The 576,716-nt window shown below is 43.9% G+C and overlaps 6 protein-coding genes and 1 long non-coding RNA gene across 49 annotated transcripts; 4 read left to right on the top strand and 3 right to left on the bottom strand.

Annotated features, from left to right (window-relative positions):
• Positions 1–91,609: 91,609 nt before the first annotated feature.
• Positions 91,610–101,214, top strand: TBX1 (T-box transcription factor 1). 4 transcript variants are annotated; one of them, XM_087754567.1, is made up of 9 exons: positions 91,750–91,817; positions 92,922–93,091; positions 93,140–93,327; positions 96,503–96,604; positions 97,842–98,013; positions 98,207–98,362; positions 99,672–99,739; positions 99,957–100,057; positions 100,793–101,214. In XM_087754567.1, exons 1-9 carry the CDS (start codon positions 91,784–91,786, stop codon positions 101,212–101,214), a joined length of 1,413 nt encoding a protein of 470 aa, XP_087610693.1. In that variant the 5' UTR covers positions 91,750–91,783. The 4 variants fall into 4 exon arrangements, with proteins under 4 accessions (XP_087610694.1, XP_087610693.1, XP_087610691.1 ...); XM_087754568.1 differs by having other exon boundaries at positions 91,610–91,817; positions 92,871–93,327; XM_087754565.1 differs by having other exon boundaries at positions 92,922–93,327.
• Positions 101,215–113,290: 12,076 nt separating this feature from the next.
• GNB1L (G protein subunit beta 1 like) lies at positions 113,291–156,407 on the bottom strand. Of its 16 annotated transcripts, none has more exons than XM_087754386.1 (12): positions 156,018–156,387; positions 148,292–148,408; positions 148,065–148,190; positions 144,760–144,895; positions 143,695–143,774; positions 142,219–142,490; positions 130,822–130,948; positions 130,462–130,587; positions 128,306–128,699; positions 124,471–124,569; positions 120,366–120,581; positions 113,292–115,460 (listed from the first exon to the last, which is right to left on the bottom strand). In XM_087754386.1, exons 5-12 carry the CDS (start codon positions 143,712–143,714, stop codon positions 115,194–115,196), a joined length of 1,521 nt encoding a protein of 506 aa, XP_087610512.1. In that variant the 5' UTR covers positions 143,715–143,774; positions 144,760–144,895; positions 148,065–148,190; positions 148,292–148,408; positions 156,018–156,387; the 3' UTR covers positions 113,292–115,193. The 16 variants fall into 16 exon arrangements, with proteins under 16 accessions (XP_087610519.1, XP_087610512.1, XP_087610514.1 ...); XM_087754388.1 differs by having other exon boundaries at positions 148,292–148,396; XM_087754387.1 differs by lacking the exon at positions 156,018–156,387 and adding an exon at positions 153,354–155,981.
• A 21,543-nt stretch (positions 156,408–177,950) lies between these two features.
• Positions 177,951–214,701, bottom strand: TXNRD2 (thioredoxin reductase 2). Of its 3 annotated transcripts, none has more exons than XM_087754812.1 (17): positions 214,278–214,701; positions 213,039–213,104; positions 212,286–212,342; positions 211,516–211,660; positions 211,131–211,205; positions 210,200–210,278; positions 209,079–209,141; positions 208,480–208,550; positions 203,749–203,768; positions 203,278–203,369; positions 200,542–200,716; positions 192,700–192,836; positions 187,291–187,386; positions 186,970–187,062; positions 185,567–185,638; positions 183,416–183,513; positions 177,951–181,134 (listed from the first exon to the last, which is right to left on the bottom strand). In XM_087754812.1, exons 4-17 carry the CDS (start codon positions 211,599–211,601, stop codon positions 181,005–181,007), a joined length of 1,287 nt encoding a protein of 428 aa, XP_087610938.1. In that variant the 5' UTR covers positions 211,602–211,660; positions 212,286–212,342; positions 213,039–213,104; positions 214,278–214,701; the 3' UTR covers positions 177,951–181,004. The 3 variants fall into 3 exon arrangements, with proteins under 3 accessions (XP_087610938.1, XP_087610937.1, XP_087610940.1); XM_087754811.1 differs by having other exon boundaries at positions 214,262–214,433; XM_087754814.1 differs by lacking the exon at positions 214,278–214,701 and adding an exon at positions 213,371–213,503.
• COMT (catechol-O-methyltransferase) lies at positions 213,483–240,319 on the top strand. Of its 7 annotated transcripts, XM_087754818.1 has the most exons (6): positions 220,575–220,746; positions 222,041–222,125; positions 232,508–232,790; positions 234,596–234,789; positions 236,778–236,909; positions 239,023–240,319. In XM_087754818.1, the coding sequence occupies exons 3-6, from the start codon at positions 232,508–232,510 to the stop codon at positions 239,200–239,202; spliced, it is 789 nt and encodes a 262-aa protein (XP_087610944.1). In that variant the 5' UTR covers positions 220,575–220,746; positions 222,041–222,125; the 3' UTR covers positions 239,203–240,319. The 7 variants fall into 7 exon arrangements, with proteins under 7 accessions (XP_087610946.1, XP_087610945.1, XP_087610942.1 ...); XM_087754820.1 differs by lacking the exons at positions 220,575–220,746; positions 222,041–222,125 and adding an exon at positions 213,483–213,612; XM_087754819.1 differs by lacking the exons at positions 220,575–220,746; positions 222,041–222,125 and adding an exon at positions 213,621–214,098.
• A 3,235-nt stretch (positions 240,320–243,554) lies between these two features.
• ARVCF (ARVCF delta catenin family member) lies at positions 243,555–531,476 on the bottom strand. 13 transcript variants are annotated; one of them, XM_087754800.1, is made up of 23 exons: positions 531,014–531,476; positions 530,591–530,649; positions 510,350–510,418; positions 427,022–427,087; positions 418,173–418,274; positions 413,431–413,675; positions 342,298–342,456; positions 332,501–333,108; positions 323,239–323,738; positions 314,340–314,523; positions 300,097–300,214; positions 298,637–298,808; positions 296,382–296,399; positions 291,908–291,979; positions 263,777–263,904; positions 262,670–262,820; positions 261,125–261,317; positions 259,830–259,941; positions 259,142–259,232; positions 257,899–257,952; positions 252,464–252,555; positions 250,276–250,389; positions 243,555–248,863 (listed from the first exon to the last, which is right to left on the bottom strand). In XM_087754800.1, exons 6-22 carry the CDS (start codon positions 413,644–413,646, stop codon positions 250,288–250,290), a joined length of 2,970 nt encoding a protein of 989 aa, XP_087610926.1. In that variant the 5' UTR covers positions 413,647–413,675; positions 418,173–418,274; positions 427,022–427,087; positions 510,350–510,418; positions 530,591–530,649; positions 531,014–531,476; the 3' UTR covers positions 243,555–248,863; positions 250,276–250,287. The 13 variants fall into 13 exon arrangements, with proteins under 13 accessions (XP_087610926.1, XP_087610928.1, XP_087610923.1 ...); XM_087754802.1 differs by having other exon boundaries at positions 530,591–530,645; XM_087754797.1 differs by lacking the exon at positions 510,350–510,418.
• Positions 431,370–439,125, top strand: LOC148056094 (uncharacterized). The gene is made up of 4 exons (XR_015704129.1): positions 431,370–431,438; positions 432,488–432,530; positions 435,357–435,548; positions 437,942–439,125. It is a non-coding gene; the product is annotated as an uncharacterized LOC148056094 (long non-coding RNA).
• A 222-nt stretch (positions 531,477–531,698) lies between the features above and the next one.
• Positions 531,699–576,455, top strand: TANGO2 (transport and golgi organization 2 homolog). 5 transcript variants are annotated; one of them, XM_087754680.1, is made up of 10 exons: positions 531,699–531,886; positions 534,311–534,448; positions 544,198–544,319; positions 550,426–550,514; positions 552,449–552,568; positions 553,612–553,726; positions 563,456–563,526; positions 565,729–565,882; positions 568,481–568,585; positions 569,749–576,455. In XM_087754680.1, the coding sequence occupies exons 3-10, from the start codon at positions 544,264–544,266 to the stop codon at positions 569,867–569,869; spliced, it is 831 nt and encodes a 276-aa protein (XP_087610806.1). In that variant the 5' UTR covers positions 531,699–531,886; positions 534,311–534,448; positions 544,198–544,263; the 3' UTR covers positions 569,870–576,455. The 5 variants fall into 5 exon arrangements, with proteins under 5 accessions (XP_087610806.1, XP_087610808.1, XP_087610809.1 ...); XM_087754682.1 differs by having other exon boundaries at positions 534,311–534,498; XM_087754681.1 differs by lacking the exons at positions 531,699–531,886; positions 534,311–534,448 and adding an exon at positions 534,975–535,036.
• Positions 576,456–576,716: the final 261 nt, after the last annotated feature.

Genomic DNA, 576,716 nt, shown 5'->3' with positions numbered 1-576,716 from the left:
ATGGATAGAAAGTCCAGTGCTAACGTTACCCCTTTGCTCCCTTCCTCCCAAACATCGCGTCATTAAAAATCTAGCAGACACTAAAACCTGCCGGCCATCACAGAGCTGAGTAGCACATCACCTTCTTCAGCTCCTTCTCTTGTAGGGATTCACCCTGCTAGGTGATTAGCCATCCTCCATGGATGCTTTCAGAGGGCTTGGTTTTCTCCACAGTACTTCTCTTCAATAGACACTGAGCATAAATAAGATCTTAGGGTCTGCCAGAGGGACCAAACTGTGATAGCTGCAGACCAGACGAGTAGGAGAGCATACTGCAGGGATACCTGAAGTGGTTAGATGTATACCAGCTTGCATTTGGATGCGATAAATCTCAGGGTCTGCTAGCTTGCATGCAGTGCTTAGCTCACCCAAACAGCGTATCCTGGCTTTGGAGGTGCTGGTCTGTGCTGAACCTGAACTTACAGCCTGTGTCTCTGTGGTCTCCAGCGTCTGTACCACGCTCCATTTCACAGGGCAAACATGCCAGAGGATCCCAGCCACAGCTTAGATGCATGCTGTTTCTCTCTGCAGATCTCCAGTGCCTTGAATTATCTTTTGTTAACCGTATTGCTACACATCAATTACTTTGGGTTGTGCGGGGAGTGAGGTTCATCCTCATGCAGTGCCTGCAGTATCTGCTCACGCCATGGTGCATCTGGCTGGGCTTGCACCCTTTTCATATTACCTCAGCTTGTAAGCAGGATTTTGTTGGACACTAGCATCGCTAATGTATTGACACATCATCTGACGTATTAACATAAAAGCATTGCCATCTTTCCTACTTAATTCTGACAGTAAGAGTTCATTAAAAAATTATTATTTCAATGCCCCTTTCCAGGGGATTTACTTAGCAAGTAAAAGTGTTTCTTTCTTTTTTTTTTTATTAACACAGCAGAAGGTGCAGTTAAGTTCCAGAAATGCTGCAATCCAGCAAAAGTGTAGGATCATGGTATTTTTTCCCATGGGGGAATGTATTTTCAAACTAATTTTAAAAAATCTTCTGAACTGGGCTGATAAGTAAAAGTATTAATTGCTCTCTAATGAGCCTAATTGCTGTTGTAAGAGCACACCGAGGCCCAACTCCTGTTGCCTGCCTATGAGCTGATAGGTGCTGATGCAAAGGCTGGATGGTTGTCTGAGCGCCTGTGAGGCGTTAGGAAAAGTCCCATACACATTTATTTTGGTGGGGTTTCACGCATTAATTCCCTCTGCTCTTGGGCTTTTTGGAGGATTTGGCTCTGTTCGAGCTCCGAGGCTGCTAGGGAAAGAAAGGTGTGGTTACACGTGGCTGGAGAACACCTCTGTGCCTGGCACTGTTCCTGTGGGGGTGGAGGCTCCCCGTGCTCAGTGGTCCCGGGGGAAAATGTCCCTGAGCCCGATGCGGATTTGCTGTGCCAGCACTGCTCAGCGGAGGGTCGTATACCTGCTGGGTGAGATCAGGTGTCTGGGAGGCTGATGCCTCCACCCAGCCATACTGTGAATTTGGGCAAGTTCCTTGTGCCTCAGTTTGCCCATCTACAAAGTATGTGTGTATGTGTCAATGCCTTTGAGAGTCTAAGAAGAAAAATCACTTTGTAAGTACTTATTCTTTATTAAATGTAAGTCAGTAGGTAGCACAGGGACTGTGGAAGATTTATGTAGCCATAGGAAAAAACAAGGCATCTTGTTTCCAGGACAGAAACATACCATTTCCAATACTAAGAGAAAATTTTAACCCTCTCTGTAAATAGCATAAAGAAGTCTCTTATAGATAAGGTGAGCTTCAGTTTCAGAGTTTGAGATTACCGGTGTATCAATATCTTTAGGAAAATCTGGCTCTCGCTCTTGTGTAGACTTGATAATTACGAAAAGTAAGAGGAAAATATGAGAAACATAAATGTGGTCCTGTGGCTGGTGATAATTATTATTTTGTTTTGATTTATCGTTCACAGGAATTTTTTTATGAGAGCCTCACAGGCATAATTCTTTCTCGTGCATAGTTTATTTTTTGCCAAAACGACAAGAGGACAGGATATTTAGCAGAATATGTCTTATGGGTGGGTGGAGAACAGAGAGGATTTGGACTTGGGCCAAACATGGGGAAGGCGAAAGAATGAAAAGAACCCAGCTTATTGCAATATTGTATTGCTCTTTATCTTGGAAAGGGGTGTTTGCCTGAAGTGGCACTCCCAAGTCATCATGGGGTTTTATTACAGCTATCGGTCCGTACTCCAGCTCAGCCGCAGCACCAGAGGGCTCTTCGGCCATTTGCATAATTGCAAAACCCCCAGTGATCAAAATGTATGCAGCAGGCCAAAAAATCAAGTTTAAAAATATAATCTTCTTTTTGGCATCTGAGCCTTTAGGATGCGTTTGGTTTGCACCGTTAGGTGTTTCCCAGTAACCACAAAGAGCAGCAAGGTGCTCTGCTGTTCAGGGTCTTCGGTCCGGCAGCTGTGCCTTGGGCTGGGAACGAGCAAAGATTGTGATACTGCAAAAGAAGTCACAGGGGTTGTTACCCAGCAGCTGGCATGACAGAAAGTTGCCAGATGTTGTAAAAAAAGCATGGAAGTGACTATGGAGATTTTCAAAGGGGCCCTGCTTGGTGCCAAGTGTTTTGGAAGGGCTGTTTCTTACTTTGAGTATTAAAATAGACATTTTAAATTTTGGGAGTGCTTTTGAAAATATTCCACTTGCCCTTTAGCAGAGTGCAGTGCCAGCTGTCAAGAGCAGGAGCTCATGAATAAGTTGTCCCAATGCCAGGTGAAGACTCAGCTTTCCAACCACAGCACGGTGGCTACAACTTCTCACCTTGAAAAGGTTTTAGTCCTGTGTATGAGGTGCATAGGCAGTTATGGGATTTGCGTATGTGAGAGAATTGTGAAGCCTGCCCTTACTTGCAAAATGAGAAGAAAAAACACATGTTCAGCTCACCTGCGCCCTGATACCACAGTGACCTCAAATCCCTGGAAAATGAACATGTTCATTAGAACTACTGATCCATCCCTTCTCCTGAAGTGAAATCAATTTGTGAGTGGGTTTAGGGAAAAATCGAGTAAACTAGAACAAAATAAGGAAACTGAGTGTTTTTATTCCATTTCTGGTTATGTTATTATCCTTATAGTTTTAGTATTAAGAACTTTTGCACTTGATTTCTATATGTAGTCCTGAAAATGAAGCTGGAAGAGAGCAAAGAAAGCATAGCTCATGTTTTGTGAAGTTTTATCAGCCATTGCCATAGTAAGCTCCTGTCATCGGTATGCCCGCAAATCCTTCCCAGGGTTTCCATCTCAAAGCCTGAAGCAGCTGCATTTAGGGAGGCTGCAAGACGTGTTTCCCTCCCAGGGAGTCAACAGGAGCTTCACGGGGAGCGTGCAATGCCCAGAAATGTTAGAGGTGCCATCAGCTTGCTGCCAGGAGCAGGCGTGCTGAACACATCACCTCTGCAGGCAAATGCCGCCTCCAGGCACCTCCCGTTGTGTTTTTAGCTTCAGGAGGGATTTTCACTCTGACTGACAGCTAAGGGCCACAGCCTCGGAGGTGCTGAGCACCTCAGCGCCCAGTGCCTCAACGAGACATGAAGAAGGTGTCCAGCACCCTCCAGGCTGAGCCCTGGGGCCAGGTTTTCAGAGGTTTGCAATGCTGAGCACCTGGGGGTACTGCACATTTACGAGAATGTGGCTGTTCAAGGGTTATTAATAAAATACTCTGCAGGAAATGAATTACATTTCGAGGCTGTTAGTAGCTTCTGTAGAATTTCCTCTATTGCTCCCGTTGGAGACCAAGGCCAGAGTCTTCAGAGCTCTTGTATACCTGACCCCAAAGTGAGTTTTTGCCTTCACAAGAACAGTTTTGGAGTGGGAACTGTGTTCTGGGATGGCCTTAGGGTTCCCCTCGGGCTCTGAAAAGGGATCAGCATGGAACAGTAAGGAGGGGATTCTGGCACTGTGTCACACTGCTGGGACTGATGCTAGGACCTGCTGGTTGGCCCATATTTGGGGTTAGCTCCACACTTTAAAAAACGGAGGAGGAGGGAAGGGCAGGGTACAAGGGATATTACAAAAATTTTTCCAAGCTGAACAGTGTGAAATATTTAAACAGCTCAGTCCATCTGGTTTACCAAAATGAAGTCTGAGAGGTGACTTGGTTACAGTAGATGAGCACCTTTTCAGACGGAAAACACCAGGTACTAAAGGCTGTTTAATCTAGAGTGGAAAGGCAGAACAAGAATTAACGGCTGAAAGCTGAAGCCAAATAAATACAAAGTTAGGCACTTTTTTTTTCTTTTCACCAATGAGAATAATTAATCATCAGAACAAGGCTATGTGTACATTTTTCTGTTTCTTACTTCTTCAAATCAAGAGGAGGTGCCTTTGTGGAAGACAAGCAGTGAGTGGCCAAACACACGGTATTGGACACTGTGCAGAAATACCTAGGTGAAATGCTGGGGTAGAGAAGGGTAGATGGGAGCCTCTGATTCTCTCAACCGATTCTCTCTGCCTCTATAAAATTGCCATCTTCTGAAACAACTCGGTGCTCCACAGCTGTATTTCAAAAACAGTGTGTGGATTTAAAGTGGAAAGAAATGCTGCTCAGCACCACGTGAGAGCTAGAGCACTGGAATGAAAGCGGGCACGGCTCTGCCTCGCAGAGATGGGAAGGCACATGCACAGCTGTACAGCCTCAGACATTCCTGGTGATTCTGCAGAGGTCAGTCCTTCACTCAAAAATGTGTTTCTGATTACATTCTGCCCCCTCGCAGATAACAATGCAGTCAGTGACAAATCTAGGGGAAGAGAGGCTTTTGGAGCAGCTACCATGCATTTGCCTTCCACTGGGCTGACACAGCTCATCTGGTTTAACTTCTGCATGGCAGCCAGGCACCGATCGAGCCTGTCGCAGCTTTCCTTGGAGAATGCAGTTTTCCTCAAAAACAGTATGGCTGCTGCGCCGGTGAGAGGATCCACTCTTCTCTCGGTAATACAACAATTACTTATAATGACTGATGTCTAGGTCAGACAGATAGCTGAACTTCTTTGCAAATAAGCAATGCTTTTCCTCTGCAGCCAAATCACGTACTGTACTGAGTTGTACAAAATGAAATGGCTTTATCTTGGAGATCTCCATCTGATATTTTATAAAGCACGCCTGGGCCCTCTTAAATGGGGCAGAAAAGCTTGGCAAAGACACTTACGAAATGCAGCTGGGCGCAGTAAGTCTTTTACCCTCTTCTCTGGGAGAAAACCTCTGTCCTGGACAGCTGTGGATGGAGGAATGGATGATCCAGCAATTAAGACCCTGGTTGAGGAACTGCATGACCTGGATTCAATAGGTCAGATCTTCTGTCTGGCCCTGGGCCGGCTGCTGTGATTTGTTATGCCCCTGTTTTCCTGTTGAAAAATGGGGGTGGCAGGATTAATTTGTCTGGCAGAGGTACAGGAGGATAGGTGATCCGGGGTGCTGGGTTATAAAATAGAAAAACTGAGGAATTCTCAGAAAAGCAAAGCTGCAGCCTCTGCTCCAGAGGGCTTCTGAGAGTCCAAAATCCAGCTGACACAGGGAAGCAGCCCCATGACAAGGGAGGCTGCAAGGTCCTGGGCAGGGATCTCTGCAGAGCCCTGCCAGTGAGCACGCGTGCTCCTTGCCAGCGCGCGTGGGTGACGATACCAAGCCGGCAGGTGGGCACGGCAAAGATGCCAGGTTTGTACCTTAGCCGCTGGCCTCACAGAGTCGGTAGGTCTAGGACAGGCACAGTGCCCTAGGGTTTCTCCACGGCTTGTGGCTGCAGGACAATCTGGCAAGCGGACTGGCTGCCAAGATCCAGAACCGCACTCCCTTCCGGCCTGTTTCAAAATGTTTTGGTTTTGCACTCAGTCCAAAACGTAATATCCAAATCCTCCACGGAGGAGCATTAGCATTCCCGCGCTGCTCTTCTAGATCCTGATCAGCTCTCAGATATATCATTTCCACTTTATAGCACTCATTCTCTTTCATTTTTTCATTCACGACCAATTTTATCTGGAGTTTAGCCTCAGAAAGTTGCCAGTTTTGTTCTAATTACAGGTGACTGAGCCAAAACCTCAGATATTATGTGTGAGCGGGTGGGAAAGTCAGCAGGGAGAGCAGCACGCAGGCTTCCTGGCCTCAGCATCTCACCCAGGGCAGGCACGGGGCTGGGGTCTCACCCTTGCTCCCCACTGCCCTGAACACGATGCTGCAGAGCCAAGCTCCCTGCTTGGTTTCGGGCCACAGTATGATCACCATATTTTAGTGCCTGTAGCTTGCACCCCAGGAAGAAAGTTATTTGAAAGTAAGCCCTTAGATATCCCAATACCAGGTGCAGAGAGAAGTTAAAGGCAGGGAGGTACAGAAGAGGCTGCTGAGGAAGAGAGACAGAGGGTCTATTACAGAACAAGTGAACTGGGAACTGTAGGCCACATGGGATCAGGTCAGACAAGCTTTCCATATCGATCAGCCTGAATTCCCTGTGGGAATTCTCTCTGTCCGTTCCCAGCTGTCTCATTTCCTGGTGGATTTTAGTTGGAGTATTTTAATCTTTTTTTTATCTGCTGTACTTCTCTGCTTGAAGATCCTTCCCCGCCTTTGGTCAGGGATGCTGACAAAGCTCTCTGAGCCATCAGTGCCTCAGTCTTTTCCCTGCAAGATGACAAAAGGTGGTTGAAAGCACCAGGGTGGCTGACGCTGTTTTATTTTCAGCCTTCATCAGGGAAAAAAAAGAGCATGGAGAAGTGCATGGAGCCTGTCTGTGGTGGTGACTAATGACTATTAGACCCTTATTGCTGTCAGGTGAACTAGTAGCCGAGCCTCAGACATGTGGTCATTGTCAAGAGGAATTTTTGACTCCCCTCTTAGGAGCACCTCCTCCTCCCCTCCCCAGCCATTAATTACTTCCACCATCCTTCCAAACTGCCAAGGAGTGAGGAGCAGCAGAGCTGGAGATGAAAGGAAGCAGCGGCTGCCCCGGTTTCCAGGTCTTTCAAATAACCAGTCTGTAATAACTTCCACAGCTGAGGGAAATGGGCGAGCTGTGGGAGGAAGGTCAGCGCTGAGGGGAGGAAGGCTCTCGTGTAGCAATGATGTAGTGGCTCCTAATGGAAGAAACCTGTGGAATTAATCAAGCTCTGTGCCTCATTTGTTAATGACAGCACGCCTGAAACGTGCACCAGCCTCTCTTGTTGGTGGGTAGCTGGGACCCTGGAAGCCTGGCTGGGCTGTCAGCATGGGGACCAGGGTCTCGGTGCGGTGGACAAGCCCAGTGGCAGCGGATGCTGAGAGTGACAGGGCGCTGGGAATGGGACGTGGCTGTCCGTGTGCCTCGTCTCTCCAAGCCGGCTGTGAGGGAGCTCAGAGCAAGGCTGGTGCTGACCTCCCATGCTTGGCTTCCAGGCTGTCATGCGTGAAGTCGGTCACGCTCAGTTTCCCCCAGATTAGCGCAGGGTATTGAGATGACATTGTTCTGGCTTGCTCGCTGCGGAAAGCAGCAGCTCTGTGGAACCAGTTAAGGCGGTTTGGGCCCAGCTTCCATCTCCTCGCCCCCCACACACTCCAGAGTTTGGCCTTGATTTCATGGGCCAGAGATGAGCAAGAATCAAAGTGGAATAATTACTGCTAGTGCACGGGGCAAATCCCCAGCCCCTTACCCCAGGCTGCTTTACGGGCTGAGCATGCAGCCTCAGCAAGCGAGGTGTGCTAGCAGAGTGGTTCCCCTCGCATCCTGGCGAGGGGTGCTGGCGGGCAGAACCCACCACAGCTTCTTGATTTCTGGGAGAAATTGCTAACATGGTTTTGGGAAGCATTTGATGTTTGCACCCCCCAAACACTGTCTCTACTTTGGACATGGGTATGCACATCCTGGGGGTAGCAAAGTCAGCCAGGGCTCCTGAAGGTTCCTGGGCGTTGGTGTCCCTGTAGCAAACCAGCACAGGGGATGTGTCCGGGCTACCTGCGCCCTCGCGCCCCGCCTCACTGCTCCCAGCTGCGCTCTCACATCTGGCAGTGAATAACTGCCGAAGGCGCTGCTGAGGTTGCTGGGGGACTGCTCTGCTCCTGACGAAGGCGGGTGGAGGAGCAGAGACCAGCCTGAGCATCCTGACCTGCCGGTCCTGCCGCATGGTGCTGCGCTCTGTGCTCCGTGGACAGAGATGAAGCTTTGGCCCTCCGTGTGCCTGATGTAGTTAACATATTAGGCCTATGCGACTCCATAGAGAATTGCAGATATGAATGGATAGCAAGTAATGAGTCTTCTCAGATATTATAGTCTTCCTATGTATATAAAAAATAACGTACAGTCTCGTTATAGGAAACATATGTGTCCTTTCTCCATAGGCTGGGCAGATTTCTGTTTGAAGAAATGACAGTCTGACCAAAATGCCAAGCCGCATATAGTATCACGTTACACCCAGGAGAGGGGCTGCGTTTTCTGAACCTAAGGCTCTCTTTAAGCTCCAGTCCCCTTCAAAGGAGTGCAGCTGCACACTGCCTGGTGGGGAAGGGTCTTCAAAATATCTGTGAGGTCACTGTCTGATCTTGGATTAGTCATTTACTGCCCCATCCATACCTCAACTTCTCCACTGGTAAAATTGCAATAATACCTATTGACCTTTCAGAAGATTTTCAAGGTCGATTGCAGAAAATACTACAGGGCAAAACCACAATGTAAGGAAATGTAAAAAGATAGATTTTCTTGTCAATAGTCCTGATTCCTTTTTGAGTAACGACATTAACTGATGCAGTGGATTACGAGCTTAGAAAAGTCAAATGATTAGGAATTATTCTTCTGAAAGACTGGCGCATGTGGGGACTCTTTCAGAACCTGTAGTCAGAAGCGCCTTAAAGCTCACTTATTTGTGGCACAAACATCGCGATGTAATGCTAGCACACTTGAAAAGCTGAAAGTGAGATTCAGTGGCTTGGGTTCATATTTCCCAGCCACGAGAAATACCAAGAGGTAGACAAACATCCCGTCTGAGGAAGATGGGAGGTGCTGAGCTCTGAGCCCCATGAAAACTTGGCCTTTAAAAGCCAGCCAAATGCCTTGCAGCATTCCTGTCGCTGCAATAACGCTGGGCAGGGCTGGTGGGTCCTCTGGGAGCTGTGGGCCACGTGCCAGTGACGGGGCATCTTCAGTCACACACCGCCCCGAAACGGCAGCTCGCGGGCTCAGAGCCTGGGCGTTTGCAGGTGCACCAGGACAGCTCCAGACTCATCCCTGGGCTGATGCCGCAGCATGAGTTGGACAGCCCAGAAATAGGGCTTCATCAACTCAGAAAAACTTCTTTGGAAAGAGTCGAAGGTACCACGTACCTTTTAATGCAATGATCTCAAGCTGTGCTTATGCTTGAGGCAGGTAGCATGGAAATGCGAACAACCGCAGATTCCCCCTTGTGTGCAGCGCGCTCTGACTGACGAACCTGACACCCCGGGATTCTTTCATAATTGGCTGGTGTGCGTATGTGCGCCTCAGAGTGAGCCCTCGTGCTTTTTTTCTTTTTCAGCCCAGTGATAAATTAAAGTCTTTAGTCCCATTAAGGTATTAAATTTTAGCTAAGTCCTTAATTAAGCCCTCCTTGCTTTAATTAAGGCATTAAGATTTAATTAAAAGTTAACACATTGGCAAAATCTCCTTTCTCTTCTGCTTTAACTCCACTGGAGTGGGTTGTGGCCCCAGATGTCAGCTGACGCTATAAAATCAGGAGAACCTTTCTGAATGTTTTCGCCCCGTGTGCATGAGTAGGCTGAAGTGCACGCCAGCACTTGTCAGCAGAGCCCTGCAACCGACCGGTGCATCCAGCGTAGCTGCATCCAGCATAGCTTTTCACAGCGCATCGGGGCGGCTGCGGTGCACTCAGCCTCTCCTCCCAGCTCCTTTCCCCTGGTCTGCGAGGCAGAGCCCATTCGAGCCCCCACTCTGGGTAGCGTTCCCCAAGACACTGCAGGGAAAATCTCCAGGTGCAGCTTTGCCCGCAGCTCGTCCAGGGCAGGTATTAAGTGCACATTCACATTGCTGCGTCTTGTCTTTAGGTGCAAATTCTGGTCCCTAGACTGGCCAGGCAGGTAAGTTTCCAAGAAAAAGGCTTTCAAACCAAAAACCTTGTCCCCTTCAAAACCAGATTGTTGCTATTTACCTGGGTACATCCAAGATCTCGGCTTTGCTTCAAGCCCCAGAATTACTGAGCACAATTCTTTATTTAAATGGTATATTGTAAACCAGGCTTTTGGCTCTGACAAAGACCTAGATTTGGAGCAGGGAAGGATCATCTTTGAGCTGGCCCTGGGTGGCTCTGTGCAGTTCCCACAGAGGTGTGTGAGGGGGAATCAAACTTGGAGGAAAATCCCACCCTCAGTGTAAAATTAAAATAAAAGCAGCAGAATTTTTAGCAGCAAAAAAACTAATTCTGGAAAGTGGCAAGAAAGTGTGAGAATCTGCCTTATAATGAATCCATTACCTGAAAACTACAGCGAGTTACAAGAGCTGAGGATATCAGCCAGGACATGGTTGGCTCAGTTCCAGGCTGGTCCAGCAAGAAGCCCAGTGGGAAAATACGCTGGATTATTTATCTGAGCAAGCACACTCCACGTGCTCTCCTGGACTTGCTGGTGCCTTGCTGAAATCCAGCATGGGTTTCTTGACACATCAGTGCACGCTGCCTTGGTTGTTTCAAAGGGACGTGAAGCACCTGGGCATGGAAGGCAAAAGCACCGTACTCCATCTTAGTCTTTTAGTCATGTTTCACTTAAATCTTCTATCAAAATCTGCATACTCTGACTTGTCAAAACCAGCTCATCCCAGCTGTCATTGCAAAAGCCCCTTTCCTTGAAGCAGAATAGAATTGGCAAGGAGAAAACTGCGTTTTTAATAGATTGCATTTCTCCAGCACTTCTCTTCCAGGGACCTCAAAGGCCTCTGCAATGCTAATGACATCCTTGCAGGTCATATATTACTACCTTGTTTTCAAGTCGAGGAAACCAAAGCGCCTGAGTAGAGCAAGCTCCCAACAGCTCCTCAGCATCAGAGGTCTCGGCTCCCAGCATCTTGTTTTCACGGCGACCCTGGCTGCTCCGCTTCAGAGGTGTATGTACAGCCAGCATCAGCAGCAAGCACGCTCCCTACCCCGTCACACAGTGGGTGTTCACCTCGCCTCGTTTGGGAAAGAAACTGCTTGTCCCGGGAGGTTCTGGCCAGATGCGTACTGACAAAGCACAAACCTGCATGGCCTCTTCTCCACAGGAGAACTCCTCAGCTCTGGTGCAGTATCCTGCATCATCCCTTTTCTCAAGCATTAAAAGGAGAACAACTTCTACACCCTTTCTGCATAGAACAGAAGGCTGTCCCAGGGTCATCTGTGTTTTGGGCTTCTACAGCAATGACAGCTTCTTGAATACCGACTCCACAGCATCTGCTTTGGCCAGCAGATTTGTGCATCTTCCTGCCCTTGGCCTTCTGCCTGGCTTGCTGTGCTGCCGCTGGGCTCTGGGTGCTCCTGCAGGCGACGCACCCACTCGCTTACCCACTGCATTGCGCAGATTAACAGCTTTGGCCTTTCGCACTTTAAGATGCTGGGTCCAGCTCTGCTGGCATTTGTGCTTGGACAGGGGCTCTTGGGGCCAGTGGGGCTGGACAGAGAGAGGGAATCTGGCACACTGTGTAGTTACAGCTGCCAAGTTCTTCCTCAGCAGAGATATTGTGAAAATTGTAATGCTTTTTATATTATCTTCCTATATAATTGCTTTAAAATTCTGACAGAAGTAATTAAAGGCTGTGTTTGAACCAGTACAAGATGGCAAGGGACCTGAAACCAGATCTGCAACGGAGATTTTTCAGTCAAAATGGGAAAAAAAACCTTTATTGGCAGCAGCTCTGCAAAAACAACCCTGCTGGCCTCCCAGCACTCAGAAGGATGGAGGCCAAGGTCAGCTCGTGTGTCCCGGACAGCGTGCTGCCAGCCGGGCTGTGCGTGCCCACAGCGAAGCCCTGGACACGGAGGGAAACAAGGGGGCTGTCTCTGGCTCCTAAAGAGAGTGGTGGCTAGAGCCACAACAGGAGGGAATTTCACAGGTCTCAGCCCTCTGGGGAGAGGAGGGGAGCTGCAGGAGGGAGAAGGCTGGCAGCACGATCCCGGGCAGTCGGGGAGAGCCAGGCAGTCCGTGTTGTAGCCTCCACGCTGGTTCCCGCTGTGAGGTCTCCAGAGGGCTGGAGGAGATGATGAGATGCGAAGTGCTGCTGTTCTGGACTGTGCATATATGCACCAAGGTAAAAGGCAACGCAGCACACAGGGTGGTGAATTCAGCCCAGGTATGTCTTGGCAACTGTTCCTGGAGAAATGCTTATGTTCAGACACCCTCACCTGAGCCTGATGTACAAAAGTGCTTAGAAACAGTGACATCCTTGTACAGCAGCAGAGCTCACGCGTGCGAGGCTGCCTTGTACTTCACTGGCTTTCTCAGGGCTGATAACTGCTGGGAATCTGCTCTCTGCCATAAACCTGGGAGCACCTCTCAGGAGTCCGTTGAGTTCAGTGTGTCACTTCTGCAAGGCTCTTCCCTGTATTTTGCCATGCCTCAGGCAGAGTTTACCCCAAGGCTCCTAGCCACCCTCCAGCAGTGTCCCAGCTCGGAGCAAGCGACTGCACACTCTGCAAGCACCTGCTTGTCATCCAGAGGCGTCTGGGCACTCACAACAACCGAGAAGAAAGGCGCACTTCTCTGCTCTCACTTTGCACGGGATACGTGTGATGACAGAAGTGGGAAACTTGCCAGGGTATGAAAACATCTCATCCTTAAGGAAATAAGTCCCTGCGGGGAGCCATTCCTGAGGAGTGGGCAAGACAGCTTGGGAAGTGAGTCCAGGAATGCGGGACGCCTGCTTGCCAAGGAAGTGCCGCGTCTGCCGGCTCAAAAGGGAGGAATTACTGGAATGTTTGGGGGATCCAAGCTATGTCATTGTGAGATAGGAACTGACGGGATTAGGAATAAACCTTTAATGGAGAAAGGTTACAAACTACCCCACCACCCCCACCCCATTTGGTGATCATGGGAACTTGGCAGGCTCTGGAGGAGAAGAGCCAAGATTTACAAGTGATCTGGGGCAGTTCAGTAAGTCGGGCACTCCGCAGCAATGCTGTTTTAAAGGCCTGAGTTGTGTGATGGCACTCAGGAAATCACACGTTTTTATAGCATCTCTGAGCCCCTCTGCCCTGGCTCGCTGGCGCGGCTCTCCCAGCTGGAGGGGCTGTCGTGCCTAGGCTGAGGTGCTGCATGATGGACAGCACGGAGGCGAAACAGCCTTTTTCTGGTGGTTTAGCTACATTTAATCTAAGTCTTTTGCCAGTATGCCTATGTGACCTGAATTTTTTTTCACATCCAAAACCAGTTCCTTGGTGCTAGTGCGATGTCCCAGGGTAGGCAAAGTCTGGGTCACCACATCACAGCAGCTTTTGGGAAACATTTCCAGCTCCATAGCCAAAAAAAGGACCACAGCATCTGTGTTAACATCCCCGCTGCCTGACACTGTTTCAGCACTGGCTGTTCAGCAGTTCCTGGCCTTGAGACAATGCTGGTGCCAAAGGATTCAGAAAAGGATCCGAGATATGTGTGACTCCCCCAAATGCCCAGAACCCTAGTATTAACTTAAAAAAAAAAAAAAGTTTTAAAGCCCTCCTGCTCCAGATCATACATGCAGCTTTCAGGGAACAGGGAAAGAGACTTGTGTGCATTTCTTCATTCTGGTTATCCAGAACTTCAAACCCTGTAAGGTGTACTGTAGCTGGACACTGGACAGAGTGACCTGAGACCCACTCAGCTTTGCAGCCTTGTCCTAACAGCCCCTAAGGCCACCAGGAAGATATTATGCAAAAGCACATTTGCAGCATCATGCCACTTCTGGGAAGATCCGACTCCTAGAGATTCCCCTGAGCTCTGTAAGTGTCTTTGGCTGTCTGGGAGAGGCACAGACACAGCTTTGCTGCTGGGGGCACAGGACTGTGCTCTCATGGAGCAGTTGTGTAGCAAGACTGGTATTTTGCTTTGAAAGTACACCTTGAAGCTTGGTTTGAAGAGTGTGAAACGGAAGGAGAAGGATTACCAGGATGAGAGGGAGGAGCTTTTCAGTTAGTAGGAGTGGGAGCTGGCTGGGTCAGAGTTGCATGTCGGTTCTGAGACAGAAGCAGAGAGCAGGTCCCACCTAGTCACTAGATAGGAGTGCGTTTAGCAAAGGTGGTTTTGCGCCGTTTTTCCTGTAGAATTAGGTGGGTTTTCCAGGAGGTTGAGCTCTGATTTCCCACCAGAGTGAGATCTGTTTCAGGCAATACTCTTGAGCGTATCTCAAGAGAGAGCCTGGGCAGCATGATGGTGGGGGTGCCTAAGGAAGAGGCTCTGTTGCTTGTATTAGGGGTTTGAGGATACCTTCATAAATGGTAGCTCTGCTGCAGAACAGTGGGGGTTTCCTTTGTTATGAATTAATATGTCTGTCCTGGCTTCTCCCACCCAGACACCTTGAATGCAGTCATTGACTCACAGAAAAAATTCCAAAGGTCTATGGGGATTAGCATGATGCTAACAACCTAAAACCAATATTGAGGCGAAGGGTTGGTTTCAAAGAACCAAAAACCCAAATGTTTTGGAATGTTTAATATATGACCAAATACTAGGACAGCTGGATGGCTGGATTTGGGGTTCAGTTCCTAGACCCTGTTTTTCATGGAATTGTGGTGTCTGCCTAATGGGCAACCTGTTGCACAGGTGGAATTTGAGACAGAAGGCTTCATAAAACTTTGGATTACAGGGCACCAGATGTTAGGCAACAACAGATACCAGCTTATAACACACTTGCATGTCCATAGAAATTCCTGCTTTTTGGCTTTTGAACTTATTTGTACTCGGTTCAAAGACCGCCTATAGAAATTGAGAGGGACAGTACCCTGGGAGAGAGAGGTTCAGAAGGATGGGCTCTGGGAACGGAGAAGAGAGACAGAGACTCTCTTCTCCCCTGAGAGCTACGAGCAGGACAGAGTCTGGGAGACATTTGGAGAGCGAGGAGGCAGTCGTGTTCCTGGAGTGCAGGATGATGCTGGGTAGAGGCAAAGGGAAAGGTGGGCATGGAAGAGTTGGAGGGGAAAATGGATTGGTTTCAGTGAGCTGTGAGTGCCAGGCTGCAAATATCTATGGGGGAAAACAATCATAGGAAATTAACTTTCAATTGCCAGGTTTATACTGTAAATTCTTTGCTACAAGGTCTGTAATTGCCTCAGTTTCCATAATGCACCTAACTTCTCCACTACTTGACATCATCCTACAGCACTTTACCAAGGAGACAGCAAAATTCCCAGACCTAGCATACGCAGAAAAATAAAGTGACTCATTTATGTTTCATCAGTGATTCTCCGGCAGGTGATGTGGGATGTGAATTCAGATTTACAAATATAGAAATTTTATTAAATATATTAATTCTGTGTACTAGCATAATTCTACACAGTGATTCTATGCATTAAAGACTATAGAGATATATCCAAAATTATTTATTTTCTGGAGGTTTTCAAAGAAGCCTGTCTAACAAAACTAAAGTCTAGGCAGAAGGATGTGACCTCTACTTAGGAAAGGTTCACCCAAAGACTAAAATTCTTCAAGTCATGGCCGTCTTGAAGCTTGTAGGGAAGGGATAAGAGAATGGAGTTTGAAAGAAAAAAAAGCCCCTGTTTGTTAGTTTTATTAGGAAGGCATTTTAATGATAATTTTCCCCTCTGTTCTTTCAGAGGGTGATAAGAATCTCTTTTCTTCTTGTTTCTTGGAGGGCACTGGAAGGCATCATGGGTCAGCTAGACTGCCCTTTATCCTCTCCCATCCATCACGGTTCTGGCTGGTGATGGGTTCAAGGTGTTGCAGGTTTGAGATCCTAAGCAGTTCCTAATGCTTCCTCCACACTCTGAAGCCTGCCTTGTTTTTTCAGTAATCCAACCTTTCCCCTTCACCCACGAGAGAGTTTAAAGCATCTGCTACCACAGCTTTCTGAAGAGAACGGGGAAACTGATGAAGAGTTTTCGTTGTGCTTTGATTTCCAGGGGAAAATTTCATCCTAGTAATAGTGGCACACTGATACATTTTTCTTAAAGGGTAAAAAGGAAGCATGAAAAATCCCAAGAAAATAACATAGCTGGCTTCGGTGCTATTATACTGTTACAAAGGACAAATAGGGCACAGTCATAAACGTGCCCAAAGATTTTATTTTTCAGGGTCACAGATGAGGCATGGAAGCTAAATTCTACCTTGTGCAGCCCAGCAACTTTAATGACTTCTGAATTGTCATGCCTTGATATAAACCAGGACTGCCTACATATTTAGCTCAAGGTGTTTAGCTCAGTCCAAAGGGACTGAGAAGCAACTGCGAATGACATCGTCGGCATGTTAGCACCGAGGTTGTGAAGCAACCCACAAGGCTTCCAAATGCTACGTCAAGAGGATTTTTTACTTCCCGACCACGCATTGCTGTAACAGCACGCGCAGCCTGATGTAGTAATAGTACAAGGTGAGGGAGAGCTACCACAGGGGCACCTGGGAACGTCAGGGAGAGAATATCTTCCCTAATTTGTTCAACGTTCAACATCACACCCTTGCCATTATTTAACTTTACCTGATCTTTAGTGGGATAATTGCTGTTTAACATCTGTATTATACATCCTTCCTGAGAATGGTGTTGACAGTGCAGCCTCTGACACAGCCTGAATGGTAAATATGCTGTGGGGTGCCCTGCCCAAGATAGAAATCTCTGATCTTTCCTCCAGCCAGACTTGCCTGTTGCCTGTTTCTGACTGAGGTGTAACTTCTGAGTGAGCTGTGAAACTATGGGGTGGCTGCCGTGAATGTGAACAGACAGAAAGGTGTAGATGTTAAGCAGGGAGAGCTTGCCAAACAGATCCTTATGCCACTGCCTTGAACTTGACCACAGTGAGATTATAAACCTAAATGCCCCAGACTGCAGGGTAATTCTTTTGGGACCAACCATGCTACGTCTGGATCAACCTGGTCCCAGGTCTCAGTGTTTTTTTGTGAAAGTATGGTTGAAGATTTTGGATGCAAACCATCGTAGGTACAATGATGTCAAAACTCCTCCCTGTTCCTTGAAACAATCCCTAGACACCAGGCTGCTGGCGGCCGGATCCGGCATGGTCTGCGCCATGTGCTTGGAGAGGCTCCATAAATCATGCTCGCACCTTTGGAGCGCTCCTCCTGGTCTCAGGCTGCAAAGGGAGCTTTCTGCAGGATCCCTTTGTACAGAGTGCGCAAACAATGACATTTTTGTCTTGGTTTTCATTTCATATTATTGCACCAGTTGTCCTGGATAAGATCATAAACTTGTCCTCACTGGTAATGTGCTTTCACAATGTCTGGAGGAGGCGGGAGGAGTTTAAAATTAATGCACCTCCTATCATGAAATTATTCATGGCTCAACACTTGTAATTACCAGGGCCAGTTTTAGGAAGCCCATAGTTATGAGGAATTTGATATTTTAAGACTTAAAACAAATGTTTTACAAGCTTTATCCTTTGCCCACTGCAGAATACATTATGGTCTGGTAAAATTGCAGTGTACGTGTACCATCCCCGGCCGTTCCCATCAGCTGATCACACCTGTCAGTCATTCATCACTGAGCATCGCCCGCTAGATAATAAAATTCAGCTGGGGGGGGCAGCCCAGCCATTGTGCTAATTCCCCACCAGAGCAGCGGCTCCTGCAGGCCCAAGGCACCCTGTGCAAAGTTCAAAGCTTTTGGAAAAAGTAATCAGATCAGACCAATTAGGGCCTGTCTGCCTACACTGACAACTGTGTCAGGAGACCCGTTCACCCCATTCCCTCCCGGGCATGCCCTGACCACATTGCTGCCCTGGCTTCAGGCTCCTCTCGCCATCCCAGGCTTGTTCTGACATAACTCTGTTGCAATTCCTCCTCATTCCCATTAATGCAGGAGCAGAATTTGGCCCCCGGTGCCATTTTATAGCAAAGAAGGGACTGGCTGTAGGCTGAATGGGGAACAGGGCTTAATTCAATATTTAATCCATGTTCTTAAACCGTGTATCGTATTACCACCTTTATTTCCCTTTGTTACTCCATGATTTGTTATGTGTGCTGGGGGACTCCCACAGAACTCCTAAGTGCTTCTACAGCTGAGTCAAAGCGATTCTGCTTTCACTGGAGACTGAAATACCACGGACCCGCAGGGTTTGTGTGGGTGCATTTTCACACCAAGACTTGCAGCTTCTTTGCCCCATAGAGCAGGCAGCTGGCCTGGTCCGTGCCCCAGTACCCATTACTGCTGGATTCTTCGTCCACCAAGTAGTGCTGCTCCTCCTCCCTCTCCCACCATTTAGTTCAGTGAAAAGGGATTTGGGGTTCAGTTGGTATTAAGAAATTGTGGTATTGCCTCACTATCAGGTAAATAAATACTTTGGCCCTTATTTAACAGCTAAAGGACATGCATTTCACTTCAGATGTCCCCTTCTTATGCTTTCAAACCAGGAAATGTCTGAATGTCTCAGACCCATCTGTAAATGTTGGTAAGTCAATTTTGATCTATGTGTTCCAGGTTACCTGGACTTTTGGTAGTGCCTGAAAAAAGCCCCCAAACTGCTTGGTGTGTCGGAGTTCATTTGCTTCATGGTTGTGATGTGGGCTGTGAAAGGGAAACAAGTCAGAGCTACTGTTCCTACTTGTGAGTCTTGGGGTCTTTGAGGGGATCCAGCAAGTTAGAATAGAGGATTCCTCAGACTGCAATTTTATCACCAAAAAGAAAATCTGGTTGTATTTTGTATTTTCCACTTATACGTACAACGTAAGTTGTTACTGAATGACAAATAGGGCAGTTGATAGTTAGTGATTGCTACAGTGTCCAAGAGGTCCTCCACCTTCAGTAAGGCCTTTGACACTGTCTCCCACAGCATTCTCCTGGAGAAGCTGGCTGATCACGGCTTGGATAAGTGCACTCTGCCCTGGGTTAAAAACTGGCTGGACGGTCGAGCCCAGAGAGTGGTGGTTAACAGAGACAAATCTGGTTGGCGGCTGGTCACGAGTGGTGTTCCCCAGGGCTCAGTGTTGGGGCTGGTCCTGTTCAACATCTTCACTGATGATCTGGATGAGGGGATTGAGAGTAAGTTTGCAGATGACACCAAGTTGGGTGGAAGTGTCGATCTGCTGGAGGGTAGGAAGGCCCTACAGAGGGACCTGGACAGGCTGGATCGTTGGGCCAGGGCCAACTGTGTGAGATTCAACAAGGCTGAGTGCCGGGTCCTGCACTTGGGGCACAACAACCCCATGCAATGCTACAGGCTGGGGGAGGAGTGGCTGGAGAGCTGCCTGGCGGAAAAGGACCTGGGGGTGTTGGTTGACAGCCGCCTGAACATGAGCCAGCAGTGTGCTCAGGTGGCCAAGAGGGCCAATGGCATCCTGGCTTGTATCAGAAATAGTGTGGCCAGCAGGACCAGGGAGGTGATGGTGCCCCTGTACTCGGCATTGGTGAGGCTGCACCTCGAGTCCTGTGTTCAGTGTTGGGCCCCTCACTACAAGAAGGACATCGAGGTGCTGGAGCGTGGCCAGAGAAGGGCAACGAAGTTGGTGAAGGGTCTAGAGAACAAGTCTTAGGAGGAGCGGCTGAGGGAGCTGGGGGTGCTCAGCCTGGAGAAGAGGAGGCTGAGGGGAGCCCTCATCGCTCTCTGCAACGGCCTGAAAGGAGGTTGTAGCGAGGTGGGGGTCGGTCTCTTCTCCCCAGTAACAAGCGATAGGACAAGAGAAAACGGCCTCAAGCTGCGCCAGGGGAGGTTTAGGTTGGATATTAGGAAAAAATTCTTCACCAAAAGGGCTGTCAGGCCCTGGCCCAGGCTGCCCAGGGCAGTGGTTGAGTCCCCGTCCCTGGAGGTGTTTAAAAGCTGGGTGGATGTGGTGCTTGAGGACATGGTTTAGTGGTGGGCTTGGCAGTGCTGGGTTAACGGTTGGACTCGATGATCTTAAGGGTCTTTTCCAACCTAAACAATTCTGTGATTCTATGAAAACATTCTGTGACATCTTCCTCTCATCTGGTTGTAACCATCCATAATATACCCTATTTATACGTATAAAATGCATGGTTTTAAGCATTTATACTCTCTTTAGAAGTCATTTATAAATGGGACCTTCTTATGAAAGACAGCCAAAATAATCCAGTATTACAGCATCAAAAACCAAGCCAGTATTTATGGAGAAACCACATCCACTGACAAAGTCAAGCCTTTGAGGGCTGCATGGTTTTTCTGGAATGAAGAAGGAAGCAGGCTGGATTGCAGAGCGCAGTGCTCGGGCACTGCCAGCCTTTGCAACAGAATAGCCCAGCTCTGCTCCTGGGGAAGGCCTGTCCCTTTCTTGATTTATAAATGAAAAACTCAGTTGATCCAGAAAAAATATCTTGCTCTGCATTTTTCAGTTACTGCTTGGTTTGCCACAAGCATAGGACTCACACATGCTATATGGTGTATCTGGATATCACAGAAAAAAATCATTAAAGCATATACTGATGAAAATTCAGGAAAATACAACAGTGTACCAAGCTGTTCGTTCCCTAACAAGCACAATAATGCAGCCTCTTGCCAGGCTCTAAGTCCAGAGACCAGTCTGCCAGAGCAGCATACACAAGGCATTATACACCACAGAAGGGAAGGAATTAAAAATGATTTAAGACAACATGTCCTACTCAGGCTGAGGTACTCTGAGGGCAGCCAAACAGCATCACTCAGAGATTTATGTATTCTAGGAAGGACAACTCCTGGAAACAGTGCCTGTGAGAACCACACGGGCAGACAAACACAGACCCATCCAGACATTTTGAATTAATGCCGTGGCCAAGTGTTTGGATTTTAAAATGCCTGTCCCAGTTTCAGGCTACCAGATGCCAACTCCCATCTTTCCAGGAGCAGGACCTGACCCTTCATAGGAGGACCTGTCAAGATCTCAGCTTTAATCATCCCAAATGGCCAAAAGAAAAATCAATCTATCATACTGAGAAAAAACTTTTGAGATCACCCCTCAAGGAGGATTGCAAGTAATCCCTGTGCAAAGGTCCTGTAAAGTGATCTCTTTCAAAATCATATGTATGAAATTAGTTATAATCTGCATGGTAACGACCCAAATTTTCAGCTTGACGTGCATGGCACGATAAGGAGAATACAGATGGTTCTAAAGGGGGGGGGTCTACATACCGTTTAATTTGGCCATATTGAGATCTTTGCTGCATCTCAAAGGCCGTCCCATGAAAACGTGCACAATAAATCGAGGGTGACTGTGTTTTTCTGGTAGAGCCTGACCCTATGCCCTTTGGAACTAGTGACTAATCTCTCACTAATTTTAGTGGTACAGGATCAGCACTTCATAATTTAGGGCCTCGTTTTTGTTTGCATGAAGGTGCTTTTGCGTTCTCAGAGTCATGAACCCTAATGTCAAAAAAAAAAAAAAAAGAGCCTACAGTAGGGACTGTTCAAGGAGCTTGCCTTTGCAAGCAGGTCACCAGAGAGCTCTTTGATGCTTGGTGATTCTTTTAATTTTATGCAATTTAATAAAAACAAACTTTTCATTACCATTCAGAGTACTGCAGAGGGACAAAGTGCAGTGTGGTGGGGGGTCTGGCTTCAACAGGGTACCCTGCATGGAGGAATCATATTCCAGTGCCACAGGCAGCCAGCAGCACAGCTTTGAGCTGGGACTGGGGATAACCACAGAAGCAAACATGAGGGCATTCAAGAACAGGGATACTGATGAGAAAGAAGGAATTTGGGGGACCGTTCCACATGTACAAGGCATGAGGATCTCTGGACACAGAGGAAATCGTAGTCAGGCTGCCTAGAGGCTGGGTTTGCACCGTGCTGGACTCCAGGCCCTGTTCTCTACCGGCTCATGTCTCACGGCACACAGCAATGACGAGGAAGGGAGAGCTCTGCCTAACCCTGTACCTGCAGAGCAGGAGCACACCCTCCCCGCCTGGGGGAATCATCTGGTGGAAACCCACAGAAGCTAAATCATGAAGTTGCTCTTTCCTAAGGACACAAAAGGACTACAGGATCAATGTTAAATAAATGCTTATCAGATAAAGAATGGAGTTTTGGATGAAGTGCAAATTGTCCCATTTGCTGCTGTCACTGTCAAAAACCTATCCCCTAGACCAGCATCTCTGTTGAAAGAGAGACAACAGAAGGCAAAGGACTGTAAAAAAAGTGCAATCAAAACAACCTGAAACTGGGATGCAGTGGATCTAAAAGGGAGAAAAACAGAGCAGCCAAAGTGGGGACTTCAGAGGGAAAATCTACTTGCTGAAAGAGGAAAAAAGACAACCTGTTAAGAAAAGGGCAAGTGAAAAGAACCTGTCCAGGAAAAATAAAATGCTATCAATTCTGTATATAATATTATCAGAATATTATAGTAACAGTGAGGGAGCCTTCATAAAAGAGCTGATAAGATAAGTGGTCTATCTCCTCCACTATCTGACTGGAGCACCAGTGTTATGTTTTTGCTAATAAACTTATCTCTTGTGGTCTAACGTCTCTGATAACAGGCAAAGCAAATGCCGTGTTTTCTCCTGTTATGTTTGCAGTAGGCAAGCAGCTTGCTAAGCTTGTTCCCTGTTCTTCCACAGACCTCAAAAGTGGGCATCTCCCCAAGAGGACTGGGGAGAGGCGGGCAGCCAGCTGAGGATGGTTAGGTCACGTGAGTCTTGGGGTCAGGTCTTGGGGCACCCGAGGGCCTGTCCCCGGTTCTGTCCCAGACCTGCTGGGTGACTTCGGCCAAGTCTGGCCATCTCCTTGCACCTGTATTTCCCTTTAGTCCATAGCAGAGACAGTTTCTGCAGTACCTGACAGAGCAGGACTGGGGTCTTGCAAACAACACATCACAGGAACACTTGGATATCAGAGATCTTGTCCCATCAGCTTGAGGGCCATGGGATAGTCAGGCAAGATTACTGCAGTCCTGTCTACCATGACCTGTTCAGCAACTGGAAAGAGAACCCAGGAGTCCTGCTCCCGAGTTCCTCACTCTTACAACACTGGAAATATTTTGCGTACAACCCCGTTAATTAAAACTTTGCTAGTAGACACTTGAAGTAATGAAAACCAATACACACCTGCCAGGTCTGAAGACATTTTCTTCAGAGAAACTATTAGATCAACATGCACTAAAACCTGGCCTGTAAATGTTTTGGCCCCAGGGCTTTTCTCATAGTACATTAAAAAAATGTCAACCCAAGTTAATCCTCCTTCTAACAGTTGGTAGATATGGTTTATCTGATCGAAATGACAGGACAAAGGGATTTTACTGGCTTTATTTTCATTATCATTAAAGTAAATGTTTTAGCATCTCTGAAAAAAAAAGTTATTGGAAAGTTATCTTGTGCTGTGGAATAGAAATTGTCCCATGCAAATCTTGATTCAATATTATTATACACTACTGTAAATAGCATGGTGTTGATTCAGAGAGATCGGGGGAAGGTATATTTCAGTTAGTCTGTTCATTTGTTTCCAGTTCCTGCTGGGAGAGTTGAATTCCAGCTGCTGGCTCTGCTGGTTGCGCTCCCCTGTCCCTAAGCCTGCAGGCTCTAAGGTCCAGCAGCACTGCTAAGGACATTCCATGTTCCATGGCTGGTTTCTCCTGCCCCATGGTTTGTACTCCCACCTCCTCCCGAGGAAGATACAGATAACAAGACAGCGAAACTCATCTACCTTATTTGTAGTGGACTGATCATTGAGTTGATCTTAAGCATAAACGTCAATAGGTATATTTAGCAGGAAGGAAAATACTGCAGGTAGATGAAGGAAACCACTCAAACCAACCTGTTCTCAAGAGCTCTATTAGGTAAGGAAAGTCTGGCACAGCACTGACCTTGCTAAATAGTTAACCCTCCACACTTTGCCCTCATTAGGATAAAAGTATGTTACTAGTGAATGAGAGGCAAAATTCCATTCATTCCCAAAATGGGAAGACAAGGCAAGGGGCAGCTCTCTCAGGAGGAGCCTGTTCAAACTAGCCTTGTATTTCATTCCACCTTGAGGTAGTTGCCCACTGCCTGTCTTTGCTAGGATGTCACTGCTGGCACAGCTACACCCAGGGATTAAGATGTTAATCCTCTCTTCCCATTAGCCCTGGCCAGTGTTGAACATACCTTCCAAGACCTGACACATGGCTGTGTGATACATCCCAGGGCAAGAGCCTAGCTTGCTTTCCTAGTGAACACAGCACAGCTAGGTAAAACATGAAAAATGTTTGCATAAATCTCTGCAAAGCACAGGCACGGAGGGGAGAAATGGCCCCAGACCCCCTTTTCATAGCACTGCTTCTTGGCCCCATAAAAAGGGATCATTAACTAAAATCCCTTGGCCTCCCAGGCTTATCTTTCTCTATAGGGCTGTATTTAGGAATAGAAATGGGATCTGGCAATTTTTAAAGATTCAGATTCCTTAATCATTCATGGTGGGAGAATGTCACTGAATGGGGATCCACACATAAGCCCCCAAGATGGGAAAATACAGGGAGCTTTTGGTTGCTAAGGAATAAATGAGGTTAAACAGTGCACATATCCTTTCCTCATGCAGTGCCTGCCTGGTGGGAATGAGAAGCCCTGAGTTTGGTATGCACTGGTTTGGTGTCCCTAGCAACATCTGGATGGCAAGACAGGCCTGTGACTTTGAATAGTGTTCTGCACATTTCTTGATGCAAAGCCCCGTTTCCTCCCATCCTCTCATTCCTCTCCCTGTGAAAATACCTCTCCCCATGACATGATGGGGGAATCCACCTTCCAGTGGGTTAAGAGATTTATTTCACAGCAGCTGTGACAGGGGTGTAGGTAGAACGTACACGTGCCATTACGGGGCAACAGAGCCCAAAGAGCAGCTGCTCTGTACACGCCTGCCACGGGGACATGAGGGAGGGCAGTGATTTATCTGCCATCATCAGTGGAAAAAAACATGTACCAACCAGGCGCAGTCTGCCTCTCTTATTGTCCAGCTCTTCTGTGAAGCTGTTCCCTTCTCCCAGTCTCCCCCTTGCTTTTAGCCCGTTGCAGTTGGGTTGCGCAGGATGCGAAGCCTCCGTCAGGTCTCCATGACAAAGGCCAAGATGTTTAAATGCACTAGAGGTATTCGGATCCCCTGCTGTGGAAGACAGCTTCCTTCCCATGCAGATCTGGATACAAACACATGCAGTGCTATAGCAGGAACTTGGCCCGTTTCGAACCCAAATATGCAGATCAGATTTCTGCTTAGAAATACTTAGATGCAGAGGAGCAAGCCAAAAATGGTGGTGTGGAAACAGGAGAAGCAATACTACAACACAGCCATCCTTGGGGCCTTCTTTTCAGTTTTCTCTAGTAGGTTTGCCTTTCTTGTTGTTCTCTGTGTAATCTACAGCTGTCTGAGTCTAATGAGCTACATGAGGGTATGAGCCTCGGTTGGGTGCCCGTTGGCTTAGCAGCTACAGCTGCGCACGGGGGAGCAGCGACGCATCCTGGGATGGCTGGGCTGCGTACGAAGGGTGGCACCAGCTGCAGCTCGCTAACTGTGGGAAAGATGCGTGGGGAGGGTGAGGCTGCACGTGCTCGTGGCAGCGCGGGGGGGACTCGGAGGACTAGCAGCTATGTAGCGTTAGTCTTCTCGAGAGCCTTCCTGTCCCCCTATGCACAGTTAAATGAGGTTTAGGCTTTCTTTGATATAGCATTAGTTGGTATCAAGCTGTTGAGTGAATTTTAGCTGTTTGCCAGGCTGAGGAAGAGGCCGGGCAAAGTGAATGTGGAATCCAAATGCAGGGTGAAGTGAAAGGCAGTTTCTGGGAAATGGCTTGAGGCTATGGCAAATACTCATCCAAACTTTCACAAATTGGGATTTATGCTCCGACAGGGAAATGTGTTTTGCAGCATTGCATACACCTCTCTGAATACAGAATATCCTGTACACAGACTGATGATAAAGAAGTAGCTTTAGTCAGCACAACCTAGTACGCACAGGGGGCTTACACAGTAGAAGGAGTCAGGTGGGAAAATGGAAAGTAAGTTTTATTATAGATCAAATGAAATGAGCTAGAACTAAGCTTTCCAGGGAGAGAAGGATCTGATCTCCTCTCTTATGAGGCATGGGTGCATCCAAGAACAAGATGAAAAAACAGATTGGCATGTGCTTGTAGATGGATAGCAACATCAGACGTAAAATACATCAGCAATGCTCAAAACATACAAAACACAAAAAATCAAATAGCAATAGTCTTTTAGTGATTATAGAAGGGCTACATCAGGAACCCTGTCATTTAAAATGCAACAAAAAGTAATTAGAGGGGGGCAAAAAGGCTCATTAAAAAACTGATTCTGTTTCCACATGCTTTAAAGGTCTGTTCTTATTTGCAAAACTGAAATAATAGTATTTTCAAATGTTGATGAGAATGGGATTTATATTAAGAGCAAAGGGATTTTTCCATGTGCCAACCATTACAGGATCTTGAAAATAACCAGAACTGAAGAGATCCTAATATTCCAGATAAGTTTTCATATCAATGATCACTTTGCCTTAGTGAGGCCACATTTATAAGAACACGTAGGATTATCTTGTAACCTAAGAATATAGTCTATGTGGAAAGTTACGGTTGGAGGTTTTTATTCCCACCTCCCCCCTGCTGCAGTTCAGCTGACAAACACTCGGGCAGCTAATAGAGGAGAACAGTGCTGGCTGTTCACAGCGTGTTCAAGAATATGAATTGCAACAAAGGACAAAAGGCTGGATGTTGAAGTATTTATTTTAGTGACTTTAAGGCTTTAGACATTATATATAAGCATTGGTGCACATGTAATGGTGCATATGGATGAGGTTCTACATCCTCTGATAAAGTTTTCTCCCCAGTTATGATTTTCAGCCTGGGGTCTTCCCCAGGACGCAGGAAAGGTAGCTAGGAAGATCCGATGACAAGCTGACTGGCTTCAGCTCACTGTGCTATCAGGCGTACAGTCCCACAGAGAGAGCTCGGGGGGCTGCCAAGCAAAAATGGATGAAAAGCACTGGGTGGGATTGATAGGTATGAACGCGCTGCATCAGCTGCATCATCAAAACTTGGCCCTCTTGGGGTAGTGTGTGTTCGGCAGCATCAGTAAGCGCAATGCAAGAATAGATATAGGGAAACAAATTCTCCACCGTGCACTCCAGTGGGAGGCAGAGTTAGACTAGGTTTGAGCAGATGGGTGAAGCTGGTGTTTCACCAGGGAGGAAGGAACCATGGCAAATGACCCAAATGGCAGTGCTAGTTTAAGGTTAGAATAAGCAGGTGGATGTCTATCCTAAGAAAAATTATAAGGAGCACAAAAGTCAGCTAATCGTCACAAAAATCTTTACTATTTAACTGTAACTCAGTTTAAAATTAGCTACCTGCCAAATGAGACCTAGAGATTCCTCAATATGCTTAGTAAAGAGAAGTTAAGATGGAAGAGTGGCAGAAAATCTCCCCATCTGTCCTTGAAAACAGGCTAAAGCCAATTCAGAAGTCCGCCCAGAGACGGGTCTTCCACAAGCACCTATACCTGAGCTCCAGAGAGGCTGGCGCCGGAGTTATTTCATGGGAAGTGTTTTGGATGCTGAGTCAGCACTGCCACTTCTGGCAGCCCTAAGTTTTCTGTGGATGGTTCCTGTGGGCTGAACAGGACTTGTTTATCTGCTAGAGCTCAGCCTAGCATGGCAGGCTTGCAGGCAACATGAAAAATAAACAGGGGATTCTAGCAGCATTATGTCACTCAGGCCAGCCCAAACGCTGTAGAGTCGCTGCCAAGTTAGGTCACTTAAGCAAATACTTTGAATGGGTTTAAGAGACAGCTAGACATTTTTATGAGGAGAAAGAAGATTTGCAGATGCAAAGACAAAGCAAGGAGGTGCGTTTGAGATAAACTTAAAGGGCCAGGCTCATTGGGCCAAGTGGCCATTTCCTGCCTTGCAATTCTTTGCTTCCTCACATCTATTTACAGACGAGAGCGTGCTGTGGTCCAGTGCATAGCCAGTGCTCCGAGATACGCCTCTTGCAGAGCACAGAGGGATCGTTACCAAGAAAAACACTTTTCATGGAGGAGATGGCTGAAAATGGTCAGTAGGACAGTCGAGATTCAGTCAAGGTTGGTCCTCAAATTAGATTTTACTATCTCATGAGTCATTTAAAAATCCCTCACTTTCTGCGCTAGAGCAAATATGGACAAGATTGCGGGTAGGAACAAGTCACCAAAGTAGCGAGCCCCTGGAGGAATCGTTCCTCCTAGCTGCCTGGGGCTGTGTAGCTCCATCAGGGGCACCGCAGGGTATCTGGTAATGGTATTTTCTTTACTTTATGACGTATTCTTAACTTTATGAAATGGGTAATCAACCATCACGTGCAGAAGCTTCCAAAGACCTTCTCTATGAAATCTGGTAGAAAACTAAGTCACAGCAGGAAGGAAGTGACATTCTTGCTATGTACATTTGATGAAAGGAAGGAAGTTACTTGCAGAACTCAATTTCTTGGGACAGATTCTGGATCTCCACTGCGTCTAGCCTTGCTCATCTCACTAGAATTCTGAAATATAAGATTGTCAGGCCTCTGAGACCTGCCTCCTTCTCATTCCTCTTCACTTTCTGGGTCATCTCAGAAGCACCTACTGGCCTGAGGCAATGAACTCTCACAAATCAAACCTTTTTCGTAAGATTCACAACCCACTTTCTAGACAAATATGGTTCTCCTTCAAACCTAATTTCTTAAACACACCTTTTCCCAGCCATAATAATAATCAGAGCAGTTTGCATCAAGGAAATTCAACTCACTTACAACATCAGTTGAGCCTTACGCCCCCCTGCCAGGACTGCTCACGTAATTACATCAGTGTCATTTTTAAAGCTGGCAGTGGAAAGAAGGCATACCGTAGGGATGTCTCAATTTGTTTTTCATTGCTGCTGTGCTTTAGATCTGGCAGAGCCATCCAAGCCCAACCCACAGTGAAGCCTCCCAGGCCTTCAGCTTCTTCCTCTTTTTTTCTTGTTCCTGGCCAACAGGTCTTCCACAGAGAAAACTGAGGAGAAAGAAATGATGCAGTATGATGCCACAGAAAATAAGGGATACACTCATTTTTTATTTCTGTCCCATGTTCATATCATTGTCTACTGACTTTATAACATCTGTCTCCATGGCTTTGGAACAAGGAGCTATGACCTTGTATTTTGATAGAGAGCCATCTGCACATTGATGACACTCTTAAATAATAATTTTCTTTCAGTAATGCCAGAGCTTTTCCTCTTTGCTTGAGCTACAGAGACATAACAATATCAGTCATGTTGCTAACACTCTCCCTTGGCAAGGACACATCCAATAGCTTCTGCAGGAACAACCATGACAGACCAGGTTTTTGTGTCAGCCGTCCTGCTGGCCCAAACCAAAGGAGAAGGAACCAAATCTGCCTTCAAGTTTGGGGAAAAAAAAAAGTTTACTTCCCATCTTCTTCCAACTCTTATTCACTGCGGTAGGACTTGAAGCAGAAGTCTCAAGAGGTTCTTTCATGGTCCCTCTGTCCTTAACAGAGGAGCAGCATGAAAATACTGGAGACTCCTGGCAGAATCTGTTTCCAAAGGGATTTCTGGCCCAGCCTTGCAGGCATAGGCAGCTCAGGTTTTCAGAGTTTTATGTCTCCCATTCTCCACGTCTCTTGTGGATCGTCCCATCAGTAGTTTGCTGTGTGGGAAAAATTCAAAGCCATTTTCCCCGGTGAGCTGACCCAGCTAGGTGGTCGGTCTGTACTAACACTGTTACAGGTTCTGTTGTCCATTTTCAAGAAAAATTGTTTCTTTTGCTCTTTGAAAAGAAGAAAAAATTGTCTCATGTCAGAGTGGAGGTCACATCTTGGAACAGTTCCAACAGAAAAGGACACACGTACACACACAGGCAAAGGACTCAGATGAAAACAATTCATCGTACAGCTTCCATGAACTTTCTAACTTTAAGCTCCTTTATCTTCTGAGCATGTGTCTCCAAGGTAACCACTTAACTACCATAGGTTTTCCAACACGCTACGTTTCACATAATCTCTTTTTCCAAAGTTTGAGTTTAGATCCTTGCCTAAATACATCAGAACTATTTAAAGAAAAGAAAGTAAAGAAAAAGAAAATAACTGTGCTATACTTCTAGCAAACAAGCAGTACTGTCTTACATGACAGTGCTGAGATATGCTAAAATTCTCTAACTGTAATCACTTGGATAGAAGTAAGTTATTATTGATACAGAGCAAAAAGCTGGAAATAATTGAAATAAATGCTAAACTTATCTGACCCATCCACTTTCTCTGTGTCTCCTGGGCCTTCAAACTGGGTTAGAAGTCCCAGGAGGACTGTAGATTTCTGTTACCCCTCACTTCTGAACGAACTACAAATACCTCAAGATGAAGTGTGTCGCTCTGTTAATTTTTGTTCATGTTCTGTTGAAAAACAGAAATGTGCTTAGAAATAAAAAAAGGGAAGGAGAGAGCTGCCTGGCCTTTTCTGGGTTAACAGCAGAGTTTAGTTCATGTTGATCGGAGCTCAGAGCATGGGTGGGTTTGACTGCAATCATTAATATGTTAGAAACTTTTACAGAACTAATATTGCAGAAGTTAGAAAGTCTGGCACCCCTGCTGCCCTTTTCTGTTGTCAGCTATCAGGTTTATTACCCTTATCTCAACCCAGAGCTGATCTTTATCCCCTCTTCCTAATTGAGACTGTAGATAAAGCATCATATATTTACTCTTGTGCTCAGTCCGTTCCTTTAAGGCAAAGGTTCAGAGGTCTGGTAGCTTAAAGAGGGAGTTCAGTGCTGAAGGGTGCTCGGGAGATCTATGTGCTTCCTCGGCTGATGAAGGCCATGACAGCGTATTCAGTCCTCTGTTGAGAACTATAGAGGAAGTAGAGTCCTCTAGGATGCAAGTTTTTTGTGCTGCTTCTGTTCTGTTGTCCAGCTTTGTACCAGTCTGCGAGATGAACCTAATGCACCTTGCATTCTGCGGCACCGCGCCTTGCAACAGAAAATCCCGGGATACCTGACCTTAGATTTTGAGAGTGGCATGTTAATTATCCCAAATCTACAAAGACAAGCTCAGTTCTGAAATGCAGTTCGCTTTGTAAGGGATGTTCACTCCTTTCCAAGTTACCGTTCCACAGGTTCATTCCATTAGGGATAAAATATGAAAAAAAAAAAAAGCGGTGAGAAATTTTCAAACAGTTCAAAAATTGTGATCTAGTTCCATAACAACAACAAAAAAACCCACTAGCAAATTATTCTATGAGTAGCAGAACTAAGGAACCAGACTTGCTTCAGATTTATGAGTTTGTCCTCTAACTCTCGCGCAAATACACCGTAATAACTGCAGCTCTCCCCGTGTCCTCCACGAGCCTCGATGGGGCAGCAGCAGCGGGTGCTGCGGTCAGCCTGGGGGGCTGTGCACCGGGCTGCCAGGCGCTGTACGACAGCCGAGCACCGCCCGCCTTTCCGTCGTGGGGCAGTGATTGAGTCTCTTACCCCAAATCCCTGCTTTCACAGAAGTCATGGAAGCTCTGTTATCTTTGCATTGTTCACCATGTTTTTAGAATTTTGCATCTGATGAACCAGAAAATAAAATCATGGTCTAATGCTAGCTAGTGATCATTTGAATCAAACGTTCAAAGTCACACTGTAATGAATATTCTCCATTAGAGAAGCTGCGTTTAAGAAAACCCTAATGTGGAATCAGTATATAAGGAAAGCAGCTAGGGAAGTGGCTGTGTGTTAGGCCAAACCGATTGTCGAGACACAGGCGCCGAGTCTCCCTTGCATGCTGAGTAGCATCTCTCACTGCTACAGGAGTGAAGCGCAGGCGTTTGTCTGTAAGGTAGGAAGGATTTTGTATGTTATTGCCATTAAACTAGGATTGTATCGTACAGCTGGGCTGTGACTGCAGTCATCTTTCTCTTCTTCATAAAGAGAAAAAAAGGCACTTAAAACAAGGCAAAAGCTTCATCTAGGCACAGTGGATATAAACTTTATGTACTGTAACTAGTTATTTAACCTCTGCAACTTTATCTATCTGGAGACCAGTTCACATAGTATCCATGAAATAAAGGCCTCAGGCGAATGGTTTGTTGAGTGTCTGTGCAGACTCTCGGATGTACACAACACATCGTGAGACACACAAAGGCATAGAAAGCAGAAATGGATTCGCAAAGAAAGGGACAGATCTGCCAAGCCCCCGTCCTGGGATGACAGAACCTCTTGTAAGCATAATTTTCTTTTGTAAGAATAGAGGCCCTTTTTATTGCACTTACCCACAAATGTTCCATAATGACCAAGTCCAGAGGAGTGTGGAGGTCAAGGCAGACATTTGAATTTTCATCGTTTTTCATTATCGCGTGTACTTGGGCTTTTCCAACCATCACAAATCCTCCTTTGTAGATCTGATGAAGGCGGGGCACCCATTAGCTGAAATCCAAAGAGGATTTTTGACCACAGAGACTGGGTTTTGTTCCTTGCAGAAGAAAAGCGATGGCTGATTATCTGCATCTCTTGTTCACATTTCAGTAATGTGAACAACTGAAACAAAATCCCCTCTTTCACCTGATTTTGCAAGCCACTGTGTGCTGGCGGTGGTGGTTTCACAGGGCAACAACCCCCAGGGACAGAGGAAGTTAGTGGTATTATTGGGAAAGATGTCAAAAGGGGAATCTACTGCAAACTGGGGTCAGATTTGGTGGTGGTGCACAACCGCTACTGCTGCCAAGGTGGGTGCAGAGGCACCCTTACAGAAAGGGGCTGCAGTGACAGAGCCCTTTGCTGCCATTTGAAGCCATGCAGTCTCCACAGTTGCTCGTGCCTGTAAAGGAGGAGCTGTGGCCAGATGTATCTGGGGGAGTCACATCCCTCAGTGGTCACTGTTGTCTGTGCTCTCAAGGAGACTGTTTGGGGCTCAGCCTTTGGGGTTTTATCTTAGAGCCAAGAGCAGAGCTGCTGGCCTGGCCAGCCTGGCTGCCCGCCAGGTTGCAGAAGGGCATTTGCTTGGAGATGTCTCTTCATCTCTGCCAGACTGCGCTGCGGGGGACACTGCAGTGGGTGGCAGGTGACACGCCAACCGGCTGGCGGGATTTTTGGCACATGCTGGCAGCGTGCTCATCTCTGCTCTTTGCTTTCATTCAGACTGATTTTTGCTACGTGTGGGGCAGGTGTTTTTGTGATCTGAAAAGATCTGTATTCAACCCAGGTTTGTCCTACAGACACTGAGTTAGCTGGAATGTGGGAGGCAGATTCCTTCCAGTTCCCAGCAAGCCTCTCTCAGGGAATAATATTTAACGGGCTGCCATTACTGGTGGCCACTTCCCCAGTCAGTGACTGGGAGCCACCAGCAGCAGCTTTCGCAGCAGTGGGAACATCAGCGCTGTGTGCAGAGAAGCACGGCAGAAACCCCAGCCAGCTGAGCCTGATGAGCATTTAAACCAGATCCCTTTACAAATGGGAAGAAGTCATAAAATCTGCTGTGAAACCTTAGTTCTAGCTTCAGCAGTTAGTGACTTCAATGGCAAAAGTGCCCCGTCTTCATTATAGAAGCCCTTTACTCCATTGTCTAATTGCCCGGGGACTGGGAGCAGATTGATCCCACAGTAGCACTTCAACTAGTAGCAGAGCCATAAAAAAGGGGGAAGGAATAAGAAAAAAATCGCATGTGCTAAACAGCAGCCATTCTGCTTCTGGCTTTCAGCACAGGCAGGTGCTTATGGGGTTTTCAAATCCCCTTTATGGGAGCACTGCAGTAATGCTTCTCTTGGGATGTGCAGAGCCCTCAGCCAAAGGAGGACCTGCCTCTACCTGTAGAGAGGAAAATAATTCCTACTCCTCAGTGACAAGCCAAAATTCTTCACAAGTATGTGCTAGGAATTAAAGGCCCAGCCCTATTAAGAGCAATAAATTTGTACCAGGGATGTTCTTGGCCCAATAGCAAGAGTAAATTGACACTTTCTGGCGCTGCAGCCTCCTGCCAAAGGGTGGGAAGAAGTAACCCAGGTAATAGTGATGTGATCTCAAAGGGTTTTTTTCTGCAGCCTGGCTTCTGGAATGAAAGCCAAATTCTAGCCTTGCGTAAGTCTCTCCAAAGTTTCTTGGAGCTAAAATACCGTGTTTCATTTATTACAAGCTGATCAGAAGTGTTTCTTGATCCAACGTCAACACCCTCAGAAAGGAAAAGACAGAAGGAGGGAGCAAAGAGCTGGAAGGGAGACAGGGCGGCCACAGACAGGCGTGCACGCAGCACACAGCACTCGGCGTAGGCCGCGGTGGGGATGGCATGGAGCAGCCGGGCAGAAAGAGCCCTTCCGTCACCTACTGGGGGCTGATCCCATCTGAAACTATAAAGACAGAGTGTCAAGCTCACAGGCTGGGGGACAGGTCCAATCCATTTGATGTATTTACACAACATTAAGATCTCCCGAGTGGCAGCTGGGAGATATGCCCTGGCCATAGCTGCTTGGAAAAATAGAGAGGCACCTACTAGTAGTGTGGGACTCGCTGCACCTTCCTCATCTCCTCGTGTGAGGAGAGATGTCTCCATAGTGCTGCACGTGCCTCATATTAATCGCCTGGTGTTTTGAGAAGGAGCTGTTCAAATATTTTGCTGGGAGCAGTTTTGCGGGTGTGAAAACACGTAGCTTGAGGAAGGTGGCAGGGCGCTGAAGGCTGAGTGATGGACCAACCTGCTGACAAGGGACTGGAGGAGGACTGACAGGTCCCGCAGCCTGCACAGGGCTGGCAGGCAGCACAGGGGAGCGAGCATCAGCATCCTCCTTTTGAGCAGGGTTAGGGAAGGGGCGCTCCTCCAGCCTGTGCCTGCTCCAGATGAGCAGTATTTAGGCTTCTTTTTCTAGAGGGTTGAAGACTCCTGGAGCCCCAGCAGCTGAAGAGCAGAGCCTGGTTCTGCCCTGAGAGCTTTGCAGCTCCAGGGTACTGCAAAGGGCCCTGCCTTTGGCTCTGCAAAGGAGAAGGCTGGAAGGGATGGAGAGAAGCTTTGAGTCTGGGGCAGCTCTCTCTGCCCCAGGTTGTGTCCCCCAGGAGGACACGCAGGGGACTTGGAGCCAGGTGCTAGGTGCACCCAAGGAGGAGGCAGGCTCTCAGCCTGCTGAGCAGTGCGGCTGGGTGTGCTCCCTCCTCGGGGGGCTCACCCAAAGGCAAGGGAGGGGCTCCCGTTGTGGGAAACAAGCTGCTGCTGCCCCTCAGACTCAGTGTCAGCCAGAGCTGGGAGCCATAAGTGATGCCTGCCTGGTGACCCCAAATCCTGCCATTGAGGCTGGTGTTTCTAGCACCTCCCTTGAGGGTGCCACGGAGTTGGTGGCTTTGTTCTCACTCCCTTTTTTCTGTCTGGGGCCAAGTGTAGTGTCAACTTCTCCCAGCCATCCTCAGTGGGTCCCTTTGCTCAGAGCTGAGAGCACTATGAACCTTTTCCATACACAGAAAATCATGTCATGGCTCATGAAAAAAAAAAATTTTAATGAGATAAAAGTGCTCTGTGAAAATCCCATGGACAGGAGCCAGCAGTTCCTGAGGGACAGAGATGCCTCTTCTACTTCTCTGCCTACCCATGTGCTTCCTTTTAAAATTATTTATAAAGAAGTTCCTGAATTCACGGAATCACTTTTCGTGTGTAGCACGTAACATTACAGATAGTTACCAAGACCCTAATAGGATCAATCTCCTGTGCAGGTGGAGATGGAAGGCAAGGTTTTCAAAGGGAGATGTTTATGTAGGCTTGAGCAGTTCAGACCTCATGTACAGAGCTGGGACAAACACAGCATGGGGAATTCAGTGCTCTGGGCAAAGGAGGATGGTTAAAGCACAGCAGCCTTGCTGTGCTCGAGCAGGGACTGCTCTGTGCCTGTAAGCGGTGCCGTGTGTCTTGCGATGACATTGCCTGACCGAAATCCATCAGATTTGTGACCCATATTTAGTTTTTCCCCACTCCCAGTGACACGGGCACTGCTGCACAGATTTCAGAGTGGTGTAAATGAGAAAAGTCCCCTGCCCAGCTTTCATATACCTCTGTGTCATCTTCATGCTGAATTGAGGTCAGTGGCTTTCCTTTTGCCTTGGGAGAAGGAGAGCAGGCTCTTTAGGATCTGGCTAGTAGCCTGCTGCACACTGGAGTCTGTGAAACAAGTCAGTTTGATAGCCAAGGGGTCTGGCTCTTCACCTATGGATCTCAGAGCAAACCTACCTGGGAAACACGGTGATATTCCAAGTTACAGGGCTGATTCCCTCAGTCTCCCCACACCTTGACCCACGTCCCTTTGTGTAGAAGGCAAAGCAGCAGGATCAGTTACACCCTGGGATAAGTCAGTCAGGAAACAGCTGCTGCAAGGGTATCTCGCTGGGCTTTGGCATTCAGTGGGTGTGCGAAGCGCTCCCATGCCCGCGGAGATGCCGTGTACTGCAGGAAGAGCACTAAACACGGGTATATAAAGTGTGGCATCACCCCTCAGTCCTCCACCTCCACCTGCAGCCATCTCTGTGCCCTCCCAGGGCTCCGCAGAATCCCGGCTGGGGTCAGTTACACACTGCATATCTGCCACATGCCAAATCACAGTGCTTTGCCACTTACACCTGTTTTCTGACCAACATGCGCCCAACGTGTAACCCATACTGGGGTTTACGTCACTTCTGAATTTTCTCTATGGTGTCAAATGTATTCAATTTATCATCTACTGTCTGTGGAGCAGACAGGAGTGAGGGGGGAATCCACAACTCACTTCCCAGTGGCAGAAGAGTCTCCGTCACAGGAGCAGGGGGAATGAAAAGCATTCCTGACCCTGCCGTAGTGCTCTGCAGAGCCTCGCAGGTGCAGAAGCTGTCACTGTTCCCCGGAGATCAGCACCATCCATCTCCCTCTGAAGGCTGCGCGGGGCGCTGGAGGGACTCCCAGCTCTGGTGTGCCGTGTGTAAATTTGCACTCCTCTTCCAGGGTGGACAGGACACATCTTGTGCTCCTGGCTCCACAAGAGGAACCTACATGACCAAGAGATCATGTCTTACGCTGTGGGCTGAGACCAGGCTTCCCTGGGAGGCTCTCGTTGTTAAAATGGCTGCTTTCCTTGGCCACAAATAACTTGATGCATGGGAGAGAGGGAGGGAGGTGGCGTGACCGTATCCAACAGCCTCCATTCTGCTGTGCTGATTGGGACCTTAATCTTCACTGCTTTGTGTGACTTCCTTCTCCTTTCTTGTTTGCTTCTCTGGTGTGACTTTACCTTCTGTCTGAGAAAATATCACAGAGAAATCTCTTGTAAACAGCGGCACATAACATTTTTATAAGCTGAGTTCAAGATGTATGCTTAGTTATTTGCTTTGGAGTCCATAGACAAACTAGACAAGCTAGACAAATGGTGTATTACCCCAGCCTTTGCCCCTGGAGGGAGCCACGCTCTGTACAGCCCGGCCCAGGGTGTCCAGGCTCAGCACTGGTGTTACGTTGGCCCAGACCCTTCAGCGTTCCCGTAAGGGCAGTGCGGAGGAAATCACCCTGAGCTCTCCCGGCTTTGCTCCTAAAGCCACACAGCTCTGGGTCTGTGTGCAGGCAGACCCTCCTGTCTGCCTTCTCTCCCTGCTGCCGTTTTTCCACCCAGACAGATTCTTCAGTCTGGTTGCAGACCCCTTGTGTGGCTGAGTCTCTGATGCCACGTAGCACTACGCGGGCATCTTGTTACTTGGTTGGGGTAGGAGGGTAATTTATCAAGTAGGAAATACGCTTGGCAACCTGGACTCCTAGTTCCTTTCCCTGGCCAGCCAACAGGTGACAAGTTACTGCTGTTACAATGCTTCCCTCTTGGAAGTACTGTGGGGCTGTAATGAAAAATTATGCATGTTAGATGTGGCTGCTCGAAGCGTACTCGGAGCTCAGATAATGTTGCCCAGCCAAGCATCAGCCTTGCGGCTCCTCTGGGAACACATTTGCAAGAGGGGCTGTTTCTACCAGCCGTAGCTTTTCAGGACACTGCTCCTGGCTTCCCTGTGTCTCATTCTTCCTGTCTCTGCTCCGTTGTGGGATTTAATGGTCAAATAATATTTAAGAGGCTTCAAAACCAGATACTTTCATAGTGTGAATAATGATGGAGGGGCTAGTGAGGAGCAGTGAGTAACACGCTGAACGAGGACTGCTGAAGCAACAAGCTGCTGTGTGACCTTGAATATCTTTCCCCTGCGCTCTGCCCTGCCTGCCTCCCTTACTCTTCATCCATCTTCCCTGTTTAGGGGTGAACCAGTTCCTATTAGGAGGCTGTATAATCCTAGTGTAGTCACATACAGACTTTCAGTGGGGCCTCAAAGTGTTACCAAAGTAATGAATTTTTCAGTGTTATTGATGCTATTTATTAGGCTTGTATGTAAACCGTCCACAGCAGCACTGGTTGTTTCTATAGTGCATATAGGACAAATAAACACCGCTTGCTCCGCTGCGGGTCCTGCCAGCCCAGCCCCTAGAGCGCCTTCAAAGACCAACTACCTGGAGGAGAAACCATTCCTTTGTCACCAATGTCATAACTCAGCACAGTTGATTTATGGCTTCCTGCGTCCCTCTCTCCAGGTCCGCAGTTATCGTAGGCTGGTTGTAGTGTGCACTCTCCGGCAGGGTGACTTAAACCAGGACCAGTTCCTGTCGTCTGCGTCAAAAGGAACGAGATCAGGTTTTATTAGAAACAGCATGTGGACAGTCTGAGCAAAACCAGCATTATGAGCATGGCTCTGCCACGGCCGGCAGGGAGGACAAGGCATGCAGCGATGCCTGGCACGCTCCCACAGGCTGGCAGGACCCAGCTTCAGAGCCCGGCCAGTGCAGGGCACAGGCTGGGATTACATGATGCTCAGCATCGCCAGTGGAGAGGGAGAGACAACCAAACACAGAATGGAACAAACATTTTACCTTCATGTTCCGTTAGTGGAAAATAGACTTTTTTCCCTCTACCTGGAAATCCCCAGAGGCATCATCTTTTTTTTTTTTTAACCATCAAAACCTCCCTTGAAAAGTATCTGCCCCTCTCCCATCACTAAAAAAGAATTATTTTTTTTTAAATCAAAGAAAGATTTTAAAGAAAACAGAAAAGTATTTTTTCTTGGGCAGCAAATCAATTTCCTAACAACTTCTAAACCAGATACTTTATAAAGCCACATTTTTCCTTGCAGTACAGAATACATAATATTGTGGTGCAGCAGCACCAGTGTCTTTTTGTGTGTGGGTGACATTCAGTGCAAATGCAAGCAGAAAGCTCATCTCCGGCAGAAGAGCTGACAGCTTCCTGATATGTATTGATCTCACTCTCACTAGGTTTTGTCTTTATATTTCTTTTCTCGGAGCAGACAAGTTTTCCTGATTGGGTGTGGAATGTGTATTTATTGGTCCCACTGCCCTAGGGACTTTCATTTTGGCAAGGAAAGCAAAGAAGACGCCAGCAGACAAGAGAGGGTCTAGAAATGCTCCTGGTAGGTTTGAAGGGATGAGCAGCATAGTTAGCAAAGTTAAATGGTTTTATATGACACGGTTGTCTGCGATTGCAGAGGACTAGACTCAACATGCAGACGATCTTTCCAGGCCTGGTTGCCAACTTGGGCACGTCATTCGGATTCGGCTGTAAATGCAGCCTGGAGAGCCCCTCTCCACGCTGGTGTCTGCCACCAACCTGCTTGGGCAAGTCACTTCCCTGCTCAGAGGTGCTCGAAGAGGAAGTTACATTGGCTTCAGTTGAACTTTCTTTTTATAAACTAGTGTGTTGCTGTGTTGACAGCTCTGTTTCAGCATATTTCAGTGTGACCTGGCTCCCAGGGACATCAACACAAGGGGCTGAGAGCCACTCTGCCCTCAAGTGTAAGGTGGTACCTTAGGTTAAAGTGGTGATGGTGGAGACAAACTCTTCAAAGCCAAATCTTCCCCACCTAGATGCCATCCGCTGAGCTGAGCTGTTGTGTATGGGGCAACTCCCAGTGCAGCTTTGCCAGGCTTAGGCTTTCTCTAAACAGCTATTTTTAGGGTTGATACTATAAATCGCAGTCTCTCCCTTTTGCTGCTGCTTCTTATCTCCTTAAATCACACATAGTAGCAGCTGCTTGGCTCTACCTCTGACTTCTCCCTCCAAAGGGAAGGGAAACTATTTTGAAATGTAATCCTTTTCCTCTTTTTTTGTCTGGGAAAGACCTGACCTGCAAAACGTGGGCCACTGAGTAACAGCACCTTTCTGGTACCTCAGAACTGCAGCCCTGCCGTGGGGTCGGGGGGACGACGGTGAGTTGTGCCACTCTGCGTAGGGCCCTGCGGAGTGCAGTCGAGGCAGCGCTTGCCCGGGCGCTCAGCCGTGTGGGCTGCCTGCCCTGCACAGCCCCGAGCGTGCGGTGCCAGGAGCAAGGGCAGGAGGCAGCTATTCACCAGCTCTTCATATTTGCTGAATGCAAGCAGGGTCCTTCGCTGGGACGTGCTGTCCCGACACCTGGCAGGCTAACTAGCTGGCTGCACCACAAGCGTGCATGGAGAATGCTCACTACGCTGTCCAGCCTTGATTTCCTCACCTCCACCCCGGTCCCTCCCAGAGGCCCAGGGGCAGCGCAGGCTCTCAGCACAAGAGCTCTCAGGCCCAGCTGGGAAGGTCTGGTTTTGGTTGTCGAGGTTTGGAGGCGTTCTGGGGTTTTGGAGGATTCACAACATACGTCGGAGCTTGGCCTGCTGCGTCAAACCCACTGCGTCACTCCGGATGTCGAGGCGGGTGCTCAGGTGTTGGGCCACCGTGGCCTGTTCCTTTTGGTGTCAAATTATTTATGATTCATGTGTTGCCATGACATCATTTCCCATTAAAAACCTGGGCTAGTGACCCAGCTCGTCTTTTGCCAGAGCACCTGGCAAAACGCCCAGCCACCTGTCTCCCTTTCACCAGTGACCTGGGTGCTGACAGTGCAACTTGCCACTCAGGGACTAGTGGCTTGCGAGGGTGGCTCACGTGGCTTACAGTGCCTGGCAGGCTGGGAGAAGAGGCTGCGGCTGGGTGGCTCTCACAACACACTTGGGAAGGGTTTGTGCGCCACGTGAACGCGTGCGCAGGGTTGGCGTACGGACTCGCCAGGGTACAGCGGTGGGTGGGAGTATGGGTGCATTTTTGCAGCTCCCTCTGCTACTGTTTGTTCAGCTAACACAGTTGCTTTCATTCAAGAGCTAAATCACAAGGGGATAATTTGCAAATATCAACTGCATGTTAAATACTAATTTGTATGTACATGTTTGGGTTGCTTTCCAAAGTCCATTTATCATCTCAGTCCCCCTGCATCTGTTGCTACGAGGCTTTCTGCCAACTCAGCAGAATGGGAACTCCAGCTAACCCTGCTCGCACTTGTCTTGCTCCCAGCACCTCCGGATGAGAACTGAACATGGCTGGATCTGCCATGTGATGAGCCCTACCAGCACTCGAGCATGTTAGGGTTTCCATACAACAGAAAATGCTAAACATGAAGAACAAGCTTGCTGGAGTCTGTACCCATCTCCTGTTGTCACTGTTCTAAACTTGGCAAAACAGCCCAGAAAGTTTAGCTGGTAGAAACCATCAGTTTCTCAGGACCCCTAAACTTGGTACAAATTCTGGATGTACGGAGAAGGCTGATGCGAGACCCTCAGCCTGTGCCAGTGCGTCAGCTTGTGGATTTGCAGTTCTGCTTCTTTCCACTGGAGCTCCCACCAAAAAGCACGACTCCATGTCTTGCGCAGCACAAGCCCAGAGCCAGCCACTTGACCGGAGAGCTTAGGTGCTAAGTTATATCTGGACCAATATCTAATCTGGGCAGGTCTAAAACTAACCGTGAGAAACAACAGCCCAGCTATAAAACAGATGGAGGCTAATTTACTACTATTTCCTACAAACCATTTAGGATCAAACCAAAACAGTCCCTGCTGCCTGTGGGCGTGCAGGTGGTAAAATCGCCGGCACCACCAGTTGCACAAAGCAGATCGATACAGCTGAGCCCAGAGCCCGTTTTCTGGGGAGACTGGCATTGTATGTGAGCTGGAATTTCCTGTAAACCAAGTGCCCCTGCAATAGAAAGAAATGTCCAGGAAACAGCTGCGCACATGCAAAGCACTTTTACTACTTGCCTGATGTTTTCCTCAGCATCAGGTTTTCATAAATTTTTTTTAAATGCTTAAATCCTGTGCAAACAACCTTTTTCTCACCAGCTTCCTGTATGACAGTAGCCAAGAGAAACAGCTTCGTCTGGGGTGATCCATTTAAGCCACACACCATATTGTCTGGGAATATGGGGACCAGGGATTATTCAGTGGAGGCTGAAAAATGTTAATATTTTATCAGCCACAGAGTAAACAGATAAAGCGGAAACCACTTTATATTTTTCTGAAATGTTAATAATGGGCTGATAATCTCCAAAGCCTACATACTTCCTGTGATTCAAAAGGGACTGCGTGTACTCAACATTCACAGCGCGGACCTGGCACAAGTTACACACCCTCTCCAAGAAAGGATGTCGTTGGTCTGGATGGGAACATGGCACAGAAACCAAAAAGCTGCTTGCTACAGTTTCGTAATGGAAGTTGGAGAGCCACAGGGAAGAGCAGACAAGGCGCCTGGATACCTGCCTGGAGCCTGACCCACACGTCTCCTTAGACCTGGGACCCAGCAGCACTAGTTTGAATCCTAGAAAGACCTGTAAGTGGCTTGGCACCTGTGTAAAGATTATCTTTAATTACCTTTAATTGTTGAACTGCGGAAGGACTTGAAGATTTGGGTCAATACTGAGTTATTAGAATGAGATTCACAATGAGGCCCGTGTAAAGGACATCCCACCACACATCTGCTGCAGGACAGGTTTGTGTCTTCGTCCTTGGCGCGAGGCCACTCCAGGACCTTGCGTCAAAGGCCCCATGCGCTGCTGGGCTGGAGCCAACAGGCCAGCTTTGATGATGGCTGGGGTTTGCAGCCCCCACTTAGCCCAAACAGGGAGGCTAGTCCCTGCCCACGTGAGAAGGCAGAAAATGCACAAATACCATGATACGAGTCTGGGGAGCACTTGCATGGGGAGGACAAAACTGCAGGTCACCTTTGCCTTGTGCTTAATGACGCTTGGTCTCCGGTTCCAACATTCTAGCTCCTGAGAGGTCAAATTAGCCTTTTCCCAAACATCAGTGGTTATATCTCAGTGTAGCTTTTAGATACATCTCCTAAAGAGGCTTAGGTTGGTGCTTATATGCTACAGGCTCATCTGAAAGCAGAAATGTGAGATGTGACTCTCCATACCAAGAATTATTTCCATTTTAGATTATATCAAGTCTCTGCAAACTTATTCAGCTCTTATATTCAGAGTGACTGTATTGAAATCAAAATCAAATTCGTGTATTTGGTTTAGATATATCATTTCTCTGGCTTTGTATCTGGGAACCCTGATGCTTTTCTGGCAGAAGTTGAAAGTTTCTGCCATTTACAGACCTGTGCAAAACTGACAGGTATAAAATTCCTTTCTTGTGCCAACTTAATGCCATTTTTCTTTTGCAATCAAGGATCTAAACACACACGCACACACATATTTTCTATAACTATTGCCAAAGCCTGGAGGGGTGTTGCAGTCTCCCCTTTCTCCAGGGTTTCACTGAGGCTCGGCATTTTTTGACAAAGGGTAATGTCATACTGGAAGACTAGAGCCTGAGCAGAACAAACCCTGCAGCCCTAACTGGCAGCACAAGCTGACCTTTCTTTCGGGTTAGACTTTTCCTCAGGTCTCTGCACGCACACCCCTATATCTTTATTCAGGATGTACCCATTGCCAAGTGCAACAGATAATAACTACTCTTCACTGTATTGATGGCTCTTCCTCCAAATCACAGCTAGATATCCTCTTCCACTTTCGACAACAGAAACAAAGGAGTCTTCCCCTGATTTGTTGGTATATATGAAGCAAATAATATTCCCTGGAGATCACAATCAGCACATTTTCTTTTTTTTTCCAAATTGCATATAACTCAAATATAGAACTAATGGAGTTTTCCCATGTTCTTTCTTGTAATTAAAATTCAGTATTTTCCAGATGTCATTTAGGTTTTATTATGCAGCAGGTACATATTATCAGCAGTAATTTAAATGAAGTTTAAAAAATGCTGGGCAATTTTTTCTATTACTCACTGAAACTTCATTTGTAACCAGTGTTTCGTAGGTCTTATCAGCAAAAGTCTTTTGAGTATTATCTTTTTGTTGTCGCTGCTTTTTCAATGCGAGTTGCCTATGAACAGGAAGGTCAGGAGCCCCAGAGCTCCATTGCCTCTTTGCTGCTGATGGATGGAGAGATCCCTCAGGCACCACGCAGAGTTACACAGCTTTGATCGGAAACACCCTCAGGAGACGCACAGCCCACAAGCATCCCGTGCGTTGAAGCAGGGCAGGGCAGACACGTAAGCTGATGTTAGTGGTCACAGCTTCTCTGTATTGGCCTCCAGCATCTAATCTAGGAAGCCTTAGCATTACAGCAGTTCGCCCCTGCAGATATCACACACACACCCCCCCCCCCGAAAGCAGAGGAGCTGTGGAGAGGAGCTGTATCTGTGAGTGAGAGGTGCTATATTCTTCCACGTCCAACCCAGTGAGCTTCAGATTCCCGCATGTGTCTCTGGTCCTCGCTGCCCACCCTCGGTTCCGAGCCAGCCTGCCCTAGGCCCTAGCGTCAGGAAGGGAACTCCTCCGAGAGCAGGTCAGGCTACCCCGTAAGCCCTGGAGAGGAGCGGAGGTGCTTGAAAACACAATGGCTCTGTTGCAGCATTGGCCCCAGGCAGCTCTTCCAGGGAGCTGTGCACGCACCGAGGGTGCCTGGTGCGATTCCCAGACGTTCTGGCTCCCGCTGTTGCCCACTATTTCAAGTAAACAGTTCGGTACCACTTCCCTTTTCAATTCCTGTTTCCCTTTGCAGGCACATGGGCAAAACAAACTCACATTCCTAAGCCAAATGGGCAAACACAGCCAAATTGGTTGTGCCTTAAAATACTGTTTTCTATCCTTTTCCTCTTTTTTTTTTTTCCTTTCCGTTTGCATGTGTGTTGCTGTTTCCACAGCAATGACTAAATATTGACATGCAACATTCACCAAACAAGGAAAAGGCGCACATGAATAAATACAAACTGAACAGAGGGCTTCCCAGGGGCCGGGCTCGGTGGTCTGCTCCAAACCAAATGGTAGCAAGAAAGCGCCTACCACCCGCCACCCCTGCTTGGGGCAGTGGGACCGCCCAGGCTGTCAATCCACAGCATTCAAATCTGGCTGCTGGCAGCACTATATGTGCTATTAACACTGTGAATTTGATGCTGGGGATGCTACTGGGATAAACTGATCATCAGGGGAAAGCCTCTCCCCCTTTATCCCTAAGAATCCATGTGAATAGTGTTGAATTTACAGTATTTGCAACAGTCTCCATCCATCCACTTGCCTGCATTCCCCAGCAGGTGTTTTCATTGAGTTGCTTTTTAGAAATGTAAAGCTCAGCCGAGATGCAACATCTGTTTTTCCGCAAGATCTTGATTTTTGCACAGTTCTACAGCTGGACTGGAGGCTGAGGGGGTTAAATGACTTGCTCAGGTTCAAGATATTGGGCAGGGGCTTAGGTGGGATTAGAGCCCAGGATGCTCACAGCTTAGTCCTCGCCTTCTCTAACCACTTCTCAGCCCCATGGCCTCTTTGGGTGCACAGAGAAATTGTTCATGACATCAGGGTGTGTAATTCTGTAGCTGCACGCACCAGCAAATGATTTGCCTAGAAAGAAATGTAATCAATCTCCAGTTAAAATTCAGCTTCATGTTACCCTTGGCATAGGATTCGTTAGAGTTTAGGATCACTGTGATGAGAACAGCTCAGAGAGCAGGAGATCCATTTCACGAAAGATGTCAGGTTTTAAAATTTGGTTTCACTCCAAGCAAAAATGAACACAGAAAATGTTGCAGCTTTCCTCAAAATCTGTTCTCAGCTTCTCCTCAATTAACTACATAGATTACGTTCCATAAGCCTTTTATTATCTGGCCTAGTTTCCAAACCTTGTCTCACTTAGATATACGTTTTTGAGTGCATCACAGTTTTTTCCACATCTTTTTAGGTCCAAGAGCAGAACAGAATATTCTTGCAGTGGTCTCACTAATTCCTCAGGCAAAGATAATATCATTTTCATCTCCCCCTGATAGTCTCTTCTTTTTGAGTTCAAGTGCTCTCAGCCATAGTTTTGCACTGATGTTTTTGTGCTCCCCAGGTCCCTTCTGATGTTTTTAGGGCTTCACACCTTAGAAATGGGACCTCCAGTTTTCACACTGGCTGGTTTTTTCATTTGGTCAAATTCAAGTGCATATTGATCAAACGAGCCAGAGCTCCACAGCCATCTGTGGAGCTGCTCTTCATCCTTGTTACCAACTACCACCTTCACTTGTTGAGCCAGTTCTAGGTGTTATCTCTACTTAAATTTGCATTTGGTTCAATATCCTTAAGAAAGAACCTGGCTAGTATTTGGTCAAGAGCAGTGCCTGCTAGGACGCCACCAGAAACAACCCTATTTCATTGCGGTTCCTCATTTACACCTCTTTTGCATTCTATCAGTTCCCTAATTGTAATCAACTTAAGAAATGCTAGACTGCTTTGTAGAGTGCTTACTATTTTTATAAGTAAGACAAACCTTATGCTTTACAGGAAACTCTCTGTATTATATCAACACAAGCATTTTTATTAACGAAGCTTGTAATTCCATCAAAAAACAATATAATGTTAGTTTGGCAAAACTTATTTTCCACAAGACTATGCTGACTGGCATGAAATAGGCTACCTTTAAATTCTTCAGTCCTTGTATCCAATATCAGTCTTTCCACAACTAAACCCAGAATCAATACCAGATTAACTGACTTAATACCACCTGGGGTTTCCCATCTACCCCTGTTCAAATGTTGGCACAATTTGCAGTTCTTTCCAGTCTCGTGGAATTTCCCTCATGTTCCAAAATTTCCTTAAAGCCAGCAGTAGCAGGTCATACAGCTCCCACTTCTGCTGATCTTAAAGCACTTGACTGCTTCCTGTCGAAAGGTCTCCCCGGTTTCTGATGGACCAGAGAGGACGTCATTAGCACTGAAAGACAGAAATAGGCCGCTTGTCTTTCTTTTCAAATTCAGAACAGAAATAGGTATTTATGAGTGCTTCCTGACTGAGGGACTGCTCATACTTGACGATAATGGGGTTCATTACTTCTGGATATGTTTCTTAGTTTTCCATTGCTATTCTTTGAAAGGCAGCTTTTAGTTTCCCTCTCACCCAGGGTAAGAGTGGTTATGTTAATAACCCCCGTTAACTGCACTCTTAAGCACCGTTGAACTGGAGGGGCTTAGTTTCCATTGCAGTTTGTCCTTGAATGGCTTTGATTAAGCATATGTTTAAGTACTTAATTAAGATCTGAATGATCACTTAATTCCAAAGTGGGACACCAGCAAGTGTTGAACTCTCATGCAGAAGCAGTTGGTCCTTTCTGCAGAACTCAATATCCACTGTCTGTGCACAGCGTGACGTTGTATTATCTGATCTCCAAGGGCTTCGGGGGAGCCAGGACTCCATGCTTGAATTGTCTTTGTTGAAATAGATCTTACTTTATATAGGAAACGCTTACTTTATATATGCCACTTGGAACTCTTCATTTCAGGTACAGATGCTTCTGAGTAAACATTTTATCTCACTGCCAGATCTGTGGGTTTAGACAAGTATGGATGGCTGTAAGTAGGATCTGGCTGACTCACAGAAACATTTATTTTCATACGGTAACCAACATGGAAGCCCAGCATTCAAAACTGGGTTGTGTTGAGTGCAGAGAGTAGTTTTTGGTAACAGGAAGTTTTAGGTTTGCCAAGCCAAGGAAGCTATCTCAAGCTTATCTCATCTGTCTGATCATATTTTTCACTGAAATAGGCATGGTTCTCCTTTGTCAGCTCGTGCCATGGCATAGACATCCACAGAGACTCTGAGCGATGCTCATCGAAGTGAATGGAGAGAGTCATGGCTCAACGCGGCTTTGCGTTTGTGTTGAACCCTGCTATAGGTGGTGCCTGTTGAAAACTTACCCAGGCTTTGCAGAAGTGTAAGCCCTTTTCTTAATCTGTTCCTAAGCAGAACCTTCGCCTCTCACTGATGTTACCCAGACAAATCTCTGACTATGGGTTATTTGCAAATGAGAGCGTGTGATTTGCCGCCTTAGGCCCACATAGGTGTTTTGCTCTGCTTGGCCAGTGGCATTGTTTCAAAGGAGAGGATATCCAGAATTGTTTGCTAATAAAAGTCATCGATAATCACATGTGTAAAGTTCATGAATTTCCTGACACTTGCCAGTGTTTTCACGTTAAGCCAGGGGCTGTCCAAATTCTTGTAAGTAATAAATCATATGCCTCACCCTCCACACAACAGCAGAGCTGAGTTTATTGAATAAAATATTCACACGGTGCCTATTCATCTCCTTGTGGTTAGGACCCATTCAGGTGAGCACAGGCACCCAGTTAGTAGCTGGCGTGCTGCTTGCTGGCTCAGGTGAAGGCAGACTGGGGTTCCCACTTACCATACCCTCTGATGCCCAAGTGGCAGTGGTTTCCTTGACGCCTTTGACAGTGGGTTATGCACAGGCCAGAAAGAAGCCAACAACCAACCTAGAGCTGTTTTCTGTACCTGCCAGAGGTGAATTTAGGCCATTCCTCTGCCTGCAAAGATGCTATCTCAGGCTGTAAGTCCTCTAGTCCTTTGTGCGACGCTGTATTCAAACAAAGCAAACTGCCTGCTGCATCCCGCAAAGCAGACTGTCACAATAAAGATTTAACAAGAATATTAATGTCATTGGCTAGAAAGAAAGATGCTGTCTAAATGATTATTCTCCGTGAGTATTTTAACAGAAGTTTTAGTTCAGCGTGAAGAGCAGCTTTGCCTCCTTTTATAAGAATTGGCAGGAAGAGGTAATATTTTAGCTGACGCGTAATCTATCTTGACTCTATTGCTTTTTTATTGTTTGTCAGAAAGGCCCTGGGGGTAAACATTATTTCTTTGTCTGTTTGGGCCCTGGCTTTGTGCCAAGGACACATTTCTCACACCAAGCATGTTTCTGCATACCGGCTGGGGATAGACTGGGTGAGGACAAATTACCAGCTCTGCACATAGGCCTCTCAGGTGCCATTTACGCATCTGTGGAGAGGTCATGGGAGTCAGGGAGTGTGAGAGGGAACAGGCTGCGGGGAGCTTCCCAAGCTCCCCTGGAAGTTGTCAGCTGGCAATTTCAGTACAGCATCTCACACCTTGCTCCCAACACTTGTGGCTGCAGAGCTGCAAACCACTCAGCCAGCACCTAGGGAGGGCAGCGAGCTGGACAGATACTCTTGCTGTGCGTATAGATGAGCCCAGGCAATGACTTAGCAATGATTTGCTGATTCAGGTGAAACAAATTCTCTCACTTGATCTCCTGCAGCATTCAATAAAGAAAGAGCTGACTTACGTTCTCAGCAAAGCTCTTGAGCTTTACAGTTTGGAGAGCTCATTTCCCTAGGTGCCAGCTCTGGAGTCAGTTTTCCTGGGACGCTAAACACACAGCAATTGCCTAGCACATTTGTTATCATCCACACCTAATAAAAGCTTATGATTTTATGCCCTCCTCTGTCCCACCATCTCTCTATCACCTCCTCTGTGAGTTGTTGAGATGTTAAGTCTGTGCTTTTCTGGCCTCTTCAGTCCTTGGGGCTTGTATGGGCAGTCCTCTCTCTTAAACTGAATGCAAACATCCCCAAGGCAGGAGGTTTCCCGTTCAGGAGATTACCATAGTGCTACTGCTGAAATCCAGCCCAGTTCTCATCTTTCGCAGCTCCTGCCACTGAGGGTGAAGACTGGCCTGATTTGACCAATGTAAATACTTCTCCTCTATGTGGCAAAACCAGTTGTTCTCACTCTTGCCTCTTGACTTCAAGATGGTTTCTAGACCAGGTTTGATTAATACCTATTGCCAAAACCAGATTAGTTCCTGATGCGATCCACTGGACTCACTGGTATTAAAGCTCTTATGCTTGGTCTTGCATCTGCTGTGCACGGCACAGTATTGTGCAGATGCAGGCAGAAATCCCAGAGAACAAGTTCCCAAGATGTCAACTGCCCAATCTTCTCTGTAGACACTGGATCTCTCTACAGCAGAAGACCTAGAGCAGAGGTCTGATCTTACTGAAATGTGGGATATTAAGTGTTGATTGCTGTAGCCCTGGACTGTGCTTTTCAAGAGAACTGAGCATAAAGGAAGCAATGAACAGCTGGGGGTTGTCAGTGAAATCCTGGGCTTTCGGCAGGGTCAAGGTTTTTCAACCAGATCGGAGGGCCCAGGTATCCGCAGCCTGTCTAGGTTTCTTCACCAAGCAGTGAGAGCCTTTTTGTTCAATGAGCTCAACAGAATTTGAAGCAGAGCCAGCCAAGCTATGTGAAAACCTGGCTAACAACACACTCTTGAAAAGGAAAGGAAAAGGAAAAAGAGGATTAAGAAGGAGAAAGAAGGAGAAGGAAAGGAAAGGAACACAGGAGAATTCCAGGTGCTGAGGTGCTCACCCCGCAGGGAGCTGTCAGGGTCTGAACCACCTGTCTCCATGGGATTTTTCTTAACGGTTTTGTCTCCCATCACCTAGAGCACAGCAGCTCAGCCAGCTGCCCCCTCCCTCTCTGCTGCTTTAGAAAGGCTTTCTCTCTTGTCTAGCACCTTTCCGTCTTTCCTCGCACCAAAAGGACTGGAGTGTATCCAACTTTCCAATTTCACTCTAAGTTTGTCTAGGCTGACGATATGGAGAGATCCTAGAACGCTCCTTCTGCTCAGTAAAGGGATCCAACAGCCCCAGCGGAGTCCTGCTGGGTGGGTAGGCAAGAGAAGGACGCTCTCTACCCCCGCTGACCTTCCTCTGAGATGAGCAAGATCTGTGTGTTCAAACAGCTGAAAGAATATTCCCTAAGAAAACCAGAGGAGGAAAGAGCCCATCTGTCTGTGTAGGATTGGTATTTCTTCACCAAACAAACCCATTTCACAACTGGCTGCTGACTGTGGATTGCTAGAAGCACTGGACACCTAGCCTGGGATACTCTGCCAGCAGCTACTATGAAACTTGTTGGTCCTAAGGGTGGGATAGTGTTAGTCGGCTTGCTTGGGTGTAGAATTAAATCACTTTTTCATATCAAATATCTTCTCAAATCCCACTACTTAACATTGCTGAGGGGCAAAGTGTAGAAGAGAACACCAAGCTCCTTTGGAAATGACCCAATCTTTTTTTCAGCGTAAGAGTTGATGGCTCCTGTGGGTGGCATATACACTAAACCTTCTCTCCAGACATGAGGACAGAAGGCTCTGGAATACATAAAACATCATCACCTGAAAACCCTACATAAACTCACAAGAGTCTTAGTCAAATAAGACATTTCCAGCATCCTTCTGAGTATTTATTTAGTACCAAGAAGTGTTAGGGGATAAAAAAATTCTTCAGTTATGATGAAGCTCACACCCCAGCCATGAATATTCTTCATGATTTCTATTCACTCAGATTTTTTTCAAAGTCATTTAGGGAAGTTCCTCTCTTTACAATAGAGACGGCAACAGGCATTTTATTAGAATAAAGTTGAAGAAACAGGCATGTCTACAGTGCAGAACGTAAACAGTCATCCTTCAGACCTGGGTTCAGTTCCTGGCTGTGCCACAGGCCTCCTGGGTGAGTCACAAACTAACCTTGCCCTCTCCTTGTGTCTGCATGTGGTGGCTATTGAGTCCAGCAGGTCACTGAGGAAGGGCGCTTACATAGCCAGCATACATGTAATATCTGCTTAGATCCATCTATGATCTGGTTAGAGGTCTCTATCTCATGGGCACCCTGTGCTTTACTACACCTTGTAGTCCCACTTTACAAGCTAGCAGTGCTCTGTCGAACAAGAGATGATGCATTCCTCATTGAAAGCAGGCAGCGATGAGAGTTAGCAGGAAATGGGCCTTTAGTTCAGGGGGTTTCCTTACATTTCTTTTACTACATCCATTAAGCTTGCTTCCCCCACATCTGGCATGTTGGCGCCTTCTCATCCTTAAATCAGCTATAATAGAAAGAATGGAAAAGGAATTGAAATTACAAAGGAGAATATGCTCAGAGCTCCTCCTTTTGTAGGGGTAAAAGCAAAGAGAGTGAAGCAGGAACAGACTTTAATATATTTGCTCTTTCAGGGATGGGTGCAAGTACTGGGCTGTTGTTTTTGTTGAAAGCTCTGGGGGCAAAGGGGTTTTTGTCAATGTTTTACAAGTCTCTGGATGACGGTTTGAAACTGCAGCAAGAAATGTGATTCCTGGCTTAGCAGACAGGTTCTGCAAGTCAACCTTTCTGTTTATTTTAATATTTCAGGGATCCTTCAGTGTGTGTCACATGGACAAAAAGAAAGGGGGAAACTCCTCCTCCTGCATGAACACGGCCACAGAATTGTCTTAAAGGTGCCGAGTTCCTGCAAGCCGCATGCCAACACATGCTGTCCACTCCCCAGTCAGACCATGTCAGCAGGGAATTCCTGCTGGGCCAGCTCAGATCCATGTATACACCTGGCTGTGGACTTGTACTAACACCATGAGTATGCTCAAGGTAAATAGTAAACTGAAACTAAAGGACATCCAGCTGATGCATTCTAATTATCTTTCAAGAGAAGTGAGAGAAACCCCTTCTCCAAGACATTTAAAACTCTGCCAGTGCCAGTTGCACATAGGACTGTAAGGAAGGGTTCTGTACTGGGGGGCCTGGGGGGATATGCAGGGAGTCTTCTCTGTCTCTAATGTCGATGATCCCCTGAATGAACCACATAAAGACTCCAGAGCCAACTGTAAGAATGCAAAAATGTATAACTTCTAGCTCTAAGCACTAGAAACATTCTGTTTCTAATGGCTATAACTTGCAATTGCTGTGAGGACCACAGAGGGTTTGCTCCGGTGACTGAGGCTGCAGCACAGAAGAGTGTGTTATCCTAGGGACGTGGTACATACCTGTGGTCAGCCCGTCTTTGCAGTTAACGTTCTCACACGCATGTTTTCTAGAGATGCTCATGAAGGCTGTGATCAGACGGCTGCTACATGGTGGGTCGCATAAACTAAATTAGCTAAGCTTTTGCTGTCCAGAGCCTTGAACTGTTTTAACAACTGGGAAGGCTTTTGCTAGGCATTCCACCATTTTGGTTGTGATTTCTCCATATTTATGGTTAAGTGATTAAATGAATTGACTGATGAGCTGCTTCTGAAATTCCTCTGACTTGAAAATGGCTTTCAGAAGTACAAATGACAACGGGGCAGTCAGCTGTTGATCCTGTATTGCTGTCAGAAGTGGGAGAGTATATTTTCTGAGGAACTAGTTGATTTTTGTAAAGAAAGTTTTCCCTAGCTCTAAACTAAAGTGGCTTCTTGGGTTTATGCAGTTTTCTGCAGAGCTCCACGTCTCTTTTGCATCCCTTCTTTCCTTCCACGTCATGATAATCCAGTACACTTCATGCTTCATCACTGAATTTTGAGCATATTCCTGCCAAAGTGGAGCTGTCTGCTGGGATAGGCTATGGACTCTTTTCAAACAAAAGGAAAGGATGTGATGGCAGCCCATGTGCTCTCCTGATGCCACCTGAAATATAGGAAAGCAAGGATAGGAAAGTCATGCATCATTCTCAGAGAAGGAGGGCAAAAATGAGGCAAAGACCTCTTAGACAGGAAAGATGAGCCAGTGAAATTATAATCTAGATTCCTTCTCCTTGGCCAGTACATTTGCCAGCTCTGACCATCTCATTGCATCCCTGTGGAGGAGGTTTTACTTTTGGGCTCTGAGCAATGGAAGGTGCTACGGTGACTCTAAAGGGAAGGAAGGTAGATCTGAGTCAAAGGAAGCACACGCATTGTCCCTGTCCCCCAGCCAAACCCATTCCTCTGTGGCAGTGAGTGATTGAACGGCACTATGATAAGGACAAAGGGGAGTCGCGATGTTTTGAATAGCAAGCGGAAATGCCTTTAGCCTTGATTAATCTGATTGAGTTCCCAGTTTTGAAGGGAACTGGAGGGCAGACCTGGGAATTTTAGTCAAACGAGGGAAAAAGGAATCCTTGTTCCCACCAGGTAATTAATTTAATTTTACAGGAATGTTGATACTTTGCACCTATAAGTGCTCCTTCATAGCCCGTAAAAACTTCCCCGGTGCACAGATGGTTTGCTCTTAGAAAAACAAGTGAAAACGTGGTCCATTTGGTTAAAATAAGCCTCCCTACTGAGAGGAATTATAGGACAATAGAGTAGAAATCTTTTAAACACATCATCCATAACCACTGAAAAGCAAGAAGCTAACCGAGCCCTTTGTCCAGTAGTCTCTTTTTCAGTGTGTGTCCCACTTTCAGGTATGAGCATCCTTCCTAGAGGGAGCCTATGCCTTCACTGGGCTTCCAGGTTTGGGGACAGTTTTGACATGAAGTCATTAGACATATCAGTGTTTCTCGTCTGGGCTTCGCAGGGAATTGAGGTGGACTGGCACAATACTGCACAGGTGGGATTCAGCCCTAGGATTTGAACGTAGACAGGTGGGTCCTGGGTTCCCTGCAACTGAGGAGTGTGCAGCTCATCTCAAGCCTGGTGCAAACAGTGAAGGACTGTTCTTTGCTGACTGTGCCTCCTGGCTGATTTATGGAAGGACAAAGAGAAGTTAACAGAAACTACTGCTGCAGGCTCCGCTCCATAGGTAAAATGGTACAGTGGCAGCCAGGAAGATCGCTGCATGCCCAGACCGTTAAGAACACGACGGACACAAATGAAGTCCTGAGAGAGGCTTGAGGTGTTTTCTAGCTTAAACCACAGTCTTGCTCAGTCATAAATGGACTGAAAACTTGCAAAAAGTCCCAGTAGATACAGCACTTTGTGAAAATGAAAATATGAGCCTCCCACATGGGAGGGATGTATTTGGGATGTGGCCAGGGTGCTCAGAGCACTGGTGTGTGAGCCAGACGGAGATAGCCCTGATAGAACAAAACCTGTCAGATCCCAGAAAACAGCTGGGTGGAAAAAGGACAAATGAGATGATCCTCTCTCACACCAACTTGGCAACAATTCAGGTTCCCCAGCATGATCCCAACCCAAGCACCCGCCAGAGCAGGGTTGGGCGCAAGCCTCCAGCAATAGCCAGGCTGCAGCATCCCCTCTCCTCTACGCGTGAAAACAAGCCTGATCAGCAACCCATGCTCACGGGGTCTCTGGCTCTGGAAATTTAAAGGTCTTTTCAAGGTAAGGAGCAAATCTTCAAATAGTCAATGATGTCACCTCAGGACGTGGACACTCAGCCAACAAAAACTCAGGCAGCTGCAGATGGGTCACAAATCAGGGAATGTTTGTATGAGAAAAATAGGGTCCGGGCTGGAAACAAGAGGGTGTTTTAAGCACTGGAGAAAATGCCAAGTAACTATTCAAATGGCTCTTCAGACCTTTCTACCTGCAGTAAGGAGCACCCACTCCCACTCCTCTTTTCTGTACCAGAAAAATATCCAGCAGCGCCAAGGCAGTAGCTAGGAAATCGCAAGAATAATTCCCAAACCAATGGGAGTTACCAAGGGGCCTACGTGAGACCTTTTAAGGATGTGAGAGGTTAGTTATTTCCATTGGCAAAAGGAAGGAGGATATGATAAGAAGAAATCTTTTTCCATTGTGGCAATTAGATCACGGAAATAATTCCGGAAAGATCCACCGAGACCAGAGTGCCATAGGATAATAAATGGTCATTTTATACCAAGAACATGAACATTTTCATGTAGGAGAAGGATAGTTACATTTATTGAGTTAGGGCAGAGCTAAGTAGACAGGATAGATGGATGGATGCTAGAAACACTTATGCCTCAAAGCATAAAAGTTAACTGCTAATTGCCAGTGTTAGGAAAAACGTCTTCCATCCTATACGAACTATTCAGTTCTTTATTTTTTAATCCCAGAAAAGGATTCTTGCTTCTCCCTTGATGTACAGGTCCTAGTCTGCAGCAGAAATAAAACACTCGATTAGACAAGAAATGGTCCAATTCATACTGTCTAAATAAGTGCTGACTTGGTTGAAATATCCAGGGTTTGGAGTTTTTTTTCTTGCTAATGCTTTGGGCATTAGTAACCTACATGTAAATTATTTCTGTGTTTGCAAGCTTTCAGTTAAAAGGGAAAAGCAGAGGAAAATCCAAATGTACCAAGGAGTCTAGAGCTTAAGACCATATTCTCTTCCCTCAAAGCTATATATCCCTTCTCTCACTTTGCTTGTCTAAGCAAGTGCAATCAGAAGACAAATGCAAAACAAAATGAGGGAATAACAGAAAAATCATGGCGAAAAACTCCAGTGGCCTCATTGTCTTGCTCTTTTGAGGAGTTTATCTGCAGCTGTTTTGGGAACATCAGGGCAATGGGGGCAAGCCAGAAAACTGCGTTCATCTGGAACAAGGGAGGAGAAAGATCTGACGGCTCCCCAAAACAGGGGCAGGTTATTCTGGTGTTGCCCATCTCTCTCACACTGAGTCCCCACGAGTTCATATGGAAGGTGCTGAGATGCAGCAAATTGTTTGCAGACTTCAAGGAAAAGTTTTGCACGTCGGCTCATGGAAGAGGCTGCCAAGAACAACAGTCTAGCTCTGGGATTTACATACATATCAAACCATTTCTAACACACCCCTGCACAGATTAATAGTCTGTGTATGAGTGAATGGGTGACAGGAGAGCAGGTACCACATCTGATTCTCATGCTGAAGTTCTTCTGATGGCACTATGAAGAATGCGAGGCATTTTGAGCAAAACCTGGATATCCAAATAATATCAAGAGAGCATATTTAAGGTCAGGAGAGAACACGGGCCCAGCTATGATACTAGATCAAGCTCAGGGGCTTGGCAGCCAGCACGGGTTAGATCAGCCCAAAGGTGGCTCCAGCCTGTGTCAGAACCTGAGCAGTCTCTGCATCCTTCAAGGGCCAGGAGTATGCACAAATGATCCGGCCACTTTGTGCTCCAGCTGCCCCGGCTTTGCCGAGCCAGGGGCCCTGAGCTGCAGGGCCGAGACACAGGCTGTCTAGACTGCACGTGCAGGATCACAGGCTCTGATCTGGGAGCTGGATGACAACATTTCATAGAGGCAATACTATATTTTCTCTGGTGCCCGATAGCAACGGCTCCATGTCGGGAGGACCCTTGTGGGGGCAGCTGAATTCCTGCGGGGAAAGCTGCCGAGCCGCTTGAGGGGATTTCCTGCGGCGTGTGGGAGCTCAGCAGGCTGCCCAGAGCCCGGGATCCTGCAACCACAGCCTGTCCGTCAGCACGTTGCCCCATGTGTGATTACAATGGTTTTCACCACCCTCACCCCTCTCCGTCATGTGTTTATAATCACCGCTCTTATTCTAGAGTTACAGAGCAGAAGCATCCTATGCAAATCAGGGATGCTGGCATCAGCTAATGAATTGATTACACCCTTTCCTTCCAAAAAAACCCAAGCCCTTGCAGGGATACTCACCGTGTGCCATAGGAAATGCAAATGCAGTGGAACCCGTGAAGACCCGTAAAGAGCTGAGTCACTATTTTTTTCATAGCACAGCTCTGCCCTAAACAGCTGAGTTTCAGATGCAGGAGCATGCTGGGTTGCAGTGAAATCATTTCAGGAAGTTTTCCTTGGTCTCACAGCTATGTCCCTCAAGTCTCACTCAAGAGACGCAGGCTGGGCTCCTGGATCTGCACATGCTGGGAGCACGCCCACTGTATCGTCTCACTTTGCTTTAGTTTCTCCCATCTATAATCTCTAGTAATAGTAAAAAACCCTTTTCTCAGGGATAGGCAGACCACCTTAAATGCAAATATAGCATCTGAAGCCAGTACAGTCCCAGCGACGCTATTGCATTTCCAATGGAGGAAATTTTTGTTTCTTGAAGTCTTATGAAAGTCAGTACTTAAAAAACACAATAGCAGGACACAATTCCCATCTGCCTCCCCTCTTACTTGTATAGAAGAAGGATAACTAAACATGACACGTGGCCTCTGGGATGGCATCAAGACATATTACCCTTGCCAGCCTCATCACATGTGTCACCACACAGTCCCCAGCTGAGAAGAAGAGGGTGCTGAGCCTCAGCAGTTTCCTGGCTTCCCCTTAGGGCTGGGGTTTGTAAGATTGTCCCCATTAGCAGAACTTGCTACGGTTGTGCATGTTATTTCTATTGAGCATTGCCATCACCCTCTTGTTCCTGCAGCCCTGGGCGAGTGAGCTCATGCCCCAGCTGGCTGTGTGGTGAGGACTGGCTCACCCACACAGGGGCTGGTGAGAGCCAGGAGGAAGGGGACCCCTACAGCAAACAGGGCCTGGCTACCAACAGTGACACGCAAGCCACTTGCTAAAGTGGCACGCAAACACCACCTGGGCACCTGAAGCCTTTCTGTGGCGTCTGCCCCTTGCCATGGACCTCAGACCCATTGCTCTGGGTCCCAGCAGCGATGGGGCCCTGGCCCCACCAGTGCATGTCCCAGCATGGACAGCCACTCAGCAGTGCCCTTCCCTGTACCTTGCTCCTGTCCCACAGCACCTGGACATCTCCACATTCAGGGTGCCTGTCTTACTGCCCAGCCAAACCCCAGTGTGACAGCGTAAGCAAAAGTCACCCCAAGGGTAGCACAAGAGAGTCTGTGGTCCTGCTGCCAATGCCGATAAAGCAAGGTCCTGTACGACATGTTGTCTTGCCACAAAAGGTAGGAGACGCTGCTCAGGACACATTAAACACAGTTGATTTATGTGACCTGGCACTCTGAAAACTAATAAAACCAGTTTATGCTTTCACTTGCATATGATTAATGGCAAAGCTCTCCATCACATATCACAGAGTGTGCCCTAGCTGGGACAAAAATATACAGATTATGGGAGAAATTAGGAATTAGCAAAACAGCTGTTAACTGAACTAGAAATACTCTACCACAGTCCCGTTGTAAATCAGAAAATCGCCCTGTGACAGTTCTCCCTGGCTTTTTATGCATTGGGCTGTTCGGAGCAGGACAAGCAGACAAGAGCAAGAGGGTTCCTCTCTCCTAGGTCTCAGGCTGGCACCTGCTCAGTGCAGGATGCTGGTTGGACCCATGGTATCCATATTGCTGTCCTCAAAGAGCTTGTGGCCACAGCAGGGAAAGACAACAGCACCACGATGGTGAATCTTTCCTGTATTCACTGGGCAGGCTGGTTCTCCCCTGGCTAGCAGTTTGGTGTGTAACTCTCAGAGGACAATTAACTTGCAGTAATATTTAATATATTTCTAAAGATGCAAAGAAAGGGAGCTTCCCCTCTCACGATAGGCAGGATGCAAAGTGCAAAAGTTAAATTAAAAATGTTGCGGTAAAGGTCACTCCAGGCAGATGCAGGTTTCCAAGAGGGAAGGGGTCAGCTGCTAGGAGTCAGTGACCTGGAGTCGCTCTGGATCACAACAGCCAGACTTGTGTGAACTCACGTTCTCACAAAGCTTGTCCCGGCTGACGCACGGTGCCCATCTTGCTGTGGACATTCAACACAGGCAGCTTAATAAAAGCCTGCCTTCCTGCCCCTTTCCAAATAGGTTTATTTCCTGACCCAGGCAACATCACTGGGGCGGCAAGAAAAAACACTGGCAAACAGGCACATCCTTTGCCTGATTCTCAGAGGGCCAGAGGCAGACCTTGCCCAGCAGGATGTGGGGAGCCAGGGCACTGCGAATGGTCACCTGCCGCCAGCAGAAACAAAACAAGAAAGATGCTTCACAATGGTGAAAAATAAAATAGAGAGTAACGAGGGTATTTATGTCATTTCCTGATGGGCCATCATAGAGCATGATAACAGGATGGGGTCCCACTGTCAGTTCCTGGATAGCTCAGGCTATTTCCCATAACCCCAGTGACTAAATAGTGCCGTGAGGGGAGCCTGAAGCTGTGATGCATCCTGCTTCCCCGTGCAGATTTCCCCAGGCACCGCAGCCAACACCTGGTTCATGTAGGAAGTGGGGAACCATCCCAGAGGGGTCGGATGTGCCCTGGGAACCACAAGCCTTTCACTGGCTTTGAAAGACAGTCAAAAGCAAGTAAAAACACCCAGCTTTGGGAGTATTTGCCCTGCAAAGTGGCCTGGAGACCCTGGTTCCCACCCACTGCCCTTGCTAGTCAGGACCTTGGCCAGATGCAGGGAGACAGCACTGGCTCCAGCCACAGCTCCACCAAAGCCCATCTCTCGCCTCCAACAGTGGCCAATGCCTGGGGAAGAGCAGGGCAAGCTTGCACCAGAAGCACCCCTATTGCTCAGCAATCTGTGGCTCAGATCACTCTAAATTCACGACCCAGAGGTTATCTTTGTGCAAACTGCAGGTTTTCCACTTGAATTATCTGAAGGGCTGCTTAGACTTTTGGGGATTGCTGTGCCCTGGGTAAGGCTTGCAGAAGGGAGCCTCGCTTGCTGATCATGGGCAAAGGCAAAGTTTTTTTGTCTGTGGACAACGAAGATGGCCACAGAGAAAGCTGGTCCTTCACATCCACGTCATTTTAGCAGTAAATGACAAGATTGTGGCCGCAGTCCTGGCCAGAGATGGTCCAAGCAGCATCTTTCAGGCAACAGACAAGGCTTCAAATACCTGCCTGTGTCCAGCAGAGAATTTACAAGCTCTTCTTTTCCAGTCCTATTACCCTACTGTTTTTTTCCAGTAGTTTGACAGCAGGAAATTGCAGCTCCGTTCTCTTCAGCCACACTCAGCTGTGTCACAGCAACAGCAGCCCTGGGCAGGGCAAGAACGCGTGGAGCAGTTCTGCACTGGGGCCAGCTGCCTGTGGCAGAGTCCTTGCTCTTGCAGCAGGGTTGCTTGATGGATCATCTGGAAAGACAAACCCCCTTAAAGCTTTCTAAGGATTCAGATAAACCTCTTATGGCCCATCGGGTCATCTCCACTTGACATGTTCCTCTGGATGATGTGTTTAAGTCATCGTTTTCTATCCCCACTTCCCAATTCTGTGACTTGCTGCTGGTGCACCATCCATGCTTAGACAAACCTGCCTATTTGCTGCACGGAGACCCCACAGTTTCATTTCCCAAGCACCCATGACGAACCCTTCCCCTGCTCCTGGAGAGCTGTAGCCTGCTTAGAGAGCTGTTGCTAAAGTTGTCCTGGGAGCTGGTCACTGCCCAAGACATGCTTCTTGCCAGTTCCTAGCAGAGTTATTAAAAAAAAGCTAATTTCAGGTGAAGGTAGCAGACATTGACAGCATTTTTGCAGGAGCTTTATGGTGTCCAAAATTGGAACTTCCTTTTGTTAAGACATGTCAACCAAGGTTTTAAAAGGTCTGAAGTTATAATCTGGTACTTTAATCATATGATAATGCTTTTCTTCAGTTTTGACATGGATGTTATTTTGTGGTATTAACTGAAGGGGAATTAGGTGCTATTTCAGTCACACAAAAATGGTCTGCTTCAGAAATTAGTACGTATTCCTTTTGCTCCCAAATCACATAGTTCAATATACTCGTAAAAATTCACAACCAGCTGTACAGCCTCTTACCGGTAACAGAAGCCCTTTACTAGCAACTTCGACATTTTAATAGCTGCAGAGATACTAGTAAAAAAGTTAAAAGTTGGATTTTGTTATTCTCTTAAACGCTGTTCTCCTGAGGGGCAAGTACTAGAGGACTGATGAGGTGGTACTAGTTATGCCATTAATACTATTCAGCACTGTAAGATTGATCTCTTTATGAATTAACCCTTACGTCTGTATGGCCCAAGGAGTTGCTGACTGCAGACCAAACCTCCCCACTCGTGGAGGGGTGACAGAAAGGGCCCTGGGCCGGGCTGCGCTGGAGATCCCATCACTTCGGCCTCCCCTCTGCTCTGAGGCCACTTCTTTCCACGCCTACTCAAAGCAGAGCCCCTTGGTGCAGACAGGCAGGTCCTGCCAGCAGCCCAGAGCCGCGCCGTTGGAGCCTCGTCCTGGAAGGGCAGCAACCACAACATGATCATCCCTGATGGCAATGATGTCCCTTGCTGGTGATGATGAAGAGAGAGGAGATGAGTCCTTCCTTCCTACCTTGTCCCCTTCTTTTGCCTCTACAGACAAAAACAGCTGGACCAAAGCAGCCTGGTTCTTGGTCAAAAATAGCAAAGAAATTTGAAAACTGTTTTTATGAAGAGAAGAGAAAAGACTAAAAGACAGTTTATTTCTCCCTCAAACTATAGCCAGACTGTCGGATTTAGATTTTTTTTTTCTGTGCCATACACTGCAGACCAACTACTGTGCAGAGAAGATGCTCCATTAGCCTGACCCCCACCAGCAGCCCTGAGCTTGGCTCCATTGGCGGCTCTGGCCCTGCAAAAGGATTTCCATCCCTTTGAGAGACAGACATTTTTTGCCTCGTATATGATGTAAAATCAGTTTCATAATACAAGCAAAATCTATCATAATCTCTTCATGCTCGGTGCTTATTTCAGAGCCAGCTGCAGCTGTCACAGCCTAATACTCTCTGCTTAGGGTCCGTGTGTGCACAGCTGGCTCCGGCCGAGCACCTGCCCTCGGCCCTCAGAAGCGAGCCGGGATCGCCCAGTTGGGTCTGGGCTCTGGTACTTGACTGCTGGTTTTATTTTGAAACCCCCCATTAAAAACGTGCCGCGGGGAGGGTGCCCTGTTCAGAGACAGCCTGGTTGGATTATTTGGGCTTAGGGAGCAAAGTGTCAGGTTTGTGTTTAATGAATATCTCCATCAATCATCCCGGCTGCCCGTGAAATAATTACCTTGCAGAGGCCACAGTGGCAGGTAAAGCACTTGGCTCAGGACACAGAGCTGGCTTTATTAGAAGCCCCGCTGTAATACTCGCCGTTATTATCATTCGCCTTCAATTACGTTCATGGTTGGTGCTTTGCAATAGATGGCTATTTGTTCCTTCTCGGGGGCTGCTTCAGCAGGCATCTTTCATTCCTCTGGTGTTGCAGGCCAGGGGTGCTCACCCCAACCTTTGAGGCATATGAACAAAACTTGCCAGAGGTGGAAGTTGTCTCCCCGGATGCCGCCGTATTTGGTGAAGCGCAAACCAAAGGCACCTCATTCGGGTCCTTCCAGTGTCTCAGTTGTGCTGAGTTGGAGCCTTTCGTGCTCACGTACCCACGTGAGGATATAACTAGCTCTGAGAGACTCTCAAGAGCTGCAAGGGAGACAAGGTAGGCTAATTTTGTAAAGCTAATGGTTAAACAAAACCGAACTCATTCCCTGTGTAAGCTCCAGTGTCTGCAGTCATCTCAGCAATTAATTTGGCCCCTTTCACCTCTGCCCTTGCTGGCCTTATCCCTAAGCATCAGTAGGATGAAATGCCCAAGCTATGGGCTTTAAAGGACTTTATAAGTTCAGTTTACAAGCTCCATAAAATTATGAATTCTCCCTCCCCACTGCAGAAGTACCTTGTAAAACATGTCCTGTATTGTTTCAGTCTGGTGAGTCAGGCAGCAAAAGCAAGGCAGCATCTGAGTGGCAGCAAGCAGGGGAGGGAGCGCATCTGGTACCGAGCGGAGTCTCTGGCCAGGAGAGGAGAAAGCAGGAGGTGGACATGGTTGGCAGCAAGTAAAAATAATTCTCCGCCTCTGCCTCGTGCTACGGGAAAGCCCAAGGGCTAGTTCCATCTTCTGTTTCTCCTCTCTTATTGAGCAATTATTTGCAACATACATTTTGGTCAGTTTGCTTCAGGGTGTGACATCCATAAGCATCTCGGCGCATGCTTACATCCTAACCTAGCCTCAGCATCCAGGGCTGGGGCCATGTGGCTCGATCCTTAGCTAAGCACCTGGCACTCTGGAGAAAACTGCAGTGACCCTCCATGGCAAACACCTGGCACTACGCTGGCACCAGGGCAGCAATCCCCATCTCGGATAGTTCCTGCTGCTGATTGTATGCCAGAGGTCTGCAGAGGTCATGTACTTCAGCTTTCTGGGTTTCAGTTTGGGCTGCCTTGAATAGCATCAGAAAACGAGCAGCAGCCCCAGCAGATGCATGCAAAACACTTTCACATCTTACACACGTCTGCACCCAGAATTATTTGGTGTCAGGCTGTGCACAATGAGTCATAACTCACCTTTTCACTGGAGCTGGAAAAAGTACTCTGGACTTGTTGCCAGTGTCAGCACCATTGCTGATATTTTTAACACCAAGGGAAAGCGTTAGTTGAAGAAGAAAGCAAATGAGGTCCTCCCAACATGAGCTGAAAGACTGCCAGCAAAGGATGGAAAGAAAAATTCTAGGTTCTGCTGATGGCCTGTGCCAATCCATCATGTCCAGAAAAACACTCGAGGACCTGTCGGGATGGCTGGGCTGTGCCAGCACACAGTGCCGGTCAGCCGGGGCTGGCAGGGAGGAGCGCAGAGGCGTTGAGCCACCTGCGACAGGGCAGCCGAGGCATCTCCAGGGGGAAAGGCCCGAGGGAGCAAACTGCCCCTGGAAAAAGCTGCGGTTCAATTTACTCAAGTGCACTCTGGGCGATGTACAAATGGGAGCGTGTCACTGGACACAGTTTTAAAGATGTCTCTTAAAATACACTTGTGCCCAGAAATGATGACAGGTAACACAATCTCAAGGGCACCCTGAGAAGAAAAAGAGATAGAAAAAGCTTTGCCAACGCAGATGGCCTGCAGAAGCCCCCCAGCCCTGTTGCGCCCAGTGCTGTAGCCCCTGCAGCTCCTCCCGAGGGTGGCAAGCTCTGGCTGTCCTAGATTTGAGGTTTCATGTCAGGGCCACACAGTCTCGCAGAGCCCCCTTGTTGTACTAACTCAGGTGTCTCCAGGGATCACCACTGCAACAGCTTCACGCAACGGGACTGAGCTCTCACAGGGGCGAGACCATTTCAGGCTGTATAGGAAAGGAAAAACCTTTCTAAAATCCAGAAATCCTTTATGCAGTAATGACAAGATTTTATCCTCCCCCCACTATGGTGCAGGATGTTTATGGGCATTTTTTTGCAAGTTGTCTCCTTTCAATTCAAAACTCAGCTGGCTCTGAGCAGGGACTCGTGGTGGAAAGGAGGACAGGGAGGGATCCAGGGTCTGTATCTTGTTTTCAAGGCTGGATACTGCGAGGGGCTCAGGAGCATGGGAAGAGGGGTCAGGGCTTGGGTTCAAGCCCAGCTTTATGCCCCCCCGCAGCCATCCAAGCCTTTCGCAGAGGGACACCAGGTTTTCTGAAGTGCCCGTCACTCTCGGCCTCCTCAGCACTTACCCGCCCTGCAGCTTCTTGGCTCCAAAGCGCTCCTATCAGCCTCTGCCTCCGTCCTTCCCCAGAGAACCTCCTTCTGCTGGCCTCTACCTGGCCACGGGCTCCCAGATGGGTTTCAGCCTGAGCAGAGGCAGCGGGTGCCTCCAGCAGGCAGGGACCTTGCAGGGCTGCGTCCCACAGTCCCGCACCAGCCTGGCTGTGTGTCCGCAGGCAGAGCCAGGCATGGGCGGCTGCCTGGTGGCTACTGGCCTTTTCGGCTGACTTCTTCAATCTGCGATGGCAGTGCCAATGTAGCTGCAACATTTTTTAGATGTTCAAAAGGACAAAGTTGATATATGATTCCCCTGCTCACCCCTCTGCTACTTTGGATGCAAACTGTTTACAAACAGCTGTTGTAACATCCCTGAGATCCAAAGGAAAATACTCTGCTAGAGAGAAAAAGATCTTAGCATGGACTATGTCCAGGAATTTCACGAACAGAGCCAGGAGCCTGTTCAGATGTTTCCCTTCCGGGCTCTGGGTTAACAGGGTCTGTGGAGATGAGAGGGTTTATCATTCGTAACAGCTGTGACTGGAGCAGGGCTGCGATACGGCCTGGCGTGGAGGACAGCCTTGAGGGGGGTGGCCGTCAGGGAGGGCAGCCATCGGAGGTCCAGCCCAGCTGCGGGGACTCCCATGGCAGCAGCAGCAACCACCGCTGTCCAGGTGATTGCTCCTTGGCCAAGACCCCGCGGTCCGCACTGGCACCTCTGCTCCCGCCATCGAACCCTGGGGCAGAGGCCAGCATGGCCCACGGTCCCCAGGGTGCCACCAGGAGTTCTGTGACCAGCTCTGCTGGCAGCGAAATCTGGGTGGCCATGCTGTGCTGCACCGAGATGCGGCCCCTTGGCCATCAGCCGTGCTGCGCAGCCATTGACTGTGCCTGTGCCAGCCCTTTCAAGGGGGAAAGGGTGCTGCCCCTGTGCTCCCAACACCGAGAGCCCTGGGGGAGGGAAAAGACCGGTTTTCTCTCCCTGTAGAGGACAGAGCAGTGCAAAGAGAATGTAATCTGCAGCCGTCAGCACTACCTCTGCCCAGCTGAGCCCTCGCTGCCTCCACTGCCAGGGCTGGAGGGGCCATGCACCGGTCCTGCTCATGGCTGGTGGCTGGGGTGCTGGGTCCCAGCCCGCTGCCGCCCTCCTCCCAGCATGCGGCACACTTGCTTCTCAGGCTGCCACACTATAAGGGCGTCATTCCTGCTGTATTTAAAAAGAAACCTCTTGCTTTCTCGTCCCTGTATTCTATGAATCTCCCCTCTCCTTGCCCCACTTCCCATCAGCAGGATCGGCACAAGGAGCTGCTTTCTCACCCTGGAGAAAACCGTTGCTCAGCCACACAACAGCGGGAAAAAATAGCTTGTGAAAAAGAGGGAATGAGATCCCTCAAGCTAAAGTTAAATTTTCTTTAAGAGTCCCACTTTCTGGAAGCAGTTTCCTGCTTTTCTAATTGGCGTTTCTGGAGGGAGAGAAAGAGGTCCCTGTTCCAGGGGTATTAAGCCCTTTAAAGATGCTTTAACTAACAAAGCAAAGATTAGAGAACACAGATCAGATGGTTTTCCTATCAAAGCCTTTTCTTTTCTTTCTTTACTTTTTTTTTCCCCGCTGTGGATGTTTTGAGTCTCCTCTGGGCCGGGCTTCATTAAGGCTGTTAACTTCGTAGCGCTGATGTCTCTTTGCCCAGCTCACAGTTTGGGTGGCCTGAACTAAAATCTCCCAGAGGGCTCATTACAGGTGGTAGGCAGACAGGGCTGGAGCCTGGGCCACACCACATATCCCTGAGAGAAATGTGTTTCCCTGACCAAAAAAGCACAATATTATATTCTTAAAACATTCCAGCCCCGTCTGGGTGTTCTCTGCATGCATTCCTGTACGTGGGATTATTATTGTAGAGAATTTATAAAGTCATTCATTTCTCTGGAAGTGTATGACATGGGTTTTGGTTGAATGGGCCCAGTGCAAACTTAGAGCCATGTGGTGCTATAAAAACACAACAGTAAATAAATCAGCAGGGAGAATTTACACTTCAGCCTTCTGATTGTTTTTACATTCGGAGGCTCAGACTCAGAGCCAGAGTGTAAAATAAATACCTGTAGCACCGAAAGTGCAGTGTCACACTCTCGCCTGCTAGCAATCAAACCGGCAAAGCCAAGATACGTGCAAAGCAAGGGTGTTTACAGCGAGCTTGCGGTGACTTTTTTTTTCTTTGGCTGCTTCCTATTTTTCTTGGTGATACTTCAGATCTTTATTATGGTATTGTTGGTCCTAGTGCTCCTGTGAGCGAAGGTTGTGTCAGGCCTTCAAGGGTTTGAGTGCTTGATTTTTTTTTCCCGTGGGTTATTTTTATCACAGCTCTTTAGAGAAAAAAAAGAAATCACTCCAGGCTGAAACTTGCCAGCTCCTGGGTGTTACCAGCAGGAAATCATGCTTTTCATCTGTGAAAAACAGGAATGAAAGGAGCCGGGAGATGGACATCCGGGCCCTGCGCTTTCATGGTCCTGCCATCGCGCAGGGAGCTCAGGGCGGGAGAGCCGCGTCCCAGGAAGGAGCCGTGCGGGCCGAGGTCCCTCGCAAACCCGCCTTCGGTAAGAGCCGAATGGGGATCTCCTCAGCACGCTGACAAGGTGACCCTGCAATTTAGCACTCCCCAATCGGAGGAACTTCTGCTGTGCTCGTCCCTGCATAACGTGAGAATGTCACTCAGCTGCAATTTCACCCGTGAAGAGGCAAAGGGTGAAATCATCTTTGATGACATCAAATTGTTTTCGGAAAACCAAAGCTATTCTGAGATGGGTGGAACTTTCCTATACTGAAGTAAACCTTCTCCAGGCACAAAAATGGATCACAAATCCTGCGAGGCAGTAAAACAACCCCTGGATTAACCTTCTCCCTGGGAGCCCCCCTGCATACCCCAGGTTGCTCCGGTTGAGTTCTCCTCTGCTGACCATTGCACAAAAACAGATTTTTGCTTTACTGCCAAAAAAGCACTAGGGTTATTTACCACCTCAGAGCTGGGGCCATTGCCAGTTCCGATGGACCATTTCTCATTAGCAATTAGCATCTATCTCGCCACCGACGTCTCCTCCAGGACCGATCTGTAAGAACGCCTGATTTTACCTGTCAGGCTGAAATCACCTCTTCCCACGCAGAGCAGATGCGGGGGACGTGTGCCAGCGTTGAGGTGACTCCGGGTGACCTGTGGCAGCGCAGTGCTTTTGTAACCCGCCGGCTGCCTCTGTCCCATAGCAAGGGACGCTGGGCAGCCCACCTCGGGTACGGTAGCAGTGGCTCTGCTGAGCTTTCTTGCTTTAAGAGCCTGCTGTGCTTTTTGCACGCTTGACAAAATAATGCTGCTGGTGAAGGTACCTGAGAGCATAAGAGAATGTGGAATTTGGCTCAGTTAAAGGAACATATTACTGACATTTGCATTTTCCATATTTTCTCAGTAAAATGAATCTCTGGTCTAATAAAAGGATGAGAATTAAGATAGTGTGGCTCCATGCCTTTGGTAAAAAGAGATTGTTACACACACGCATCCCTCGACTCCCCAGCGCGTGCAAGGCTGAATGGGCCACCTCTGCAGGCAGGTTAAGACCTTGACAACTCTATTTTGGTGGCTGAGACCAGATTTAAGCCTGCAATTCAAATGCACACGCAAAAACATGAACCCAAACTGTGTGTGCAAGAGAGCTTGTCCCCACCGTCATGCAGATCTTGTGGCTTTTAGTCCCTCTGAAGGTATAGAAACTCTGAAAACTGGAAGCACATCAATCTCTATGAATGCATTATACAAGCCAGATTCCTGTTGTCTTTAATAACAGATTATTTTTGTTAGCCAGGCAGTAGAGTTATCGGATATAAAAATGGAAGTATTTTCCTCTGGTGGGTCCCAGAACGCTGCCCTCCAGGAACAGCTCCCCCCTCCTCCAAGCCCCATCCCCAAGATCGTCCTCCGCTGTGCATACACTTTTCATGGGTGAGGAAGATTTTGTTGAGTTTTTGGGTAATGGATCCTCTATGCTCACTTGCTCTCTGTTTGGATTGTGAAGGAGCCTTTCTAGCAAAGCAGTATTCAGTGGTGGTCTCCAGGAAAAGGCATTTCTTCCATTAAAAACAATAAAAGGCCCAATGTTTTACAGACAGATGTCCATCAACAGCTGGCGCTGGAGTGGGAAGAGAACACCGGATCTTCTCCATCGTCACAGTGCTGAGCCTCTGCGTAGCCACTTGTTTATTTAACAAGCTACATTATTAAACTGGACCTTGGGTTGTGAGTGGAAGCTCAACCCCCTGAAAAGCCACACAGACACTTTGATCGTTTATAAAGACCTACTTGAGAGACCGTGCACTTCACCAGGGCTGCAGGGAAGGAAAAGGGCAAGGTCTGTATTTCACCAGCTTTCACTAAGTTGGGCCATTGACTCAGCTTGTCGTTGACTCAGATGTCTTTGGACTTGGTCTCATTTGCAAACTTAGCCATATCAAAATCCTGTAGTTGGGGCAGCGTGCTGTGAGGAGCATGGGCACCCAGATGGGCAGAGGCCTCCGTCCCTGTCCCAAACCAAGCACGCCACTGCAGGCAGTGCTCCGGGCAGCAATGGCCCCTTACCCGGCCTCGCAAATCCCACTTGCACTTGGCTTTGAGCCCTTCTCCATCCCATCACTCCATCCCCAGACGGACACTGGTTCAAACTATACCAATGCCCAGAAAGGCTCTTGGTGGTCCCAGAACGCGGGTGAGCCCTCGGCAGCAGTCTCCTGCTTCAGTTCTCTCCGTGCAGCAGCTGCCCCCTGACTTTGTCACAGCAGCTGTGTCCCAGGACACGGCAACACTTCCAGCTAGGGAGGGAACATTTTATCCAGCTGAGACTGGCTGGCAGTTTAAATGGGGAAACGTAATTACCCGCACTTAAATTTGGCCTTGAGATGGCATCTGATGTCTCTGCAGTGAGCACCCGTCATGCTCCGTGTCAGCCCTCCCTCACCGGGACACCGCGCCTGCCCGTTGGAGGCAGCGCAAGCACTTGGGAGGAAGAGTCCCGTGTCCAAAGATGCCCTGATAATTTAAGGCAGAAGAAGTTAAACTAAGACTTTCAGAAATACACTGAAAATCTGTCATTGCCCCAGGTGGAACCTATTCACCCATCATCTGCAGGGAGGGACTTGTGGGGCAAGCACCATGGGGGCTGCGGTGGGACCTGTCCTGGGGTGGTACCAGCCCCTGCAAAACCACCACGAGGCCCCTCAGTTTGGGCCCCAAATTACTCCCACAAAGTCTTGTTCTCTTCAGTCACAGCCACCATCACTTTTGCTTGGGCATTTGTCCTCTGGATCTCCCTTGATTAAAAAGGTCTCTAGGTAAAGCTGGGATCAGCTGAGCAGCTCTTCGCCGTGCCTTCCCTGCCAGACCCTTGCTTGCAGGCGCACAGTGCACTGCTCCGGGGGCAAGGCAGGGTCTGCTCCCCAAAACTACCAAGCTTTTCCTACTGGATATGGCAGTAAAAGCAGGGCCCTTCCCTGATGCTCTCTACATGCTGGAGGTCAAGTTTGTCAGGATCAGCCCCCCCACAGACACTGTGAATACCTGCCGGATGCCTGCCGAATTTGCGAAGCCAAAAACCCGCTCTGGGCCCAGCCGGCCTCTCTCACCAGGGCAGGCTGTTCCCCCAGGAATTTGACACTTTGACTTGATAGCATCAGTTTGGCCACCTGCTAAAGCCCCACTCACTCCACAAACTGGGCAAGGCAGGCTGATACCCAGGCTGCCCTGGGGACCCGGAGGCGCTTTGTGGCGACCACGTGCCTTGGACAAAAGATTTTGCAAGGAGGCAGATTTTCAGCAAAGGATCCCAAAGCTGACTCAGTTGCCAGGCCAAGGGGAGGTTTGTACTAGCTTTTGGGTACAGAAGAGCTGTCCTGCGCCAAGATCTCCCTCTGCGCATAAGGAGAGCGAGCGCTGCGCTAAAAGCTGAGCATGTTTTCCTGCCTCCACTCGCCTTTAGCGCTGCTTGCCTTTTCTGGCACAGCGCAGCGCCTCGCCGGACCGGACAAAACTCTTGCAGGTTTGTCAGAGCATGAAATAAGGTGGAAATCACTGAAACCTGGCATTGAAATGGAAGTACTCTCAGCACAGCAACACCAAGAAAAGCACAGTGTCTGCGGCTTGTTTTGCAGCGGCTACATACTTTGGTTGTTTCAAAGAGATTTTACGTTTAATTTTTTTTCTACTTAGCCAATTTATTCTTTGTCCGTGTTTTCAAGAAGTCTAAAATCACTACAGCACAACCCAGCCACCGGGCTGAAAAAGTGATATTCCCAAAGCTGTTATGTAGTCCTAGGTATTTTGGACTCTACTCCTGACACAAGTAACAAAAACAAACACTTGGAACAGATACATAATTTTAACTAGAAGCCAATCTAAGTTTTAGGATCATAAACAGCATAATCGTTATTTATGCCTGACTAACTTGTGTTTCAGCGAAATCTAAAAGTTTCTGTTGTGTGTTCAGTAAGGTTGTCATTTCAGGTTGGCCTCAATATGCTTCTGCTAAAGAAAGCAAACAGAAAATAAGAAATTCAGTCTCTGATAGTGCACCGAGGCAGAATAATTCAGCATTGGATACAAAGGTTGTGCTTACTCGCTCTGAGCCTGAAGTTAATCCTATTCCGTATATCGGCTGCTGTGCTGGAAAGGTTGCACTGGACAATTCACTTCATTGGATTAACTTCGTGCGTGAAGAGCCACCAGCAAGCCCCATTCTTGGGAATTTCCATTATTCAGCACTAGACCTGTGGTGCACTTTCTTACGCTCCCATATTTCTCTTTCTGTAGTTTTATTCTTGATGAACAACCCTCAGATATATTTTGTCTGTTGAGCAGCAGGCACTCGGCGCTGTTTCATCCCCCATAGGTTCCTTCTGCCGGCAGCAGGGACTTGGAGAGCTGCTCAGAAGCGATGGGACTGTTAACAAGATGTGCTGCAGCAGCGAGCAGGACAGCCTCGTGGGGAAAGGAGCTTCCCAGTAGCAAAAGGCTGAGAATAGACATGGGATCTGGCACCGTCAACACACAAGTTACCTCCCATCAGCTGAGCTGCCGGAGCTGCCTTTCACACTTCTACCTGCACCTGGACGTAATGCACTTCAGCTGGACGCTGAAGAAGTGCACGCTTCTTGGCTGGTGTTTCCAGAACTGACGTAACACCATAAATCCCACCGCGAGTCAGTGAGACTCAGGATGGTATTTTCAAGAGAGTGCAAGCATTTTGGCAGCCTACATCACATCTGCAGAAGTGTATAAGGGTTCCTATTTAATGCAGATAGTGCCTAGCAAAACTAATAAACTAGTCAAGAGGTCAGGACCAGTATTGCTCTGATTTATTCATCTTTACTGGTCTTTGTTCTCTCCATCACTGACCAGTACCTGGATACCTTCAGATGGCAAACCTGTGGGTACGCAGCAAACATGCACTTAAGTACTTTCTCACTTTTGAAAATGGGGCTCCACCTCCTAAATCACCACGGTCCTGTTGGAAGCAACCCACCACGTATAACAAGCAGGGCCCCTGCGTCTGCGTGGAAATCAGTGCAGCCTCACCGACTCTTGACAGCTTCAGCAACCTCCATCAGCTGTCCCACATCGTAAGCAATTTTTCTGCTGTACAGCATTTAATGTCACAGCCAGACACGTGGTTCTATGTGAGTTTATCACTGCATGCTCCCTACATGCTGTTTTCTCTCCTGTTTCAAGAGACCTTGCTGTACCTCTAAGAAACTCCACCTCAGAGAGCCCCGCGGTGTCCGTCCCTGCCGTGAGGTGGGTTTGCGGCTTTCCCCGGAGGCTGAGCTGTTAATGGGGAAATCACTTGGGCTCGGCCTCCCGGCAGACTCGCGTTTCCATCAGCAGACACAGGCTGCTGCTGCGGACTCCCCGAAGCTTCAGGCAGATTTTCCGTGCGCTGCTCAGCTCTCACATAGCAGAGTGATGCCACACAGGGGTGCTAAAACTTCTTCTATAAAACATCTTCTTGCAAACCCCATTGTTCGGCTATGGGAACCTGTCCCTCTGTCTGGAGGGCAGATCCAGCAAAGCCACTCCGGGGAGACTGCCCCTGACCACCCAGGGGCTTGCCTTAGCCCCTGCTCTGCAAAATGATCCGATACCTCTTAGACCACAAAAGTAGAAATAAGATGATTAGTGGGGAGGAGCGGGTAGAAGCGGGCTTAAAAGGGATGAAAGGGAATTTTCTGTTTATAGAGAGATATGATTTTTTTTTTTTAAGAAATGCACACTGTCTCCGACTTGCTTTTCTCATGAAGCCACAGTTACCTGATGGGTTAGACATCTCTTTGGATAAAAGAAAACTTAAGTCAGTCAAACAGCTTGCTGAATAAATGCAGGTCTTCTGTAGTTATTTCAGAGGACAAACTCAAGCCAGGCAGAGGATTTTCCTATCTTAGAGCATTAATAATCCAACAGCAAGTGCTGTCTGGTTGTGAATAAGCCAGTGTACAATATTGCATATACAATATGTAGAATTAATTTCACTATAATATGGCTCAGGGATATTTTACCTGGATCCCTTACTGTGTAGGGCTGTATACTTAATTATCTTAAAGGGTGAATTAATCTCCTCATGGCTGTCACCAGCTTGAGGACCGTGTCACCCACCGTGTTGCTCCTGCTTGCTGCCAGGGAAGGACCAATGTGTTTTCCCAGCAGCAGGGAGCAACACCACGGCCACCCCAGCCCCAGCATCCCAGCCTCCAGCCTTGCTGGGAGACAGGCTGGCCCTGGAGGCCACTCGGCAGCTGACCACTGCCCGAGCAGTAACGCAAGCCCTGGCGGTGGCTACAATCATAGACAAATAGTAATAAATAAGCAGCAAAGCACTGTGACTTGACAAGCCTTGGGCATCCCCAGGGATTTGTAATGGGATCTGGAGGTTTTCACCTCCTGGTCTCTGGTTCACATTTCAAATCCAGCCCCGCTCCGAAGTGACCAAAGGTCATTGCCAGGCTCAGTCGCCCGTGTGAAGACATAAATGGCCTCATTTCTCTAATTCCTCAAGTGAGGCTGGGGGGAGGACTGGATTTGTTTGTGTTTTATGATCCTGGTGGAACAGCCTGACATCAAGGCTATCTGTGCGCCTCTCCGTCCAGTCCCCATCCTGGCTGTGTCTGGTGCCCAGACACCTACCTGGCAGCTCCCGGGCACTGCGCCTGGCCCCAGCCCCCAACGCACGGAGGGGCTGGCTTTCCTCTAACTGAATCCTGCGCCTCATTTTACTTTTTTCATCTATAAAGCTAAGCAAGAGTGTGCATTTTTGGTGTGTCTTCTGTACAGGGCCTGGGAGATTTGCAGAGCTTGCTGCAAGTGTGAAACTCCGCTATTTAATTGCAGATACTCAGCCTGTCCCCAGAGCTTGGTCCTGGTCCCTGTAGCCCAGATGTCATGGGAGGGCAGCAAATGGGACCTTCTAGCAAAACTCTGCATAAAAGGTGATGGCACTGGTGCAGCCTCCCTCCCAGCTGCACCCAGGCTCCGTGAGCAGTCCTGGGGAGCCTGGGCTTGGTCAAGCTGCCACGGACCATGCCGGCTTTGATTTCTCTAGTGGCACCTCTCTTTTCCCCAAGCACCAGGCTGCAGCTGGGACCAGGGGAAGAGCATTTATGACCCCCGCTCTTCCCCTGTTTCGCTCTGCTGGCAGGGAGGTGGCCAGGACTGGGGTGTCCCTGCCTCTGCACCCTTGCAGGACCACAGTGCTGGTGCTCACGGCTTGCACCGGACCTTTGCAGTGGCCCCTCCAGCCCGCGCATTTCTCATAGCATTCAATGGGGGATAGGGTTCATTTTCCCTTTGTGGTGATCACCAGAGTGGCTCGGGGCTGACAGGCAGACTTGCATAGGTTTGCAGATTGCTCTGGATTCCCAGGCACGGAGGTGTTTTATAAATATCCCCTATTATTACGGTGCTCTATTAATAACTGCCTTGGGGAACAACAGGAGCACGCAACAGCTTTGGTCATCCGATGCCAACCAGCCAAGCCTCCGCGGGGCCATGGGATGTTCCCAGAAAAGCATCTATTTGGGGAAGCACAGCATTTACACACAAGCCCAGGGGATGCACGAGGCCCTGGAGGAGGCCAGGCCGTGGTGCCTGCTCCTGGTGACGCGCTGCCTGGAGCATGGATGCTCCTCACCATGCTGGGCCCTGCCTGCACCCAACATGGGGATGTAGCGGGGCCTGGCCTGTCCACAGACGTCCCCTCGTCCCACTGCAAGAGATGCATCAGGGCTGTGACCCCGGGAATCACGTCCTGCCTTTCCTCTTCCCCTGGCTGTGCCAGACAGGCAGAGCAGGGCAGGCAGGGAAGGAATGTGGCTTGTGGTAAAATCGGTTCTGCCCAGACACTCTTGTGGTTGCAGCTCTTGCAAAATTTGATGAATCTGGGGACATGTCCTGCACATTGTCACAGCCACGATGTCTGCATTGACATGAGTGGTTCAGGATGAGGCAGCTTTTGGGCAGCCTTGATGCTCAATCAAAAGGCATTTTGGGGGTGAGACGGGAAGTTAAAGAGGCTGATGGAGTGACCTAGCGTGTGTCCTTCTGCAAGACACTGCTTCCCTCTCAGGCCAGAGACGGGGAGCTCATTGGGGACCCCCTGCCAGCCCTTGCTGCTGCATGTGCCCCCAGCGTGCCCAGGCAGGGTGAGACATCCCTCCTTGTCGTGCTGGAGATGTGGCAGCAGGGCTCAGCAAAGGAAGAGGAGGGAAATGAAAGGAGGGAGCTCAGCCCTTGTTTCCCCATGAGGGGCACGAGGGAGCCCCGCTCCTGCTGGGTGTCATGGTCCCTGCTTGGGACCCCGCCAGGTTCACCAGGGAAAATGGTACCGCGTTTTTTTCACATTATTCCTGATGGCTGGGCACTTCCTGAGCCTTTCCAGCGTCCTGGGGAAGGGGAGCAAGAGGAAAACGGAACCTTGTTTTATTTTCCTTCCTTTCGCAATTTCTCTGCGATCACAAACAGCCATATTGCGGCTAATTTTCCTGCCTCCATTCACACGGGCATTTTGCAAGGGCACAGGAATTCCTCTATGAGGGACGTGGGCTCTTCTGATGCCCCGCGGCTGGCACCATGCCTCCCTGAGCTCCCCAAGCCGCCGACTTATCAGCTTCCTGCACTCAGGAGCTTGGGGTGCAGCGTCGGACCCCGCATCCCGCCCGCTGCCCTGGCCTGGGGTGGCAGAGGCAGGGAGCGGAAGCAGAGGCAAGCACAGGGCACGCGGCCCCGGGACCTTTACAGGGGCAGAGGTGGGAATGCAGAGAGGCAGCGGAGAGGCTGCACCGCAGGGCTGTGACTCGCCAGCCCCAGAGCACCAGGAAGGGCTGCCATCCCTGCGGGGTCGGGGAACGGGACAGTGCTGAGAACTAACATAACTCACCAGACACCACTTGCAGCTGCTGTGACTGCAGAGCTACTGATCTCACAGACTCTGCACTGATTTACCCGGCTAAGGAGAGAGGTCTAAAAATGTGAAAGGAAATAAAAGTTGCAGAGTTTTGTGCTCTCTATTCATGGCCAGGTCACTCAGCAACCGTATAAAGAAGTTGCAGAGCTCAGCAGGTACCCAAGGGTACTTTCTGTGTGATATGAAGATGGAAAATCTTTCAGTTCATCAATTCTGGAAAAACAGAGGTTTTGCCTAACCTGACTGTTTCCAGGGCCCCAACAGGAGTGCAGCCCTACCCTCGGTGCAGGCAGGATGCAGCGGATGCTCTTGCGCACGGGAGAGTGTGTGTGGCCACGCTGGTTCCCTCTCGCCATGTTGCTTTTTGCCAGCAAGGGAAAGCCAGTGACCCCTAGGGTGTTTCAGCAGGGTCTGGGCTGGGAACAGGCCTTCTTCTTGCCCCAAGCGTGATCAGAGCCCTGAGCCAAGCAAGGGGACCCGGCTCCGAGCATCCACCACCCTCTAATTCCTCCCCGGTTCAGCTTTCACTTGCTTTCCCTTAGTAAGGACATTCTTTTTCTCTTTACCAACTGCAAAGCTGGAGAAAACTAATGCCAGTATTAAGAAAAATACTTTTCAAATTATCCTTTAGTTCCAACAGCTTAATGTCCTTACATATGCTTAGTGTGGAGTTTCAGCCTCATCTGTCTGCAGCGGGACAGCCCGCCCCACTTGGGAGCAGCAGGACCCCTTTCATGTGGATGTGCCGGTCCCCCGGCCAGCTGCAGGGAGAAGCGGCCACGTGGAGCATCGGGCCCTCCCGGGAGGAGACTCCGGAGAAGGGCTGAGCACGAATAGCTGGTTAGGTTTCTAAGGTTGTACCCACCCATGCTGGAAAAGATGCAATGGGTGGAGCGGTCCCTCTTTCGCCATGGGTGTGCTGAGGGTTTCTGCAGCCCCTGTGCTCTCATGTTGGCTCTGAGAGCAGGACCTGGTGCCCATGACTTCAGCATGGGCATGGCCATGCTTCATGCTCTGTGTGCGTACAGCACCGAGCACAGGAAAGGACTAACCCATGGCACGAGCCTGGGGATTTCACGTTTGCCTGGCTGGAGGCTCTGCCATCGTCCCCTCAGGGTGGGAATGTGAGTTACGTGCCAGACGAGCCCGTGGAGAGCAGAGCAGTCAAGGCAATGACATCCAGTGGGTCTGTGTGGGCACAGACGGTCCTTTCGGAGAGTAACAGGACAGGCAGGAGCAAGGCTGCGAGGTGGTCTGCTGCCGAGCCCTTCCCACCTCCCTGCACCACTGGAGCCCAGATGAGAGCAGCCGTAGGCCAGTGGGGATGGCTGGCAGCTTGTCAGGTGCTTTTCCAGTTGCACTGGTGAGAGCCTGCACCCTCAAACCCACACCACCCCGCCTGTGCAGCTCCTCTGCATCACATGGCCGTCCTGCCTGCCTCACCCGGGGTTTTCTGGGTGAGGGAATGCATCACCCCAAAGCGGGGCTGCCCTCCACCTCCTCTCCGCTCCCCCTCCTGCCCGCTTCTGCTCCACAAATAAACAGGGAGGTGCTGACAGCTGACAGCTTTGGCCAGAAAACTTTTGACAGAAAATTGAAGCCCCTGCTGCAAGGAGGGCGAGCTGGGGGGGCTGCGTGCGTGCAGGGCAACCAGGAGCGCGGCTGGGCTGAGGAGGCTGCATTTCTAAAGCAAATTCAAATACCAGCCTGATGCTCACCTGAGCAGGGAGAGCTGTGAAAGCCCAGCCCAGCATCTAATTTCCTTTTCTCTCCTTTTTTTTTTCCCTGAAGTAACTCATACGTAACATCTGGCATTCATCTTTTCTTTCCTTCAGATGCATGGCAGAAACCCTGGTGTGAGTCATGTCCATTTAAATATGGAAGCACATCATAAAACCTAATGGAGAGTCCAAGAGGTGAGCTTTTATGTGGTTAAAACTCAGAGAGAGGTCAAGATTGTTTGGTTTAAACATGGGGGGTCATTCTGCGCATGAAGGTGGTCCTCTAAACCTTTAGAAAGGCTTGTTTGCTCAGCGCGGGAGCTCAGCTCAGCGCCCCGCGGTTTTACTGTCTGGCTCCTGGCAGTGCTGTGACTGCTGCAGGGAAGGGCTGCGTCACCGCAGCGCTCCCCGTCACCGGCGAAGGGGAAACACGGGGCGTGGGCCGCATCCCGCAGCCACGGGGAACCCGTGGCCTCGTGGAGGGGTCCCCAGCCGGCAGCAGAAGTTGGAATTGGGGCCGTGCTGACAACGGGGTTTTGGGGTTGTCAGCTCGCTCACGGCAAAAGGCAGCGATGGTCACACTGCCTGTCCCGCAAGACCAGGAGAGCTTTGCATTCGACCGTCGCCTGTAAAACCTGACATGTTTTATGAGACAGGGAAGAGGAGTAGTGTTAACAATTCATTTATCCTTGTTAAACTCCATTTTTGTTTTATTGACTCTGAAATAATTTTTGGTGACCATTTTTACTACTTTATTGGCTAGTTTATTGTGACTAAGTACACGATAAAGCAAACCTTCTGGTTGGGGCTGGCGTAAAGATGGTGTTTGATCTCCAAATTCTTTTGCCTGATGTACATTAGCTTGAGCCAAAACCAGGCATCTGCAGCCCGTCTGGGGCCAGACGGTCCCTGCCTGTCCCTGGGACAGAGTCTTGTCCCAGTGGCTATCCCAGCCATGGGCATGGGTGAGTCCCAGCCTGGGGAAGCAAGGGCAGGATCTGCCCTTCTGCTTCTGGAACAGACCAGCTGAAAGCTTCAGACTCCTCCTTGCTGATTCCCTGGACAAGGATGATTTTTGACTGTCAGCAAACAAGTCAGTTGGGGTTATTAACCCTGGATTATGTCAATGTGGTTGATGGGTGTAGCCAAGATCACGTCCGACTCTCTCTTCAGCGCAGTCTTGGCTGTGGCAGGCACCGGAGTTGATCCATCCCATGTCCTCAGACACCTGCTCTGACCAGAGGCTGCAGATTTAGGATACAGTTAAAATAACAACAGCCAGGGGCAAAGTCCCTGACAACTTAGAGGTATTAAGCACTTAGGGTTTGCTCTGTGGTCCTCCCTCCCTCCAGCCTTGTTTCTATTACCATAACAACATCTCTATTTACTGCTGCTGTCCCTGGTCATCTAACGCTAGCGTGCCGAGTGTCTTGACTAATATAAGCTCCTTCCTCAGCTGTCTTTTGAATTTTCCACGATTTAATCCCCAGTTGTCAAGTTGGCCCTGGATTGGACGATGGTAGCCTGCACAGTCACCTCTGAGAGTGAAGGAGGAGGTGACTGTCCCTGCTTGAGACTCTCCCTCTGCCCCTGGACTCTGCCCCAGTATCGCATGGCCGTAGGGGTCAGTGCAGTCGGGTTTTGGCATGGGACCAGCCTTTGAACAGAATCAAGGAGCAATGGCTGGTCCCCGCGGTGGTGGGGAACCTCCCAGGTGGGCATATCCTGCTCCTGAGCCCAAAGTTTGGGGTCTGATCAGCAGAGACTGGACACCTCCCTTTGCCCCAGGGATCCTGGGGATGCTCTTCACACCCCCTGCTCCCTTCCTGCAAACCCAAGGGACAAACGATACCCTCCTCTCGCCCCAACCTGCTCTCTATCTGCTGCGCTCGTGTTTATCCATCACCCACCAGGCTGCTCTCGAGGAGAGCAAGGCGAAGCTGGGTTTCTGCACGCTGGCTGATCTGTGGTTTCTCCTCTGCTGAAGACATTTAAGTGCCTGGGAGAAGGTGCGATTTCATTTAACGTCGCTCTGTCCTGTCTCTCGCTGCTTCCTGCCAAGAAACTGTCAGTTCCAGCCGAGCTTCCCGTTTGCTTGTTCTTTGCCATACCATGAAGTCTGGGCTCAGTTTGTAGCTCCCATAACTGCAGGAAAACAAATCCATCCTGCCCTTGCAGCCCAGGGCTGTGCCTGAACTTCCCTGGGCCCTGAGTTTGCTCCTCCACTCTTCCTTCTCTGCCAGCCTTGCCCCTGCTTGCTGCCAAAAGGCAGAGAAAATGGGATCTCATGCTAATAAGCAATCCAGGTCGAGGTCTTGTTTGAACACAGTCAAAAATGGCCCCTGTCCAGTCTGACTTGCAGCGTTTTGCCTTGCCAAAGCTGAGAGAAGTGGGGAAGAGACTGTCAAACCGGGCTGCTTTTAGACCCAGACTTGTGCAGAAGGGAGACAGGCAGCAGGACGCTGACACCGAACCCCCGTTGCTCTAGCTCCTCAGCAGGGCACGGGGACGGGATTTATCTTGTTCCCTCAGCCCCCTTCCCCTGTCACTGTCTCCCCTGCTCTTTTTTCATTTTCAGGTACAACGTCTGCTAGTCCTTCCAAGGGGTTTCCATGCAGGTCTGGCAGAGACGCTGCCATATGTTTTTCATTTTGATAACTCCCCTATGGTGTCTGTTATCACCCAAGTCTCTATTAAGATTTATTCCTGTTATTGTAGCAGTCGTTTTCCCCAGTACATGTGCATTGTATTTGGAGAGAGTCATAACCACTCTCCACATCCAACAGATGCTGTAGTCAGAGCGACTCCTGCTTCCATTTACCAGACCTTTCTACTAATATGGGATTTCACCAATAACCACAAGTGCTGTTCGCTCCCCAAGATTTCCGCACTGTCATTTCTTGACTGTGTTAGTGGCAAAACACCGATCAGAACTCCAGTCCCTCACAAAGCGAAGGTTTTGCTTGGCTTTGCTTTTCAGCTGCTTTCCCATTCAAAGCAGTGAGACTCCTGCTCCCGATGGCTGGAGGGCTGAGCAAGGACGTGCAGACCCGGGGTGGGCAATGGCCGCTGTGAGAGGGGTAAAAGGCTGGTTCCCCTCACTTGGAGGATTTGATGAGGATGGGTTGGGGAAGGGGGTGTGATTTAAGAAGAGGCCAAGGTGCCGTGCATGGGGCTGGTTGCAGCCAGGAGGGGTCTGGCCTCGCTGGCATCGGTTTGGTGGTGCCCCACCACAGCTCTGCCTCTTGGCAGGCAGGTAGGAAAGAGGTGTCCCCCCTCCCCGGGGGCTGGCAGCGACCCTGGCCCCACGGCTGCTTCGCTCTGCGCCCTGTCACAGGCAGCAGCACAACTTGGGCTCCCTAAGCGAGGCAGCCTGCCCGCAGCATCCACAGACCCTTCCAATTTACCCCTCTTTCATCCTGTAGCAGTTTGGTCAGCTCGTACGGAAGAAAGGAGCTCCAAATGCTTTCCGGGCCTAATAATATCCATCAAAGCATTTCCAGGGCTGAGGCAAGGATATACACTGCGGCACGCAGAGCAGGAAATGGGCTCGGGTTTTCCAAAGCTGCCTCTTCCAGCCAGAGCAAACCACAAGATCACGGGAGGACAAGAGCACTGCGCTCGTGGATTTGTTTGCCCCAGAAGGAATTGATTTGATGAGAAAGGAAATTGGCTTTCTTTAATCTGTCCTTGTGCGAATTCCGCAGAGGAAGGCGTGAGCATCGGCAGTTCCCGAAACTGAACCGCTCCTCAGTGCCAGTCGGTTCGTGCTATTTGTGGGGATGGCGGTGTTTCGCAGGCCATGGCCCATGGGAAGCGCCCGTGGACCGCAGTGAGCCGCGCGTGGCGGAGGCGGGGAGCCCTTGCCTCCAGGGCCAGTGGCAGCCAGGGCCCCCACAGAGCCAGTGCCCAGCACAGCTCGGGCCCCGGGTGCGTTGTGGGTCCCCTGACACATGTGCCTTCCTCAGGCGACGGAGGTCCCGCTACCGGCTTCACCAGGGCCAGGTTTTCTCCAGCAAAAACCATGAGGAAGGAAACAGCTGTGCTGCTTCTCACCTCTGGGGAGTCTGTGCACCTTCACATCTCTTTTCCAAAGCCTGTCTCTGAGCCCAGTAGGGCAAGAAGGAGGACGTTCCTCATGCAGCAACCATGTGTGTGAGAACAGGTTAGATTTGAACACCCTTTTCCATTAAAAATATTCTTTGAAAGAATGACAAGAAATGTAAAAAAATCCACAGGAACATGGATTCCTGACCAGTTCCAGGCTGGCATTTCAACTAAAAAGGGGGAAATTGAATTAATGAGTAGGAAGAACAAGAGCGAACTAAGATGTCATCAGAGAAGAGCTAGAAACGGTGCAGTGCTATTTTATACAACAAAACCTAAAAATACAATAAATAAATTCTACAAAAACCTAAGCCAAGATTATCCTGGATCCCTTTCAATGCCAAACAGCTTTCCCAAGGTGACTAAACATCATCACTGTTGCCTGCACAGAAGGACATTGAGATGCAATTAGCAAAGGGATTTAAATGTGCCGAGCGACCCTGGGCACCCCGTGTTGAACTTCTTTGAGGCATCACGGAGGCAGGAGTGGGAGCACTGAGCCTTGCTCCACTCTGTTCTGCTTCATTATGCTTAGTTAGTTTAGTAACACACCATTGCCCTTAGCAGGGCTTGCGCAGGGATTACAAAACCTATTGTAAGGGCTTCCCGGCGTTTGGTGAAGTCCCTGCCCCTTCCTTTCTGTGAGGTGCCCGTTAAGGGGTGCCAGGTCTCCGGCCAGGACTCTGCGGGCAGGAGCACACAGGGTGCAGGGCAGGAGCACCTGCGGGCAGGGCTGGCCACCGGGCCAGCTGGGCTCTGTGCCTGGCAGGCTCTGACCGCAGTGGCTGCCTGCTCCAGCAGCCCCAAGCTCCAGCAGAGACAATCTGCTGGTCCCCAGGACGCACAGCAAGGTATCTGCCTGGGTTGATGGGGTGGTGGAAGCAGGAGTCAGAGCAATGGCCTGAAATCCTCTAATTCCTTGTGCCTGGGGAGAGGGATGTGCTGTCAGTAACATGGGTGTGGGTCTGCAGGCAGGCAGAAGGGACCAGCACCCCTGCCTCACCTGCCCCACCACAATGGTCCAAAAAGGGGCGAGGTGTCCCGCAAGGCACAAGGAAATAGCAAATGGAGCTGAGAACAACCCACAGATCACAAAATCCCGAGGCACATCCACAAGTGGGTAAAGTGAGAAGGAGGAGAAGGAGAAGGGAGAAGGAGTGGAGCAGGCTGGCAGAAGCAACACTGCTTTTCTGCAGACAAACGTGGGCTCCAGGTAGGGTCCTGGGCTCATCTTCAGGTCTGGTCTCTGCTCTCAGAGACTGCGCTCTCCCATATGACTTTAACGTGTGTGAGCTGCCCTTGGTGACAGCGCAGAGCCCGCTGCCTCTCGGCTGGACGCGTTCCAGAGGGTACAGCTCCAGCATTGACGCAAGAAGAAAAATCTCCGGGATGGAGTTAGTCAGTTTTTATGCTGGACTGGATTTGAAGAAGCAGCTGACGTCGGCTGAAGCATCCATTCCTTATGGTGCTTGGGTTAAGTTTGCAACGTGTCCAATGAAATACCCGGCAATGCAGGGAGAGGATTTATCCCAGTGGGAGCCCTGTAGATTGTGCAGCCTCCCATTAGCATGCTGAGCCCTGCGGTTTATTGTTGCTGTTAATTTGTTTGTGCTAACATACTGTGTTGTGTTAGTGATTAATATATAACATCATCTGCCACACCAAAACCCCATGAAAACATACGAGCTGCAGAACAAGTGATGTTGATCTGTTCTTTGCTGTGTCAGGGGACAAGGTGGAACAACAAGGAATGTCAGGGGTATTTTACTGGTCTAACAGAAAAGGGAAAAAGTCCTCGCAAGGAAAAAATCTTTACAGAACAGTCTACAGCAACTGCAGGCAGGGAGCTTTGGGGGACACCTCATCTCCTGACAGCGACAGCTCCACAATGCCCCTCCATGCGAGGACCATGCCCGTCTAACTGCAGCCCCGTGCAGGCTGGCACCCTCCGGGGCCCTGCGCAGGAGGGAACCCTCGCAGCCAAGCTGCGGGCCGCAGCAGCTCCGCCAGCAGCTCCTCCCAGCGCCCGTGTGGGTCGGGCCCCAGTGACTGCATCCAAACGAGAACCAGGCTGCCGTTAGCCAAAATAAATGTCTGCAGAGGATGCTGCTGTGGGACGGAGTGAATACAAACCTTCGGTGCAACAACCACAACTGAGTCATGGAGAAATGCCTCCCCTTCCCTCTAGCCACTCGGCTGCAAGTGGATGGCTCGAAAACGACTCTCGCTGCACAGAAAGGATCTAGCAAGAAGCAGCGAGGCGGCTGCTTTCCCTTCAGATGCAGCGCAGCGGCAGTGTCCTCCTGCGCTCTGCGGGGCTCCTCACCGCTCTTCCCCAAACTTGTGCTGTGATAAGGAAGCACGCTTCAACTGAGCCATTTTTGGCACCTCAGTACGGGGGCCGGGGGGGCTTCTTCTTTCCGACTGAAAGCGCCTCGGCCCCTGTGGCTGCAGCCCCGTTGCCCTGCGTGCTCAGGGAGCGCAGGCAGCCAGGAGGGGCTTCCCCCTCCGAGCCGGAGCCGGGGTGCGAGTGAGGAGAGAGCCAGGCCGGAGGGGACGGGCACAAACTCACTCACACATATTAGGCGACAGACGTGTGCGTCAGCCCCAGGCAGCAGAACAGCACCCCCGTACAGAGCTTTTTGTCAGCATTAATGAACATTAATGAGGACAGGAGTGACCGAGAGTGACTGGTTTTAGAGGCAGCTCCTGGTGCACTCAAAACCAGAGAAGCTGGGGTGGGCTCCTAGGGGAGCCCCAGGCGATGGCCCCAACTGCCCGGTCCCCTGGCCCAAGCCGCCCTGGAGCTCCCAAGGGAGCTCTGCGCCCCGGGGCTGGGCAGGGGTCCCAGAAACCTCAGAGCCCCAAACCGTGGGCCACGCAGGGCAGCTGCGCTGCAGGAGAGCACGGATAGCTCACTGGAGAAGAATGAGCGGGTGGGGGGAGAGAAAAAAAGGGAAAAGGAAAAAAGAGGGGGAAAGGGAGAAAGCCTGCCGGCTGTGTGCTGGGGGAGAGTGGCTGACAGTTTTATTTCTGAGAATTTCCCCGTGCGTGATCTCTACATTGGGATCTGCAGGCAAGTGACCCATAAAACCAGCCCGAAATCCCCATGGTAAATAACGTGGAGCCAAGGCTGGCAAGCGGGAGCCGGTGGGGGGTGCGGGGGGTGCGGGAGCCCAGCCCCGCTCCCCTGGGCCCTGCGGAGCCCCCAGACCGCCACGGGCTCCCCGCCGTGCCCGTCTGCGGGGTCGGGCAGCCCGCGGAGCCCTGCAAGCCCCGGCTTTCCCAGGCGCATCACTGCCTGTTCGCAAGAAAACAACTGTTGTTCATGGGGATTGTGCTGGCTATAACAACGATGATTTGTTATTGAACGCTTTCGTCCTCGGGGTGTTTATCTCGTTTATTTTTCTTTCATTTGTTCATTCTTTCTTTCTCTCTCTTGCTGTTTGTCTTCCCCCCTCTCTCTCTTTGTCTTTCTTTCCCTCTGTTTCCCTTTCCTTTCCTTTCCTTTCCTTTCCTTTCCTTTCCTTTCCTTTCCTTTCCTTTCCTTTCCTTTCCTTTCCTTTCCTTTCCTTTCCTTTCCTTTCCTTTCCTTTCCTTTCCTTTCCTTTCCTTTCCTTTCCTTTCCTTTCCTTTCCTTTCCTTTCCTTTCCTTTCCTTTCCTTTCCTTTCCTTTCCTTTCCTTCTTTCTCTTCTCTTCTCTTCTCTTCTCTTCTCTTCTCTTCTCTTCTCTTTTCTCTTCTCTTCTCTTCTCTTCTCTTCTCTTCTCTTCTCTTCTCTTCTCTTCTCTTCTCTTCTCTTCTCTTCTCTTCTCTTCTCTTCTCTTCCTCTTCTCTTTCTCTTTCTCTTTCTCCTCTCCAACTCTCTCCTCTCCTCTCTCGTCTCCCGCTTCCCTCTCCTTTTGCCCCCTCCTTCCCCAGCCCCGAGCACCGAACGCGCCCACCGGCGGAGCACAGCACGGCTGCCGTGCGGAGCCGCGGACCCCGGCGGCGGCGGCCCGGGCAGGAGCCGCTCCCGGCGCGGCCGCAGGTGCCCGGTCCCGGTCCCGGTCCCGGTCCCGGTCCCGGTCCCGGTCCCGGCCGCCGCGGGGGGCCGAGCCGCGCTCCGCGGGGCCGCGCACCTGCCGCGCTGCCTCCGGCCGGGCCGGCGCGGCCAAATCCCCGCTCGGCACCAGCGGCGGGGCCGGGCCGGGGCAGCGCTGCCGCTGCCGCCGCTGGGCCGTGCCGGCGGCCGGAGGGGAGCGGCTCGGCTCGGCTGGGCCGGGCTCGGGGCGGCCGCGGGGGCTCTGGAGGCCGCGCAACGGGGGCGAGCGGGGTCGGGGCGCCCCGGAGGAGCCGGCGCGCTGCAGCGGGGGGTGAGCGGCGAGCGCCGGGGGCCCCGCGCAGGGACGGGACGGCAGCGGGCCGCGGTGCCGGCACCCCCGGCCCGAAGCGCTCCCGCTGCGGGAGAGCGGGTGGGCAAAGCGGCCCGGCAGGACGCCGTGCCGTGCCGTGCCGTGCCGTGCCGCTCCTTCGTCCGTCCTTCCCGGCCTGGCCGTCTTTCCGATGTCTTCTTCGCGCTCTCTTTTTCTTTTTGCTTTCTCTTTCTTTGTCTTTTTTCTTCCTTTCTCTTTCTGTCCTTTTCTTTCTTTTTCTTTCTATTTTTGCTAATCTTTCTTCTCTTTCCCTTCTTTCTTCCTTTCTTTCTTTTTCTGTCTTTCTGTCTGTTTCTTTCTTTTTTTCTTCTTTTCATTCGTCTTTCTTTCTGCCTGTCTTGCCCTACTTTCCGTCTTTCTGTCTGTCTTTCTCGGTGAGACCTGGTTAACGCATTCGATTTTTGGATTCGTTAGATTCGTTAATTTCCGTTCCTATAGTTCAAATGCCCGTTGCAAAATCATACTAATAGTCGCCGTAGTTGGAGTAATAACGAGGACGACTGTAATTATAATAACAGCACTCATCGATAACGGTCCCAAATTAAACGCCAGGAAATCCCCGTTTTTCCCGGGACCCGCGGGAACCGCGGGCTTTTTTCACCTGCCGAGATCTCCCCGTTATCTCCCCCTTACAACGACTCCGCAAACGCCCGCGGCTCCCGTGAGCCGAGCCCCTGCCAAGGACCAGCGCTCGGGCACAGCACCGCTGCCGGCAGCGCGCCCTGCCCGCGCCGCTGCTCGCCCCCGGGGCCGGCGGGACCCAGCCCGGGCCGCCCCGCCGCAGGGCCGCTGCTGCGGGAGGCGTGCGGGGACGACGGCGTGTGCGGGCCCGTGTGCGGGGCGCGGTGCCGCCGCCGCCCCCCGCTCGCTGTTTGCCGCTCGGCGGGGAGCCGGGGCCGCCGTGCCGAGCCCCAGCCCGAGCCGGGCCGTGCGGGGCCGCCCCCAGCTGCCCCGCGGAGTCTGCGCCCCCCCGCAGGCCGGGCTCGCCGGGGGCCCGTCGGGGCGCGGGGGTCGGGGGGCGGGAGGGACGGCGGGGCCGGGCAAGGGCCGGGGGAGCGGGCAGAAAGGAGGGGTCGCGGGAGGGACTGGAGGAGAGATGCGGGCGGAGGGGTGAGTGCGAAGGGCGGGCGGAGGGAAGGCGGCGGGCGGCGGGGCTGTGTCGCAGCCGGGCCCCGGGGCCGCGGGGGGAGCCCGTCGGGGCCGCGGCGCACCTGCGGCACGGCCCGGGCTCGGGGTGCGCGGGGGGACCCGGCCTGGGGGACCCGGGCACCTCCGCAGCGAAAGGGCCGTGGCTCGGCGTGAGCGTGGCCCCGGCGCTGGAGCGGAGCGGGGGTGTCCGCGCCGGGGCGCCTGGCCCGGCCCACGGGAGCGGTACCGGCGGGGAGACCCCTGCGAGGGAGGACGGAGGCAGCAGCCCCGGGTGTCCGCCCCCGCCTCGCCTGGAAGGTCCGGGGGAGTGCGGGGTGCGGGGCCCAAAGCGGGGAGAGGGCGGCAGCGGGCGCCTGCTGCGGGGAGAAGCCTCGCCGGGGCCGCGGCAGGTGGTGGGGCGGCGGGGAGGCGGCGATGCTCGGGCTCCGGGGCTGCCGTCGGGGGGGACGCGGGAGCCGTTGCAGCGCGTTGCTTTCCTCGGTGCCGCCACGGCCGAGCTTCTGCACCGCCGGCGCCCGAGCGTTTCGGGGCGAAGCCGACGCGTGTCCGCGGAGGCGGGGGTCGGTCCTGCCCTTCTTCCCCGTCGACCTCTCGGCGTTTCCGCAGCGCGGAGCCGTTCCCGGCGGAGAGGCGGCGGGGCAACCCCGACCTCCCCTCCCGCCTGCTCGGCGGGGTGTGAGCTGGGGACAGCAGAGGAACCCCCCCGCCCTCTCCCTGGAGCCCTTCCGGCAGCCCGCGGGCCCCATCCGTTGCCCCCCGCCCCGACCCAGGGACGACTGCGGGGCCGGGGGCCGAGCAGCACCGCCGACGGCGGGGTTCGCAACGGCTCGTCGAGGCTGGACCCTCTGTGCGGCGCTCCGGCGGTGCGGAGCGGCCGGGGAAGGGGGCAGGCGCCCGCGGGGCTGGGCGAGACGCCTGGCAAAGGCGGCCTCTGGGGTTAGGCCCTTTCGGCCGTGCAGGGGAGGGGACGACCCCCGTTCGCTGCACAGCGCCCGGGCTGGCTCTGCCGCTTTCCCCCGGCGCGGAGGACCCGGGGCCGGTTTCGCCCTCCCGGCAACGCCCGGCGCCGCTCACGCGTGCGGGACCCTGCGAGGCCGGGCACGGGGAGCGAGAGCGGGGCGCCGGGGGCTCCCCTCCGCGATTTGGGGTTCGGGGCTGCAGCCCCGCGGCCTGACGGGGACCCGCTCCGCTGCCGCCCGGGGACCGGCTGGCAACGATTCCCGGCGGGTCCCGCGTCCCCGGCAGAGCCCGCGCAGCCCCGGCCCCGCCGGGCGGGTGCAGAGGCCGAGGAGCCCGTCCGCGGCCGGGCTGGCCCCGACGGGGCGCGCTTCCAGCCGGGAATTTGCCTAAGGAGCAGGGAAGGAGAAAGGGATAAACCTGGGAAACGGTGCGGGCAAGCCAGGCACGGGCAGCAGCCCCGAGCTCCCCGACGCTGCTGGGGCGCTGGATTCGGGGCTTTTCTTAATTTCCAGGGCGGGGATATTGTCCTTCCTCCCGGGACAGAGGCTGCCCGGAGCCGGGCCCAGCTCGGGGAACGGGCTGGCGCCCGCTCGCATCGGCACTTGAGCAGCTCGCACCCCGGCACCCGGCGGTGTTGCCCCCAGGTGCCCTAACGAAATCCCTTCCCCTTCCCCCCGTACCGCCGCCGGGGCAGCAGCGCGGGGCAGCACCGGCCGCTCTCCGCCGCGGCGCGGCCCGGGGCTCGGGGCAGAAACTGCCCGGGCCGGGAACCGCGCTGCCAGCAGCAGCGAAGAACGAGAACACCCGTCGTGTCACGCTCTGCCCTTATGCCGTTAGCTGCAGCAACATATGCTCAAATATGTAAGAGTAGTCTAGATTTTTCTCTGCAAATATTTTTACCACATCCAAAGATAATATTTCAACAGAAGAATCAAGCCCCGCAGGCTACAGACAGGGCAGCTATATATAACCCGCTTGCTCACTGCGGCTCTCCGCGCACCGCTCGCGTTATGCAACCCCCAGCGCGGCGGTAGCCATCGGCGCGCCCCACGGCTCCGCCCGCCCCGTCGGGGCATTTCCCCGGGACCTCGCTGCGGCCGCCCGCCGGAGGGACCGGCACCGGGACCGGCACCGGGGCTGGCAGCGGGGCCGGGCCGGGCCCGGCGGGGAGGGCGCGCCGCCTCGGCCCGCGCCGATGCGGAGGAAGGGCCCGGGGGACGCCGGTGCCGGAGGGTGAGTAGCGCCCCAGCCCCGCCGGGGCGAGGGGGACCGAGGCGGCGGCCCCCGGCCCAGGCGGGCGCTGCAGGTGCTGCCGAGGGAGCGGGCTCCCAGGCCGGGCCGGGCAGGGGCTCGCTGGCCGCCCCGCCGGTGGCTTTCCGTTTTCCCCGCTTTTTTCGGCGAAGGAAATGCTCGCACGCCGGCGGGTGCTTTGGGGGTTTGGTGGCCGGGGGCTGGGGTTCCCATCCCGCCCCGGCGAGGAGGCCGGCGGTTCCCGCGCCCGCAGCGCACCCCGACGTGCCCGGCCCCCGCCTGCTGCGGCCCCTCGGGCTGCGGGTCCCCGCGGCCGCCGAGCCCCCGCGGCCGGGCCGGGCCAGCCCGCGGCCCCGCGGTGGCTGCGGGCCGGAGGGAGGGAGCAATCCCCCCGCTCGGTGCCGGACATCCGCAGCCTGACGCCGGGCTCGGCTCGGCCGGGCTCGGCTCTTCCCTTCCCTTCCCTTCCCGTCGGCCGGCTCCCGCCGCCGTGATTGACACCGCCGGCCCCTCCGCCCGCCCCGCAGCACATCCCAGCCCTCCTCGCCGGCCGCTCGCCGGGCCCGGGAGGCGGGGAAGGGCCTCCCCGGCCCTTTGACACCGTCTCGGCAGGAGTTTCACTTCGCTTTCGCCGCCGCCGCCGCCGCCGCTGCAGGCAAACACCCCCGGCTTCCATGTGACGCCTCCCAGCCACTGATGGGGAAAGCGCCTATAAGGGAGCCACTTTCCCTACGTGCAGGAGAAAAGGAGGGGACGGGGGGGGCAGAAGCAGGAGGTGGTGGCTGGGGGGGAAGGGAAGGGAGAAAATAAATTAATAAATCGCAGGGAACGAAGTTGGGGGGAGAGAAACTGAGGCCCCGGGGAAGAAATTGGTGGGGTTATTTATTTATTCGCCCTCTCCCCGGCCCCCTCTCGCTGACAGGGCTCGATCCGGCCGTTGCGGTGCTCGGCGCTGGCTGCAAAGGGCCCCGGGGAAGTTTCTTGCTCCCCAACGCCCTTCCCGGGCGGGGGGGGACGGAGGGTTTGGGTTGTTTTCTGTTGGTTTTTTTTTTTTTTTGAAGCTTCCCTCCCCCCCGTCTGGAAGGAGGGGGGTCTCGCTCGCACCTCCCTGGATGGTGCGGTAGAAAGGAGGGGAGTGAGGGGGTGGGAGGGGGGGCTCGTGGTGGGAGGCTGCCGCGGCTGCTGCTCCTGCATTGGTGTCTCCCCTATGGACGAAAACAGCCCTCTGTCTCCCAAGGCAAATGCTTTCAGTATCGCCTCTCTGATTTCAGTCGCCGCCGCCGCCGAGCAAGCAGGGCAGGCAGCGCTGGAGGAGCCCCGCGGCGGCCGCAGCGCGCCCGCCCGCCCCGGCTGCCGCCCGCAGAAGATGCACTTCAGCACCGTCACCAGGGACATGGAAGGTGAGCGCCGCGCTCGGCCCCGCAGCCCGCGGGGACCGGACCCCGGCCGCCGCGGCTCGGGCTCTCCTCAGGCGGCCCGGCCGGCGGCAGGGCCCGGGCAGCGCTCGGAGCGCGGCCTGCCCGCGGGACCGCTCGGAGGGGGCCTTGCGCTGCCCCCCGCGGCCCCGCAGCCCTCCCTCGGGCAACCGGGCGCTGCCCCTGCCCCGCCGGCGGCTTCCGACGGCTGCGCCGCTCGGGCCCGCGTCTCCTCGGAGGAGCCGGAGCATCCCCGGGCGGCGGCGGGCCGGGGCTCGGCCCCCGCCGCCTCGGCAGCCCCTGTCCGGCCTGGGGGCCGCGGCGGAAAGGGGCCGAGAGCCCCCCGGGCGCCGGAGGGGCCGCCCGCAGCCGGGGCGGCCTGTCCCGCTCCGCAGGGCCCGCTCGGGCCGGCGGCCGGGGGCTGCGCGGCCGGGGCCGTCCCGGCGCCCCTCGGCGCGGACCCGGGGCTCTGCTCCGGGCCCCGTCTGTTCCCCCTCTCTCGCCCGGGGATGGAAAGAAGGGGGGATTGCCAAAACAGATCCGTCTTCCCCTGTCAGCCGCGGCCCCAGAGCGAGGGACGTTACCTGCAGCTCCGTAGCTACACGGAAATAAGAACCGGTTTCGTTCTTTGAGTTCCCCCCTCCTCCTCTTTTTTTTTTTTTTTTTTGGGGGGGGTGGGGTGGGAGTTTGCTTTGTCCCAAATCGTGTGCGGCGAGGGAGGCCTTCTGCAGAGATAGCACGGGCTCTGCACCGCCGCGGCTCTTGGCAGATCTGTCGGGTTTGCAGAGGAAAAAAAAAAAAAGAAGGAAAAAAAAGGAAAAAAAATAAAAAAGATCGGAGGCAGGCAGGCAGCGGGAGCAGCGAGCTCCCCGCCTGCCCCGGGGGGAGCGGGGCTGGGGCCAAGCAAAGCGGAAAGGGGGAGGCGCCCCGCTGGGCCGGGCGCGGGGAGGGCGGCGGGCGCCCCGCGGAGCGGCGCGGAGCTGCGGGCAAGCGGGACCGGAGCGGAGCCCTGACCGCCTGTTTTTGGAATGATTTCAGCTATCTCCAGCCCCTGGCTCACCCAGCTGTCCCATTTTTGCGATGTTGCAGCTTTCACGGCCAACAGCCTGAGCAGCCTGAACGCCTCCGGGGGGTACCACCTCTCCCCCTCCCCGGGGGACCCGTACGGACAGCATGAGCCGCCGCACTACGAGCCCTGCACGGCTCAGCAGCACCCGCACCCGCCGCCCCAGCCCCAGCACGGCTACCCCTTCGGCGGGGCGGCGGCCGGGGCCAACCCGCCGCCCCCCGGCCCCGAGCCGCCCGAGGGCGCCGGGGGAGCCGCCGCGGGGCCGGCCACCGTCTCGGGCTGCTCGGCGGGGGCGGCCGCCGCGGCCAAGGCGCCGGTGAAGAAGAACCCGAAGGTGGCCAACGTGAGCGTCCAGCTGGAGATGAAGGCGCTGTGGGACGAGTTCAACCAGCTGGGCACCGAGATGATCGTCACCAAGGCCGGCAGGTCAGTGCGAGCCCCCGAGCGGCCCCAGCTCGCCCGCCGCTCCCCCCGGGCAGCCGGGGCGGGAGGGCCCGGCCGCAGGCGGCCGCCTTCGCGGTGTGGGGGAAAACGGAGGCTGGCCAAGGGCGAGCTGCGGGGCGGCCCGGCCCGGCCCGGCGGTCGCCGTCATTTGATCCTCGGGCTTCTCCCGGGGCGGCATCTGCGAGCCCCCGCGGCCCCGAGGCTGCGGGGGAGAACGCCCGGCTCCCGCGGGCTGGAGGCGGCGGGCAGGGGGCCCGGCCAGGCCCGGCCCGGGGGAGCCGCGCCGGGCGCTCCGCCGCCGCGCTTCGCCCCCGCTGGGAAGGGCGCGGTGCTCCGCCGGGCGCCCTCGGCTTTCGGCTGCCCCGCACGGGGCTCGGAGCCCTGTTGCGGGGGACGCGGTGCTGCCGGGGCGGACGGCGAGGGCACGGGGGGAAGAGCGGGCTGGCAAACCCGCCCGTCCCGTACCTGCAGCGAAACAGATTTTTAGCACGGGCGGATCTTTTCCTTCCGGCGGGGACGCAAGCAGCCCCGAGTTCTGCACCTTGAAACGTCCTCCAGGGCTGCTGCTTTTCCCGACTATCGAGTAACGAGCCCGGCCGAGCCCGGCTCTCCTCGGCCCTGCTCCGGCCGCCGCGGCGCCGTTCCGCCGGCGGCCCGGCTCGGCTCGGCCCCGCGGGCCGGGACCCCGCTCCCGGCCAGGGAACAAAGGAAGCGGCTGATGCGGCCGCGTTAGAAACGAGGAAAACACGTGGGGGGGAAGAGGAGCCCCAATTACGGCGGTTAATGACTGCATTTAATTGCGATCGCCGGGAAGCGCCGTGGCCGCGGCCGCTCGGGCAGAGCTGCGGGGCTTTCCCCGCGCTGGCTCCGGGCGAACGCTGCCTTCGGGGGGGCGAGCGCATCTCTCCGGCTCTGGGCTCTTCCCTTGATTTAAAGCGATCCGGCAGCGGGGGGGAGAAACGAAAAAACAAACAAATTAACAAATCCGGCGGTGCTCGCTCTCCGTGAGCCCCGGGGAGCGCTGCAGCGGCGGCGGCTGGAGCCCCGGGCACTGCCGCAGCCCCCGTCCCCGGGGCCGTGACCGCCGCCGTGCGCTCCCGGTCTCCCTCCAGCGCTTTTGAGGGTCCCGAAGGTGCAAAAAATGAAATATATTTATATATACGCAGTTACTTTTTTTAAAAAATTAGCGATTTACTAAAATAAAAAAATCACCGCGGTCCTCGGTGGAACAGCCGCCGGCGGAGGGGCCGGCGCGGCGCTGCGGGACCCCGGGCGCGATTTCCCGCAGACGGAGCCTGCCCCGGCGCCGGGCTCGGCGCTGCTTTCCTTAGCGGAAAAGGTCGGTCAGGCTCCAGGCGGAGGCTCCCTGCAAACAGGAGCTCTTCGCCCTGGCTTTCCTCGCTCTCCCAGGACAGCGAAGGGATTGCAAATACCCACTCCAAACGGGCTCGGAAATGAACCAACTCGATTTGAATCAGGGGCTGTTCCCCCCTCCTTTTCGTTTGTTTTATGACACCGACAAATCTCCAGACAGGCGGGTAAAAACAGGAGAAAACGGGGTAAAAACCAGCAGGAAAAGGCTCGGGGAAGGCGCTGCGAAGCCTGTTCTCTCCCAGCGCCTCTGGGCTGGCCCTGCTGTTTGTCTAGGTGGGTCTTATCATCTCGAGTTGTTTGTTTTAAAACTAAGTTTTAAAACAAGAAACACCGGAACCGGAGCTAATGGGGGCTTTTACACCTTTAAAAATAATAATGACAGAGGGAGCGATTGGAAACGTCCTCCAGCGTTTGCTAAAGCGTTACAGCGAGGGAGGCGCAGCCGCCCGACCCGGGCCCGGGCTGGAAGGAGCCGGGGGGGCGCAGGCAGCCTTTCCCCGGCGGGGAGCAGCGGCACACAACCAAAAAAGCCCCGGGAAGAGGCGCAGCGGGTCCGGCCGTGCGCCCCGGCAGTGAGCCGGGGGGGGCTCTCCATCTGCGGTTTCGATCGGGTGGATTTTCCAGCGGGTGTTGCGAGTTTGGTTTTTCAACGGCTGCAAACCCCCTTCCCGAAATGCCGCCCGCTGTCGTTCCCTACTCGGGAAGCAAATATCCAACAAAACCGGAGCCGTAACGAGCCCCGGCGCATCTCCGGCGTGTGCCGCCGGGGAGCCGCGGGCCGGGCCCTGTCCCCGGTGTCTGCAGAGGGAGGGGGGGAGGGACGGGGGGGCCGCCCCGGCCCCCTCCCTTAGCCCACCCCCGGTCGCATTCGGCCCGCAGCCCCTCGAAGGAATCGTGCCCTCCCTGAGCGGGGGACCCGCGCCCCCGGCTCAGCCTGGGGTCCCCGGGGTCTGCGCGGAGCAGAGCGGTGGGGGCAGCCCCGGGGCCGACCTGCCCTGCCCGGGAGCCCCGGCTCCTTCCCGCTCTCCTCTCGCCCCGCGAAGGTGCGGGGACCCGGAGCCCGACCGGGCTCTGGCAACGAAGCGGAGCCGGGAGGGGGCTCGCCGGGACATCCCCGTTGCCCTCTAGTCCCTGCCCCGCCGGGGGGTGCGTTCGCCGCCCCGGGCTGCGGGAGGGCTCCCGCCGGCCCCAGGGACCGCGCTGCTGCTGTAGCCGCCGCTGTAAAACGGGCGCAGCTCTCGGGGGCGCGGAAACCGCAGGAGCGGGGACTGGGTCCCCCCGCGTCCCCCGCAGGAGGTTCTGGACGTGCCCCCGGCTCGGGTGTGCGTCCCGGGACGGGGTAATGCCTTGCATCTGCCTCAAATCGGGTCAGCTGGAAGGATGGGGAAACAGCGGGGAGGAAATTCTTTCCACTTGTGTCTCCCCATGGCGAAGGCGGCGGTGCCGCTCGTTCCCCCCGGCGGGGCACTTCGGGTGCCCGGCACAAAGGGTCCCGGAGCCGGCGGGAGAGGCAGGGCCGCCAGCGCTGCCCCGGCTCCTCCGTCGGGACGCTGCCGAGGGCCGGGGGACGCGGCAGCCCCGCTCCCCTTCTCCTCGCGTCCCGGCCGGCGGTTCCTGCGCGGGGACCCGGCATCGCAAGCGGGCGGGCACCGGGGCGGCTGGAGGGGAAGGGCCGGGAGGGCTGCGGGGCTCTCGCACCCGGCCCTGAGCACCCCCGGGCCGGCGCCTCGCGGCTCCCCGCCTCCCCTCCGCTCAGCTCTCCTCTCTCTCCTCTCTGTGCCAGGCGCATGTTCCCCACCTTCCAGGTGAAGATATTCGGGATGGACCCCATGGCCGACTACATGCTCCTGATGGATTTCGTCCCCGTGGACGACAAGCGATACCGGCAAGTAACGCCCTGCCCGCCCCGCGGGGCCGGGGGATGCGCCCCGGGCCGGGACGCGTCGGTGCGGGACGAGGCGGAGCGGCGGGGTGCGGCTGCCCGGGGTCCGCTCCACACCGCTGCGGCGCCCGGGGCCAGCCCGGCGCGGGGCGGCAGGGCAGGAGCCGCCTCCTCCTGCCCAGAACAGCCCTCCCCGTCCCGCTGCTCCCCGTCCCCAGCTGGGCTCCCCCCCGGCAGCCCCCCGCGGCGCTCCGCGGGTGCCGCAGCCTCTTGGCTGGGGCCGGCGGCCCGGCGGTGCCGGCCCGGTGGCCTCCGGGGCTGCGCCGTGCCCGCCGGGGAGCCCGCGGGGTGCTGGGGTGAAGAGAGCGGGCGTTGTGCGCTGGGGAGGCACCGGCCGCCCGAGCCGCGACACCCGGCCCTTGTTCCCAGCGGCAGCGGAGGAAGGCCTGGGAAAGCGGCGAGGCGCAAGGCAGCGATGCGGTCTGGTTCGCCACCCCTTCAATTTAAAGACAGTGAAAGGCGCATTATGTATTTAGCTTCAGATCAGGACGCCGAGCAAGCAGCCGGCATAGGAATTGCAGGGTCCGATATATAAATATTTAGACAGATATCCAAATTCTCAGGGCGTCCTAGAAATGTTTGCTTGTCAAGGGAAGTGGGATATATAACATCCAATTGAGTATATCTTTAAAAAGTAATGTTTCTGCTGGAGTCCAATGGTGTCTAATTCCCCCTGTGCAAACACTGGCTTTTAAAGTAAACACGTGTATAGAAGATTGGTTTCTCTGTTTTAAATGTTACTGTTGAATATGTACTTTGAAAGAATGAAACAAGGCTGCTAAACTCTGGACCTGCTATTAATCTACACATAAATTTCCACTCTTCACTTAAAGCCAGAACATTACTGTACAGAGGGCTCCCTTTCACCCTTTTTTTTAGGAGAAGGGGGAGCCTTTGTGTCTTCTCTCCCAAATCTGCGCAGGTAGCCATAAATGTCCTCCGTCCTGCAGATTTCTCTCCCGCCAGTTCCACCGGCGACCTGATAAAACGTTGTTTTCCCGCCGCAAGGAGCCTGGCCGCGGAGCAGGGCTCCTTCCTCCGCTGCCCTGGGAAGAGGGAGGGACGGGGCGGCCGTGCCCCCCCCCCGGCGGGCCGGGACCCCCCGGGACCCTGCGGGTGCTGCAGGGGCGGGCGGGGGCCGAGGCCCCGGGCTGAGGCTGCCTCCCCTCCCCTCCGGCAGGTACGCCTTCCACAGCTCCTCCTGGCTGGTGGCCGGCAAAGCCGACCCGGCCACCCCCGGCAGGGTGCACTACCACCCCGACTCCCCGGCCAAAGGGGCGCAGTGGATGAAGCAGATCGTCTCCTTCGACAAGCTCAAACTGACCAACAATTTGCTGGATGACAACGGGCATGTAAGTGCTCCCGGGGGAAGGCGTCGAACACGGGGCTGCCGCGGGGGAGCCCCCCGCCCCGGGGTGCCCCTGCCCCGGGCTCCGCGCCCCGTCCTGCCCGCGGCCCGGGGAGCCGGCAGGGCCGGGGCCGCGCTCTCCTCCTCCATGCTCCGCCTGGATCAGTTATTGTCTCCTTGCTCGTTTTATCATTCAGATCATTTTGAACTCCATGCACAGATACCAGCCGCGCTTTCACGTGGTCTACGTGGACCCCCGGAAAGACAGCGAGAAATACGCGGAGGAGAACTTCAAAACCTTCGTCTTCGAGGAGACGCGCTTCACGGCCGTGACCGCCTACCAGAACCACCGGGTGAGGCGGCGGCGGGGCCCGGGGCAGCGGCAGAGGGGGGCCGGGGCCGCCGCGGGGGTACCGGGGTGCGGGCGCGCCCGGCGCTGGCTCAGCCCCGCTCCCGGCTGCGGCGGGGCGGCTGCGGGTGCTCCCGCCTCCCCCTCCCCATCTGCTAAAGCCATTCCGGGGCCGCGCAAGGAACCCGATAGCCGGGGAGCCGCGCCGCTGCCCGCCGAGGAAGCGACGTGAGCCCCGTCCCCTGCTTCCCCCGGCCCGGGGGACCTCACTGCCTGTGTAAACCCGAGACCGGGGCTAGCTGGGAAACTACGGGCTTCCCGCTGCGAAATGTCACTCACGATTTGTTTGGATAAATCTGCGATTTTACTTCTCTGAGCTGGTGGCGGTCTGTTCCTGCCCAGAACGCAATTGCATGTGAAAAACCGAAATACACCAACCCACCCTCCCGAATCTGATGCGGATTTCTGGGCAGCGCGTAATCCAACTGCGTCTCTAAATCGCACCAGCGTCGCGCAGAGCGGGAATCCCGGCCGCGAGTGCGGAGGGGGCTCCGCAGCGCTGCCCCGAGCCGCCGGGCTCGTCCCGGGGCTGTCCCCATCCCGGGGCTGTCCCCCAGCCGGGCTCCGCGCCGGGGCTGTCCCCGTCCCGGGGCTGTCCCCCAGCCGCCCCCGGCCGCGCCAGCCGCCGCGGGGGCTCGGAGCGGGGCAGCCGGGGTCCCCGCCCGGAGCAGGGCTGCGCCTTTAAGGGGCTCCGGAGTCCCTCCCCGGCTGGCATTTGCCTGATGGCTCCGGACAGCTGCTCTGTCTCTCCTGCTTTCTATCAGTTTGACCTCTAAGGCTGGAACTGTCACTGAGGGGCTTAAAGTTTGTTTTTCAACCCATTCCGGAAACTCACAATCACATACTTTATCCGTGGATTTGCTTAAATATAGAAAATGTCCTGCCTTCTCCCCGGTGAATTAAATAAATACATAAGTATGATTTATCCAGTGATTTGTCTTAGCTGCTCCGGTGGTGACCCATATAATGTGGCATTTTCTTACAAGTGCATTTACACAGCCTTTGCAGCCGCGTCGGGCTGCCTCTCCCTTCGCCTTGAACTCGTATTAGGTAGCCTACTAGCCCACATTTTCTAACGGGGGAAAGCACGTTTGTGCTCTGTGGCAGAGTGCGCCTGGCTCCACCGGCCACCCGGGCCCTCTCCGTTGGACCAGGCACCGCGGCTCCCAAAGCCTGCTCGGGGACACGCTCGCTGCCTGACCGGGGAGCCCCGCGTGTGCCGCTTTGAGACATTGCTCCGCTTCTCCTTACAGATCACGCAGCTGAAGATCGCCAGCAACCCTTTCGCCAAGGGATTCAGAGACTGCGACCCTGAGGACTGGTAAGGCTGCGTCTTTACTGACTACGACTGCACCCCACTCTCGCCCCCAGTTTAGCATGCACCTGTCCAGCATGCATTTGCACGAGGCTTGCACGGAGTTCAGGGTACACTGGGTCAGGCCCTCTTTGCCTGCTGCAGCTCACAGCAGCAGTGGTCCAAGCGCTCATTCTGTGGGACCATTGGCCCTGTATCACCTCTCCCCTTCTTCTTCTTCCAGGCCCAGGAATCACAGGCCAGGGGCTCTTCCTCTCATGAGCGCTTTTGCCAGATCCCGGAATCCAGTCTCTTCCCCGGCCCACCAGAACGGGACAGAGAAAGGTGAGAGCCCCCAGAGGCCGGGCCAGCCCGTCACCCTGGCCTGCTGGCCCACACGGCCAGCCTCGGCACACGCATGCTTGGGGCCCGCCTTGCTCGCCATGCCGGCGTGCAGCCGCCTGCAGCGGGCACCGCTCCATTGCTCGTCAGCTTTGCACTACCTCCTAGTTTTTAAACAAAAATAGCCACCTTCATAGCCTAATTAATTTTTCTCAGGTCTAAACCACTCACTGTTGTTGTACTTCAGCAACTTTGCTGCTTTAAAAACACTGCCCTTTCCCTTCAGTGTCCCATTTTTGACTTTTCAGCGGCAAGTGCAGCTTTTCGGGCAGGGCCGCTGGCTCCTGCTGGCACTGCCCTTCAAACGCGTTCCGCGCCGACCCGCTCCCGTTGGGGAGCCGCAGCCGGGTCGAGCAGCCCCTCTGCCCGTTGACTCCCACTACGCAGAGCAAACAACTGCAAAGGCAACCAGGGGCCTTTCTTCCACACACTCCGGGCTTGCAAAATAAAGGGAAGTCTGTATTTGTTTAGCGTTACACAATTGCAGAATCTCAGGCGTGTGGCGGCCTGTCGGCCGGCGCGGCTCCGGCTCCGGCTCCGCCGTCGGAAGGCCCCGGCCGCGCCGCGCACCCGCCCGCGAGCCCCGCGCTTGCCGCCGCGCCGCTTGTGCCGCTGCGCGCCGCTGCCCGGCCGAGGCCGCGGGCCGAGGCCGCGGGCTGACGCTGTGTGCCCCCGCAGATGCCGCCGAGAGCCGCCGGGAGTACGAGCGGGAGGCGGCCGGCGGGACGCCGCTGCACGCCGAGGCCGCGCACCAGCAGCTCATGTCCCGCGTCCTCAGCCCCGCGCTGCCGGGCGCCGGCGGCCCCGGGCTGGTGCCGCTGGGCGGCGGCCGGCCCAGCCCGCCCCACCACGAACTGCGCCTGGAGCCCGCCGCCTCGGAGCCGCTCCACCACCACCCCTACAAGTACCCGCCGGCGGCCGCCGCCTACGACCACTACCTGGGGGCGAAGAGCCGGCCCGCCCCGTACCCGCTGCCCAGCATCCGCGGGCACGGCTACCACCACCACCACCACCACCACCACCACCACGTCAACGCGGCGGCCGCCAACGTGTACTCGCCGGCCGGCGCCCCCGCCACCTACGACTACGGGCCCCGATAACGGCGCCGCCCGCGCCCCGCGCGGCCGCCGACGGCGCGAGAGCCCGGCGGCGGCCGCGCGTGCCGCGACCGTTACCGTCCTGCCCGCCTTCCCGCCCTTCCCTCTCTTCCCGCCTTACGAGCGAGCTGATAGGCCGGCTTGGCCTGATCGACAACCGGAGAGCCCAATCGCAGGAAGCGGCGGCCCGCCGCCCGCTCCTCAGCCGTCGGCGGGCCGCGAGGGCGGGCGGCGGCGGCGAGGGGCCGGGCGCTCCCCGTTGCGGTGTGGCCCGCAGCTGCACTTTGATAAATGAAGCCATATGTCGTTATCTCCCTTCTCCCTGCCCCATCTTGCGGATGCCCCGCGAGCGCGCCGGGCGCTGGGGACCGCCGGGCCGCTGGGAAGCGGTGGGAGGACGGGGCAGCGGCGAGGTGACTCGGCCCCCTCTCACTCGCCCGCCGCGTCTCCTGATGCGAGATTCGGTGTTGCCGCCCGTTCCGGCGGTGCCACGGGTGTTTCCCAGCGCAGCGGAACGCGTAACGTTAGCAGCGAGCCGGGAGGGCCGCGAGCAGCGCCGGACAGCCGCCCCCGGCCGCGGCGGCCCCGGGGACGGGGTCTCGTTCTGCGCATGCCGAGTGGGGCCTCTCTCTCCGCTCTGGCGCGGTGGCTCTCTGAGGAGGCTGCCAGAGGATGCAGAGTTTAGCTTAAGGGAGCGCTTTGAATCTTCACTGTCAGAACCAATTGTCCGCTTCTCCCGCGGTCCTGACCTGCTCGTGAGTTTTGGGGTTCATTGGGGCAACTTAACCACAACGGCGTTTTCTGGAGCTGTTGAGAGGAGCCGGTGCCCAAGAGCGCAGCCATGTACAGCTTCTTGTTTTCACAACGGTGGCTGCTCCGGCGTAAGAACCAGCTGGGGTGGGGGCAATACCCGCAGAGTTTAGGCTGCGCATCCTCAGCAATAGTTTGTAGACTGGCTGCTTCCCAGGCAGCCTCGCAGTGCTGCCTTCCTGCACCCTTCCCGGGCTCTTGGTGCTCCCCGCTGAGAGGTGCCTTGTAGTGGAACTTCAGGGTTTTTTCCCCAGAATGCCTCACCCCTTATATTGGGCTGACCCAAACTGCAGTAGTCCCAAAGCACCTATTCTGCACCTACCTGCTTGCTGCATCTTCCCTCTTAGAGCTGGTAAGTACTTTTTTCTTTTTTTCTTTAATATCTTCCTTCAGTAGTCTTTCCTTGTTGTTGAAAAGATGGGCCTGTTCATCACAGTTTCTCCAGTGATGTGTTTTGAATAGTTGGCTTGCGTTTTTTTGTCAGATGCTCACCGAAGGGCAGTTGCTTTGTGTTCACAGAAGGTATTGAACAGCTCCTCAGCTGCGTTGGTATACAGTATTATGAACACTTTTCTGATTTTTCCACATGACTCTATGAAAAGAAATGTGGTGTTTTTTTTTTTTTTTAAGTAAGTCCTCTATTCATCCATGTTTGTGCATTTTCACTACAGATCTTTTAAAACATAATCCTTCCCTTGTGCAGGTGGCAGTGTTAATAGCAATGTTTATTCCATCTCTGGCAGTGGGCTTTGGGCTTCCAAAACTTTTTGGAAGGGATTAAGAAGGGATGCAGGCTAACATGAATATTTTGTGTAATTTTTTTTTTTCTGTTATAAAAAATATATCTGGATCCGTGAAAAAGACTTGTGCAAGAAATATGTATTTTATTTGACATTTGCAGTGAATTGTGAGATTCTTAGTGTCTGACTAAATCATAATTAACGTTCCCAGAAAGGTTGGTGTAAAATAGCCTTGTGCTTATTATTAGTCAGTGGGAAATGGCTCTTGGATGTGCTCTGTTGCTTTGCCGCTGTTATTTCAGAGTTTTCAGTATGAGTTGTTATCTGTAAACTGATTAGTGCCAAAGCTTTGGTCAAACGTTTAATGAAGTTGTAATATTTATTATTTCTTTCAAAGATTATACAAACACTTTTTTTTTTCCTTGATAGTTGCAGTGTAGGAAAAAAGTGAAGACAACCAAAGAATCATATCTGCAAACAGTGTAGATACATGTAGATATTTGTAGATATATGTAGATAATCTTATTTCATTTAAATTGAAAAGACATTGGACAGTGACATTTATAAATGTTTTTCCTCTTCTTTCTTTCTTTCATTTCTTGTTTGATTACTTGTGTGTATTTGTCAGTTTGTCTGCTCTGATGTCTAAACCTCCCCTACAAAACGAGGTCCCTTAAATAAGGAGGGATGCTAAACTGGCGTTGTTCCGTCTGACCAAATAGCGAATCTCCATAGGCGAGTGCTCCCTCCCTTCTGGCTCCCTGCTTGCTGGAGCTGCCCACAGTTGTAGCGATCTATCAGTCTATCAGTATGCAACAGCTTGCAGGGTCGGGGTCCCAGGTTGAAAGGGATACGGTACCCTTCCCTTCGTATTTGTAAGCACCGGTTCTCTTTGAACATACCTGGAGTGCTGGAGGAAGTGCCGCTGGCTCTCAGCGCAGACTGGCCACGCACCTTCTCAAACGTACTTTACTGCGCAAGAGCTGAGAGGACTGCGTGACCCAAGACACCAGGACTAAACTGTCCTCTTACAGAAAGTGGGCCAAGGTCCTTGCCTTGATTGTAGGAATTTTAATTTATCTCTATTAGAAGAAGAGAAAAATCATAGAACTTCAACCTATGGCTGCGGGCAGTGGGCCCTCAGGATCACCAGTCTGTCCTCTGTGCTAGAAGAACCACTACAGAAGTCTTGTGTCTGAATGGGATGGAGAGACCATGCAGCTGTATCAAGACTATGTTTTTAACTATGAAAATGGTATTTCTAACCTTGCTTTTAGGCCATCAACATGCAAGGTGCTTATATATGTTAGTATTAAGCATGTTAGCAGTCCATTTCATGTCATGTTTTAGTCCTTAAATCAAGCTTCCTCGGGGCTTTGACTAGTGTTTCCTCCTTGTATAGCCACGTCTGTCTCACTGGATGGGAGTGTTCCAGATATGGAAAGCAGTGTTATTTTTCTATCACAACAAAAAATCCACATCAAACAAACAAAAACCCCATAACACTGCCCACTGAGTAGTAGAAGCCTTTTGAAAATCACAGAAAAGCTGTAACGCTTAAATTTCATGTTACCGGGCAGCCAGTTAGTCAAGGTATATCATGTACAGGCCTTGCCTTATCTGTATGTATTGCAGTTTCATTTGAAAAATGACTTTGTATGATTTGATTACATGTATGTTTAAACTTCACGCAGTACATGCTGTCACCAAGGTCCGTGGCACATACTCGGAAAGAAGGCTGCAGCATTTCCAGACAATACTTCCACTTATGGTCGCCTCAAGTCACACATAACGCTGTGTATTTAAAAGCTGCTGGTAAAACAGGCCCAAGCACAGAGGTTACAAGAACCCTTTGTCACTTCCAAAGAGGGCTAGAGAATAAATTAGCCATGTGGCTCCATTTTCCAGAGGTACAGCCTGAATTTACTGATTGCTTCCAAGGTCTGAAAACTGCATCACTTACCTCAGTGGATAAATAAAGGATTAGGCGGCCACAGGTGAAGCAAGGGAGGTCTTTGCTTGATCACCTACCCAAACACTGGGGATAGCTCAGGTTTTCAGGAATTCTTTGTTGTTGTTTTTATTTTTTCCTTGCTAATGGATCTGACTAAATTCGATGTAGGATAGGGGCACGGGGATGAGACTTCTGTGTGCTTGCAGTGTTCGTGCACACCGTTTACACACTTCATGGATGTTCTTTTTAATCTTTCCTCCTGTTCAGGGAGACCCTAGGACTGCTTTGGGTGGAACTGTGAAGGTGGTCCCTGCTAGATGCCTCTTAGCATCAGTCAGTCTCAAGCACACATGCTCACAGCCATTGCCAGGAGAGCAAGTGCTCTGCTTTCCCTCATGCGACAGTCTGCGTAACCGTGGGTTGCAGTGTGGAGAATGACCCGAGGACTGCAGTTAGCATAAAAAGGCATTTTGCAGCCACCAGGCCACTGGGGACAGTGTGGGTCTCCCATGAGCTGGGGGCTTCCTAGTGCATCGCCTCAAGGAGCCATGGCTAGCGGGGCTGCCTGGCTCAGGGCCACCTCAGCTGGTGTGCTGGCCTCCCTGCCAAACAGACCTCATTCTCTCCAGCAAGTGGATTTCAGCTTGAGACGCCTGGATCCCTTGGCCAAGGGGCAGTCGCACCTTGATCTGGTCCGAAAGGAATAAGAAAAGCAGGTTCACTCGTGCTGTGCAACATTCAGCCTACGTAAAGGGATCCCTATAGCTGCTGGAAAGAAGTTAGGCACCCGCAGGTTAGGTCTGGGGGCGGCGGCTGAGCCCCGCTGCCCGGAGGGGCTCCGGGAGAGCTACTGCAGCAGTACTTGCGAAGCAAGTTCTAGCGCCTTCGTCCCAGGAGCTCAAGAAGTTGCTGTGCTCCTGTTGAACGCGGCTGGGGCGGCGTGCGTGTGTGTGCACGTACACGTTATGGGTCCTGCTGCTTCCCCTTCTGTTGTTCGGTTTCCGGACGGGTTGAAAACAAACGCGTTTTTGCTGGCAGAGCGTTGAGGCGGTGGGTGCGATGCTCGGACCCGCGCTTCGTGTTGAACCGCCTGCGTGGCCGGCGCTGCTGGGGCTCCCCGGCGGGGCGGGCGGGCGCACCCGGGCGCGGCCGCTGCAGCGCCCCGGCCGTGCTGCAGAGCAGGCTCCCTCCGGAGGGGAGAGGCGGGCACCGCACGCCCGCCGTCATGCACGCACCGAGAACGGGCCTTGGAGAACTTTGCCAGAGCTCGCAAATATGCGATCTGAGAGAAAAATACAGATTTGTTTTGTAAAGCAGAGATTTGATCGCCGAAGCACGAGGGCATACATAAGGAAGGGCAGTAATCTGTGAGTTAGAATTTGAGGGTAATCAGCCAGCAATAATTCAGCTGTTCTTATAAGCTGGTGTTACGAAGAGGGCAGTCTACTAGTGTAGAGGCTAGTATGTGTGTATGTATGTAACTTTTTTCTGAAGGTGTGCGGTTTTATTCTTCATTTCGTTATCCTAGTTCAATTGATCAGCAAGATAATTAATTTACATGAGCGTTTGGCACAACTAGATGAAAGCGACCGTACCCAAAGATTCTATTACTGGCCGTTATCATGTGCACAGTGTGTGCTTATAAAATGTGCTCTCTATTAAAGCGAGACACCCATTGTCTGTGGGAATCTAGTTAGTGTATCAGAGGTTTGCTAATCTCCAAGAACAGTATTTCATACTTTTTTTTTTTCTGCCCAGTATGTTGTACACACGATCAGTGCAAAAAGCAAGAGCTGGTTTTGAAGATATACATTAATTTTGAAAAATATGGACATGTCCCATATACACTATATATGTACATGTACAAGTCTGCTTTTCAAAGGTCCTCCTCCCTTCAGGAAATCTATGTAAAGTACTGTATGTGTTGCATATGCCAGAAAAATGCACTCATTCCCCCCCATTAATAGAAATGACCTATTATAAATTTACCAAAGATACCATAGTTTTATAAATTGACCACATATGTCTGTGTAATATATTTATTATATCACATTTCATAGCATTTCTGTTTTATGAAATTCAGCCTTGAATATGTCACATATGTTTTGCATATATGTGCAATAGTCGGCCAAGTATATCTGAGTAAAGTATGATAGATGTGCTCTTTCCATATGGGAAATTAAATGTTTTTCCAGATTTTTAAAAAAAGTTTATGAAGAGCAGCCTATACAAAATAATTACAATAAATCACTCACTTCTATTTAGGTTAAAATTATAAATTTGAACTAGTAACAAAGTGATTAAGAACAAAAGCCAGAAAAGTCACATTTAGGACCTAATTCTATAAGGAGATGGAGCAGCATAAAGGGAAAGAGAACACAGGGATTTTCAAGGCTAGCTGCTACACGGTGTAAAATCATGCAAACTTGTATAGCAACTTCCATCTCATGCTCCCAGCGTGATTCTGCAGCTGGTAACGGATAGCCTCTCATCGCCTCCGTGAGAGGACGAACATTTCCTACAGCGTGCCTCGTTGAGAAAGCAAGTGCCCTTTGACGTCTGGTCTAGCCTGAGTTCTAGTTACAGAACTTTGTAGTTCCTGTATGAACAGCTCTTCGTGGTCATTGGTAGCTGGAGAAGGAAGGGGTATGTTTGCCTGCAACCAAATGCGCTCTCACTGAAGCTGGCTCTGGTAACCAGCCCGCCGACTGGTTCCGAGGGCAGGGCAGGACACGTGCTGCTGTTGCTGTGTTCTGTACCTGCCTGTCACAGGGGCAATTGCACAAGCGCCCCGGTACCCAGCCTGAAGTCCTTGGGCTGTATCTGTGAATTGCCAAAGGAAACTAAAACCAGAATAAACAACATGTAAAACTTATTGAAGCACCTTCCTGCGAGGCGTTTGCACTGTTAGCCTTTCAGTGGTCTTAGCTTGGCCGATGGACAAGGGCTCTGCGTTTGTGTTTGCTTTTTCGCTCTGCTTGCGTAGTGCTCCCATTGTCCCTCATTCCGGGGGGCAGGCGGTGCTCCTTCTCCCTCGGTGCTCCTTCTCCCTCGGTGCTCCTTCTCCCTCAGTGCTGCAGCCTGCCTGCTTCAGCTGCCTTTCGGCCCGGGTGTGAGCTCCAACAGCAGCAGTCAGCGCTAGCACCGAGAGTGGCGGGGTTGCAGGTAAAGCTGTCCTGTTCCGATCATCTTAAAAGGGCAGAGGAGGGCTGGTGAGAGGGGAGTGCAGCGGCGCTCCTCCCAGGCTGATTTTTTTTTGAGCACTGCTTTACACATTTCTTTTATTTCAGCAAACACGAAGTGAGTCTTTCATTCTATTCCCTTTCCTGCTTGTTGTCAACTACTTCAAACCAGATGAGCTCAAGAGATAAAACTATAAAGACCCAATGTCTCTATTTAGCATGATGCCAAGTGTGCATGCCATCAAAATATCTGAGTCAAAAAAAAATCTGAAAAGACAGTACTTACCATAAGTATTACGTTAAAAGCAGCCTAGATGCTTTTCTGTGAACACAGACAATGTGTCCATGAATCATTGAGATTTTTTATCAGCAGTTTTTTTAATTACCATCCAGACAAATGCCATGTCCGCATTCTGTGCCATGTTTAAAGTTATTATGTAGGCCCAATGCACCAACCTTCCTCCTACCTATGTCAGAACGTGTTTATAGCAAGCAGTGCCATGGGTGCCTGAAAAATGTACTTTTGCATGCATGAGATGCCAGAGCAGAATAATGGCTCAGCATTTTAACATCCTCCCTAGATTCCCTGATCTGGTCATAATCAGGATCAATCAACCCTGCAGCTGGTAGGAGAGAGAGTTCATTGCTGTTCAGAAAGTGCCACAGAATTTCTATAGTTTTTTACTGCCCTAGTTTACATATACTGTGAATAAAAACTAGGAGGAAACGGCATCCAGCTGTAATCTCAATCTAATGTAACAGCTTTTTTTTTTTTTTTAAATTAGAACTTCAAATTGTAATGGACAGTTGTCAGAATGAATATTTTTTTCACTGCTGTGTCACTCTCCTGTGAGGAGATAGTCAGTACTGCTCTGGGATGGTTTTTCTGCAGTGCATGTGGCTGCTTCAAGACCTCAGTCCCTCCCACTGCTATGTCCAGTGGTACTGTAACAGCTGGCGCTATAACTGTTCATAGTAGAGAAATAAATATGTGCTTCCCTGGGTGAGCACAGGCTTATTTAGAGGTGTAGGCTGTGGTTTACAGGATTTCCTAGTGTTCCGACACCTTTAAAAAAGCATGGTGGGGAGGTAAAAGCAAATACTTCGGAAAGTGAAATGACCTGGTGTACAAGTTTAGAAAGACAGGCCTATTGCCGTATGCTCGCTCTAGGCCCGTCCTGAGCGACGTACCTCCCTGCCATCCTTGTCCTTTTCCCATAAGGAATCTGGCACCTCGCTGGAGGTGGTTTGCTTCAAGGCTCTTTGTGCTTTCCAGAATCTTTATATGACCTGACTTAGAGCAGCAAGTTGCTTCTTCCTTTTGATTTGCCCCCCTCACCCCCCTTTCCCCTCCTCTTATGATACTGCACTGCAAATCAAATTCCTCTGAGATAAGTCAGAATAAAGCAGTGCTCAGTAATGCTGCTGGCACATACAGATATATTTCATGCCATTAATCAGATGAGCAAAACATTCACAACTGAGAGATTATGTTGCTATGGTCCCAACTATGTGGTTTAATAATACATTATAGTGTCAAAGTTTTTGTGATGGATTGTATTGAAGGGGAATAAACCAGTAATAGTTAAAATTTACCTCCTTAGACATGAGCATTAAATGTGTTTGGGGGCGTGTATCACTACTAAATGTATTCGGGGGAGCGTCACTACTCTGGAACAAAATTCTTAATAGGCTAAGCTGATGATAGCTTTAAAAGTGCATAGGGGAGCAGGTGGCTCAAGCCACGCAGACCTGTCATTTCGTGGTGTTTGCTGAGGGGTGGTGGTAAATAAAACCATACACAAGGAAGGCTGCGTGACTAACCAGCCCAAACTCTGGCTGCTGGTCTTGTCTTGACCAAAAGGGATGAGAGCATGTGGTAAGGTTAGGGGACAAAGAATATGGTATCCAGAATATGGCTACTTGCTCCACGCTTACTTTGATGTTGTTGGCAAGTTTCACGACTGGTATGCTTCAATTTAAGTCTATTTTAAAAGTTACATTTCTATCATCTGCTGTATCTGATAGTACAGACAGGAGGGTTTTTTGGTTTTTTTGGCGTTTAATTTCATACTGTTAGATCTTTAAATGAATTGCCAAAAAACATGGTATGATCTTAATTCTGGATAGTTTTCTTCACATTATAAAAGAAACCTCCAGCATGCCGCAGAAGAGTAGGGCATGGATTAAACACAGCCAGGTTTACTTGGAAAAATTACTCTAGTAAGGGGACCCAGGCTGGAATTTCAGAATAGTACAAACAACAAAACCCATGCCTTCTTCCTTAGTCATTGCCATCACTTTCTTGGTAGCACATTGGTCATGCTTCCTTTGTCTCTCAGCATTGCTGTAACGTTGTGTAGTATTAATCCAGGCAGTCATGTGCCGTGTTTTATGTAATGATCCATACTTTCACACCACAGACACGCAGCCAGAAAAGGCAACACATTGATTTAGCACTCGGTAATCCTTGTTTAATCCCCAGTCCTTTGGTTTACATCACTAACATGGCTCCTGCAGTAGTCACTGTTCTATCTTTGTTCTTGGCAGACTGAATTAAAGGAAAGATTTATTAATTTGTAAGTTGGCTTTGTAGATGCATCTTAAATGTACTAAAAACCGAAGCAGTCCAGAAGCCACTATTGACTTAACTATAAAATTCTGCTCTTTAAAACTCAAACCTTTGCAACAATCCAAGTCAAGCTGCAGAGAGTAATTTATTGGCTTACTAATGCAATTGCATTGTATAGGGCTAAATTTAACAACTGTCTCATTGCAGGCCCTCGGCCTACATCCTTTTTCACTCATTACTACAAATACAATTAATCTCCTCTTTCCTTGCTCATCTACACCTAGGACTGCAGTGCTTTATGGCTCATGTACTGATAAGAGAAAGGGGTTGGAACTAATGGATTCATTTGCAAAAAATGTTAGAGGGTCAGAGATCACGATTCATTCCAGCGGTGATAAATATTCCATGTAATTGCTGCACAAATGCTAGTGTTTGGGATTGATTTCTATTAGTTTATGAATGCTGGTTGCTTTCTTCCCTCTCACAGTGCCAAAGACGGTAATTCTTGGGAGGAAGCCTTTTGTAATAATTTAGCTGTCATCACCTTCACTCCTGAATCCTTTAGGCCAGGTACAGGCTAGCCCTGTTCCTTTCTGGCAGGTGAGCTTCCAGAGCTAGCTCCAGCAGCTTAAGGTGGCTCTTCACCCACAACCTTCCTGCTAGCAAGTCAGCTGAAACCTCGAGTGATGACCGTGCTCACATTACAATTGTAAAGAGCTTTAGTTTTTCTTTTGGGAAAAAGAATTGTTAATTTCCTAGATGCAATCAGACAACTGTATTTTACTGTCTATAGCAATATAGACTGTCCTTCCTGCTGGAAATCATTGTACTCCGGGAAAGTCCCGGTCAGTTCCTTAAGCAAATAAACTTTTAGAAGATTGTAATTCACTTTCTAACTATGGCATTTAGGCTCAACTCTAAATCAAACTAATGTAGTCTGGTTGCTCATTTCAAGGAAACTATGACGTGAAAAAAAAATTAAAATTTCCTTTACTGAGTGTTTAAATAAAATCAGTAGTGATGCAAAGTGTTAACAAATTAATGTTGTAATGTGCAAAAGTATCACATGGATAGTGCTTTGGTAATGGGAAGTAAGTATAGGATGGGTCTGTTCTTGCAAGCAGATTTGCAACATGTGTCCATCCTCTTGAAGCTGATGAAACTCTTCACCTCTGTGTCTGTCTGCTCGTAAGATTACAGATGCAGTTCATGCCCTCATTTTCAATTTGTGCTTGCATGACTGAGTTTATTTTTAAATCTACCTAGTCAGACAAACATAAATATTTAACCCCCAGCAAAGGGTGGCGAGTTAGCTGTGAAGGCACACAGTAATCTTCAGAGTATCTTCCAAAAGACCTATTAGTAAATCTAAACATCCCTTGTGAGTCTCCATAATGACTTTAGACACCAATGCTGACAGTAAATGGTGTTTTTCAGAGAAAAGAATATACTGAAATGTTCCTAACTTTCAGGCTGTGATCCAATAGCATTCTTATTAAGACATGGGGTATTAATCCATTCTTCTTAGGGGGCTGCCACTGTGCCAATATCATAGTATTTGCATCAGAAGTTTTTTCCTGCAGTGGATGTAAGATGCACGGGCCTTCGTTAAAGATGCATTTTGCATACTGCTTTGGGACCTGAGGTCTAGAGCACAGGAGGGAAATGCCATGTGTGGGTGGCTGTGCGCCAGCCCATCACCATCCGTGCCAGGAGCAGAAGCCAGGCCGTGTCAATGCCTTGGAGCCTCACAGTGGCCCTGGAGGATTAGGTGCTCATAGCTGGCATTCAGAACAAGGGGTATGCTGAGTGTGGAGCTGCCCTGAAATGCTGGAGAGGTTTGCATCTTAGTCCTTGCTCCAGTCTTGAAACTGGCTTCTCACCACTTGCAATATTCTCTGGTGGCACAGCTGCCTTTTCCTGGCAAAAGGATGGGAGGAGAGCACGATCACTTCTTCTCTACCACGACCAGGCTTGGCCCTTCTCATTTCCTACAGTAACCAGTCACCCAAGATGGGCCAGCCCCGGACTGCCTTTCCTTTTCTGCTGGATTTCAGGGACTATGTGTCTTGTGGGTTGGTTTTGGTTTTGGTGTTTTTGGGTTTTTTTTGAGTGATAAGCTGTGGAAACTTAAATTTTGCTCAGAAGCTAAGTTTTTTAGATAGTCTAAAAGTGTGTTGGCTTCCAGCACTGAGCAGTCCCATGCCTGTTGTACCAGGAGTCCCAAGAAGGCATTCCTGGGCTTGATCCATGCAAAATGATGGTAGCAGTTGTGCCTGTAACCCTGTACCAACAAAGGGGTTGGGGGGATTAATGTGCTCATTTTTGACACAGGACACCTAGATCCATGCTTGAGGAGGCGCAGAGCTGGTTTTTCACCTTCCCGGACAGTGCCCCACCACCAGCTTGACAGTGCTTTTTTACGGCATGGGCCTTCATCACCTCTCACTTCAAGGCTGTTGAGTAAAAAGGTGCAATGATTACACAGGTTAAAGCACAGGGCACGCCACTCTCCTGAGCAGATGGAGACTTATTTGATTTAATATTAAACTTATTTATTTATAATCTAAGTGGAGAGGAGACTAAAACCCAAGCGTGTATCATCCACTGGGTTATGTCCTTTTAAAAATTAAGTGATTGTGAAATTGTTCTTGTACAGCAGAGTTTCACTAAGTTCTGTTTGCAGAGCACCACTCAGTGGAAGACACCAATCTCAGGGCTGCCTGACAGGCGCCTCGTGTGGTGCACCACGAGACAGGACAGCCAAAAGGAAACCTCTTTGCAAGCTCCCTATGACGGGTCCCTGGACCACACACGACAATGTTTTCCGTATTTATTTATTTGTTTGCTTATCTCTGTTGATTCTGACATACTTTAAGAAAGGGGAAAAAAGAGAAAAAGAACAGGTTTCTTCCAGCAGCAGGTCTGTGGCGAAAGAGCCTGTCTCATTCCATAGGGCTGCTGGCTGGAGCCTCTTGTGCGGCGCAGGTAGCGGCTCCTCTGCGTGGGAGGTGGACGATGGGTGGAAATGGAGCACTCGCCATCTACACAGCTCTGGTTGATGTAATGGACACCAGCACCTCCCCTTGACTCAGGATCACTCAAAATTCGGTTTTAACTTTCAACTGCAATGTGATCCTCCATGCAGCTACCGAATAGTAAAGAAATAATCAAAGAAACGCATTATTTAAAGTGTCACCACACTCCAAAATGTGTAAGGCCAAGTTTTATTTAGAAGAGCCTGGCAACAGTATCCTGTTTCTGTGTTTTAATGGAAAGAACGTCGGGCTTGGTGCTTAAGGCTGTTAGTCCAACAGTATTCTCTGCCTGTAAACCACAGCTGGATAGCAGACCCAGACCTTAATTTGCTTGTGTGTTTTCCCTGAAATAATTTCTAAAGTCTTTTGATGTTGCTGTTCACTACAATTCTGGTGACTTTTTCTTTGATGTGCAGCTCTGTACAGAGGCAGAAACAAATATTTCCAGTAAAGTATCAACAGTGCGCAGCCTGGACACAAAACACTTTTGTTTCTAAAGTTTGTAAAGCGGAGTTCTATTTTTTTCAGGCCACCTCCTTTTTAACAAACTGACCCTTTCCAGTTGCTTCAGTGGGACAGCTGTAACTGCAACTTGGTGACTGAATACGACAGTAAGATAGCTGTAACTGCAACTTGGTGACTGAATACGACAGTAAGATGTCTATGAACAGACTGTTGTATGTCTAATATGCTTTAAAAGAATGCAAATGCTGCTTCATGATTCAAACAAAACAACCTTCATGAATGAATTTCAGCTTCCATGACCGTAGAGATGACAAGTTAATGGAGCCATTTGCACTGTGTGGATAAGGATTTATCCATGCGATTCCCCTAAATGTGAATGGGAGTTGTGTAGCTGAATCCCAGGCTTGCCATGCTGAAACTTACCCCTAACTCTCCAAGGAGCAGGGCGCTAATTGGATTGCCGAGTTTAAATCCTTCAGCTAGTCAGTCTATAGAAAGGATTTAGCACTGGCTCTGTAAAAGGCTTTACATAGCTTTGCAGTGCAGTGCAGGGAAGATTTTTTCCCTTTCTTTCTTGTGATTAATTGTGAGGCTTGAGGTGACAGGAGACATAATGAAATTCATAAATGCCAAAGGCCGTCCCTAGTCACATTCCTGGCTGTTGGTTTAAGTTAGTAACTGACAGAAGTGTGAACAAATCAAGGTTGTTCTGCTAGCCTTTCAGTTACGGGGAAGAAAAAGTAACTGACAATGAGAAACCACTGGAGGTGGTTTAATGGGTATAAATTTTCAAGAAAGAGTGATATTTTACACTGATTCAGATTCTTGGATACATGAATGACTTACAAACAGACGCATTCTGCCCCCACTGCAGTCTGAGGGATTCCAGTCCTTTTTCACAGAAGAAGATATTGGCGCAAGTTATTTAAGCAACCTGCCAAAGAAAAGTTGTTGCAAAACCTGTAGCAGAACTCAAAGTGACTTGTTCTGTGCCTTCGTTCGTGACTGGCCTTGCTTTGCTTGTTATGAATTTTAAAAATTCACTTCCCTCTCTGGAGAACAAAACTTGCAGCTTGAACAAGCAGCATAAAAAATTAACCTAGGACTCTCGCTTCAGCCTGGAAATACATTCTGCTACTTCCCCACATCCAGGTTTGAATTACAGTGTAAAGAATTGCTTCACCAATCCTGTTCTCCTAGTCCACGACAGCACAGAACATGTCACGTCTGAGTATATATTGACCAGATACTGATGCGGTGATCTTTTGAGCCAGCTGCCAGCAGTCTCCCACTGGGGTTTTTGTGATCTGAGAAGCACACACAATGGATAGTTGCTGTGTGGTAGTCCAGCACTGCTAAGGGCTTCAGTTTTTTCCAGCCAAAGATCCTGATGCGATGATCCCACCCTGCTGTTGCTAAAATCTTCTTGTCTGGACGGATGGTGATATCAGATATGCCGGCGTTGACAAGTTTGTGTGTTTTGTAAACCTGTGTGAGAAAGTTATAGATAAGCTCTAATTGTTTAAAACAAACAGAAGGAAAAGGAACCTTTAGGAATTTTAGAACGTATTGTGCCCACCCATATGCACTGGTGTCACACAGGTAGCACGGAGCTTTTCACCACGTGGTGGATGGTGCCTTAGTGCGAACAGTTGCAGACAGAGACGGAAAAGACCTTAACTTGAGCACATCTATCTCCAGCACCATTCTCTAAAAGCATCCCGTATATGTTTTTAGTTTCTATTGCATTTAAAGCTATTTATATTCTGTCACAAGTGAAGCTCTGAGTCAAGGTTTTGAGAACCAGACTACACAGCCTTGCTCTTTTCTTCCCGCTATTCTTGCATGAGCCGCAGTGTTCAGACCTATGGCCATGTATTTTCCCTGCTTCTGCAATATTCCCATGCTGAGATTCTGAGCTGATGTTTAAACTACCTGCTACTTATTTCTACTACTGTGGCCCCTCACAAAAAACCCCAATAAGCTGTGGTAGCATTTACCACAGGCTTGAGAAAGGAATGCTTCCAGGAATTAGGTTACAGTATCAGGAAATCTGTATTTCTAGTACTCCTTCCCAAGAGACTTTTATTTACACCAAATTCCAAGAAGGGGATTATGAACAAGTTATTGATTTCAATCTTGGAAGCTTTTTGTTACTGTTTGGAGACTACTGGGGCACAAGTTTCTGCGGGGCACAATTAAACTGGAAGGCATTCGGCTTCCTTCAGGAGGCACTGGGGCTGCGCAGGACTTAGCCCTTGGAAGGAAAATTTTTCACTTCACTGACATGAGCTTCCCCCGAAGCACAGAGAAAAGCTCACTATAATACACTTTTGCCATTCTCACCTCAGGTAATGTGTATTAGTCAGCAGGCTACCTCTGAAACGCAGTATATGCACCAGAGTGTGCGTGCGCGTGCACGCGCGCGTGCATGTATGTTGAAATAGCCTAGCTTTTGTCACAAGGTGGGAAACACCTTTTGAGTGTATCCTGACCTTGAAGTGCTGTTATTTAAAAGCACAACTGGAAGTAACACGTTAATGCCACCATCTACTTAAGACAGAATGTGTAACTGTCTTGTACCAAAGCTTAACATAATTCAGTGCATGTTTTAATACGCTGCGTGTTGTTTGCTGTTTTTCCGAGGCGGGAAGGGATTGAAAAGCATATTACATCTGAGTAGCTTTCCTCCTTGAAGGACATTCCTTGATGCATAGTTCGTGCAGGATTATAAAGAATATATTAATTGAAGACAATTTTTAACTATAATACTGGATGTAGAAAACTAAAACTCCAGAAATGCTGGTCAAAGCTGATTTCAGATGCAGTTGAAATCTTGGAATCTTACAGGCACAAAGCTATAAGCAATTATTTTTCAACTATATAACAACTGCCCAGCTACTTAAACAGCAAGAGATGTGCAACTCAATGATAAAAAAGGCTAAATGAAACTTGATGCGCTTCTTGCATGCTCCGTACGTTCCTCTCTTAAACAGAACCTGACGAATGTGTCTACAACCAATTCAGGACAGAGGACAGCAAGTTTTGCTCAAGCCTGATGAAGAGTCGGAGGCTGTACAGGCCTTTTTGCTCCTGTAAAACCTGTGCTTTTTGCTAGTACGTATGTTCTTCCAGACTCCCCAGATATGCTAATGTAGCATGGCTTCAGTGGGATTTTTGTTGGCGTATATGTACTGGCAAGGGAAGGCTTTATTACTTACATCATGCGCCTGGCAAATGTAAGATGGGCCTTATTCTGTAACTGAGATTATTAGTTAATGGCTATAACCAATCCCGGGCGTGGTGCTTCCCATCATTACTGTCAATTATGTGGGCTAGATCCATACAGCAAAATCAGGATGACTGGGAGAAATTGCATGTCATCAGCAAGCTACAACTTGAAAAGGAAGCCTATAATGGTGATGCCTTTTGGCTATGGAACATGAGGGAACAGTGGGCATTTGTGCATGATCTGCAAATACAAGAGGTGAGAGAGAAAAACAAAGTAGAACAACTTGCTCAAGGTATATGCAGCCAGGTGAAATCCTAGTGTCAGGATTTGTGCCATCCAGTCACTTACGGGCAGCTACTGTAGTCAAATGCATACCAACATCATTTCCTAACCAGAAAACCAGCTTGTCATTAAGAAAACAAAGAGGTAAAAACAGGTGAGCTGCTTTCAGCCAGTCATGACCAAGGATACTTGCATCTACTAGCAGATGCATTAAGAAATTTTGACATGCTGAGGCCAACAGATATCCACCTCTCCTTCCCTCCTTAACACAGGCTATCTATGATTTTTCTTTCTGTTTTTTTTTTTTTTTTTTAAATCTCCCTCTCCTACACCCAAATCATGTCTTTAAGCCCTATGCTTCTTAGAAAAATAGCCAAGATAGTGGCAGCCTCAGCTTCAGCATTTGAGGGAAAAGCCTCAGCAACCCAACCAACAAAACTTGTGCGCTTACTTACATTACAGCTTATAGAATTCTTTTTCTTGTCATATATAAAGGAGCCTCTGTGATTATCAGATTTCTTAGTTCTGCTTTGTTTATTCACCTGCAGAAGCTGTTTACCTCCTACATTCTACCACAAACATCATCACATAATTACACTATCTCATCCAAATCAGAAGGCTCATAACCAATCCAATCATTTACTGACAGTGATGATTTCAGCAACTTTCTTGTAGAAGACAATACACCAAACTTTCCCCATAGCAATAAACTATGAAGTTACCTTCATCATCTATTCATTGACACACTGGAACATTGCCACTTAAAACAGAGCTGAAGTACCATCATTGTGTCATTATTTCTCCAACGGCAGATAGCTATGCACCGCGTTTACTTATTAAAACCTTTTAGAATAAAAATAATGTGCCACTGAGTGGCTTTCCAACGTCTACCATTACCTCAGGTACCTGGAATGTCAGGGAAAAAAAAATCCCCATCTGGTTTATATTATTAATGCAATAGTGGAAAAAAACTTAATCTATGTCCTTGACAATCTCTAGCGCTCATATGAAAGATGCATTTTATTAGGGCATTCACACTATGCATGAAGCACAGAAACATACAGTTTATAATGCTTGGCATTTCGATTTCTTCTGAGAAAAGCTACTATCTCTCAGTGTGATGTGCTGAAGATGTAACTAATCCTACATCTCCTGGGAATGCGAATACCCTGTGGGATATTAACAATACCTGGAATATTTCAGGTGAACAACTGTTTATTTTTCCCATGAGTCATACCTGTACCCCTGCATTACGGTTAACTCATAACTGAAATGTGCTGTGGCGAACAGTATTTTCTTTGAATTTAGGAAAAAGCTATGCTAAAAATAATACGAAGGAATAGCTTCCTCTCCAACACCAGAGTATTTGAAGGTTTAAGAAGCCTGTCATGATGTCAGATTTCTGACACCTTGGCCTTAGAAAACTAGTCTCAATACCAAGTTTCTTACTGGGACCTTCATTCTGCTTCGCCGAGCTAAGGACACCAGGTGCAGATGTGTGCCAATAGTGATAGAAGGGCCGGGGCAGGGGGAGGGCAAACGTGACAAAAAAACCCAAGCCGTGACAATTGTATATCAGACTTGTTAAAACTCTTCTTTATCACATTGGCTTTGCTACTTATTCAGAGTCTAGAGTGCCTCTTTTACTTCATGTTGTATTGCTTATTAAAGTTGAGACGTTCTCCTCAGTGAGCGCTGTGTCCTCCAAACTCCATCTCCGTTGGATGCATTTACAGTGCATGCACTGGGGTCTTAGTGCCCTGCCACTCCATACATGCTAGTTCTGTGGCGATGCCTAACAGATTATATACTTCACAGCGTCCCCCAGATGACGAGCCACCGTTGGATGTCCAAGCACTTGCTTTTCTTCCTGTAGCACCATTCAGAAAACAGCGTTAACTTGCCGCACTGCCTAAAAAAATCTCCACAGAAGCTACAAGCTGGAAGAGTGGTTATTGTTATTCCATGAATTGGTGTATCCAGCAGCTCTCTTCTCAAGGATGATATAGGGCACAGAGGGGCTGGTTCAGGTCCTCTTCATTGTGTGTTCAGGGGCCAACTGCCGCTTTAGAAAAGGTTAAAGCACTCAGCAGTGGAGAGGCTATGCAGGGGCCATTTTAATTTTCATGAGCTTTTATTTATGCACTTCATTTCCACACCTAGTTAAAACCTACTTAACCCCCTGGCACTGTTGGAACACTTGCTAAAGTTGTCTAGATTAAGCAATATTTATTGCCATTCACTAGCATAGCCTGAACTGGTGATTATGAGACCTCCTTCTAAACCAGCCGTTCCAGGTATGCGTAGCTCAGACACAAACTGATACATCCAATTAACTTACTTATTTTCCCTGTCTCCGGCTAAAGGTGCCAAAGGAAGCTGGCTGCCTAAACCTTGTGTCCTCTTGGTGCTAGCTGGGCTACTCCTACTCTTTGTTTGCAAAGTATTTCATGGGGTATTTCTGTCTTTCCCACAGAGGAAGGAAAGCTCTATCCATTCAAGCAGAACCTTTGGAAAAGCAATCCTTTGTTTCTCATTTTTATAACTCATTTATAATGTTTAGGACATTCCGAGAGCTGGATACTACTAACGTGATAAATGAAGATACAGAGGCAATGGCTTGAGTAATGCTAGGCTTGTGTGCCTGTTGCAACTTTCGTAAAACCAGAAACATGTGAGAGACGTTTTTGTTCTTCTTTTTTTAAATCCTCACCATCTTTTTGCTAAGTCTAGTCACATAGCACAGACATTCTAACCAGTCTGTGATTAATTAGCTAGAGATCTGCAACAACTCCTCTTCATGACTAAATATTTTTTTAGTCTATCAAACTGTTAGTGCAAAGTGGGATAAATGACACTAGAGGGCCAGTGATCCTGACCTGGAGGTTCTGTTGCTCATTGAGGCTCCAGATGCTAAGCACCTTTTCAGATGAGCCCGAGATCCCCTTGGCCTTCTCCGAGTCAAAGTCAAGGCTCATCACTGGCTCCTGGTGGCAAACAAGTTGGCTCAACGCTTTTCCCATTGACAAATTCCAAAGGATGACCGATCCATCTTCATAGCCAGCCAGAAGCAAAGGTTGTGAACCACAGTTGAGCTGATCAAGGGAAAAGTAAAATTGTTTGAGAAGTAAATAGTCTGTTAGGAAAATTATCATCCCCAGGTAGGTTTCAGTCCAAGCACCAGGAAAATAAATGAAAATGCCGACTGGCACAGAGGTGAAAAGTTTAGAAGTCTGAATGTCAAATCTTGATAGCCCATCCACTTACAAAAAACGTGACTAGGTAACTGCTGACACGCACTTATGGTTTTTACATCTACATAATAAAAGTCTATGTTTTATATATATAATAGATATCTAACATACACATATATATACATGCACATATAGAAATTTTCTCTCTGAAAATCCAAACTGTTGCCTTCTACAACACCTGAAAAAAGGCTGCCTGAAGTTTTCAGAAGTTTTACTTCCTGGCCTGAACTTTGCTCGTGCTGCTTAAAAAAAATTACTTAGAGCAGCTGAGTTACTATCAAGCTATACAAACCCCTATGGACACTGAAAGAAGTGCCATGCTTAAAGATTCCAGTTTCACGTTGCCAAGTGTAGGGTTACACGTAGGGATCGGTTACCCAAGTGCACCGCAGTGCTTAAAGGTAAACACTGAACCTCTCCTCAGGAATCTCTGGGCGCGTCACCAAGGGGTTAACGGGTGCCCGAGTCCCACTGTAACCAATTGAAAGCTATTTTGATTAATGATGTCACAGGCCAAAGGGCATGGCACCCTGGGCAGACACCTAATTTATTTAAGCCTCTGAAATAACTCAAAGAAGGGAACATTACTGGATTACATGTCACACTTAAGGAAAATATTCATCATTGCTCCAGCCAAAAGACTAATGACCCCGTGAGCAGTAACTGGTTATATGAGTGAAGATGCGAATCCCTAATGAAAAGCAACTAAAAAACAGGCATCTGTTAATGCCAGCTATTTCTTTAACAGGAGAAGAAACACCAAAATAGACATTGGGAGTAGGACCACCTCATGCAGGGACATCTTACCCTAAGAAATGTATCCAACAGCTTATTCAGCTCTTTCCGAACACCGTCTGATCCTACAGGATTCATTTGCTTGGTTTTCAGTTCAAAATAAAGGTGAAGGACATTTATAAAGAATTAATTTTTACTGGTACCACATTGTTGAATGAGGTTCTTCAAACTTGCTGGCTGTCAATGTCATGATACAAACCTGCAGTGGCCAAAGGCTCACTGCTGCTATTAATGGTCCAGACTATTCTCCCACTGGCTATTATTTGTTCTAGGGGGAGTTAAACTAACAAGAGATGGGTGGGCTAGGTAATAAGACTGCCGAGTAAAAGCCTCATGTTCTTTCTCAGATTTATTCAGCCTAAAAAAGTGTTTAAATGAGGAATGGATCTCGCTGAGCGGGGAAGAAAATTGCCCCTTAAAAGAAGGGAACCAAGGGGAAAGCCCCTACATCATCTTTCTGAACAGGTCTGCCTACAGCTGGGATCCTGCAGGAGCCTCATTCCTTGCTTTAAGATCCCTTTTCTTTTGAAAAGGTAGGGAGCGTGCTCTGGCTAGAAAGGCCCACGAAGGTGGTGTCTCATAATGCCCAGAACTGTGCACGATTTTTCTGTCAAAAGGTGATCTGCTGTCAACTCAACAGGAATAATTGCTATAGTTTATATAAAGTAATAACTCTGCATTTCCAGTTTCTACATGTATTATTTCTGTTGAATTATTTTGTTTGCACCATTACGCAACATGATGCCTTCCCCAAGGAGTGCAAAAAATTTAAGGGAAGACTATCCTTACGCCTGCAAATCCTACCCCACCCAATTAGTAATAGCAGGAAGGTGTGAAGCTGAAGGGACAAGGTATTTAAGAATACGAACCTTCACAAGGAAAAAAACCCATTGAATGAACTAATACATTTAAGGACAGACCTAGTAAAATGAGGGGCGGGGGAAAAGGTTTCAAACCAACGAAATAAAGCGTTGCCAACTTTTTAACAGCTTAGGAGAAGCCAGTGAGGCTTAATCTACGAGCCTAACCTAAGCCTCAATTTCCTTCTGCTCTATAGTAAGGTTTCTAATTCATGCTGCTGCTGGTACGGTGCATTGTTTCCCTGATACGTGGATCTTTTTTTATTGGCATGCAAAAACCTATGACGATACATGGCTGCAGCCCCCAAACGCGTGTTGAACAACCCGGAGCGTACTTCCTTCAGACCATTATGTGGCTCTCTCCATGTCAGCTTCTGTTTCAACTTGTTAATTTACTGTGCCATAAGCATATTTGATGTTTCAAATAGTCTCTTAGGCAACATGTTGCCCATAAGGGATGGGTTGGGGAGTGCTCATCTCCTGGGTATGTCTATATTGCCCAACGCAGTAATGTACAAAGAAATCCCGGACGGCCTCTATTCAGGAAGGGGTGCAGCTGGGTTAGCTCGTGTTCTTCTGCTTTTATGGTTACAGGGTTACTCAGCGAGCTACTTCCAGCGAAACCACAAACCAGAACGCAGAGCATCACTTCGGTACACCACATGTAATTATTTGCCCTTAAGAGTATCCTCCTCCCCCATGCTTTTACACCGAGTTGCACACATTTGTAAAAGAGCAGCTACAGCTGTGAGGCTGTAAGGGATTATCTCTCCTTGCCTGTTGCAGTCTAGGAAGTTGTGGTGACTTCCCAAAGCCTGAATTTGCATGGAATAATTTACCTCTCCCAGTTCCCAGTCCTCTGCTTTATCCCCACTGGCAACAAAATTAAAAACTACATAAAATTAAGACTCTGCACCTGCTCCGCTTCCTAGAGGAATAGCAATATTAATGCATGTAGAAAATATGGCGAGACAGAGGACTTTTTATACAGGCAACAACATTTTCAACACTGAACATTTCCTCAGTTATCTTCAGCTTATTAAAATATGTCCAGGAGACAGAAAGCCCCATTCATTTCATTGAGTACTGAACACTGATTGCATTTTTAGGAGAAACTTTCTGTTTAATAAAAGCCTAATCAGTCGACTTAATTTTCCTTCTAATTTTTTTTTCTAGTTTTTAATTACACCATGGGACTTGACCTGTGGCGTCTCCTACTTTTGTCTGAAGTCAGCAGCTGAATCCCTCTAGACTTCAGTCCGTTCAGGACCTTGAGTGAAGACACTAAGGCCTCAAACTCACAGCTGATTGATAATTTTTTCAACGTAAACCAATACAGATGTTCAGATGAACCTGCAGGAATAACATACTTGAAATCAGCTCGGCTGGTAGTGCAGACCTACAACCGTATGGAGTCGGGGGTTAAACTGGGAATCAGCTTTGCCACCCATTCTTTGGAGATTTAGAGCCAATCACCTGAACTCCTTCCTCCCTCTACTGCCACCTTTTTGTATTACTTGTCTTTCACTGGTGGCACCCCATAAACATTATTTGCTGAATACTCTGCAAATGTGGGTTTTTTTCATTAACTGCTTTTATTTACGTTTTTGTCCAAAGTCAATACAACCATAAATATTTTGTTCCTTTTGTATGTCTGGAACAGAAATGTTCACAGAGTGCTTCCTCGTCCTGAGGGCATTGAAGTGAACGTAACCTGCCATTAAAATAACTGTTTTTAAGTAACCGAATCATTTCTCATCATTCTTAATGCAGCGAGAAGCCATATCAAACAACTGGCTTTGGTAAGTCACTCATTTTCCTCTTGATTGATGCAAAAACTGTATCTATCCTAAGGACACAAAGCTTTTCCTGAGCATTTGCAAATCTTCCATTAAAGCTTGGAAAGCTCTGAAAGTTACATTAGGGATGTTCACAAATCTTTCCCCCCTTTAATAGTATAATTACTTGATTGGTTTGATAATAAATCAAAATCCAAGTGAAGAAAGATTCATGTGCTTCATATAAAATGAATCACAGGGAAAACATTTCACAATTAGCAGGCGCTCTTGCCTTACCTGCCATAACTTCAGACACATGGGCATGCCCAGCTTGGCACCCACCTCTGGCTTCAAGGTACAGACTGACGTCTTGGATGGCAGCTCCAAAACCTGAACCTGACATCAGGAAAACAAGAGTATTTGGTCAGGCTCCAGGTCAAAATTCTGCTCTTAAAAACACAAGTCTTTCAAGGTGATTAAGGCTAGTATAAGCCCTTCCAGTAAAAACTGTCGGGAGGAAACTGAGGAATGCATCTTAAGTTGGAGCTGGAGGGGAATCCACAGCTATCTAAATAAACGCATTGTTTTAGGAGAGACCAGACAAAACTGCTAGAATGAACACATCATCTTCTTCCGCTCTTCTATTTAATCTGTATTATAGTCGTCTTTCCATACAGTAGATCATACTGTGCATACACTAGGTAATATTGCAGACTGCTTAATCTGAAAACACTTCCCTGCTTCCTCTCCCTTTCCCCTTTTTCCATCTCTGTTGCTAATTTTTTTGCTATATTCACTTGTGGACACCTGCATTGTCTCCTCTGTTCTGTCACGGTAACACAGAGCTTGCGTGGAAATACTTGCAATATATATTTTTTATTTACTGGCTGACTGCACTAACAAAATGTAAAACCAGAATTATCTGCTAATGCAGGCTGGAGCAGTGATGGCACGCAGATATTTTTAACACAATATTGTCTGACCCTGTTCAAAGCAGGGTGCCTCTGTCTACATAGCAGCTTCCTCTGTTGCTTGCACTGATGGTAATGAATTATGGATCTGATTACTACTATTATTTTTTTTTTTTTAGCGTGGGGCAAGTCTTTCCCCTGCCAAGGAAGTAGCTCATTTCCACCTCAGGATGATGGCAGGCAAGATCAGGGCAGCCCGCCTTTGCAATTCGGCCCTGGAAGGTTCTGAGTCTCTTGACTGACGCAGAAGTGCCTCGTTCTGGGCTGATTCTCAAGCCTGGAACTATAGAGAAACAGAAGTTCGTAGGCATCAAAAACTTGCTGCCAGGAACATCGCTGTTTCTCAAATGCGTACTTAATCACTAAGGTGATCTTTTATTTTAATTAAATAAACAATGGTCTGCGTTATCTTGTAAAATTAAAGGACTTCAAACATTTGATAAATCCAGCATCAGCAGCCATTCTAGGCCATTTCAGAATGTGCAAAAGCCCAGCAGGGCTGTTGGACAGCCCCAGTCATGCGAATTTCCTTAAGCATCTGAGATGAGGTATTACACAAATATGGCTCCTCGGGGAGCCATCGATCAAGGCCACGGCAGCTGCGATGGCTTTCCAATCCCATACCTTTAGTTCAAAGCTTGCCAGAACATCTTCCTATTTCTAGAGGTTGTCAGCTAGCCTGCCAAAAGCCAGCTGCGCTCTCGGACGGCGAGTCGACAACGTACTAAACACAATATACAGAACACTTTCTGAAGCCACTTAGCAAGGGAGCAGGAAACTGTTCTCCAGATTGGAGGAATGGAGACGACAGCAAAGAGCCATCCAATCTGTAGACCAAACCTATGAACAGACCAAAGTTTGATCATCTGGGAATTCTGGTTCTTCGGAGCTACACTCTTAACAAAAGCTGCTTTTCTCTTGGCAGCTTCCTTGCTATCAGCATAATGACCGAGTTAGCTATTGCAGGAAATGGGCTATAAACATGAAGATGACCTGTTCTCATCTTGCGTCTCTCATCACTGGTTCTCCACAGGGCATCGCCTCCTAGGCCAGACTGAAACCACAACTTTGACATAATAAGGAAGGATAAGTGTGCTGTGATAGAGGCACTTCTGCAGGTTAAAAACAAAACACAACAAAAACCAAACCTTCTTTGCTTTACCTTGATCAAAAATAGACGAACTGGTGGTACAAGGGCTACAGTTGGGCTTGCGAAGGACAAAGAAAAACACAAAGATGAGAAAAGCTTTCTGCAGAAGGCAGGCAGGCATGAGCTGCCTCTGCTAGACTGACAGTTCCAGAGACTGTCTGCATTAGAGGCAACCGAGCCTTAGAAATAAATACTATTTCATATATTTTGACAACTGTAACCTAAAACTTGAAGTTCTGTGTTTATATTGGTTTTGCTTAATAGGAGAAAGATTTGCCTTTGCCTGAGGTTAATAGTGTTCCTGGGTGGCTAAAACTGGCCACAAGGAAACACACCCTTTTTCTTTTTCACATTAATAAAGCTTTTAACATGTTTCTGGCAAATTGGCAAGAAAAATGCATGTAACTCATAATTGGTGATTTAAATGCAATCATGAACAAATAAATGCCTGTTCAGATCTCATTATTTATGGACTGAACCTGCTTTAAGACAAAATTACTCTTTTTTTGGGCACCAGCCAAGCATAAACACTTATTAAGTCTTAATTTTAATCATAAGCTGCAAATGTACTGTGTCTCACACAGTGCTGCCTATTTGGAAGCACTATATATTATGGGAGCTTACGTGAATGTATTGAAACCTGACACAGTTCTAATGTAAAGGTTCATACACAGAGTGGAACTCTCTTACCTCAGGAGACAGCAAATCATTATCAGTTTGCCGGGCCCAGGCAAACAAATGAACACAAACCAGAGATGAGTTGTAAGAGGCACTGGGGTAAGCGTCCATCTCTTTGGATCAGATGGTTATTTAATTCTTCATTACCAGAATGCGTGCGCACTCTTTGCCTGACACAAGAACTCTGCTCGGGCTGACACAAGAACGCATTTGTCAGTTTTGCTTAACTTAAATATTATTGAGCACTGCTGTAAAATGGAGAGAGTTCTTTCCTTGGTCAGAACCACCGGTGGGGCTTAGAGCGGGTGTATTTACTGCTACAGTGGTTGTGTCTACAGGCTAACTCAGTTCTGTAAAAGGCTGAGCATTCTGGTTGTGAGCCAACAAAGTACTTAAATGTGTGCTTAGCTTCTGAATAATAAAAAGTTTGCATTTTCTTGCAATACAGGCACCATTCCCACTTATTACTTTGTATATAAAATATCCAACTCTCCGTTTCAAGATACGCATCCTATGGTCCAGAAAAGCATGTGACCTTTTATGCTCATGAACAATTTGCAATTAGCTACAATATTTCTTTTCATATGTATGCCACTTTTTTCATACTGTTGGTATTTTGATGTCAAGTGTTTGAACTAATGTATTTTTGTGTGATGTCCTCAAATAGTCCTTCAAAGAAAAGAAAAGTACGATTTCTAAGAGCAGAAGTGGAAATTGCCACCGCAGCTGTCAGTCAGTGATTGCTGTGACAATGGGTATTAGATGTGGCCTTATCCAGTAGGAACTGAAAGGGAGCCTGCAATTATCTCGCACCGAGCAAACCTCTGGCCGCTAATAGTAATTCAACTATTTCCAGCCAAAGTACCAGTTAAAGAATTAGCCCGGGGTGAAAGACCACGTATCGCATTACAAATCACCTGCGCCTCCCCTTCTCTCACCAAAGACGGCTTCCAGCTTCAGAGGGAAGAGGAGTACCTCCATCTGATGACAGACTTTCTGACCATTAGCTCCCCAGAAGGACTCTTGTTCCCCTTTAACAGTATTCAGCAGCACCAGAGGAGTTTTCAAAACTCCTGCACATGAAAGACCAGCAGCAGCTGCAAATACTTAAACGTCGGACAAATCTTGGGGTGGTATCCTTGTTATTGGAGCGTGAGTTATATAATTCCGTCATCTTTCTGGCAGGTAAAATTCGCGATTAGAACCCCCAAAGGTTCCTTGTGCTGCCCTCTCCTGAGCAGAGACTGAGAGCAATGATGTTTCCCCTTCCGAACTATCTCGTTCCAAAACCAAAAGCCATCTCCCAAGCACCAGAAAAAGAGAGACTTCCTACCTCCTCCAGGGCTTTGGCTGCCGTGGCCATCAGCCAGCGTCCCTCTGCCACCTTTAACAGAGAGCATCTGCAGAATCCCACGTTCTCCGTGAAGACAGAATCCGTCACTGAAGTCCGTCCCTCTGCTAAATCCCACAAGCAGATCCTCTGGTCACGGCCCTGACTGTGACAGTGAAACAAGTTACCCGTGAGCAGCAGGGCTGCGGAAGCCTGGCTTCCTGCAGGTTGGCATCTCAGAGTTGGGTCTTTATCATGCAGTGAAGGAACGAGCTTTGTATAGCTTCTGGGGGGGGATTCACGGGGTCTTCCATGAAGTGTCCGGGAACTCAGCATCACCGAGACCACCACCCTTCTGCTGACTGCAGAACTGGCCAGGAGGTTCAGAAGGGGGGACCTGAGAGCCGGTCAGACACACCGCAGTCAGAGCTAGCCATGTTTCCTTGCAAGGGGAGACTTTTATGCTATTTATGCGTGCCTATATATTTATGAAGTCTCACGAGTATTTGAACATTTTAATAATGAAAATACTGGCATTTTACCATTCTTTACATCTAATTTAAAAGGAAACAAAAGTATGCAGAGGGTAACGCATTTAATACTCTTTTGCCGGAGCAATGAAATAGAAATGTCAGGCGTGTTGACAGCTGAAAGACAACAAAGACCATATCGAAGATAAATAAAAAGCTACAGTTATTCAGTGGTCAACTTCCCACAGCCACAGGGAGGGCGCAGAAGACTCTTACAACTGTGTACGTGTGGAGACCCAACAGGAGAGGAACCGGCAGTGCAGGGAGTAGCAGGAATTAAACAATGAAACGCTGTGGTTAAAGCATCCAAAACCAGAGCACCAGCGGCTGCACCGCCGATGTACCAGCGCAGCTCGTGCAGACTCCTCCGCACACCTCTCCGTCCCACAGAAAAGTCTGTGTGTGGGTCCCAGACAGTAAGACCAAGGCGGCCAGACAACGGGCACAGCATCGATTGCTACACATTTACGTGATCCCACTGGCTCTGGAACAACGTACCGCTGTGGAGAAGCTTCCAATACACAACCTGCAGTAGCACAGGATATGTGTCCTCGTGTTATCGCCTGGGACAAGCACTCGTCATTATTTTAATTAGCATCGCCTGATGGAAGCATGAAACCAAAACAGAGGTAGATGCAAATCTACAGACTGTTGGGACTTCTTCAACATCGCTACAGAAACTCCCATCTGCTCTTCAGCTGAGTGACAAACTGTCAAAACGTTGATGGCACTGGGCATACAAACAATGTGGTACTGCAAGGAGTTGTCGTGAGTTAGCTTTAGAACAGAGAAACAAAAAAATACAGGAAACTGCTGTCCTAAAATTGCACTGCTATGTGAACTGTTACAAATATACAGCAAAAACAGACGTACGGAAAAACTCTATAATTATACAAACAATGCTCATTCAACATGATTTTTATGGGGGAGAGTGTTGATAATTGTACTTAAGCAGATAACAAATATAAATGCTAATGAGTTCCACCGTATATTATAAGAGATGTCTTCTCTAGATAAACATGTCAGAACACCTCCTCGTCATACAGACACTTTGGCATTTACCTTAGATCACCTGTCTAATCCAAAGTACACAAATCTTCCCAACCTTCCCTCGCTGAACGAGAACAGACGATATTTTGCAACAAAGCAAAGGCATGCAACTCGGCATTCTTGCTCATTTTCAGTCTTCCAGTCTCCCTCTCTGATTCTTCTCTTCCGTCCTTACCTTTTCTCCCTCTCCCCTCTATTTATAAACTCTTTATATCAATTTTGATCTTCCCTGAGAACCAGTTGCGAAGCATTTGTCAACTGCAAATCCAAGTGTATTTCCTTTACGCAAAGACCTCACCTGATCTCAATACAGCAATAAAGACACTATGGACCCCAAGTTGTTGTGATGTTGTCACATATATATCATAAAGAAATTAATCGCATCATTTTTTTCAGCTTTTTCTTATACAGTTTTTCTGTATTTTTGTACTTCTGTTCATTTCCATATGTGTTGGAGAGACTTTCAGTGACTCCAGAAATAAGAGATTCCTTTGGTTTTTTTTTTTGTTTTTTTTCTTCTTCAATCCTGTACCTCACAGAAACAAGAAAAATTTCACTGGTTTTTGCCTGCTTGCTAACCTGAGGAGCCTGTTTTTACCGCCCATTGTCTCCACGCGGTAGACAGATTTTCTTCCGTGGCCGTCCAGTGCTGTGTCCGCTCTGTGTGTTTCCAGGTTCCAGACATGGATAAACCCGTTCTCAGACCTGGCAGCAAGAACAGATGCTGTTAGGGTGACCACTGCATACAGTCTGAGAGGACCGTCTGATACTTCTTTTTTTCAGAACTGAAGCTGTAGGTACAAAGATAACACACCCAGCATTCACCAATTGTGCATCTTGTTGTTTTCTCCAGATACTATTTATCTAAATAATACGCTTTGTTTTAAAAGGCAATGTCCGTGTGATGCTCAGCTCAGCCAGAAATCCTGGTTTACTCACCCAGAGAAGAGAACGGGGACATCAGGTTCTTGGCCGCCACAGGAAAAATGCAGAGTGTGGACTGCGGCACTGGTGCCTCTGAGAACAAACTGCGGATCCGGAGGTGGCAGAGCCATCGAGCGGGGAGCTGGGGGGTGAGAAGACGACACAGGTACTGTCGAGGGTAAGCAGCCTAAAGTGAACTGACAACTGTACCTATATTCTGATCAGGACATTTGCTTCTCCCAGTCACTTTCCTCCTTGAATTATCTTTACTGGATGTTATTTCTGTTGCCATGCAGGTCAGTGTAAAGCATTTCCTCTTAACAGCCACTGATGAAGCAGCTGTCAAATCTGCTTTTTGCTGCCTTCCTTTTTAAGCCAGGTAAGCGCCGAGCTGGCCGTGTGTACGCACCTCTCGCGCACCTGTAAATACAAGATTGTTCAGCTGTTCTCCCTGCTGCAAAGAGGAAGAGCTACAAAATGCGAGAAACTGGATACCCATCATTTCAGTGGGCAAGCAATTTATCATTCCACTTAGCCCCTTGGCAAGTCTTTCCCCCTCCTCCCCATAAAAACACTATTTCTGTGCATTCCACTCACAACCATTTACAGAAAAGCATTGCAGTGAATATCAACTGAAAAGAATTTCAGGTGAGACTCGAGTTATGATCATTTTTACACAAGAATCCCATTACTCCCAAGCGTTTGAATTTTTGGTTCCAGGCACGGTTACTTGAAAAAAGAAATGCAGTATAATTTCACGCTAATGTAGTGACTACTGTGTTAAACATTTTATTCCTGGGGGTTCGTATTCCCCAATGGATCAATAAAGAGAGATGGATGCTTTCTGCTTCAAGCGTGGTCCGAGTCAGCAAAGAGCCAGACGGGCGCATGGGGAAGCGCGCGGCCCTGTCTAAATGGGAAAGGAGAAGGACAATTTACTGGGACCTGCCAGGGAGCTGGTGTGCTCTGGCGAGGCGTGCTGCTACTCAGCTGGCACCTGCGCCGAGCCCTGCGTTCACGTTAACACCTTTGCAGGCAGGTGTGCGCAAGCACCAAAGAAGGACGAGGGTGACTTTTCGGTGTCCTGACTTGCTGCAAATGACCCTCCAGACCCGTGCTGGGACGAGGTAACCGGCAGCTTCTTTGACTGTAAGTACAATTTGCAATTCATTGGAAAATGCATTATAACTTGTATTTCTGCTTCTTCCTTTTTGACCTGACCTCCCAGAGAAAAGGACAGCTTTTGCCACTACAGAGGTCACCTCTCATCACTCTTTCCCATTCATGCACATATTAGACGGGATTAAACAACAGGTTTTCTAAATCCAGCGAGGGAAGATCAGCAGGTGTTTTTCTGCCTGCTGATTCACAGCAGAGGAACTGCAGAGAATCGGAACAGAGCAAACAGTTGCATGGTAAATTAAAACAGCTCAACTTTTGTCACCTCACCTCAGTATCGCCTTTTGAATTGTGCTTAATGGATGCACTTGCTATTGCACCTCATTTGCAGGGCTGCCTTGAGTGTTTATAGATCGGTAATCACCGTGGTATCTATAGGGCCTAATTAAACACAGGTATCTTTTAGGACTAGTGATGAAACAGGATTCTTCAGCATAATGTGCAGGTCTCCCTCAATAACACTGTGTAATTAGGTATGAAAATAATGAGCTCAGCGGATAACCTCCGTGTTTTAGCGCCCTGACTCATCTGTTTTATGATGTTGTCTGACGATCTAGACTCATGACAGGCTGGAGCAGATTTTCAGATGATGGCACGACGCACAGGTTTGCCCCCATGGTGAGATCCAGCTCCCACGTGCCCATCTGTAAGATGCTTCACCTGTGTTATAAACCTGTTAGGCTAAGGATTTTGTCACCAAAGGTCACCCTTTGGGACACTACAGCCGTATGCTGCTGCCCTCACACTGACACTGTGGAACCACGTAGATGCACCGGGAGCGAGGCGGCTGGCCAGGGCAGCGGGGTCCCTCTCCACGGTGGAACGGTCCTGGGTTGCTGCACTGAGCAAGGGAAACAGAACTGAGTCAGCCCAGAGGCTATCTGGGATTACAAGGCAGGTTTTTAATAGCAGTTTTCTAATTACTGACACAGAAGTTTTTGCTGACAGACAGCAAGTGTGTGCGTGGCTGTGGGGAGGGTTTCGCCTGGCATGAAGCAGACGCTACTAATGCATGTCTTTACAAGGACAGTATTTCAGAAAAATCCTCAGACTGGCTACAGGAAAAAAAACCAACTGAAAACGTACTTCCAAGCTGTAAGCAAATGAAGGGACTTTTTGCTTCTTGAAGCCTGGTTCTCTGCTTGCTTTTTTGCTAGTCAGATATGTGAATCTGGAAATCGGGCTTACTATGAAACCTATCTCATGTTTTATTGGGCGTATGACTCCTTATTACTTCCTATCATGACTCTGCAGATGAGTGGCAGCGTGACAGTATTAAGCATCTCGTTTTCCTTCCAGCAAGTGCTGAACTATACTATTGCATCTGTGCGGTCTTCTTCATCCAAGAGCTTGGACAAGTCACTTAAGACCAAGATTTAATTAAAAGTTCTTAGGTACCTAAATCAACAGAAAGTCTCATGAGGTTGCAAATAGATGGAAATTTGGTGCACCAGTGCCTTAAAAACTTTGGGAAAGCATTCATCTGTTCCTGTTGACACATAGGCATCCTCAGAGAAGCGACATTTAGCCTGCCTTCCACTCACCGGGTAGCTCAGTGTCCCCACCTAACTTACAGGGATCATGAAGTACCTTGTGCTAGACTAATGATCGCGGTTATGCCATGCTTTGCTAAGCAGACAGCTACAAACACGCTCAATAGGATGACTGTGCGATGGTTAAAGCCCCTGGGTAAATTTTTTGAAAGTGCCTAAGTGATTTGGAAGCCTAAGACTCATTTTCAAATAAATTTTCAATCCTAAATCTCTAAGACTTTTTAAAGTTTCACCCCAGGTGTCTGAAAATGAGTTCTCTAATTAGCACAACATTTATTTTCTTGTTAACTCCATCTAGCCTCAGGGAAACCAATCTGTTCTTGTTAACTGGGGATATCTGCAGCAAATTTAATTAAATGAATTTGCTTAGTATTTAGGCTAGTCTGAGAGCAAAATCTGGCTCAAGGGCTTGAACAAGCAAAGTGCAACCTATGGAAGAAAGTTCATGTAAAAGCATCTCAGGGCTAGACTGTGTTTGTCCCTACAACATCCTCGTGCTATGACTCCTGCCTCCTGCGAAAGGACGTTGAAAGAGATGAATTATTTTGCTTACGGCAGTATTTGTTTGCAAGAGGGCATCACCAGTAAGGGACGCGACACCTCGCCATCGTGCTCTTGTTTTTTAAAGGTGTTCCACTTCTTATTTCCCGCAGCCCTGCCCGTGCTGGTAACAGCCTCCTCCTCCTCCTCCAGGGGCTGAGCCACGCTCCCGTACGGCACAGACAACTAAAGGACGTTTCACAAGGTGCACGGCAAACCCTGGGCTCCTGCACAGCTTGCGTTTGCTGCGCGAGCGAGGAGTGGAAACCCAGCTGTTCAAATTAGCGGTCCAATTAGCAAACGGCTATGCGCACTGCACGTTAGGTACGAAACAGGGGTTTGTCTAAAAAAATGCTTCTACTAAATGCCTGAACAATTGCATTTCCTTCAAAAGTACGGTATTTTAAAGAACAAGTCACTATTAATATCCCTCACAAAACTTCCTTTGTTTAGGTTGCAATTAGAATAATCTTCAAACCATTTGAATTTCTATGCAGTGGTATTCCAGTATCATCATTTCAGCATTTGATATAGAAAAGTTAAGCTTTTATTTAATGAGAGTCATTTAAAATATGTAAATGTCAAAAGGATTACCTTAGAAAAATCTCTCAGAGAATTAAAAACATTAAGAGATTCCCACAGGAAAAATTCCAGCAGAATTCAGCAACTCTCCTTTTCCCACTCCTGTCACTTGTATTTCTATCACACATTGAAGCAAAAACAAATTGCTATTAAAATATCATCCAAACACCCTCCTCCCCCTACAAACTCCACAGTTCGGCTTGGGATACCAATGGCTCAAGCAAAGACAAGAAAAAAATCCTCCTCTTTTTTTCGTTAGGCTTATTTAGAGTAGTAAAAACTCAGTGGTAAAAGAGCTTTTTCAGGTATAGGAGAAATAAATCTCTCTAGGCACGTCTGGCAAGCTGATTTGGGACTGTAACCAGCAGGTGTGCAGACATAATTACTACTGCAAAATATTCAACACATCCAGGTGTGCTCACGAACAGATAGATGAAATCCTGTTATTTTTTGAAAATTCCTGGCCTACCAGGTGCCACCCTCCCAAAGGAAAAATCAGAGCGAAGAATGAGTTGAGAGAGACGTGTTCCTCCCCCTGCCCGCGCTGTTGGGTTTTCCTTCACCCGAAAGCCCACGCTGGCCTGCGCTCCCGCGCCTGCCTGCGCCCACCCACCAGGGCTGCGGCACCGCCGCGCCGCCCGAGGCCCTGCCCGCGGCGTCCGAGCGCGACACTGGCTGTAACTGCAGGGGAGGTGGGGGGAAATAGAAGACGCCCTCAAATTAACAGTGCAACGCAAACAATTTGGTTTATTCCAGGACATTGACAATCCCCAGCGTTAAAATGCAGCAGGCGGCCCTTGCAGCGTGAGCTCTCCAAACGCAATATTCCCATGTTTCCAGCCTGTGACCCGCTGCAGACAACTGGGTTTCACAGCACAAAGCTACGAACTCTGCTCTGCCCAAGGAACGCCCTGGGAAGCGGGCTGCCTGGGCCTCCCGCGCCCCTGCTCACGCAGCCAGCGGGCGCCTTGCTGCGGGCGCATCGGGAGGGTCCCCGCGGCGGGCGGTTCACTGCACTGAGTTACGCCAGAACACCGCGGGACTTGGAAACAGCTTGGACATCCCTGGTTGAGGCAAAACGCTGCCGGTTATATGGCGCTTCTAGGGCGCAGAGAACAAGAGTTCAGGGCTACAAGAACCCATTTAATGAGCAGCGTTTCCAGACATAATTAAAAGAGACGCCGGACAAACCTGCGCAAGTTGAATAGGTAAAGTTCACCTCATCTGACTGCAAAAGTGAATTTCTACAGGTTATTGACTACAAAAGGTCTGAAAGCAGGTATATGGTTTGGTAAACAAACCTTCAGACAAATTCTTAAGCCCAGCTTTTCATTTTGCTTGCACAAATCAAAAAATGACAGAGCGCACTGAAACGGGGAAGTCAGCAATAGGCAGGGATGTTGCGAGACAGTCGTCTGCAGAAACCTCCTTGCACCCGGGGTGAAAAGTAACTGACTGTGCAAAGAAACACCTCTCTCTGGCCTGTAAGGGGCTAAAGCACGCAAAACCCTTCGGGAAGAGTGAAACGGCCACTTGGGTTGAAATCCAAAATTAAAAGCCAGGCAGCCCGCTTTTCACATTCTTACCCCAGTCCCCGAACCACGCGGTATGTCTGCTGCGCGCAGACAGGAAAAGTAAAATCAGGAGAAGCTTGCGCAGAAACTGCCTGCCCAGATGGAGACGCGGGAGTGCTGCACAAAGAGCTGCGACGGCCGGAGCCCCCGAATGTGTGAAATTCACTCCGCAGACAACTCACACCGCAGCTTTCGGCTTAAAGCTCCCTTTGCTATCTTCGGTGCTAAATTAAGATATAAACTGAATTATACTTCTAGGATTTCTTTAAAGCTAATTTAAAGACCAATTTATTTCAGGTGGAAATTAGAAATCAGTAGAAATCTTTAAAACAATAAATTCATTTTGAGCAGAAATTATTATTAGTAGAAATTTCTGATTTAACCAGTAGAATGTACCAATTAATTTTCAGGAGTAAGGATAACCAAATGATTTCCCTTAAATTGGTTACTCTTCATACTCTTCTTTCTTACTTCTTTCTTACTCTTCATACTCTTCTTTCTTACTTCTACCTACCTATGACTACCAAAGTAGAGATTAAGCCCAGTGATGTATATTTGTATTTTGTATGTGACTTCAAAGCCGAAAAAAATTAAAAAAGGAGAAGAAAATCACCAGGGTGGACTGGAAGCACTCATCAGTGTGCCTGTGCTTGCACCGGAAGGCGCAGTAGCTAGATACTGTAGGTGGGCTTCCAGGCAGAATCCTCTTGCTTGCAAAACTCGCTGGTTCGAGCCGCACCAACGTCGAAGAGCACGCAGCGATTTGCGTGCCCTCGCTGTACAATCCTCAGTCACCGACACCAGAAACCTGCTGCCACACAGCCAGCGTCCTTCCTCCCACCCTAAACGCTGTCGGAGCCTTCCTTCTGAACGGGCACCAGCTCGTTTCTAGGCACTAACCGCGACTGCCTGCCTCGTCTTGCGGAGCGCCGAGAACCCCGTTTCCCATCGGCTTTCAGGGCAGTTGGGAGCTCCCCCTCTCCCGGGAGCTCCCCGGAATTACCTCCTCTCCTGACAGTTAGGCAATGAATGATGGAAGTCTCCACATTTTAATTGTAAGAGTCCATGGACAGACAGCAAACCAAACTGCTTACCAGCAGCTGGTGGTACGCCAAGAAACCTTATGGGAGCAGAAAAGCAGCTGACTAACAGCCGTCCCGCAACGCAACGCACTGCTAATGATTTCCACGCAGGTGCTGGCTCCTCGCAGTGTTCGCACCTTTTCTGTCTCTAAGCAGCCCCCAACCGAATGAGGCTAAACCGCAATATATTACATATCTTTTAAGCAATGAAGTTTGCAAGAAAAATGTATATAAATGTCAAGTGTGTAACCTTCCGGAATACTGAAACCCAGGCTTGTGTCTCGAGGTTCACTTTCAACTACTTCCATCTGCAATTTTTAAAAAAGTCACTGTACGATAATTATTTTCTATATGAAAACATAGATTCAGCATGGGAACAAAACTAAGAATGATTGTAATTATTTGAAAGACACTGAGTTAGCATATGGATCTCATTGCCACTTACACATTTTGGTCACTGAGACAAAAAGCTATTAATCAATATGTAAAAGCCATAAATTAACATAAACATTAATCATTCTAATACTCCCACTGTGTCGGACTGATAATTTTTTTTCAGCCTTTCATTCTGACATACTCGCCTTCAGCTATCAGCTGGCTGACCTTTTTTAACACAGTTAAACATTTTGGGCATTGCAAATCTTACTGAAGTAAACATTTTGGAGACAGCCAAATAGCACGGCTATGCTTATGCCAAAAATACGGGGTCTGAAGACAGGAGAGCCCCTGCCTCACAGATCGCTGCACTGGCTGTTCCTGAGGGAGGCTAAAATACAGCATGAAGTACAGCTGAAACAGCTGAAACCGCGGGGTTTCATCAACAGGTCCGTCCTGCAGGGGAGGGAAGAGACGCCCATCCGGTTTACTTTCCGACACCATGAATTGCTTGGTACTGCGCGATGGTGTAACTCCAGCCAGCCTTGTCTGGAGAAATAAAACTGGCATAAAAGCCCATAGCAGTTCAGCTCTGCAAGACGCTCTCTATAAAATTAATAAAACAAATTTAAAAAAGACAACAAATGCCTAATCGCTTTGAAAAATTGAAGAATATGAACACGCACAGTGTAAGTGAAGTATTTCTACAGCTGTCTCTCTATACCAAACCATCAGACCTAAAATGATTTTCAGTTTGTACACTTGATAAATTATTGTAATCTAGCAGAAAAGCGATAAGCCCAGGGCTACCAAAAGATTGCTTTGAGTAGCCTCTAGTTCAGCCGGGCACAGCAGTCTGTCAGCCGCGGGGCTCCGTCTGCCCATCCTCCGGCATCGGGGTGCTGCGCAGCGCAGCGTCAGCCACAGACCGCTGGGTTCCCAGAGCGAGTAACGCCCTCGGACAGCATGGCCCTAACGCAACACCTTCCAGCCGCTGCAGCAGACATTGGCTGCAACAATCTCGGTTAGGAACAAACTATTAAAAAGAAGAATTGACAGGGAAGAAACAGATCGAGTTGTTACAGCAACCGAAGCTATTTGGGCCAGACTTATATGTCTGCAATTAAGGATTCTGTAACTCTGAGCAATTAAAATATCACTGTATTTGAAAACTAATTAATTCTAAACACATATTTTTCCCATGACAAACTTTTATGATTATTTAATTTATTCCATTCTAATTACACTTTAATTAATCTGCTCTTGTATATTATACTGTTTTTCTGGCATTTGACCAATGAAGACAATAAATTGATTGCAGTTCCGTTGCGCAAGGGCAGAAACCGCCATGCCGGTTTCAACACCACGCTTATTTATTTGTCTGTGCTATTACTTTTCTTTTCCTCCCACTGGGCATAGGAACACGAAACACAACAAATCGGATGACACTTCGTCTTCTGTACTTTTTAGTATTAAGGAAATTTATATGTACCACGAAATTACATAATAAAACTATAACCTATAGGAAATTAACTTCTACTTCTGAAATACATCACGCAACGACGTATCGATCGCCGCCGGTGTACAGGACCATCTCCAGAGCTGCTAGAAGCGGAGCTGCTCCCATCGACGCTGAGCTCTGCTCAGCACCTGGCCTTTGTTACATCAACAGTAAGGCAGACAGGGACCAAACGCCGTTTTCCTACGTGCCTTAAAACGACATTCATTTCGGTATCTCAGTACGTTTTACACGTCACTGCTTTTTAATTTTGCATCACGTGACCTTAGAGTCAACTAAACCAAAAGTATATAAATTCTTTCCTTACTCTATAAATATTATATTTGGATTAAACTCCGATAGAAGACATAGGTACAAATACTTTATTACACATGGAATCAGTGGTGTTGGATCGCATTTTGCTTTGGCCACACTTGAAGTGAAAATGACTGTCGTTTACAGTCGGCAGTGCTCACGTTTCTTTGAATATGAGCATCCCTGCAATTCACGTGTGGCGGGAGGAGATCCTGAGCCGCGGCTCTTGGGAAGCCGCAGTGCAGCAATCCGCTTTTCCTGGACTTGGAAAGCCCCGCTCGCTTCCCGCCTGTGTGCTTGCCTCCGCTTAGGAAACCCCCCGTTGTACAGGCCTCGCCCCGAGCCAGAGCCTCGCAGGGGCAGGCAATTCAGTAAAATGCGCCCTGACAGTGCTTTCCAAAATACTTCCTTTGACTTTAGTCATGCAGTTTACATTCCAGAGAATTAAAAAGACAAGTACAAAATACGTTCACAAAATACGTATTCATTAAAAGAGGACAAAAAAGACCTTGCACTTCATTGAACAGGCCAAGTACTTTACCAGCAACATCCGTATCAGAATATTGTACCTGTTTCCTGCCCCCGTGTTTATATTCTCAACGACTGTTTTACAACAGTTAAAAAATATACTTTGAAACTGCAAATAGCAAACGGGTAAATTGACGTAAACATAGAAAGAATATTAAATAACCACAGGCGATTCCTATTTGTGTGCAGCTCGTGTTTGTCTATTAGGATTCCCACCCAATACAGCATCAGTGTTTGGATGAGCCAAGTTATTGGAGAGCAAATTAGTCCAAGAAATCTAATAAGGATCACGATAATTCCAGCGCCAACGGGAATGACATTTACAAGGCAGGTATCACCTGAATATCGGATTTAGAAAAAATGTTTATTTTACCAGTTTTGTCTAAGCTCACGCTTTAGGTCCGCACCCACAACTGTTCTTTCGTGCCAGTTTGATCCCACAAGTCTATACCCGTTTTGCATAAGCACGTAGGATGCATTAGTTACATGTGCCCGTCCCCAAGGCTCTGAGACAAGAGCAATCATATGTTAAACAGTTAAAATGTCAAAATGTGAGAGATATTAATAAAAAGCTGGTCCCGCATTTAACAGCGGTCGAGTACCGATGACGGTTAATTCACAGTTTCTAGTACTGACGGTTTCTGTGCCTGCGATCAGCTAGTTTCCCCACGTTTTGAGGAGCAAGGCTAACTACTATTTAGCAGACGGAGAGAAATAAAACCACAGTTACAGAACAGGGTGCCACAGTTTACACATGGAACTTCAAGCCTCGCTCCTCTCATCCACGAGAAACTACTCCTGACCAGAAACGTAGTGAAAAATGCAAAACTGTTTCACTGCCTTAATTTGAAACTTGGAACAATTCTGCAGTAGCTGAACTTGAACTCCCAGCCTTTGAATGTCTGCGGAACAGCCCCCTGTTGTGCCGCACTTTTATGCTGGCAGGAACTGAAGGGTCAGTCTTTCATCAGATCATCAGATTATGTCATGTTCTGACCAAATTCATTAGGGAAACTTTTACCAACCCTATTATCTCAAACCAGAAAATCTAGATCAAAGTATAACCGATTTTACGGCACAATAAAACTTGTTCTAAATATTTAAACACTAATTAAAAGGCCTCTTCTGTTAAAAGTAAATAAATAATTGAAAGATACCTCTTCTTATAAATGCTATTGAATGCAACCATATTTATCTCATGCCTCTCAGAAAAACAGGACCTATATATGGTGGAGAGTGAGAAGAAACGCACTTAAAAGCAGTCATTTGAGAAGCTGGAGGGTTGCTGGACTTCTACATCATTTGCCTAAAGTAAGTCACACTGAGCGCTCATTCCAGTGACAGAGCATTAACCCCTGAATGTCTTTGCTAACGCCATTCATACTGGACAATCGTATCTACTTACTCCCTGCAGATGTCCTGGACGGACACCACATCCAAAAGAAGAGAAGAAATACTTTTTAAGGAAAGCCTACATCAATGAGTAATTTCTCAGGAAATGCAATTATATTGTAATTTGCTTTCTTCCTAGAATATGCACGATCTTGCCTCCTAACAAGGTAAAGAGCTGTCATTAAGTTTGGCAGATGTATTTTCTGCTTTTTGAGCAGATACGACACCTGCATAAAACAAACACTGAACGTGGGAGTACTAAATAGTTTCTCTTGTCCCCACTTCAGGTGGATAGCAGGGATGGAATAAGAATTCACATTGATATAATTAACAGCAAGGAACTGAGTTTAGACTAATCCCTGAGCAGGAGCAGCAACAGCAAATAATGACAGGACAGTCATCAATATTGATTTCACCTATTTTTCAGTACCACAATCGGATTCTCCATCTGTAACTCAAACTTTAAAAGTATGATAATTTACGGAAAGGAGATTAATTTCGCCATTTTGAGTCAAAGACGTATTTCATAGCTTCATCCCAAATCCTGTATATTGTCAGGATCCCTTTCCCCTTTGAAGACTTAGTGAATGATTGAAGCTTCTACTTTCTGAGAAACAGATAACACAAGACTAGTAATCTGACTCTAAGCCACTGGATAAAGGCAGTTTGTTTCCTCTTAGCCCATCTGTCAACACCTCTTCAGTAATTAGTCCTAATTATTACAAAGGGCTAGCCTCCCATTCGCATTATTAAATCAGAAATAGTATCATAGCCAGGTATCTTTCAACGCCTACCAGACTGGCGACCTTCGATTTCATTGAATCTTCCATCAGTATCTGCCTTTGGAAGAGCCTCGGCAGTAATTTTAGCATCAGCTTCAAAGATGCAGATCCCACGGTGGAATTCCAGGGATGCATTCAGACACACACCCACATCACGTGACAGGAGAGCAAGCAACACAATTGACCTTCGCATTGTTCTCTCAGCTCCCGTGATATAAACCACACATCTCCATTTTGTACAGCAGAACTGCCTTTCGCGGGCTGCTTCGAAGCGCTCCTTTGAACTAAAAGCCGATAGGAAAAATAGTGAAACTGTGCCTATAAAGATGAGGGTCAAATCTTTGTTAAGAAAACAATACATCTGAAACGTTTTGCCAGATCAAGAGAAATTTGCAAGAAGTAAATAGTAACTAAAAATACGCATAAATGTATTTAAGTGTGACCAAGATTTAAAAGGTTTCCTTTGTTTATTTTTGCTCTAGAGCTGAAGTACTTCCCCAGAAAACTGGAAAACACAAAGGACAATGACATCGAAACTCACGGAACCAAAGGGCAATTAGCTGAGGCTTTAGTCGGACGGTTTTAAGCTCTTCATTTATGTTAACATTTATTTAACTGAAACAAGAGGAAAAAAGATGCTCTCAAGAACCAAACACTCCAATTCTTTTGATTAAAAGCCAAACATGTTTCCCAATCACACATCTGAGACCAGTAGTGAGGATTTGTTTACACTGGGTTTCTCATCCACAGCAGAGCACTACCAGTTTCCTCCGACACAACGAACCAGCCTGAGCTGCCCTGGTACGGTCTAGCGCTTGGCTAAGCACCTCTGCTAAAAGCTGGTGCCCAGCGCAGGGGAGCTACGCAAAGATCCGAAAGTCTCCATGTGAACAAAGCCCACGTCCTCGAATTAAAACAGAGAATGTTTTTGTTGATGTGCTTAAAGTTTCAGAAAATAAAGCATACAAAAGAGGGTTGTTGTTTTTTTTTTACCAAAAAACAATTTAAAGAACTTTTCTGTGTCCTGTATTAAAGTGAACCAGCGATTTTTTTTTTTCCCCCTCTTTGCAGGTCTCCTCTAAATGCTACAGAAGTTGACAACAAACAATATCTACATAAATTTTTAAAAGAAGATGCAAATAACAGAAGAGCTAGCTACTATATAAGAAGCAGTAGCCTAAATATTTAGGGTTTGCCTGAGCAATCAGAGTTGGGCCAGCACTGAACAGGGTGCGTGGGAGGATGCCCAGCCTGCAGGGATGTCCCCGCACCTCACTGGTGTCACTAAGGCCCAGTGCCTGGAAGAGGGAGCGGGTCCCCGGTTCTGGGCCCCCGACCCGTGGTTGCAGCCGGCCCAAAGTCCCTCTTCTGTCTCATTCTCTCAACTCGGCCTACTTGGAACTAGCACAAAGACATCTCAGTAGCGCGCAGTACTGGGGCATGAAGAAACTACTCTGGTTCAGCTTCCCACATACTTGCCCTGCATACCTTCCTGCTGGAGGACTCATGGCACCATACAGCTTCACTGCACCTGGATGGCTTTTCACTTCGGAGATAACTAAAACTCACTGCCAAGAAAAATACACACACAAACTTAAGATTCATTTTCCAAGTTGTACATTTTCCAAATAAATGCCATGTTAGTAACACGCACAGTAACGGGCAGGCATTTGACTACCAATGCGTCAGGCTTTAAAATACATTAATATTTCAGGTATCAACGATGCGGTGTTAACACTTGCTACCATTTTTTTCTTGATTATCCTTATGAGAATTCAGTGTACTAACAATAAGAACCTTTCAAAGGAAACCATCCTATGGCTCTAGTACTGCAGAAAAGCCCTGCGGGGTCAGACGAGTGGTCCATCTAGCCTACTATCCCCTCTCCAGCAGTGGCGTGCTGTTTAGAGATGCTATTTAGGGAAAAGACAGAAGCCTGACTGCTTTTGGAGTCCATTCCCCCCCTACTCCTCCAAGCACAACTGCTGTACTAAGGATCTTACAGGGCACGTCATTTCACTGCCCAGTTGTGGTCCTGCTGACTGTGACATTGTCTAATCCCTTTTGAACCTGCTGACACCAGTGCCCTCGCTACCTCCTGTGGCAAAAAACCCCCACTATCTGACGTTTCAGAACATGGAGGAGTATTTTCTTTTATTTGTTTTAAACCTGATCTGCTACTAGCTTCGCTGAGTGCCCTCTAGTTCTTGCATTGCAGGATGTGGAGGACAACAGTTTCTCATTCAGCTTTTTCATCCCTTTCATGATTTTGTAGATCTCAGTAATAAATACCTGTCTTTCTCTAAACCAAAGAGTACCAGCCTGTTCAATCTCTCCTCATATGACAGTTCTGCCGTTTCCCCCAATCATTTCAGTTGCCGTTTTCGGCACCATCTCTAACTCCACTAAATCCGTCTGGAAAAGCGGAGAACTGAACATAGTACGTCAGATATGAGCCCACTGAGGTTTTCCTTAGTAGCAAAATGACATCCTTGCCGAGACAAATCTGCACTGACCTCAAAAGTCACACCTCCCTTTCAAGAGGGGAGTTACCTTCTTTCTGCGACAGATATCATTCCAGCTAATACACCTGGCGAAGGCAGTTATCTTTGCTCTCCATAGTTCAGGATGTCTGCTGCAGGGCAAGCCAGGAGAGGAAAGGCTAAGTGTAAGTGCACTGTCCAAGGATCTACATCCGGAAGAAATAACATAATATTTTAATAGCACTTCCTGAAACACCTAGACTTCCTGGAATTCCTAGTTGAAATCCCAGAGGAACTGGTAATGTTCTCTGTCCATCCGAGCCTAGCAGGCTGCTTCCCTACGCCACTGTGTATCTTTCAGGGAAAAAGTGTAACGCTTGAGAGCTTTGGTCCGTTTTTATAGCACCAAACCCTGTGGCTTCTCTTGCTGACTTGGACCAAAATCCCCCTAATGCCTCATGCCAGCAGCTGTTTCTCTCCATTCCCAGCTACGTGTACTTAAGCGGCATATTTTACAGTAAACCAGATCCTTCCCTATTTTAAGGTTACTTTGTACCACACGGAAATGTTGGAGTAGCAACGGGTTGCCTTTTTCCCTTGATTTTCATTTCGTGTCATTAACCTTCACGGAAGTGGAAGTGTTTGGGTCAAAAAGAGGCAAAAATTATAAAAGCGTATGTGCACAACGCAATCTCAAAAGAAAAAAGAAACCAGACCCCAGCAGAAGGAACAAAAGGAAGCCCATCCTGGTTCCATCTGCATGAGCCACCCAAGCACCGAGGAGACAGCGCTGAGATCTCCCAAGCCTGAGCACGACGTCGCTGCACTGTAACCACAGCTCCGCCTCGGCCTCGCTCCTGCCACCGCATGCCCAAGTCCAGCAGCAAGAATCCACCGGGACACAGGAGCCGCCTCTCCCTGTGGTCACCCAGAAACGCCTCCGTCTCAAAATGGCAACAGGATGGATGGATCCCATAGCCTTTGTCTGGCAGCTTTGCCCAAGTGCAGAGAGGAAGATGAGGCCCCGTGTTCCCAGTGCAGGCCTTGCAGGAGGAAATGAGATCTGGATGTCACGAAACTGCTAGCAAACTAAGTCTGCAAAGCAGAATATTCATTTTTAAATACCACACCACTAGAATGTTTTATATAAACGTACTTCTGCAGTTTCCTCTGTTCCCGCAACGGTCCAAAATACATACATACATCAACAACTACACAACGGTAGCACCGCTAAACTAACACTGACTTTAAAGAGACTACTCACATAGTGAAGATGTTCACCCACATCTGCAACAGCCATGGAACATTAACTGAGCAACTGGCTTTAGCTCTCTCAGACACAAAAGTCTTCATAATGATGTGTTTTGTGTAAAACCAGATTACAGTGTAACCTGCGAGGTCTCTGGTATGTTCCCTTTTCAAGTCTGCAAGTACTAGTTTCAGGGAAGAAGCCTGTGCCAAAGTATATTATACCTACTGCGGCAATAAATTCTTCATGGATGAGGTTTTATACATAAATTACCTTCATTTGCAGTCTCTGACTGCTCTTCTAAATTTTATGGGATAATATGAATTATGAGCACCCATGTATTTCTTGTAGGCATAATGTGAGACAGATTTTTTTCTACTATATGCAAAAGATTATGCAAGTGAGTTGTACTCTACACCTCTCTCCCCCCCCCCCCCGCGTTGAACAAATGCGGTAACGCAGAGCAGTCAATTGCTTATGAGAAGCGTACAGCCTGCTATAAAGGTATGTATGTATGTATGAATTAGGTCTAACTAGGAATAAATATGAATCACATGGTTAAACAAAAGCATTAAAAATATCTGACTTTTTTCTAAACCTTATAAACTTAGATTTCTTAATCTGTTATTTCTTGGTTTAGTTATTGGTACATTTATGGTTTGGCAAAATAACTCCTTTTAAATAAATTGTACATTTAAAATGCACAATTTATATTTAATTGAAGCTACCATTGTAATCTTTACAAAACTTGGCTGGATTTCAGTGGCTGGGCTTTAGGTATTTTGCTGGTTCTGCTGGATTTTTAAAACCCTAGAGATCTGGGAATGGAACGAGTCTGTTCACTGTTATTACTAGTCTCTAGTAAATACTGTTGGTGACCCACTGGAACCTAAATCCTAGCCATTCTTCATGTATCTGTTGAACACTGGGTGCTTTGGACTCAGTTCATACACAACACTCGGCTCAGAAGCAAAGTTCCAGGTTTCCACAGGAGCTCTAATTTCAGGAATCACTAGGAATATGAACTGGCAAACGGTGCCCAGCCCCCCGTTCTGCAAACTGCTCTCCCGCCACTGGCTGAATCAGCCTAGTAGTTTCCAGGGCTCCGCAAGAACAGGCCCAGGATCGGCCATTTTTCGGCAAGGACACACTCTTGCTCCGCTGTAGGAAACAGCGGCAACCCTTTGAAACGCACCTACTCGCAGCCACTGAAACCAAGAGGCGAAACACAGCAGGAATGGTACAGATGGTATGGGAATGCTTGCCCTGCTCCCACGACAGCGGGGGAAGGATCAGGCAGGAAGGCTCGTCAACAAGATCAGACAAAAGAGAAAACACTGAATCATATTAAAGTAATTACCAGAAAATAAGACTTCTGTAAAACATTTGCAATCAGCTAGTTCAGGCCTTCAGGCTCAGTCTTGTATTGGGCTGCATGTAGCGGCACCACCCCAGGAGGCGCTCCAGGAAGGATGGGTGACTCAGAGCCACAGTTCCTCCCTGGCTCCCTTCCTCTCGCATGGGAGCACAAATAATTTCACCCCATCCTGGATGCAGCGTACTTCCACGTTACTCCTAACCAGCCTGAGAGTGCAAGAAGCCACGGCCCTGCTCCCTCTGCTCGCCCTACGTCCATGACAGCGGGGGAAGGACCAGGCAGGAAGACCCATTATCTCTCCACCCCATTGTCTCTCCTCTCCCCTCTCCCCACACCCAGAACTGCTGTCTAGAGCAGCCAGATGGGACACATTTACTTCCCGCTCCTGCCCCGAGATGCTACTGGGACGGGAATAATCTAGCATGGAGATAGTATCAGCACGAAAGAGAAGAGAATCCTAGTTCGGAAGAACATAGTCGTCACTAGATAATGATAACCACATTTAATGGGCACAAGCACGAAGGCACGAATTTCAGAGATTTTCCCCTTATTTAAAAAAATAGGGCGTTATAAAAATGCCCAATTACATCATCAGGCACTACACAATATTTATGGTATAAAATCACTGTAATTAAACGCTAAGTGCTGATTTCAGTTATTTAGCAGTGGAGCAATAAAATAAGCGAGTGCCTTTAAAATGTTATTTTCACAGAGTAATCACAGAATACAAAAGGAGCTAAAAAATTACCTGTCAGGACCTTAGACGTCCCATGGCAAGACGTGAGATTTAAGGTGCAAGGCTTCTCAGGCACAGTGTCGCAATTAAGCTCTGCGTCCCTCAGATCCACTTTTTTGCTGCATGCTTGCAGTGGAGCTACAGTACATGGGAAAAGAGAAGAGTGAATTCCTGCCCTGACTGGGTTAGAGTTACCATGTCACCTTAAAACTAGTCACTTGGGAAAAACAAAGGCTTACACAGAGACTAAAAGTATTAAAGATCTGAAGCAGCGAGGTAGTCCAGTCCGCTGTGGCCATGTCTGCACACGCCTCTCCGCTGAAGAACCAGGGCTGTGTTCATCACTGTTGGAAAACCTTGCAAGATTATATTAAAAAAATAATTTTAATTGGAAAATTAGTTCCAAAACATAACCTCTATTGAGAAATATAATCCAAAACATAGGAAATAAAGGATATTCCCAGCAGATATTCTCAATAAGCTATCTGTCATAGAGGGGAAAAAAGACTGCAATATTAAATATTACTAATTCTATTTGGGGGCTAAATAACAGTCCTGGGCAAATGGCGATACAAACATCCAGCCAGGAGGCGTGAAGCCGTGGTAAACCAGACGCCATACCGTCCGTAAGCAGGATGCAGTGCATGCTGTCCTGAACAGGGGTGCCTCTGGAGCCCACGAAGGGGAAGCGGCCATGCCACCTTCCTTCCTGCTTGGTGGAACCGATGCTGCTTTAAGGAAAGACCCCCAGCACAGCTCCAAATCTGCAAGGCTCAAGTGCTGTCAGTGTGCCAGACTCATCCTACAGGGCAAAATAACGGGTGGATGTGGAGCTCTCAGACTGCCTTCACCTCAGCTGTGACCCTTGCAGAAGCTGGGATGGATGACACTGAAAAATTCTTCACGTTTGGCATTACATTAAGAATGTTTCTGTCAAAAATAGAATGCAGCCCACTTCCATTCAGGTTTCTGACAAGCTTTTGTTTTTCTAGGTAGATTTTCAGCCAAACAAAAAAACTGAGCTGGAAATGTCCAGTTCAAATTCTTTGCTTCCTTACACGCTTCTCCTTTACCAAGAACAAAATACAACTTGTCAAAGAACACACTTCGAAGCAGGAATAATGATCATTCCCAACCCCACAGCTCCATTTTCATTATAAATAAAAGAACCCGAAGGTCTTCCATTAGCTTCGGTGGTTGGGAGGGAGTGGGAAGAACGATGCGTTAAGCTGCAATGGAGGAAGTACATACGCCAACTGGAAAAATGGACTATAAAAAGCTTTTCTTACACAAACACAGAAGGAAGTAACCAACACCCTCAATTGTCGAAGTGAAAGGTGGGGGGCCTAAACTCACAACTAGGAAAAAGAAAAGTAAAAATTAAGAGAGTCCTGAATGTTTCACGTGTTCCCAATTACTCTCAAATTTGAGCACCTTGTTCGATAAAGTCAAACTGTTATTACAGCAGATCTGGCAAATCTCATGCAAAGAGCACAAATGCTGTATAACCACACCAGGCTAGAGAGCCTTCTGCAGTTAAGGCTGTGTGTCACCTGTGTATGCGGCACAGCACTACCGACTCTCCCTCTCCGCAACCTACTGCAGGCTGGGTGGAGAGCCCTCTGCACCTGGGACAAGGGATCCGAGTGCCAAGAAAGGCCATGGTGCTGCGCTGCAGGAAAAGCATGTGCCACCACGGCAAGCCACTTCTGCTCCAAGGGCCTCTACTAACCAGCAGCATCCCCAGCTGCATGCAGGAACGCATCCCCTCCAGTTCACCCAGCTGGCAAGCAGCATGGCATCACCTCTTACGTCAGAGGACAAAAGAATCAAAGGGTCTAACACGGGCACAAGAATTCAAAGTACAGCTTCAGAAGGTCAAACAAACCCATCACAGAAATGAAAATTTATTAGAGCAAAGAGCTAAATACTGGCAGGCAGAGATGCAGATTCTAACAAGGCAGATTGAGGAAAAAGGAGGCAGACAGTGAAGCTGGCTGCACTGATTATCCCTCCTCTGGAGAGTGCGCTACATGGGCCTTTGCGCTGGGCGACACCCCGTCGGAACCAGCCATCACTGCTACAGGCTCATACGCTTCCACGACCCAAGCAACAGTCCCATACACCAAGTATTCTGACCCCTAGCAGACATAAAGTCTCTAAGAGAGATACGACCGAAAGAGTGCTACCATGATGATCTACTGGCGCTTCAGTAGTCTTATATTTTTCCATTAAGGTCATTTTCCTTATCCGTGAAAAGATATTGGCTCATGGCATTTTGCAAGGTCATAACCTTCTGGTTACAGAGCTTGAACTTGTCAACAATTATTTAGTGAGTGCAACGGAGCCAGGTCAGAACATAGATACATAGCACACAGATTCTACTAGTCTTCACAAAATCATTCCTTCCCCTGCCAGTCACTGTACAAAAGGACATAAACCTAACCTCAAATTAGGTAAAGGTTTGGTTTTGTAATGAGCCTGTAGCTTCAAGGTCATTTCACTTGAAAATTTCTTACATGGTTTTGAACATCTACCATTTATAAATGACAACAAATTAAAACCAGAGAAGACTTCACACAATATTCAAATGGAAGCAGATAGAATTCTTCTTCCTCTGCTGCTTACTTAGCGAAGGTGTTAGCATTGCTTTGCCCAGGACAACAAAGACAGCAACACAGCTTAGCACTTTAAACGCCAGGAGAGTCAATACAGAAGAAACCAGTCTGCTTTGTCCCTGGTATTAATGGTCAATGCAAACCAGACCAGGACACTGGGCTCTTGAATATGTTTTCTTTATTCTGCAGAAGGCACAAGAAGTTTTGTGATAGGCCAACCTCCCTCCTGATTTCAAATTGAGAATCCACGGCTTTACAGAGGTCTGCGTAGACACGGCTCTGAGCAACCTCCATCCCAGATGGCTCCTGGTCTCCCACATTTACGTCTCTGCTCGCTTTATCGCTTTGTCTCATTGTTTTAGGTGGGTTTGTGGGGTTTTTTTTCACATTAAGTGTGTGCATGGGACTTCTCCGCAGCTCATCCTGTGTACACTTAAAATCCCTGATATATCTTGTTTGCAGCTCTGCTTCTCCCACCTCCTAACACTAACGAGGACTTTTTTCCCTCAAATAGTCTCACCACTTTCTCGTGGCAAAATTAGCACTGCAGACTGCCAAGTGATTCCTGACAATTTACTTGTATGCATAGAGCACCATGCAATTCTACAATGTGCGTTTAAAAAAAAAAATCCTCAAATGCTTACACAATTCTGCTGTTTCTAGTTCTCACGAAGTTACTTTCTTGATATTCAAACTCAAATCCTGATGATAGAGACTTGCATTTTAAGGAGAGGCAAGCAGAAATTTCTCATCAACTGAACAAGTTGAGCTATGCTTCTGGGTATGTATTACAATATCTTTTTCGCATCACACCTACTCCACTAAATATACAAACCAGCGAGCAAGTGATAGTTTTGTCAGCCACCAGCTAATCAAATGAAAAATTATTAGGCTTAGAAAAATAATAAAAGCAGAAGCCAGCTGTGCATTTGTTGGATGAAAATCCCAGTATCTCCCATGTTAGCTCATGTGCATTTCAATTTCTGGGAAGAAAATAATGGGAGTTTCTCCACCCTTTCTCATGTGAGCCATAAAACAGATTTATTACCTAGGATATATTCTGTGTTTTCTCCTGAGGAAAAAAAGAAAGTGGTGGAACAAGTTCATTTTTTTCCCTTCTACAACTAGGATTTTCTTTATAATAAACACAGAGCTTAATTTTGGTATCATATGGCCCTTCTATTTAATGCTCTGGTCACACTTTTTACCTTTCTAAATCTTGAACTGTAGCATTTTCATTTCAGTGGGGAATCTACAGCTGCTCCAGCTGTCTGAGTGCGAAAGGTCTGTCCTAAGATTCCTATCTGCTATATTTTAAAGCAGAATCCTTCCCTCCCCTAAATCAAAGAAATTTAGCTTCTACTGAAAAATTATGGAATAACGAAAAGAAAAAGCAAAGCATTAGTCTCTGTTTCTTTCTTGTTCTTACGCCCAACAGTCACCCAGCAGCTCTGGGAAACTTAGGCTGCAAACTCAGAGGTTTTGCAGGACAGGGTTGCATCTCATCTGGGAAGGTTTTCCTGTACAAATTACTATTTTTTGACTGTAACAGTCACCTTCTGACCTTTAAAAATAAATTATGATAGAGAAAATTTGCTGACTAAAATATTTTTTCCCTCTAAGACTCCTAATTTGCTTGCAGGACGATGTTACAATTCTAAAGACCCGTGCTGGTAAATCCATTTATAGAAAAGGTGGTTTTCCCTGTAACTTTCACTTTTGAGATGCAGAAGAGCCTGATTCATATTTTAAATGCTTCTGAATCATGACATAGCCTGGATTCTCCAGTTTACTGGTCTGGAAACTTTCACGGCTAATACACGCCTTTTTGAATGACATCCAGCAATACCTCTTTTTTTAAGCAAATCTGTTGACTCTAATATTTGTAGCCTAAACACGCTCTACAATCTACTCTTGATAACTAGCACCTATTGTTTAATGAGTCACTTTTCTCAACACAGCAAACCTGGCATCTCTCAAAGTTCCAGTTCCTTCAGATAATCCTGTGACATATGAGCGTTTACACCAAGTCAAAAATGCCATTGAAACAATCTTTGAAATGACGAGCTATGCCATCAGCTGCATATAATTAAAACGTACCATAGAATTACATTCATTACAGTTGTGAAATTATTTTTATTGCTTATGAACAGCAAAAAAATCCACTTTTTATCATACAACTGTGCCAGCACAGAGCTCAACAGGAAGCTGGTTTGCTTGGGCAAAAATTGTGCAGGTTTTTTTGTAGATTTATTTCTTTCTCATTGCTTTGTGATCACTTTTACTGCTCCACAGAGACCAATAATTTGGAAAAAAACCCAAACCAGTAGCTAAAGTGGCTAATTTGAAACCCTTCATTTGTACTACCACGTATATTCTAGTGCAGTCAAACTGCATTCTTACAAAGAAAGCATAGATCTATCCATACAGATATTTTTGGGATCAAAACACTATTACTGCTACTAAACTTACCTTTTTTCTTTACAAAGACATACACACAAACATGTAATACTGTGCTGAGGTTTCAAGTTTGTACAAAAGTAATGCATCAGCATTACAACTCAGGTGTCCAAAAAAGAAAGTTGAACCTTTTTTTTTACCATTACTAAATTTGTCTTCGCAATCCTAGAAATCTCACTGACATACACCTATAATCCAACATAGCTACAACAAAAGAACTTACTGCAGAAGAGTAGTCATAGTAGCTATTTTCCCCAGTGAAGACAGTGCTTCATAGAATATCGTTTTGCAAAACCAGAATCTTCAGCGTTCAATCTCCCATATAAGCTAATCAGTGACGACTGGTTTACAGTTCTCACTGGTCCAGTGAAACAGTATGTTGTCATGGCTGAGCTTGCAGAGAAATAGTACTCAAATTAAAAATAAAAGGTATGCAAACACAAAACATAGTATAGCCCGATGTAGTACGTGACAGAGAGCCAAAAAAATTGTCTCTTTAGAACATAACAACATATACGGGTCGGTAGTTAAGCGTTTCTTTGCAGAAAGAAACTCACAGTATTCTAAAACGGTCAACAGGGTCAGAAAAGGCGTTAACGTACTTAGTCAACAGAGCTGCTCCCTAGCATGTTATGATTCTAATATTGTAATTAATTCTAAGGCTTCAAAGTAAGTCTTTACACCAATTAACCAAAACCAGACTATTTATCTGATATTAGCAACTGGCGTCTATTCCAGTGCATGCACCAACATAATTTCCATCTGCAGAATCTTTATAACTGATAATGACACATCCGAGCCAGAACAAACAGAGTTAGATTTCCTGATCGCAGGCTATTTTTACAACAAGAAAAAACTAGTTTACCTGTAAATCAATAAAAACGTTAATAGGAATCATTAAAAAACAAGAAGTTACTCCAGTAGTTTCTTTAAAATCTAGTAATTTAGTTAAAAATAAATAAAACGTCCTCTATACGCCACATAAGTACGCCGACAGGACAAATTATTAATGAAACACTCCCCAGTTGCAGAGCCCTCTCTAAAAGCCTCACAGTAATGCTACTAAAATTGGGGGTTGGTGGAAGGAGCTTTGGAAGAACGACAGGTCACAAAGAGACTGTGCTAAAAAGTGTGGAGAAGGGCTTTCAAAACGATTCCCAGAGAAAGAGTAAAAGTTACACACAGCTTTCCATCTCTCGTGTGCTGTATGTTTTCCAGAGCACACACCACGCTTGTTTACCTTGTTCATTTCAAAATGAAGCTACTGAATCCGAACATTAGATTATTTTCTACTGTAAAGCGGCATATAAAGGAGTCGCGTAAGGCACTTTCTTCATTGCAAACAACCAGCACTACTGAGAAGAAAAATATACAGCAAAAGAATCCAAGCGTCAGGTATCAGTACGCAGATGTCGCCCAAACGCTGCGCGGTTCCGTTCGGAAGGCCAGCTAGGTCCGTAAAACGCACCAGGGCCAACAGAGCGCCCAGGCCGCGCACCCCAGCGGGACAGCCGGCGGCCCGGTAACGCTGGGCCCGGCGGCAGAGCCAGGCCGCCAGCAGAGGGAGCAGAGGCAGGCAAACCCGCCACCCGAAAACCGGTCACCGGGGCTGCCCCACCGCCCACGGGGAGCAGCACGCCCAGCTGCTGACCTGCGTGAAGATTCAACGAATCCACCCAGGCAAGATTTCCTCCATTTCCTGACAGTCATCAAAGTAAAAACCTAGGGATTCAAGTCCCCGTGTTGAAATGAGGCTAGTTCTGTAGATTTCCGTAGGCTACGTCTGAATAGAAGTTTGCGTTATGAAATTATGGTGTATTAATTATACAGTCACAGGCTCCCTCTGGATGGAAGGGCCCCCAGGAGGTCTGCGGTCTGATCTCCAGCTGAAAGCAGGGTCAGCTATGAGACCAGACCAGGCTGATCAGAGCTCTGTCCAGTTGATCAATACAATATTATTTTTTCATATTACTATATTATATGTATTATTAACAATACTATGTTTTACTTTTGTAAATGCTTTCAACTGAAGGGCATTAAAGGGCTTACACTACTACTCATCAGCAGGCCTGCCTGGGGCTGCCATGCCAGTCCTGCGGACGGCGGGGAAGGCGCGGAGCAAGCACCGGCCCAGCCCAGGCCGTGCCCGCCATAGCCAGCCCGGCTCCGAAACCGAGGCATCTCCCGGCCGCGCCTTCATCCGCGGCGTGTACGTAAGCTCGTTCACTCTCCCTTACTCTTAGATACCTTAAAAACGCTCATTTCTGTTGGTCCTAAAAGAAAAGCACCGGGATTATTATGGAAGGGTTGTAAAATTCAATACGTTGGAATTGTAAGCTCCATTACAAGCAGGTTTGGGATGTTAACTATTCGATGGGCGTATTCCGCACGCAAAGCACGAGGCATCAGTGCCAGAGCTGCCAGCAGAGCTCGCACAGCGCCTCTCCGGGCAGGCCGCCTCCGGCCCCGATCAGGCCCTGCCGCTCCCGCCGCCTGGAGGCCTCACGCCAGCCACGGGCGCTGCGCCCCGCTCGAGCACCCCACCCGTCCCGTCCCGTCCCGTCCCGCCGGGGCCCCGTCCCCACGCCCGCTCCCTCCTCCGGCCGGGACGGGCCCCGCCGCTGCCGGGGCCGGGGCCGGGGCCGGCTGTGAGAGACGGCGCGAGGCGGCGGGGGATAACGGTCCCCCCGGCGCGCGCCCCACCGCTGCCGTGGCGACGCCCCCGCGCAGGCGCAGGCTCCCCGGGCCGCAGCGGCGGTGACGGGCGCCTCCTCCCCGCTCCGCCGTCGCCTCCCCGGCGGCCCGGCCCGGCCGGGCTTGCCCCGGGGCGGCGGGGATGCAGGGATGCGGGGCGGCGGCGTCCCGTCCCCCCCTCCCCGCCTCTCACCGAGCGCCGCGCCGCCCGCCGGGGGAGGAAGCGCGGCAGCGATGACTCGGCGATCCTCCGCTGTACCTAAGGCTGCCTGCCGGGAGCCAGGCAGGCGCAGAGGAGCGCCGAGCGCCAGCGCGCTGCCCGCGGACCCTTCCTGACGTCACGGGGCAGCGCACGCGCGGCTGGGCCCCCCCGGGCCGGCAGCGGCACAGCGGCACCCCGGCACCCGGCCCCGCTGCGGGCCGCAGGGCGGCGAGCGGCTTGGCGGCCGCCCGCCCGCCGGGAGGACCTTGCCTCCAGCGGGAGGCAGGGCCGGGCCGGCCGCGAAAGGCGCCGCTGCTCTGTGGAGGCAGGCGCGGAGGCCGGGGCGCGCGGAGGGGAGCGCCTGGCCCTGGGGGGGGCTGCTGGGACCGGCCGGGGAGGGCTGGGCTGGGGCGCCGCGCCGGGCTGCCGCTGCCATCGAGCGTGCATCCAGGCGGTCTGCACTTACGCGACCCATGACGTGACCCGTGACGTCACCCACCGTAGCTCTCCGTACGACGTTTGATCAGTGGGGTGTGCGCGGGGCAGCGATGTAGGCTCTCTTCCACTCTGTTTGCACAGCACTCATTTGCCAGAAGCTCTGCCCAGCATGGGGCTATCGTGTTCCTGAATTCATTTGCCTCTTCTGGCCACCGCCGTCAATCTGGCTTTGTTCTGGCATAAACAGACCCAAGTCTTTTGGTGCAACATAGCCACGCTTAGTTTTCCAGGTGCTGTCTTGCAGGAGAGCCGCTTTAGAGAAGAAAGTTGCCTCCTGAAATGGTTCCAAATGGAAGTTAACGGTTAGGTGTCACAATTGGACTGCATCAGGCGACAGTGAAATAACCCAGTATCTATTGCTGCTACTAGAACAAAACCGCTGCCATGTGGGACTGAACGTGCCCTGCCACCGTCCCCGTCCGCCCGCCTCGGGCAGCTGACGGCAAGCTCGGTGCGGGCACGTACACAGCCCTGCAGAAAGGCACAGTCTTCCCCCTGCGTGAAGGTGTCCCCTGCTGCTCTCCAGCTACACCAAGCCTTGCTCGAGGGAAGCAAATAAACCAGCACTTGCTTGTGTCACCCGGCTAGGAGACAAAAGCTTTGTCATTTACGTAGGTTCTCACAAGGCTATACTGCTGTAATTCCAGCCCGAAAGATTGGTGCCTCATAAAGCTAATGCTTTTCAGTTTTCCTGCTATTTTTGCCTATGGAGCCAAAGAGTTTCAAAGCTAAATTATGCCTGGAGTACCACAGTGCTGTTAAATAAGTCCTGTTCTGTTCCACTTCTGTTGATGCAAACAAAGGCACAGAGATCTTCCGTGAGTTTGTGAAGGTCAATCTGGGGCTTGCTTTTCTGCTCAAATTATATCAAACCTCTCATCAGCAGGAACACTGATTCCTAAGTCCTTGCTCTAAAGGGCTCTTAAACGGCATTCAGTGGCTATGAAAACGCAGCACACTGAGGAGGCTATGCCTCTCATTATTAGGAACGTCCTGAACACAGATAAATACCTTCGGTATTGTATAATGCACAAATATAGCCCCATATTTCCCTACATGTTTTGCTGAAATGATTTGAATTAAGAGATTTAGAGCAGCAGATCGTTGCTATAAAATGCTATGCATAATGAAACCACATGTGCCGTATACTTTCAGGTCTTTAATTTGTTCGGAGCTAAATGTTTATTAGAATATTGTACAGTTAATATTCCCTACAGTTGCCTTGAAAATGAAATACCCCTTTCACAACACAAAGATAATGGGTTATATGGCAAGATAAGGCGGTTACCAGAATTCAGGAATGACAGAATCCAATTAATTTAACATGAATTAATGCAAGATCAAATTTATTACAGTTGGATGCAATTTGTAATTGAAAGTTCCATTACAGTGCATGTTTTTACATGTTATCTCCCATCAGTAAGATCTCAAAAGAGCAGATTCTCCATTTTGAATGGCAGCGATGTATTTGTTACATCACCAATAACTCTTTCCTTATGTGTTTGCTGCGAGGAGCTTCAGGGACGAGCAGCCTGGTTGTGCACTAGGGGCTGTGCTCTTGGCTCTTTCTCACAGAGAGCCATGACTGAGGCTTAAACAGAAACCTGGGCTGCATTTGCTTTGGCTGCTTTGCTGGGCTGCCCCTGCCTTGTTACTTGTTCACCCCTTTTCCCATTTTCCCTCTTCTAGGGGCTCAACCCTCTTTTTTTTTTTTTTTTCTTTTGGGGGGTGGGAGGGGTGAAATCAGCCCTCTAGTCAAATAAACCTTTCAACCTTCTATCTTCAAAATAAACACTTTTATTGTGGACAGTCCAAGCTCCTTAGGCAAAGCTTTAGGTCTCAAATCCAAAAGATACACTGTGTCCTTTTAATAATTTCATAGTGGAAACCCTTTATTTGCCCATTCCTTTGGTGTTATGGAGGTTTTCAATGATTCTGGTTTAGGTTTCGGGATTAGGTGAAACCAGAGTGCCTTAAACCTCTTTAGAGGTTTGGGATTAGGTCTGCATCAGGCCTAATATAGCCTTTCTGTGCAAGGCTAAATTAAATGGCAGGAATATTTGTTGTGCAGTGATTCACAGGTGTTTGGCAAAATACCAGAAAACATAAAGGAACCACTGGAAGAATCATGAAGGCAAAGCCATCGAAACATGAGTATTAGCTAAGTACTGCAGTATCACTTGCAACTGTGGGGTCTTTCAGACTGCTTCTAAGTAATTTTAAGCATGGATATCATTTTTATGTGTCTCTTTCACATGAATGTGAGTAAATTGAAGATCTGTCGTGCAAATGGATCATGGATTTTTATTTGAGTATCGCATTCTGGTAATTGCTGCCTGTTTTATAGCAATGTATATTAAAGTTCGTCAAACAGCTGATTTCACTGAAGCTCTATTGTTTTATTGTACACATAAATTCGACTCCTTCTCTGGGGTATGCATTGTCTTGACAGAATATGCTAGGTCACGAGGAGAAAAGCACAACAGATTTATGCCTATTGTTAAAACACCCTGTCTGGCTCAGGAGGCAGAGACATGTGCCTCATTGATGACCATGGACTAATTGGAGGAGGTCAGTTTTGTTGTGTAGGCTGTCTACTGTGAGGCTTTGTCTCCAGGAGGGATATTTTTCCTCCATGTGCTCAGCTCCTTTGTTTGTAATACTGGCAAGGCCTGACTAACTGGCCATACCCCTCAGGTAGTGTCCGAGGTGAGCAGATTTCATCAAGCAGAATGAAGAGCAGCTCAGCACTACAGTCTCAGGCTCTCTGTAAACTGCGGCAGCTGCTCTGGCTGCATTTGTAGGGAAAAGCTGAGCTTCAGATGTCTGGTTCTGTGATGCCTGGCCCTGGTATCAAAAGGAGCCAGATACGTAGTTATGGGGAGGTGATGCACGGAGCCCAGTGAGTTAGTTCCTACGGCTGTCCAAAATCAGTTACTGCCTGATCTGCTACTATCTCCTCACACCAAAGCATTCCCGTCACTGATTATGTACCTGTCAGCCCTCTCCAGAAAAGTGTATTTTGAATGCATTTCTCTCCCCAGACAGACAGATTTCAATTTCCGTTGTAGACTTGCCTGTATTTAGAAAGTCGACTACATCTCAGAGTTACAGGGCTTCTCTGGAGGTTTTTTCCATGCCAACCACCAGTTCTCTCGCAGGCAAGCTTTTTTGCATTCCTATGGCAACTCTTCTGATCAGCAATGCATACAGCCAGATTCTGTCTGCTCAGGTCTGCTTGCAAACACAAAACAGAAATAGTTAAGACAATTTTCAAAATAATATGTCCCTCTAATCAGATGAGCTGTAAATGTAAGAGGGAGGCTAAGTAGAAGGATTTAATCATCTTAGAGTCTGTATAAAACATTATTTATGGCTTAAGAGCTACACAAGGCTTAAGCTTTAAATGTAAGTTCTTTCCCTCTTTAATGGTGCATGTAAGGAAGAACAAGAGAGAAATGTTCCAGTCAAGGACAAAATCATAAAATAATGAGCAGAAGAAGAATGAAATGGAAGTATTAGGGACCAAGGGAGGCTGAGTGGGAGTTTGTCTTCATACATGATTGATCTAAACTTGAAAAGAAAAAAAAAAAAGACTCCTTATCCTTAAATGAGATGGTTATTTGATCATAAATAACAGTCTCATGTCAAATATGCTGCTATGGAGTCTTTTCACTACAAAACCACAACATTCTCAGCCCTAATCTCCTCAGATAAAACAATACGGCTGGTGGCCAGGAATCAGCACTTTGAAACCAACCTTTGAAAACAGCAACACGTTCAGGGTGAAGAGAAATGGAGGAGACAAAGAGCTGCTGTTTATAGAGCTTTGCAAAGCGAGGCCCCACCTCGCTTGCTTGGAAACATGCTGTAACACCCGAGAGTTGTTTTTCTCTCTGGGTGGGAAGCCCTGCTCCACGCAGCTACCTCAAGGGACTGGGGCTATTGATGTATCCCTGTGTTTAGTCCCACACCAGGCCTAGCTGTCACCAAAATCAGGCGCAGCGAAACACCAAAATCCTCCTAGATGCTTGAGCCTTGGATTATTTTAACCTTTCAAAACACAGAATCATAGAATGCTTTGGGATGGAAGGGACCTTTAAAGGTCACCTAGTCCATCCCCCTTGCAATTGGCAGGGACATCTACAACCAGATCAGGTTGCTCAGAGCCCCATCCAGCCTGTCCTTGAATGCTTCCAAGGACGGGGCATCTACCACCTCTCTGGGCCACCTGTTCCAGTGTTTCGCTACCCTCATTGTAAAAAATTTCTTCCTTATATCCCGTCTGACAAAACAACAAAGGGCTCTGACCAGAAATCTGAAGGGTTCTTGCATGTTCAGAGCTCATGGAAGGTGGTGGGTGATCCCAAGCAGAGAGAGGGGGGAAAAGGGGCATGAGAGCGTCAAACAGAGACTTGCTCAGCTCCAGCCTGGGCAGGAAGGGTGCAGTGAGAACGAGCAGCTGGGCTCTCCGTGCCAGAATGAGCACTCCTCCTTTCCCAACCCATTCACAGCCACACAGCCATGTCCCCTCCCTTGCGCTGACCCTAGCACTCATCCGAGGAGCATCGGGACTGATGCAAGGCAGGAGCATGGCGCCAGGAAAGGAGAGGGCCTGGGAGGAAGAGCGATCACACTGGAAGAGACCTGCCCTGAGTGGTGGCACCCAAAGGAGCAGGCCAGCCGGGACACAAAGGTTTCCATCCAGCAAATGACACCTCACCTTAAGCAGGAAGCTCATTTCCCTCCACAGCCAGTGAGGAAAAACAGGCTCTTAACTACATGGGAACATCCCTTCCACCTTTTTTTCTGATTCCACTGTTTCCTAGCGTAACACACTTAAACAACAAGCTTTGAAATCCAGAGATGCCATCCCATGGGAAGTGGAGGAAGACTTTGGTCTCAGCACAGACCGCAGTACTGCTGTGCTCTGACTAGGAAGACCTTGGACTGGTGGTGGGGGACGTCCCGTGGCAGTGAGACCTGGAGCAGGACCCAGTGGGGAAACGCTGTGGCATTTGCATTTCCATGTGGCTTTTAGGGGCATTGTCTGTAACTCAGGGAAATTCCTGGTGATCTTTTTGAGCCCTTTTCAGAAAAAGAAAAATGAACTGGGCATTGTTCTCCTCAAAGGCATCATTTGAAAATGGCCTTTGGACATGGTCTGGAGGCATCAGCTGCACAAACACCCCACCAGTGCTCCCCTTGCAGCAAAGCTCCTGAGGCAGAGCCCAGATGAGAGAGAGATGCTGACAGGATGCCAAATCCAAACCTTCTGGAACTAGGCAGAAAAGAGGACCAAGGGGCAAACCTGTATCCAGGTCCAGCTGCAAAAGCCCATGCTTTTGTTAAGTCTGAACAAAAACCTTTGATCCAAACACCCCCACTTTTTAGGGATTCCAAACTCGAGTGAAAACACAGCGGTTTCACCCTCAGTTGAAACACAGCCTCACACCTTTGATTTCTGAGGACAGATCATTTTTCTTGGGGTGGGGCACGTGGACAGCAACAGATACGTCATGTCTGGTTCAGCCAGACCAACCAAAAGGCTTAAGTGGACACGCACACTACCAGCAGCATGTGATAGGATTTAGTGCAAGGAAATCAAACTCTCTGCCCCACCTCCTGAGCTTATCCTTTAAAGACCAGTCCTGTGCTCACAGCTGGAGTTTATGTGAGTCCTGCCTTATTAATTAAGTGTAGCCAGTGCCTTTTTCCCCTGAATTCCAACAGAAGCCATTAGAAAGCAGATACTTCACACATAACAGCTGGTTCATTTAATGCCCTCCCCATGCTATTTGCTCCCCTCCCCCAGCCAATTCATGTCCCCCTTTTCCATCCTTTCATGTAATGGAGAAGGAGAGTAAAATCAAGGTGGCAAAACCAGGGGCAGCAGATAACCATATTCGTATTAAAAATCATCTAGTTTAACGCTGAAAGTGGAGGAGTGTTGTTGAGAGCATGCTTCTGAGCAGGGAATCGTAACATTCACCTAACAGATGGGAAAAAGAGCCTTGGCTGTCTACTATGTCCTCCTTAAAAGGGGATCTGTATCAAAGTAGCAGCGTATTTTCTTCACCGCAGGCTGTTGATGTCATTAGAGCAAGTCTCGTTTTTATTTAACGCCAGAGTTAAGAGTCACATAAAATTGGCACAGGTGAAGGCACCAGGCCCATTAAGTTGTGCAACGTGACTCTCTGGGAATTTTTTGAATGTTTGTGCACCTCTAATTTATTTGTGCTTGGGCAGGCCAGCCTCAGAGCCTCTCCTCCCTGTTTCCCAGTATGAATACAGCCTCAATCCTGCCATTAGACCTGTAAAAATCCACTCAATCCACTAAATTTCCCTGACTCCCAGGGAAGATCCAGTTACAGGAAGGGCAGTCCTGCCCCTCTCCGAGTTACATGCATCACTGGGAGATGCTACGGACGTAAAATTAAACCCATAGCCCAGAACACCCACTGTAACACTGAAAGTGAAATCTGCCCTTGCCAAACAACGTTAAGTGCATGTTTTGCTCCCAAACAGGTAATCTAGAGGCCAGCTCTTCATTTAAGGCAGGTAGAGCTTTTCAGAGGGAAACCAAGTTAAGAGGAATGGAGATTAATTTGCCTCTGCAAAACGCTTCTGAAGCAGGGAAGTAATTCCAGTGTATTTGAGACAAAGTGGTGCTCAAGAGTCACAATGTTTCATTTCCTAGCGTGGCTGGCATTTTTTTAATGTAGAATTTATAGGTAAAATAGAGATCTGGTCTCACACAGGGCATCTGCTTACGATATCAATAGGAATAATAACAAAAGAGTAGACACCCAAAGTACCCCAGTGCTGTGAGATTTTTCTGCTAGATGATTCCTCACTGATCCTGAAATCAGGCAGCATCATGAGGACATTTTCAGTTATAATATGGGGAAGATTTAGGTCCAGCCATAAACTTCCCATTTCCTTCCTCAAAATGGTAGCAGAGAGGCTGCTATTGCAGCTATCCATCCAGGTGTTTGCCATCTTTATATCAAATTTTCAGGAATCTTACAACACTTACATACTCTACAGCCGCCTGATGAGGCAGCTATCTAATACCTACGTTACAGACAGGGAGAACAAGTTAGGAGGGATTAAATGATCTGCCTAGCTTCCCACAAGACAACACAGGTGTGGCTAGAAATCAAAACTCCCAACTTCCAATCTTTGCTGCATTATACTAATCTGCTTATATACTTTGCTGTAAAGAAAAAAAAAATCATTGTTTCAGTAACGCATTTGTTGGTAACTAGTACGGGTACTCCTAATCAAACAGAAAGATCAGCATATTCTAGAAACTGCTACAGCTGATTAGTCAGCTGAGCCCCCCTTCCCCCCTTTTTTCCCCTGGATTTTTCTAGAAGGAGAAAAATAAAAGGGAAGGGCATCCCTTTATAACTGCAAAGGCTTCGGCTAATTAGAGCAGAAATCGCATTTTATATTTTGGCAGTTAGTAGTAAACACTGTTATTAAAACTATAATAAGATCAGCTAATATTGTATGAAATATTAGTGATGTCTGAGCACAAAGTAGAGCCCCCATCTCTTTAGTTAAAATTACAAAATGATTAACAGCCCAATTAAAAACATTTTTGTTTTTGACATGATAAATTATACTTTATCTACCTATCTGTAGATATAATTGATTATTTTATCCGTTTGCTGTTGGCTGTCATTAAAAAAGACAGATACCATGGCTTTCTGGCCTCTCTCCCGCTGAGAGAAAGAACAAATCCTGCTATTAATGACAGACAGCATCATTATGAAAAAATTCCATTTGCCACTAGGCAACATAGCCGAGTTCCAGTAATTATTGTATTAGTCAAGCCGTTGAGAAGTTCCATAAAATTGAGAGAGTTTTTAAGGAGCATTCAACGCTATTTGGCAACTTTTGTGATGTAACAATTAAAACCATGCTCCAGGCCCCAAAATGTGCAGGAGATTGCCAAAATCAGATAAAACCCTAGAGGGCCCCTGACTCGCAAAGAAAAAAAAAAAAATCAAACTGTTTACTTTTAGGATCAGACATTCATCAACATTTGGCTTTTGTTTCAGCCAGTGTCAGATAATAACAGCACCACGTTTTCAGTCAGCTTCTAACAAAACCCTACACGGTTTGATGGCAGGCCTCTGAGAGAGTGAAAGCTTATGGGAGCTGATGCTACCAACCTTGCTTGGCAGACCAGACACCTGGGAGCACTCAGCAGTACCTTCTGGATGGAATCATGTCTGTTCACCACCACTGAGCATCAGGAAATCACTGGGGAGAAGTGCAAGTTGTTCCTTCCTCTCACGTCTAGGAGCCGCGCCAGGCAACACCTCAAACTGTCAGGGCTCCAGGGGATAAAGCAGAAGTCTCCTGTCCATGTACCCCCATTAACCTGTCAAGGAACCGTTAAAAAAAAAAAAAATTTAAGAAAAATCACACTTTAAAACTGCTAAGGGAGATTGCTACTGAACCAACTTATGACCAAGTTTATCATCTACCTACTTCTCTGCTGAGTGGTGTTAAGGAATAATGATTTACAGTACCAGAAATGAAGGTACAGTATCAAGCTTCTGCAGTGGAAGGTGAAGTTGGTTACAAAATGCAGACCTGGTTTAGCCTAATACAGACTATAGGAACCACTTCAAGAGCACATCTGTTTGTAAAGGGATTGACCCCCTTCCCAGAATAACGTGCCCAAGTCAGGAAGTCTCCACATATCAAAGAACTGTGATGGGAGCTGTAGCTTCCAGGGCAGTCAAAGGGAGCTGGTGGGACGAGGAGCCAGGATACTGCTGTTGTCACTAGGGAACGGCAGTAGGGCAGGGTTTAGCACCAGCATCCTGCCAGTCTCCACCTGGAACATGCCGTACCAAGTAGGGCAGATAAAAAGATACACTGGAGCCTGCCATAATATGGCCTTTCATCACACACAGCTCCCGGATTGGAGATGGCTGCCAACTGCTAGGGCCTGCTGACCTATTTAATAAAAAAACCAAACCCTCAACCCTTAGCAATCATGGCTTCTATCTGATTTAAACGGGAACAGTGGCACAGCACTACAGGCCAAGGGCCAGCCACCTGTGGCGCATGGGCAGCTCTTGAACCATATGTTGCACTGCCAAGGCAAAGGCAGGAGCTCAGACTTGCGAGAGGGAGGGTGTGGGAAAGAAAATCTGCTCCTTTCTCCCAGTTCTGAGACTTATCTTGCTGCTATGCAAGGCAGGCATGCCTGAGTCCCACTAAGCTCAGGAATCAGCAAATGCTGGAAGCTACTGCCACATTTTCCACACATTTAACCTCTAGTTTGGGTCTGGCAATTGCTGGGGTGTGGTGAGATGTGTTGCTACAGAAGTATAAAACCCTCAGTAACTAACTGCTTTTTGGGAAACAGCATTGCCTCCCAGTTTTCTTCAGCAGAGTTAAAGCATATATTGTGGTAGTATTAAATTTTCTCGCATTTGGAGCTGTCATCTAAAGTGAAGCATCCTAGGTCAGCTCAAGAACTTAGGTCAGTATCTATCAGTGTGGAGAATGAATAATTTCAGCTCTTATTCTTGAATTATATGAGTAAATTGTGCCAAATCTTCAACATATTAGACTAGTGCCAGATGAACACTTAGGAAGTTTTTTTTAATATATGTTCTTTATTAGCATTAAAACTTTTATTATTAAAAGAATTATGTTACAACATACATGCACAAGATCCATCTGAACTTAAAAAAATAATCTGAGAAAACTACATTCCTAGTATTTTTTTGTTAGTCCCTTTGGCTTACAGCTCATTTGAGCCATGAGTGAGGAAAATGCAAACCCCAGCACACAGCAAAGGGAACTCAGTGAAGAAAGAGGGAGAGCGGAAGGGATTGACAGTGCGTTGGTTGTGGGTATTGCTGAGAACAAGACGAACTCATTGGAAAAAATGATAACTTTGTAGTGAAATTGTGGGGACTTTGGATCAAGGGCTACAAAGCAGGCTAAACCGCCTGATTCAGCCAACTCCTCTCAGAGCACTCCTCTAGTTCCCCTGTGGACCGCAGGGACAAGCCTGCACAATTCAACCCATTTCCACCCCAGCCTGGCTGTTCAGGCTCTAGTTTGTAGGTGCTTGCATCTCTCCCCAGTTGTGTCAGCTGGCTGGTGTGGCTGTTCAGAAGGATGCCAGATGGCTAGTACTTCAGCCAACCTTATTTCCAGATGACTGATTTTTGTAGCTACCACTTTAATTAAAATAAAAAAATATATGTAAAAGACACAAGTTTATCACCTGCTAGCACATGCCATGGTCGTCTCTCGGTCAATTGGCACGCAGCAGACAGAGCCGCAGACTTCTCTTCCACACCACCAGCATCCAGAGGAAAAAAAGATTAGTCCATCTGCTAAAGCTATCAGGCCCTTTGTGCTTCACTGGATCCATTCCTCTTTATAGGATCCAGTGCCCTCTACTGAGCAGAACCAAAAAAGCACTAATGTGTCCTGGGCCCCGCAAAGTTACTGTTAAGGTACAGCAGTATTAGAGCTGAACAGTTGGAAGTCTACCTTTCCCCTTCGTGCCCACACGTGCACCCATTGCTCCATCTGCCACCAGCGTTTCCAGGTTATTGTAATGCAACACATGGAAAGTATTGAGGAACTTGCAAAGGCTACAGAGCTGTCAGAGGAGTAACATGTCACTTTCTGGAAGGGGAAATCCATGTGGACATATGGTAGTCGTGAAAGGAGCTGGACTAGCAACCTTGGCAGGCTTGAGTCAAACAGAAATGTTGCTGCTTTGCCTTGATCTTTATTTACAATAAACGCCTCGGCTCCAGCTCAGCGTTTTATCTGGGAACAGCCGCCGGTGTTTCTGCGACCATGTTCCGTCTCATTGGTGCACTGACATATTTACACGCGGGCCGGGGCCCGGGCAGCTGTGAATAAGGGGCCATATATCAAGAGAGGAAAAAGGGATGCAAAGATGAATTTTATGAAATATTTTCCATTTTTCTTTGACTTGGTTGTGCATTTTGCTACGGCCCATTGGGCACTCACTCAGCACTTGGACACTTTGCTCCATGCAGTCTAGCCTATATTTCTAATTGTGTCTACATGCCAAGCCTAGCCCAGTACCTGAGGCAGCCCACAGGGAAATGGAGATTCAAAAAAAGAAAAAAGGTGGGTGTGAGGGAAATTTCCTGCCCTTCAATGGCATGTACCACAGGAAAGAGAATGATGTCTTGTAAGTCACCAGTCTTTTCTGATTCCTGCAGGACACAGGCTGTTGCATTTTACATCTGAGTGCCAAAGTGAGAGGAATTATTTCCACTACTTCGTGAGAGAAAACAATCCAGTCCCTTTTGCAATTTAAGGAGGTCATATCATCTTTGATTTCTTCTCTGGGCAATAGAAAGGGTTAATTCCTTACAGTGTTGACTTAATCCTTTCCTTTTTTCCTGTGGCTGACTAATAGGTTAGATGTGTTGACTCTGTTTAAAAAGACAAGCTTTGGACATAATATTAATGATATTGTATGTGCAATAACATTAGAAAACAAACACAGAGGCACCTGGGGAGTCTGAAGGCATCTTCTGGCCTTTCTGGGCTGACAGCTCAGAGTGGCCCTCCAGCATTTCCATGTGGAAAAACACTATCTAGCACGCGAGAGTTTACTTTGAGTGACCCTCTTGCCTTTCAAACAATGAGAAGTCAGGACCATTGTGAAGCTGAAAACTTGTTTCATAAGAACAGGCCATTGCTCAACCAGATGAAGCGGGGAAAAAAATAAAAAAGGAACTCAGAGAAACAATCGGAAAGAAAAACTGGACATTTGAATGGAATAACTGCTGGTGTCTTTCCTCTGGCATTGACATCCTAACAAAGGGTGTGAGAGTTTTTTCCCCTTATGTTTTTGCAAGGCAAAGATGGGAAGAGAGCACTGTTTGTTTATTCATTTGTCTTAGAGCCCCACTAGCACAAAAAAGCCACTGCAAATACTTATCCAAGGTTCAGATTCATCCCACTGGGATGCAAGAACTGCATGCTCCCTTGATAGCCTATGTGAGATCCAAACCAGCATGTGAAAGCACTTATTTCCCTCTATTGTCTATTTAGGAGGTCTAGGGGAGAGAAGCACAATTCCAGTTACGTCACCTTGGTATGGTCTGAAAGCTAGGTAGGCCAAATTGATCGCCTGTAGATACTACCTACCACAGATGTGTACAAGGCCTTGGTACAAGTCTCACTTCAAAGACTCGTCAGGCTTTCTGCAGGTGTCCCATCCTAAGTGTCATAGTACAGGCAAAATAAACTAGATGCCCTGCTGCTGCCGAACCATAGGTTTTTCTGGTACAGCTGTGCTTAAATGGAGCCGAATCAAGGCAAGCTCACCTTGGATAAAAGGCCAGCAGTTCCCAGGAAGAGATCTTCTCCACTGAGTAAAACGTCTGTCAGCACTGTTGAGGAATTTTCTCAGATGGTTCTTTGGAATGCTCTTCTCTGGACGGTTTCATTGTCTGCACGGGAGCAGCTGAAGTTGCACTGGAAGCCTTCGAGCATGTCCAGAGCTCAGCAGGAGACTGGCAGGGGAAAAAAGACAGTCACCACTTTAAGCTAAGATACTGGGACCATTTAGTGCCTCACCCAAGATCACACGGATGGTGCTTACACCAAGAATTAGACCCACCAAGCCATCCAGCACCTCTGGATTGTTCGTTGAGGATTAGGGTGCATTTTTAATATATAAGTGTAGGATTTGGAGCTATGATGGAATGGTAAATTAAATACCGAGCAGTTTGTCACATCTCTGTTCAAAGCAGGCTAACATTTCATGTAAGGAATTACATGCTTCAGACAGTTGCAATCATCTTCTGCACAAATAATTTAAGCTTACTTCGTCTGTCGTATTCTGATTTAAATTTTTATTGGAAATATAAATACCTATGTCGGTCACCAAACCAAATAAAACAAACATATTGAGTAGGGTCTATTATAGACTAATATGGAAACAAATAATCTGCAAGTCTGGTTTTATTTATAAGCTTATTTGAGTTTTTACTCTAGGCTCATATTAATCGGGTTTGTGGTTTCCACATCTGTACTGCTGATGCCCAGTGCAGACAGCATGCCAAGTCGGACCTGGGCATCCTCCAAGCTCTAAATGGAAAACACATGCTTCAACTCTAGCTACCTCAAGACAAGCAGGGCAAGTAACCTACCAAGTAACCACAGCGGGTGCAGCAGGCAGAGAAAGCTCCCCAGAGGTTTGCTGAGGTGCCTGCTTGCAAGCTTCTTGCTTCTGACTTGCTCCAGGGGCAGCCAGGCTGCCGCCTGTATTATATTTGCTCTTTCTGATGATCAAGAGATACCAATTCCCTTTGCAGCCTCCCTTCTCCTCTAGCTGTAGCTAGAAATTCCCAGACTGGACCAGTTAGTTCGCAGTGTCAGCTAGTAATACGTATTCTAGAGGAAGATGGAAGAACTCCTGCAGATGATGGCAATGCAGTATGAATTCTTTCCAGAACCCTTGATTATTTTTAATATTTATAAAAAGCATTCTGAATGTTCACGAGAGCCATAAATATATATAAAAAAATGCCCATGCCCCTTGTCAAGCCAAAATGGATCCAGCTGTTCTGCGGTGCTGGTCTCTGGTTGCGGAGAATCCCTGTATTAATGAAAGATGTATAAAGGGAATCCCAAACTAGAAATATGATCTCTGCTAAAGACTGTTCAAATCAACTATTAGAGAATATTTCAGGGAAGTACATGAATACAAAGCTGATTCTCAATACAGCTGAGATCCAGTCCTGAGAACCCATCTTCATGAGGACATCTGTACTGCTTGCAGACACATTTCAGAGCAAGCTGCTCCCAGACAAACTTTGCTTCATGCTGGCACAGTATCTCCAGAGCTTTGTGCCAGTATAACTGCATCACTTGAAACCCATCGCCTACGGCCCAACAGAACCTCAGCACGGTATAAGTGCCAGACCTGCTTCTTCCTTGAGCACAGGAGGGAGGCCAGTATGCAAGCTATAGCAAAATGACATATATGACAGCAGTGAGAGAAAAGGAAGCAGTATCGCTGGAGTAAACACTAGAAATTTGGCAGAGGCAGTCAAATTTATTCCCTGTGTACCCTCTGATGGTCATTCGGCAGCCTCTGCCACCTGTAGCAATGATCTCTTTCCTGACAATTTTGACAAAAGTGATGCATAGCAGTTCCATCAAGTGTATTTTTTCAAGTTACTATAGTATCGTCTGTGTGTGTTGTCATACAGCAATGCCAGGATTCGTTTTAAGAATTCAGAGCAGGGAAAGGGGGAATACGGGGGGGATAAAAATTACCACCACCTCAGTGCCCCCAGCCATGTCGAAGGGAATCACTCTGTCATCCATCATTCTTCTCCTCAGAGAACTGCTTTGCCCAACACGGCTGCTCCACTGGCTCCCAGGCAGAGGCAATTGTTATGAAACTGAGATGGCAAAAGAGCAGTGTCTGATAACAGAGGGGCAGATCTGTCATCAGCACAGAAGGCAGTCATTCCTTGTGGCAGTGGCTAGAGAAAAGAAGATGCAATTAACAATTAGCTTTGGTAAGAGAAGACAAAACCCTTAAAACACAGTTTCTACTGCAGCAAATCAAGCCACAGACTTAGGAATTAATGGTTCAAAGTCTTGGTTCTTGCCTTTCTAGATACACTATAAGATGAAAGAGAGAGTGAATTTCTCCTGCCACTTCATTCTGGCTAGCTAAGAACTGGGGCTTAGCCATGGAAAAAGGCCAACCTCACAATAGTTACAGGAAATGAGAACAGCTTTGCAGCATTTCCAAGCAAATCCAGCACACCTTCAGCTTTGTATTTTAGGGACAAAATTCAGGCTTCTCACCGCAGAAAATAAAATGGAAGCTTTTCAATGGGTGTTGCACTATCTTCCCTTCCCACCCTCCCCTCGCAGCTCCCCAGTTTCTGAAGTTAGAACCAAATTCACACCAAGCTTTTGGTGTGTCAAACAGGCTTTGCTTTCATAGGTTTGACCCCTGAGTTGCATCTTCCTTCTCCCAAACTTGGTTAATTGTTCTGGAAAAACATGGTCATGCCAGTTACGCTATTTATATACATAAACTGAAGGTTTATCTACATTGCTTTCTTCTAATCAGCTCTCTTAAATACTGCTGTGAGTGCAGCCCTGGCAACAACTGCCCCAAGAAGCTGTGTCCCCAATCTAATTACAGTATCTAACGACACCATCAGTGTTGCCCACTAGACAGGTGCAGTTTAGGCACAGCTTGGTCTGCATCAATGGCCACAGCTGCAGATTCTCCTAGAGCACCTAACTATTACAAGCCCCACGAGCACGCTTCTGGTAGGGCCACATCTAGAGATGTGCAAGGAATATCATCAACTAACATATGCATAAAAGCACTATTTCTGGGGCAAAGTCAGGTATCTTCCTCTCCCTAGGACACCTTGGGCGTGGATTAATTAGGACTCTCAAATGACGTTAAAGAACTACCTCGTTTCATGATTTCACAGTCCACGGGTGCAGGAGACCAAATCCAGCACAGCCTACAGGCCTAGCTCGACATCTTGTACAGCATTGCCAGCCACTCTCTCCTCCCTCCTTCCCGATCACTTTGGTTCTTTGTGCCCTACAATAATTTCCCCTTCTGTTCTCCAGCTTCTTTTTTTCCTTTGTCCATAGCACACTACAAATTATTGGTGGTTGCAATGATTAATTTTGCAACTCACACCTAATTTGACCCTAATAACTTTGGCTGCAAAGTGGGAAAAGGGACAATTCCTTGTTGATCCAGACAACTTATCACCCCACGAACACAATAAAAAGGCAGAGCTGGTTATCAACAGGGAGATGCCCATTAGTATTTTTACAGGCAGAATGTCAGGAGGTCCCTTATCAAGCGGGGAGAGAGCTGGCATGTACTCCAGGCATGCAGGGGGGAGGCAGGCTGCTTTCAGCCTGCAAGGCCACACAATATGGGAAGTGGTCGCTTGAAAGAGGAGTGGGAAGAATGACAGATGGTTTGTGCCTGTGCGTTTTTTGAGAGGACACCAGGTTCCTGCCATGGGAACAGGGTGGACAGTAAAGGCAGCGACTAGACGTGAAGAGTGACAAAGCAAGTCAGCCACGGACGGCCTGTGGGAGGCCAGAGGAAATGCACCATTAGTCAAAGTTGGAGGAAAAATAAAATGCGATGACAACTGGGCCATTCATGTGCTTCCCCTTCAAGGACTGACCAGACCCTTCGCAACTCAAAAGACTCAAGTATCAGCTTCTTTTTCTCTTCGGCCAGGCTAATGTGCACTGGCACAGCCTGAGAAACTCCCTTGTCACTTATATTAATTCTTATCTTGTTGTTCTTGGCTACACTTCACTGAAGTACAGTGAGGGAGAGTGCTTCAATCAATAATGTAGATCCGAGCGAGCACCCCCCTCTGCTGTTCTTAGGCATCAACTCAATAGCTTAAAGCAAACGTTCACCCAACTTGTGAACTTGGGAAATATTAGGACTTCCAGAGCTAGAGCGTAAGACAATGAGGTGGACTCACAAGGATGTTTAAGCCCCACACATGGACAATCTCGTCACTCCAGGGCAGCTTTCTGCACTTTGAGAATTTGCTACTCAATACAAAAAATGCAAGACCTTAGAGCTCTCAGTAAGCACAGTGACAGAGAAGGCGGCCTTGCATTTCACAAGCAGATTTCATCGGATGCTCCGCTTTGCCATAGCTTGTGAATCTGATGCATTTTGTCATTAAGGAAAGGTGATGCCCTTCAGCAGGTCCAACCGTAAACACTCACAAATGGTTGGTCTCTTATTCTTCAATGGGGACTATACCACAGCTAAGGACAGGACTTATTTAGAACTGCCTCCTCTGGAGCTGTGGCATTTCCAGACTTGGAAAGTACAAGGGAATTAAAGGAAGACACAAGGAGAAAATCCTGAAATGCTCTCTTAAGAATACATTGGACTCTCAGTCCATCCAAAGGGAATTCACTTATTAACACTTAAATAGGGCTGAAAGTAACTAAGTAAAATAGAATAAGCATCTCACAAAAAAGCAGAACATGAAAAGTTTGAAAAGCAAAGAAGAATACAATTAAATACCTAATTAAGGACAAGAACCAAAGCCCTGACCTAAAACTTCAAGGTATCCTGGATGTATGTAGAATGAGCAAGACCAGAAATCAATGCAAACAAAGTCTGAAGTGTCAAGAGAATTCTCCTTGTTTTTTCTGTGTTTGAAATGTGTCTAAGAAATAAACTCAATGAGAATTAAAGAGGCAAAAATCAAAAGCGCTCTCGTGATTTAATCAGATCCCAGTCTGGTGTAAATTAAATGAGTCAAAAAAAAACCCAACACCCAAACCTTTGACAATCTGAGAGCCATTTCTTAAGCCTCCAAAGCAGCCTGTATTCTTTAAATTGCTTCCTGTTATATGGTTAATAATCTCTGCTTTCCACATTCCGGGAATCATTCATCCAAGCTAGCCAAACTGAACAGTGCTATCAGAGCACGAACACCCTGCTGCCCAAACTACTGTGCCTAACAACATCTTCCCAATTATTCAGGAGTCTCTTGCCAGCAGAACATTAGTTGACTCCATTTCTCTAAGGAAAATGCCTGGGTTTCCTGATGTTTTCAGCTGTGTTTGTACAACCTGCCTTCGTGTGAAGCTGAAAATTAATGCACTTCCTCTTAATCCTTTGAGAGAGAGACAAAAAGGAAGATTATCAAGATTAAATAAAAATGCCAAAACTCAATCCTTTGTCCCTGTTGAACAAAGGTGTTTAAATAAAGATTGCTGTGCATCACTAGTTGTGTAACAAACTAAGGTGTCACGTACAACAGCTCACCCTCCTGCATAAAGCTAAAAGCTGCTACATAACCCGTTGCTCTGACACAGTGTGAACAGAATATTGGTTGGCTGCATTACAGTTCATTCACACATTTGTAAGAGACAAAAATAAAACAAGCTTTCAATTCTGACTGTTTTCTTAGGAGTACGCAATGGAATAATATATTTGGGCCTTGTCTCACAGGGAGCCTGCAAAGAAGGGAACATATTTATTTATTTTATTGATTTTTGGTTAAAGCCTAAAAGCTGTCTTTTTTTCACTGTTTTTTTTTTCCCTTGGTATTTTATTTTACTAGAGTTACATAATATTCTAATAGACAAAGACTGAACAGGTATCTATAGTCCTTTTGTTTTAGATTTGCTTGAGTTATGTTACCACCGAGCTAATTCTAACTCCTCACACAGCCTTGGGAAAAAGAAGTCTCCTTGTGAAAGATTTAAGAAGAGGGATCTTGCTGTTCGGTTTCCTGCCAAAACAAGGAAGAACAAGTCTGATTCCCATGTTGCTTTAAGGTAAAGGGAAGAAGGACAGAAAAAACCCAACAGTCTTTCTGGTCTTCATATGATCTGAAGGAAAACAGGGGAGGAGGCACAGGAAGGATGAGTATCTTTACAGATCATCTTTCACGGAGCATAAAGGTTTCCTTAAATGATTGTATTAGTATATTGGACATACTGGACATACTCTACCACAAACTGCTGAAACTTTTACCTGGAAAAATCTCCCCCCACCTCCTCCTTGGAGATGCTGGTTCTGACAGGCTGCAACTCCCAATACCTCTACCTAGCTAACAATGCAAAGCACCTTGTTCAAACAAGACTGGTCTCCATTTCACACTACCCCCCAGGGAATATCCACTTTTCTCTTCATACTATATCTTTCTGACTGATGCAATCAGATTCTGGAAACCTGCCTTATTAGTTTATATTCCAGCTTCTTAGGGATGATGTTAATTTTCCATTGTACGACCAGAAGATTTTAGATGTGCTAGATCTTGTCTATGAGAAACAACAAAAAAAAAATGGCACGCACAGTACTTAGATGCAATGCTTAGAAACGGACTTCAGTGAACAGTACTCCTTGCAAAGAAAGGCTAGGGGTTATAGAAAAAGACACTCTCCTATCTCCAACAGCGCTTGAAACGAGGTATTTTACAATTACATGATGAACAGATAAATATGCATTTTCTTACTTATCCACATGAGAGATTCTGCTTAACTTCTGCACCAAGTCCTAATTGTCTAATTGTTTTCTTCCTAGATCAGTGGTTTAGCACTAAGCCTTTATACTGCGATGGGCAAAGAGTTCCTTTATATCCATTAAAGATTAGATTGTTTTCTTTTGTTTCCTGCAGCAAATAGGATTCCATTCACGTCCCAAACAGAATGTCAGTAGTTGGAATGGTGTTTTCTTAAGGTGCACGTAAGATTAAAGAGTGAAATCAGATGCAGTGTTGCCAAAGCCTTTGTAATACGCATGTTTTTCATGGCAAGATGATTGACACGTACTGCAGTAAGGTGCTGAAGGGGATATTTCACCTGGCCCATCAAAACTCCATGTAGAGGATTAGAACTAAGAAGAGCTGACAATATTGACTTTGAGTGCCACAACGGAAACATAATTAGCGCTTTGACATGTAGTGGACAGAAATACTCCATTTTAAAAAAAATCAGTTGGAGTAATTACACCATATCTGTTGCATGCTGCCCTGGAAAAAAAAAGGTCTGCTCTGCTGTTTCCTCTTTTCCCAGTAAAGTTCAAGTTTGGCACTAGAATAAATGCATGCAAACCCAGCCTTTCTGCTGGAAGAACATCAGGAAAACTTTGTGCATAAAACTAAAAAACCTCTCTTAAAAGAGAGCACACAGATCTGAAAGAATGAAAAAGTCAATGAATTTTATACAAGTTTACTTATTGCAAAACAAACTGTCTGCACTATGCTTATTAAAGGCATATTTCATTGCCTAATCATAGATGTCTATTGTACCTTTTATGTTTTGAATCATAATTGCAGTCTGTTCCCCAACTGTAATAATGAAAGACATTTTGGCATATGCTTATATTGATTCCCCTTTAACAAAGCACTTAAGACACATACTTGCATCCCACTGAAATTAATGGCTAACATGAACTTTGAGTACATTGATTTCACCGGGATTTAGACAAATGGCAATTTATACAGGCACAAAACTGGCACTTTGTTGGATAGGCATGAGCCTCTGAAGAGAAGCCTTCAAACTCAAAAGTCCGTACAATGTGCAACTGTTTCAGTTAGAAATACATTGCACTATGGCATCTATGTTTTTATCAGAATAGCTGTGCTAGCAAAAAAACCCAACCGACTAAAAAAACCCCACGTGTATCTGCTGTCCTGAATTATCTTTTCCAGCTCCTAGTCTGGCATAATCTAAACCGTAGAAACATTTTCCAGTAGGTATAACAACATCCAGTGCATGCATAAATGGGAAAAGGCAAAACTTCATTGTACACAATACCTTAGCACTGAGAACAAGCTATCATTAGGTGTAATATAAATAATGCAGTATATTCAGTTCCTAATTTATAAAGATTATTGTCTACGTGCTTGTCTGTTATTCTTGTTTGCTTCAGGATTAAGTGGTATATGAAAATAAGGAGGAAAAAAACCATCAAGAATTATGCTTACCTTATTCCCTTTTTTAGCCACTGTTCCTAGCTACCCTAATTAGTTAGAACCTGCAATGAAAAATTCCAGGAAATTAAAACAGATTAAAAATGCAGAAGTAACAGTGCTTTTAAATACAATAAAGTCGATATTCCTTCTCAGCATCAAATCCAGGGCATATACTGAGGTAATATTAAACTACCTTGTTTCAGAAGCTCAGCATCACCTGACTTCATGGGAACTTCTCATCAAAATAAGTGGATTTAAAGAAATAAAAGAAAATTGAGATAAATTCGAACAATGTAGTCCCTTTCTTTTCTGACAGACAAGTTTCTCACAGTTTTTAAATATATTTTGCTAGTCATTTCCTAATTAATTTTCCAACATTTCTACTTAGCAGTACCCATAACTACTAACTGGCTTTGCTACAATACATTTTCTCCACTACATGTTCTAGTTCAAAACCCAAAGTGAATAGCGAATGTAAAATAGTTTAGGCCTGTATAATACTCTGACTGCACTGTATTTCAAGGGAGTTTCCTCTTGACGAGTCTTCAAGAAGCATGTCAACACACATGGACTGTGAAAATACCTGTTAGACCTCATTAGCTGGAATAAATAGGAGAGTATTTGAAACCATACTTACCAAGTGTAGAAGTTCTCTTAATTTAAATTTAAAATAAGAAGGTCATCCAGCCTGGAATAATCTCCATGGCTATTCAGTTTACACATCAGAGACAGAGAGATATCAACGTTTCCATATTAAAAGGTCTGAGTCTGTCTACTTCATGTCCTTAACATATACCTCAACCAAGAGAAACAGCATTAAGATCAAAAAAGAAATCTTTTGTAAGCAGAAGTCATATGTAGAAAATTAAACAAATACAATCATTTACTAGAAAAAAAAAATTCTTTATTAATTCATTAATTCACAACACAATAAATATTGGGATCATGCACATGAGGGACCCAGCAATGCTCAGACTTGTTTGCACCACGGAGTGGTTTGCCAAACAAGCCCTCATCAGCTGGCATCCTGAGAAGAAGCCTGACTAATTTTATTTTTTTTTTTTTTTTTTTTTTTTTTTACATTTTCACATATAATCAGTAATTTGCAGCGTACATCAGTCATTTCAATTTACATTAGTCAGGCTTTTAAAAACAATTCTTAAGAACCATCCCTGGCAAATCCTTCAGGAAAAAAAAGCACAGTCACAGTAGTTGTCATTATTCTGTCTTGCTGTTGCTTCTGACATTAGGGTTATGTAGGTGTAAATGTACGTTTAGCTTTACTTCGGGGGGGCAACAATATTTTCCACCCAATGAGGAACAGAACTAGGCTGCTGTTCAAGAGACAGGATCAATTTTCATGCAGTCCACTCAGCAATTCTAAAACCAAGAGAGTTCTCTTACTTCTGAGAACGACGACATGCCTTAGTTTCACACCCCATATACACTGAGGACACGTTTCCTTGAGGTCTCTTTACTTGTTGTCCCAAATCATTATTTGGAACTTTATGATGAATGAAATGAACATTGATTTGTCTGTAGGGGCAGACAACTCAGTCTGCTGGATGCACTGGTAGGACAGAGAAGAGAAGCAACTTTCACATGGCTGAACACCCATGTTATCATTCATGGGTACAAAAGGAACTGTAACAGGTTATCACTAGGAAAAAAAAAAATCTTGCATGCATACACATTACGGTTTAGTCAAAGGGGGGATGTTTCTCACAGCAAAATCTCTGTAGACTGAGATGCTCAGTATCTCAATGTTTTGAAATATTAAGTAAAACATTAAAAAAAAAACCCTAATTTACTAGGAATTTTTTTTTTTTTTAAACAGCTGGGAAAATCTAGTAGGGTTTTTGGCTGTATCATACTCATAAGACCTTTATTAAAGGAAACAGGAACTCCTGAATGTGCAGGTATGCACATATTTATATACAGATATAAAGTTTTCATGCTTTCTTCTAAAGGCAGTTGCAACATTCAGGCAGTGTTTGAACTATACTTCCACTCAAAGTATTTCTTTTCAACTACAAGCTTATGGATGACTTCATAGATGAAAAATGGCATCAGCAGATCTGATAGGGAATGCCACTTGCAGTCAAACTGTATCGCTCCTTCCTCTTTTATGGACCAGAAATACAGACCAAAAATCAGGAAACTTTGTAAAAAAAGCATTTAAGATTTCTTTTGTTGTTTTTTAAGTCAGAACAAATCTTTGAAAATGGAATATTCTAGTATCGATGAGAGTGTGATAAATGCTATTACGTCGTATTTTAGAAGGAAGGTCTGATCACTGTTTGGCTAATAGTTTCTCTGACAGGTACAATTCGCATGGTAAAAAGGATTTCACACTTGGAATAAACCAAGCATTTGTCGGTGTTGCATGCTGCAGCAGTGAAATAGCAGTCAAAGAAAAAATAGCAAAGATATACGTGATCATCAGACTATTCTTCCAAACTGTGCAACAAGCAGAAGGACAGCTATGAAAATACCAAATTCCACACACAAAAACATTGCTATAAATTAACTGCAAAAAGGATACATTTTGTTTCACCTCAAGCTGATCTCTTCTTTTCCCACATGCGCTATTCTACTGTAAAGGGTGCAAGAAACTATGTGACTACACATATCAAAATGCTGGCAACTGCAGCTTGACTGAAATGCAGTGCAGTTTGTTTTGTGTATGCCTTTGTCAGGCTACCTATTTAACAGGGCTCTGCAAAAGAAGCGTCACTATCAGATTTCTGTTTCTTTTCTGCCAGAAATTAGCCAGCATCTCCCCCTTCTGGAGAGCAGGAAAATAAGCAGGAATTTGCAACAGATTAATGCTTTCTTACTCGGGTCAATACTCAAAAAAAAAAAGTTTGCAGATAATTATTTTCTATCTTTGTTCTGAGCAGGACCATTTCTTTTCTAGATCACTGTTTAATACAGTTCCCTTCAGTAATATGTTTTATTAAAGCCAGACCTAAATCCATTCAGATGTAGTATTCAGCTCATCAGTAAGAAAGTCTTAAAAACAAACCAACAAAATATATCACCATGTCAGCCAGATATCCACATTCTATAAAACAGAAAATGCTGCATGAGTTGGAGTGTTACTGGTTTTGATTCTACTTGTCAGCGCTGCTTAATATATGGCGTTCAAGCAGTAATTTGTGAGATGTGTCCATTTAATTTGAACTGAACTGAAACAGAAATTTCAAGAGTAGGCAGAGAAGTCACCATAAAATTCAACTCTTTCTTTAGCACCTCTGAGCTCATTCATTCTCAGCCTTCACCGTAACATTATGACCAGGCTGCCGCTGATTAATCCATTGGGATTCATCCAGTAGCAGCACAGCTTCAGTGATAAGTGATTTTCTATTAAATTCCTGTACATATTACATTTTAAAGAAAAAAAAACAAAGATGACTGCTTACCCATTGCTAAACACTCTGGGAACTTGTTTCTACTAGTTAGTAGAGAGTCTCAGCGTTCAAGATTAGGATCAGTAATGAGCTATCCAAGTACTCAGGAGAAAGTATCATCACCAAAGTTCTAAGGGAGGCTCTGTCCGATTCTTAGCATCCGTATGAACATTATGAGACACTTCTGTTGGCAGTCAGTCATGCCAACAGAGAAACTCTAATGACAACTGTTTAATTTGTAGATGGCCTCGGATGTCACTGGCTTTGGTTATAGTTACATCTATAAAACTGTGATTATTCCCTAGCCCCCAGCAAGAGAAGAATTATAGGCATTTTGAAAGAGATATTTGTTACAGCAGGACTGCATTGGTTTTAGAACTGTGATGGTGCGAGGACAATTTCTTTGGCTGGCTGTGAGAAAAAGCTGTCTACAGGGAAAACGAGAAAGATTCCCGGAACTCAAACCATTAAAGCTGTTTCAACTCTAAGTGCCCCTTTTCTTTACAAATGTATTTTGTGCTTTTTTTCCTTCTTTCCAGGGATGGTCTTTAACCTCAGCAGCCTGTGACTGTTGCATCCAAGCCAGAACGCTTTGTAATGTGCAACTTGGTAATTTCTTCAGCACAAGTAGGGTGAATGCCAATTGTCTTCATTAGTTGAGGATACGTAGCACCACATCTACCCAAAATAAAAAAAAAAAAGACCCACAGTCAAACACTATTCACTTGAAGCAACTAGAATGTCCTAAAACATCAAAGTAATTCTGCTCTTGTCCATTTTATTGGGTAAAGGAGTTGCATTCATTCTTTGAACAACGCTGTCTATTATTTCTCAGGCACTTACACAACAACATTTAAACACCCAGCTTCACAACACTGTTAGGTAGGGAAGAATTGTCATAAGAGTTGAGACAGAGAGAATTAAGCAATTTACCCCAAGTCACAACTGAGCCTATGGCAAAAACATATGACAAAACTGCAGCCTTCAGCTTTTCTTGCACATACATGTGTGTGTCACTAACTCTGACTCCAGATGGAAAAACACACACATACACACAGAGGAAGAAAATCTTCATTAGGACTGCTGGCAAGAATCTGCTGAAGGAAGTAATCCAGAATATTCTTCCATGGTCTTAGCAAAAGTCTGGTGCTTACGCTGAAATTATCGATGTTATAAGCAGAAGGAAAAAGTCTCTCATTTGAAAAAACAAAACAAAACAAACAACCACCAAAACACCCTTGAGCTAAAATCCCACTTGCTTAATTCCTTCACTTGTCCAATAACATTCTCGGACTTAATGACTTTCCTTTGACCTGCTACTTCTGGCAGGTCATGCTGTAAGAATAGCTGAAATGGCCCTAAATTTAAGAATTGTTTCAAGCTCTCTATGGAATAATGTTCTCTCCCTCTACAAAATAGAGGAGAGAATGTGGCTCTCTATGGGAAGAGAGCCATAGATGTCTTCTGGTGTCCCCACCTACATCCAATAAAACACCGACAAGCAAAAAAGTCATTGCTGGGCACAGATGTTACTGGAGTGCTAAGTGGGGAGGGAACAGGGAAAATCATCCTTTGCAGAGGCTGAAGTAAGACTTAATATTTGACAAAGGAGAACAGCAGCTCTTACAGTGGGTGTTCCACACTGAAAGCTCTGGATTTGTGAAATACAACAGAAACCAATAGAAGAATCTGACCTGCTGAAAACCTCTTACTGTGGCTAAAGTTTTAATTTCCCTCAGGCAAGGCAGAAAAGCACTCCAGTTTCATGTGCTTCCTTTTCACTGGTTATTTTGGATAAAACTTCAAAACAATGACATCCTAAAAAATGTAGTTCTAGAATCTATACCACTGGCAATTAATGGACTACAAACACATGTTGAAAATGTGTACTGAGGGAACACTGCAATCAGTGATTTCCAAGATATTCCTCACATGATACTTACAGTCCTGCCTTCTTAATCCTTTCTGCTTTTCATTTATGCTAGTCACTCACAACTGTAAGACTAAAACTGCAATAAAATGGTGATGATATTTAGGAAAATGAACTAATACCATGATTGGGGGTGATTTCTTGTGTCCCAGCCTTTCTTCAAAGAGGAGTTAAAAACTATAATTTATTAATGTAAATATATGAATCAACATTTCTGAAGATGTGAATCAGCAGTAAGAAGGGAAATGAAAAAACCAAGAAACAATTGTAGCACACAAGAGGCATAGCAGGAATTCTCCATTTAACCAGAGAGGATCCAGAATCATTCCTTACTCCTTCAAAGGGAGAACTTCTATATTAATATTTGAGCAAAATCTTAAACAAGATCAGATCACAACGGTTCACCTACTTGGGCAAGTTTGTTACTGCAATTATCAGATAGCTCCAGACAAAACTACCTCCCCTCATCCTGTAAGAAAGGGTTTGTTTCTTACCTTATCATATTATGGTTATCTTATACCCCAGAAATATAAAAATTCATGCAAGTCCTTGCTGAGCTTTTGAAGAGCAATGGCTGTGCACGTTTAAAGATGAGATTAGAAAAGGAAATGCTTGGCAAGTGTAAAGAAGGGTTTTTATGAAAAGCACAAATATCCTTTTAAAGAAGTGACTTGCAAAACTATATGGTGATTTCCTATCCTGTGCATAGAATGCCAAAGAAGGTACACTCTGAGAAAACTAACATGAGTAAGTTAATGCACAATTTTATTTTTTGCTTTAGCTATATCGAGCCAACAATATATTTTCCTCAGTTGCTCCTTAACTATATCCAGTATTACAGTAACTAAATCCAGTACATCTTAATGAAGAACTGCAGTATTTTTAGTGAAAATATGTGCAATACTACATAAAAGTAACAAAAAGCACGGATTCTTTATAGCGTTGCCAAAACTAGGCAGCTATCTTTCATAATCTTACAATAACTTAAAAAGCAGGCTTTAGAAGCTAGAGACATTCTTTTGTACTTACTTGATTCCAAGAGCAAATCCTTGAATAACTTCGCCTGCATTTGGTCCAATGAAATGAAGGCCAAGTATTCGTTGCTCTCTCTCTCGTAAGCACACCATCTGAAAACAATACATTACATAGAGATCTTTTCTTAGAACATTTAAAGATAAGGCATGAAGTTGAATTGAATGAAACTGAAGTGCCCCGAGATCCTAGTTCAGCTGTTTATTCCCAGTGTGCCAAGAACTTACGCACTTGCTTAAGTCTTACGGACTTCAATAGGTTTTATGCTTGTCCTTAAGCACTTTCCTGAATCGAAGCTTTATTAGTGCATTTCTTTTAGACTTCAGGGAGCCACTGACAATGATGATTTGTGGTAAACTGAATGAATACTTTGTCCTTTGTATGAAATCCTCAAAATACCTTCTGTAGTCTAGTAATCAGACTGGTGTTATTTTGACACTGAATGGCCACCTTAGCAATTCTCCAAGCCTGTGCAGTTATTCTCAGCAGCTAATCAGCTGTATTTCCAAAGATGACCGCTACCAATTATAGGACATTTTGTGCCTTTGTGATTCAGTCAGTAAACACTTAGAGCAGCATGTTTAGTGAGATACATTTACCACATCAGCCACATAACCTAAAAAGGAGTGAAGCCTTGGAAGCAGGCAAAGATGAAGGTGAGTTCATAAGTATCTGGGAGGGCCTGAGTCACTGCACACTTAACTTTTATTAGAGAACTTAATGAAAACTTTTTAGTTCCTTTAGGGACACCATCCTTATAATTATGAAAAGAAAGTCAGTCTCTCCCTGTGTCCGCCTATCAAGTATTAAATCGACACTAATCTAATAGAATCATAGACTCATTAAGGTTGGAAAAGACCCTTAAGATCATCGAGTCCAACCATTAACCCAGCACTGCCAAGGCCACCACTAAACCATGCCCTCAAGCACCACATCCACCCAGCTTTTAAATCCCTCCAGGGACGGGGACTCAACCCCTGCCCTGGGCAGCCTGGGCCAGGGCCTGACAGCCCTTTCAGTGAAGAAGTTTTTCCTAATATCCAACCTAAACTTCCCCTGGGTTCTGCTATGCAGTAAAGGCTTGGATTCTTTCATTGGGAAGCCCAGGAACAGCAGCAATCCTGATGTGGTCCTGTAAATATTGAGGAGTTTTAAAGAAAAAACCCTCTTCCAATAGAGTTTGAAACTCTCAAGTTTAATGTTTGTTCATGTGTTTTGGGAGTTTAGTAAGGACTATATTCAGTATCATCCAACAACTATTATGCTATTACTACTTCACCCTCAAATATTTACTTTCATTGACAGAATTCAAAGGGAATAGCTAAAAAGAAGTAGCATCCCCTTAGTTGCACTGGGGACAGTTAAGGCAAGCTACTAAGGCACTTACACAAATCAGATGTGCCAAAATATTGTTAGAAAAACTGGTTGCAACTACTGACAATGGATATTCCTTACATCTGATGTGTTACACAACAATAACAACATTATAATTTGTGATGGACCTACAGAAGTTACTACATTTATTCAAAAAAGATTGTTCCCTGATACGAGGAGAAAAGAAAAAAAGAAAACTGTGATACATTCTACCAACACTACACTTCACCTTATCTAAGATTCTCTGCTATGGGCAAGTGCATCAAAAACCTTTTCAACACTGAAGCAACTGGATTGCTCTAGGAAAAGACACATTTCAAGTCCAACACTTTGGTCTAAACCAGGAAGTTTTTGTTTTCACGAGTAAGACTGAACAGTTACTCTGGTTTGTAAGTTTTATGTTTAATTTTTTTTGAAGGTAGCATACTTTCCTCAAGAGATGGCAACTAGTTAAGAACTTTGCTGGGGGAAGCAGAGATTAATCTCTATAGAATTTGGAATATTTCTTAGGACCTTCAGAGCAGTTCAAAGATGGTATCAATCAGCAGAATGCCAGCTCTGAAAAATACTAATATCTGTAAAGCAATTTCAAGATGCAATGGGATATGTAATGAATATTAAGCATTTGAAGTTACACTAGAGAAACAGGCTGTCACCAAGAAAATCTCTCATCCATCTTGAGAGGGTTTTTTTGCCCAACAGTCCTCCTTAAAGCTGGCTGTACCGTATCTCTTGTTTTAAGTTAAAAGTAAGTTAAAAGCTCACAAGACTCACTTTCATATAGCATTGACTTGCATCTCTTTCAGCCACTGTAAACTCTAAAGGTTTATAATACGCATGGTATACCTGGTAGGGAAAACAGTAACATTTTGTGTTAGTGAGTACTATTATGTCAAAAACTGCTATTTAGTATTATAATGACTACTATTACTGCATATTTCTAATGTTGTAGAAAAAAATGATTTATTTATAACCTGTTCATTTAAAAAAAAAAAAAATATGGAAAGCACAGTAAGAGTTTAACATAAACCTTTCTTAGAGAACCATTAGATTAAAAACAAAACTGAAAAAAAAAAATCACAAATAATGTTACTCAAACCAGTGCCCCAAATTAAAAATGTTACTTTTGTTCCTTTAAGCTTCTCCCAAAAGTTTAATACCTTGTTTACTGAGAATAATGAAATCCAAGAAGCTTTCCATATATATAATAATGTATACCGCAAGACAACCCAAACTGTAATTTTTGCATCCGGAATAGTAAATGCTTATTTTTTCATTAATGATTTTGCCTGGGGCTCCAAGCTAAATCCATCAGCTGAACTTGCTCTCCAATACATACACAACGTCAGCATCTTATGACACACACACATCAACTGTCTGCCTTAATCAGATGAGAACAATTGTTTTACAGAAATTTATATGATTCTAGATGGCATCCAGAAGCCCAGATAAGAGTTCTAGGACAGATTTTTGAAGTATAAACTATATTTCAGAATCATAGAAGACAAAACTAATGACTGGACATGAAGTAAGTGGATTTTGTGTTGGATTTTGTGTTTTCATAGCTTACCGAGTCATATGCTGACAGTCTTTTTGATGAGTGAATAAAGGTAACACAACATATCTTTTCAAGGGTGTCTTGTTTGAATTTTGTCTTATTATATAGTGATTGTGAATTTCTTCATCATGAGTACCTTAACCTCATTCCTCATATCAGAGGGTTCGGTGTGCATATATGCCATAACAGATTTCTTCCTCAATATGCCATGCCCAGGCATATTGTATCACGACACTTTAGCCACAAAGACACTTAGCAGCTTGTGCGAATATTTCTGGGGACATCCCAAAAATTTAGACTAAAGAACCTGACTAGCTATTCTGACAATTAAAAGGAACATAACAGTTATTTAATGATGCTGCAGAATATAACCCACTAAAATGGCAGCTAGTTTAAAGCTGTCACATCCTATCAATAATTTTAAGCCCACTAGGTAACAGTTTTCATTGTGACCTGCTGCAATACTTTTAAAGTCCTGAGCTCTTCTGAAGACACCAGCTCCCTAACTGCAAACATAGTATTTTGGGGACCAAAAATTTTGCCTGATACAACAGTAAAGCTTCTGTCTTTTCATAGTGCAACTCTGACAAAAACTACAAAAGTAAAAATGTTTTCATACCTCAATATTATCTGACCCATAACATTGCACAGCCGCTTCTTCTGACAGTCCAACACAACCATATTCCAAGGGAGTGAAAACTGTAGTAGGTACCTGCTTGCAAGGAAACAGAAAGTGTTACTGTTGAATCATATGAAGCAGCTGCATGGCAGGTACAGAGGAGACTTTTGCAGGACTGAGAAGCGTAGCTGTGTCACACACATCTACTTTGGCTACTGTGAAAGCTGGATTCCAGACAAAATGCAATTCCTTTAAAAATTCTTAAGAAAAAAAAAGTGTAAGATTTGGTTTTTATTACTGAAAAAAGAAATAACAACTCACGTTGTCATAGTCCATCAGTTCTGAAGACTGGCCAAAAAGACGCTGAGCCAGCAGTTTTCCTGCAGCTATTGCTGTGGGTGTTAATTCAGGACGCCCCTAAGAAGAGAGCACAAGGCTTTGTTTTAACTCAGAGAGAAGTAGCATCCAAGCATTTCTCCTGGGACAATGGTCAGAGGAAAGCCAAATCTTTGGAATTCCAGCCTAGTAGCCAGGGCTCCAAATAGAGAAGGCAGCAATAATTTATGTCCAAACATGCTTTTAAGTCTCCGAGTTTAATATCTGTCTTAACTGGGGGGGACAAATGCCATGAATGTGTCAAAACCTTATATCTTATCATGTCACCTCTTGAAAAGCAGAAGATATTCACATGCTAACCATTCACTTCCCCCTTTCTTTCCATAGTAAGTCATCAAGAAATTTTTCAGATGGTCTTTTTAAAGCAGGAAAAGCCTAGTAGAAAGCAACAGTGTTTTTATAACAGACATTTTAAAAAAAGTTGTCTGTCACATTTTTACAGAACACGGGCACAAAACTTAGCTACTCGTAGGCACTATTACTGACTTCCTATGTTGGTCCTGGATCAGGGAAGCAGAACATTATTTTGCTAGCACTGCAACCTATAGGTTGAGTTGGTCCTAGTCTCAGGCTCTGGTATTAGAGAGGGACTTGAGAAGGGTTGCTCTTGGCAAACGCTAACTTCCTGCAAGTGAGAAATGGGATGAGAGCGGGATATGACCAGGACATGCTCCAGTTCAAGCCATGAGTCCTGGCTACTTTTTATATCCAAAACAGGACTATGCAGTGTGCCAGAACCCTAATTTTGAGTGCCAGCACAATACCACTGGAGCATCAGAGCTAGTTTTAAGGAAGCTGGAAGTTTTTGCAAATTGAAGTAAGGCATTTTCAAAGGAATTTTTTGAAGCCTGAGGAAGAACAGTCCATGTAAGTTAATAAGATCTAACAAACTTCATAAATCTAGTAAAAAACATTATTTAAGAGTTCATCCAAGACATATATCATCAAGATGCTTGTCTGAGATGCGGAAAGAGGTCACAAATCTAGAAGGAATGATGTGCAGACACAAGAAAGCTGTAACTGAAAAACACCTCTGTGGGACAACACGGACCGCTTCATAAAACATGTGAAGTTTTGATTCATACAGGTCCTACCTAGGTACACCACTTGTCACACTCCTGCAAAGCCCCACTTGGAGGTAGTCACCCAATAAGCCCTCACAATCAATCTTCAGAAGAAAATAAAATAAGGACTCCCCACCACACACATTCAAGTTTTTCAAACTTGTTTTTCATTATCCTGAAGTTTTTTAGCATTTACTGGAATCCATTCCTCTTTCCCAGCTTATCTTTTCTGTATGTTGCTAGATAGATTCTGTACGTGGTATTAGCTATCATTTCCTTGAGTACACATACCATATCAATTATCTGCATATTAATATAAATTTATGCTTTTATCTGTACTAATAACCACTTAAGTTAAAACTTCCATTGCAAAAAACCGATCTGAAACAACATTATGTCTAACCTGATAACAGAAACTACAATTCTAATTGTTAATGAAGACTAACCTATTTTTCCCCACAGCTCATGACAAATCACAAAACTGCAAGTCTATCCCTTTTTTGCCCCCTAAGATCCATCAAGTCATGGTTTTTCAAATCCAGCATTTTGACTTTCAAGTCTGTAAATGTCATTTACCAGATGAAATTTGCCATTTGTTTTTTCTTATACACATGTGCCTGAAACATGGCTGCCAATCATTTCTGTAGCAGGAAATACAGATGTTGTTTTGGCATTCCAGAAATGAATAGAAGATTGGAACGAGAGATAAAATTGTGAAAGCACTGCCATGCATTCCATAAAACCCAACTAATTACTAAAACATCCATGCAGATAAAGCCCAATTTCTCATAAACAATGACTTAAAGACCTTCCTTGGTAAATATTTGAAATGAACATTCACTTTGCAGTCATGTGTAGAACTACTCTGCTGATTATTATGGATACGAATAGTTCATAAGAATCCTCCAATGTATTATGCATTTAAACGAGATGGCTCCTAAGAGAGTTCGAAAAGCTTTGAAGTAATGTGTATTTGTTCTAACACAACTCTTTTTTGGTCTTATTTCTATTCAAAGCAGCATACTGTACATTCCACCTTCTCTACACATCTTTGTTATAACACCCTTTGAAATATGACAGATGCATAGCGGCACGACCATATGATAAACCTCCTTCTGAGAGAACTTCTTTACAGCGTGTGCCACGCTTTTCAACAAGAAAAACTGGAGGAAGAATTTTAACACAGAGAGTTTATATCAGCACTGAAAAAAAAATTCAAACTAAAATTCCAGCTTGATCTTCCTCATCCTGATTACAGAAGATGAAAACACGTAAATGCAATTTCACCTGCCAGTTGAAAATAATATTTTGCCAAAGCTTGAAAAACTTTTTTTGAGGGTAGACAAACTGACTGACCTCTGGAAGGGTTTGTTCCCCTTTTCTCCACATGAACAGCTTGGATAACATTAGGATTCCGTTTGCCATACAAGGGTGCAACAAGACACCCATGCACACATAGTTTCCCATTTCTGCCAGCTGGGTGCGACTCCCAAATGAAAACAGTCATTCTGAGCGTATCAGGAAACTCGCCTTTCCCCTCTCTCACTCCCCTTCCAGCCAGGGCACTGAATTAAAACAAAAAAAGTCGTTCTTGCTATTTGGTAGCAATTTAGCGTCTATTCAGAGTGGCATGGTAAAGGAGGGAGCAGGAGGGCTTGAGAACTGCTTGCAAAGGAATGAGCAATAGCACTTTATGGTAGCAAAGAGGCTCTGACACAGAGAGAGCAGAGCAAAGAGAAATCCTGAGCAGGAACACTGGAGAAAAAAATCTTACTCTTATAAGCAATATTAGGGATCATTGCTGCTCATTCACAGGAAACAAGATTCCCCGTCCTGTGCTCTTTTGGTGGGTCTCACCCAGCAAGTATCACACGCCAATTCTTCCATGTGCATTCTTTGAGATGTGCACCAACACAGAACTTTCTTTCACTGCTGGTTCCCATGCCAATGAAATTTATTATCTAAATTAATTCTGCTTTAGAAAAAAATTAATTTAAGTATTCAAATAAAATAAACTTTATTGCTTAGCAAGTGGAATTACATGGCTCATATTGTACTGGAGTCAGATAAGATAGTGGCAATAATTCCTTCTATCTTTAAACTCTATAAATGCATGAGTACTATACTGTGATTTCTTTAATTCCCTATATTGAGCCCATATGCAAATAAATGCTTAAGAGAATATTTCTACAGAGCACTGATTTAACTCTTCAGTTTTTCTCCAGTTGTACACTGGACACAGTCTAAAACGGTGTTGCTGTTTCCAATACTTACATTTAGAAGTGCCTATTGAACAATTCACGTTCAAAAACCTGCACTAATAAGGACAAAAACAGGAAAAGGAAACCCAAGTTTGAACAACAAAATGAAAATGACCAATAAATGAAGATATGATTTTTTAGATCCAGAGTAGGAAAGAGGAGAGCATCCTGCCTCCAACTTTATATTTCTTACTTAACTAAATCCTCAAAAGGCAGAAGACAAAAAGCACCCAAAAGGAAATGACTTGCCCAGACTAACACTGCAGATTGGCAGCAAAATAAGCAACAGAATCTAAGGCCCTGCCAGCATTGCCTCTAACAACTGCTTCTTGGATGAAATTAAAAAGAAAAGTTTGGAAAGCAGGAGGCCCAACCAAGGCATATATCAGGGACCAGCAGGCGTAGGAGGTCATTGTGAGCAGAAAGAGGACTTCAGGAACTATCCCAGAGCAAGAAGTGACGAGTACGGAGGGAACCTGTATGTGAAGTGAGAAGAAAGGAGCAGAACTGTACATAATCCCAAAGCTCTGAGTGACTGGACAGGACAGAGAAGCTGTGGAGAATAAGGAAAAAAAGGAGAAATAGCTGAGCAGGAAAGAGTTTTAACACAGTTTAAAAGGAAATGGCAAGTCATTCACATGAAGAGGGAGACAGACAGGAAGAAACACATGTCTGCATAGAGGGGAGGAGGTCAGGAATGGCCAGCAGATTTATGAGATCTAAGTGTCTCTGGCAGTTCCAGAGTCCAGTCAGAAATTTGCAGGGCTATTCCCAAGACACTATGCAACCTGCTACATCTCTTCAAAAAAACTCAGAGCACCTGTAGGGTTTCTAAATTTGAGAGACCTTTAGAAGATTTTAAACACGGCAGAATGAGAAATCTTTTAAAGGTCTCTCAAATTATACTATATATGGTGGTTGGATATTACTACAGTGTTTAGATTTACCAGACTTTTAAAACAGATGCCTTCACTATATTGAAACCACTCTTGATAGGAAGGCATGTGCTCAATTCCATTAAGTTCAACAACAGGTGAGAGAATTCGGTATCTTGCAATGCCCAGCCTCTATATTCTACATATTGCCCAAACTTTTTAGGAACAGCAGGCAGCTGATGAAAACATCCTCCTGTAACTGCACAGTTCAGCGTCCAGACAAACATTACTTTTTATGAAGACAACATATTTGAAGATGCTCAATTTACAGTAGATATGCTGAGTTCTTCTGTAAACTGAATATTGAGGGACTGAAAGTATCTGAGTGCACTTTGATCAGGACAAGATATTCTTGTCATGGATAACTGTAGATAATCAATAGCACTAGATTAAGGCCACACAATTCTGGTTTTGCATCTATAATAAGTAAATTATTTTGGCTAATTATAATGTCCCCTCCTTTAAAAAAAACAAACAAAACCCAGCTCATGTTCACTTGGCATAATCATTCACAAATCATGAACAGAAGCCAAATGCATTTAGTATTTGCAGCAATTAGTTTTTCTCATTTGAGAGGAAGATACTTTTGTCAGAAGCATTTTGTGTCAGGGAGCAGAAATGCTATCTTGTGACTAGTCTGAATTAAACCTCAAAATACTAAAAATGGAGTTACAGAACTTGTCACGGTCATTCCCAGTAAGTGCATTCAGTTCCAGAAAGTAAGAACTGCTTTCACTCAGCATTCAAAGGCAGTATGAAGTCATATGTCTGAAGTGATAAAAACATTATTAGAAAGATAATTGAAGTGATAAAGACATTATTATTAGGCTCTGACCAATGATGCATTCCCTGATAAACATCAGTAATAATCTCTAATGCTGAGATACTTCACAATATCCACGTGAAGGAAATTACTGACCCAGGTGGCTGGCATAAACACTACAGCTCTGCAAAATGAAAAAGAGCAAAACACTAAGATATAGGCTAGAGCATGACGACATCTGGGGACTAGTTATTAGTCAGGAACAAAGTTGGCTTCCTGTTATTGTAAAACAGTTTATGTAGACTCAGTACCTCTGTTATGTCTCCAACTGCATAAATGTGAGGAACAGAAGTAGCTTCACTGGCATCCACAATGATCTTTCCAGTTTCAGAATTAGTTTTCACTCCAACTGTCTCCAAATTGAGAGTTTCAGTGTCAGGGGCTCGGCCTTAAGGAAAAAAAAAAAAAGACATTAAAGTAAACACTATCGGGAAAACTTCAGCAGTGTTAATCTAAAAAGCTGGCATCCTTCACTGTAGGTTTCCAAGAACTTTGTGCTATTTGATAGCCCACATAGAAACATCACAAAACTGAAAAAGCTGTAAGGGTGGAAAGTATGGATATGAATTTCTTTGTGAAAGGAGCTCTATCACTATTGCCTTTGCTCAGACTATTCCAGAGAAAGTCATCCTTTAAAAATGTGCAGGACAACATCCACTGCAAAAAGTGCAAAAACCACATGGTTTAACATTTATCACACATTCTAAATTCAGTTTCCTAATGTAGCACGGATACACATATAATAACTAAGCAACTTCTACACTGAAAATTTCCAATAAACATTAACCGAATGGCGCTCAATACTAACAAACAGCCTGTTGTGCACACTTGTGGATAAAAATTATTGATAATGCTGTTCAACATTAAATGTTCCTGAAGTCCTCTTTTCTTGTTATCTTAAAGCTTTTTTAGTTCCCTCAGTTTGGATGAAAGAGTTTACCAACTTTGCTCTCAAGTCCTTAATGCTGAGTTATTTAGCTCAAACTCTGTATTTGAGCTATTTCTGTAGAGTTTAGAAACACTATTTTAATAGATTTAAAAACAAATGAGGCAAATTCTACCAAGCCTAGATTTTATTACAGCTTCCTTTTCCAACGATTTTAAATTATCTCATCTTTAAAAAAATATTTTCCTAGTGTTTTCTGCATACAGTTACCACTTAGACCACCAAAGTCTTGATAACATTACACTGAGCTCTCTATAGAGTATCTAACAAAGCAATTCCTGACCCAGAAATTGGAATCTTAAATCCTATCCAATTTTTCAAATGTATTTGAAGGTTAATAAGCACAGTGAAATTATCAGGTACTCCCAGAATTTGTAGGGAGACACAGGATGACATAGAAAAGATTACCTGAATATATCCAAATGAAGGACATTTTATAACATTGCATCCGTTTTTAGAGGCTATAAAAGAAACTGGATATATCTACATCTACATCTATAGGTCTCCTTTGCGTGAGTCATGATTTTGCATTTGATGTTAATACAGAGCTATAGCAAAGCAGAACAAAAAGGGAAATGTGTTTTCATTATAAAAACAAGCTCTTTGATGTTAACGTAGGAAATTATTAAACAAAAGGAAAGCCTGGCTTGTCAATACAGACCTAATTATATGTAAACATATGATTCACTGCTTTATACATCTGCCATATAGCCAGGCCCCCAAACAATGTCACATCTGAATGCCTCTGTAAAGACTTCTGTGTATTAATTTCATCTGGTGAAACCAACACTTCCTCTGGGAGTACTGACTGAAGCTGTCGGCACTTGGCTATCTGTCTGTCTTCCCTTCTGTTGTCCCCATGGGATGTTGATCTGCTGTTCCTTCTCTGCCCCCTGCTCCCCAGTCCTGATGCTATCAGGCAACAAAAATAATAAACCTCCAGGACCTTATCTTGGCTCGGATGTGAAACAACTTCCTACCGTTGTATTTCTTTGTGTATTGAGAGTAAAGCCTGGATATTCTGCAAATGGACAACTAATGGGGTTTTCTAGTTTCCCCTTTTTCCTGCCAGGCAGAGCCAAGAGAAAGCTTAGCACGCAATGGCAGGCACTGAAAGAGGAAAAAAAGAAAAACTGTCAATAGAGTCATTTAAAGACCTGTGACAACAACAGCTGAGTTTATCAAATCTGCAGGATAACACTTAACCTTTTGATTCCAGTCTATTTTAACATGTGTACAGATTGGTATTAATAGCTAGGAGTTACAAAAAATGTGTTGCTACTCATAATGAAATTTGTCTCTCAACTTTACTGCCTAAATGTTATTTCTGAAGGCAAACTTTAAAAAAAAACGAACTGAAGCTTTATTAGCCTTTAGCCCCATGCTGGCTCACCTCCATAAGCCAGAATTACACTTCGTGATCTTGCTTCACCTCAAATTCAGTAGCTTAGGTTAACGATTATCCAACGTGTCTTGGTAAGTTTTATGTCAAATTCAGGAAATTCTGATATTTCCCAACATTCACTTGTATTATAGAATCAGTTCTCACCACTTCTCAGTAGTATTGGATCAGAAGGACATTTGTTTCATACCCATAACCCCTACGTTTTTTACATTTAAAGCTTCAAGAAAGCATGAGTTTACAGCTTATTTCCAAGGTCCAGAGGGCAATACAAAACTATACCAAATCCTACCAGGCATGCAACACAGTGGTGGCACCCCCCGCTCACCTCCCCCTAAAGCCAGCACATACGGTTTTAGTTTGAAGACATCCACTGCCCTGAAACTGCCACAGAACAAGGAGTGTATGATTGTATGACACAAGACTAGATTTCGCTTTTATTCAAAACAGCAAGATATTATGCCAGACATCTAGAAGAAAGGTGCCAATTCAAATCTGACCTTAAGAAGGTTACCTGTCTCCCACGCTTTTAATACCACATCATAATCTCACCTTTAATAGACTCATACAATAACCACATAGCTGTGAAAACCACACAGATCCCTGCTCTCAGGGCCTGCCCCCATTTGCTCTTAACTTTAAAAGAAAAAAACAGCTTTTTGATCTGTTTTTGTAAAATCTAACAGCACGGCTTCCTAAGGAGGCTGCCAGCCAGCTTAGCTACAGAGTGGCAAGAGACTGGTTAAAGCACCCAGCTCGGACACGTGCTAGGCGTTATATTGTGATGTGGCATTTCTGTCCCATCATCTGCTGAGGGGCTCTGGTAACCACACCTGCACACAGAGTAAGGCGAAGGCAATATCAGGCTGCTGTGACCTCCAGGGGCAGAACCTTCAACAGAGGAGACTGAAGCAGCTAAACTGAGAAGAAACCATAGGCATAGTCAAGTAAATGAGTGACAGCACACTCTTGCATACAGTAAGATTTCCCAGGGTGATAAAGGTGCGGCTGACAGCAGAATTTTATAATGGGTCTTCTGCAGTTTCTTAATCACAGAAGCTGGAATGTCTGTTTGCCCCCCAGCATTTGAAAAATCCAAACTAGAGCCAACCGAGCATTTTATTATCAGGCATGATACTGCAGATGGCCACTGTGAGGATACTGCAGAGTGATAGGATGGTTCTTCAGGCATAAAACTTAAGCCCAATAGTCTTCTGCACTTCTTCCCTATACATTGGCATTTTGACACATCACTTCAAAACTTTACCCAATCCGACCGCAGTTTGACCTTAATAAAATTCTCATTTGTGTTCCCGGTCTTGGCACTCTCTCTCATCTTGTTCTGGGTACCTGACATACCCCCCAAATTAGTTTCAAGACCACTACCTTTTCCTCCTTCAAATCCCCCCTCAAAACCCACAAGGTGTTCACTAAAACATAGCCAGCTGATAATGACTAATGAAGACCAGTTCAGTGTACCCATGTTCAGATGACAAGAAAATATTGACTACAGTAAGATTAACTAAGGTAAAAAAAAAAGTTCAGAACCCTTACCACATTGATAGCAGCATACACCAGTTTTACAAGGATGTTTTTGAACATTTCATTCATTACTGATAAACTTTCAGCATGCCTACCACAGTTTGAAAAAAAAATCTGCCCCTTAGTCGGTGCTAAGGCAGTAACTGGTTCTTTGCCAAGTCAGCTAGGCTGTACTATTCCGTGTAGCATTGACCAGTAATACTCATTACACAGAGGAGTCATCTCAGCAGAGAGCTTGTGGCAGCCATGGTGCAAGCAGTAAACACCTGGCCATCACCATCCCCTGTACATCTGAAGTCACCTGCATCTGCAGACATGTTGCTTTGGTCCTACCCAATAGTTCAAAGGCTAAAAACTGGATGGCAAGATTTTGTTTGCAAAGATGAATCTAAAGCCCATCCCCTTTTCTATAGGGGCTGGCAGAGATATGCTCACAGTAGATCACAGCAATATTTTACCATATGGGACTTTTCAAGGAAAATCTCCAAATAAAATTTCTGTTTTCTTAGTTAGTCCAAACTGATTTGGTTGTAAGACTTGAAGAAAACTACTATTAAAAAGAAGTTACGTACTTAACCCTTTGTTGATATTGAACAGCAAGGATCTCATTTTACTGCACTACAAAATAAATCTGCCAAGCATCCAGTCTGACACAAAGGACAATGTGCTTGATAGCACATGATGTGCAACACCTGATACCTGTTCAGCTTTACAATGAGCTAAAGTTATATTTCCTTTTTATAGCAAAGATTATATTATTTCAAAGACACAGTGGCTTTCCTCTAAGCCTATGAATGCAAAGGAACTTGAGAGTGGTTGCTCCACTGCTCTCATCAGGGAGAAAACTCTTTCTGTAAAGCTGAACTTAAAATCTGCTGCTGGTCCTTGCTCTCTCTGTTAACAATTTCCCAGCACACTACCTCACTTTCTCTGTCAAACTCATTCCAGGATATTTTGTAAACACCTGCTTAGTTTAAGCATGGATTCAGTGTTGCTCCTCTACACAGTAAGACCCCATTAGATATGTAGTAACTCAGTATCTTTTTTAAGGACTTTGTGAATAATCCAGTTCCAGTTACAGCAGTGATCTTTTGCCATCTATTGCAAATTCAAATGGAAATACTACTCACCAATTCCTTTTATGTATAATCTGTGTTGCAGCTGCAGCACTCAATCCACAGGTTTCAGTCCTGCAATAGCTGAACCAAACCCACTCTACAAAGCCTGATCTCCTGCAACATTGCCCTGCAGCTCAGCAGTTGCCTCTGTTTATAAAGGTGTCAACCTCTACCCTTTTCTTTGGATGAAGACCCTGTATTCAATCTGTACATGCACACACTTACCATTGCTTTGTAGCTCAGGTGTATTAGGCACCTAACATATAAATTTTTTTGTGTCCTTAGGGGCAGGGGGAATACTATAGAATATTAAAAGTGTACTGGTTCCATATTGAAAGAAAAAAAAAACAAACCACACACAACCTCAAAAGCTTATCATTTCAGGAGAATTCTCACAAAAGCAGAAGACAGAGTACTACTAAAAGACAGAAGAACATCGCAGGACTAGACAGGTAGAGTCAAATAAAGGCCAAGAAAGAGCTGTTTCACTGATCTGGAATATAACAGCATAGTCACTCAGCAAGGTAGCACAGGCCCATAACAGCTACCTACAAAAGCTGTGGACTGAAACCTTTAAATTACATTAAAAAGTATCAAAACGAGATTTTGTTTTGCCTCAAATATTTTGACTGGTTCAAAAAAGCTGCTAGAAAAGCAGAGAGCATTGTGCCTGCTTTTATTAGCTTATCCATACAAGCAGAAAATTACACATTCCCAAAGATAAACAAAACTCTTCATAGAAACACAATGTAATTTTTTTTTCAAAGGGCTTACATTAAGAGATAATACTCCAGCTTACCAAACTCAAACTATGTCCCACTGTCAGTAAATACTTTTAAGATTATTCATAAAATCCTACCAAAATTCCACGACGTGCTTACAAAAATCAAGGAAATATTTACTATAATTCAGGCTACAATTAGTTAACAGTAGCGGCTGCTTTTTAACTAACTCTACAAGCTGACTTTCTTCAGTCAGTATTGTAACTGGCACATCTGCAGACAGGAAATCCTCAACACTACCAAGTTTCCCAGACTATTATCTGAGACACCTGGTGTGGGTGTGTTGATACAGAGCAAAACAATGAATCATGCCAACTGCACATCAATTAACCAGCTTTAACTATTGATGTGTTTAATCCTTAAGGGTGGACCGCCAACTCGAACACGGAAAAAAGTCAACACAAAAAACCCCAAAGCCTCAAACTGTTCGTTTTGCAGTTTCTAAATATGGATTGTAACTCGAATCTGTGACAAAAATTAGAATACATGTTGTTCCTCTGTATGAAATAGTGAATGGAGTCACATTACAACTGAGCTGCAATGGTGTATCATGCAACCTTATTCCACTGTAATTAACACTAAACCAAGATTTTTTTCATATTATTTCGATTTAATAGCTCTTTTTTCCATCTTTGACAAAAGTAAACAAATTGACATGACATTTCACAGGTGTGACTGTTCCTCAGTGTACTTTTACCAGGAAGCTTGAGAAAAATTAAATACAGCATTTAGAAACCCACTTTTTGGAAACATTTTCATCTCACCTCATGAATATTATTCTGCAGTTTTCAGCATCGTCACACCTCCAGATAGCATGACCCTTTTTTGCTCTTGGCAAGGACTAGTGTCTTTGATTGGTTCTGGTGAGCACAATCCATTATTATAGGCTGTTTCCCCAATTTATAGAAGCCCATTACATTTCTAAGAGAACAGTAATCACAGTAAGCAAAAGAAAATGTTTGTCACAGCACACAACCTGCTCTCTGTTTTGGGTTATTAGGAAGATATAAAGCTGACTTAACCAGGGGAAAGGAACAACAGGACAACAGATTTAATCCACTGGGCAAAATACAAAATGCTGTAAATGATCTGTTCCTGTTTCCTGTAATGGATCTATTCTACGACCACAAGAACTTTATCTGTTATTAACAAATGAAAGAGTAATGCTTCCCCACTACGCTAAAACAGTAGTGTCAGATAAAAAGAATAGCATAAAAATGAAGTAGTAAAAGGAATTGCTAAAGCTGCTAGTAAAACTGATCGTTCCTCTGCATCAAAACAGATTTCTTGGGCAGTAAGTTTAAGCCTATTTACTTTGTTCGCCAGATATCACCTGCTTGCCAAATATCACTACTACCTTTAGCCATCCATTATTTATCTAGCATTCCAGATATTCACAAAACTTTATAAGCACAGAAGACAAGAGGTCTCCTATTCCGGTGGGCATGCAGTCCCTCTGAACCAATATAGCAACTGAGGGCCAACTCATAACAGCAACAAACTAGCAGCCTGGGGAGGCAACGCAGAAAGTATGTTCATTCCTGCGGCCTGGAGCCTTGTACCATACATCATTTAGTGTGTTAATCCTTACAAGAAGTAGCATTTGACTCAAAGAAGGCAAAAAATAGATTTCATTCCCATTTCTTGTGATTATGCTCATAGCCATTTGTCACAAAATTCTTTTAAACTGATTTACTCTGACTTAGGCATCATATCTCAGTTCTGAGGGGTCCGAGATACGTGAAAGTTCCTAAACAGATTTCAAAAAGCTCTAACGTTCCAAGGTTCCCTGCAATGAGCTCGGATTTTTAGGGACAATTACTTCTCTTTCTCTGAATTGGACGATGGCTGCAGTAACAAACTTAAGCAGCGCGGTTTAGAAAAATTCCTAGAAGAAACGGTAGCCTCTTGAACAGGATAAATAGGGACTTGTAGCGAATAACTTCATAAATAAGTCAGGAGTACGGAATTAGAGAATACTACCTGCACCACAGAGGTTGCTGGAATTCATGGTCTCACTCTCTAGTAAATGTGAGGAAGACTACATGGTCTCCCATTTATTGCAAGCCGTGCAAAAGTAGTTACCATGGATTTCTTCCATTCACTGTAACTTTCATGTGTTTTTAGACTGTAAGCGAACAAGTCAGGCATGCAAGAAAAGAATTAAAAACCTATCAAGTTTAGGTCACTAAATATTTAATATTAAAAAAAAAGGACGAGGCTGTTTGGCCTCTTGCAACGTGATGAGAAGACTTCATTTTCAGAATTGCATTGCAAATAAATGTTAAGATAATCAAGTTTACCTACTGCCCACATCACTGTGTCAAAGGAATCCGTTTCTTCTGTGCCCAGGTCAGTATTTTTCCAGGTGACTTGCAATCTGTTGTTCTCCAATTTTTCAACTGTGGTTGGGAAACACCTCTTTAAAAATTTTGTGCCGTAAGATTCCATGTGCTCAGTTACTAAAGATGCCATTTGCTGTTGAGTAGGGGGAAAAAAAAATTGTTTATTCTTAGATATATGACCTTTTTAATGTAAAATGCTCCTTCAGCTGTGTTCATGAAAATCCAGTAAATACACTGTGCATTTCAAACTTTCTTTGTCACTTAGTTACTATGCGTTGTCAACACACGATAATTTATTGAGCCACTATGACCTGCAACTCCATTCCAAGAGGCATCTACCTCTGAACACTCAAATTATTTTCAAAAAAGTAAAATAGTATATGAATAAACAGGTTGCTTTTAAATCATTTGATGCTTATACAAAAATAGCATCTAGAGCATATTCAGTTTAACAGTACCATAATTACCATTTTCTGGCAGCTTGATGAGAATTAAGTACTTTCATAAAGCTAAGGAAGAAAAATATTTCCCTTTGCCGTGACACCTGTCATTTCTCTGCAATGACTATGAATCACTAAGGTTTCCTGGAAAGTTCTACTACAAAAAGGAAATAATGCTTTTGTCCTAAGAGCCTGTTTGAAATAATGCCACACCACAGTCAAGTAGTGAAGCGTCACATTGACAGGTTTATCCAAAGATGTCATTGCTCTTGACTGCAGTAATTCTGGTTGCACTTTGTCAAAGAATACGTTTATTACTTAAAGGATACTATCACAAAACCACTCACACAGAACAACTACATGCAAGCTCTTGGCTTACAAAACTATTTTCAAAATTGATATTACCTAATATGAAGGCAACGGCAAGGTTATATCTCTTCAGAAACACGATAGCTCACTAACCAGTTTCCATCAGACTCAATGTGCCTACAGACTGAACGTAATTATTTTATCTCTATTAATACTTTAACTTTGAAATGTTCATTGTGCTCTTCCCGCCTACAGGGGATCAAGTTCTCAGAGAAAGCCCTACTGTAAGTGCTTTATGAAGTGCCACACACACACTCTTAGCACTATTCCCTGCTTGCTCAGATCTCGTGTTGCTACAGGTGTAGATCTCTGCAATGATGAGTGCAAATCCCAAGACACATTCTTATACCATGTTTTGCAAACTCGGGTACACATACCACTAGTTTTAAGGAAGCCACTTCAAAGCGGGAGTGGCTGGCATGCAACCAGGAGCTGTCACTACTTGCAGTGGTACTTGTCACTGCTGCTTCTAACGGCAATACTCCCTCTTCAAATACTGTGCCGTTACACATGAAAGTAATTTTCCTACACACTGTGTGTGCAAAGAAGTTCCTAAAAACCAGCCCATAGTTCTATCACTCTTTCATCAACTTTGGCCTGTAAATGTTTTGTACTATTGCAATTAAGCATTAAAAAAAATCCTAATTCATGATACCAGGAATAATTAAGTTAATGTGCATTCATTCCCATTCTGAAAACACTATTTTCAAGTGATTAACATGACACAGTCTTCATTCTTAAGGCTGACACTTTCCAAAGTTATCTGCCCGAGAAAAAATCTGGTGGAAACTTCAAAGAAAACGTTCACTGCGCATGTGAGTGAACACCCAGAACCCTCTCACTGTCTTACACTACAGAAATTTTTCCTTCAAAGTACTGTTAGCATCAAATCTTGCAGGGACTGAAGATTCACAGTCACCTTTAACATACTCTCCCTACAGATCTAGAGACCAAAAGGACTATCAGGCCATCAAAGAGATCATCTAACCTGTAGAACAGAGGCTACAAACTCACATCCAAGGAACACCTTTACTGGGTCCAGTAACTTGTCTTTAACCTAAATCTGCTATACTACCTTCTACTGCTTCTTTAAGCAGTTATACTTTTTGCACAAATCCTATATAAAACCTTTTTTTTGTTTGTTTGTTGCTGTCTTTTCTCGTTGTTATTTCTAATTGCTTTTATTCTCTTTATTCAGGAATGGATTTCTGGCCAAAACTATTTTCTGTTTTGTCAGCACAATCGTGACCACTTATACTTTTAAATAAAACTCCTCAAAATCTTTCCCAATTTTGAAACACATTTTTTTTCTCTTTAAATTTCCCTGCCTCAAAGTTTTTGCTTTTAATTTTCTCCAGCTTAGGGTTGATTGATAGTTCCACTGAAATCACCGGGGGTTTTTTACCTAGTTATAACCACCACTGTTTTGAAAATGGTAAGGTCGAGATTTCCAATTCCTATGTCATTACAAACTTTCAGCTTAGTGATTTATTTATATTCATCATAATGAACTCCACATTGAACTACTTCGTGTTAAGTCCAATAATTTATTTTAAAAAGCATTATCTGTAACTCCTAGAAATTCAGGATTATTTTAATGAGATTGTCTAATGTTCTTAGCAGTGGCATAAATCCCTCCCCTGCTTCCCAACCTTTTCAACCTTCTTGTCAATTAAGCAGGAGGAAAAAAAAAGATTTACTTTTCTGAGTACAGTATCAAGAGATACGATAGGAAAACAAAAGCTAATGTTTATTTAGTTTCTCTTCAGAAAGCACATACTAGGAAACGTTTGGAGAAGCCAACGACACTTTTTCTTTAGGACACAAAAATAATCAAATATACTTTTAAATATATTTGATATATAAGGAGATAGCCCGTACTCACCTGATCAAACCCACGAAGTGGGATACTTCTCATCATGACTGTAGTGTCCAACCCAATGCCCGTTAGGAAACCAGCACACTCAAGTGAAACATCTTGTGAAGCATCAGTTAAGGAAATATAAACAATAATTTCATATAAATGCAATATAAAAGGGTAGTATACAAGTGGGCTTTTTACCTAAAGATATCAAGTTCTCCTCACACAGACATCTTCAGCTTGCTTTTATTCCATTGAATAAAACTCCAAAGCCTTAGAATATTTTCCTCGTAGATAACGTTGTTTTTAAGATCCTGAGAATTTATCCTCAGCTGACCTTAATTCCCATGATGCTACTGCATAGAAAACTATTACTATTCTAGTACTAACTCTACTACAGGGCATGGGCAAAGGAATTCTGAAAATTCAGCTTTCATAGGAAAGACAGCTATGCTGCTTACAATCATAAATCATCACAGCTTTTTCAAAGGATACAGCTGGCTCCAACAACCAACCTGTTACATAAAAAGAAAAAAAAAGAATAAAGCAGTGGAACGAGCTTGTGCATATTTCTGCACAACCAAAACATTATTTTCCGAAATATGTATAGTTACAAAATTACAGGTTTGAGGAGTGGATCTGATGTTGCTAGATGGGAAGAAAGAGCGTGGCTTGTCAACTCCAACAAAGACAACACTATAACATGTGGACTTATTTTATTAACAGAATAAAAAAAGAACAGGCTTATAAGACATAAGGAATTGCTTTTATATTGTAAAGAGACATTTAAACACATACTCTGAAAGACAAAGTGAAGAAAGGCATGAAAAACTCAGAGAAACCAGCAAGGTTAAGAGGCATCACAAATATTTCAATTGTGCTCTGTGACATACCTCCGTTGGAAACATCTGGAGCAGACACCAACAGGTTTTTCCCCCAGTGCCTGTTGTACTGATGCCTCATCTGTACAGGGCCTCTCGGCACCGCTGCCTCTGAGACAGCAGGCAACATATAAACGTACAGACATGCAGCAGTCTTGTGGGCACTCAAGTACATCTCAAAATTTCTAGAGGTATCTTAATTACTAAATATATATTTTTTATTATTTTTAAGAAAACTTAACATAATCGGAAGTTAAGCACATTTGAAATTCATCATCTTCCTGTCAAGCAGATTACAATTCCCAATATAAGATTTTATTCATTGCTAAATTTCATTTTGATTTATAACCATCTGCTTTTTCATCAGCTGATTTATCCAAATGCCAAATATTTGCCTTTCCTGTCTTTAAAAGTCTGTATAAGCTGTTATAGAAAATCCGTTTAATAGATTTACCTAGACTAGTATTTACCAAATACATCCATTTTAGATCTGAAATAAAACTCCAGCTCCCATCTCTCCTCATATTTCACACCCTTTCGACCAAGAATAGCACTAAAGTTGTCCATCAACACTTTAAATTTATGAGGTGTATCAGCTCTCCAGCACAGCAGTTTCCATGCCTGTCCCCAGATGCCCTATACGCTGCAGCCATCCTCTCTCTTCTGGCCATCTCCTCCGTTCCCTACGTCTGCTGGGTACACAAAAGGCAGAACGCTCAGCCGCTGTTCTGGAGGTAAAAGCGGGTCCAACCAGCCAGTCGCTGACACTCAGCTGCTGGACAGGCTGCGCTCACGTTCCTTTGCTGCTCACGTGTTATGCAGATTGTTAAAATCACACAGTTTGGAGATGCACCCCACATCGTATTTCCACTTACAACAAAGTCTTCTGTTAAGTTTTTGAATTAGGAAAAAAAAAGCATCACTAGGGATCAAAATTTCTAGTTACTATGAGAACAGTGTAGAATGTTAGGCTCTTTCTGACTATGATTTTCACATATGGGAAGACATGCTTTATAAAGAACTTTCATCCCCATGCTTTATAGAGAACTTTTCATCAAAAAACAAGACAAAACCACAACACTCAGAACCCACCTGAATATTTGGCACATTTTTTCTGTTTATTTTGGGCGTTTTTTAAAGCAGGTCTCTTTCATACTGCCATATTCAAAAGGTAAGAAAGTAACTTTGGATTTTTGTGTACAGAAGAAGTAGTTTGCTAACTGCATTTTGGAAAGCTAGAAATTTTAGAAATTTACTTTAAAAATTCAAAATACAAACTCACATAATCACAGAGTTTAAATAGGTTACTTAAAGTTAGGAGGATAAGCAAGGAAGCATAAGCATTATAAGCATAAGTCACAGAACCTTATCATATTCTTTTATCCATATCCAACCTTGTTTGACTGTTTTGAGGAAGATAAGTTTTAGCAACACAAACGACAATGCCAGCAGAGAGAACAGTTGCATGGAAATAATCCATTACGTAAAGACCTTTTCCCTCAGCAGCTGTGCCTCCATTAATTCAAAAACTCTAAGCAACAAAGCAAAACCATTTTGACAAAACATGCTCCAAAGAGGTAAAAATTCAAAGTAGTCCGATGACAAGAAGGAACATATTTGAAATATCAACCTGTAGCCTACACATCCCCCACTGTTTCATATTCTACATTTTGCCTGATTCCTGGCTGAAGCAGTAGACGCTAGTATGGTGCTTCACAAAATAAACATAAACCCTCCAGTCCATGGAAAAACAGACACAAACTGAAGGCTAACACAAAGTGCTGCATGCATTGCAATCTCTTTATGAGGATTTATCATTCATCAATTCCAACTAGAATTGACAAAGCAATGATCCTCCCTCCGCCCTGTTACCAGGAAAACTACTGGCATACACGCTTACAAAGACAGAAATGTGTTTCACAGAAGGACATCAAGAACCTTAGAAAATGAAAATATTTTATATGTGAACATGTACGGCAACTAAAAACAAATGTTAGAGGCATGATGGAGCTCTGCAGACTGCAAATTTGGCTTCTCTTTTTGGCCCTGCCACGGAGTAAGGCCCTAGGAAAGTTATTCTTGCACCACACTGCAAGAGAGAAACAAGTCCAATGCTCAGAAAGCTCTTCACACAGCGCATCCTGTGCGAACAGAGCAGAGCAAAACAGTAGGTGAAACACTAACTTGTGGCCTATACCTTACCCTAAACCAATCTGCACCATCTCCCAGTTCTAACAAAGATGCTTTTAAACTTCCAAAAAGCGCAGACGTGGGGGCTGCTGCTCGGTGAGCTCCAGGGATTGCAGAGTCAGTACAACACACGTTTTCTCACAAAAGACCCTAGATATCTATCTATCCTATAATAAAAACATACAACTTCTGAAGGTGTACAGAGAACAGGTTGAGGTAAAGAGATTAAAATCTGCTAGTCTGGGGTTTATGTTTGACAAACAATTTAACACAGTGGGAAATAATTTTTTCCAGCATTAGGGCATCTGATTCATCTCTGAATGGATGATCACCCCCTCTTTTAGCGTGTAGCTCCTGGAAAGTGCTGCAAAAAGCCACATGCTGCCCATAAAAAAGTATCTATTGGAGATTCACAGGGAATAGAATGAGAATATCTGTAATTTGGGCATATGTTTGCTCTTCTTTTTCATTAGATGAAAAATAGATGCCAGCTGGCACTCATTCATAGTATCAGCAGCACGTTATTTGCAATTTCTTCTACAAACTAGAGGGTTCCTGGGCATTGTCAGTGCCTAATAAAAAAGTTAAGAAAGCAAAACCTAACCTCCTTCACACCTGCTCAATCTCTCACTCGTTCTGAACATATCTCAAGGCATCTTTTCTAATTCACTCTGCCAAAACCCTTCATCTCAGTAGCGAGAATTTCTTCACAAGGTTTGTATATCTAAGGGACTTTTAAGTTGGTTAACGGTTTGCCTTTTTTTTTTTTTTTTAAATATCAATAACTGCAGGACTGACAGTTCTATAACCCCCAGGCATGTAATTTGTAGCTAAGATATGTACGTTTGGAGAGGGAGAAAAGAAAGAATAAGTACAACACAGCTCAAACTAAAAACAAAAGGTGTTAAACTGAACCTTGGGAATATTTATAATAGAAACAAATCTGACAGAAACAAACCTTTAACAACTCCCTCCTTCATTTGCTAGGACACAGCCTGATAAAGCACAGAAATGCTACTGTAGCCCCTGCAGGCTTATTTTGACTAAATCTCAGGAATGCAACATATAAACACTAGACTCCCACATTACACTGTTACAACTTGCATTAGCAGCAACGGGACAAAACCCACATTTTCACAGAAAAATCTTACAGGGATAAATCTTATGTTTAGTTTTTGGGAGGCGGGTTGGTGGTTTGGTTTTGTTCTTTAAAAAACAACTTCCTCACATAAACCACGCTCTCAAAATTCAAGAGGTGACTGATACACTACAAACAACAGCAGTTTACTTCCCTTTTTAAACTGTACCAAGGAGCCTTGTTGATCTATTTGATGTCTAGTTTAACACAGTACATTTTTTATATTAGAAAGTCACAGCCATGAATGGGAGCTCTGTCTTCTCTTATAGTTTCAAGTCTCTTTTTCTTATATATACTTTGCTTTTTCTAGAATTGCTCAACAGAGAAAACAATAGCATTATCTGACTTTCATGCTAGCAAATGTGCATTTCCTATCACAATTATTCGCATCAGCAAATTGTTCTGTAGTGCAGTGTTGACTCAGAATCTTGCTGTGCTATGTGCTGTAAAACCCAAAAAGACTATGGCATTTTAGGATCTCCACTAAAAACAATTTTGTAGTATTTCAGTTAAACAAGAGCTCCCAAAGCATAAGAAAAGGCAAAAGTAACCCAATTGTCTCATCATATTTTATTTTGTTATCAGAACTGCCACCACTTATAAGAACATAAAATTATGTTGGATTTTCGCTCCTAATTGAAGTGCAATTTCACATACACCCATAGCAAAGAATAGGGACACTACAGCCTTCGTTTAAGTTTATGCTGCCCTCTTGTGACTTCCATGTATAATTGCTACAGCAAACAAGTCACCTTAACCTAAGATGGTAAAAATCTATATTTAATTTGATTTTAGAAAGGAATTTCATAAGATGGGGAGGGGAAAAAAAAAAAATCTATTAGTTACTAATGAAGGTTGGTGGTGTGATGTTGACGCATAACAAAACAAATTCTCAGAAGGAAAACAGAAGGACAGAAAAAATTGGTGTATAAAAGGCAATTTGGAACATTTTTCACCTTGCCATCAAGAAAAAGTACGAATGCCAGCATCTGTTAAAGCCATGGTAAGGTAACTTACGTTTTTCCAGGAGATTCTTTTAACCAGAATAGATCATCACTTGTGATTCCATACTCGAGTGCACCTGCAACCTGTGAACACACAGGTAAGATGATCTTGAATCCACAATGCAAGTCCTGGCAGCAAAGCAAGCTAATAGCAACTTGGGCTGTATTAGCTGAAGTACAGCCAGTAGACCAAGGGGAATATATCTGGGGTTGCCCAGATAGATTATCCAGTCTCTGTCTTTGGAGATTTTCAAAACCTGACTGCAAAAAGCCCTGAGCAACATGATCTGACCTCACAGCTGACTCAATAGCTGACCCCCAACCTCCCTGAGCAGGAGGTTGAACTAGATGACCTCTAGAGATCCCTTCCAACCTGAATTATCCAACAGCTCTAAGCAACACCAACATACTAAATTGATGCAAATTGTTTTCTATGGAAATATTTTTCTGAAAAGCCTGTGCTTTCTATAAAAGAATTTTTCACATGACACAAGTACAGAAATCTCTCATGTGTTACTTTATATTTACATTCTTTATCATCCAAACATTCATTATTATCTGCAACAAAACCAGTAACGCCATTGGAGTCGTCAGATGGCAAGTGTAACTTACATGCGTAGGATATTTTGGTCTTCCTCCAGTAGCAATGACAATATTTTCTGCAGTAACAATAGTCTACAAACAGAAATACAGAATCAAAATCAAGCATTTGAAATCCTTTTACCTGCCTTTAGATTTTATCTATGTACAAATGAGTGATAAATGAGAAAGCTGGCACTACCATATGCTACTTATATGACATAACAATCAGCAATGCATTAAAAAAAGGAGGGAGATAAAATAAACTAATACATGCAGGAGTTTCTCCTACACATTCTCTAACAGCTTTTGTTTTAATATTAAGCTTACAACTGTTCCTATACTGGACAAGGGTCTGATGACTACTTGGAAGCAACAGTTGTGCACAAATGGCAGCTTTTTAAAATCAATTTTTGCTTAGGACAAAACACACAGAGATCACAGCCCGTGGATTCTGTCTTTAAGGCCTGGAGTTAAGCTACCTCAAATGTGGCACGTTTTTAGAAAATGCTAGGCATCTACCCCCAACAACTTCTGCTCTCTCAAGCTGGTATTAATATTATTAATTATATAATATATTAATTATATAATGATCCTCAAAAAGGTGTTAAAAAACACATGTTCAGTCTCCTGTTAAACATGGAGAAACGGCCACCAGTCTGTTACATGACCCAGGTGCTTGAAGCTGTGCATTCAGTGTAATTGCCTCCCACACACAATTTTGTATTAGAAAGCTAAGCACCCTTACAATTCATCTGAAGGAGGAAAACATCTTAGACTGATCTAATGCCCAGAGCAGTAAGGAGATGTTGGTCCTCTCTACATCTCTGTAAGCATCTAGCAAAGCAGTACGACTCTGACCAAAAAAAAAAAAAAAAAGAAACAAACCTTTTGCCTCAGCATTTCCATCTGCAAAGAAAAAAGTAATGACATCTAACTGACAGGTTAGAGGCTAGGGACTCAGCAGGCAACGGTCAAGCTCATAAACATCTTCTCTAGGTGGAAAATGCAAATCTCCCTCATGAAAACAATACTGAATTCCTAAAGCAATTTGCAAAAGTACGATCTAGCTCCCAGTTGACCTGAAAACCAACACATGAAGACCTGAAATGTTTGAAGTGAATGATACTGCAGAAATCAGCACAGCAGCTCACCTCTTTACCTGCTTTTGTTAAACCACGGATTGTATGTGAATCAGAAAAACTCCCTTTCAGGTTGAAGTATTTCACCTTCCTGTTTAGAAGAAAACAGCAACATTAATGCACACTTAATGAAGAATAGGAATGAAATACAATCAGCTACTTTTTCCATATCTGAAGTGCTAAAAAGCATAGCAAACAGGCATAGAGAAGTAAAAGGAAGAAAGCATCTCATTTCATAGGATTGTTTGCAGCTCTGTCACACAATTTAAGTCACTTAATTCTTGTGTCACAGTTAATTCCTCTATACAGCAGAGTACCTAACCTTGTAACATACTTTGGGATCAGGTTATTGAGTTCTTCAAATGATACATTTTCCACCAGCCATAGCATTACTCTCTATAACATTACTAATACAATGCTCATTTGAGCATTGAGTACAAAAGTGACTCAGCCAGAGTCACAAGACTAGTACCTGCTAAATTATCTATTAATATAATTCCTCTATAAAAGGAACTGCATGCTGAAAAACTTGGAACCATTTCTGCACTGAAAGCAAAAAAATCAGCTGCTTTAGTGTAGTGTTATCTATGGGCTTGTATGGCATATAAATTTTGGTGGACAAGCTTGGAATTATCTTGAGAAACCCTGACTACTTCATATTAATGAAAAACCTCTCCAGATTAAAGCGAGCATTCCCTGATCACTACACTGTTAGAAAGTTTTCACGTATGGTCACTTCCAACCGCTATTTCCCAGAGAAGAAAAGGAACGAGGGGGGAAAAAAAACATCACTTACATTGGCAAGGACACTTACAGTCCTGAGCAGAAAGGACTTACAAACTCAAAATACTAGCTCTAATGAGAAACTCCAAAGGCAATTCTACAAGGAGAAGAAGAGCTCCTTGACTGTGGGAAGAAAGATGAACTTCGAAGTTTTATTTACTTGTCTTGTAGTTGCACTCTGTGTCCCCAGTTCAAGGATTTCACATAATTCTGAACAGCTTGTGCCATCACAGACCTATCACAAAACAAGAAACCAAACATGAAGTCGTCACATTACAAATTCAGATTATGCAACTCAAAGATACAAGCAATTGCTAGAAATTAGGAATGTTGTACAGTACTTTTTGTTACAAATTATCAAGTCCAAATCAACATGATATCTGCCCTGATAAACTAATAAATACAGTTTTGTGTTTTAAACAAGCAGCAGTCTAAAAAGCTTCATGCAAAATTCACTTCCCTAACTGTCCCTAAGTAAACACCAACTGGGAAAAGTTGTTATGCATTTGCAGCACATAGGAGTGGATATGGGCAATGATCTTTACCAGGTATGATGAACAGGTTGGGCTATATTCCAGCCATAGTGTTGGGCATCTTTAAGGGCGCTCCCTAAAAGGGCTGCTTGATGCATAAGCTTTTTAGGAATGCAGCCAACATTCACACAAGTTCCACCAAGTCCCCATTTGGTTCCTTGGAGAAAAAAAAAAAAAAAAAAAGAAAGAAAAAAGTAAACATATTGGGTTAGCGTAACTTAATGCAGTTGGGTTACTTAGAGAATTAGGTTGTTCATGCAATTAGTCAAGAAGTTCTGAAACAACGCACAGTTTACTATCTCCTACAGATCACTCTCTAACTCTGCTTATGTTAATTTGTTTTGATAAAAACCATCTCTCTATATTTTTCTTCTAAAATTCAAACCATCCCAAGATGTTTCTCACAGTTCTGAAGATCCAATTACTACACGTTCACATTTGCTTATTTGCCTTTGCAGATCTTATTTCACATATTGTACATGAAGAGCCTCAACATGATGCGATTCATAATTCTTAGAAACTGTAAATGACTTTTTGACAGTGACAATATTCTCACATATTTAAGTAAGTCCAAAGTCTACTACAAACGGTAGCATCAAACACTGCTAACAGCCTTCATGTGCAGGGGAAGCAGGCAGAGCTGGGACATCATTGGAGGGAATGAGCACTAGAGCAAACTCAGCTTAAGGACTTTTCCTACAAGCGAAGCAGGCAGCAATCTGCTCACCTAGGCAACCGTTTTATACACATCTGAATATTATCCTAGTATTGCTCTTCCATACCTTGTGGAGAAGGTTCCACATAATCCAAAACGGCCACTTTCCTTCCAAACTGAGCAGCTTTAAACAAAAAGCAAGACAAGATATTTAGAGGAGGCAGAAATACACAAACTTAAACATTTTTAGTAGCACAGGTACAGAGTAAGAGTACAGGAGATGATGGCCAGTAGTTTATGCTGTCTAACTCCAGATGCCAGACTAGGGACCCAGGCTGCCGAGGTAGTCAGCAGAGTCTCCAGAAGGCACTTAATAACCAGACTGGAGCCTCCAGCTTCCACCGACCCTAAACATGCAATTTGATCCCAAATGAAACGTTTAAGAACCTTGTGGGTTGTTGAGCATGTTACATCGAGTTACAAAGGGGCAAGGTTCTCTACAACAGTTAAACAGTTCTTGGAAATGGTCTGAAGGGACCGTTGTTTTAATATGTAAATAAGAAACAGTATAATTTAAAAAATACAGTATCTAGGGAGGCACTCAGAGCATTTTACAATAACAGTGAAATAAAAGCTTATTAGATTTTCCCATGACAAAAGAAGAAATATTTTTTAAAAGGTTAATGGGAAAGCCAAACAAGATCACTCCACCTGAGGGTGTGAATCAATCTGCACATTAACTGTATGGAGCTGAGTTAATGATTAATGTGCAGGGACTGAGGTATACTGTGTTCCTTGAAAAGCTTTAGCATTATCAGTAACACTTCTCTTAGTGTCCACTTAAGCTAAAACAAAACTTTTGTTATTTATACATACAAACCTTCTTTTGCACAAGCAAGGCCTCCAGACCCTCCACCAATTACCAGAAGATCATATTCGTTCTTTCCTGTGAAGAGGATGTGAAAAAAGAAGGAAAAGAAACAGGCAAAGAAGATGGAAGAGGTATGTAAGAAAGTAAATATCAAAAAGTACACTATTTTTTACAATTGATTATTGCTGATTTGGGTTTTCTTTACTTTACTAGAGCGCTGTGTTTTTTCAGTGTCCCAAAGCATTCTCTGAAAATCATTAAACTATCTAGTCCGGTTTCATGAATGAAATACAAAAAATAAAGCAATCCAGAAGAAGAGAGGAAATAGATTAGTTTTTTACACAATGTCCCAAGAAGCTCTTTCTGCGTGATTAGACAGTTGCAACCGGGATCCAGTGTAGGTCTTGTGTCTCGGCATCACAGCAGCGAGTTCTACACGCAGGTCTTTCAGCGGGGTCACCTCATCGGACTCGCAAAGCTTCAGCTGCGAGGCAGGCCTTGCGGGGGTGCGGGAGGGCAGTCAGAGGGCAGCTGGCCCCTTCAGCCTCCCCGATCAGCGTTTTGAAGCGGCAGAAGCCCACAGGTGAGCAATAACTCGTTTCTCAGCAAGGGCATCAGGGCAAGCCCTGCTGTCGCAGAGCTGCCAGCGGCTCAGGGAGGCCAGCCGACGCCTGCAGCGTCCCCACACCGGCTGGGCCGCCCCAGGGGCCGGGGACTTTCCTCGGGAGTGCAGAGTAGGCAATCCGACGGGAAAGGCTGACAGCCCCGGTCATCAGAGGAAGGCGTTGGCTGCCTCTCGGGCTGCCCGGGTACCTCTCCAGAAAGCCGCCCCGCCGGGGTGCGGGGGGCCGTGCCCACTTCACAGCCACCTGCGGCCCGGGGACGCCCTCAGCGACTCAGGGGCCGAGGGACGGGCTCCGAGAGAGGCAGCGGGGCGGGGTGGCTCCGAAAGCCGTCACGGATGGAGGCAGCCCGCCACCCTCCCCGCCGCGGCCGCTGAGGGAGGAGAGTGGCGCCTCCGGGGGAGGGGGGCGGGCGGCGGGCTCCGGTCCCCACGGCCGTCGCTTAGGTAAGGCGCCCGCGGGCCTCTCCGCGCCGTGCGGGCGGTGGGAAGGGCTCCGGGGACCCTTCCCAGGCGCTCTCGGCGTCGGGAGGGGAGGGCGGCCCGCTTCCCGCGCGGAGAGGCGGAGGCGCGGCTTCTGCCAGGCCCGAGCCCCGCGGGCACCCCGTACCTGAGAGAGCTCGTACCGTACGGCGCAGCCCCGACACTCCCAGGAGACGCTGCCGCCTCCGCCACAGCGCCGCCATGCTGTACGGCAAAGGGCCTCAGCGCCCAGCCAGGACCCCCGCGAGGTGGCCGAGCAGCGCCTGAGCGGAGGGCGGGGACGCCGGCGGGCCCCCCTGCGCGACCGCCGCGCTCGGGCGGCGCCTGCCCTGCGCCCAGAGCCGGGGGGAGGCGGCCGCTCCCCTCCCGGAGAGCGCGGCCCCTGCGCCCGGAGCTCCGGCTTCTGGGGCCGCTGCAAAGCCGCGAGAGCCTTTTAGAAGGCGGGCACAGGCTGTGGCGGTAGAGAAGCGCGTTTGCCTTAAAATCAGGCGCATTGGAAGGGAAAAAACCTTCCACTTTGCTTGACTGGCTTCCCCCCGAGATGCTGCTGCAAGGGTTCAGGGAAGGCGTTTTGGGAAAGAAGAGGAACACAACGACAGCCCGGAACCTTAACCGATGCAAACCCCTGCTTTTCCCCTCTGAAGCCGCACGCCCCTTTGTGACAGACGCGGTGAGAGGCGGGCTGCCACAGCCCCTTCCTCAGCTGCGGCGCGGAGGGAGAGCTGAACGCCTCTGAGAAGGTGGCCTGAGTAAAGCCTCTGCCCTGCGCCAGGCCTCACAGGCAGCGCGTGAAGCTGTTTCGGATCCCTGTGGCTCAGACACGTTGACGGCTGAGGGCAGGCGCGAGGGCCGCGGGCCGGGAGAGGAAGGCTTCCTCGACCAAAATGGCGGGGCCGCGCCGCGGAGGCCGGCGGACGGGGCGAGCGCGAGGAGCTTCAGCACGTGGTTCCGCTGCGGCGTACAGGTGGCTGCACAGGGCGGCCGTCGGGCCGCCTCCGACGCTTCACAGCCTGCGGCAGCGGTTTCTGTGCCTGTGCCCCGTGCCAGGTGTTGATTAAACGAGGGGCGATGCTGCTGGCCTGCTTCGGATGGGAGCTGTGAGAGTTATTAATGCTTGTAATGCGTTCTGGCAGCCTAAGGTAAAAGGCCTCAAAGTAGGCATCGATCAAAACAATACCACAGGGAACAAGGTCTTTCTCATTCCAAGTGCTCGCTAATGGCCTTTACTGAAGCGGAGTAGTGACCCTGCCTGCTGCTGTATGTAGTGAGTCGTATGTGGTTACTACCACCATAGCCAAATCAGAGTTTGGGACAAAGAATCAGCTGCTTTTTCTTGGGGAGAAGGATCTGGCAACAGAAAACAGTTTTAGGCAGTCATGGTTCAACTGTCTGTGGAGCGAGGGCCTGGCTCACACGGGGGCAGCATCCAACCATTTCGTTTCAGAAACCATCAATCATCTGGTCCACAGTTGAGGAGAAATGGATGGAAATTAAAATACTCAAAAGAAAGTTTTGTAGAACTAACATCACTTCCAGTGTAGGTCTGATTAATTCTTTTCACCCCATTAATGTTTGAAAATACATGAAACAGGAATTACTGTCACTTTAGTATATGGATTGATGACTTGTCCAGTGTCACTGCTGTTAAAAAAAAAAAAAAAAAAAAAGGCAAACCCCCTCTCTGTTGCCTCCTGCAGCGCTAATCAATAAATCACTAGAAACACTCTTACCCACTGCAGCAGCAGAAAGAAAGACATGACTGGAACATACTGAGAGGCCTTTGAATTAAAGAGACCTCAAGCATATTCAGATACTAATCTTTTATGCTCTTCAGGTACATGCATGCAAAGTTGTTTCAGCTGTCTATTTTAGCCGCTATTCTGAATTGAATGAGGCAGCGTTGAGCGTATGCTCTTCACATAGCATTTAGTTCAGACGCGTAGGATCAAGGGTAGAATTAAATCTCCCCAAACACAAAACAAGTTTTATGTGAAGAAATGTTCCTGCAGCATTAAGGTATTTTGCTAATAAGGAAAGGCCTTAAATGTAGCAAAGATGTTGATAGAAAACATTACCTTTAAACAGCCCCTACAGTGGCAATTTAGGAAAGAATTGGTGATAAATTTGGAGCAATGCTTCTAAACTCTTATAAGGATGGGATCTTGGCCGAGTGCCCATTGCTACACTACATTGTACACTAGCATTACTGATTGCTTTCATTATTATAGAGCTCAGAGTCGAAATGAACCACAGCCTACGCAGCAGTGGCGAGACTGTAGCTTCTTTTAGGTGTTTGTGTGTTCCTAAACACATCAGCACGCACCCTCTCCTTTCTAGCTTGAAAGTGACTCAGTTGCTTTCACTTGGCATCCTTCTTAAGCCACCTGGGAACCAGAACTACCTGTAGCTGCCGCTGTGCCACCGGCAGGCCCTGTGAAGCTGGGGTGTCGCCAGCCCTCGGGCTGTGTCTCACAGCTAACGATAAAGCACTGTGCAGGTCCACAGGCTAAGGCTTTCCCATCAGAACCGCCGTCTTCAGGAGAAAGTACAAAGTCTGTGTAATGCCACTCTGCTCGTTCTTGCACATTCTCACACGCTTGATCGTTGAGACGGGTGGAGACAGATATCAGCAATGAGGAGTGGGTTTTTCCCATGGTCGCAATATCAATAAGAGGAGTAGCCCCTGATACTTGCCGCAGTCAGCGCTGAGCAGGTGTGTCTGCACTACACTTCAAAAATCTTTCTCAGGGACCAGAGACAGATTCTGGTTATCGGGTGTGGTTTCTAACGTGTCTTTGTCTCATCTCCTACAGCTTTCTACTCTCTTATTTTAATTCTTTTGTGGTTAGCATTAAGCTGATCAGAATAATTGGTGATATCCTTTTTTTTACATACATATATATATATAATATATATCTTAATTTCTTTTAAGAAAGCAAGCATTAAGTCCTTTAGTGGCAAATACATTCTAGTATCAGGAATCATTTACATGAAGCATTGTGTTTCTGCAGTGAAAGCATATTTTTTCAAAATTTGGGATTAAAAAAAACTTCCTAGATAGCTATCAGACATCATATTTCCACAGAATTTTGTCAGTTGTAGCTAGTTATATTTAAAGTCATAAATTAACTTAATAGATTAGATGTGGTTTGGTGTATTTCCAGGGGGAGATGTTTATTCAATGTACTGTAAACAGTGTGGTATTAAAAGGGCATTTCAGAAATGTATATATGCTGTAATAAAGCCATTCAACAAAAATAGGGGTTTTGTGAGGCATGAATTGGTTCTATTAATGGGCAGACTTTCTCCTTTTGAATTTATTGTAAGGACAGCTTGGAATTCTGTACTTTTTTTCCTTCATATGAAATATCTTTTGTTACGTTTATCAATGGCTTACTTAAATTCTTCCTCATGAAGACAACAGGACCAAATACCTCGTCTACCTAACATTTTAGAAGTTTTGACTTTTCAAACACATCTTTTTGTCTTGCCTGTTTTTCTGGCATGGTTTGCTTTACGTCTTGTGTTCCCAGATTAGCAACCTGGCAGGGTGGGGGAAAGAAGATAGGTTTCGGGTAGATACCATCTTTGGAAGTCATCCCGTTGTTTCTTTTTTAGTGGGTGGGGTGGGAAATGGATTATATCAGAGGCTGCATTTTGTGGCATGACCTAATTAATAATTTACAGGAGTGTCAGTGAACTGTACTGGATCACTGGTCGAACTAAGAGATCTCTGCATGAGGTAGGACTTTTGGTTTCTTATCATCTCTCTTGTGATTGATTGTACTCTTTCTTTTTTTCTCCTCGTTGTTCCTCTGCTAGGGTGTAGCATGGTGTCTTTAGCATTAAGGAGGAAGGAGGAGGGAAAGAAAGAGCATGTGGAAGAAAGGCATATCAAATGGTGAATACAAAAGTGGAAATAGCAACATAGTCCCTGGCAATTGAGAGAACCTTATCCCAGAGCCACAAAAAGGACAGAATAAATGGTAGCAGGGGAGGGGTGATTACCAGTCCTTAAACTTTTTTCAAAGCAAGGTAAAACCTTGTCATGATTCAAATTGCTAAATATACGGATAGTATTCTAACGTGGGGGTTATGCTGACAAGTGAGGACCCTTGTTTGAAGACACAGATCCTGGGTAAACAGAAGTATTTTTATCACTTTTATTTGAGGCTTCTTAACTGACGTGTAGCAAGAATTTTCCAGCGCTACTTTTTGTCGGGTATTGCTTTACATTGGCGTGAAGGAATCTGTGGCTGTTTGCTTACAATCCAACTCTGCTGTATTTTTCTGCATTTTCGATATCTGCTTTTAAGAGCTTTGACAAATCAATCTTTAGGAGAGTTAGAAGTCAAACTGATAAAGGAAGAAAATGACTAATTTTGGTTTATGAGATTGAGGTGGTGATCGGATTTCCATGTGAAGTCTACAAAGTTTACAACATTTTGTTAAGATGGGACAAATATATCCCATTAGCTAATAATTTTTTATGTTGGGTCCGTAATCTAAAACAACTACACTGAGAAAGCTGAGAAAAGTACACACATCACAGAATTACTCTAAGTCAGGTCATAATTTAAATGCCATTTAAAAATGTAATTCTAAAAGAAAACCAACCATTCTAATATTTGCTAAGTGCCCGAAAAGGACATCTTGTGACAAATAACACATCCTTCAGCTAACAGTGCTTCCTCTGCTGGAAAACATTTGTGCATAGGTTCATAAACAAACAAAAATGGTTTAACATTTCAGCTTTGTTGCTATTTCTCCCGTTGTTTGCTTTTTTTAATTTCCAGAAATTTGAAAGTAGGACTTGTTCAGAATTTAATCTATGCCATTTTATTCCTTCCTTCCTTAGCACAGAATCTTCTGTTCATAGTTTGTCCTAAACAACTAATTGATTGCAAGCAAGGGAAAAAAACCAGCAGAAATAGATGAAGCTTAAGGTAGGACAGGTTCTTGACCCCATTCAGATACTTCAACATATATTACAAAAAAAGTGAGGGGAGAGAAGACAGAAGTATGGTAGATTTAGCTGAGCTTCAAAGTTTTCATGAGGAGTTATAAAGTCTTTGAAAGGGGAAAGTTTTTTTCAGTCTACATGATAACTTTTTAAGATGCATAGTAAACACAAAATAGCCTAACAGCTTGTATATAATTGTTAAATTTTAGAGTACAACTTTGCTGGCCATCTTTCTTCTCTTTTAGCTGTTTCCTATTTTAGATATCTCCAGGCAGTTTCCTGATTCATACATGAGCTGTGCTTCCTTTCCCAAAATTCCTCTTTTGCATGTTTCTCAGCAAGAGAAACTAATTTGACTGTTGAAAACAGCAAATTCACATAAAAGAAAATCCCTCCTGCTATTCTGAAAATGCAAGCTCAAAAGAATTTTCTTCCACTCAGTGTTTCACATGATCTGTGGGATTTATGGTAATGTGCTAGCTCTCCTGTCTCCCTTTGTTTAGGCTTCTAAAAACCAGTCTTTGGCCAGGATTATGAGAAGAAGGGAATGTCATTTGTTGTTATGCCAGCCATGGATTTACTGGGAAAGCTTTAGCTCTGTGCTCTGCACAGCAAGTGGGGATAGCACTGCCACGTGGCATCACGTGGTCGCGGCTGCATAGCCTCCATTTGAGACTGGGAGCTCCGTACATGAGCAAGTCTACTCAAGTTTGGGCAGACAGATCTGAGCTTAATTCTGCCAACCGTCGGAGCGAGTCAGTCTGAACTAGCCAGTTATTCTGACCTGTCGCCATTCCTGGGATGCTCCCAAGCTAAGACATCTGGGTCTACATCTTCCCGTAGGAGTGCCCCGTGAATGCAGTATCCTGACGTTCTGCAATACCAAATCCGTCTTCTCAGATCTTGTCCCTACATAAAAATTGTATTACACCAATACATCCGTAGGTCTCCGCAGTTCTCTAACCTGGATGTATTAATATCAGGGTGAATTTTTACTATCTAGACAAGGATAAGTTATGTGAATAGTATAAAAATTTATGCACTCTGGAGTTTGTAGCATTGCTCTTATGTTAGTAAAAACTTAGAAAAATATCCATACCCATATAGACCCTGTCTTGGGCAAAAAGGTAAATTTAAGAAAGGTATAAGCCATTGTCTAACAACCTACCAAAGAAACTTCTCTTGGAGAAAAAATTAACCATAATAACGTATTACAAGTTTTCAACTTTCTGTTAACTTGGAAGCAACTTATGGACATTGTGACACAGTTTGGGTGGTTTAACTAACTGAACCTCTGGCTTTATCTAGTTTGCAGCTATTGCCACTCACCATTTTTACTTACGCCATGAAATATCTAGACAACAGAAAGGGTTACTTTGCAGCCATAGCCTTTATCATACAAGCACGCAGTTGTGGGCAGGCAGAAGCAAGTTTGCTCCTCCCATGCTTCTAGCCTGAAGCATATGATTCAGCTCAAAGTTGGAAGCCCTTTAGAAGTGTTGTCATGGGACACTGCTCAGTCTGATAAGTCTAGGCACTAATTTATGCTGCTAAGCAGAAGCTGGGCTGATACCACCCACCAGTTCACGACTAGCTATAGTTAACTGCAAGGACGTCTCCAAAGAATAGCTGTGTGCTTACAGAACCAGGTCAGTACATAGAATAAGTTTGACTGGTTTAAGCTCTTTCCTCCACAGCCCAGCAGTAAAAGAAATTATCATTTAATTTTAACTGCGGGTGATATCAGGGATCGTGCAGACACAACCTGTCAGGGTTTCACAACCAGCTTCTGACCAGTCAGGAAATTACTGCCAGTAAAGCTGGAGTGCAGTGTTTCTTATTTCGTTCTTTGTTCTGCTTGATGTCTGGATTATAAGAATATTTGTGGAGCTAAAGCTCTGTTATACAGGGAAGGGATACTTCAAAGTTACTCTGTATTGACATTGGGCACTGTGCTATCTTGCAGAGTCTTAGTTATGTTTTATTTAGAATTACTAAACCCACTTTGATCTTCATCTACCTCTTTTTCCCACAATTCTTTATTCAATTCATCCACTTAAAATTTTTTATTCTTCTCTTGTCATGCTCTGAGGTAGTCCCTAATTCTTTCAAGGACCTCCCCCCTCATGTGACAAAGCCTGTTTTCAGTTCAGCTCCTGTTTCTGCCACATGCGATACAAACCCTTTCTTTGAATCTTTTTAAAAAAGTTTCTAGGCTGGAACCACTCGCTGACTAGGTCTGAGTTTCGTAGTGAGAACGCAACAGACAACTACTACCACGTTGTGTTTGGGTTTTGGTTTTTCTTATTGTTTTCTTCTACGGTGCAATTGAGTTGCAGCTTGGTTATATCGTTTCCACAGTCAAGCCGAGAACAAGGTTTATTAGAATAAGCCTCTTTTTTATCTCAGAGCTGTTTGTAGCAGAATATTTTTCCAACTAGAAGCTATAGAAATTCAAACGTGCTATTTACAATGTATTGATTGTACCTCCTTCTGTAGTTGCTGTTAAGCAATTTGCTATACGTACCTCTCCTCCCTCCAGCAGCACTCTATATTTAACTCACATGCCTAGGTCTTGTTTCTACGGCTTCTGGACTGGCTGTAGCATGCCACGTCTGAGCTGAAAAAAGAACTAAATCCCTTGGGCCAAATTCATTCCTGGAGTTGCTTGATTGAACACAGTGCATTTACACTGAGCACAGATTTGGCTCATACCTGACTTTGTCAGCATTCGCTGTGCTGTAACTAAGTAACGAGAACACTGTCATTAGGGGACAGATGAATAGCTTTCTCTAAGGTTATTAGAGCACTGAGCACCTTTAAGGAGTGCAGAAATCTGTGAAAGCAGGAGTTGGGGAAAAGGACACCGCTCCTTTTAGAGTCTGTGTAAGAGAACTGATAAGCTATTCCTGTGATGTGATCGAATGTGACTGAATACTGCAGGCTCTTGGACTCTTACGCTGTAAAATCCACATCAGAGCAGCACAGGCAAGGCTCGGAGGGAACAGCTTCTGCTGTACTGAGAAAGGTACATATTTCTGTTTTCTTATTTCTCAGACTTGACGTGATTTGTTATCTTAGGTAATGTCACTATTTTAAACAGTGGTGAATATGAAAGAAGCGGCGTTTTCCACGTTCTGACGGGTGCTCATTGTCAGGAAGTCAGTCCGTGGGCAGCAACAGCTTTCACAGAGACAGAGTAGGACATATTTGTGTGTAATGCGTTTGTACTGTATTGTAAACCTTGACAGCTGAAAGAAGTGAGATAACCCCAGCTAAATTGAAAATGTAATTTATGGCTATAAGTACGCTGGAATTTGGTACTCATTTGTATTCAAGAAAAAGCTGAACACAAGTCAAGCTTCAGTTCAGTCATTTGTCTGAATAGCTGCTTTTATAAATGTGTCGCTGCAGCTGTATTTTATGGGGGTTTTCACTCTCAAGAAGGAGTTCTGCCACAGAAAAATGTCTGGGAAGAACAGACAAAAATCTAGTACTTTTGCTTGCTAGCTCTGTTGCTGCTTATAGAGTATCTTTCTGATGCCCTTTGTGGACATTCTTTACCCTCTGTCCTTTAAAAACAAACTCATATTTACCAATACTGTCAACCACAAGTCCTACCGCTGACCTCCATAAACAAGCTTTACTTTGTCTCTGCACTTAAGCTTACTTTTTTCTGCTTACTCAGCCACGGGCTCCTCTAACAAAGCCCTCAGGTTCAGAATCTCATGCATTTGCACAGCACTGCAATATTTAAATGCAAAAGAAACACTTCGTGATTTACAGCTTTAGTTTGCATCCGTGGAAAAAGAGTTTAACCACATTAACAGGGCAAACAATTTACTTGTCACTCAAGTTTAGCGATAGTGCTTAGCAGCCTGCAGCCAGTATCAGGTTTATCTCTGCCAGTCCCACACTGTTGTCTTTCAGCATTCCTTCAGGATCACTGGAATTAGAACTGACTGGGAATTTTCTGAAAAAACATAATTTTGGCAGCAGTCGTTGAAACCAGATCTTAATGTGTGAGGCCATCCATACCGGTTTTGCTAAAACTCTCTCAGGAGAGATTTTTCAGAAAGCAATTTTTAGCTGAAGTAAGAGACGCTCTGTGCCCACTCCAGCTACTTTTCTGGGGAGGGCATTCACTCAGGATTCAAGACCAAGGTCTCACACCCTGCTCTGTCTCAGTTAGGCTGCAGTGCTTTGGTTACCTGCTGCGCTGTGGTGGATCCCACCTTGCCTAGCCTGTTAGAGCTGTTCATTTCCATAGAAATAAGCCAACGTTTCAGCAGCGATTTCCCTCCTACTCTTTCAGATCCCTCAGTGGGTGTCCTTACTACCAAGTTTCAGTCGTGCACTCCCCCTGCCCTGGCGAGCAGCTTGGGGAGAGCAGAAAGCTGTGCTGGGAGAGAGACAGATTTACACTAGATTAGCTGGTAGCCTTGGAAGCAGGGCAGGAGGACGCAGTGGGGATTTGGGACACTGAGCATTCGGCCCTTGATCTTTGTGGTATAAAGAGAGAATGTGAAATAGGTCTGCCACAGGTGATTATGTTGAGGACAGCTAGCCATTTTGGTCTTTTCCAGCCCTTTCTCCCTACCTCCATTTGGGGCAAAATCATTCAATAGGAGCTTGTTTTACCTCCCCTGGGGAACGTGAAAATTTCAGCTGAGGAAACTTTTTACAGACCAGCTCCTAATATGATGGCAAGGCAGAGCACTTTCTACTTCTAGCAGTCCACTGCCTTCCCAGGTGGGATTTGCACAATTCAGCTGAGCTGTGCCAACCACTGGCCTCAAACACTAATACAAATAGTACAAACACCTCTACAGTTCTGGAGTGGGAATAAGGACTATTCAAAACGAATGCTCCTGAGGAGTACCTGAAAGGATCTTATTCCTGGAAAGCTGTCTTTGCTCAAGGCCTGGTAAAGTGCATTTCTTATCCTTGAAGAATTTCCTCACCCCAAGCTCTGGCTTTAATCATGCAGCGCATTCACTAAGCCAGTCTGGATCAGAACGCTACAGACCCACGGGGACCTGCTGGTTGAATGGAGGCGAGGCCTGTCTGTGTGGCCAGTTTATTCTAAACCCCCTCTTCTTTATGGGGCACATAAGCATTATATAAACCTTTTCCTTTGGGTGATAGCCCTGAATACCACTTAGCCAATGGCTACTGTGAAGGGAGTTTTAAGGGTGTAGCAATTATCCTAATTGAAATCTATCTGGGGAGAATGGATTTAAACACCTGTATGAAGCTTAGTTGACGGGGCTCCCAGTAGGCAATAGGCACTTTTGTCTTCTTTTCCTTTCATTCAGTAAGAAGAAATCTGTATTTGTTTCCTTTCAACCTGAGAAGAGGGGAAAAAGAAAAGACAAAAGGCCTAGGGGGGGAAATAATAATCAGAAATTTGCATTTATAGAAGTCTGAATTTTTGTAGTCATGGTAGTGAAGCTAAACTGCAGTAATCTGGAAAAAATAGGAAGAGGGAAAGATTTCATGCAAGAAATACTTACTGAAAAATTATATAAAGTCTGTTCAGCTTGTTTTCATGATGTCAGTGGAAAATCTGAATGTCAAACTCCCAGACTAAGTTTCCGTTGAAATACAAGCTATTCACATTTGGCAATATGCTGATTATTCTTCACAGTGTTGCACTCATATGAAAATACATAAACAATAACGAAAGAATAGGAGGTAAAAAGAATTTTTTTTTTGACCTTTAAAAGTACTAAAATATGAAGCTGATGAATTGTGTTGCCTACAGCAACAGTATACAAGATGTTTGGCAGAAATTAGGTTAGACTTTCTGACCAAAATACTCTGCCTTTCTTGCTCTGGGAAAAGATCAAGAAAAGCAAAATGCCAGAAAAGAGAGATTGCCTCATTCAAGACAGCGTAGGACAAAGAGCCGGGAACTCCAGTCCCGGTCATGGCACAGCACAGATCTCCTCCGGCCTCGTGCAGAGCAACAGATGGTATTAAAATAATGTGTAGAAATGTGCTGACTCTTGTGCATTGTTTTCGCAGTGCTCCTTAAACAGCTCATGTATCCTTACTAACAAGCAAATCCTCTGCATACTTTACTGCATGAGACACTTAAAGGCATAATTTCAGCAGAAGCTTTTAAAGACTTTGAACTTAAACCTTTTTAACCGATTTCTAAAAATAGGGGGTACACCTGCCTCCTTCACACAGGTACGTGTATGGGAAGGTTTAATCTGTTAATTTGTATGGCCTTTGTAAAAAACCTCTAGAAAATTGCTTGCATGAGAACATTCTTCTCTCTGCAGACTTACCAGCAGCATCTCTGCAGCAAGTTAGGCGCTGTTGTCGCCAGGTACTCTACTGTTGTAGACCATTTCTGTTATCCTCAATACCATCAGACCGATGGAGAGATTCTTTTGTGAAAAAAGGTTGAATGGTATAAATTTACCAAGCTCTCCCCATTCACCAGGTTATGTGAGCTAATAAAGTTTGAATTAGATTCTAAACCCTTTAGCATCAGAATGCTAAAGTACTGTCTGGCTGCTTGGAGACTCGTAATAAACTCTTCAAGAACCAACCAGTACTTGGCAGTTATATTAAATGCATGAAAAAGTATAGCAAGATCGGATGTAACATCATCTTTCCTCAAAGGCCTGATTTGTCAGCAGGCTGAAATCACTTAAGGAAAGTGTTTGAAGCACTGTTTGTCTCCACATTTTCCCTGTTGTTCATAAACTCAAGAATAATAATGTCACATAGGCGTTTGCTGTCTTGGTATCCCAAAATTGATCTCTTTAGCTAATGCAGATAAAATCATTTTGCCTTTCCTCAGGCGTTACCCATCTCTCCATAGCAGGGACTTTTCTGACAAAGATTAATTCAGCTTTACAACACTTCGAAAGTTACAGAAGTAGCAGTAACTTTAACTTGCTCTTGTGGCAACAAAGATGTAGGTAAGACAGCTCATCCAAGATCAGATCAGAAAAATATTGCCAAAATGAGACTCAAACCTAAGTAAGTCCCCCAACTCGGGGTCACAAAGTTTACTCTCATTCCAGTCCTGGAGAATAGCAGTCTAATGTACATGCTGTCTTTGTAGAAGAGATTTCTTGTGATTATGTTTGGGACTTAATTTTCAGTACAAAGTGAAGCAATATCAGTTTATCCAAGCTAAAATTGTAATGAGAGGTTCTGTAATTAGGCTTATAAGGATTCCCCTTTATTAGAAAAATGTTCTTTCCAACAGTTTTCAACCTACCAAGTATTTTAATACCTGTCAGCTCTTATTTTTGCATCTGTAGGAAATGAGGTCTCGTTAGTTACTCATAATGTAATGAACTAAGCTTCAGAACAGTTAAATAATCAAATTTGATACTTTTTAAATCCACTAAGCGTGAAACTCACTAAGGCATACGTCCTTATTAAAGCTCGGAGCATTTAAAGGTGCTTCCTTGCAACATGTTTATTTTTCTTCTCAGTAAATAGCAGGTTTTAGCAGAGGGAGATTGTTTTGGAATCTGAGAGAAAAACAGCAGCAATCAGTAGTTTAGATCAAATCTCCGTACACCTTCCTTTAACAATTTTATGAAAAATTAATATAGGTTTTATGAAACACTGAGAAAAATCTCAATTTGAATTCATCTGGTTGCTGGGAGGTACCTTAAAAGTTGATGCTACCACTTGTTCTAATCCTTATTTTTTCACTTCAGGGAATTCTAAGACCAATTATTTTTTAACAGTACTTGGAAGAATTTACTGGAAGGACTGACAAATAGCATTACTGAAAGATCCTGGTTGTAACCTTTGGTGAAATGGCTGGCGTCACCTGTACGAGAATAAGGAACAGGATGTATTGTTTTGTGCTCCATGACATGGGCATTTTTATGGTTTTAGAAAAACTGGAGATCATGTAATAGTAAGGGGGTAGTGAATCCCCTAACGTAACAACTACTGCTGTAATAATAGATCTCTCAGCCTGAGCCAGTTTCTTGAGGCTTCTTTTATAACCATTGGAATGACTTAGGTATTTTATCCTCAAGGGCAGGTACGTTGGGGCGGCAGACTCCCACAATTTGTGTTTGCTTCTCTCTTTAAAAGTGTCTTTTTAAATCTCTGTAAGCTGAAACAGAGGTACTCCCATTTGAATGCTGATTGTTTGATTATGGTTTGGAGCAGGGGAAAACTGCTGAACTGCATTATAAAGTTATGATTTGGTCTTACGAAACCTGCCAAAATGAGTAAGATTAGATGCATAAGAAAATAACCCAGTTCTTTAGGAAGACTCATCAGTAGTTTGACAGGTTTGGGCATGAAATTTTAATATGTTTTCTTTTAAACTCTGTCTTCTCAAAAACAGATTTAGTGATACGTGTTATTCATTCCTTTCCATAATGTTATCCCTCCAGTTTTCTGTTTATTCCCTTGCTCAATTTTTCATTTTGCCTGCTATTTTCCACTTCAAATTTTAGCTTTCAACGAGAAGGCTCACTTTATCATGGTGTTTCTAATGCACAGAAGAGGTTGCAGTGCTAACCCACGTATTTGGAACCTCAGTACAAGCATTAAATAATAAGAGCAACTGCCTTGTAATAAGTGGTTATGGGAAACTTGACTATGTGCAAGTTCAGTTTTATTGCATATTTAATGAATCTCATGAATCCACATTAAAGCTTAAAATTACAGTTGCATTTTCTAAAGCTGTCATAACATCACTGTCTCTTAGGTAGGGGTAGTTTTAAATTGGTTGAATTACGCCCTTGATTTTCATATCAAATATTTTCCAGCTAAGAATATGAAAGCAATTACCTATTTTAGTACAGATTTTTTTTTCCCTTGGGTGCATGACCATCACCAATGCATCTTGCTCTTGGCAGGCTGCTTTTACAGTCTACTGCTATCCCTAAATTTATTTTCACGTCTAAGAAGACAAATTAAAAGAGAGACAAACTTTGAAAAAGAAACTGTGTTTAAAAAAAAAAAGGAAAAGAAAAGAAACAAGATGTGTCTGGCTTGCTCCTTTTAAAAGTTACCTTCTCTGGGAAGCGTTTTTCAGGATAATTGCCTCCTAAAGGAGCTCTGCTAAGAACAACCCATACTGCCAGTTTATGAAGGTGCTGGGGTGTTATACAGCAATAATAATTAAAGAAACTCCAATAGTTGAAAAACATTCCTTGATACAGCAAAAACAAGTGAACTTGTCTAGGAATGGAAAAAAGCAGCAGGTACTATATAGGTTGTTGCTACCTGTGAGCAACCTGGAAGGATCTGTGGAGGCAGGTGGCTCTGCTGTTAGGTACAGTAGCACTCGTGGGACTCAGACGTGCAAAGATCTAACTGAGGCACTGTAAGGAATGGATCCCTCTGAGCACTTGATCATAGGAATGGCCAAGCTGAATTGCTTCCTTGCTTAAGTTTTAGATCTAAGACCATGCCCAAATCACATGCATTTGAGCTTAAATTTATAGCTTTTTTTGTCTTCTTGACAAACATGTTACACAAAACATGTAAACAAACCAGTGCTAACAGCCACTCACCAGTTTAGATCCAAAGAGACACAAAGGGAAATGCAGGTCAGTATTTTGCCTTCAGAGGGGATTCTTGGGTAAGCTCAAAGGGATAAGATTTCATAGCTGAAGATCCAAAATTTGTTTCCCAGGTGGCCCTGCAGAACTCTCAGTTGCTGCCCTTCCGGACAAGCTTAAGGGCTGTCAGCCTGGTCATGCTTTTGCATCAGGAGTGGCCAGAAGAGAGAGAAGGCTATGGCTAGCTGCATGGTCCAGAAGCATATCCCACTTTACACCGTTTTGCCAAGCTAGCTGCAGCTGGGTATCAGGATGTCACGCTGCGGTACCTGCCGCGGGTGGCAGCAGCCTAAATACAATCTATGCCTTTGAAAAGATAGGGCATGTACACCTCAAACAAGGTGTCTTTCTCTGCACAAAGGGCACTCTTTTAAAACAACAAAATCTTTAAAAGGATACTGCTGTCCAAGTAAGGATGAGGGTGAAGTATTTGTTTGTTCAAGATCAGCTGAAGTTACTAAAAATCAGCAGGTCTAACCTGAGCTGAGTGCTTTGCTCTGCTCTGGCTGAGAGACACACGTTAAGAAATAGCATTTCACAGGCTGCAGGCAATGCAGAAGCTGTCCTTCTTTAACACATGGACTTTTGAGCATGTGACATCTTGTAATTTTGGTGTATAGAACCTCTAGCAGTGTGGGAAAATAAGACGATGGCAATCTGGTTTGCTGACATACCCTTCCATGCCTGGGAAGCGGTGTGAAAATGGAGGGGCAGGATTTTACTGTCAAGCAGGTCCTTTTTGTCATGGTATAAAAAGAAGTCTTCACCGTCTGTTCCCTGTCCAAAAAAGAAGTCTCAGCATTCCTGCAGGACAGGGAGTGGGGCCGAGTTAGCCTACAGATGCTCTCTCCCTGTTTTGAGAAATCTCACCAAATGGTCTCATATCTGTACTAAGCAATAAAGGAGGAAAGCTGTTCCTCAAAAAATACACCACCTAGTTTATCCTACAGCTATCATCCATTCTTACCATCCGACAGATCTTTGAAGGGCAGCCCCAAACACGCTGGCAGAATCTTGCCAGCCTTGCCTGTGGCAAGTTGTACTCAGAGGATGCCAAAGTATCTGTTGTAACCAGAGGATTGTGTCTGGCCATAGTCTGAAATAATTCTGAATGCCAACAGTCTTCAGTTCTAGAGGGACCTGAATACGTTTGGACTGCCACCGAGTGAGTCGCTGGTGTGCAGGACTCACGCGGTTTCCCTTGTCCCGAGGCAGGAAGGTTAGATACCTGCTGGCATCACGAAGTGATTTCTGGGCTCCATCCATTCATTGTGGTTCAGAGTAATTATTTCTCAACTATGTCAGTAATCCAAATCCATCAACAATGACCATACAATCAACTGAGCCACGAAAGCCAAGTGAAGACAAGCCAAGTGAAACTAGAGAGTTATTCTTCTGTTAAGCCAATGATATTTTCATAGCCCAATCCAAGTTCTCAGTGGACAGATAATGTGGAACATCTTCATGTAGGATAACTAGAAAGAGCTGAAGTCCCATCTGGAAGGTGCAGGACAATTAACTGATCGGTAGAACTACTAGTGCATAGAAGGGAAGAAGAAAAACTGACATCCAGGCCTTCAGGATCCCGTTGAGGTAAAGAAGCAGGTTCTTATTAGCTAGGAAACAAAATTCAGAAAGCCCAAGAAGCAAGATTTTTGCGTGCTAATCATGCTGGCAAGCCCTGAGAGAAAATGTATCAGGTCAGACTTTGCAAGGAAAGCATTCAACGTAAGTATTAACATTGGTGACTACTTAAAAGCAAGAGGAACAGACTTTTAACTGCTCCAAACAAATCATACCTGCTATGCAACTGAGAGAAGTGGATGGGTGAACAAACATCGGCTGTACTGTAGGTTGAGCATATCTCCATGGAAACTCTGTCATCTTCTGAACTCAAAATGTGTTCTGCGTGATGATTCAAAGTTTAAAGCCGTGGGATAGATTTTCCCTTGTGCAATGTGTATGTGCCAAGTGCCTCTACAGAATGGAGGTCTGACCACCCGTAAAATTTAGGATTTCCCTGGGACAGTTTTGGGGGGAAACAAACAAAAACGGGAAGCAAGAACAGGTAGGAAGAGATCTGGGGGAATATTTGGCTAATCGTATAGCCCCCTTACCTCTGGTCTTGGGCAACTTAGGCAAAATTTTTGAGGATGTTGTAGCTCCTGCTGGAGCAATGGTTTTGCGCAACTCCAGGTAGGTGGAACATTAATACAAGTGCAAGTGGAAGCTGTTCACCGTTTTTAGCAAGCTGGAAGACAAAGAGACTTAATAGAAAGAATCAGAGACTAGAACGAGTTGAGCGTCACGTTCTTTAAAAATAACAGTTTAAAAACCAGTGCAACTCAAGCCACCTGCTGAGGCTAAGAAATTGGTTCTTAATCCTTTAGACCTGTGTTTGAATGCCTAATGAGACTTAAAGAGCAAATGAACTTGGCATTCATTCATCCCAATACTAACGGGAGCACATTCCAACCTGTGCTCTCCTCCCAGTGTGCAACTGTCAGCCCCTGCTTGTGGGAAGCAGAGGTGGAAAGTGGTGGTGGTATAAGCTGCATCATCAGAAATGAGATGTGGTTTGGATTGTACGAGAGGAGCGTCACCTGCAGAGAATCCTCAGGCAAACCACAACCCTTGGCTTGGCTCCCTCTCAAAGGCTAAATCAATTCCTTACTTGTAAGAACCCTTTCTTTATCAGATCTTTTGTGCTGTGACTCCTGCATGGAAGCAAATGCACCTTCCTGCGTACTGGCTTGTCTGAAATCCATCAGAGTAAATGGCTTTGATGGGATTTATTGCTTGAGCTGTACAGGGTGACATGCATCGCATCTGCTGAGCTTTATGTTCAGATGCCCTAAACTCTCAAACAGAAGCACACGCCACCCGTGCTGCACACACATAGGCACCTGCAGCTATGACACTGAATTTCCTGGGGAGCATAGGCATGGTCCCATCGGATAATTCGAGCTGGCCCATCAGAGAAGTACAAGGTGCCCTTTGGTCACATCTCTTCGATTTCATGAGCCTGATTCAGGGATTCAGTCTTATGTTTTTATAACCGGTGAGAAAACATCCCTGCGTTATAAAAGGAAATGTATCTTTTGTTCTCAAAAGCAGCAGACTGATGGCTCATGTCAAAGGTTTTATAAGCAGGGAAAAGGCTACTATCTTCTGTAAACCATTCCACCTGGGTACCTCTGCTGCAGGCTCTGAAGGGAAGGAGGCAGGTCCGGTCCTACTGAAACATCAAGCTCAGCTTCTCTGCAGAGCATGCAAGAAGGGCAGGCGCTAGCAGAGGTCTGCCTGCAAGGCAGTAACTTAGGACCTGCAGGCTGATTTGAAGCAGAATGTTACCTAACCGTTCCCAGTTTCTGCCGATAATGGGCTCAAAATTCAAGGGTGAGGCGTTCCATATTTTCTTACCAAGGCCAGCTTAGAAGTTTCCCAGTGCTCAAAAATTAGGAGAGAGGGATCACATGCAGGCTCTAATTTAAGACTTTAAATCTTTTGAAAAATGGTTAGAAGAGGTTTGATGCCGAGAGGCTCCTTGTGCAGTGGCATGCTTGGAGCCAGGACCGAGCAGCTGCGTGGGGGAAGGGACCAGAGCATTAAATAAGCTACTTGTTGACTGCCTGTAAAATTGCCTTCTAAAGGGAGTGCCACAGAGCACCATCCATTACCAAGTGACAGACAGTCATTTTCAGCTACTCTGGACAATATCATAATTAAACTCGGTGTGTTCCCGATCAGTATGGTTGGTTGTGGGTTATTCAGCTTAGTATTTACAAAAAGGATAGCTCTGTCCCGTGCCACCTTAACCCTGGGCTGTTTTTCCTTCCAGATGCTGGAGAGCTCTTCAGTCCTTTTGTTCATTGTCTTCGGCCTGCTTGTCATTTTGCTGCTCTTTGTGGTGCTCATCAGGAAAAACGGCACTGCTGCCCTTATCTGGAATGAAATAATCCGGGAGAAAATAACCAATTTCATCATGAATCAGAGCAAAGAACAGAGGATTTTAAATTTCGTGCTGCAGAATGCAGTCCGAGGAGACCCCTGTAGTGTGGTGGACACGATAGATAAGTACTGCTCCCAGAAAGAGTGGGCCATGAATGTGGGCGATGAGAAAGGTAATTGCAGCAGGGATCAGCACTTGAAAGATCCTTTAAGACTAGCATGGTACAGAACATCTTATTGTATTCACATGGTAACTTCTGTCTGCTGCCGCTGCTGCAAAAAAACCCCACAATAGCCTTGTGGTCAGCAGAGTAGTTCTGTAAAGAGTAACGCATGCTTGGGCAGATGTCTTTGAGGAGGGGTATCCAGTGAGTAATCCAGGGAGATCATAGGACCAAATCTGGGTTTGTATGTTGTGGACATTGCAAGTGTGTAAGCAGAGGGTGACAATTTATGGGAAAAATCTGGGGTTGCGTTAAACCTCAGTTCCTCTACAGGGTGGCCTTAAGGCATAATTCATTAATTCATTATGTTAAGTACTCTCAGATCCTTAACTGAAAGATAGTAAATTGGAAAAAAAGTATTTTAAACTATATGAATTTTGTATATGCAAATGTAAGTTACAAGTTACTGTTGAGGGGAGAAATCCTACTCATGTAATACACAAAAGCAGGTATTGGACATTGTTGCTACTTAGCGAGTAAATCATCTTGTTCTTGCCTCCTAAAGGAAAACATGTGGACAAAACATTTTTTTCTTAGCTGCAGGAAATTGTCAATCTTTTCAAAAAACTGTAATGGCAAAATGCTAACATGTTCCCTTATCAATTAGACCCAAAATACCTCTTGCTGGGAAATTGCAGGGGAAATTTGCTTAGTCTGGGATTAATATAGCTAATGAAATACAACTGCAAGCATTGTAATAATAATGCTTCTCTGTCATGGGTACGTTTTGTGAAACTAGCTCCTCTGCATACCAGGCTGCGGTGCTTAGGGAAACAGAACAGTGGGTGCTGGCTGAGTAGGAATTCTTAAAGCTCTAAACTTTGATCATTTGGGATTATATTCTTAAAAATTCCACTCTAGTTTTGCTCTGACAAGATGACCTTTCCTCAGATAAAAGCCAGCAAAGTTAATGCATCTTTAGTTCCTAAGATTTCGAGAGTGACCACATGATCTCAAGATGCAAGCATCATCATCACAGTATTCATAAACAAATGACGCCCAGGAAAATAGCACGTAATAAATGTATATGTACATTTAAAAATTCCATGGCTCAGAGTAAAATCCCTTCAAATACTTTTTCCAATTAGTTATCTAGTTTCTAGCCATACAAGTAAGAGCAGACAGTTTTCTCACAAAAATCCGTTTCTTCAGAAGGACTGACTATAGTACACTGTCACTTCTTTGGGGGAATTTGTTGTTGTTAACAATTGACTAATGTTTTCCATCCCACAAATTCATCTAGCGAATCCAAATATTTTGCAATTTGGTAACTAGACTTGTCTTTTTCCCTTTGAAAACAAGCATTTAGTATGAGAAATTTTGTATCAGACTGCTGCATGTAACATTTGCAACAAATATGAGCGCTCAAAATTCAGGAGTTACGTATTTCACAAATATGGCCAGTTTATGCAATAAGTTCTTGGAAAAAAACGCTGCATTTTTCCGTTGTAACACTATAAATATTTTAGTTAACTCAGGCACTTCCTTACTCAGAAATGTTTATATTGTGAAACTAAGTAAGATTTTTTTAGTTGAAAGTTTGCATTTTGAAACTTAGAATGTCTGTGATCAACTTGATCACAGATAAGCCAATTTGCAAAGGGAACAGTATATAATTTGACATCAACCCTTAATTTTTGAATGTGCTGAGCAACTGAGGACATGGACTTCGTAAGTGTCTTGTCACTCACTTGCTCTTCTGCACGCGAACCAGTTTGATTTTGTCACAAGTTAACTTATTCCATTGTATTCAGGTTTAATTCTCGACAAGACAGTGGAAGAGGTCAATCCATCAGTTGCACTGGAGCTGGGAACATACTGTGGCTACTCGGCAGTTAGGATTGCTCGGCTACTGAAGGCAGGAGCTCATCTTCTCACTGTGGAGTTCAACCCAGAATTTGCTGCTATAGCTAAACAGATGATTGAGTTTGCTGGAGTACAAGATAAGGTAAATACCATTTGTCTCTGGTTCCTATGAGGAAGCAATACACGAGAGCGGGACTTGATCCATACAAACAACAATAATAGGTTTCAATTTGTTTTTCACTTGTCAGGCAAGTATGACACCCTAAGTGGGAACATGCAGAGTTTAACCGTCAGGCTTGATAGCAGGGAGAAGCTACCAGTGTCCATGAAGAGGACCAAGGTCGTCTGCTCTTTTGTGTATACCACGCAAGTGAGCTAAATTTGTTAGCATCAGTCAGGGCTCCAAGTACGATGCAGACCCAGCTGAGAGTCAGGGTAGAGCCTGAAGCTTGTCAAGATGTGTATGTGTGACCAAAACAACCAGGGCTGTTCTCCAAAGTTCTTTGCTATGTGAGTCAGGATGAAGATTTGGAGGGGCAAGACCAGAAACAATCATATACATCTGTATCTCCTTAATATTTTGAAAGCATTTAGACTTCACCTTCCAGTTTGGCCTCTTCACTATTCACTGGTTAGTACAGCAGACAGGCCAGTTGCTGAGAGCTGCTTTCAAAACCCATAGTGACTGTAAGAATAACAGGCCTGGAGGGAGGCTCCAGAGTCAGTTATTTCACTTATTATAGTCACAGGACATCAGCACGCGCAGTCCTTTTAATAAAATTAGTAACCACTACTGCAAAACTGGTTAGATTTACTGCCATTATTGAACCGCAAGACTGCCCCACAGATTCCTCCTCCTGATAATCAGAAGCCTTTCTATGATTTCCATCCAACATTTATTCATAGACATTTTGTATTCTTTTTCTTGCACCCACAGTCCTTATTAATTTATCTAGCCTCATGCCTAGTTACAGGCCCTGACCTCTCACAGCAGTACAGCTGACTTCACTATGTTACCTCCCAAAAGCTAGCCTAGAATATTGGTTTTCTCTATATAAAATAAAAGGTTCAAATCAGTGTCAAGGCTGAGTACAACACAAAACTGAATCATAGTCCAGTTTGCTACAAAAGCTCACAAGAAGCAGCTGCATTATGTGCAATGGACTTCAGATGAGATGTACTTACCCAAATCTAGTTGGTCACAATATATATATACACACACCTAAATTTTGTGCAATCTGAGGCGTCTTGACTCTCATACAGTTGGTTGAGATGCAGGTATTTCCAGTCTATAACCTGTCTCAGCCCAAGCCAGCCAGCTACAGCAGGTCAGGGGATTCATGCCTGAGAAGTGACTCTCTGTTCAACTAGACAACTCACTTCAACGTAGATGATAAAGCTAGAGGAAATAAATCCCACCATGAGATCTTCTAATGTGTTTCTTAACTTCTTGAAGAGAACCTGAAGTACTAGTGACATCTAAAATTGCATTTTCCCCACCTAATTTAATCTCCTGATCAGCTGTGAGTCATAAAGCAGACATTTCCGTGCCACTTTTTTCCTCCACTCACAGTATATGGCGCTTGCTTAACAAATCAATATGCAGCAGCTTCTTTCAGTTTAACAGTAGTTATGCCAATAAACCTGTGAGGAAGATGCAACAGCCTCTGTCCTGCCTCCTCCCCCTACTGGCCATATCAGTTTTATATACTGTAGCCTCCAGCTTTATTCAAAACTAACCTGTTCTCTGTATTTTTTGCTTCCCTTGGACTACAAAATTCAACTGAGAGGTAACTAGAAAAGTAATCAAAAGTACTGTTTTCAACAGGAGATTCCCATGTTTTCAGTAAAGAATCACATTATCCAACAGAAACAACAGGTCACTTTTTCTGCTGTTATTAAAAAAAAAACCCAAAAACCAAAACCACCCAAGTCCATCTTTTGGAACATAACTGAGTTGGTTTGTCAAAAAGAAAAAAGTACACTTGATGTAACTCTGTGAAATAATTCAACTGAGGCAATGTGGAGCTATAAACAGGATCGCTGATGGCTGGCCACAATTTAAAATGCGCTAGAGGCATGTGCTTTTTCTTAATGGTTCACAATTCATCAGATGGGTTTGCATTTCAGGTAAAACTCCTAGAAGGCCCTTCAGAGGAAATTATCCCGCAGCTGAAGAAAAAACATGAAGTGGATACTTTGGATTTTGTCTTCCTGGACCACTGGAAAGACAGATACACACCAGACACCATCCTGCTTCAGGTCAGTTTGCACAATTCCAGTCTTAAAAGTAAAGCAGCAAATGCCTTGATGTCTGCGAGGCCTGTATTCTTTATGAAGGACCTCATCCTCTGTTAAATGAAGAATGGCAGCCAAAATAGCAACCTTACGAGGAAAGAGGATTTGGGGGACAGGGTCCAAAACTTTTGTCAGGGACAACTGCTGATACTGAATAGCTCAGGACTTGGCAGATACTGTTGAACCACTTTGTTTCCTGAACAAACGGGTCTGCAGTAGAAATCCCAGCTGGAGGAGTGCATGGTCACTAACCGGAACACTTGACCCAAAACCATCCTGAACCTGGGAGCAGTTGAGACTTAGGACCTGCATGTTCCAGCTCCACCTGTCTCATTTCCCCAGTACCCATTTTTTTTGCCTGGGTCCGTGGTGCCAGCAGAGCATTTTGATGAAATACTATTTTGGAAGTACAGCTGGGTATCATCTTTCTGGGAGTCTTTACGCCACCTCATTAACTGGCTGCAAAGCCCCTTCAGAGGAGAGTGCGGACTGCCCCATTCAGGCCCCAGCTAGGGAAGTGCTGTTCAACTCTATCGCCAGCCCTGAATGTGGAAAAATTATGCTCATTTCTTCCCAACCCACCTTAACCATTACAAAACAAGGTGGCTGTACCAGCAGTAGGCAATGATAGGTGCAGTAACTACTAAAGGACTTCTGGATAGGAAGGTATTTTCAAGTGTTAAATAACCAAGATTCACAACAGCTGTATCTATCAACACAGCACATACAGACTCTCCTAGCTTCGGAGCTGCAGGCTGATAAAATTTTCTACAACTGCCTAACTATTTGTATGGAAGTGTCATTTTTCAATTATTTTCCTCACAAATAAATCCACTTTTTTTGAGGCTGCCTCTTACATCGAGAGCCTGCCAACTACTTCCTGACCCCTGCTTGTGGACTACAACAGTATTTTCTCATCCAGGCTCCCCTGTTTTTTAATTTCAGCCCTGTCCTCCAGACAGCCGTTTGAAAAGGAAATTTGTTTGGGGTTATGAACAGCCAGTATTGAATTTACGCAGCAGTAGCTGAAGAAAATGTTCCCTCCTTACAGCTATTTTGTACCCCAAGAACGTTTTCTTTTAAACTGGCTATGTAAGGATGACTGAGCTCTTTCCACCGGGAAGAGCTAGTGCATCCTTAGCAGAGCTTAACCTTCACAACACAGCCAAAGCAAAGAGGTAGGTTAGTTCCATCATAGTGGTCAGTCTGATGCAACTGTGACACAAAGTTGCTTCAAAATAACGTAGGAAATTAAGAGGAGACAGATGAAGAAAAGATGCCCACATTTTCTCAGATGTTACAAACCTTCTAACATGCTATTTTGGCATGATTAACTACAGGCTGTTTTAAAACAGCTGGTAAGCTCAGATAAGCAACTTCTACTAGACAAAAATACCAGTAAAAATTAGGTTTGTAGGTTTACTGAGGATAAACATTGCACTTGAAGTGAATATTGTGAGCTGATTATGCCTTGTGGAAATTTGTCAGAGTGATCTTCACTGTGCACAAACCCTGCTTCATGCCCAGCTCCTGAACGAAGTGGCAGAAAGTTGTACAAGATGAAAGGAAAACAAGCACAGAAAATCTCTTTTATGCATTTACTGGTTTTGGAGTTCGACTGAGACTGGCCAAAGCAGATTGGTACACGCCAGTTCTCAGGTGACCTTAAGGGCTACTACAACATTTTAATGTGGTATTAAAAAAGTTTTCAGACATTAGGCATGAGAGCCAAAACAAAACCGTCACACTGATCATAGTTGGAAACAATCTGAGCAACAAACTGCACACCTCCACTGCACTTCATTTGCTATTTCAGAACCTGAATGACCCAACACGTTATCAGCATCTCTAATGCTCTACTGATTGCTTTAACAGAAAAAGTCAGCATGTTAAACATGACCACAAAGGATCAGAGAGTTGCTCAGCTTCTCCCGTGTCTTTTCTTCCCCCTGAACCCATAGTACAATGGGGTTTTGGATGCAGGCACTTGAGTATGACATGGTTAACATGAAAGCACATTACATTCAAGCCAACGTCTGCTTAACAGCCACCATGAAGCAATTTCTCTTCTTTCTAGGAATGCAACTTGCTGAGGAAGGGCTCAGTTCTTCTGGCTGACAATATCATCGTCCCAGGAGCTCCAGAATTCATTAACTATATCCGCAACAACCCCCGTTTCCAATGCACTAACTACCCATCTCATCTGGAATATATGAAAGTGGAGGATGCTATGGAAAAGGCTGTGTTTTTGGGATAGAGAGCCATTAATACTCAGCCTTTGTTTCAAATGATGTAAATGCAACTGCACAGGTTAACTTGTCCATGCTTTACATTTTGGGTTTTTTTGTATTTTGGAGCCTGTAATTAAAGCAAGTGCTAGTGGAGATCATTTTAGACCAGGTGGAAACCAAGACTGCAGGAAGGAGGGTAACTGCTCAAAGGTCTATTCCATTGTTTCACATAATTCAGGAAACCCAAGGCGATGCACATTGCCTTGCCTTGACCAACACATCATCAAACGGCAGCCTTATTTTGAGCTCAAACCTGAACCACCACAGTTTGGGCTTAGGGTGGGGTGGAGAAAGTCGCTGCAACTTCTGAAGACTTGTGTCCCCAAGCTGAACTGGTTATCGTTATCAAGAGTGGAAAAAAGCATGCGCATTGCAAGAAAAGACCATTTCAGGAGCCCCGATTTTGCTCAATTACTAGCATGCCACTTAATGCAGTGGAGGCTCCTATCGTGATATCAGATACATTTTTGCATAGTTACTGCAAAAGTTAATCATCTATGCTAGAGAAAAGGGCATGCACTGAAAGAAGGCCGACCCATGCAGCAATGAGAAAATAAAACAGAATTTTGCAGAAGATAAGCAAAGTTATTAATCTGCCCATGCAGAGGTAGGGAAAACTGAAGTAGTAAACAGATTAAAGTAAACACAGTAACAGATAACAAAACCAGCAGGCTTTTTCCAAAAGAACACCAAAACTACATAATATCAGAGACCTTGAGAAAATGCTGTTTATCCCCTCATATTTACTTATCCCCTCATTATATTGTATATACGTAACGCGTGCTTGTTAGGGGCAGGGCAAGCTGCTTACTCTGAAGTGCTGTGTAACTTTAAGATGCTGTATAAAAATAAAGAGCAGAGAGAATGGACTTGACCAGGTGGGTCCTGCACACCCCGGTTAGCCTCGGTGGTGGTAACCCTGTGTGAACACAGAGGGATGTCACTGAGAAGGTACAAAGCCAAATCTGAAGTCTCTTAACTCACCTGAACAATGCAAAAATCCACTGGCATTTCTTGGCATGTCCTGCGGTGATGATATAATGAGGCAATGGTCGCGTTTATAAATAAAAACCTAAAAACCAATACAGCAGGCATGTGAATTCCTTTGTTTCCCATGAATTCTGCACTGCACTTGAGACGTCCAGCCTTGGAACAGCCACAGAAAGATCCAACAGCTGAAAATCAGAATGAAAATCAGGGATAACCATTCTCATCTTTCCCCTTATGGATTCTTTCAGACCTGGTATCAGCTTCTTCCTTCTATAGCCCACCTTGCTGAAGTGGTATCTACCCTGGCCTGTATGCTACAGAAAATCCACCTCCAGGACACCAGTACCGAGCGTGGCAGAGAACTGCCCCACAGTATAAAAGAAAACTGGAACAGGCTAAGGTGACAGAGTCCGTTTAGAGATGGACCAAGCAAGCCATGGTGACCCAGCCAGCGTGTAAGGTGTGCGTTTCACAGGGAGATGAGAAGGCAACGTTATCCGAGTTTCTTTAACAATTAAACCTGTCACATTGAGACAGACACAAGATTTACTATACTGGATTAGATGATGCGGAAGCAGCCCCCTGTGACTCTGTTGTGCTGCCCCACATAGGAGCAGACCCCAAGTTCTAGTGCTTCTGTCTCCCACTGGGGGTAAGTCAATGATTTCTTCTGCAAGCTTGCTTAGCAGCACGTCCGCTTGGTATTCAGGCTCAACTGAGTCCCTGGGCCAAAGGGTGGTGATTCCAAGCAATCTGTGCAAAGTTTGCAAAAGAAAATAATCTTCAAGCCCGTTTACTGGCATACACAAGGTTCTAGAGCACACTGGAAAATCTGGATACAAACAGTTGACCAGAAATTTTTTCTGTCCACCTAAGTCAGGACTCCAAAGAATCCTCTTTTGTTTCTAGCTTTGAACACCTTCGCACCTAAACAGACACTCCGGCCGCAGCAGGGCACTTAACGCATACCGATAAACCGAAGCCTCGGATACACGCTGAAGGATGCGGAAGAGCGAACAGGTAGACTGTTCGGCACTTTACAAGAGAGGATCAGAAAAATACATTCCTACTGCTAGTTAAAGGCCAAAATTACCGTCTGAGAGACCATCAGGAAAACTGGGGAAGGAGGGAACCTGTAGAGTTAGCATGGGTATTTCAAAAGATGCATTAGTGAATAATGCATGTGTAATAGATGTGCAAACACAACAGCCACCTTTTAGTGTAAAAAGGTATTTTAGTTCATTAGAAAGGATCTCCCACATGGCAAATTGTAAAAATTGTAAAAATAAACACAGTGCATTATCAGATTATTTACAGAATTCCATACACAAGAAAAATTTTTCCACTTGACCACACTTCTGAAATGCGCTTAATTATTGGTGGCAAGGGATGAAAAGGAAAAAGCCTGACTCGGTCTGCATGACTGACAATTAGAAAAAAGGCTTTTGGTCAGCTGAGCAAACACGATCGGGAGTCACTGACACATAAACGTGACATCTCCCAGGGAGAAGAGTTACTTTTCAAAATACAGTCGTGCTTTGAATTCTGGGAGAACCAAAAGGTAGGCAATGGATCTTCTAATTCAAATATATTCTAAAAACCTACCAAGTGTTACTGCAACATCAGCCTGTTGCAATTAGCAGACACGAATTTTGTGCAATTCTTGCACAAAACAGGTGTGGCACTGTGCATCTGGAAGCGCGAGTTTACAGACCGCGAACCGCCGACAGAAAGCTCCCAGCGGAAAGGACTCCCCTAAAACAACCCACAGCGTTCAGCGAATTCTCACAACTCACGTCACAAATGGCTGATCCCCCCAAATACCGGTAACTGGGGTCTCCTCTCCAAATGACAGCTACTCTCCAGGTCGTCTCGGTGATTCAGGCAACACGTGAAAGTGAGGTCTGGTTTCTGCCAGAGCAGCTCTGTTACCTCAAAAGGACATGATGTCTTTCGAAATATTGAACCGGTTCTTTAAATCAGCATACAAGAGAGGAGGAGGATTTAGGAGGAAGTCAAACCCAGCACTAGTGCCTTTCGCTTCCTTATTTAATACCAGATTGAGCATAACAGCACCCATGTAGCAATCCTTACAGCAGAAATTACTCATCAGAGAAAAGGCAGCCATGGCATGTTTGTACAGGAGCCAGTGCTTCCCACTGGCGCGAGCAAGTGAGGAGCGCCCCGCTGATGAATTTTGAGCAATGAGACAAACATCAGATGCAGTGAAGAGGACATGCAGAAACGCCGGCAAGAGCGGCGTGAGAGACACCATGGAGACCCCCACGCTCCCAGCAAGAACAGCATCTGGAGGTGGCTTTACAAAACTCCCGGGGAGGCACTCGGGACACCTGAAGTCAGGAGGGGAGGTGAGCTGAAGATGACCTTCCACGCGCCGTCTGCAAGCACTGGCGAGTCAACGGAACCTTAGCGTGCTGTGAATGGTACAACCGGGCACTAACATATGGCAAACCCTGTCACTGGCAAGCATCCATCAGCCTTTCACTCACAGAAAACCTGACCGCCGCTCTGTCAGACCCGGCAGAACACTCGTGTCAAGATGTACTGGGCTTTGTCGTGCTTCGTGAAGGCACAGCGGTAAGCGCGATGGGGTTAGGTCCATCAGCCTGATCTTACCAACACAGATGAACGCGCCAGGGAGAGGCAGTCCTCAAGAGAATTAAGATCTGTTGGTAACTGCCTGCTACTTGAAATACACAGTTGACTTTTCAGGATCAGGATTTTTCTCCCTCGCACAGCAACAAATGTAAATTATTTGGCACATCCCCAAAATAACATTTTCTCATCTCAACCAAACCTCATATTTTGCTATGATAAAACCTTTCTGTTCTTCTTACACACTTCTATTTACGAGAATACTTGCACACGTTTCAGAAAAGAAATCTTTGTAAAGTTACATGGATTTTATGACTAAATTGGGAAAGGTTAATAACTTCCCAAATGGAAAGGCCATCAGCAGGTTAGGCTTGTGGTCCCCAACGTGCAGGCCTTTGAACAGCAACGCAGATGTCCTTCTCGCAGAAACGCGCTTGTATATTGAAAAGGGAAAACCCCATGGTCCGCAGCCCAGGGCCCTTACAGGACTTTGTGCTACAACTCCAGCGTACGGCAGTGAATCAGCAGCTTTCAGCTCTCCTGGTTTAAAGGACATTCCAGCGGCCCTCAGTACCACCGACCTCCTACTAACACAGGGAGCGCTGACCTGAGCTGGGGCTGAGCAATCCCCTGCCGCAGAAAAGTGCTGTTGCAAAGCCGAAGAATACTTGAGATACCTGACGTAACGAAAAGATAACCAATGGCACGTGTATTCTTTCCAGGCATGGTTTATTGAAAACACACCAAATTGTTATCCTACACACCTGGGTTCTAACAAGCATTCTACTTGTCTGCATTATGGAAAGATCCTATAATAATAATACATTCTGTCACGGTAACATTTGTTCTATGAAAAGCATAATCCACCTTTTTTTTTCCTCTCCATACTTGTAAAATCAAACCATTCTAAGTGTTTCAGTTTATAGTACAGTGTAAATACAATGCAAAATCCCACCAGTCTAACCTACAGAGAGAATGTTGAGCAGTATTACAGAAAACACATTGTTGATTTTTTTTTTTTTATTCTCCTACCATGAAAATTTTAAGGCACATGATAGTTACAAACACATTAGCTACTAATTACCAGTAAGCTTCTTAGTCTAGTTATTTTGTTTTTCTGAACAGTAAGAACCAGATCAGCAGGCCTTGTAGTATCTGCGTTATCTTCCCCCTCACCTTGGACTTCAGAACACCCTACCCTGATGTAAAACTTACGACAGGAAAAAAAAGGTTCATAACACCTTCCCCTTAAACGCACTAGATTAGTTACTGTACCAATAAATCAGAGAATTTCTCTGTCGAAGATAAGGACACACCAGATTTCAGGGGCATGAAAACAAAGAGATTTTGCAAGAACCTATGCCTATATAAACACCTTCAAAAACTGTGAGAGCACGACTCCCCACCCCAGCGGCGCGGAGATGCTGGCTGGGGTTCTTGGCACGCCATGGGCAGCCGGAGGGCGGACGGGGCTCTGACCACTCTCGCGCCCATGTGGCTCCGGGAGCTTTGCTTACTCGGAGGGTTTAAGACGCGCGCCTCTCGGGGGTAGCTGAGCCTACGCGCTCAACTTTAAGGCAAGTAACAGAAGGTAACTCACCGCCTTCAGTCCCATGGAACTGCTCTAGGAGTGGAAACTGCTTTGCCTAGCATAAGCCTCGCGTGCTAGAAAGCGTTGCTGAAACCTGCTCCTCGGAGCTGGCAGGAAGGTAGCGATCTGCTGCAGCCAACAGGTCACCCCTGCCTTCTGGTGTCACTTACAGCAAGTCAGCTCCTGGTCCCCAGGTCAGTCCCTTTTGTCGTGGCTTGGCAACAGAGACAAGGTTCGCTTTCCTGCTACAGCCGCACTCAGCATCGGCGTGTCTGAGCGCACAAGAGCAGAACTAGGACGGGCAGGCGTTTTGCCCAGAAGACACTGAGGACCAGGGCCTACGGCTGCCCAAGCTGTTCTCTGGGGAGCATTTCAAGCTGGCAACACATCTCGAGTTGTCAAGTTACACTTACGGCTAAATTGCTACTTAACTCCAAGACAGAAACAGGACGTCCTAAAGCCTTGCCTTTCCACTCTCCTCCTCGGATTCTGCAGCCAGACCGACCAGCCTGGGAAGCGGTAAGCACAAGTACAATTGCTCACACGCTCAACAACCGATTGACGCTTCTCCAGGGCAGTCCTGACACACCGTTATTTTTTAAACCCTCCACAGCTTAGTAATGATGCCGAGGAGATGTGCAAGCCGCCTCCCTGCGAAGAACGTTCCGCAGTAATTACACGCCATCGCAAGTCTCCCTCTCCCCTAAGTTATCTCAGCCCTCACTGGGCCATCAAGTTTCCTCCTCCTCTTTAGCAGGAGCCTTGCACCACCATCGCTTCCTTCCACAACCATCCCTCCCACTAGAACTTCTGCAGGTAGAAAGCTCTCCTACCCCAGCCCTTTGCAGGCAGATTCCCTCCAGTTTTCACAGTGGAGCCAAAAGGAAAAGAGGAGGTCACGTACCTGAGCCCTAAAAAGCACTGCCTGCCTTTTAGCAGGAGGCTCCAGCCCCTCCTGCAGCTTTAGTCTCACACACTGCCGCCTTCCCTTCTTTACATACAGTCCCTGCTGCCAAAATACAACAATTACGGGCTCACCCACCCACATCCCAGAACAGCTCAAACAGCCAGCCGCGCTTGTGCCGACAAAGGGAGAGGCGAGGGCAGGCGCGGGCACCCATCCCACCAGCGAGCTTGCGGCCGTAGGTGAAAAGGACGTTAAATCACCAGACCTGGTCCAGAGTATCTTGCTTTGGACTTCAGCCGTTGGGCTGATTGCACCAGGCGAGAGTCTCACATGAAGTCACCCCCCAATCCACGTTCCTCCCTCAATATCCAAACAACAGTTTGGTGAGAAGAAAGAAACCACAGTAACGCAAATGGTGGGTTATTGCTACATACTTGGGAATTCGTCCTGATTGTGAGGCGTGGGAAGGGCGGGGGTAAGACGCGCGATTCCCAGGGGAAGTCTTGGCCCATGGACTTGGTATGGGACTTCTTGATATGCCATCCTTTCCTTCTCTGCGGCAATAAACCATGCTGTCGGCTCGCAGCTACGCTGGCTGTCCTGAACGCACACCCCCAGGAACACAGAACAGTTGGCTACCAGGACGCTGGGCAGCCAAAGCCATCCACCTGACAGCGAGGCTTGCTCGCCACGGGATGCAGCGTAAACACGAAAAGGATTTTCGGGGGAAAGTGGGACAGGGTCTGAATTTGCTTCTCAAATGCTCCTCAGTGTTTTTAGCCCACTAACGACGGAGACCAACACATATTCCAGTCCAGACTTTGAGCGTCCCCGTAGTGCCGCACCGAGAGCCATGGGATCTCTGGGACGGGAGGTCACGGTAACTGGCCCCCACTCGCTTCCCTTCCCCCCTCCTGCATTTTCCTCTGTTAACCTCTTGCTGGCTTTGAAATACCTGTACAACAACTAAATCACAAAGTCTTAGCAGAGACTCCTTTCAACAGTCAGGTCTTTATTTTAAGTGAACTTTGCTCAGACTCCTTTGGTAAATATATGGTTTGAAGTAGATCAGGGACAGACTGACAGCACGGCCCTTCTCTTACACTGTTCTAATCAGCTACAAAGCAGGTTCCATTGCTAATTACTGAACGTTTTTAAAAAAATCCTTTCATATACAAAAAGAATACACCAAGTACATAACCAAAAGTGATATAAAACTCTTCTGTGTAGCTTGGTTAAAAGGGTCTCCGCGTATTGGCAGAACGAGTATGAAAAGAGCACCATTGATAGAATATACAGTCAGACTATGTATCTGGTTTCATCGCCACACTTTATGTCTACACATGGACAGACACTGCCCCGACACGAATGCAGATAATCACAGATGTATCTCTTTGCTTCCCTTGATCCGCTGAGCATCTTAGGCCCAAAAGGACTCTCATGCAGGTGAAAAAACCAAATCTTTGCTATCTTAATTTGCTCCAAGCCACTCCACCTTCCCCAGGATCCAGAAGCGACCCCTGCAACGTGCGTGGAAGCCGAGGGTCAAAAAGGGAGGGTGCGAAGGAGCACGCGTATCACCCAAACCACTGACAGCTTCTGGCATCAGTCTTTTTCCCTGAATCAACAAATGCTTCCCTCTCCTGCAAACTACTTTACATGGTTTTGTTAACCTATCTTCTGCACAACAATATATATATATAGATATATAGATTTTTTTATTTATATATATGTATTCATGTCAAATTTTTAATATACTCAAGAAGATACAAAGCTCTTGGTACTTGATTTTTTTTTTTATAAGTTTTTGAATTTTTTTTTACAAAAATTTTAGATGTTTACTATTACAGTAATATTCTGGGGGAGGTGAGGTCGTTGGATATTTCCCCTTTTTAATTACAAAGGAAATGGCAGGCACTGAAAACTGCAAATGATGTTTGCTAGATTCAAACATGTGCTTTCCAGTCACACCGTTTTTAGGAGCTTGTTTAAAACTAAACGTGGCAATCAAAGAACAGTGGCAACCAAATAAAATCAGCAAAAGCCCTCCGATGCTACCAGCGAGACACTTGCTTCCTACTCTCGCCTGCTGCCCTCCCTCGAGCAATGCCTGGAGAAAAGCAGTGGTCCGATGCCGGGTCGCTCCCAGCGTTACCAGCTACCACGTACACGGGGTACGCTCCTCTGAGGCGAAGAGTCCCCATACACAAAGCAGGCCCTGGCATCCGAGAGGAGAACCGCTGCACGCGGGTGATTTTCCCACCAAAGGAAATATGTGATCTCAAAACAAAACCAAAGGAACACGGAAATCGTGATGATGATGATTTAGAAAAGGCCAAACCAGTTCCCTTTCCGGCATTCTTCATCAGGATCTATAGCCCAAAGCAAACATGGGTCCAACAGCGATAAATGTACCATCAAATGTAAGTGACAGACCCATCTAAAATTCATAGCGTGTTCAAAAGAAGACATCCTACGAAAAAGCTCCTGTTTTCTTCCAATGTGTTAACAGCTATGGCAAAAGAAATTGTTAATCATCATCAATGCAACACCGGTACATTTAAAATGTAAAAGCTCCTTAACTGCAATCTTTGAGAACAAGAAAATAAAAAGCCAGCCAACTCCATTTCTCAGCATAGATTTCTGAACCAGGGAGACCGAAACCTTCAGTAAACTGCTTCTCAATACGTGGAAATAAAAACAGAGCCATTACAGAATTCAAAAGGCAGAAGTATTGTACACCAGATTATAATGATAATATAGCACTGTGATATAGCTTACTCTAAAAGCAGATTATACAGCTTGCATCAATTTTGTCATCCACTCTCCAGTTCATTTGACCAGCGTTTAATAGTTTTTGTTCTGCATTTTCTCCTTTCATTGAAATCCAATAAGCCCACTCAACATTCCTGCACTTTCTGTGGAAACAATAAAGAAAACCTAAAGATTTTTCAAAAAGCCTTTAAAAATGTTAGATTCACAGTTCAAAAGAAATCCCCCAAAACAAAAAACCAAAACAATGAGCCCCAAACCAGAAAAGTGCTATTATCTTCATGGCTACACCTACGATATTATTTCAGATATTCTGCAGTTCCTCTTTCACTTGTGAAGCTGTCGTCTTTGCTGCCGCATGACCTTCGCTTCTCACACTTGGCACCGTCCACACCTAAGAGTCACCCAAGAACGCAGCCAGCGAGGTGGAAGCCTGGGTTCTCTTTTCTTGCTTGCTTGCTTGCTTGCTTTCTTCTTGCAGGAGCAGGAGGGAGGGGGAGGTGGTGGCTCTTTCTGGTGGGAATGTGACCGAGTTAAAAAGCAAACTGTCTCGCTGTAAGGCATGGTGCTCTGGGGTGGGCAATGGCAGTCCGTCGTGCTTCCTCCCCACGTCCTCCTAGACTCTGCAGCCTGGTCAGGGATGCAGCGCCCTCCAAACCAGAATGGCAGTGGTGACTGATGAGATCCTCTGTGTCGATTCAATGTTTGTTTCTCCCCCTCAATTAAAAAAAAATGTGGTTGGACTCTAGCCCTGCAAAATAAAGTCAAAACTGATTAATACCACCAAGTAACATGACCTTGGTGATCTCCCCCAGCCAGTGGTGGGATGGTGACTGCAAGTGCCAACCCAACCCCAATATATGTCTTCCTTGAAGGGTACGACTGGGAGAAAACGAGCACAGACTTCATTTTTCAGAGTCTGCAGCCCACCTGTAAGCCTTCACGGCTCAGCAAAGAGCGCAGGAATGCACCGTACAGGCACTACACACATACACTTATCTCGGCCCTTCGGCGAAGCCAACAAGACTGACCACGCCGTGCTGCCAAGCTGCGGGAAGCCAACGGTGCCAGGGTCTGCTCCGTGGCTACAGAAGAGTGCCTGGCAATGTTCAAAGACTGCTCCGGGCAGGGGCTTCCAGCCCCAGAACAAAAACAATCTGTAAACACTCAGCACTTAGACTAGACTCTTAAAAGAAGAAGAAGGGAAAACAAAAAATCACCCCCCCGGAGTTTCCTCTCCCACTAATGCAAGAGATTTCCATGTAGAATTACGGGGGGGGATGATGCTCCCTGTTTTGAAATTTGGGCCTTTAAAGGTTGAGTCCCCGTCCCTGGAGGTATTTAAAAGATGGATAGATGTGGTGCTTAGGGACATGGTTTAGTGGTGGGCTTGGCAGTGCTGGGTTAACGGTTGGACTTGATGATCTTAAGGGTCTTTTCCCACCTAAACGATTCTGTGACTCTGTTGTCCACTCTGAGGCAAAGGCGCCCAGAGCCTTCACCCAGAGCAGTGGCAGGGGTGAGGGAAGGCCAGGGATATTACTGAGGAACCTGGCACGGGGCAAAGGCAGAGAACTAGAAAGCGACAAAAAGGCACCTTTCTTTAGCGACAGGAAAAAAAAAAAGGAATTGAGAAGTCGGAGTTGTGGGTCACGTTTATTGTTTAACCAAAACCATCTCTCCTTGCAAAGTAACTTGTGCACAGACAGCAGGGCTCCTGCAGATGGGCAGGGCTGCGTAACTCACGGGAACCTCGGGGGACATCCATAAATAGTCAAGGATATGCCTTTCCTGAAGTCTCAGGCTAATCCTTATAATGAGCATAGAGGGGGAAAAAAATGGTTGGAAGCAGGAAAACACTATCAAATTCATTCCCGTGGCCTAACAGCAGAAATCATTCACGTTTCAGCTGACAACCAATCATTCACAATATTAATTTTCTGCCTGGTTATTTGACAGGTTATTTTTTAATCAAACAGTGGTGTTTGACTGCATTTCATTAAAGATACACTGAATAATATAAACGCCACTTTTTTTTCAAACGCATTTTCATTTGTCTGAAGGGACCCAGTTAGCAGTTAGCCTTGAGGAGATTCCACAGCGGTACAGATCATGCACAAGACAAGTTAATCACTAGCACCAATTACCATTAAAAGGACCTACCATGCATGCAAATTAGACCCAGGAGTCAACAGGCTGGGGTTTAATGTCACGGGCATCCACCAGATTCACCGAAGCCCTGTTACTCCTGTTTATGTTTTTCCTATTTGTGTCATTCTGCAGCACAGGGTGAGGAGTTAAAGGCAAAACAGAGCGGATTAATCAAACAGAACCACCAAACACGTCAGCTTAAAGGAGCACAAGGGAAAATTAGTGGTAGAGAAAGAAAAAAGATCAGCAAAGGCACAATACTGACAAAAGCATCTGCAACGGCCAAAAGGCTGCGCTTCCCTGCCGTCATTATTCACAGTTCTTGGCCACTCTTGAACCTCAGAGCCACGGCTATCGAACAGCTCACGAGCCCGGAGACCCCACAGATGCATTTCTGTTTCCCCGCACGGGGAGAAGGGTGAGGAGCAGCTCCTCAGCTCTGCCCAGCTGAAGGCACGGCAGCACAGCCCGAGGCAAACACCAGGCTGAATCCGGGGTACCGCTGTCCTTAAAACCACGAGGCAGCACAGACGATGGGAGAGGCATCGTCGAGGTGAAATGTTTTTTCTCTTTCTCATGAAAGCAAAGCAGCTACTCACTGAACTCTGGGTTGTGCTTCACTTCAGACGTACACTGAAGTTTGGGCTGCTTGATGTGACTTTGAGGGTTGTACCAGACCACTATAATGACTTTTGAGTGGCAAAAATAACACGTATTTGTTAATATTCCTGCCTTAGCCTGCTTTCCTTAGGAAGACATTTTCTGTCAAGCTCCTATTGATCAACGTTCTTATGTCGCTTAGCGCATCCATTCCCACTGCATCCTTGCAAAACATATTAGAACTGCCAGGAGGGAACCAGAAGGTTTATTGTGTTGGCACTGGTTCAGGCAGGGCCATCTCTCGCCACACTGGAGCGGGGCGGGGGGCACACTGCATGACTTGAGCAATCAGCTCTATCAGTTCCAAAAACAAACGAAGGAGCACAACCACCTCTACCAACAAGTTCAGCTGGGCAGCCTTCAACAGGGTGCAGCTGCACCCAGAACTGGCAGACTGGAGAGAGTGATCTGTGCTTAAAAAACGTCCGGCTGGATTGAAGCCTTTCTCCAGGGCATACCTTTACGGAAAGGCAGGACACAGCAGGGAAGGCGTGACCAGGCAAGCCTCCGTAGGCAGACTGATGCAGCAGGACATCTTCCTAATTCATGATCTATGGAAATCTTTTTCTCCAAATCACATTTGTATTCCCCTTGTTCAATAATAGTGGGGTTTCCTACCAACTGACTGAAGTTTAATTGTTTCCACTGAGTCACCTGGATTTTCTGATATTATCAGCAACGTGCTGAAGGTTATTAAGGACAGCCTTCTGCAGACTAACAACAGTGTTTCCTACCACTGACGCCTGTTTCACTGAATCCTCCTCTTCCTCCTCGAAATTACTTCCCCGGGGGAAAACACAAGCTTGTTTTGCGGCCAGGGAGAACTGACGGCCACAGCATTAAGTGACTTTTTAAGGTCTGCTGAAAAGGTGTAGCAACACGACAGAAATTATACAGAGCCTGCTAAGCCACATTTGCACACCACTCACAATACAGAGAGCTTTGTGAAGTAAGATTTTTGGCGGTTTTTTCATTATAAAGTTGTTTAAATTTGTTTTTAGAAGGCACACACATAACTCTGCAAGTCTCTCCCTCTCCATCTCCTTGGCCCATGCCCACAGTCCGCCGTCAGGACTGTGAACGAGCGTTGGGGAAACGAATGCTGTTCACCACGCTGCTGTACAGACGCACAAGCTCACGCCTACTTCTCATGCTGAAAGCAATGAAGCAGCGTGACCGTCTGAAGCGACTGTCCTCGGAGCAAAGTCTGAGCACACGTACGCACTTGAGGGCTAGGGAATGCTGCCCGGACGAGGGTGACAGAACAAACACTTTCTGTTTTTACAACATCATCCATTTACAAGAATACAGTGATTGCCTGCATTTGCTCCTGCGCTGGAAAGCAGCATTTTGTTTTTATTTCTAGTTAGCCAAGTGCTAAGTTACGAAATGGTGCCTTTATCTAAAAACAAAACAAAACAAACCACTCCAACCCTTTACAGTCCCCTGGTGAGTAACTACCCTGTATTTCTTGCTGAGGACACCAGGCTTCCTTTCTTTTAAGGCACTATCTAGCATTCAGCAGTAAGAGGACGCTCACTTTTAAAGGTTCTTTCTCCGAAGCATCCCCTGTGTTATCACTGGCCTTGTATTTGCGCTCCTTGTCCCGGTGATCGATGGTGGAGTACCCATCTGAGGAGAAATAACATGACAGTCAGGCATGAAGCACAAATAAGAGCAAACCCAGAGCTGATGCTAGCAGAATTCTTCAGCAAAGAAACAGGAAAATAAACCGTCACAGCCCAAAGATGCTGGCAGCCTGCTTTTCACAGGCGCTCCAGCTCCGAAATTTCATTTTTACCAGCTTAAAACAGAACAGAAAAGCCCTCTCTTTATATCGCTGCCAGATGCCGGCACTCGTCAGCAAGCAGCACTGTTTTCATCCCAGCCTGCTGCAGTTTTTAGTGTGCCCAAGGAAAGCAGCAAGTTGTCATCTCGCGCCCCGTGGCTAATGAACTCCAAATTCAGCCCCAATCTTGTGTCCCTTGCTTCGCAGCCTGGCTAATTGGCTGTGTTCGTTCTCTGAATGCTCTGCAGCACGTTCCCGCTCCTCCTGCGCCTGGCTGCTAGCAGGCCGTGGCCATCATTTGGAAGAGGCCCCTTCGGAGCCCTGAGGAAAAGGGCCCGTCGCGTTGGGAGAAACCTCGGCGCAAAGCCTGCTGTGCCTGGGCTGTCCTTCATCACAAAGCAGCACCCGCTGGTGCTGCTGCTCCCGACAACTAAGAAACAACATGAAAGCGCGATGAACACAAGGAAGAGAAGTGGGAGAGGGTTTTATAGAGAAATGGCTCTAATTATTTCAGAACCTTTGCTTTGAATCATTGTCAGCCAATGCAAATCTTCATTTGTTTTCCTGATGCATCAGATTTCTCTCATTATCAGTGACAAATAGATCCTCTCCTGCTCTGCTTTGACAGCATCGTAATCTGGAGTAAATGACACTCAAATTTATAGCTCCCTGTAGGCTTTTGTTTTCCCCTGCGTAACTGAGGGATCATTAATGTTTTCACGTCCTGGCAAACTGGGTTCTTCGAATACCACAAAAAAGTTTTACATGCACTACCGAAATGCTCCTCTCTGGGTTGATTACTTGCCTGCCAGAGGTCACGAAGCAGAAGTCAGTCCTGTTTCTGGGGGGCTCCCATGGCATAAAGGGGCACTGGTTGCCCACACAACGAAAGCACACACAGCTGGAGCGACTGGGACCAAACGCAGTCGCAAAGCAGGGCCCTAAGTGATGTTTCTGCTGGCCATCGCCAGGTTAAGTTTTAAAAGAGCTGTAGTTTTCCTGTGCATCTTACGAATCAAAGTGCACACAGACCTGCAACAAGCACCCGAAGTGGCACGTATTTATGCCATCGTGGATAGTAGCAGATTATTTAACCACGCTGCCTAAAAATAACTAAAGAATTTTGGTGTTACACGTGTAGTACACAGATCTTAAAGCATGAAAATAATCACTACACAGAGCTTTACTTACAATTATTTGTTGGCAATGAAGATGCCTAACATTCTTGGCTATTCCTTCCAAACAGAAAAGAAAAACCCTAAAGCCTACCAGCTGCACCCAGCATCTGTGGAGGAACGCGTGACCAGTCATTCTCGTTCAAATGACAGGCGTGAATACTGCCAGTAAGTCATATCCTCATCTAAAGATTCATCATTTATTTAGGAGTAAATAGTTCACGTAGGTATGTATTTAAATGATGGAAACATGCCAACTCCCAAAAAAATCAAACTCACAACAACTGAGCAGTAGCTTTTTACAATCTAACATTAATTATACTCACAACGATGTAACGGATCACTTTACATTTTTGTAGTGCCATCATCACAGGTGATCCACAAACATTTTTTAAATGAATTGCCGAGATATAAAGGAAACCTTTAACCTGCCCCCAGAAAGCAACAGCTACTGAATGAAGTATGGCAGCTGTGATACTTCTGACCTTGCTCCCTGGGAAGGACGGACTGTAATCACAAGAAATGAGAAGCACACCACATCTTCAATACTACTAAAAAATTAAAAAACCATGCTTAGCCAGGACAGCAGCAACAGGAAGATTAAGCTTTTGCACAGTGGCAGTAATCTAACAACAAAGAACAGTCAAGAACTTTGTTCTTCATCTCCAAGTTCCAACACGGTTTGCAATTCATGCCGTCAGCCCGCTGCTGCGTGGTCTGCATGCTAACGGTGCCGCACGCAGCAGCACTAATGGATTATGTGCTTCTGAAACCCACACACTGTGCTACGCCTCTGCCAAGATAAGCAGCAGCAGAGATAGGAAGTTCATGATTTGACCTAATAAAATGAGAAATATCTTGAAGGAGGCTGCATCAGAGAAGTAATACCTCAGTGCCCCAAGGAGCACAGCTCTCCAGAGAAATTAGAAAGCATTGCTTCTCCATTTTTCAGATTCATTCTAAAAAGTAATCAGAATGAACTCTGTTTCTGTGGCATAAAGGAGACCTACACAGACCTTACTGCTCCAAGGTATAAGTGCATTATTCTGAGTTAATATGATCCAACCTGTAGACAAAAGTTATACTGGCCAAGAGAGGATGTCCCATTCTTGGCTTGTTTATTCCTCTCTCTCACCTTTCTACTTGTTGTCTTCTCTCTTGCTTCACTGACCACCTCTCGTTCACTCTGCAGCAACATTTTAATGTCGTCACAAATTACAGGACCAAACGTCTGCTGAGTGTCGGTGCATCTGTGCCCTCACACAGCTCTCAACTTAGAAAGATCAAACCTCCAGACCCATCAAAGAGGAGGAGAAAGGAAGGAGAAGGAAGACGGGCACGTAGGAGAGGGGCATCTGAACCACGTGTCTCTGGTCTGAACAATCCTCAGCTCCCAGAAGCTCTTGTCTGACGACTGACTGCAGGTGAACTGAGGCACAGGCACAGTTTTGGAGAACTCGCACATCTGGCATCCAGCCTTGAGATCACAGCTCTGCTGCTTCTGCAGACAGCTCCGGGCCACAGCCACCCTCAGGCAGCACACGACAGTAAGCGTCGATGATCTTCAGATCAGTCGGTGCAGAGCCGCTTGTCTGGAGCTGAAGAAGTCTGACAGACCTGAGCTCTCTCTGCACTGGGCCGTCTAGTGCATCCCACGGTAACTCCTCACACACGTTTTCTTCCATCTCCCAGGACATCCACGCTCTACCCAGGCCCTCCCATTGCTCCAGACAACAGGAATCTGACTGGTCTGGTACTGCCAGCTGATGGGAAATGTATCTTTCTGCCTCCCTAGCCACACTGATAGCGAATTAAATACCTTTATAGAGAAGGACGTCCCCCACAGCATTAGCAAACAAGCTGAGATACCAATAGCAATTTTCTTTTTGCGGTCTTGAAGAAGAGACAACATGGGTGAACAGTAAGGGCCCAGGCACCAAGACAGCTGAGCCCTGATAAGAAGAGGCAATCGATGAGCGGCAGACAGGCGGGGATGTTCTGGAACAAGCAGCCTTGTACGCTGCAGGGGAGCAGGGAAGGGTTGGAACCCCTTCTGGGCTGGAAGGACCTGGCCAAACGGACGGGTCCCTCTAACGTGTGTGGCGTGGAGAGCCACTGAATTCTGCACTGACACGCTCCAACGTGTTTGAGGCGACTGCAGTTCAGTACCAAAGCGGTATACCAGGAAGAAAATTATGCAACCTGGAACCACCTGAATTAAATGAAATGAACAACAAAAAGCTGGAGGCAGATGAGAATTCTCTAAAACACAGTGAACATAAAGCAGAAAGATCTTGGGGCAAGTGGAGTCAGAAAGAGGAAGGCAAGGGAAAAACACACAACTGAAACCAGGGCACAGGACTTTCTGCAACAAAAAGAAATAAAAAGATAAGCTGGGATGCTGAACAACTGTCTCTGGTACTCTGTCACGCATTTGCTTTGCAAACATAAGTGAGGTCAGTCTCTCCTGGAGGCTCAACGTAGACTGGGGTGGAGTATGTGGGGATACAACCAAACTGTGCTTACTGGAGGTGCAAACCCAGAGGGCTGCATGTTGATGTTCTGCTCCTTATATCTGCCAGTTCACTCCAGAAAGGAAGAAGAACACAAACTCCAGAATACAACAGTCCGCAATGAAGTTAAAATCAGAAAATACAGCCTAGAGCAGCTCCTCGTGTAAGTATGCCCGTAAGGCAAAAAACATACGGCATCTGGAAGAGCCTGAAGGAAAGAGATGAAGTACTACGTTGTTATTCCAGTTCCTCGGAATTAAGGATAGTAAACTGGATAAATTAATTTAGTCCCTTCTCAGTTGACCTCTGAAACAGCGCAAAGTTATAGTCATACTGGCGTTAAAAAGCACCGAAGAGCTGGGGTCAGGACAACTTGGCAGATTTCATCTTCTAATAGTGATGAAAAGATTGGAGAACAGAACGGCCCAGAGGACCTGCCTGATGTACATGCGCTGTTAATTTGCATTTCATTTTGTACTCAGAGCTGTACCGGTAACTCCTGAAAGCATACGGCAACAATTAATATCGAGCCTATAAACGACCAGCACTGCCCACAGTGCAGCACCTGCTAGCACACAGCCATCCTGCCAGGCAATCTTCTCCAAAGTTATCTTCTTCCATTGTGAGACCAAATGTTTCAGTGTTCCCTTAGGCAAAATACATATGCACAGTTGATTCGTGACAGGTGGCATCTTATTTTTCTAAGAAGATGAAAGGTAATATATACCTGTTATTTTAACGTCTGAACGTGCTTGGCTTTCAGCTTGGTTCTAACTTGCAATTTTTTTCAGCTACAATCACAAATCACAGTATATCAAACTGTGTGATTTGGAGGCATTAATACAGGTATTTAAATAAAAATAACATCAACTGGAAGAAGTAAAGCAAATTCCCAAGAGACCACACAGCACCTTCATCTACCTCAGTAAAGAAAAAAACCCTCTGTAAGTCTTAAACTCCAGAGCTTATCAATCTCAAAGCACCTCATTGGCAGCAGGTGGCTGCTCTCAGTCTGTAGGAAAAGCCAGGCCTGGCTAGATGCAGGTAAAGGAAAGCTGGAGCCAGGAATATCACACACACTAACTTATTCTTGGTGCTACCTACAGAAAACAAAGGCAGAACAGATTTAGACACAAGCGTTACATTGAAGTCAATTTTGAACTGGTTTTTTCTTTTTTTCCCTTCTGAATCCCCAGACTTCCAGATCTGTAAGAGGGAATGCAGCTGCCTCAGGGGCCTGAGACTAGAGTGAAAGCTAGGTCAGTGTATCTCCATTATACGCTTAAAGTAGTGGCAAAATTGGTGTGCACACTAAGAAAAAACAAAGACAGAAAAAAAAAAAGATGACGACCAATCTTTTGTAAGGTAACGTTCTGTTTTTAAATGTCAGCTTTATCCATCTGAAAGAATATCACCTAGAGAAATAGCTGAACTTTGCTGTGAGTGACAGCGTGCTCTATTGAAGCAGACAGAGGGGTTGATCTATGGCTGAATTTACCTGGGCCAAGTTCATCCATAGGTATCATATCGCGACTCCCAGCCTTCTCGTTATCTATAAACCAGAAACATTGAAACGACTTGAGTTACATTTGCTTTTCTCAACACCTGGTATTTTTAAATTAGTCACAGGACCAGGAGGTCCATAACGTACTGAATGCAGAGACTACTGTAAAAAACAACCAACCATTCAACTGTTACCCATTCAGAAAGAAGTTTGATTTAAGCTCTCCAGAGAGCACATGTAATCCTTGTATTTTCTGCTTTGGGACTGTAATACAGAACTCCCTCTCTCCAAGTGGTAACAGAAAACGCAGTTCTGCTTTGGACCGCCTACCGCTATTAACAGGCTTTTCTCTGGTCTCTCCAGAACAGAAGGAAAATAAGTAAGGGTGCAGCTTCACATGGCACACAAGCCAATCCAGCAGCCTGCTGAGCCAACAGAAAGGTAACCCACAAAGAAAACACGGAGTTTTTGTCAGATCAGCACACTGACCAGTCACCCTCTCTGCAAAATCTGCCAGGTCTGATCGAAGACAGGCAGGGCAGCGTGGGGCTGTCCTTTCTGCAGTGATCTGCAGTTAAACCAGGTAAAGCGCAACACGGCAAACTCTGCCGTAGGAGACTAAAGATTTCCGAAAAGAAATGTTGACATCTGAGCGTTGGAAACCAGGACCAGATTCAGAGACAAAGCAATCATAATGAAATTAAAGCTGGAGCCACACCAGTGTCGGCGTGGCTGCGTCAGGCCTCATGAAAAAGCGCAGACAGGTTTAGCTAGCGTTTGGATAAACCCTCTCCAAAGAAAAAACTGCGCAGCCGAGGAAGAAGCACCGCCAAAACCGGCACGTTTCTTCAGAAAGGAAAAGACTCCAGTACTGCGTAGGGGTAAGGCCAAGCCCACTGCCTGGCTGAAGGGTAGATTTATTAATATATAACATTGTCAAACAAGGCTGTTCTCCTCTTTCAAAGTCCCAACTCATGTCTATCCCCATTTCTCCCAGGAAGATTTAACTGATTATGTTGCATACAAGTTGAGAAAACAACATCAGTAGCGCACATTTCACAAGGGAAGGAATACTATCCATATCCAGCTAACAGGACTGAGCATTTTGGGACTGTGGGGTAAAAATCACCACAGAAATAATATATTTCTACCCCCTCATACCATAACACAGATGTGGCAAATCCAGAAAACAAGCAAGCAAAGCACAACAGACAAAGCGATAAAAAGCAGAACCGACCTTGACTTTTATCAACCAGCGGCAGAGTGCTGTCGTCGTAGGCAGACCTGCCAGCAGTGCCTTTGGAACCCTTTGGAGTCGCAGAAACAGACTACGAGACAAAAATCGCATAAATACAAAATTGCTACTCAGGGCAACCGAGCAAGAAAAATAAACATACCAACAGTATGGAGAGAGACTATGGAATGCTGCTAAGCCCCCCTTCTGTCGATAATACAGCACTGGAGTATTTTTTATGTTCATATAGATTTGTTGGTGGAGTTTTTTTCCTGTTATCTAAATGGCAGCATTGTTGGTCTGTGAAAGGAGCAAAACCTTTCCACGGGGAAAGAGGAGGAGGCTGCGTGCCAGGAAGAGGTGGCTGCCCTCTGCTGCTCGACAGAACGTTTCAAACGAGAGACAACTACGACAAGACACGCTCATTCTTCCTCCAGTAAAGCACGAGCATTTGCCCTATACGAGGTGGCGTACTTCCAAACCCTGAAAAGGTGCATTTCACAGACCACTGAAAAACATACCCAGCAAGCATATGCATGGTGCCGTGACTGAAGAGATTACAATACATCGTTCTATCACCTAGAAGAACAGAACCAAAGCCCACAGTCTATCAGACTGCAATTTCAGACTAAGTTTGGACATCTTCCACTCAGGCACTTCCACAACTAAATCTAACACCCAGCATCTTTACCTGGAAGTGTGATTTGTTCCACCCATCCTTCTGCAGGGCATTTCGTAGTTCTTTATAGCTCCAGATCATCTGAAGAACGTGAGATGCTGCTTTTGTTTCTCTGGGAGACTGGCTGATTTGCGAGATAAAATTAGAGCTTAAGTTTCAAGCAATATTAAGACTAGTCATATGTTGACCTCTTTGCACCAAAACAATATCCAGGAGATAACCTAGTACTCCATACAGCTGTTCTTTGAACCTATAAGCTATAGGATATATGTGAAATCATTCAGTGACTTCTTCATATCTATAGGTATTTGCTGACAAAAAAAAAATCCAAACAAAAGTTGTAAATTGTGCAGATTTCTGGGTTTTCAGGTGTATTGCTGGGCAAGCACTGAAGCCAGGGTGGCCCTTTTGTCTTGTAGCTGTCATTAACAAAAAACAGATGGATTCCATCCTGCCTGGATTTATGTAGGAAAAAACCCAACAAAACAAGTTCTAAGCCACTTTTCAAACCTTCACCCCAACTTACATATATTCCTCACAATTCACTGAAGTTGCTTTATGGTTTAGAATACCTTACCAAGCAATTTGGGTCAGCAAAAAATAAGCCGTTTTTAAACAGAAAATGAAATTTTATCGATTCCTTACTAAGTCAGTACACACGCACCCGCCATAAAATAATACAGGGCTAGATTCTCGGTTGGCTCTCATATTTCCTAACAATGCAACCCAACAAAGTCTTCAGCTACTCTCCCAAAAGCCTGCTGAAAACACACCTGTAATGTCTGACTGGCTGAACTATATGAAACAAACTTTTCTATAAAGCAGTCAGAACGCAGTTTTCAACAGAACTGCGGAGTGAAAATTTGTCACTTCAAATTACCACCACCAGCCCTTCGGCCAGAACGATTACTGCACATCATTAATCATTTTACTTAAAAGAAACAGATTTCATCACTGGCATTCCAGGAATGGAATGCTGCCACAGGAAAAAGGCCTCTCATGCTAAAAATAAAGATCACGGATTCACTGCAAATTATGTCTGCTAAGTGCATACGTGGTGCTAAGATGTATCTGACAAGGAGAGAGCATGTCTTCACATGACTGAAGTTATTACTCGATTAACTTTTTTTTTTTTTTTTAATCAAGTAAGCCTATTAAAGGTGCTGACTGTTTTTACTCCATATATATTAATTGCTCCGAAAGGTTAGGATGCTTGAATACTTTCACAAAGCAAAAGCTGCTGTTCATAGTGACATGTTCATGTTTGCCGTGAGTTCTTATGCATTGTGCTTTCAACGGTCGCTTACCTCGACTTGCTGATAGCGACCAGCTTCTGAATGCCCTGTGTCTGGATCAGAGACCTGGCATTTTCCGAGCTGTCAGTAATGATTTCATGGATGGTATTCAGCACCGCAACCACTGTATCCTCTTCCAGGTTCTTTGCAGATCTCTGCTGCCTGCTAGGCAAATTTCTTACCAGCTCACCCATGGCATAACTACCTAGATAAGGGGAAGAGAAACCATTAGTCAGCCCTAAAAATCACTTCAGCTTCCCATCCTGAATGATAAAACTCAAGGGTGTTTGCCAGGTCAAAAAACTTTATAACGCACATGTTTTGAACCTCAAGACTGTAACCTAACAGTGTACTTATCATTCATTATTTCAAGGTGATTGAGTGTTGATACCCAAGACAAACTCCTTCATCATGAACACTAAAAGGTACTGAGGAAAAAAAAAGCAATCTTTATTGAGAATTCTACAGCCAGCATCTATCATACTTTGCAATGCCTGAGGCAAAAAGCATCCAGTAGCTGCTGCTAATGCCACAATACACGCACATGGCTTACTCAACTTAGCCTTGTAACAGGCCTTCTGGGGCAAGGTGTGCAGCCGTGCATTTATTAACCTTCCCCCAGCAAAGGTACGAGTGTTTCCTCCTGGGTGCAGTTAGCCTTCTCACTGTATAGTACTGGAGGAAAAACAAGGAGTCCAGAGTTTATCGCTCCCAGGTGTCCGTCCGTACCATTTGCCTAGCTACACCTCTGAACTATTAAAAAAGAACCTGATGTATTCGGGCAGAATCCCACCTTGCTGTTTGTTAGTATCAACTTGGATGACGGCCCTAAATGCGTGACCCATATTTCCTGGCCTGACAAGGTTATAGTTTAAACAAATACATCAGTTAAATACAGAGGCATCCAGAGGAAAACTCAACTCACATCTTTCAGATTCCTGCTTATGGGCAGATGAATGCTTATTTACCCCCTTGGATAGGAGCTAGTGAGCACTGCTGAAGAACTAACTTGAAGAAGAGTAAGTTGTCTGGTGTCCAGCTTCTACAAGCAACTGCCACGTGAAAGGAGGAGAAGGGAAGGAGGAAGCGAGAAAAAAGGGACAACTTCAGAGCCTGCTGCACTGCCCCAGGTTAGCTCAGCATGCCGAGGGCAAGACTCGCACTCCAATCTAAACAGCAGGCCTACGGAGCAACGTCTCTGTAACGACCACGTGCGACTCAGGAGCACAAGTGCCGTGTCAGCCAGAGCTAAGGAAGGGACAAGAAACCTCTTAACGCACCCAATCCTCTGCACACCTACACCCACTCCTCTCTCCTGCCAAAATCTACATCTGTTTTTACTCCTGAGTTAGAGATTTCCCTCAAACCACGGCTTGTTTGAATGGGCTGGAAATACTTTCCGAGATGACAGCCCTCCGCTTGGCGGCTACACATTAACCTTAGACAGCGCAGATGGAAACTGCGTACAAAATGAATCCTCAGCACAAGTGACAGAAAATGTGAGGTCTCTCAAGGGTATCCAAGATCCCAGCCTGGTTAGAAAAGTTCAGAAGATACCTATAAGATCTTTATTGCGACGATCCATGGAAAGGTTTCTCAGGGCAATTGAGACAGCCCTCACAACCTTGTCAGAGTCGGACTGGAGCAGCTCCACAAGCACTGGTAAGCCTCTCTCCTTCCGCACTGTTGCACGGATGTACGTGGACCACTGATCAGAACACAGGGGAAAAGAAACAACACAAAGCATTGTGAGTTCATATACCTGCCCCTTCCTTGCCCCTGGCGTTTCTTTCGGTGCTGTAATTCATTTTTTTCCCTGCAAAGGCTGCTTAGGTTGTGTGTGCTGATGCATCTATAACTTAACCCATCATTCAAGTTCATCAGGCACCAAGGAAGAAAGGATGTAGAAGTTCATCCTACAGCTTAGCAAGCTGCTCGGGAAAGAGGACAGAAACAGCAGGAAGGAGCAGCATCCGCCAGCATCTGCTCTGTACACACCTCAGTGTGCAAACACATCCCTCTGGATTAGGAAAAAAGGGGTCATCTGGAAGGAACAGTAAAGCACCCAAAGCATCTGTTATCTTCCCCCACCTCCAATTTCACGCTTTTATTCTGTTTCATGATTGATTTTAAAATAAACTCTACTCAAGACAGCTGTGAAACACCACCCTGCTGATCCTCAGGCTGCTGATCAGTCCCACTTTGCCGTGCGGTTCTAGAAGCGATCAGGCATACCTTTGAGAGAACTGCCTGATTAGCGCTGGGGACGCTTCAGACAGGGTATCAGAGGATGCTTTGGAGTGCAGTTTCCTGAGCAATCTGACAATCCAATGAATTAAGTATTCAGGACACTTCATCATCTAACAACAAGGTTTTCGGAATGGACAAAGCAATGGTTAAGTGGTTTAAGTAGTAAACCCTGCTCACGGTTAAATCGTCATGAGCTCAGTGACATTTCCACTACATAAACACCATTTGTCCAGACGATGCAAAACATTTTAAGTGGGCAGATAAGGTGGAAATTATTTATTTGGAGTTCCCACCTCCTTCCTATTTAAAGGAGATGTAAATGCTCAAAGTAACAGCGCGCTTATAAGGGGACAAAGCTTTGTTCTTTACTGACACAAAGGAAACAGAAGAGACTAAAGAGAAGACTGCACTCACCGTCCAGTTGCCAGCACTGAGATTCTGCAAAGCCCCTGCTGCAGCTTCCAGAGTGTTGAAGTTCTGACTTTCGGTGAGGATGGAGAGGTACAGTCGGACCACATCTGGCTGGTACAGTAATTCAAAGCCTGCAGGTGAGGCAAGAGAACAGAAGCAAGAGAAGGCAATGTATGAATACACACATAACATACCTTTATTTTATCACATAGGAGAACAGCCAGGAGAAAGCACACCACAGAAAGAAGGGCTTCTGCCACGTCCAGGACATTTTACCCACAGTTGTTGAAAATGGCGCACATGGGAACTCGCGCACAGGACATCCACCTGGGCTGAAGGCTCCTTTGTCTTCAGGTTGACAATTCTTTCTGAAATCTGTGCTATGCTATATACTGCCTGGCAGGCTGAGTACACGTGTGTAGTAACAAGGTGACAAGAGACAATCTTTGCCTGCAACAATTCTTACTTTGCACCTCTAGATTGGGTCGCAAATTCACCTTGCACTCCTGTTTTCATTCAAACCTCTCTCAGGACCTTTACAGACACAAACAACGGGGCCAAAGAGAGCAAGCTACACGCTCATATCAGCCAGGCCCTTCTCACACCTCGGTGACAAAAGGAAGATGCAAGATGTCAAAGTGACTAGAATCCCCAGTCGGCAGGGGCAGGGAGGAATGCTGACTCCCGTTCAAATACTAAGTAAAGAAATACACCAGCATCCTACCACACTGGGAGGCTGCGACAGACACACACGCTAACTAAATATCCCCAGAGTCACTGGATCAGCTTTGCAGTTTAAGCACGACAGGAATGAGAACTATTCCTAGTTCTGCCACAGATTTCCTTTTGTGATGCTGAGTAACCGACAGGAGCATCTGTGTCTTGACTTCGTCATCCAAAGGATTAGGATTTATCCATCTACTCATATTAAAAAGGGGATCTTAGGCAAGAACTTCATCATTCCAAGTTGTTGTGTATTTTGAAGCCATTTTTACCTGTCTTTCTTCACTAAGTGTGGCATGACACACTGCATCGACGAGGGAAGAAGTATGCAAGCACCCAGTTAAAGGCCTTGCCAGACAAACACGATCTCAAAGATCACGGTGCTGTTCAGATTACGTGAACAAAAAACTAAATCCCCTAAAGCGTTTTGGTGAGTGCAGGAAGGCACAAGCGACCTATAGTCAACGCAGGCTCATCTGCAGTCACTGTAGCTGGAAGATATTTCTGGATTGGTGGCTTTTGGGGTGTTTGCAATAAATGAAGTTCAGCAGGCATTACCTAGGAAAGGATTTTTGGAAAAACATGACATGAAAGAAAGCATAAAGGTGTGAATGAGCTTGGGCAAAAGAGGAAATTTGAAGCTTGTTTTGAGCAGAAGAATTTTTTTTTATTTGTACACATGAAAAGAATGTTTTTCACATAACAAGACGCTGTCCTAGAAGTGTAGCATAATTCAAAGCAAGTTTTCCACTAGCAAGACAGGAAACCTGCAAACACACATCACTCCCTCTCTTCAGTACTTTCTCTTCAAAATCACCCATCCCTCATATACATATTTTTCAGCACATATCACAGATTATCGTATTTCAGACATCTCAGATCAAACCTAGAAGCAAGAGAACTGCACAATGCTATCCTATCAAGTGGATATCCTATCAATTTTTTTCTTTTTAAAATTCTCTGTTGCTAAAGGCTTTCTGAAATTAAAGCCTTACATTTCAAATCTAACTGTTTCTCCATATTTTTCATACTAGTTATTGCTGCGGGACTATGTGAGTCAAGATCTCAGAACTCAGTACTTTAAACCTTGTATAACACTACCTATATACACAGGCCGTATCAACCCCCTGGATATACAGGGCTTATTTATCCCATCGAAAGCAAGAGAACACGCTTCATCAGCCAAGGGTTTCTTTGCTCCCTACCAAAAACCCGACCTACGCATGAGGACGCACGAGCCGCCACGTGCTGGCTCATGCTTTCCCTGCTCAGCTTCTCGCGTGCATCCCAGCACGTGCGCGCTCTTCTCAAGCGACGGGGTAGTTAACCCGCTCCGTGTCTGCGGCTGGTTTTAATGCCACCGCTTGCTTGCTACATGACACCCTACAGATCTGTGCAAGCCGCAACAGATGGCAATCCCCAAAGGCATCCCGCCAATCCATACCACTTACTCTCCTCTTCTCCAGTGTCCTCTTCGTGCATTGGGATCATTGCCCTCTAAATTGAATGCTGAGAAAAACTGTAGTTACTTAATACATGAAGCACGAACAGTTGTATAGCTTTTCTCCATTCCCCGAATAAGTTTGTGATTATCTGACTCCACTATGACCTTCATATCACCTTTTTCCTCTGCAGCTTCACAAGGTGAATTGGCAATCTAACAACTCCTCAAGAAAAAACACCGCTGCCTGATAAGCGTGCAGTATTCCCTTCCTGAACACTAATACTTAAAAAATCTCTTAGGATAGCTTACTGGAATTTTGACACTGTTATCTTTTAAGGAAGCTTCACTGAAATGTAAATCAGATCGGCAAAAGAGATGAAGGCAGGTTCATTAACAGATAATATTCATTCAGAGCGTTTACCGCTTCTGTGTGAGAGCTCAGACTTGCCTGTGGTCGAACAGGATACAATTGTACTTCTCCGACGGCTTTGTTTTAAAGTGCCTAGCTATAATTTCGGCATACTTGGGAACAGCCCCACACATCCACCCTCTCCCATTACTGCAGTGCAGACTACAGGGTGCCCTTTCTGCCAGTCCGTACGTTCCTTTCTGGCCAGACACTCTTCCTTCTCGCAGCACCTCGCTGCGTACGGGTACCGAGATGCAACAACCCTCTCACCTCCGCTCACCTCCTGCGGACAGAGCCGCGTTCCAGCCACGCACCTCCCACCCGCCTTCTCTCATTGCTTCTCTTCATGCATGAAAGCCTCTCCTTTTTCCTACTTACTCATGTAAGAGCACCTCAAAAATGTCTTCACCTTCTCTCTTCAATAATTCACAGCATTTCCTCTACCAATTACCAGTCCATTTCTGCTTTGGGGCATGACCCCTTAGCCAGTGTGGTGGATGATTCTCACCTCGCTCCGCACACCCCCACTTTCCAACTACATTGATGCCTCTGCCCCATCGGCGTCTGTTTTAAAGGGAGTTAGCAAGCGGCACGCACCATACGTGACACCCCGTCCTCCCTCCTTCTCCCCCCCCAACCGCTGCCTGCTTCCAGCACTGCAGCACTCCTCTGCCAGCCTGGCTGCGCTGGGGAAGGCGGGCAGGAGTTGCTAAAATAAAGTATTACGAATGCCCCGCACGGACGGCTGCTCATTAGCAGAGATGAGAACCTAGCAGCAAGAAAGTTACTGCTGCACCGGAGGGTTTTTCCCTCATCGACAGCAAGCTGACACTTTTCATAAGCGTTATGGTCCCTTAAAAAGAAACAAACAAGTTTTATATTTTCTCCATCTGCCTCCTGTCCTAATGAATCCAGCTCTGCTATTTATAGGATGCAATTTGTCTGAATTATTATGAATTTCCTTCCAGTGTTGTGTGGAGGCCTTGCACATTTTTCCATGAAGCGCTTCAAGCACATTCCTGGGAAGCACAGCTGGTCTCACCTCCATTAAGCACCTGCTTCTCTTCAAAACTGATTTCCTTAATTTCAAGATCATCTTAATTATTTTTTCAGGTAATGCTACTTTTGTGCAATATGCAGCTAATTGCTTATATCCATTTTTTAAATGGAAATGAGAAAAGAGGGTCATTAGTGACAGGTGATACATCAAACGAGAAAAACATCCACTGTTTTTCTTTTTCTTTAAAACGCTGTTTTAATTATAGCCCAGATTCAGCACTGCCCTTAAAAAGATAATTTCTCCCGGAATAAATGAGACTTTTCCATCGGTTACAGATTTGTGCTGAGTTGCAATCTGTACTGTTTCCTCCTGGAAAAGCATGAGGATAAGTCATTTATTGCTTTTTTTCGTTGCAGAAAGCAAAGTCAACAAATTCACTATATTGGCTTTTGCCTTTTAGAGAAACAGAAAATGCCTTGGACGCTGATGTCATTGTGAGCGTCAGACATCTTACAGCATCTAAGCATTCCTCCCGCTAGCGGCACGAACAGGTATGCAAAGGAAGATGATCTACGTTCAGACTCATCTTCACCAAGGTGCTGTAGTCTCATCTTTCTGAAGAAAGGAAGATGAGCTGCTTTGCAGCAGAGTTACTCAAAATTGGCAAACGGATTCGTTCTGTGCGAAGCTCACGCTACCAGGAGGTGCCAAGTGGATTATCCTTTGTTTGCCCACAGAACGGTGACAGCACTGACAGCAATTTCAATCCTGCACGGAAAACACCTGAGGAACTAAGCAGGGGTGATGAGCCACCTCGAGCCGCGCAACCCTCGGTCCCCGTGCCGAGAACGGTGCCGCAGTTCCTGGACTCTCTCCTCCACAAACCTATTCGCTTTCATCTTAGCAATGCTGAGCCTGTGCCTATACTTAGCTACATTCTGGCAATAACAGGATATTGCACCAGGTGCCTCTCTCTGATACGCCAGCTTAATCCCAAATTCAGACAACTCTCTTTGGAGCAAGGTTGCCAAATCTTCACCACCCATCCCATTTAGGATTTATTCTCCCCCTACAGGCATGGGAAATTATACACATGTGGATACTGGTCAGATGAGAGTTCTCCTAACTGCTGCAGCAGAAATGTGCTGCTCCATTTTCTATCCCTGCAAAACCTCTGGGTTGCTGTTTAAAAAGAGAGGCAATTTCATACGAAGGTGGAAGGATGCCGGCAACACTGCAGGAAAATGAAAAACCCCTAGCCCTAGGGAAAAAAAAAGAAAAAGATCTCTAAAATGAACTCTGATAGCTACTCATTCTTGCAGTGTCCATAGGCATGTTTACATTAGTGTTTTGATTCGGACCAGTTTTGAAGCAAATTTCCCACTTACTGCGCTTTGGTTCCCCACACACAAGAAGAGCCAGCATCACCTGGACTCCTTTTGGGATGGAACCGAACCAAGAGGTGCACTCCAGGCCCACACCGAGGGTGTGCTGACCAGGAACGGGAGTTCAAGGGCTGATGTGCCCGTACCAGTCGCTCCACTCCCAAACGCGGCCATCCGCTGGGCCGGCCGATGCCGACAGCAAGACGTGACCGCTACCGGCAGATGGAGCGAGAGGAGCCCCAACTGCAGCTTCCCGCAAGGTCGTATACCAACAGGCTTTGTAGAACAAGCAAGCAGCTCCCTAAGCAACTAGGAAGCTATGAGCCAGAAGAAAGAAAAAAAAAAAAAACCAAGACAAGGAAAAAAAAAAAGTAAAGAATCACGTCAGTAAAAGAAACGAACAATTTGATCCCGCAAGGAAGAAAAGCTCCACAGATCTTGGACTCCTGCCCTCTGCCGACAACAGGCTGGCAACTTCATTACAGCCTGTGCAGTTCATTGTTTGCAAGTCAAACGGTTGTAAACCAGAGTTCAGAATTATTTGCTACAGAAATGTTTTCAGAACATGTAAGCAGCAAATCAGGGCAGCAGCTCAACCCGCCCCGTCAGGAACGCCTCGCCCCGCAGCATGGCTTTATAATAGACTACATGAAAACCCCACTGAAGGCGGGGGGAGGCAGCTGGTTACTTTTATAAAAACAGTAATCAGATCCTTAAAGAAACCGACCCATCAGCTCGATTCCATCTGTATGCTGTGCTTCAGCACCCGGTGCACGAAGCAGCTTGAATGCCAATGTAAACTTGCAAGATTCTTCTAATTGAAAGGCTTAACAGTAGCAAAAACGCAGCCAGCTCCAGCAGAGCCAAATGCTTGCCATAATCGATGGAGAATGCAGCTCGATGCAGATACATGTAGAATACTGAGTGTCACACAACAGAGGCAGAGCAAACTTCTGCAACGAAGGAAGAAATAATAGGTGGAAAGTTCTGAATAGTCCCCATAGCTTTCACTTCAAGGTACAGTACAAGTCAGGACAGGTATTGCGCTTACTGCAGAGATTCAATCAAGAATGCAGCATCCACCACGGAGCAGGAGCTCTGAAGACAGGCAGAACGGCCTTTGAATAGTACTGAAAAGAACCAGAATAATATGGGACACACGAGACTCGAATCAGGCTGGAGGGAATGTTTAAGAGGAGTTTTTCTATTCAGAAAGCGAACGCCGTAGTGTGTGACCTTTCCAACTAACCTACCAAGTCACACACGAGTCCTAAAATTATGTGAACTCTTCCCAGTTTACCCCGTACTCCCACAATGAAAGCACAATGGCACGCTAGTTAGACAGGGAAGCACCCCCCACAGGAGATAACAGGAATGCTACCGGCACCACCAAGCGTGGAGCCATGCAGAAACCAACACAAGGAGCCAGGCTGACGGCGGGGAAGGCAGAAAGGCGGCACGGGGAAACGGGAGGGCAAGGCAGCGCAGGAGGAACAAGGATGCCTGGGAAAGCAAACGGCTTTTGCTATTTCTATTATTCTTTACATTTCCCAAGCTCCACAAGCTGTCAAAGTAACCTCTCTTACAGAGAGTGCTTTGTAAGAGGTTGGTTATATCCCACTTCATATCCAAAGAATATGCAATTCAGCAAAGAGACGGCTCAATTAAACACCACCCATTTTGACCTCGTGCGAGTTCCAGCACTTCTGTTTTCTGTGAGCAGACATTTTAAAGCTAATACAGTTTTCCCTTTCCAAAGGCCCTGCGAGCAGCGTTTCTCCCACCAGCGTCTGACACGCTGCCCAATAACAAAGGCTTTTTTCCAACATACGCAGCTAAGTCTCTTGGCGACTGGAGATGTTCCGTTAACAACCTTCTCCTCTGTTCACTCATCAGCAGCGAAGGCTCTGGAGGACCAGTACTTAATAAGGACCTGAATGTCGCTGCAGATGACTAGAGCGCTGCCCGAGCTACTGGTTCCAAAGGGGGACGTGCCGTCCCCTCGGCCTCTTCCCGCAGGGCAGCGAACGCCCGACAGCGGGGCCGCTGCGGCGCAGGGAGAGCTGCTACAGGCCTGCACCGAGAGGGAGGGGGGCACGCCGGGAACTGCAGCACACGTACGCATTTCTAGGTCACCTTTGGCAGCGTTTTTAGTTTGTTTTTGAGAAACACCATTGTTACAAACAACAATGCTTTGGACCCGAAGTGAACATTAAGCCCTTTGGCTGAATGATTAAAATGGATGGTTCATGTAAATAGCTTCCTTTACCCCAGTCCCAGAAGACTCGCATCTGACCTTGGAGACGAAGTACAGTACGTGGAATGTTAACACTTGCTCTCTCGCCAGTTTCTCTGATCCAAAGTTATTTTTATTTACAGTGGTAACTGAATGCATTTTCTTTTAAAGGGAACAGGATAATCATGTTATTCCAAAAGCAAGTCTGTTTTGAAATGCAATTTGTATCTAAAAATCAAACGTTAAATAACATTCCCTCCCTCTCTCACACACACACCACACACTGGAGTCTCTGCTTTGCGAGCCACATATCAAACACGATCTGTTTGGCAGTACAGGTTCCCCTTCTCCATAACCAGCTTACCACGGTGTCTGCAAGCCCCCAGAACGCACCCCAGGCCCTGCATCACCGCTGCAAAATCTCAAAACGGGACTTGGTTCAAAATCCCGGCTCACATACGCAAGCGAACAGGACGCTAATTCGCACTGCCAGCTCTGCAGGGTCTCACAGCGCGACATCGCCAGCCGTACAAGGGTACCGCGCTCCTGGCAGCTCAGGCACACCTGAGACCCAGCTGGGGGCGAACGCTCTCTTGCCTGGAGAAATTCTGCATCTGGGGCAGCCTTACCCGGCTGTCGTTTACTCTTGTCTCGACCACTACAGGGTTTTAAGACAAAAGACAGATTAGGCTTATCAGGCGGGTGATCTCCCTGACAGCGGATCAATATGCTAGGGGAGCAGCAATGCAAATGCTCCGAGCTGCGGCAAGCTTGCTTGCTGCCTCCAGGGAGGCTTCTTGCTGAAGCTTTCCGGCTGGACACATGCCCCTAACAGCCGGTAGGAAAGGACACTGGCACGGCGCTGATGTGCACGGCACTGGGGACCTCTTAAACAGGCAGCAATTTGGGCAGTGCATACAAGATCAATACCAAGCCTGTCATCGATCATGTTGTGTTTCCCTGGGAGGGAAAACCTGAATTTCCAGATGCTGTCTGCTACATAACAGGAATATTAGAACAACAGTGGACAAGGTCAAATGCCCACGCTTATTCTTTTAGATCTCAGTGCTGCTGCTGCTACGACTGACCACGGCTGCTTCTGACGTGTCTGTCCCTGACTCTTGGAGGGCCCAGAATTACACGACTGCCTTGCTTCTCTTCTCCTCTCTGGAAGGACCCAGATGGTAGGGCTTGGTGATGGCTGACATGCCCCGAGGGGTCTCTCCTTGTGCCTGGCACCAAACAGCTCTATTTTGTCACCCCTCCTTTTCAGCCACAGACAGCAATTGCAAGGACTGCACAATCCACGCTAGAAATAAGAACACTGCCCAGCCCGTCTGGCTGGTCTGGCTCCCTGCATCTGGGCCAGTTACACCAGTAGAAAATGTGGAGGCTCAGGGAGGCGTCAGCTCACTGCCCTCAGAGCTGCGAGCACAGGCCAGGAACAGGCGGGGACGCCACAACAATCCACATCCATGGCACTGCCAAAGATCCTTCCCCATTTGCAACTCTGGAAGGACACAGTAATGAGCGGAGGCTACAGAAAGCCTCATTAGATACAAGCAGGTGTGAAAATGGACCCCTCTCCTTAATGGGGAAAGCTTTTCAGCGGAGGAATCTCCAGGCTGGAACCTGCTCACTCTCTGCCTTGGTAGGGCTCGAATTCACTGCTTTTTGGAGCATATTGCAAGCCTTTTCCATTTAGCTAAGCCTTCCCAAAGGAACAAAAGGAATAGAGAGATGGCTGGCAAAGCTAATGAGGATTGGGAACTTGTGGAAAATTATTACTTTTCACATTATATAAACAAACGTGGTTTTACAACTGTACATTCATGTATACATGCCAGAACCTGTGTGTTTTCAGGGACTTTTCCTTAAACTGAAAAAAACAAAGCCAGGTAAAAGCATTTTCCTGAAAAACCCACATACAGCTCAGGAAAGCACGTTACTGCTTTTCTGATCATAGCTGCCACATGATGCAGCTGAACGGACCTGAAATCTAAGGCAGCCTCTTTTCACTGCTGTTCCTAGTGCAGATGCCTAATTGTCCAGCCCGACCGTCAGAAGCTTCGAGCTGACTGTATGAAATGTGTTTATTAAAGAGAGAGATACTGAGTGATTCCCTGAAGGAAAGCCCATAAAAAAAATCACACCGCAGCTATGCCCAGTAATAAAACACGATGTGCTGCTGTTAGTGTCTTATCAACAAGTCCAAGGGCCTCATAACGCAGAAATGTCTCAGAACGAGAGTCATCACTGAAAATCAACAGCACTGTTAAGGGACTCCTTCCTTCGACTTGTGGCTGCCCAGACCTAACCATTTTCTTTCCTCTGGTCTTTTGTGTGTGTTTAACTAAGGATCATGTGTTCCAAACTGCCCTTTTTTGGCCTCCAGCCCCTGTAAAACTCAGCTTTGCAGTTCCAGATGCCAATCAGCTGCTCTGACTCCAGAAGCTAACGAGCTTTTAGCTTCCTCCCAGCGCAGCAGTAGAAACCTGTCTGCACAGAAAAGGAATCATGCATTAGTCCTTGGCTCCAGATGCCACTTAAGTAAATTTATTTTATTAAAAAGATTCTGACATTATTCAGAACTGTTTAGATGTTGAACAGCTTTATAAACTTACTGTCAGAAAAACCCAGCAAGTAGGAAAGCACAGAAAAGGGGAAAAAAACAACACAGAAGACAGCTACAAGGCAAAATAAAAAGCCTACATGGTAACGCTGACGTAGGTGAAATATCCACACACCCTCAGACATTACGTACTGAGTTATGCAAGAAAGGTGGAAAAAGCACAGAAAACTCTTTCTCACCTCTGCAGACCTCTGAAGCATCTTCTTCCCTGTCTCCAAGAGACTGGATGGACTGCACTGGAGCATGAGGCTGGGCATGGTCCCACCAAGTGCCCTCCCCTGCTGTATGACTTACATGGGACAGAGTGGGCCAGTAAACGAAAGCTCACATGGGGCTGTGGAGTGGGAGAGAGGCCAAAGTGCTACGTAGCGCAAAGCTGTAGGACCAGCATCAGGCGGGAACCGGCCGGCAGACTGGGGGACCCACAGCACCTTGTGGGATCAGCCCCTCTCTGCCTTCACGCACTGGGATGCTGGCACTGAATCTTAACCAGCAAGGCAAACCCAAATCCTCCATCACTCGGGAATTTACAGAAATGGGATTGCTTTGTCAGCTATGGGACTACGGGGGTTTCCGCTGACTGCGCTTCAAAACACCGTCCTGCTGCTGAGGGACGTTGTGCTCTGGTTTGAAAGCCCGCACCCTCCTGACAAGCCTTTGGCTGTCTCGGCGACGGGCGCTGCTTAGAGCTGCGACAGACAGGGATCGACAGACGGCATTTCCACTCGGGCTGGCACCTGTCAGGTTCTCCCCTTCACAGCCTGTCTGAGTTTCATCTTCGGTACCAAGGGAAAAACAACTTCAAGAAAAAACCCAAAATGGTTCAGAGCTCACGCATGCTGAACTGCGCTTGGAAGCCAATTTGAAAGCTTCTTTCTGGGTTACTCATGCTTCAGCGAGTCTACTTATACTTCCACTCCTTACCATGACTCTTGTATAAAGTCTCATAATGGTCATAAGCCATTACACAGGTGTTTGGTTATTCGTATCAATTCAGTTGCTTGTTAGAGGCCCATCTGCTTAAGGCAGTGAAGGGCAGCAGAACTCCACAGCTTGAATTCCTCAAATAAGAAGGAAGAATAAATCTGTCTATTCTCCAGTGGATCTACCCTCACGGAAACATCAAACACTTCAAAACACTTCCCAGTAGGAAGGAAACATTTGGATATAAACAACTAACCTTTTTTGGCAAAAGGTTATCAGTACCCAAGCTGAGAAGAAGCTAGCAGGTCCAGTCTCAGCCTAGAGAAACGAAAGGTCAGCGATTCCTAATCACCAGGACCGGTATCGGAAGCCTGTTCGGTTTGTTACAGACAGAGTCCTGCAGTCTTGCCTTCAGAAGCATTTTACAAGCAAGTGCCATACGGAAAGACTCCCTCACGTTATTAAATAATTTAGTATATGCCAACCCAAACACTTCCTCCAATCCTGTTTGTGTCCTGAAATTGCTAATTAGTTCCTGCTACAGCTTCCAAAGTCAAAAGTGTGTTTCAGTTCCTCTCTCCACTTCATGAAAGTGGCCACGCGCGCCCACAGGCAGCCCAGTGCCTCTAATCCATCTCAATTACAGCCACTGTGCTGCTGTCAGGCAATTCAAGTGTCTCCCAAGCATCCCAGAAAAAGAATTCGATGTTTTCAATGTCAAATAGATGTCAAGGTCAGAGTGGAAGCAGCATGAGCAGAAGGTTTTCTTCAACTTCTCTAACAAAAAATGGACCTTGCAGCCCAGGTTTTCAAGGTACAGTATTTGGGTACTTCATTCTCACAAATTTCAGCATAAGCTAGAACCAGGAACGCCTTCAAGAACAGAGATTTCCCACCCATCCTCAAAGCACTGTGTCCAGGCAGGGGCTACAGGTGGCGAGAGGCAAGAGGAGACCCTGCTCCTCCCTCCCTGGGTTGGGGACGCGCCACACGGAAGGCGCGGAGCGGAGGGGTACCCTCCTCCTTTCTGCCAGCCACTCTCTGCAGCTCTTTAGAAAAACAGGAAAGTCTCCATTAAACGTAAACCCGTCTGCTGCTTGACGCGCTGACTGAATAGCTGATAATCGCAGGCAGAACTGACGCAAAACCAGCTTTGCTCATAAGAATTATACGTTTCCCAGAATCACAGATCTTGCTATAAAACTTAAATTTGGACCAAAACGTGAGATAAGACAACACAATCTGGAGAGAAGGAGCTCTCCGAAGCCTTAGCTGTCCAAGCACAGACACATTTTACAACCACAAATAAATGTATTTGCAAGTTAAAAAAAAAAAAAAAGAAAAGAAAGACAAAAGATGGGGGCCCCAGCTGGTAGCAATGGATGCGATACTTAGTTGAAATGAATAGAGGAAGCAGAGACACATTTTTCAAGGGGCAACAGGAACCTCACGCAGCATCCAACTGCGGCCTGGCCCCATCTTTACCCTCCTACAGGCACGGCCCACATTCACAAACCACCAGAAAGCCACGGGAGAGATTTTACGGCAAAGCCACAGCAGACACTACCCCAAAGCAACTCTGACAGCTTCTCCGAAACCACTTCACCTCCGTTAAAACAGTGAAAAGATCCCTAACCCAACCGCCACTTTGTTTAGGACAGTTTTCAACTTCAATGCAGCCTTCTTATGCTAATATCATGCAATTAAAAATTGAGCTTAAAACTACCCATGTAAAAGATTCTAAGCAGAAGCTGACATTTACTGTGGAGGTTGTTCATGCCTATAGGTAACTCTGAAAAGGTCAGTGTAAGTGTAAATAAGGTGAGATACTTCCTCAAGAGTATTGAAATTTCCGTCATGTTACAACCTCTACCCATTTCTAATCATTCATATACGTAAGGCAGTGTTACGAATGCCCTGCTGGCTTCTCATGGGCCGTCTGAGTCTGTAGCTGGATCCAAAAATAGGCCCCCAGCCTGCAATGAGGGGAGAGGCACCACTTTTTAGTGTTTCAGGGAAGCTGGGATCCAGCCACCCAGAAAACTGCCGATACAGTTTCATTTCCAAGGGTTCAATCTCAGCATTGCTTTCAGCAAGCAGGTACGTAGGACTTGGAAAGGACCTGCTTGTTAGGATTTAACTACTAAGCAAAACCTTGCAGAACTGCCCAAATCTAAGTCACGCATGCCTTTACCATGTCTTAAGTTTTAGACACTAGCACCAACCTGAAGGGAAGTACTCTCCTGGCAGCAGCGCTCGTGTAATTGAATAAATGGGATTAGGTCTCATGCCCCTAACACCCGCACTTTCTCATTCCTTGAGAAATCCCAAACACACTGCAATGCAACTAACACCTCGGTCGTCCTCGACACTCCTCTTACACATCCCCAAGTTGCCTTTTGTGCTCTGCAGTGATCACTAGCACGTTTTATGACTCCGTGCCCAAAGTATCCCCAGAAGGGGAGTGGGAAACCTGCATTTGCAAGGAATGCAGACTTCCCATTTCCTAAGTGTTTGAAGGTCACTGGGGACACCCCAGCTAAGGCAAATCCTCTCTCTAGATCTTATTCTTGTCCCCTCACATTCTGAATGAGTTGTTGGAGATGCTTTTCTTGCTCATCATTTTTAAGCTCTCAGCAGGACAAGATGCAATTATATGCTCAATCATGATTACAGATTTGCTGGTTGTGATTTTAGAGGTCTCAAAACAAAACTCAATAGATTAAATATTCTTCCTGGCTTTGTATGAGAGGGACAAGTAGAACTGACGTTTCCAAACGGAGTGGGCTGGCTACCTGGCTTGTTAGCATGAGCCAGCAAGAAAGGTATTGTTTTAGGAATCGGGAAACCTCATCTCTCTTCCCAGCTCTGCCGCCGAAATGCCATGGAACTGCACACACCTCACTGCGGCAGCCCGGGTCCCCCCCTCCCGCCCCGCTGCTGTCTTGCCTGTCTAGGCTTGGCCTGTTCAAGCAGACTGTCACAGTGCGTCAGGTACGTACACTTTAATGAGGCTTCTGGTAAAAAAGAGTATGAAGTTGCTCTAAATGTCTCCTACAAAAGCAACAATATATTCAGCAAAGTAAGGAGACCGCAAGGCGTGCAAAACATGACCGAACTGGACATGAGGAAGGGTTGCTCTTCACATATCCTCCTTCCAGATAAGCCTGAAAACTATGGTCTGTTCCTGAACAGACAAATAACATTTCATGCTATTACAGGCTTCGAGTTTTCCCTGTGACCAAGATACAGAAAATTCAGGGCTGAAACTAATGGTCTGAGAGGCCAAAATAAAAATGCTTTCCTTTCTACCGCATACCGATCACCATTCACGCTGACCACTGGAAAATGCCTGGGTCAGCAATCAAGCTCCTGGTGGGTTCAGAGCAATGAACAGTTGGATTGACATTGCTTTCTAAACCATGCAGAGGTAAGACATCCCCCCCCCCAGCTGACAAATAAATTTAAGTGTCTGCTTTACAATGTAAAATGCCTGCCTCTCAGTTCAAGGTCATTTTTCTTCAATCCACAGTTAGAGGTATATGGCACATTAAGTCATATCGTTCCCCTGTCATGTTGGAGAAGGGGGGAGCTTTTAAGCCTGTTCAGAGCACTCAGGGTTATAGAAATAAATACGGCTTTATATAGCAGCTTTCACATTCAAGATATCTCCAAGTGGTTTACAAAGTAATGAGTCAGATAATAGGACTGCAGCAGCTGCATAGGTAAACGCACTAGAAATTAATGCTGAGAAAACAGAAGTCTTAATTTTTTGGTTCTCTTTATTTGCCTTTCTGCAAAACACAACTGCAGCTTCAGTCTGACTAATGAGCATCAGTGACTTCTGCAATTTAGAACGCACAGGTTATTTGACGTTCCAGTTTATTTTAATTTTCAGATTAACTCCATGATTAAAGCTCTCCATTAACTCTAATAAATACTGTTCAAGCAAAAGTGGAAAAAATGCTAGACACCTTATTGCACATACCTCCCCTGTCTTGGCTGCGTTGTAAGGAAGGCCGCCTTGCCTGAGCTCCAGTACCTCAACTTGCAATTAGTTCAGAATCACGCAACTACTTCATTTTTATTCCTCTTTCTCTCCCCCATCATTAGCTGTTACAAGCACATCTGATTAATGTAGTGTTGTAAGGACTCCATGGTTTACTGTGCTGACACCAGAGAAAGTACATTTTATACGTAAAAATATATTTGTCTTTTAAAAAAGCCACACCTTGGGGGGCGGGAATCAATCAACCTGAGATCCAACAGTTAACATGCATTTTGCATATATTCTCCTTTCCCAGGTTCCATGGGCAAATGGGCTCTCTCATTCTTCTTCCCATCTGAGTCACCTTAGCTGGCTGTCATGGATTAAGTTGTTTTGGAAAAACCTTGTCCCTAAAAAAAAAAGTGCTTTTTTTTGGCAGACAGACTTTCTTTGGCTGACTTTGTAATCAGCTAACAAGAGTCGCACAGAACAAGGAGGCTGAAAGGGAGTGTGGGAGGTCACTTGGGCCAGCCTCCTGCTCAAACCAGGCTCAATGCTGAATTTAGACCAAGTTATTGCTGGCTTTGTCCAGGCAGGCCTTGAAACCCTTCGACGATAGAGAATCCTCCAAAACCTCTCTGAGGAACCTGTTCCAATGCTTAATTACGAGGCATTAGCCTGCATTTTTGTGGGTAAAAGAGTACCAGACGGGACAGCCAGAGTATCCCAGGCAGACGCTTGAAGGAAGACTGGAGAGACGTCTGCCTAGCGTTGAGTTCTGAAAGCATCTGAGTCACGTCGGCCTCTGAGAAAGCCATCCACATTCCTACTACTCCTAAAGGCGCAGCCTTCGTAACGCTCACCCGGAGCTATAACTACTTCCTTTACTTATGCACACACTATTTCTGGAAATCTGGCAAGGGATTTAAATCAACATTACACCGCTTTATTGCCTCAGCTGTTCTGAAACTTTCTGCTGTTCTCTGAACTTGTCAAGTAGCTTCATCAGCAGAACTTTGCTGCGGTACTTTTGATGGACACTAGAGACAACCAAACCTTTGTGCAACAAGGTTTTTGTAATTGATTTTGACATGAAATTTCATCTCTAAATTCCGACAGAAGCCGAGCTGCCCTTCCTTGCGCTGCACGACAATACCGACTAGGCAGTCAGGACAACTTTCTGATTGGCACCCCTCTTCAACGTATCATCTCATTTTTTATGCTTATGCTAAAAGGAGGGGGAAAGTCTCTGAGCTTTCACTGGTTTTGTTTCTTAACTGAAACTAAGTGGCATGGCAGAAATCTGACATAATGCAGCAGGGATGGATGGACGGACAGACGGATGGAGGGAGAGAGGGAGTTTTTCACTGCAGTGACTACGTCCCAAGACTGAGGCAGTTACAGTTATGTGGGATAAGCACCTCCCCACCAACTCCTGCTTTTATTCCTGGCAGACTTTCTTGGCACATTCTCATTTTAGAAACAGTCCTTGAGCAGCACCTGTATAACGAGTTACACTCTGTAATAACAGGCATTCTGTTTGAGAGTAACAATTAGAATTGCTTGTAGAATAGAAATGCTAAATGAGACATGCAAAAACATACACACAACCAAAGGGCAGGGACGGAGGAGCATTAACCATGCTTAGCGCGGTCAAACAGTACAGGGAAGGCTGTGAAAAGAAAAAAAGATTACAACTGTCACTTTCCAACATGAACTATTTTACCATCAGAAATGGTAGCCAAGTATAAAGGGCATGAAACTCCAGTCAGTGGTTGAAGGGTTAGGATCCTGCATTGCCGGAGAGCACACATTGCTGTAACTGAAGTAAACGGTGTAGCGGGGCTGTAAAACTTGCCAAGGGCTTGAGTTGTGTATTGGTTTCCGTATATACCTACCCAGACAGAGCATCATATATAATACAGTTGAACTTCTCCATAAAAATGCACAGGAGTGTAATATGCATAGCAAGAATACAAACCAATTCATAGTATTACATCTTTTCAAAATACTCTCTGCAACATGAACTCCTCAGTCCATTCACACATATCCCACTGGGGCAAGCCACTACTATCCACCTTTAACAGAAATGATGTTGTTATTGGATTTTTCTATCACTGTGGTGCTAGCAACAGTTGTGATACATACTACTTTTGCAGAATTTTGCTGATCTGACAAACATATCAAGTACAGCCCATCTGCACGGGTTATCACAGCAGCAATGAAACCACCAGTGATCATTCTAGTGAAGGCAGTGCAAGCAGCAGACACTTCAGCAGTTCACTGCAGCCCCGGCATCTGAATGCAATTAACTTGCCTAAGGCCACTCAGCAAGTCAGGAGCAATGCTGGAATGTGAAAATGAGACTTTCTGACTTTTGCTGAAGCTCCAGATCACTCCATCTCCTTAGTAGCTGCTGTAATTACCATGTGCTTGAGTAGAGTTCCTGCTGTTTAGTTTTTCATAGGCTACTTTATTATGCAAGTCTATATAGGCTGTTCTAGTTTAAGATGTTATAACCACATGCATAAGTCTCATTTTCTGTGCATTTATAACTTGGCCACAAATCCACATCAAGCTGGAAAGGGAATTTACCACCTGGGAATCTTGTCTTTTGAAGATACTGCTAGTTATTATAATAGATCTATATTCTTGGGTGTCAGCCTCAGGCAAGAAGGAGCTGGAGGCTGACTATCACAGTTATTTTATAGTCCCATGAGAGCCACAGGTGAAAGGACCTAAAGGTGGAGAGGCAGAATCTTGTCTCAACTGCCAGCCTTTCCCCTCCACGCACTGAGGAAGACGCAAGAGAAGGATAAAGAGGAGGAACAGCTGTGGATGGTCACTCAGTATTTCCAGGCTAACCAAAGTACCTTAGAGGTGAGTCAGATTCTTCTCCTTCAGAAGGAAGAGTTTGAAACAATTCAGAAAGGAAGACAGCTTTCTAACTCATCTTGCGTGTGACCTCTAGCTGTTAAGACAGAGGTAGAAAACAAAAGGAAAAAGAGGAACTCTACGGCAAACAAATCATAGCAGAGCCAAGAAGTTATGGACAAGAAGAACAACCTTATGACTTCAAGATGAGCTTCATATTCTCAACCCTGTATACACAGAGCTGAATGAAACTCTCATGTCACTACAACGGCTCCTCCTGCCTCCCCGGCCCAGCAGTTGTTTTCCACTGCTCCCTCAGCTTGAACTTCAAAGCTACATAATCTAAAACTGAAAAAGACATTCACACTATGAAGTGTCCATACTGGGAGGGAGGAGGCGTTAGACGCATATAACTATCACAGTTGAAGGCTCTTCAGTTCACATTAGTTATATCTCCCCTCCATGTAGCAGAACTCTTCAAGTTCCCAACTCAGATCCTTCCTGACACAAAGGTAAATCTCCCTTAACCGGGCAATTTATAGGACAGCCTAGTCACACAAACATTGTGCTTTCCCGTCCTGCAGCTGCAAGAGCTTTTCTGTTCCACAGATGCCATTTCACCTCTACCAGGAACCCAGCCCGTCTCATCCGTAAGTACAGTTCTTGCCGGGATGTCCCCGCGGACAGAGCAAGGGACCGGAAAGCACGGCTTGGAGCTGCAATGTCGAGGCATTCTCAGAAGCGAGAACGCAGCGGTTTGACAAACATGGTAGCAACTGCCAGAACGTAAAGCCAAAACTATTCTTCACATTCCTGAGCAGACAGATAACACCAGAGCGAGAGCTGGTCCTGTAACGGCCTCAAATTCCTCTCACATGATCTGGTGGAATAACTAAACCCCCACAGCAGAGCTGCGAGTCTCAGCAGCGTTACTGTACAGTCACCGTGCAGGGTTTCATTAGTATTTGTCCCAGAAAAATATTAGTTTCCTCACAGCCTCCAAAGTGAAAATGTTGTCGGATAGAATCGTGTTAACAAGTGAAAAGAATTAGTGGCATAATTCAGATGAGAAAAGGTTGAACTGTGAGTTCTTATTGACATTTGAATATTCCTGAAAAAATAACTACTACGAATACACAATATTAAATGCCTACATGAATGCAAGTGGTCACACCCACCAGTGATGACAGTAAAACTACAGATAAGACAGACATGCACCTTCCACCTCAAGGCAACGCTGATCCTAAGACAACGCATGCATAAATCAGTGGATTTAAAAAAAAAAAAAAGTATCTAGTGGTTGACAAACACTGTCATAACTAGCTAACTACCGAACTACAAACATCACTTAAGTCACCTGTATGTCAAGAGAGGGCTAAAAAGATATAGAAGAAAACCACATTTGGTCTACAAATCATAGAATGGTTTAGGTTGGAAAAGACCCTTAAGATCATTGAGTCCAACCGTTAACCCAGCACTGCCAAGGCCACCACTAAACCATGTCCCTAAGCACCACATCCACCCGGCTTTTAAATCCCTCCAGGGACGGGGACTCAGCCCCTGCCCTGGGCAGCCTGGGCCAGGGCCTGACAGCCCTTTCGGGGAAGAAATTTGTCCTAATATCCAACCTAAACCTCCCCTGGCGCAGCTTGAGGCTGTTCCCTCTCATCCTATCAAATGAATAGTAACATAAAAAACAAGCAGACCATAAGAGAACACTGGACACTCAGTGATGTTCAGTGATATAACTGACCTCCCTCTACAAAGGTTTGCTGACTCCTACACAACAGAGCACTTGTTTTATTAAATCCAGATTCCAGCAATACAATGGAATACAAAAGCATAACCGTGCCCTTTGCACGTCTGCCAAAGTCCTGTTGCAGCAGCACGCACCAAGAGAAAAGCCCAGAAGATTTTGTCCAGTTGCTTCTGTTTAATGCATTGCATGACAAGCTCTCACCATGGGTACCTGTGGGTAAAACTCGCTATCTGGGGAAAATCTGCTGCTTTAACTGCTCAGCTAGTTCAATAACTGTTAAAAACAGGCGGGGATTGTTTTTGGTTTTTTTAGACCTTATGCCACTGAGTTATATAGAAGGGAACAGAGGTGGATCCATGGACAACATCCTTGAAAGGCCAAGCTGTTCAAGGCTTACTGCCTGCACAAAAGCAACAAGGAAGGAACAATCCTTAAGAATTCTGCTAATGATTTATTTTATGCAACATCTGTGCAGCGAGGTGAGCTTATCACAAGACAAGACTGTGAATCACTGTTGTGGTTTAACCCAGCAGGCAGCTGAACACCACACAGCCGTTTGCTCACGTCCCCCCCAGTGGGATGGGGGAAGAGAATAAAATAAAAAAAATAATAAAAAAAAGGTAAAACTCGTGGGTTGAGATAAAGACAGTTTAATAGGGAAAGCAAAAGCTGCATGCACAAGCAAAGCAAACCAAGGAATTCATTCCCTCCTTCCCACCGGCAGGCAGGTGCTCAGCCATCCCCAGGAAAGCGGGGCTCCATCGTGCGTAACGGTGACTGGGGAAGGCAAACGCCATCGCTCCGAACATCACCCCCCCTTCCTCCTTCTTCCCCCAGCTTTAGGTGCTGAGCACGGCGCCATACGGTGTGGGACAGCCCTGGGGGCAGCTGGGGTCAGCTGTCCCAGCCACGTCCCCTCCCTGCTCCTGGTGCCCCCCCGCCTGCTCGCTGCTGGGGTGGGGGGAGAGGCAGAAGAGGCCTTGACTCTGTGTCGGCCCTGCTCAGCAACAGCGAAACCATCCCTGTGTTAGCAATGCTGTTTCCAGCACAAATCCAAACCATAGCCCCACACTAGCTACCATAAAGAAAATTAGCTCTATCCCAGCCAAAGCCAGCACAATCACTAACTGCTAGGACTGCTTTAGCAATGAAGTCCAGCAGCTCTGCCTGGGTATGACACAAATCTACCATAAAGAACGGACTGATCCTGGCAACAGGCAGCAAGAACTGAGAACAGCTAGTGACAGGTTTGAAAGTCAGCTGTCCCTGAGAAGTGAGGTAGACCCTTCTACTCCTTCTTCTCCTGTCCTGCTGGCCTACATAAAACTTTTCAAGCAAGAACTGCAAAACATTTCTAATCATGTACAATCCTACAGCAAGTGTCTTTTTAGGTAGCCTGGAGTATGTACTGGGACTAGGACTGAGACAGAAGTCAAGGAAAAACACCTTCTCATCTCTGCAGATGGGTCACCACCACCCATCACTGCTCACCTCTCCTACAGTTCACAGAGAACTTGCATTGTCCGTAAACTCTGTAAAAAGAGGCCTGCAAAAAGAACAACACTCCCGCTGGAACGATTTTCTGTTTTAAGGTAGCTTTATCAAGTTAATTATTGGTGACAGAACTTTGTACTCCATTTAAAATCCATGCTAACCCATTAAACCCTCTCCGTATCTGACTCCTGCAAGAAATGCACACATCATTAAAACACAGGAGGTGTCACAGCGTGTCAATATAGGCTACAACTCTTAAAGGCTTAGGCCAGTCTACTTGAAATGAAAATAATCATTGTTCTATAATACACTTGGTATTAGTTCGAATTGCTTGAGCTGTCACGTTAAGAACAAGAAGAAGCTATTTCAGACTCATTCTTTTCACTGGAAGAAGATGCGTTCAGGCAGAAACAAGACAAAAGACACAGCAGTACTCCTGGACCTCCAATTCACACTCCAGCGGCATCTCCCCATATGATTTTTCAAACCCTTCAGTTTCAGCCCTAAACTTACAATTTATGTTCTACGTGATCAAATTTAACACCTCCATAAAGATCACAAGTAAAAGTTTCCACCTGTAGAGCAGAGCTCAGCAGGCCGGGAAGCAGCTCACTGCCATGTTTCAACTCAACTTTCAACAAACAAGCGGCACAAGGTAAGAACTGAAGAAGTTTACGACAATAAACGCGGAGTGTTCCAGAACAATTAGCAGTCAGCTATGGAGAGAGCGTGTGTGCAAGAAGGGAAAAATCCATAGGTGCCTGCTCCGAATTCCTCACAGATGCTGGGAAAAAGAACGAGAGTTTACAGGTACCGGGCTGGAGAAAGTTTGGCAAGGGCAGGCTCCACATGGGAATTTCCCTATCCAAGGTAATAAGTTTTCTCTGACTCAAAGCACTGGAAGACAGATGAGAAATCTTTAACCACTTTGTAAATTATGAAAAACACACGGGACCAACATGAACACTCTACTTAGCAAAGCAACAGAAATACGAGATACTTAATAATTCTGAGAGGAATTCTCACCAATGTGCACGAATTACTTAAAAGCTGGTAAAACAAGAACGTGTTACTTGCTCTCAGAGATCTTCCCAGTCCCTCCATCTCCACTAGCAGGCACGGGAGGGGTGTGGATGGTACCATTAATCAATCAGTTCTACTCACTTATTCACAATACGACAATCAAAATTAACGACTGAAGGGAGCTGGAAAGGGCAGGTGAGTGCTTGAGTCAACTTGTAAAGATTTAAAGAAAGCAAATTAAAATGGCAGAAAAACGAGAACAGCAGCTAATCTTAATTACAAACCTAAAGTCAGAGCAAAGCTTCACTGAAGTTTCTCTCTCCCCCCACTACACGTTGCCTTTAGCTGAAGACAAATTGCCCGCATTTTTGTAATCTACTGAGTTAAAGTCATTACCCTGACAGTGCCAGGAAGTCTAATTTCCTGGAGCAGTAACAGAAAGATTTATAAGTGAATTCAAACACTCACCTTCTGGAATAGAAAATCTATCATCAGCATCAGGCTACGCGGAAAGCGACTGAGAATTTCAGATAATGGAGACAGAAGAAATTCACCTGCTGGCAAGTTCACCCCAGATCTCGTTCCCTGCCTACACAGGCTGCTGACCAGGGTAAGTGTGCACACAAAGCTGAGCTTTCACATAAATTCAGCTTTTCTGTGAGGGCCCTGCTGCAATAAAATAGACTTGTTCAACTATAAGCAGCTTTAGCATTAGTTCAGTATTTCTGCTCGACTCCCTCCTAAACTTATGTTCCCATTAAAACAGAAGTAAGCTTAAATAATCAAAATGGGAAAGATAAATTAATAACCACTTCAATAACTGATCTAAAGGAGAGAATGAGGTGGCTCATCCACCAGGCTGAAATGTACCTGCACATGTCTCCTTATGGCTGAAAACTTTCAACTCCCTAATGAGACAAACTGAAACGACAGCTGAACTTCAACACCCAAAGCACCGCAGAGCATCTGCTTTTACGCCACTGTATGTATGTGCGCATAAACAAGAAGCCACGAGATTTGCTTAAACCAAATAGCACAGAGGCCTGGATTTAATTAGGAATAATCTGCTGACTCCATATAAAAGCTGTTTTGTTCTTCTGGACTTTCTCCTCCCATGTCCCAGCACTGATGAACAGAGGCAGACAATCCAACACCTTCACATCAGGAGGATTAAACATTACAACCTTTATAACATCTTCAGGGGGCTGACACGTATCAATGCTAATTCTTTTCAGAAACCCTTATTGCGCAGTCTGCCGTCTGAGACGCTGCTTTCCTCTGCACAGATATGATTAATCCTGATCTTCCCCCAATGCACGAGCCTCCCGTCACTGTTCCTGCTCGGAAACAGGGACTCCGTGAACAAAGCGACGGAGTTGTGCTGCGCTATGTGTCTAATGTGCACACAGGAGAAATCGGCGTGCACGCCGTGGCAGGGCAAGGAGAACACGCTGCAGAGGAGACGGCCAACACCGCTGTTGGTGACCTACTTTATACTGGGGAAGGGATTTCAGCAAAGCTTTCCCCCCCCCCCTCACAGAAGCAGGAATTTTTGAAAGTACTAAATTTAGCAAGGTCCCGAGGACAGCATTCATAATTTCTCATCAGTGCTGTGCCCTTCTCATACGGCTCTATGCAAGCTCTTATCGCTACCCCAAAAATTAATCTTCCCTCTCTCCAACCATCAGGAAAAAATATTCTCCTTTCAACAAAGAGGAAACAAGAAGCTTCTCTTCCACAGTCTCTCCTCATGAAGACAGCAGTACTCTGGACGCTGCCAGAGCATATATATTTATTTTTTAATATCAGATGAGACAGCTTCTGAAAGCACTGCAGTTCTCCCATCTGACATTATCCAGTTTACTACAGATAACAACCCTGAACTGGGAGCTTTCCCCTGCCAGAATGCCTAGCACATAAAATTATTAAAGGCTTAGAAATGGTTTCAGGGCTGCTGAAATGCTGTGCTGCAGCAAAATCTGATTTCCATTAAAAACCTAAGAGCAATCAGAAGAAAAGGAGACTCTAGTTCATAATTTTGAAAAAAAGAATTGCCTTCATTCATTCCTCTCCAGAGCAAACAAATTTCAGGGAAAAAAAAAATGACTAGCGTTTAAACCAGGTAGTAACTCACAAGAGCCTTCGGACCGTTCGGGATACGAACATGCTCCAACGCCGTCCTGAAGAAAGGCTGAGCAGAGCCCTGCCGCCCGCACGGGCGCCAACCCGCCCCCCACTAGAGACTGCGGAGGGTGCCGGCTTTCTGATGCTCGGCTACAGGACCAGCAGAGGTTCCTGCAATTAAAGTCCTTTGGAGACCAAACGAGGTTTCCAGAATGATAGAAAACGGGTCTGAACTAGTTCACTGCTTCTAGTTTGCGGTTTTTCAAGCGATCATAAGCACGGTATCAATTAAGCTCAGTGAGCATACCTGAGAACATTTTATAGGGAAATCATGATTGTACGTTCCTGAAACCGCATCTTTAGATACACCAGATAAGCACCGTGGATGCTGACTAGAAGACTACAGGAAACTTAACGACTGCATCCCCGTATTTGTTAACTACCACAATGTTCGTTTGCTGCACTGCATGAACAAATCTTATTACTGCAGTTTCATGTGCCCACAAAGATGCCAGCTGAAAACTCACTTTAAAATGACTTTAATAATACATGAAAGACATTAATCTCTAATTGTTGATTTTTGAAATAGCACTTCATTGTGTCACTCAAACTGAGTGCTTTTGATCATTAAAACTTGCATGATTTTTCAGTCTTGGTAACGAGGTTCTGCTTCAGCTGAGAGCTGATCTCATCAGAGCCAATTATACTCTATGGCACAGATCTGACCGGAGCTTTTACGGGTTTTAAAACTGCAATTTTATTTGTCTTATCTTACCGAACAATTCAAAGTCCTAGCAATCTTGTTAGAACCTTTAATACCCAGGAACTCTCATGTAAATTAGATGCTTAGCAGGAAGCTACTAGTAAAAAAGTGAACAAAAATGTATCAGTGAGTTTATTTTTTAATCTTAGCATACAAATGAATAGTTTCTCATGCCTTTTTCCATGTTAAAGGGCTTCTTTCAAAATGCTGTGGGATAAATCTCCTGACCTAATCTAGCATGAGATATGTAGTCAGATGTGGTGGGCTGACCTTGGCCGGACGCTAGGTACCCACCGAGCTGCTCTATCGCTCCCCTCCTCAGCAGGAGGGGGGGAATAAGACGGAGGAAAAACTCGTGGGTCAAGATAAAGGCAGTTTAATAAAGCAAAAGCAAAGGCTGTGAGAGGAAGCAAAGGAAAATAAAAGATTTATTCTCTACTTCCCATCAGCAGGAGATGTCCAGCCACTTCCTGGGAAGTAGGGCTTCAGTACACGTAACGGTTGCTCCAGAAGACAAACGTCGTAATAACGAATGCCTGCCTCCTGCTTTCTCTTAGCTTTTATTGCTGAGCAGACCCCATTTGGTAGGGAGTATCCCTTTGGTCAGTTTGGGTCAGCTGTCCTGGCTGTGTCCCCCCTGAGATCTTGCCCACCCCCAGGCTACTGGGCGAGGCAGGGGAACGTTGGAGAGAACCCTGCAGACACCCAGGTCAGGGAAGGAGCAGGGGCAGGGGGTGCTCCAGGTGCCGGGGCAGAGATTCCCCTGCAGCCCATGGGGAAGACCATGGTGAGGCAGGCTGTGCCCTGCAGCCCATGGAGGTCCATGGTGGAGCAGAGATCCACCTGCAGCCCACAGAGGACCCCACGCCGGAGCAGGGCGATGCCTGAAGGAGGCTGTGACCCCGTGGGCAGCCCGCGCTGGAGCAGGATCCTGGCAGGAGCTGTGGCCCCGTGGAGAGGCGCCCAGGCTGGAGCAGGTTTGCTGGCAGGACTGGTGACCCCGTGGGGGACCCACGCTGGTGCAGTCTGCTCCTGAAGGACTGCACCCGTGGAAGGGACCCACACTGGAGCAGTTGTGAAGGACTGCGGCCCGTGGGAAGGACTCACGATGGAGAAGTTTGTGGAGGACTGTCTCCCGTGGCAGGGACCCCACGCTGGAGCAGGGCAGAGTGTGAGGAGCCCTCCCCGAGGAGGAAGGAGCAGCAGAGACAGCGGGTGATGAACTGACCGCAACCCCCATTCCCCGTCCCCTGCACTGCTGGGAGGGACGAGATAGAGAAAATCGGGATTGAAATTGAGCCCGGGAAGAGGGAGGGGTGGGGGGAAGGTGTTTCAAGATTCGGTTTTATTTCTCATTATCCTGCTCTGATTTGATTGGTAATAAATTAAATTAATTTTCCCCAAATCAAGTCTGTTTTGCCTATGACGGTAATTGGTGAGTGATCTCTCCCTGTCCTTATCTCAACCCACGAGCCTTTTGTTATATTTTTGCTCTCCCCGGTCCAGCTGAGGAGGGCAGTGGCAGAGCGGCTTTGGTGGGCACCTGGCATCCAGCCAGGGTCAACCCACCCCATCAGACTAAAATCTGTTCTGCTTAGATTAAATGGGGGGTATCTTGAAATTATCAAAGAAATTATATTGAAATATTAAAGAGTGTGTGATTTCTAGCAACTGTGTTAACGAGCTGTGTAAGCTCAGAGAGACAGATATGTCTCCCATCAGATATGCCACAACACTTCTACCATTAGTGGAGCCACATGGAAGATTTTTATCTTATTTTAAAGAAAGTTATGCAAGATACATATCTTTGCAGAAATCCTTGATTTCCATCTTTTCCCTTTAGTGGCACCTACATTCCAGTCACATTTGGAAAGGAATGAAAGTCCTGAAGCCCTTGCTATTATTATATTTTGCATTCCTTTCTTTTTCTGCATCCTTCAGAAGTCTCCTGGCTCTGCAGTGTAACCAACGCCCAGCCCCGAACCGATGGCATCAAAGTGGAGGTTGGTTAGGAGAGGTTTCCTCCACCTCTCCCAACAGGATGGCACTGCACCTTCTGAGAAGTGCATTAGTATCTTGTGCAATAAGGCACCAAATGAAAATTAGTGTTTAGACATTAGCCTAGAAACTGTACCCATTGTAAAGGCTGTCTGTAAACAGATTCGATCCATCTATATATTAGGATTAGTTTACATATTGTCAGTCAGAGCTTCACTGCCCACAAATTTAAGCGAGAGTGTGGCACTTTACATGTGTAATTACCATACCATTACTGCCTATCAGTACATCTCTAAGGGTGTTAGATACGGCCTCTGCTGCTGCCCTCCGTTTACAGTAAGGAAACTGAAGCACAGATCAGTTGATTCGATCAAGGTCACTAAAGTAACATGATTCAGGTATCTCGGGTCCAAGGATCTCTCCCTTGAGTCACACTGTCTCTTCACACTCTCTGAAATTGTACAAGTGATGCAGGAAGAGCTTAAGATTTTCCTTCTGAAGAATACTCGGGCGCTCTGGGTATTGACAGATCATGGAGGCGAGGGTGCCACGGGAGAGCTTTTCCTGCAAGGCCAGGCTGACAGGGTGGCACCGCAGCAGTTGCCATGGCAACGGCTGAATCTTTGCAATGACATCGCACACGCTTAAAATGAAAACCTGCGCAAGTATCAGAATGGCGCCCGATGCTGTAACAAGTCTGGCGAGATCCCAAACCATCTCCTTATCTCCAACGAAAAAGAGCACCCTGCATGCAGGAAGGGAACGCGGATTGTTTGTGAAAGATTTCACCTCTGCCAGAGCCGAAATACAAAAGTGCAATGCAGAAGAATTTTTCTGTGAACCTCCCGATTTTGGAAAACTACAAGTACGACTCAGTACAGACAGGGAGGAATACTGTATTCAGGAGAGGACTGCCTGCCAGTGAAGACAAAACATTGGAACTCATCCCCTGCCCTCACTCTCCAATTCACTGGAACAATGAAGAAATACAGAGATGCCAGGGAAGGGCAAAGGTTAGTGCCAAGGACACTCACCTAATGCATTTCCTAACTCCTTACGTTCGCGTCTGGTGCAGGCAATTTGCAAGTAGAGTTGTAAAGGAAGAGCGCATGCACTCACCCCTCTATGGAGTTACAATCACCCAACACCAAATCAGATGGGCTTCTACAAGATCCCACCTATTTAGCAGCTTTATATAAAAGCCGGTTATATCCAGTATTGAATACTAGAGAACAACAAGCAATGACACATCTATTATTTCTTTTATTTTTGATGATATGGTCACGTCTCAAGTTCCTTTAAAAGCCTCCAGCTCCCAGGCTACTTGTTATTTCCAAAAGCAAACATATTAGCATTACCTTTCGCTGCTTCAGACCGCTTAGGCAAATCGAGTGTATCAAAATTCCTGTCCAAATCTCCATTCTTCTTTCCTGTTCAAAAAAATAAGACAACAGATGGAAAAGACTGTCAGCATACTGACAGGTAAGCTACTGTCATGTGCATCTACAAGACGAGAGAAGATAGAGACTCAGAATATAAATCACAGACTATTACCCATATTTGTACACATCTGACTTGCAATCCAGCTGCACAGCAACTTAGGGACAAAAATCCATGCTACTTTCAGGTCGATCCACATGTATGCTTAGCACTAGCATTTCAGTGGGTCTTAAGAGCGCTTAAAATCTTGGAAAATTGTGCCCTTTCCCTTCTTGGCAAAGCTACGCCCTGCCCTCAGAAGCCCAGTGTCGACTTGTTATTTTCACAGAGGAATTTTGGTCTGAAGCTCAGCTGCAGCAGAAGCGGAGCAGCAGAGCCACACAGAACAGGCTCGCCTTGCAGCCTCTGTTCTATTGCCACTAGCAGGCAGGGAGGCCTACGTTTAATATATTGTACAGACAGCAGCCAACAACTTAACCTTGAATTGCCCTTCAATCAATAAAGTGCCATTTTGACTATTTATTAGAAACTAAGGGAAACAATTCCATGCTTTTGCTAAGAGACAGTTTCAAACCGTTACATCAGCTTTTATTTACACAAATTTAAGCAATCCTTCACAGAAAGCAGAACAAAACCTGGACTTTAGTTTTAGTTAGGTTGGGAATTCAAGGTTACGTACACAGCTGGGGAGGGAAGGGTTCATTTTCAACCCCTTCTCTCCCCCAAGGGGAGACGCTGCCTGGGGCACGGGTGCTGCGGGACGAGCAGGCCCCTGCCATCAGAGAAGTCATGACAGCAGAGAGAGATTTTGAAGTGCAGGCATCTGCATGGCTTCTGAGGACAGCAGCACACAATTTAGCTTCCCCAAATGATTTTGCGGGGGAAAACCAAGTTATTTAGTCCCTCTCCCTCAAGAGCGGGGGATGCAGGTGCAATGGGATGAATTCAGAGCAACACAGTTTAAGCTGCCAGAGGCGGCTTCTGAGCAGGGCCTCTACCGGGCTGCTAACGGCGGTTTACAGAAAGGGCTGAAAGCTCCACCAGTCAGGATGCTTAAAAGCAAACAGGAAAATGGTCCTTGAGAATGTAACGTGGAGATTAGTCTGACTCTGGACTGGGAATAGGTCACGGAATGGGAAAGGCCAGTCTCTGCCCAGTTATAGCAGGGAGCCGGTGCAGCTTCTGCACAGTGAATTCAATGGGCCACTCTACCTTTCCTCTTGACAAAAGGATAAAGATATGCAGTACTATACAGAGAAGAAATACAGCTTTTAAATACCAAAATGAATATTTAGAAAGAACTTCAAGAGGAAAGAAAAACCCCTCAAGACAGTATTCCATCCCCTCCCTTTCTTTGGAAATATCACACACTTCTGTTTTGAAATGCCAACACAGAATACCAGCCAACTAACTACTGTGCAAAACAAAACATGCATCTAGAAATTCTGTTCATCTGAAGTAACTTGCTTAATTATACAGAGCATGAAAAAGCCCATCCACGCTGCCAAAAGGTCATGCAGCCAGGTACCATGCCACTCCTTGGGGAGGTATCTTTTCTAGCGGGAGGGATGGGAATTAGCTGCATTTTGCAGCCCTCCATCAAGTTTTCGCTCCATGAAAGCGCCAGAAACACGTTGCTTGGGGAACCAAATACCAGAAAGAAAAAATGCTGTGCATCACCAAAGGACATTACATTTCATAATGGCAGCTGAACCCAGTTACTGGCTGCAAACCCTTGCTGACCCTCAGAGCATTGACAGGAAAAAGCAGGGCAGAGGGAGGAAAAACAACACTGGAGGAAGGAAGTCAGTGTTTAGGAAAGATTAGAGGCTTAAGGCAGAGCAATAAATGTGACTCCATCTTATCTACAAGTAGGACAAACTGTTTTTTCACATGACCCCAAATTTCATGTCTCTGGCATCAGCTAGTATAAACCTCAGAACACTTACTCAGGGAGCCAGCCCTTATTCAACACAACTACTCATTTCAGAAGCTCTCGCTATAAATTAAAGGTTGGGGTTGGTACTTAGCCCTGCCAAACTGAGATGGCACTGTAAGAGCTCCCTTCTTTCTAGGGCGCTGTTTAGTAAGCGGTATGTGTTTGTGCACAGCTTCTTAGGGAAGAGACTGTCCAGGAGAGCAGCGTTGGCTGCTACAGCTTTTGAGCTAGCAGTGCAGGAGCAGCTGCCTATTTACCGAACCATCTTTCATTACGACAGCACACTCCGCTGGTGCTCTGTGATCTTCAGTTGCTGTCTCTCCGTTTCTGGGCCAGACTGCAAATACCGGCCGCCTTCTACCAAGCCTTTGCTAGTTTGTCTGTCAGCCCTCTGAGAAACTAACCCACCCCGCAGGTGCACCCACGGCTCTTCGAAGCAGAAGCTGCCAGCTGTTTACGAATGGAAGCAATTCAGAACACAGAGCTCTGACCAAGGGGATTTCAACTCTACAAATTACCTGCTTAATCAAATTGGGCAAGGGCCAGGTTCAGAAATACCTGAAGCACCTACGTTTTTCAGGTCTTTCCTGCAGAGAGAAGGTGACCAAGCTGTAAGAAGACTCCAAAATAAATCCATCTAGAAGGCAAAGGTTTCACTCTGCGGCCCAGCTGGTATTTTTGCCATTTGATTTTCACAGGACCCACAAATATTGGTTTGGGGTTTCTAAAAAGGTGACCAAATTTAGCAAAAGCTCAAGAGCCTACAGATTACAACCCTCTCAGCCACCCCCTGGCCTGACCGACATCACAAGAAATCCAGCTCCGCCGCCAGCCTCTGCGGCTCCGACAGCCCCGCGCTGCCGCTCCAGCCTGTCCGTACGCTGGCGCACGAGGACGCTAACAGGACCGCACCAGCGACGGAAAAGAAGTTTAAGAACCTGCTTTTGTACGTTTCCATTTCTGCCCTTCCCTGCACCTCCCTGCTCTCCACGTTCTCCAGCCCGAGGTATGCCAGAGAAAAGACGATGCTGTTGGATCAGCAGCACAGCTCCAAACTCTGCCAAGAGACAGCTCTGAACACGCCTGCTGACAGGGCTGTTTTATGAGGCCTGGCTGCAGGAACTGGCACAGCGCTCGGGTTTGGGAGAACTGCCTGACCTGAGCCTTGCTTGTGCAAGATGCAACTTACCGTCTCTGAAACAGTGGGATTAAAATTCTTTCCCTCTCCCCCCCCTCTGCTTTTCATTATGTAAGAAACAACCAAAACATGACCCGCGGCATTTTCAATCTGTCAGAAACTCAGTATGGACTTTGAAGTGTGACCCAGCGTTATTAACCACTAATAATGTTGTTGATCCTCCTCAAATGTCATTTTGCTTTATCGGATAATCAAAACAGCTGTTTAGCTAGAGCATTTTTGCTGACGCATTAATTCCCAAACGCTTTCTTTCTGATTAAAAAGAAAAAAAGTTGAAGGGAAAGCGCTTCTTCCTAACCCTCCTCGCCCCCCCCCCCAGTCGCTGCTTGTTTGGTAAGGCAGCCGCTGAGCCGGGCTGCAGCGCAGGGGTGGAAAGCAAGGGCTGAGCTCTGCTTGCCAACGTGCCCATCCTCCCCAGGCCCACCGGCCGTGCTCGGGAAGCGGGGTCTCGCAGAGCACTGCTGAGCACCATTTGTTGGGTGGAGCAATCAGGGTTTGGGTTTTTTTCCCCAACACTTCTCCTTTGGCTCAACCCTCCAGAACCCATTGATCTGAAGCAAGTGTCACAACCTGAAAATGACCCTGCCTTCACCCCCGAATCAGGCTCAGCAACCGGTGGAAGTCTCCAGGGCACTCACAGCCTAACAACTTCCCAGCTGAGAAGCCAGGGAGGCAAACTTTAGCCTCAGCCGTGTGTATTCCAATGGCAATTTTACTTATTGTGCTGGGAAACTAAAGGGCGCATCCCCCGAGGCATTTACTGGGGGTAGCTTCATCTAGCTAGTCTGAGCGCCAGCAATACAGATGCAGCAGTGCAGGCACGCAGGGCCAAGCAGCCAAAATACCAGGGATCCCTGAGAATACACATCCAAGCTGCTGAGCCTTCCCGGCTCCTGCTACCCAGACCAGCGAGCAAAGCTGTACTTTGATACGATGGGGTCGGTGAGGCAACCTGCACGCTTCGGTGTTCCCTCTCTCATGGGGTTACCAGGCCACTTGCAAATCAATTCCCTTACTGCACTGACACCAGGAATGAATAAAACCTTGTCTTTGCTGTTCTTGGTGTGGGAAGACGAAACTGAAAATGCTCACTCAATTAGAGGATTTCCATGCCTACTGAATGAACAGGAGGATGGACGGGGAGAGCAGGGAAGGTGAATGAACAGGACTTTGATCTCAGCCCTAAGCCTTGCATGTAAAAGCTGAACAAAGCATATTATGGCGATGATGAAAAGAAAGTATTGCAAAGACTCACCTTGATTGAACCACTCCTCTAATTACCAGAAAAGCAGCAAAAGAAAAACAAAAATTTACAGGAAGGAAGAAAATACAAAGGAACAGTCACAGAGAAGCAGAATTTCACAGAATAGGTTCAGAACCTGAGTATTACAAGAATACTACAGAACTTCCATCAGTTAAAAAACCAAACCAAACCAAGATATTCCACTTTCTCCCTTTTGTTCCTGCTGGAAAAACAGTCTTTATCTGCATAGCATTTTTTTTCTTCCTCTTTTCATTAAATGAAAAAGTGCTCACAGAATTGAGGGGACAGGAGGGTGAGTAGCCCTTTGCAGAGGTGTTGGAAATGCTATGATCAATGACCATGAAACAAAATAAAATAAACATGGAAACACTGCAAGATTAAGTGAACAAAAGGGGGAAGAGAATTGATCTATTTTTTTGAAGTCCTAGACTGAGAAAATCAAGGCAGATTCAACGAGGTATTCACATAAATTTAACAGTGAGAAAAGGAAGTTTCTCTTTATGATTCTAAAAGCCCATTTATTAATGGATTTTAATTTTTTTTAAACACAACAGTTGCCTGTCCCCCTCTATCCTTCTGATCTACATACTACCAGCTGCGAGCTCAGCATTATTACCGGTTGATTTCCCTCTAGAGAGCAGCACACTTTAAACAGAGCACCGCAAAGGGGGCAAAAAACCCGCTAAAATATACTTTGGAAATGGTCATTTCCTGCGGCACATGCAGAGCCAAACCCGAGCTGTCACCGAGCGCCTGCATTGCTCGCTGAAACATGGGTTCATCCTCAGCGTCAGATGATTTTGAGCCCAATTTGTCCAAAAAGACAGGATCAGATGCTTTGGCTGATCAGCAGGAGCCATCGGGGCGTGCGGACACGAAGGCGCGTCGGGGCCGGCCCCAGAGGGGAGGCAGACGCCTGACAGAGGACAGCCACCCCAGCGCTCTCTGCACCGTCGTCAAGAGGACGCTGACGGTTCTCCATCAGCTCCCCTCCTCCCGCAGCGCACGCTCACAGCTTTCGTGTCCAAAATTGCTCTCACTGACTGTGTTGCTCCCTAGCAGCAGAACAACGGGGACTGCAGGTGGCGGGGAGCAGGCTCGGGTCAGCACAGGTTCGAGGTTTCCAAAGGATATCATGCTGAAGTTTTAGTCATTCGCTGTGAGAACACGCTGGCCAGGCAGGTAAAATTCTTTCTTCAGTTTTTCCCCCCAGTCATTAAAAGATTCCCATCAATTTTTTATTTGTTTTTAAACACTGTTTAAATCTAGTCAATGACAGACTAGTCTGCAAAAGCAAGTTCACACTGTGATGACTTCCCTAACACATATGGAAACACGTAACGTTTCAGTAACACGTACAGGTCAGATCAAAGGAAGAGCAGCACACAGTCCGTCAAGTTCAAACAATTCCATGCAAGGTTTTCAGGACCAAAACCTTCCTTAGACCCGGCTATAAATAGTAAGCCAGGATGTGAGTACACATGAATGAGGAGAATGGAGCCTAGACAGAAAATGGAGTTAATTACCTCTGAATTCAGTCTAGAACAGTCATTTCTCTAAAACAACAAAGTAAACAGATATAATTTGAGTGTCTCTTTCTAAAGGGAAGATGGAAGGGGGGTTACTGAGACTATTAATCCTCTCTTGTAACGAAACTCATTTGCAACACTCATGCCCCAGAGGAGAGAACAGGTCTAAAAGTGACTGACAATTAAAAGCTACAAAATCATGTTTGCAATTTAAATTACTGAAAGAGTGACAGAACTGGGAGGTTGTATGTTTGGGTTGCGAGTGGGAGGGTAGGCTTTTAGTTTGTTTTCAAATGCGAGAGACTGGAGGCACGGAAGGCGTACAGACAGGACTACCATGCATGGGGACGGACGCATGCTTGCCTGGCTTCCAGCGGCCGCGACACATGCTGCGCAGCCAAGCAAGCGGACTGAGCATAGACTGGACAGATGCAAGAACACAGCAACGCAGGGGAGAGGCAGAGCACATCCACCTTCGCCCAACAGCAGAGCGTCATGCACCACTCCTATTTAAAGCCAGAGAAAACTATAGGAATTGTGAACAAAATCCCCAAATATCTAGTAGCAATGCAACAAGGGAGATGAACACATGCCACAACACTACAAACACGTACCTCCACAAAATGCATCGCTCTAAACCCGTGTGATAAATGTGCTTGCAAGAGCAAAATTTACCCCCAAATCCGTTCCCAGTTCTGAGCTCGCTGCAACACATACCTTTCGCTTTTTTCCCACCAAAACAACCAGCATCATCTTTCTTCTTCTTCTGAGAGCCTCCCGTGCTTGTAGTCTGACTGGCATCTAGCTCTTGGTACTTTTCAGCTCCGGGGACCTCTTTGTGGACATGATAGGAAAGGTTCCGCATGATGCACACACAGTTCTCCACAGACTGTTACAGAGAAATTTACGTTACAGTAAGTCTTGCACCCTCTTATATGGAAACCATTGTATTATAGAGTGGAGGGTTTGGGGGAATTTAAAAAAAGCCCACCTGCCCCAGGAAAAGAATGTAGCTTTCGAGGAAGATTTAGTCAAGACCCCTTAAATTAAGGTTCGTTCTTGTTCTAAAACCATTTTTATTCTTCCAAAAGTGAAGCGCTTCATAAATAGTACCCATTAAAAATGAAAACTCTCTAATCAAAAATACCACCTGATCTTACATAAAGAATACAATTCACCAAAAGATCAAACACATGGAGGAAAATGATCATGTAAGGATCTTATTTTAAGATAAGCCTCTCTCTCATTCTTCCAACCTTTACAATTCCCAAGGGGCCCCTTTTATTAAATTTTCTCTGGGTCAAAACCTAGGCCTTGTGAGGATTTCAATGAGACCACACGTTGTCCCGTAGTAATAGCTAATCCATAGCACATCAGGTTCCGACAAGAGCAATGCTCTATAGATTGTAATGGAAACCACCAGGTGGGCACAAAATCCACTTCCAAAATTAGCTGATTAAGTGACAGGGCTTTGTAATTCCCTTGTACAGTCCATCACATTGTGGGACTCAAAAAGAATAAAATAACAATGCTTTACAAGCCTTATTGGTGTTATAAAGCAATAGCGTGCTTTTTCTTTTTTAAACAGGTTAAACTTCTGATATTCCCTATGCATATAAATATGCTTTTAAGCACCACAGGATGAGATGATGATAAAAACAGATTAATCAAAATCTGCCCCTAAAAAAGAGCCACAATGAAAGTGCTGCAGGTCTGAAGACATATCTTAATGTGTAACCACTACAGTCTTTAGAAACGGTGCTGAATAAAGTCTTTAAAATGGGAACTGACTCCTTTGCTGGTGTTGTGCAAACCACAATGCAATGGGACTCAATTCTGATTTGAAGACTGCACTTATAAATGTCAATTAGGTAATGCAGAACAGCAGCAATAATGCCACTGCCATAATGCCAATAATAAAGGACTACTCTCCCCACCTACCACAGCCACCCGCCTTTGCTCACCTCATTAGCCACGCAAGGTAACGGCAGCATCATGCTGATACCCCAGCAGCAGTACCATGGATATCACGACAGAGATGGAAGGAAGATAATTACTATATTTTCTGAGGCAAGCATAATCCCTTTCTGATACTAGCAAACAGAAGTCAGATCCCAGTGCAACTCTTCAGCCTAAATTAATGGAAACATCCATTAGGTTTTAATACTCAAGTTCACCTTATTGTCTGTATCCTTCTTGCCAACTGCAGACCGTAGAGCGTGAAGGAGGGCATCCACCAAGCCATCACACTCCCGTAATCTTCTGCGTGCTTCTGCTCCATCTGAACTCACATTCCTAACAGGAGAGATTTAAAAGAAAGTTTAGCCCTCTAACCTTCACCATGAAGTTGAAGGTGCGTCGATTTATACTACGATTATTAAGAACTCATTACCTTGGATGAACAATTTGGAGGCAAAGTCGTCTGACAAACCTATTAAATCTCAGTAAAATATGGGCAACGCACATCTGCAACTCCCTGAATCTGAACGACAAGGGGAACACAGCCACAGAGCTGCCTACGAACACATTTTTCTGACTTGCTGGCGAGGCCAGTGATAGCCCTTAAACTGGACAGGAGTCCTCAGAGCAAACAATACGCAAACTGGAAGCTCCTGCCACCCAGCTTAAATCCCACGTTTTGACATTTAAAGCCCACCTTTCACACTGTGTACAGCAGATTCAGCACAAAGCCTGGGTCGGTCACATTTAGAAAGTAAAAGACGACAGTCAGTATGGTTACGCGGCTTTAAATTTCTCGAAACACTGCACAAGAGGATGGCACAGGCAGAAGACGTGAGACAGAGCAGTGGAAGGCTACTCGGAGCTGTTGAAGTTGCACATACGAACGACTGCAGAAATTGTTAGAGGGAGCTATGAACTTCGTCTCTCTTGTCCAGTGAGCATCCACACTACATACTGAAGCCCCAGCCTTGCATAAGCATCAACCTGCCATTACCCAGTAAATAAATAAAATTCAAGTCAATTTTCCAAATGCTCCTTTTTTTTTTTTTTTCTTCTCCTTTTTTTAAAATATTTATTTTTCTTTTTTGGGGGTGAGGATGAAGTGACAAAATGATTCTTAGTAGTGCTCGCTGGCAAAACCTATATGGCAAGTTTTCTCAGAGCTGAAATGCACTAACTTCGACACCACCACAGCCAACCTTTCAGCTTTCAGGGCCTCCGAATTCTACAAACCCGTGTAAGGTTAGCTCTGAAAAGCCCAGGACACAATGATTACCTTCTGCTATCAGGATCGTGCAGGCAATTTTTCTTTTTAACTAACTAGAGGGACTGCCACTCTCCAAGTAATTAACAAATCAATCATGGTCCCCTCCCGTGTCCCCCATCACCCAGGCAGGCTGGTCTGTTAATTGGATGCCTAAGAAAAAAACCCCACATTTTCTTAGAGACCTCTCAAAATTTGAAGACGCTTAATTGAGAGCTGGTTGCTGTAACAGCACATTAACTTTCAATTAAGAACACAAATGAAATGCACAGATACATGACTCCTTTCCCCAAATCCTAACACACAGCCTCACCTCTAGCAATGGCCGACAGAAGGCAGGTAAAGCGGATGTTAAAATATGATTCCGCAGCATATATGGAAGAGGGAATTCTACATGCTGTTTTTCTATCTCCAGCTGTACTAATCCTTTTGTAGCAAAAGCCCAAATGTGAGTTTTAATGTAAAGGCTTTATGAAACTGAAATTAGAATTCAAATTCCCTGTGATACCTTTCAGGAGTTATAATAATAAACGATAGCAGCTCCACCTCCAAGCACATCTATTAAAGTGGAACATTACTTATTAAGCTTGAGGGTGACAGAAATGCACTAAAAATGGTCTTATCTGGAGCTGTGTATCACATTTCTTATTCCCTCATTAAGTCTTAGAAATAGAAAGCTAAAATACACAAGGAACACTTGCAGACTTCAAAAAATAAACAAATCAAATTTTGCAAAAAAAATCCTTCACACCTTTCTTGCCCCATCCACAAGAGATTTTTCCATGGTCCTTTTGTGCTACTGCACATTTGTTTTACTGCTTTGGTTATCGACAGCATCGCAGTATTTTGTATCCTGCTTTCTTATGTCTTGATCTGTATTAGGATTAATACCAAGGTAGACATTGATAAGGTTATAATTGAAAAAGATACTATAGAAGTGCATCAGTAGGAGCGTGGCTTGCTGTATCTTCAACTATAGAAAAATGTATGGAAAATGAATGCCTCAAGAAAAAATTCCCACATATATCACACATAAATAAGCATGAAAACTCTGCAGGATCAAATTAACAGCTAATTAATACTACGAATAAGTTATCCGGACATCAAACTTTGCAGTTTTAATGTTGTAACTAACACATCAGAAAATGTATCCTTATGAGCATCTCATGCAGAAACATCTCCCCAGCACTCTTGGGATTCTGCTAGTCCTCCCTCCTTGGGTAATGAGATTCCTGCAGCCCATGGGATTTATCTAACACGGAACAACAAAACCCACTTTCCTGTCTGTAACTATAACCCAGGCCCTTCTGGAGAGCTCGGCTCACATTCTTCTCCACAGGAGCCTAGGCAACACAGATCTGAAAGACTAAGCCCCGGGAGATCAGCACCTGCTTCGCAGTCTGCTCTTTCTGCTGCTCCAACACTGCAAAAGGCAGTGAAAATCTCCCAGTTCCCATGGGAATATTTGCATTTCAGATACATACACAAGTCCGCCAAACATCCCTGCGCGCTAAGCAAAGGCAGGCACGGTGAAAATGAAGACAGTACGCCTTGAGAAAGTTCTCATCTGGCAACCCCAGGAGAAGTGCTCCCAGGCTTCCCTTCCGTCACCCAGAGCAACCTTCAAAAGCTCCTGCAAGCCAGGAGAATGCCAGGCTGCATTTCTGCCTTGGGGTGTTAAGACTCTATACTATCTGCCTCCTTGAAAAACATCACCTGGTAGTCATCAGTCAAATTCACATCTTGGGTCTTCAGGAGGGACTGTCCGTGTAATCACTTTTGTCTCCGTGCTACAGGAGAGCTAGTGTTGGTCATAAAAAGGACAGAAACTGCAAGGGAACAGCCAACCTGATATCACGCTCCGCTGACTAGAGTCAGGAAAAATCTCTTCCAGTTTCACATCTGCACTGGAATTGCTGTCGATGCATCTTACAGATCTATTACACGTTATAGAAGGAAAGACATAACTAAATCATGTTCCAAAGGAAACGTGCAAAGCCAAGTTTCTAAACCCCCTTCTTTCAAGAGTGATGAACATCAACAAATCGGCGACGGACTCCAGCAGATGTTAGCAGAGGATCCATCCGCAGGCCTCGCGCAGGGCGACGCCGCGCAGAAGGAACGTGGCCTCGCCCGGGGCAGAAGCTTCCCGAACTCACGCAACAGAGACACCCAGCACTGGCATCCAGGCTGGGACAAAGCAGGGAGCTTTGCTTTTCACTGAACTTTTCTACACATCAGACAAGCATCATTTTGTATCAGAAGAAAATTAATTCTTCAGTGGATGGAATGTTTGATACAAGGCACCGAATAGAAAAATTGGAAGCCAAAACCCTAGCCGAGCTGCTTGTTAGCTCCGTTACTTAGGAGCTAGGCTGCCATGCAACAACTGGAACGGCCCAAAGATTTTGGAATTAAACACATTTTCTCAGCGACTTGCTTGCTGGGGCAGTTTAATATAAAGAACCTCTACAGATGAAGTCAAAAATACTTTTTAAGTTTGAACAACTTGAACCACAAACTCTGTGGGGCTTCTGAGGCACTGATGATAGGCAAAATCCTGTTATAAATGAAAATAAAGTTGACTGCCTGTTCAAATGGGTGGGAATGGGGAGGAGGAACTTCCCGAACTGCTTTTACACACACAGGGACAAGTAATACCTGCCGTTCATCTCCGGGGTCCTGGGCAGCCTGCTTCGCTTGCCTTGTCTCCTCACCCCCTGAGAGGCCTCTGCTGCTTTCCCTGGCTTCCCCTGTTCTTCAATACTTTTCCAAGAGTCCATTAAATGAAAAACGTATTTTAAAACCAACAATAGTATCTTTCTCACATCACACTGCAAAGGGTAATAGAAAGCTTCACACTGTGCTTAACGTAAATATATACAACACACTTAAAAGAGCAGTTCTAGGAGCAAGACATGGAATTACTGTCCATGTTACTCCAAGGACATAGGAAGGAAACCAACTGTATGACTGATTTTTTTGTAAAACAGTAAAGCACAAATCTCATTCCAGAGATTTTAAATCCCCAGCCTTTAGCTGGAAAAACCGATCTGGATTCTCCCTCAAATTTTTGGAGTCCAGCCTGTAGACAGGACTGGTGAAAGGGGATTTATAAGGATGTTCAAATATATGCTTTCCCTGGGAAAACAAAACAGAGGAGCACTAAGTAAATGTTAAATAAAAGTAAATACCTACCAGCATAGAAACACATCAGGCTAGGAATCCAGTCTGTTGGTATTAAAAGAGTTCAGAAAATGGCGGGGAATGTGCTGAGAAATCTGCTCATGCTTTAGATAGGGTTATCATTATCACCAAATAGTCTTAATGAGATGCAAGTCTGAAAGTTACATTTACATCTGCAGAACAGAGTTGGTATTCATCACCTCTAGGATAGGTGAGCTATTACCACTGTCTGTGCCACACACCAAAATTATCCTCAAGAGAAAAGATTTAAAAGCAATTAAATGCACGGCACTTAATTTGCACTGTTTCAATGCAAATCACGTAGCAATGCCCCCACCGCGCTCTCCCTAACAATCTGAAAGATTGCGTGGAGACATGGAGAGCTGCTGGGTTGTTTTTTTTTTTTAACGATAAAGAGAAACTTGAAAATACGCGCATCAGAGAGACACGTATTTTCTCCGCACATTAAAACTCGTATTTCCAAGACTGTTGCTGTGTCTGCCCCAGCCGCAAAGGGCCAGCAGTTGTTATCCCGCGGCGCTGCAGGGGAAGCTGGAAGCCGAGGTCAGCGCGCTGGTGAACACCTACCATCCCGCTTCAGTTCAGCAGGTGTAAAAAGCACTTTGTTCAGAGACCCAGCTGGGGACAAAGACAACAGGTTGGGGACTTTGTTTCTGATATAAATAGAAAGCTGAACTGGAAGTTTTTAAGATCTCTTAGTAACATTTCCCCCTTTCTCTGGAGGAAGCATGGATGAGACCTGAAGCTGAGGCAGTGAGGAGCTGATGGCCCAAACGAATCCTACTTTTTACTATTGTAAACAACCTTCTAATAGCTATTTTTGTATTGCCAGGCTAGAAAGTAACACTGGCTGCTGTCCAGTCTGCCTCAGCACTGCTGAAGAGGGTAAGGATACCTGTGATCGGTACAAGCCAGAGCTACAAATGACCGGCGTTTCCCAGCGTGCCGAGCCAGCGGCACGCACAAGCGGGCCGAGTTCGGCGGTGCCGAGGTGGAGCCGACGGGCACTGCACACACCTCGCGAGCCCTGACTCACGCCATCCCCAGGGCCTCGCTGTCCGGACGCGGAGTTTTACATACTTCAGCTGATAACAAAAACTACAAGGTTCTCTCAAGTCTAATTTAAATATATTAGTTGTTCTATCCGCCTACTCTGACAGCCAGAACCCTTGCTATAAAAACATCCTTCCACACCCACACTTTGCTTCTCTATTAATAATTTTTTATTTGGATGTTAGCCAAAGCAGATTGATAAATAATAGGTGCAGTAAACGTACTCTATTTCCGAGTGTATTTCTAGGTACTGAATGTCCCAGAGGAGGAATGTACAACATTTTAAAATCACTCCATCATTTCATGCAGAAATGGAATGAATTCCATACTTCAGTTCACATGAAATACCAGAAAGTTTAATTGGTATTAAGTTCATTGTTCTGAAAAGAAGAGAGAAAAAGAAAGAAGCTGCCTGTGACACAAAGATAGCCTGATCCAAGCAGCACTGGTCAGAGGGCCCTGTACAACACCGTGGAGTTTGGCAACAGGCAGCTGAATCAGAAATCAAGCAGAGAACATGGCAAAGAAAACAGCAAGAAGCCAAAGTCCAAATGAAATGAGCAGAAAGACAGGGGAGCTCTACTGATGGGGATGTTAGGTAGGGAGCAGCCGTTCAACTGAGAAAAGGCGTGTCGGATCGGGGCAGGAGATCCCACCGGAGGCTTCTGCTCCGCTTCAGCACCCGCTGACCAGCTAGACCCCAAGAGAGAAGCAGCGGAGCAGCCCCGGTTGCCTTGCCTGTAAAACCCTTCCAGCTATCTGAATAAAGGTATTGGGTTTGTTTAGTTGGTCAAATGCTCAAAAGAGGACATACCAAAAGCCACCCCTGAAAAAGGACTTTCCAAGCTTAGTCTGTGCTCCAGCGACACTGGCATAGAGCAAAAGATCTACAAAGCCCACTGTCGGGTGTCTCATTCATGTCAGCGCTGTCTGTAAGAGCTCCCTGCAATAAGCATGGGCTCAGCAGCCAGCAGTACAGGTAACAAGGTACAGATGTCAAGTCCATCCTTTGCCATGTGGCTTCCTAGATCCAAAACACTGTGTAATGCCTTTTCTGTAAAACACTGACTGCTTACCTCCTGCATGACCTACTTGGAGGGCCTTAGGTTGCTCCCCTGGAATGCAAAACGATGCAGAAACGCACTACACAATAATTCCATGATGCCCAGCAGCTACTTAGCTTTCAAATTATTCCAGTCTCTGCTTGAAGGAAAGGCTAAGGGGCTCTGCGTGCTTTATCACACAGGGTTATTGCAATGTGAAAAGAAATCCCAAAAATACAAAAGCGAGGCAGTATTTATCTAATAAAGGATCACGGCTCACATGCTTTCCAAAGCAAACTACGTCCATTACGGTGACTGCAGTGAGCTTTGCTTCAGTCTTGCTCTTCATCCCACCACAGTGACAGACGTTTTTGTAGATTCCCTTCACTGACAGCCAAGGGAGAAGGGACCTAGATTCATTCCTAAGGAATGACAGAAGGCAATAAGCAAGTGCACAACTTCAAATTTATACTTCAGATTTGATTGTAAAGCATTAAGGTTGCATGTAACTAGGTTATGTCTCTGCTGCTAAAATCTATGCATAATTTATTTATATTACAAGCTAAACATCAGGAACTGTCAGGAGGAACCCTAACAGCTCCTTACTAGCACGAATTAAACGCTCTGCTCATCGTATAAGCCCCAGGACAGCCATATGCTGTGATCCTGCACAGTATCAGTAAGCTAATTAAGAAACTGCCTTCGCTCACTCCTCTCTATTGTGCAGGTTTTTAATTTGAGTTGGTTTTTTTCCAGTCTGGGTTGGGCAGATAAGCTGCTCCCCTTTTCCGAGCTGCTTGATGCCTCCGACGTGAAGATTCACAAGCAAATTTCTGTTCAGTTTTTATCTCCTTCTGAAACTATTCCTCCGCTGAAAGTCCAGTTCCAGAGTACCTGTCGCACAACAAAACACTGACAGCATCGTTCGCTCCAGTTTCTGGAGCGGCATCTCCCAAAGGCCGAAGCCAGCACGGACACGATACGAGCGCACCGGCGCCCCAGCACAGCGGGCGGGGGGCAGAGATGGGGCAGCACCTGCCCTCGTCCCCTCGGGTGGGACGGGGAAGTGCTGAGCTTTGAGAGCGGTGCTGTCCAGGCCTCCTGCATTAAACCACCGCCCTGCGAAAGCATACAAACGGACTACTTGAACCATGACAGGGGAGCACACCGACTGAGAGGAAAAGTCAACCGAACGACTTTGTCAAAGAATCCTTCTTGGAGTGGGGGGAAATGTAGCTGCCGCAAGGAGGGCTCTGTACTAACGCTAGACTCGTGAAGCTCAATTACTAACTCGCTGCTGATAAAAAAGAGAAAATAAAAGCCAGCACCTGAAACCTCACATTTACCTATCTTCGCTGTCCTGCCATGCTTCAGCAAGCAAAGCTCCCCTGCCGCTAAGGGCAGCTCGGCTGGCAGCGCTGTAGCAGCATCACCTGAGCCTCGCCTCCTGCGCCCCGCTCCTCCCGGCGAAAGGGCCGCACCGACGCGCCTTCGTGCTCCAGTCGCTTGGGGATGAAGGCTGCCTCGGGTGCAGGAGAGTGCAGGCAGCACAAACAGTATGCGACTGTCACCACATACTAGTATCATGCCTGCAGGATTTAAAGATGGATAGAGCTTGAAGATAATTCACTTCAAAAGCTCTAATTCCCAAGCACTTTTCTTCAGAGAAAAGCCATACATTAATCATTAATAAGAAAGGAGGGCATAAGCACCTGGCTTTGACAGCCTATCTTCCTTTCCTTCCTCAAATTCAGCATGCAGAGATGGGAAGAAAAAATGGACACACTCATGTAATCCTTTCCAAGGCGCAGAGAGAGAACTTTTCTGCCAAAACAAGACCACAGATTTTATTTGACAAACCTTCACCTCCATGTACCTCAAAGACGCACATACGCCTGCTACAAACAGCGCGTGCTGTAGGTGTTTGCATGCATGCATACGTATATTCACAAGTATATAAAGACGTTAGGACTCGAGGAACGGGTTCATTACCATTAAGCAGTGTTACATATGACTGAAGCAGTGCAAGTTACATCAGCAGGACAAGATGTACATGCAAGTACCTTAATATTCTGTCCTCCTCAGAAAAAGGCTTAAAACATTCTCATACAAAAACTCTATTTAGCACATCCCAAGTATTAATGATTTACCATCAAGCTCCTGCAGTCCTCTTTCCTCTGAAGTACACAAAAGTAACAGGAGCCTGCAGATACTTATACATCATTTCTCATCCTGGTGGAGTATGTTTTCGGCTCTGAATCTACCGAGTCCTTGTCTCATGTCTTCAAACATCGTATCTCACGCTTACCAGAACTCTTAGGTTTTGACTCCATTGGACCAAACTCTTACTTTCTATCACCAGGAGGTGCTTATTCCCAGTTGTTGTCGCTAGGACCAATCACTTCGCAACCCCTGAACTACTGGTATTTGCCAGCTTCGGGGGAAGGCAAGGACAGAGGTGCCGGTCCCACGCTGCAGACAGGGAAGTGAAGATCAGTGACCGAAGTCCAGATCCACTCAGGCACCTAGGAGCCCGAATCTCACCAAACCCAGAAGGAGACAGGGCTATTAAAAATTAGACCACCAAAAGGTTTATGCCATTAATCTCGCCTGTGATTATGCCAGAATAGTAGCAGAACAGCAATTAAATCCGTACTTCTCAAGAGTTACAGCTCGGGCCGCCAGGTTGTCCCGTCTCTTCTCAGGAGCTGATGTTGGACAAGCTGTTACGTGCAATTTCAATGTGAAGAATGCATGTTTTCAGTGGAAGTCAAGTGGGTGCAGTTTGTTTGTGTTCGTACACCCAGGGCCAGGTCTCTGAACCCTGAGGCTATTTGTGAATGCGAATTTCTGTGTACTTGGAGAATTGACAAGAAATGCGGCAACTACAGATGGTACCCTGGAAAAAGGAGCACTTTGCATCTGTTTGCTATGCAAATTAATTCATTTAACATTCGTTGACAGCAGGTCAGTTTAGCACAGGAATCAGGCTAGAAAGTTGGCAATTTAGTAACTAAGTTCTACTCTGTCCTTTTAGAAGTGAAGAAATCCAAGGGAGAATTAAAAGTAATTAGGCAGAAAACATCAATTAAGCCCAGAATGAATTTCATTTTTAAACCATTAAAATCCTTGCTGCTTCCAGAGAACTAGGAATCACGGTGGATATCTGCACAGAAAACAAGCACGATAACGCAGCTGTGGCGGCGCGCTCCCCCCGTCGAGCGGCACGGCCCCCCCACAGCAGGGAAGCGCCTTGGGAGAAACCCGGAGACAGAGCGAAGGTCTCCGGCACTGCCTGGGTGCACGTCAGCCAGCCTTAGCTCCATCAGTCCCGCAGGCAATTCCACCGGTACTCCTCTCCTAAAGCACCATCATGTCTTGGTCAAAGTTGTAGGAAAGATCACGAAATGGCCTTGTTAAGATGCACCAAATCATGACGTTATTTGAACCGGAGGAGAGTACAATTTAAAAACAAATGCTTCTGGATTGCAAATCCCAGTAGGGATAGAGGGGTTTAAAGAAAAAGACAGACAGTAACTAGAGGAGACATTCTCCACACTCCTAAAAGAATAAAATAGAATATGAAGACATGAAACTTGTACTCCAAATGAAATAAAGGAACATCTGTGCATATTTAATGATTCTCCTAGCAAATGTCATCCTTACTCCTTCCCCAGACCTACTTTTCCATAACCAAAAATCCACTTAATTTCAATAAATCAATCTTTGCTTCGTTTTTTACTGTTCCTTTCCAGATTTCCACCATACCTGTTTCTCTCAACAGGTTCAACAGAATATAAGAATACCTCTATTTTATAAAATTACACCCATAGTAGCATCTGTCACAAGGCTCATGATCATTTTAAGTAGTGAAATTATTACAGACATTGCAGATTCATTCATCATATTGGGTCTGCCCCTATAAACAAAATACAGCAATGGAAGAGGAAACACCTTTTTCCTGATCTCAGGACAAGAATGGAGACAAAATTATCATCACCTGCACTAGTTACTGAAAACTTCAGTCTTTCTTGGTAAAGATTACAGAAAAAGCATGCAATAAATTTCATTACCAGATCATAGTCTGCAAATTGGCTGTGCTGCCAAGTCTTTATTTGGCAAAGGGGAATACAGGATTCCCAAAACATCTGTTTGAAGAGAGTTTCTGGCAAGTCGAGAGTGGCAAGGCACACGAACCCACCCGTCATGTTCCAGATGATATCAGGATTCAAAAGATCCCTACGATGGCCACAGTCACGGGAGAAGGCTTGACTTCAGGAGGAGCCCTTAAAAATAAACACTGGGCTCCAAAGTCAATATAAACCTTAACCAGTTGCCCTTTTTTCCCTTGATTCTTACTGGCTAGGTACACACTGTCAGTTAGCTATGGTAGTTTGGGGTGGGCATCACTAAGTCTCATGGGTAATCCCAGAGTTATTTAACAGATGGCAAAAGAGAGTATTTGAACGGCATTCTTGACGATAACAAACTTCGCACAGTTTCTCTGATTTCCAGCTTGTAAACCACCAGGCCCAACATTACTCAGTATCACGCACAAGGCTTTCTCAAACAGCAGCTCAGACAGACCCATCCCTCAGTGCAAGTCCCTTGGCCACAGGCTAAAATCAACGTCAAGCAACACGTACGGATTTTTGTTACTTTAGAAAGCAGGCAGAAATCAGGGCTATACAACACCAGTCAGCTACCTTAGCTTTGGGTAAGAGGCAAAAGAGGGCATGGATCATGGCTCTTACCTTGCAAAGTTAATTCCCAGGTAAAGCAACTCCGGTGCAGGTACAAAGGTCTGCTAAGACACTGGCCCCAGTCACTGACCCCTCTGCTAAAGCACCCTTCCATCCCACACGCCCGCAGCACTCTGCTCCCTGCGCGTGAATCCACCCTGTGGCACAAGCCATCCGAGTTGACTCCGTAGGATACAGTGCACCCTGCCCTGCTCGGACCTGGCCATACACAAGCACCTGAACTCGGCAAGTGAGGAGGGAGAGAGACTAATGAATTACACAGGAAAAAAAAAGTACTGGAGACAGGATAGGACTGGAAAGGAAAATGGGATGGATTGGGATTTTAAGAAGAGGTAAAGGCAAATAAGTGTTGGTTGTTTTGTTTGTTTTTTTTTTAATTACTTGTTTTCAATTATTTTGAAATAAGTGTTTCCAAGGCTCCACATTATCAAAAGAGAGACCTACATTAAGAACAAAGTAAAGATCAGAAAGCAGTGTTAAAAGAAAAAGCACAAATAATTAACTGACAGTTCATGCTGTGAATCCCTGAGTTTGTTTCAAACTCACCCACGTCTGTTGATAAACTTCATTAACTGAAAAAACGATACTGAAATGACTGCCGTCCTGCACGCGTAATGCCTGTCTTCTGCTTGAATATCTAAACTGCAAGGACATTGAAACCTCAGAAGTTCAAAGCTTCTCTCGGCTGTTTTGGAAGACAACGCAGTGCACACCTGAGGCTCACTTCCAAGAGGCACAAAGGAGGCTGGCACGCCGTCAAGAGGACTAACCTCCCAATTAAATACCAAATTGGTAAACAGTTTGTCATCTGCAATAAGCTCCATTCACAGAAAACTGCATTTCTAGGACCAGCTACTGTGTCAACAAGAGAAGAGTAGGCAAAGGGGTTTTTAAACACTGACGTCTGTCAGACAGATGGCTGCAACAATTTATTCTCTGCTGGCGTTAACTATCTTATCTTGCTGGCGCTTTTAAGGATGAGCTGCAGAGGATTTCAACAAAACAATGCAGAATTATTTCCAACAGTGGTAATGATAATTACTTTTGATATGTCCATTTTTATCCCTAGATCTGGAAGCGCTCTACAAAAGGTGTGTAATACCACCGACATCGTAACAAGAAGTCTGCTCAACTGAAGGACAGCTCGTATCTCACCTGCTCCTGGCTCTGTGTTGTCCTGGTCTCACTTTATCTCACTGCAAGAAGTAAGGAGGCAGCAAGACAGCTCTCCCTCCTCCTGTGCAAGAGGTTGCTCTCCACGGCACAGCAAAGAGATGTTAACAAACTACCTTTTGCAGATCGCCTTTCCCTGCTAACCTGCCATCACTCCTCCATTTACCTTACGCCACTACTTCCAAGCACAGAATCACCTTGCCCCAATCTGACCGAAGCGTCAGGTTGCCCACAAGGAAGCCCACAGTCCCACGACTCCGACAGCAGAGGCTACGGATGAAAGGACTGAACTACATTTCCCCCCTCAACAACAGAAGCAGTCACCATTCACTGGCTGCACTTCAGCTGCATCAGGACCACTTTTAATTACCAAAAGTTCAAATTCTCTGACATATCCCAGTACCACTATGCTCCACATCCCTCTTCATTAGCCTTTAAGAATATGAAAGGTCCAAAGTGGCACAAGCTTTTGCATGCCCTGTAAAACCAGCACCCTACTGTAAAATAAAAACCAAACCAAACCCCAACCAACCAACAAAAAAACTCCCAAAGCTATCCTGGAATGTAGAAGCTCAAGTGGATCAGGGCACTGCACATACTAATAAAAACTTATGATGTGGATTAGGTTAGTCTACTAATGATCGATTTATTGTCTATGCTTACTGGAGAATCTCATGTTCATTCAGATAATCCTGTTATCCCCCACCATGACTCATTTCCTCTTGCAGAACACCATTAGAAAACGAGACACTAGTAAGTAAAAACCTATGATGTCTGGAACCTACTTAAAGGACCTTAGTTTCCAGTGGGACTGCAAATAATTTCAGTAATGGGCCCTTTCAGAAGACTCTTCATTACTTTCTTCATTTGTGAAGCTACTCAGGGGAATAGTTATTGCAATGTAGAGACCACAAGCCCAAGAAACGGAAATGAACCAACTTCTGAAGATGCATTAATCAGTAGAAATCTGACAGAAGTACACTTCAGAGCAACAGAAAGTACAATGCCAAATCTTTATTAGTTTTGTTCAAACTAATTGACTTCATCATAAAAGTGAAGAATTTAACAGGGCATTTCCACTATTTTATCTCAAAGAAAAGCAAAATGAAAGACTCTGTATTTAGGGAACATTGGTTCTTCAGGTTTTTCAGACTGCATTAGGACTCCTGACCCCACCTTCTAGCATGTACTGTCCTGCTCTCACCGTGCTCTCAGAAATGCAAATACATTTCTAACCAGAAAAGGCTCCTTTGCAAGGAATGTTAGAAATAGGTTCTTCAATGGTCAGTAGTTCAGGTTCTTAACTAATTTCCCACAGGTCCTTAGTCACTTTAGCTTAAAATAGGAGCGTGTCCACAAAAGAGTTTCTGGCTAAACTGGATCCGTGTTTCATGCTCAGCGGAAACCAGTTCCCCAGCATATGCAAAAAAATGCCTTTTGGTAGGGGAAAGCCTAAAACCATGAAGGGAGTTGTTTGAAAACACACTTTTTGAATAAATAAAAACAGCATCATCAAGGGAAGCAGAGAAGGTACTAAAAATCTGTAGAAACAGCCCACTGATCGCAGCACAATCGACAACTGAAAGTGTGATTCTCAGTACACATGGCACAGTTCGCATTGCAAAATGCTTTTTCTGTACTTCGCTTGGCCGTTAACCTTACGGGGGTCACTCTCCATTGTCTTACGCACCTCCCTATATAGGTCCACTCCCCCTAACCCGGATAAACGACCTACTCCTCACACCGACCCCACCGGCCAGACCTACATTGGCAGCCCGCAACCAGGGAGTCTGTGGCAGGCAAATACCTCCAAGCATTGCTATTGTGGGCACTGGAATGGGGATCTCTGCAAAAATGAAAGATATGTGATACTTTATTTGAAATCAAAATAATTTTAACAAAATCCTAAACACAGGGCGTGGTGAACAGATTAATACTCCACAGTTCGGCCTTACCGTAAGCAACCAGAAGTGTTCTTGAAGACAGTTGTCCACTCAGCGTCGCGAGGCTTCGAGTCCTCATTCGGCTCACTCTCCCAGCCTGAATGGGGTATGATCACCTCATTGGTAAGCGTCTGCAGACCATGGTTGATGATGACCATCTTCAGGGGCTCATAGGAGGACAAGTTCCACAGGGTGCCTGCAGAAGAAACAGTCATTATTAAATAACAAGAGACTAATAACTATTTAAAATCTCTAGATTAAATAGAATCACTAGATTAACAGAGAATCACTAGAAGGTTAAATCATAAAACTAAACGAAAAGGCGAAACCACCTGATGAGACACCAGACTAGCACATAGCTTAGGGAAAAGCCCACGGTCGCTGCAACAGAAGCATTTCCAAAAGCATGGAAGCACTTCTGTCAAGACATGGATGTTGCTGAAGTCATCAAGTCCTACAGCAGAGTACATAAATGTGGTGTTGTATTGGAGATTAATAGGATTTTGCTGCTATATACAAATTTTGTTACACTTTTAAATCTAGCTATGCCTCAAAAAGTAAAAATTCATCCAGTGCAGCAGACAAGTATATTGAGCAAATCTCAGAAACAGGGATGAATTTATGGAGGATCATTGATCTTATGCTTATCCTCTGCACAAGACAATATTTCATTCAAGACTCCTCTCTATGATTTACTCCCACATTTTCCCGTCACAGGCACTATCTGCGTTCAAATCACCTGGTGCCCCAAGCATATTGTTCCTTGAAGAAGCTGAGAGCCAAAATTCCTCTGTCTTTCCATTTTTACCTCAATTATGAGCAAAAGTAGACGGAAGTCAAACATCAAAACAACATAAGAGAAGAACAGCCTTACAACTGTAAAAATATCCCATCTTAGATAAGCGATACAACTTCCCAGCAGACCTGTCTCAGTGTCCTGATGGTTATTGCTCATTAGGTTAGGACTAAAAAGGACATTCACTTCAGAGACAATTTCTGCACAGGCCCAGCCTGGTAACCCCTGAGGACTGTCAGTAACAGCACTTGGAGGGAGCCAGATGCACACTTTTGATCTCCAAGGAAAAGCGTGAAGATGAGCAAAATTTCCGAGAGGCCGAATGGAAAAGCGAGATTCCCCAGAACACACAGGAGATCCTTCCTAGAGCGGATACGATATTAACCCGAGGCTCCCTGTCTTCCTACAACTGTCATTTTGTGCATATTACAGCGCACACTGTAGATACTCACCTCTTAGTATACACGTCTAAAGCAAAACACAGAAGAACAACAAAGGTGCAACCTTTTGTTTCGGTCCCTTTTCAAGTTTTAAAACCTACAACTTTCAAACTTTAAAAATGACTGGAAAAAGATTTTGGATCTACTACTTTTGTCACCCGGTCTCAGACACGCACGGGCTTGCTGGCGCTGCCAGGCACCGGGCAGCGCACGGCAGCGCAACGCTCCAGCGCGCCGGAGAGCCGCCGGGGCCGCGGCGCCTCCCTCCCGGGGAGCGAAGGTAGCCAGCTCCCGGGACCTCGCCTTCACACCCAGGCTGCCGCTGCCGCAGGCGTCGCCAGCCAACCATCCCACTGTAATATCAGAGCGTTATCCGTACAGGGCCACGACGGGAATTTTATCTCCATCGCAGTAGTGACTGGCACTTATGTGACAACCTCAAAGGCTGATGATTAGCAGAGCCTTCGAAGTCAAATGCTATGGTGTCTCCTATTCAAAGTCATCTTTACAAAATCCAGGCATCTGTTCCGACTTAGAAGACCATATTAATTAATAAAGAAACAACAGAATGAACACCATAATGTTTCTTTCAGTCTTATTCTAAAGCTATACAGAAATATTGCTTTTTTGGCCTAATTCCCTTGTGATTCATAGACAACACACTGTATAAGATTTTCATAACCTACTTTTTTAGCTTTCAAACAAGACTGTATAGGTGAAATAGGAATTAATTTTCTCTCTGTACCCATTACAATAAATCACCCGTTGTCATTGCAAAACACCAAGCACAATGGACGATAAAAAAAAAAAAAACAAACCAAGCAGAAAATGCTAATTGGCCCCATTTTTTAAATGGAAAAAAAGCCTTTACTTTTCATAACAAATTGGCTCAAAAATATACATCATACAGAAAACAAACACAGGTCAATATTTATAAGACGACTGAAAACTGACATATAAGCTACCCAATTAATTTTAAATACTTCACTGGACAGTCTTTCTTCAGTTATTGTGCACCAATTCCTTAAGCACATCAGACTCACTGATATAGAAATAATAATTGCAATTAAATCCCTAAATGCATTGCTGGCTCAGTACTTCAAAATCCAAATGCAAAATCAGAACATCCAGCACTGAACTAGACGGACAAATCCCAGGAAATTATACAGGGCAATCATCTCTGAAGCAAACCCAGATTCGAACTGTGAACAGTGGGTGCAGAATACCCTGGTTCTGGAGGGCTGTGCCAGGGTTCCCTCACGGGAACCTAAGTGAGCATCTGGCATTTGCAGGGGTCAAAACCCCAACATCAGGAAAAGATGGCATCAACCGAGGAACCTAGTACAGCGTTCGTAAGGATCCTGCGTTTCTGTTCTTTTGAAACTGCAAAACACTGCAACTGGAAACGATGTGGAGATTTAAAATCATCTGCATGTGAAGAGCTAAGTTTTAAAATCTGACAGGCCTTCATATTTAAGAGCTCCGTCCTTAAATGCACATACTTCTTTTGCACCTGGAATGAGATTCTGCCTTTTCCTCTTTCCCGGAGGAGTGGCATAACGCGTTATCTGTAGTGTGAAACTACAAAGGCAAATTTCACTGCTTAAGAAGAATCAGGCAGACATGTACTTAAGAAGCCAAAAATCCCTATAAAATTTCCCAGAGCTCTAATATTACAGGATTGTACAAAAGTTTTTCTTTTGCTTGTTTTAAGACTTAGAGATTTGTGTCTAGATATCAATACCTTCAACCCCAATCTGTAAAATAAAATCATCATCTCCAAACTCCCTCTTCTCATGCACCAGTAATTATTTCAAGAGAGTAAATGCAACTGGGATTCAATACTATTCTAACTGGATGGCAACACTGGAAACAGCACAAACCTGCCAATCTACCACACACGAGCCAGCTTCGCTGATGGTAGTAACGCCATCCAGACCAAGAGAACTACCTGCTCCTACAAAAGGGTCACTTGTACCTACTCTTCCAGGATTTTTATTAAGAGGCTGAATGCAATTTATGCAATAAACCACTTAGGGGAAACACATGTTGACTGTCAGTCTCGTTGAGTGGCTACCAGACAAGAGGGACTGCAGTTAAAGAGAATGCCTCTCCTCCGTCCTCTTTGAAGAAAAAACCCAACAGTTTACAACCTTCTCAATTTCTCATCTGCCTCCCATCTCTCAGACGTTTCATAGAAAACACCAACAAACTGAGAATAAAAAAGACAGTCTTTCTCTCTCTCTCTCTATTTAAAAATAGCACAAAGCTCTCAAATCATTAAAAATTGTCAAAACCACTTAAATTCATAATATTCTCCTTGATGGCTGCACGAGGCAAACCAGAAGAATCCCTCTGTTGACCAGCATTCAGCGAAGGAAAATGCGCAGCACTTAACAGAAGGGTAGCCCAACACCAACAGTGATGAGGGAATCTTGTGGTTCCAAAGGCAGAGAAAAAATTCCGATTCAAGGTTGACTTCATTGGGAAAATATTCCATAAGAAGGCGTACAGAAAATAAACAGTGACAGTACATTTTTCTTATTCAAAATTATGAAACAAAGAGGTCTAAATCCAGCATCCTTTCAGCTCTTAAGAAAACAAATTCCATGGAAAAGACACTGACAGTGGCAGCCACAGAAGCTTAAAAAAAAAAAAAGTGAACAAATTCAGATCAGACTGTAGGTTTTAGCAGTGTGAGAGAAAATCTGAGTTAAAAAAAAATTAAAATCCCTGTAAATTTGACATCCATCTTTAAAAATAATTCCCTGTCTCTATTAGCATAACACACCAATGAGCTAACAAGCTGGAAACACAGTTTTTAAAACTCTAGATTTAATCAATTCAACTGAATAGCACTCAAGAGAAATCAAGTCACTAACACAGCAGCGTAAGGGAAATGAAGTTATCAAAATTTTCCGTGCATTTTCACTACAAGTATTGGCCTGTTTGACCACAGTGCATGAATTTTAGGACTAGAGAAAGAAGATGAACTACTGCTTTTCAGGAGATGATCACAATCATGATCAATCTTTATTTTATTCATACATACTACTTGTAGTATACTTATATATTTCTAACTACAACCATTACCTCTGCTCTTTCAGCACATTAAGCAGGGACAATAGCTACAAGTTTTTATCTCAAAAGTACTGATTATTGTAAAGATATATTAAAAATTACTATAAGCTATGAACATAGCTATATGATTTATGTAATATTAAAAGTGATTAGGGCCACAGCCGTAATTTCCTAAATCTCCGCCTCCTCGGAGCTGTGAAAAGATTTCTATAGAAATTGTGGCAGAATACATACATGCTGTTATCTTCGGAAATCCCAGGGAAATCTTTTCCTGCTGTGCTTGCTTACTTGCAAAAATGCAACGTCACCAAGAAATTAGACGAAGAAGCTGTTTAATTCTGTATCTATGGTCCATACTACGTCATTTAGCATTTGGGAAAACAAAGCGCCCTGCATTATATTCACCGAGGACTTCTTGTTGCACGTTGGGCCTGTATGCCTTCGTTCGACAGACCTGTTTGTATCGTTCCAAGCCCTGCAGACTGGAGCTGTGCTGCTTCAAGTTAAGTAGTGGTCAAGTTTAGAACCTCAACATGAACTACTGTGTCACAGAATACACCACGAAAAGAGACCTCCTTCTGACAAGCCTTCTACTAGAAAACAGAAGGAGTAAGCTCACCTGCAATCAGAAAATTCAAGACAGCATGGTACTTCAACGAGAAGTTAGGGTCTGATCGGCTGACAGGATCTCAGCACACAGACGTGCCCAGGAGGTGTGAATTCTGAGCAAGCTGATCAACCTGCAAGTTTCTGGTATAGTATTAGATCAAAATATTTCCTCTGCAGAGCATTTTGAAGGTCAATCATTTTTCAATTAAAACCAGTTTGGCAACATACAGCATCAGGAGAATCACGTTCTGCACCACTTAAAATCAGTGCAATGTCGTCAAACAACAAAATTACTTTCAACGTTCTCACAAAGAACAAAATTATTCATTAAAGCTACCAACTTCTGATTGCTTTTCAAAGAATGTAATAGAATTTTGGTCTTGCATATCTGATGGGAACATTTGCTCCACAAAAAACCCTTATCACTCAAGATAAAACTTTTGCAGCTTTCCCAATCAGAACTGATTTAATTCCTTATCAGCTTAATCCTCATTTCTCTCCGTTTCTCAAGAAAATGATCCACTGGAAGTTCAGTAGCACAGTTCCAATGCTAGAAAGGGACGCAAGGAAGAATTTCGTGGAATATCTCTCATCACAACTCTACTCATGATTTACTTATGGACAACAGTTAAATCAAGCTTTTCTCAGTGCAGCAGATGGGAGACATCTTGTAATCCCACACTTTAAAGTAAGAAAGAAAAGTGAGATCTGTGATCTATTTTATGGTCGGATCTTGAATTTTGAAGGTATTTTTACACGCCTCATGTATCTGTCTTACCTTGAGGGACATCATATTTTAGTGCCATTTGCAGATATATCAAGAACATCTGGTAAAACAGACATGACATTAACCCAGAGAAGTTCTTCAAATTCTCCTAAAACCAGTGCTATCTGAAAGAAAACAGCTACAGACTTGCTTAATCTGACACTAGTGTTGTATCAGTATACTCAGCCTGCTTCCAAAATTGCATGTCAGTATGTTTGCATTCTCCAAAACATGTATTCTGGGAAGCAGTGAAGTGAACACACTTCTGACACATCAAGTCCCAGGCATTCAGCACTGAGCGTCACGCATCTGACTGCTCCTGCCACCGCATCTACCTCTAATGGGTTTTACCATATTGGCGTGGCTGTTTTCCCACTCCATTAACCCACCGACCAGACCCAGCTGGCTGCTCCGATTCACACCCTTGGGACAGCTGGGGCTGCTGCGGCAGATCACCACGTTAACGAGAGGCCGTGGAGCTGTACTAGAGCCAAGGACTGACTCTCCAATTAGATGAGAAGGATGCTTTCTCTTGCCAGAAAGCACCCTCTCCAGCTGCAAATAATGTGTCTTATTGTATGCTCCCATGGGCCTCCTGCCTGCAGGCAGGCAGCGTCCCACACCCAGAGAAGCAAAACTTCAAGATTGGAAGCATGGGAATTTGGACATCTGAATTATTTAAATTTCTTAAATCTCTTTGGAAAGCAGGATTATTTTATCGTTTGTCCATATCTGGGATGACCAGCTGATGATTACTATTCAGCTTTCAAAAAGCAGCCACTATTGAGTTAAAGAAATATTAAACCACAGAAAAGTCAGTGTGTCATACCAAACTTGAATTTGCAGCCTGTTAAAAGGAATAAGCAAGCAAACCCTGTTTTGCTGTCCTGTCCCGCCCCCCCCCCCTTTTTTTTTTTGCATTGCTGCAGAAGTCCCCAGAGATTTCACTCCAGACAGAATGAAAAACTTTCATGGCAAAGCTAGACTTAGGTTTATCACTAGGGAGGAGCACCCGGATAGGAAGTCAAGATTTCTACCACAAGAACATCAGAATTGTGACCTGAATTTTTCAGGCCGCAAAACACAGTCCTTTTGTAGCAGCCCTGGCTGAATGCTCCCTTTGCGCTGCAAGCTGGCTCTTGTTTCTCTCGGCTGACTTTTGGAGCTCATTTTTCGAATGGACAATTCCACATTACCAGCCGAGGCTTTGAATGCTGACTGCAAGTACCCCAGCATCAGTCCCAGAGGCATTGCTGGAATACTCTTCCCTTCTATACTGATGCTTGAATGTCTCACACCGGATCTGGTGATATCATTTTAGAAGTGGAACGAAATTATTCCTGGTTAGGTGGAGATTAAATGCACATCGTCTGTTGCTGGACATCTGTTTAGGTTAATGCCCTCAGTATTCCTGGTGTTTCTCAGTAAGAGGAAATAAAGAGCTTTAAATAGCAAAAACCAAAGTGGAATAAAAAGACTACATTTAATTAGCAGGAGCTACAGTCAAATAAAACGCATTTGAACTGTAAAACTAATTAATCAACTGGAAATCAAAGCAATCGCCATTTAGAGTGAAAAGGGAAAACATCCAGTTTGTTTTTGCCATCTCAAAAGTGACTGATTACCACTTAGCATTATAATGATATTCCTTCGGAGTAAATTATAGACTGGCTTCTCCTTTCTTGAATCTAAGGAAAAAAATTTATTCCTTCTCAGCACTCCAGAAATTAGTTTTGAGTAAACTAGAACAGTAGATAAACATATACTATTCATTTAAAAAAAAAAAAAGGTCAGCCATCGTACTAAATGAACGCACCAAATGGAATATAAATACTACCTACGGAGTTTCCATGTTAAGAGACAAAGCGCAGACAGCCATCAAAGCACAACCAACACGTGCTACTTAGAGGTTGTCTGACAAAACAGACAGCTCTCCTTCACCAGCTCACTGGAAAAGGACTGGAAGCCTAGCCCTCCTAGTTTCTACACTGTATATTTAGACCTAGTTTGCTAAATATCCTCTAATGGCTGGGAAAGAACAGTTGGAACACCCAAGGCCACTGTCTCTGTTCAGAGAATGATGATTACCAGTAAGAACTTGGAGAGCTGCTATAATTTTTTTGAGGCGATTATAGAGTTACAATGTTTCCTTCTAATGGCTTAATCCATGTTTGCAATAGGGTCTGCCTGGCGAATCCAACACTGATAAGGCAGCTGAACAGTCTCAGCCCTGGACCCATTTTCGCACTCTCAAAACTTTCTGAAAAATTCTATTCTGGCACTGAAATTCACTGCAACTGTCCTGGTCTGCATCCAAACATCCCCTGCTGCTGCTGAGAAGAAGGAGGGAAATCCATTTCACTCCTCGTGAGTTATGGGAGACTGAAGAACAATATATTCCTCCTTAGTTTAGGAGCTGACATACTTTTCCACCCTTTTCCACTTAATGGCCAAACTTTGAAACTTGGCATACGCTTTATTACTCTTTTTGGATGATGTCCAAGACTAAGTTCAAATAAAAACCATGTTGAATAATGGAGTTATAAGTGATTGAAAACTCCCTGCAAGTGTGCACAAACTCAGTAACTTCAAAATGTAATTCTCCCTTTTCCAGTTATTGCAATGAGCAAACCCCGTGTGCAGAGCATCTCAGCAGCAGACTCTATGCTCCCGAAAATCTGAGCTTTCCAGCCCAGAAGTGCTGCACCTTTAGTGCTGCCTCAGAGTCCCCAGCACCAGGGGCTGCAAGTGTTCCTGAGGAGACTGACTGCTCTATCGATATGAAGTAGTGGGGACATGGCAGCAGGATTGTTTTATAAGAGATTAACAAGGAAAGTTTTAGATTAGCATATCTTACCTCATGATTATAACACGCTGAGGGCAAGCGCACTACAAATTGCCTGTCAAGGAAGTTGCTATAAGTCATTTAAGCTTCAGTAACTCAACCACATGCAGTTGCATGCTACATCCAAGAAGCATCATCCATCTCTCAGCAGCCAGGGAAACCCGAGTCTGCTACATACACCAATGATCTCGATTTCCCCCTGAAGGGCACGTCTGCCTTAGGCTTCCTGACACCACAAACGTGGGGCAGCTAAAGAAACAGCTGCAGCCAGTGATCGAAATTCTCCTCAATGTCTAATCTCCAGGAATTCTTGTTCCTGAACCTGAAAGGACTCCTCTAAAGAATAACTCATTAAAGAAACTACAGACACTGACCTGTAATTAGCTCTCTGACTTCCATGTCATTTGTTTTCCGCAATAGTCTGATCAATGCAGGGATCCCATCACAGTTCTTTATAGCCACCTTGTTTTCATTATCCTTCCCATAGGAGATGTTTCTGAGAGCCCCACAGGCTTTACGATGGACCTCCGGCTTTGGATGATCAAGCAGGCCCACCAAGATAGGTATCCCTTTAAGGTGCCTCACGTCCTTTTTGATTTTATCATTCTCGTAGCACAAGTGCTGCAAGTAGGCTGCGGCGTTAGACTTGACTGGATCAATAGGGTGGCTGAGCATGGCGATTACTTCAGGGAGGTCAGGGTCCCTCCACCTGGGGTCTTTACGAATGCTGTCAATAGAGGGGGAGCGCTTTCCCAGACGGTCAATACTCGCCATGCTTCCTCGCTCCGGCTGTGCCAGTGGTGCTGCGTAGCCACCGTGAAGGTAAGGTATCCTCTCTTCAACCATCTCTGTCTCAATGGGGTCATCGTAGCCCCTGTAGGAAGCAACAATGCCAAGAGAAAGAAAGGGGGAAAAAAAAAGCACATTTAAACACTCTGTACCTCTGAATCAGTATGGAGATTTCAGCTATGAGCAAACCTTTTAATATCACAAACATCATTAGAGGCAGTGTATTTACACTTTCAAATAGTTTATTTGTAGTAACTGGAAAATTAACCATAGCTGAGTACTCAGCAGTGATGGGACTAGAGCACAGCATTTGTTTGGCTAGCAATGAAATGATGACAGGAACCGCAAGTCATCAAACAGATTGCTTTCATTTTGGTCACTTAGCAAAACAATTATGATAGAGCTGGATTACATTTAGAAGGAAACACTGAGCTTCATTAATGCCACTACTTCTGCAACAAACCAAAACTCTAATTAAAGGCATTCAAGGCCTGGGCAGAGACCACAGACACTTTACAGCAAGGCTGAGAAGTTCCACTACATTTCCATGTTGATGCTCACACGAGTATACTGAACTCATCAATATACATCACAACGTCAAAGATGATGGAAAACCCAAGCCCTGAATCCAAGCATGTCATGAAAGTCTATGTACAGAATCATTCGGAATACAGGTAAGAGGCGGATGGTCAAGAGACCTGGGTCCAGCTCTTAACACCAGAGTAATTTGCTGGACACCCAAAACAAGTCCCGTACTCTGAGCCTTCCTCCCCAGATCAGCAACTAACCTGGATGTCAGACACTCTTAAGATCATTTACAGCATTAGAATGAATGGCATCCATCTCGTTCTGCCATAATTCACTGTGTGTAACTGAAGTAAGGTCAGTCACAACCAGCTAGCACACCTAGTTAGATATTACTGTCCTAGTTCACACAAAGGGCAAAGTCACAATTAACATGGTTGAAAATATTCTAAGACAGTACATTCTCACACTACAGATGTCCATATTCTTAAAAAAAAAAAAAAAAAAAAAATCACTATTTGACACACATTTCTTTAACAACCACTGCTGCAACCCCTCCCGATCACTTCCTACAACTAGCTGTTAAAGACAGAACATTTCTGCAAGAGATTTGTAAGGAAAGGCATTTACAACTTCACAATTTGTTTTTGAGATTCGCCGATGTACTTCATCATCCCTTACTCGAAGCGACACCTTTCATCCTCCCGAACAGTTCATGCCGGGGAGCTTCCGCACACGTGTGGCGCGCCCACCTGCGAGGCAACGCTTAAGTCCTTCGGAGAAGTACAAAAGGAAAGCTGGAGCTTGCGCACAGCGACCCACTGGTCACAAATTCTTCAATTTTATATGTGAATAAGCCCACAATAAGGGCAGCAAGGCGGCTTGCAGCTAGCCGTTACGAACTCCCACAAACGGTTTCACCTTTGCAGCCTGTCCTCTCTCAGGCTTTGCCCAAAGGCTCGGGCCAGCTCGCTGACGCGGCTGGGAAGGACGAAGAGCTGAGGCGACCCGCTGGGGAGCCGAATCAAACTTCCAGTTAATCCCATTGTTTTAAACCTCGAGTCTAGAAGATTTTTCTTCTCCATCCTCCCTTCCGTCTAATACTACTCTTAATAGATGTTAACGTAAACTGACTTCTTTTATATTTTTTATATATATATATATTCCCCCCCCCCCCGCCCCAAACAGCAGCAGCTTTTTGCCTTACTGTTTTTTCCTGGACAGATAAGCTACTGTCTCATTATTGTAGTTATCTCAGTCAAGCAAGTAGTTTTAATTGCTACAAAATGATTCTTAAAAACTTTCATTTTAAGCACTGACTGATGTTACCGAACAATTTCTGATGTCATGCTGAAAGAAGTACAGACCATTAGAACTCAGAAGGAAAATGGAGCTTGCCGTTATCCTAAAGGGACTGCTAATTAAACTAGACTCTGGGGAGAAGAGCAACCGGAGGTGGAGACTGAATTTAGTCTTGTTCAATTAACGCTTTTAATGTTAAAAGCACCTCTACTGACTTTAAGTTGCTTTAATTGCTGTTCTAAACCATAAACTGAATGAGAAGATAAAAATGGGCCAGCATCCAAAACTCAGAATGAACCTGAAGAAATCCTTTTATCGATGCAGTTGTTTGGGTATGTATAATTCAGTACTTGCTCTACCCAGTAATTTACAATGTCTGGACAGCCGTGGTATTTTCTGCTACAGAAAAAAGCCGTTTCCATCATTCCAAGCAGAAAGTAACAACATTGAAAAGATTTACTTTTGTGCATATACACAGGGCAGAAGTAATAACAAACCCCCTAGCTACTCCTCAAACAAAATTCTGTTTTTACATATGCAAATTTGGGACTACCAGCATTAAAACTGCAACAAAAATTGATTTCTCAAACTCATCCTCATGTTAAATTCTTATTGACTGCCGAAAAGAAAAGTAGCAGAAGATTAATTTTAATAATTGCCCTCTGCACAGCTGCTGCTTGCTTGACTTGCTAACTCGCAATTCGGCACGCCTCGGTCCTGTGAGCTGCCCACAGGATAACTGTACGCCACCTCAATTGCACCTGCACAATTAAGTTTCTCTCTCTTTCTCATCCATGCAAATACACAAAGATAATTATCGTCTTGGGATGCAGTTTGTTTGCATTATTTCCACAAAGCTGTCTAAACAGAACCACACGGATGGGCTCATCTTCCTCGTGCTGCATCCTCTCCCCTGCGCCACACAAAGCTCCTTGGTTTCATTACATTTGCCCAAAATAAAACTTCAGAGTTAGGACTTCAAATTGCAACACTGTCACGACAAGACAGAGCATCACATAACTCTCGTACCAACAACACTAACTTTTTTTAATTGTCAATCAGTAGTTGTTAAATATGGATGTGAATACCTGAAGTAAAGAATCAGTCATTAAAAGACAAAAGAAAGAAGACCACATCCCAACTTAACTACTTATTTTAACGCAGTTTTTTTTCAAAAAAAAAAAGGTTTTTTCTTCCATTGTTCCGATATAAAGCTACTGATGCACCAAAGAGAGCCAACAGGCTTGGATGATCCTTGCCTCTGATGACCCCTCTCTGATGAAATCCCCAGGACACAGAGCTGGGGCAGAAGATGGTTTAGGATGGTTTAGGACGGAGAGCTGCAGATGGTTTAGGATGGAGAGCTGCGGATGGTTTAGGATGGAGAGCTGCGGATGGTTTAGGACGGAGAGCTGCGGATGGTGGCAGGGAGGGCAGCGTGGCTTAGAACTCACCAGCTACTGCTCTGCGGTGGAGTGGTGACCGCAGCACGTACTGCTGGACCCGTCCCCGCAGCAGAAGCAAAGCATCCTCAAGGAGCAGACCCTGAACCGTAAGTGGCTTTCAACAACTGTTGGCATTTTCATACAGTCCCGTTCTTACATGAACCATTCACTTGTTCCTGCCAATCTCAACCCGATTCTGCCGGACCATCTCCTTAGTGGAAAAAATAGGATTGCACGTCTAACACAACCATTTTAGTACACAAAGACAGCTACTTTGAAACAAGACAGGGTCTCTCAAGTATTTGTAGAGAAAGGGATGGACACAAGAAACACTATTGCTGAAATAAGCCCTGGCAGGTCAGACCCAACGTACCTCTGTGGGATGAAACAGTGTCAAGAGCCACTGGTTAATGCACCAGTAACGAAACCCAATGACTTCACCTGGCAGCAAAGAAAACACCTGGACACTTGACCCTTCAAGACCCTGAATAATTATCTAGAAACTCTGCGATCCTGGTGTGAACTTAAGAGCTGTACAAGAAAGCGCAGAGAAGGCGAGTATCGTGCCAGTTCAGATTCATGTGACTAAATACAGTGCTCAAGTCTGGAGAAGGTTCAACCAACCAACCCACCCACCCCAACCCCAGCAACCCACACTGTAATTGAAGGAGAAGAATCCTGAAATATTTTACAAGGGAAGCTCTGGCATTGCTTAACAGCACTGAAGGGAAGCAGTTTACCAAAACAGATCATCTGCAAAGGAGCAAAATAAGTGATCAGGCAGCACAACGCAGAACTACCACAAGGCCTCCGACCGCCTTGGCAGACAGATCCCCGCGCTCTGGGCGGGTGACGGAGGTCTGGCCCAGGCCAGGTCCCATCTCCCCTCCTTTAGCAGGGGGCTTGGGGGCCAGGGAAGTGCAGACCAGGCAAAGAGTGAAGACGTCAAAAGCAAGTATCCATCAGGTTAAACACACCCAGTTTCTGAAGACAAATGAGCAAAATCAGCAACACATTTACACAGAGAGAGAGTAAAGAAACCATCTTTCTGAGTCGGACTGGTGGGGGCCAAAGGCAATTTTTCACTTTCACGCCAGCAGAGCCACCACGTTGGAAAGGCAAGCCACCTGACACAGAAGAAGGACTAACGAGAGCTTCAGCAGATACAGTCATCTGTGCTCCGGAGGCCAAGAGCTCTTTACTCTCAGGACTGAAGAGATCTGGTAGTATGCCAGAGCTGCTGACTACAAGCATCTTGCCTTCCATCTGCTTGTAGCAAGGCAGCTGAGTTTTCAGGATGCCGCGGGTCTCACCAATCACCTGTCTCAGGGAACTGATCAAAACACATTCTAGCACAGATAAAAACTGGGAGAGACCTTGTGGATTTATCAACTTCCTTGTGGCTTCAACATAGGCACATTTGAGTAAACAGGTGAAGGATTTGCACATTTAATCCTCAACAAGTGTTACATTCATCACAGTTTTAACAGGTGTCTGCTTAGGATAAAAGACCAGAAAGGCTTGGGATTTCAGTAGGGAACTTTGTGCCAAACGTTGAAGAGGAAATCTGAAGACTTTGCAGAACGAGGTCCTACTTCTGCCAGCCTCTGTTCCCTGACAGGAGGATGCACAAGAGGATTCAAAATTGGACTGAATCCTGTGCTGAGATGAGCCTGAGTTACGGGCCATATGGTTAAAACACCGAAATCCCCTTGACTGGAACCACCTAAAAGCTGCTAATGGATGAGTTAACTCAGGTTGCTGCCTGCCTCATGAAACTCAGCCATACGTCAGTCTTCTGCTACCAGAGGATCAACAAACTGAGATCAAATTCACTCCAAGGAGGAGCCTCAGGAAAAAAACAAACCTTTTCCAAACCGACTGCATTTTTTTGCTTCATGCCATCCTGCCCAGGGATGTCCATACACTCCTGCCCCAAAGTAGACAACATCCCCACGTTGCCTGCATCCTGGTATTACGCTTACGGTTGGTCGTTAAACCAAAGAGGCCGATCTACAGCGACAGGTATCTCCCTGGCCTTAAGGATGCCTGTGGGGGTGCTTGAAATGGGTGAAGTTAGGCCAGAAGTAGTGACTGAAAGCTCATCCACAACTGTAAGCCTTTATATTCTAGATTGAAAAAAGACACCTGAAGAAGAATGTGACACCAATATTCTCGCACCGTCTATACATAACAGAAGCAAGAGAGACCCAGCGTTACAGTTATTTAATCTAAAATCTGGCTCGTGTCCTGGTAATAATAATTTGGACCACGAAATTTAACAGCAGAAATCTGTTCTGTTGTTTACTCAACATTAAAAATTCGTATCTAGTCTGGAATAGTAACACCGGCAGTAGCTGCTCCAAAGCTTTTAGGGGAAAAAGAAGTCCCATGAATGCTAGGACAAGTGCAAACTGTAGTGATCCACCCTGGCAAGAAATTACCACAGAGGCAAGAAATGAGAAGTTGAACAGAAGATAATTTAGAAAAATAAGATGAATTATGACTTGCCATTTTTTCCTACTCATTTGTGTTAAACTTCAATTTAATGATTAAAAAACATTCAAATAATAGCAGGGAAGTCTTTTATGAATGAAAAATATTCAGTACTTCCTGCTTCTCTTTCGAAAAGGACTGTATATAAAACACCTAGCAACACCATAAGACTACATATTTTTAAAGACTATAATAAAAGATCTCCTAATTTAATAAAAGCAACCTACCAAATGACTAAAAAAGGGCATAAAACCAATTAAAGATGTGTAAATACCTTTGCAAGTAAATGTGAGTAATATTAAATCAGTATTATACACCCCAAATGCCCTTCTCACCCCGATTTATTATGCAATCTGACTTAAACCAAACCAGAGCACGTGCTGAGGAAAAGAACATTAAGTGCCAGGTATTCTTCTTGCAGAAAATAACATACCTTACAGCAGAGACACAGCATAAAAGAAAACAAGAGACGAACCCAGCCGCAAGCACTGAAGAGCCAAGAGAGGGAATACTTGCCTTTGTGCACTTGTCTGGATTTGTAGATGTTTGTGAGGAGGCACACTTTTCCCCAGTTTAAAATGAAATGTAAGTAGCTTAAAATGAGGCTGGTGCTGACAGAAGGAAAGCACAATAGGTATTTATCTCCGTGATCAAACGGAGCAGGCAAGGGATGGAAAGAACAATCTGTACTTGTAATCCCCTTGGCTAGGATCCCCTCCCGACACAGCTGGGTTGCCTCCTTATCACACGGGGGGTGAGACTCGCTGCCACGGATTCAGATGAGAAACCTCCTCTCAGACGGAACAGCATCGAACCGACAGCACGGATCCTTATTCTCCCTTTCAACTACTAAACAAATGAGGGCAGCACTTACTGGGAGGAAAATGAGAGAATAACTTAAGTTTCTGCAGCAAGTTAGCCAACGGAAGAATTCTGTTCCTGACACGATGAAGATGCCCAAGATGAAAGTTGGTGCGATGCAGAAAAGCTTCTAACAGTGCTGTTATTATACCTACTCTACACATACAAACTTTTTGAAATCAAAAGTGCCATCAATTTGCCACATTCATTTAATCATTTTCACAAAGAATAACTTATTTTAAAAAACGTAGAGAGAAACAGTCAAGTAGTAATTACCCTCATCTAGTACAAAGCACTATTTGTAGTCTTTAGTTTCTTGGAGATCAGTCGCATATCTGAAATGCAGGTTTATTGAATTGTTCGAGTATTTCTTTGAAATGTCAAAAAGTAACTACTTACAAAGAGGCCCTCATACAATCTTCTTATGTTCTCACCAGCTAAAGTCTGCTGCCACAGTCAGGCTAATTACTTGTCAAAGCCTCTTGATCATACTAAATATGGAAAAACCCTCACAACAAAAGAAATGTAAAAAAAAAAAAAATTGTGAATTGGTCCTATCCAAACTGCAAGGAACAATAAATCAAAGAGATGTTTAAGACAAATGAAAAAAAAGAAAAACCCAAAAAAACCTTTCAAAATGCAGATGGGTAGGTTCTAAGAATAAGCTTAATTATTCATCATGCATACAGTTTGAAAAACGTTAATAAAAATTTAAAAGCACTGCTGCCAGAGTGTTTTTAACAAGAACTGTAAACTTGCTTAGATGCAGGGGAGCACCAATTAAAGCCTGATAGATTGATCAGTATTTTGGCACCCACTGGCTACAGGTATTCCCTTTAGCCCCGTAAAACGTTGCTGCGGTTCCACTGGTTGGTAAGCTTGCAAGATCAGAGACGTCACAAGGGACTTCAAGGGGGTTCTGGGAGATACGCCTTGCTACCTTGCCTCCTTATTTTTTTTTTAAATATAGAAGACAATTTGCAGGTGCTTGATTCCATTTAGCTTTAAAATGAAGTTCCAGAAACCTGAAGGAAAATAGAGCTATCAAAGTGTGAATGACACAAAATCTCCAGGTAGGAACGCTCCAAGACAAGAGAGCGAAAAGGCCTCCTCAAACCCCACCGACAACTACTGCTGCTGCCTTCGGTCAGGGGTATTAGACTACCTACACGCACAGAGGCAAGCGGGTTCCAGACTCTCTTTACAGCTCCGGAAACTACTCTAAATTAAAAGGAAAATAATGAGAACTAAATCCATGTCAGAACATGAATCATGAGGATATAACTTCATGCAGGCACACACACAAGTTTGCAGACTGCTTGGAAAACAAAGTACACAAGTTTTTCAGGTTCATGCTCAGAAGATGACTTTTGGCTGAGCAATAAGACTCCCTTCCCAAGCTTGGGGTTTCATTTTTCTCCAAATGCAAGAGCTGATAGCTGCGAGCCCAGCATAAACAACTAATATCAGAAAACATGGCATAAAACAGAACGTCTCTTGGAAAGGGGACTGAAGTGAAGTAATTTGTGTCTGGTCACTTTAGTTACATTAAGCGCAACACAGAAGCTCTTATCTCCCCTTTATACAGGCAGAGGACAAAATAATGATCTGGTCTTACAAAACGCTGAAGTACTTAGCAAGGTTCAGCACAGCCCGGTCGCGCAGCTGAGGGTGTGCGGTTGCCACAGGACCGGGAGCTGAGGCTGTCCCACGCCTCACAAGACAGCTTTTCTCTAACAAGGCATCCCTTCACCACCACCTATCAGCTCGCCTGCAACCCCAGCCAGCTGCTCGCAACTCCTTTGGCAGATGTGCGCACAACCAGACCTGTCAGCAGTCTCACAGGTTACCGATCCCTCTTGTCACCTTGCTAGTGTGGGATGGCTCTGGGACAGCACAATGCAGGTACAACTCCTTTTTTAGGAAGAGAAAAAAAAGTAACTTAGCCCTCTTCTATAAGATCGCGTCTGTCTTTCTAAATTCAACCTAAACTAAGCAGCCCAGACACACAGTGAAAAGGTCCTTGAGCACTACCCTCACTCCCTTCTGTATTTCATGTGCATTCTGCACTCATTTATGGGCTAATGAAATGATGGGTTCTACCTGTTTTTCTGTCAAATAATTCCAGAACTTACCAGACCATTAAGAGTTCAAATGTACATGTTCAACTAAGCAAAACGGCTGCAGATTAGCATTGTAAAAAACAAATGGGTTTTACCTTCCTTTGTGAGGTCTTACTCTCTCTGGCACACCTGCAGATGTCCTCCGGTTCACAGTGGAGTAATCAGGATCCAGTTCATATCCTTCATCATCCACTCCAAGGCTGCGGTTATCATCTTCCAGTCCATAGGGCTCCGGCTGGAAGCGTTCTGGCTGGGAGCGGTTCAAGTCAACGTTGCTACCCACTGGCACCTGAGGCTGGGCAACAGGACCGTAGTTATCCCTTCTGCTTGGCAAAGTGAAGCTTCCATCGTCTGGCCTGTAACTGTTTCCTGGCACGTAGGCATAGCGAGGACGGTAGTTGACACCACGAGACAAGCTGCCGTAGTTATCAGATAGATCTCCATAACCATCGTGACCGATATAAGGGCGATACTGGCCTTCGTGGCTTTCAGGGTAAGAATCGTTGTAGCTGTTGTAAGATCTGGTTAACGTGGAAGATGCTTGCGGTGTGATGTACCGCTCCCCGTTCTTCATGTACCTTCTGTCTATGGAATCTGTGTAGCTGCCCATGGGAGACGAGCCATCCATTGATGGCAGGCCATCAGGCCCAAGTGGCACCTGGCGCACTGTTCTGGTGGTGACTGTTTTGACCATTTTGGTAACCTGTGAAGTAGAAGTGAATAAATATGTTAATTTTCTGCTTGCTGCACAATGTGATGAGACACACAGGGAGCTAGAACAGTAAAACGAGGAGAGTGCATCACAAAATGTACTACAGCGACATGCCTGTTGAGTGGAAACGCTGGTGTACTCCAAGTTCACCTAGTAGTTTTAGGATTTAATAGTGGGAAAATATTTCTATATAAAGCTGAAAAGACGGGTCACAGAGCCAGAGTTAAGTGCACTCTGGGGCTTCTACGACCAAACCAAAAACACCGCAGCCACGTGACAGTGTGTGGAAGCAGTGCAAAGTCATTACACCAGTTCACGTTTGCCCAAAATGTTTTCAGGAAGCATCTTTCCTAGAGCAGACTTTACGACGTTGAGGAGCCACAGCCTGTCCTCCCACAATTAGCATAAATACCACATCACGTTCTCTAGTTTGACAGAAATACAGTTATATGCTCCTGCCTGATCTGTAACACTGGGTAACTTGACAGAGCTCAAATTTGGCAGTAATACTTAGGAAACTATGATCTCAAACAGAGAAGTTTCGGGCTTCTAGCTTTTAGACAGCACAACTACTTTCTCTTTTAAGGTGTACTTACATCCGACCATCACCATACAAGCCCAACAGGCAGTTGGTGTCATTCCATTATTTTGGTGGCGTTATTTGGCAACAATGAATACTAATGCCACACAACTTTTGCAGCTGCAACTACCCTAAACATACTGGGCTAGACAAGCTTATTTAAAACATTAAATAAAAATCTGTACATGAATACGCCTTTATCTTTTCTTCCTATAAATCACGTCTCATTTCAACACAGACAGAATTAGGCTATTTCACATAAGTGACAAAACCTGGGAATGGTAAGTGTCCGGAGGGCACTTGTGTTAAGGGTTTCTTGCTGAAGGGTAAGGAGACTCCTCAAGAGTTCCCAAGAATATTCTGCCTTCGTGGGAAAGGTCTGGTAATCTGCCTAAGACGGTGCCAGACAAAAGCCACTACTATTTCCAAACTAGCAAAAGACCTTCTGTTTTGGTTGGTATCTGGGGTCCATCAACTTCTGTATTGTCTTCCAGAGTGACCAGCAAAAGCTGTTTTCGGGAGAACACGAAGTCCAGCAGAAGCCAGTCTATCCTTGGCCTAACCCTAATAAAGCTACTTTAATGTATAAAGTTACCCTAACCCTAGTAAATGCTGACTTTCAGCCCTTTGTAAAAAAACCCAACCAACCAACCAAATAACACACCCACAAAGATGAGAGGGAGGATCGATCCACCAGAGAGTATTACGCACAGGGAGGGGAGGAACACAAACCAAAATTGTTAAGAGAGATTTGGGGTTTCTAAAATATTACGGAGGTAAATAAGCATCAGTAAACAACATTTTTCTTCACGTAAGCCGCAGAATGAAACGCATACATCAAGAGAAACAGTAACTGTAACATGTATTCCTAGACTGCTCAGTGGCTCTGACGTCCAAACAGGTATTTTAACCTATAGCCTCCGATTTAAACATTTAAATTGGCACCAGATTAGCCAAGCTGCTGCTAAAACAAAATAATTAAGAGTGCATCTCTTGAAGCGGCTCCAGACATGTCCTCCAGCCAGATGTTTTCACACAGAAACCCCAGACAGAAAAGATTCACCCAAACAGCATTTCTTTTCCTAGAGACATCTGTGAGCAAATGATACTTCAGCCTAATGAAGTAATGAAATCCTGCACGACTGCAGGCAGCACAAACGGCTCTCCACCAACAGCGTACGGAAGGAGCATCACCACGCTGAGTGCGGCACAGCCAGGTACCCGCACGGCCTCAGCATCTCCTCTGGGCCAGAGCTGAAAGGATTTTCCTCTTCAACCCAAAGGGATTTCCTTAGCAAGTAAACGCCACGGAAGATGCTAGCTTCCGTGCCTCCAAGCCTTCTTTTTTCCCTTTTTTTAAAAGCACATGTTTTAATAACGAAAAGAAAGGAAACTAGAAACGGAACATTTATTTTATGACATAGAATCCAACAGCGGTTTTTGCTTATTACCTGCGCCCAATACTTCTGCTTTCCCCTCAGTTATCGGCATGCCTACTGTCGTGGCACTTCTAAAACTAGACAGCATTTAGAGGAGAAAAAGAGCTGGCGTCGCTTACAGTAGCTCTTTGTAAAGTGGATATACACAGGGCAACACAGCTCAGTATTCTCCTACTGAAGTCTGAAACAAAAGTTTTATTCAAAGCAATATGTTCATAAGTGATCTTCTAAGAGTAGAAAAAGCAACGTTTCTCAGGCCTGAAACATGCAAGTTTTGCAAAGCAATGACAAAACTGGATGCAAAGTGCTGGGCCTTTGCCTTCACGAATTTGGGCGCCAGCAGCGGGCCTAACACGCAGGAAGGTAGCGTTTCGACAGTGCGATGGATCAGAAGTCGATACTTCTGCCCGGGAAGGGACAGAGAGGCAGCTTTCCAGATGCCAGGAAGAGCACTCGCACAGCCGCACAAAGCCCCTTCTTTCAGCACTATTCAACAGGCGCCAGATATTTTAAATCTAATTCCGAGTCTGTCTTTTCAAGGCATATGTTGCCATGCATGCATAGCTTCTCATGTAATTTGTCATTGAATTGTCCGGATCAGACAATGCAAGATACCCAACAAACCACGTCTGGCTGCAGCAACAGCACGAAAGAAGGAACAAGCTTTGACCTGCAGGGTCCTCGGGCAGGGGCATCGCTGCCGTGCCTCTTCACCCAGCATTCCTGCTGCCGGTTCTGGACTCCTGCTCGTTTTTGCCTGTTTATTTTGTTTTGGAGAATCACCGTTATTGTCAAACAGGATGAGGTAACACAAGGCAGAAATATTATGACAAGGACAATTCTCTACAAATATTCAGTACATGCACACAAAAAAGGCAAAGCAGAATTTCAGAACACTTTGAAAATCAATTCCTAGACAATTTGTGACTTTTCAGTTACATTTAATGAGTTTTTCACCACGCTCTGGTATTCTGCAGAGTATTTACAGAGTTTTTTTTTTTTTATATGACCAACGCAGAATGCAGGAGATTAATTTGCAATTTTTTCCCCATTTGCCTTGTTTCCCCTCTTTGAGACTAGCATAGACAAGGTTTCAATGGCTGTGGCTAGTCAAAAAGACACACTTAGTGTCAGCCAACACACGTAAGAACAAGTTTACAACGTTAGCACAGCTTCACCTCTTATTTTCTGAATGCTGCCCCTATTAACGAGTAGAAAGAATCAGGACAATCAAAATCCCCTTGTCAGACACATAAAAAGGAACATTTCACTCAAGCATTAAAGTACACAATTCTCATAGCATAAAAGCATTCAATAATGCTAAAGGTGTTACGGGGGGGCAATCAAACCCAGTCTTTTTAAATTTTGAGAGAGAGGGAGTATTTGCACTCATGCCTCATTTGTCAGGGGGAGGCACTGAGATAGAAGATTTATCATGTGATAAACAGACTTTCTTGCCTACAGGACAATAAAGGGAAGCTTTTTGGAAGCAATTAGCCAGCACACAGAGGAAGGTCCATTTATTACGTTTCCAAGCAAAAAAATCCAAACCAAACCAAAACAAAAAACCCCCCAACAAACCAAACATCTTTATTTCAGGAAATCCAGCTCAAGGGAACGTTTCATTTATATTTCTTAAAAGAACACAGGCAGTCTTGAGCAGCTGGCAGTACAGTAATCTTCTCTCCCAGCATTTTTGTGGTTTCCTTAATGCTGATGCATTAGCGGGAGAGAACGAAGCTATTCCAAAGGGGAGTCCCAGCAGACTGTCTTGTCTGAGACACCTGGTCCTTCAGATGCACCCAGCCTTGAGAAAGATTTCTTAGCATGAACTCCTCACTACAGATATGCTCCAACGAAACATTTAGAGATACAAGTTACTTGGAGAAAGTGTAATTTGAGTTCTTCTGTTCACGTTCCGTCTCTAAAGAAAACCCATTTTTCTTTTAAAAAGAGTTTTTTTAAGCCCGATTACAAACCAAAGGTGCTCAATTGTTCAGCACTACAATCTCATGGAGCACCAGATGAAAGCTTCAGATTACTTCCCTATGAAGAGGTTGCCTGAGTATGCTGAAGTATATTTGCAATTCTTTATTTCCTGTAAACTATATTAAGGTTTCAACCACAGTAAAAGTAAAAAAAGAAGTTCCAATATACCAACTTATTCAAGCCCTCTGGAACCAAATCCTATGAGACTGCAAGTGGGTGCCTTCATCGCTGCTCCCCCCGCCCCAGAATATAACTACCTGTCAGGTTTACTAACCTTACTGTTGTTCTCCCCCAAATAGCAATTATTTTGTTAAATAATTCCCCTACAGGCCCCGTGATAATGTTTTCACTAATTCTGTTTCTGGAAACACATTTGCCAAGAGAACACAAAAGAAATATTCACTCATTTGAAGCAGCTTCTGTATTTTTCTGTCCCTCATCCTTCTATGTGCCTTGAAGGACGGGAGAACAAACATGAAAATAGCCAGCAACTGGGCTTACGGGGTGCCTGGGCAGGTGGTACAGCGGATCCCTCCAAGCGCAGAGTGCTCAGACACAAGAGGAGGGAAGCCTGTACCGAGATGTCAGCTGAAGTGGGCTGTCATGGTCAAACACAGTCATCTTAACCAGTACCTACCATTTTGCCTTCCATTTCGTTACTGAGGTTGGTTTTGTTTTGCCCCCCCTGCCCCGCCCCCCTCCCCTTTTTTTTTTGATAAGTTAAGTACATTATAAAAGCTGACAGGGCTAAAGATTTTGTTGAAACTATGTCATAAAACAAAAAACAGATGAGAAGGAATGCGTGAGGATAAAAGCATTCTGACATTTCTGAGAGCTTATTTTTGAACTACAGACTGTAAAAATCAATCAGCCCAAGCAGGTTGAAGCTATTACCTTTCTATTAAATGCTATGTAAGAACTCGCCCCATAGGTTTTCAAAACAACAGCTCAGATTTCTCCCCTTCAATTTTAAGCTTAACGTTTCACATTTTCAAAGGGCCTTCAACTTCGGCTGAAACCCATTCCTGCTCTGTAACCTAATTCCCTTGAATTTTGTGCGAAGTTTCCAAGAACTGCATCTCAGGGTACCCGGCACCGCCACCACCGAAGCGTTTCGGTCACAAGCACCCTCCCGTCGCTGGGGCTAGGAGGCGGGAGCAGCAGTTAAGCACCGCTGGGAAAGATCTGCCCTTGCCGAGTATGAGAAAGAACAAGGCAAACGGATGGACTGGAAACGAAACAACTTTGCGCACAGATTGATCTCACAGTTTGTTACCATAAAACATCATTTTCATGGAATAAAAGTGACCTAAATCTCTCCAATCTTCTAGCGTTTCAAAGATAAAAGGTGCCTGAAGAAAACAAAAAGCAAACATTAACACGAGCACACACACACATTTAATTTTCTTTACTGGGTTCTCTTGAGCCACTTACACACAGGCTCCCGTTAGCGCGTGGCAGCGTTCCAGCCGCCGGGCACGGAGTGGTAGCCTTCCCCCCAAGGTGACTTTCACTGTTTGAGCACGATAGGTATTTGGCTTCCAGAGAGATTGGGAAGTTGAAATGAAGTATTATCTGCTACATCTTTTGTGCAGTGAATGTTACGTAGGGACTTAGTATAGTACTAAGAGAATAACAACTCGGGGAAAATTACATAGAGATATCTCATTTTGAACAGGCAGATGTTCTCTATTTAAAATGTGTCAAATATTAAATTCTATTATGCCTTCTTCCTGCTTCACTGCTACAGGCATCCTCAAAGACGTGGGGAAAAGCACGGCAAAACTGTCAGTGCTTCTGGATTAAGGTTGTTTACTTACTACGCTATTGAAGAGAATAACCTCTATAAATTATGGTTCTGAAACAACAGGGGGAAAAAAACAAAGGAAGGAAGAGCAGCATACAGAAGCATTCCCATTTACAGCTTTTGCTGTGCTTCAGTTGAAGAGGAGGAATTGCAGAGGCATCACTCTCCAGCAAGCTAAATATTATACAATTTAGCAAAAATAAATGACAATCATCTTTTAAAGATCCAAAAATACATACTAAATGGCATTAGGTTGAATAATCCCCACATAAGCTATCCAGCAAAGCAAGCATACGTTTGGAAAACCTCTCTGGTCTCTTTGGCTCTTAAAACGCCAGGACCTGTGTTATTTCCTCTGTCAGAGGAGGCATCTTGTGCTGCCACCGCCTTTGCAAGACAAATAGCTGGAGAGTGAGACCGGCACTGTCCAGAAGAGCCTTCTAGTTACAGAGGTAATAAAAACAGGTTCTTAACCCCTCCTCAGAGAAGCCTGGAGCAAGTACAGCAATGCAGAGCATAAAAAAAAAAAAAACCAAACCCAAACAACTTTATTTGTATGTTGTGCTAACCACCTTGACTTAACAGATGACTCAAAGTCAAAAAAAAAAAAAAAAAAAAAAAAGGCAAGCAGCTAAGCATAAACCTCCCCCCCTAACATTTAATGAACACAGTGTGACTATCTCAACTTTAAACATTACCCTCATTAAGTAACAGACTAGATATTACTGAAAATAGATGTGAGGATTCCCACCATAGGAAATGCTGCTCCTTTACAGGGCTAAGAAGTACTGGCACACTACAAGCAAGGACAGATTCACGGGGGGTGGTGTTAGGTGGGGTTTTTTTGTTCGGTTGGTTTTGTTTTGGTTTGGTTTTTTTAAGCATTTTTTTCTTCGCCCCCCCTTTTTTAAATCTGGGAGCAGGCAGACACACAGACCAGCAGTTTCTGGGCTCAACAAAGATCCTAGTCCCGCACGCCGCGTGCCCGGCGGACGTGTGTTTGCATCCCTCATCCCAGAGGAATGCTTTCCTTCACTGTCCCCATCTGAGCAGCAAGGTCAGAATTTTGCCACTGCACAGAGGTACCAGGAAACTTAATTTTCTCTGTAAGGGTCTCACATATAATAATATGACCTATAAAAGCACTATGATGATACCTATTAGAAGTGATAGTAAGTCAATACCAATTAACTCCAGGACACTTAACTGATGCTACAAAACCCCAGTGACAACAGTTTTCATTTCCACATTCCCTACCAAAGCAAAAAGCAAGTTGAAGACCAATGTGGTTAAAAAAAAAATTCTAAAAAAATCCGTTCTCAGATTCGTATCTAAGAGCTGTTAAATCTATGCCGTATTATCACAGCAAGGAAAAGTCAAAACAAAACCATTTCAGAGACAACAGCAACCCCAGCAAAGTCGCAGCACCTCTGCTGACAGAGGCAGGGGTACGCCAGCCCCGTCTGTGTTTTGACATTTCAGAATCACTTCTCTCAACAACTTTTTTTTTTTTTTTAATTTTTTTTTAAGAGTTGGTCTTTTCAGCAGTGAAATAATAGGAAACACCTCCAGACAGTAAGTTGGAGTCAGTGAAATTATTTGAAACAACATAAATGCAGGGCGAGACAGCCACACACCCTCCCCCTGCTCTGAACGGGCTCCAGTGCCTGAACCACAGCGACAGAAGAAAGCCTCGCTCCTAGGAACGCTACAGTAGCTCTAGGGTTGCTGGTTTCTCAGTTTTCTCTTCCCATGTGCAGATACAATGCCTGTTTTGGAGCTGCCACTGTCCTCTTCTGTGGGAAGATGGAAAACCAGCAGGTACACCACACAGAGGAGAAAATCGCACCTTGGACGCTATGACAAACACGCAGCTTTATCAGTGGCACGACTATTTCGGACAAACTATTTCATTCGGTGTCATCCCGTTATCTAGGGACCACTGCGTGGCCTCTCCTCTATTTTTACAGTCATAGCTATCATTTTATTCCCTTGCATAGCTGCACTTAGTCTCCTAAAACTATGCACTACTGTTAGTGCATATAAAAAGATGTCCATCACCACTGTAATTTTATCACTTCCTTCCTGTAAATAACAGTTGTTGCTGCCACTAGAAAGAAAACAGCAGTTCTTTCAAATAAGTCACAGATGAAATACATTAGATTACTTGAAGAGCTAATAAAGATTTGGGGTTTTTTGTTTGTCTGTTTTATTTTTATTTTAAGACCTTCATCTCCTTCCAACAACGAGAAAACAGCCAGTTACATTTACCTTCTAACGTTAAACCAGATACTCGGTTTATAGCAGTGCGCGCAGGCCCACCGACCTCAGGAAATCAACGTTCATTTACCCCAACCTGAGGATCTGATGTCCTGAACAGATATCTTAGAGGACTGCAATTCTGGAACGCCAGTAAAAATAAACACCGATTTATGCAGTGACCTCTGTTCAACTCCTTTTAACACAGAAAGCAGTTGGACAGTCTCGTTTTTTTAATCAGTGCTGTTCAGAAGTTTTTAAAAAGGGAGGCACCCTTAATCTTTCACAAGACCAAAACTCAACAGAGATGTCAGCTCAACGTCCAAGACCCAAATGTCAAGGTGTATTAGTGTTCCAGTGGCACCCGAAAGCACGTAAGGCAGCCATGAATATACAGCACCTTCTCAGCAGAGACTGCAAAGGTACCTTATACAAGGGAACAAAAGGACACTGGGAATATTAGAACATATGCAACACCTGTAATCCAGCAGAACCTGAGGTACAGGTCGCTTGAGAACACACCCAGCCTTCCCCATGCACCAGGAGTAAAATTCCATTCACGAGACTGTTGCAGAATTTAAATGCTGTGGTGTTATTTAAATAGGATGTTTCTTGTTCTAAAGGACAAGCGCATGATCGCGTATTGTTATTACGGATCGTACCTAATTTGAAGCCATATTTCCAAGCACATTTTCCTCAACTGCAAAAGTAATTTACTCCAAGCCCTATGAGCTCATCTTTCTCATATCACTGTATGTGCTTGCAGGGCAATGCTGTGAACTGTTTCAGTAAAATAAAGTGAATCTTAAAAGAATAAACAGCCTGGGAAGGGGTTCTAGTGTTTGTGTTTGGTTAACCTGGACGATTTCTGCTGTTCAGTTCACAGCCCCATGAACAGCTGTATCAGCACAGCTGATAGGGAGCAAACCTGACATAGACGCAAAACTGAAAAAGCCCTCAACTCAGATTTGCTGGCCAACAGAACATTCAAAAGTCACTGAGGATCACAATAGCACGATTACCATCACTCGTGCTACTCCCTGCTATTTTTATTTTGTGATTAGGTGGTATTTTGCCATTTTCCTCACTGGTTATTCATCTCTCACCTTGGTTTCAGTTCTCCTTGTGGTTCCATCTTCAGAAGTGACAACAGACACGTGGGAAGTGGGAGTGCCGGGGTCTTCCTCCACAGTAACCGTCTCTTCCACCATTTCTTGAGGCTCTTGCATCATTGCTATTGATGTCTGGTTACTGGGGCTCTGTTCCTAAAGAAGCAGGTAAAAGAAAATTTACTTTTCAGTTCTACCATCATGGTAGAACTCGTCTATTGATTTCAGCTTTCTCAATTGAAAACACATTTTACCCAACAACTTGCGAGCAGAGATTCAGAGAAAGAAGCATTTACTGTCTCAGAACAGCACGCTGCAGCTATGCTGGTGTGACTGGGCTCAGCTCGGTAAATGGAAGTCATGTGAAGCATCTATCAAGGTCTTCATATTTATAGGCAACCTACTACAGACTAACAGACTGCTACCTTATATTTAAACCTGCTTTCAGCTTTCTCTTCAATGCCCAGCGTAGGAGGAGTGGAATTTTTTGTCTGTAAAAACATTCATCCAGTTCCGCAGTAAACAGGACCATTGCCTTTCAGAGCAGTTAATCTTACACACCATTAAAAGTTTATTTCCATTTGATAAAATGCTCTGAGTTGCAGACTACAGAAGGCTATAAAACATCAAGACCTACTATTAAACTGACACCTTTCTCAAACTGTCCAAAGTAACGATAATTTTAAAAAATGGATAGCTAGAGATTAATAGCTGAATTATGTGAAATGCTACCCTTCTGACATCTTCCCTTTGCTAAGTCCGTAAGACCTAGCTGGCTATAAGCTTATTTAAAATTTATAACAGACAGACAACGTAAAGAAACACTAAACAGAAAGAAAATAGACCAAAGGCCGGTTCTTGCAGGGATACTGCTCGAAGAGAACGCTCCTGCTTCTCGCCAGCACTAACATCTGAACCTTCCCTTTTCTTACGCAATTGCACAGAAATCAGGAAGCCCCCCTTTGGCAGATGAATGCATTTGAGAAGCTTCACAGCAAGCGGCCAATAAAGAATGGGCTCACATACTGAGAAATAAGACTTTTCCCCAGCGTTATGAATCCTCAACTACGTGAAATGAAGTGACAGACTGTTCATTTCATTATCAGCCCTGAAGGTATCGGGCTACGCAGGCCTCAAAGCCAAAGCAGGGCGTCTCTTTGCACATCTTGTCCAACAGGCACACAGGAACATCCTTTATTAGGGAACATACATACACGCACACACACAGGCACACACAGACACACTTTTTTGTTTTTAATATAAAAAAATTTAAAAAAGGAAAGCTATGACACACAGCCTTAAATTGCAAAGTGAACACGCTTTCCCTAAAGAAGACACCGTGGGCAAATTCAGTATACCTTTTCACATCACGGGGAAATAAAATGATTGGGATGAAACCGTTGCCATGCAGGCGCTGAGTCTCATTACCTAAAGGTTTAAATATTCTCTACCGGTGAGCAGCTTCATCACCAGGGAACTACATTTTATTTTGTAACATTTTATTCAGAAAAACTGCATTTCAACCCAACGATGAACTCTTTCGCTGTGCCAGGCTTTGAGCAAGCCCTGAAGGACAGGCTCCTTCTGAGCGACCTTACGCCGCCGAGCGGGAGCAGGGCACGGAGGTGTCGGTAAGCTCCACAGTGAAAAGTGTCATTTAATCCTCGCGTGATCCGCAATCTCCTTTGCAACAAGCTGAGATGCCCCTGTTTGGTTCTCTTTATTTAGAGCTGGATTCTGACGTTCTAGAACTTCGACTTCAAGTAAGGAAGCAGCTTTCATTTTCAGGTAAGCGCTAATATTAACCAAGACCATGACAATAAGCCTCAGGCAATCATCTCGGTCAAAAGGCAACATGGACAGCCCTCAAAGACAACACACGCTGGACCACCAGAGGTGATGTAAGCAGGCACTACATCCATTTCTATTGAAACTACAGAGTAACTCAGGCTGCAGAATCAATCAACGAGAATAAGGCTTCTGAAATCCAAAAGAAAATCACTCCTTCCAGTCTGCACTGCTTAATCGTTATGGCCAATAACTTACGATACACCCCGGATCCCTTATGGCAGGGTTCAGATGTCAGGTCATGTCTTCTGCGCACAGCTTCAGAAGGGAAACTAGCTCCTGGTACAAATATATTAATGCCTTCACATTTTTCTTGAAGATACCCTATTCCAACTGCAACTCCCTTTTCCTCACCCCACAGTAAAGCTTCCCTCTAAACAGAAGAATTTACACAATATTGCAATACGGTAAAGACTCAGAACTTCTATTCATCTTCATGCAACCCCAGCCTTGCCAACTGCAAAAAAACCCATTACACGTAGAGATTTTTTCCATTACACCTTGTCCCTGTAAACCTCCTTGTCATCTCCAGGGCACCAAATGCCAAAACTGCTTCAAGGTGGGACCTTCGCACTCCTCTCACACACGTATGTACATACACACATCTCATCCATCATCCTCATTTCTAGCTGCATCTTGAGGTGACTTCATGAATTTACATCTCTTCATTTCGCTCTAGATTCTTCAGAGGCAAACTCTGCGATAATAAACCGAAGGAGATGGAAAGTGGAAAGAAATATTTTGCTCTTTGAGCTTTTGCAAAACTTTTTCTTCATGAAAAAAATGTCTCCCTTTGTATTCAGACTGCCTGTGGGCAAAGGAAAACCTTTAAAGCTGGGCATTTAGACATGAGCAAATGGCAAACTAGAGCATATTGACTTTAAATGAGCACTGTGCTAGTTTTTATCCTCTGGCTACTTTTAAAATGAAGATTCAGAGAGATATGGTACAGATCTACATTCCTACAAGAGAAAACTATTGTTAGCAAGAGACTGTCCTAAGCATCAGAAAGAATAAAAGTTTGCAAAGTTCAAGGTAGATATCCCAGCACAGACAACTAACCAGACTGCATATTTTTGTGTCTTCCTTCTTATTATGTGAGCTACTGAGGAATGCAGTGAGCAAAGAGGACCGCGTATCATCCAGCTTACTCCCTGAATTAGCTTAAGGAGGTGGTTCTTTGATCTCCGAAACCAGTACTTTCTCCACATCGCTGAGTTGGAGTTGTCACGAGCTATCATTAACATAGAAAAGATGCAAAGATTTTGTTATGTTTTTAGTTTCCATCATTAAGGATTTTAGGTCATCACAAATTGCAGAAACTGGGACACGTTACCCTTTTCAACCACATTACTCTGTGCTCAGCTTCTAAATTAGTATTTAGGATGCTCTTTTGCTAAATACATCTCAGATTCCAAACGCCTGGCAGGTAAGCCTAATTATTCAAAGTAAAACACAAGATGCCAGATAGAGCTGGAACACAACACCCCTAATGAATAATCCTACCAATAGTTCCCTGCCTGCTAGAGGTAGGTAATCCCAGTTTAGAACAACACACACTCATTTGTTTACCTTGCTGGGGGCTTTCAAAGCAAAAGCAACCAGACAATTCCTCTTTTCCTATCACGCTGGACAAGACCGCGTGGTCCTTCCCCCACTGTCAAACCTGAGGGTGTTCCCCAGCACAAGAGGGATCTGCCATGGCACAGCAGTCACTGCCATCAGCTGAGCATCTGGGAAGAGCAAATCTAAAGGAGCTTCTTTCCAGTCCTCTTCAATGGGAGAGCGTCAGGATCCTTGGCAGTTCCTGCAGGTTGGCTCCCTGGTCCTCCTGGGACCCTCCCTTTGAAACGCCCGAGGCACAACAGCCAAACTACAGAAATCGTGTCACTGGGAGCGTCAAGGGCCCGCAGCTCTCGGAGGGACGTGGCGCCGAGGGGCACCCTTCGGATGGCTGGGCAGGGGCCCCACTGGTGAGCAGGACAGCGAGGCGAGCAGGACAGACCTGAGACGGCAGCCAGGTCCAACCAAGAGGCAATATCGTGGTGACGAGGGAGGCTCAAGGCCAACCTTGGAAGAAAATCTGCAGGTCAGCGTTAGGATCAGGTCCAGTGATAGCCAGGCAGGTCTGAGGTCAGGCTGGGAAGTCAGTCTGCAGGTCGGGGTCTGGATCAGTGGGGCGCATGGCCAGGCACAGGCAGGGCTGTAGCTCAGCTGGGGACCAGTACTCCGCCATCATGGCCCAAGTGGGGACTGAGGGCTCGGGGCTGAGCTTAAACAAACACAGCTCCCAGGTCTCTGGGTGGAAGCCCCTCGTGAACCTGGTCAGGGCCACTGAGGGACCCCACAGCCCCTCTAAAATGGCAGCAGGAGCTCTCTTGCAATAAAAACATACATATCAAGGTATTATCCCCCCCCCCCCCCCAAATTGCTAAGCATTACCCATTCACCTATGAAATAATAATCTTTGACTCCTTCCAAGAAGATTACAAAACAACACCAAATTAGAAGAACAGACTCCAATCTAGTTATTGCATACAGTGTCAGTAGGCATGGCTTTTCTCCCTGCTTTTTTCAGTACCAAATGAATCCTAGCCTGTTGATCTGTGCTTGCATCTCTAGCGTGCTTTAGAAAAGCCAAGCTATTTAAAAAGCAGAACAACAATCAATTTATCCCTAGCCTGTAAAAGTTAAGTGCAGATGAAACAGCTAAAGACCTTGTAAAATAAGCAAGAATCATAAAATAACAGTAATTCTTGTTTTGTTAAAAACCAGAGTCATTTACCATTTAGGGCACATATCTCCTAGGGCTTATTTTGCATTAGAATACTATAGTTTCTATAATCACCACCATTTCAATTCCTAGAGTTATATTTCCATCCAAGCAGCTATTTTATATCTTTTTTAATAAAAGAATAACCTCCCCCAGGAGGATCAGACATCCTACTTTAAAACAGTAAACAGAAGTTCTTTATTCTCTGCCTATGAAACAATTTAAAACAGTCTGGAAATAATATAAAATTGCAGGAGATTATTACTTCCACTAAAACAGTCCCTCTTCAAAAACACTGAAAACACGTACCTCGACGCGTCATTCTCCCAGAGATACCCTTTCTTCAGTAGATTGCAACGCAGGCTATTCAGGCTACTGCTTACTCCAGGCTACCGTCAGATACCACATTTGAAGGTTTCTGCAAAGCACAAAGGCTGGATTCTACACCAGTGGACATACTTGTCCTCAGTCGACCCAGTGCAGACAAAGCTCAAGCGTATCAACTTCTGTGAAACACATCACAAGTCTGGGCGTAATTAATGGCACTGGACAGCAATGCTAATTGAATTAAATGTGGATTCTCTCTCCTCCTACTACTCTTTCTTTAAATTACTTATTAAAGCTTCAATCTCTGCGAAGCATGAGATTATTTGTAAGCGCAAAGCAGGCAGACACTGTATTTGTCAGAGTCCGGTCTCATGCCGGCGTTCTGCCCCACTGGTCTCCTTCCAACTTAGATCTGCCCTTCCAGCTCAGTCGTGTCCTCAAGCTCGTTATCTGCTGAAGGCATGTGGAGGAGAAAGGAAGACTAAAAAGGCAAGTCTGCAGGAATCCAACAAGTCTATCTTGAGATCTGCATCAGATTGGTACCCTGATGGGACATCAAAGAGGAAGAAAATCACTGGTGGAGTCTCCTGACCTTGGTGTATTTGTGGCAGATCTTTCTCCAATAAAAGATCCAGCTCCCCAGCAGCTAAGACTCTCAAATCTGATTACTATCACATTCTCCTGCCTTGTCAGAGCTCCCTTTCTTTCACCACAGCCTGAAGATCCTGGCTGTGCTCTCTGCCCTGGATTTGTCCAGAGATCCTTTTGTGCCTCAGTAGTGCAACAGCTGGAATCCAAGCTAATCAGCACATGCACATCACCGAGCCCGTACCATCCGAGAGGCAGCTGAAGAGGAGACCGTCTCACTCTCTTTAGATCGTGCTTCAGGAGCACAGAAAGAGGTAAGCCCTCGCGTACAGCGGCGCTTGCACTATGGGGAGGCAGGGCGCCTTCGGGAAGAATGTGGAGGCCTCGCGTTCAGGGACCGCCACACGCTGCGCTCCTCCAGTTCAAAACGCGCAGCAAGGTCTGGGTCTTCAGCACAAGCAGAGGTGCTCGGTCACACCTATCCAAACCCTTCACAGCCAGGGGCAACACTGCCGCAACGCTGCCAGATTGCTCAGGCAAAATTGCATGGGAAGAACGAAAAGCACCCGGACCAGCCCGACTGAAACCCGGGCAGCGCAGCGCACTGGGAAGAGAGTCTGCAAGATAGACAATGATTTTACGATGGGAATACATAAATATCTACTTTGCTGCAGATAAACTGATCTCCACTTAGTAAGCCTACTTCTCTGGTTAAATGTCATGTGAAACAAAATGTGTTTTTTGTATACATAAATACATATATATATGTATATATACAATGGATTCAGCTCACTTCAGTGTGAACCCAAACGCATGAACCCAGGACAAGCTCCAAGCCCCCTGACAGCTCTCTCACGAGCTCTACCCTAAGGCCGGTCAGTTCAGAACAGAAGGAAAGCGCCAGCCCTCAATGCAAGCAGGCCGCCCTGGCATGGGGCGCCAGAATGAACTCAGCCGCACACCACAATGCACCGACTGTTTCCTGAACGCTTACACACTTCCTTTGTCCTTTAGAAACACACACGACAAGCCACTAACAAATAATGCCAAGAGCTTCTAAAGCACCAAGGTTAAAAAGGAACATTTCAGCAACTGAAAAAAGCCCTCAACTGCAGAAGTTTTGAAAAGCCACAAAGAGCAGCTTTTTTTGCAAGCAGGCACGGTAATTCTCCATCTGAAGGCATCGCACCTTTCAGGGAAAGCAAGAGGCGGAGGTGAAGGAGAAGGAATCAAAACCCAGACAAGGCCTGCAGTAGTAACAGTCACCCCTCAAGTACGGCAAGACACACTGGGGTTCTGTTCAGCCACGCGGTAACTGCCCGTCAACAGGGAAAGCCACGGCGCTTGCCCAACGGTCAACAAAGAGGGCTTTTATGCTATTTTAAACAATCTGAAGTGTCTCAGTTAATGGAAGACCGGGCAATTGGCCCTCAACTATTTCTAATTGACTGGAATGATGGATGAAGCTAAAGGGAAAGCTGACCCACTGAGCTTTTCCATACAAAGCCAGAAAACTGAAGGAGATTGTAAACAGTTTATAAGAACGAGAAGTGGGAGAGGCAGAATCCCAGAGGCTTTGCTCCTCTCAACCTGCTGTTGTTTCAGATGAAGGAAAACAAAGAGCTTCAACTCAGAGCAACAAACAACAAAAAATACAGGGGAAGGCCTAAACAAATAGGGTATTTTTCCCATGCTCTCCTCCCCTTTCTCCAGTAGCTACTCAGCTCTGCCATGCAAGCTGGTCCTTTGAATCAGAAAGGGCAATTTGTCACTTTGACAAGCGAGACGTCTCTCAGGGCTCTGTATTGCCTTGCCCTGCTTTTCAGATTGACCGGGTGCTAACCAAAGATGTCAAGACATTACATCTCAGTCAACTTCAACAGATGTGATAATATATACTTAAAACTTAGGTGTTAATCAGTCCCACTACACTAAAGGTAACGCTCAGCAAATCACGCACGCCCACTGATTTCCAGAACAAAATCACTAGCAGCTTTTGTACCGCAGAAGGGCAATACTGCTGCAGTGATAGAGCAGTTGGCTGGCCTAAACAGCTCCTAGGAGGGAAGAGGGAGGACACACATCTTCCCGGCAGGGCAATGGATGCGTAATAGGTTCAAATTCTCAGCACCTATCTTCACGCACCTTGGCGAGGTATCTAAATGCACAATAACTTAATTTTTCCTCTTTAGTCAAAAAGAGAAAAGGAGCTTCAGAGAACAGTTCAGATCTTGCACAGACTAAATCACCTCCTTGGACACACCCGGCTCTTGCCACCGACTGTGCAGGGAAAAGACACCAAGCACTTCAAGAGAGCATTAAAGCTGGGGGATGAACCCAGGCCTCGGAGCCCGATGCAAGAAATCTGTGGTAGAACCCAGAACCGGACAAGGGTATCACAATTCATCATTCGGTCCCTTTTTCTCCCCCAGTGGTTCAGCGAGATCGAGTAGTAAAATAGAAGCATAACCCCTTGTTTTTAACATGAAAATGATAAAGGCAAAAAAAAGAAAGAACACCTGGCAGACACAGTGTTAGGGCTAGCCCTTTTTCTCTTAGCTGTCAACAGCATGGCCAGTGTTTATCTGGAAAGTTGGCCCACTAGGAAACCATACTAAATGAGTAGGAAATGACTGCTTCTCACCAAGATTTGTATAGAGTTCACTGTGATCTGCCAAACTGCCTCGCAAAGGCAAACACAATGCAAATCTGCGTGCCTAATCTTTGACCAAACCCAGAACAGATCTGACTTGCTTCCTCTCTGGAGTCTTTCAGATGAACTAACCAGGGCTAAATTAGGGAGATTTTTAGCAGGATGAGGTTACATCATGGATTACAATTTTCCAGCAAGCTTTTTCCTCCATCTCCACCTGCTGCCTCTACAATGCTGGCACGAAGGGTGGTGTGGGATGACTCACTTGTACATTCCTTTCTGCAAGACAGGCATTCAGCTTTCATTTCTTCTTGGCCCCACAGAGTTTGGGTCATAAATGAAACCCATGCATGTATTACTAGATATCAAGTCCACAAACTTACATGCACATAGGAGTCAGAAGTACAAGCTACGTCCTTCATCTAAAACAAAAAAAAGAACCGTCAGTTTGGCAGAGTACAACAGCAAGTTTCCTTACGCAGTCCGTGCGTCCAGCCTCTACCCCAGCCACTTGAACACATCACTACTGCCTTAAACCACAACTGCCAGACCCAGCCTGCCAGTTCTAGGCTAACACGTGCACGCCGACCGGCACTGCTACGAAACTACCTTAGAGAATCGCTTTTTAACTTCAATGTAAACCATCTCTGCATTCTTTGAATTACGACCGATCCTGGAATATTATTTGGGTGTCCTAGCAGCCATATCAGATCAGTGTTAAATTTAACTAATTTCCTCACCCACCCACAATCTTGCCTGTAGATCTGAACTATGCAACAAAAATGTTTTTTGTGGCAAAACACACTACCACAACACAGAAAGCAAAAAAAAAAAAAAAGAAAAAAGCTTTTACAATCTTGAGGGAGACAGAACAAATGGATCACTGACGAATTTTTAAGGCTGCATTCCAAGAAAGCCTTTTCTTAAATAAATTACCTCTCATTCTAGGGAATACAAAGCGATTGACAATAAATCTAATCACCCGTCTCATAAGGGATGTGCTTGCCGATGTCTCCCACTAACAGGCACCACAGCAGGTCTGCCTGGCACCAAGACAGCAGGACGGCTTCAGCCAGGCAGCTCCCCAAGAGATTGCCCATGTGGAACCCCATTCTGCGTCTTCCCCCTCGCCTCCCAGCCCCACGCCAACAGCCTCCGCCCAACGGCAACACGGCGGGAAACGCGTCAACGGCCTCCGACGGAGGCCCGGCTCGCCATGTTGTGTAACCCCAGAGAGCAGAAGTCTGACAGTGGGAAAAAAATTGTGTGGGAGGTCTCTGGATGACGACAAGTCCATTTCAACACCAAAAGACACAAACCAGCCAACAAAGTCAAAGGCTGCTCCATCTGCTGTAAATCTTCCAAATGGAAGAGATTCCAGCAGAAAGACAATTTTCCCAAGTGCGGCGCAGTTACTGTGCTAGTTCAGCTGCCCAAGAGAGTCCACCAATGGCTTTTTTTCCCAGTAGTCCATTTACTTCACACCTCCTCGGTGTATTTCTTAAGACTGAGCTTACAACTGCTACTCGTACATGGACAGACCTCACACAGACTGGAAAGACAGCAGGTAGACTTGTTAAGCCAGTGTTAAACTAGCAATAAACAGTAGAAAGAGAAGGGGAAAAAAAAGATGAAAGAGAGCACTTGGATATTAGGGAAAATGCTCAGTAAGATCATTTCATCATCTCCATTTGGCATCTCCACGGTCACTACTGGGACAACCCATGCAGCTCCCCTGCCCACAGCTGGGAAGGACGCGGAGAGGCTGCAGTCAGCTCAGAGCACTGCTAACAGAACGGCCCAAGAGAAGGATCAGAAAGGTCTCTCATCCTGCCCTAAGCTCCAAGCGATTCCCCTCGAAGAGAAGGTCAAGGGGCGATTTAATTGCAGTTCAAGTGCTTAAAGGTGTAATGGAAAATTGATAGAGAACCCTTCAGTCTCAGAGATAAAGGTTTTAACTAATCCCAACGTCAGGAAGCTGAGGGCTGACAAGGCACGCATATTTTGTTTTAATTTTTAGACAGAAAGTGTGAGTGGTGCGAGTAAGAGAAACATACGTGCTAAAACTTTCCTAACCACTTAATAGGTTAGACCTATTTATTTTTAAGAAACACATTCCTATTTAATCAGAAACCTGATAATGGAGAGGTGCTCATGTGCATGCACACAGGTACTCCTACTTGACTGCTACATCGCTCTGAAGATTTTTCAGTCTAAGAACAAATTATTTAAAGCTTGTGAAGGACTCCCCCCAGCAAATTATACTTAAATGCAATAAAGAGATTTTTGTCAGCCAAGGAAGGGGCTAATGAAGGCTCCCCATTCCGCAGTGGTTTTGGTTTTAGCCTCTCCTCCCACCAGTGAGCCGTGGTGAATCCCCTTCTCAGCTGAGCCAGCAGCAAGGCCAATTTGCAAACCAGAGCATTGTGCCACCTGAGAAACCACCCTCCCCAAGGAACGACTGCCTGTTCCATCCCCCAGCCCCTGCGATCTGCAGCACAGCTCCCCAAACCTGCTGCGCCAGCATAACCGAGACGGCTGCACAACAGCAGGGACCAGCGACTGAAGGAAAGGGGAAAAAAGAAAAGAGATGAGGACCATTTATTCAGGCACTGCCACCTAGAAAATTCATGGGAAACCACTCGGTCCATTCAGTGTCTAATGCTAAATATCGACAGTCAGGCAATTTAGCAAGGACTGCTATTACTGCATGATGAGCGTGAATCTCAAAGGAAAAAGTCATTTAAACTAAGGTGGAAGTCACTTGCCCAGAGGTAAATACCTTCACAAGTAAAATAGCTCTCAATTTCTTAGTTAAACGTATTTGGCTTTTTTTCATTTCACATCAGCTTTGGCCAAGTGTTCCACATACTGCTGGAAATACGCATCTCTGTGTGACCACTCCTATTGGCACTGTGTATACAGTCAGCGCTTCTGGATTAAAGCATTTGAATTGTAAAATCCAATCGCATTTGCCAACCACCCAATTATTTACATAGTATCTTTTTAATTATTATTTCTGACGTGCTTTTGTTTGGCACTTCACAATGGAATTCAAATACGATAAAGATTAAGACAAGACGCAGCCCTAGCGCCAGCAATCTAAGTCACTTTCAAGCAGGTTCTCAGAGGGCTTTCAGAGAGCCAGTTCTCAATTAAACACACACAGATAACAACAAGAGATCACACAGGATGAAATTAAGGACTTGCTATTAACGAGCATCAGTCAGAAAACTAGATTCACGCTCTGAATGCTGTTCTTCCCTGCAGCTGGCGAGTCAAGCTGCAAGATTGCTGTTTCATCCCAGGGATAGGACAGCTGTGTTTCACTCCCACTCCTTGGTGTCGTTTTATGCCAGGAAAGGGAATCTTTAATTTTTCCAGAGGAGCCCTGCCAAGCCGAGGCTGCAAACAGGGTACAGCGCGTTAGTAAACCTCTGGCCAGCTTGCTCATACCCCGGCCAGAACTCTTCAAAGTGCCGTATTCCCTAGGTAGGCGCTGGCAGCAGTGACTGCCTGGCTTTCACGCAGACCAGCCTCCCGTGCTGGTCTCCCTTTGTTATTTAGGGCTGTACAGGATACGCCATTTTCATCTGTTCTGGCAGAATACGCGGCATCCAGGTACCCAGCCTTGCCTTCTCTCCTTTATACAAAAGGAACCGCTTCCATGAGACCCACCTCCACCACTAAGCTTTTGGCAGAAATAACTGGTTCTTACAACAAAACTCCCGTAAGTGCATTAGAGGAACAAAGTTCTCTGTAAAGCATTAGCAGCCCTTGTATCATCTATACACACAGCTGTCTTTCTCAGAGTTCAAATGAAGTTGTTTTATTTTTATTTTAACTCTTGATGAAGAATCAAAGAACAAACAAGGCAGTCCTCCCACCCACCTCTTTTAAACAGTTGGACGGACTCCATCAGTACAAATTTAGCAGCTGCGAGCCCACCGCCAGCGATGAACGCTCCGCCGCAAACACCGCTCCTGCCTCCAGGACCGAGCGCAGCACTAGGAACGTCCCAGAAATACATGCTAGCAGGATTCATTCTCCTTCGGTTTTCAGCTTTTAGGCTCACCCTGTTGCTAAGAGAACGGTGCCTTTTGGTACCTCCCCAGAGTCCCCAGCAGCACAAAAATATCTCCCAAAAGGTGCTGCTGAACCCATGAGCCAGGTTTGCTGGTCTGGACTAACCCACCATTCCTAACGATATCCTTAACAACTGAAGGTGTCCTCAAGAACAGTCTGACAGAAATCCACAACATTCCACAGCTCGACCTGTTCAATCAGAGAGTGCAATAGCTATCAACAGATAAAACAAGCATAGAAGAGAGTAAGTTTGGCAGAAAGGAGATGCAAAAACAAGGCTGGGAGACAGAAGCACATCAAGAAAAGGTGGGCAGAGGAGAAAAGCATTACAAAACGCACATGTCTATCCAGGGAGGGGAAAAACAAAACAATAAAGCGTGGCAGGGAAAGGGGAGGGGAAGAACAGGGAAAAAATGAGAAAAGGCAGAATCCATAAATGGGAAGAGCCAAATCAGTGGCTCTCACATAAAAAAAAAAGTGGTAGGAAAAGGGGAGGAGGGGGGAAGTATGAGAGAAATATTTCAGTCTTTAATTTCATCAGGTTAACACTGCTTTAGTTCACCCTATAAATCTTTTGACAAATAGCAGGTCTCTCCACACACAGCAGTATATCAAGATTCTTTTTTAAGGGTTTCCAAACACCACAATGTCATTCTTTAGCTTTTTATGTGGTTTGTCCAGACCATGTTTTTATTGCTAAGCTCTCATTAGGTGCGTATCTTGTACTGGCACTTTCTGACAGCGAAGAGATTATGAAATACAAGAAACCTGAACGCAAGCCCAGCGTTCGATTTTACACAAGCGAACACTCACAAGCAACAGCCCAATGCCCTGCTTGTGACTTACTGATACTTCTGTATGCGTTCGGGATGAGCTGACTGCGCCCGCGCTGCTCCGTCCCGGCACGCGAGCAGTTCGTTTAGGAAAGGACTGAAAGGGTCTTTCTGCGAGGCTCCCGGAGAGCGCGACTCCAGGCCTCCCACCGGGGAGCTGGCGGGCCAGCCCGCCGCGTCCAGCCGGCGTGCCGTGCCCGACAGCGCTGCCCCGAGCCACAGGCACCGGGGAGGCGCGAGAACGTCGCAACGCCAAGACGGAGCCAGACTAATGAACCTCGCTTACAAGGGATGACAGCGAGCGTGTCCGGAAGCGCGAATGCGACAACCCAGCTATCTGGGTGGAAGACAAAGATATCCATCCTGAACGGCCAATTCTGTCACACCAGGGAACACTACACACACCGCGGGGGGGGAACTATCCCCGTTCCACACTTGATTCAACTACCCCCGTCAACAGTGACCAAACACATCACTGTTTACAGCTCCCCATCATTCATCAGTTCACGCATGCAGAAATTAAATCAACTTCTGAATAAAGAATCATCAGCAAGTCTGATCACAGAAAAAAACAAACAAACAAAAATATTTTTGCTAAGAAGTTTAAACTGAGTACAGCTCCATTTAGAAAATTAAAGGAAACCTAAGGATAACCGTATCATTCACTTAACAAAAGCCACCCAACATATCATAACAGGCCCTCAGTATACATCTAAAATGTGTTTGGAAACCCAGAAAATACACCAGATAATGTGCTCTGTATGCCCTCAGCAGTAGACGTTGCAGCTATTCTTAATCCTAGCTTTATAAACCTTGTAGACGTAATTCATTGTGCTTTTTGGATCCGTAATATTTTGCAAAGCGCTGCAGTTTGCTGGCTTATGAACAAGCCCCGCCAGCTCACGGGGTAGAAAGATTTCTGCTGACTTCATGTATCATTTCAGCTGCACTCATCAGGGATTAATAATTTTCCCTGCTAAGGATACAGGCTGCAAGTACTAAGTAGAAAAGGTTACGCATCTGTCTGAAAAAGACTGGTGACATTTTGATAGGTGATATTTGACTGTACCACTAAAGACATTAAATATAAATTGTACTAATGAAAACCAGGGTCCTTCATTAAAAAGTGAAAAGCACATGAACAACCCAGAAGTGACTGAATAGTGCACAGCACCGCGTAGAGCATTGAATCGTGTTCTGAAATAACCAAATTATTTCTTATTTATTTACTATTCACTATTTATAGGCGTATTTGGAGAGCTTTTCCTTGAGAAAGTGAAAGAGGGCATGCGGCAGCTGTTCCATCATACTAATTTATACATGACCGCAGATATTAAAGCATTAATAAAAGATGCTTTATTCTCAACTAATTAATTTCAAAAATCTCAAACTTTTTGACAAGCTGCTGAAGTAAGTCCTTCTCTAACGCAGATACCTGCTGCTCTTTAGCAGATGAGACATTTAAACTCGGAGCTCTCTACCTCCTTGACGCATCGTGAGCGGCCGCGATTGCATCGAAGTGGCAGAGCTTCAGAAGGTTCGATGGGGAAGGCACAACACAAGGCCACTACTGGGAGATACACCTCTTCACACAGTATTTGTGCCCAGCCCCACTACCTCCGTTCATTCTGCCACTCATCTACACTACAGGAAAACAGTCAGATTCACAATTAATTTTAGCCGCAAGAGAAGGTCAAGTTGTCCTGTACTGACGATGTTTTGAAAATCCCCAAAGAAAAGCTGACAACAAAAGCCATATGAATACATACAGCGAACAAGCACTGTTTCTTCCGTGAAGTTCAAATAGGACATTTAAATCTCAAATCTTTTGGAAATTTTACTGCTGTTTAAAAGACATAATTGATAAAATCGCTTTGTCATCATAAATGCATTTCATACCCATAACTTCTCCAAGAGGAAGCAAGATCATCAGATAAGCCTCTGTATTCTTTGCAGACCTTCACGAATAAATTTCTCCTTTTTTTCCACATAGTTGCACACATACCGCAAGAAGTAAGACCATTTTTTAATGGAGAGTATTTCACGTAATGAGAAGATCCCGAGAAACTATAAAGGGAAACTAACTTAAGCATTTCTGGTTCAATCTTCCACCAGTAAGGTCACGTCTCAGCACACCGCCAATTCTGAAGCACTGCTGTAGTTTGCAATGAAGGTGATTTTCCGTCATAGGGTATTTGCATTCCAATAATAGGTTTCTATCTTTATACTCAGCAGGAAGTAAGCAAATATCAATACAAATCCACATAATTAGGCTAATGGAATTTTACACAGTTAAAAAAAACCCCTTCAGAACAAATCACTGAGCGAACTGCTTCAAGAACATTGCCTTCACACCTGCAGCAGCACCACCACATCATCAGTGAAATCCATTGCTTATAGCATTAAGCAGCATTTTGCAGTTTCAGCAGTCAAGCAAGTTTAAATGGTCAGTAGCAAATAGCTTCTGTAAACCATTTATATCTTGTTACTACTAAAAAAGTTTCACAAGAGAACTAATTTGTTGTCGGGACCAGGTGGAGGGATTTCAAGACCTTCACCATCAATCACCGCACCACAACACAAGCATTAGTTTACTATTCTCTCTCTTGGAGCTATATGATCTTGATGACAGACCAATGGACTTTTTTCTAAAAGAAGATAAATTAAATGGAGGCTTGTAATTCAGCTGAATTGCCCTGCAGTGCCTACTAACTCGTCAGTCTACAATGCTCAAGTCAGTGCAGCACCACATACAGATGCTAACAAAGCTGTTTCATATTAAGAGGAAGGCACTGACAATACACTACCCATTCCTGCAGCAGCTCTTCTTCGCATGTGTATGTATATGCTTCAATACACAAAATAGCTATATTCAGAGCTGCGCATGCACACCACTGATGAAGTGTGCTGCTCAAAACAAAGAGGCCATAGACTGCCGGGAGCTGGCCAGGCGCAGCTAAGCCCTCCACAGGGCCGTGGTGAACACCGGCCTGTGCTGACATCAGTTACGTGTGAGAGCGCTGGTGGCCGAGAGCAGCTGAAGCTTTAACTGCAGCCTGCTCTTCTAAAAGCCTGGCAGCAGGAGCCTAGGGGGGGCCGTCCCCAGCCGATCAGGAGAAACAGCAAGTGACAATTCAGGAAAGCGTGTTCACTGTCCATTCATGCATGCATGCAATCTTGGGCCAAACAGCCGATCTGCTAAAAGGTTTTCCCCAGAGGAAAAGTGTTTATTAATTAATATCTACTGAATTAATCGGTTCCCCATATGCTCTGCTGTGCCGCTAAGACTACAGCCCTATCGATAGTACTGAAAGGTGTCAGGTGTGGTGACCACCCAGGAACTTCATCAGGACACTTCAGTCCAAAAAACTAATTTACGTTTTTCTTATCACCAAATTCAAAGTGCGTCCAAAGAAGTCACGGCAAACACATTTAAAATCCCCGACCCATAATCACTTAAAAAGAAAAAGCCAACAAACGCCCCTACTTCAGACACAAGTGTGGCACATAGCAGCATCTTCCTTCTGTGTTTCTGCTAGGAGAGGTATTTTTGGATTCTGACTGCCCCTGGCACAAGTCTGTACAGTGACATCATTTCTCCAACGTTATCAATCTCATTGAGAGACTTATTCGTCACACGTCAGCATCAGCTGGCAGGGCCCACGACTCCGGCCTCCCTGGTACGGCAGTCGCCCTTCCGCAGCCTGTCCGTGCAAGCTCAGGCTGTAGTCGCGGAGGAGGGAGAGCAGTCCTGCAACCATCCTCTTGTACACGTGCGCTAGCCCAGGCCGTGCGTTCTCATCCACGAGGACAAATCACTCAACAAGAGGTTTCTCCGCCACTGTGATGCCACCTCTCCCAACCTCCCTGGATGCGCCTACACAGCGCACAGGCCAGCAAAACGAAGGGAGGACAAGCACCCGTTATGGCACGCTCTCGAGCCGATTCAAAGACCTTTTATGTTTACTTGGCCCGGGTCTCCAATTTCAGCATTCCCTCACGTACACAATACCCACTTAGTCCGATTCAGAAACTTGAACGCCAACAGCTATAATTACCACACCCAGTGGTGAACTCGGACTGCAGCAACAGCACCCGTGACGCAGGCGAAGCTAGCTGCCCCGGCTCCCTTTCAGAAATATTCTAAAGTCGACATCGACAGTAGAAAAGCACTGTCCCAGCTAAATTAAAATACCGCCTTCCAAGGTTTTACCACCGTGCCACCCCTACGACACCACGCTGCCTGCTGCAAGCTGAGCAGGCCCAAGGGCCAGACGCTTGACCAGTGCTCAGACAGGAACAGCTCTCGCAGCATCAGACAGGTCGTGGGTGCAGCCCTAATACCATACTTAAGACCTCAAGAAAATGAAGCTGAAAACAGCCTAGCTGTAGAACTTCAACAAGACAATTCTGCTGCAGGAAATGGTTAAAGGATGCCCGAAAAGAAACATTTATCAACATACACAGGTGTGATGGTGATGTGTTCAAAAATTAACTTCCTACAGAGGAAGATGCTGCCAGGCCACGCTGGTAAGAAACAGAAGGGGCTGTAGAGAGGCTTAAAATCACATTCCTAAGTCAGAGGCCTTGCTAATAATCACTTCCTTACAAGTACGTAATAACTAGAACAAAAATTAAAGGTACCTTCAGAGAATAACATTTGCTGGGAAGCAGGCTGCAAATGAGAGTCAGCAGGATCTATGCGACCTGTCTGGCAAACATATTTTCATTCTGTACTGGGGATACGGCAAGCAAGACTTGAAGCGATTCGTATAGAACATTAGAGCATGATGCCGTGGTTAGGAAAGCAGCAAATGAAGAAGGTGGGAAGACTGCTCCTGTCTGGGAGTTGTTTCTGAAAGATTTGCAACGTGCCACATGGAACTAGGTACAGCACTCCATCTTTCCGAGAGATGGCAAATCTGTCCGAAAGCTATGAACAGCTCCTCCTTAATTGGGAATATCTGCCCCATCCAATGATTAAATCCTTTGACATTTCATTTAGGAGGAGGTATTTCTCTTCCAGATGCTAGTAAAAAGCATAAGAAAACAGAAATGATAGACGTGCAGTTTCCAGCCACTCTGGTACAGCAGAAGCTTACACAGAGGATTTGAAGAAGCCGTAACCACAGTCCCCACAACACCATGTCAGTGCAACCTCAGTAACCCCTTGTGTACACACTGAGCTGCTCCTAGCGGCACCTATTTGCTCTTCAAGGATTCAGGCGCGGGAGGATCTTTTCCATGCACTTCACTTTGTTTTGGTTCACTACCCTGCATGCAGATATGGAAGACTTCATAACACGCTTGCTGTCCACCTGGAAGACATTAATGATTAATTTCCAAGCAAATCAAATATAGACAGCTCTTGGGCTTTCCTCTGTTTCTTCACTGCTTTCTTTGCAGAGAAAAGAACAGAACATCATGTAAAATCCAGCTAGAGATATTAAAAAATTGCAGTATTTTTCAATCTCAGCACAATAGCTGGGAGTCAAAGGTTTTAATCAAAAACCATGGATTAGGAGAAACGATTTCAAGTACACAAAGCACATGCCAGATCAAACTTTGTCTTCTGCCATACACGGTAACCGTTATAGAGCAGATTGATTTGCAAACATTATTTTAACTGGGTTTTATATAAATCGGACTAGGTGAAAAGATGCGAAGATGTGATTTGTACTGCCCGCTTCACCCCTGGGAGCGCAGGCGCCGAGGAGCGAGCGAGGCCTTACACGAGGTCCGTGCCGAAGGAGGCTCTGTGTGCAGGGACGACTCAGCTGGCGGTGAAAGATCGCGTCCGCCGTGACTCTGTGCCCAGTCCTTTGAAGGGCGCCACATCGGTGCTGTCGTGTCTGCAGTGCAGCTCTGGGCAATGCCTGAACATGGCCCAAGAGGCAACCGACACCAGCAGCAACACGCGCTCACTTCATCAGGCTCCAGCTCAGACCCGTACAGGCAGCTCTTGCTCTAAAGGTACTTTCGAGGAGCTAACTCGAGCAGGCCACGAGAGGCTAATGCATCTCAACTGCCGAAATATGAAAGCATCTGACAAAGGGAGGGGGGAAATACCAATTAGGGACTGGTGAAAAGGGAAAAAGCCACAGCTACGTTTTCATTTATCTGTAAATCCACGGTTTGTGCAGTCAGCGGAACCAAGCTGTTTGATTTAGGTTTACCTCACCTATCAGTCTCTCTGCTCTTGAAAAGGAAAAATGTTGTGCAGATTTTTCAAGACAGAGTTAAAAGGAACTTCCCGCAAAGATCTCCCCAGACAAAAGGCGCTAGTGACTTCTTGCAAGATATAAATATACCAAAAACTCTCAAAAAGTTTCCGTCTCCAACTTTTGCCTTCACAGTACAGGTTGCCCGAGGAGTTCTTGATGTCTTTTGTAGTTGCACATTACCTGGAGGCTGACTGTAGGAAAGATACAGCTACAGCTTCTCAGAGTAACTCCTGATGCAAATACTCTGTCCTGCGGGGAAAACAATGCTCTTTTGAAATAAAATTAAACCACTGGTAAAGCAGAGCAATTACACAGGAGTGAAGCCACTTCTAATAATAATAAAATCCATGCAGGGACAACGGTAATGTATAAAATTTACACTGGAATAGACTACACAGACCAGCACAGCTATCCTAACACATCTGTCTGTCCAAATTCACAGGATTTTTTCCTTAGTATAAAGGCTTGCAATAGGAATTCAGGAGAATACACGGGAAAATCTTTGACAATTTCATATATAGAGCACACAAAATATCGAAGTACAAAGAAAAAAGAGAATCAAGGAGCAGCATTACGGAGTGTGCTTCAATGCCTTGTTTCCTGCCTGAATTTCGCCTCCTGATGAAGCAATCCACGACGACAAATGAGAAAAGTGTCTTTCCCGTCCAGTTACCATTCCAGACCTCCGAGATGTTCTAGGAACAGTGGGAGGTCACAGCCTTAGCACAAAATGGCTGGATGACTAGGGAATACGAAGTACCAAATGGACTGGTTTAGTGAGGGAAAGCCAGATGAACACACACATAGAGCAGGCAAAAGACGACAGGCAAATAAAACTGCCTTGACTGATCTGATCTAACGTTGCTGAAGAACAACTCACAGCTAGGGATTTACTAATAACGTTCTCCCAAGATAGGCTTCGCATGACAGCTGCATTGTGTCCCTCTGGTAACACCTTTAGAAAGAAACCCAGACCACGCGTACAGTAGGTACGGCAGCATCCACCCCCAGTGCTGGTCGGCGCAGCCACAGTCAACTTCCCAAGTCTTGTCTTTTTTTTAAAGAGCAAAGGGAAAAGGAGGGGAAACGATCGCATCTGTGACATACCTTAAAGTATCAGAAACTCGGTCAGCTTTTGCAGTTATCTGAATCACTCCTCTGAATCCCCTTGCATTTTCTCACAAAACACACGAGCCTTGCACAGATAGGATGCTGTATTGCGACAGATAAAGAGAAAACCTGCAGAATTGAGGTCAGGGGTTTACGCCACTGGTAACTGCTGTTCTTTGTCATCGGGAGAGGCAGCGGGCTACACGTGGTGTGCGTAAAAGAATGAAAGCTAAAGCAAACAGCTTGCAAGTCTTGTTAAATTATCTGTGCTGAGTAAGAATCATAAAAGCCACGCAACATATAAAGAGACTATTAGGTTCAGTTAAGCCCACATACACCGATCAGGAAAAGACATTAGAATACTGCCCGAAGTCCCAGCATGAAAGATCTCCAGTTTAGGACCCAGTCACCAGGTGTGAAGTATTTGGAGCCCTACAGCTGACCAGGGGTTACACGGATCCACGAGCACTCTAGTGTAAGCAACTGCTGACTGATGGCTCAGGTCTAAACAACAGTTGAGGGAAAAGAAAGCAGCTCAGAGGACGGTGAAAACGTAGACTGACTTCTACATGCACTCCAACAGTACCTGGAAAACTGTGTTATAGACACGAGTTAATTAGACAGTAAGTCATATATCAACACTTGATGAATTGATGACCTCTACTACTGCATCAAAGAACCTGAGAATTTTTTGACATTTAAGAAAACCAAGAAAGTATTTTCAGAAGTTGCGTGTGAGTCACTTAGTTTAGCATTTATATAGCTCAGAAGATAACTACACCTTTTCTGGCAATTTTAACACACGATTAAGTGTGCCTCAAACAGGGGCACTTCCACCTTTCTCGGGATGGTAACTGCAGTTAGCACATGTACCGGCCCAAGAGGTTGCATTAGCAGTTCAAACGCTGTTATCTTCCGCTCCTGAGGAGCGATCTAATCTTCAGGTAGAGTGCAGTAACTGGAGCCTTGGAGAAAAGTAAAACCGGGGAGGTGACTGCGAGCCTTTTACTTGGTGGACAAGCCCACGACGACTTCGCTCCAAGTGGCAAAACACAACTGGAGCAAAGCAAAACAAAGCCCCAGCCACGCTTGAGTTCCTGCTGAGGGAGTGGTGCTTTCCTCAAGCCTTTCCAAACAGCGGTCAGCGTGGCGGTGGGTGTGGGGAGTCAAAGCCTTCAGTACAAACTGTTTATTTAAATAACTCCTTTTAATTGTCCTTCCTCGCACAGCAGATTTTAGCCGTTGAATCACTTGGGCTGAGAAGGGGTGAATACGTACCATCGTGACTGCAATTAGAGCACAGTTACTAACACCAATCTCTCTCTTTCTGAAATAAAAGCTTCTTAAGCTAATAATGAATTAAAGCATTAAAAAGCAGAGAAACTGATTTTCCGTTTAGCAATAGAAGAGGAACGGCCAAACAGTTTACTCTTGACTGTTTACTGAGCACCTGAAATGAGGCAGATCATTACTTCCAGCAGGCACCAGGGATGTTAACCTGAAGATTTACACAGGAGGCAAAAATCGATATTGTAATATAGCCACAAAAATGCAACTATACAATGTATGCAAGCTTGATATAAAACAATACGCTGTTCTGAGAAATTACAGTAATTTGGGTGTGAGAGAGCAAAAAGACTTAAATCTGGCCAAATATTGTTAGGACAGCCAGGGAGAAATTACGCAGCACACCAAATGCCAATTAAAAATATTAAACAAAAGCCAACCGTCTTGGTCTGTAAATTTTTGCCTCCCAACTGCTGTGTAGGCACATTATTTAGAGCAGCTGTGTTATTAAAAAAAAAAGCTCTTATGCATACACACAATTCTGTGCAGACCTTTGACCTCGCAGTGAAGGACTTAGCGTGCGTTTAGGCCAGCAGAACCTACTTGACTAGTGGCCCAGATTTAGCACCGAGAGGAAAATTAACCTACAGCATAACTCTAGTACATGAATGTGGCTTCATTTAAGTCAAGAGCCAAGACTGGCTCATGCAGCCAACGCACAATTAAGTATCAGGCGAGCAAAATGTTGGGAGGGAGAGAAATTCCTCAACTGAATGTTATAAACCAGGACAAATAAACCACAATGACAAGGGGCATCTTTGAATTACAACTCCATCACCGTTAAGCCGTAGATTCTCAGCCGCTTCACGAAAGTGAGAAAAAACGCGATCCCTTCCCATTTCGCAGGCGGCAGCCGCCCGCTGAACGCAGCGGCAGCGGTCAGGCTCCAGCTCTCCCCTTCTGACCCACTCCTGTACCCCAGGCACCATTCCTACCTTTCCAAAAACAAATTTTTCATGAACTCATGGGACTTACTTTCAGTCCATTTCTTAACACCTCATTTAAAAGATATTTTAGCAATCTCTAACAGTCCAACTCAGGCCAATACCGCAGCAGCTACCCTAAAATGAAAAGCCCAACCTGAGCAGAAAGCTCAGTGATGCAGGACGCCTTTCATCAGGAAGCCTCATTTAGCTATCGCTGATACCGGTATGTCTAAGGCACAGCTCTGCTAAATCCACATCATCACAACAGTACAAATGAAGGAACACGTTGCTTCCGCTGAGATAAAGCCATCAGAAGAAAAGAAAAGTCAGAGGGAAAAAAACCCAAACATCCAACTGAAAGCTTTAATAATTTTTTCTGGAGTATTATACTGCTCTCCCCCACCTCTGAAATGGTTCGGGAACTCACACAAGCAACATTCAAAAACACGTATTTGAAAACACAGAGGCATATAACAGTTTGTCCTGGAGGCACAAAACAGAACTGGGTCAGAAAATTGGGTAACATTTGACTTGCTCAGGCCAACACAATCAGGCACAAAATGAAGCTTTGATTGGATTATGGCCATGCCGGCTTGAAGCAGCTATCTCCTACACGGATTTCAGCACTAAGCGCCTTGAGCAATGACACTATCATGTTCCACATTTTGAAGAGGATGCGTTTGGTTTCATCCCTTCACGTTTGCACATGCAGAGCATCCCTTCTTCGCCCATCAGCAAAGAGGAAAACCTTTCGTAACCTTCTCCTGAGCTTAACTAAAAACCACATGGTACTTGGCAGCAGAACCAAGAGCAGAGCAGGCACTTGAACCTCCTCTCTTGCAACCCGAGTGTGCCGACGCAGGTGCTGCCCTTCTTGGTACACCAGGCCGCGGATACGAACGCAGCCCCGAGCTTCTCGCCATTTATATCAAACCATTTGGACTATCGCAGGTATCTTGACATGCGATGATTTCCCAGTGTGGTTAACCCTGCACTGTTCTGTTTTACCTATTCCAAAATTTACACTGCTTCTCTCCTGCTAGGAAGAGTCACAGGGGTAGAAATTTTCAGGTCTATTTCTACCCACTGTTTCTCTGTAATGGGCTTTCTACTCCCTCCTTTTTTGTTTTTTATTTTTCTCTCCCACAGGACGAAAGGAGGCAAGATTTATTCCCCCAAAACTGTCGAAACAAGACAGCTGAATAGAGAAAAAAAAAAATAGAAAGCAGTGGGAGGGTAGCAAAAGTGGATAAACACGGAGGTGAAAGCACAGGGGTGGGACCCCGCTGGGAGCCAGCGTAAGAGCTATTAACACCACACAGTGAAAACCATGTTTAGACAAGCCCTGAGGATACACATCTGGATGGTATTGACAGAGGTGACCTTGCTATAAAAGCAGGGACAGCGAGAGCTCTCCAATACTGCAGGAGATGTCCCAAGCAAACAAAGGCCCTGTTTTCACTCGTATTGTAGAACTTGAAATAATTCAAGCACCGTCCAATAATATTTTACGGTGCACGATCACCACCTTCTCTGTTTCCTGAGAAGTTCAAAACCAGCGCTCTTTTTAAAGGCTACTTCTTTCCCAGAAGAGGAAACTGAGGCACAGACTAGCAAGGGACTGTCCCCCAGTGTGTCAGGGCCTCCGGTTATGCCCAGCTTACGTGACGCATCCGTTGTCTGCGACGGCAAGTAAGCCTCAAGCGCGTTAGTGCCCGCAGACAGACTCCCGTCTCTCCCATCATCCAAAGAGGAGGCTCCAGTTCTTTAACTTCTCAGGCCACTGATGAGTTAGGCTGATAAAGTTTATTCTTTTTGTGTGGCAGATTTTGTGAAGCGTCCGACAAATGGAAGGTTGCCTCTGGAACTCATTTATCAGGAATTTCAGCAATGCTGTACACAGATGTTGCATATCACTTTAGGCTCCTGCTAAAATGCAAAATAATGTTGGACTCAAATAGGAAGGATTAACTACACAGGACTTTAAACTGGGGAACTCCCATGAGCACTGACAGCAACTCCCTCTGATGGCAATGAGAATATACCAGCATTCAACAGTGAAATGACCAAAGCAAAAACTCTACAGCCCTCTGAAGTTCGCTGGCATGACATGCCTGGCTAGGGCCCCAAAGCCTTCCCTCATCTTGTCTTCTTCCCCTCATACTTTTTTCCTTCCATTTAGCTACGATTCAGATGGTTTTGCTCAACTTTTCCTAAGCATTCCCCATGCCAAAAGCACTCGTTTTCCCCAGTATCTAGTCAATTTTCTTCAATTCTCAATATCAGCTACCATTTCTATAGCACAGGGGTTCTAATCTCCTTCGACATTTTCGAACAGCATTCTCTCTCTGCTTCTTTATTGCCTGTCCTACTTTAGCATCTGATGCCCAACATCCATCTCCTTCAGTATGTGACTGAAGCACTCAGCCTCCCATTTAGTACCTCTAAAAGCCAGCTCTGTGACCAATACATCAGCGTGAGCCATTTCTTCCTCCCCTTTCACAACCATCAAATACAATTCACAGGAGCCCTGCCTCAGAGTTTTTATTACTAGCCCCTTTCAATCCCAGGCACTGGGCCAAAACAAAGCATCTCACTTAGTCCTCCAACCTGCTGTCCCTGCCAGCCGTTCTTCGCTTACCTGGGTCTACTCTGCACTGTGTTCTGGGGATTGCTCATTTTAAGAAAGGGACAGGGAACAGGACGCTGAAGTGGGACACCTGACTCCACCAGTGGCACCCATCTACAGAGCCAAATAGGTATGCTTATCTTCTTTACAAGGAGCTTTGTGACCTGTAAGTGTTCAAGTTCAGGTTATCTGTAGAGTCTCAGTTCCAATTCCACAAAGCCTAACCTCAATTTTTGCCAGAAGTTGCTCTATTAACAGCAGCTTCTTTCCTCCTGGGAAGTATCAACACAATCATCTCTCAGATGCTTTAATATGGGCTAACGATGAAGTAAGGCAAACAGCAAACAACACAGGGACAACAATCCAGCTTAGAGAAGTTCTTACCTTTCAGTTGGCAAACAAGTGAAAACTCTCTCTCTACAAAGGCAGATCGAGCAGTTCAGAAACACTCCCTCTCCCACATTTCTTGTTCCTACCTACGGAGAGAAGCCTTTTCCATCGGATTAAAGTCCTGCAGTTCAATCTCAGCACTAATACGAACTTCAAGTATTTTCTCCCTTTGCAGATCATCCATGTGCTTTTTAAAAACCTTTTTCTCAGCAAAATAAAAAAGTTCTCCTCTGGCCTCCAAACTGAAGCCAGCTCTACGTACATCCATAGGTCAAATCTCAGACCCTGCTATTTCTTTACACTGACACGAAGAAAAGCGTGGCTGCAGCAAGCACGAAGCCTAGAGAATTCTGCCAGTCACGTGAACAGGAATCCTGCTTAGACGAACAGTTGGAAAACACATCGTTACCATGTAGATTTTCTAGTCTTACAGCCACGTTTGACTGTCTGTTGTACACGCACTCACACGCTTCTCTTGTAAAGTCTCTTTAGTCCTTTTCGTAGCTCACCAGCTCGCTCCTGCCTTTACTTTATAGCGATCCTGCCGGGTAAAACTATTTTTTCTTCTTTGCATCCTTGCTGCCGATTTCTGTGTTAATTAATCAATAGATGCGGTTCACTACAAGCAATCATTCCTGGTTACTACGCGGCTCACCACGGCACTGGTCCCGCCATCTGCTGCGCTGGTGAGGCTGGCTCGTGCAACAGGATCTGCTGGCAGGCTGCGAGGCAGGCAGCCAAATCGCTGCTGGCCTAACAACATCATCTTCCTTCTCCGTTAAAAACACCACATCCTTCTCCCACAAAACCAGAGCAACTGTTCTCCAACTGAGCCTCCGGATCACTCTGCCACCTTAGCATGAAGATATTGTGTCGCAGGTTTGAAATAAAACATTTTTGCATTTGAAGGATGTCAGGGGTTGCATACAGAAACCTACCCAAGTATTTCCCTGTGGTGTCGGAAGGCCAAGTACGGAACAGCAGTCAGGCTGACAGACTAACAGGCCAGCACCAGTCATCTGCAGCAAAGAGCCATTTTGTTGGTCAAAAGCGCGGCTTTAAAAATAAGTCATTTATATAGTGGTTGAATGATACCCATAAAACGTCCTTGATTTGATGCTAATTTGATGCAGATGAAATAAATCACTAGGTAGCCCTAGTTTTACTGGCTTCACTTTTTTCAAGCCTAAAATTTTTCTTTCTGGTTTATTGGGCAACATTTTCAAAAGCACCTAAGTTCTGCTGACACCCAGCATTTCTCCCACCAGTGTTAGCAGATGCACATCTGGAAGGAATACAGTCCTTTACAGTACAAAATCATCATTTTACTCCTAATAAGCAAACAAAGAAGCCTTAAAGTAACAAGAGATTTCATCTCCTATGCCCAGGAAAGCATCGAATGGGGCAGCCATGGTCCGAGGAGGTGAAGAAAGAGGGAGCAAAGCGTTTCAGAACCAGCTTCCACAGCAGCAGCCTACAGCGACTTGTGTGCACAAGCAAACGCGTGGCTGGCACCCAGCAGCGCGAGCATAAGGACTGCTCGTGCTTCAGCCAGCTTCTGTATGAACACATCCAACAGCAAACCACTTACTAAAACACATAATCATCTTTTGATGCTCTTAACCCCACAGGGGCCAGATTCCTCAATATGGTAATGCAAAAATAGTACAGAGGACAACTACCTTAATACGGTTGCGATAAGATAATATGGTATGAAAATCCTACGCCCTGGATGTTTTGTCCTATTGTAACACAAAGTACTTTCCATCAGGAGAAGGACCATCTTTCAGCAGTAGAGTAAGATTTCAAGGGGGGAGGAGGGGGGAAGTGGTTTTCAGTTTCTGAATCGGAAAAAAGCATTTACAGATATTATTTTGAAAAAGGACAGTTGAGACCAATTCTGATCTCTACTTCAGAGACCTTTAAGGGACATTTTGTAATGTCAAGCCAAAGCCTATCAGCCTGTCATGGGGATGGAAGAGGAAGGAAAGGGAAAACAGTTTAATTTCCCCTGCTCATCTGAACACGCATCAAATGAGCCTTTCAATAACCGCATAAAAACGGGCAAGGCAGACAGAAAATAATTTAGGATGCATTTAGAATTTATTGACTTGGCCTGGTCATATATTTGATAACATATCTTGCTGTTGGTACAGCTAGTGCAGAAAATAAAATTAAAGCTCATCTGTGGAAATTGGCAGGATAACTTAAATGGACGTTAAAATCAAACCGAAACAAAAAATCCCTGACCTCTCTTTGGAAAATACACTCTTGCACACCTCCAAATGATCCACATTTCCTCTAAAGTAGTTTCTTGAACAAGAACTGGGCTCCTGACGGTAGAGGTGAGATGGAGCACGTCAAGGGCAGTCACTTGCCCTTTCCTCCCACAGTTCAACGCGGCCCGGGAAGCTTCACTTACTGAAGGAGAAGCACTCACAACCACTAACGGAAAGAAGCCCAGTATTTCGTGCCCTTCCTATGTCAGCTTGACTCTACCTTATTTATTACCTCCCTCTTGAACAAAGGGCCGGTGTTTTGTTTGGGGGCGAGGAGGGAGACACTCGTTTCCTGGGGAGGTGGGGGTGGTTTAAGCCAAGAGGAGTCGGTAAGGCATGGACGCACGAGCTCTGCCTTTCTGTTACACAACTATTCGTCCTTTCCCCAGTCCTTCCCCATCACACAGCCAGGGTGCTGGCAGCTTTCCCACCAGGCCCTTTGCAATGATGGCTTTGCATGGCAAGGGACCATGCCACCAGCTGCCACTGAGAAGTCATCCGCACCCCTCAAGGAAGCTCAGTACTCACTTGAGTTACTTGTAACTCCGGTAGTTCTACAGAAGAGCTTCAGAAACAAAAACATAAGTTCTCTCAAGGCTCAACTGCAGAAAGTATATTAAGAGACACAAGATGCTTCAATTTCTTTTTCTTTTTGTTTAACTTTTCAAACTTAGGTCAACTTCTCTTCTGGATCTGGGCCATTTCTGAACCCCCAGGTTGCTGACACAGCACACACAAGCAGATCCCAACCTGGAGAGAAGACACGGGTACAAGAAAATCCAGACATGCTCTTCAGTCTCTCCAGCTTGTGTCTGGAGTAAGTAATCTGAATTTGATTGTGTTTCAAAAGAAACAAACTAGCACACCCAGTGGCTTTTTTTTTTTTTTTTTAAATTTAGTTTTGAATACACTTGCGAGAAGGGGCTGGGGAAGAAGCCTCATGTTGCAATGGGAAGCTTTTTGCCTTACAGCTAGAGAGAAAGCAATCCAACCATCTAAAAATAAAAATAAACACAGCAGAAACCAAAACCAGCCAAGAGTTCTTGAAAACAATCAAGCACGGTGCTTCCTCGCGCTCCACCTCTTGATTAAGGAGGAGGTTTGGGATGCTTCAAAGGGTACAAAATGTTACTGAAAAAGCCACCACCTCAGCGCCGACAAGAGAACAGCAAAACCTGCTCTGGGTTCAGGGCAGAAAGGTGCCAACCTCAACAGCCTGTCCCCAGAGGATTATCTTTGCAGCCTCCTATTCAGTGACGGTTAACACACCACAGCACACATTTTTGCTGGTAATTCAACTCTCCAGCCAAAACAGGCGAGAGAAACAAATGGATCGTCTCTCCCCAGACCTCGATTTTAAACCAACAATCATTTATTTATACACAGCAGCGTTCACACTTTCATCCCCAGCAGCCCCTGGAACACAAAGCTCAGTAACCTGGTACGGTTAGCGTGAGCCTAGATACGTAGATTGAAGTAGGGCCCATTAAAAAAAAAAAAAAAAAAAAGAAAAAAAAAGGCAAGCAATAAACTACAAGGGAGATGCTGATGTTTCAAGGCATGTAGCAGGGCTCTCCAACTGATCACTACGCCGCTTTTTCAACTGAGCCACAACTGAAAAGCTAATTTAATAAATACCTCTCATTTCAACAGGCAGGACACCACCAGGCAGCAAGAAATGCTGCAGCTCAGCAGAAAGATAATGCAGTGATCATTGGGTGGGTATAATAGAGGGATTATTTTACAATTACAGCAACAATGAAAAAGCAATTTATCCAGTAACACACTGATGTACTGGCAAGCGCCTGTCCAAAGGGATTAAATAAAAGTCTGACACAGACTATAGACAGAAGAATGTCTTTAGCAAAAGGTTTATGAACTTCCCTAGACAGTCATATTTCTCCGCAACGTCCCTTAAAGACAGTATGTTGCATTTAGATCCATTTTAGATAACAGAGACACAATGCACAAATAAGAAATAAAGACCACCTAGAGAATTCTTATTTATTTAAAGAAAAGCAAAAGCCTCCTCAGAAGCCCTTAGCAGGGAATACCAAGAAGCAAACAGGAGAGAGGACAGCTAGTCAGGAACACCGTGTGGATGGAGAGGATGGCTCCCAACGGCCCGCGCCGCTGCAGCAACACCCCCAGCATTCTCGGAAAAAGATCCGCTTAACAGAAACAACTCGGAAGAATAACCTGCGGGTAGATCAGGCACCCTTCCAGAGCAGGGAAAGTCCAGCTGGGGGGGAATGTGTTTCAGAAGAGAAATTCGGGTAGTTCAAAGGGAGGGCAGCTGAACATTTTTACAAACCACAGAGCTTTTAGCTCTGGTTGATTTATTAAATGGGTCATCTTCTTTTTACTATCACTTCAGGCAACAGCTGAATTATTCAATGAGCTCCAGTTGACTATGTCGTTTCTACAACACTTGTGCCACCTCTGGGGGAAGAGGACAGAAGGCAAGGGGGAATAAAAACATCTTTAAAAGTTAAAGAATTTAACAGAAGTGGGTCCTATCCATTCACGAGAAGGCTCAGAAGCAGGGAGGGAGTAAGCATTTCTGTAAGCCTTCTGCTAAGGCGAGCTGTACCACGGAGGCACTGCCACGAACTGGAGATGTGCAGCTCAGCCGCAAAGCTAGCAAAACGAAGGCAGCCTTCTCTCTCTAATAGTAGCACAAGGGTGATAACCCTTCTGCTGCTCCAACAAAATAGGATACATGGCTTCAGCCTGAGGGATACCAGCCACGTGTTTCCATGTGTTTGGAAATAAACACATACTTTTCCCCTGGAAGTTTCCCATCCGTAACAGAACTGTCCGAAGAATTTCTCCTACAGTCCAGTGGAGTGAAAAACTGTTTTCAGACAGTCCTTCGGAGCTTAAGAAAATGCAGCACTTTTTTGCCAGCCCAGACCAGAGTGACTCTAACTGGACAGGGAGAACAAGAATGAAGCCAGTCTATAAGTGAGGCAAATACCAAATAAAAATAACTTTCCCCTGAATACACAATTTCTGATGGATCACCAATTTCAGGACTCAACTTCACACTGGCATTGAATTAATGAAAACACTGTGCGATGCTATGGGATCAGCGGCTAGTTTCCAGATTTCAGCAGGAGCAGAAGCGGTTGGTCATCACGCAGCAGAACAGGTCTTGCAAAACTCTTCCAGAGCTAGCGAAGAAGAGGCATTTGCTCCAGAAAAAAAGCAGCTTGCTCGAAGAAAGCCTGTTGACAGCAGGGAATCCTGCTATCATTTGTGCCTACTCAGTAATCAGAGCTGGCTGCAGGAAAACACAGGAATCAATCAGCATGTCAAGACAGAGCCAAATTAAGCCACACGTAAAAAAATTCATATACTTAGACATGTGAAGGGCCTGGCAGCACGGCACTGAAGCCAAAACCACACACAGTTCTGCACTGCACTGACACCCCCCCAAACAAACCAACCCGAAACCCATCAATAATTTACTCCCTTATGACATATTTTACTACTGCTCCCAAAGAGCAGTTCCGTTGCAAACTAGATATGTACACTCAAAATAAAACTCGAGTTATTTATCACTTCTTTTCTCTTTAAAGACTACAAGAGATTTATAGGCACGTAAGCTACGAAGACAAAATCAGAGCATTTTGACCCGAGTAAATTGCAGGATTCCACATACTAACTAATTCTCAATATAAAGATTAAAACCAGAATGCAGCATTAACAGCTAATAAGCACTTTGGACATTTATAAGGATATAATGGTTTCTTCTTAGCATCTGTGAGAAACCATTATACACAAAGATCCTTCCAGACTTCTCCCAGTTCTCAACATCACTGCCCCTGCAATGGTCACTTGTATCTACTCAACATGATCCCAAAGAGGTACAAATGCTACAGCTAGCTATATAAATACCGATACCTACCTTCCTGAGATGTAAACAGATGTAAGGCAATAGCAAAGCCTGCTCAAAGATAGCCAGGGTTCAGCTGTTTGCCACTTACCTTCTCTGGCCTGGTTTTCTGCTCAGTCAGCCTGCAGAGCAGCAAGGACTGGCTTTCTCACGCCATCTCACAGAACAACAAAAATTAAGTCCAGAAATTCAAAGGCTCCATCAGGCTACCTCTCAACTACAAGTCTGGGGTTGTTTGGTTGGGGTTTTTTTTGTTTGTTTTGGTTTTTTGTTTTTTACATATAGAAGTCATAGGCATATGGAAATGATGTGACAAAAGAATGCTGAGTTTTCTAAATAGCTGGCAATCTTGATGAACAAGAAAGCTTCCCAGTTTCCTTTTGAAGTCATCCAGTCTTTCTGGGAATCATGACTTTACGTCTTTAGTCTTAAACTAAATACCCGAGTTATTTAAATAACTATAGTGCCAGAGAAAGATACCTAAAAGCCAATGAAGGAAGCTAATATTTCTCAAGAACATGTAAAAATGGTAAAAGCCGGCAAAACTATGAGTCAGAGAGAACTAACAGGGGCCCAGACCCGGACCCTACAACCTGCTAGCCCTGCCGAGCACCAGAGACTGGTTGTCCAATTTCCTCTCTTTGCCCTCAGGTTAGATGGAGAAGTCATATACTCACGGGATTTATCTCCCATGAAGAATTCCCATTTCTTTCCATTTTTGTCTTCAAGCAAAACACTCCATCCCAAGTGGTGCATTGTCCTGGGAACCTCCCTTTGCTTCTTCCTGCTATGTCCTACATGGTTTTTATTACAAAACAGGCAAGATCCTTTTCTAGAAATCTTTTCATTGTTTCCTCCTGTGTCTTGATCTTACTAAAAGCTCTTCCTAGCTTTTTCTTTGGTAGCCATTTATCTTTTGTACAGATGAATTCTGTCCATTCCAGCAAATCCAGGCTCTCTCATTACTGCAGAAATAGCACTGATGCAGGAATTTAAAAAATGTGGGTTTAGTTTGTGCGTGCTTGTTGGGACAACTATTAATGCAGTATAAGAATTACTCATTACAATGATTTCAAAAGGATACTTTAATCGCCTTTCTGTAAAAAAAGTTCAAGTTTCTGAGTCACCTATGCAAAACAATCAGATCTGCCTTTTTTTTTTTCTTTTTTAAACTGAGAACATAGTCTTTTTGGTGTATTCCAGTAAAGCTGCTTCATTGTAACCACGCATATTGCACAATGCCGATTTTCAGGCTCTAGTGTCATTGGGAAATTCTCACTCGAGTAACTTCCATTCAGCCCCAGCCAAGGGCATTAGAATACGTATTAAGCTGACATGCCATTACCCAGAGAACAGCACCCTCACCAATCCATCTCAAACAATCAATGAAGTTCATTATACAGACCCAGAATTCAATATTGAGGACACATCTTTGAAGTAACACAGAATATCATCAGCGGGAGAAAATTATTCACTAAAACCACCTTCTTTTCCGGTTATTTTTGCCTTTTTTTTTTTTTTTAACATAAGCAAACAAAAATTATGATGGAAATTACGCATCAGACAGAAAAGGGGCTTATATAAAGTAAATGCTGCCTTCTGTTTGCAACAAGCTGAGCGCCTTTGGTGAGCGTTTCTCTCTCCTCCCCTCCCCTCCCCTCCTTTTTTAAGAGCAACCCTGCCAGCTGACAGACCCGCTTTCGGAAGAGATTTGCAGGTGAGTAACGACTCCCTGCTTGGTGTGGCCAGCCTCACAGTACCACTGAGCAAGAAAATTGATCGGATGCGGTGCAAATTTAACACTGAGCAGTTCAGACACCAAATGCTGCCTAAACTTGCACACATTTTTTTCATCTTCACTATTTGGAACACCAGGTCCTTAGAGAAGAGCAACGCAAGCTTGAGATGCACCGATCAGTAAGTTTAATGCAACTTAAGAAGATTTATGGAGAGTTTCTATTCAAATACCACCACCTTTCTCAGACTGTCAGAAACATCACTCCACCACACAACCTTGAGACAGCCCCCCAAAAGATGTCTTGCAGTCATCAAACCGTGCAGCACCAGCAGATTATCCTCTTTCCTAAGGGGCTGCTAACGGGTTCGTAGTGACAAAGAGCATAGGTGCAAGAATCTGCTCAAGATGAGTAACCTCCCGTCAATACCCTCTCTGCAGAGCAGTTCCCTCCACAAGTCACGGGCGGTCACATTTTCTCCTGACGGTCAGCGGAGGAAGGAGGCTGAGACCTGTGACGGACCCTGAGAGGGGCAGCAGTTGCTCCAGGGAGCAGGGGCCTGGGAAGAGGGGACATCGCCTGCAAAAGCTCCCTGACAAGCAGCGAGGAACTGCCAGGATCTGCCTGCAGGGTTACCTTGTGTGCCTGCAGCCTCTACAGCACGCACGCTTCTGCCTGCTCTTTCAAACCGTACCTTGCAGGCAACCAAGGATTCCAAGCTGCCAGGGGATCCAACACGGCTACACTTACTGCGCTAACAAAGCTACGTGCATTAGCACTCCGATGTATGCATACTACCAAATAAGCTAGAAAAATGGAGAGGACAGAGGTGCCGTGGTACTCAAATGAGATCTTTCAAACAAAAAGCCTAACCAGCAGCTGTCAGGAGAGCAGTCTGACACCATCTCCAACAAGCTCCTTCACAACACTGCACAGGAACCGTTCATGAGAGCAAACTCCCAAGTTTTCACCAGCATTCAGGTGATAAAACAGCAGCTTACAAAGAAGGTTTGCTCTCAAGACTTTCATACAAGACGGTGTCCCACCTGCTGCCCTGCCGGGGAGGGACTCTGAAACCTCCTTTTAAGGCCAGCCTAACTTCCAGCTTAACTTCCAGCTTTTGAGTGTGTTCCCTTTCCCTACTTCTCACTAAGCCTCCAGGCTTTTTGATGATTACCAATGTAATTAGCAGCAGTAAACGAGATTTATCATCTCCTTACTCCAATGAAGAATCATGGAGCCTTCTGACGCCTGGGGAGGAAGATGGGGAAAGCCAGGAACAGCAACCAGGTGAGCCCGGCCACGGACGCAGCAACGCCCACAGCAAGGCCCGAGGCCCAGCTCGCACAAGGGCAGCCTGGGGAAGAAGCAGAAGCCTGGGGGAAGAACAGATGAAGGAGGAGCAGAATAAGAAGCGGCCAAAAGAGAGAGGAGGAGGAATTCTGAGGGGAATGAGGGAAGTCTGATGGTTGGGAAAGGGTGAGTAGAGGATTAATTTTTTTTTTTTAATCTGCCAGGGAGAGATGGATTTGGAGAAAGCAGGTAGGAGGCCTTGCTGCACAGAAGCATCACGCATTTATCTACAAATTTCTCTCATGTATTTTTTTTACTCTCCAGCAGGAACAGGTCAGACGTCCTATGTATGTGCAAAAACTTTTACATCTGTACTTTGTGGACAGTGTTTACTACATGTTTCACTTGCCGTGTCTCTTACCACCTGGTGAATACACAGGGATAAGCATCTGGAAGCAACACTTGCTGGCAACACAGAGCAAAAGGCCCAATCTTCAGCCCTAGAGCCATGCATGCCTCCTGGCACAGCGCCCGCTTTCATCCGAGCCCACACAGGGCAGGTATTCCTTTGCCAAAATGGTCAGAGACATTTAACCTGCCCAAGGACTGTCCACTTGTTTCCCTGCAGGGGAGGGGACAGAAATTAATCATTATAAAGAAAGAACAAGAAACTCCTATAGCTCCTTTTCCTCTCTGCTCTGAGGAACGTGCCCAGCCGAAGAGATTCCAGCAGCAGCAAACACCCTGAGCCCCTAGAGATAACAAGAAGGGGGAGTGAACAGGGGCACACCTCTCCTGGCCTAGATGCCTGAACAGAGCAAGACATTACAGGATGTCCAAATACACCTTTCGTCTTTATATTGCTACTTTATATTATCTAAGAATTATAGAAAGTTGTCTAGGATTCAAACCGATAGACTTGGTACGTTTATCATCTCAGATTTTGCAAATAAAAGTCTTGAAAATCACATCACTCCCTGGGAAAGAGAGTGCAATTTTTGGGTAATTTATCCCAAACTTCAGAGAGTGATTTTTTCCTGATATTCTCTTCTCATAGAGGTAGTCAATGAACGATGCCAAATTCGTTCCCCACAGCTGCACTAACACACTTTTCTGTAAGCAGCGCACTGGAGCAGGGTTCCCCACGACAAGAGCTGGTACCAAACCCTCCCGCAGCCTGGCGAGGGGCTCTCGGGGCTCGTACTGCCTCTCGGCAGCAAGGGGAGCACTAGACCCTTAAGTATGCGTCAACTTTTATACTATTTTTTCCAATCTAATAAAAACAAGCCATGCAACATGGAAGGTGGAGAAAGGGAGAAAAAAAATCAGACAGCCCAGGATCCTTTTCTCAGATTCTTTCTCTAGAAAGATAAATAAAACCAAGGAGCCTTATGGCACAGGAGACTCTAAATGTTCTTTGTAGACCTTCCAAGTGCAAGAAAAAAAAACACAGACATTAACGCGGGCGGTAGCAATGCCAGTGACCACATTCCAAGAGCCATGGTGCAGTGAAGGTACCTCACTGTTACATCAACATCACGCTATACCCTCTCATAACAGATGAGAAACGTGGAGTTGGAATTATTCAAAACCACTGGAATGGAAATCTCACATCAATTCCAGGAACAAGCGAAAAAAGTCTTAACTTTCTCCACTTGATCGGCATCTGTCACATTTAAAGGAAGACAAAAAAAACCCTTTCCGTTCCCTTAAAGTCTGGAAATTTCACAGGGAGCACTTCCCCAGCGATGATCCTCCTACACTCGGCTAACCAGTTTGCTGCCATTCCAAATGCCTCTGGAAACATCAGCGGGATCTACATACCACAATTAAAAGCTGGCATGTACTCAGCCACTCTGAACTACCAAATGTTTGTCCTCCAATTACTGCACAACAACTCCCTCTGCCAAAACGCCCCTCCAGCACCGCATTCTCCAATTGGCAACAGTCAGTTTGGGAAGTCTGCAATAGTTGTAACTAAATGCATCACTTTCTGAACCAAAACAGTGAAGTTTTTCTAGACATAGCACAATCAATTTAGCGCTCTCACTCACAAAAGCTTTTTAAGCCTGTCTTCAAGGCTCTCCTATCACTCCAACTATCTTTTATTGGATAAAAGTAGATCCTAGGAACTTAATTTATGTCCTTCTGATACAACTGCCTCCTGTCTCCATCTCTCCCACTCCGCCCTGCTAGAGTGGACGTGACCATTAACTGAGACCTCATCTTCAATAAAATCCACAGCATAAAAACGCAGAAATAGATAACTCAGAAGAGGGGGGGTCGCAACCACACACAAAATTTGCATCCAACATGCAGATCATGTATGGCACAATAACGGTACACATACGCTCAGCCTTCTCTACAGTGCTCTACAAATCTTTGCTCCGACTCGTGGTTCATGAGGCTCACATAAAGCGCCTATTCTGGAAAGAGCACAGAGCAGGACTTTGGAAGAGGCAAAGGGAAAAAAGTCAATTATTTCTAGATATTAAGCTATGCAGCTAGCACAGACAGCACACCCACTACAGAAAAAGAGAGGTCTTCCATTTCCCTGCTGTTACCGAGCTCTTGTATTTTATCATTAACACAATTCCAGGTTATTTAAAAGATCCTGCTGCTATTCCCTTCCACCTTCCACAGTAATCTCCAAATTTAAAAAAAGTACCAATGACAAGAGAGCTGCATCCTGCCTCTGTAAGCTTACAGCAATTCTGATCCAATTTTAGCTTTATCTAATTGAATTGAGACATTTCCGAACAGAAAGGAAGACTGATCATTCGCATGGAGTTAAGGGTGCCGACCCCGTGGCTGGAGCACCCACGCCGGCCTGGCAGGCCCTAGACTTCGGTGGGACCCCACTAAAGCCTACTGAGGAGACAGGCCATGGAACAGCCTGGTGAGGGCAGGACAGGCTCAACGGGATAGGTGCCCAAAACCATTACACATGCAATGAAAAACGTGACTTAGGAACCTTTTGGCTAAAACAACCACCATCCTTTTCTCACTCAAAAAGTCTAGCAGATATCCAATGTTTTATCCTATGATGAGGATACGCTGTCATTGCATGAGAAGAAAAAAAACCCCCGCGTTTGGCCTTAAATCATGGCTCTCATGGGTTTAAATCAAACTCAGTAACGTTACTTCAGAGCTGAAAACTCAAGACTAATCCCCTTTAATTCTTACTGTCACTAGCAATAAAAGTAGGACCTAGCTTGAATTCTCTGTCTTTGCTTCCAACTACACCTCACAACTCTGTTTTCCAGTCTACTTTGGTAGAAGTGAATCCAGATTTAAAATTCTTTTTATCATTCTCTAAAAGAGTATGTAAAACATTCAATTTTAATTTGGGAGGGAGGGAATCCTGACACGGGCACATGCTGGTTATCCATACTTAAGGAAAAAAAAAAAATTCCACGTTAGACCTTAAGGCACTGATGATATCCACCTTCACAGAGGAGAAGTCACTCAGTGATTAAACTTACTGATCAAGAGTGAAGCATAAGCCTTATCAAGTATGCAGTTTTATTTTGTTTGCCGCCTAGATGAAAGGAAGTGAAATACGAGAGGATGTCTACATTTCACACCTTTTCCCTGGAAGTCCAAAGTGTTCAAAGCATCTGTTTCTTACTCTGCTGGACTAGAAAGAAATTTCAACAACCTACAAGAAATTATAATTAAAATATATCTCCTGCAGTTTTTCCCATTTAGTAATTTAGTCTTCCTACCTTGCTGCTCTTCCACACACCTACAAACAGTTATTGAGGTTTCACGTGCCCCTGAATTAGTCACGTTCTCCCCCCATGCGTACCATGCAGGGGAGAAAAAGAGAAGCAACAGGAGGGCCGTTTTGCCTGGTGGGGTTGCAGAAGACGAGCAGCTCAGAAGCACGGCCAGGCATGCCCCTCCGGCAGCAGGCATGCCCCTCCGGCAGCGGCGAGCCTTCAGGGCGCGCAGAGCCCGGGGAGACAGACGCATCGGCCCCGGGAGGTGCTGGTTCCCTTCGCTAAGCCGCCCCTCGGGGCTTCCCAGCAGGCAGAAGGCACCTACCTACCGTTCAGGGGCGTGAGTCCAGGGATTCCAGCCCCACCCACCCACATTTCTTTTTATACATAGCATTCAAAATTTTGGTCTTTTTCTCTAGCGGAAGAAGTACCAAAGTGCAGAAGTGAAGGCCTTTTTGCGATTCTCAAAGCGGATGCACTAAAAGTAAGGTTGTTTGCAGTTTCTCTAGAAGATTCTTGTAACTGCGTCATGAGAACTACGGAACAAAAACCTGACCGCATTTCACAATCAGTTTATTTACATCAGATTTCCCTGAACAAACAACATTCAAATGAAAACCATAAGCAATCTACTTGAAAAGACAACAGGCAGCAGTGAACTGTAACATCTCCTAAAAGCTGAAGTGGATATGAACCGTTCTCCTTTGAGCTGGTCGCTTGACCAGAGGGGTTCTGGAAACAAACCAAATACTATCAAAATCAGTATTCTGCTTGCTCCAAGCTGTGTGAAATACACATTCACCCTTCTGAATTGGCAGATTGGTTTTAACAGCGTCATCTGAGCTTAAGGTGTGCATACCAAATTTTTTATTTTTTATTTTTTTTTCTAAATAGGCTATGCCTGGAATTTTCAGCATGTTGGCATGCTCACAGCACTGTTTTCCAACGTTTCAGACCAAAGGTTACTGTTTAAAAACAGTCTCTACAGATAAGCCAAAGGGTTTTGGCCTCAGTAAGCTTCACTTCAGGTTTCTCTTTTGGTTCAAGAAGGGGAAGCACGAGGTCCTGCACCGAGGGGAACGACCCCAGGTGCCAACACACACGGGGGCCCCCCAGCTGGAAAGCAGCCTGGCAGACAGGGATGGGGGGCCCTGGCGGACGCCGAGCAACACGTGAACCAGCCTGGCGAGGAGAAGGATCAGGCGGGATCTTACCAATGTGAATAAATACCTGAAGGGAGGATGCAGAGACAACACAGCCAGGCTCTTCCTAGCGGTGCCCAGTGACAGGGCCAGAGGCAATGGGCACAAACTGGAACACAGGAGGTTCTGCCTCAACATCAGCAAACGCGCTTTTACTGCGAGGGTGACTTGAGCACCGGCACAGATTGCCCAGGGAGGCTGCCGAGTCTCCATCCTTGGAGACATTCAAAAGCCATGCGGACGTGGTCCTGGGCAACCGGCTCTGGGTGGCTCTGCTTGAGCAGGCGGGTTGGACCAGCCGGCCTCCAGAGGCCCCTTCCAACCTCAGCCATTTGGCGATTCTGTTGTTCCGTTTTAGCCACCAAAGTATATCCTACTGTTTATGAGATTATCAGTTTGCATTCCAGTTCCTCTCTAGACACTCCCCACCTACAGCAAGCCAACAGGAAAAAAAAAAAAACTCAAAGCCTTTCTGAGCTGCCTCCCCCACATTCAAATCTGCAGCAGCTATAAATGCATGCATAGAAATTATCTTTACTTGGGGCTAAATAAACAGACTTCAGTCAGCACTGCTTTCTTACCGTGACACAAAAGACCACAAGTTTCATTTTGCTCATCAGACAGGCAAATACAGATATAAAAATAAGACTGGAACACTTTAGAACAGTTTGACTTCCAGATATCTACTCAATCCACAACATGTCTGTCCAAATAATTAAGTTAATGTGCCATAATCTGAAGCGACACAGATTAAAACGAGAAATTCACTCGAATACCTGTTCCACACAGTTTAAAACATATCTCTATTCTTTCTATGCGCTTTCAGGTATGGCCTGAAAGTCAGATTTCTCAAACGCCTGAAGTACTGAGGCCTTCCCTCAGATAACCCCGAAGTTAGATTCCCTTATTTCCTCACTGCAGAGCGCAGCATCCAGGACCTGTAACACACTTGCCTTTATCTCAATAACAGAGTGTTGACAGTCCCTCCAGAATTCATTCCCTTGGGTGAAACAGCAAAAGGATCTTTCAAAATTATCTTTCGCAGCTGACCAGAAAAGCAGAGATGTCCTTAAGGCCTGCCCGTTCTTTCTCATCCCCAGTCCCCCCGGCTGCACCAGACGGCCTAGCAAAGCTGTCTCTGCGCACCTTCAGACCGCTGCGATCCTGCTAACACGATTGCTTTAAGAAGCCAAAGCATGCAAACATACACTCCACAATGTCTCTTTTAAAAAGCTCTTTAAAATCCAGCTCTTCATCAATCATCATTATGAACCCTCTCCACTCTCTGCCTATGTGACACCTGACTTATTTAACAAGAACAGGTTTCTGAGGTTCCCATCCTGCAAATCCACCCCCTTAAATCAGGCACCGTTAATCACACGGTCCCAACCGTGGGTTAAGAGGCACGTTCTCACGTATGTTCTTTGTATCTGCAATATATTCTTAATAGTATAACAAATACCGGCTCTCTGTCACACATCTGTGCTTGTTTAACCTTTACATCATTGTTTTCTAGAATTAATTCCATATAATTTCCAACAGGCTGTCTCCATGGTATTGACACACCGCCCCCTATTATTATATGCTGACATTCACAACCACTTCATGAGAAAAAAGGTCTCGATTAGATTCTAAATCAGTAGCCACAGTATGCTCTAATGTGCTTCTCACTAAATTGATCCTTGCTATTGTCAGACACAAAAGTGCAACTGATACATTGCACACCATCTTCATTCATCACATCTCAATTAAACTTCTCTAACAAGGAAAGACTGAATTCAAGAGTGAGACCATTATCACCAGATGGCTGAAAGTTCAACTCAGCACCAGCAAAAATAACTTGCTGTGCCATCAACACCCTCCTCTTAGTCTGGTAGCAACTCACTGGCCCCCAAAGCAAAAAACCCCAAAGACAAGACAGAGCCTGGATCTAGTCCGATGGTTTGTAGCATTTAAGCCACCTACAAGGCCTCTTGGAGCGTAAAGATAATGCAACATCTAGCAAAAGCTATTGCCTCAAAACATGACATTCCTCAAAACACCCTGAACAGCACTACCATGGCCCTAATGTGCTTCTGGCATCACCTTTTCCACTCAGTAGCGATTTCAAAGCATACCGAATGGTGGTAGTTACCATGGGGTATCTATTGTGAAGTCCAGAAGAAAACCGAGGAAACGCCTCTTCATACGCAGGCGGCGCGGCTGCCTCTCCCGCAGGGCCGCGCTACGCCCACCGTCACTCCTCGGACACCATCGCTGCACCCGAGGAACAGCAGAGCCTCCAGCCCCCACTGCTACGGGTGCTTAGGTACTCATGTGGGTGACTTCCAGTTCTGGAAAACTAGAAAGCAAGCTGAAATTTTCAGAAGTGTATTACAGCAAGCCAGCCACCCAGTAGCTCCCAGACTTTCTTGATAGCTGACAGCTTTCTGCGCTTACAAAAGCCCAATGAGTTAAAGGCAGAAATATGTGGCTGTTTGTATTGTATTGTCCCTCCAAAACAAGGAATACCAGGCTATAGAGGTTTATCTTCTCTGCATCTTATATTACTTCAACAGACAGCTAAATATAGTAAAATGGTGATTATTTAGCACATCTTTAAAGCAACAATTTCCCTCCCAATTAATTTCCAGTTCCTCAGATTAATTATCTACTCACATTTTCTTGATGCACACACTGCAAGAAGTTGAATGCGTTTCCTGTAAATTAAATTGCCTTCAGAGATAATGATGCTGCTAAAAGAACTTTGGCTAAGCAAAGAATCAAAAATCCATTCTATCGAATCTGCCTGAATGGGTAGAAGGCAGAAACCAATGTCTCCGGAGAGTGAAACTCCAGAGCTTGAACCTGAACAATAAACTGCTTTCACTTGTCCTCAGGGTGGTGACCCTAACATAATAACAAGACGCAGTTCCTCACTGGCCCAAATAAGAACGAAACTCAACCAAAAAAAAATTGGGGATAATCACTATTGCTTGCAACTTCAGCCACTGTGGACCTGTACTCAGGAGTCTTAACGTCTACCGAGCCTGCAGATGGTCCAGACCTATTTCTGTCACATTTAGTGACAAAGCTCCTGTAAACTTCTGCAACTTCAGGAGAAAAGCGTAAAGCAGACCCCCTGCGGAGAGATCAAGCACCTCCCTCTCTGGGTCAGATCAGAAGCACCAAAAGAGCAGTAGCAACCATACGCTGTTGCACTCACTCCGGGGTGGGGAGAAGAACGCACGTAGACCTTCCTCCACCCGGAGCCAGGAAAAGATTCATTCCAACAGGGAATGAGGGGACAGGAGACAGCCGCCTTTGCAGGTACAAGATTACTTCAGCATTGTACAGTCAGAACACAAGGGGGAAAAAAGTTTCTTATTACTCAAAGCTCTGTCATTTGAGCACAACAAAGGGGAACTTTCAGAACAAAGCATATCTGAAATCAAATATCTGCTAGAAGTTTACACATTTCAAGGCTGTCCAGATTACCAACTAGGGATAAGTGGAAATGCACAATCAGACAGCAGAAAGAAGGCAGGGTTAGCATACTATACACTGATCTTATAAAATATTTAAGCAAAGCATGTGACCATGGATAACATGCACTTTGAATGAACAACAGGCTGCACATAAACAACGTTTTTTTCCCCAGACCTTTAGCATATAGGTATCTATGGGGGAGGGAGGAAAGCATGAAAAAGTTTGAGAAAGAAAAGACAAACCATATACACAGGGACATATTCCAGTTGTTTATGGTACAGCCCCTGTAAAGTGCATTTGTAATATTATGCACATTCTAGTTTAGAAACGTACACGCCAATAGATTCTGAAACCTCTAGGTTTTTGAGGAAACACACACCAGAGGAACGATTCTGCTGAGAACAAAGCCCTCACACCTCCCTCCATCAGCAGCTTCAGCAGGCTGCGTTCTGCACTGAGGCCGGACAAACCCACGCAAGTCCCTGCCGCAACAACTGACCAAGCCCCCCCCAGCTAAGGCAGGCAGGCAGCTGACAAGGGCACCGACACAGGCAATTAGTGTTTTTAATTCACCTGCTTAAAATTCAAACAAAGACACGTTTTTCAAAGCAAAGCAGAATCCCAAAAGAAGACCAGGTAACAACTAAATTTAGTTTCTCTTCTCCCGAATCACACACTTCGTCAGACCACAGTAGCTGTTCATGAAATGACCCACGGACAGAGCCTCGGCAGGCTCCCTTCCTGCTCCAAACCCCAGACCAGAAAACCCCCAGAAGAACTAAGCCAGCAGTGATAATTTCTACAAAGAAACACCTGGTCAGAGATGATCATTATTCGCATGCCTTGCTGTTACACTAAACAGACTGAAATCGGGCAAAAGCAAGTTCTACAGGACCTCTTAGAGCACACCAGAAGTAAAACTCACTGGCTTACCTACCAACCAGAGAGCCGTGGAAAGCTCGCATCCAGGAAACGTCCCAGGTATAGGTACGCGACAGATGAAATCCATGGAAAGATGTGATGGAGACTATAGGCTCTAGCTCTGAGCTTATGAAATTAATGTCAGCCTAGGGCCAGGCATTTCGTAAGTAGGAAGAAGGAAAAGCGGCCACGAACCATGCTCTCGGTTCCAGCCGTCACTGAGAACGCTGTATTGCGCTGCACTGTTTCTACATTACAGCTGACCCATCAGCTGCAAGGATAAAAACAGGGAGCTTTGTCTCCTTTTATCTAGGGGCATTCAAATCTTATCAGAAAACAGCCATAAAACAGGCTACTGTTTTTTTGTGGTGAGCGAGGAACTCGGGACCTGGGGAGCACTGCTCAGGCTTACGCTGCAATGAAACCTCCAATGTTCCAGATTTGCCTGCAGTTTTCCTCATCTGCCCATCTACAGGTTAAAAACAAATTAAAACACAAGTTGATATTCCGAAGCACAAGTTTTCCACTATGTTTGTGACTATTGTATGCATTTAGGCTCTTTGTCATTTGCAAAGTGTTTCTTTAAACTGATGCCTATCAGATACAAAACAGAGACAAAAGCTATAAGGAAGTTAATTAAGTTGTGGGATAATCCCGATACTGGACAATCATACAGTTTATTTGGAAAATGCAATCAATACTGGAGATATAAAATATTAAAACAAAAATTTTAGCAGATATCTCTACTCCTCACAACTACAACAGGATGGAGCTGCACAGTTCTGACGCTATTGCTGGGTTTATAAATAACTGGATTTGAATTAAACCCAGAAGAGGAATGAAAAATTGATGTTACACCAGAACAAGTTTTCGCTTGAGGTTTTTTTCCCCTGCAACAAAGCTGAAACATTGATGCCATTTTTACAACAATAAAATAATTACTCTTCTGTTGCTGAAGTTGCACAGGACACCCCTGTCACCAAGGCAAGGGCTCACACTTCCACGAAAGCATCACTTCTATCTCTTCAACAGGCATCCACGGAGGGGGGGAGAGGGAAAAAAGGAGCAGGGTCAGGCCATTAAGCTGAAATCCCAGGAGGTGACCAACATCCTATTTAGGGAAAGATTCATTCAAATTTCATAAACCTATTGAGTGAATAAGATAGGCAGAAAGGATGCTGGTATCAAACGGGAAATTAAAGATGACCTGAATTTAAAACACAGAAATCGCCCACACGGAGACACACTGACTCACAAACATCTCTGTACTGTACGGATTCGTAAGAGAAGGTTGCATTCTGGGACATGTCAATTAAAATTAAGAATGAAATAACTCTGTGCAACGATGCTGAATGGCATTTTCTCTCGAGAGACCACAAGTTCAGATTGAGATTTCAGCTGTGCAATCGGATTTCCACTCTTAACTCTTTCATTTCCAATGCAATTGATCAGCTTATGAGTCTTCCCTCTCCTTCAATTCTCAACTAAACCCAAAGACGCGCAGTGACCTGCACCTGCCTGAAGCCCGAAGTCCAGACCGTGGCGGTACTTCTGCCAGAATTAATGAGACATGAGTTGGCCAGAAAGCCAGCTCTGCATTGCTCTGAGTGCTACCAGAGCTGAATCCAGAATTTCAGGGACCAGTAAAAAACCTGAAAAGTGGCACTGTGACAACAGACTGAAGCACATTGCTCAACCAGGCAAACTGTGCAACGATTTTGAGAAATCTGTCCTCAACAGTTGCCAGGGCCAATATTTAGTTTACTTCGTCCAACGGCGAAGTTGCCCTTCATCACCTCACGTTGTAACCACGTCACCACACAGTAACCACGGGGGCAGTCCGATCCCAACCGTGCTTCACAGCAAAGTTCGCAGCCTGCGTCCATTCGGGATGAAACCAGGAGCCCAGGCGATCCTGTGGGCATTCAGACTGCCTGCCCACCACCGTTATGGGGAACGCGACACAGCAGAACCATAAAACGGTATTTCTACTTGAGCTATACTGCGTCAAGTGCCAAGGAAAGCCATCTTGACATTCTTCTTCAGCAGAACACGGAGTTGAATTTTAAGAGGGAGGAAAAGTACCTTCTCCCAATTTGTTAGCCACCCAAAAATATACTCTTTGTAATCCACAAGAAACATTAAAAACCAACATAGTTTAAGTGGTATGTTTCCATCACTACCTTAAATTTTCAAGGCATCTTTAAAAAGCATTTATCTGTAATTTACACCCAGGAGAAAGCTAATTCTCCCTGTCCCTTTAAAAGAAGACTGTGGATTTTTTTTAGAAGACTAAAACAAAACACTTAGGGGAATTTTAAATACAGGAAGGAGGGATAAGAGCAGGGGGGAAGAACCCAACATTCTTCGTAAATATTTTTGTGACTCCAGTTGCCAAAACAGTATCCACATAAAGTACCTCCGCCAAGTTTCTCTGAACACAAGACAATTCAAAGAGCAACAATTCACGCAACGCACCCACACGTTTGCAGTGTAGTTGTACAAGCATACCCAGCACTTCAGCTGCTGTGGACACGACTCTTCCTTTACTATCTCGATGTACACGGCAAATGCTGATTTTACTGGTGTCTCTTTTTCTGGAAAGTCTCTGGAATCCAGCCAAGCTTGGGATGGGTGTTACACAATATTTGCTATGCCTCTTGGTTGAGGCAGCAAAGGAAGAAAATTACATTTTATTTGAGTATTGAAAAGTTTGCGTTGGCACTGATAAGCTGAAATTTTAAAGTGTCAGCTTTGGGAAAGAACGAAAAAGAAAAATAAACTGAGCCCATGTAACTGAAACACAAAGACGATTTTGACTGGAGTCTCAAAAACCAAGCAGCAGAAAAACTTACTGGATTAACAGTGTGTCACACTCGATTTAAAGCAACTTGCAGGCAGATGTTTCAGGTTCTATTTACACACCAAAATCAGCAGCCAGATTTGCAGAATTGTTCGGTAGATTGACACAGCACTCTAATCGACCTCTAATCATATCTGGAGTTGGTGCATACTTGAAAGGTTTGAAAGTCTGTCCCTCATTTTTGGTTGCCTATATAGCAGCAGTTTTCTCTTTGAAGGTTCGGCTCTTGAAGAAATGGTAGGAAAGAACGCATTTTTAAATCCAACATATTAAAAAAGGCCATAACATTTTCAACAACAGAACTGAACAATATTCTCCCTCTCGCTTCACATTCTCATAGAGTTGATGGAAGGTACTTATTCTTCTATGTTAAAATATGGAAGTTGCAACTGCAAATACAAAGGTCTGTCTGTCACTATTACACAAATAAGTTAGCACTTCTTTGCACCTCCTTGCACTGTTGCAGCCAAGAGAGAAGGGTGCAGTGTCACCTTCTGTTTGCTTCATATTTACTGAATGTTATCCAAGGAAACCTTTTTTTGTGATCTCTTACATCTAAAGTGATTGACGGCTGCTGGTTTTGATGTAATTACAAATGGCTCTCCCCTCCAGAAATAACCTGCTAAAAAGAATATTGTACCGTAGAAGCAAAGTATTACCCTTAAAAATTGCCAACGGTATGCACTAATACATCGCCCTGGTATTACTATGCCAGTAGCTGGTGTCATGACTGTCACTGACAGATGAAAAGCTGAATAGGAAAGAGAAAAGAAATAGGATGTGATAAGATCACATCATAAAATACAAGACAAATGGTCGCCGTGACCAAGATGCGTTCTAACCTCAGGTAATAAACCAACATGTCATGGTAGAAAGAGAAAGAGTGACCCAGATGAGATGAAATTGCTAAGGACAAATGCAAAACGTTCCTTGCCTAGCATACATTTACACACGCTAATGTGAGAAATACAATTTTCTAAAACTCTTGTAAATATACCTGAATCCATTCCTTTTGGGCAAAGAGGGGAATGAAGGACCAGAAAGTACAATAAGCTTATTAAAAAACATGGGAGGGGAGGAAGGAAAAGAGATGGGAGCTGCAGCATCAGGTTCCGACACTCTTATTGCTAGGACGCAATCATCCTGCAGAAGCGAATTAATGCCATAACCAGCAGACTTAAGAAAGCTTCCATATGTTTTATTAAATATCTACTAACTTGCCTGCCAGTGCTAGAAGGCAAGGACAGGCTTTCCACATAACTGATTCATGGAAATTCCACCCAGAAAACCGTGGGCTTAACTTCGCTCAACCACCGGTGTTAGCTGGCATCCACTCCCATCGTCCAAGCTCGCCGCCTCCCTGCCTGGGGAGAAACGCAGACCTTTGCTTCCCCTCCTATTTGCAAACCAGCTGCAGGGTTCATCTGTAACAGCACATAAACTATGCGAAGCACTTTTGAAGCCCTTATCGTGGCAACGTAGGTTTTAATGCATGTGTAAACCAGGGCATTACGCATGTCTTGAATTCTTAAGTTTTGGGCATGTTTAAGTATTGCCATTCCGATGCCCCAGTAAGGTGAGAAGGTTACAGTCTCACGCCGGTCAGGAACAGGGGAGCAAACCGCTGCTTTAGGAGAGGCTTTCACCGGCTCACTTTCTTTACCCAAACGAGCAACAAGTGAGAACACCCAGAGGGAAATATCTCACCCATGAAGTCCAATCACCTCTTTCATGAGCATTCAAGAATCACATAACTCTCATACGATACGAATCATAGAATCACAGAATCATTTAGATTGGAAAAGACCAGTGCAGGACCCGGCCCTGAGCCTTGCTGACCCTCACCCAGTTGGCCTGGGCCCATCAACCCAGCCTGGCCAGGGCCCTCTGCAGAGCCTCCCTGCCCTCCAGCAGATCAACGCTCCTTGGTGTCATCTGCAAACTGACTGAGGGTGCGCTCGATCCCCTCGTCCAGATCGTTGATAAAGACAGTAAACAGGACTGGCCCCAGTACCGAGCCCTGGGGAACACCACTGGTGACTGGTCACCAACTGGATTTAGCTCCATTCACCACAACTCTTTGGGCTCAGCCACCCAGCCAGTTTTTTACCCAGCGAAGCGTACACCCGTCCAAGCCAGGAGCAGCCAGTTTCTCCAGGAGGGTGCTGTGGGAAACGGTGTCAAAGGCTTTACTAAAGCCCAGGTAGCAGTAGATCTAGTAGCAAAAAAAGGAAAAAGCAACTAGATGGTAAAGAATTTCTTTTGCAGCACACCAGCTAATTTCAAAATATTACCAACTCAACAGAAAACAACTAAGGCATGATAATGCATAGGCCAAGCAGCATTTAGGGGAAGTAATGAAAACATACAGCTTTTGAAGTTACCAGCACAGAAATAGCCATTCCCTTTTCATTAAAGGCAACTCTTAGTATCATTAGTTACTCTTAAATAAAAGAAAGCCCGTCAGCAATCCAGGAGTTCAAGGGGACATCTCACGGCCAGATGCTGCGAAAGCAGCGCGAGTTAGATTTTACAACAGTAAGCAGCACAAACACATACTTTATAAATAAAACCTACAATTTACAAAGTCACTCTCTACTTTCACAGCATCTGGCATTTAAGTTGAAATCTTTTACAACCCAGGAAGAGAGTTATTTATAACTGTTCCCTCATTAGAACATCATAAAAAATGATCTATAAAGAGTTGCACTCTTAAGCTAGTGAAAACCATATCTAGGATTCATCAGAGACTTAAAATGGCAGAGAGATCACCAAGACAGCCCAGCTGGGCAACACTGGTCTCCCAAAACATATTGCTGGTTTGACAGATGAGCTGATAACCAATGGAACTGAGGCCAGTAACATAAAGCATCTGCTGGATTAAGTTTAAATGGTAATACATTTCTCCTAATTTAATGTATATGAACAATAGAAGAATTATTCTGGTCACCATTGCTACCATTAGGAAGAAGGTTTAAGAAGGACAAAACACTAACAGAAGCCAGCAAGGTGACTGGAGTAAATGATGTGCTTGGGAGAACATCAGCCTGACCTGATGCAGAACCAGAGCAGCTGCTCCACAGAATTTATACCAACAGGAGACAGCGGTGCCATGGAAGAGCTGCTAGCCACCATTCCAATTTAAAGAGTTAGGGTCTGGTTTACCAGTGATTAACAAGGATTCAGGGAGATATTAATAGAGAAATCCAGCCACCTGCATAATCTGTTTTACAAATAAGTCATTTTGTCCATTCAAAACAAAATAACTTGGTTTGCATTACTGTAACGCAGTACTGTGTGAAGTACCATATATAGTCCTATATACTGGTTTCCTTATCAAACCTTTCTCCACAGCTACTTGGAATTTAACATACTTTCGATCGCCTGTATTAAATTCCATCTCATTCAAATTTGGAAAGCTCTCGTCTCTGCAGAACACCCTGGTGTAAACACTGGTTTATGTCTTTGTTAAGTGCATCACAAACCCAACCAGCTACGGCCCACCTGCTGCTGTGCCCGCCGCCAAAAGGGCCTTGACTCCCCGAACACTGAATTTGCCCGAGAATCACATCATCGAAAGGGAGGGATGCCAATAGCTTCAGATGCAAAGCTTGCTAAAATAATTTGAAAGAGTTTACAATTCAAACAGCAGAATAATCCCAAACACACGCGCACACACACAGAGAAACTGTTTACATCTCAGGGCTCTACCATCCATAAACAAATTGTGCTGCGTATCTTTTATCAGCGCCTTAATGAATTACAAATTTCTAAGTTGAAAAGTCTTCTGAATGTTCCAGATGACTCTGATCAGAGTTACACTACACACACCCAGAGTAATGTTACTTAAATTAAACCATCTTCTCATCTCCTCCATAATATTTTTATACATATATATATATATATACATATATGCACACACAGAAACACACACGAAAATACGTTCTCTACAGTATAAAAATAAGCCCTCACATTCTGGTTTCATTTCAGGCTTTCAGGAACATTTCTTTCTCTGAACATTACAATAGTCTGGCTGTGAAAGTTTTACTAAAAATAAAAGTTCAGAGCTGTGCCAAGTGATTTAGCTTGTGGAGGCAGAAGTTCCCAAGCCCAAAAACTCTCCAGGTTTACTTTGAACAGTTTTCACTTTATTTTTTGAATGCAAAGAGAAGCGTTGAGATGCTAAGGAGAGATGTGTGGGATTAGCCAAAAGGGAAAACTCAGGCATTTCAGCTTCCTGCTGTAAGCAGGTGTGGACTTGACTCCTCCAAGAGGCAGCGAACACCACCGAAAGTAAGGAATTCTCATATTACTGCAGAGTACAGGGAGCCCCGAGTCCGTGGAATCGCTTGCCCGCCCATTTGTAGATACAAAAGGTTACGATTCCCCAGAGAAAGTGAGATTTTAGCCCCTGCGTGCTCATCAGCATCTCTCAGGCACAGTTACAGTTGTTCACTGCTTAGGCATGCAGACAAATGAATTAAAAAAAAAAATCCCAAAGCCTGGCTGCAACCTAACGAGATACATGAGACACAAAGGACACTGTGAAATTTAAAACTATCAAAGTTTGAGTTTCAGTTTTCCTTTTATCCAAGAATTTGAACCATGCTCTCTCTAGCCTCAGGATTTATTTCAGGGACTCCATTCACTCTTAAACTCTTGCTATTTATTCCGTGGTTGGGGCACAGGGAGGAATCATCAGGTCCCCCTCATCCTTAAAAGGAAAAGTAAAACCAAAGAAAACCTACTAGCAAAATCCTATGGTCCATTTCTCACCAGAAACAAAACCTTTGAACATAAACTAAGTGTCACCTCTGCTATCCTAACCCTGCGACTATTAAAGCTACTGCAACATGAATTTCCTTCTCTTACCTCCTGTAGTATAAACAAGCCTGTGCAATGCCATGAAAAATACAGAGGCTAATATGAAATTATCAGGAAGACTCCTAGTAACAAAAATACCTTGGAAGGCAGAGTTAAACAGAAGAAAGTTCCCATCCACTATCAACCCGCCTACACATCTTGAACTTTTTCTGCCATTTTTCCACAAAGGCACTGTTGGGCAGAGCTGAGCTTTGCTGGACATCGGTCACACAGGTGCTGCTGAAACCACAGTAGTTTTCAAAACCACAAAGAACAGCGTCTTTTTAACGCTCCGTTCTGTCCTCGGGAAGATCTGACCAAACCAAACGTACACAGAGCTCCCAGGCCAGGACGTTTGAGATAGGAACCCCCGGCACCGTCGCCTTGTTCCCGCAGCAGGAGCAGTTACAGGAGAGCCTGTGCACAGGCTCCCGTTCGGTCCTGCCCTTTCCCTTCTCCTGCTGACCTGCTTAACACAGAGCCGCCTCTCCTCCCCGTCTCACCCCAGGAGGAAGGCACGAACAGTCTGGTTCAAGATGTCGTTCCTAAAGCATACAGGGTTTGCTTCAGTTTTTAAGCTGGATCAATTCACTGGTCCCCAGAATGGTCCTGAAAATGCGTGTTTGCGTAACCAAGAGGGCAACCTGCTGCGTGATTTGGGAAACCAACAGCCAGCAGCAGAGAAGGATAGGATCTTCTTAACCCAGTGAAGCTGAAGCTCCCATCTCACACAGCCATACCCACAAATATTTCCAGAAAGGAGAACAAGCAGCGGAGTCTGAAATTTTAGTTTCCTTAATTAAATCCACGTTATTTTAGGAGCACTACTTCTGTGTCTCAAAGTGGTATCTTGGGGGGTGAGGGGAGGGAGTGACACCTCCTTAAATTAGCCTAGGCACTTCAGAAGTTTTGGGGTGGGAAGCAGCAGTAAGTGAAATACGTTATGGTATGCTCCCTCCACCTTTACGGCATACTTCAAATGAAACAGGAGCTTTTTTCTAAGTTTCCCTGCATACGGTTCCACAATTTTGCTCTCACAGAGGAAATTAACGGAGAGCCACGGAGGAACAGATGCAGGAACAGATAAAGACACGCTGAGAGCATGCGAAAATCCTCATATTCAGGGAAATGCCTTATTATTTAACACCCAAATATAGAGACATTTTAGACACGTCACAACTATTTTCAACCAGTGGCCCTGACTCTACTCCTACTGAAGTCAGTATCAAACCCTTAATTTAGTGGCAGAAGTGAACTCCTCTCGGAGAAGACTGTTCGAGATTATATGTTTGAGAACAGCCTTGTTAGAAACATCCAGCCCATGCAGTTTCAAATCCAACTCTTTAATGTGCCGTTTTCCCCGTTTTCATCTTCCATAATGAGTATTTCTACATTATGAAAGATGTTGAGCGTACATACTTTAAAAAAAAAAAAAAAGCAACCTTTTATTTTTAGTAACTGCAGTGTAACTTAAGCAAAAAAATGCAGCCAGCCTGATTGCCCCTGCACACCAGCTCACCTCACGACAGGTGGCTGAGCAACACGGCCTCGGAAGCGCAATCGCTGGAATGCTTCGCTTGGTATGTCTGCTGCTGTTACAAAGCTGCACGTGCATGCAGACGCGCCAGTGGGACATTATAAACCCTCCCATCCCAACAGCACTTTTAGAAGAACACGGTTCTTGCAAGAGCATTTTCAGAAGCAGAGCACCTCCACCACACGTCGTGCCCTGCTGCAGCCCCGGAGCGCCCCAGCCACAGCGAAGGACCGCGCTGTGCAAGCCCCTGCACCGAGAGGCAAAGGCACGTCCCCACACCCGAGCGCCAAAGTTCCGCACCCGAGCGAGGCAGTAACTGCCTGCAGAGCTACAACGTCCACCCTCCTGCAGGGAATCACCGCCTCCGTGGCAGAGCCAGCAGAAGGGAACGTCTGCCTCCACTCAGCTGCTCCGGTACGTAGCTCACCATCTCAGGAAGGGAGCCATGAAGCACATCCCCTGGGACCAGCGCTGCCGCAGGGGTCACAGCTGCTGGCAAAGGGCTCCCTTTGGGGAGCATTGTGGACTGCTGCCTCTCTTTACTCCAAGGTAGGAGAGCACATTACAGCTGTTTCAGGCCTATACCCACACTGGGCAGCCCATGACACGTGAGAATCCATGTGTGAATCCACATAGAGATCCACGTTAAAAATTAAGCTCCCTTCTTACTTGTTTTTTCTAGTATGACTTGCCCAGCTGTTTGGAAAATGATGATGCTTTTGCATGCTGCACCTCCACGAACATTTCTTCCACAACATTCCCACCACTGGTACAGACTCATACCAAGTATATCACTAATGCATTAACCACTTTTTCATCCTGCCAGATCTAAGATTTCATACTCTCTCACATCAGTACCATCCTCTAGCAAAACGCTTCAGGGACAAAGTGCTGAGGAAGGGCAGCCTTACTGAGCTCGGTGCCTGAATTCACAATGTTAGCAAAGGGTTTGCTGAAGCAGGAATAGCACAGAACTGAAGAGTTTTTGGCAAAAGTCACTTGAAGTGACTCCTTTCCCCTTCACAACTTCACGGCGCTGAGGCAAGCCAGCACTTAAGGCTTCAGATCCAGATCAAAGCGGTATGTCGTGTAGTGACCAAACAGATTTTCCTAGTTCAGTTCCAGACTTGAAGCTCCTTCTGAACCTCACGAACCCCATCCTGACACTCAGGCCACTGCAGAAAGCCAGACTGCAGATGCTCAGCGCAAACTCCGGCCGCAGGAAGGGGAAGGCCCAAGGGAGAAGGCCGAGGTGACGCCTGCCCTCCACGCTCGTGGCCACAAGAAGGGCTTTTCAGCATTTGCTTCTTCTGCCAGTGCTCCCAAGTACAGCGCTGCTTTTGTGGCCCAGAACCTCAGGAAGCATGGCTGTTCCCCACAGAAGCCAAAAGGACAGTTAGAAGTTACTCTTGGTTCTTGTCAATTATGATTTCATAACTCTCTGTACTCAGATTTTAATGTGAGGAGTATCTAAACACATTAGGTCTTTAGTTAAGGCATCCTTTCTAGTACCTCTCCCATTTTTCTCTGTATGGATGGCGTAGACTTGCCATTCACCTCAAAGTCATTTATCTATTTGGCTTAGTTTTACTTAATTGTGATCATTAAAGCTAAAAGATTACTTTCTAGAGGCCCTGCAACTACACAATAAATTTCTCTGACAACTCACAGTTTAAAACTACTGCCTTTCATTAAGCAAAGCATTCTCTAATACACTGTTGTGGTAGCAGACTGATCAGTTAATGGCAAAAAGACCTCAGAATGCATCAAGAACCCTTGCTCCATCAGAAGAGATAAAATAACATATCTCTGATCCTCAACTATGCCAGGCAGCATGAAAATTAAAGCCATGAGATTTTTTGTTTTGATATGGAAAAAGAATTTACAAGTTAACTGAAATGCATGAGCTAAAGTGATTAACTATAATCTTCCACTCTCACTCAAGCTTTTCCTCCTATCAAAACAGAAAGCCCAGAAGACAAGAGCACAGAAAGCCCTACTGCACAGGGCAAAAGACATGAGACACACCTTTTTTACAGTTAGCATTCTGCTCCTTACCTCCAGGTTTCTTCTTCATGTATCGAAAAAAAAAACAAAAAACAAATCCCCAAAGAGCTGCTAACTCTATCTAAAAAATCAACAACCCCTGCACGCAATTTGACAGGCACAGCAACTTCAGGTCGGGCAGCAGGAGCAGGACCACACACAAATAAAGTCCCGTCCTCCCTCCGAAGTCCCCAGGCAGCGTGACACACCAAGCACCCCAACAAAACCAGGGCTTGGACCCCTCTAGCAGGCGGGGCGGTGGTGTATTATGGTTGCATTTTCTTACTCTAAAATACTCTGTTCAAAATTAAAAAGGCAGAGAAGAAAAAGGAGGGTTAAGAAAAAGGTAACACCTGATCCTAGTTTGAGGAGCAGCTCTACCCTGCTGCCACCTGAATTCATAGGGTTTCCTGAGGCTTACAAGGTAGATGAAGGAGGTTAACAGGGTAAGCACCTATAAATTACAGGACTCTACATCATGTCTATTTATTTACATCTAGCCTGCAACAGCTTTACTCTGCAAAACCCAATGACACTCCAAGGTAAAGAATGATATTTAAAATCTTTTTGCACAGAGCTGTAAGTCCTTTGTAATTATTAAGATGACAGCCGAGAGGGCTTCTTGTTTACGATAACATTTAGAGCGAAAAACTGAAGTTACTTCCCTGGTATGTTCAACAACAAAATCAAAGAGAAAGCAACAGAACACCCTATGAGAAAAGCAAACGTTTAACAAAAGCAAACAGCAGCAAAGCTTTCTTTTTTAAAAGCACTGTTTCTAGCTGTTCACGTCAAAGAGTTCCCGATTTGTTGAGCGGGACGAGAAGGTCAAGGAAAACAACAGCCTGCTTTTTTGGGTGCTTCACCAATTAACAGAACCGAGACAAAAGCAAAATCTCTCTCGAGCGCTCCGTTAGAAGGAGCGGCTCAGCTTTTGCTCTCAGTTCCCGGCCCCGAGCCGACCGCGGGAGCGGGCAGCCCTTCCACCCCGGCAGCCTCCCTGCCTGGCAGCCGGGGCCGGCGCGGAGGCGAGGGCCGCCAGGGCCGGGCAAGTCCGGCACTCACCTGTCGGAGCTCCGCGGGCATCGAGGCCAGGCGCCGGTTCTGCCGCCCCGAGCAGGGAACTCCGCCAGCCCCCGCAGCCCCTCGGCGGACCCGGCCTTCTGCTGCGGCAGCCCCCTTCCTCCGTGCAGCTCGCTCCTTTCGCGACCCGGCCGGCAGCCTCCCCGCAGGCGGAGCCCATCCAGGGAACAGAGACCACCAACCCCGCCGCTCCGACGGGAGAAGAGCGGCCGCCGGCGGCTCCCGCGGGGGACGCGTCCCTCTCACATGGCTCTTCCCTCCGCCGCCCGGGAGGCTCCGTCCCGGGGGGCGGAACTGACGGGCAGCCGCAGCCGGAGCGGGCCGGGGCGCGGCGCGGCCACGCCCGGGGAGCGCGGCCCGGGGCCCGGGGCCTGTGGCGGGCGGCCGGAGCGGGGCCGCCCCTCGCCTCTCGCCCTGCCGCCGACCGGGCGCGGGAGGGGAGGGCAGCGGCCGCTGCGGCCCCGGGGCTCCCCCGCTGCCCGGCCCGCCCCCGCCCCGCCGATCAGGCAGACAAAGAGGGAGAGCGCCAGGAGGCGAAGCGGCTGCTGGCAGCCGGCAGAAGCGCTACCTGCCGCGGCGGGGCAGAAAGCCCCCGGCACCGCCTCGCCCAAGGCGCGGCTCCCCCCGGAATCGCGGGGAGCTCCGGCAGGAACGCAAAGGAAAGGCTCCTGCTTGCTCACTTTCTGCACTTCGCTGCGAGACGAATCACCGGCACCAGAGAAAGACGATCTTCCATCGCAGTCCCCTCCCTTTTCCACCTTACACAGATGCGGCGAGGCTTATAGCTCAAAGTACAACTGGCCTCGTTTTTTTAGAACCATTCACCTGCCCACAAACTTGTCCCACATTCATTACAAGATTGTCTTGATAAATTACTCATTACCAAAATTAATGCCAGATGTGCTCTGCCTTGCATCCACCACATTCTGCAACAAAACCTGGGACTTCACAGCAGGATACAGCACGGTTTTCACGTCCATTTATTGCCAGTAAACTGGAAGTACCCAGCTTTTAACGTTCAGTCTTTGAGCAGGCAGCGAGCCTCCGTGAAATCCCTGGGAAGCAGGAGAGCCTCCCGCACTTCTTATTCTAGCACCCGATCCCTCTTTCCAAGAAATCGCAGAAAGGGTATGTATTAATGAATATATTAAGACATCAAGTCTTACACGAAAGAGACCAAGGTAGGGAGGTGCAAACCAAGCTTAACTGAACCTGCAGCCCTTCCCTGCCCGGAGGCACCCGGGGGCCGGAGGGCACCTTACCAGCGCTGGGGCTGACGCCGTGCCCCTCGGTGGGAGCGGGGCACCGGCTCGGAGGCGGCCAGCTACGTCCTCCCCCCGCGCCGCTCGCCGCCGCTGGCCAAGGGGGAATGGTTGGGTTTCCTCTTTCGTACCAGGTTCTGCAGCAAACCAAAGCAATAAATAAATCCACCGCTGTAACAGCTGGTGGCTGAACAATGGTAATTAGGGACTGAAAGCTACTGGAATCAAATTAGAGACTATCCCTGGAAAACAGGGCTAGTCAGAGACGGCGAGACCAGCTCTAAAGCAGAAAGGAAGGTACGTTACCATTTAATCTTCTTTAATTATCAGAACAGGCGCCTTTGCACAAAAGTATCTTTTCATCCCAGCTTGAGGTTCCCTGAAAATTCTAAAACATGCTTCCAGTGTCAATGTAATTAACATGTTAATTAATATCAAACCTACCAGATCAACATGAAAAGGTGGCATCTCCTAATAATGACATTTAAGACTGGAAGGAATGCGTCAGACCTATTTAATCTGAATTTCAGCCTTACTGTTACCGCCAACGTCAAGAGTTCCAGCTGAATATCAGAGCTAAGGCTTTGTATTTTAGGGGCAGGGCGCAGGGCAGAACTACGTTACCCAACTCCGGTCCTAGTTTGTTTAAAAATAAATGCCGTAAAGGCTGACGGGGCAACGGTAGATGTTCCACAAGGTTTAGCTGAAGCAAAGTATTTGCTTCACTGGAGAGAAAAAATACGCTCGGAGTCTGTCTACAGTGGAATAATTTAGGGGCAAGTGGTAGCGGCCCTTAATAAAATACTTAAAGGCCAAAGCAAAGAAAAAGCAACGCATTTTGTATGAGTCCCCCGTACTTTTGTACAGCACTCTCCCCCCCCTTCTCCTTGTCCAACTTTTCTTCAGTTAACAAACTAAAATAGCTCAACTTTTGTTGAGGCCATGCTGGCATAGAAAAGTACCATTCAACTGAGGCATGCACATGGACATATGCCAGCCCTTTATACACTGTCACAGAAAAAACCGTTATAAAGTCCATATCCATCGGGCGCTGAAGTAGCTACTCTCGCATGCAGAACGACGAAACTGAAAACCTTCCTGGATGGACTTGCCAATTCGTACTCACATGAGAAGTCTCTCATGTTGCAAACCCACAAGTATTTGTGCAAGCCACGCAAGATGAGCGTTGCTGAACTCTGAAGTCCCACCTTCGGGAGTCAGGTTGTTATTTAAAAACATAATTTTCCTTTCAAAAATATGAGATGCTTGTAGGCCTTCTGGTTGTAAAGTGAATTTTGAAAGTGTTTTGACTCAAAGCCAAAGATTTTTTTTCTTTAAAAAGGGCAAAATACATCTCAAGCCCCCATATTTCTTAGCCACTTGCAATATTTTACCAGCTCATATAATTCTGAATGCTGGGATTTGGCAATGCTGAGGTAAAAGAATTAATTACCTAAATAAGGGGTATGGATTAGATCCCTAAGGTTATACTGAACTTCCAAATTCTGGCAACACACACTCTATCCATTAGTATCAGACTGCTGACTACATCACAACGCACACCGCCCCCCCCTTTAAAAATGAACCTTAATTTCTTAATCTGTCACATTTTTCCCAGCTGCAAAAGTAGGGTGAAAACCTTCTTTATTCTTTCTGAGAAATTAAAAATTTATAAATAGGAAGGGATTTAATTCTCTGGAAGATGCAGTAGTATAGTATCTGGGCCAAGCTCGCTCTTTTTATTTCTCCCATTACCCTTAAAAAATTCTCCATCACTAGTGCTGCACTATAGATTGATCTGCTCTCAGCAGCAGTAAAAATGAAATGGTTTACAGCTCTGCCTGGAAACATAACATATGGCTTCAGTGATACGTAACTTCCATAAACCCGACAGAGCAAGAAGGCACAAGATGAATCAAGAATCCCAGCTAACCATATCGGCAAACGCGCCACCATCACCCACGGCACCTCGCAGAATTAGGCAGCCTGTGTTCCTAGAGGTGCTCCCATGCCGAGGGCGTTTTATTGTCGTTCTGTGAATTCCATGCAGCAAATTAACAAGGTAAGTGAGAGGACCAAAGAACAGTGCACCATGATGTGTCAGTGTGCCCTACCGTACTGATTTTAATACAGACAAATGAAAACAGAACGTTCTATCTCCAGGATACCTTTTGATATCTTCTCCTGGTAGCATTTCCATCATTTTAAAATATATCTGAAAAGTTACCTAAGCCCTTTCAAAGCATCCGTACTTGCTCCAAAATGGTGGCATGACTCTAGTAGGACAAATCCACCAGGATATTTCTAACATGTCCATCAACGTGGTTTGACAATCTCCTCCTTTCATACTGCAAGGTTAGAAATGGAGACAAAGCCGGATTGCCTCGGTCGGAGAGCAGCTGTATATAAATGGAGGGTGATTTTCTGTGTCATCCTTATTTAAGGATGCAGTATTAAAGAGGAGGCCTGAAGGATCACGAGGCTGAAGAACAATGTGGCAAAGAGGAAGCAAACCCTTTCTGTAGAGGGACGCCATTAGGCATTGCAGTAAGTTCAGGGATTTTCATTTGTGTACCAACACAGCTTCCATCTTGCTACATCTAATATCAGTCAACTCCACTTCATCCAAGTTGTCATACGGCAGGATGAGAAGGCGGCCGGTCTGGTGGCAGCACTGCTGACCTTGGAAAGAAAACGACGGAGGAAGCTGCATGTCGCTGCATATAGGTTGCAGCTGAATGAGTGACCTGCGTTTCTTCCCAGCAGCCTCATTTAGGTAAGAATCAACTACATCTTACAGGGATAAAAACAGAAAAATCTCCTCCAGTTTAAGAAAAAAAAAATTAAAATAGCATTACATTTATAACAGAATGACAACAGCAAAGAAAACAAATCAAATTTAAGGTTGGCACTGTGACCATAATTTCAAGCTGTAGTTATTGGAAAGGAAAACAAAGACACTCAAATGCAGGAAAGACAGACGCAGTATTAATGATTTTTCATTTCTTAGATTTTGGTTTGGTTTTTGGATTTTCCAGATGCTTTGTGCTGTATTTCAAGCTGCACATTACAATCAGTTGCTCAGAAGATACCACCTTCACGTGTCATCCTCTCATCCAGAGGGCAGAAATGTGGTTTGCCATTAGGTACCGGATTGAGAGCTGCCTGTACGAGCAACCGATTTTTATGGTAACTACTGTTCTCCTCAAACCAAAACCTGAAGCTGTTTTGGGTTTTGTTCTGAAGACAGAATTAAGGTCTCTGTGTATGAAATTTTATTCCAGAGCAAGTTTCTTGTATTTGGAATACTTACATATGAAAATAAGACTGCAAAAAGGAAGAAGAGCTAATCGAGATGGGTTAGAAACACGGAGACTATAGCTCTTTTCAATCTATTCTAAAAATGCCACTCTGCCAGCAGCTAAAGATACATTTTAGATGAAGGCCCTAAAATGAACTCTGACAGCATTCTACAGCATTTCCCAGTCACCACAACTATGGTTAAAAAATATTCTCTTCAGCTAGTAATTTGGTAGCTTAAAAAGGGAAGCAGTTTTGGTGGTGTTTTTTTTTTTTATTATTTTTTTTTTTAAATACATATATAAAGAGTAGACTCTGACATTTATTTCAATCAAGGGCTTTAATTACAGTTGGCAGGCGGCCTCCGGCTGCCCATGGCCATCTTTGGCCATTCTGTTGTCAGTCACACCGATGACTTCAGTGCACGACTCCACATTTGTGACAAAGCAAGCGAGCGCGTAATTTGAACCATTAACAAGAGGACCTAAACTAGCAAAAGGCTCAGTAATTTATCAGTGTCATCAGAACCCAACATTCATTTGGGGCTCTTTCAGCATTAGTTCACAAGAGCTTACAGATACCGCAGACAGCCAAAATGCTATTTTAGAAAATTTCGGGGTTTAAAAGCCAGGTTGAACCCTTCAGGTCCAAAGCTCCAAGGGCTCAGGGAAGAGGACATTGCCTGTTCGCCTGCTTGTTGGCTTTAAAGTTTCTGCAAAACATTCTCGCGGCTACGTGTGGACGTGCACAAGTAGAGGCTTCCGAAGACCGACCGACCCCCGTGCGGTGCCTTGCGGGGATAAAGGTCTGCCTCGCTCGTACGTGTACGGATCAAGGCCTGCAGTAGTAACAAAAGCTCTTCATAACATTGAGAGATAGAGCGCAAAAAGGTTTCATGAAGGTTTAAAATCTTTCTTCCTGAACATCCCGGCTAAACTAGTACAGTAGTATGCTTGGGAACTACAATGTAGGGGAATTAAAAAATCTTAAAACAGCCAGCACCATTAATCATGTTCTGCTGTCTGAGCTGAGAAAGAAACAAGCAGCGGAACATGAAAAATAAATCACAACTTTAAAATGCAAGATGTTTTCATGTTAATGATCAAGAAGCAAACATGGGAAATGTGACTAGAAAGTTGTTTTTTAAAAAATCCTGTTAAACCTGATACTACTCTTTAATGTTTTAATGTTTACATTTGAATGTTCCTGTTTTAAGACATTTTTAATGATTACTTGCAGTTTTACTTACTGATGTTGCAACACGCAGAGAAGGCACGCAAAGAACAACCTGGATGCCCGTTGACATAATAAGGTACACACAGCAAGCAGAATTTGTTTGTAATGTCTTTCTCTCATGCGTACTTCTAGTAGAAAACATAATTCTATTAGTAAATCAATGTAAAGTCATGGAAAATTATTATGAAACTGTGAATTTGTCATTCAAATTAAATAATTTTAATTTAAACCTGGTACAGTTCCAGGTCAGAAAGGTTAAGAGTTGTGCAAAATTATTCTTTCACAAATCTTGGCAAACAAAGTAAGAAAATCCTTGCCTTTCAGTTGCTTCCAAAACCTCAGTCAATAACAATTCACACAAAACAAAAGAAGTTGAGACTTTTCAAGGCAAGTGGAACTGCAGAAATATTTCTGAGACTGCTAGGGCAAAGGTGGTCACTGCCGCACCGTTATGATCGGTAGCACAACCCGGTTGCTGTCCTGCTGCCAAACATGAGGTGGCCCTTTGGAACGGGCACTTCCCGTACCCAGCTGCAGAGCACATACTTAAGGGATGAAGTGCGAGACATGAAGGAGAGGTACTGCTGATGGTAGAGGGAAAAGCGAGACTCCTGCAAAGGCATGCCCCTTTCAGCTAAAAGATGTATTTTCAACCCGCACATGTAAAACTATAAAACAGTATGTAATTAAATTTTGAAAACAACAAATCGTCCTGCTGGAAAGAATAAAATAATTCTTTCCTTATCAGACAGAGGGTCGGTTTCTCAGTTGCTGGGTTCCCTTTTTAAAATTTTTTAATGAATCCTTTGGGATCTACTTTTTAAACGAGATTTGCTGATGAAGTTTTATACAAACACTTCTCGGATAACGCATCAGATTTTGAGTGGATTCTGCTGCATGCCAGGAGATCCGAGCCCCAAAGAACGCTAATAAGTGGGGTCTAGGTGGTTCGCTTCTCAAATAAATCCCTTCTGGAAAGCACTTCACAGCTTCTGATGCAGCTGGTCAAATCATCTTCGTTGTTGCTGAAATTGATGCTAATATTTCCATTCACTTTTTTATCCATGTTTTTACCATCTAAGGCCTTAAATAAAGACTTAAGAATAATCATAGGGGAGAAGCTATAACAAGAAATAGAAGAACCAGGAAAGTAAATTCTCACAGCAATACTACTCGAGTCCATCTTTTGGAGGCTCCCATATGAGATATACCATGATGCCTGCTGCGCAAACTCTTTTTTTTGTTAGCCTTGTGCTATCGCATTCCTCCTGCGATAGAGGAAGCCGGGTCTAGGATTTCCTTTGGAATTTGGGTAATCCCAGCAGAGAGGCAAACAGCAGGAGCTCCTTGAGCTCACAGTGGTGCAACATGCCAAACTCTCCCTTTGGAAAGTCTCTACTCGAAACACCTGCAGTAATTCCAGCAGAGCTCCTGCTGTGGACGGATTCCCGTAAGGTGCAGGCTGGCTTAGCAACACCGTCTTAAGCCATCTGCGGTACTGGGCCCTGAGAAACACCAGTTCCTTGCTTCCAGGTCCCACTGTTGCTGAGCTATCAGCAGAAGATCCTGACTCTCACTGTAAACCAGGAGTTGATGCTTTCACAGAGACGGGACAGTGTCCATAAAAAAGGTGGCAAAAGCTCCAGCCTCCAAGCTACCTCAACTATTACCATCTCCAACACAGCAGTAGCCAGGCACGGGATCATACCTCATGCATGGGGAACACGCCGCCCCGAAAAGCAGCTGAGTATCGGCTTCTGGTCCAGTTCCTAACTGTGCTGGGATTCACAGGCACCGCAAATATCTCTCAGCTCATGCTGAATGCTGATCTAAGAACTCATTCTCCCATGGGAATCATATTCCCAAATCTCCCCTCGCCTTCCCCCCGGAACCTTTGAATAGTTGCGCATATGCAGACGCTGAAACCTGTCCCAGGTCATTCCTAGAAATGCAGTAAGACTACTCATACGTCCCGAACTTACAGGATCGGGCTGATGGCGTAGCTAGCGCATGTGTAACTGCGCAGTGACCGGCAGGCCGAAGAACACGGGCTGAATTACAGAGAGGGGAGCTGGGAGCAGGGCAGCAGCAGCTGGCTGGAGCGCAGGCGCGACACCACTGGCACCGAACCATCCTGCGCCCCTGAATCGGAACTTGCATTTCTATGGTTTCAACTGGTTTTATAAAGGAATTAGGACTATCCCTACAAATTCTTTCAACATTTTGCAATCTGCTCAGTTACTAGCAGAAGTAGAACATGCACGGGTTAACTACCGATGAGCTATTTTCTGGGTACTTGGCACGGTAACAGGAAATAGTGCTGTAACACCGGGCCGCTGTCATGAACGACAGCATTGTTGTCTCTACCTGACCTTACCTGTGAGGTTAAAAAAAAAAAAAAAAAAAAAGTCATCTTCCACACTGCCAGTCCCTTAATACGAGCACAGATATGCGGTGTAACAGAGGAAGCCGAGAGGCACTACAGACTAGAACGTAAAACTCTACAGGCAGAGATGGAACTGCATTCCCTGCGAGATGGAGAGGAGGAGAAAAGGTGAGGCGATGCCTTCGTGCTGCTCAGAGCCCATTTTTGCTCCCTCTCTGCATATGTTCAAACATATACACAATATTAACGCACCCATGTTCTTACTATCAAAGCACTGGAAACAGCCTCTATAGTCTAACAGTCTGCACTGTGTCGGTGCAGAGCAGAGAATCTTAAATAAAAGTAATGAAATACAGACAGAAGAGTTATTGTTGCCCCAACTATAACTCAGAGAGGTTAACTTGATGGTATTTTCTTAGAAAAGCAATTTGAGCTAATCATCTTGTATTTTTTTAAATTCTTGCCATGTGTTCTGGTGTGCTTTAGAGTTCACCTTTTACTTGAAACCGACCCTCAATTCTCAACATGTCATTTTTGGCAGAAGTCACAGGCACCTCAGGTTAACATAAAGACTGAAGAATATTGGTGCTTAATTATGGCTACAAAATACCTGCCTAAAAAATAAGGGAAATGTGTTTGTTAGTTTTTAAACAGGTGTTACATCCCTGGAACATAAGTTGAAATACAAAGGATCCAAATCGTAACTATGAAAATATTCTGTAGCTTTTTTCCATAGGCTGATTTTCCTTGGACAGCTATAATCGTATTGCAAAGTGAAGAAAAAAAGAATTTGATTAACTTGGTTGATTACTGACGTTTCAAGATGGGGTATTATTTGTTGGGAGGGGGTTTGTGGGTCTTTTTTGGTGAGGGAGTTAATAGAAAAAACCAAAACACAACAGTATGTGATTTCTTTCAAGTTTCTTCATTCCCACTTACATCTCTGCCTTCCTTCCAACTCTATTTTGTTAATACCTTGGTTAAACACAAAGTTAGGGAACATTTGCACCAAAACTATATATCAATTTATGAAAAAGCATGGTCAAACGTATGTCAGACTTGGAGGAACATATGAAAAAAGCTCTTAGCAGTTATAGAGGCAGGACACTAATTAAAACACAACGAGAATTTTGAGCCTGTGTTTATGACCATGCCTCTTAACAAATGAATAATCATGGTAGCAATAAAAAAAAAAGACTGACTCAAAAACCTCATCACTTAAATTTTTAAAGTTGTTTTCTCCTGATTTGTATTTAACCCATTTATTATTGTGTGTATTCCCTTGGTTCAGAAGCAACTGCTTTTGCATTGCTCTAACTCCACCGCTTTCGGGAGGGCCGTGTATAAAGGGGACAACCCACTAGCAGGACTTACACAAGATGTATTTGTAACAGTGTAACTTACCATGTCTGGCATCGCACTAATTGTAGTCTTTCAGTTTAAAGACCGGTAGAGGTTAAAAAAAAAAAAAAAATCCAACTCTGTAGTGAAATAGTTAAGCTAGTACAAAATGACTGTGGAGCAGGCTTCAGTCAATCATTAATCAGCCTCTATAGATGGCGTAGTCACAAGCCCTATTATTTCAGAGCAGTCTGTCTCAGTCACGTCTAAAGGGCCAAACTATTGTGCACGGTATTAAAAAAAGTATAAACAAGCGCAGTTCTGCCTCCAACACCGTATTCATGCCACGTTAACTACTGCAATTGCACAATCACGCACAGGGCTGGCTTTACAAGTGACAAGTGAGAAGCTTGTACAGTAATGTGTATTGCTAGGTGTAATAGTTACGTAAATACGAGTTACTAAGCTATACTCATCGGTATCACATCATGCTGATTCAGCTTGGTTTGATTATTAGAAATTTCAGCCCATCCAGCACACTTGCACACTTCACCATTAAGAATCTCGGCAAGCCTGACTCTTGCATGGTATGAACAAGCACAACCGACCGGCAGGATGGCAACACCAGTCAAATGAAATACATTTTTAATTATTAGATGATTTTGTCAATGCAAAGGCTTCTCAGATCAACTTACGTTACTTCTTACAGACATGAGAGTCAATCCGATAAGTAAGACTCCGCACCAGCGTGCAAGGGGCTGATTTCTGTTCGTTATACCGTGTGCCATTTGGCAGCTCCCACAGCTTTCCTACCCGTGAGACGGGGGATAATACCTGCCTTTTTTGTAACAGGGCCCCTCTCAAATCCCTACAGGTCACTGCAGAATCATTGAAGTCAAAGTATTGTTACAGGGTATTTGTTGGCGAAAGAGGTTTATTGAATGCTGTACTTTATTTTGGTTATGAAAACATTAACGGGAATGGAAGTTGTCAATGTGCAGCAACGGGGAAACAATCTTTGAATGCAAACATTGTCGTGCAGCTCCCCAGCTGATCAGACTTGACAGAGCTTCTCTGAAACCCATGGAGCCATGCCAATTTAAACCAACTCAGGATACAGCCTTGTTTAATAAGTTTCACATGTCTGATGTTTTAATAAAAGTAAAAAAAAGAGAGAATATTCCTTATTATTAAAAAGTTATGCTCTGAATGGCTAGCTATCCCGTGATAATATTGCAGCTTTGCGCATTCAGCTCAGGACAGTACATGCCCCGCACGTGCGCTTTCATACCTTCTCCCTGTCCAACTTTAGTTCCCACTGCGAAGAGCAGCAGAAGGCTGATTTGAAAAGAAGTGAAACAGAACCAGGTAGATTAAACTAAATACTTCACACATGAAGAGTACTAAGAATTATCAAGCTTGTAAAAACCATTATCAACCAGAGACCTGAACACGTAGAAGACACGGGATAGGTGCTACTCACCAGTGACTTACAAGCTTATTGGACTATGCCTGCATTGGCAAACTGATAAAAAGGCAGGCTGCCAAGACTCCCACAGCTTGGGATACTATAACAACAAAAAAAATATTTTTTTACATTCTTTACTGCAAAAATTAGAGAGGCAAACACAAATACGCGTTAACAGACAGCTCTGCTCTTTTTACTACCACCGGAGTTTCCGTTTCAGAAACAACCAGCAAAGGCCAGCCACGTGATTCCCCCCACTCAAAGCCGGAGTAGGGGAGAGAGTCAAGAACATCCTTAAAAAATGGAAGGATTTTTAGGAGATTTTTATTAACCAGATAAAAGCTCTATGATTAAAATTTCATTAAATGTTATATTTTTCAGAGTAATGCAAAGGTTTTCATTGAGTAGCTAATGACCTCTTGTCCAGAGGGTTCTCAGTCTGGCAGAGCACTTTCTTTGACCACTTCAAAACTTGCCCTAACGCACGTATAACGTTGCTCCTCTTCCAAAAGTTCTGGAGGTGAAAGACGCTAATCCATGTCGCTGGCTGTACGCTCGGCCGCAGACTCTAACCGGGGCCAGCCCGTGCGACTGGGGAGGCTGCGCAGGGCAGAAGTTACATCTACCCCCTTGTTCGACAGCACCGAGCACGCTCGTGTCCCTGTTCCCCAGAAGCTGTGCTGGCGAAAGCGGGCTGCCCGGGCGCAGCAGCGGGTGCTTGCCCCGGGCAGGACGGGGAGATGGGCACAAAACCTCTGCACGGCCCGCAGGTTTGGCAGGCGCTGCCTTCCACACCGGGCTAGGAAAACACCAACGCTTTGGCCGCTACCTCAATAAAAGACTCTCACTAATGTTAATGGGAGACATTTCAGCAACAGTTAGGACCTCGTATTGTGAGGGCAGTATCTCCCAGAAACCCCTCCTCTGGGAAGAATTCCCATTAAAGAATAATCCCAGCTATTTCTAATTAATATCTGAACAAACCATTAAGGATTTGTTTAGATTGTCCAAGCAATCAACTTCTCCCATTAAGACACTTTTTAGAAACCCGCCCCACACTTTCTTAATGTGAAACTAAGCAGTCTACGCACGCAGTTTGGGGCAATTACAGCACATGCCTGACCTCATTTGCAGACCTGATATTTCTTGGCAGGGGCCAAAAAACGCCATGCCGTACACGCTCCCAGCGAACGTCAAGAAGCGCACCACGGTTCACACGTTCCCCTCGAGTACTCTGAATTCACGCCGAACAGGCAGAACTCACCAGTAAGTGAAGTGAAGGAAGTGGCTAAATGGGCTGCCTAGGAGAAGGAGCTAGTGTTAGGGAATGAGTTCAAAGTTGGTATTTAAAAACAAACAAACAAACAAACAAAAAAAAAAGGGGGGGGGGCAGCAACAAAAATCCAGAATGAATTAATTAGAATCAGTATTTGCATGAAATTTAAAAAAAAAAAAAAATAAAAGGCTTAATTTTCCTTTCTGAAAAGGGAATAAGTTTGGGAGAGTATATTACAAAAAAGTACTGAGAGAGACTCTGTTAACCAAGCCCTGACTATACAGGCTTCCCGCACAAATCCCTCTAACAGATTCCACTTGGACACTCGAACAACGTGGAAGACTGATGCCTGCTTGTGGACATCATTAAAGATTATTTGGCATTCTCATAAAATGGAGTTAACCCTCATTTTTTGCCCAAATTCTACTCAGAATAACTAGATTACATATCCTGTGCAATTTCCAAATGGAAAAGCTACTACTTTTGTAGCATTATTTTGTAATATTACTTACAACACAAGGTTGAGGAGGAGGATAAGCAGAAACGAGTCAGTCCTGACTGAAGCGCAGCTTTGGAGAGCTGCATTTCACTATAGTGCGTGAGCGATCCCCACAGACAGCAGAGTACAGAGTGCCTTTTGCTTTGTGTACTCTTAACAAAGAAATATATAATAGTAAAGATGAAATCATTATATATTCTCCATAAGACTGAATGTACAGCTTTCGTCCTTCATTTAAACACTATTTAATTAATTCTAGTAAGTCAGGGAGGAATTTGGCCCTCAGTACATTTAATGAAAATTTACACAAATAACCTTACATTAATTCTTAACTGTGCACATTTAGCTGTTCAACCGTTTTATTTCATAGACAAGCTACTCCAAAAACCTCAACGCTAATTATTTATGAAGCAAAGCTCCCCTCGGCCAGTGGCAAGGAGCTGGGTGTACACAGATTCAGCCTAGGGTCACTTACAGGTGCTGTTTCTCCCTAAGAGTCGCACAGACCCCAGTCACATAAACTCTTTTATTCAGTTTTCTCGGAAGCGGTCAGACCTTAAGCCGTAACACTGCAGAAAACTCATGCTTCATCAGTTTTGTGGATAAGGGATTTCATTTTGGAGCTATTAATCAGGCACGTTGCACAAAGTCATTCAGAAAAAGTGAAGGTGAACTTGTCCTGTTTCTATAAAAAAATATGTAAGCACATCTCCCCTCTCCGCAGCCCGGCTGCTCATCAAGAGGATGGCAACCCACAGCCCCTACCCGCCGCTGTCAGACCTCCAGCCCAGCCAGTGCAGGCTGCTCCTTGCACACGAAGTCCCATAGTCGAGCATCCACACGTACAGAAACGTGGCAGCTGGTAACAGAAAAGCTACGCTGACATAATATAACGTAAAGTCTGCCTGAATACAGCTCAATGCAAGCATAATTGTAAAACAGTCTGGCATAATTGGGAAACAACTTTTAGAATCCCCACAGCCTGGAGTTTCTCTCTGAACTGAACAATGTTTTCTTAGGAAACAGACCTTCGCAAACGGTACCATTGCTTCTGCATGACTTACCTTGCACGTCAGAGTGATTTGCGAGCTCGAGTAATTTAGAGATGTAAGTAGTTTATCATCGCACATTTAAACAGTTAAAGAACACATATCAAGCAAAACAACATTTGGAAATCTAAGGCTACCACAAAGCCAGTTTGCATCATTAAAATGAAGTCTATCAATTCAATAAACATGAGAAACAAATTATGAAGTCCTCCCTGCACAAACAATAAGACTTCACAGGAGGGAAATCCCTGCTTTTCATGCTGTTCCCTCTATTCAAAGTCCAACTATTTCTCATGGAAATTTTGTTTGCTATGGAGACTATGGTTCAGCCTTCTTTTTCAGTCATCAGCACAGCACCATACTTCCAGCAAGTGCACAGATTTAGAGGAGGGTGTGAAGATCTCTCTGTAGGGTTTAATACTCAAGGACGCATACATTTTTAAAAGTTTCCCATGAGCTAAGAGGAAGTCAGAGCGACTTCTAAGCCAAGGCTCTGAAGTCTGAGCTACCCAATTAATCGATGAAGCATACCAACGCTGGGCTATCAGAAGACAAGCTACGGAATGAAATGCTGACGACAGACAAGATGCACCCGACTTTCTGGAATGGGAAATTCTGGTATAGGTGAACTCTAGCAACAGGTAAAACGAGCAGGCTGTTACCTGCAGTACAAGCTGCTGCCAGGCGGTTGCCAGTGGCTGACCGTTGCCAATGTTGCAAATGCTCATTCGGTCTGCGGGCTGATTGGCACGCTCAAGTTGCAAGGAGACATTGCGCCGCTCTTCCTCAAGTGCACGGGTAAGCCGCTCGAAACGAGCTTCTTGCTCTTTAACAGATGCTAAAATGCTGGCAGCAGACCTGATATCATAGTCATCCATGATTGTTTTCAAATGCTCCTGCCTGTTAACTGACCGGGGCAAATGGAAAGGGTTAGGTAAAGGGGTGGGGAGGGCACAGGGCAGAGGTTAGAAATAAAAATGCACATTGTTAGTCACCCTACTGAAATACTGGTCACTCTAAGAAGCAAACTGCAGTGCTCTTTGAAAAGACTTCCTTTCCATCCATTTGATTTTAAATTAAAAGTAATTAATCCAAGGCTTCCCTGTTCAAAAAAGAAAAAAAACCACATGCTCACCTTGGAGAGAATTTATATTTAATTCCTTTGATCTTTTTGCTAAAATTGCTCTGACAAGGGTTTTCATCCCTCTTGCAAAGCTAATTTCACTGTGCAAATAATAATGTACTTAGAAACATATAAAAAAGATATGGCTTTGGAGGGAGTGAGGAACACAATCTTTCTCACTATAGTCACGTGGAATTCTTGTCTTTAACAGCGTGAGTGAGAAGCTTAACATTTTTAAACACAGAAACTTCATGGTACGAGAAAACAGTTGTGTCCATTTTCCCAGGTGAATAGAACTCCTCCCCCAATTTAGCAGACAGTAGCTGAAAATAGTTTTCATTTTTAAATTATAGGAGTACACTGTAATATGGAAAATATTTTAAAATGCAGACAGTGCAATTGCAGTTGAAATGCGCTTGATGATTTCAGCATGGTAGCCAATGAACCAGCCCGTCATGCAGCCGTTTGCTAATAATGCAAATGAAAAAGCCAAAATCAAGCATCTTCCATGGAAAACACACAGGACTGCTTGTCTCTCAACGCAGGAAAAAGAAGAACTCAGAAACCAGCTAGATGGGATCTCTCTTCTGCCTTACGTCTTCTCTAGCAGGGTTATGAAGTATTCCATTTAAAACCCTGCCTCCATCTGTACAGTGCGCGCAGCAAAACTCCCCACTGATTCCACAGATCTATAATGTGAACATCATTTAAAATGTTTTCATAAGAGTATAAAATCAGCAACATAATATAAGCTTAAATGGTGGCTTCCACAGAACCCCTTCGCTAAAGCTAAACAAGTAACTAGTTTACTGCCGTTCACCACTAAACTACTTAGAGCACCTCTGAGATGAGCAGAGGCAGAATTTTCTCCAGCTCCTGTAATTCAAGAACAGACCGTGTTCCGCACTGAGAGTTAAGTCCCTAGAAATTGTCCCTTGATGTGCAAATCGGGAGTGATTCTTCCTGCTGCCACAGATTCGCTGTTTTCCATCTATCAGCAAGGATTTCCATGAGCACTGGTAGGACCAAACCCTGGTTTCCTAAAGCTTTGCATTTCATCGTTCAGTGCCTTTAGATGACGCACGCTCTCGACTGATGCATTTTCCATGACTCTTACATTTATCAGGTCTCTCTCCTGTGCTGATTCTTTTCGTAGCTAATGATAATGTGGTCATATACTGTTATGTTCCCAAAAGAGGGGTATTAGTAGATATTAAGCTACACGTTTTCACAGTTTGTTGGAAATTCATAAGTAGGCCCGAGGTCTCCCTGCTTTTGTCATATGTGGCTGAAATCACCCAACGGGCCCAAAAGAGACTGGGGCAGAAGTTACAGACCCAAACCCAAGGCCATACACCTTGATTTCATGGGAAAGAACCTGCTCTGTGCTTCATTGCTAACTGCTGGGGAGTTGCTGTTGAGAGGAATCAGGGTGATACGAAATCACGTTGGAAACAGTGTCAGGATCACCACGTATTAATCTCGTACAACCATGATTTGAGCCTTTCATGTTTTCAGACCAGTAAGCAGAACTGACTTTTCTCATTTGTGCACTGATTTAACTTCTATTGAGATTCTGAAAGAAAACCAAAAACCACCAAAGGGTTTTCCAGATGTCACAGACTAGTCGAATATAGACCAAGCTGTCAACTTCAAAGACCTTCCACTCTGAACCTTGTTTTGCTAGATTATTGAAAGTCTATAAAACCTTCAGAGAGGACACTGGTTTCTGCAAAGGAGAATCGCAACCACCTAAAAGGAGGGTGTGACTCCCGGGAAGGCTGTACGGCGCAGGACCAGACTGCGTGACTCACCTGCTGCATCTCAGCGTGACTGAGCCCTGGCACAGCTACGCACGAGCAGAGCCAGGCTTTCCGGACCGACGCTGGCTCACGTGCAGCCAACTCACATGTTTGCTGTTGTGCTTCCCTGCTTCGCGCAGATGGAGACAGCTCCGTTGGCTGTCTGTCCGCCCAGTAGTGCAGACATGCTCACAGACTCCTCGGAGGGAGTGTGAAGGACGTGGGACTTCACAGACCCAGGCACGAGCCATTTTGGGAAAAACATACACGGGGCTTGGGGTGGGGGGCATTTCTAACTATATATTCTTAAAGACAGCCTCCTGGTTGCTAACTGTCAGTGCCCTTATGGCAGAGCAGAGGAGCAGCGTGACTGACACACAGATCCAAACACAGCTCGGATGAGGGGATGCTCCAGGCCGAAGGAAACCAAGAGTCCGGATGGGTCAGGGATTAATGAACGGAGAGAGGCTCCTTAGAGGTGCTGCAGAGCAGGAACTCAAGTCTCCCCAGTCACTCCCCGCAGGCGTCCATCTTTCAGGCAGTTCACTGCAGCTGGAGCAGCTCTATCTCACATGCGGCTACGATATGACACAGCCGTTATCTTTGGGGGCCCAAGAGGCTGGATACTTCTATGGACCAATTTCAAAAACTGAATCAAGTAGGGATGTAGGAAGAAGATGACAAGATGTAAACTACAGTAACTAAACTTAAAAAAACAGGTTCCCTTTAGAATATATAATGCAAGTTTCTGTTCTGAGGAATCAGAAGCACCTCCTCTAATACAGTTTCTGAAGCAGTAACAGCTTTAATAATGAAAGTCGCAGTTGATGACTGAGCTGGTATATAACTTGCAAGTCACATTCTGAGAATGTGACAAAGATCCCATTCAGAAAATCCTTAATGAGCTATAAGCCCTTGATGCCACACATGAGAGATCCCAGAAAATTTGGGTTCTATAAATGGTACAAATCTCTAGAGAGCTACAGAGATCTCCACGCAGAAAATATAATGTTAACCTCCTTACAACCATAAATACTGTGCTTCTTTTCTCTGTGCAAAGAGAAACACAGGCAGAAAATAAACTGTATAAATTTTCAGATGTACAATTAGTGACCATAAAAATCCTAATTGCTATGCAGAAACAACAGCAGGACCAATAACCGCCTTTTAAGAACCGTTGGACAAAGAGAGACTTCTGCATTTCAAATGTTTTATTAGCAGATAAATACTTGCTTGCTGTTGATTGCACTCCCAATTATTTACCCAGGGTTTCAACAATTTACATTATCAGCAGTCTAGACTAGAGGAAAAAAATAAAAGTACTGACTCATGAGTTAGTTACTCAAGCTGCCACTTGCAATTTGCTACCATTTGTAAATAAATTAAAGTGCACATTGAAAAGGGTATAAATAAATGAAAATATTAGACCTATAGCAGCCAGGTAAAGATTATTCCTTAGGCAGCACTTCTAAATACAGCAAACACTTGCCTACAGAGTGTCAAAGGCTACGCTGACAGCAGCACATCTCTCTCCTGCCTACGTGACTCTAAATATATTAGTGTTGCATTAGAGTTAGAGCAAAGTAAGAGGATCTGTTTTTTCTGGCTGTTCATATGAAGAACTAATGCATTAAATGGCCTCCTGTAAGTCAATACAGCTTAAGTGCTCAATAGGGATGAAAATTACCCCCCAAAAAGGGGGTCCTACACACTACTAAGACCCCAGCTCATGCCCAAGTTTGAAGGCTCTTGGAAGCATTTACACACCCGGCGTCAGTTGGCACTCTGTAAAAAAAGTGCGTTAACTCTGCACGCTAATTTTGCTAAGATAGGATGTAGCTGATAGTCACGAGTTTTTAAAGAGCCCTTGAGATTAAGGGGGGGTCAAGTTCTGTGAGGTTTGGGCACCTAAATCCTAACAGTCCTGGAGAACCTCAAACCCCCTGCACTTCTCAAAGCGTTCTGCCTGCCTACGGCAATCAGGTACTTGAGCGAGCTGTGTTTGAAGAGAGCAGTGTCCACCAGGCAGCTACAGAGCATCGCAGAGGCATCTCTCAGCGGGAGGGCAAGTGGCTCTTGGGGCACACAGGAGATTTCTCGGGTCTAAAAGTCTGAGTACTGAGCATAGCTGTCCCACTATTGCTCTCTCCCAGCCTAGTTCAAGTCCACTAGGTCCTGCTGACAAGAGATGGTACCATGATGAGCAAGAAGCAGCTTGTACATACAGCAGATCAGCAGCTGCAGGAGCAAACGTGAAGGCCTGTGAGCATGCATGGGAATAGTAGCTATGTGCTTGTACAGGGAAGAAAACCATCAGAATAAAAGCAAAAATGGGGCTTAAATAATCTATGGAACTGAAGCGTAACGCATGCTAATTATATTTTCACCCTGAAGTGCCACAAGAGATGAGTAGCATAAAATGACTGTTATCCCCCATGCGACACCAGAAAGCATGCAGAGAAAAGCAAGCGATACAGACCTACTGGGTTACTGGGGTCTGAGTGTTAGAGCTGCTGGGACATCACCCACTAAGGCTAAAAAAGTACAGACAGAGCAGGAGAGCAGCCTCCAGCAGAACCAGCTACGAGAGAGAGGAAGAGAAGACAGAGTTAGTTAGTAAGGTGTTACAGCCTCTTCTGTACACAGTCATCTCCCGGGTTCTCCTCACTATGTTGTATAAATTAGTTATTATACTGTTTTCCCTCTAACTTGGAGGAAAAAGAAACAATATTCAGAGAAGCCAATCCTGAGACTCTTAAGGAAAAAAAAGGAAAACAAAACAAAACCAAACCAAAAAACCTTGGTTAATCTGATGTGTTATCAGTAATCAATACTTGCATGTTCCCGTGAGATTTACTGTTATTGTCCTAAATCAGGGAAAACGCTAGACTGGAATGAGGATTTTGAATGCTGCAAAACTGGATACTGTAGCCAAGAATTTTAAAACACAGAAACCTAACATGACAGTCTCAGAAAGGAGAATAATTATTTAGGCACACCACTTCAGGCCCCATGTTTGATGTATGAGCCCCCAAATGGCTCAAGATCATTTCACAGATCCCTGTTAGAGAGGGTACATTCATTTCTGAAAGATGCCCACTGCACAATAGCTTACAGCCACTTTGTTTGTTCTTCCTGTCGGTAATCTAATCCTGCAGGAAAAAATCTAATCCTGCAGGAAACCCAAGCGAAAGTAGGTTCTGTGATATTAGGTCGTCTGTGTAGCTCTGTAAATCTCTGATCTGTTTTGTCTTAAAACATTTAGCATCAAAACTTCTCCGGGTCAGCGACTGCAAATTTAGTACCTGTTTTTGCTGGAGAACGCACAGAACGGAATCCATTCGCAAAGGCATGGTTCTGTGAAGCAGTATATCCAGTTTTAAGCTACTACCCCATCAAAAATGCTGCAACCACATGGCGTGAAACACAGAGCCAGTATAAACTCACTTTGCTGGTTCAAATGTTTTAGAACATTTCCAGAGAGTAGTTTTGCCCCAGCAGATTTTATGCTTGACCAGGTAGCGTCTGCCTTCCTGAAGCCAGCATAAACACCGTTTCTTGTGTTTCAGCCAAATCACCAGAAATATGACCCTTTCTTTGCATGGATCCAATCTCAAAGGGCATGGAACCATCACGCCGAAAAAGTCGTTTTTCTTAAACTAACAGAAGTAAATTCTATGCTCCGAACCTACTAGATATAACAAAACAGTGCAAAGATATGCCCAAAGACGAAAGTCGAGGCAGAGTGAGAGAAAGACTAATTCTCCAGTAAATGACCAGAGGGAATAAATTAAGCATAATTCAGTTTCTACAGACAAAAGAGCAACACTGTGGAAAATAAAATAAAAAATGTATGTATCACGCGTAACAAATTCCAAATAAACTGCTTCTCAGACCTTATGGCGAAATCTATCTTGAGCCTGGCTCCTCTCGTTGCTGCTCTGGGTGACTGAGTTCTAATTTGACCCTTACGTGGCAACCTCCGCCAATGAATAGCAATGAGGAATTCACAAAGCAAGCTATGTCGACATAGTTCTCTCATAGGCACAGACAGACATACTGTGTTGGTGTCAAAAGAAACAAAAAAAAGCTGGTCAGGGTTTTTTTGTTCCTTTGCACAGAAGCAGTCTGTGAAACAAGGCTTAAACTAGGGAAGGAACAAGGGCAGAGGAAATGCTAACAGGAAAACTCCTTGAGAAGGAACTTTGGATCTTAAGGACACAGCAAGGAGCACTGCAGCTCACCAGTTCTGTTATTGCAGAAAAAATGTCAATGGGTAATATTTGAGCTTTTACATCAGTAGGAAATTTCATCTGATCATCCAGCAGGAATCATTTTGTAGAAAGAAATAAATTCTGCAAATAAATTTGCAGAATATCATACTACAATCTGGGTCTGGCAACACCAACAAAAGAATCCAGACACACATACATCTGTGTACACACAATACGGTTCCAACACTTCACCGACAGAACTGGCATCTCCAATCTTACCATAATGGTTCCCCGTCCATTTAAACATTAATACTTTAATTAACCTCTTAATTAAAAGCACTGAAATCATATTGTATTAACTTACAAAAGATACAGTTCTCAGTGAAAAAGAATACAGAATTTTCTTGTCTCTAATACAATCGCTCTTGTGGATTAACCCATGCATGTTTAAATGACACCAGCCGTCTTTCCACAGCTTCCCTTTGGTAACCATTCCTCACTTCAGCAGTTCGCTACCAGGAATTTTTCAGGTTTTCCTTCCAAAATTTCATGCAGTGTTTTCAGGGCCTGGTGATAGAGTGTGCCTACATAGCTTTAATTATACTGTAGCTCTATTTCCCTAATAAGATACATTTCAATTGCTATACTGTACTCCCAGATGGAAAGGAAAATAAATTAGAGCAATACAGAACACCTTTATAGCAACTGCATACATATAATAGCATAAATAATTCAGTAATGCATTAAACTTCAAATTGAAATATTTTTACAAGGGCAATTTTTAAAGTAAATGTTTTAGCTTATGATTAGTTTTATCCAACGTAAAAAATTACCATTTCTCCCTGAAATTTATCATTTGTAGTCCAGAAGAGCCTAACAGCACCTTTCTGAAGTAGAGCTCTTGCTCTCCAGGACCTCAGAACTTGTCTGCACTGAGTACGCTGAAGCCTTCTGTCCCAGAGCGCTCGTTAGGCCACGCTGCCTTCAGACGTCGGCGTTGGCGTTAATTAAGCACAAACCAGCACAGCACCGGGGCATCCCCTTACCTCACACCTACCAAGTGTCCACACTAAGGTTTAACGGGGTATGCGATAGTCTATAAATTCACACTGTGCACTGTAAATTCTCTGTCTAAACAAGCGCTCCCCATATATTTTCATATGAGTGCCCAGGCGGAATAGTTTTTTTAAAAATATCAAAAGACTGAATGATGTAGAGATGGCTGAATTCTGACTTTAGTACAGATCTGCTGAATTTGAATGTGACAGTTAAAATCCCTTGCTATTGTTCTGTCTCAATAAGCGTTAATTCTGTCAACTCAGCCATGAAAATATTAGCATCATTAATATTTCATTCCCTACATAAAGAGAATCACTGTTTTGCCCAACTTAATGTCTATTTATCTACTTTAGTTGGGTAGCATTTGGGAGACAGAGCTCCCCTCCCCTCCATATCAAGAAGCCAAGTCCGAAGTAACCAGCTGAGCTGAATGGTGTGCACAAACCTCATGGAAAAATTCAGAGTATTTTGAAGATTCTGACGATTCCATTTGCGTAATACTATACATTATAATGAACAGGCCTATGTTTACATTTCTCCAGTAGCTTTTATATTTTTCTTTGTATTTTTTATTTTTCTGTAGAATAAAATGCAACTTGGAAGTTAAAGCTAGAATGAACGAGATCATCCTTTGTTATCTCTTTTGGAATACGAATAGTAAATTTGCTGCTTCTCAAACCCCAGACACCTTTTCTGCTGCCTGGGAACTTTCCAAACCTGATTGCTACCACTTGATGAGTTCACAGGCCGATCACTTTAACACCCTAGAACACATGTCGTCGCATCCTAAAGCTGCTGGCATGTCACGGATTTTTCAAAGGTCTCCACCACTGAAATCAATAAGGATTTCTACTTAAAAATGGATTGCACTTTGTGGTCCCTTTCCGATTCATGTGTATTCAAGGTTTCCAAGCATTCTGGTAGCTGCTTGTCGCAGAAGCTGTAGGTACCGAGCGGCACCACATCCTATGACCCCAGTTCGATTCTCCCTGACATCAACAGCCGCCTCAGCCACGGTGCGCGCTGCGAGCAGAAACAGACAATCTGCGCAAACTTCTATCGATCAGAAAACTCCACTACAACCATTTCACTAGCATACTGCCTTCCAAGCAGTTAGGAAAAAAACCCTCAAGCAGTGCAGCTTACATGAATGCTAGATAGTAGGAGGCATTACATTAACTATCAATGCACTGTTGCTGTTGTACGGATGGACTGGGTCTCATCGCATCGTCAACAGAAATACCTCCCTACTGTAGAGGCTACCTCGCAAGCAGAGCCACCGAAAATCAATACATCTATTCTTAGAACAGGGCTATTTCAATGAGAAAAAGATCAAAGCGGCATAGTTCATAACTTCACTCCCTAATCGTTCTCCTAGTATTTTAAAGCTTGGCTTCATTAATATACCATCCAATTTGACCATAAATAAGCCAATCGCATGAACAAACCATCACAACCTTATGCAATGACTTCCACAGAATACTTAAAAGATTTCACTAAACAATGTACAAGTATCCTCATTTTTCTTGGCTTCTAGATGTTTTGAGTTTGGGCACAAGGGCTTCCATTTTAAGAGAAAAGCTATGGACAGGCAGGAATGCAGTCTGAAACTGCCTGTGTGTGGGGAACTACAGCTGAGAACAGCCATATATTTACAAGCATTAAATCTCCATTTCACAAAATGCAGGAGCAAGAGAGTCGGTAGTTGGGCAGCAATTTCCACAGCCAGACCAGTTCCTCATTGGCAAAATGGAATAACTGAAATATTACAGCAAGGCTGGAAAATCCTGCAGGTGGTCATCATCATCCTTTCATAAAAGATATTACTGTGCTATCTTCTAACAGATAAAATAAATAACAAAATGGCAAGCAACAAAGATGAGGTCAGTACGCCGTTAGGCAGACCAACGGCCTGCTTCATCTGTTCCAACTGCTGCAGTGAGGGTGGCAGCAGACGGGGCATTTACACCAACGGCCACCCCGCAGAAAACGGTCACTTCACTGCACAGTTGAGAGGAGAGGAAAAAATCCAACTGTGACCCCCCCGAACCGTCGGTGTTTAAGCTCAGCAACAGATGTGTCAAATGACTTAGCCCAACCATAAGGAGTTAATTGATGCCATAAATAGTACTCTGCAGACAAAAAAAAAAAATAAAAATCCACTTAATTCTTGTATCCAAAGCACACAGTCTAGCTTTGCTTATCAGTAAAACTATTTTCCTTTAAAGAAGTGGGCTTGGGTGTTTTACATGTAGATTAACACAGAGAGATAATTTGATTTCAGGCTATTGAGAGATTTCCTTCCTTTTATCTTTCAGAAGAACAGGGCTGCATGCAGCTAAATGAGATCCATAGATTACAGTAGAAGAAAGGCTAATAAAACTGCATACCTACGTTCCTGGGTAATAATGAATATTTTTTTAATTCTAGGGCTCCAATCTCAGGGTTTATGAGGGCATTTCCAATTACTACTTTTAAGATCAATGCAAATAAATGCATCAAAAGGAAATAACTTTAACCCATCTGAATCAAATACTTAATATCTCCCATAGCATTTTACACCAATAAACAAACTGGCATTGCTAGGAAAAAAAATTCACAGTTCTGCAGTGTTCAGAGTAAGCATCTTCCCTGTGGTTCTCTTACTGCTTTCCAGAGAAAAAAACAAAACAAAAAATCCTCTCTTGTTTTTCTAAATGTGTATCTTGCTTAACTCACGGTCATGTCTGGTGGGTTGTGTGGCTGCTCTGTCGCTCCACCAGGGAGCTGAAAACATCAGTATAAACAGGAAAGGAAAAACGTCAATATTCATGTTTCATTCTTGAAGCTACTAAATCAAATTAATTTTATTACCTGCTTACCAACCGATCCTACTGCATTGTTCTCCCGTATTTCAACCTCTCTCATTAAAAACAACCAGAGTTCGACCTTACATTGCTTTAAACCAGGAACAGTATCAATGAAGAGATTAAAGCAATACAAAAAGAGGAAGAAACAGAATGAGGCTCACTAGCTCCAATTCCCTCCAGTAACATCTGTCTCATTCTAAATCAAGTATTTTTTTCACCGAGCTAAATTTGGCAGCCTGAGGCACTAAGTAAAGCTACTCCATTAGATCAAACGATAGATCTGCTTTCTGCAATTGTATGTGCAGATTCAAAGATGGCAGTGATAGACCCTTCACTGTTTCAGCATCTGTAAACTAAAAATGCAATCCAAGTTCATTTGACCCTTGTAAGTTTAGGATGCAATCCAAGTTTGTGCTGATTAACACCACAGCTTTTTAGTGTTACAAGGCAAACATGCATTTGAGAACTAATAAATAATATCTGAGCAAAATAAAAGTATTAAGCTCATCCAATGTCTTGAATAATCATCCAGTTCCTGCATACACATATGAAGGCAGGAAAACCAGCTACATTTTAACGACAGTCTTGGAGAGACTCACGATTCCGTACGATGGATTTTGGCACGTAACATCTCTCAACAGAACAGACTTTGTTCCACACTGCAAGAGTGTCCTGCTCCAGAGCGCCGCCGCCTGTGTGAGGGGCAGGAGCAACGGCACAAGCACGGCCGATTTCACTTCTCTGCCTTCAGGTGCAAGACACTGCTGAATCTCCAAGGCAGAAATCTTTATCACTCAGAAGCACTTTCTTTTCTATTAGCCAAGCACATTGGCTTCTTTGGGGTTACACTGACAGTCAAAATAGCCTTCACAGAATAACGTTCAGGACACGTCTCGTTCATATCATTGGGTAAATCAACACGCCATAGTAATCCCATCGATCAGTCCAGACTCAGGCGTTCTTTACTCACTTAGATCTTCACTTGCATGAAGCAAAAATGCAGTGCTGTGCTTAGTCTGCAAAGTGTTACATTCGTACGTTTATTCAAAAATTATTTTTATTACTATAAACAGCAATTTTCACAACTAAGATTCATATCTTTATTCTAAGAGCTTTTTCTTCATTGGCTTGTTGCTCTATCAAAAGTCAAACATCTGGGCTGAAGTTTTCCCTGCTAGATCTTTCCTTCAGGCTGAATTTCTCTTTTAGGAAATCTTCAGCTAGAACAATTTGTCTGTTTCTTATATCAGTTAGGGCAATTTTTGCGCAAGTTTCTTCCATTAGCGGCTCCAAAGACATGGTCGAGCAGCGTGCTATCAGCCACCCACCCTACGGCTGCCAGCCCCGCACCCGGCTGCGGCGTCTCCCTCCTGCTCTGCCTGCAGCTGGGAGGGCAGCAGCGGGCACCGCGGCCTGGGAACTGCCGACGTCCCAACAGCCAGCGAACCCCGGGGACTCCCCCTTCTCCCTAGCCCTCTTTTCCTGCCTACACAACCTGTTCTCATTTCAACCTTATCATAAGCCTCCATTTCAGCTGGACAACTACCACATTTAAACTGTCTTCTGTGCTGAGGTTGACCCTGATCTCAAAATCAGTAGGAATTGGGGAAAGTATTGGATTTAGGGGGTCACTATCAATTGTCTTTTGGACAGATCATTTTCTTCCAGACAGCTATAGGTCGACACTGACCTCATCCCTTCCAAGGCTATCCTACTTTTGTATCTTGGACTAAATCTTAATGCTTTTTGTAGCTTATATCACCCATCCATAATATTTCTTTTTTCCAAGAATGCACTTATCACTAGTGCCTAATTACAGTTATTTGGAAGCAGAAATATGTCTTCCACATCACTGAAGGTCTGCTCCAAGAACCAACTCTCTATTCAGACATCCCTTTTTAATAACCATTCTGCCGATAACTGTGCTGAGTGGGGAAAAATAGTAATTGTGCTTTAACTGTCCAGCCACTTCAAATGTTTAAAACAAATTCCCTCTATTATATCAAAATGAAAATCCTGCACTGTATAAATAGGAATGCATTCCAGCTGTAATGAACACTTTTAACTCATTTCATTAAGACTATGTAAGTAACAGAGGTAAGTAGCAAACAATTCAGGCAGTAAAGATAATGTAAACGCTGTTGAGAACCCTTCCTACAAACAGCTCTGAAACTTTAAATGGGCTATACACACTTTCAGTTTTGACATCCATAAAAGGGACAACATTTAATCCAAAAATAATCAAATGAAAATGGAAAGAAGTTTATAAAAATCAGTAACATGATACTTGTTATTCAGAGGATTATTTTTGAAGGATGCTTGGCTAAAACTATAATCTACCTACATTGAGAAAAATAAAGCAGTACGCAGAAGGGAGTAGTATTTCAGGAAAACAAACAACGGAGTACTTTAATATTTAATCTCACTATTCACCACCAAGCCCCCAGATTTAAAACAGAGACACCAAACTATTGAGGTGCATTCGCAGCCGCTGAAAATGCTTGTGGTCATCCTCTAGGCAACGAGAGGCCTGGCCTTTTGATGTCAAGAGAGGCTAAGACATAGTCGGCAGGGAGGGGATGGAGAGAGGAAGACATCTTACGAGTATGACCCTTACTGCAGAAAGAGGCAGGATGCAAGCCATAACCACAGCCTTCAATCTAGCTTGCTCAGGTACAGAAAAGCCTTAGGAAAGCACGAGCACCAGCTGCGAACAGGATAGGCAGTGAATGCTTCGAGTCCGCCTGCTGTACATGTGGCTGCAGGAAGAGGTGACACAGTGAGGGGCATGCCCTGCTCTGTCAGGGGCAGAATGAAACCAAATGAGGATTCCCATGGCAGAAGGCAAAGGGAGACATGGATCAGAGATGGTGTGAAGTCACAGAAGAGAAAGTTGTCATCCCTGTTTTCCTCAGCCAGCACTTGAATTTTACCCTCGCCAGCGCTTCAGCTCTCAACACTACGCAGAATTAGAGGTTCCTGTCCTAGTTCCACAGTTTTAAGTTTTATCCTGGGTATTTCCTTCTTTCTGCCCCTCAACCGTTCTACCGCTATTTTAAAACAAATTTTAGTATGCAAACTAATGAATTTCTGAGAGATGTAAAGATAATTTAAAAAAATAAAAGGACAATGATTTAAGAACATACATAATGACAAAGCAGCAAAATACTCAAGAGACTTGGTGAGCAACTGCAGAAACACAATACCTTTTATAGTGCTCCTTTCCTGTCGTGGCTTTAAGATAGAAATTCTCCCTTGGTTCGATGATCACTCTGTCAGAGAAACAAACATAACAAAAAAGACATTTTTATTCCATCTAGGGGAAGTAGGAAGAAGGGATTTTTTTTAAATAATTTATAACATTTACATGTTGGAAAGCTATTAGTTGTATGTCCCCTTGGTCCCCCTTCCCTTCCTGCGCCATGCTGGTGTGCACAAAAGTGTCACTTCTGACGTCTATTCCACCATCACCTGAAACCCCAAGAAAACCCCACAGAACTGGAGTACAGAAAGCGAACGCCATAGGAAGAGCTCGTTTGGCTAACTAGCTATTCCGATCCTCTTGACTTCTGTCCCAGCGCCACCCATATGTGCACATATCAAACATTTCCAAACTTAGAATTTAATCCACTATATATTTAATTCCCCATTGATTCATAGATTTAAAAGCCAAAAATGTTTCCTTCATAAGCATACCCCATAGCATTTTCAGTCACCCAGGTCTAAATACCAATCTAGTGACTCTAAAAATGTCAGCCTTGGCTACATAAATACACTTCATCCCGTTTGACATTTTTTCTTCTAGCAGCAGGACATAAGAGAAATTAGGGCAGGAGGACATTCACCTTTGAAATTCACCCAAAAGAAATCAACATTTTTCAACATCTCATTTTTTGTTTGAGCTTCAGGTAGCATTCCCGTTGCAGCATTTCTTATCCTAGAAATTTCGTATACAGATAACAAGCAGGATGCTTTGTCTTGGATTCTCCTCCTCTGTTTCTGAGACCAAGACCATTTCGAGTAGTTGACGCCTGCAGATCCTCCTTGCTTAGCTCCGCTCAGGCCAAGATTCACCCACAGAACAGACGTGCCGCTGCCCTGCCACTTCCAGCCGGCAACATGGCTTCATCATTAGACCCTTCCCCTCCGGGCCCCCTTTGCCTGGACGGTACAGTGAGGCCAAATAAACGTATCGGTGGTCAGTAAGGAAAAACACGTCAACCCTTCAGACTCACTGCAACCAAACGGGTGCTAAAACAAAATTATACATCTCTGATATAAGACGAGGGTTTCTTTGAAGCCTAATTTCTTGTAGCTTTTGTCTCATAACAAGAACATGACTACCTCCTCTAAGTAGGCTAGTTTTATGTATTTTATTAAAATAATCTCCATTTTTAAGGCAGAAATAAATCATGGTTTATGTTTAGTGTCACCTGGAGCAGACAAAAACTACTGAAAAGATACTTTGCTTGATTTTTCCTTCCTCCTTTTCCACCTCTGTTTTTTCTTTTAGTTGATTCAGAGTCAAGAAGTCAAGCAGCCTAAGGCATTTGTCTTGACCTGGGACATCCTGGGTAAGCCCCAGATCCACTACACCCTTCACATTGAACCTTTTTTATCATATAATCTGGGAAGAAACGGCATTTTCCTACTTCACAAGATCTCATAAAAATGTATATATAAAATATCATGAGGTATCAGGTACTTCAGAAAAGAAACACTCACACTATTACTGGTCATCTTCTAGTGATACAAATCACATTTGTATAGTCTGAAATTTAGTGTTGATTATCAAGAAAAATACACTTTTCAATGCAAATCTAATTGTTTCATTTTATTCTTTAAGCAGAATTTGTTGTTAAAACATTCGATACCTTGCGCAACCAGAAAGTTTAGCAAGAGGATAAGACCAGACGACCAAGGCAAGTCTGGAGGCGGCTGCGTTGCCAATACAACGCATCCAGCTGCGGACAGAAGAGCGACGGGGCAGCAGGAGTGGCGGCGGTAACTCCAAACCGCGCGAGCTACCTCCTCGGGCAAGACGGGCGCTGTTCTACCCAGTCCTGTGACAGTCCCTAACGTGCTACCTGGGTCAGAGCAAGCAGCTGATCGGCTGCTGCTGACCGACCATGCCGTTCCCATCACGTTCACATGGGTGCAGTCCAGCTGACACTGGGAAACCAAGTGCTGGCTTATATTGGCTGATGCCAGCTGAGAGCTTGGGCCCAAACTCCTGGGCAGCCTGGAGCTTGCTGAGGCTCACGGCTGTATTGCAGAGTCCCCTTTTCAACCCTCGGTTGCTGTCCATTCGATAACATGACCCGTACTGCAGAGGAGAGGGAGGGGGCGAAAATCCAGCAGCTCGGACCACATGACATTTAATACAACACCTGTACTTCATTACAAAAATGCTGCTTCATTCCAGCGATAAACTTTTATCGCTGATTTTAATCAAGCATCTTACAGCTCTCAGATGAGAAAGGTGAAGAAAAACCTGTAATGCCTTTTCAAATTGCTTATCTCTCACTTGTAGCTAATTTCCCCAGTCACGCTGTTAGAGATCCTGAGTGGTTTTATGTTTGGTCGCCAACAAACAACTTAAAAAAAATGAAATTAGCCAATTAGTCTCTAGCTATAATAACTAATTAAGATAAATATTTTCAGAATAAGGAACTTAACAGGACACCATGACACTGACAGCGCAAAATGCACGTGAAAGTAGAGCATCTATCAGCAAACAATTTCTTGCCGTTCAGCGAGTTCCACAATTGCATCCCAACCACCACTTCGTTCTTTTCCTACTCCAGTGAACATAACTAGGTATTAAAACTTCTTTCTAATGTGGTGAGCATGTGAGTAGCTTATTGGACTATAGGAAAGCTTAGGGACAAATTTTGATGCTGCACCATCGCAAGCGTATGCAGAAGTGACAGGTCAGTATTTTTTACACAAACAGCGTGACGGAAAGTACTGTAGCAATCTCTCCTACCATTTGTTTTTCCTAATGTCTTATCTTGCATCATCCACTAAGCCTGGACTGTGCTGGCAAGCCACTCATCGTACCTTCTCGGTCCCTTACTCAAAGAGCTTCTGAACAGGCACCCAGTTCTTGAAAACGATTACTGCACAGTCAGTTGTGCGCGAAGTCGTCTTCGGCTAGGTAAACCATGGGTGAACCCACTGAATTCAGTGGATTTGCCTGGCCTGTGGTTCACACTGCGCTAGCCTGCTCGTTAGCGACGTGGAGGCCGCGCTACACAAACCCACTAATGAAATGCGTTCTGTGGCGCTGAGCGGGTTCCTCGCCTGTGCATAGAAATAGGAGCAATTAAAGCTGCCAAGTGTGAGGCAAGTAGTAAAGTCCAAAACAAGTGAGAGAGACAATAAAATGGTGTGGATAGACAAGCAGACTACTTTTCAATTCAGCTGTGATACTACTATAAGCACGTATTGCAAAATCTTGCCAAGGGCATGAATGGAAAGCCTGTATCTTTGGCTCCTTCTGTCACTCAAATGAGCTTCTCTCTGGCATTTCTGGCACTAAAATAACTAACAAAGAATCTGGATGATGTAATCTATTTTGTAGCAGAAAAACTACCTGCAGATGCATAGCTACAGCCTTCACCGCACACTGAAAACCCCCAATCAGCCTTAATGGGCTGATGTTTCTCTCACTCACAGCAGCGTGTCCCAGACAGCACAACTTCAGTTCACCAGAGTTACACCAGCGGAAGAGACCAGCAAAGACAGCTCACTTGGTCCCAAGTTAAATCTGGCTGTCCGTGCTTTGTCCGTATCGATTGCAAGAAGCTCATACCCTCCAACTGTATGTTCTCCTCGGCAGGGGCTTTGTCACAGATAAATCACCAGAAGTACAGGCAGAGCTTCAGCTCTGAAAGACTACCATTCATGGTATTCTTTGAGCTGTATTTTGCATCTGCTGTGATTTACTTTTCTTAACCAAAAGACAAGGAGGTGAGGGGAAGGAATTTTTTTCCCTAAGCTCCTTCTTCCTTCACTTTATATCCTTATTTGTTAAACTGCTATTTTATTTCACAGAGAAATGTAGGATATTCTGACGGACAACATAGTTCTCCTTTTATATAAGATATCAGATGGCAAACATGAGGTACCTACGTTATACAGCTCAGCAGATGGGTATATACTCAGTCAGAACTTGCATCAGAACATGACAGAGTCATGGGAAGGGAGGGCTCTCCACGGAGAGCTGTGCTGCAAACACAGCTACCAGACAGCACTGACCAGCAACGCTCTGCACTCATTATAAGGCTCTCCATCACGTGCGGCGGACTACAAGCTGCCTGATATTCTAATATTTACACTCAATTATCTTTAGAAATTTATTTAAAACAGCATTATTTTTGTGTTACTTATGAGCTTTGAGTTCCCTTATAAACTCCTACTCATTCTTAATTATAATGTAACTCAGCATGTTAACGTCAAGCCAGCAACCATTAACTAAACCAGCCGCTACAAACACGGACAAAGTTCGGACAGAAGCAGTGGCAAAACGCCCAGAAAGTTGCAAAACCCCTCTGAACAGCTCAGCCAGCGTGGACAGAGACACAGACCTTCCCAGACAGATGCTTCGGGTAACAGCAGGTATTGCCCATAAATTTTATATAACTATTACAATAGCGGTAAGGAGCCCATGCATCAGTGCCCAGACATGTCACAGATAAGAACGGTGGCTTTTTAAAATGTCAGGACTGAAAACGTACAACAGCCTATAAAATGTTGCTCAAGTCGTTGCATGCTAACAGCGATGTAAATCATTTATTACGGAGACGATGGCTGAACGAACTTTGGCAAACTAGAGGCACCTATTTCCTCGACTCCGTTAGCGTGTGGATAAAGACATGGCATATGAAAAGAAAATTTATGAAATATAGAACTACAGAAGCCAAGGTATAGTGATTCACTTCGACGTGCTATGATACAAGCAAGTCAAATTAAAGCCAATCCTTTCTACTGAAGGAAATGTCACAGACTTTTGTGCATTTAGTAAATTAATATTTATAAGAAGCCCAGACAGCTTAGTGTTTTTAATATAGGACTAGGATCTTCTCCTAAACATCAAACAGAGAACTTTCATTACAACTGTAGTTTCTTGATTGCTACAAACCTAAATGACAGTATTTCCAAGGCTTGTTTTCCATCATGTCATACAGATTAGCAACTGTACACAACTGGGAGATTTGCAAACTCCACCAAGTAGCCATGAATTATACATTCCTAACGCTTCAAAGTTAATGCATAATAACCTTCCTATCAAGAGCCTGCTGACAGCTGCTAGTACTATTTTCCTAATATTTCTCATTACAAACATAGACACCTAGGAATGGAAAAACAAGCAGGTATACACAGAATCTAATACCGCACATATATATTACACGTATATGTAATAAGTGAGACTTTGCCAACATTGTTTCAGGAATTTATGTAGCAATAAAATTGTAGCTGAACATCTTTCATAAAAAATGTAATTTAAAATTTTACAGCCTAATACACGTAAGAATTCATCACACCCAATTAAAATGCAGCACTTGATCACCTTTTATGCAAATTTTGAAAAGGAATTTTGTTATATTATATGCTAATATGGAGTTGCGTTTAATTCAGCTGATGAATGACCTAATTTTGTTTTCCAGTGTACTAAGGACATCCCAATCCAACATGATAGCTTCTCATGGGGTAAGCAAAGTCACCTTATATGTATTACAGAAACAGGATAAACTTATTAATTTTAAATGGGAGGCAAAGGTGATCTTCCAAAAATTTGTAATGAAATTTAATGGGAGGCAAAGGTGATGTTCCAAAAATTTATAATGAAATTTAATCTTGAAAAAAAAGAAGAAAAAAAATTAAATCCTGGTTTTAGTGATAATACAACATCAGTGCCAGTAAAGTTCACAACAATTGCGGGAAACTCTGGTTGCAGCTGATTATATTCTCCAGGGGAGAAATTGCTGTCACAAAGCAAGCCAGACCCAGTTCCGTAATCGCTTCCATGGCTGTTTAGCCTGGCTGGGCATTGCACAGTAAGGCCTGTACCTGCTGCTCAAAAACCCCAAGACAACAGCACTGAAGGTACTGACTGAACACCAGGAGCCTCTTAATAGGCTTTTGTTTCTTGTTCCTAGAAGTTGTGTGTGCGTGACTGTATGATTACCCAAACATCAAACCTTTATCATCTTCATGTCCTGGCTCTAAGGGAGTTCCAGCTGAATTCCTGCTAGGTTCCTACGCCTCAGCTCAGCTCCTGCTAGGAAAGGAAGAGACGCTGGCCCCCAGTACGCTTCCAGGGCGAGCAGCACACCCGAGCAATCACGGACAACACGAGAAGAACAGCAAGTGCTGGCAACAGAGTTACGCTGAAGATACTGCTTTAGGTTCACGCTTGTGAATAAAATTCCAGATTATTTTTTTTAATCTAGGTTGAATCACCCACCTGAATCACCCACCATATACAAATTTCAGTAAGGTACAACTCCCAAACCAACATCTTTACTTTGCAAGGACCGGCAGTGAAAAACCATTCCTCTTTCAAATACATCTGCTGAAGAACGTTGCACTTACTACAGATTTTGACACAGAGTCAATCAGTAAGGTTAATTTACCATTACATAAGATCTGAGTATAGGTTTAATTTCTTTTCTTACAGCTGACACTTCCCCCCCCCAACATTACATTGTATGCCAACTTGTTCAACTCCAAATGTAAGCTTAACATTAAACTAATAAACTTGAATTTGTGTAAGAATTATTTTAGATTTGAAAAATGTGCTTTGCAGAAGAGCTGTTTTCTAAAAAAGACAGGAGTTTCTAGTTACTAGTACTAGTAATCGTATTCCTGTTAATAACTATATTATACAGTGAAGTTACATGATGAAATTTTAATGTTTCCAAGCGATATAAACACCATTAAAGTGGTTTTAAAAATATGAACGTTCAGTTCAGCCATCCCCAACCATATCAAAAATCATGAAAAGCCAGTTTGCTTATTGAAGACACTTAACTTCAGCATTACACAGCTTCCTAGCCAGTGAAGAAGGCCAGTTAACAGTCTGGAGGGTGAGAAATGGCTTCCGAGCTTGATTTCCTAATTCAAGGTTATTGCCCCTGCACAGGGGACCAGCAGGCTCCAGCCTGAACAGAGCAGAAGGACAGAAGACACCAAAGGAGACCAGGAGAGAAAATAAGACAGGAGGAATCTCAAAAGCCAGGGAGAGAAGAGGAAAGAAGGCAATTGTTTAATTTGTGGGTGAACAGCCAAGTTCAACACTGACTGCGAGACACAAAATACAGCAGACTCCAGCTGTGAATTTAGCCAAGGGCTTGTATTTTAATTTCTTGAGGCGACCTATCCAATTCACTGTCATATTTAATTGAAACAGTAGATGAAAGGAACTGAGAAATTAAGCTCTCCCATCTGGCCCCTATCTGAAAATGTTTTGATGAAGAGGAGAAAGGTCTTGCCTAAAAAAAGAGGGAAGTTTAATACATGTGTGTCATGGCTACGCTACTGGGTTTTAACTCATTTACTCTACAGTCAAACTGTAATGTTAAGAGTGTCTTTAAATTTAAGCTCCTTCAGCATGGACTTCCCAAAGCAAACTGGAAGTTTTTGTAATCTATAAAAAGAAAAGCTTTATTGACAATTTTAATTCAAAAAAGAAAACAGCAATTTACAATGCATATCTTACTGTACTCGTACAACACAGAGGAGCTGCTACAGAACAGCCCAGTGCTGTAACAGTTTCATGACGGTTACAACAACCAGAAGCACGCTGCAGTCAACATTGTCAGATGTTCCCGCGTTATCTGACATCACTCTAGCACGTTAATTATGCTGCGCTGGCTGCCAGTGCCTAACGTCTACTGGCTTGGCAATTAAGCTGGCAAGGTCTCAACTCTGAACAAAAGGCAGCTACCAGATGTTTTGTCAAGCTAGGAAGTTTCTTACCGAAAATATGTACTTGAAAAATGTCCAGTTCTTTCTGAGCACACTCTCTGTGCCCCAGTGGAAGAAGAAAACCAGCCTGAAAGACAGCTTAACAACTAGCAACATTTTGTGAATAAAATCATAGGGTAGCCTAACTTAACTTAAGAACTATATTTTCTCCGTAAGACCGCATTTGTGATGAACAGTCTGACTAGTCTATGCTGACAACTAGAACACCTAAAGTAGTCACTATTACAATGGTACCTAACCCCTGTAACTGGCCTAAGACCTTCTACCACAGATATGCAGATTACCACTACATGCTAACAAAGTTAAAAGAAAGGAATATAAAATACAGGCGAGACTGGAGAAATCACACAGAGAACAACAGTTTGCTGAAGGTCAGAGCCGTGAGCGAGAAGCCAATCTCCTGAATCTCAAAACTAATCCTTAACGCGAGCGATGCCTTCCTCTCGCCCTTAGGAAAGGCAGGTGATTGAACGAGGCCTCAGTCACATCTCCAACTCTTACAGTTATTTACATGACGCAGGATATTTTATTTTTTTTTTTTAACAGGAACACAGAAAACTAGCTTGAAACAACTGGAAGTCCCGTAGCAAACCTGCAGAATCCACAGCACCCTCGTGAACGGTAGGAGATGCACACATCTTCCAGAAAACCGATCAAGTGGAGGCATGCGTATGCAGCTAAACCTAATGAGTGTTCCCAGACTAACGAACTACATACAAATGGCTAGGGAATCAAAAGGTACAAGTAGTCAGATTATTTCAGACGTGCTGGCATTTTTTTTTTTCTTTTATTTTATGTTCCACAGAAGCATTAATTTCACTAATGAGGCGTTGGCTAGTAGCAATTGCAAGGATATGCAGTGTGTCACCTGGGTGACAGTGAAAGAGCGTAGCACGGCTGTTTGACTTACACTAAAATTACGCACATTCGATTTAATTGCATAACAATGTTTCCATTTGTCTTTGTTGAAAAATAATTTAGTAAGTTCTGTTTATCAATGATGTCCTGAAGGGAGATGGTCACATGAAGGGAAAAAGTAGGATCTCTACTCAGTCGTGCACACAAAGCAGTGTTACATTAGCACAGATTAAGATTACTAATATAAATTGCTCCCATAAAGCAAGGTGAAAATTAAAGGTGAAGTACTGTAGTGATCTAAAATGAAAAACAATTGCCAGGGAAAGATATAAATAGCATCCAAACTTGCTGCTCTGTGAATGTAAAGGAGATGGCTAGGAAGAATATCTAAGGATAGAAGAAATCAATCATTTGCAGTTGTTACAGATCAGAGCTTAGTACCCTTTCCTGGCAAACCGGGAATTCGCACACAAAGCAGGGGTAGCTTACTGAAGAAGGAGATACGGAGAATATTTGTATTCCAAGTTGTAGGCTTCATTTTAACACACCCAGGCTACCAGGCAGTCGTATTACTGAGGCTATTTATAGATACACCAACTTACTCAAGTACTTGGCTACAGGCTTTTCAATTCCCAGGACAAACAAAAGCAGCTAAAATGTGCAATATTAGCTTCCAGAAGTACGTGTTACCACATTCGCAAAAAGGTTATGGAAGTACCTATAATCTTACGTTAATTGAAGCATGGTAAATCCATCTATTTATTGACATAGCTTGTTTCCTAGCGCTTTCGGTTCCTAAGTTTAAGGACCGTAGAATCATAACAGTTTGTTGGGTTTAATCAGGTCTTTAGACACTAAAAAGCAATTCAGCCTCTTCTTTTAAAAGGATTAAAATGTGAAAGCAGTAGGAATTTGGTTATCCAGACACTTCCGAAGCAAAATTATTTGCTTTGCCATACTGTTTCCTTTTTTATGGTGACTGCTCTCATCTCTTCTTCATGTACTACTGTAGCTCTTCTGATATAGAAAAGTTATTACAATCCTACTGTAAAGAAATTAAAACAATTTCTTAGACCCACACGGTTTAATATTTATCTTTAAGGCCAATGAAGGGATATTAAATTAAATCATATTCCTAAAACTCTGACATCTTGCTAATTTCAAGCAACTTCTCGTTGCTTTTTCTAAGAAATATTGGGGGGGATGTGCTAGAGAAAACCTAAACAAGACAGTGTGTTAGGATTCTGAGAGTACAAGCAGCCAGTATTAAAAAAAAAAAATTTAAAGAAGAAAAAGAAAAAGGCAAAAAAAAGTAGATTTATTTCAATAGTTGCCTGTTTTTTAAAACCTGCAGACTCAGATCACTAGAAATTTGGCAATTACAGTAAACTGCTTGATCTAGTTCAGTGACAGCTTGACCTCAGAGAGTCCCAAATAACTGCATTTTGTTACTACTGGAGACACAAACAAGAGAGCAAAGATGTCTTTGAAAGGCCAAATTAACCAACTAAATACAGCAGTGGTGGTATTGAAGAGCACAGCACATGCTAGAAAGCCTAGCAATGAAACATGCTGACACCAAATAAATTTGTGAGAGGGAAGAGCACAGAAACTCTGGCAAGGGAAGGCGCTCAGGAGGCCCGCATTTCCCTGCGAACACAAGCAGCGGTGCCAAGCGCGAACTGGCGATGGAAGCGTGTGCCAAAGCGCCTTTGGAGCTACACCCAGAGAGCTGCCGGTACGCCTGTCGGTACCGCCGGAATCGCTGGAGGTACCCCTCTCGGTGCGCGCGCCTCACGGGGCTGCTGCCTAGGTAAATATTAGAAGGCATGAAGCAGCAATGGCCTAATTAATATTAATTAATATTTTTGATACCTGATTTAGTGACTGCAGAGAACTTATTTGTGGCTAGGCAGAGTTAAAACAAGGAGAAAAAAAAAACCCACGCACAAGCAGGGAAACAAGGAAAATAAGCTTAACAGTGAAGAAAGCACACACCGGGTCTCTCCTACGGAGCTACCACTTGGTCAGGAAAGGGGATAGGTAATTAATAGAGGAGAAATACACAGGCAAACAATTCACATGTATTTGCACCATGCTATAGTTCCTGCTATTCATGTTTATAGCAGGATTAATACACGTTCCTGATGAGATTAGTAAGTGTGGGGCTGCACTGCTTTTAAAAATTATGTATTTACGAGTATGCATTTGATATACGTGTTGAATCAGTTTTTCAGTACTGCATAACCTTTCTCCTTTCGCTCCCACAACAGAGAGAAATAAAATGAGAAGAAGAGAGGCCAGAGAAGCTAACAGTGGCGTAGCATTTGAAAGCGTGGATGCACTGTGCAGCGCTCGTGATCTCTCTGGTCTCGATGTAATGGAGATATTGTGCCTTACAGAACCTCCTTCGCGAAGCACACTGCTCATTACGGTTCAAGCTCACAGGAATGGAGCAGGCAGACCGGGGCGTCAGACGACATGGGAAAGCAGTAAAAAGGCTGGCAGATCTAATTTTAGTTCTGCCAGCCTGGACAGCGTCCTCTTAACAAGCACCAAGTGTGATAACACTGATGAACGGGCCTAACCGTCAAAAATACAGAAGCAATAACTCTATCACACAAGTCTTATTTGCATCTTAAATATTTATAATCTTCAGATTTAAGAGACAGAATATGGCTGCACATCTGCTCTTTTAATCTGAACGCATGCCTTTTAACGCGAACAGCTAAGCAACTGCAAATCCTGCGCTCGCGACGCTTCTGTGGGACTCTGCAAGGCAGCTTCCAGTCTGACGCCATCGTTGGAAGGCTGTGGCAGACCATGAACGCTCAGACGCTAGCTTTCTCCTCTCTCATTATATTATTCCTCCTGAATGATTCAGTGATGTCTCTGGTTTCTGTGGCATCCAAAATGCAGGAAAGGATTGATGAGGCCAAAAATACTGGTCTCAAAAAACCTCTCAGCTTGACTAGTTACTTGTTGGAAAAATAAAATGTATTTCACACGAATACCCTGGAAACCAGGAAGATATTTTGATTTCCAGTTACAACAGTGTCACAGGCTGTAGGTGCTTGTCAGATCTCAAAACATACAGAAATGAAATGGATCCTATGAATATAATATCAGACACAATGACACCGTGTCAGGCTTGCAAAATCGCACAAAAACATACTTGTCTGCGACTTGCTAGAATAATTGTAATGAACGAACAAATAATATATTACTTGGTGTCAAAAAAATGTAATCACCCTGAGTAGGCTGAAAAAAAATTCGCAAAGCTTCTCTATATTAAGCTGCTCATATAACGCTAATACATCTCCACGATAAAAATAAAACAAGCTGCTGTTCCCCCTCGGCCTCATCTAAGTATTCCGTTTTGGTCCCTGAGATGAGGAGATGGACTTTTCTGTGTGTCCAGAGGCCACCCAGACACTGAAAGAAAGCACAGAAGCTAATATACTCTCCACTGAAACCCTGCTGTTAACGTACTTTGATTAATAGTACCAGTTTTAATAAAATAAAATGAATTTTATGTTATTATAAAAATTTAATTGTCCACAAAAGTGTCCATAATTTTTTTGTAAATTTTGGTAAAGCTATAGCATATATTTTCTTAAAGTTGGTATATGCATAACCTTATTATTAAAAAACCTAACAGTCTCTCCAGCTGTTAACCATGCACAGCTCTATATGAAGGCAAGGGGAAGTTAGATTGTCCAAGAACTACATAATTTCACTCTGGATGTTAATTAAAAGAAATCACCAAACCCATGGAGGCTTAAATCAATAAGAGAATAAAAGTTGACATTCAGGTGGGATCAAAATCTAAGGCTAAGGCCACCATAAATCTTAATATTACTCTGCTGTGTTCACTGGTGTTGAGACCTACAAATTGTAATACCTTTTCTGGTGGAAGTCACAATCTAACATTCTTTTCATGGAAAGTTGTTTAAGAACATGACTGAGCTTTCATTAGGTCTCTGCAATTTACGGTTTTGAAGGACAGATTTTAATTGTACGTGTGTCAATCATAAACCCATCCAATCGTCATGGAAACACAGAGTCATTCCAATGAAGAGTCGAATGATTAACTTGGCTGCTGGAACAAAAGTTTTATTGCTGCAATTTACTGAAACTGTCTGCTTTGCATATATTAAGCTGAATGGAATCACAGTAATGGCCACGCTGCTGGACACAGTGCTCTGCCAAGACTTTAAATGGATTTGATACTTAAATTCTTTGTAGAAAATTTGCATTATTCTGATTGTATTTAAGCTAGCAGGATGTTATAGCGCATACTTCAATTTTGTAAGACTCCCATGTTTTTGTCCACCCTCAAACATGACTAATTAGGTTAATTGGGTCAATTGAGAATTTCAGGCATAAACAAGGCATATCGGGCTTAATATACTGCTTTGACAAGTAAGTATTGTGATTCTTATAATAGCAATTAATGTGATATCCCTGTATCTTTGACAGGTGATTTCCAAGGCAGTCACAATAGCGAGGTCATAATTGCTTTTCCAAATCAAGAAACCCACTTACTTGGCTACCATTCCTCAAAAATCTGCCCGGTGATCTGTAATTACGGCTGTCCTCACAAGGGGAGGCCTGGTGCCTCGGAGGCGGTGCAGTGCTACCAGCACTGTCCTGCAGACTGGGAGACGAAACAAAGAAACTCGGACCCAAGCTCACCAAGTTCTTTAGGTACCTAAATCCCCACTGACGGCTGAGGAGTTAGTCCTAACTCATCTAAAGTAAAACAGAAAGCCAAGTAATGTAGAAAACTTAAAGGAAGCCTATAAGCTTCCTTATAGGTCTTCTCAGATCTTCCTATGTTCTTCTTTCTTTTTTCTAGGTCTTTCGGTTCTTACATTACCGCCCTGAACTCCAGCCATTCTTCTCCTTCTTACAAGCCTATGCACATAGGTTACGTCTCCTGTTTTCCTGTTCCTGCTTTGACTGGGTTATCTGTTTTTTCATTAATATTGTGAATAAATTACAGAAGGAGCACATACTGTTTAGAAACTGATGAGCACATACTAGTCAGCAACTGAAATAAAAAAGCCACGTTCCTTATTTATACACGCTCGCCACGCAGCACCTACAAAAAAGGCAGCGTGTTCCTTGCTGTGCATGGATTGCACGGAGTATGTGTCCATCAGCTGCAACGCCACGTCAACTTTCGAATCCTGAACAAATGTTTTAGCCCCTGAAAAGGGGGCCTGTAAAAGCAGTGGTCTGCTATCAAAAGCCCACCCTTTCAATAGGCTGCAGTCATTGACACTTTTCAAAGTCATTCAGAGCACAAATGTCAGGAGGATGCTTGGTCCTTAATATCTGTAATGACATCATCATGCAAATATTTAGCCTAACTTTGACTGTGAGCTCAGTTTCAGGAGCTGGCTGTTGTAATGACCATATAAAATTAAATATATTCATTTATATGCCTGTGTAATCTGGATACAATGGAGACCCCACAAACACAGAATTCTAGCATTTCTTTTTATGCCTTCATTTCTCAGCTGCACCTAAGTGCATAATTGTGAAAGACTAAGAGGAATTCGAAGAATGTGCAGTAACATTTATTCATATATGTCAAAAGGGTGGCATCCACCTCTCTCCCCAAATGTTAAGGAAAAGAAGAAAGAAAACTTTATTATAGAGAAGACTGTATACAGTGGCAAACAGCATCTCCAGATGCCAGCTTTATTGAACTGAAAGCGTGAAATATATTAACCCCTTTTAACCTCCTTCTGCAATCTATCAGTCAGTTACGCCAGAAGCAAAAAGACCAAGTAAAGCGATCTGACATCTTGCTACATTCCAAACTGACAATTTGGAAAGATAATTAACTGACAGAATTCTTTGTCACAGTCCTCCTCACAACCTGCACAGGGTGCTATCAGCAAAGTCAACTCTAAAGTTTCAAATCCCTAAGAAAACTCAAAATACTGTCTGATGTCAAAAACCAAGAATGCTGAATATACAAAAAGCAGAAAAAAATTTTATAATTCCATTCATCAGTAAGAACTTAACGAAATGCCACCATTAACATCATAATGCAAATATTTCACATTAATAGAGCTTTTTCAACTTGAGACCTCAATGTATTTTCCAAGGGAGGTAAAGTTCTCACCAGTAATTGCTACTGGAGACACACCATAACGTATCCAAGGCAAAACGCACAGCAAAACCTGGGATTAGAAATAATTTTTTTTACTTTCATATCCATATTCCTATTCTTTGATCACCATGCTGACTCCTGAGAATGGGGTAGTTCAAAAGGGAACCAACAAAATGCCATTAAAACTCAAACCTGTAGATAACAGTACGTATTTCCACACGCATTTATGATTACCTGCGCACACACGTCGGTGTGTTCAAACATCTTTGAAGTCATTTTCAGAGCCTCGGTGAAAATGTAGTAACTATGGTCCTCGTTAACTGCAGTTTCAAGGCACGTGAGTGCCAGGAGGCTGAGGCGGTAACTAGGCCTGCCCCCGCACTGCCGGACAATGACACCGAAGCTGAAGATTTCACCTTCTTCGTTTTTAGCGTCATTCCGGCAGATAAACGTACAGGCTCCGCACATTAATGAGCACGCTTCAAATGATAACGGCACTGCTGAAATCTTCTGTGATTTTAGAAGAGGAACAGGTTTTTTCATGCAGTTTCTATGTACCTTTAACTCAGCTATTTCACTTCAATGTATAGAATATTCTTTTTAATTTATACACTAACTGTAATGATTTTTCATATCGCAGAAATGAAAAAGATCACATCAGCTCATTCTGCTGTAAAATTAGACAACCTTAATTGGCTACAAAAGAATTAGACTGCAGAAACTATCCCGGCTAAATCTGGAGAACTGGGAATAGACGAAAAGGATGCCGATTTTGTTTACTGGAGCAATGTAACGCAGCAGCATATAACTAGAGCAAATACTTTATCCAGTACAGAAACAGGCGTAGGTGGGGCTGTGGGGGTTGGTTTGTTGGCGTTTATTTTGGGAGGGGGGGTAGCCTTCCTTCAGGGCTTTTTGGTCTGAGGTTTGACTGTTTTTTAAAAGAAGTGACAGAGCAGTTTCATTTCTATCTTGAAAGCACACTGAAGCAATAATAAACTCACCGCAGAGCCAATGTGTGAAGAATAATCCGGCGTGTTGCTCTTCACAATTAGAGTCAGCCACAGTATTTCCCCTCTTTTGATATACCACCAGTACTTCGTGTTATAAAACTATTTTGCAAGAAATCTCAATAAAAATGACCTTTTTTGGTGCGTGCAATGTAACGCAAGGGTTTGGTGGAACCCATGGCAGTGATAAACAGCTACCCATGTCCCTAATGGGGACAGCTGTTGCCAATGGTGGGACCAGACACAGTCACTCTCTCAGCTATGGAGGTGTTGGAGTAAAATTGTTGGAGTAAAATAAAAGCAACCAAAACTGTCAAGCTGTGTCTGAAACTGTGGGACTTTTAAAAAATCACAGTTAAATGCAAATAATTAAACTAATTTTAGGGGGTAGAGGAATACTTTTTCCATGATTTAGAGAAAAGTGTCCCCAAGTGAATATCTGATCATTTTATATTTCCACTTCATTAAAGAGGATGCAGCTAAATCAGATGAGGTAAACTGGGTACAGTGTTCATCCTGAATCATATCCAGTAATATAAGTTACCGAGTCATAACCCTGACATTTGATTCCCCTGCCTACAGCTCTACCAAGTTTTTACACCTACTGTAAAATTGTGTCATCTTCACGTTAGTCCTTCTCTATGTAAATCTGCTCTTCTGAGTCCAATTGAGACAGAAATCAGATCATTAGAGAAATCCTCTTTATCCAGAAACACATGAACAAAGCTAAAAATGTCCTTCTCAGTGCTGCGTTTTCCTTTCAGTTTATTGTACCAATTTACTCAGAATCACTCACCGTCAGCAGCCCTTGGACTTAAATTTCCCCACTCTTTATTAATACCCATGCTGCCCAGGACAACGGGTACTAGCGAAGATTCTCGTTACACAGGGAACTATTCCCCTTTGTACTTGAAATTTATAAATAAATGTATAGATGGTGTCAAAATGTACTTTGAAGAACAAAGCTATGGCAGTTAACATGTTTTATTAAGTAATGAGAAAAGAATGGATGCAGAATTGCACCCTGTACTCACGCCATTAGTCCTACTGGCGCTGGGAGAACCGGCCACGTGAGTGCTACTGCCCTGAAGCCACCGTTTGGGGGGTGTGAAATTTCATGCTACCATATCTAAAAATATGTAGAAGCTGGAACAAATTCAACATCAGTGCGAGTCTACTGAAGTATAAGACCGGCCTTAAATATCCCAGCTATTCCAGTACTCCGGACTCCTACTCTCTAACAGTGGCCAATAGCTGATGCCAAGGAAAAGTACAAACAGAGACAAACTTCCAGTAGTACTTTCTCAGGATAATGTTACACACAGAAGGAATGTAGGCTGCTACCCTGGATAATGAATCTCGATGTTCTACTACAGCAGAAGCATCTATAGTGCAGCCCGAATACTACAGAACTGCATAGGAAGAGCTTTGTGAACTCCTTGCAACGTGGTGCAACACAGTGGTTTGCCGTCAGATCCCTGAACGCGGAATCTTTCCGTCAAAAGATCTCTTTTGCAAGGAAAGGCGGGGAGTGATACAATCCACAATGGACTGCAAACTACAGATCTGGGGGATACTTCTGAACACTTGAGTACGGAAGGTATTCGTTTTCTGCATATTTCCTCTACTGCATTTTACTAGTTTTCTCATGGAGAAATGGGCAAAGTGACTTCGGATTTATCCTTCCTCCATCCCACCACAACGCTGAGCCCAGAGCTCCCTCCTTTTTTCCTCTTAATCTCCCTCGCAGTATTGTCAGAAGCTCCCATGACAACCTGAGAAGCACAGAGGTTTCAAAGAAAAACTTGAGGCACATTTCGGAGTATACTGTATTTTTAGTAAGCTAAACAGAGCTAAGCCATATGGTCCTACATTTCAATGTGATATAATCTGAAACTACTTTTTCTTTTTATTTATTTTTTACAAGCTAAGACAGTCCTCTTTACAGTATTTTGCACTTCAGGTGGGTCTTCTAAAGCTGTCTGTTCTGCCTGCAACCAACTTTTGATAATTTGTTCTGGGTGTTCTCCAGGACAAGAAGGAAATTGGTGCACTGCAATCTCAGGCATCACCTGGGACCTTCAAAAGGCAACAAAGTTCTGAACACATCCGTGACTGCTGCACGCTTCGCCATGGCTGCAACTAATCCAAGGCGCTCCCCTGTAATATGTCTCTATATTGAACTGAGTCCTGCTTCTGTCAATACAGAAGAACCAAGTTCAATTAAGCTGACAGAGAAAGATTAAGTTTGGATCTCAACTCCTAGCCTTCATGGTAACTTCAAAATATTAAGCAGTCGGTCTCTCAGACCTAAGTGCAGTACTGGCCCATGACGAGGCATCAGAGGTACTACAAAAAACCCAAACAACAGCAAACCCCCATAAAATTCACCTGGCACTTTTTGGGGTATTCAATAACAATTTCAAGTCTTTGTACCTATTTTTAAAAACAAAATGACCGAAGGGAGATTTAAAAAAAAAAAAAAGTCACATTGTGATTTTTGTATGCTAAATCACCTGTTTTTCCAATATTATGTAATATATGTCCATCTTAGGCAGTGTCCAAGATATAGTGGTCCAAGCAGGTAAATGTTTGAAAACTATGAAATTCTGTCCCATTTTTGCCTGTCATTTAAAACTTTGCTTGCTAACTGTTTATTCTGACTCTCTAAAATTGGGATAATTCAAAAGTTTAATGCAACAGTCCTTGCAAAATCTTGTTTGAGAGACAGTTCTTTGAAGATACAAAAAACCCCAAATACTATTTAACCACTGGAATTGTCCAGGAGTGCCTAAGCTACCGCTATAGAAACAGGCAGCAAGCGCCTAAAGCAGAATTGCACTCGTTTGGATTGTTTACTCGAGATTTAACTGACACACCAGCAGGTTATTTTGCTGATCTCACTGTCTGTACTCTGGTTCCGCTCACAGATGAATCAACGATGTTCAAATCTCGTTACCTGCCTCTGTGGCTTCAAAACATCTGACTGTGAAAATTATTATTTTATCCCTTTTCATTTGGTAGGCTAGCTGTGTTATGCACAATATTGTCATAAAGAGATATTATCTCCTCTTTTAGCAATTCAATACACCTATAATTAAGAATTATTTATTAATATCCCTGTACCTGTCAAGCCATTAACCCCACACAACACAAATGAAATTAGATCTGCCAGGAACCCTGTTAAGATAGAGCAGGATCAAGATTAAAGATCTTGCCACTAATCTTAAGCTGTCTCTTTTATGCTGGTCACTTAACATTTTTTGGGCAAACTGCCACGAGGAAGGGCAGCCCGTAAGAGCAAGCAACCTACCTTAGAAACTGGAAAAATGCCAAGCCTTTCTTCAGGCTAGTGCCTGAAATGGCTCCAGTTCTGGCGTTACCAGCGGTGCGTGGCAGCGGGCAGGCCGGCAGCGGGCAGGCCGGCAGCGGGCAGGCCGGCAGCGGGCAGGCCGGCAGCGGGCAGGCCGGCAGCGGGCAGGCCGGCAGCGGGCGGCATTGCCTGCGCTGGGTAACACGTACCCTCTCCTGCCAGACCCAAGCAATATTCCAGGACGGCTGGTGCCTGCCTGGATGAAGGAAAACTAGTCCCTCTGCTCGGAATATCAGTGCACATTACTAGAGGATTTTTATGATTACTTTTCTATTAAACATTCGTGCACAATGAACTGTTCTTAATGCTGTAGAACATACACTGAATACGTATACTCCAAATAACCTGGCGTTTTCAAACCGGTCGGGCCTTAACGAGTACACATGGGAAAATCATAGGACAGCTAGGAGATATCAGACTTAGTCATCCAACCGTCCATTAGACGACCAAGATAGAGGAAAAACAACAGAATATTAAACCATCTCTTGGTTTTAATATTTTTAGTTCATGATGGGCATTATTCTGTAGGGTTCACATCCCCACCCCCTCACCCCGCTGAAGGAGCAAAGTAAGATTTTCTATGATTTAATTCAGTATCCATTTAGCTCAACTGAAGGACTGTCTCCATAAAATTCATGCTGCTCTCTTTCTCTATAAAATTCTGCCACTCATGAGCAGACAGAAAAGCAAAAGCGGGTTAGGACAGAAGGGATGCTGTTTAATATTAAACAGCACAGGTTTAAGCGATTAGTGTCTTGAAGCAGGCTCCACTGAGCAGCCCAGTAAATCTGGGTAGAGGTGCTTTGAAACTGCCCTCCTTGGAGAAATGGACTTATGGAGCGTCAGCAGAACTCGTATTGTGCTTTTTAACCTTATAATTACAGCAGGTTTAGAATAATTGCCTCAAAATATTTTATGGGACTCTATTTAAGCAATTTAATTGTTCTCAGTAGTTTTCATGCTATTTCCACTTCCTTAAGTATTCAGGCAAACAATTTTTCCAAGAGAATGTTTACAGAAATGCTAGCACTGAGTAAAAATTAAAAATGTATTTGGAAAGGCAAGTTTTGAATCACTAACAAATTACATACGATGCATGAATCTTACAGCTCACGTACCTCATCAAGTCCAGACCAGCTTGAATTCTGAGCATTAAAAATAGGTTGTGATTATGGAATAGAAATAGACAGATGCTAAGAAAAGAGAAATTGATACAGGTAAATAAGCACTACCTGATACAAAAAGTAAATGTCCCGTCACTGCTAAGAAACATCTAAGGCAAAGAGATCAAACTGACTTGTGAAATATTGGACTTTGAGGCAATAATATGAGGACACCTCCTAGAAGAAATAAAGGAGTGGAAGTCCTCAGACAAAGGAGAGATGCGTTTGTGTCTCCTCCTGACCATACTGCTGGGTAAAATGCTTTTCAGTGCCAAAAATGGTGCCAGTCCACTCTGACCCAATAATGAAGCCTCGCTACCCCGAAGCGACCCCTTTGCCTGAGCCGGGAGGTGAGGCATGGGCAGCACCGCGCGCCCCCGACTAACCAGGAAGGAGGGGCCTTGAGGTTTCTACGGTTTCTCTGCAGATTAAAGCACAGAGATCCAAGCAAAGATGTCTAAAGATCTCTACAGGCAGAAGTGCAAGGGAAATGGGCTAAATAGGAAGCATACATTGTAAGTATAACAGAAAAACGTATCTGTTTATTGGCTGAACCGCTCTGCAATATTTTAAGACTATATTTTCTTCCTTCAGGTGCAAGAACTGTAAACAGGCACGACCTCTACCCGTCACAGTTCCAAGAGATCTCGTACAATCTCAAGCGTACTATAGTCCCTCTTCTTTCCCCTCTCCTGCATCCTTTCTGCATTTTCCCAAGGACATCGCCCATGTTTGCACATCCCCCCATATGGAATTACAGCAAGTAAACATAAACGGGAGACGAATCCACTCCTGCCGAGGGACATGCTGCTCTGAGACCAGCAGGACAAGAACTGGCTCCTGGCAGGCGCTGGAACACCGTTCACGCGACACACTGCAAGTGCCACTGTGAACACACAACGACGCTTCACTGTGAGTTTTTGAAGTGTTACTGCTTTTTACAACCAGCACAATTCTTGTTCTGTGTCCCTTTTTTTCCTCCCTTCACTTTCCACAGAGCACCAGAACTAACTCAGTAGCGTTTTGTTAGAGGAGATTTCTTGTTGCGGACTGTTTTCAGGTTCTGTACCACCCACCCGTTTCACCAAAGCACCGGAGGATTACCAGCCTTTCCCCAGCTTATTTTCCCCAAGGAAAAATGAAAATGACAAAATGTTTCTTGCTTCACCTGCTCCCCATCGGTGCAGAGCTCTACAGCTAAAACGCTCATCAGAGCCAAAAGCTTGGGCATGACTGAACTTTGAACAAGCGAAACATCAATTGTTTTGATTTATAGTCCCAGGAGACCAAGTCAATCACAAAAGACTAAAGTAAAATTAATTTGCCATTCAGAGCTGTCTATAAGATATGCCCAGCCTGAAAAATATAAAAAACTAGTATTAAGTAGATTGTGTAATTGCTTCCATTGGAATAAAAAATGGCTTAAAATTCCATCTTCACAGTGGTCATATATCCAGAACATCCCTTGCTCCATACAGACATTAAGCCTAGGATTCCCCCCCCCATGCCACGCCACTGACTACTACTGACGTAGACGAACACTGAATATACAGCATCTTGAGCTGTACGAGGTTTATGATATCTCTGACTGGACTGACTCTCTCTGGCATCTGCTTGGGAGGCACAGCACAAGGCCAGTTCATCAGTTCAAACCTCGCTTATAAATAGATGCTGCAGACGCATTTCAGAGTAGGTGCTGTAGACTATTTTCCATTTGAGAACTTTGCATCTTTTGGGTAATGCACATACGTAAATACAGAACATTAACATAGCGGCTTAAGAGATGCAATCTGGTATATTTTAAGCTACATAAGAATTTGCAGTTTTATGACAGCATCAAAATGGTTGTTCGATTCAGCTGCAGGTTAATACGCAGCGCCCGATTTTCATTTCTGTGATAGGCGGGATGTTAAGTTCACGTGGCATGTAGATCAGAAGGTAAACTGTTAAGGACGAGAAACCGTTGTCAGACAGCATGCAGCGCAGCACAGCTGGCAATCTCCCCACCAGCGAAGCCGCGTGGGAAGGGCCGTCTCATTCATGCCACAGGTGCCCAGCGTTCAGCCACTCAGACAGGCCCCTACATCACAAACACCACGTTCACTTCCCAAAACTCAATTGTCTCATAAAGTCCAGTCATTCAATATTGTAATTGTATCTCTGTGGCTTAGATTGTGGCAACAAGGAATGAAGCAAGCAGGAAGAGAAGGCTAATGGTAAAAGGTAAAGTTCTCTTTTATACTGAAATCTTTTTATTATGAATAGTGGACCCAGAAAGGAAAACAGCGATTGATGCATCAGGGATAGAAAAAAAACTTAATCATTTGCTGAGGTCATTTAGTCTGTCAATACTAAAAGATTTGAAAGCTTCTAATTTAGTTCTTCACAAAAGAAGCTCCCTGCTGTTAACAACTTCACAATGAATTTTCAGCATTTAACTTCAAATCAGTACTGTAGCTTAATACTTCTTCCTCAGGTACTAAGGCAAACACAAAGCTCAAATTCTGGACAGAAAGCATCACCAGCTATTTACAGCTTAGGCAATTTCTTTGTACAGATAATAAATAAGAGTACATATCTCAATCCAGCAACTGAAGTCTGAGTACAGAACTATCTTAAATATTAGTTTATGCACTCAGTGGAGTTCTGCTCTAAGCAACATCTACATCAATCTAAATCAAGTATCGAATTGATAGATATTATTTTAGGTGTCTTTTGCTTCTGTTTTAGTAGGTGTAATGAGAACGGTGGTCCAATGATATTTAAAAAGCAAAAAAAAACACAGCTAAGTTTCTGCAGTGACACAGAACGCAATCAATCTGCTAACACCGGCCACCTGAGAAGTTCGCTGTGTCCATAAACCGTGTTACTATGTGTATGTGTTAGAAACATCCATATTCTTGGCTCCTTACTCTCCTATAAAACAGGAGAGTGGAATCACTCTCCTGAGATTCATAAACAGATTTTGATTTCATCCAGGAAAATCTCCAGCTTTCTCTTTGCAACAGAAAGTTCTCCCACCACAACCCGTTCTTTGCAGCTTCAACGTACCAGTATGCTTCGTGGCTTTGTGGATAGTGCAGTAAGCTTCCATCACTAGACACATAAAAAACCCCAAGCCCACAGCCAAGAAGAGATTCTGAGAGTTACTGACAGCTTGTAAGACAAAAGAAATTAAGACACATTTATACTAAACGAGTGTATCTTTTCCTCCTTTCTTATGGGTTCCATAAAAGGTATTTTATTTCACTCCATATATTCTATGCTTATGTATAATGCCAGTTCCATAAGCCCTGACTCAAAGAGAATAACTTTTACTAGCCAAAGAAATCAGCCCCGCGTATGGTCCGGGAGATTTGCCAAAGAAAAACAAGCTCCATGGTAAAGGTCATTAGGAATAAGAGACATTCTTTACACGGTGCTGAGTACAGAGACTAATCCACTTCTTTTGGTAGGAAGGATGCAGGTAGGGGATGAGCAGGCATTAGTTCCAGACTCTTCCACTCCTGCTTTTCTAAGCCTATTCAGGGAATCATTCATTTTGACCTGCTTTTCTTTTGTTTTTGATGTCATGCGCTACAAACGCCAGCATTATGCTTACTAGGACAAATCCATTGCACTGTGCTGGAACTCCTCGCTAGCGGCGTGGGGGATGCTAGCGGTAAGGGCAGTAAGTCAGTTGGCTGCTGTTATCATCAATCAAGCATGAAGGCTCTGCTGTTCCGCAGCCGGAATTCTTTATCTAACTGATTAGTCATACAGGCCAACTGTATTACAGTATTGCTTCCCAACTCCCATTACAGAACTCCTCCATTTGGAGTATTAAAAAACCCAGCTGATGAGCTCAATGTTGCATGAAACACACTTTGGGGAGGAGGGAGAGGATGCAAGGCAGCAGAGGACAGAGAAGAAGAGAGACGATCCCCTTATCCCCACACATCTTCATGCAAAAAGGAAGTGAGTGAAAGCCTGCAAATCAATTCAAAAGCAAATAAAGCAACAAGAGGCCACCAAGACAAACACCAGAAAGCTATTTTAAGGTTCAGAGTGAATTAAATATGCAAAGAAATGAAGCATAGCAAGGAAACAACCTTACTGGCAGAATTAGCCTTTCTTTTCCTGTTTGTAAGGCAACTGAGAAAGGCATTTCAGAAGAGTATCAGTAACATAACTAGGTTGAATTTGCTTTCTGCTATGCTCAGGGAGGTCTTCTATTTCAATAGCCCTCCTAAGAAAAAGAAACAGACCCCTTAAAAAACATTCCCCAGTTATTTTCTCTATCATGTTCTGTACTGTTCCCCATAGAGACCTTATGTCAAAGGTGGCCTCTTTTGACTTCATAGAAAAGTTACTACTCAGCTATTTCTCCCATCCAAGAAAAAGAAAAGCACCTTGCTCAAGAATCCGATTTCTGGACTGTAATCTATTTCACTCTTTTCCCATACACCCATGCCTGCTTGCCAGTAAAGCATTAATTCAGGGACTTGACAAGAAGCGATCATATTTTAGCCCAGAATCACCCATCTTTCTGCCTCCCTGACCTACACGAACCTGTTTTATATGCTCATGCAGTTTCTACTGCATTTTTCTTTTTAGCTGAAAGTCACACTTCTTTACAAAAACCTTTGAACATAACAAAGTCTGAGCGCATCACAGCCAACAGCTTAATCTGAAAGGACGAGCGTTCACCATAATGATCTCCGCATCGTACAGCGGACAGGCACCAAAATAGGATGCTTTACCCATAAACGTATATCTTTGGATAAATGCCTCTCACCTTACACCCTTACTCCCTTGCCAAGCAAAATGTTTTAATTTAGAATTAGATCCACATTGTCTTAAAAGCGGAGTTACCAATCCAGAGATGTCTTTGTGTTTCCTTTTTTCCCAGCACCTGGCACCGCTCCCCTGTTTTAGAGCTTTCGCGTACCCTGTCGCGTCCCCATAAACAGCTGTACCCTAAGCGACTCTCAAAGAGCTTTTCTCTCCAGTGCAACATATAGAGCGCCAGATACTGTACACCACACCACGTGTCTCTTCTGCTGTTTAAAATATTCCAGTCTTACCATACCTGCTGGTTTCAATATTCAGAAGTTAAAGCACTTCTGAGCAGGCACCCAGTGGGATTGCAGAGCAGAATGTAAAGAGGAATTACTTAGGAAAAAAAGCCTGCAGTGATGGAGTCCTGCAGTCAGAAAATGCCCTCTCCCCCCAAATGCTGAGGAGATGAGAGAAACAAGAAAAAACACGGACGGGCCTGCCCTTCCACCCTGGTCAGATAAACCTACAAAATACACGTTCACAGAATTGACCGTAGTATGTGCCAGATAAATAAAAACAAATCCAAGTACAATCACTATCAATATGCAAGACAAATAAAATAAGCATGCTCTGCTCTGTATGTGCATATTCTGTAGCAGATTGTGCTGCCGTCTTCATACACTGATAAAGACAATTGCAAACAGAAATAGGAATATTTTCTACTTCATATTCTTTGTAACAGGAGCTGACTTCTTGGGGTTTAATATGCATCCATAGAGACCTAACCACAACTGTCATCACAGCTAGATTGTTCTCCAGTGAGTTTCTTGGGAAAGGGCTGACTTAATTTTCCTCATTTGTACCGTGCCCAGCACAGTACGGTCTCAGTCCCAATTGAGGCCTCCAGGCACTGTCACAACGTAGGCACCAGACGAGCAAGTTGATGTGCTCAATGTAGAACTCCTCAGTTTTAGTAGGCAGCGTGAAAGATGCCAACAGTGGTAAACAGGACTTGATCGTACTTTTAAAATAAAGCTGCTTACTCCTGCTTTTTACTGCTTACTCCTCCATTTGCTCTCCTGCCTCTGTTACTACCTCTACCTGGGGATATAGTTTACATTTATTATTTGTTCCAAAAGGTGCTTAGCTTACCCCAGGAACAGCATAAAATAAGAACTATGTACAGTGGGACAGGGGGTAAGAATGATCCCCCCCCCCCCCCCGCCCCTTTCTTTTTTTTGGCTAGCATTGCTGAATAAAAAGGCTGAAACATTTATTTTTCAGCCAGTAATGACAGGATAAGTGTCAGACGTAACCCAAAAAAGCTCCACTAGAGCTCTCTGCAGCTTAAATCCCTGATAAATTTATTCATATTTGATTCCACCCTCAGAAATCCAGTCCTCTTCTGAATTTTCTTGTTTATATTAGATATAGTGAGTCATGGAAATAAAGTGACATGAAACCACATTTACGCTAAAGAAATCATCCCACATCTTTTCAGTTTCCCTTTCCTGCTATTTCCGTAGCATACCTCCTATTGAGTCTGTGAGATGGATTACCCAAGCAAGGGCTATACGCTTATTCTTGACTCCAGTTATTTCGCTGCTTACATTCTCATCCTGGCATGCCAATTTAGAGGAAATAGATGCATTATCCATCAGTTACAGAGTCTGAATGAGCGTATACAGGACTATCTATCTGACCTGTGCCTATAAACACCAAAGTGACATTAATGCTAAGCAAAGATAATCATCTAAAAGTGCCATCCGTTTCCTTTTCTATGTTTGCATACGTTCTGAATACCCTGGAAGAGATGGCTACCTCTCTGCATGTAAGAGGTCAAGGGTAACCAGATGCCTAACTCGAGCACCTCAGGCACTATGAATCCAGAGCAGAACATCTTCCAAAAACTGGAATTGGTGTGTTTAAGGTATCAGGTTGGCCATAGACGATAAGAAGGAATGCATCCTATAAGAAGGAACACATCCTGCTTTGCAGTTTTGTGATCACTACTTTTTCCAGTCAAACACTATTTCTAATCTAGTCTCCCTACTACGGCAAAAGAGAAAGGCGACGAGTACTTTGGGTAACTACGCAGCTGACAGAGGAAGTTATCTTTCCCAAGTAAGGTCCTTCACCAGCTTCAGACTGACAGGCCTGCAGTTCCCCCAATGCCCCTTGCCCTTCTTGTAGGTGGGCACGACGTTTGCTAACCTCCATCAACTGGGACCTCCCCGGTTAGCCAGGTTAGATAAACCCTGACCAATGAGGAAAACATAAGACAGGAATTATTCGGTGGAGGTGTGTTTAACCCATGAAGAGCTCAACTCAAGAAAATGCCTTTGCTAGCTAACACAGTATCCTCATGCAGTATTTGAAAGTTACATTGCAAGGCCAGTAAAAAATGCAGGTAAGTTCCCTTCCTTGTTCATCCAGCTGCCCCAAGTGGTATCAAAAAAATTTGGACCCCACCTTTGATATGCTTCAAGCTAGTATTGATATGAAGCAAATATCAGGTCACAGCTGTCCAACATTTGCCATTCTTAATTTCATATAAACACAAGATCACGATGGATTTACTGTATCTTCACCAACAAAAGACCAGAATTGCCTCAAAATGTTCTATACACTTAAACATTAAAATTTATAGCTTTCAGAAAGCTTATGCCCAGCTAGTAAACTTCAACTCTTTATCCTATACAGAAGTGATTACTGTGCATATCTTCCACCAAACATATTAATGGTGTGATTAGAAATAAAAAGAGACCACTTTAATTTTTGTAGTAGCTACAACTGCAAATGCAGAGAGGTGTTCTGCCTAAAGTAGCTCTACAGCAATCTTTCAAACTGCAAATTTCATCTTGCTCCATGCATTCTGCATGTATCAGCTTTAATAGCACCTGATCTCAATTCCTTCTTTTAAATTTAAGTAGCATCTCCGTCTATCATTAGTTAAATTAATTTTTAGTTTAGAGTGATCCTACTTCTCACACTTTTGCATGTTTTCTTCTCATGACCCTAACATAAAGATTTTTAAATTAGAAGTAAAGAAATGGCCTACTCAACGTTTATAATACTTTTTAGCTATCCTGCCATGAAAAACTCCCCATTGTTTTAGCATACCAGTTTGCAACGATTTTACTTGCTATTTATCTTCCTCTGTGTGTGTGTGATCTGAAACCTGTCCACTGGAGATGTTCCCAAAAGCCACAGCCCCCCGCCTGGTCAATCTGCGCAGGTAAGAATCACAACTTACATCCATAGTAACTAGCGTACCGCCTATCACTGTTGCGTTTCCAGACTCAACGTGTTTAAGTTAGCACTGTATGTTAGCCATGGAGAGTGTGAGTGCTCATTATTTGAAGGTGTTTTTTTCCTCACCGTTTAGCTCACATTAAAAGGGTTACAGTTTATGGTTTATGACTGAGTCAAACCTAACAAAGCTTCAAACTCCTCACATATGCCCAGTCTTACAAGGATGTCATAAAAGGTTTAAAGACATTGCTTTAAGCAGGGGTTGGACCAGATAACCTCCAAAAGTCCCTTCCAACATAAATTATTCAGTGATTCTAAGACAAAACACACCCTGGCCTCCAAAGCCTTCAGAAAGGACCCACACCTTTAGGCTTTATTCCTCTCAATTTTCAGGAGGTCAAATGCTGACAGAAATCAGGCATTAGCAATTCCTTTGAAGTCAATGGAAATTACAGCCCCTCATCCCTTCAGTGGGTTTTGGCTTAGAGATTTTAGTGTGGCTACTAACATGAAGACAAACTTTGATGTAAAAATTCTGGTGTACCTTCTTTTACTCCATCCCTCCCACCCCGTCACGCACTCACGCACACCGTCTCCATCCCCAGATCAGCCATGCTTTTTCACCCTGTTGATCTGCCCTACAAACACCGCTTCCTTTTACTACGAGCCAGCAGAACCAGAGCCCAGGAACAAGCACTCCGAAAGGCTGGCTGGCTTACCTCGCCGTCACTCCACGTTCCTATCCACCTACAAAGCCAGGAGTTACTCGTCGTGCGATAATCTCAAGGCTATATACCTGCACGGAAAAGAGCTAGTACACCCTACTAATTACAGTTTTATCAGGAGGCCGTAAGCATTCTTACTCAGAACTAGCACAAATACTGATCTCTTTAAATGTACGAGACAGAAAGAGCTCCCCCTGCTTTTCAATATACAACATTTGCTGCTGTGAAGCTTTATTTTAAAGCCCGATATGTAAAGGCAAAATGAGATAACAAGCAGTTTCGGCATTGTTAATTCCATGCCTAGGCTGCATAAAGTCCGAGCTGATCACTCCAAAGTAACTTACCTTACTGCAACAGCAGCGTATGATAGTCAATAAAACACATCAAGCAGGAGGAGTCCTTCCTCATACCTTTTAACTGATACGCCAACACGTAATTAACTTAACCGAAATCTGTTTGCGAGTCTCAAAGCACAGTATGTATCTCCAAAGTATTTTTGCAATTACAGTGCACAAATAACACATTCCAGTTCAATTTCTGCTGCCATCCTTTTATCAGATTTCTGTATGGAAATTCCACCCAGAGTGAATGCTGCTCCATGCTGGCCACAGCACAATAGCCTCATGGTTACTACTGCGTGTAGCTGCAAGGGATGGAGATCAAGACCAACAGAGGGATGGGAGATGTCTATTCAAAGTAATTCTAGCATTAATAGAGGCAACAAAGGATCCTCTCTCTCTCTCCAGGATCTACATCACTGAGACAAAGAGTACGTTGCCAACTTCTCAGACAAATTGCTCCCATGAAAGACGTTGCTGCTTCGGAAGCTCCACAGGAGAATGTAGTTAATCTCTGGTTCTCGCTTAGGGGTTGTTTATTTGCTCGGAACAGGACTTAATGTGGCAAGTGTGAGCAAACTTGCGCTTTAGGAGGAGCTGGGAATTGTTAACAGGTTCCCTCTTATTTCTTTGAAACATTTTGTTCTTTATTTGTTACAAAACACCTAAGAGAACAACTTTCTTCATTCGTTACTTACAATTGTTCCGTCTGTTGTGACACAAGAAATAAAATTTACAAATAAATTGAAAAGTTTCATTTTGCTGCTGCTTCTGTAAGTATTCCAGGCTACACAGAAAAAATATAGTGTAGCTTCTTGCAGCTAAATTCCTCTGAATCGCAGAAGGAGGATGGACTTTGTATCAGATGATGCGAGTTTTTGTCACTGGCATGTTACTGATTGTCTTTATGGCTTCATTTTTATCTCTGTACCTTAGTTCTCTTATTTATAAAATGAGAATGCCACCCTTAGAGGTCTAGCTCAACTGTGCAAAAGTAGAAACCAAATTTACTTTGATTTCTATTGCAGCTAATTATTTTTTGAAATATGGTACTTTCCACTTTCCTGAAAGAATTCAGAGTAAAGAAGCTAACAGGCCATGAACGGTGCTAAAGCTCTGTGCGTGCACCAGACCCCAAACGTAATTTGCTCCTGAGCGTACTACAAAATCAAATCGTCTTCTGACCATACTGTGAAATGGTAATGTTCTAACATCATGTTTGATTTACTTATTTAATAACAATGCAATCAATGGACAAACAAAATGTTAGTGTTTGTGTTGTTTCCAGGAGAGGAAGCGCAGGATGTAATTGCCCATGATCTCATCCCTCATCTTTAGTTCCAGTCCTTCAGATACAGCCCTATACAATCTTCAGGGACAGTAAAGGACCATTTTTCGGTCATTAGCTATGAGTGGGGAAAATCCTATACACCTGAAGCAAGTTCTGGAACAAGTTTTCAAGCCCCAGTTTTTGAATCAATAAAGATAATGAAAAAAAATACAGTAAAACAACACAATATGAATCTGGGAAAAATGTCAAGTGCTTTCTTTGTATTTTCAGTGCGTAATTAATGCTATGCAGAACTTCCTCTGCAGCTGGGATACACTGTGACATCTCTGAAGGGGTAATCATGGGAATTTAGGTTTATATTAAGTCTGTTTAAGAAGTATTGTAATGAAACAAGAAAATTTAAAGGCTGAAGGATCTGAACATGAATTAAACATTACCCTTAACTGATGTAAAATAAAAATGTTTGTTCTCGCTGTTGATTTCACCTACTACTACATGAAAGGTGAAGGCTGAACATATATCGCTCGTGTTTTGATTTGGCTGTAAGTCTTGATGCAATAGATACACCTCCCCACATGTACAATACTCATTTATTAAGCTTCAGAATCAATTCATACCACTTTCATGGGGACAGCTTATACTAAAGTGATGGAGGAAACTGTTCTAACAGCATCTCACTGCAGAATGTCCCCCTGAGTGCTCCGCTATTTCACAATCTTCAATCACCCTCATAGTGACTTCATGCTTTCAAATAAGCATGATCTTTAATCCTCCCAAACACAATCCCTTCCACTTCCACTTGTCTATTTCAGACCTACGCAAACAGGGGCAATTACAGCTTGTGGCCTCCTGACCAGTAGATAATGCAACACGGTCCACTATTAGGGCATCTCGTATGAGGGTCAACAAGGCTCAGGGCCGGGTCCTGCACTTGGGACACAACAGCCCCAGGCACCGCTGCAGGTGTGGGGAGGAGTGGCTGGGAGCTGCCCGGCGGGAAAGGACCTGGGGGTGTTGGTCGACAGCCACTGAACATGAGCCAGCAGTGTGCCCAGGTGGCCAAGAGGGCCAACAGCACCCTGGCTTGTATCAGGAATGGTGTGGCCAGCAGGAGCAGGGCAGGGATCGTCCCCCTGTGCTGGGCACTGCTGAGGCCGCCCCGAATGCTGTGCTCAGCGCTGGGCCCCTCACCCCAAGGCGGCCATGGAGGGGCTGGAGCGTGGCCAGAGCAGGGCAGCGAGGCTGGGGCAGGGGCTGGAGCCCAAGGCTGGGGAGGAGCGGCTGGGGGAGCTGGGGGTGCTCAGCCTGGAGAAGAGGAGGCTGAGGGGAGCCCTCATCGCTCTCTGCAACGGCCTGAAAGGAGGCTGGAGCCGGGGGGGGTCGGTCTCTTCTCCCCAGGAACAAGCGATAGGACAAGAAGAAACGGCCTCAAGCTGCGCTGGGGGAGGTTTAGGTTGGACATTAGGAAAATTTTCTTCACGGAAAGGGCTGTCAGGCCCTGGCCCAGGCTGCCCACGGCAGGGGCTGAGTCCCCGTCCCTGGGGGGATTTAAAAGCCAGGGAGATGTGGTGCTTAGGGACATGGTTTAGTGGTGGCCTTGGCAGTGCTGGGTTAACAGTTGGACTCGATGATCTTAAGGGTCTTTTCCAACCTAAATGATTCTATGATTCTAGGGTTTGTGTTATACCACAATACAGATACAATTACCAGCACTAATAATGTTAGTTATTCCACAGCATTTGTGCTTGAGTCTACACTAGCTACAGCATCTTTTTGTCTGATTTATTCTTCTACAGTTATATAATTCTCTATTAAAATCAGATTTTCTTTCAGACGTGAATAAAGTTATGGTTCTCAGGTAGTTGGGCTCAACTGAGAGGCACCTCAAGCTTCAGATACTCTAGGACAGGTGGAATAGCAGTACATCCAATGGAGCTGAAATTCCTTTTTAAACTACCCCAGAAGAAACTGATGAAGGCCAACAGAGATCCCAAGAGATCTGAATGGTCAGTAGACCCAGTCAAAAAGACCGGTTCTACAACCTATGCGAGAGATGAATTCTTCAAGAAACTGTGTGGCATTTCTAAGCCAAGGCATTCGTGTTAGGGCCCTTACAACCCTTTGCCTTTAAGGCTGTAGAACCATGAAACTCATGAAGGAGGAAAGGCAAGGACACCTACAGAGTCTGTAAATGGCAATAGAAGGAAGCAGCCAATTAGCGTATTGGTACAGTGATCTAAATTACAGCTAAGGCTGCAGAGGCTATAAAGGATGCTGTATAATAAGTCACTAATGACTTACGGCGATAGGAAGATGATAGCCTGGTAAAAATCCGGAGATGCAATAGCCAAGATGTACTGAGATGATATGAAAAACACAAGACAAATTGCCTCCCCATCTCGCTTCAATAGCCTGCTTCTCAGGAGAAGAGACTCCCTTTGTCCTTCCTTTCTCTCTCCTCGACACTTCTGGGTGTCCTACAGCTTTGTAACCCCTCGGGAGCCCTGTGTTACACAGCTCCCTCTACCACCCCTAAGGCAGATGGTATTCCCTTCCTACGTCCATCAAAACCGTGCCTGCAGGGAAATGCTGCTGAGGGACAGGCAGCACTTTCCAGCTTTCCTTGGAGCTAGCAACTGGCTCTGCAGCAAGAATATATTCTTTTGATTAGGAGAAAGACTCTGGTACTGAGCTGACCAGGTTTTGATTTGTTTCTCCAGTGTATCATTATAGCTGGAGATAGGCAACTATTTCAAAGAGGCACAGAAACAATTATGTCCTTGGTATGCGAGTCCCAGAAGCATCTATTGCTATAATTTTCTTTGTCACATATCTGCTTTTATTGCAATGAGACCTTGAGTTAGAGGAAGGGGGAAAAAAAAGAAAAAAAAAAAATCAATAAGGGTCATTGAAACTCTGCTACGGCCAGATGAAGTTCCAGATTTCACTGGCAGCAGGCGTCATACCAATTAAACAATAAAACACTACCTATTAAACTCAACCTGTAGTCAACACAATGGTCACTGTTCTGCTTACACTTAATTCTATGAAATCACTCATTTTCACGTGTGACTTTCAGAATATATATTTTACCTGAAACACAGCGAAGGTGGCTGTGCACAGAAGCAGGACTCTGCAATCAGTAGCAGTGAATCACTAGGTACTTAAAGAGAGAGAATTATGGTCAAAAGCGGAAAATAAAGACCACAGATTCATAGGGACTATTTTATTCTTGCTAAGCCGCCTCCATTTTTCAGTAGATCCACTTGAATTTCCCCAGAGTTCTAGATCTTCAATCCAAAAAAGTATCACTGTGGAGCCCCTACAACGCCCCAGCAGATGATCCCTTCAACGTATGACACACTCACTGCCCAGTCACTAAATGCAACCACCCTATCGTGCAAGCAGTAGTACATGCAGTTGACACGTGCATAGACCCCTCTCATCCATTATACTGTAACACTGAGGCACCAGGACAACATGAAGAATTTCAGTTACATTTCTAGGATACACTCAGTGACAACGAAAGCATTGGCATAATATTCCAGTGATCCACGAGTAGGATCTAGCACCTCTGATGGTAAAGGCTGACAACTGTAGTATCTGTGGGATCAGGAAGAGTGAAGGAAGAAGTTGACTATAGGTTGCTTCCAGCAATAAAAAAGCAGGGACTTGTATTTCATTCCATTTTTTAAAAGACATCATCAGGAAATTCTGATCAAAAGCTCCAAATTTTACCTTCTTGCAAACATTTTCTTCTCCTAAAACCCGTGTCTACATTTACCACTGAGAAATTAATAAAAAACAGTTCTAAAGAACGTAGAGATGTATACGAAGCCCCTGCCTTCCCTCTGCACTCACATCACTGCTGCTTTCTGGAGGGCAGTCTCTGCCCATGCCCAAGCCACCTGGAAGCCGTACAGCCCTAACTATGAATCCACAGCAAAGCCTGGGTTCAGCTGCACTCAGAAGTCGCATTAGCAAGGCTCAGTGCCATGCTAAACATGTCTGCAAAGATTCCAGATAGGAACCGGTGCCACCCAGCTGGCTTTGCCATAAAAACAACCTATAGACTTGCCTTAAGAAGCCTGTGCAGCAAGCAGTATGCTACTAATGTTATAGATTATGACCATGCACAAAACAAGCTACAAATGAAAGCCATGTTAATTTTGAGTCCCATGCTTGTTTCAGTAGAACATCAGTATACGACTAATTTCAAGCTCTACTGGAAATGCAGGAAAATCGCAAGCCCTTCTGACAAGCAGAACAAAGCAGAGGCTTGGCCCTCCAAAGAGGTTCTGAATATGCATGGTTTCAAGGGACTCCTCAAGGAAATAAGGTGTCAACACACGGAGAATCCTGCGCAAAAATTACGTCCAAAATGGTATGGAGGAAAAGTTTGAGAGTCAAAAAATAATGGGAAGCAAGATAACTTAAGTGAATGATAGTGTTCTTACACTTACAAGATATTTTCATTCCAGAGGATCCAAATATAAACAACCTAGTGATCTACAACAAGCAAGAATGCAGACAATGTAGACACTGTCTTGTTAAAGTGATCGCAGCAAGCTAATACTTCAGACAGCATTACCTGATCTGGAGATGAAGTAAAGCTATAGGTTTCCACTACCGATACCAGCTTCACTCTATGCAAAACTGTCACCGACAGTATCAGGAAGATTCCTGAATAAGAGATTTCCCACCCCTGTAAAAGAATCAGGGTTACTGGCAGAGTAGCTCTGTGAGGATTACTTGCAGAATTCACCTCTGTCTCTCATTTCAGTACTGTAAGTTTAAAACCAGCCTGGGACTTTTTATGCATTTCTGCATAAAATATGGAGAGAGAGAAAGAGAACAGATACTGGAAAGATAACAATGCTTTTTTTTAATTGAGGAACTGACTTTATTTCTGTTAGTACAGTGACAGATGTGCATTGCATACCACTGTCCATTTATCTACTTTCTAACTACAGTATTCAGCCACTTAAAAAAAAATGAGCAGGTAAGCCAGGTAAGCACAGTTTTTAACTGAGTGAAATCATTCTTATCTCCCCGTATGAATAAGGTGAATAAGAGCTGGAAATTTACCTTGTAGTAGAAAAGTAACTCCTCATTCTGTGAAATAGCTTCTTCTAAATGCAAGTGAAGGATAAGGCAATAATCAGCAATCCATCTGAAATGCTAGCTACCTTACAGTCAGTGATCCTACAGCAGATTTTGAAACAGAAAACATATCAAGCCTAACGTCACAAACAAATCCCAACGCAGATAATTATATAGCAACTCCATCATAGGCTCAATGGTAGTCAACCCCCAATGACTGCCAGCAGGCACTGAACCTTAATCTTTAGCATCAAAGCACCAACACTGGTTCACTGGAGTTAAATGAGTAATTCTTTTCGCTGGAACTGGTAGCAGTCGCTTCTTTGCTAGTCAGATCAGCCAACTGAGAAATCACAAGACAGGCTTCCCCAGCATGTTACACCTCTAGTAGATCCAACTGGAAAGAGCATCCTTGTTTCCTGCCCTAAGCTACAGAGCAGCCCTGCTGTTAAACAGCTTCTGTGTTTCACCCAAAGCTGGTTGCACTTCAGCTGCAAATCAGTGATTGCTCTGCATGTTTTATATATTACAGGGATTTAAAAGAAAAAAAAAAAAAGAAAAAAAAAGTAGAAAATTACAGAAATTGACTCAGCACCCTAGTCAAATTTTGCCAGTAAAAAGTTGTGTTTCCCCATTTAATTCTGCTTACTATGAAATGACTGGTTTCCTGCAATGCTACTAATGTAACCTACCAGCAGCTCTCCAGTAAATTCTACACAACCTGGATGGCTACAAAGCAAAAGTAAGGTTTTAAACATTTCTGTATTTTATATGCTGATTAAACTCTACTTACAATTATTTTTTACAGTAGTCATTAAAGGTCGGATTTTTATAAGCCAAGAATTCTCATGTCATAGGTCACAGTCACTCAGTAAATTACAGGATAAGCACCTTAAGTGATTATGCATGCACGCAAAAGTCCATATTATTTTTAAAGATATTGGTTCAATTAATCAGACTAATATAATTTGAATCCCTTTAAAATGTAGTGACTGAAATACTTTAGATTTTGAGACAGGAATTTGTCTGTGTAACTGAATTTAACCTGTATGCATACATTTACACACAACATAGACACTATGTATTCCTCATATACATGAACAGTCCAGTGAGACAATCTTAAATAATAGTATTTTCTACTAAATGATCTGACAATCAGGTATTTACGTGAAACCAAGATTAGGATATAAACCTTTAAAAATTTTGCACGATTACTTATTTTAAATCAAATACTGCAGTCAGAAATCAGGTAGGTGACTGTTTACCAGAAAAAATATTTTCACTATTACAATTTATCAAATATCTCTTAGGTCACTAGGATTTGCATTCATTTTTCATTTCCCAGATTACATGCATAATTATTTCTTAGCTCTTTTCTAAAAAGATGTTTTAGATCATATGAGTAGAAAAAACAAAGACTACTCTGCAACAAAGAACGAACTGCAGGAAAGCAACAACAAAAAATTGAAGGAAATATGCAGGTAATCCAAACCCCTAAGGGGATGATCACTGCTTACCTTAAGAGCTGTCTGCCATCGATAATGTCCTAACAGGTTACATCCAGGGACCTGGGTACGGAACTGGAGGGAGTTCCCTGAATATGGGGTTATTATTGCAGGAAGACAAATAGAGGGCACTGAACGTACAAGTCATACATCCAGCTCGGCGCTTTGCAGGCAGAGGTCCCAAGCCACCAGCCTACACCTCATCCACCCCCAGGTGACTGGTAACACCCCAGCCTTTTGTGAATAAAGACTGTGTAAGAGGGAAGGGCTTTCGTGATCAAGGGACCTTCCTGAAGTAGGGATTTTTCTTCACAACAGCGAGGGGACTGTTTATGCTAAACATGTAAAACCAGTTTGGTTCTTATGAACCTGTCTTTAAGTCAGTCTTTAAAGGAGTTTGCAGTATCGACCCCCAGTACTTTTATTCTCTTATAATCTCTTCAGTACAGTTTCTTCCTAGTCTTGGAATACCTAGTATTATCCAACAGGATCACAATGTCTGTCTGTATATAGATCATTCTCTGAAAGTTATGAGCTCCAGAATAAATTATTCTGTAACAGAATTAGCTACTGCAGCCAACATAGGACACTAATCTTAATTGAATAAAACCTGTGTAAAGAATAAATTTACACTGTCCCAAATGGCTCAGAAGCACTGCATCCCAGACACTCAGGTTCAGCAAGTAGCCGCTAAATCCACCGCTGCTACCGAAGAATCTGTCAGGCATTCACAACGTTCAACAGCAATAAAGCACCTAAAGATACAAATACGCAAGCTCTGGAATTTACTAAAAGACCCAATACAGAGCTGCCCCCCATTCTCTCGGTCAATGAGCACTAGGCTCCTAATTTACATCAGCGGCTTGAAAAATCTCACTGGATACCTACCTGTATCTTTCGATCCCTAAATATCCTTGCAAATCCAGCTCATCCTTTTACACCCTGGCTTTCCAGTGACGGTGTTACTTTACAGAGTATTTTCCCCTCCACCCCATATTACTGCTGCCTGACAAAAAGCCATTAACATCCAATATCCGCTACCCTGCCCTCACTGTAATAGGTTTGTACTATGGCTGCTTTCGCCTCTGCAGATGAACTTCACCAACGCCCATGCTCCAGGGTGCCTTACAGCCTGTAGTTTTTCAGCCATCAGCCCTGTCATAGGGATCATACAGGACTTTGACCTCTAGTGGACGTTGGATGAAAAAAGAAAAAACCCAAAACTACACCCACTGATGACAAATCCAATACTACATTTTCAGTAATGTTGCCTGATACTAGTAAAAGAGAGTGTAACAATTGGACCACAACTGTACGGAACACAGAATTCATCAATTGCTGTAGGCAGGTTCTAAGAATGGGTAGCAGCCTTTACAAATTAGAGGGCAAGCTACATCTTGTTTAAAAGGGCTCTTTACACATGGTAAAAACCTGTACCCAATATCTGCAATATACTGTTAGCAGTAGTTCTTTTACTAGCACATCTGTTTTAGATGTAGTACACCTGAAAGGAAAGATCATTTTCCAGAATGGAGTTTCAGCACATGGTTCGCACAGCCGTCGCATTCAGCCGCATCTCATACTGTAGCACGAGGTACTGGAGACCAGAAGTCCACACCCAACCACCAGCTGAGCAAGAGGAATACAAGAGCTTTTTGAAACAAATACCAGTTTAGAAAACTTGCAGATTTAGTTTTTCATTTGTCGTCTCTACATATTTACACAAAAATGGTATAGACATGTTTCCATGTACCTGTTAGAATTAAATAAAGAAATTAAAGAAAAAAAAACCAAAACAAACAAACAACAAAACCTTCAAGTGGAATCGACGCCAGAATGTCATGGGCCTTATATCAGCCTTATTTAAGAATTACATTTAGAAACTGATGAAAAAAACAACAGCAGAGCCACAAGCTCAGTAGCTATAGCAACATGCTTAGCTTCTCAAAAGAATCAAATAAGATAACCTGCCCTAAAATAGATGCAAAATAGCTGTCGTTGCACATGTGTAGTTTCAGAGACAGAACATAACCATAAAAATCAAAATTTTTCAAATGCACAATGCTCCCTTTTACAGAAGTCAAAAAGCTGCCCTACAGGCAGTGGGTGAGAACTGAGTTCAATTCCTTTACTCTCGGTGTTTTAAAAGCTAAATCGTTTATCTCAAAGCTTAATTGTGCCTTTTAACAAATTAGACTTCACTGGAAATCATTATCTGTTTTCCCCCCTTTCTTGTTACAATTCAAAAGGCAGCATCTGTTAAAGAGCAAAAATGAACCATTTTCCCCTCATTACACAAAGAGTAAAAAGTCATCCCAAGTTCACATTACTTCAGAAGGTAATTTCTGTTCATCAGAACAATTTGGTATGTGTTCATTCCTTTGCATCCAGTTTTGCAGGCTAATTTCCTCAAACATTTAGACTTAATTTGGTTTGTAACCATTAACTATGATCATGTTACAGAAACTACGTGTTTCTTTAAGCTAGCATTTCATGTCAGTGCTGCTAAAAATACTCTCCGGGTTGTATCTTTGTTATACTGTGTGATCATATATCCCTCATAAAGCATTACACCAAGAAAACAAAACCCAGCCGTTCCCAGAACCCCCACGGGCCGTCCATGCTCTGGAGCCCAGGAGAAGCCGTCTTGCTCAGGCTTTCCCCCTCTGCAGGAGAAAAGAAGGTCGCTTGTCTCTGCCCTCCACTGAAGGGGTGTTTCAGAGCCGCAGCTGAATGAAGCTCCATAGGAAGGCAACCAAGGCGGCTGCATCCCAAATCATTAGCGGGGTGACACCTGGCCGAAGCTGCACCACTGGCCCTCCTTGCTGCAAATAGCCCGACTTACATCAACCGCTCTTTTGACACCATGAAGGGGCGGCTACATTGAAGTACAATACGTAGGGAGGAGAAGCGCTCGCGGTACGCCATCAGAAACCACCTCTGGAGCGCAGCTGTTCCTCGTGCGCCAGAACAGCAGCTACCTGCCGCCCCGGCACCCCCCGCGCGTCGGCTAGCGGGGCGCCGCACGGAGCCCCGCTCTGGACAGACTCTCGCCAGCAGCTCTCCGGGAACAACGCTGCTCCGGTTTGCTTGTCTGGGGTTTGTTTTTTTTTTTTTAAACCTCCCTGTGCTACAATTAAGACTGCAAAAAAGAGATGGCACAGACATCAATTTTGCACTTCAAGGGGCCAAGTCAAGTCAATTAACAAGAAAGTATTAATACTGCAAGGCAGTATTTAATTTGGGCCTTATTCACAGAAGAAAAAGGAGTTCTAAACAAGTCAACTAGCAACGAAAATGTCAGGGCTAACTCGGAATTTGAGCTTAACAAAAAAACCTCACATAACAGCAAAACAACAGATTTTAGGAGAACTAAAATAAACAGAGACATTCTATTTTTTAAACAAAAAGTTTTTAAAGTGTAAACAGTGGCTTCTTGTGAAGGGCTCTTCCCCTGCTCTGCTTAGTCTGCTTCTGTTCATAGACGACTAGAATACAGATTCTGCAGACGCAGCTTTCTCTGGAATTCCAAGTGTTACAACCCTTATCTACATCTTCCTTTGTAAAAGCTTACAGATACTATGGGTATAACTTAAGAAGAAAAACAATGACGTGAGCGCAGGTTACACAGAATGCTCTACCCCTTCTGGTAAGCACACAGGTTCACGGCCTGTTTTCAGAGTGACACATCTCTCATTTTCTCTGACACAGAGTAGCAGTTTATCTGAAAAAGAACATTTGTTTGTTTCCTTAAATCTGATTGTAGGTAAGAGCAGAGCATACATCAATTCAAGCTCAAAATAAAAATTCTCTAACTGGAAATAGAGGGGCAGTACTTATTTTTTTCTGAATAGCTTTTCCTTCAGCTTTAAAGTAGTACCAAAACTATTGTTCCATTGCTGTAAAGTCATAGATTTACACATGTCAAGCAATACTTTACACTGGCACTATGGAAGTCCAGAACAAGCAGAGCATGGAGCATGTTTACAGCGTGACACCCAGAAATTTAAACCTGAAATTTCCATGCCTTTAATAGAAGCAATGTAGCTCACTCCACAAATTTAACTTATTGCTCCGAATTTCAAGATCAGCAGTATTTAGTTTAAAAACCATAAATTTAAAAAAGTTCTTAATTTATCTTCCATATGAACTTATACTTGCTCAATCCTTGACATTCGGGGAACAATCCTATAATACGGAAATGCAAAATACTGCAGTGAAGACTGTTTCATTCCTTTGGAAACAAAGAGCAAAGAGCAGCCCAGCAAAGGCTGGAAGCAAATAGCACTGCAATAGCTCATTTCACTCCACTGGTAGGAGTTCAGGCTTAATTACGCAGCAGTTTGGATTGCGGTGCGTAGTCTTCCTTTCAGTAAAGCAGCATACATCACTACACTTCAATCCCTGATAGCTAGAAAAGAAGGGACGCTTCAGTCGCTGCTGGAATACAATCCACACACACACTTGTAACTTCGGTCCAAGAGTCCTCATCCCATCTTGGATTTGATTAAATGCTTTCATTTGGTTCATCCAGTTTAAAGAATCGCATGGAAGTTCATTGCTCATTTGGACAGCTCGTTTTATAATATTAGACAAACACTAGGAGAGGGATGCAAATCTATTTATCAGCAAGGAGGAAACTATGTTCAATTGCATGCAACTACCGCTCGCCAGGCCCAAATTTGTTTAACCCAACTATTCCAGTTCCAGCTGGCCGTTAAAAGAAACATTTAATAGTGCAGATTGGCAGTATTGCCACAGTAAAGTTGGCAATTAATGCTAACCACAAATTAGGCAAAGGCCCTTTTAAAGTCACCATTGATTTTTAACTGCAAAATTAATTTATTTGGACTGAAGGTACCAATAAAGTTCCCATTGTTGGCAGTACAGTTGTGAACTAGCCTGGTCTTAGCAGACAAGTAGTCCCAACCCTTGCAGAATCCCAGTGGAAGCAAACAGGTTTGGATTTAATGTTGAATAACTTTCTGCCAGCGAGAGTTCAGAAAACCCACTGTTTATAATGGACCATTATCTTCTGCGGATGTATTATTGCTATAGTCTGTCTGCTAGCATCAGCCATGAGCACGGTCTTTTTTTTTGATAGAAATCCAGGACTCTCAAAAGAGGCCTTTTCCTGCCTGGCTCCGCTGTGTCTTTAACAGAGAAATACACTGAACGCTCAGGGAGTTGCTCAGCCCATGATTTGCCTAGCAGAAGTAGGGGCCCATGCACTTTGAACCATGCATACAGCAGATCTAACATTTCCATCAGCATCGGTGTTTGCTTATTTGCTGTACATACACCGCTCATATCAATGCACATGTGGAAAATCCAGTGTGCTCTGACAAAGCAGTGGGTATTGGGAAAGAATATGAAGCACATATGCAAGAGCAGCAGACATGGTTAGGATTTCCAAATGTCAGGAAGTCCACAAAGACAGATGCGAAATCCTCTTTAAGAAACGACTTACCACGATTTTCATTAGATATTTGTTGAAAGTGAATAATGCTGATAACTGCAGTATCTGAGCATTTTCATGCAACAGTCAGCAAAAACTGTCCTATTTTCATCATGCACAAAGAAATAAGAGAGTCAGTTTTATTATCAAGGTTAATACACACTTTCTGCTACATGCAACAGTAACATTGAGACCAAAAGATAAAAAGGTGAGATATGATTAAAAAGATTTTTATATATATTTTTTTTTTTCCCCCCCAGGAGCTGGAGGTGGTACATGTTACCCAAGACTTGCATAAGTAGTCTCATGTGGCTCCTTGGCTGTTGCAGAAAAACCCTGCAACCAAATCTGCTTTCAGATAACTTCAAACATTGCAGCCTATTTGGAAGTTCTCGACGACACGTCAAATACAACAGATTGAATTTCATCAGCACTGAGCGACCGCAGGAAGTAACTTCATCTCCAAACCGTATCTTTGAAGCTCCCTTCTCTTTAAAAGAAGCATTAGGTTTCAGCGACCTGCGCTTTGGGAAAATTGTGGGCGGGTTTCCAGATAAAAACATGAATCATTTCAAAGCATTTACAAGTTTACCTTCCACTTCAGTTTTCCCAGGGGGATGAGAAAAGGGGATTTTTTTAAGACAAAGCTATGCATCCATAATGCTAAATGGTTTCAGCATCTTAAACTGTAGTGACGGTTCAGCTGAATTAAGGATGCACAGCTATAGAGTTTTAAAGGTCTTTAAAGACCTCTGTGTAATCTTCAAAGACCTCTGTATCCAGAACTCCTATGGACTTCAGCAAGTCGTGATTTGGCTCTTCAGTTTTCTGTAAGCAGCTTCATACGAAACAAATTATTTATACGAGTCTCAGGAACATTGGTGAAAAAAGTATCAATCTTGATCAAATATGTTTTTTCCATCCCTCACTTAACACCTCTCAATCAATGTCAGCAGAATTGCAATTGATCTAATTTCGTGTCACTCACTCCAACTATTATTCAAAGATTTTTCTCAGATATACTTCCTCAAGTGGGAATCCGGGCAAGGAAGTCTGTGGGATTTTCTGTTTTCTAACGTCAAAAAACAAAGAATGACAAGAACTCACACTCATGATCGATTTTAATACCCCTGATACACAGATGAGAAAAATATATATTCTTGACCCCCCTCAAATAGCCTTCCCCCCCCCCCCCCGGTATATTTGGTATACATAACATTTAAAAGAGAAATAGAATCGACTGTTTAAAAGATAATAGAATCAACTATTAGAATGAAGAGAGACTATCATGTAGTCTGTTAGCTCCCAGTATTTCATACACTGCTAAGCTCAGCTCCCAGCACTGGAGAAGTCTCTATAAAAAAGGAAGGGGGAAGAAGCAGTGAGTGAAAACTCTAACCACACTCTTCTTCCAGGAGCTCATTGAACTTGTCAGCTGGAGAAAATGGTTCTTTAATTGTACACAAGTAAAACTAAACAAGTCTGAAGAAAAATAACAAAGCCAGGCTTAATAACTAGAAGTTGCTCCTCCTCTGTATTCTTCAGTATAAGTTTAAGCAAAAGAAATTCAAACGCTGTACTGACCCCTATCGCTTATTCTCTCTCCAGCGCAAGATCCAATGAAGGCATCAAATGATATCTGATCTCTAGCAATAGCTAAGAAAATGAGACATAACGAATAAAGACAATTACATTAGCAGAACCGTAAACTCAATTTTTAAAATTAGTTGTCACATGGGGACAGGCACAGACCATGAGGAAGGCTCTACAGAAACTTATACTAAGCAGGACCGCTCTTTCAAGTAAGCTCTTTTGTTTATGGTGTTTTGGGGGCAAGGAAAAAAGGAATAGGAACACAACAAACTGACACCCTACTCAAGGTGTCAAAACGCTCTTATGGCCTGTGCGGGGTCAAGTTCCAAAACATCGGGGAAACTGCCCTGGGTCAGGTCTGTGTAGGGAGAACTTCACAGGCTGGGATGACTCCAGTTACAGCACGGTGACATTGTCTCTCCTCCTATTCTTTATTGCTCCGTGAGTCAGACGCAGCCTGTCAAGAGGACACAGGCCTAGCTGGTTATCTCCATCAGCACATGTGGAACGGGCAGCAGACAGCTGCATTGCATCAGGAAGGTGTAAGATACAGACCAATTGCTGCACAGTCATTAGGAGTGAGGAAACAAATTAATTGATCAAGATATCAATACTTAACAAGTCCGACTGTACTTACTAAATCATGCTACAGTTTAAATTGCCATATCCAAAGCGCAAACAACATGCACTTGTTATTTTAACACTCACAAGAAGGTGTGTGGCTGTAATACCACTGCTGCAGTAGCCAATAGCGGAAGGATGAAGGTGCATATCATATAGTCGTTCCCTTCTACTTGGCTGATTAACCTGCACAGACGCCTCTCGAAGCAGAACATCCCCACAAACCTTTTCTGGGTCAACTAAGAGTTCATGTCTTTTTCTTTTTTTTCTAACCACAGGTAGGTCTAACAATCTAGTGCAGCCCCTGCGATACAGCCAAGGTCACAGTGGCATGGGAACAAAGGCCAGGAGCCACCTTCCTGAGCCAGCTGCATCACCGAGGAAAACTTCATATACACCTGAGCACGGAAAATCTGTTAAGAGAACCACTGAGATGGACTTCAGTGTCTTAACAGTTGTCTTTATGAAAGCACGAGAACCTTCAATACTGAAGAACGGCCATGGATTTCTTCCTCAAAACCACTTTTGGTAAGCTCTGCATCACACTAGCCCTTCTCTAAGCTACTGTTGGGATATATGTCAAAAACAGTATTCTAGATAAGCTGCCAAATGACACAGCATAGCTACATTAATCCGTTCTGGTTTGCCTAATTCAGTCTAAATGCAGTCTGAGGTCGTGACACACTTTCAGCTGGGAAAAAAAACAAGACCAACCTGGAATTCCTAAGAGACTGATTAACCTTCCAGAGAGTCTGGCCCCAACTAAGTATAAATCAATAGAGGTTTAAAAAAGAAATATCAAACTTGTAAAATGAAATCAACGGGTCTCTGGAAAAGTACTGCTGAAAGAAAGTTAAAGTTTTCTAAGTAAATGTAGTGTTTCCATGGATGTGATAATTTTGAATTTATTGTTTCCTTTACAGTTAACACGTTTATGACAAAAATCTCAATTACATGAGCAAAAATGTAGCTTCTTTTACAGATCCAGCATATATGTTCACAAAGATACTAATGACAGCCGTACAGGAACGACAGGCTGTCCACACCTAGGTACATTTAACATGATATGTTTTTACAAGTTAGGAAAAATTTAAGACCATTCTTCCGAAATATAGAGCACAGACAACCAGGTACAAGGACAGTTGGTTTTTTAATGTATTTTTCATATAGAGTACTTAGTCTGATTGAAATCTTCACAATTAAACAAGGAGGCTATTTTCTGTGAAACTTAATCTGCTTATCAGTTAAATACGATCCTTCTTGTTAGAAACTTGACAGATAACCAGGCCCTGTAATTTTACAATCTTTACTAACATATTCTACAGCCAGTTAAAGACAGATTATCTTATGCTTCATGTTAAAAATAGATTTGTATGATATTAATCTTTCAGCTGTGCTACACCGCAGACCTCGCTGCTGACCGTGCCGTTAGTACAGTAACATGTCAGTCCTCTGCCTGTCTCCCTGCTGAGAGTCCAACTGCGTACACTGTTCTGTTCAGACATATTGCTGAGCGGGAGAAGGCACATTTTTCCCCTCAACAAGCAAATACGGAAATGCACTCCAGAGCAGTTACTCCAACGCCCAAACAGTATTTCTTCTAGGGACACATCGTATAGAATTAAATTTTCAGCAAATGAACATCAGGCATTGGCTGTACCTTCAGCAATTCCTACATAGTTTTTATCCTCACGGTGGGCAAGGATTTGGCAAAGTCTCCTCTTCCCGTTCAATACGGCCCTCTCTCTTAGCCAAGCAGATGCATCTTTGTAATAAAAGTCAGTTTACGTTGTTAAATGTATTTGTTTCATTTTAATCAGACTACAATTTTTTCCACCAAAATGAATAGTGTAATCTTAAAAGTTTAGATCAAAAGACCAACTGCAAATTCTTCAGTCTCTCGCAGAATATAAAACTTTTAACTTAAAAGGCTATTGAAAGCATTTTAAAATGGTTTCACAGACCATTTACCTTGGTTTCATAGACAAGGAGCAAGCAGTTTGCGAGATTCTGTCCAGAAACCACTGCTCTCAGATCGCTACCCATCAAAATGTCAAAGTTTAAGAAACTACCTATTCAAGAAAATAATTCCAGGGTCCAGTAAAACTAAACAGGGCTGGGTTTGGTCTAGATTTAATGTGAAACCTTCTGTTACAGATTTTAAAAGCCTATGTATGATCTGGCTTAATCAAGTCCTCTCCTTAACAATATGAAAGCAAACAAAAAATGTGTTTATACCTAGCATATAGTGCTTTCTCATTTGAGTTGCTTAGAAGAAGGAATTCATACATGATTTTTATGACTCTACATATATTGTATATTCAATTAATTTACTGGATATGCACTACTACTATGTGTAATGTAATGACTGACCAAATAAATCTTAACAGCTGAATTTGCAAATCAGTTTCTTTATGTCAACAGCTTTGTCATGCCAATAAATACAGCACTAAGCTAGGAGCAAGGATTATTAGGCATCTTCTGCTGTCACTTACCTGAGTACAGCTACATAACTTGCCTGAAACCACCAGGCAAGATTTACACTCAGCAGTCAAGAACAAAAAGGACCTAATGTATCCTAGCTGTCATCAGGTAAATGAGAAGAATTTGACATGTCTTGAAGAAAAGAAGAAAAAAAAATTCCCTTTTGAATCAGAGGAATATAATCTGTAATCTTAAAAGTTTACAATAAAGCAGCCAGCAAACCTTGAGAAAGTAACTTTGAATTCTGAATTAGCGAGGTGATTTCATCAAAGCTTACTATCCTTCTGCAAACTGACATAGTTAAACTTAATTGCTGGCTCTCAGCTGTGCTTAAATGGATGGGTAAATGGATGGGTTCCAACAGAGCGCTGTCATCCTACCAGTGAAATGAAAGCATCTTGCCTCTGGCAGTGTAGACCATTGTGATATTCATGACAAGATGTGAACTGTTTCCTCAACATCATGTAAACAGGTTTTAGCAGGGATGTGTCAAAGTCTCACACTGAAACTTAACATGAGAACAAACTTCTGTATTTTAGTCTCCTGTAGCAAATTAAGAGTTAATACAATTCTGGAAAAAGCCACGAAACTGAAAAATACTCCATTTTAAATAGCCTTAATCTGTCAGCAGTAGACAAAGTCAAAATTCATTTTCATCTAAAAACGTCTTTCAGATTCTGTAAGTACCATACTATGTACATAAGCTATCGTAGCTGTCATATCAAGAGCTGGTATTTTAATATTAATGCGATTCCTTACTTTTATGTTCCAGTGGTATTGCCTTGAAGGCAGATGAAGTAAAACACATAGGTATCTTGAATAAAACCTTCTCCACAGGTAGAAGGTAGTACCATTACTTAATATGTGGTGCTAAAGCAACATGCTACATCCCACAGAGAAGGTAAAGATGTTGAGCCAATGCCGTAGATCTCACAGTTTATGGGTACAAAGAAAAGCTCAGCACAGCGCTTACTACTGTGCGTAGTTCTTTTGAATTCAATGGAACCCTTTGGAAGGGTAAGCAGTGCAGTACAAGTAAGTACAGAGCATTACTTTAGACACCTGATATAATGAAACATTGAAATGGAAAGATGAAAAGAATAGAGGCACACATAGCGTGCTAGGAAACAAGTTGTCTTTCCAAGTTGCGTATTATATGTGTATTTCCAAAGTTATACAATCATAGTTATAATTCTTTAAGAAATGCATGCTTAGAAGGACTCGCAAGAGGGGTGCAAATCAAGTAAAAAGGATGGACACTCAATGTAAGTACTTAAAGGCTTCGGGCATTTTTATCTGAAACTGAAGAAAAAGAAAGGAGTATCCCAAGCTTATTCTCTTTTTAGTACTTAAAGCAGCAAACCATCAGCTGGAATAAAGCAAATTTAACTTAAATTTTTTTTAACCATTATAAAGCTGTACTTCAGATTGGGAAGCTTCAAGCAGAGTTACACAGAAGAACAGCAAGCTGTAAAGCAGGTCTGCTAAGGACGGGAAAATGCTGTTGAAGAAACCAGCTAGAGTTTCTGGGTTCTGTCTCAGATAATTCACCTTCAGATTAATGAGCATGCCAGAAAAGATGGAGCTGCAGCTAGACATCTCAGGGACTCTTCCAGGATACAATCAAATTTAGACTGGCTTATGAATACACAGAGAGTAAACTTACCGTACCTACAACCTACACACATTACTGAAGAATTCTAATGACTTTATGCTTGTATAGCCCTCTCCAGGATCCTAGCTGGGAGCGTTAAGGAGAAGAAACCCTAACTTTGACTGCCAGATGGGTATGACGTGCCTCGCTGGTACCCTGGGTGCTGCTGGCAATCTGCCTGTACTGTCTACCTGCTTCTTAACAACCATTTTCTCTACGTCAAATGCAGCCAGGTATTTAAGGCCAGCTCTCTATTTCAAAAAAAGATAACTGTCCACCTGCTCAAGCAGCTGAGTAACCTGACTGCGTATTACCTGCTAGGTATACCGTTTTATTGTTACAATACCAAAGAACGAACGAGAGAGAGCTGTCAAAAGATCTTCGTTAGTGCTATTCAAACAATGAACCCGAGCAATGATGTTTACTTTCAGAATAATAATTTGAGATTGGAGAATCAGTGTCCCACTGATATCAGAAAAACTCGAGCATAACGTTCTTTAAATAAAAAAAAAAAAAAAAAAAATAGAGGCTAAATACTTAATTTCTAGTAAAGGAATTTAATTTTATTCACAATCTTTATTTTTGGTCAAAAGTGGTCATCAATTCAGAAGATCCGAAATGTAAATTAAGTTTATTCCACATGCTAAAGCATTGCTGGAAAGAAAAGCAGCAGTGCTATTATTACCCTGGGGCTGACCACCACAAATCCATGCAACTTGCAGCAATACCATATTGGATTTTGCTATCAGATCGTTCTGTGTGTTTTCAGGTTAGAAGTGGCCAATTTACTTTTCCAGGATCAGAAGAGACAGATAAGTGAACAGTTCCCAACACAGAGGATCGGAGCTCCTTATCACACTTACTTACACTTGCTCCCTCTATACAAATCAAAATGAAGCCGTGTCAGTACAACACTGATATACATTGTTCATTGTCAGCACTGTTTAATGATGCCACTTCAACGCTGGCTGTCGGCCATCAAGCCAAAATAGAAAACATGCTAAACATTTTTATTCTAGTAATACCATTGTGTACTTTTCTCTTCCTGGCGCACAAACATTGGACTAATTATGCCTATAGTACACAACGACAATGAAATACAATTTACAGAGTTGTTTTATTTACCCTTAAATTCCTCAGTTTATTTGGAAAGGAAATTGGAATTGATATTTTCAGTTACATTTTCCAAAAATAGTACATTGTATCAAGTATGTTCTGTACATTAAATAAAAACATGTTCAATTGTTTTAAATTAGTTCACTGTTCAGTGGCTGAAGGCCTCTTTCCAGAAAGTACAATTGTATACATAAAATGCATAACAGAAAGATTATTCTATTTATTAAGTTAAAGGTTGGGGTAACTTTCGAACATTTATTATAAAAAACTATGTACCTTATAGCTATTTTCCACTACGCACTAGAAAAGTCAAGTGCTTTGCTAAAATCAGAACTCTTTGTCTTCCTATCACCTATCCTATAAAAACATAATTTAAAATAAATTAATACTTCACGTCCTGTCTTTTTTCTAGCTAAAAGGAACAGAAGTAGTGCCAATATGCTTACTTTGAATGGAAAAAAAAAAAAAGTTTGGTCCATGTAACATCAAAGTATTTTATGATGTAATAACACATACATAAGTATCCCACTGAAACTGCACCAGGTCACCTAACTTCTCAATCTAAAACTGCGCTTGCTGTTACTTAATTGTGTAGCTAAATCCCATATAGTGTTAGTGGAGCTAGAGTACATGCCCGAAGTTAGACACATACTTGAACTGAAAAAGGGTATTCAAACGTAAGTACAAGAATGTCAAACCCGAAATATTTACCTATACCCTATATGTACCCTCCTGTGACAGGGTCTCTTCCAATATCTGTATTGAGTAAACGGGCATAGAATTATAAAATGACACATGAATTTTTTCATACAACTTCTCATGCTTACACAAGCACAAATTTGAAAGCAGAACCTGTTTCTTAGATCTTAACAAGACATGAAAACTATTCCCAGAAGACTTCTTGCAGCATATGGTTGGATGACTTCTCTGGCAAAACATCTTCATGCTGCTACTGTAACTTCCAGCAGAGATGTCATTCCCTCGCCTAGGACCCACAACCAAGCCACCATCCTTCCTGCTCACTCAAGAAAGCAATTCCTTTGCATAGCTGGCCAGTCCTCGTGACATTAACCCTAACAAGCAATCCTAGAGCTGGGCTCATAGCAGCAGCATGAAGCGCAACTATGCAAACGCTAAGTGCAAACGTAGGTATCTGTGCATTGCACAAGTGGCCCTAGCCTTGGATTAGTAAGCATGCCAGCCAGCTTCTGTTGCCCGGTTAGGACAGAGACAGGCACACGTCAGTGAGGAGACAGAATAATTCCTCTCTAATTGCTACCTCTCAACACATCATCACTGAACTTCGAACTGGAAGGGAAGGTAGGAGGAAAGATTGGCCAGCCACTGTTCTCCACTGGCAAGCACCAGCACAGCCTCCCAGCAACACCACGGCTCAGATCAGCGTTCCTCCCCAGCTGTGCTGCTCCTGGAGAATAACCGGCTTGACTTTCTGCAAGTCAGGAGCAGCAACATAGTCTCACAGAGGCACCCACACCGTACCACCTCCCAGCCACGAACAAGCAGCACACAGGGAGGACACGCTCCCTTAGAGGCTGGCTCTTCCAACATCTCGCTCCCGCAGGCTTTCCAGCACAGTCAGAATGGATGGTAGAGAAATGCTGTCAAAGTGAAATTATTTGCATGGCTTGGTTCATGTTGAGAGGGGAGAGAAGGCCTAATTGCTGGTGCAAACACACCCTAAGGCTTTGTTCCTAGCACCTTGCCGTGAGCAAGAGCGCGTCCTGTCTAGCAAGTAATTAATGCCTGGAGGGAAACTGCCGTAGACTCCATCGCAGTTCCGCACTGTACTTCCCTCATTAACACCAACTTCCACCGACTTTCAGGGAGCAGGTAAGTAGTTCCAATATTCCCATATTTGTTTGAGACAAAGAACCAATAGAAAATTCTCACTTATGCCTGGCTAGCCATAATTAAGAATTGCCCAGGTAAACTAAGACTCAGGTCACCTAGCCAAGATAAGATGCTTCTGGATTCCAGCATTACGGAACTTTCTGCCTTAAACAGTTATAGAAAAGCCAAATGGAATTTATTTTGTTTCAACTGAGTTTCACAGAAAGCAACTCAAACACACACCTCTGCCTTGGATTACAGCTGCTTCAAAACTGAGGAACGTGTGTAATTCTATCAAATCACTAACAATGAATTGGGACACTCTGCAGGGTGGGAGTTTTAAAAAAGGCCAAACCCTGATCTTTACTGGTTCAAGAAATTTTCTGAGAAGCCTAAACCCCATTAGGATCACAGCAACCCAAGACCTTTTTTGTAGCTTTACATCTTCGACATAATACATAAAATAAGACTAGCCCTAGACCTTAACTTGCTGCATGCGACAACAAATACAACAGTGTTAATGAGACAGCGTACGTGTATCTGGGTCGACGCAGGCGTTCTTGGGTTAGGGCTGGGCCAGTGAGAGCAAAGGATTAAATCGCAAACAGGTAGGAGACTGGTACTAGATACAATCCACGTCCAGTGGATTTCTGAACAACAACAACTTATAACCTGCTTCTTCAGTTTAAGCATAGTATGTGTAGTTATATAATTACAGGCTCAATTGTAAATTAAATTCATTTGTCATAAAATCACTTCGAACCAAAGGAAGTTGCAAACTGAAATATGTGAAGTTAGCCTTTATAAGAAGTTCTGTACTACTTAGCTTCATTGCTATTTAGCAGTTTGGTCTGGGAAAGACCAACGCACATGCACAAGCCTGCAACGTGTGTACAACTGCATGTCTTACTGACCAATGTCACCTCCGTTGCAGCTGTGAGCAGATCCAAAGCTTTTCTTGCATGACAAACCCCGGAGTTCTCTTACATAACAAATCCCTCAATCCCAATCACATTAGCGACGTACTATGCATATTTTTTCCACATAACTGCACACCTGACACTTGCAAAATCTGGCTGAACATTTTTTATCTTATATCCCTATTTATTTTAAAAAACATACTGCTTTTCAATATTCACAATATCATTAATTTTTAAAAATACACTTCTGTTTCCTCACTCCCTATTTTTTGTTATGCCTAATTTAAATTAGTTTCTAAATCTGCTGTGTAGATCATCTAATTTATGACATTCATATATACATGCTCACACATGTATGATTAACGCATTCCAGAGAAAATAAAAAAACCTCTTCGCATAAAATTACTTATGAGTCTCCTTGAACACTGTGAGCCAATTACATTTATTTTTACATGTTATTTATTTGTATGTATGTACACACACACTTTCACCACAGCAGAGATATCATTACAAATGAAGAGTACAAAGAAATCCATCCTTTTATGCTGTTCACCTAAAACGTATCGCTGTCTGCCAAATGGAACTTGGTCATTAAACACCAATTAACTTAATGTCGCTGAATTTGACTGCAGGTTGTGCAGACTGCAAATAAGCACATATCACATTTACAGGTAAGAAAGTTCCAGAATATATATACACATATATTTATTGTACACCAGATTTGCTGAGGAAAATGGTTTGGGGTTTATATTTAAGTTGCATAGCCATAGCTTCCAGAACAGGAAAGAACTGCCGAACTGCCCTCTTTCGTTTCACCTCTAACTGCTCCCCACGCGTGTACCTGTCACACATGCCAAACAGGGCAAGATGTGAAGTCTTTCTTGGTGCCACTTTCACTGCATTACATGACCACATACTATCGTATGTATCGCGGGCAGCAATACAATTCTCAGGTTTATAGCAAGTATGCATTCTTTAAGCTTTCACTGTTCACAACATAAGCCTAAGCTGAAAAAAAGCTGCATATAATTCTTGTGCATTTTTTTTCCAAAAGAAAAGTGCTAAATGAATATTAAGAGCAACTATAGTAACAGACACATCATGAACAGTAGAGCTGCACCACGAGGCTTCACTAGAACCATGCAGCACTGAGCCACACAAACTAGATAGAATCATAGGATCATTTAGGTTGGAAAAGACCTTTAAGACCATCGAATCCAGCCATAAACCTAGCACTGCCAAGTCCACCACCAAATCATGTCCCTAAGTGCCCCATCTACACATCTTTTGAATACCTCCAGGGATGTATAAATCTATTTCCTAGACAGGAAAGAGATTGTGTATCATCCAGAGCAGGACAATATGTGCGCATTTTCCTCTGGAAACATCTGTTTTAAGGGAGTCCAGCTGTTTTGTCCCCTTCCCCCCCACCTTTAAGGTGGGCATGTACTTTAATTCATGTTACACGTAGTGGCAGACAACTACAAAACAGAAATGGAATTGGTCTTTGGTCCAAAAGGTATACAGAATAAAGACAGACAAATGTACAATAGAGCCATACGATTAACCAAATTCAAGAATAATAATTCTTACTAATAATCTGGCATTCTTACCACGCTTCTCAGCAAACATTTAATGATTGAGCTGTAGGAAGGTCTCATATTATGAAGACCTCATTACTTTTATGGAATACCACAGCATAAAAGAAGAATCATAAATAATTAAAATTAAATTACATTTGTGAAAATAAATAGACCATAGAATATTTTGTGATGGAGTGCTCTTGATTATTTATGGTGTTAGTTCACTTACTTTCTGGGAGCCTTACTTACTAGCATGAAACATCCATGTATCAAAACCTTGTGCAATTTGTCCAACAAGGGGTTTGTACTCAATATGAGCTAGCAGTATCATTTTGCATCTTATGACTTCTCTTTTCAGAATCTAATACTCTGACCCCAAAATGTAAGCTTTAATGTCAATTTAAGGGCACACCAGATTCTCAATATCAGCTGGGATAAGAATATACACTGGCAATATTTTAAGAGGAAGAAAAATTGGTTTTGGAAATAATGTCATAACACAAAGTCATAATCATAGCACCAGCTTCAATAACATCACAGGCACTACAAAATTGGATCTCATGAATCACACTGTAGCTTACTGCATAATCATATCGTCATGCATCAAAATCCTGTAATATAAACTTAGGCCATAACTTAAGGACTGCAGCAGGTCCCCTCCACCAGCAGACAGTATGACCTTCCTAACAGGTTAGAAAATGACCGGCCAGACACACAAAGCAATTTTTGAAGCAGGCGACTACGAACAGAACACAGTAAATGTAGACAGTAAGTTATGCGTGAACACTTTATCTTTAAAACATCATTAGATTGACATTTTTTATGCAATAGGAGAAATTAATGTTTTGATTTGCTTTTCTTTACTGTGAAATATAATAAACACATGCATATATTCTTAAAGAAAATTATAAAGCAGGTGGGGGAAAAAACAACATGTTAATTGCAGGTTAATAGACTCAATTATTTATACACGGTTGCAAAATTCCAGAAATTAAGCTGAGCATTGCCATACGGAAGAGTCAAACCTGTTCTCAAACAAAGTTATGTTCCATGTACTGTTACAATAATGGCTATAGTCTGGATAGCAGAAGCTGAGGTCTCTCTGTTGCTGATACTGTGATATATATAAACATCCACCTTTCCAAAGCAGCTCCCAGATCCAGAGCATTCAAATCAGGAAGCTGCTGAGCACCTATTTGAAGTCAGTAAAAATTCTTCATTAGCAATGTTCTGCAGCTTATTGTACCATGCCCGAGCAATTCAGAGACCGGTTCTTTTCTTCTCTTCCCTTATCCCCACCCAAAAAATATAGCGTGTTCAACTGAGGCATGAAATAAAGCTGAAAACGCAGCAATTCACTGAAGGAGTAGAAACAGATATAGCACAGTTTGGCTGCTGCCCAACTCAGGAAGAAAAGACATGCTTGACTTAAAATACCCAATTCAAACACTGTTAAACTTCAGGAAAGTTTCAGTCCTATCCCCACAACTTTAACATAGTCAGTGGCCTTATGATTTAAACATGATTTAAGTCTAAGATCTGCTTAACTGCAGACAGCTTCACAGTAGTGGAAAATACTACTTAAAAAAAAAGAAAGACAAGCCTTCTCTAGCAAAAGACTTTTAAGTCATTGCATAATAGCGTGTTCAAAAAAGGAAGAGGAAGACCATGCTCCTGGTACATAATTAAAACAATACTATAAGCAAATTTCTCTGCAATTTTAATATGACAATAGTGAAAGACCTAAGAAGCAGGCATTCAGGAACATGACATTCTTCGCATAGGCCTTTCTCAAGGCCTTCAGAGTTTATTTTTATGTAAATTTGCAAAGAAAACTAAGCACTAGAGTGCCCATGGGAAAAAAAAAAAAAGGCAAAGACTAAACTAAATCTGGAAAATTTAGAATGTGTGTAATGGAGAATTGATTAAAAGTTTTAGTTGGTAGCCACTACAAGCAGCAAAATAATAAAGCAATTGGATGTTAATCTTAAATTTGCACTGATTATAGGAGGTATATTTTTCTAAATACCTCAGTGGCTAAATAGAAATTGTACTTACTCAAATAAATGTCTTACATTTCAGGATGTGAGGATCCTGTTAACTGTCCTCTCTAAAGGTAGCATTATAAGCCAAGTTAAGTTAGAAGATGATGTATACACTGCAAGATAGTTTTAACACCATCCTGTAGCTAAATTTGTCTCTTATACATCAGTCTAAATTACAAGCTCTTTGAAGCAAATGGACAGCACGGTACATTGAAAGAGCAGAAAAAAAGTGGCCTTCCAAACAAATTCTAACAGAAAGCAGTTTAAATTAACTAAGGCAAAAACATGATATGCATCTATATATCATATGTTACTACCAAGAAAAAAAAAAATTTACAAATTTAAATTGATAACACAAGCTACTAAATTTAAAAACATTCATCTACCTTTGAAAAGCAGCCTTTCAGAGCTAGTGATAAGGGGAGACAGGCATACAATTGCTGCTAAACAATAGTAAAAAGGAACTATAGCTTTAGGACAGAATACAGAGACTATATTTTGAATTCAAACTCAGAACATTTGAATCTGGTCAATCTCAACAGGCTGAACACCACTGTTGTTGTATCAAGTTCCAGAGAATGATAACAAAAATGTATTTATCATATACCACTTCCACAGACAAGTATTGCCGTTATTCTACAAACTTAAATACATAAAATCTTTTACATATTATTAAAGCAGCCATTTAGCCATCACTGCTATGCTTCTTCATATTTTTCTCCTGTTTAAAAAAAGTGCCCTTAAAGGCTCATACAGCATAAATTAAATGCGTAATGCTGCAGCAAATCAATAGAAGAGCTAGGGACAGAATGCAGACCTCCTGGCTCTAAATCATTCCTCTTGCTCACTAGACCATGTCTCTGATTTCAGCAAGTCACATTGTATACTCCTGGCCAGTCACTCGGCTTTAAATGAAAATCCCAAGCATTTATAACTGCCTTGGGCAGCCAGGTTCCTCCACGGCCGACTCCAAGGCTGCCAGGAGCAGTCTACAAGCACGCTCCAGGAAGAGACCTTTAACGGGGGGATGCACCCTGCAGGAGTTAAAGGGTGGACTCAACACAGGAAAATTCAAAAACTCAAAATGCCTGCACAGCAGTTCAAGCATGGCCAGTGAATGCACATCAGCGTAATGCAGCCAGACGCCGCCCCCTCCCTCCCCGCCGGAGATCCAGGCTAGCATTTACAAAGATACCAAGCCAGACTTATCCAGCCCAGCCCCTATTTCCTAAATACACCATCTCAAACCTTCCCACTCACCTCTCTCTGTCTCTGGGAGATCCCCATACCAACAGCCTCAGCAGTTTCTGGGGCACGAGATTCTTAGCCAGTCTGCAATTGTTCTCAGTCACGGCTAAATCACACGCTAGGGCCCTAGCCACAGGCTACTAACCCTTCAGAAAGCTAAGCGGTCTCTAACAGGCTGGTTAAGAAGGCATGTTCAAAAGACTTTAGCTTGCTCCTCAATAAAAACTCCACCTTTGCAAAGGCTTTCGTTATCACCAGTCCAAAGAAAGCACTTAAATGGTCTTAAATCACACTTTCATCAGAGGCGACTAATGCAATAGTTGGAGTAATTCCCCCTGAATCCCTTCTTCATTGAGAGACAAATTGAAGTTTATCCAGTTCGAGAAGTTCTTCTGATAACTTTGGTGACTTAGAAGTGCCCGAGGACCTACATTTTAATTGGGTAACCACTGGACATCATCCAGAAGACTCAGTTTAAAACACCCTGAACGCACAGCATTAAGTAGACATCAGAAGGAAGCTGGACTAGCAGCTGGTCCTCTTCTCCCTAGTCTACTACGGGACGGAAGCACAAGGCCTGAGTACTGTTACACGCTACCATTATAAAATCTACATGTCTGCTCCAATAAAGCCTTTTCCAGAAGAGGCTTTTAGCTACCCTCAAACGGTGCCAAAAGGTGCCAAAAACTGCAGGAGGTGTAGCTTGTCCTTGCTTGAAACTAGGTAAAGCTCTCCCATGCTACAAGTCAGTTTACACTAATATAAACTGGAATCTCAAGGTAGATGCGGCTTGATTATATCTTCAAACAATTTAAATTAACGAATTCTGCAGGTTATCCCATCCTGTGCATTTGTGATAATCTGGTAGAGCCAGCTTTCCTATTAGGTGCCATTTACACATTCCAAGGGTTGTTCACAATGAATCGTCAGTACAAAGTCCCTGCTCAGTTACACCACTCCGGCTTCTCTTTTCTTGATAATAACGTGAGAGAAAGCCCAGGACCAAGCATTAGAGTTCTGATAAGGTTTTTATTTGGGTTTTTTTTGTTTGTTTCTTTTGTAAGAGTAAGTCAATTTACTTTAAGAACATGTAAAAGATGAATGGTGCATCAGTAATAATATTTTGCTTTTCCATGTGCTTAACCCTGCTTATCTTTCTTCGGACAATAGGTTGCACTGCCCACAAAGATCAGGACCTTGCAACTCAAGACAGACATTGTATTACTGTCACTTCTCCAGAAAAATCTATACTAGCATCAGAAAAGGGCTACTGTTTTCTGAGATGGGGGAAGAGGAGAAAAGCAAGAGGAGGATTGATCAAAGAGCAAAAAGCATTCAAGCACAAAAACATTTTCTGAGAAAAATTAAGTACACACAGCCTTGGTATCGTATTGGGTTGGGGGGGATACCGTTGTGGTTGCAAACTAAAGAGTTTCCTCAAGTTTTAGAGCAAGAAAGAATGATTATTCCCTGAAATTCGAGGATTATTCTCCCTAAGAAACTGTCAATTAGCATAACTTTGAACCCAGCAAAACTCTTTCTGACTACCAGATGTAACTATGGCAACAAGATCCAGGAACCTACAATAAATATGATACAGTGTCAATAACCCAGTCTTTTTCATGTAAATAGATAAAGCACAAGGAAGACAGAAGACCATTTCCAATGCTTTAGATTCAATTTTTAGATCTCTTCAGTGCTAGGAATGTTAGCACATTCCAATGACTAGTAATATAAAGAGCAAGAGAAAACCAAAGGGAAAGAAAACAACGCATCTCTCATGGAAAAACTATTTAGGAAAGAATAAGACCACATTTGTGGGCTTTTTCCATTAAACCTGTGAAATTCTATAGACAGATATAATCTCTATTAAGTTCTGTAAATAGGTTTGAAATTGTTTCAGAACACCTACTCAGTTTAACGAATAACTGAGATCTTTCTAGTGGAATTTTGAAGTCAATCCTAAAAATAAAATAAACGGAACAGAAAGCTTTCTAATTCTCTTATTTGGCTACATCTCCCAGTTGCATCTGTAAAGGAATGGTATGTTCATATAGGGGAATGTTAAGTCAGAGCTTTATAGAAAAACATTTATAATCATGAATCCTTGCCTAAACATAAAGTTAAGTTCCCTCCCCCCTTCAGCATAGTATGGGACCTTCATGGAAAAGCATAAACGCTTCCTTCCCCACAACTTAGAAATGGCTGATAGATGGCACAACAAATGCATCATCATCCAGAGACTATTTGGATCTTGGAAAATTTTAAAAACAATGGATTCCTATGACCTAAAGCCTCCCTTCTCTGAAAACTAAAACACCACAATACAGCAAAAAAATCCGTGTCCTCTGAATAGGAATATAATGCACATAGAGCACAAGGCATGCAAAGTGGTGTCAAAAAGTTAAGCTCTAGACCAGAAAACACAGAATGATGTTGTGGCATTGAACATGGGGACAGGCATAAAGCTAAAAAATAATGAGGAAGCTGGAGTGAAACAGGGAAAAGATTCTTAGAGAAGAGTAAAAACAGAACACAAATTCAGGAAGGGACTGATGATGGAACGACAAATCCTAGACAAGATGCAGAAGTGGCACCAGGGAAATGAAGGTTCATGACAAACAAGAGAGTTCTGAGCCGCAAAGCTATCAAGTCACTGCCGACCAAAAGGATCCTAATCCAAATGCCATTTCTGCCTCCCTCTCTCTCTCTCTCTCCAGTTGTGCCCAGCTATGAATAGCTGACTCCCTCCTATCCCCATAGAAATAGCTTGAAGCCACAGGACTAAATCGCAGCAAGAGCTTGAGACACATGCTGGCCTGGGGCAACTGAATGAAGACAATAAAGATTATTCCATATATATATATATTTTATATATATATATATATAGGTCTTCAGGAGGACAGTCAGTCATTTGTCACCCTCTTGCTGACTGCAAGGATTTACTAAAGCATCTTTGCATCTACTAACATCCTAAAAGGGGCCACTGGAGTTGCGTATTGCCTCCAACTAATTGCTGCACTATTTTTCCCTCAGGTCAAATATTCCTTTAGGGTATGGATTGCCTGATGCAAGTCAAAGCATGCAGAATATACTGTCTTAATATTAACCACCCATTCACGATGCATATTTTCAGAAACAGTATAAAAGGATAAGAGCTAAAAAAAAAAAATAATTTAAAAACTTCACAGCATTGCATCAAAAGAGCCTAAGATTAGATCTGAAAAAAGCCTCAGCTGTTGAAATATATATAGTTTAACATTTTTATGTTTCTTGCTATTCAATTACCTATTTTCTTATAGTGAAACAGATTATCAATAACTGAAAGCACATTTCTACTTATGTTCTGCTCATGTGTGCTCTGCAGCCCCGACATCCTGGACCACGGCTTCATCAGAACTCAGTCTAAGTGGTTTCAGCTTCACACCATACCTGGACAGACGTGCAGTAAGTTGCCTTGAGAACCCAGGTGTCATTCTCCCCACCTAGCCAATCTCAGCTATCCATCCCAGACAGTGTATTCTCTGTACGCTCCAGTCAACAGAGATCCCACTGCACGAACAACAAAAACCCAAAAACCCCCACCCAAAGCAACAACACTCAACAAACAACAAAACCACCACCCCCCCCCCAAGTCTAAGCTCAAATACCTTGCCTAAAACTACAGAGAGAAGAGTTAACTGGAGATAATATACTATTTCATTTTATGTCCTAACTCAGGCTGCGTGAATAATTGATTTCTCGGTTCGGCAGATCAAACTGAATTTGAAATAGCTCCTTCTCTTGCTCAAACCCTCTCCAAATTTCATTTTGACATGACATGTTCCATTTCAGTCTCGTAACAAAACCTGTGAAATGAAGGCCAGATTCACAAAATGGAGAGGAGAAAGAGGAGTTCCCTCTTACAGAGGAGCTCCGTGTGGCTCCCCTGGCGCTCGTCCCCAGGGCCTACAGGACAGCCCAGCCAAGGCAGCGGCTCCCTAGCGGTGCAAGGAGCCACCCTGACCGCCCTCCCCGGCTCCCACTGTGCCGCACAAGTACCAGTGAAGAAGCGGGGAAGGCCTTTTTGGCAGCAGGACCCACGAGGTTAGCTCAGATCTATCGCAAAACTGATCTCCATGATCAAGTACTGCATTCAAAGCGAACCTTCTCCAATCAAGAGACCAAAGGAGACTTACCTTAGAAGCAAGCACTTAAGTCATCTTTCTGAACTCAAGAGTCCTGCCACTCAAATCTAGTCTTCAGCTAATTCAAACAGAAGATTTGAAGCAAGCTGGGACATTTTCATTATCTAGTAACAACAGCAGAAGAAGAAACTGAGAGTACCTGGGGCAGGAAGGCCCGCAGTAAGCATTTGTCCGAGATGGAAGAGGTATGATTTACAGTCTCGGTGCTGAATCAGGTTTCCCGCATCCTGGGCAGTACTCTAATCAGCACACTTTTGGAAATAGTTTCAGAACCTATGAAATTTCATTTTTTAAGAAATCTTCCTATTTGCCAAAAACATTCCCTGAATTGTTGTGTGGTAGTAACATCATATTAAGCATCATTGCTGCCCAGCATTTCACTCATGGATGAAGTGTCCACGTCTATAGGAATGAGAGAGCTACAAACTGAGATCTTGTGTTTTCAGGACATGCCGCACTTCCCAGTACGAAATGACAAGGCAGGAAAAGTCCGTTCCCATAGGGAGGAGGAAGGAGGAACCGGGGTAAAACTGGAACACCAGAAGAGTAACTGAAAGCCTCCTGCTTTCGCCCAGGTGCTAAGCCAGGTGACAGCACTCAGAGCTGCCAGGGCACCTGACAAACACCAAGGCTAGATGAATAGACGAGAGTTCTTTTTTTAAACTTGGTCATGGGGCTTTTGAATTCCCCCACAACTTCTTGAATCTATTTTTGTTGTTAAAGGAATAAAAATATTAAAAGGAAGAAAGAGAAAGCACATTAATGAAAGGATTGCCCAATACCTTATGAGTGGAATACCTACAGGACTCTGTAAACACACCTATACCCTTATATACCTCATACTCCTGAGCTGACATGTTAAATTAAAAAAAATTTATGCTCCTAACTTTCTGAGGTAATAACTTTATTACTCAAATAATATCTCTATTCCTCATAAGACCAAGTGATTCATCCAAGGTCACAAACAGTCTATGCCTCTTGACATCAGATTACACTTTAATTGTGACAGTTAGCATGTCTACATTTAAAGGCGAACCATGCCAGCAGAAACTCAGAACGAGGAGCTGCAGCGTTACCAAGAGACAAGAGATAGACTGGAGCTCACTGGTGGTCTCTGGCTCCAGGAGTCAGAAGCATTTTGCACATCCTTCTCTTAAGGCGCCATGAGTCCACATGCCAGCCTGCCACATCTCATTCAGAACCTGCCTGTCTGTCAGGAGATCTCACCTCTGTACTGCATTACACCTCCAGTCAACACAATTAAGTTACGAGGAGTTTGCAATTAATACAGATCCTTTTTTCCAGTATAGCATATGGAAACAAACAGGCTATTTCTGATGAACAATAACAACTACAAAGTTAAAACTACAAACTGTTCCACACTTGTTTCAGGTTTTTATTCATGATGCTCAAGCTGATTATCTCCACCCTAACAGCAGCGTTCGGGACAACAAAGAATGCAGTTTTCCTTTATAAATTGCTACTTCTGCTTAATTTTTAAAGAAACTCCTTCAACAGCCTACTATGTAGCTTATGAACAGTTAAGGCAAGTACTATCAGGTTTTGCCAAATTAGATATTGAATTTATTAATAATTTACTGTAACTTTTAGTACCATGGTTAAAAATAGCTCTCCCGTGAGCTTTTAGTCCATATCAGATACTGTGGTAATTATCCTCAGAATCTAAATCATTACAATAAAAACAAAATATCCAGACTGAGCAGAAGCAAAGCCAAATTTTAATCTTCGTGAGTAACATTTCTCACTTTCATGCAAATCCCTGCATGTGTATTGAAGGTCACTGAAACAGAGCTAGTTAATTAGAGATGCTAGTAAAATTAAGAAAAGTATCCATCCAAGAAGCGAGGGCAAAGAGCCATCTCTAAGCCTCTCTTTCCACATGAAGGATTTTAAATCACCTCCCTTGCTCTCTTTGTAAGCCCTCCTGGTTTTTTTGTTTTGTTTTGTTTTTTCTTCTCTCTACGCAGCCCCCACCTATATACAATCACTATGGAAAATAAGCTCATTATAGTGCAGCATGGGTAAGCAACTGCTGTCAGAAATGGATCCGTTGATCCAGAGCTTCATATTAGTGGCTGCCATTTGCATCACAAGGAAGCGTGAGGGCATCCCCTGTAGGCAGGAGCCCACACCCAGAAGAGATGCAGATCTGTCTGGATAAGTTTATGCTACCAGAACAAATGTTGGGTTTCCCCCATCTGCGAGGTCAGCTTGCCGGGATTCCCTGCTACAACATGTTAATCTCAATTACTAGGGTTAATATTATACTACATTCTTTTATTTCTACCTTAAAGCCAATTACATGAAAAGTGTGGTTGAGGACTTTATAATCATAGAGTCAAACTCATCAATATCTACACACCTGTCTTCTCTCCAGGAACTGTTAACACATTTACCCCCTATTTTAAGTTATTTTAGCTTTGCCTATATAGACATAACTGCCAAACAGCCTCTTTGCATTTCTTCACATTTAATTTTGTCAGAGAATCTGGACATGACTCGGCTGAAGTCAATATAAGGACACAATTAATATGATTATGTCTCAAGTTTGTCATATGAGATTTATGTTGCCATAACAGAGATTTATGTAGTAATAAAATTGTTAAAATTATTAAACTTTCTACAGCACATCCGTAACGGGGATTACACACAAATCACCTCATATGGGTGAAAAGCAAAACCCACTATATAAACATTTCTAGATGGTAAGCATTTTAATAAAATTTGTAGTTCTTTTAAATAAACAATACCTATCTCATTTATTGTGTTTCCATGCAGTATTCTGTGTAAATTGAGAAAAATCTGGACCTTCACTTCTTAAGATATTATCAATATGTTCAATTCATTATGTTACAAGTATCTGGAAAGAGGGAAAAAATATTCACCTGTGAGTGACACTGAAAAATAACATTAATAATTTCTATCTGTTAAAACTACTTTTTTGTGGCTTTTAAAATGCTCTAAGAGATTTTCTGTGTTTATACTTATATCCCAAAGAATTCCAAAGAGGTTCACAAATTACGTTTCCAGTACTTCTTTGCAGATCTCCTCCCATTTAAAATATATGCTATTTCAGACCTTGGCAAAGTCAAATGATAGAAATATACGGAGAGGTGTCAGACCATTAAAAAAAAAAAAAAAAAAAGGCCTTTAAAGTAAGTTTAATAGCCATCTTTAGTGCTCTTAAAAATCACCCCTGTATACAGCCTCATCTCACAATAAACTCATGAAATTCATTGGCCTTGTGTCCAACAAAATCCATCCCAAAGTTGTTATAAAAGCTCACATTTGATCAAAATTTGGCTGAGGCATATTCTATTCCAACAACATGATTATATGGAAAGTTTACTTCTTTGTCTGTCTTCCTCACTTATGCTGCTGTTATAGCAGAAAACCAGCAGTCCTACCCCATAACTAACCTTAACTTACCAGACTGTACAAAAAAGAAACACATACTTTAGTAAGAAAACAGATCATGATATCTTTCTTTCATAAATTTATTGCAGAGATACAGAAAAAAAAATACAAATGATTGCCTCGAGCATCCTCTGATCCCAAGTTTAGACAGTGATTTTTGTGACAGGGTTAACCATTATGATCAAAGCACGTTCTGCAATCTAGCATACATGCTATCTAGAGTTAGCAAAAAGGAGACTGCAATCCAGAAAGGGACAAATGTAAGGGGAAAGAGAGATCGTATTTAAAATTCCTTCCATTCCACTGGAATGGTTACCCAGCCTTTAGAAATTGTTGAGCCTCTGGAAGATAGTTCAAACCAAGATTCCCAAATGGGAGGGGAGCCAGCAAACTGAAGACAAATTTTACCTACCAAACATTCTCTTCAGTAATTCACAAAGCATGAAATTGCCTCATGTATTGTTTGGCTTTGGTCCAAAGCAAGTCTAATTTGCCAATTCCAGAGAAAAGCAAATCAATGTATATGAAGGTGACACATGTAACACATATATTTCATACACTTAAGGATTAAAATGCATAATTGCTTTCTTAGGAAAACACATTAAACACCATGTTAGTGAGCCTCTTATTTTCAGGAAGGTACGGAATTTGCTTCCTTCCCAGAGCCCTGTATAAGCCACCATGTACCACCCTTCCCACTTCATGTTTCAAGTCACATGCACAATCCTGCACGCCCTCTAATTTCCATAAAAATTCCACATACAGAAAGCACAAAGTAGCAGACACTAAAGGAATAAAGTATCTTCATTGCATTGTTTTGGCCGATCACAGTGCAGCACCACTACTACAGTACGTCGATTCAACTAACCGTATAAACCAACACCAGTACGTTGACTAAGCTTCTTTCCTGCGCGTGCTTAGCTTCTCAACATGACTGCTCTACTTTTAGGGATTGATTTGACCATATCAGGGAGGATATAACATCAGGGAAAGCACTGAAGAGAAAATAAGCTACTTGGGGAGCCAACTGTGATATATGGAAACAAGCAATGCCATCCTTGTAGCATTTCCAAAAGATGCTGTTAATAACTATTCTAAACACAGTCCTATTCCATGTTAAAATGGTTTCCTACTCTGAAAAGTGTCTACAAATTGCATGGAATTTCATATTTACTGCTTCAAATTGCCACAGCAAATTTTGCTTATTTTGCAAACTGAAAGATTGGTTCTTACAGCTAACGTAACAAATTCCATCTAGGGTTATGGCAAATCCATTTCTGATTCATGCACTATTATAATAAATTTTTCATATATATATATATATATATATATGTAATCTATATCCATAAAATGTCCATATAAAATAAATATCTAGCGAAGATGTGCTTCCTTAAAAGAAACATCATTGACAGTTTAGAAGACAAGTATCAAGATGATATTACTGGAAAAATATCTGACAGGTCTTCTCTTTCAAAGATATTAATTTTATAATAGAACAAATGGTTCCTTAACTTTTCTTACTTTTTCTTTTTTAGTTAATACTGCTTGCCCTTTTTTGTTTTTCTTAACAGCATTACAAGGTTACAGTATCAAGGGTATGTCAAGACACAGGGGCTTGCAAAAGTGAATCTCTTGTGATTTCTGCTTGAAAAAAGAAGTGCTGCAGCTTCCCCAAACATAAAAGTCCTTTACACCACCTATTTAAGAAAATACCCCAGCAAGGTACCAGAAGAAAACGAAAGGTCATTGCTATCGTAAAACTAATCGGGTTGTATTTTCTCATTTGCTACCAGGTAAGGGAATTCTTCTCTTTGTAATGACTACCTCGAGTGCCTCTAATTTCCTTTTCAATGTTTTTTGGCAGAAATCCTCACAGATGCCAGACCCAGAGAACACATAAAAGACAGGAAAACATGCATTTCAACGTGCAACCACACATCTTTAAACAAGCTATCTGCCAATTTTAAATTACATACACGAAGATCTTACAACGAATTTATGAAAGGAATAAAAAAACAAGTGGAAATCAAATTTCAATCATTGGTCCAAACCAGTTCTATTCCAGCCTTGTTTCGATTTGTTTTACTCTGTGGTATTTGAGGACATAAAATGCACCTGCATGTTGAACATATCCTGTGACAATGCTACAAAGAATAACTGCAGCCTAGTGACCTTAACTTGACTCATCTGATTGGAATTAAGTTGCATTAACAGCATTCTGCTGACCAACAGAATGAAATGGCAGTTTAGTGAGTTATCAGTCTCTAACAGCCTTTTGAGCAGTGACAACCATCATCATGAACAGATTCATGAACTTCTAGTTAGGCCCCAGATCAAGATTACGATTTTGGGTTGCTTGATCACATTCTCTCCACAGTATAAAAGGGGGGGGGGGGAAGGTGTGTCAAAACAAAGGGAAAAAAAACCCCAAACCAAACCTCTTCTCACCTGTTGCTTAAAATCTAAGGGAATACATTAAATACATTACTGAGCTTTAGGAGGATTAGGGCTGCGACACTGGAAGTGGCTGGCGACAGTGGTGCAATTGGAGCTGGAAGAAAGACTAAAAATATTCATGAAAATGTAGCAAAGTAAAAATAAAAAGCTGCTACCTGGAGTTGTAACTGCCAAAAAGAAGCATGACAATGTGGCTTGATAATTCTCAGATCACTGGATTCTTTATCTCCTGGGTTCTGTATCTTTCTCCTTCAACTGCCAGCCCTTCCCAGCAGTAGTTCTTCTTGACCTCACAATCCATGAATAAAACACAGTTTCAGTCTTGCACCCTGTCATCCATTCATCATTCTGCTAAGGCCCGTTGCCGGCTCTGTTTCCCAATTTATGCATCGTAAAATTCTGTACACGTTTAACAGAGCAACAATTTATAAATAGCTTTTATTATACAAGGCAGGCTTGATGCTCAAACAGGAGGTCAGTGGTACTGGCACTTAATTCTTAAACTTTTCCATTCTGCTGTTCCTCCCAATTTCTCACAACTAGCTATTCTCAAAGAAGAATGTTAACGTTGATTGGTAATTATTTTTTTGTCTTTGATGAGCCCACTTCTTTAATAGTGGGCAATATCTCCTTTTCATATGTGAAATATTAGAAAAACGAAGAGACCAGGCAGTTATCCCCACACTGAGTCATAAATCAGCCACAGTTCTACTACTTACTAAGTCCAAGGCACAGATTCCCACGGCAACATATGGATCCTTTGTTATAGTATCATTTTGCTCAGCTATATATTCTGGAGATGGAAGAACCAACTGTAAACAACAAAGCAAATATGCTGCGGTGGTAGACTGAACTGAAGCAGGACCGTTGAAATGGCAGGTGAAGCAAAGGATCAGGGTATGGATTTCACATCTAGAGACCACTACTCTCTACTAGCAGATAACAGCCTTCTTGCATCCATCTATTATGGCTTCTTGCCAAAGTCAATTTAAGCTTACCACTTTCCGCACAGCTGAGAGGAATAAAGAAAACGCTTAAAGAGCTGTGGGGCTGTCATTGAGGAGAATGGTGAACACTGCAGCGTGCTGGAACTGATGGCTGCCAAAGATGCGAAGTCTACATATTTGTATGGGAAGAGGCTGCACAACCTCAAGGAGCTACACGGTCGTGTCCACAAGCTAGTAATTCCCTTTCCCTTGATTAGTGCTATACACTGACGGAATACCCTCAAATAGCTGAATAATGGTGGAAACAGAGAGTCCACAGGGGAGAGAACTTGTATGCTAAAAAGATCTTCTCAAGGAGAGACATTAACAGTCCTTAACAGCAACAACGTCTTCCTCTCCTGGCTTGGTTCCTTCTCTGGCTTACCAGTTCTCTGTGCAGGTATCGCTATACTAGATACAAGTTTTCCCCACAGCACAACAACCTGTCACTATGCTTTATAAAACTGAGGTTCTATAGTGAAATTATCATATAAGTAAATTGTAGGGAAAGCTGATTAAGAAATGTAAGAACTCAAAACACTTGCTACTCAATTACCACTTCCAATGCTACCTAAAATGTTAATGAAAATTATTATTGCTGAGCACTCTGAGACCAGTTTAAGATACCCACTGATATGAATACTTGACCCTGCACTTAAATATTTGAATCTTGTTAAGGTTCGTAGCCCACCCGTCCCCCCTTGAGGTATAATCTGACACGCAGCCAAGAGGAAAGGCTGTTCAGAGCTCTAATAGCACAGAAACCCATTTGCAATTGCTCTTTTCATTTGTCCTCTACAAATCAGTCAAGGACCCAAGCTCTTGAAGAAATACAGCTAAATTGGACTCCAGTATTACTACAATTGCTCAGCAGCAAGGCTGCAGATGGAAATAATTCTCAAGGACTAAGAAACTTCAGAGCACCCCAGTAAAAAGACTGATAAAGAGAAGAGGAGAAAAAACATGAAGAGAGCCTCAAAGTGGTTTGTGCTCAGCATGTGCTGAGCCGGTCTCCTCCCTGGGCTGGCTACTGGGGAGAGCTGGTAATGCTCCACAAACGTCTCGGGCCCCATCCTCTGTTGCACTGCCTTCGATCTGCATATTCCCCTCTTCAGTGTGGGCAGCAAGGATGTCATTGCAGAGCAGAGCAGAGAGCATCAGAGATGGCTCACCAGCATCAACGGAGCATTCTCTACACTGCAGGTCATATGGGGAAGCAGCAAGAGAGAAGGCTCTTGTGAGCAACTTCTCCCAAAACTCCATCTCCCTTCTTCAACAGAGGTGAGGAAAAGAGAAGGGTGGCGGGGACAACAAGGTCAAGCATCATCAGGTTCCATTAAAGTTCTCACTAATGTTCTTATTCAAGAGTCATTAGTCTACTCTTTTGAAAAGAGGAGCTATCTGTGCTATTAGTTTTGGTGGAAATCAGGACGATTCTACCCATCAGAGGAACAACATCCTGAAAGCATCTCCAAATCAAATGAACAGGGACAAAACACAAACCCTAATTATTTTTTAGGAGGAAACTTGATACATTTAAATATATAAAACATCATGGTTGTGACAGAAAAGGACTGGGCGTAGCAACTCTTTTCTAACCAATTCCAACCTGAGGATATCTACTTCAGAGTGCAGATGTGCAACTCTTTCCCATCAAGAGGTCACACATTCAAAAAAGGCACACAGAGTAATACTATTACACAGTCGTACGTGACTTCAAAGCTTCGCCCCAATTTCAGCGTGATTGGCAGTACACGGTGAACAGGCTAATGCATCTGTAGTTTACTCGACTTACCAGGCTTTTGAAAATGCTTCATAAGGGCTTCATCTACCAGGAGTACAAGTCTCTAAGCATTCAAGTTTCTTCTGTACGAGTTTTAATTCTTTTAGGACATGTTAAAGATGCATGCCTTTATTACTGGTCTGTTTTACTCACTGATACTGCATCCAGTAGAATAAATATTTGTAACTACCCAGCAAAACCTTCTGTAAAGCAGAGCATCTCAAACACTTGACAAGTATCAATTAAGTCTTGTTACGTAGAGACAGTATTTTTCTCATCTTGTAGATCACGCCATTTAATTTCTTAAAGAGGTTGAATAATTTAGGAGAATTTGTCTACAATAGGATTAACGTGGAGCCTTGGCAGTTGCTGTACCCAGAAATCTCTGTGCACCTGATAAGGGTAAGCCTCATAACCAGGTACATGGTATTTGTTTATTATTTTGTAAATGTGTCTTTCCATTTTAGAGTAACACTCTACACGTATGAGACAGCCTCACTGGAAACATTACACTGGAACTGATAAAAACCAAAGGAGATGGGGTCCAAAATGCAGGTTCCAGTAGGCAGGAAAAGCAATAGCTGAGATTAATTCCTGACTTAAGTCCCATGACTTGAACAGAACGCAAAGTGCAGCAATTATATTCAAATACGATGAACGCCATAATTATGACTTCAGAGATAAGTGGAAATATTTTGAGAAGCAGTAGTTCAACTGAAGCCATATTTAAAATAGGGAGTGCTAGACTTTACCTACTATAAAACAAGTCTTGAGGGATTAACAATACTTGTATTTTTAATTGTTTGTCTAACGTATGCTGTTTTGGAATTAAAGAAATAAAACCTCCTGTCTAACACACTACTATAAAGACATGAAACTCTTCTCTCTGTATCAAGGAGGAACTAGTGCCCAAGTGTTTTAAAGGACACTTCATTTTTCCCTAAAGACCTGTAAAGCTGAGGTCTTCAATACTTGCGGTGAATATCAATGATTAATACTGACTTTAAAAATAACAGAGAACAAGCAATGAATCCTTTCCAGGTAATATAATTTCCTCTGGGGTTATTGGAAGAAGGAATTTAAACATTTATTCCGCAAGTTTAAAAACAATCGGGGAAAAAAATGCAGTCATTACAGACAAAATTTGATGGGAAGGCTGGTCGTGTATAAACGAAAGGCCTTCCTTATAGGATTTCTTTTTTAAGATACAGAAACTGATGGCACCAGAATGATACTTTATCTTCACAAGTTACGGGGGCAGAAAATCACAAGAGGCCAAAGTGATTTTCAGCTAATGTGGTATTTCTGAATGTGAGATTAACAACAGCTATTTCTGATTTAATTTGCTTTGTTTTAAAATCACTTCACTGCACACTAATACAGAACTTATGACAGCCGTAATTCGAAGGCCGTTCATAAGTACTAGCAGAAAATTCCATGATTGGTATAATCTGCCACTCTGAGCAGGGAGGATAGTATTTTTCAGTAATCTTTACCAAGTATTTCTACAAAAAAAAAAGATAAACCTCATTCCAAAAAGTTTAGGATCTAGCACCCAGCTTGCAGTTCTGTGTGTTTGGAACTGGCAGAGATGGCAATTCTTCTGTTTAAGCCAAAGCAAAAGCTAATCACATATATCTTTCCACCAGTATGCAGACTTTGATTTCAAATGATGCCCTATAAGGAGTATACTGAAATTTGTGACAAGGAACAGACAGGGCAGAAGATGGAAGGAATGTGAAGAGAGAAAAGGGATACACAGATTTGTTGTACAGCTCTTTGAAGGCAAGAATAAACAGCAGTTTGAGAGAAGCACTGAAGAAAGGACAGTCAGCAGTTGGACAAGAAAATCATGGAAATGTTATGTTGGATAGACCAAGCGAAGAAATGTCAAGGACTTTGCAAGAGATCCACAAGAGATGAAGTACAGGCGCAACAAATGATGCTTTTGCAACTGAGAGGACAGTTTGCATTACAGGTATAAAAATGAAGCACTATCAGAAAGCAAAGAGTGCCTGGGTGTTAGAAAAAAAAAGACAAAAGCGCAATGTTATACAACAACAAAAAAACCCAAACATATAAGCCCACACAAAACCCCAAGCATCCTAATTAGAGAGAACAGGGCTGACCCATAGTCCCATTTTCTTTCATATATTCAGCCAACAAACTGCAGAGAATTCCAGCAGCTAGAATTGACAGTGACATTTTAAGTCAATGAGAATCTATTTTACTCTTCCTCCCACAACACAAATGAATAGTAGTGCTAATGAAATTCCACTCCTATTATAAATTGACAAACACAATCCTGCATTTATCCCTTCCAGCAAAATTTGCCTTTTAACAAACTCAAACTATTCTGAAATACCCTGTGGTGACAATAGGACAAAACAAAATGCCACTCTCTCCTGCACTGCCCTTCTTCCAATTAACTTGACTTCAGTGGACCAAGATAAAAAATTTTCTACTGTATTGTACACCTACAGTTTTGGATGAATCACATTAAAATTTACAATTTTAGTCACAGACTTTAATACAGTCTGGTTATTTATTTGACATTTGATCAAATGCTTCTGACTGAGGATGAGCTTCTAATTCATTACACCAAAATAACTTTCTTTAAAAAAACAAAACCAAAAACGACAAAAATCCATACGCACTGGCTTCCAGTGCTGTCTTCTCCAAAATGCCAAGGAATTACATTATATGCAGAAATTGGCAAAAGTTTACATAATAAAAAGAATTGATTGCATTTTGGCCCAAGATGCAAAATGTAATCTGTGCATATTATTCAGAAAAATGACAGAAAATGTTGTTATTCCTTTCTTTTTAAATGAGTTTCCTCAGAAAGGCTAGATAACCTTTTCCTATTTAATTGTGGTATGCTGGGAAAGAAGCCCTTTGTAACTCTTGATCAGAAGCGTACAGACAAATAATTCTTGTGTTTCTTTCAGGCAAAAAAGAAATAGCTATAATATTTACCACGCAGGAAAGAAAAAGGAAAAAAAAACCACAACTAAAGCCAAAAAGAGAATGGTGTTATACCGTGAGCTGCCTGCTCTCAGAGTTAAGCAGGCTGTGACCAGCTCCCAACGTAACACAGCAAACGCACCAGGTGATGCAGTTGTGCCCTCCTCTCCTCTAGGTGTGTTATACAGAAAAAAGGAGGGCAAGAGCTTTCATATTCAAGTTGAGCTGTAAGGCGGTCGATTAGCCCTTAGCAAGTGCGGACAATTCCATGGCACATGTGTGTTTGCTTGACAAATTCCATTGTGATAAAGACCTTTTTCCCCCAGTCTCTAGTTTGTATGTAACTCTTTCCTTCCATCCCGGAAAAACTATGCACCCTGTTGAGTACAGTCAGTAATATGCTCAGCCTGAAAGTTGGCTAACATGACACATCTACTACCAAGCTCTCCCAAATTTGAGAATTCACATTGGTATCTGCGGGTTTTAAAGACAATAAATAAATGCAGCATGTCAGCTTCAAAATCCAATGTTTTTCCTGTATTTAGCTTCTTTCAACATAGCTTTAATACAAACTGAATGGCATAAGTATTACAAGTGTCACCACTCTATAAACAGCTTTTCTAACCGTTTTGTTAGTAAGTCCGGACCTGTACTACTCCATCCCTTGCTTCCACTATCATCCAGACACATACTTCAAAGAACAGCCTTCCAAATTCCTTTCTAGAGTTTGCTTTCATCTGAACATCAAGTATCAATGCCTCTAAGATGTCTTCTCCTGCTCTTGACTTAAATAGTGCCTTCCTCAGGGACCAACCAAGCTTTTAGTACTGAAGAACTGGATCCAAGGTGTCTCACGTAGTGCCTTGTCAAGCTGATGATCCCACAGCTCTCCGTTGGGCCTGAAAACCTGACTTTCCATCATACCACAATACATAATAGCAACTCTTTACGACATAGTAGTTCTATAGTAATCGAAATAGCACGAAAACTTCAACCTCAAATACAAAGCTACGATCCACTTCTGATCTTATGTAAGCTCTAACAAGTAAAAATTGCTTCCAAAACCAAAATTATTTTCAATTAAATGTGTCCTACTGTGCCAAAATGGCATGACTAGTTCTGAATTCCGAAGAGCTAAGATCGCCATGAAAAAGCTAGAGAAACTTTGTATTAACTACAAACTCACTGGCAAAGATCATCTTTATATCCGATTAGTACTATAACACAGGGAGATTTACTGTAATACAACAGTTCCAAGGCCAAATGAAGAAACGTGGACCACAGAAAATCATTTCAGAAACATACAATAGACATCTTAACCATAGTTTACAGTTTTTAATTACCTGTAGTGGGTATTACAGCACATTATTGTCATACTCCTATCTTTCAGAAAGTCTGGGCTCTCCAGTTTCTGTTAAAGAGATCACACGTAACTACTACTAGCCCATGCATTTTCTGAACATGGTTTCTGAAGATAACAGCAAAAGAACAACAGCACCCATTTACTATAAGCAGTTAATTCAAGATCTATAGATCAAAACAAGTTAAGTTTTGCGGTAATATTATAGATAGCTTTGCCTGTAGTCATCTTTGTAAAAGCTCCTCATTTCTTCTAAATGACTGCTAAGAGAGTCAAATTTTAGTAGAGAGAATAAGGATTAACAAGTGAGGGTAATGCCACTCTTCCCGTCAAGTTTCTAAGACTAAAGGATTCCCAGAACACTCACCACTCTGTAAAGTGCTTTTTGCTTTCTTTGTCTTGACTGTATGCACTTGCATGACAGCTTCACTGAAAAGGAAGGTGTTTTGGTCAAACATTATCCAACTCACTGCTATCACGTACAGCAAATAAAACAGAACCTGACAACCAGGCAGCAGTAATTCTGCTCACTTGAACTAACTGAAAAACTTAGGAATTAAACTCTTTGGTCCCAGAAAATTAAGGAAGTATTGGCATGGAAACAGATGAAAACTTACAGCAAATAATAATTTTATCATTTGTTAAACAGTAGTAACGTTTTGTTCCCCAAAAGTACCCATACACTTTTTCCACTATTACTGCTACAACTAACACTAATTGCGGACTATGCCTTCTCACGAAAACACTATACAAATACCTACAACCTTCTCTACCTAGAGAAGGCCATTACGTTCTTAACCCCCAAAGAAGCACAAGCTGACCTTCTCAATTTTCAAAGCTGTCCTTATCTTTACCTCTCACAGAAGAATGGAGAGTCCAGGGAACAGTGAAAGAATGTAAATTCACATCCTCGCTGATTTCATAGTAACTTTCCCATACAGAGTTATACATATTTCTGGTGTCCAAGAGCAGTTAGGCATCCATAAAAGAGCTGAACTTGCAAATTTTGGCACAGCAAGATCCATTATGTTGGAAATCTTGAATAGGATTTTCACAAACCTTCAGTTCCAGTGATTGGAAGAGAGACATCAGCCAGCCAGCCATAAATAAGTCAATAGATGAGCTGTATATATATTTCCACCTGCTGGCAGAAAGTGTTTACATAGCAGTAGTATGCTTTTACAGTGGTTTAAGTCTGGAATAAATCCAATAAATCAGTGGAGTTTTTCTTGGTTAAAAAATGAACACAAAGCAGCATTTATTCTGCAGTGTCACTGGCGCACAAAGATTACTATAGAAAGTCTGCTTTTGATAAGACTGTATACCTCCAGATCTGGAACCCTAATATTAATCTAACTGATGTATAACTTTTTTTTTTTTTAATTAACAACTGAGTGCTACCAACACACATGGCAGTTTCCCAAAACTGTAAGTAATAAGCTTAAATTACTGAACACAGAAACATGTTATGATGGTGTTAAACATGTCCAAAGCTCAGCAAAATAAGTATTTTTCAGTTGATGTTTATTTGAAATTAAAAGGTATTCTAAGCCAGGACTCAAAGGAATGAGCTGGTATTCACCACATACCACTGAATTGCTCTAAGATGAAACCAACTGTTCTCATTTCTTCAGAGCTGACTGTAGCAAAGCATGATGAAGTCAGTACTACAGTTGAAAGAGGCCCTTTCCCAAGCATTACAGCTATGTCAAAAAAGCCTCCATTGTCTATAAACAGAGAGTGTGAATTCATCTCTGTTCTCCATTACATCAACAAATAGAGTATTTCCAAGTACAGACACCACACTCCCAACCTCACCTGGGGATTTTCCCACACTGTACACGCCAGGCTTTCATCTGATACCACTTTTAACACTTCAGATTCATAATCCATCAGCAGTGGGTTTTATCGAGCATATTCCCTGCGAATTCAATGTTCAAGTCACGAGCAGCGGTGTGAGCTAACCATTTCATGGAACGGGAGAAACTGAGTCATCTCTACTGCAGTACTGTTCAAGAGGCATGAAGAGACAGCCTAGCTTACTAGTTAGCAAACACTAACATTCTGCACTCCTTTCATAAAACCTTAGTTGAAATGTCTCTGCTTTCTCTCCTTTCTAACCTTGATGACATGTGTGACAAGGCTGTTTTCAAACATATTTCCAAACTCAACTCCGTAAAAAAACTTCTTGAAAGATACACTATTGCATTAACACAAGCTGGAAAGCATCTAGCCTTTGTGCTGCCCTCTGTATGTATGAATACCCAGAAAGTGACGTGCAACTACCAAACCAAATCCAAACTTCCTCCAAGAATGCTGAAAATTTTATCTTCCCCACCAAATAGTGTGCTACATCTTTGTGCCAAAATAACTTCCCATACATGTATATAGTAAAACTTGAAAAAAATACCAGCAGATATTTTCACAAACGCCTAGTGCCAAGAGAAGAAATTCTCAAAACAAGAAGTGCTATGATCCATTACAGCATTATGAATTCAATCTTCTGTCCTGCAGCTCGAGGTAACTATCAATTCTGATTCTCTACAGCTATCTTAAGGAGAAGAAACACTTCAGGAAAGTAAAAGAATTACTATACAATAGGCTACAATTTAATTAGAAGAAGGAACATGCTGAAGATAATGTCAATGGAAGAATATGCTAATGATCATTTTAATGAGATAAATATGCCCTCATATCCCCAGTCAAAAATGCCTGAGATCCATCTTTGCAATGGTAAGTAGCAGTCACAAGAAACAAAAGTCTCCCTTTCTACTGATGTGGGCGATGCGAAAGCTGCAACGATTACTGGAATTGCAGGCAGGAAGGAGAGGAGGAACAAGCGATGCTTTTAGCTTCCAAGACATATCAGGGCACCCTTCCCTCTGTTTCTGAGTGCACTGTTTCAGGGAAACTATCCCTGCCAGAAGTCTCATGGGACAATGCATCTCCGCAGTTGTTCAAGTGCAACCCTCCAGATGGAGGGAAAATTCAGCTTTAAATCTAAAAGGCAAAGGTGATTGTTTTATTAGAGTTTAATGCTCTTGACATTACTATGTAGATATTTTAACAAAGTCATCAGTCTTTTAACAGGAAGACCCTTTACGTTGTACAAGGAAAACAAGTCTAGCAAAATTCTTATTGACAATTTTCAACAAGTTTCTACCGCAAAGTTGGCAAGTCAGACTTGTTCCATTAACATCCCTGTTGAAGCCAACAGCACCAACCTATACACCGTATACAGCTCTAAGAAAAAAAAAAAGCAATGTTTAATCAATGCTTACCATAAAGCTCTTTCTAAAGCATAATTTGAAAGTTTACAATGGAAGAATAACACTGGAATTATAAGAAATCAAGAAAGTAGCAAAAACCAAATAAAATTGCCTATCCTCTTTTATAAAGTGTATTTGTTAACACCCGAAGAAAGAAACAACAGTTAAAAACAGTCCCCGTGGCAGGGTGCAGCAGCTGAAAATGGCTGCATCCCAATTGCATCTGTATCAGTTGTGCAATTTGAAGTTAATTGAAGAGGATATGGGGTGGGGGTGGGGGGGGCATATTAAGGAGCAGGTATTGTAAGGTATTTCTAAGATAATTCTTTATATTTCTTGTTTAATTCTTTTCATCATCTAAGTTTCCTTTATCTGCTAGGAAGGGGCTTTAATGGATCTAAATAAAAGGAATTTGTCTAATATTTATGCCCTGCTGATTCTATTAGATGTTGCTGTAAGAAATGTAAATCAAGCGATTGGGTCTTAAAGTTTTATTCACTGTAGTTTTAATAGACCATGCCAATATTACTCCAGTATTGCCAGAGATGTCTTCAAGAACGCTGAATGAATACTAAGAAGGCCTACCATGACTCTTGCTATGGAAGTATAGATTAAATCCTAAACTTTTAATCTCCCAATTGGATCCACATGGGGAAATTCAGTATGGCTTCAGGGAATACGCCAGAAAGATATCACAGAGGAGTGACATTGTATGTTTAATCAGAATGGAAACACAGTTAGATGTTAAGGATCAGAGAGCGCATGTTTGTTTTCAATACTAATGTGTGCAAAGATGTACAGCTCTTTTTGATAGGTGTACATTAGCGTTTCCACATGCATATACTGTCTATGGATTATCAGTCTTTTGTGTCTTTTTTCCAGAAAAGCATGCAAATTTTGAATAGTAATGCATTTTAGATGAAGCAAGTTTTCTCTGAGCCATGCAGTAGAAAGCAAGAAGGCACATAATGAGGTATTGTACAGGCTTCAACCATGTGGAAGTCCACTTTTAAGGCCAACCTTATCCAGGCAATTCAATGAAATTCTACTTCAGACAGGTAAGTACTTCTGCAAGACATTTTACTAATAAGCAGGTTATAAGCACCACATCAAGAAATCAATTAATTACACCTTATTAAAAAAAAAAAGCGTGTTTGTTTTGATAGTCAGTATTCCAGTAGTTCTGATGCTCCCTGAAGGGCATTATAATTTATTAAACCCTACCCGATCAAACCATAAAATATTATTTGTAGTAATACAACCTATCTTCTGTTAGTGCATAGGTAGCTGCACAAACAGTGAACCAGAGGAAACAAAACGGCCACGGCCTGCGGCGCCATCGCTGTGGAGTGCCAGGCTTGCTCTTGCTGCTGCCAGCGTCCTCAGGCACAGACCTGAGCAGGCAGGGCTGCAGCTGCCAACGCCGCAGCGGCGCCCAACCCAGGCCTCACTGGGGCAACGGAGGGAGCGCGGCTGTGCGGCCGCCTGGGCCACGTCGTCAGCAATGAGCCCTGCAGGTCATAAGCAGCACCGAGGCTCCCCCGCTTTTAAACAAGTAACCGTTTTTAATTAGGAATTATAAAGCGATTCCAAATGAGACTATCAGAAATATAAGAAATTAAATCCATGCATATTGTACGTGAGAATCCAGCATTCCTTTTTAAATCCATCCAACACCACCAAAGGCACTAGAATTGTGTGGATAATACTGAAGGCAAAATTAGGACTCATCAGCGATTCCGGAAGGCTTGTATGATCATTAACTGAAGACAATCACGTAGAGGAAATTCTCAGGCATACAACATGAAGTAAGTCATCAGACTTAGTTTGTAAACTAATGTCATGCAGAGACAATAGTAAAAGTTCAAATTCAAGATAAATAAACTTGGTGTCAGATAAAAATAATTTCCAACAGCTACATATGAAAGATCACTAAATAACATCTACATATAATATACACTACATGGAGGGGAAATTCCTTTCTAAAATTACCTAGCTTAGACTTGTTTGTGCTGCAAATGTTTATAAAACAAAATGCTATCTTTGGGTCATTTGAGTATTTGGGTTATATCTTACACTTCCCGGGTGGGTCAAAGAAGTTGACATGCCCAAGACTTAATTTTATAATAAACTTAACTACAGACAATTTTTTAAAAAAATAGCTTACTTGCAAGAAATATCAAGTACATTAAGTAGGAGTTTGATTAATCTATAGCAATCCATCAATTAAACAACATTAATTCGTCATTCTTGACTGTTCCAGAAAAGATGGTAGAAACCCAAAATAAGCAGACATTAATCTACAAGCAATGAATTAGGGAAAAAAAATAATTACAAGGAAAAAAAAATGTTTTTAACAGATAAAAAGCACACGTTCTGGATGGCTCAGGTCTGAAACCTGGCAGCCTGGAATACGTTTCAAATCAAGTCAACTCCATTTTGCGCATTACAATCAAAACTGACCCTTTAAATCACACAACCACAGTTCTGGAAATATCTGTTTAGTATTAATTTCTGAAAAGGCAGTTACTTTTAATGCTTCACAAACCATTTCTGGGTGACCATTGGCTAGAAGCTTTTATGCCAAATTCACTTGTAATAACATCTTCCTGGGGAGGCAGGGGAATTCTTAATGAAAGTTATTGCACAGCGAATACAGTACCTCACTTTTTGAAATGTTCACATTTGAAAAAAATAGTTACTTTTTCTTAAATGACATCCATGAAAATGCCGCTAATAATATTATATTACGCTTCTATTAAGAGTTGAGAACTAATACACAGTTTTGAAAACTTAACATCTCTTTACAAAATCGCATGCTTTCTCTCTAACCTGGATCGCTGTTTAGATGACCAGTGATATCTGCCATTGTAGAATTTAGGCCATGTCTACCATTACTGCAATAAGTATTCATCCTGCAATTCTCCTCCTTGCCTCACGAGAAGGCACTCTACTCCCACATACAATATAATAAAACACACTGGATGATATAAATAAAATAACTTTAGATAACCAGTTTGTATGGTGCAATGATTTTCAGAGCTGTAAGTATTTAAAAAAAGAAAATCAATATGCTGGCATAACAGAAATGGTTAAAACTTCTTTCTCCTACTTGGAAAAAAAAAAAAGGTATCTCCTAATCAAGTAGTACACTAGTTACTTAGTTTTCATGTAATGCTAGCTATAGCAGCCTATTCTAAGCATTTTCTGAAAGGAGAGGAAAAGTCTTCACATTCAGACATGTAACGTTACTCCCACTGAAAGCCACAGAAATTCTACTGCTGACCTCAGTGGGAGTAAGAGGTTGGCTCCAACTTTTCAAATTTTCCACCAAGATGTCTACTGCAAAAAAATGCAATGCTATTTATCATTAAAATCCACAAACCAATAACCAATCAAAACAAACCTAAAATTGTTTTATAAGTGAGCAGTCTCAGCCAATGAGTTGCACTTGTAAAGGAACTAACCAGCATTCTTCAGGGCTGACAAGCAATAAACTGAAAGCACCATCATTCTGAAAATGTATGGCACTCCTGATTAAGGGTGACATACTCTTTAAAATGAGTACAGAGCATACCTCACTTCTGAAATGAGCAAATCAGTCTTAGCCATGAACTCTGTAAAAAAGTATCTTTGGTAATGATAGCACAATTACTACTGTTTCTTCAGTGTAGAAGGAGCACGAACATTTTCAAAATCGTACATTCCTTTACTTCACAAATATGCTGCAGAATAATAATAGATTGCTCATGTATCCACAAACAGCATCTCATTTGATTGCCTGCTACTTTTTTCCTAATTTTGAACAAGTTTGGTAAGAGAGAACTCCTCCTAGTTCCCGTCACTTTATTCCCTTTCACCCCTACAATTATTTTCCTTTGCTCTAAACACTACAAATTTCACCTCAGGATGACTGTTACAGTGAAAAATCTCCTAAGAAATCTCCCACCTCTTCTGTATTGTTTAGGATATTAAGAAGCAGTAACTTTCAGTTTTGCTTGTACTATGTAAACTGTACTCCCATCCTTCACCCAAAATTCTGCTTTCCCTAAAACAATGTTAGAGAGAGACTATTAAAAGAAATTAAATTAGAAAAGTCAGGCTTTTAAAAGTTTGAATTATTCAATTTTATTCATTTAGCAAGTACAGCTGTCTTCTGGTTTTAGTCATTTAAAAGACCAGCTTTTTAAAATTACATTCCTTTATCCCAAAGTAGATGGGTTTTCCTTGTGTAAGGAAACTTCTGCCTGGCTAGTTACCTCAGGAATGACTTCCCAAGTCATCGGAAGTCATACAAATTCATTAATTGCCTGGTCTTTGACTATGCTGTTCTGACAAGAGCCCTCCACTTAAAACCAGTAAGCGAGCAGGAGGGTCAAATGCTGCAGAAAGCCATACATCCCGTCACGCAAGTCGATACCAACTGAATGTATGCCTGTGCTACAGTCATGTGCCACAGATTCCTACCCAGAGAGCTCAGAGAACAACCTCAAGTGAAGTCTGATGGCACAGCTGAACACAAAACAGAGTGGCTGAGAGCAGGCAGTTAAGAGATGGGAAGCCAGTTCACCTCTTGTCTAAAAGCAGGACAGCAGCAGAACAGAACGTTTTGAAAAGGTCCATTTACAGAGTTTTGGAAGCTTTATTATTAGTTACATTTTATGCAGTTAATTATTCTACATTTTGATTATACAAACATTTGATTTTATATGGTGTTTTGCTATTCCAAGCAGAGTAATTCAAACTCTTGCATATTTTCGCTATACTCAGTTCAATAGTCCTACTGTTAGAGAAAAGGCCACTAAAGACTATTACTATAAAATGAATTTAGTCTTTCATCACTTTATTGTTGGCTAAAGAATGGCAATTGCAACAGTGTCTGGAACAGTAAATAGCAAGAAGGATTAGATTAGTAACAATTTTGCCTTCTAGAGTTCATAGACATGAACATGTGTAGTCAATGAAAGAAATAAAAATATATGTAAAGGAAATTTTGACAACTCTTACCACCCTTTCAGGTGAGTTGTTAGGCCCCTTTCCTTGTTCATAAAGCACAACTCAAAGTTATGGATATCCCTGAAAAACATAAGAGACAGATCAAGCTCTGAATAGAAACTGTAACTAATGTGACTAATGGCTTGTTGACCTGAGTAATGGCACAACTCTATATACAGCTTCACAGCCCGAACACTTGCCAAAACTGCACTGCTATCCCTAGTTCAAAACAGCTAAGTCAAGACTTTCATCAGCCTCTAGAGCTCCTGCTTCCTGAAATCAAAGTTCATGGTAGAAATTTCTTATCTGGTTTGAATGCTCTAGTATGCGGACAAGTTTCTCCTGAAATCTCGGGATCACAAAATCCAAAAATCATGTTTTAAGCATACAGTAACAAGATGCAAAACAGCCAAGATGTTTCTCCTTATTATCTCTTTGCTTAAATATTTTTTTCTGGATCATACGCTTGATTTCAATGACCTAACACTTGTTACATACATACAAGAATATTTTCCACAGAAAACATACATACTTGAAGTTACAAGGAAACTGGAGAATTTTTCAAGTCAAGTTAACAATAACACAAAGTGTTAATTCCCAGGGAACACAAACACTGTCTTAGGCTACACTTTGCCAACAGTCTCAATCAACTGTTCCTTGTGGTTTTGTATTTCAACTCCAAAAAGAATACATTTCCAACTGTTTTACCTGCCCTTGTTTCCAAGCTAGACATACATCCAATCCCATACATACACTGTGAGCTGGAAGTCACACCTTCATCTAATGTAGAACACTAAGAGCTGGCAGCACTGGAGTTACAAGAGAGAAGAGGATAAATTTTACTCTGACTTTAAAGTCTAAAAAACTTTAGATCCCAGATTCCTCTACAGAATTTCTAAAGTTAAAAAAAAGGAAGCAAGATACTTAATAGTAGTACCACAGAATTCTTGATTAGCACTACATATTGGGCAAGACACAGAGGAATATATATATGCCCAAGCGTAGCTATACTGCTACAATGCCAAAGCACCACTGGCCATTGGTTCTTCTACTGCTGGCTGGACTGGATTTGTAGGACAGTCACACTGACCCATAGGGTATCTAACAGCAGTGATCTAAGGAATCAACACCACAAATAACTAGGGTTTGGGTTGGGGTTTTTGGTTGGTTGGTTTGTTTGTTACAGTCCTCAATCAAGAGTGCTCACACACAAGGCCCAACCTGAACCCACTAATACCAGTAAAAAATTACTAACACTCAGACCCACAAAAGACGTATGTGCACCCAATGGGAAAAATAAGTTTTTATATCAGAGAAACCGATTTTTTTTTTTTAAGAGATCTAAAAAAATATGAGCAAAGCTATCTGCAGACTGCTTTTATGAAGGAAGACTGGTTTTTTTCCCCGCCATTCTTGTAAGCCAGTCAGCATTTGGCTGCCTTACAAAAACCATATATTCTCCCCGTGTGCCTTCACCTTCAAAGGTAAATTTTGTGTTTCATTTCATAATTCGCAAGTTATAAAGGCAACATTATGTCTGAATACAGTAATTCCAGTGACTTTAGTATCATACTTGATGAAAATTTATCTAATTAGTAAACAGGATGCTTTATTTATCTTCAACTCTGGTAAGTAAATGCCTTTAAGTACTGCAGAACAAAGGAGAAACCTCATCACAAACCAGCAAGTAGAGCACGTACATGGAAATCCAGTTTGTCACACAACAGAATTCCATTAAAAGGGTCATGTTGTTCCAGAAGCAGCACTGAGTGAGATGGTAGAATCATAAGAAATGTGTTAAACCAGTACAAATCCAACCTCAGGCAAGAATTTTCCTCAAAAGTTTCATTTTTATTAGCAATTCAGATTTCGCCTGCTGAGCAATTCAATCCAGAGATCAGAAGCAAAATCTTGCCATTGCTTGCCCTTTCAAAATTTTTTTCCAAAAAATAAAATGAACACACTACTTCCCCTAACCAAGAAGAAATGCAAACAGTGATGACAATCAGAAATAACATTAAACAGACATCAGTGGGGTAACAGTACAGATTTAAAAATGCCACTAATAGCTTGATTAAGTTTTAAAACTTGCAACAAACCCTAAACTGACCTTTCTAAAATTATTTTTTAAATAAGTATGGCAATTCTGTATGAGCCATTTTAAAAGCTTCTACTCGTTAAAAAAAGTGGAAAATTACGGCTTATTTAAAAAAAAAAAAATCACCATTAAGAATCTCACTGATTAAGAAAAACAAAAGCTGAATGGCAAGCCGGTTTAATTCATGTTTTCAATATAAATCAGGATGTCACTTGAGTTACAAATCTGGGTACTTCAAATCTGCTACCTATACATTCCTGTAGCACCTAGGAAGATTTCAGGAAGAATTACCTATAACTTACATTTATGTATGTTATAACTTTTTCTCTTTTTTGAACAACATAGCTCGAAAAGTATGTTCCACATTCTGGACAGTTTCACTTGATTAAAAACTAATCACTATTCACCATCTGAAGATGCTCACGGGAAGAGAAATTGAAGCGTATGATACACGTACTGTAAAAAGATCAGACTAGTGCAATTCTTGATGAGAACAATCACCTGCTATTAAAACATATCCCTAACTTTTTGCAATAACATACTGTTAAAATTGCAAGGGGAGTGGATGTAACGTGATTTTGGATATCTTTGTACAGAACAGCTGAGCAAAACACTAGGTAAGTCAAGCAGCAAAGCAAGAGAACACGATTTTCAGTCTTCACTTATAACCTTGTTTAAAAAGTTTAGTCTGCCGAACTCCAGGTCCCAGAAGGTCTGAATCTCTCAGGAACCAAGCCAACATCGAAACTACAGAAGTAGTACAAGTGGAGTTGTATTTTGAACTTGCCAAATAAGTATCATGGCTTAAGACACAACACTAAGGAGAGAAGAAAGGATGGAAAAAGAGCACTTAATCTAGTGGTCTATCATGAGCTTGAACAAACTTCTTTCTGCCAGGGCAGTTACCGAGAACTAATGAGTCTATACTCTGAATAACTGCAGTAAGGGCTATCTTAATAAGTCTCTTATAAATATTCAAAAGACCCACCATATTAGCAGTTCCAAACATAGTAAAGGGTGAAGGTCTCTTAAAGAGCAGCTCTAAGCATAACGCAGCCAATTCTGACTGGAACCTTATGTTGAACCAACGTCGGATGACAAGGGCATGACCTTCTATTGATGCTGAAAATGATGACTTGGTTCAAAGATTGTTTCATTTTGCTGCCACAGATTTAACAGCTCAGGCTTTGTCCCCATGAGATGAGTAAAACATGCTCATTAGGTAACCTAGTTCCACAGAGAGAGGATTTTAAACAAAGGCTAAGCACCTTTATTTTAATATTACAAATACGTCCTCAAGGTACTTTAATGCAGACCAGTTGCAGAGGTGAAAGCCAAGCACAGATCTCCGGTCCCACGACTGTGCCACAGTACCACATTCTCAATGGGAGGATTGCACTGACGAAAGTTACGGGTAACAAAATATGTCAACAAAAAGCAGCGAGCACTGAGCAGAAATACAGCTCAAATCACCATCACAGCAATTCTGAGGCTCTTCAAAAATGTGCATAAATAAAAGGAAATCATTTTCGCTTTGTTTATCCAGTCCAACAGGCAAGACAATTATGAATTATTTTAGCAACTTCTTTCAGCTTGTCCAAAATATTTACTGCCCATTGTTTTCATCTTCCTAGTTACAGACACACCAATGCCAGACAATATCTGTTACTATCAACTGGGATTTACTATTCCTACCATCTGTCTCAAGTCTAACCAATAAAGTAATACTGAGCAAGAAAAGGGGATGAGAGGAAGAAGGGAATCAGAATGCCACAAAGATAAGCAGGCAGTTATTTCTTATTCTGAATGCAATAACAAGAACTCTAGAGGCCAAAATGTTCCAGCTGAGCTAACTATAGCTTCCTGCTGCCGTTACTAACACGGTATTGTAGAAAAGTAATTGCAAATATTACTCACAAAGTACAAAATACCAAATAGAAACAAACAAGATAATGGAAGAAACATGTATCTACTGGCAAAGCCAAAACTCATTAGAAGATTATATTCAATATGCTTTGAAGCCAGCTGTATGAAGTGACAGTGGAAGCCTTTAAATTTAAATAAACCTTTTAAAATTCTTTATTTCACCAAAGGCAGAAGTTTGACCTTAAGTGTTAATTTAAATGGATACAACTAAGTGGGTTAAAAAACCCCAAACAAACTGGAGTTTCATAAACACAGCTGCTAGTGGTACCCTCAGAGCTGCAGCCACGTCCCAGCCTGACCCACAGCTCTGTCCATCCAGCTCTCCCTTCACACCCTTGCCGGTGCTGGGAGATTCACTGATGGGTTACACTCACTGGTGAGAAGCGTAAAGGGAGATTGTCTTGCATCCCTGAAACTCCTTTCTGGAATTCCTGCCCTTTGCACTATCCGGATCCTTGCAACTTTGCTGCTTCTTGTAGAAGACAGAATCATTTGAAGGACATTCAATTATTAACTGGCTTATTTTCACAGACTCACAAAATGGCTGAGGATGGAAAGGACTGCTGGAGATCAGCTGGTACAATTCCCCAAGTCAGTTATGAGCAAGTTACTCAGAATCTTTTCCAGTCAGGTTTTGAAAATCTCCAGGAATGTGATCTCCACAGCCTCTCTGGGCAACTTGCTCCAGTGCTCAGTTCACCCTTACAGTAAATTTTTTTTTCTCAGTTTTTGAGCAAAATAAGACTTCTCCACTTTGTACCTATCAGCATATTAAGCTGTGCTGCCTGTGGTAGTATTCTTAACCAGTGGGAGCTGCTTAAATCAATGAGCTCTGAAAATGACAATGAGATGTATAACCATGAAATTTATTGAACATGCCTGCATGCATTAGTAATGACACAGTATGGCCTCTGGGTCCAATAATGCAGAGAGCTGGATTCCTTCATCTTCCAGCGACTGCTCTAAATTCCCTAGTCACACAAGGACATACAAAACAGGCATACATTTTTTAGTCCCGGATATTACGCCTACTTTAATCCAGTTGGGTTTTGTCTTGTTATTGTACATACCCGACAAGTTTCTTTCAATTTCATAGTGTCAAAGATATTTTAAATAATTAGTTTCTCACAGGACTCTAGTATCAACATTCCTTGCCTCCAAAAATACATGCAAGCAGTTATTCCGAGGTGGAACTGGGAGAAACCTGTATAAACTCAATGCTCTTGAGATTTCTATCAGAAATCAGTCACTTGATTTCATGTGAAGCAACAAGAATGCACAAGCATATTTTTGTTGTTCTTTATTACAAAATTCTCAAGTGACGCTTGGTGTAAGAAAAACAACGTTAACAGGCACTGAAATGTCAAAGGTTTCCCAAGAAGAAGTCAATTCTGTTCATGATTCTCCTCCTAAAACACAGAAGTAATTCAGGTGTATTCAGTCAAACTACACCTGTGTGAAGAAGAAAGAAACGAGTATCAGGCGGTTAATGACTAATGTGTGTGATTGTTATATTTGTGCATAATTCCTTTCTCATTTTATATTCTCTAGAAGAAAATGCCTTGAGAGATTTCTTTTCCCCATTAGAATTCTCCAACTTGCTGTAAATATTTTATATCTGTGCAGCTACTAAAGTCACTAAATCATCAATCTTGTGCTCTAAAATAAGTCAGGCTATTTCAGGGTCTTCACCCCCCAGCTCCTTCTTCATTACAGCTGTTTTCATTCTGGACTCTCCACACACTGTGTGCACCCGTAATCTGTATCTACATTGTATTAGTAGGATCCTCCTAATTAGGTTTAATTTCTTCAAGTGAGAAAAAAGTGACATGCTAAGCCTGCCAGTTCCTTGAAGAATGTCCTAGAAGGTCAACTGGTGTGTATATAAGGGCTTTGTGATCTGTTTGACACAAGTAAGATAAGGTTGGTCAACATTTCAGATGCCTTCAGTAATGAAAAGCAAAGTAACTGTTATTGATTCCGTTCCCATCAATCTCAAAATGGTAAACAAAAGAATTATATTTTCTGTATAGCAGTCTCTTGGGTACATGCAGATATACTTAATAGATCTACAGACAGTAGAAAGCTCATTTAAATCAGACACTACGTGAAATTCCAGTTGTCTCAATTGAGCTACTATGCAGACAGTACAGCTTCCGAGATCTCTACATCACTTATCTTTTGAATTTAACCAAAGTCAGAAACTCTCCGAAGATCAGGACTTTTCCTATAGATTACAGCTCCAAAGTTTGTTTACTTCTGAAACAATAGCGCTGTTCTTTAACAGATATCTGTATTACTGTTTTTGAAGCTTTTACAATACCAAAGTATGTTGATTTAGTGCTAAAAAACAAAACAAAACATAACAAAATAAAATTTAAAAATGGCACTCTTCCCTTTGTGAGACCAGCTGCCTTCCCCTAGACTTCAATCTCTTTTCACAGGAAACAGTTGTGTTTATTCTGTAATTCTTCTTAGTCTTTCCCTTCTTTTGTGCTACCATGACAAACTACAGTCTAGGTTTTGGGGGTTTTTTTTAGGCCTCTCAAGGGCTAGAAAGCTTCTCTCACAGGCCTTGCTTCCTCCGTCACTGGTGGAGCCACACAGTACAATCACACATACACGAAATCTCTAGCCTACAGCCTCCTTTTCCCAACTGCATTGCTGCAACAGACACGGCTGCATTTGGCACCTGTAAGTTGTTTCATCACAGGGATCAGGAACCAATTTGTTTAATAAACACAGCACTTTCAAAACGCAGCAGTACTTATTCATCGCACAGGTAGTAAGCCTGCAGCACAAAAGGTAAAACCAATAGAAAGCCAATGCATAGTCTTATTTATGCTTGAAATGTCTATTGCCGATTGTTGCAGCTCTCTCAGTCCAACTAATGCCCATCTCCTGATGGGGAAAACAACCTCAATCTCTCTGCTCCCTGGCTAGTACGCCAGCTTTCTCTAACACTCCCTGTGTAGTCCATCAGTTCACATAAATCCTTCCTCCTTTTCTAGACATAGGGTCCCGAAATGGTGAGTGTTACTAGAATCCTCTCAAACTGACCGCAGTAAGAGAGAAATGTCACAGTGCTGAGAAAAGGAGCAGAGCAGTATACTCCGTCTTAGATAAAGCTTAGCTATTTTATTTGAGTGTTAGTTGGGATACTCCCTATTTATCTAAGCTACTGTTTAATCTCTAGTGCCTGGTTCTTTATACAAGCACCATCATCAAATCTGATGGAAAAAGCAACAAAACACACTGTATTAGATTATATCTGAGAAGCAAAAAGATTTCTTTTGTAAGATGCATACTTTTTCAGTAAGCTCTGAAACTTTAGACCTAGCTTGGATTTCTTCAGGAGAGAAGGAAAAAAGTATTAGTCAACTACAAAAGAACTGGGAGAACTGTATGTGAGAAAGGACAACGTAACACTAAGATCTAACAGTGAACTATTTTCAGCAGAAGGCAGGAATTGCCAGTACCAGTGTATGTGACAACCGAAGAACCGCATCTAGAATTCAGTATGATATTCTAGAGACCCATGTTAGAGGAAGATCAACTCAGCATAAATATGGACTACTGAAACTACCTGGGAATGGACTAGCCGTTTTATGAGTAGAAAATAATAGTTTGGATTACTTAACTCAGCAAAACAAAGGCTGAAGGGAGGTAGAACTGTCCTCACTAAACATACTAAACATGCAATTCTCAGAAAGAGAGAAAAAGAGAAAGACAGGAGCCATTGAAGCACAAAACCTAACAGTATGAACTAGCTAAAAAAAAAAACCCAAATAAATAAGCTGAAGTATGCAGAAATTTTTAACCATCAGAATGATCAGTTCTTGGGACGCTGACATTATGTAGATGATGTTTAAAAGGAAGAAGAACAGCAGAGCTGCCCAGACTCAAAGGAAAGCCCACGCAGCCAAATTTCAGCAGAAGTTCCAATGTGAAATCATTTGCTTACTGTTTCTGTGATGACAAAGGAACGATGTAACATGCTGGCAGCTTAGAGAATATTCTTTTAGATGTAACTACTATATATTACTTTATTCTCCTAAAATATCAAAGCCAGGCATTTAGCTTTAGGAATGCGGATGAAGGTTATGGTATCCATACAAATTCATATCTGAAAGAAAAGGAAATAGTATTTTCCTTAAGAAAGGGAAGGAAGTGCTGAACTCCGACTACTGTCCCAGACCGACAAGGTTTGGAGGCACAGCTGACACAGGAAACATGACATATGCTATGTACGTAATATATTACCCAAATGAGTACTATACAGTTCATCATAACCTGATGTCCCTGGAGCAGTCTCTCTGCCCTTAAACACTTAAATCTTGAGAAATAGGGTACTTGGAAGTAAAAACAGCAAAGAGGCAAGTGAAATAACTTATTCTAAATTACCAGAAGGGGAACTGGAAGGAAATTCGAGATCTCCTCCTTGAATTACTATACAACATTACAGTTTGAAGCAAAGATTTTTTTGTATGCTATATGGAGATCTTGCAAAAGACGTAACAGAGGATCTTTATGATTTAACTTGTTTTGACTTGTTTTCTGTCCTTCTAGTTCCAAAGCTTTTCCACTCAGTGCTCTATTTCTTTAAGATTCATTGCAACATAAACTTTTACATCTTGTTTTGACATTTGCTGAACCACGTGGCGAGTTCAACAACTAAGGATTATTCTCTATAAAGTAATGTTAAACAACTTGTTTCCTGATGATAATATAGAAGGAAAGAAATTAATTTAATGAAAACCTGTGTCTAGTCTTGTTCTGGCCTCAAGTGGATGGGAGTTTGGAATACTCTTTCCCAATTCAAAAAAACCAAAGGGGAGGGTAGGGGGGAGGAAAAAAAAAAAAAAAAAAAAGGCAATTCACACCAGTCACTCTCCAAATCCAACAGTTACAAGGTCTCCCTACTGAAACACACCACATCCACATAGCAAGTGTGAGATTAAACAGTTATTCCTCTTTTCTTAAATTGAAGTTAGTAATTTATTTAGGAAAATCATGCAGATTATACTGTGAATTAGACTGCATCTTTCAAGCCCGCCAGCTACAGCATCAACTTTATACATATTTGGATACTATGGAAGTTTAAGAAAGGAAAATGCAAATATCAGTTAAGAAAACTAGACAAACTGTGAATTCAGTTATTTTCTAAAGGTAATGTTACAGAGAAAGCTTGCTGCATTTTAACAAAAGGCATTGTAGTCCTTCAAATATTGATACATAAAATGAGGTTAGAAGTTACAGAGTCTATAGCTTTTGTTTCCATAAAAAGGAGATAATCATATCACCCCACTGACTTAGTTATATCTTTCATAAATTTCAGAACATTTAACTTGTGAAATTTTCAAGTTCTTCCTATTCCTTTGTGGCACAGGGAACTCACTTTTATTTACTTCTATATCCAGATGGAGAATGTGAAGCAAATTTCTTGCTTAGGACATAAAAATATTTAATCCAAAAGAAAGGGAGAGAATACAAGGTCAAAATAATATGGGAAAGGAAAACATCTTGTAGGACAGGGCTTAAGACACTCACAGTTCTGTTGGCCAATATTAATGTTACCAACATCACCACCCTCCTACAGAGAGGGAAATGAGAAGAATTTGCTAAATATAGATAGAACTGTTTGGAAGGATGCCTATCCTTATTTGTGCATTCATCTGTTTAATTGTGGGCAATATAGTCCACTAGACAGCCTGAGGCAAGCGTGGATGTTCAATATTCTCTGAATTATACAATCTCAACTGGAGATTGGACTTAATTACACAGTTTACAATAGTATAAACGGAAACTTTGTATTTTGAAACTCTTCACAGTTCTAAGTACCTCTGAACTTTCTTTACTCAGGTTTGGGAATGTACTAAATGCTGGTGTGCAGTTTTAAACAAGCATGGTGAAAAAGGAATTCTCCTGTTTACGGTATGACCTCAAGTCTTCCAAATCCCATGAATCTGAGTAGCTAATGAGATATCACAAATGTATACAAATATACTTTTATATTTGGACATCAAAAATCCCCTAGAGTAAGCAAAGTAAAAAAAAAAAAATCAAGTTTTATGCTAAAAGCTCCTCTTAGTAGTCTGAGGAAATTGACATTTTTCTCAAATTGTTCTGCAAGTGCATTTTTAAAATAATTGCAACAATTCAATTCTTTAAACATACTTGTCAATACATATTACCAAATTAATCCATCTTGATTTGAAAACAAAGCTGAAACAACCACATAAACCTAAAAGAAACAAGTCAAGGGAAGTTTATACCTGTGATCCAAACCTTCGGAAGGATACCTAAACCTAATTCCCTTGGTTTGAGTGACAACATTGTAAAGAAATATAATGGTATTAAACAGGAACTTGGTGCCTAAATCCCTCTAAGAATTTGGGCCTAAATTCCTAAGAGATCACTGAAAGTCTCAGCCAAGGTATCAACTTTGATTTAGAAATCAGAGAGAGGTTCTCATATATCCTTTTACTCAGGATTCAATCACCACTGATCTTCCTTCAAAGGAAATCTGAGCAAGCCAGGCTGCAAACCTCATCAGATCTCTGCTACTTGTTAGCAGAAGGTCCAATAGCTCAAGAAATTCCTTAGTGAATTTTCCATCCTCTCAGTAAGGCTTAGAAAAAGTACAATGATAACTGTCCAGAAAAATCAAAATTTTGCATTGAGAAGAGAGTAAGTGTGTTCAAACAGGCAGGAAGGAAAAATCACATGGAAAACCAAATCCTGTATTATGTCCTGATCATCTAAATGCAAATACTTGCCTAGCATTGTAAAGAGATTAACCTTTATACAATTAATAATATTTAGAGTTTATGTTAATTTTCAGTTTAAAAATCACTGCTAACAATACAAAACAAGAATTTTGTTATTGGGCTGTATGGCACTAGACAAGTTACATTAGATCTTCCTGGAGAGCTAAATGAATGTCACAAGCTTCAGTTCTGTTTAACGTTAGTTCTTCAGTCCCTTAAAAACTAAGGTTCTTGAAACTCACAGTTATCATACTGCTTCTCTGCTTCAAAACAGTGAAAAGTGGTTTCTGGTGTCATAAATGAAATGAAGTGGTTATTTCCTTGAACAGATAGATGAGCATGCGTTGGGATTCAGAAACCCACCATCAACACAGTAAGTAGTCTGTAAAATCTGAAGACTGCGTATCACCTGCAGGAACATACCATCATGAAACACTGGTAAAAAAGATAATGTAGCAAATACTCTTCCAAGAAAATATCCTTATTTTGTATAGGGCAAAATATCAGCACAAAACATGTTCTCAAGAACTAGTGGGTTAACTTATGAAGAGTATCCTAAGGAAATTGTCTGGGGAATACTGTTCTGTCTGGATTCTTATCTGCCATATTTTAGGAGTTTTATCACAGCATTAAGCAATGTATAATAGACAATTACATTAAAAAGAATGTAATATCCTACTTGAATTTTATTAGATTTAGTTCAAGCTTCGTATGGAAGGATTTCACTAAACAGTCCTGATGCTGAGCTTACTAGTGCTGAGTATTGAACATTTAAAGCACAAACCAGTCCTTTTATACTGTGATTGTTTCCACAGCAGATAGAGTTTTGGTATAACACCACTAAACAGAAAACAGGCAACAAATCAGATCTAGAAGTTAACCAAGAACTAGGATTTTATTTAATAAGCTGAAGAGCAGTAAATTTGAAGACACGCATGTTTCTCTGGACTGCACTGAGATTACTCCTGTTGACAAACTGTAGGTATATTTGGATACAAAGATGGTAACATCATCAGAAATAGACGGCTGTATATCTAGGAAGCTAGTGTTCGCAATACTTCCAAATTTGAGTTTTCTGTTTGACATTCAAATCAAGAATTAATAAAGTATACATGAATCTGTGTGAACAACTGAATTTGAAGCTTCATATAGGCTTCACACACCAAGATTATTTGTGATACATTGTTTAAGTTTTCTTACCATGCTTAAAACCCACCAAGAGATTTTATTCTCTTCAGTAATTTTCCATTGGACTCGTGGCTAATCATCTGATCAATAAAATGAACAGAGAGGTAGCAAGTAAGGGAATAAACATATATCTCTGGGAAGCTAGGTATTACTTTCAAGGAATATTGGTATTCCCAAATTCCTGGTCATAATCTGTACCTTCTCTTCAATTTTACTGACTTTAGGCTTGGAAAAGAAAATCAGAGGATAGCATCAATCTTTTAGAATGTCTTCCTCTATTAGACAGAGACACATAAAGATGTATCAGTATTAAGAGAAAATTACATTCCAGTTTAAGGACAGAACTGGAACAAGAGTTACTGTTACTGATAAAGAAATTTTACCAAGGTTTCAAACTTACGAATTACACAATTCAGTAAGATTCCATCACCACATCACATTAAAAACAGCGTCTTACCCTCCACCTCTAAAATACTGCCTCAGGAGAGGGAACACTGTTTTTTACTTCCATTATCTTTCAGCCTGCAGTAAGGAAGTGCCTTGGTCCTGAATCAGAACCCAAAGGAATTTAGCAAGTGCTATTTCTGCTGGTAGTAAAATCTTCGATATGTAATTTACATCTTGATATGTCATCATTTCTTGGTATTTAACTTAGTAACAGCTTCTCTAAAGTAGAGGTTTTATTACACAAATTATGGAAGCAGCAGACTGCATGTAGTAGAGACAGCATAAACTCCCAAATCAATACAAAATATGTCCCTGGCAGTAGTTGTTATTCTATGCAGGTGTGTTATTGATTACAGTCATAATGATCGCGCTTCAGCTGCCGTCAATAACTCACTGTTTGTATTGTCACACTGAATTAAAGAAGAACCAGTCTAAAAATATGTGGAGAAGTTATACCAGCGTGGCATGATCCGGCCTGTGGCGCAAAGCAGCGGAACACTGCCAGTTTAAGTTCAGATTCATGTTTGAGACTTCACTTGACATTACATTGATAAAATAAAGTCAAATGTGATATTTATTCAGGCAGAAGATATTATGTCTTAAACATACTGGAAAACTCTTAAATTTATAGCTACTGCATACAATAAAACTACGCTTTTAATACCTCGGGACCATTATTGGCGTGCACATACCGATATGCAAAACTGAATCAAAGTTTTATGGATGGTTATTGTCATTTTACTGATCAACGTGACTAAAGCTTTCTTGCATCAGATTAAGAATTATAGAAGGAATGTTAGACTATTTGACTTTTTCAGAGTTCATTTCTAAATCAAAACTTGACAGCAATATACCACAGCAGAATACTAACCATAAGCCAACAATCCGTGAAGTATTGAAAAGTGAAGTATAGATAATGTTATTATCACAATTGTATGAAACGCTTCATTAATGTTAGCATATATAAGCATTTTTCTTTTAAATACTTCAGAGTAGACACATAGCAAAACAAGAACACTCATTGTCACTGGCCTATCAAAATGGAGAAACAGATCCAGACATGAGAGGCAAGAGACTTCCTACTTCTAGCAATCTGATCTTCATGCCATTTTAACCCATTGTAAAGTATTAACAAAATATTAGGATTATATCTCAAAGGAAAGAGCAGAATATTGTTAAAAATGTCTACGTCAATAATCACAGTGTTCTGTACACATTCTAGGAAGCACTGCAACATTTAATAAAACTTGCATTTCCTTAAAAAAAAAAAAAAAACAAAACAAAAAAACCCAAAACCACTTCATTTTAAGGGAACGCTGTTTTTATGAGACACTTGAATTGCATTTCCCATGTATCTCCTGTTGATACTAGAGGGATTCTCCTTGACAAACCCCAATATAACACCGTAAGTCACGCTCATGCCCACCTTTCTCTCCATAGGCAGTCTTGTCTAAGGCTTCCTTCTCTTTCCCAGGAACAGCAAAACAGAAACAGAAACTCTTGCAGTAGCAAGCTTATGGATTCTACTAGACTGCTATGAGCGATGTTACATCAATACACATCACAAGAAACTCAACCAACCATCAGCGGAATTCTTTCAAAGTTCTGACAACTGCACAAAGTGACCAAAATTATTTTGTTCCCTTCAATGTCATACAATTAACCTCATAGGCAAGGCATATGAACAGCTGTCTAAAGAAAATTCAACCCATCAATGAGCAATTAAAATACCCACCATGTGAAAGTTCTTCAAAAGTTCTAATGTACACATAGCAAGAATAATATTCATGCTGTCTCACTTTCAGCATCTGACATACATGCTTAATTTAAGAAGCTAGTCTCCATATACTATCCATATTAGTCTCCATACACTATCCAAAGAGAGAGAGGCTCCTTCAAAGTGTCAGTTAAAACACTTGATTCAGAGTCATAGACTGAATCAACCTCCAGAGAAGTCTGGCTGTCTCTATCCACTGTTTTTATTTGCAGCCAGGAGCGGCTGCCCTTTCTAACTCAGGCATCTAATTGACATGCCTGAAGTTATTGTAACTACCCCAACTTAAGTGTCGCATCTCAGATTCTCCTTCCTCAAGACAGCCCACACTTTATGAACCATATTTGAAGTCACTCTGCAATTCACTTTCCTCTGGGGAACCTCTGCAACCTTTCCTACTCCGAGTATGGTTAAAAAGATTATTATTTTTCCATTTAAAACCTACAAAAATAAGTTTATCCAATACCACTACGTACATTCACCTCTCATCAGGCTGTGAATCCAGTAGATGTGGACACTGTTGATTAGTTGCAATACAGTTTCTTATCCATAGGAACAAATCAGTAAAAGTCTGACAGAAGCGATCGCACACTGTTCTGACTAGCAGTTACTTAAAATAGTGTCACTACACAACCCAAATTAAATAGAGAATTTTTAGTATAATGAGAAGGTCCCATGGAGGAATTATGCTGATATACTTCCAACTCCTGGGTAGAAATTACACCGCCAGAGAAGATGAAGAACAGGCAATTAAATTATCGGAAACAGTAGCTCCAGTTTCACTAACTTTACATTGCAACAAATGTAGATCAATTAAGAAAAGACTTTCTTACAGCAACAAGTTAAGGTAGCCCTTTTCTGTACAAAAACCCCATGATCATTCCTTTTATGATAGCAGAAATAAGGGGGGAGGGAGGGAAATTAAGCTTAGAAAAGAAAAAAGGTATGTGTAATACAAAGCTCAGATCTTGTAGAGATACTTTTTTCTGGCCAGTACTCCAAATTAAGCTACTGCTTGGCACCTCAAAGTCAGTCAATATCACTGCACCTGTAAGAATTCTTACAGGGATTATTTCATTAAATAATTCAAAACATACCCAACTAAGAATGTAGGTCTTGATATCAATCCCCTGGAAAGTCCACTCTCAAGGATGACTGTGCAAAGGAAGCACTGATGCCTAATTCTATACTCCCAAATTATTAAATTCTGAAAGAAATAAGGAAAAGAAGAAATATTTTGAGTTTACCGTAACTACACAATGTCAGGACTGGCCCCAGACTGATTTACTCACTTCTTCCCTCTCGCTTGCTTGCAATGTTTAAGCTGTAAGTCTTCAGTAATGTATTTCAGAAGACAGTAAATGCTTCACAACTCTTAAATAAACCATAAGCAGCTAAACAGTAACTGTTCTGGAGGACAAAGGCCTGTTGGCAAGGCACTAGACTTCAGGCTTCCAATGGCTTATGGCAGCAATAATAAGGCAAACAAAATAAATAATAAAAATGAAATTGTGAAAGATACCTTGACACTGTCCTTTTAATCTTCAGCCAACTTGAGATGTCATGTAAGCACTGAAGCAGCAAAGAGATGAGACTGCTTAGATAGCAAAATACCCCAATTTCTCCCTGACCTACGAATCACAAGCTAATAGATTCGTGGTGCACTGGCATATAACCGTACAGTAGCTCACAGAAACCCTGTTGCAGCTTCTGAAACAACATGCATGTGCCCCGAGATGCAGGAAAACCACAATTATAAACAACATCAACTGAAGCACGCACAGAAGATTTTGACACTGCAGTCAAAGACCTTATGGAAAAAAGATCCTAAACTGTCCAAGCAAGCCATCGTATTAGTAGAGATAAAGCATACTGCATGTAGTTCACAAACAGAAAGGTCTTCCCAGGGCAATATAAACTGGAGAGTGAAGCAGAGAAGCACAATCCTGCCTATGTGTTCTTAACAGATCTTAGTGTCTTGTAATACTGCCACCAGCAGTATCACCATTAGACAACTGTTGGATGAATATTACTTTCTTGAGCTACTCAGCCTGGAACCTGTGATCTGAATACTACAATTTTGCTTTTTCTAAATATACTCTGTATTCAAAATCACTCAACTTGTCTCATGGTAATTAATATCAGCTGATTACAGAGGAATACGACTTGCAGAATCAGACCAAGAGATCCTTCACAAAGAGCTATTTGGAGAGATGCAGAACTGCACATACTCAGGCTCACAGGTTCTTTCCTCAGTGTACTATTGCTAGGAAGTATTATCTATCTTGTGCAAAAAGTCTACACTTCAGAAAACACAGGTTTAGATAGCTACAGAAGTACCCGCTGATTTGGTTTTTCTAGGTTAACTCCTCAGAGGGCCTGATTTTGAAAGATATGATTAAGCAGATCCCTTGACTGCATTGTGGCCAGCCTCTTAGAACCAACTTTAGATGGCTCTTACTTGGAACCAGTGACATTTCTTGCAAGTTTTATATAGATTGGACAACAAAAATATAACTACATGGCAAAATATCAGGGTGTAAACACAGTATCAAGTAATCAGTTAAAAAAAAAAAAAAAATCAATAAAGCCAGTCATTTCAGGGGTATAATGATGCCTTACTTAGTTAAGATTAATTATTTTCAGCAAGAGGCCATTTGTTTCAATAGTGCTGTGCTCCCAGTAATGACAACTATTGTAAGAAAATATATTGTCATGTTCTTTGTAGGAATGAGTAGTGACTAGATATGAGCTTCATTAACTAAATTGAAGTGTTCTCTACAAGAGATTAAAATATTTTAAAATGCCACCCATATATACATTCCTACTTGGTCTCTTGCACATTTTTTATCCCCAAGATTAACTGACGTTCTAAGAAAGGTATGTATTTTGGTGGGTCAAAACGTCAAACTATCCTGAAACGCAGTGACAATCAATGAGCATCATCAGGACTCTAAAATGATATCTTATTTGATGTAGTGTGTACAAATTAATGATGAATAATAGATGCTGTCCATTTACTATTAGATGATTAGCCCTTTACACACCATACACCAAAAATGCTACTCCTTGAAAATGCTAGCGGGTTGACTGCCAGCCTTTCAAAAGATTGCATATTACTAAACTGAACTGCCTGTTCTTACAGTGTTACAGAAAAGCAGACACATAAAAAGAAGTAGATTCACTAGAATTAGTTATTTGTCTTACTATTTAAAATGAATGCAACCTAAGCTAATTCAGAAGATCTAGATCTCTACAACCTCAGCACATAGAGCCAGAAGCAGCTTTACAGCTTGTTTTGGATTGCCTGCAAAATGCAAGGGTAGGAGTGAAAAAGGACAAACAAGGAACAAAAAACTTGCACCACTATTTTTTGAGTTTGGCTTTGTTTTACACAAGTTAGATGAGGGAAATAAAAACCACTTCATTATGCAAGACGGTTGCTACATTTTTCAGATGTTAAGATAGGTGGGTCACCTTCTTGCTTCAGCACACATGTAGACCACATCCTACCTGGAATTTAAGAGAAAACTTCAAGATCTCCTTGTTGTTATTTTAATGCTTAAACCCATGATACTGGCAATGCCCTTTTCTGAATAAAATAGGTTTGCCAAGTTACATGTGTACTCTATATGTTTCGCATTATGGAAAGAACACTTTTTCTAAAAATATGTGATTTTTAATCTTAACAGAAGTCTCAATGCCAATTTCCAGGTGACTCATATGAAGTCTGACTAAGGTAACTGCACGCAACACATTTGCTAAATTCTTTCCCTATCCATATTGGTGTAACCCTAGAGTTGGCCTTTTTCCTCCTTCTTCTGTAGAGACAGGCAATAAAGTAAAAAATTTAACCTAACCTTTCTGCTTTGAAGATTACTGTGATGGCTATTAGGAATAGAATGCACTCACACTAGACAAGATACTGTCATACTCTGGTTAAACAGTAAAGACATAAGCTAAACGTAATCTCACACTTAGCTGCTACAGCATTTGTTTACAATGTTTGTGTCAATGATTTATACTCACACAATAAAATATTAAGAGCAACAAATTATAAGCCTGGTAGCACAAGAGTTCTAACAGGTTTTCCTCACGGTGTATCAATTCTGACACTAACCAAGATCCACCAAAAGCACTGCAGAAATGTGTTGCATTACATAAAATCAAATACAGAAGCTTAGTTTTATATAACTGCAATATGCATGCAGATGGTCTTCAGGATAAGACATCTTCTCTAAACTGCAGTTTGTACAAAATTTGAAGTCTAAGCAAAAGGCAGGAATTTTGCTATTTCTAGTGCAGTGTCCTAACTCAATATAATGGGAATCTCTCTCTATTTGTAACTCCTACCAGTTCTTCCAATATTAAAGAATTGCTGAGACTGAAATCCATTGCAGAGATTTTGAATGAACAGATGAAAATCAAAGAAGGGAACTATTTTTCATTCATTCTAGCTAAATAGCAGGTTGAATCTATGGTTATATTAACTGAAATTCAGTTATTTATATTGACAGCAACTACAGCATAAAAATAAAATCAGCAAAGTCAACTTTATAAAGATCACCAATGTCAAATAAAATACATTCTATGCATCTCTGAACAATACATGAGGATAAACTATGCAGTGAAACTATGCAGTCAAACTGTATTGTTCTTCCAAACCTTGCCCTCCTAAGACATTCCTTCAGCCAAGCAATGGGAAGATAAATCCATTTGCCTAATGGGGCATATAATTTAAATATTTCAGACAAGCATTTACAGAGATGTTGCTTAAAATAAATTTAACAGCCATCCATCCAAATATCTTGCATGGTGAAGATCACAGCATAGTTCACAACTTATTTTTTTCTGTAGAAGCTCCAAACTACCCAGCCCTTTCAGTTACCTTAGTCACCATATATATCCTGTATTACTTTATTATAACAGATCTTTTTTTTTTTTCCACAGCAGATTTAACATGAAGCTGCATTTTTTTTCTTTTGCAGTGCCTTGCAACATTTCTAAAGCCACTAAAATTTCAGATTTTACTAGTGCACCATGCAGTCCTGCACAATTTTGTAAACAAAATATGTTTAAATTTATGGAAGCTTAAATGGCTAATGTACTTGATACAGACTGCAGCACTTCATCCACGGAAGATACAATCAGCCAGTGTCAATATTCTGTCATTTAGAATCATGATTTTTACCATAAAGCATTCCCATTAATACAAAACAGGAGGTTTTTTTTCCCCACAAACTCGTATCTAGTGTTTAAGACATTTCTAGTATAAAAACAGGTCTTCACTTGATATAAAAAAACTGCTTCGGGTTTTTTTTATTTTTCTTAACATGCTAAGAATCACATTTTGTATTGTGACCTACCTAAGGCACAACAGTACACCGTAAAAAGCAAAGTACATGTCATAAGAATTCCCCCTTCCACATACACAAACAAGTGCCTACATTAAAAAAAAAAAAAAAAAAAAAAAGAGAGAGAGAAAGGGAGAAGGGCAGTCTTTACTATTCGCATGCTAGACGTGAACATTTTAAAGAGTTGATCAAGTTTTGCAAACATTAGATTTTAATCATGTACAGCAATACCGCAGGGAAAATGAAAAGAAAAAAAAAAAAAACAACTAACTTTGGCTTTTAAGTCTAATGGCTTTCACGTTTGTGAAGAAATAGGTTAGTTTTGTTTAGTCTTTACTACAAAGAGACTCATCTCCTATGCATGCCACAAATAACCTGAGCAATGACTTCCCTCCATGACAAGAGCTGCCCATCATATTGCAGGATTAATACAATGTTGGTTTGTTTAGGGGTTGCTTGTGTGTGCGGCTTGCGTATGTGATTTTAGCTATTCGTATACATCAGCTCCTCGTTGCGTACCTCACAATAAACTGATGAACGCTGTTAAACCTTAAAGAGCAATCTTTAGCAAACAAAGAAGGCTAGTCTGTAATCGTGATGCAAAATTATCCCAAACGCACTACACCCTGCAAGAACCTCTCACAGAAAATAGCCCGGCAACCTCATTCATGCCCCCCAACCCAACGATCTGCTCACCATCTCCTCCGTCTTCTCTTATTTCTCTGTCCTCAGCTTATTTTCCTTGCTTCTGCTGGCTTGAAGGAGGCGGGTGTACCAAAAAAAGGGAAAAAAAAAAAAAAACAAACAACCAAAAAAGAACTCTTCAATAAAATACTGAGCAGCCGCCGGGCAGCACATCAACGACAGCCCCGCGTCCTCCCCTCCCGCCGCCCGCAGCGGGAGCCCCCCCGCGGCCCCCCGCCCCCCCGGGAGGGCGCCCGGGCTGCACCGGCCTCCCCATCCCCGCTTACCGCCGAGGCGGCACCGGAGAGGGAGCCGGGCTGATTCTCCCCTCCCACCTCCACATTCCTATTTACAAAGGGTACCCAAGACCGTCTTTATCCAACGGGGGGAGGAGGGGGAGGTGGAAGCAATCATTAACCCTTTTCGTGCATTTACCTTTCCTACTACGATTTTGGCTGCCTTTTTAGAGCAGGCGGGGGATGTCTCCTCTCTACGGAGCACATAAACTCGCTGCCGTCAGGCCTCCGGGTCCCGCTCGCCACGGCGGGAGGAGCGTGTCCTCCCGGCGGCCCCCGAGGCCGCTCCGAAAGAAGGTCCAAGGGCAACGCTGAGGAACGCCTGCCCTCCCCAAGCGGCGCTGACAGAAAACCGCCGCCCCGGTGGCGCGTCCCTCAGGAGAGGCCCGCCGGGCGGGGGGAACGCGCCTCCCGTCAGCCCGTGTCCACACCGTCTCTCCAACTCTTTTTTTTTTTTTTTTTTTAGCGGGGCGTTATCGCTCCTCAACATTCACACCTGGGGGGGAACACCAGCGGAGGGGAAGGGGCACCCTCCTCCGCCCCCGCCCCACGGCCACGGCGGCCGGCGGGACGGGGAGGGCAGCGAGGCCGCGACCTGCTCCCGCCGCCCACCCCTGCCTCGCGCTGCCCGCCTGCGGCCGGCACGCAAACCGGCGCGCGCCTCCCGCGCCGCGAATTTTCCTATTGGGCAGCTCTTCCGCGATCGCGCCCAGCAACCAAAGCCTCATTGGCCCCCGCCCGCCCCGCTGCGCTCGCTGGCCGGCCGCTCGGCGTGGCATTGGCCGGCGGGACTGCCCGTCAGAGCGGGGCCGCGGCGGCGGAGGGCGGGCGGTGCTGAGGGGCCGCCGCGGCCCGGGGGGAGCCGCTCCCGGGGCGAGGGCCGGGCCGGGGCTGCCCGCACGGCAGAGCGCGGTGCGCAGGGCACGACGCTGCCGGCCGCTGCCCGCGGGAGCGGTGCACCGACCGTGTGCTTTCGGCGGGAGCGGCGGGGACCTGTCTGTCACCGCACTGGGTGGGTACGCGAAAGCGCCCTAACCGCAGCGCTGAGCCCAGCTGAGGGTTTTCTGTGCCTGGGGAAACGAAACGGTGCTTTCACAACTGTAGGCCGGGAGATCCTGGGTGCAGCTGATGTCTGGGACGCGCCGTGACAGAGGGCCGGGCCGGCGCGGTGCGGGCAGGTAGCGCTGTCACGACATCCCTGTGGAGGTGCCTGGCTTGACCTTCCCGCCATGGGCAGGGTCTCTGCACAGTCGGAGTCACCTCTCAGCCTTCTCTCCGATAAGCTGAATAGCTTCCTAAATCCCGTATTTTATGTCTCGTTATCTGCCCCTTCATTACTTTTATGTTCCGCCTGTGACTTATTTCTAGCGTTTATCCCCTCCTCCCTGTCGGCGGGTGCCAGAAGTGGTGCAGTGTTCCAGCGTTAGTAGTGCTGTGGACAAAGGCAGTATCGCTCCCCTCTCTCCCCTATATATTCTGTATTTTATACAGTAAAGGATTACATTAGTCCAGTTTACCACAGTATTGCCCTGAGAGGTCATGTTGAAACATTTATATATAGTAACAGCTGAATTCTTTTCTGAAGTACTTCTTGTCAAGCTAGTCCCCATCCCTGCATTCTTTATTTCCCAATGTGTTTGCTTGCATTTTCTGACATTAAAAATGCATTTGGACCGGGATGATTTAATTGGACACATCTGTAGTTAATCAGTCATGTGAATTATCCCCTCATCTACTAAGCTACAGATTTTACTCGGAAAGATCTTGCATCATGTAGACAATTGATAGAGATGTTGAATAGCATCAGAGCAAGAACTCATCTCTAGAAAACTGCCTGGGTCACTGATGCCTCCTCCTTACCAAATACTTTTTGAGAGCTCTGAGGGACAAGATACTTAATCCATTTAAGGTGTGCTTTATGCATTCCATACAACATGCATTCCAGCACTTAAGAGAGAGAAGAAAGTTTTTAAACAAATGTCAGGACTATTTCTCTTTTAGTTTTTGAGACTAATTCAGGACAATTCAAATTAGCTTTTCACTAAGCTGCTGCTTTTTTTTAGCTTTCACCAATAGAGGTTCTGCACCGATAGCCAGTACCACTCCCTTCACTGAAGATACTTAAAGTGGACACAGAATCCCTGCCTACTTGGGATCCGACTATTCGAGTCTGACAAACAATGGGAGCTATACACAGATCCCCTAGGATGGGGTCTAAAAGGGACAACAACAACCAAGCTGTTTTAGGCAGAACAGAAATTAGACACAGAAAACAGAAGGAAGAGTCTGAATGGCCATCAAATCCAATATTCACAAATCCTTGCAGCGGGCTGTTTTTGTGAAGCCTCCTAAAAAAACATTTTTAAATGGGTCTGAAGTTATACTAACTTCCCATATGTATTAAAAATAATGAAAAAAATTAAAAATCAGTAAAAACTAACACCATTACATTTAAGCCTATGGACAGTTCTCCTTTTCTTCTTCCCACGGACATAACTCCTACTGAAGGTATGCACACCTATCATCTAAAGATTTTTAATGGGTATCAAGCATAGAAGCTAAATAATCTTTGGTCACAGTGATGAGTCTGTACTTTGAGAAACATAGTGACAGCAAAGAACAATAAATTACATTTAATGTGCATGCATTTTACCAATTTTAATGTAACGGAGATTAAGAGATTTGTATAATTCGTCTACTTATTCATCAGATAATTGTTTTAAATAACAACTCTGTACCTGAAAACATAAATATATTTTAGCTTTATATGTGTTAAGGTTGATATATGTAGGTAATAGCTACAATCTATTATTGTGTTTCAAAAGCAATAGTACAAATAATGATGATAATATACTCACCCAGCAATTTTCATCAGTAGAGCTCAAAGACTTTGCGAAGGTCAATGCTATCATCCCGTTGTTGATGATGGAGAAAGAAAGTATCGAGATGAACTTCCTCAATGTCATCTGGCAGACCAGTGGTAGAGCTAGCAACTGACTTCAGGTTTTCATCCAGGATGAAAGGTTTTGCCTTGCAAGCCACGTTACACACTGACGTACCCCGGGGAGTTCTTTTCATTAGTGTTCCGTCTGTTGTGTTTGTCAGTGTTAGAACCTAGAAGAGCAGTCAAGGCTTTTCTGGTCTTCCCTTAGAGGCTTCACCATAAAACATTTTTAATTTACAGGCTCCACTGAAACCCTCTATTGCCACCTGTGAAAAAAAGTCAGAAATAAAGTTTGAAATCTTGTTTGAAAAACCCATGAGTAAGTTAATATTTCAGTATGAAAGGACAAAAAGGTGGCACGGATCCAATCCCAGCCTAAATCTGCATATCTAAGTAAAATTACTAAATGTTTGATTATCAGTTCTGATCATGCTGGGCTTAGTAACTGAAAGCAAATCTGACTTTGTTACCTGTGTTTTCCTCAATCCTCAGGAAAGCTGCCCTGCCCTGAATTGATATGACTACAAGCTGAGGGCTCAGTGACTGCGGGGCCTTGCTGGTGGCGGCGTCCCTCCCGAAGGCAGTCAGGCTGACAACGCGTCCCGCGCAGCGACCTCCTGCTAGAAAGGGGTAAGGAGCTGCATCCAACCTCGCTAAGATTACCAACAACCCAGTCCCAGGTGTGTCAGTCCCCAGAGGTACAAGCCCTTTGAAGCTCTGATCAGGCCTTTGATGTTATTACGTCATGCCTTGAAACAAAACATACTGGAAGCAGGCAGAGGCGGCCAAGCAGCAGCCCAGGTGCTACACAACACCAGAGGCGACCTCTCCAGTCCACTATGGCGGACATGGGTGTAGGGCTGTGTTGAAGGTGATGTTCCCAGCACCCAGTGCCGCTTCCTCTCGGAATGGCCCAGGCCCAGGCCCAGGGCCCCCTCAGGCGGCGGCGGCAGGCCTCGGGCCGGGCGGGAGCCGCAGGCCGCGGTTCCTCTCACGGCGCCCCGCGACGCCCGGGCCAGTGCGGGAAAGGGAGAGGGCGGCGCCCACCGGGCACCTGTGTGCGAGCCAGCCAATGGCAGCGCGAGGAGGAGAGGCGGGGCATCCGTCCCCCAATAGCGCCGGGGGGGCGGGGCGCACGGAGCCAATAGGGGCGGGCGTTGTTTTGAACTGGCTGCGCTCCCGGAAGGCGGGCGGTGGGGATGCGCTGGTGTGTGCCGGGTGAGTGCGGGCCGCTGGCGGGTTGTTCCGTGGGGCCCTGCCCGCCCTGGGAGCTGCGGCCCTGCGGCCACGGCCCCTTCTCCCGCGCGGTCCTAGCGGAGCCACCGCGGGCTGGTGCCCCTCCTGGTTCGCGCTTGGGTGGGAGGGGTGGGGGCCTGTCTCAAAAATAGCCCTGAGTCGCTTCGCCTGTCACGGGTGGGGAGCCCGGGCCTGCGGCGCGGCCTGGCTGGGAGCTCACCGGCTCCTCTTCTTTGGGGCTGGGGGGTGCGCGTCAGGCGGCGGCGGGCCGGCCGGCCGCGCCGGGCCCAGCGCCACGGGCCCCCGCTCCGCGGCGGCCACCGCCGCCCCTCACGGCGAAGGGAGGCGCCGCCCCGCAGCGCCTGCTGTGCGAGAAACTTCTCGTCCTCAATTCCTGCAGCCGCAGTGCTGGAGCGTTTGAAAGCGTTGAACCATCTCTTGTTTTCTTTGGTTATGCGATGGCATTTAACTCTGGTGGTGGCTGGTTGGTACTTGTGTCACATACAGGAGTTTGATGAGGTGATCATTGTAGCGGGTGGTGACCCTTTGATGGCAGCACGGCAAGAAACGGTCGCAGAAAGACACTGAAAACTGTTGATGTGTCAGTTTGTAGGTATTGAAAACACTCGAGTTCTCTGGAGAGGTTTCTTTGGTGATTATATGAGGCCAACTGGGCACAGGCTGCGCTGAGGCACACTTGGATTACTGACTTGCTCTCCACTGTGTATCATGCTGGTTTTAAAATTCAAAATATGTAACAGAAACTACACTTTTTTTTTCGGTTAAATTCAATAACTTTTTTTTAGTTGAGTTGTTTTCAGGCTTCCCATAGTTCTTATCCGCAGTGTGACGTAATTGATCCTGGCTGTACAGAGATTCAAGTATCTCGGCTCTAACTGAAGCCAACTTGCTATCTATTTTCATTATAAATACTCAGTTAATATTTTGAATGAAGTGGCTAAAGGGTGGGCTGGTATTTTTCTCTGGAATTGTTTTGGTATGTTTGGCAACGCTTCTTGTTAACGTCTTACACTTCTTCCAGACTCAGTAATAGGCTGTCTACCATCACAGCAACGATATTCTTGCAAGTGGAAACCACCAGACGTATAACATACCTGCAGTAAAGTAGGTAGGCCTAGGCACTGGTGTTGCTCTTGTGAGAGCAATTCCAAGTGAACCTGCTGAATGTTGATAGTAAGCAGCCAAATTACTCTTATGGGCATGACTTTTTAAAGAGCACATTAAAATTACAATTAAATAAATAACTTTGTTAACAGCAGAACTAGCAAAATTCTGTTATCCTTGCCTTATGTCTCCTAGAAGGATTATTTGAACTCAAAGCAATAAGCTCTTGTGTCGTAACGTTCATTTTGTATCTGCTACCTTGAAAGAAATGAATGTGTTTTTTCTTAAGTAAGCATACTTGCAGGACTTCTTTCATCTACTTAACTGCTGTGGGTTTGTGTTTTTTCTTGGTCCCTTCTTTCCCCCCCCCCTCCCCCCCAAGTTTGTAGGATGTCTATCACCCCATGGCCCCTCTAAGTTTTGTTCAGGGTATGTAGTAATCTCAGAGTTACTGTAGATGAGGTGGGAAGGGTGGAAATAAAACCACAATTATGTAAGTGATGATTTTGCAGCCCTTCCGTCACAGGAAGTTAAGCTTAAGAATATAAACCAGATGTACTGGGTCGGGTCAAAGGTCCATATAGACTGGTATTCTTTCTCTGGGAGGGTCTAGGGGAACATCTCTAAGGAAGAACATAAGAACAGAGCAAGTATATATGATTCTTCTAGTAAGTATTTCCTCCAACTACTTGTAACATAGACTTTCTATGAATAAGAAATGGAAAGTGGATTTTCTTGCCCCCCCCAAACGATTCTTAGCTACTTCCTCCCTGAAGAAAACATTAGCATTGTGAAAGCTAAAAATAACAGTCTTTGCCTAAAAGGAGGAGGAAGTCTAGCAAAAGACTCAATCTGTAGAACTGTGGCAGAGGAGAACAATTGCTAGCACTCTTGAGAAACTAGGGGAAAGGCTGTTTTACTCCATCTCTTGCAAATCTTTTTAAAGCATGGTGTGCTGAAAGGTGATGTTTACTGGCCTTTTTTTTTTTTTCTCTTGGGAGCTGTACAGTGGACTTAATCTAGTAAGATGCCGGACAGAGAAACTGGGGAGCTGAAAATAAAAATAGCTCATTAAACTTGGAATGGCATGCACTTTACATGTTGTTTTCTGTGTTTTTGTAAGTGTTCTACTTTGCATTGCTGTCTCTTGCAATGAAGACTGACTCTTCACCTTAGTAGGGTTACAAATTTGTCTTTATAGAGAGCAACCTGAAATGCATCAGATCATGGATCCATCTATTCCTTCTCACATTTATCTTTAATGATTAATATTACTACACAGGAACATGTGCTACACAAGGGAAGTGCAAAAGCAAATCAGTAAAATGCTTTTAAAAATGCAGCTGTGAGATACTTTTCTGGGGAAAAAAAAAGTAGATTACTTTTAAAAGCTAATCAAGCATCTCTTATTTTCCATGATTTTAAAGTTCAGTATAAAAAAAAAATCTTATTCCACTACTGAGAGAAAATGCATCCAATTTCATTCCTTTATGGGCATTTGAGGAGTGTAGTGCTCAGTTTCCTTTGGACAAATTCAAAAGAAGCAGTAAAATAGTTTTAGACTCTGCTGACCATGAGTTATTGTTGTGGTAGATAAAACTATCAGAATCCAGTGACTAATGATCTTTAGCTGTCTCTTAGACTGCACCTAAACCACAGTTTTGGATCAGTTGAGAAGCAATTGAGATCGCTGTGGTAACTGACAGATGTTATTTATGATGCTTCATTTGCGAAAACAAAATACATAACAAATGGCTTCATTTTTCAAAGGCTGCTACTGGGAGTTCTTAAGAGTAAAATGGTTTTATGCCAAATTGTGAACTGATTGCTTCTAATCAACCAAATGATGGTAGAACCCTATGAAAAGAACATACACAATCTATCATGTTTTGGTCTCTTGGTAGTCCCTCTAAATGCTACCTTGTGCTGGCGCGTATCCACTCAGGTTTTTAACGGATCGTTAAAACGAGCAAAACAACACACTGTACTGTCTCACAGAGTACAGTAGCACAGAATAAGAATGTTAGTTAGTTTAATGTCATTTCCAAATCAGCACTGCCATTTGGAGCAGAACGCTTAATTACAGGATGTTTGTAATTCTTGTCAAGCTGGTTTGTGTGTATTAGGCATAAGTTAGACAGCAAACTAGAAACGTATTACAGAAATAAGAGATTGTTGCTATCATTTCATCCTTGGTAACTGTTGTCTTATTGACTAGGAATAATCAAACTAGATTTTAGAAAAGCTCATTATCCAGAGAGCAGTGTCTTCACTGTCTCCACCTTATAGTAAGGTTTCCCCCTCCCCCATTCTGCAGACCTTGTCATGTTGCACAGTATGCATATTCTGGCTTGTATTGTCTTCAAAAAAGAAAACCAGAAGGCATGTGTTGTGCCACAACTTAGCCTTTTTCATTTGAACTCATTTTTTTTGTTTGTTTGTTTTTAAACTGAGCCACCTCCTGTGTCTGTAAGGATAGTTCTGAAGACACATTTTCTGCTGAAATGGAGCTAGAAAGTCAGTTTTTGATCAAGCTTTGGACTTGCTGTAGGATCGAGTTGCAGGTGTGGAAGCCAGCGCTGATCTAATCTAATCCTTTTCATCTTCTCCTCCCCTTGATCTGTGGGAGACTATAGCTGAATGACGAGAAGGCTGTGAGTTGAGCCCATCTGCTTTGTCATGGCAGCTCTGCGCAACAGGCTTGTCTCATCCCCATAGTTGCAGCATCCTCTTTTGTGTGACTGTGAGCTTGAGAGAATGACACCTGTATGAAGATTTTTTAATTAAATGTTTATGTACTTACCATGTCTATGACAACCTCTTTTCAGTTTCTTTTCCTCTTAATGTTTGCTAATTGTCTCAAATTTCAAAATATCCAAATTTGAGTCTGCCTTAAAATTCTTGAATAAAAACATGTTGTAAGGCTAACATCTAGCCCTGGGTATAAAACCCCAACAGGTGTTGCAAATGCAATGTCAGCTTTGATTGAAGAAGGTACCAAAATATATTGGTTGCCTCCTTTGCCAGTTAAGTATCACTGTTATTTAAGGGGTAGATCTGTTTTAGCTGGCTTAAACGCTTCTGTCTGAATACCAAAAAAGGTTGGACTGTTTATACAGGACCTACAAACACTTATGCTTGTTTCAAGGCCGGCAGGTGGAGCCCCGGATAAATAATGCTGGTTTGGTATTTGGAGTTACTAAAAGCACAAATGTAACTTAAAGAACTGTAATAACATCAAGCAGAGTTGATGAGGTGACAAAAAGATACTTCTGTCAAATCAGTAGTACCAAATAATAATGAATATGCATTCTAGAAAGGCATCAAAATGTTGAAAATATTTGTCCCTCGAGATAATTCTGGTGAGTGTTACAAACTTATTCTGCTGCTGTTTTCTGACTGACACTTTTGTGTAAGCTTTATGTTGACCAGTAACTTTGCACAAACAGCTGGACTGAATGGATTATTTGAAGGAAACTCAATATATCAGCTAATGGAGCCTGAAACCTGTTTATTAAAATACTAGTCTTATGAGTGATTGTCAACAGCTTTTTATTGAGTAATCCATTTAATTATCTGTCAGGACACCTAATGAATACTGGGAGCCATATCTCTGTAGTCAGCAAGAGTACTCAGTGACAGTTCCCCATTATAATTGTATTTTATATCCCTGCTTTCACCAAGCGCACTTCTTTGCACTTTGTAAAAAAAAAAAAAAAAAAAAAAAAAAAAAATTTAAGGATTGCCTACCATATTCATGCTGATGCTGTAAATGGGTACCTCTCAACTGTAGATTGGAAGGGGGTCTCTTCTGAGCTATGAGTGTTGTTTCTGAAATAGTCTGGCATGGCTTAATATTTATAAATGTCAGTCTTGATGCTTACACTGAGGAAAAGGCCAAAAGAATGAAGCTATCACATTTCTGTCTATGTGAAATAGGCACCAGTGAACAATAGTGTACAGTATTGTTCTAATGTATTGTTTGCTCCATGAACCACTCTGTTAATGCATTTTATTTAATATGTTTTATGGACATAAGTTCATTTTTGATGGGCAGCCTTCATATATATCAATATATCCTTGATAGTAGAAGCTGTAGCCCTTTACCTTCCAACGGATATGCAGAGTTGTAATCACAATGGAACTGCTTATTAAACTGAACTGTAAGTCACTGTATTTTTTTATAAAAAGTTGCTCAATAAACAGGTAAGAACTCGCTCAATATAGTTATATATCTATATATATATCTATATATCTATCTTTTTGGTACACTTCTTAATCCCAAAGAGCTTTAGTTTGTCTTTATCTGTCTTTTATTTTAACAGTCATAATCTGTCCATTTTTTTTGTGGGCTTCCAAGGAAGATTTTGCAACATGAATTCTCAGAGCCATGGTTAGGATCAGTCTTGTGCTGCAGCTGCTTCTTTTGCAAAGACTTTTCCATTACTAATTCAGATCCTTTTGGCATCATCAGTGCGTCACGTGAGTCACTGGCTAATACTTGGCTCTGGTGGCTTTCTGGTTCAGAGACAAAAAGGTTACTTCCCCTGTAGGCTGCAGATTGGGGAAAAAAAGGAAAAGAGAAGATAAAACAAAGATTTGAATGGTAAAATTGAAATCTACATAATTGAAATCACTAGCATGGGATAAACTTGATTTTTTTTGTAGAAGTGCAACTAGCAGTAGCAGATCCAATAATGTATGTTAGAGTTTGCGTGTTCAAAAATGTGACTAACGTGAGTGTGCCTCTTTGAAATGCTATTACCAGGTTTAGCTTTCCTAACTGCTAATGTTGAACATGTTTTTTAACAGAAAACTCATTGCTTTTCCTTTTTGGTGCAGCAACTTATTTGCATCTTTACAGTGTGGGTGGGTTAAACACGGCCTGCAACTCTTGTTGTTGAGATATTGGGGGAGCAGTTGTCCACAGACCTCCCCATCTAGAGAACTTTCAGCAGGAAGGAGGACGTCTTGCCCAGCGTCACAAGCTGGTACAGCACAATTGTTCATTGACATTCCTCCTGCTCCCAATTTCATGTTCAGTCAAGTTGTTGTCAAGGACGGAGTGCCATTTCCATTTACTTGTGGAGCTGTCTGTGAGAAGATTGCTTGAGGAACAGAACAGCAACAATCAGTCAGCTAAAATAAACCTTTGTTCTTAGTTTGACATTTATTGCAATGTTCTAACTGTAATGTTGGGAGCGGGGGTTGAAGGGTCTCATCTGTCATAATTTGAGTCTCTCATCAGTAATGACTTCAGCAAAAAGATTCACTTTTTGAAGGGGGAGGGGAAAAAAACCCCAACTCCTGTTTGGTTTCTGTGTAGCCTGTGCACTAAGTTACGTGAACAATAACCACTGTGAGATTTGCATCATTCGGGAAAGAGGGGTACCTGTTATTTGCCCCAACCTTGCTGGACGCTTATGTCATATTGTGCATCCTTGAGAGGATTATTTGGGAGCCCAGTCTTCTAACAGGGAAAACCTGCCAGATGTGACGATACCCCGAGCTCCTACAGTTAGGCAATGTGTAGTTCGTCAGCTGGGCTGGTTGGATTGCTGCGTGTATGGTAGGGGCCTCTTTGGAAGGTGCTGTAGAAGTGAATAATCTTCGTGACTACATTCTGGATGCACAATAAGCATGCTGAAGAACCTGAGTCATGAAGAAGCCCATCTTCCATGTTCTTCTGGGGACAGAAAAATTACCAAAGAAAGATAAATGTCCAGTGATAAAGCAAGTATCTAGAGGCAGAGTATGCTTGGAGGCAAGAGGAGGACATAAAGCAAGGCAAGAAGAATCTGGACTGAGAGAAGACAAGATTAAAAGAAAGGTAGCTGGTGCAGAATAAAGAACTACGTAATGTTCCAGAGGAGAAATCATGAATAGGAAGCTCTGCAATTAAATCCCTTCTGGTAGAAGAAATGGTATCCTGAATAAAGAAACTGAGCTGGGGTATGGCATATAGATACTGCCTGGATATCTAGACAGCATCAGAAATCTAAAGTAAAAAAATAAGTATAAAAGGTTTCAGAAGTACCTAGGGTTGTGTTATGTTTTAATTATATTATCTGGAAATGGCACTGTGCTCTAATTCATCAGCTGTCTGTTGCTCTAGGAAATTTGTGCTCTGTGATTTGAACCGTGGCTGTAATTTTGTTTTGCTTCAGCTTCTTTTTAAGAGTTGGAGTGGAAGGTGTGAACAGGTCAGTGTTATTGATGCTTAGTGACATAAAGCAGCTGGGATACAAGATCCTGAGTTTTGTGAAAAGCTAAAAGTCTTCCAGAACTGGTAGTTCAGTTGTAAAGTCCAGTATGATTGCAGTCTATTGAAAATGCAGTAATAGGAGTCTGAGAAGGGTGATAATACCTTCTTAAGACTAATTAGATTTTCTAAACAAAGCTGCCTATGGGTCTTTTTAAACATCTCACTAGTAAATCAGTTATCCAAAATTCAAGTCTGCATCTTCAATTTATGATTAATTTCTAAACCAGTTATTTTGGGATTGACGTGTTAGAGGCGAAGCAAGCCTGCAGTGTGATTTAATTCTGTTTTCTCTGATGCCTTATTGTGTAAGCTGTTAAACAGAAAATAGTTTGGATAACCAGGCTATTGCTGCCCTTAGCTAGTAGACTATGAAGTTGTCTTGGGAGGGAAATTCCTTTTGTCACAGAACAGAATTTCAAATACTTAGTGAGATAGAGATACATACATACACACACACACTCTCCTGCACTAATTTTCTTTTGCCTTGGCAAGCGTGTCAGGAGTGTTGCGCCTCTTTTTGAGTTATTTCATTTCCTGCAAGAGAAGAGTCTTTTTGCAGAATATTAGATAGCAAGACTGAACTTGTGCCATGACAGCGACAGCAAGCTAGTTGTGGTGCTGAACTGTGACTTAACAGGAGCCAGCAGCTGCTGGCAAGCTGTTAATTAAAAAAAATCTGTATAAACGCTGTACTTGTAGCACTACTTCTGGTAATATGAAATGTAGTCAAGATTATCCATTTCCTTATATCTCTTAAGGTAAATGATGTGGAAATTAAAGAGCGAGAGAGACGCTCTTTACGTATCTGGAAGTATGGTGAAAAATCTTACTCTTTGTACAGAAGTTGATTCAGTCACTGGGTTGCTGAGATGGTTTTAGAGTTGTGGTATTGAATTCTGCCTGTCCCCTTCCCCTCTTCGCCTACCTTGAAAACTTTTGCATGGAAAAAACTCTCAGTAGCAGTAAAACATGGTTATGTGTGGTTGGTTGGTAACATTCTGATAACCGTTATAGCAGCCACAAAAAGTAAGGATCAGGTTGTGGTTTTATTATCAGAAAAATTTTCATTGGGGCAACACAAAATATTTGAAAGCTGTTATGTGGTTTTGAAGTAGAAAGCATGTTTGTCATGCCATCTGAGCATGGTCAGAATTTTAAACGTACCACAAGTGCTGGAAACCATTCATCAAAATGCACACTCTGGTCCGGTGTATTTTTTGTTTTGTACCTGATGTTTTTCCCAATGATAAACAATAATACTTTCTCCTGGACTTTAATAATAGCTTGGCCTAAAGTGTACTTTATTTACAGGTTTGGGAGTGTCTTTGATCGGGCTTTCTTCCAGGTTCTGCAACAGTTTGAGTCTTACTTTCTCCTTTATTCTAATAGAAGCATTTTGCCTTACCTAAGACAGGGGAAAAAAAACCTAGTGGTACTTTATTGGTAATGAGCAGAAAGTTGCATAATAGTCTGTCTTTCACGTATTGCTAGTGCTCTAGACTTGGTCAGTATCTTTCTAATGCTTGTTTCTTTCCTACAAATCTGCATTAGCCAAGCATAACTTTGAAACAACCACTATAAGAATCTTGGTAGTAAACCATTCATTGAAAGAAATCTATTTTGGAAGTCCTGTTTTATTTATTTTTATTGAGAGTTGTTAGTGAGAGCATTGCAATCTTTAAGCTTCAGTGTAGAAGCAAGGTTATCTTTTTATAATTTGCAGTATAATAGATAATCTTTATTCACTTTGTAGGCTCTTACAGAATGACCTTGCAGTGAGCGTTTGTGGAAGAAGCAAGATTTAAACATCAGTTCTTCAATGTGCATCCTTCTATTCAAATTTGACCCCCGACCAGTTTCAAAAAATGCATACAGGTAAAGATGGTTCTAGTTAAAACAGACCTGTTTCTATAATTTTTTTTATACAGTTTCTTTTTGTAGCCAATGTTTGAATTGGAAACTCAAGTCAGTATTAGATGTTCAATTATGCTTTTGTAATGTTTAACTTTGACTTTCCCCGTTGGAGGACTTACTGTAACCTTTCGAGAACCCTTTGTTTTTAGACTATGTCAGAAGACTTGGGCTTTGTAATCGTGGACCTTTTGATGGTGGTCTATCGTGTGCTGTAGGATAAATCCTTTAAATATTGTAATCTAAAGTTTGAAAGTCCTGCCTTCTACTTTATCATTTAAACTGCGGGGAATTGTGTTTGTTGGGGCATCGCAGCTGTAGCAATGAGGTTCAGGAAAAGACGCAATTTCTTTCAATAGGGTAGATATGTTTAGGGCTTTCAGTTTGAAACTAACAATTGGAATTTAGCCTGGAAAGTAATGCGCAGGCAGTAGAGCAGAAGTATTGCAGTTATTGACTCTGTATTAATTTCTCTTCTGTTAATATGTGCTGGTCCAGTCTTGTAAGCTGAGGGAGTAATACGCTATGAATCCAAAAGGTACTAATACTGAAACTTAACTGCTTAGGTAGCTTCTGGTGAACTTTGAATTGCCACTTTGTCCTGCTTCCTCCCAAGGACAGTACCTTCTTGTTCACTGCGTAGTTCACTGCTCTGTTCCATGTTACGTCGTGGCTACCACTGCTTGCTCTTCCTCTGTGATTTTGACAGAACTGGCTAGCTTGTGAATAGGTGCAGTTGCTTTTTAAAAATGGATAGATGAGGTCAAGGTTATTTATGCCTATCGGTTTGCTTTTGGGACAAGGTGTACTTAAAGATCCTCAGTTGCTGTTTGTCCTAAAATTAAGTACTTACAATTTCAGAAAATGCTGGAAATCAAATCTCACTGCTTTCAAACTGATTATACTCCTGTATCGATGTAAAACAAGTAGTGCTGTGAACTGGAGAATAAGGAACTTCAAACTAACAGTCATATTAAAATTTTATGTAATTAAAATTTAAAATTAATTACAATTTTAGGTAACAAACTAGTAGTCATGTGCATGAGATATTTAGCCAACAGCTTAAGACAAAACAAGCATCCATTCTTCTAAGCAAGTTTAACTGGATGTGTTGATGTCATACAGTGTGTTTCCCAAACATTAAACTTTAATAATTTTCCCTCTCATTACAGCCCTTAATTTTAAAAGTTCATATCCAACATCAGTAGCTTTGAGTACATTCTGTATGTAATAGAAAGACAGCACTTCAGGCCAGTAAAAACACTGCAGAGTTCTATTGCTTTCTGTATTTATACATACTGTATAGGTCCCATATTACTTTGTGGGGTAAGATTGCTGGTATTCATCCAGAACCCATCACTCGGTATGCTCAGTAAATCGTTGTGCCTTTCATTGACTTGTTGTTCTGCCCTTGTGTATTGAGAAGCAGATGCCATTCTATAGAAAGAAAGGAAATGAGAACCGAAGCTTCAATTGTCCATAGAGTGCATTCCTTTCTGCATCTGGAATCTGCCTCAAAAGGGCTTTTGTTTATTATGTGACTGGTGTTGAATTAATATATCCATTTATTTGGTCTGACTTTCTTTGTGTTGCTAGTTAGCCAAAGACAGATCCATCAATTTGATGCCTCTTGGGAAAATCCTTTGGATGTAAACTGTAGTTGTTTGCCAAGTGAACTTTCTGCCATGATCAATATTTAAAATTAAAACTTATAGTAGCTTGCTTGCTATAAAAAATTGCATCAAGATTGAAATTATTGATTTATAGCAGAAAACAACTTGCTATCAGTGACAAAATAGGAAAACACTTTTAAGATGTTTTGGCCCAAATTCAGGAATATTTAATGGTATTTAACTTTCTCGTTTTTTTTTTTTTTTTTTTTTTAGGCGATGTCTTACTCTATACCTCTGAGATAAATTACTATGAGCCATCTGTTTCAGTGATAAGTGCCAGGTCATAGTGTTCTTGGTGTCAGATTTTAACATCAGATACATAACTTTAGTCCTCCTTTTTTTTTTTCCTTAACACACCATAACTAAATCTTTCTGTTTGTCTTTATTTGGAAGAATGTTGAAGTTCTTTCTTCTTAAACTGTTCCTAAGGTTTTTTTCACCTTTGCCTCAGCTTTCTGAAGGACATAGGTCTGAGTATCAGCTGGGAATAGTACCCAGCCCTCCTAATTCTCTGAACACTATTATAGCCGTTAGACCAAATTAGACCTCTATACTAGTCTCTTGCTACGCGTAATTTTTCCTGACAACTCGTGTGTGTTACTCTGTGCTATAGCTCTGTTTATTTCACGGTGAGGTCTTGGAACAGTTTTCCCAACCAAAAGGGGATTCGTGTACCTGCAGACATGCTAATTTGTCTGTCCACATTAAAACAGGCATCTACAATTATTTTTTTTTTTTTACTATCCTCTACTTTGCATCTCTAACTAAAAGAAAGTGTCTAAAATAGGCATTAAAGATGGAAAAGACAAACTGCATATCATTGGCCATTTTCTTGTAGCCAATAAACTTGCTCAAACTAAAACATGTTCTCCATAGCACTTAGTCTGCCTGGATGGAAAATGCTCCTTTGGTTTCTAGAGCAATACGTTGGCCAATTTTCACGAGCACCTAATTAAGCAAAAAGCTTACAGTTCACCTTTGCGATACACTAATGAATCTCTGTCTTCATGTACCCTTGCAACTTGCTGTTCTACCCTTTTTCCTCTGTGTTCTCTCTACAGGCCTATTTGTAGTAAAGTTTAGTGCATTGTAAGAAATGCTTTACTGTAGTCCATTATTATTGTCAAAGGTAACATGCTGCCTTTACATCTTCCTGAACTATACTGTGTGCGTCTTACAAATAAATACGTTTCAGGCTTCAAAACTATAATCACAGTCTTTTTTTTTTTTTTTATGGAACTGAATTACATTGTAGGAAATTGCTTTAATGGAATGATTTCTCATGTTTTCATCTCTCTGCCTCAACATTAAAATAAATCTTAATACGTAAATCCTAATACAGTTGAATTATTTCAGCTATAAAAATAGCTGAATAGGCTTTTTGCAGTTTATTAGAAGATGAGGGTCACTTAATATTGCTCCTTTTCGGTCTGATTATGTTTCATAAAAGACAAAATGAAGATGTTTTGATTATAGCGATCCTGTATACTAGCCTTGTGCTAAATTTAGGAGTCTGTGTATTAAACTTGAGATGGGGAATATTCAATCACACCAGAAAGACTTCGCTTATTTTTAGTATTTAGATACTATAAACAAACCATGGTTTCGTGTCAAGAATTACTGAAGGCAAAATATAATTGGAGCTTCAGGAAATAAGAATTGCACTTCAGCCAAACTATTTTTTAACAGTAGAGATGTTTATTTAAATAAAAATCTGTAAAAGGAAGATGCATGCTGTAAACGAAGACTAGAATCAGCTAGAAGAAGAGCAACACTGCAAGTCTGAAAGGAATGATGTTAGGATTATTTGATTGGAAAGATAAAAATGTACATGTGCTGTGCTTTCCAACAGATGCTATATTTGGGCAAAATACTAAGCCTCTTCCTTACAGAAAGGATGCCATTGAAGTGTTAGCCATTAATTTCTCTATAGCTGATTATAATTCTTTATCTGTAGTATTTCTAATGTGCAGCTGGCACCTCATGATCATGTTTTAAAACATTTAACGTTGTGTTAATGAAGAGATGAATTTGCAGGAAAGGTCCAGAAACATTTGAATGCTGGGTAAAGTAATGAGATTTCCTTGGAGTTGATTCTTGTGTGTTGCGGCTTAAAAATTAGAATGAAAACCGTATGGTCTAATTTCGGTTTACAGTAGCAAACTTGGCTTCTGCTGTGTAAATGTAATTGACGTGCAGCTGGTAGGAGGAACGGACAGCGAAGAAGATACTGAGGTTATAGGAAACTGGTTAATAAAATCTGCAGGCTTCTGAAAGATGGCATTTCATTAAAATTAAATATTAAGCAACATAGCTGGAGAGAATGGGAAACACCCAGAAACTCGCAATTGAAATAAAGGCAAGTCGCGTTATGGGTAATAATGAGCAGGACTTTGGAAGCCCTAGCTGCTGGATGCCGGCATGGTGTGGTGGAGTTGCGCACAAGCGTGTCTGCAGTCACTCGTTGCCCTGAGTCTCCAGCATATGGCTCGCCTAGGGTTACAGTTGTCTTTTGCCCTTTGCTTGGATCAACCAAATCCATTACCTGCTCTTCAGGTGAGGATGTGCTACCAATGGAAAAAAAAAAAATTTTTTTTTTTTTTTAATTCCAAAATAATGATTGAAAGAAGACTGATGGAAGAGCACCATCAAATGAAAGCTCATCTACAGGTTTGAAAATGGCGGTGTCTGAATGCTGATTCTCAGTACAGAAACCCAGTAGCACTTCTAACTCAAGCTTTTATTTATAGATACCCTGCATCTATTTGATGTTGCAGTAAGTCATTAAATTTAGTTTCTGATGCTGTCTTCCATGGTTTTTGAATAACAGAAAATGTTAACTTTCTCACTTTGAAAAGGTGGATGTGCACAGTCAGGTTAGCCTAGACTCTTTCTAGTGTTCCAGTGCTAACACTGCTAGTGAAATGACTGTAACATGCATTCAGTAAGGTACTTGTATGGCCTGTAAGGGAGCACACCAAACAAGTTGCTTTGTTTTAATAACTTCTGCTGGGTGAAACGGACAGAGTAACAGTTCTTGCTTTTCAAAGCCCAAGAACTGAGGCTGTTCTAAATTCCTCTGAGGCTGTCCAGCTGTACTGACTGTGTAAGTCTTACCTGCTTTACATTCACAGCCCGACTGACTTGAACTGGTGTTATTGTAGAATTTGACTGGTCTGCACTGCTACCAAGCCTGGAACTTCTGAGGAAGACCTGTCCTATCTTGGATGTCCGCTGCTTCTTAAATATCATGTTGAACGTGGTCTTTCAAGTCTGCAGGTGCCATTTGCGATAATAATCAAAGAACAGAGCAGAGGGAAGCAGGCAGAGCTAGCAGAATTTTCTGTCACTGACATTTCCTAATAATGTCTGGTGGTGTTTAATATCTGTTTGGTTTCTATAAATTATCAGATTTTAGATGGCACATGAAGAGCTGCAGCATGCTTTTTGTCAGGACAGCACTTGGTCTTGTGGAGTGATGTGTTTATTTCTAAATACAAATAATGGATTTCATTCAGCAGCATTTTTCAGTTGCATATTATTTTTCATAACTTCTTCCTACCTCCTGATTGTGTCACCTCCAGGGCTGCTTGTAGTTTCTCTGCTGCAAGGGCTGACTCTCATTAAGGATTCAACTATTTTGTCCTACTGTTCTGGTCGAACTCAGCTTATGCAAGCAACTACACATGAAAAAACCCACAAAACAACAAAAAACAAAGGAGAAAAGCCCCACCAAAATACCTCTTGAGTTTAACAAAAACCCATGCCTTTTCTCTTTACTTCTCTGCCTCCTTGAGCATGCTGTTGTTTCTTCAGATGAATTTCAGTGGGGCTGGACCTTTGAGACTATCACAAATTTATCTCTGCCCTGGGTACTTACAGACAAAAGCATCTGACTTGTATCTTTGAACCACACAAGCAGAGCTTTAGGAGTCAAAGTTAAATTAACAAATACTGTGAGCACATGATCCTAAGTAAAGATACAGTACAAACATACTCTCATGCTTCAGATTTTTTTTATAAGTTACCTATAAATCTAAGTTACCTTTAAATTTTCTTTAATTGAGCTGTAACTTCACACGCTGAGGAATCTTAAGATTGCTTATGCAATCTTAATTCTATCTCTTGCGTTGTAAGTATTATTCTTTGAAAATAATAGCTGCCTCATTAACACAACAAGATAGACCTGCTGAGTGTCTCAAGACAATGAGAGAGAAGGCTGCTGTCGGATGTCATTCGACCTTTACACTGAGTGATAAAGATAAGACGGGAGGATAAAGGATGGTTTCATACCTAAGATGAGCTAATGCTGTGGCAACAATTGGATTCTGTTCCCACCTGTACGGTGAAGTTCCTATTTGTAAGTAGTAGTATGTTTTCCCTCTTGTGTTCTACAGGCTTATTCTAGCAGCTAATAGAGATGAATTTTACCACAGACCATCCAAATCGGCAGATTTTTGGGACAGCAGCAATGAGATCCTTAGTGGTATGTATGGCTTGTTGTTTTGAGTGGCTTTCATACAATTTATAAGGGAATTATGGCCTGGATTTTTTGTTATTGGGGTGGTGGTGTTGCATTTCTAATAAGAAATATGCTTCTTCCCTATGCTTCTGGGGAAAGCATGTCATAAGTTTGAAAGATGTGTTGTGCTATTATCTTATTTGTGTTTTAATATCTTGTGTTTTTTTCCCAATTTTATGTTCTTTAACTGATTTCAGTCTGAGCAGTGCAATGGAAATATATCAGATTAATTTGTCCATCACAAACAATTACTTTAGCTTTGTCAGATACACTGAAATACTTCTTAAAATAGGTGGAATTAGTTATTCCACAGTCTCATTGTCTGTAATAATGACTTGAAACCATTAAACCAAGCCTCAAGAAAGTGGAAACTTTCTGGTTTCTTGTAAGTTAATAATGTATAGGCTACAGAATAATTTTAGTTATTGATCCATCAGTCTATTAGCTTTCACGTCTACATTTTGCTAAACTGATAGTACAGCCGCTCAGCTGTCTGGTTCTCTTTTGTAGGGAATCTCTCCGTAGTCATTTTTAAGTATAATCAATACTTCTGCCTTTTCTCAGAAACAGAAGTGAAGCTCTGGAAGACAAAGCATTGTTTAAATGCAAGATTTTGACTTTGCGAATGCTCTTTGTTGATGCTGTGTGTTATTGTCATTGGCAGGGAGGCCTGTAAGGATAAATTACTCCCACTGCACTGCAACTCCCTTGCTTCTGAAGTTCTGGCTGTAGTTTCTGTTCCGTGCCAGCCATTCTGGATGCTGCTTCCCCTGCTATGTAGCAGTTTAAAACAAACAAACAAAAAACTATCCTGAAAACTGAAGGGCCCTGAATTTTTGTCTTATATCTTTATCGGCTCTGGCCGTGTTTGGCATAAGAAACTGGTGTATTCTCCAGCAGGGGGTGTATCTGTGGAGATGCCATGAATATATGCCTTTGAGTTGTTAATGTTAGCTCAGAGGAAAGCAGCAAGTTGAACGAAAATAAATCAAATTTATTCTTTGTATGACTTTAAAATGAAAACATATTTTGCACTTGCAGCAATTTCAGAAAGCAGGAATTGCTATATGTGAATCACTGGGCAGTGGTCAACAGAGCTGTATGTTTTTCTTTTGTGTGCCTTTCAGTTAAGGGAGAGAACAGTAGTAAAAGTATTGTGTAAAGATGTGATGTGGCTAAACTCAATATTGAAGTTTTGGATACTGAAGAAAGAAAGAAGCTCCTGACTAAGGATCTAAAACCTGTTCTTTTGATCTTCTAATGAAAGTTATCTTATGACATGATGATTCAGAATTAAAAGGTTTCTAACAGTATACATGTTATTAAACTAGTTTTTCCATAAAATGCTTGCTGGTTAACATGAGCTCATTACAAATAGGTAGTGTGTTGGGTTTTTTTAACTTGTACTCTCTTTCAAGAGGTTTGGTTGTGGGCTTCGCTTTTGCGGGTCCCCTTCCTCAATGTAAATTACTGTTACCAGAGTCCAAGATTTTATCAGTTACGTAGCTTACTCTAAATTTTTCTGGTTACTTGTGAATTTAAACTCACAAATAACATTAATCTTCTGAGATTTGCTTTTGAGCTAACAAGCATTCTGAGCTTACTTAAAGTTTTATATGTATTTTAGCATATAGGCAAAGCTTATAATTTTGCTTTTACATTTAATTTTCTCATTCTCTCTCATCTATTATTGCAGTAGCTTGGAAAAATTTAATAGTGCAGAATTGGAGGGCAGGTAATTTAAGTGGGCTTACCTCACTTGTCCAGAAAGACAGTCTTGTACCTACTGCATTTTATCCACATGAACGAGACTCCGGATTTTCATTAAGAAATTCTGATTTCAAGCTTGAGATTTTTTAAAATGAATGTAATAGCCTAACTCTTACTTATTCCATTAGGTCTGGATATGGAGGAAGGAAAAGAAGGTGGGACGTGGCTGGGAATCAGTAAGAAAGGCAAGATGGCAGCCCTGACAAACTATATGCAGCCAAAGATTGATAAAAATGCAAAAGGAAGAGGTATGAAAGAGTAGAAATAGAAAAAGAAGAAAGTGGAGAAACAAGCCCTGGTGGCCCAGTAAAATAGTGATGGTTACAATATTTTTTTAACACCACTTTATGGACAAACAAAATGGTTATTGCTGTAAACAGAATCTGTGAACTGATGATTTTGAGTACCTGTGTGGGGAACTTGACTTCGATAATGATATTCTAATCAAGCAGGCAAAAGTAAAACAAGGTATAGTACCTAGAGCCTAAGTTACGTTCAGACAAGAAATGCGGCACCAACCGTCTTCTCTTGACAGTAATTCTAATTAACAGTCAGAACAACTAGACAAGCATTGAGCTAGATTTAAATTACAGTAGACTTCTTGAAATGTTTATGTTGTTGTTCAAACACTTAAGCCAGGGAAACAACGTGACTTGGATTATGCTAGAGGTTAGTCTAAAAGATTATGGTAGTCCCTTCTTCCCTACACATTGATAAATCAGAGGAGCAGAAATAATAGGAAAGAAAACCTCTTCCAAAAGAGTGCATCTGTGTGTGTGGTGTTTTTCTGGTTTTTTGGGGGTTTGTTTTGGTTTTGTTTTTTTTTTAAAGTAAAAATAGATCTGTTTGTCATATGGCACTGCATTGGGAATACATTGCAATGGCAAAACATGTTATACAGAGAAACAAATGGACCATGTCATTTGTAATTCATTTTAGGGTCATATATCAGGGAAATGAAGCAAGACAAGAAAGAGTTTGGTGAGGGGGGAGGAGAGGAAAGGCACATCCAGTATAGAATAGTTAGCAAATATGAATTCTATAGAAATTTTGACTGAGAGCTTCAGAGTAAAAGTCAAGCTCTTAATGTGAACATGATACAATGCTGTAAGACTTTTAAAGGCTGGTTGGTTGGTTTGTTTGGGGGGTTTGGGCTTCCCCCCCCCCCCCCCCCCCCCCCCGTTATACCCTGTTGGTAACAGGAATCTTGTGTCTTACTATTTGTTTTACCAAGCCTGTCAGAATAGCGAGTTCACCCATGCAAGTTGCTCTATGTACTTCTCTTTCTTAGGTGCTCTTGTAACAAACTTCTTGACTGCAGATCTGGACAGCTACTCTTACTTGAAGAAAGTTTCAGTAGAAGGACATCTTTACAATGGATTTAATTTATTAGCAGCTGACTTCAAGTAAGTCTACAAAACGTCACAGTTCACATGTCAAAGGGAGAAAGACAATAGCAGTGATGTCCGTATACTTCTTGGCACAGAAGTGTAACAGTACAGAAGCCTGCCACAAACTAAAGCTAGAGCTCTTCCTTTTTGCTAATTGGCATGTAAGGTCCTAATGTTACTCTAGTCATAATTTCCTTTGATTTTTTTTCATCTTTCAAACACTGGAGGGCTATCTTGTATTCTAATTGTTGCTTCCCGCAAAACTTCTTGTGACTCTTTCCCTAATTGGCCATAGTCAGCCTTTACCATGAAGGGTATGTGGCTTGTGTTTTGGAGAAAACAAAGCCTTGGCTCCATAATTTCTCAAACTTTTTTTTCTTTTTCTCTGAGAGGTGGCATGCTGTGGCAGAATTAGAACAACTGAAAGCTTTCAAGCTATTATTCCCGTCAGAGTGACTGTATCATTAATCTTTGCTGAAACATTAAAAAAAAAAATCGGCATGTAACAAATACCTTAACTTCTTCAAGTTTCTGTAGCTGAAGGAAGGACCCTGGATACTTGATTATAGTCATTGTGGTTGGCACAGTCCTCTCCACTGCACACACATGTGTGTGCGCACAAGTGTATATGCTGATTTTTCTTTGCATTATGCCTGATTCAGAAGAATGGAAATCCAGGGCTAAGTCATCTCCAGGCTACGTATCAATTCTCAGTTAGGTGCATACCATAAGCAGGTATAAATTGCCAAGAGCACACTACTGCTTTGGCACGCTTTCTGCAGAAGCATTAATCTTACTAGGCCCTGCACCATCAGGTTGTCTTCTTCTTCTACTCAGCTTTTCTGCATGCTTCTGGGAAACCACATATATTTAAAGCAGAAGGTGATAGTGTGTACTGTTTTCAGTGAAAATAATTTCTAGCACCCTATCACTAACTGGCCTTGTGTTTACGTTTTTCACTTTCTGTATTAGACCACCTTCAGCTGGTGGTTCAGACTTACCAGTCATTTCTTCCCTACTCTCCCACCTTCCTGCAAGTGTTTTGTCTTTTTTTTAAGAAAGGCCTTTATTTCAAATTCTGCCAGGCTATTGGTTTTCATTTTTTAATTTGCTATGGTAGGTGGGGAAGTGAAATGAAACTCGTAGAGGTGATTGAAGTCTAAAAGGATGAATATGGAAAGGCAGACACGTGCCACCTGTGAAGATACCAGGAGTGTGTTTCTGCTTTGGTGTGCCTGCTTAGAAATAAGCATATAGCTTACGTTTCCAGAATTTTAATCCAGAAGCAGGTTAGCCAATTACAGGGTTTGCTGCTTTTCTGTTATTTTTACTCTCTACTTTAGAGTTCATTACCCCACCAGAGAGTTCCCAAAACTTTTCTGTTGCTTTAATTAATTTTTACCATGGTCAGAGGATTTGACTTTTTGTGCTCTCTGCTGCATGTTGCTTCCTGGTTAGCTTTCATAAATTGGAAGGCTATCTGTAACTGAAAACCTAACAGAAGAAATAGCCTTACTATGTTTTCAAGCAAACATGATATTCAACGTGTGACCTAGCAAGCAGTAAGTACGTTTGAGTTTCTTTTTTCTAATTTAGGTAAATAGAGTAGTCATAATGGCTGCTAGTATAATGATATTAAAGTAGATTCGACTGACTTTATTTGTTAAGGCGATCATTCGTGTGTTGGTTTTGTTTGTTTATTCCTCCATGCGAGGCTGGTAGGGAATTGTATGCTCAATTGAATAGTCTTTCTGTGGTGATGCAGGTCATAATTCCTTGCAGTGTATCACTCTGAAAGCTGTGTGTGTTGATTAACTTCTCCATTTTGATGTGTCCTTAGCCTTGGATACTCTGATGAAATGAAATTCTTGGCAAGCTAATGATGCAGAGCAATTTCTATAAGATATGTAAACTTGTCATTTTAGGAAATTAGAAGTACTCTTGAGAGAAATGTAGTATATAAATGGAAGCTACTTTTCTATGTCAATAAAAAATGTTATTGTAGTTGATGCTATTTTGTTAGGGCCATGTTACTGTTCAAAGAAAAGATTGAAGACTATTCTTAACGTGTTCTTCTGCTGTGTAACAAATAGTGATTGGCTCTGTTAGTGGTGTGAAACAGAGAGGAAACTCAAATTGAAAGTGTAAATGAAGCCCTGTTGGAGGGGTATATCAGAGCACATGATATTGCTGACTGTAGGCAGCACATTTAGAGAGATTTACAATGCTTGAGTTTTTGGGCACACATTTCAGGAAAAGAAATCCTTATCTTCTCTCTGTATTACTATGATGACAGTATGCTAGATGATACAGGTGCAGTGATGTGAGGAGGAGCACTGGAAACCACCATACGGGTTGTAAAATCTCGTTGTTTATTTCCACAGCTTTGTGTGACTCTTACTTTAAACATGCATGGGTTTTGACACTTTCAGTGTAATCTGTTTGCTTTGTGACATCTCATGATGTCAGTTTAAACTCTATTAATTTCCTTTTTTAATAAGAATACTGTGTTGGAAAAAATAGTTAGCACTTGTAGTTTTCTAATCCCTTCAGTTTATCATCATACTTACCCATTATGCTAAATGTACTTTTATGTTGAAGGTATGGCATATGGCAAACAGCACCTAGTTGGAGTCTTGTGTGGCTGCAGAATTAGCTTCTAAGAAGGCAGTGTTGCTCCTCCTCCAATTTTCACTATCGGTAGGTCTGATTAGAGAGGAGTAACGTTATCAGAAGCTGGACTGGTCTCTAAGAAAATGTCTGCTTAAGATTCAGAGCAGTTTTCCTTCTTCCTTTGTGGTAACATGTAAAGTAATAGTGAACTGCTTTTGTTGATGATCGGGATGGCATTTCTGTCTTGGGGAAACCTGTGTTTATGTCCAACGAATCTAGTTGCTACAGTTGCTCAGGCTTTCGTGGGTATCTCTCAAACTTGCGTTAGGGCTGTTGTGGCAGCATCTCGCTTGCGTTCCATGCTGCCAAGTGTGTAATACAGACTGCCCTGAACGGCGAACTGAAGTGGCAGCTTCTTGTCACTCTCCCAGCAAGTTCTGACTATCTGACGGCTTGTCAGTTAGAGCCCATATTGTTTATGTGCAATAAGATCCCCGTGTAATAGGAGTGAATCTCTTTCTCCATGAGGAATAGATGAATTGTCCCTTACAAAACAAGTCAGCTGGAGGGAGGCCTTTCATGGAAACTTTTCTGCTCTCCCCTGTGACAGGCAGTTTTCAATCCCTCCAGGGGAAATGTAGTGAAGTATGCCCTCACCTGCATTGACTAATTCGGTAATGTATTGAAAATAGAGATTATGTACTCGAATATATTCTTCATGTTCTGATCTGGAGAGTGAAGTTTGGTTAATAATAGATGTTATCCTTGATGTGATGGTGGCTAGGACTGAGTTCCAGTTGAAACTGCAGATCCTCAAAATAATGTGGTTGGAACGTGTAGGGTGGGGAATAGATATACAAATATATAATACAAAGTATGTGTTAAAAAGTGGTTTTACATATAAATTATATATAGACTGCATATATATTTTTCTTTTTTGAATATGGAAAACTACAGTTGCTTAGTTACGTGGCAACATCATTGAGGAGGTGAAAAAAGCAAACTGAAGAAAAGGTGTTTGGGAGAAGAGTTAATTGAACTGTTGATGGTGCAGGGCCTTATAAGACTAAAACACCTGAACAGTGTGACCGGTATGGTTATCAAGCCAAGGCTACGTGGGAGGGATTTGATTGCTCTCCCGAGATGAGACGTAGGGGCCTTTCCAGTGGAAAGGGGGATAGGGTCAGACTGCTGGTGTGGAAAGAACGTAGATGGGCAAGTTGTCACGATTGTTCTGTAAGCTCACTTACGTTTCTTCTCACGCATTGTCTGTCCTAATAGCACCTTCCGCAGAGTACATCTGTCCTGCTCCTTGTGACCTCCTCATGAAAATGAGGTGTCCAGGTACTTCTCTAACGTGGTCTGTACTACCACCTTTGAAATATTTCTGCATAGATACTCAGTCATTTGCAAGTCTAATGAGATGGACAGTCCAATGTCAAGAGAAGGAAAAAAGCTTCTGAAAACCTTTATATTTTATCTCTTCCCTCTGGTGTTACCTTCTGCCTGGCTCAAAAACTTAGGGCTACACCAAAGAAATGTTTAGACACTGATAAGGGTAGAGCTTTAAAGCAGACTTGGTATGCTATGAGTATCCGGCAGTATTATTTTCACCATTTTATTTGGTGATAAGTGGTATATGTACAAAAATGTTTGGGCTTTATAGGTGGTGGGAGGGTGTTTTGTTGGCTTTTAGCTTCATAACAGAAAGCTTTCTGATTAGCTCATGAACATTGAAGAAAAGAAGATTAATCTGTGAACGATACTACTCAGTTGAAACTACTGTTCAGTGTTTCAAGCTGACAATTTCATCTCTTCTCCTTTCACAAAAAATATATGTGCACGTTATTCATAAAAGAATCCAATGTCCTCGTTTGTGAAATATTCACCCTGTTAGACGATTAGAGCTCAGTGCCCAGGGAGTGATCACTTGGTGATAACCACACCCTGTCGAGCTTTACTGCCTCATTCCTTTTTGCTTTTCCTTTCTGTTTATATTTTTGTTGAATGTGACTTGGAGCCACCTTGAAGTTGAAGCAGGACAGGGTGCAGAAGGACATTGCTTATATGTCATCAGCATTAAGAAGTAATTCTGGCAAACTGCATGGCTTTCCATCTATTACTACTGAGATTTATGCTGCCTAGAATATTTCCAGGAATATTTATTATTGCTTACATTTTTGACGTAATGATGTATCTAAGAGCATAATTTTTATGTAGTTTTAGTGTCTTCTCTTTCTGCTGTCAGCTATGGCTGGGATTAAAAAAAAAAAAAGCCTGCTGGGTCCTATTGTCATCACTTTAATTGTGCCTTTATTACTTCTCCAGTGAAATTGGTGTGTATATTTGTAAAGCTGGGAGGGAAGAGAATCTGAGTCTAGGCCAGGATTTTGAGGCTATTGCTGTGATCAAGCCTACAGTGATTTTTTTCATCTTGGCTTCTGCCATTATGTTCAGTACTGAGTAACTGTAAACAGTAGGAAGAGAATAGGCAGAGTCAAATGATAAAAGAAAGAGTAGCTGACTGGCACACTGAAATGGATTTTGGAAGTGTCCCCATTTCAGAAGTCTCTTGGAAGGCTTCAGTCCTCTTTTGATAGAAGACAGCAGCAGCAGTGTTGCAGTGGAGGTAAGTGTAATAGAAAACACACATCTGGGGGAATGTGGAATGTAGAAACAATAAGATACAGATGTCCTGAATTAGTGACCCTGCAGTTTGTATGTATTCCCCATCTTTTTGTTAAACTCCAGGGGATCTTGTTACTGAATTTCTCAGTCGTAAGAATCTCAGAACAGATGCTAAATGATAATATTCTTTCACATAAAAAGCCGTTGCTAAAGGAAGTCAGTAGTGCCTACTTATTCAGCATGTGGTCTCATTTATGACAGGACTTGTCTTACAGCTGTGTTCAAGGGCTTGCTTGGGCCATTTGTCTACCTTTGCATCTAAAACTTTGTCTTTTGAGACTGCAGGTGATAACAATTGCTCTGATCTTTTCTCTTCGTAGACCTTCTACAGCAGATACTCTCTTATCAAATTGTTGAACCTGTATTTCGTGCACCAATAAAATAGTTTGTGTAATTGCTGGTGTCTTAACTGAGAAAAACCCTATAATGACCTTAATGATTTTGCTTTATTTGCTTAATACATAAAGTGCTTGTAGTATATTTATAATTGCTACTGTAGTTTTAATTTTTTTTAACGACCCACATGGTAATGTTAAAATAGGCCATTAGCAGCCAACTTTTTTTTCCTGTTTTTTAACTTTGGTTTATTTGTTCTCCCTGTGCTTAGTCATTGTCTGTATTGTATTAATTCGAACTGGATTATATTTTTCAAATATTTATATTTATTATGGATTTCACATACTTATATTTATTACGGATTATATTTTTCAAAGTACTACTTCTTGCTTTTGAGAGACAATATAAATAGTTTGCTCCATGAAACACACCAATTCAGCAACTTCAGGTGACCTAAAATACTTTACTCACACATTGCTTTTTCTGTGCCCCTGTTCATGGAAAATGCAGTCTGCCAGTGTACTCTTAGGAGTATGTGACTTCTTGTCTCCTAGCATGTGACTGGGAGCAAGAAGTCAGCCTGGTCTATTAATGACAGCTCAGCTCAATGCCCTCCTTTTTTAGCTGCCAAGGGATTCTTTCTAGCATTAGTACTAACTGTGTGCCAACTCGAAATGTACCAAGCAGAACCAGGCTTGTAGGAAGGTGTCTAACCCCAGCTGGGATAGACATGCATCATACAAGTTAACATCACTTTATGCTAACCATTAACTGGCCATAAAGATGTTATAAAGAACGCCAAGGCGAGGAAAGACCTGACATTGCTAAAATGGCCAGCTGGTCCTAACCAAACATTAATAAACAAGGACTTGAAAACAGGAGGTATAACTTCCATTCAGTTTTCAGCCTGGGTCTAGACTTCGTTTGTATAAGGCTTTGCAAGGGCCGTAACATGCTAGGAGCAAGATGATGAACATCGTCCTGTTTTCAAAGGTTTCAGTTTTTGAGTAACTGCGCTCATTCACCCAGATCTCCTCATAGAAGGTCTGTTGATCCTTTGAACTCCTGGCCTTTTTTATTCCTGTAAGGTCCCAGGCATCTCAGATATGTAGCTTAGTATTTGCAGCCAAATAAAGTATGGCTCAACTTCTCTGGCTATCTCACGTTTTTCCCTTCTCCTTGAAGACGTGGCAGAATCTAGTTAAGGGAAGAATGTGCGTGAGTCTTATATTTGAAATTTTAGAAAATTTGTAATAGCGTCCGTCTAGCTTAAAAGTAGAATATCTTGGTAATTTAACTGAAGGAGCTAGTTATAGGAAAAAGAGTCAAAGACTTCTCATATATGACTATAAAAGTAGTGTCAGGAAATATACCTGTTGCTCATTTTTTCTCATACAAATATTTCTACAGACAAGTATGCTGGCAAAAAAAGTTTGCTGAACCAGTATAATAGGTGAATATTTCATTAGAGATTTCTCCCACTCTTCCAATAATTTATTTCTAATACTTAAGCTTATTCAACAAAGGAAATGTGTGTCAGGTGAAAACAGCCGTTGTTTTTATTGCTGTGTTTACCCGCTCATGAACAAACTACCTTTTTTCGATGTAACTTTTAATTTGGAACTGGTTTGTACCTGAAGGAGTCTCAAGAAAAAGAAGGGAAGTTCGGGTTGTTACTAATAGAATTTTTTTTTCTTCCACTTGTACTTTTCAGCAGCACTTTCTCATATTAATTGAAAATGCTACATTTCTCTGCCTTAATGTGTTTAAAAATAATAACTTAAACCCCCCTTTTGTCTCAGGTTAAGAAAATACAACTCTCTTAACAGATTGCATAAATGGGTTACGCAAGTTAATCTGTGGTAGTGGAACAGAAATTTGCAGCTCAAGAAATTAAGGAAAGAAGATTCTAGTCATATCTTGTCTTCCTTCTACTTTGCTTCAGCTGCTTTTCTTATGGACTATCTAGGTATTCCCAAAGCAAATACTCCAAATGGCCTTTTGACTAATACTTTCTTTTTTTATTTGATGGATAAGAATATTTTTACTGACTCGCAAGTAATATGAGAACGCTAGCAGAGACTAGTGAAAATCTTCAGTGCGTAAGAACGAGGGCCAGAACAGGAAAGGAGTGATCAATAGTCAGCGCCCTCCTGAAACGAAAGCGTGCCAGGTGCCACGATTCTGGTGTGGGCAGATGGCTGCGGAGAGTTGGGGAGGTCAGTAAGGAGCCTTGAGATCAGCATAAGGTGAATTTGAACAAGATCTTTTATTTTCCTTATCTTTGTTTTTCTTTTCAACATTAATGTCTTTTAAGCCACTAGAGGAAAGTTCAGAAAATGCCACATTTCTTTTAACAGTAGATAAATTGTAAATTAAATAACTGAGAGCTTCCTATATGATATTTAATAATAAAAGCAACAATACACAAATACCACCTGCTATAATTACTGTCTTCTAACAATGCCAAAAAAGCTTGGACATCTTCCTGTAAGGTACCAGAAAAGTCTTATGGGTTTGGGAGGAGGAAGAGTAGTGCACAGAGGAGGAAAGACAGTTTTATTTTTGCTTTATGTGGGGTTTTTTTATTCCTCCTCTTGCCTCTTCTGACTTGTAGAATTAATAAGTTAATATTTCCCTCTTCATTTGGCTGTCTTGCAAAAGATGCTGTAGAATGTCTTTCAGAATGGCTTTTTAAGAAGAATATAAACAGCTAAATCAGGACTGTTTTGCTTGTTATTAAGGTTTGAGTAGCGGATGCTAACTTATGCAGAGCAATTTAACTTCCAGTGCATCATTAATGAGATTGCATTCTATATACTCTTATTTGCATCAAGGCACAGATATGTCTCATCTTAGGGAAAAAATGAGGAGCTGGAAATGGCTTCTTTATTGTATTATGTTTTATGCTACTCAATCCAAATTCAATCTTAACTGCAAGTTTTGTGTCTGTTTGGGTTTTTTTAATTCAAAAAGTCTATCTGCTGTCCAAGGAGCTAGAGCTTTGGGGACAAATTAAAAGCTGAATTAGTCAGAGCGTATTTGTTAGTAACTGGAATAATACTCTCGTCCACTGTGAACAAGTGAATCACTAGAGTGAAACACAGAATTGTATGATCTCATGGCTGTGTCCTGGCAAATTTAAAAAACCAACCAACCAACCAAACAAAAAAAAACCCCAAACCCACCAACTGGTAGCAATCTGAGGAATCACTATTTCATGTCAGCTGGTGGGACTGAGGGATGTTGAGAGTGAGCCATCTAATGGCAATCCATTCCCCACCCTCCATTTCCTACAAGACACACAAGGCTTATCGATGACTTTCGTGCCTTCTTTTTTCTCATCAGTTGATTTGGTATTTGCGTTGTCAGTATCAGTATGACTACTTAAAAATCTGGGCTACTCGGATATGCTGATATGATCCCTGCCACGTGAGAGTTCTTTGCAATGTTGGGAGCCGTCTTTGAACGTTATGCGAGATCCCCTGCTGAACTGTGCACAAGACAGAGCAAGTGCTGAAGCCAGTGCCTACAATTACAGAGAGAGCTTGCAAACAGTAACTACAAGTATCTGAAAACCGCCTGAAAATGCATATCTATCACTTAAAGCACCTAGCTATGCCCTGCAACATTGCCATAAGTGGGCCTAAAAATTTACTTCTGCCAGATAAACCGGGCTGCGGTAGTCAGCCTCTTAGAATGCAGTAGCGATCCAAAAGAGATGATGGGAAAATGTTACTTGCTCTGATGGACTGTCATTTCGTTTTGACGTGCCCCCTTCCCCCCAGTAACTAACTCTTCAAAACCATACAGGCTTTTGTCATTAAGCCTGGCTGCTTTCCATGCAGCAGTTCTGGGGTTTTGCTGAATTTTATTACAGTTATATTTAAAAATTATAATGGTGCTATTTGACAGTGGTACAGCTAATACAGTATTTTGAGAGAAGGAGAGTAATAGAACTCATCAATTAATCTCTGGGCTGCGGTATCATAGTAGTAACAGTGGGAGAAACATCTTGCTGGGTTTGAAGATTGCATGAAATTAGAGCATAATCAAATATAGAAGCTGATGGTTTTTCAAGGAGGAATTCTTATTTATATTTTTCAGTACCACCAAAGGAGATGTAATTTGCTACTATGGAAACAAAGGAGAACCAGAACCTGTTTTCCTAAATCCTGGTAGGTTTTCTTCAGAAAGGTCTGAATATTACTGTTTGTTATTTTAAAGGAGTCAGAATGTAGCTGTATTGCTCTAGTAATTTAGCTATTTAGGCATTGTCTTCACTAAGTGTTTTTTTTTTCTTGCATTCTTTAAAAAAAAAAAAAAAGTCCTTAAATTCATTTGAGTGTTTGCTAGTAAATTTCAGTAAAGAATCACTGGTTCATTAAAAGCTTCTGTCCATGTCAGTGCAGCCACCTGCACGGCGATGAGTGGGATGCTCCTTTGGTAACCACGGCTGAAGGACAGGACTCTGTCTTGAGGAATGGAGTCTTTAAAGGTTCATGGACTTGACCCTGACTCTCCTTACCCAGCAGGGTTAAGGGCATAGTGTGACTGTGCTCCCCTAGGGACAGAGCTGGCTTTAAAACAAAAACAAAAAAAAACCAACAACAACCAAAAAACCCCACCCAAACCCCCACTTTTATCTGTCTTATCAGGTGGATTGATTTAAAATACCTAAAATCCAGCCAGCTACATAGAACAATACTCCAGAATTCATCACCAGAAAGCCAGTTTAAATGGACAAGGACACATGGAAGGCTCTGAGCAGTGTAGCTGGCTGATAGCAGTTAATGACGGTGGCTTATTTTGCCTGCTTAGGTTAATGGTCAAAACGTTGCTGCCAGTAGGCAAATAGTTACTGTAGCAATTACAGCACAAACTCTTGGAAACAGCTGTTGGATTTTGTACAGCTAAAAGCACAAAACGGGTTTTAATGCAAACATTAAAAAAAAAAAAAAATCTGCCTACTTGTTGTAAGGAGAAACTGAGTCCCAAATCTTAGGTATCTGCAGACTGTGGCAAAAGTAGTTGTGGTCTCCCTGCTTCAACAACAGATTCCTTTTCTATGGACGTGGCTGCCTTTAGGGAGAGCCAAGGTTTGGTAATCTTTGTGCTTATTCGTTTGGATTGTGGTGAGAACTATAGGATACCTCTAAAGAGAAAGATCCTTCTTGCCATCAAATGTTCTTTGCTGTGTTTTTCAAGAGTAAAATCAGAGGCACAAGTAAATTACGATTAATATAGCTAAACTGGAAAAGACTAGACTGCAAAAATGGTATAATTGTGTTCTACCTTTTTCATAATTTAGCAAACCAGAGGTTAAAAGTAACTGCTGCAAATATGGATTAGAGTAAAACTGTGAGTGCTTAAGCACAGCCTAGTGTAAGATGCATGCCTGCTGTAGTCTCCTGTTTAGGAACGGGGAGTGTGTTCTATAGTGCGCCTGCAGGTAAAGATTAGCTCGGGAATCACTTAAATTGTATTCAGATTTGTGAAACCTGTAATGACAACTGTGAATCAGCAGAATACCCTTTCCAATTAAATCGATGCCTGCCCGTCCCTCCCTCAAACATTAGTTGGTAAGTATGTAGATACCATGCAGCTAAAAGTGGTCCACAGGGACTGTGGACTAACTTGATTGTTACTGCTTTTAAATCTTAAACTTGCTACATAACCTCCTTATTACAGATGTCATTAATTTCATGACATGTAAAGCTTGAAGGATTAAAGTTGCTTTACAGAAATAAACTCAACAATATCGTGATTATGAGTTATTTTGTGCTTAGGCTATGTGATACCCTAATGTTTCTATTAGTGTTGTGTTCTGGAGGCAAAAAAAGGCTTTGATATTTCACCTGATTTCACACCACAGTGCACATTGTGTTAATAACAGTGCTGAGAAATCTCACATTCAGCTAATTTTAGTAAACTTAAAACACCCACTTCAGAGCAGCATTGCTTTGGGGGATTTTGTGGTTATGTGTTGTTTTTTTGGGTTTTTCCCCCTAATAAAACAGTCAGAAGTAGTGCTCCAGAAGAGGTGCTGAGAAATGGTTAGGTTATTTTATTATGAGTTACACACCTAGGAGACTCACTCTTGCTATCTGAAGGAGTGTTGCATTTAATTTATCACGATATGCACCTTTGATACGTAGTTTAATGACCTCACTTATTTTTGAAGCAAAATGAAAAATGGCAATAGGATGAATGAGCAAATTATCATAAGAGATTCATGATGAATTTGCTGATAGCATTTGTTTCTGTCCCTCAGACTGTGTGGGATAAGGTAATTATGAAGTTATTTTTTGTATAGTACATAATTTCATTTTCTGTGCTCCAGAGCTTAATAAGTTCTTTGGGCTTTTTTTTATGCATAGGAATATATGGATTGAGTAATTCTTTGTTGGATACACCGTGGAAGAAACTTCAGTATGGGAAGCAGCTTTTCACAGAAGTGGTCAAGAGAAGTCAAGACCTTACCAAAGAAGACTTGGTGCAGGAGCTTCTTAGAGTGATGAATAATCAAGAGCCGTAAGAACACGATAGCCAGAGTTTCCTCAAAACGCGACATGACCAGCTTAAAAATTTCATGTAGAAACTATTTTGACAGAAAAGAAACTTCTGCCGTATATTAATTGACTAAAGCTGGGTGGTGAAAGGCAAAAGTAGTGTTCTTTCTCTCCACAGAGACTGACTTTCAACAATATTGATTTTTAAGCAGCAGACACAGTAAACGTTATTACTGCAGTCTTAGTACTCATAGACTGTACGCTGATTTCTCTGTGCCCTTTTCTTTTAAAGACTGCGCTTCTCTTAGTAAGGGTAATGAGTGCAAGACAAGGGATGTGCAAGTTGCTTGCTGTAAGCTTTGTGGCAGCTCTCTGTAGGGTAAGGTTCAGTTTCTTACTGCACACGAGTAAGCACTTGTTTATATGAGCAGGTTTGTGTTAGTAGCTGCTCGCTAGTCTGTATTGCTACCCAGAGCAGACACAGAGGGTGGAGAAGCAAGCTATTTTTGAAGTAGAACCAGCTGCTTTCCTCAAAAGTGCAATTATTTTAGAGGGGGAGGGGATACGGGAGTATTTGCACAGTCCTCTGGTTAAGGAAGTTCCCAAGAGATGAGTTTGAGTATCGAAGTAAGGTTCCTGCGCTCACTGCTGGCTACACAGCGGACCTGAGCCCGTAAGCTAGGTGTTTACAAGTAAAGGAAATTGATGGCATTTAAATGCCCAGACGTGGAGCAGGGTAAAGGAGGTGCTGTGGTCTAAATTGATGTCATTGCTCACTGTCCAGTAACTTTTGTGTTTAGCCTGATTTTTACCTGTCTAGGGAGTGATTTGTTTTGAAGCAACGCTGTTTCTGGTATACAGATCCAGTTTCCTAAATTTATCAGTCAGTTTTAATGCCAACATTCATGTCTGTGGCATTTTTCAGTGGGTCAAAATAAATGTTTACGTAAGAAGTCAGACATCTGAGCAATGAGGAGTAATTGGGCAGTCTGCTAAGCTGTCTTAATTACTTTTTTCATCTGATATCAGATCAAGTGATTTTTCAAAAAATTGTTATACTTTACTTTTTACTAGTAAAAAGACAAAGGTATAAGACAATACAGTCCAAATGATCTTCCCTTAATGTTCAGTAATTCAGTATGATCTCATCTGAAATCATCTGACTATAAAATGGAAATATTTACTTACAAAAAGCAATATTTAAAACTAAGACTGTAATCTTTCCAAAGCACACTTCAAGATGAAATGATCTTTTCATAATAAATATGAACACATGGATACGCACTAGCTTTGAACTTTCTTAAAATATCTTATTGTGTATTACTTTATGATCGCTTTGTGTGCGTTACAGGAATTAAGTGGGTCCAATGGTTGGTGGTGGAGTATGGGATAGAAGCCTGTTCTCAGGGGCTGAAGCGCCCTGCTATGTGCCTTCTCTGTTACGTCGTGGTATGCTCCAGCCACGTGCCCAGTACAGGAGCGAGAAGAGCTTAGTTGCTCTATTCACACTAGAATTGCGCCTATTCTTGCTTCTCCCTGAAACGCCCACAGGTCCTCTTCACCACCACAACAACAAAGAAAATGATCCCAGTTAGATGTAAAGGTCAGTTACAGTATAACAAATTGCACAGTCTCCTCTGCAGATCAGGATGAGCTCTGAAAATGGGGCTGAATTCATCAGTCTGTTCTGCCCTCTTCCCCAACATTCACTGTACAGCCGATAGGCTGCTGAATTGTTATTATTTTATAGGTACTACTGGGTCTGTGCTAGGAGGCAGAAATGGGGTTATTTCTTGAAGATGGAAGAAGCTGGAAAATCAAACACAAAAACCTGCTGCTATAATAGTTAAATTGGACTTTGATTAAAAAAAATTTGAATCTTTAATTATTGAAATAGGAAGCTGTATTTACGGCTAGCATTTGAGAATATGTTCTGGTGACCTGAATGGAAAGCCAGGGATGTAGGGTTGCTGCAGTAACCGTTGTGACCTTAGCATCTCTTCTGTGAGATGCTGATACTTGTTTAATTACAACAAATGAAGCTTGATGTGCTTTATAATAAAATTATGTTTCTAAACATCTTTGAAGCTTCGATAGGAATATATGTCAAAAATTTGGGCACAAGCTCACCTTGTCCTCTGCTGCATCTTCACAAATTTTATTTTAAGGATTGTCCTAGGTATTTTCCAGGTATTCCAAGCAAGATCAAAGGAAGCAGAAAGGTCCGTCTTCGACACAAAAAGAACTCCTGGATTCTAACTGGAAAAATGCTGGTTTATTGATGTGCCTCAAATTACTTGATCATTAAGGTTTTAATTGAAACTAAAATACGGAAAGACAGACAAAGAATAACAAGGAAAGTGAGAAACTTGTCAAGATATGAAAAAGTGAGACAAAAGTTCAAGGCCTTGGAAGAATTTCTATGGGAAAGAGCTTACAAGCTGTTTTATCTTTGGTTTTCCTCGTACTTTAGTTTTAAACACAATTCACACTTTTGTACTTTTTGAAAAGTGATTGTTATTTATCAACCACTTGGTCAACACAGCTTGGTTCAAGAGGAATGAATGTGTTAATATTGGAGAATTAATTTTTTTTTAATTACTTTACTACTTTTTTTCAGTCAATTACCAGACCCTGCGATTGAAGACCAAGGGAAGGATTATATACGCCCTATGTTGAACAAGTATGCAGCTGTATGTGTTCGTTGCCCAGGTTATGGAACCAGGTAAAAAATTCATAGTTGGAAATAGATGTGTACTGGATCAAAGCACATCTCAAACCAAAATTATGCTGCTGTCAGTTTTAACTCTGTAGTGACTACTTTAAATTTGTTCAGATATTAATCAAGTGTAATTGGGTAAAGTATTTCCTTGCTCGGCATTTCCTTGCTCAGTATTCTGATGTCTTAGACTTGCTCCTGATGAGCATTTTAAGCACACATTATGGTTCATCTTTGGTGGGGAGTGTGACACAGCTTCAGTTCGTCCAAGACAAGATAGTACAGTTCTCCTGGTTCCCCAGCGTAGTAGCAGATCTGACCACCTCCAATTTTGATCTTATCAAAACATGAAAAGCTTTGAAATCGTGTTTTTAGCAGAAAACCCCAATTATCTTGTATATCTGAGGAACTGCAGAACGTATTTCTCTTCCAAGAGCAAGAATAGTTTAGTCTGTATAGCTAGTTAGAGGTTTCTTTAGGCATGCCATTGTAATATGTAGCTGCTATTTTCATACATTAAAAACCTATTACTCTTGTTCAAAAGAACAGGTATTTCCCCTTCTCCCCTAACTGATGCTGCTGCTCTTACTGAGGTATTCTCACTTTCTGCTCAGACTGTTCTACCAAAGATGCAAGAAGAATAGAATAATGCAATGCATCTTGCGTTTAATCCTCGATGGGACAAAATTATAGGTGAACCCTGTTGCTGTTGGTAGGGAATTCCTTCTCTAAAAGACTGCCAACAGTTTTGTCAGATTGGTCTCTGGCGTAGTCAGCCATCGCATTTCCACTGTAGAGATGTAAATTGATAAGCAGAGAACACTCACTTCTGTTTAAGTTTTTTAAATTGGTATTCTGAGAAAGAAACCACTGAGTATCTGATCTATGTCTATCTATATCTGATCTATATCTCTATAAACTCTATAATCTGATCTATCTGTCTCTATAAACCGAGTATCAGTCGCTGCAAGTGCAACAGGGAATCAGAGCAGTGGAGTGACGGGAGAAGGGCCTATTTGAACTTGTCGGGATGATTTCTGCCCTGCTAGTGTGGTGATGATGTGGTCAAGAAAAAAATATCAGCTAAAACCCTTGGGGATGAGGGATGGGACCCTGCAAATTTATATAACGGGCACAAGGCTTAACCCCCTACCCTTCTGTTGTTTCAGGACTAACACAGTCATCCTCATTGATTCAGAAGGACGGGTTACTTTCACAGAGCGCAACATGATCAATGCAGATGTCAACCAGTGGAAAACAAGCACCTATGAATTCAAACTGCACACTTAACAACTTTCCATTTGAATGGTTTGTAATAAAAGCAATGAGAGAACAAGCCATTAAGCTCTAGTAAATGTTTTGTGCCAGCCTCCACAAGCTAAAAATAGCAAGGAAAGCAAAAGTTTAAATAAACTGGTAGCATACCCTATCAGGCTCACAAATCCTCTGATTAAAACCGAAAGAAGAAACTGTTTTTACATCAAGTAGCAACTTGTAATCAGAAATAAATTTTTAAATATCACCCTGCCTCCAGGGCAGGCCATTTTTGCCCAAGACAAAGTCATTGCTTTTCTGTGGGTGTTTAGTTTTTCTTTTTCTTTTTTTTTTTTTTTAATTATGTTTTAAGTAGACTGTTAAACATGTTTCCACTTCAGAGGAGGGGAAGCACTTGCTGCTTTTATTGTTCTACCTGAAGGTTTTACCACACTTTGCTTTCCCTTCAACATATGCTTTTAAGATTGTATAGCTGATGCCAATGTGCATTAAACGAATGTATGTTATCTTTGTGTTATTAACTGCTTTAGCGTTTAAACTTTTCAGCAGTGCCATGGTGCAATGTTCTGCCTAGGGAGGGCAGAGCAGGGGGGATTCTTTACATTTGTTTTCCTACAGATAGTACAGCAATATATCTTATTTCTAAACTTGATTTAAGAGTAGATAGGAAATTAAGTTCAGTCTCTGTTCAGCTTTACTCAGTAGAAACTAAAAAAATCATGGGAGCAGACTTGCTTGTCTTTGACCGGAATAAAATCATGTGTATTGCAACATCTTGTTTCCTGATAGCCTAATTAGCAATACTGTTCTTCTTCTCTTCTTCCCCAGCAGGCAGGTAAGGAATAAGTATCTGTTTGCAAACAGAAGCTGAATATGAGGTTTACATATATCAGCTGGTTTATACATGTGCAATTTTGGCTTCATTTCTTTATTGTTATAATATGTCAAAACCTGGAGTGACTGCTTATAGATTTTTAGTAAAAACAGCTATTTGTTTTAAGGTGACATTATTGCAGCCTTTACATTGCTGAAAAAGTTGGGTAATAAGATGCGCTTCATATGTTCTAACATCTGTGAATTAAAAAGCTATTTAAATGCACACTTTTTTCAATTATTCAGTGCCAGTGTAGGTGATAGAAGGTTCTAGCTAATATCAAGATATTTTAAAACCCTACGTTATCTTGCTGCTACTGGTGTTCTGTTTTGACTTGCTTTGAATGCTGAATATTAAGTTAGTAATGGATCACTGCTATTTTTTCTCTATATATGCTGAATGTATTCTTTTTAAAAGCCCCTGATTATTAATTGTTACAAAGTAGCAAGATTTCTGATGCTATTTACAAAGATGTGCAACTATTCTTCTGTACTCAGGCTTTCTCAGGTGCATGTGTGTGTGTGTGTGTGTGCCTGCCTGTAAGGGAGGAAGCAGTAGATTAGACTTGCCGTTGAGGTGAAATACTGTGAGAGGCCATTCCCAGACTTCTAATTGCCAGGAGATGCTAAAGCAGCATTTAGTCAGGTATTTCCTTTGTATTTGCGTATTTAAATAGCTGTAGGTAGCAGGACTGCTTGCGTGACCAGTCACAGGTTGTTCATTCAGTACTATATAAATGACTTTTTGACCACCTTGACTGCAAGACGATGAATACAGTCTTGTCAGGTTGTACGGGGTTTCAAACTCGGAGCCTTCCAGACTGTGTTTCTGAGCTGTGGGAAATGGTTAGCCCTTTTTTATTTTTTGATGGCTGTTTAAACCATATATTTGTATGAATAAAAATGTTATCGTTATTTTTAGATGCAAAGAAATAGCCATAGCTTCTTAAATTTGAATTTGACAAGTGCATATTTAAAAACAAAACTTGGCTTCAATGGCTTGCTCTTACTGAGTGTTTGCGTATCAAACTTTTTTGTATCTTAAGAAAAAAATTGCCAGTGTACATTTGAACAAGACATTACCTTTGAAGTCATTACCTGAATGGCAAGCAAAATGCTTGCATGCCGTTTCTTGCTAAAAGCATTTATAAGCTTTAGTTTTTATAGTAGCTCTGTAATAATGAAAACTTATTCTTATTTTTATGTGTAGGCAAAAGAAAAGCAAGTCAGCTTAGACGTAAAACCAGATGATAGTAGTGTATTTTGCTTTGCTTGAATCAAAATTCTAAATCTGGGATTTGCTTTTTCTGACAATTAAAATAAAACGAACGGTAAAGAATCGAAACCTCTAATGTTAGTTTTTATTATGTCAGAATAGTTAATAAAGTGAGCTTTTTTAACTTCTTTTGAAGCTTATGAGAGTGTTGCCATTGGCTTCAGTAGAAACAGGATCAGGACTGCAGTGCAGGTATCAGCAAATGGTGCTTGTCCATAGAAACGATCAGGTATTCATGAAGTGCATCATTTACTGTGTGCTAATTATATTTGCAATGGAAATATAATTCCACTGGGAAAAGTAAACTGTAGTTAAATTTAACAAAGACAGTATTTTATTTTTATAAAACTATTTTTTAAAAAGAAAAGGGAGTTTAAATATCAGTTTTAAAGGATATAAAGGAAAAAAGTGTACACAGTAAAATGCCATGCAATAGTTTCCTAGGTTTGCTTAGATATAACATCTTTTCAAAGTCATAAATTTGCAAGAGATTTTTGTTCCCTGTCTTTTTTCTATCAAAATGATAGTGGGAGAAATTTTAAAATACCTGTAAAAACTCAATTATATTTTTTTGCTTAAAATTGTTTCGTAATTGTTGTTCACCTGTGTGCTCAAAACTAGAATCAGAATAAAGTCGATCTGGTGACCAGTCTTTGTCAACATTAATAGATTGTGCACTTTTGCGCATATGTTTATGTTAATTTGTCTGTAACGTTGCGTGATAAGATGAATAAAATCTTTCATGAGGTATTAGAAATGAAAGACCTTTTAAGTTCAGTCTATTTCTAGTACTTAATTCCTTTTTAAGAGGGCTGTATTTTTCTGGGGGTTTTGTTTGGTTTGTGTTGTGTGTGGTGGTGTGTTTAATTCTGTGCTGTTGCATGGTTATACTTGTCTTATCCAGGTAAGAAATTGGAAAATATTTCTTTAAAGCTAATAATGCAGGTTTGGGGCATTTTGCTTTGTTTTTCAGGTTAGTAAACAGAATGTATTGACTGGAATGTTCCCAGACCAAGTGTCACAGTAATCAGTTCTCTGAAATACCCTCCAGCTTCTGGCAACCAGTGTGTGCCCACCACCTCCCCTCCCAAAAGCGAATGTCCTCTTTTTGCTAGCCCTGGCTCTCTTCCTCTCCAAGCACAGCACAATCGGGTAGAAAACAGAAAGGTTCTCAAATACTGGATGTCGGAAACAATGTCTTGAGCATCCCTCTTCCTGCCATGACCTCGGGGTACTTGGCATCTGCTTTCTCCCTTGCAGACAGGAGTGGATCCTTCAAATCTTAATACCAGAATGTGCCAAGCAAGCCCTTAAAGGAAGGGGGACTGGCATACTCTTGCCTGTAAAATGGTGGAGCCATCTCAGAGCCAGTTTTAGCTTTACAAGCAGTGACCTTTTCAAACTGACAGTCACTTTGAGAAGACAGGCAACTGGCATTGTCGTTGTTAAGGTGGGAACCCAAATGAAATATAGGGGAATTCCTAAATTCTGCGAAAAGAAAAGCTTTATTAACTCACAAGCCTCTAAAGTTGTCGCTGCCGATTCTTGTCTATGCAACAAGATAAATTTGGTCTGGATTGCTGGCCTTGAAATTAGGTGGCTGCATCAAATGTTTGTGGCACGAGAAGTTATTAATTATTGGGGACTTTGAAAATTAGTATAATGATAAATATATGTTAAAAGTACTTTGAGGGGCTCAGGTTCCCCCCCAAAATGGAAATAATCGCAGCAGAGATACAGTACAGATAATGCGAAGGAAAGAGCAAAACCAGTGCTTCCTTGGTGAAAAGCCAGAGCCTCACAAAATGCTACTGAAGGATGAGAATCCAGGTTCACTGTGGGAAAAGTCTGGATCTTGGGCAGACCTGAGACTCTGTTACGCTAAGTTGAGGCTACCTTAATGTTCTGCCGCACCTGGATGTCGCGATGGGGATATAATCGTCTCATCTCCCTGTTATCAGTAGCTGTAATTAAATACACTCTTAACAGACCAAAGAATGAATTAGGCCTTTGGAGGTCCTCAGTATGTTCAAAGCTTAACTGATATTTATTGTTAGACATGAAATATACCAAACTAAGTATTAAGACAGAATATTGATAAGACCTGGAATACTGTTTTCATATTATCGTAAGGAAATGTCATTTCAAAATGAATTGATGAAATACTAAGCAGTAATAAGGCAATACTTAAAGCATCTTACATTTCAAATTCAGCTTGAAGAACTTTAAATAATGCACATTTATGGCTTAGCAAGCATCCCTATTTATATGGAATATTAGCTACTAGGAATTAGATTTATATCAGAGTTATGTAATAGAACATTGCTAATGTTCTTCACCTGGTTCGTTTTCTGCAGAGAAGTCTTGTTGACAGCTACTGAGGATTGAGGAAATAGTCTTGACTTCGTGAAAATAGAATCTGTGTTGTAATCAACTGGAAAGGCAATAGAATAAACTGAGAATTACATAAGCCATCAGGATGACTCATGCTGTGAAGTGTAAGTTAAGGTGAACAGAGTGAAGAAAATGTTGAATCTATAAAGTAACTATCTCTAGAACATCCTGTATCAAGAACTGAGAACCTGAATGAAAAAGCAGCATCGAAGTACTCAAAATTACCATATCTTTTAAAACAGAAGACGCAAGGACTGAACTTAGGATCATAGATGAGGGAGAAAAATAATACTTAATGTAAACTTTCCTATTAGGTAGGATAGGCAAGAATTACAATCTGTTTAAGTCATATGCCACATGAATGAGAGAAAAGCAGTTTCTCTGCTGATTCGCATTAAATTGTGGTGTCTTTGTACTAGACAGAGAAATGGAGAAAAACAAATACAAACTAAAAACAGATCAGAAGTTGGAGAAATGAAGTGGAGGAGAAGGCCATATTTAGTAGAGAACAAATACAATGAAGAAAATCCGTTACGCTGAAAGATGTTCTGAAGATTATCTGCAAAAGCTTGAATGCAAAAGGAGTGGCTATTTTACAAGTAGACAAAGATGGACAGTGTAGCTTTAAGATGTCGGGGCTACATCAGGAATATTTACTGGTGCTCTATTGAGACCTTTATTCTAAACATGAAGTATTGTGTGGCCTGATCAAGCTACTGATTATATAGAGAGATATAAAAATATACTAGATTTATAAATTGTATATAAAATATATATTTACAAAGAATTTGGTGGATAATTCAGATTCATCATCAGAATGGAATAGCTGTTCTAATATAACTTCCATCCAACCATGCCAAAAAGGTCACTCTACATAGAGAGTTCTGTAATGTATTGCTAAAGAGTGTGTGTTTTTAAAAGTGGTTACAACACAAAGGTAAAATAGACAGCAAGTAGGACTGCGAAGTTGAAGAATACTTGATGGTGACTTGAATGGAGGCATTAGGTTTAACAGGTGAGTAAAACAAAATAACCTCCATATTCTGAATATCTTTGCCAAAACGGCACCTTTTTCAGCATGTGTTTCATTTCCATCTCATTCTGTGATTGATCTTATTTTCTTTCTTTGTGTCTTTACTAAATATCAGCTTGAATGATCACATTACTTATTAAAACTTTGGTAGTTGCATTATTAAATATTTGTCTCAACAGCCAAAGCCTTGATTTTTTTTTTTTCCTAAAAACATTATAAAAATGCACGTGAAGTCCTGATCTCTCTCCTGAAGAGTTTGAGTTGGAAACGGCTTTCAGTGATGTATTCTTTTGATCCAAAAAGCCACCCAAAACCAACCAACCAACCAAAACCCAAAAAACCCCACCAAACCCCAAACCAGAACAACCACCCTGCACACAGATGATAAAGCTTCCACTGAAGCTATGATTGTTACACAGGTATGGGATTTGAACTTCTTTAAATCATTTTGAGTAGCATAGAAGTAATTGTTATGAAAAGAATGTATTCTGCATAAATTATTATCTATGAAAATTAATATGAAATGTAATGATGCTACTGTATGCTTGGTCTCTGCAATTACAATTATCTAATAGTAACTTAAGAAAGAATTTAAACGAATGTATCAGCTGGCCTTTATGTGAGCACTTAGAAGCATATTTAGTCCTCATTTGACTTGTTCTGAATTAATGGGACTTCAGCACGCTCTTGATAATCATTATATGCTTAAATATTCTCAGTAAAACGTTCTGGAAGTGAGCTGGTTTTATGAAACTTTATTTTATGAGCTTGTTCTTTTTGTGGCCTCTGAGAAACGACGGTGCCTGCTAATGCAGTAAGGGGCTTTCCGAGCTTGCCTCGGGTGCCAGAGGAAGAGTTGCAGTGGATCGCATCTGACGTGCCAGCCCTCGCAGGCACAGAGCCAGCCTTGGTCCGTACCTCAGCAGACTGTAAACACATTGATTGCTTCTGTTCGCTGGAGGAAACCACGTCACTTTTCAGACATTAATTAAGATAGATTAAATAATAAAGTGGAGAATATGTGAGGCCAGTAGTGTCTCTTCTTGTGGTACAACATTATAATTAGTATTCAATAATTGAGGCTTTTGCTTCTCCTTAAAAGAACGTGCTCTTCCAAGAAGGTGGTGAATGAGAAAGCTAGGGATTTTTCTCTCCCTGTTTAGCTCTGCTGTGAATAGCTACTGGAAATAACCAGAGAGCCACGGTCTCGGTCAAATGCATTTATCCATCTCATGTTTGTCAGGCCTCGGTTGAATGGCTGCCATTCAGAGAGGAATTAACTGTCC

Source organism: Nipponia nippon, unplaced genomic scaffold, assembly GCF_047370975.1.
Source record: "Nipponia nippon isolate SJK-2023a ecotype South Korea unplaced genomic scaffold, ASM4737097v1 scaffold_18, whole genome shotgun sequence".
In the NCBI taxonomy this organism is placed as follows: domain Eukaryota; kingdom Metazoa; phylum Chordata; class Aves; order Pelecaniformes; family Threskiornithidae; genus Nipponia; species Nipponia nippon.
This window is presented reverse-complemented; position numbering and strand designations above follow the sequence as displayed.

Excerpts from the sequence above, each read along its gene's own strand:
- TBX1 (XM_087754568.1), top strand. The coding sequence starts at position 91,625 with ATGGACGAAAACAGCCCTCTGTCTCCCAAGGCAAATGCTTTCAGTATC. Across the intron at positions 96,605-97,841 it reads GTGGACGACAAGCGATACCG|GTACGCCTTCCACAGCTCCT; the intron begins GCAAGTAACGCC and ends CCCCTCCGGCAG. Across the intron at positions 98,014-98,206 it reads TGCTGGATGACAACGGGCAT|ATCATTTTGAACTCCATGCA; the intron begins GTAAGTGCTCCC and ends TTTATCATTCAG.
- GNB1L (XM_087754386.1), bottom strand. The coding sequence starts at position 143,714 with ATGAGTCCTCCAGCAGGAAG. Across the intron at positions 142,491-143,694 it reads ATGAGTCCTCCAGCAGGAAG|TTCAAAGGAGCGCTTCGAAG; the intron begins GTATGCAGGGCA and ends ATCGGCTTTTAG. Across the intron at positions 130,588-130,821 it reads GTCCCCGTTCTCTTCTCTGG|GTCTGAGAACGGGTTTATCC; the intron begins GTGAGTAAACCA and ends TCTTGCTGCCAG.
- COMT (XM_087754816.1), top strand. The coding sequence starts at position 215,223 with ATGGGAGCTGTGAGAGTTATTAATGCTTGTAATGCGTTCTGGCAGCCT. Across the intron at positions 232,791-234,595 it reads GAATGTGGGCGATGAGAAAG|GTTTAATTCTCGACAAGACA; the intron begins GTAATTGCAGCA and ends CATTGTATTCAG. Across the intron at positions 236,910-239,022 it reads CAGACACCATCCTGCTTCAG|GAATGCAACTTGCTGAGGAA; the intron begins GTCAGTTTGCAC and ends TCTTCTTTCTAG.
- ARVCF (XM_087754800.1), bottom strand. The coding sequence starts at position 413,646 with ATGGATGACTATGATATCAGGTCTGCTGCCAGCATTTTAGCATCTGTT. Across the intron at positions 300,215-314,339 it reads AACACTTCTGGTTGCTTACG|GAATGTGAGTTCAGATGGAG; the intron begins GTAAGGCCGAAC and ends CTCTCCTGTTAG. Across the intron at positions 298,809-300,096 it reads AGAAGGATACAGACAATAAG|TCTGTGGAGAACTGTGTGTG; the intron begins GTGAACTTGAGT and ends TCTCTGTAACAG.
- TANGO2 (XM_087754680.1), top strand. The coding sequence starts at position 544,264 with ATGTGCATCCTTCTATTCAAATTTGACCCCCGACCAGTTTCAAAAAAT. Across the intron at positions 550,515-552,448 it reads CAGCAATGAGATCCTTAGTG|GTCTGGATATGGAGGAAGGA; the intron begins GTATGTATGGCT and ends TTATTCCATTAG. Across the intron at positions 568,586-569,748 it reads TGCCCAGGTTATGGAACCAG|GACTAACACAGTCATCCTCA; the intron begins GTAAAAAATTCA and ends CTGTTGTTTCAG.